Source organism: Camponotus floridanus, unplaced genomic scaffold, assembly GCF_003227725.1.
Source record: "Camponotus floridanus strain SB8 unplaced genomic scaffold, Cflo_v7.5 scaffold138, whole genome shotgun sequence".
Taxonomy (NCBI): Eukaryota; Metazoa; Arthropoda; class Insecta; order Hymenoptera; family Formicidae; genus Camponotus; species Camponotus floridanus.
This window is the reverse complement of record NW_020229257.1, coordinates 1-444,769: the sequence shown is the minus strand read 5'-3', so window position 1 is coordinate 444,769 and position 444,769 is coordinate 1. Positions and strand designations below refer to the sequence as shown.

General features: G+C 32.5%; 58 protein-coding genes, 6 long non-coding RNA genes and 1 pseudogene across 114 annotated transcripts; 25 read left to right on the top strand and 40 right to left on the bottom strand.

The window, feature by feature from the left end:
* Positions 1–1,084: 1,084 nt before the first annotated feature.
* LOC112637175 (cytochrome P450 4C1-like) lies at positions 1,085–5,924 on the bottom strand. Of its 3 annotated transcripts, none has more exons than XM_025406270.1 (8): positions 5,827–5,924; positions 4,587–4,912; positions 4,174–4,283; positions 3,841–3,931; positions 3,104–3,289; positions 2,790–2,883; positions 1,290–1,393; positions 1,085–1,185 (listed from the first exon to the last, which is right to left on the bottom strand). In XM_025406270.1, the coding sequence occupies exons 2-8, from the start codon at positions 4,738–4,740 to the stop codon at positions 1,148–1,150; spliced, it is 777 nt and encodes a 258-aa protein (XP_025262055.1). In that variant the 5' UTR covers positions 4,741–4,912; positions 5,827–5,924; the 3' UTR covers positions 1,085–1,147. The 3 variants fall into 3 exon arrangements, with proteins under 3 accessions (XP_025262055.1, XP_025262056.1, XP_025262057.1); XM_025406271.1 differs by having other exon boundaries at positions 4,587–4,895; XM_025406272.1 differs by having other exon boundaries at positions 4,587–4,669.
* A 1,755-nt stretch (positions 5,925–7,679) lies between these two features.
* LOC105248136 lies at positions 7,680–12,360 on the bottom strand (annotated as a pseudogene).
* Positions 12,361–18,936: 6,576 nt separating this feature from the next.
* On the bottom strand, positions 18,937–24,749 carry LOC105248129 (cytochrome P450 4C1). Of its 2 annotated transcripts, none has more exons than XM_011252742.3 (13): positions 24,516–24,748; positions 23,177–23,410; positions 22,784–22,893; positions 22,461–22,551; positions 21,896–22,081; positions 21,584–21,677; positions 20,961–21,063; positions 20,616–20,709; positions 20,281–20,387; positions 20,127–20,195; positions 19,763–19,931; positions 19,418–19,597; positions 18,937–19,353 (listed from the first exon to the last, which is right to left on the bottom strand). In XM_011252742.3, exons 2-13 carry the CDS (start codon positions 23,328–23,330, stop codon positions 19,148–19,150), a joined length of 1,563 nt encoding a protein of 520 aa, XP_011251044.1. In that variant the 5' UTR covers positions 23,331–23,410; positions 24,516–24,748; the 3' UTR covers positions 18,937–19,147. The 2 variants fall into 2 exon arrangements, with proteins under 2 accessions (XP_011251044.1, XP_025262035.1); XM_025406250.1 differs by having other exon boundaries at positions 19,200–19,367; positions 24,516–24,749.
* Positions 24,750–25,935: 1,186 nt separating this feature from the next.
* Positions 25,936–33,454, bottom strand: LOC105248130 (cytochrome P450 4C1). 2 transcript variants are annotated; one of them, XM_025406251.1, is made up of 13 exons: positions 33,322–33,454; positions 32,086–32,391; positions 31,681–31,790; positions 31,338–31,428; positions 30,490–30,675; positions 30,193–30,286; positions 29,430–29,532; positions 29,206–29,305; positions 28,855–28,961; positions 28,664–28,732; positions 26,623–26,791; positions 26,196–26,375; positions 25,936–26,130 (listed from the first exon to the last, which is right to left on the bottom strand). In XM_025406251.1, exons 2-13 carry the CDS (start codon positions 32,237–32,239, stop codon positions 25,949–25,951), a joined length of 1,545 nt encoding a protein of 514 aa, XP_025262036.1. In that variant the 5' UTR covers positions 32,240–32,391; positions 33,322–33,454; the 3' UTR covers positions 25,936–25,948. The 2 variants fall into 2 exon arrangements, with proteins under 2 accessions (XP_025262036.1, XP_025262037.1); XM_025406252.1 differs by lacking the exon at positions 31,681–31,790.
* Positions 33,455–36,379: 2,925 nt separating this feature from the next.
* LOC105248128 (cytosolic 10-formyltetrahydrofolate dehydrogenase) lies at positions 36,380–43,742 on the bottom strand. The gene is made up of 8 exons (XM_011252741.3): positions 43,539–43,742; positions 42,241–42,296; positions 41,011–41,152; positions 40,361–40,595; positions 38,733–39,412; positions 38,148–38,562; positions 37,175–37,833; positions 36,380–37,062 (listed from the first exon to the last, which is right to left on the bottom strand). The coding sequence occupies exons 3-8, from the start codon at positions 41,144–41,146 to the stop codon at positions 36,485–36,487; spliced, it is 2,703 nt and encodes a 900-aa protein (XP_011251043.2). The 5' UTR covers positions 41,147–41,152; positions 42,241–42,296; positions 43,539–43,742; the 3' UTR covers positions 36,380–36,484.
* A 2,678-nt stretch (positions 43,743–46,420) lies between these two features.
* LOC105248127 (protein Red) lies at positions 46,421–48,501 on the bottom strand. Its single transcript, XM_011252739.3, has 3 exons — positions 48,298–48,501; positions 47,722–48,228; positions 46,421–47,564 (listed from the first exon to the last, which is right to left on the bottom strand). The coding sequence occupies exons 2-3, from the start codon at positions 48,208–48,210 to the stop codon at positions 46,494–46,496; spliced, it is 1,560 nt and encodes a 519-aa protein (XP_011251041.1). The 5' UTR covers positions 48,211–48,228; positions 48,298–48,501; the 3' UTR covers positions 46,421–46,493.
* A 5,480-nt stretch (positions 48,502–53,981) lies between these two features.
* On the bottom strand, positions 53,982–57,057 carry LOC105248126 (N(4)-(Beta-N-acetylglucosaminyl)-L-asparaginase-like). 3 transcript variants are annotated; one of them, XM_011252736.3, is made up of 6 exons: positions 56,639–57,057; positions 55,698–55,850; positions 55,427–55,583; positions 55,119–55,344; positions 54,717–55,021; positions 53,982–54,458 (listed from the first exon to the last, which is right to left on the bottom strand). In XM_011252736.3, the coding sequence occupies exons 2-6, from the start codon at positions 55,834–55,836 to the stop codon at positions 54,203–54,205; spliced, it is 1,083 nt and encodes a 360-aa protein (XP_011251038.1). In that variant the 5' UTR covers positions 55,837–55,850; positions 56,639–57,057; the 3' UTR covers positions 53,982–54,202. The 3 variants fall into 3 exon arrangements, with proteins under 3 accessions (XP_011251038.1, XP_011251040.1, XP_011251039.1); XM_011252738.3 differs by lacking the exon at positions 56,639–57,057 and adding an exon at positions 56,247–56,262; XM_011252737.3 differs by lacking the exon at positions 56,639–57,057 and adding an exon at positions 56,242–56,258.
* Positions 57,058–57,065: 8 nt separating this feature from the next.
* On the top strand, positions 57,066–58,741 carry LOC105248125 (thioredoxin-related transmembrane protein 2 homolog). The gene is made up of 5 exons (XM_011252735.3): positions 57,066–57,428; positions 57,512–57,692; positions 57,784–57,967; positions 58,050–58,245; positions 58,342–58,741. The coding sequence occupies exons 1-5, from the start codon at positions 57,285–57,287 to the stop codon at positions 58,438–58,440; spliced, it is 804 nt and encodes a 267-aa protein (XP_011251037.1). The 5' UTR covers positions 57,066–57,284; the 3' UTR covers positions 58,441–58,741.
* Positions 58,742–59,159: 418 nt separating this feature from the next.
* Positions 59,160–61,781, top strand: LOC105248135 (angio-associated migratory cell protein). Of its 2 annotated transcripts, none has more exons than XM_011252751.3 (8): positions 59,160–59,331; positions 59,586–59,799; positions 59,873–60,132; positions 60,226–60,373; positions 60,447–60,655; positions 60,867–61,052; positions 61,122–61,300; positions 61,693–61,781. In XM_011252751.3, the coding sequence occupies exons 1-8, from the start codon at positions 59,311–59,313 to the stop codon at positions 61,763–61,765; spliced, it is 1,290 nt and encodes a 429-aa protein (XP_011251053.2). In that variant the 5' UTR covers positions 59,160–59,310; the 3' UTR covers positions 61,766–61,781. The 2 variants fall into 2 exon arrangements, with proteins under 2 accessions (XP_011251053.2, XP_025262046.1); XM_025406261.1 differs by having other exon boundaries at positions 59,257–59,501.
* A 1,518-nt stretch (positions 61,782–63,299) lies between these two features.
* On the bottom strand, positions 63,300–66,474 carry LOC105248121 (N(4)-(Beta-N-acetylglucosaminyl)-L-asparaginase). Its single transcript, XM_011252729.3, has 6 exons — positions 66,389–66,474; positions 64,812–64,964; positions 64,559–64,715; positions 64,244–64,469; positions 63,838–64,136; positions 63,300–63,594 (listed from the first exon to the last, which is right to left on the bottom strand). The coding sequence occupies exons 2-6, from the start codon at positions 64,948–64,950 to the stop codon at positions 63,345–63,347; spliced, it is 1,071 nt and encodes a 356-aa protein (XP_011251031.2). The 5' UTR covers positions 64,951–64,964; positions 66,389–66,474; the 3' UTR covers positions 63,300–63,344.
* LOC105248122 (UPF0598 protein CG30010) lies at positions 66,434–69,097 on the bottom strand. 3 transcript variants are annotated; one of them, XM_025406248.1, is made up of 6 exons: positions 68,922–69,097; positions 68,388–68,471; positions 68,244–68,292; positions 67,955–68,175; positions 67,586–67,862; positions 67,336–67,448 (listed from the first exon to the last, which is right to left on the bottom strand). In XM_025406248.1, the coding sequence occupies exons 1-5, from the start codon at positions 68,949–68,951 to the stop codon at positions 67,617–67,619; spliced, it is 630 nt and encodes a 209-aa protein (XP_025262033.1). In that variant the 5' UTR covers positions 68,952–69,097; the 3' UTR covers positions 67,336–67,448; positions 67,586–67,616. The 3 variants fall into 3 exon arrangements, with proteins under 3 accessions (XP_025262031.1, XP_025262033.1, XP_025262030.1); XM_025406246.1 differs by lacking the exons at positions 67,336–67,448; positions 68,922–69,097 and adding an exon at positions 66,434–66,538 and having other exon boundaries at positions 68,388–68,620; XM_025406245.1 differs by lacking the exon at positions 68,922–69,097 and having other exon boundaries at positions 68,388–68,620.
* Positions 69,098–69,276: 179 nt separating this feature from the next.
* LOC105248123 (katanin p80 WD40 repeat-containing subunit B1) lies at positions 69,277–79,172 on the top strand. 2 transcript variants are annotated; one of them, XM_011252733.3, is made up of 15 exons: positions 69,277–69,465; positions 70,286–70,416; positions 70,573–70,917; positions 71,030–71,217; positions 71,293–71,443; positions 71,515–71,678; positions 71,759–71,880; positions 72,125–72,181; positions 72,505–73,054; positions 73,294–73,597; positions 73,905–74,084; positions 74,153–74,229; positions 74,320–74,394; positions 78,324–78,443; positions 78,527–79,172. In XM_011252733.3, exons 1-15 carry the CDS (start codon positions 69,432–69,434, stop codon positions 78,654–78,656), a joined length of 2,628 nt encoding a protein of 875 aa, XP_011251035.1. In that variant the 5' UTR covers positions 69,277–69,431; the 3' UTR covers positions 78,657–79,172. The 2 variants fall into 2 exon arrangements, with proteins under 2 accessions (XP_011251035.1, XP_011251036.1); XM_011252734.3 differs by lacking the exon at positions 72,125–72,181.
* Positions 73,526–108,280, bottom strand: LOC105248124. The gene is made up of 4 exons (XR_888948.3): positions 108,201–108,280; positions 106,191–106,332; positions 76,686–76,802; positions 73,526–73,607 (listed from the first exon to the last, which is right to left on the bottom strand). It is a non-coding gene; the product is annotated as an uncharacterized LOC105248124 (long non-coding RNA).
* Positions 108,281–115,321: 7,041 nt separating this feature from the next.
* Positions 115,322–133,201, bottom strand: LOC105248119 (protein big brother). Of its 2 annotated transcripts, XM_025406262.1 has the most exons (4): positions 132,935–133,201; positions 131,178–131,250; positions 123,308–123,499; positions 115,322–116,763 (listed from the first exon to the last, which is right to left on the bottom strand). In XM_025406262.1, exons 2-4 carry the CDS (start codon positions 131,220–131,222, stop codon positions 116,350–116,352), a joined length of 651 nt encoding a protein of 216 aa, XP_025262047.1. In that variant the 5' UTR covers positions 131,223–131,250; positions 132,935–133,201; the 3' UTR covers positions 115,322–116,349. The 2 variants fall into 2 exon arrangements, with proteins under 2 accessions (XP_025262047.1, XP_011251030.1); XM_011252728.3 differs by lacking the exons at positions 131,178–131,250; positions 132,935–133,201 and adding an exon at positions 125,398–125,871.
* LOC105248118 lies at positions 128,515–129,971 on the top strand. The gene is made up of 3 exons (XM_011252727.3): positions 128,515–128,642; positions 129,117–129,253; positions 129,650–129,971. Exons 2-3 carry the CDS (start codon positions 129,176–129,178, stop codon positions 129,875–129,877), a joined length of 306 nt encoding a protein of 101 aa, XP_011251029.1. The 5' UTR covers positions 128,515–128,642; positions 129,117–129,175; the 3' UTR covers positions 129,878–129,971.
* Positions 133,202–133,283: 82 nt separating the features above from the next.
* LOC105248117 (adenosylhomocysteinase) lies at positions 133,284–136,548 on the top strand. The gene is made up of 6 exons (XM_011252726.3): positions 133,284–133,311; positions 133,941–134,131; positions 134,685–135,026; positions 135,364–135,579; positions 135,823–136,049; positions 136,129–136,548. Exons 1-6 carry the CDS (start codon positions 133,284–133,286, stop codon positions 136,424–136,426), a joined length of 1,302 nt encoding a protein of 433 aa, XP_011251028.1. The 3' UTR covers positions 136,427–136,548.
* Positions 136,549–136,759: 211 nt separating this feature from the next.
* Positions 136,760–143,640, bottom strand: LOC105248116 (GATOR complex protein WDR59). Of its 5 annotated transcripts, none has more exons than XM_011252723.3 (21): positions 143,440–143,640; positions 143,029–143,189; positions 142,869–142,918; positions 142,545–142,680; positions 142,074–142,287; positions 141,865–141,998; positions 141,628–141,777; positions 141,343–141,502; positions 141,183–141,262; positions 141,025–141,091; positions 140,742–140,950; positions 140,411–140,674; positions 140,186–140,336; positions 139,929–140,122; positions 139,463–139,602; positions 139,124–139,342; positions 138,642–138,768; positions 137,983–138,012; positions 137,377–137,540; positions 137,023–137,276; positions 136,760–136,947 (listed from the first exon to the last, which is right to left on the bottom strand). In XM_011252723.3, the coding sequence occupies exons 2-21, from the start codon at positions 143,077–143,079 to the stop codon at positions 136,808–136,810; spliced, it is 2,934 nt and encodes a 977-aa protein (XP_011251025.1). In that variant the 5' UTR covers positions 143,080–143,189; positions 143,440–143,640; the 3' UTR covers positions 136,760–136,807. The 5 variants fall into 5 exon arrangements, with proteins under 5 accessions (XP_011251025.1, XP_011251024.1, XP_011251026.1 ...); XM_011252722.3 differs by having other exon boundaries at positions 143,029–143,180; XM_011252724.3 differs by lacking the exon at positions 143,440–143,640 and having other exon boundaries at positions 139,463–139,599; positions 143,029–143,385.
* A 187-nt stretch (positions 143,641–143,827) lies between these two features.
* On the top strand, positions 143,828–146,577 carry LOC105248115 (repressor of RNA polymerase III transcription MAF1 homolog). Its single transcript, XM_011252720.3, has 5 exons — positions 143,828–144,877; positions 144,957–145,106; positions 145,264–145,551; positions 145,736–145,855; positions 145,933–146,577. The coding sequence occupies exons 1-5, from the start codon at positions 144,795–144,797 to the stop codon at positions 146,006–146,008; spliced, it is 717 nt and encodes a 238-aa protein (XP_011251022.1). The 5' UTR covers positions 143,828–144,794; the 3' UTR covers positions 146,009–146,577.
* A 719-nt stretch (positions 146,578–147,296) lies between these two features.
* On the bottom strand, positions 147,297–148,862 carry LOC105248114 (ER membrane protein complex subunit 4). 2 transcript variants are annotated; one of them, XM_020026513.2, is made up of 4 exons: positions 148,653–148,862; positions 148,081–148,352; positions 147,794–148,013; positions 147,297–147,560 (listed from the first exon to the last, which is right to left on the bottom strand). In XM_020026513.2, the coding sequence occupies exons 1-3, from the start codon at positions 148,718–148,720 to the stop codon at positions 147,817–147,819; spliced, it is 537 nt and encodes a 178-aa protein (XP_019882072.1). In that variant the 5' UTR covers positions 148,721–148,862; the 3' UTR covers positions 147,297–147,560; positions 147,794–147,816. The 2 variants fall into 2 exon arrangements, with proteins under 2 accessions (XP_019882072.1, XP_011251019.1); XM_011252717.3 differs by having other exon boundaries at positions 147,297–148,013.
* A 295-nt stretch (positions 148,863–149,157) lies between these two features.
* On the bottom strand, positions 149,158–156,282 carry LOC105248113 (rapamycin-insensitive companion of mTOR). Of its 2 annotated transcripts, XM_011252716.3 has the most exons (9): positions 155,687–156,281; positions 155,541–155,585; positions 154,862–155,018; positions 151,495–154,752; positions 151,253–151,382; positions 150,811–151,178; positions 150,456–150,558; positions 150,261–150,368; positions 149,158–149,862 (listed from the first exon to the last, which is right to left on the bottom strand). In XM_011252716.3, exons 1-9 carry the CDS (start codon positions 155,745–155,747, stop codon positions 149,467–149,469), a joined length of 4,626 nt encoding a protein of 1,541 aa, XP_011251018.1. In that variant the 5' UTR covers positions 155,748–156,281; the 3' UTR covers positions 149,158–149,466. The 2 variants fall into 2 exon arrangements, with proteins under 2 accessions (XP_011251018.1, XP_025262038.1); XM_025406253.1 differs by lacking the exon at positions 155,541–155,585 and having other exon boundaries at positions 155,687–156,282.
* A 3,590-nt stretch (positions 156,283–159,872) lies between these two features.
* On the top strand, positions 159,873–161,475 carry LOC105248112 (dephospho-CoA kinase). Its single transcript, XM_011252715.3, has 3 exons — positions 159,873–160,090; positions 160,568–160,859; positions 160,980–161,475. Exons 1-3 carry the CDS (start codon positions 159,979–159,981, stop codon positions 161,281–161,283), a joined length of 708 nt encoding a protein of 235 aa, XP_011251017.2. The 5' UTR covers positions 159,873–159,978; the 3' UTR covers positions 161,284–161,475.
* Positions 161,476–163,589: 2,114 nt separating this feature from the next.
* Positions 163,590–176,964, bottom strand: LOC105248106 (zinc finger CCCH domain-containing protein 10). Of its 2 annotated transcripts, none has more exons than XM_011252709.3 (4): positions 176,795–176,964; positions 165,573–166,230; positions 165,176–165,470; positions 163,590–164,383 (listed from the first exon to the last, which is right to left on the bottom strand). In XM_011252709.3, exons 2-4 carry the CDS (start codon positions 166,148–166,150, stop codon positions 163,910–163,912), a joined length of 1,347 nt encoding a protein of 448 aa, XP_011251011.1. In that variant the 5' UTR covers positions 166,151–166,230; positions 176,795–176,964; the 3' UTR covers positions 163,590–163,909. The 2 variants fall into 2 exon arrangements, with proteins under 2 accessions (XP_011251011.1, XP_011251012.1); XM_011252710.3 differs by lacking the exon at positions 176,795–176,964 and adding an exon at positions 166,360–166,456.
* Positions 166,502–171,675, bottom strand: LOC105248107 (sarcolemmal membrane-associated protein). Its single transcript, XM_011252711.3, has 2 exons — positions 171,449–171,675; positions 166,502–171,350 (listed from the first exon to the last, which is right to left on the bottom strand). The coding sequence occupies exon 2, from the start codon at positions 171,254–171,256 to the stop codon at positions 168,842–168,844; it is 2,415 nt and encodes an 804-aa protein (XP_011251013.1). The 5' UTR covers positions 171,257–171,350; positions 171,449–171,675; the 3' UTR covers positions 166,502–168,841.
* LOC105248108 (G patch domain-containing protein 11) lies at positions 172,021–173,885 on the top strand. Its single transcript, XM_011252712.2, has 3 exons — positions 172,021–172,264; positions 172,873–173,151; positions 173,309–173,885. The coding sequence occupies exons 2-3, from the start codon at positions 172,926–172,928 to the stop codon at positions 173,842–173,844; spliced, it is 762 nt and encodes a 253-aa protein (XP_011251014.2). The 5' UTR covers positions 172,021–172,264; positions 172,873–172,925; the 3' UTR covers positions 173,845–173,885.
* On the top strand, positions 174,297–174,957 carry LOC105248109 (partner of bursicon). Its single transcript, XM_011252713.3, has 2 exons — positions 174,297–174,582; positions 174,686–174,957. The coding sequence occupies exons 1-2, from the start codon at positions 174,328–174,330 to the stop codon at positions 174,854–174,856; spliced, it is 426 nt and encodes a 141-aa protein (XP_011251015.1). The 5' UTR covers positions 174,297–174,327; the 3' UTR covers positions 174,857–174,957.
* LOC105248110 (bursicon) lies at positions 176,562–178,351 on the top strand. Its single transcript, XM_011252714.3, has 4 exons — positions 176,562–176,688; positions 176,804–176,970; positions 177,464–177,589; positions 178,010–178,351. Exons 1-4 carry the CDS (start codon positions 176,652–176,654, stop codon positions 178,157–178,159), a joined length of 480 nt encoding a protein of 159 aa, XP_011251016.1. The 5' UTR covers positions 176,562–176,651; the 3' UTR covers positions 178,160–178,351.
* A 2,464-nt stretch (positions 178,352–180,815) lies between these two features.
* On the bottom strand, positions 180,816–218,542 carry LOC105248104 (eukaryotic translation initiation factor 4 gamma 3). Of its 7 annotated transcripts, XM_025406255.1 has the most exons (25): positions 205,534–205,904; positions 203,768–204,280; positions 197,873–198,222; positions 197,491–197,757; positions 197,136–197,280; positions 196,864–197,055; positions 196,422–196,645; positions 194,871–195,837; positions 188,117–188,931; positions 187,923–188,027; positions 187,210–187,728; positions 187,012–187,088; positions 186,670–186,850; positions 186,274–186,559; positions 186,054–186,145; positions 185,773–185,948; positions 185,514–185,566; positions 185,179–185,411; positions 184,711–184,883; positions 184,426–184,505; positions 183,992–184,218; positions 182,560–182,703; positions 182,396–182,471; positions 182,011–182,160; positions 180,816–181,822 (listed from the first exon to the last, which is right to left on the bottom strand). In XM_025406255.1, exons 2-25 carry the CDS (start codon positions 204,141–204,143, stop codon positions 181,608–181,610), a joined length of 6,123 nt encoding a protein of 2,040 aa, XP_025262040.1. In that variant the 5' UTR covers positions 204,144–204,280; positions 205,534–205,904; the 3' UTR covers positions 180,816–181,607. The 7 variants fall into 7 exon arrangements, with proteins under 7 accessions (XP_025262040.1, XP_011251008.1, XP_011251010.1 ...); XM_011252706.3 differs by lacking the exons at positions 203,768–204,280; positions 205,534–205,904 and adding an exon at positions 217,596–218,542; XM_011252708.3 differs by lacking the exons at positions 203,768–204,280; positions 205,534–205,904 and adding an exon at positions 214,514–215,151.
* Positions 218,543–219,132: 590 nt separating this feature from the next.
* Positions 219,133–220,490, top strand: LOC105248103 (protein LZIC). The gene is made up of 3 exons (XM_011252698.3): positions 219,133–219,532; positions 219,649–219,784; positions 219,862–220,490. The coding sequence occupies exons 1-3, from the start codon at positions 219,432–219,434 to the stop codon at positions 220,204–220,206; spliced, it is 582 nt and encodes a 193-aa protein (XP_011251000.1). The 5' UTR covers positions 219,133–219,431; the 3' UTR covers positions 220,207–220,490.
* A 1,184-nt stretch (positions 220,491–221,674) lies between these two features.
* Positions 221,675–228,717, bottom strand: LOC105248100 (zinc finger MYND domain-containing protein 11). Its single transcript, XM_011252692.2, has 7 exons — positions 228,631–228,717; positions 223,881–224,288; positions 223,468–223,798; positions 223,077–223,390; positions 222,332–222,820; positions 222,065–222,247; positions 221,675–221,987 (listed from the first exon to the last, which is right to left on the bottom strand). Exons 1-7 carry the CDS (start codon positions 228,634–228,636, stop codon positions 221,865–221,867), a joined length of 1,854 nt encoding a protein of 617 aa, XP_011250994.1. The 5' UTR covers positions 228,637–228,717; the 3' UTR covers positions 221,675–221,864.
* LOC105248101 (pyridoxal phosphate phosphatase PHOSPHO2) lies at positions 227,083–230,697 on the bottom strand. Its single transcript, XM_011252696.3, has 3 exons — positions 230,519–230,697; positions 230,003–230,377; positions 227,083–229,300 (listed from the first exon to the last, which is right to left on the bottom strand). The coding sequence occupies exon 3, from the start codon at positions 229,298–229,300 to the stop codon at positions 228,584–228,586; it is 717 nt and encodes a 238-aa protein (XP_011250998.2). The 5' UTR covers positions 230,003–230,377; positions 230,519–230,697; the 3' UTR covers positions 227,083–228,583.
* Positions 230,698–230,802: 105 nt separating this feature from the next.
* Positions 230,803–233,255, top strand: LOC105248102 (ankyrin repeat, SAM and basic leucine zipper domain-containing protein 1-like). The gene is made up of 9 exons (XM_011252697.3): positions 230,803–230,992; positions 231,064–231,223; positions 231,372–231,500; positions 231,576–231,696; positions 231,883–231,988; positions 232,058–232,192; positions 232,272–232,612; positions 232,682–232,910; positions 232,990–233,255. The coding sequence occupies exons 1-9, from the start codon at positions 230,912–230,914 to the stop codon at positions 233,167–233,169; spliced, it is 1,482 nt and encodes a 493-aa protein (XP_011250999.1). The 5' UTR covers positions 230,803–230,911; the 3' UTR covers positions 233,170–233,255.
* A 152-nt stretch (positions 233,256–233,407) lies between these two features.
* On the bottom strand, positions 233,408–238,360 carry LOC105248099 (conserved oligomeric Golgi complex subunit 5). The gene is given in 15 exon segments (XM_025406257.1): positions 233,408–233,631; positions 233,712–233,933; positions 234,004–234,112; positions 234,191–234,316; positions 234,414–234,797; positions 234,883–235,002; positions 235,004–235,097; positions 235,225–235,345; positions 235,426–235,692; positions 235,883–236,025; positions 236,143–236,362; positions 236,434–236,558; positions 236,625–236,717; positions 236,811–236,870; positions 238,343–238,360. Coding segments are annotated over 14 exon segments (2,259 nt in total). The 5' UTR covers positions 236,851–236,870; positions 238,343–238,360; the 3' UTR covers positions 233,408–233,436.
* Positions 238,361–241,505: 3,145 nt separating this feature from the next.
* LOC105248098 (AP-3 complex subunit mu-1) lies at positions 241,506–244,763 on the top strand. The gene is made up of 10 exons (XM_011252690.3): positions 241,506–241,705; positions 241,865–242,049; positions 242,194–242,428; positions 242,516–242,675; positions 242,756–242,869; positions 242,951–243,130; positions 243,221–243,379; positions 243,461–243,511; positions 243,580–243,691; positions 244,690–244,763. Exons 1-10 carry the CDS (start codon positions 241,671–241,673, stop codon positions 244,710–244,712), a joined length of 1,254 nt encoding a protein of 417 aa, XP_011250992.2. The 5' UTR covers positions 241,506–241,670; the 3' UTR covers positions 244,713–244,763.
* LOC105248097 (transcriptional adapter 1) lies at positions 244,151–245,714 on the bottom strand. The gene is made up of 6 exons (XM_011252689.3): positions 245,523–245,714; positions 245,366–245,402; positions 245,085–245,294; positions 244,641–244,990; positions 244,403–244,562; positions 244,151–244,321 (listed from the first exon to the last, which is right to left on the bottom strand). Exons 1-6 carry the CDS (start codon positions 245,591–245,593, stop codon positions 244,193–244,195), a joined length of 957 nt encoding a protein of 318 aa, XP_011250991.1. The 5' UTR covers positions 245,594–245,714; the 3' UTR covers positions 244,151–244,192.
* A 393-nt stretch (positions 245,715–246,107) lies between these two features.
* On the bottom strand, positions 246,108–249,047 carry LOC105248096 (polypeptide N-acetylgalactosaminyltransferase 35A). The gene is made up of 7 exons (XM_011252688.2): positions 248,929–249,047; positions 248,453–248,786; positions 247,695–248,376; positions 247,465–247,582; positions 246,892–247,380; positions 246,665–246,796; positions 246,108–246,483 (listed from the first exon to the last, which is right to left on the bottom strand). The coding sequence occupies exons 2-7, from the start codon at positions 248,784–248,786 to the stop codon at positions 246,322–246,324; spliced, it is 1,917 nt and encodes a 638-aa protein (XP_011250990.1). The 5' UTR covers positions 248,929–249,047; the 3' UTR covers positions 246,108–246,321.
* A 289-nt stretch (positions 249,048–249,336) lies between these two features.
* LOC105248095 (syntenin-1) lies at positions 249,337–253,126 on the top strand. Its single transcript, XM_011252687.3, has 8 exons — positions 249,337–249,612; positions 250,900–250,980; positions 251,096–251,296; positions 251,483–251,590; positions 251,676–251,911; positions 251,998–252,151; positions 252,238–252,347; positions 252,632–253,126. Exons 2-8 carry the CDS (start codon positions 250,930–250,932, stop codon positions 252,684–252,686), a joined length of 915 nt encoding a protein of 304 aa, XP_011250989.1. The 5' UTR covers positions 249,337–249,612; positions 250,900–250,929; the 3' UTR covers positions 252,687–253,126.
* A 1,037-nt stretch (positions 253,127–254,163) lies between these two features.
* On the bottom strand, positions 254,164–258,979 carry LOC105248094 (exportin-2). The gene is made up of 16 exons (XM_011252686.3): positions 258,735–258,979; positions 258,503–258,648; positions 258,072–258,410; positions 257,856–257,963; positions 257,683–257,775; positions 257,424–257,591; positions 257,213–257,342; positions 256,977–257,140; positions 256,706–256,895; positions 256,349–256,547; positions 256,014–256,274; positions 255,772–255,863; positions 255,390–255,693; positions 255,111–255,278; positions 254,700–255,010; positions 254,164–254,492 (listed from the first exon to the last, which is right to left on the bottom strand). The coding sequence occupies exons 1-16, from the start codon at positions 258,817–258,819 to the stop codon at positions 254,347–254,349; spliced, it is 2,904 nt and encodes a 967-aa protein (XP_011250988.1). The 5' UTR covers positions 258,820–258,979; the 3' UTR covers positions 254,164–254,346.
* Positions 258,980–259,473: 494 nt separating this feature from the next.
* On the bottom strand, positions 259,474–261,356 carry LOC105248133. The gene is made up of 4 exons (XM_011252749.3): positions 260,292–261,356; positions 260,006–260,069; positions 259,702–259,886; positions 259,474–259,613 (listed from the first exon to the last, which is right to left on the bottom strand). Exons 1-4 carry the CDS (start codon positions 260,534–260,536, stop codon positions 259,481–259,483), a joined length of 627 nt encoding a protein of 208 aa, XP_011251051.1. The 5' UTR covers positions 260,537–261,356; the 3' UTR covers positions 259,474–259,480.
* Positions 261,357–262,122: 766 nt separating this feature from the next.
* On the top strand, positions 262,123–267,822 carry LOC105248093 (ras-like GTP-binding protein RhoL). Its single transcript, XM_011252684.3, has 5 exons — positions 262,123–262,300; positions 266,086–266,215; positions 266,458–266,572; positions 266,720–266,837; positions 267,425–267,822. Exons 2-5 carry the CDS (start codon positions 266,097–266,099, stop codon positions 267,625–267,627), a joined length of 555 nt encoding a protein of 184 aa, XP_011250986.1. The 5' UTR covers positions 262,123–262,300; positions 266,086–266,096; the 3' UTR covers positions 267,628–267,822.
* LOC105248092 lies at positions 262,183–266,861 on the bottom strand. Its single transcript, XR_888947.2, has 5 exons — positions 266,442–266,861; positions 265,714–265,921; positions 265,367–265,599; positions 264,640–264,899; positions 262,183–262,371 (listed from the first exon to the last, which is right to left on the bottom strand). It is a non-coding gene; the product is annotated as an uncharacterized LOC105248092 (long non-coding RNA).
* A 250-nt stretch (positions 267,823–268,072) lies between the features above and the next one.
* On the bottom strand, positions 268,073–277,470 carry LOC105248091 (peroxisomal multifunctional enzyme type 2). 2 transcript variants are annotated; one of them, XM_011252682.3, is made up of 17 exons: positions 276,060–276,343; positions 275,718–275,870; positions 275,234–275,371; positions 274,166–274,318; positions 273,810–274,082; positions 273,495–273,611; positions 272,985–273,115; positions 272,719–272,781; positions 272,576–272,636; positions 272,341–272,504; positions 272,072–272,195; positions 271,696–271,871; positions 270,686–270,862; positions 269,282–269,399; positions 268,661–268,858; positions 268,419–268,516; positions 268,073–268,325 (listed from the first exon to the last, which is right to left on the bottom strand). In XM_011252682.3, exons 2-17 carry the CDS (start codon positions 275,773–275,775, stop codon positions 268,206–268,208), a joined length of 2,169 nt encoding a protein of 722 aa, XP_011250984.1. In that variant the 5' UTR covers positions 275,776–275,870; positions 276,060–276,343; the 3' UTR covers positions 268,073–268,205. The 2 variants fall into 2 exon arrangements, with proteins under 2 accessions (XP_011250984.1, XP_011250985.1); XM_011252683.3 differs by lacking the exon at positions 276,060–276,343 and adding an exon at positions 277,200–277,470 and having other exon boundaries at positions 268,206–268,325.
* Positions 277,471–277,716: 246 nt separating this feature from the next.
* On the top strand, positions 277,717–283,051 carry LOC105248089 (mediator of RNA polymerase II transcription subunit 26). Of its 5 annotated transcripts, none has more exons than XM_011252677.3 (4): positions 277,717–278,149; positions 279,555–279,629; positions 280,364–280,636; positions 281,471–283,051. In XM_011252677.3, exons 1-4 carry the CDS (start codon positions 278,072–278,074, stop codon positions 282,728–282,730), a joined length of 1,686 nt encoding a protein of 561 aa, XP_011250979.1. In that variant the 5' UTR covers positions 277,717–278,071; the 3' UTR covers positions 282,731–283,051. The 5 variants fall into 5 exon arrangements, with proteins under 5 accessions (XP_011250979.1, XP_025262045.1, XP_025262043.1 ...); XM_025406260.1 differs by lacking the exon at positions 277,717–278,149 and adding an exon at positions 278,305–278,615; XM_025406258.1 differs by lacking the exon at positions 277,717–278,149 and adding an exon at positions 278,305–278,639.
* Positions 283,052–283,898: 847 nt separating this feature from the next.
* On the bottom strand, positions 283,899–288,695 carry LOC105248087. 2 transcript variants are annotated; one of them, XR_003122443.1, is made up of 4 exons: positions 288,579–288,695; positions 286,629–287,273; positions 284,610–284,827; positions 283,899–284,447 (listed from the first exon to the last, which is right to left on the bottom strand). It is a non-coding gene; the product is annotated as an uncharacterized LOC105248087 (long non-coding RNA). The 2 variants fall into 2 exon arrangements; XR_002192406.2 differs by having other exon boundaries at positions 288,583–288,660.
* On the top strand, positions 286,244–289,050 carry LOC105248088 (ras-like protein 2). 2 transcript variants are annotated; one of them, XM_011252675.3, is made up of 4 exons: positions 286,244–286,691; positions 287,621–287,708; positions 287,861–288,072; positions 288,616–289,044. In XM_011252675.3, exons 1-4 carry the CDS (start codon positions 286,587–286,589, stop codon positions 288,808–288,810), a joined length of 600 nt encoding a protein of 199 aa, XP_011250977.1. In that variant the 5' UTR covers positions 286,244–286,586; the 3' UTR covers positions 288,811–289,044. The 2 variants fall into 2 exon arrangements, with proteins under 2 accessions (XP_011250977.1, XP_019882071.1); XM_020026512.2 differs by lacking the exon at positions 286,244–286,691 and adding an exon at positions 287,183–287,275 and having other exon boundaries at positions 288,616–289,050.
* A 5,529-nt stretch (positions 289,051–294,579) lies between these two features.
* On the top strand, positions 294,580–304,948 carry LOC105248086 (monocarboxylate transporter 4). The gene is made up of 5 exons (XM_011252672.3): positions 294,580–295,150; positions 300,956–301,218; positions 301,582–301,708; positions 301,868–302,047; positions 303,518–304,948. Exons 1-5 carry the CDS (start codon positions 295,125–295,127, stop codon positions 304,767–304,769), a joined length of 1,848 nt encoding a protein of 615 aa, XP_011250974.1. The 5' UTR covers positions 294,580–295,124; the 3' UTR covers positions 304,770–304,948.
* On the bottom strand, positions 301,214–303,666 carry LOC112637174. The gene is made up of 3 exons (XR_003122448.1): positions 303,495–303,666; positions 301,796–302,055; positions 301,214–301,358 (listed from the first exon to the last, which is right to left on the bottom strand). It is a non-coding gene; the product is annotated as an uncharacterized LOC112637174 (long non-coding RNA).
* Positions 304,949–305,485: 537 nt separating the features above from the next.
* LOC105248085 (regulator of G-protein signaling 7) lies at positions 305,486–312,857 on the bottom strand. Of its 8 annotated transcripts, none has more exons than XM_025406264.1 (15): positions 311,903–312,733; positions 311,648–311,744; positions 310,825–311,059; positions 310,322–310,418; positions 310,078–310,128; positions 309,828–309,983; positions 309,339–309,562; positions 309,030–309,256; positions 308,642–308,755; positions 308,425–308,550; positions 308,089–308,275; positions 307,750–307,842; positions 307,467–307,641; positions 305,939–306,173; positions 305,486–305,857 (listed from the first exon to the last, which is right to left on the bottom strand). In XM_025406264.1, the coding sequence occupies exons 2-13, from the start codon at positions 311,734–311,736 to the stop codon at positions 307,576–307,578; spliced, it is 1,665 nt and encodes a 554-aa protein (XP_025262049.1). In that variant the 5' UTR covers positions 311,737–311,744; positions 311,903–312,733; the 3' UTR covers positions 305,486–305,857; positions 305,939–306,173; positions 307,467–307,575. The 8 variants fall into 8 exon arrangements, with proteins under 8 accessions (XP_025262049.1, XP_025262050.1, XP_019882064.1 ...); XM_025406265.1 differs by having other exon boundaries at positions 305,486–306,173; positions 311,903–312,142; positions 312,324–312,733; XM_020026505.2 differs by having other exon boundaries at positions 305,486–306,499.
* A 59-nt stretch (positions 312,858–312,916) lies between these two features.
* On the bottom strand, positions 312,917–316,038 carry LOC105248083 (MICOS complex subunit MIC27). Of its 3 annotated transcripts, none has more exons than XM_025406269.1 (6): positions 315,883–316,038; positions 314,836–315,014; positions 314,496–314,632; positions 314,164–314,397; positions 313,765–313,940; positions 312,917–313,050 (listed from the first exon to the last, which is right to left on the bottom strand). In XM_025406269.1, exons 1-6 carry the CDS (start codon positions 316,021–316,023, stop codon positions 313,012–313,014), a joined length of 906 nt encoding a protein of 301 aa, XP_025262054.1. In that variant the 5' UTR covers positions 316,024–316,038; the 3' UTR covers positions 312,917–313,011. The 3 variants fall into 3 exon arrangements, with proteins under 3 accessions (XP_025262054.1, XP_011250965.1, XP_011250966.1); XM_011252663.2 differs by lacking the exon at positions 315,883–316,038 and adding an exon at positions 315,115–315,346 and having other exon boundaries at positions 312,919–313,050; XM_011252664.2 differs by lacking the exon at positions 315,883–316,038 and adding an exon at positions 315,288–315,350 and having other exon boundaries at positions 312,920–313,050.
* Positions 316,039–316,312: 274 nt separating this feature from the next.
* Positions 316,313–318,415, bottom strand: LOC105248082. The gene is made up of 5 exons (XM_011252662.3): positions 318,313–318,415; positions 317,686–317,792; positions 317,086–317,218; positions 316,804–316,859; positions 316,313–316,507 (listed from the first exon to the last, which is right to left on the bottom strand). The coding sequence occupies exons 2-5, from the start codon at positions 317,770–317,772 to the stop codon at positions 316,376–316,378; spliced, it is 408 nt and encodes a 135-aa protein (XP_011250964.1). The 5' UTR covers positions 317,773–317,792; positions 318,313–318,415; the 3' UTR covers positions 316,313–316,375.
* A 210-nt stretch (positions 318,416–318,625) lies between these two features.
* Positions 318,626–319,851, top strand: LOC105248081 (nuclear cap-binding protein subunit 2). Its single transcript, XM_011252661.3, has 3 exons — positions 318,626–318,779; positions 318,943–319,263; positions 319,483–319,851. Exons 1-3 carry the CDS (start codon positions 318,708–318,710, stop codon positions 319,585–319,587), a joined length of 498 nt encoding a protein of 165 aa, XP_011250963.1. The 5' UTR covers positions 318,626–318,707; the 3' UTR covers positions 319,588–319,851.
* A 125-nt stretch (positions 319,852–319,976) lies between these two features.
* LOC105248080 (G/T mismatch-specific thymine DNA glycosylase) lies at positions 319,977–321,757 on the bottom strand. 2 transcript variants are annotated; one of them, XM_011252659.2, is made up of 2 exons: positions 321,662–321,757; positions 319,977–321,351 (listed from the first exon to the last, which is right to left on the bottom strand). In XM_011252659.2, exons 1-2 carry the CDS (start codon positions 321,696–321,698, stop codon positions 320,066–320,068), a joined length of 1,323 nt encoding a protein of 440 aa, XP_011250961.1. In that variant the 5' UTR covers positions 321,699–321,757; the 3' UTR covers positions 319,977–320,065. The 2 variants fall into 2 exon arrangements, with proteins under 2 accessions (XP_011250961.1, XP_011250962.1); XM_011252660.2 differs by having other exon boundaries at positions 321,633–321,749.
* Positions 321,758–322,405: 648 nt separating this feature from the next.
* Positions 322,406–324,760, top strand: LOC105248132 (tektin-1). Its single transcript, XM_011252747.2, has 6 exons — positions 322,406–322,479; positions 322,770–323,060; positions 323,204–323,476; positions 323,783–324,005; positions 324,287–324,505; positions 324,623–324,760. The coding sequence occupies exons 1-6, from the start codon at positions 322,406–322,408 to the stop codon at positions 324,758–324,760; spliced, it is 1,218 nt and encodes a 405-aa protein (XP_011251049.2).
* Positions 324,761–325,502: 742 nt separating this feature from the next.
* Positions 325,503–338,408, top strand: LOC105248077 (long-chain fatty acid transport protein 4-like). Of its 2 annotated transcripts, XM_011252653.2 has the most exons (13): positions 325,503–325,674; positions 325,878–325,970; positions 329,471–329,961; positions 333,657–333,807; positions 334,445–334,682; positions 334,867–335,101; positions 335,318–335,519; positions 335,820–336,012; positions 336,273–336,413; positions 336,662–336,799; positions 337,060–337,217; positions 337,382–337,535; positions 337,847–338,408. In XM_011252653.2, the coding sequence occupies exons 2-13, from the start codon at positions 325,893–325,895 to the stop codon at positions 337,999–338,001; spliced, it is 2,334 nt and encodes a 777-aa protein (XP_011250955.2). In that variant the 5' UTR covers positions 325,503–325,674; positions 325,878–325,892; the 3' UTR covers positions 338,002–338,408. The 2 variants fall into 2 exon arrangements, with proteins under 2 accessions (XP_011250955.2, XP_011250957.2); XM_011252655.3 differs by lacking the exons at positions 325,503–325,674; positions 325,878–325,970 and adding an exon at positions 327,696–327,987.
* LOC105248078 lies at positions 329,764–340,188 on the bottom strand. The gene is made up of 3 exons (XR_888945.3): positions 340,098–340,188; positions 339,451–339,823; positions 329,764–329,935 (listed from the first exon to the last, which is right to left on the bottom strand). It is a non-coding gene; the product is annotated as an uncharacterized LOC105248078 (long non-coding RNA).
* Positions 340,189–340,404: 216 nt separating this feature from the next.
* On the top strand, positions 340,405–349,437 carry LOC105248079 (C2 domain-containing protein 5). 2 transcript variants are annotated; one of them, XM_011252657.3, is made up of 15 exons: positions 340,405–340,822; positions 341,198–341,595; positions 341,693–341,833; positions 342,029–342,245; positions 342,406–342,531; positions 343,217–345,498; positions 345,746–345,895; positions 346,068–346,236; positions 346,370–347,186; positions 347,272–347,592; positions 347,800–347,998; positions 348,198–348,376; positions 348,532–348,657; positions 348,733–348,879; positions 349,135–349,437. In XM_011252657.3, the coding sequence occupies exons 2-15, from the start codon at positions 341,229–341,231 to the stop codon at positions 349,219–349,221; spliced, it is 5,328 nt and encodes a 1,775-aa protein (XP_011250959.2). In that variant the 5' UTR covers positions 340,405–340,822; positions 341,198–341,228; the 3' UTR covers positions 349,222–349,437. The 2 variants fall into 2 exon arrangements, with proteins under 2 accessions (XP_011250959.2, XP_025262058.1); XM_025406273.1 differs by lacking the exon at positions 340,405–340,822 and adding an exon at positions 340,928–340,939.
* Positions 349,438–355,609: 6,172 nt separating this feature from the next.
* On the bottom strand, positions 355,610–376,495 carry LOC105248075 (myosuppressin). 2 transcript variants are annotated; one of them, XM_011252648.3, is made up of 4 exons: positions 376,378–376,495; positions 374,596–374,683; positions 356,320–356,522; positions 355,610–356,082 (listed from the first exon to the last, which is right to left on the bottom strand). In XM_011252648.3, the coding sequence occupies exons 2-4, from the start codon at positions 374,598–374,600 to the stop codon at positions 355,994–355,996; spliced, it is 297 nt and encodes a 98-aa protein (XP_011250950.1). In that variant the 5' UTR covers positions 374,601–374,683; positions 376,378–376,495; the 3' UTR covers positions 355,610–355,993. The 2 variants fall into 2 exon arrangements, with proteins under 2 accessions (XP_011250950.1, XP_011250951.1); XM_011252649.3 differs by lacking the exons at positions 374,596–374,683; positions 376,378–376,495 and adding an exon at positions 366,256–366,614.
* Positions 368,129–390,328, top strand: LOC105248076 (acyl-CoA synthetase short-chain family member 3, mitochondrial). 3 transcript variants are annotated; one of them, XM_011252650.3, is made up of 13 exons: positions 370,902–370,970; positions 371,363–371,586; positions 383,263–383,428; positions 383,812–384,101; positions 384,430–384,526; positions 384,855–385,063; positions 385,390–385,618; positions 386,155–386,265; positions 386,474–386,673; positions 387,103–387,248; positions 388,116–388,338; positions 388,959–389,134; positions 389,794–390,328. In XM_011252650.3, the coding sequence occupies exons 2-13, from the start codon at positions 371,472–371,474 to the stop codon at positions 389,887–389,889; spliced, it is 2,058 nt and encodes a 685-aa protein (XP_011250952.1). In that variant the 5' UTR covers positions 370,902–370,970; positions 371,363–371,471; the 3' UTR covers positions 389,890–390,328. The 3 variants fall into 3 exon arrangements, with proteins under 3 accessions (XP_011250954.1, XP_011250952.1, XP_011250953.1); XM_011252652.3 differs by lacking the exons at positions 370,902–370,970; positions 371,363–371,586 and adding an exon at positions 368,129–368,260 and having other exon boundaries at positions 389,794–389,974; XM_011252651.3 differs by lacking the exons at positions 370,902–370,970; positions 371,363–371,586 and adding an exon at positions 382,726–383,074 and having other exon boundaries at positions 389,794–389,974.
* A 1,179-nt stretch (positions 390,329–391,507) lies between these two features.
* LOC105248074 (eukaryotic peptide chain release factor GTP-binding subunit ERF3A) lies at positions 391,508–396,425 on the bottom strand. Of its 2 annotated transcripts, none has more exons than XM_011252644.3 (7): positions 395,852–396,425; positions 394,578–394,765; positions 393,963–394,083; positions 393,393–393,855; positions 392,743–393,049; positions 391,873–392,305; positions 391,508–391,773 (listed from the first exon to the last, which is right to left on the bottom strand). In XM_011252644.3, the coding sequence occupies exons 1-7, from the start codon at positions 396,114–396,116 to the stop codon at positions 391,730–391,732; spliced, it is 1,821 nt and encodes a 606-aa protein (XP_011250946.1). In that variant the 5' UTR covers positions 396,117–396,425; the 3' UTR covers positions 391,508–391,729. The 2 variants fall into 2 exon arrangements, with proteins under 2 accessions (XP_011250946.1, XP_011250947.1); XM_011252645.3 differs by having other exon boundaries at positions 396,026–396,425.
* Positions 396,426–396,606: 181 nt separating this feature from the next.
* LOC105248073 (sperm-associated antigen 7 homolog) lies at positions 396,607–398,412 on the top strand. Its single transcript, XM_011252643.3, has 6 exons — positions 396,607–396,926; positions 397,039–397,106; positions 397,200–397,288; positions 397,396–397,733; positions 398,007–398,154; positions 398,227–398,412. Exons 1-5 carry the CDS (start codon positions 396,848–396,850, stop codon positions 398,129–398,131), a joined length of 699 nt encoding a protein of 232 aa, XP_011250945.1. The 5' UTR covers positions 396,607–396,847; the 3' UTR covers positions 398,132–398,154; positions 398,227–398,412.
* A 35-nt stretch (positions 398,413–398,447) lies between these two features.
* Positions 398,448–401,849, bottom strand: LOC105248071 (exocyst complex component 8). The gene is made up of 8 exons (XM_011252642.2): positions 401,610–401,849; positions 400,935–401,290; positions 400,561–400,863; positions 400,345–400,492; positions 399,643–400,155; positions 399,431–399,561; positions 398,861–399,277; positions 398,448–398,762 (listed from the first exon to the last, which is right to left on the bottom strand). The coding sequence occupies exons 1-8, from the start codon at positions 401,665–401,667 to the stop codon at positions 398,556–398,558; spliced, it is 2,133 nt and encodes a 710-aa protein (XP_011250944.1). The 5' UTR covers positions 401,668–401,849; the 3' UTR covers positions 398,448–398,555.
* Positions 401,850–403,174: 1,325 nt separating this feature from the next.
* Positions 403,175–407,926, bottom strand: LOC105248131. The gene is made up of 8 exons (XM_020026515.2): positions 407,788–407,926; positions 406,933–407,139; positions 406,685–406,801; positions 406,435–406,617; positions 406,055–406,291; positions 405,411–405,848; positions 403,622–404,249; positions 403,175–403,504 (listed from the first exon to the last, which is right to left on the bottom strand). Exons 2-8 carry the CDS (start codon positions 407,095–407,097, stop codon positions 403,362–403,364), a joined length of 1,911 nt encoding a protein of 636 aa, XP_019882074.2. The 5' UTR covers positions 407,098–407,139; positions 407,788–407,926; the 3' UTR covers positions 403,175–403,361.
* A 4,830-nt stretch (positions 407,927–412,756) lies between these two features.
* Positions 412,757–426,430, bottom strand: LOC105248070. 2 transcript variants are annotated; one of them, XM_011252641.3, is made up of 6 exons: positions 426,382–426,430; positions 420,273–425,164; positions 417,243–420,192; positions 414,164–417,170; positions 413,846–414,085; positions 412,757–413,588 (listed from the first exon to the last, which is right to left on the bottom strand). In XM_011252641.3, the coding sequence occupies exons 2-6, from the start codon at positions 425,071–425,073 to the stop codon at positions 413,523–413,525; spliced, it is 11,064 nt and encodes a 3,687-aa protein (XP_011250943.2). In that variant the 5' UTR covers positions 425,074–425,164; positions 426,382–426,430; the 3' UTR covers positions 412,757–413,522. The 2 variants fall into 2 exon arrangements, with proteins under 2 accessions (XP_011250943.2, XP_011250942.2); XM_011252640.3 differs by having other exon boundaries at positions 414,164–420,192.
* A 1,014-nt stretch (positions 426,431–427,444) lies between these two features.
* Positions 427,445–429,635, bottom strand: LOC105248069 (microspherule protein 1). Its single transcript, XM_011252639.3, has 6 exons — positions 429,436–429,635; positions 428,951–429,320; positions 428,647–428,847; positions 428,086–428,505; positions 427,777–427,992; positions 427,445–427,655 (listed from the first exon to the last, which is right to left on the bottom strand). Exons 1-6 carry the CDS (start codon positions 429,552–429,554, stop codon positions 427,566–427,568), a joined length of 1,416 nt encoding a protein of 471 aa, XP_011250941.1. The 5' UTR covers positions 429,555–429,635; the 3' UTR covers positions 427,445–427,565.
* Positions 429,636–437,498: 7,863 nt separating this feature from the next.
* Positions 437,499–439,626, bottom strand: LOC112637172 (28S ribosomal protein S5, mitochondrial-like). 3 transcript variants are annotated; one of them, XR_003122446.1, is made up of 5 exons: positions 439,492–439,626; positions 439,056–439,399; positions 438,678–438,899; positions 438,395–438,602; positions 437,499–437,923 (listed from the first exon to the last, which is right to left on the bottom strand). XR_003122446.1 is itself a non-coding variant. In XM_025406263.1 (4 exons), the coding sequence occupies exons 2-4, from the start codon at positions 439,282–439,284 to the stop codon at positions 438,571–438,573; spliced, it is 483 nt and encodes a 160-aa protein (XP_025262048.1). In that variant the 5' UTR covers positions 439,285–439,399; positions 439,492–439,626; the 3' UTR covers positions 438,338–438,570. The 3 variants fall into 3 exon arrangements, 1 of the variants encoding a protein (XP_025262048.1); XR_003122445.1 differs by lacking the exon at positions 437,499–437,923 and adding an exon at positions 437,967–438,013; XM_025406263.1 differs by lacking the exon at positions 437,499–437,923 and having other exon boundaries at positions 438,338–438,602.
* A 3,911-nt stretch (positions 439,627–443,537) lies between these two features.
* LOC112637173 lies at positions 443,538–444,597 on the top strand. The gene is made up of 3 exons (XR_003122447.1): positions 443,538–443,684; positions 444,035–444,105; positions 444,408–444,597. It is a non-coding gene; the product is annotated as an uncharacterized LOC112637173 (long non-coding RNA).
* Positions 444,598–444,769: the final 172 nt, after the last annotated feature.

Genomic DNA, 444,769 nt, shown 5'->3' with positions numbered 1-444,769 from the left:
TTTATATGTAACATGTTTCAAAAATTATATACAACAAAAAAGTGACTAAATATAAATAATTTTACGTAATTTTTACATCTTCCCAGGGTTTCGTATTATATAAATACACGCTAGTTGATATACAAACGTAACGCTTCTTTTATACATCTTTTTCTAAATATGATAAATTTTGGCATATTGAATCTCATGTTAAGTTTCTTTCGTTTTCTTTGCTATTACCATTAATCGATTTTCAATTTCCTTACACTCGCTCCTTGTATTTTATAATAATTAATAATACATTATTTTTGTGGTGGTGTTTCCTATGGTGTGTTCAGGGATATTTTGAATAAAATTTTTTATAAAAAACATAAATAGAATATTTAATTAAAGAATAATTTTAGTATTGTTTAATCTCTGTGAGATATTATTTTATATAGTATATATATATATATATATTATATCAAATATTATATAAGAAAAAACATTATCGCAATCTGATATCAGTATTTAATTTTAAGTAAAAATCATAATTTAAACAATTATTTATGTATTATAATATATTGCGATGACAATAAATACTTCTGGATTATCTCTTTTTATAGTGTTTCAGCTAATATTAGTAAGTATACATTATACCTTTGTGCTCTTTTTTTGTTAGTATCAATGACCCTGTAATTTATGCATATTCATTATTTGTTATTTCTATACTTTAAATTCATGTCCATAAAATATTAAATATTAAAAAAATAATTTTTTTTAAAATTTAGACATACATACTTCGAAACATAAAAGTATCGACTTCCTCTCTGATGTCCAAAATCAGTTAAAGAATTTTCTTGAGATGCCGCTATTAAAAGGTCCAACATGGCTAACCTTTTTTTTAACTAGAAACAAATCGTGATAACAATTTCACTTTTGCATATTGCGTTAATTTCATAGTATAATTCTTGTTTAAAATTTTTTTAATGCTATTACAAAAATTATATGATTTAATTTTGCAGCAAACCACTACGAGTGATTATGTGTATAATATAAATGGTACAAGCATAATTTATAATATTGATTGCACTGTGAAACTTAAATTAAAAATCATCTCTTACGTATTTTAAATATTTCGACATCTTCTGTTTCCTCATTATTTTCAAGATTTTTTAAATATTGATGGTTAGTAAGTTGGTGATAAAGCTTTCTTTCCGCAATAATCTACATAGGTACAATATTTAATTTTTAAAAATCTTTTGTATTAATATCAATATAATTTATATAAAAATGAAATATGAAGTATATGAAGGTGTTTTATTACGTACTTTTTCCGTAAATCCATGCAATATTTTCAAGACTTTCTTTTGCTTTCTTCCTTGTGGCGTTCAATGAGAATAACATATCGTTGTAGAACCAAGGCTTCACTGCTCTAAATTCAATAAAGTTATATAATTGTAATTCAATAAAGCGATAATAGCTTCAATAATTCACTAATTTAATAAAGCTTTAGCTTGTAATTCAACAAAGCTATAATTTCAGTAATAATATAATTTTTGTAAAAACCTAAAACGTTATTTGTAAAAGCATCATAAAATGAAAGTAATCCTTAAATGGTCATAAAATATAGAATATAAATCAAAAATTGAAAATTATGTATGTTTTATGAAAAGAATTCTCTACTAAGAATATTGTGCTTTTGTTTTAGCTACAAATTTTTTGGTCAAAGACAATTTCTCCTTAGATTCTATTATACAATTGATTTTTGCTTCATTTATCAAGATTCTAATATTTTAAATTCTTTTCTTTAACACTTTAACAGATTAACAGATTTCTTTAACACTTTAACAGATTAAAAACTGCAAATAATATTTATCTTATAATAAAACGCATAGTGGAGCACGAAGAGTATATTTTTATTACAACTTGTATATATTTTTATTGCCACTCCGCTTAAACGAATTGCTGTCTTATATTAATTGTTTATCTTCTTATGATTATTCATTAATTGACCTATTTTCAAAAAATATAAATATATAAATATATAAATATATATATATATTATAATATATATATATATATATATATCGTAATAATAATCATTACTTAAAAAATCCTAGATACATCACATTATATCACGCATTATATAGATTTATTGTATATCAATTAATATATAAATTACCTATAAACCAACAATTCTATTATATTCTATTATATTCTATTATATTCTTTTGCCTTCTTCCTTGTGATGACAATGAGAATAATAAATCGTTACCAAGCCCTTATTGTTCTAAATCAAAATTCAATAAATGTATGTACTTTAACATTATTTTGTAAAAGCGTTATTTAAAACTATGAAGTTAGAGTAATTTTTAAATAACTATAGATTGTAAAAGATGTATACAAATTTAAAACTATATTACGAAAAAGTAAAATTTTCTAAAAACACTTTATTTTATTTTAGCTATAGATTCTTTTGATCAAAGACAATTTTTTTACAAATTTGTTTACAAATTTTCACACGATTCAATTTTCTTTTAATTTTTAATCTGATATTTTTAATATTTTATAGATTATAAACAATTTTATAATAAAACATTCAGTGAGACACATATAATAGATTTTGATTGCAAATTGCCGACGCGTGAAACGAAGTGACGTTTTTTACGAAGTGACGTTTTTTACGAAGTCCATCTTTACATGATTATGCATTAATTTTTTTTCAAAATATAGATGTATTATAATCATGTTATAGGTGTATTATAATCATGTTATAGGTTATATGTCACAAATATATCACATAATTGTATACCATATGCATGAATTACCTGTAAATCATCAATTCAACTATTTCATTAATCGCATTTCGATATTGCTTTTGGAACTCGCCAAGTTTTTGCAGAGAGACGCCCATGGCAGTTTCTACAAATTTATTTATTATATAAGATTCAAAAGTGAATGATCGAAAATATTAATAACTGAATTGTAAAAAGAGCTTTAAATGTAAAATATTGGATATTATGTATCTTTATTTGTAGTATTGAGAGATACTTCGTATAGAAGAACAAATTCTATTCTTATTTTAAGCTATAATCCAGAATTAAATCCTTTCCCGTACATAATATACAATAAGAGTCCTTACCGCATATCGCGTTTAACGTATGCTCACTAATAAAGGATGATAAATCCTTTACAACCGATATTTCGACATTTTTTAAAGATTTTGTCATGCAATCGCCCTCTTTGATAAAGATGTCGACAAATTGATTCAATATATTAAAATGAAATGTAGGTGTTAATATCTTTCGCCGCGTTTGCCACTTAACTCCTATAAACAAGATAACGTAAAATTTTGCCATAAAATACAGACAGTATTATATAAGATTATTGTCTCTCTTAGTTTAATGTTTAGTGAACAATTCTTAAACAACACATTATTTTTTTTTATATTTATTTTTCTTGTATCTTTAAAATTCCTTCTATAAACCTTTTTCTATGGAATTTTTACGGTAAGAGTAAGTTTTACTTTGTAATTAAATGTTTATGAATTAGCAAATAGAAATTTGATTTAATTAATAAGTTTATTATATTAAGGATAATTTATTAGTGATGATGTTTGACTTAACTAAAATATCTCTCTGTTACTTTTATTTGAAATACATGCGTCATAGCAAAATTATTCTTCAATATCTCACTTCCAATTTACTTTTAAATTTATTAGTTTTCACAATAAGAAAGTTGTGTGTATAAATTTATCGTGTAAAATGATATTTTAAATCTAATTGTAATTTTTATTTAATTTCCTATGATGAGGGCACATCGGCAACAAGCCGCAATAGAAAAGTATATACTTATATATTAATGTTATTATGTTATTACCTTTGCTAGTGAGGAGACCTGTGTTTAACCAGGGATGTAATAAGTTATACAAACGACCTTTCTCGATGTACTTAGTGCTGCTTAGAATCGTCTGAAATCACCGGAGATAGAAAGAAGTATATATTATCTATTTATTATATCACTTAATCGTAAATATACTAATAATTTATTAATTGTACTTCTCTAATTTAATCTAATCTCGATGGAGTTTCACTTTGTCTCTTCATTTTTTTAAAAAAAACGTTTCTTATCTACAAAAATCTGTTTGCCAATTGTAAAATTTAAATCTAATTTAATCGTAATGTGTATAAAATATTAAATTTCTTTTATTACCTCTAAATCATCTGGATGACTGATACATACTCCATATACAAAGAAACCTCCAAATTTAAAAAAGGGATAATATTCATTCATTAATGTACAGGCCAGCTTCCATAGTTCCTCTGAAAATTATATTATAAATATTAATACAGCCAAAAATATTTTTATACGATTAATTTTCAATATTGATGTATCTTCATTCAAATACTTTAAAAACAAATAAATAATAAAGGTAAGAATAAATAATAATAAAGATAAGAATAATAGATTGCAAATTATTATTGCAAAAAGAAGTGCTCAAATAAATAATCTATATATAATAATTTGATAAATATCTATATGTTCCAGAATAAATGATTTATAAATTTTTATTTGTATTAATGATAAGTCAATTAATGTAAATATATTACAAATTTTGTATTTACCTACTGACACATAGCATTGGAGTGCATTGCCAATAATTGGATAGCCCGATGGTCCCGGTATAAGATTAAGAAGTCGATTGTTCCTTTCATAATGCACGTAGTAATTATAAATCAATAAAATAAATATGAATAATATCAATATAATAATGAACATTGTTTCTTTCGTTCTGATGTTCTCGGTCGTTTATTTGAGTTTAACTTTTTTATGTTTATTCCTTTTTTAATGTTGGATCACACATGTCACAAAATAAATGATATTTGTTCAATAAAATTGACAATTAAACATTTACTTTGATATCCTAAATAATCCTAAACAAAGAAAGATGCTGAAATAGAGAATATATAAATAACAATCATTCTAATCTGCATTAATCTTATATTTTTGATAGTTAATAATTTTAATGAGCTGTAAAAAATATGATAAGTTTATTCCGGGTAAAGGGAAAAAAACATTATTTATATATTAAATTAATCAGTCGAGTAAAAATTTTTTAATTAACCATTGTTTGCAAATGTTTTCTCTATTTTTATATTGTATAACATAAAATTTTATAAAATCCTATTGTAAAATCTTAATTGTCTTTAATAGTAGTACAATTTGCGCGAGTGTTATTCTTACATCTTTATAAACAATATAAATTGTTTTTAACAGTGTTATAATTTTGTTTATTCTTTAATTGTAAAGAAATATAAAGAATTCATAAGCGATCATATCATAATACACAATTACAATTCATTACTGTACTTACAAATACGCACGTATCTTAAATCAATAAATATACTTTTATATTGTAATAATACGTGAGTGACTTTGTAATAAACCGGAGCTATTTAACAAATTCTATCATAAACAAAGAATTATTAAAAAAATTTTTTTTTGTTTTCTTCCTACATTGTTACCTAATAAAACCTAATAACCTAAAACCTAATAATATTCTCACATATAGTAAGAAATAAATTATATAATTTTCTCGATTTCTTAAAAACGTTTATTCTTTTTTTATTTAAATATTGTTTATTGATTTTGTATATCATAATTATTGCATCAAACATGTCTACAAGATTAATATAATGTACATTTAATAAGATAATAATATGAGAAATATTATACTATATTATAATAATTTATTAAAATTATAGCAATCAAATAGCTTATAGTTTGAAAAAATTGTATTAAACATTGGAATTTTGCAATAGAACATTATAAAATTGTATTTTATGCAAATATTATAAAGATTACCTGATAGATATTTTGATACGATGATCAATCGATACATAACTCAAGTGATTTAAATGGAATTGCAACTTTCATCAAGCAGATATATAGGCCAGTGGAAATCTCTGCGTGAACTGATAATGAAAATCTGAGGCCTGTATTTATAGCCTCTTAATTCAAATCCGTAATCAGCTTTCTTGAGTGCCAAACGGCTGAATAATGCCACTTTGATTAATGACTACGTGACATTTTTTTCGTATTTATACGAAAGAAATAAAAAGTTGTTTGATAAAAAATTTTGATAAAAAAATGGCTTGACAAGGATTGAATTTTTGGAAAACTCAAGATTCAATGTTCAAATTATTTTGATTTAAAATATCGATTATTTTTGTTATTCGAATATTTAACACATTCAAATCTTATAAAAATCAGAGGATGACATTTATGTTACTCTCTTTATGAGAAGCCTTATTTCTTTTTTTTCTGCAACAAATTGTTAACTTTTACTAGATCGAATATATTAGAATTCGATGCAATGAGAAATGAGAACAATAAAATATCGATTTGTACAGCTTTTGTCTATAATCAACAGACTTGTTTTATTATCATCTTTTGTTTCAGTTAGAATAAAATGAAATAAGTAATTTCGATAATCATTATATTATAAACAAGCAACATAGCAACATAGCAACATAGCAACATAGCACCAATAAGATAGCAGAATATCAGAAAAGAGCATAGAAAAATGTTAGTTTGCTAAATATAAATTTTGCATTTATATATCGTTAATCTATTCAGTCGATTAATCTATGTCGTTAAAAAAAGATCATAAAAACTTGACAGTTGAAAACAAAACATGATAATAAGATATAGTTGATAAAAGAATTATTTAAAAAATTGTTATGCTAGAGAATGTTGCTGAAGTATGTACTTTATTGCGTAATGCTTTTTTGTTTACAAAAATAATGTTATCACTTTTAGAAATTGACTTGAGAATAAACAGAGGTACATAAGCATTATAAAATTTTATCCTTTTGATTTAATATGTTTTTGAAATATTAAAATATAATAAGATTATATAATAAGGATATAAATGTGAAACTAATAAAATATGAGAAAAGGGATATAGGATATAGGATATAGGATATAGGATATAGGATTCATAAGAAGACAGATATCATAAAAATAACATAAGAATTAATAAAAAGGAGTAAAATAAAACATAAAATATATACAATCATTTATTAAATAACTTATTAAATCACTTTATAAGATAAAACATTTTGACTAAAAGAATATTAATAAAAGAATGTTAATAAGAAAAAATGTTAATAAAAGGAGAAATTTTTTATATATTATGTATTATATATAATTTTTTTATTTCCACTCAGCGAAAGAATTCCGGATTAACTTAATGAAAAATGGCTTTCCGTAGAATTGGCTGAATAAAAGAATATACAATTAAATTCTTTATTAAAAAGTTTAAATTATTTTTGCACGAAAAAACTTCCCTATAATAATATATTTTTAATTTTATTACATAAAAAAATTTTGTATAATAAATGTTTATATATTGTACATTAATATTTTGGTTAATCTGCTGTTACAATCGCGATAAATACTTTATAATATAACTATAACTGTAGCTATAGCTATAACTATAATTAAAATAGAGTTATAACTATATGATAATTAGCAGAAAATTTTAGGTTTTGCACCTCAATTAAGTTTATTTTTATGATATATATATATATATTTTTTTTTTCTTCGGTATTTTCCTAATTTCAATAACTTATATTAGATTCAGCTTTATTTTTGTTTGCAAGTAATGTTTTCACTACATGAATAAGATTCATGACAAAGAACAACTTCTTATATTCATTTGATTGAAACTTCTTATATTCATATGGTATTAACATTAGTTTTAAATGACTATTTGCATTTGATCGGAATGAATTTAAGATGAACTGGATGAGAAGGACGAAGTATGAGATCGAATTTTAATTGGATATCTTTTAAATAATCAATAGGTTCCAAGTAAAAATTATACACCAAAGGAGCTATTAGAGCTTTCATCTCCAGCATACCGAACCGTTGACCTACAATACAAAATTTATTAAAATCGATCGACAAATGAGGATAAACAAAATTGTGGTTAATTTACCTATGCAATTTCTCGATCCTGCGCTGAATGGTATATAACAATAAGGATGACGGCTCTGTATCCTCTCGGGCAAGAATCTATCCGGATCAAATACTTCTGGATTCGGCCAAAAATTGGGATCTCTGTGAACTCCGTAGATATTAAGATATAAGATCGTCCCAGAGGGTACGATATATGATTCTAAAAAAAGCATATTATAAGATTAAAAAATATTAAAATTTACGAAAATAAGAATTTGTTGAGAAAAATAAAATAAAATATATTGTATTCTTAAAATACTAATTAATTATTTTACATTCAATAATATACACGTCGTATTATATGTGTTATATGTAACATGTTCAAAAATATATACAACAAAAAGTGACTAAATAAATAATTACGTAATTTTACATCTTCCCCAGGGTGTCGGAATATGAAAAACACGCTAGGATACAAACGTAACGCTTCTTTTATACATCTTTCTAAATATGATAAATTTTGCAATGAACTCATGTTAAGTTTTCCTTCGTTTTCTTGCATTACATTATCGATTTCAATTCTCACTCGCTCCTGTATTATAATAATTAAAACATATTTTTTTTGTGGTTTCTATGTGTGTTCATGGATATGAATAAATTTTTAATAAAAAACGTAATAGAATATTTAATTAAGAATATTTAGATATGTTTTAATCTCTGTGGATATATATGTATATATATATAGAAAAAACATATCGCAATAATCTGATATCAGTATAATTTTAAGTAAAAATCATAATTTAAACAATTATTATGTATTATAATATATTGCGAGAAATAAATACCTGGATATCTCTGTGTTCAGCTAATAGTAGTAAAGTATACATTATACCTGCCGCTGTAGTATCATGACCCTGTAATTATATGCATATCATATTGTTATTCGTACTTAGATATCATGTCCAAAAAATTAAATAATTAAAAAAAATTTTTTTAAAATTAGACATACATACTTCGAACATAAAAGTATCGACTTCCTCTCTGATGTCCAAATCAGTTAAAGAATTTTCTTGAGATGCCGCTATTAAAAGGTCCAACATGGCTAACCGCTTTTTTTTAACTAGAAACAAAGCAGGGTGATGACAATTTCACTTTTGCATATTGCGTTAATTTCATAATATAATTCTTGTTTAAAATTTAAATTTTATTACAAATAATAATGATTTAATTTTGCAGCAAACCACTACTTATGTGTATAATATAAATGGTACAAGCAAAATTTATAATATTGATTGCACTGTGAAACTTAAATTAAAAACTCTCATTTCTTACGTACTTTTAAATATTTCGACATTCTTCATTACTTTCAAGATTTTTTAAATACTGATGGTTAGTAAGTTGGTGATAAAGCTTTCTTTCCGCAATAATCTACATAGGTACAATATTTAATTTTTAATAATCTTTGTAATAATAACAATATAATTTTATATATAAATGAAGTATGAAGTATATGAAGGTGTTTTATTACATACTTTTTCCGTAAATCCATGCAATATTTTCAAGATTTTTTTTTGCTTTCTTCCTTGTGGCGTCAATGAGAATAACATATCATTGTAGAACCAAGGCCTGAATATTCTAAATTCAAAAAAGTTATATAATTGTAATTCAATAACGCTATAATAGCTTCAATAATTCAATAAAGTAATATGAAGCTGATGTCTCGTAATTTAACAAAGCTATAATTCCAATAATAATATAATTTTGTAAAAGCCTAAAACGTTATTTGTAAAAGCATCATAAAATCAAAGTAATCTTTAAATAGTCATAAAATATAGAAAATATATGAAAAATTGAAAATTATGTATGTTTTATGAAAAAGAATCTTCTAAGAATATTGTACTTTTGTTTTAGCTATAAATTTTTTGGTTAAAGACAATTTCTCCTTAGATTCTATTATACAATTGATTTTTGCTTCATTTATCAAGATTCTAATATTTTAAATTCTTTAACACTTTAACAGATTAACAGATTTCTTTAACACTTTAACAGATTAAAAACTGCAAATAATATTTATCTTATAATAAAACGTATAGTGAAGTACGAAGAGTATATTTTTATTGTAACTTGTCCGCTTAAACGAATTGGTGTAGAGATTACTAAACAATTTTGTAATGAAACATTTAGTGAGGCACATATAACAGATTTTGATTGCAAATTGTCGACGCGTGAAACGAAGTTGCATCTTTACCAGGTCTATGTTTACATGATTATTCATTAATCTATTTTTCGAAATATGTAATGTTTTCGTAATATGGAAATGTATCACAATCATAAGTTGGAGGATATAAATATATCAAATAATTATATAAATATCACATAATTATATAAATTACCTATACATCATCACTTTACTTATTTCGTGAATGGCATTTCGATACTGCTTTTGGAACTCGCCAAGTTTTTGCAGAGAGACACCCATGGCAGTTTCTACAAATTTATTTATTATATAAAACCGAAAGATAAAATATATATATATATATATATATATATATATATATATATGATCGAAAATTATTCACAACTCAATATTTTGTAAATAATTTTAAATATAAAATATAGGATATTATGTATCTTTATTTATAATATTGAAAGATACTTCATGTAGAAGAACAAATTCTATTCTTATTTTAAGCTATAATCTAAAATGAAATTCTTTCCTGTATGTAATATACAATAAGAGCCCTTACCGCATATCGCGTTTAACGTATGTTCACTAATAAAGGATGATAAATCCTTTACAACCGATATTTCGACATTTTTTAAAGATTTTGTCATGCAATCGCCCTCTTTGATAAAGATGTCGACAAATTGATTCAATATATTAAAATGAAATGTAGGTGTTAATATCTTTCGCCGCGTTTGCCACTTAACTCCTATAAACAAGATAACGTAAAATTTTGCCATAAAATACAGACAATATTATATAAGATTATTGTTTCTCTTAGTTTAATGTTTAGTGATCAATTCTTAAACAACACATTATTTTTTTATATTTATTTTTCTTGTATCTTTAAAATTCTTTCTATAAACCTTTTTCCAATTTTTACGGTAAAAGCAAATTTTACTTTGTAATTAAATGTTTATGAATTAGCAAATAGAAATAGCAAATAGAATTAGCAAATAGAAATTTGATTTAATTAATAAGTTTATTATATTAAGAATAATTTATTAGTGATGGTGTTTGACTTAACTAAAATATCTCTCTTACTTTTATTTGAAAATACATGCATCACGGCATAATTATTCCTCAATATCTCACTTCCAATTTACTTTTAAATTTATTAGTTTTTACAACAAGAAAGTTGTGTGTATAAATTTATCGTGTGATAAAATGATATTATAAATCCAATTGTAACTTTTTATTTAATTTCCTGTGATGAAGGCACATCGGCAACAAGCCGCAATAGAAAAGTATATACTTATATATTAACGTTATTATGTTATTACCTTTGCTAGTGAGGAGACCTGTATTTAACCAGGGATGTAATAAGTTATAAAAAAGACCTTTCTCGATGTGCTTAGTGCTGCTTAGAATCGTCTGAAATCACCGGAGATAGAAAGAAGTATATATTATCTATTTATTATATCACTTAATCGTAAATATACTAATAATTTATTAATTGTACTTTTTTAATTTAATCTAATCTCGATGGAGTTTCGCTTTGTCTCTTCGTTAATTTTTTTTAAGAAACGTTTCTTATCTATAAAAATCTGTTTGCCAATTGTAAAATTTAAATCTAATTTAATCGTAATGTGTATAAAATATTAAATTTCTTTTATTACCTCTAAATCATCTGGATGACTGATAAATACTGCATATATAAAGAAGAATCCAAATTTAAAAATGGGATAATATTCATTCATTAATGTACAGGTCGCCTTCCATAGTTCCTCTGAAAATTATATTATAAATATCAATACAAGCAAAATTTTTTTTATACGATTAATTTTCAATATTGATGTACCTTTATTCAAATACTTTAAAAAGAAATAAATAATAAAGATAAGAATAAATAATAATGAAGAGAAGAATAATACATTGCAAATTGTTATTAGCAAAGAGAAGTGCTTAGATAAGTAATCTATATGTAATAATTTTGATGAATATATGTTTCAGAATAAATGATTCGTGAATTTTTACTTGTATAAATGATAGATCAATTAATGTAAATATATTAGAAATTTTATATTTACCTGCTGATGTATAGCATTGGAGCGCCATGCCAATAATTGGAAAGCCCGATGGTCCCGATATAAGATTAAGAAGTCGATTGTTCCTTTCATAATGCACGTAGTAATTATAAATCAATAAAATAAATATGGATAATATCAATACAGTAATGAACATTGTTTCTTTCGTTCTGATGTTCTTAGTCGTTTATTTAACTTTCTTCTGTTTATTACTTTTTTAATCTTGTATCGCACATGTCCCAAAGCAAATAATATTTGATTGTCAATAAAATTGACAATTATTTTGATATCCTAAACAGAGAAAGATACTGAAATAAAAAGACGATCATTCTAATCTGCATTAATCGTATATCTTATGTAGTTAATAATTTTAACGAACAAGAAAAAAATATGATATGTTTGTTCATGGTAAAGCGGAAAAACAGTAGTTATGTACTAAATTAGTCAATCAAATAAAAAAAATTTTTAATCGATCATTGTTTGTATTGTTTCTCATTTTTATTGTATAACATAAAATTTCGTAAAATTCTATTGCAAAATCTCAATTGTATTTAATATTACATTTAGCGTGAGTGTTATTTTAACATTTATTATGTCAAATAATTAATATACATTGTTTTTAGCAATATTATAATTTTATTTATTCTTTAACTGTAAAAAAATGTAAAAAATTCATAAGCGATCATATCATAATGCACAATTTCAGTTCATTACTGTACAAATATGCAAGTAAAATTAATATATGCAAAGAAAATAAATATATTTTTTTATTAAAGGATTATTGAAAAAATTATATTCGACCAAACTAACCAGAAATTTCCTTTATTTAATACGACGTTTCGACCATATGGTTGTGGCCCTTATCAAGTATATAAGATGAAATATAATAATCAGGAGGCAAACATAGCGCTTGTAAAAACCATCACGAGTCGCACATAAAAAACGTTATATAATTAAATTCAAAAAACGAGAGAGACTGATGCGTCCATGTGAGACTTCGTCGAAAAACTGAAACTATTTTTTTATTGATATATAATAATGAGAGTTACTTTGTAACAAACCGAAGCTATTTAATTTGCAAATTCTATTATAAAGAATTATTTTGAATATTTTTTTCAGCTTTCTTCTAAAGTTGTTAACCTAATAATATGTTTCATGTTATATAATAAATTGTTATTTTTTGCTTATTTAAATATCTCTTATGAATTTTGTATATCTAATCATTGGATCAAACATGTCTGCATAATTAATATAATATACATTTAATAAGTTAATAATATGAAATATTATAATAATTCAATAAAATTATAGCAATCATACAACTTATTATGTTTGAAAAAAAATTGTATTTAGCATTGTAATTTTACAATAGAACGTTATAAAATTTTATTTTATGCAAGTATTATAAAAAATACCTGATAGATACGATGCGATCAATCGAAACTCAAATGATTCAAATGAAATTGCAAATCTTTTCTAGCAGATATATAAGTCAGTTTAAATATCTGTATGAACTAAACTTATAAAAGTCTGAGGCTTGTATTTATATCCTCTTAATACAAATCCGTATTAGTAATCAGTCAGTTTTCTTAGGAGGTGGAAAAATAATGCCGTTTAAATAATGCCGTTTGATTAAAAACTTAGTAACATATTTTTTGTCGTATTTATATGAAAGAAATGAAAATGATTGTGACGCTCTTTTTATGAAAAAATAAATTTTTACAAAAATCTGACTCGATATTCAAAGTTTAAATTATATTGATTTAAAATATCGATAATTTTCGTTTAATATGAATCTCTTTTAAAATCGAGATACAAAATCGACATGATATATAAGGAAAAACTTTTACTTTTACTTTTTTGCATTATATTTTAATTTTAATAGTATTTAAAGGTACTTATTATCGTATTTATGGTTTTCAAAATCATGTTCTACCTCGAGAGAGATTATATTCATAAGGAACACAAGTATGATAACGTTCGATTTTGATATTTTTTGATATTGTAAAAGTTTATTCTTTTAAAGATTTTGTATTACTATAAAAAAATAAATAAATAATAAACATATCTTACATTTATTTTTTTATTTAGATAACATATTCAAATCTTATATAAAAATTAGAGGATGACATTTGTCACTCTCTTTGTGAGAAGCCTCATTTCTTTCTTTCTTTAACAAATTGTTAACTTTTACTATGTTAAATATGTCAGAAGTCGATGCAATGAGAAATGAGAACAATAAAATATCGATTTGTATAATTTTTGTCTATAATTAATTAACTTTTGTTCATAATTAACAAATTTGTTTATTGCCTACTCCCGTTTCAGTCAGAATAAAATGAAATAATTAATATCGATAATAATTATCTTATAAATGCAACGAAAGGATAGTCGAATATCAGAAAAATACAAAGATGTTCGCTAAATACAAATTTTGCATTTATATATTTAATCGATTCAGTTAATCTATATCATTAAAAAGATATCATTAAAAGAAGATTATCTATATCATTAAAAAAGATTGACGTTAGAAATAACGTAAGATATAGTCGATAAATAATTGTTAAAAAAATTGTTCAAAAAAATTATTATGCAAGAGAATGTTGTTGAAGTGTATATTTTATTGCACTTTTTGTCTATAAAAATAATGTTATCAATTTTAGAAATTGCTTTTATTAAGAATAAACAAAGAGATACAAGTACTATAAAACTTTATTTCTTTTGATTTAACACGTTTTTGAAATATTAAAATATAATAAGATTACATAATATGGATATAGATGTGAAACTAATAAAATATGAGAAACAGGTATAATATGAGAAACAGATAAAACTTTTTAAATAAAAGAATATTAATAAGAAAGAATGTTAATAGGAAAAAATATTAATAAAAGAAAAAATTTATATATTATATATTTAATAATTAGAGACTTGGCTCAAATAATCAAAAAATCAAACAGAAAATGGCATAAGAGCCAACGCGCGATAATTGGAGCGCAGAGAAGCAACAACACTTTTTTCTTTTTTCAATATTAGTTTATTAAAAACATATTATAATAACAAAAAGGGAACGTTTCGGTTCATCTTTTGATCCTTCCACAGCGCGATAATTATATATATTACAGATAGTGACGCGTTACATTAAAAGAATTTATTCTCGACGCAAAGGTCCCGCGGAAGTTTAAGCACTCTACTTCCAACAGTCAATTAAATATACTATAGATATGCTATGCGACGTCACAGCAGATCATATTCCGCGCTTTCTTACAATTAATAATATAGTATACCACTGTGTACCTAATGTTTATTCGAGACTCGATGACGAACTGTTCTAATGACTACTAATTGACTGTTGGAAGCAGAGTGCTTACTAGACCTCCGCGGGATGTAATTTAGCGTCACCTTTGTGTCGAGAATAAATTCGTTTAATGTAACGCGTCACTATCTGTAATATATATTGTTAACGTCGCGCTGAAAGAGACCTCCAAATTTAAAAATGGAATAATATTCATTAAGTAATATACAGAGTATCTTCCATAGTTCCTCTGAAAATTATATTATAAATATCAATACAGGCGATAATTTTTTTATACGATTAATTTTCAATATTGTGTATGGGATTTATTTTCAATATTGTGATGTACCTATATTCAAAATACCTTTATTCACTTTAAAAACAAATAAATAATAAAGATAAGAATAAGTAATAATAAAGGGAAGAATAATACATTGCAAATTATTATTAGCAAAGAGAAATGCTTAGATAAGTAATCTATATGTAATAATTTTGATGAATATATGTTTCAGAATAAATGATTCGTGAATTTTTACTTGTATAAATGATAGATCAATTAATGTAAATATATTAGAAATTTTGTATTTACCTGCTGACACATAGCGTTGGAGTGCATTGCCAATAATTGGAAAGCCCGATGCTCCCGGTATAAGATTAAGGAATCGTTCATTTCTTTCATAATGCACGTAATAATTATTATATTTCAATAAAATAAGTATGAATAATACCAATACAGTAATGAACATTATTTCTTCCATTTTGATGTTCTTGATCGTTTAATTGAGTTTAACTTTTTTTTGTTTATTGCTTTTTAATCTTGGATCGCACATGTCACAAAATAAATGATATTTGATTGTCAATAAAATGGATTATTATCTTGATATCCTAAATAATCATAACCGTGAAAGATACTGAAATAGAGAGAATATGAAAGAACGATCATTCTAATCTGCATTAAGCGTATTTTTTGTAGTTAATAATTTTAACGAGCTGTAAAAAATATGATAAGTTTCTTCATGATAGAGAAGAAACATTATTTATGTACTAAATCAGTCAATCAAATAAAAAAAATGTTTAATCATCCATTGTTTGTAATTGTTTCTTTATTTATTGTATAATATAAAATTTCGTGAAATTCTATTGCAAAATCTCAATTTTATTTAATAGTATTACAATTAGCGCGAGTGTTATTTTTACATCTATTATGTCAAATAATTAATATAAATTGTTTTTAGCAGTGTTATAATTTTATTTATTCTTTAACTGTAGAGAAATGTAAGGAATTCATAAGCGATCATATCATAATGCATAATTTTAGTTCATTACTGTACAAATATGCAAGTAAATCAATATATGCAAATAAAATAAATATATATTTTTATTGATATATAATGATAAGGGTTACTTTGTAATAAACCGAAGTTATCTAATTTGCAAATTCTGTCATAAACAAAGAATTATTTGGTATATTTTTTTCTGCTTTCTTTTAAAATTGTTAACCTAATATGTTCACACATATAATAAATAAATTGTATAATTTTCTTTATCGCTTTAAAGCGATTAGATATACAAAATCGATATTTAGATAAGTAAACAAAAATAATTTTCCTTATCGCTTTAAAGCGATATTTAGATGAGTAAAAAAAATAATTTTCTTTATCGCTTTAAAGCGATAAAGAAAATTATTTTTTTTTTACTTATCTAAATATCGATTTTGTATATCTAATCATTGCATCACATGTCTGCAAAATTAATATAATGAACATTTAATAAATTAATAATATGAAATATTATAACATATTATAATAATTCAATAAAATTATAATAATCTTATGGTATTTAAAAAATAATAACTTATGGTGTTTAAAAAAAAATGTATTAAGCATTGTAATTTTGCAATAAAACGTTATAAAATTTTATTTTACGCAAATATTATAAAGATTACCTGATGCGATGATTAATTGAAACCTAAATGATTTAAATGAAATTGCAAATCTCGTCAAGCAGATATATAAGCAAGTGCAAATCTCTACATAAACTGATAATAAAAATCTGGGGTCTGTATTTATAGCCTCTTAATTCAAAGCCGTATTAAGAATCAGCTTTCTTAGGAAGCAAACGATTAAATAATGCTACTTTGATTAAAGATTAAGTGACATATTTTTTGTCGTATTTATATGAAAAAACAAAAATGATTATGGAACAGTCATGTGCTATTTATTTCGAAGCAATATAAATTATGAAATTATGAATTATTAAATTTCCAAATTTTTTGATTAAACAAAAATGTTTATGAAAATGTTAATTAGACAAAAATTAACAAAATAAATTTTGTTTGTGGAAATTAATTGGGTTGTAATTCCTCAGAATCATTTGTAATTTTAAATAGAATTTTAAGAGATTCCTAATATACGATAAATATATGAAAAGTTTTGATAAATAAAATTCACTCCCAAGAAAACTTTAGACAAAATCAATTACTATCTTTATTACTATCTTTATTATTTAAATCAATATCGAGTTTCTAAAATATCTTATGTGTAAAGTCGGAGTTGTTTGTAACATCGTACTCATTTCTGATTAATGCAATAAGGATTAATCGCTTGAAGTAAAGAGACAATAAAGAGAGAAAAAGAAGAATCATGGTCGAAGGGCATTATTGAGATAACTTATATGCGTTTTAGTTTATTTTCCTTGTAACAACATTCATGTGCGACTCCCAATGATACTGCGACATTTTTTGAGGTCACGTTTTTTAATGCTCGTGTAATCATGTATCGCACGATAAAATTAATGTGTCTCCTCGATTTAATTTATTTACGCGAGGCAGTACTTTCAATTCGAAACTTGTAGAAAAAAAATGGTATAATAATCATATATGTGTGTGTGTATATATATGTATATATATATATATATATATATATATATATATATAATGTAAATATAAATCTATGCGATATATCTTTTTCCTGCGAGTTTTATGAGAAGAAGGAATTTAATTTATCGTCATGCTTTGCAAACGATACATATCTCATTTGAAATATGTGTTTAATTTAAAACAAAGGTCAACAAAGCAAATATAATATAAATAATATTTTGCATTTAATGAAATTAATTTCAAAGTTGTATCATATAACAATAAATCCACTGTCACAATTGCAATGAACGAGATTAACAATTTTTTTATTTGAATAGGCTGTTAAAAAAAAGAATGTTTATATATTAAATATTTAATATAAGAAAAAGTAATATAACTTAGAAATTAAAATACAAAAACATGTTTAGCTTATATTACACTATTACTCAGATTATTTATCATAAGTTTTATATATATCTTTTATTAATATGATAACAACCTATATATTAAACTTACGCTAATTTTTGTTAGCAATATATTCTCATCTCTATTGCTTTATTGAATAAGTCGCAGAGAAAACATTTTTATTAGCTTTGCATGTGTATATTTTATAGATATACATTTTTATTGCGATTGCAAATAATGATAGAAGATTCTTACATAATATATTTAGATATACAGACTTATAAGGTTATTTTATGTGAATATTTTCATGAATAATATAATGTTTACAAATATATTTTCTTCACACACAAATATACGTTGAACATATAATAATGCATAACAATTGTCTTCGATTTTTGCAATGCATCACCTTGTTATAGTACATCACTTCTTGCAGTATCCGCATTAGTTTTAAACGGTTGTTTGATCGGGAGGAATCTTAAATGAACCGGATGAGAAGCACGAATTAACATATCAAATTTTAATCGAATATCTTTTAAATAATCAATAGGTTCCAAGTAAAAATTATGCACCAAAGGAGCTATTAGAGCTTTCATTTTCAGGAGACCGAATCGCTGACCTACAATGCGATATCTATTAAAAACGATCAACACAAGAAAAAATGGTATACACGATCAATTCACCTATGCAATTTCTCGGTCCTGCGCTGAATGGTATATAAGAATAAGGATGACGATTTTTTATCCTTTCGGGTAAGAATCTATCCGGATCAAATACTTCTGGATTTGGCCAAAAATTGGGATCTCTGTGAACTCCGTATATATTCAGATATAAGATCGTTCCAGCGGGGACGACATATGATTCTGCAAAGCATATTATTATAAAATTAAAAATTAAATAAAATTTACAAAAATAAGAGCTTTTTGAATAAAATATTAAAATATTAATGCATTAATCTTATTTAGATTCATAATAATGTATCTGTATTATGCAATATGATCAAAGATATAAAGCAGAAAAGTAATTACGTAATTTTACATCTTCCCCAGGGCTTCGTGATATTAAAAACCCGCTAGGATATAAACGTAGCGCTTCTTTTATACATCTTTCTAAATATGATAAATTTTGCAATAAACTCATGTTAAGTTTTCCTTCGTTCTCTTGCATCACATTATCAACTTCAATCCTCACACGTTCCTGTGTCATTGATAATAATTAAAATATATCTAATTATTGTGGTTTCTGTGTATGCACAGATACAAATAAGTTCTTATAATATTAAAATAAATTGTTTATATTTATTTTATAGATATTTGAATTCCTACATATATATATTAATATATACTATATAGAGAAAATATGTATTATCGCAATATATTGAGAAATAGGTACCTGTATATCTTTGTGCTCAGCTAACAATAATAAAGTAAACATTATACTCGCCGCTGTAGTATCATGACCCTGTAATCATCATCATATGCATATCTTAATCGTTATGTATGTTTAAATATGCAAAAAATTAAAAAAAAAGATAACAGATACGTACTCCGAACATAAAAGTGTCGACTTCTTCTCTGATGTCCAAATCAGTTAAAGAATTTTCTCGAGATGCCGCTATTAAAAGGTCTAGCATGGCTAGCCGTTTCTTTTTAACTAGAAAAAAAGGCATTAGTTTTGCATGTTGCGCTTTAATTATATAATATTGTTCTTGTTTAAAATTCAAACTCTATTACAAATAATAATGATTTAATTTTGCAGCAAACACATGTTGTACCATTATGTGTGATTATATGTTTAATATAAATTAGTACAATTTAACATAATTTATAATGTTTGAATGCACAGCCAAACTTAAATTAGAAGCTTTGATTTCTTACGTACTTCCAACCATTTCTTCTATCTCTTTGTTACCTTCAAGGTTTTTTAAGTATCGATCATTAGTGCGTTCGTGATAAAGTTTTCTTTCCGTGATGATCTATACGAGTACAATATTTAATTTTTAAAATGATTTTTTTTGCAAACAGCAATGATGCATTGTACTATATCATAGATATTAAAGCATTATTAATATTTATTATCAAATATAATCATAAATAAATAAAATAAATCTTAATAATCTTAATAATTTAATATATCTTACAAAGATTACAAGATATATTGTTATTTTACATAAAAGTGTTATAATTAAGTTATAATTAAGATTTAAAATAATGAATAATAACGTACTGTTTCCGTTGATCCATGCAATATTTTCAAGATTTTCTTTTGTTTTCTTGCTTGTGGTGACAATGAGAATAATAAATCGTTGTACAACCAAGGCCTTAATCCTCTAAGTCGAAATTCAATAAAGTTATATAATTACATTGATTATGATTGCTACTTATTTTATAAAAGTCTTATTAAGAGCTGTCATGAAATTATAAAATAATATTTGAATAATTACAGATTGTAAAGATGTATAAAAAATTTAAAACCATGTTACGTAAAAAATAAAATCTTAAAAAATATTGTATTTTTATTTTAGTTATAGATTCTGTGATCAAAGATAATTTTTTTTATAAATTTTGCACATAATTCATTTTTCTTTTAATTTTTTCAAATTTAAATATTTTCAACATTTTAAAGATTACAAAAAATTTTGTGATAAAATGTTTAGTGAAGTACACGTACAATACATTTTTATTTCAAATTATTTGTAAACGAATAACACTACTGTCTACATTTACATGATTATTTATTAATTAATCTATTTTTCAAAATGTATGAATATATCACAATCATAATTTAAAGAATCATATATGTATATATTACATAATTACTTTTATTATATTCATAAAAATTACTATTACCTATAAACTATTAGTTCGATTATGTCATGAATCGCATTTCGATACTGTTGCTGGATTTCACCCAATGTTTGTAGAGAAACACCCATGATAGTTTCTATAAATGCATTTATTATGTACGACAAAAATAATAGATCAAAGATTATTAGAACTGAAGATTTGATGAGTAACTTTTAATATAAAATACCGGATATTATCTCTCTTCATTTTGTCGATGCATTGTATAGGAACAAGTTATTTTCTATTTTAAAAAATAATCATTCAAAATGAAATTACTGTACGTAATATATAATAAGAATTTTACAGAAGCCTTACCGCATATTGCGTTTAGCGTGTGCTCACTAACAAATGATAATAAATCCTTTACAACTGTCCCTTCGACACCATTCAAAGATTTTGTCATGCACTCGCCCTCTTTGATCAAGATATCAACAAATTGATTTAATATATTAAAATGGAGCGTAGGTGTTAATATCTTTCGCCGCGTTTGCCATTTAACTCCTATAACGACAAGATGATAAAATACAAATAATATTATACAAATAAGATTACTATCTCTCTTATGTTTATTGACCAATCTTTAAATAACATTATTCTTATCGCAAAAATTATTCTAAAATCTTTTAAACCTTTCTTTCATAGAATTTTTACGCTGAAAGGAATTATATTATATCTCAACATAATCACATTTGCAAATTTCTTTTAAATCTACTAGTTTATACGATAAAGAAATTGTATAAATTCACCGTTTAAGATAATTTTCAAGTCTAATTGTAACATTTTATTTGATTTTTTTTTATTTTTTGTGAAAACAGACCGTCCACAAATTGTAATAGAAATGTATATGTATACTTACATATTAACGTCATCATGTTATTACCTGTGCTAGTGAGAAGACCTGTGTTTAACCAAGGATGTAATACGTTATACAAACGACCTTTCTCGATGTGCTTAATATTGCTTAGTATTGTCTGAAATCACCGGAAATAAAAAAAGATATATACTCTGTTTATTATTTAATTTTAGGTATACAAATAATTTATTAATTGCATCTTCATATTTTGATCTAATCTTGATGGAGTATTGCTTTGTTTTTTCATTTTTTTAAATACATTTTATGAGCAATTATCTTCTTGTGAATCGCAAGATTTTTAAATTTATTTAAATTATATTGTTTATAGAGAAATGAATTTCTTTTATTACCTCCAAATCATCTGGATGGCGGATACATACAATAAATGTGAAGAAACCCCAAATTTTAAAAATGGGATAATATTCATTAGGTAATGTACAAAAGATTTTCCACTGCTCCTCTGAAAATTATATTATAAATACACAATCAATATACAAAAATTTTGGTGGGGTTATTTTAAATATTAGTATCTTTATTCAAATACGTTGCAAACAAATAAGTGATAATAAAGAAAATAGATTGCTAAAGGTTATTGCAAAAAGAAGTGCCTAGATAAGTAATCTATATGTAATAATTTTGATAAATATATGTTCTAGAATAAATGATTCATGAATTTTCACTTGTGTTCACTTGTGTAAATGATAGATCAATTAATATAAATATATTAGAAATTTTGTATTTACCTGCTGACACATAGTATTGAAACAAATTGCCAACAATCGGAAGTCCCAATGGTCCTGGTATAAGATTAAGGAGTCGTCCGTTTCTCCCATAATGCACGTAATAATTATATATCAATAAAATAAATATAGATAATACTAATATAGTAACAAACATGGTTTCTTAACTGTTCTAATGTTCTTGACGTCTAATTAAACTTAAGCTTCTTCCGTTTATTGTTTTTTTATTCTTCCCACCTGTCACAAAATAAATGATATTTTTAAAATAAAATTGACAATTATCTTGATACCCTAATATTAATCTTAAATGGAGAAAGATAGTGATCGAGAGAATGAGACGACGATTATTGTAATACATTGATCATATATTTTTGGTTGTTAATAATATTAACGAACTATCAAGAAATATGATAAATTTGTTCAATGGAAAAAGTGGAAAATTGTTTGTGTAAATTGTTTGTACTGAATGTGTCAATCAAATACAAAACTTTTTAATCAGGCATTGTTTGCAATTGTTTCTCTATTTATTGTATAGGATAAAATTTGATGAGATTCTTTAAAATCTTAAATTTATTAATAATGTTATAATTAAGGCGAATGTTATTCTTATATTTATTATATCAAACGTTTAATATAAATTATTTTCAGTATTGCTATAATTTTAATTACTCTATAACTGTAAAAAAATGTTCTTAATTATAATGTTCGATTCATTTCCGCGCAAATTTGTATCTTTAATCAATAAATATACTCTTATTGTTGTGCAATGATAGAGTTAATTTGTAATAAACCGAAATTATTTAATCAAGTATTTGCAAATTCTGTCATAAGTAAGGAATTATTTTGTGAAAATGTTTTCGATATTTTATTAAAATTATTATTCTATTGTAATGTTTCATATGATATATAATTTGTATAATTATCGCGATTGCTTAAACGTGTTTATTTGTTTTTTTATTTATTATCGTGTATTGATTTTGTATACCTAATTCTTGCATTAAAACAATCTCAATGATTTACATCTAAAACATCTCCGCAAAATTAATGCACTATACATATACATATATTATAATACATTATAATATACATATATTAATATACTATAATGTACTATACTTATATACTATACTTATATACATTTAATGAAATAATAAGAAATATTATAATATAATAATTTAATAAAATTTTAACATCTGAAACAAAATTAACAACTTTTATTTGAAAAAATTTATGTTAAAATCACATATTAATTATGGTATTCAACATTGAGATTTTAAAATAGAATGTTATAAAATTTTATTTTACAATATTATATATATTATAACAATTTTATAAAGATTACCTGATGAACTCTATATGATGCGACGATCAATCGAAACACAACTCAAATGATTAAAGTGGAATTGCAAATTCGTGAAGGAAATATACAAGCCAGTACAACAAATCTGCGCAGACTGATAATAATAATCTGAGGTTTATGTTTATTCGTTCAATTCAAGAGCGCGTTTTAATAAGCTTCTATATCTTAAAAAGCACACAGTTGAACAATCTCATTTTTATTAAAGAATAAATGACATCTTTTTATTTACATTTATCTGAAAATGTAGAAATGATTATGGAACTATTTAAAAATCAGACCTGAAAGCATTTAAAATAACGACTGCTTCCATTTAAAATGAATCTTTTTCGAATTTGAGATATCAACATCGATATGAACAACATAAGGAAAACAATTTATATTTTATCAATTTTCATATCTTCTAATGCTTCATGAATTCAATAAATTAATAAATAAAAGACAAAGAGAAAGAGAGACATATGCAATAGGCGATAAATTACTTATAATCATTTAGTAATTTATTGCTTCGAATTATCTCTTACAAAGTTAACGAATGCTGATTGCTATTCTTGAATTCCATTTTAATAACTGCTCTTATTGTTTTCTTATCACGTATTATATTTCGAGAGAAATTATACTTATAAGAAATACAACACAAGTGTGACTGCTTTCGAGTTTGATCAGATTTGAAGTTGTAAAAGTTAATTTTCTTTAATGAAACATTTCATTGTACGAAAATAATTTTAATGTAAGAAAATAAATAAAAAAATACACATCTCTCTTAATTGAATTCAGGTAACATATCCAAAGTTATCAAAATCCCAGAAGAATACTTGTGCCAGGTTTTTTGTAAGATATTTCATCTCTTTCTTTCTCTCTCTCTCTCTCTCTCTCTCTCTCTCTCTCTCTCTTTTCCTCTTTATATTTATATCATATACTTTTGCTTTATATTGTATACTTTTACTTATTTTGGAAGAGTTACATTTATTTATTTTTACTTATATAAGAATTCGATGCAATGTAAGGTTAATACAGAGGAGCAATAAAATCTCGATTTGTATAGCTTCTGTCTAATTCTGTCTAATTCTAACAAATTCTGTTTCTTGTCTTATATACATTTCAAGTGCATTAGTATCAATAATATTCATTTGCAGTGCGGTAGTTGGAGCGCAGAGAAGAAACAGCACTTTCTTCTTTCTGATTACTTGTTTATTTCAAAATAAAAATAATTACATTAATAAAAACAAACGTGGATCATTTTTTTATCCTTTATTAGTGCGATATTAACAATATATATTAAAAATTATTATGACGCTTTAAATTATAAAAATTTTCTCATCCTCGGCGTAAATGACGTTAAATTATATCTCGCGGAGATCTGACAAGCACATTGATTCCAATAGTCCCTCAAATTATAATTGTACTGTGTCGATATGTTAACACATAGTTTCAAACGATTGTTTGATTGGAATGAATTTTATATGAACCGGACGAGAAGGACGAATTATTATATCTGCTTTCAAGCGGATATTCTTTAAATACTCAACGGGCTCCAAATAAAAATTGTTCACTAAAGGAGCAATCATAGCTTTCATTTTTAGGAAAGCGAACCGTTGACCTACAATGCGAAATTTGTTAAAAGTGATCGACAAGCGAGGACAAACAAAATTATAGTTAATTTACCTATACAATTCCTCGGCCCTGCGCTGAAAGGTATGTAGGAATAAGGATGACGATTCTGTATCTTCTCAGGCAAGAATCTATCCGGATCAAATACTTCTGGATTTGGCCAAAACTTAGGATCTTTGTGAGCTCCGAGGATATTAAGAATTAAGATCGCCCCTTTCGGTATGACACATGATTCTGAAAAGGATTTTTCTTCTTTATTATAAAATTAAAAGATTCTAAAATGTACGAAAATAAGAGTTATTTGAGGAAAATAACATATAATATAATATTGTATTCTTAAAATACTAATGTGTAATCTTATTTTACGTGTATTTTATGTGTTAATCTTATTTTACATACGATGATATATACTTCGTGATGTAACACATTGAAAAATATATACAATATATATAATATATATAAAAATCTAATAATTAATTACTCAATTTTATATCCTCTGCAAGATGTCGTGACATCAGAAACACGCTGGGATACAAACGTAGAGCTTCTTTTATACATCTTTCTAAATATGATAAATTTTGCAGGGCTCTCATATTAAGTTTTTCTCCGTTCTCTTGCATCACATTATCAACCTCAAACCTCACACGCTCCTGTATTATTGATAATAATTAAAATATTTTTCTAATTATTATGATTTCGATGCGTGCGCAGACAAATAAATTTTTAAGAAATTAAAATCAATTGTATATATTTATTTTACAACTGTTTTAATTCTTTAAAAATATATATATTAATATATACATGTGTGTGTGTGTGTGTGTGTGTGTGTGTTACGGGCGAAGTCCACAAGGTGTGCAGAGCCGACATTGCTCGGGCGATGTCAGTATTGCGTAATGTTCCTAGGCAAAGCCCGCTGAAATGGTTTATTAACTGACATAGCACGGTTTGATGTAGGCAAAGTCGACGCTGCCTATTTGGTCGCTATAGCAATGTCAATAATCACTATTATATTGCGAATATTCCAAGAGGGTAAAGTCGACATTGCTAATTCTTCATCGGCGAAGTTACGCTAGTATCTCCGTATTGTGTAGTCCTGATTTCTCAATTGTTAAGTGATGATTTAATAGATTGATTAGGTACAAATATAAAAATATTTATTTGAATATAAATGATAAAGCACAAATATTCCTAATTATTACATGACCTTAATTTTTAATCAGTCGCAGACTAAAACAAAAATATAACGTATATATTAATATAAAATTAACATAAAATAAAAATTCAACATAACATTCATATTCTTCTACATATTCGTTTAGCATATGAAAATAATCGTTATACTTAGGTATTACATAAAATAAATTACATAAGTTACATAAAATAAATATATACTAGGTAAATATTAGGTACAGTTAAATAAAGTATGTTATTTAAGGATATTATTGCTCGTCAAAACTAAACATTAAAATTTTATATTTTAATCAGTCGCAAATTAAAATTAATTAATTGCTGTTTTCATGCGCTAAGCGAATGTGTAGATAAGTATTAATTTTGTACCTTATGTTGAATTTTCATTTTATGTTTTATTGAGAAATCAGGACTACACAATACGGACGCGCAGCTTCACCCATGAAAAATTAGCAATGTCGATTTTGCCCACTTGGAACTAGACAAAGTTCGCAATATAATAGTAGTTATTGACATTGCTATCGCTGAATAGGCAGTGTCGACTTTGCCTACATCCGGATCATATCAGTTAATAAACCATTTCAGCGGGCTTTGCCTAAAAACGTTATGCAATACTCACAATGTCGACACCTTGCGGACTTTGCCCGTAACATATACAGGGTGTTCTAAAAAGATATGTCTAAAATTTAAGGAGATATTCCTCACCTGAAGAATGAAAAAATGTTATATGGACATAGGTGCGGAAATGATTATTTCAAGAGTTATGTTGAAAATACTATTAGCTGTATTACTTACACAAGGAAAAATTTAGGATTAATTATTGTAGACGACAATCGTTTAATTAGGCTTATTTACATTTGGTTTAAATGTGACCTTGAGTATGTTACAATAAATGTTGAAAATGTTCACCATTTTCCTAAAGCAACAAATACTTACAAGCAGTGATCGGATCTCAATCAGATAGACTTTTATTTGTGGGGACATTTAAAGACAATTGTACATAGTACACCAGTGCGTGATATTCAAGATCTTCGTGACCATATCACTGCAGGTTGCGAGATAATCCGCTGTACATCAGGCATTTTTGAACGTATCCCTGAATCGTTGCGTCGATGTGTCACTGCTTGTATTCAGGAAATGTTTTCCGCATTTATGTCCATATAACATTTTTTCATTTTTTAGGTGTGAGGAATATCTCCTTAAATTTTTGATATACCTTTTTAGAACACCCTGTATATATAAAATGTATTGCACCAAAAATTTGGCGTCCATACTATTAAGAAAAAGAGTCGTAAATTTAAATAATAAATCGCAATATAATGAGAAATAAGTACCTGAATATCTTTATGTTCAGCTAATAGTAATAAAGTAAATATTATAGCCATCGATGTAGTATCATGAGCCTGTAATCATCATCATATCGTCATATCGTTATATATGCTTGAGAGAGATGTATACAAAAAATTAATAGATATCGATATATATGATTATGATGTATACAAAAAATTAAAAAAATAATAGATACCTCAAACATAAAAGTATCGACTTCTTCTCTGATGTCCAAATCAGTTAAAGAATTTTCTCGAGATGCCGCTATTAAAAGATCCAACATAGCTAGTCGCTTTTTTTTAACTAGAAATCAAGCATATTAGTAACAATTTCACTGTTGCATATTGCGTTAATTTTATAATATAATTCTTGTTTAAAATTTAAATTCTATTATAAATATAATAATATTATAAATATTATAATAATGTTTCAATTTTGCAGCAAACCACTACGAGTGAATATGTGTTTAATATAAATGGTACAAGCATAATTTATAATATTGATTGCACTGTCAAACTTAAATTAAAAACTCTGATCTCTTACGTACTTCCAAATCTTTCGACATCTTCTGTTTCTTCATTACTTTCCAGATTTTTTAAATACTGATGGTTAGTAAGTTGGTGATAAAGCTTTCTTTCCGCGATAATCTACATACAATATTTAATTTTTTAGAATCTTTGTATTAATAACAATATAATTTTATATATAAATGAAGTATGAAGAATATAATTTAAGTATTAATTTGAAGTATTAATTTGTTTTATTACACACTTTTTCCGTAAATCCGTGCAATATTTTCAAGAGTTTCTTTTGCTTTCTTCCTGCTGACGACAATGCGAATAACATATCGTTGTAAAACCAAGGCCTTAATGCTCTAAATTCAATAAAGTTATATAATTATAATTCAATAAAGCTATAATAGCTTTAATAATTCACTAATTTAATAAAGCTTTAGCTCGTAATTCAACAAAGCTATAATTCCAATAATAATATATAATTTTGTAAAAGCCTAAAACATTATTTATAAAAGCTTCATAAAATCAAAGTAATCTTTAAATAGTCATAAAATATAGAAAATAGATGAAAAATTGAAAATTATGTATGTTTTATGAAAAAGAATCTTCTAAGAATATTGTACTTTTGTTTTAGCTATAAATTTTTTGGTCAAAGACAATTTCTCCTTAGATTCTATTATACAATTCATTTTTGCTTCATTTCTCAAGATTCTAATATTTCAAATTCTTATAACACTTTAACAGATTAAAAACTGCAAATAATATTTATCTTATAATAAAACGTATAGTAGAGCACGAAGAATATATTTTTATTGCAACTTCTCCGCTTAAACGAATTGGTGTTTTATATTAATTGTTTATTTTCTTATGACTATTCATTAAGTGACCTATTTTCAATATATATATATATATATATATATATATATATATATATATATATAATAATCATTACTTAAAAAATCGTAGATACATCACATCATTATATAGATTTATTGTATATCAATTAATATATAAATTACCTATAAACCACCAATTCTATTAAATCGTGTATCGCTTTTTGATATTCTTGATGGAATGTGCCGAGTTTTGGTAAAGAGACGCCCATAGCAGTTTCTACAAATGAATTTATTATAAACGATTGAAATAACAGTCAAAAATTTAAAGAATAGCTTTGAGTATAAAAAAAATCGAATATTATCTATCGCGATTGAATCGATATACTACATAAAAATTATCTCCTTACCTTAAAAAATAATCATTTAAAATAAAATTCTCATATACATATAACATATAATGAAGATTTTTACAGGTCTTACCGCATATCGCGTTTAGAGTATGTTCATTGACAAATGGTAATAAATCTTTTACAACTGTCCCTCCGACATCTTTCAAAGACTTTGTCATGCAATCACCCTCTTTGATCAAAATATCAACAAATCGATTCAATATATTAAAATGAAATGCAGGTGTTAGTATCTTTCTTCTTGCGTGCCACTTAGCGCCTAAAACAAAAAAACAAATTTGTGCAATAAAATACAAATAATATTTTATATAAGATGTCTTGATTAATCTATCTCTCTTAATTTAATGTTTATTGATAAATCTTTAAATAACACATTAATATAGTACGTTAATTTTCCTTATATATCACAAAATTGTTTTATAATCTTTTAAACTTCTTCTTAAGGAATATTTACGGTATGAGGAACTGCAAGTATCAACGTGGATTTAATTATTATTTTGGAATTAATTCTTTACAAATTAGATAGAGTAGAAAGAACAGAAACAGAAACGGGATAGAATAGAAATATCAGATAGAAATAATTAATTTTAATATATTAATATAACATTAATATTAATATATACATATAAGTCCATTACGTGATAGTGTTTGATTTAACTAAAATTTGATTTAAATAAAACCTCTGTATTACTTTTATTTATTTGAGAATACACGCATCTTGGCGAAATTATCTCTCAATATAATCACACCCAAATTTTCTTTAAATCTTCTAGCTTATACAACAAAGAAGTTGTATAAATTCACCGTTTAAGATAATATTCAAGTCTAAGTAACATTTTATTTAATTTTTTATGATGAAACAGATCGATCAAAAATTGTAATAAAAAAGTATATACTCATATATTAATGTCATATTATTACCTGTGCTAGTGAGGAGACCTGTGTTTAACCAAGGATGTAATAAATTATAAATATGACCTTTCTCGATGTACTTATTACTGCTTAGAATTATCTGAAATCATTGCAAACAGAAAGCAATATATACTATCTATTTATTATATCTTTTAATTTTACATACAAAAATATATTTATTAATTGTATCTCTGTATTTTGAGCTTAATTATTTTGATCTTAATTTAAACGGATCGATTTCTTCATTTTTTTTATAAAATGTTTTTGATGAGCAGATACCTTGGTATGAATCGCAAAATTTCTAAATTTAATTAATCGTAATGTCTACAAGCAATTTAATTTCTTCTAGTACCTCCAAATCATCTGGATGACGGATACTTATAACAAACGTGAAGAAACCCCAGAGTTTAAAAACGGGATAGTACTGATCAAGTATTTCACAGCAGAGCTTCCATATTTCCTCTGAGAATTATATTATAAATATCAATATTTTGTGGATTAATTTTATTTTTAATATTAGTGCACTTTTATTCAAATAGGTTGCAAACAGATAAATAATAATAAAGAAAATGGATTTTTAATTATGGATAGTTATAGTATGGATTGCAAAGAGAAGTGCTCATATAAGTAATCTACATGCAATAATCTTGATAAATATAATATTCTATAGAATAGAGGATTTATGAATTTAATTTTTGCTTGTAAATGACAGATCGTTTGTCAATTAATGTAAGTAGATTAGAAATTTTGTAATTACCTGGTGAAACATAGCATTGGATCAAACTGCCAACAATTGGAAAACCTGATGGTCCCGGTATAAGATTATAGAGTCGTCCGCTTTTTCCATGATGCACGTAATAATTATATACCAATAAAATAAATATAGATAATACTAATATAGTAATGAACATCGTTTCTTAACTGTCCTGATATGACCGTCTAATTAAGTTGAACCCTCTTTGGTTTATTATTTTATTATTCTTGGATTGCACGCACCATAAAATAAATGATGTTTGATTTTCAATATAATTGACAATTAGCTTGATCCTTAATATTGTTAATCCTAAAGAAAAATAATGAGAAAGATTGAGAGAACGATCGTTGTAATGCATTTGTCATATATTTCTTTATAATTAATAAGTTTTATAAAAAAATCTGATATTTGTTCATTGTAATTGGAAAAAAACATTATGTGTTAAATTTGTGAATCAAATAAAAAAATCACTAATCGGACATTGCCTGCAATTATTTCTCTATTTAGTGTATAAGATAAAATTTCATTTTCAGATTCTATTGCAAAATTCTTACAGTAATTAATATTATTATAATTAGAATAAAAGAGAAAAAGAGAGAGAGAGAGAGAGAGTGTGTGTGTGTGTGTGTGTGTGTGTGTGTGTGTGTGTGTGTGTGTGTGTGTGTGTATGTGTGTGTTATATTCTTGCATCTATTATATCAAATAATTATCATAAGTTGTTTTTAGCATTGTTATAATTTTATTGTATAATTGTATAGAAATATTGTAAATGATCATATTATTATGTCCGCTTACATTCAATGATAGAGTTATTTTGTAATAGACAGGAGTTTTTTAATTAAGTTTGCAAACTCTGTCACAAACAAAGGATTATATTGAAAACTTTTTCTGCTTTTTTTTCAAAATCATCATCATATTATAATATAAATGTAAATGTCTCATATAAATTATATAATTATCGTGATTGATTAAATCGCATATTTATGTCTTTTCTTGTTTATCTTAATTATTGGGTCAATTTCTTGTATCTAAATTATTGTATCAAAAATTATAACAATATAATTATAGCAATCAAACAGAATTAATTATTTATCATATTTGAAAGAATATGATTTGAAAGAATCTCTATGTTTGCGCTTACACTAATTATGTTTATATACTTACATTAAATATATTTATATTTGAGATTTTGCAATAAAATGTTATAGTTTTATTTTATACAAATATTATAAAAATTACCTCATAGATTCTCTGATGCAATGATTGATCGAAAGACAACCGAAATGATTCAAATAGAATTCAAATAGAAATACATCTCGTTCTGCAGATAAATAAGTCAGTACAACAAATCTGCGCGGACTGATAATAATGATCTAAATACTACGTTTATTTATATTCTCTAGCTTATATAAGAGATAATATGTAAATGAGAATAAATTAAAGTTGAATAAAATACTCAAGGCTCTTAAATTAATTTACATAACATATCCAAAGTTCAAGATTTGAATGCTTGCATCATAATTTTTGTAAGATCTCTCTCTCTCTCTTTTTTTTCTCATTTAACATATTGAAGATTTTTATTTATAAGAGCACACGAAAGTTCGATGCAGTATAAGACTAATGCAGAAGAATAATAAAATCTCGATTTGTCGACAACTTCTGGTCTATAATCAACAGATTCGTCTATTGCATCTTCTATTTCAGCCAGAATAAAATGAAATGATTAGTAGTTATTGTTATAATCATTATTTTACAATTGCAACAAAACGATAATAAAATATCAGATAAGAAATAAAGATTATAATTCGCTATATGCAAATTTTGCATATGTCATCTAATAAATAAATCGATTAAGTTGCGTCATTAAAAATGATTGGCATCTAAAAAAATATAATGATAAAACAAGATGTCAAGTTCACGAAGGAATTATTCAAACAAATTGTGCAAAAAAACGTTGTTAATATATTTCATTGCTTAAATCTGCTTTTTTGTCTATAAAATAAATAGAGAAATATGAGCACTATAAAATTGTATTCTTCCTTATTTAATATTTCATTTTGAAATATTAAAAGTGTTATAATTAAATAATTTGAAATTTAGTTCAAATAATAATTAATAAAAATTAAACCGAAAGTGACAAATAAGAGTCACAGCGCGTTAGTTAGAGTTCAAGAAAGAAACAATACTTGCTTCTTTCTGATTATTCGTTTATTTAAAAAAAATAAAAATAATTACATTAATAATAAACGAACGTTTCGGATCATCTTTTGATCCTTCCTCATTGCGTTAATAATATACAAATTATGACGCATTATAAAAATTTTTCCTCAGCGCGCAGGTGACGCTAAATTGCAACTCAAGGATATCTGGTAAGTGTATTACTTCCAACAGTCCTTCAAATATACTATATTTGTACTATACTTGGCTGTGCCAAGTCACAACGCAAAATATAAATATCGAAAGATATTACACGTGAATTAGCGTTTTATATGTAAATTAATAGTCAGACGCTCCAGATTCCACACTTTTTGCCAGTTAATAATAGTATGCCGTTGTATCTCTTTCTGTTGATTTAAGAGATAAAAGGAGATGGCCACTTTTATGTGGGACACGCTGTATAATATATATCTACATATATAATATATATAAACTTTTTTTAAAATTATAATTAATTAAGATAGAATTCAGTTTATAACATATGTCACATATAAAATATAAATGATAACTATTTTTATATGATTATTTTTTAAGTGTTTTTCTTTTAGTAAAATTATAGAGTAGCATTCTTAAATTATATTTTATATCTTAAATTTTATCATAAACTATAATCTAAACAAAATCATTTAAAGTGATTTTTAATTCTCAAAACATTTATATATGATTAATTGATTAATTCAATGTTAACTGTTATGACTATTAAATGAAGATTCGTTCAGAATTTCAATTTTACTTCAATATTTAATTTTTTTGACATTAGATATCAATTATATTTCTGACTGGGAATTTTAGCCAGAATAAATTTCAGTTAATATTAATTATCATCTTACATTTGTAATGAAATGATAGCAAAAGCATAATATCAGAGAAGCATAATATCAGAGAAGAGTTCACAAAGATTTTAATTTTCTAAACATAAGTTTTGCATTTACATTTATATCCGCATCACTAACTTAATGATTAGTTAGTGTGGTAAAAAGGATATAAAGAAAAGAGATAACTATAATGAAATTAATTATAGAATGAATTAAGAGTAAAATATGTATTTAACGTAAAATATCACACGTAAAATAATACAATCATATATTAGATTACTTTATCGGATAATATTTGATAATATATGTTAAGATATTCTCTAATAAAAGAATAAAATTGTATAACTATTTTTATTTCTAATGTATGAAATTTTCTGACATTTACTCGAGCTATCGATTAAATCTATTACGAATTCGATTCGTTTTGGCGTTACTAAAATTCGATACTCTAAATTATTTTAGAGCTATGAATAAATTCTACATATTTTAAACTGTTATTTTTCGGTCGAGATACACATATCTTGTGATTTTAATGAAATTTTTTTATGCATCTATCTAAAAAAGTATCAAGATATAAACGAAAAATAAATATCTTATATATGATATTATTCAAAACTTTTAAGAAAATACCGAGTTTATTCATTGTTGTGGTAATTGATACAAAAAAACGAATTTTTTTATCAGTCTATAATATTTATTTTATTTCTCATGACATCTCTTTTAGAAATATTTTTTCTACTTTTTTTTAAACTAAATCATTGTCATCGTTTTTTTTTGTCCAATTTTTTTTTTGTCTAATTTTTTCGATTCTTTCTCTTAAAAATATCATGGGCGACCAATCATGTCGTATATGCTGTACACTGGAAGCGATAATTTTACGACTCTCTTATTAATCCTTTCTCGTTTTTTACTTAATATATTGCAAGACATTCATTAAAAATTAATTAAAATTAATTAAAAATAATTAATTAAATTAATAAAAATTAATTTTTAAATAAAATTAAGAAGCGGATAATTAGAATAAATTTATATGAATAAATTTTGGCGATGATAATAAATGAGGTGTAGATAAAAAAAGAGAAACTAATAAAGGGTTAGAAAAAAATTCATAAATTCGTTCAATATAAATAATTGATATGGAATATGAAGAAACGAAAAAATGTATATATGTTACATAACTTTTCTTATATAAGTAGTAAATGAAATATAGTTGTGTTCAAAAGATCTAATGGGGAATGTAAAATCCGGTATAATATTCTTCAAAATAATTTTTAGGCATTATTGTAAGTTTTGGTACAAATTGTTTCGCCATTAAACACATGTATCTATAATATTATATTATAATACTCGAAGAATAATAATTATAATAATTAATATTCAACAGTAACCGTTTTCGTTTTCAGATATTCATTAAGTGCCTCCTGACCTAAGTCTTTTCCGAATCCGGACATCTTGAAGCCCCCGAAGGGAGCCGCCACGTCCGTTTTGTTGTATGTGTTAATGAACACAGTGCCAGCTTCGATCTTTTCCGCAAACCTAAGCGCCCTGCTGATATCCTTGGTGAGGATACCCGAGGCCAAACCGAACTCGGTATTGTTCGCCCGTGCGATCATCTCATCGATATTCTTTGAACTAAACTTGGAGATCACCATAATCGGTCCGAACGACTCTTCCTTGGCAATGTACATGTTGTCCTTGACATCCGTGAAGACAGTTGGCTCGAAGTACCAGCCAGGACGATTCAATCTCTTGCCACCGTAAACCAACGTGGCACCCTCTTCGATCCCGATTTGTACAAACTGCAAGAGTTTTCCCAGATGGGCCTTGTGATTCTGCGGACCGTGAGCCGTACTTCTGTCCAGGGGATTGCCAATGGAGATCTTCTTCACTTCTTCGACTACGTGTTTTACAAATGCGTCGTGAATGGTTTCCTCAACGAAGAGTCGTCCTATACGAGTAATAATAAGAATTATTTGAATTACTTAGATAAAATTTATATAATTATTGAAAATTTCAATTTTTCAACTTTTCGAAATAGAAAAATAAGCGCTATCACTTACCAGCAGCGATGCAATTCTCGCCCTTATTAAAGAAGACACTGCTCATACCGATCCTGACCGCTTGCTGCATGTCAGCATCCTCGAAGATGACGAGAGGACTCTTGCCGCCGAGCTCCAACGACACTTTCTTCAGATTACTGTCGGCACAACTTTTCATGATGGTTTGGCCGATCTGCGTAGAACCGGTAAAGCCTAGCTTTCTGACCAATGGATGCCCGACTATAGCATTTCCAACGGTACTGCCAAAACCGCAAACGATGTTGATGACACCCGGTGGGATTCCGGCGCGCACGGACAATTCGGCGAACTTTAGCGCGGTCAGAGGTGAGGCCTGGGCCGGTTTCATCACCACAGTATTGCCGGCCGCCAGACAGGCCGCCATTTTCCACGAGAGCATCATTAAAGGATAATTCCATGGGGTGACCAAACCGCATACACCGATCGGTTCACGCCGCGTGAATGTGAGATTTCGATTCGGGCGCGCGTGCGAGATGGGTATGGTCGAACCATGGATCTTGTCGCACCATCCGGCGAAGTATCGCCACGTCTCGATAGACATGCCTACGTGAGTCTTCAAAGCAAGAGTATAAACTGCACCGGAGTCGATAGATTCTAAGGTGGCCAGTTCCTCCTTGTGCTCTTCCATTAAATTTGCTAATCTAAAAAAATGAGGAAACAAAGAGAGAAATATTAAAGAATTTCGTTGGAGATTGAAAGAAATCTTTGTCTTATTAATTGGAAAAGGATCTTTGTTAATCTCATTTAGAAGTAAATAAGTAAAAATTCTAAGAAACTTTATTAATTAAAAAATTTTAAGAAATTCTTCAGTTAGTTTTCATTCTCTAAATTTCGCAAAATTATCTTTGAGTCTTATTTTTTATTGTATATATATTTAATATATTAATAAAAGACTTAATGAATATAATTATTTAAAAAGTATATAAAAGATGATATAAAAAATAAATTAACTTACTTGAATAATAATGCTCCACGTTCTCTGGCGCTGATTTTACCCCATTCGCCCTCCTCGAAGGCCTTCTTGGCAGCTTTGACAGCTCGATCGACATTCTCGACGGTTGCGCTTTCTACAGAGCAAATAACACTCTCGTCGTGCGGATTTATCGTATCGACAGGTTTGCCATGGCCATTGACAAACTCGCCATTGATGAAGAGTTGTTTAGGAAATCTCAAAGTCATATTGTTCGCCTCTACTACCACCGCATCATACTTTATCTCTTTCACGGCTACGTTTCCTCGAGCGGCGAGAACAACCGTTGTAGCGAATTCTTTGAAGACCGGCGCCATGAAAACATCGGTATTCTGCAAGCTGACGCCAACAGCGTCTTTAAGCTCCTCGATCAATCGTACCACGTCCATGCTGCTCGCACCTGAGATTAAGAGAAAAAAATTAATATTATATATATATATATATATATATATATATATATATATATATATACAAAATCTTTTCAATTTAATAATTAAAATAAAAATAAAATGTAGATTTAGCTGAAATTATTCAATAATTTAGAAACAAATCCCCAAAAGAATTCATTACCGGAAGCAAAGAAATCTGTCTCGTTGTCGACATCAATTTTAAGAATATCTGTCCAGATTCGATGGAGAACGTTAACGATCTTCAGTTCCTCTTCCGTGAATTCCACGATCTTGCTGTCGCTAGTCTGTCCATATTTACTGGAGTGAATGGTTTTGGTGCCGATCTTAATTCTTTCCACGTTAACACATTGTCCATCGCCGGCCTTGATCAGCAAACCATCCGAATGAACGATTCCTTTTCGTTCCTCGAGATCGACCTCCATCTGAACCTCCGGTAATTTGCCGTTGCTCCATAAGGACGATCCGAAGAGACGCACCTCCTCATTATTTAATATTGTCCAGGCACCTGGAGTACTATCCAGACCGCGAATAAAGTTGTGAACTTCCTTCGCCGGCTTGGTCCAGTCGATTTTCTGGAGATCTTTCTTATTTAATAGCGGATCGTAGGTCGCGCCTTCCTCGGGTTGCGGTATCATAGGCGCGATCTCCTTGGCCACGAGATCCACGGCCTCGCCCATGGCCTTGATTCCCTCTGGATAAAGAAAGTTGTTGTATAAGGTGTCTACTGTATCGTTTGGTTCCACTTTACAGGATTTCTGAAGGAGAAGCGGCCCGGTATCCAGACCATCATCTGCCCAGAAGATCGAGAATCCCGCGGTATCGTCTCCTTGAATCAGCGTCCTGAAATAAGATGGATAGACTTATTAATGAAATTGTTTTAATTTTATATTATTTATATTGCAGTGAAAAAGTGGAGATTATTAAAAAAATTCTATTATTTTATTATTTTAAGTATTAGAATAAATCTGTAAGACTTTGAAATTTTTCACATTTTATCCAAAAATTTTCCAGTAACTGATTGAATAGGATAGAAAAATCGATAACAAATGAAAATTACAGCTATGTATATATTAATTTATTAATTATAAATATTTATTATTTATTATTGCTATAATTTGCATATTATTTTTCATTAATAAAAAAATTTTCATTTTGAAATTCATTTTAAAAATATATAACTTTTAAGATTGGCAGAAGAAATGAAATCTCTCTTTGTTATGTCACACAAGGAGTAAAAAAAATTGCAATACGTTTGCGTGAGAAGATAACGCGCCGAAAATGTGCGATGGTTTCGCATTGGATCGATTCATAAGTCAAAGTGCAAATGCGTGTGATATATAAACACGCGTAATCATCGAATGACGAAATCATATAGCGAATTCGTAGTCGCGTATTATCGTCGTCATCATCGTCAACATATTTTCAACGAGAAAGTAGTCTCGCTTTGCGTAATCTGGAGCGCGAAAAGTCACAGCGAACCGGTTGTTACAGCATGTACAGAGATACCCGCCGATATCGAGAGAATATTACGTCAGACAAGCTGCGCGATATGAAACTGATATGAGAGCTAATATTGCAAAAATAAAATTGACAATAGATCAATAACGAATGAGAATTAATTATAATGATACATACAAAATAATATATTCCCTTAAAAAAATATCATGATGTTAGAATTTAAATTTTAGCAAAATATTTTATGAATCGTATTTTCGCGTAAAAAGATTTCCTGTTGGAAAATTTTCGATAAAAATTAAAGGATGCGTATATTAGATTGATTGAACTCACCAGCTTATGGCGCTCGCTCCTCTGTGTCTGGGCAACAAGGATGGATGATAACATATGCTTCGATGGCGAGGGTGATTGATAACCTCCATGGGGATGAACTGGGTGCAAAAGGGAAGAACATTGAGGTCTACCTCGATACCCTTGTATAGTTCCAAGATTTCGGGCAAGGCTACTCCTTTGCTCCTCCATGCTTTGATCTTGAAAACCGGCGTGTTGTCAGCCTTGGCGGTGATCGCTGATTCAAGACGATAATGAGAAGCATTATGAGAAGCAAATGAGATCACTTGGTGAATATTCCTCATATTATAAAGTTTTAAAATTATAATTAGTCGATTAAAATATATAATATAAAGAAAAACGTGTCACATATAAATTCTATATATTATGTTATACTATCTTCTCTTCTATCTGATACTCAAAATACTCAAAAATGTTAAAAAGAATGAAAATCACAATAGATGTGTAATCTCGAAATTTAATTAATATCTATAAATCACATTTCATAAACTATATATACATATTAATATATCTTATTATTGTGTGTGATATTTTATATCATATATCTTATTAATACAAAACTTATATAAGAATTTATATAAGAATTTTCTTTTGCAGGAAATTTACAATAAAATTAGTTTTCAAATTTATACCTAGAGGATCCTCGCGATTTCCCTTATCCGGAATCGTGAATACTCCGGTGATCTGATGTCCATTTTGTCGCAAGAGTTTGTAGACCTCCGCTGCGAAGGGACTCTGCCCGATGATAGCCACTTTGAGCTGCGCCATCGTCGACTATGTTTAGAAAGAATTTTTGTTAATTTATACTCTCTAAATTATCACTGTAATCAGTGATAATTTGCTGTACTTATAACTGCTTGTAATCAGTGAGTATTTACTGTTTTTCAGTGATAATACACTGATTCACGCTAGTGAAGTAGAAAGTAGTATATATACTACTAGTATATACTACAGTGTACTATCACTGAAAAAGTAAATACTTACTAATTACAAGCGGTTATAATTAAACAGCACTGATACAGTGATAATACACTGATTCACTTTTAGAAAGTACATATCTTAATAGTGAAATTTCTAAAATCTAATCTTAATAGTGAAAGATTAAACTTTGCAATCTTACAATTAGTTGAAATGTATATTATTTTTAATATATAAATATATTATTAATATGTTAAATATATATTTATGTTAATAAATTGATAAAGAATTAGGCTCTGTTATGTATGCGAAAATTAAAAGATATAATAATTCGCGAAAATTAAAAGATATAGATTCTCATTTTTGAGAATACTATAAAATACTATAAAATACTATAAAATCCCTCTTTACCCCCCTGAAGAGAATTTCTCTAGAAAAGAAAAATCTATATCTTGATTAATGCACCAAGTAAAATATATGCATATGCTTTGTGCGCGTTTTAATTTTCGCGAATTATTAATCTTTAAAAATTTTACGCACTACCATCCATGATGGCTCTTAATCGCTCTTTTCTCGTGTATATATATTTATGTATTATTAATTGTAATGCTTTTTGATTGCCATACAATCTTGAAAAAATAATCCTACGAAACAAGATTTCTGATACAAGCGAAAAAAGAAAGAAGAAATAACAAAGTGAAAATTTTTCGAGAAATCTCTCATTATCTTGAAAGATATTTTCTACAACTGTATATCTGGTTTGTACTATGATTTTGAATTTATCTATAACAATAAGATATAACACATTCTTATTTTTATTTTCCGATATAATCACGATATTATAATCTAATCTTTTCCGAAAAATTAGTGACTTCTAAGATAATGAATAATTTACTTAATTCGTGGATGCATTAATTAAATAATATTCACCAACTTATACATACCTTCTCAAGATTTAATCCGTCGCCTGTATATTATGTTAGTAGCGGTTTTAAGCGAACTGTAAAAAGTATATAATTTCAAAGCTTATTTACAGAATAAATCGCCGAAGTTCCATTTACAATATCATGCATACTGTCATCCATCACCTCATTCGTTATACAAAAATTAAAGATATCTTTTAGTTATAATAAGTTAATTATAATAAATTAACATATTGAATTTCAAATAAAGGATTTCTATTATTAAAATCACTTTGCAAAAGCTCAAACTATATGATATTGCATATTTACTCTGTATATTACGCTGCTCTCTTAAATAAAATCAGTGTCATCAGAATTATTATAACCCAGACAGCACATTTAGATGTCCAAAAGATATCTAAAAAGCGATTTAAAAACGTCTTAAAATCCTCTGTCTTTTTATTTTTTATTTTTATTTTTATGATTCAGATGATTCTATGGGACGCTATCCTGCACGCCGTGGAGAAGGAATTTTCAAAGGCATCGGCAATTATTAATAACTTTTATTTAAACATATGAAATTTAATAAAAAAAATTTTTTTGTAAACCTTTTGATATACATAATAAACAGTAAAAATTTCAAAACAATCCATTGTGTAGTTTCTTTGTAAAAAATTCACGAAAAAGTGTTTTGATTTTGACCTTCTAATGTAGGCGATCCCCTTAAGACATCTTTTGTACTGTCTGGGAAGCAATGATAGCAAACAATGAAATCTTACTGAAAAGAGACAGTTACTTTGATTTGATTATATTGTTTTTTCAATGAAATCTTACTGATTTTCAATATAATTAGAAAAATATAAAATGAAAGAGCAAAATAAGTATGAGCATTTTTATTAGAAATCAGTAAAATATTCATTAATCTTTATTGCTTTTAAGTCATATTTTTACTGATTCAAATTAAGAGAGTAAAAAAACATGAGATTTATATAAACTTATTAGTATAATAACGATATTAAAGTGTAATAGGATATTAATATAATATTAATATTATTGATATAACAAAAATTTATAAATAATATATATATATATATATATATATATATATATATATATATGTATATTATTACACATGCATCGCTTAATCGGTGGATTAATGTAACATCTCTAATATTAACAATTTTATTTTAAATATAAATGTGCATCAATGCGATCTTTGTACAACATTCAAAGCTAATTTTTTTTCTTCAATCTTTATCTTTATTTTTCTCTATCTCTCTCTCAAATATTAATATATTTTTTTCTTAAATTCGATGATGTATATCAAACTTGCGACTTACGATATTCAAGACGAAGTTGCGCCTCCAGATGAAATTTCTCAGACCGAGCATCAGTTTTACGAGCACGGGTGTACTAATGTCTAACTGTGGTGCCTTTACTTTCGTTACTGACGATCGGGGCTCACGATGGAACGCGAGCAGTCCACCATTAGTGTAGCAAATGTGGAATCGATTTCTTCGATTACGAACTCGGGTAAAACCGGCTACGTTTATATAATGTCAACGATATCTCCTGCACGCGAGGGTCAAGATCTTCTGTCAAACATCGAATTTTTATTCTCGAGACATTCTCGTTATCTTTAAAACCACGAATGGATACTGAGAATTCTGTGATTTATAGCTGAATAATTTATGTGTATGTGTGTGTGCGTGTAAATAATACATTTTTAATAACATATGATAAAATATAATATCAAGAATTTATGTAGTATTTATTACAATTATAAATGAAATAATGATAAAATGTATATCTTGTTATACTATTTTATCGCTTTGTTAATACATTCATTATTAAATAATAATGTAGTGCATTTTCTCCTATAAAAAAATAAGAAAATTTTTGAACCAATTACTCTTAAGAAACATTTTTATATGTAAGACAAATATTTATTGAAATTATATATATTATGTCATATACTAGAGAGTAAAGTATATTATTATATATTCGTCTCTTATTACTATAATAATATATTATAGTAATAAGAGACGAATATATAATAATCGACACTTATAATTAGATCCATATTTATAATTCATTTTAATGTTCAAAATCGTCCAAGTACAATCTTAAAATGCTATTTAAGGTGTTTGATTAAAAATTTAAGATGATTGATTTAAGATGCTTGATTAAAGATTTAAGATGATTGATTTAAGATGCTTGATTAAAGATTTAAGATGAAAGATTCTGAAATTATTAATGCAAGATTATATTTAAGACAATTTTAAATACAAAATGTTTCAGTATCTATGGAATGTTTCAAGATCTGTGAAATGTTTCAGTATCTACGGAACAAATTTTAGGAAATGATAGATCTTACCTTCTAAAAGAATCAATTTTTATCAAGAAACTTATATCCTTCGACATATCTCTGTTTAAACTGCCCGTAGGATGACAACTGATAACTGACTCTGTAATATTGCGTGTAACGTCTGACAATATTAGTTCACATCCTTCAATTTTTTTTAAAAATTTTATTTAAAGAATATAATTCGGTGACCCCAAAAGTACATAAGCCTTGAACAAAAATTGATTCTTCTGATAAAAAACTTATCGTCCTTGAAGTTAGTTATTCCACGAGTCCTAAAACACTTTGCGTAAGAACAAACTATAAATGCAGGTTTAAATTATATTAGCAATCAAAATTTTATTATTAATGTCAAGAAATTAATTTAATTTTAATCAATTAATATTAAATTGTATATAATTCTAATTAATATTTGAATGGGAAAAAGCTATATATATTAATTATAATTATAATTTTTAATTTTTTTAAATTATAATTATAATTTTTTCTTGTGGACTTAACTGTATCTAAAATTCAAATTGAAATACACAAAAATATTGTGTATTTGAATTTGAATTTTAGATATAGTTGCAAATTTGCTTGAAAATAATATGAAATACATTGATATGATTTTATTTTAAAATATTTGCATTTCATGAAATTCGTCATCGGAATACTTGGATGAAAAAATTCTTCTTTTGACGACAATAACTTTCTAATCGACGCAAAATGCGAGTCCAAACTGACTCAATCCAGTTTGAAGGAAAGATTCTCGCAATATCGATCGTAAATAGGCAAAGGTCTCACCCCAAGATCTTTTCCGCTTTAAATCGGTTTCGAGTCACTCGCCGGGAAAGAATTCTTATCTCAGAATAACGCGGTTTACTATCCGATTTTAGCATATCCATGATGCAGTAAATACGTTCGGTCATCGCGTAATCTTATGTTACATCATTTTTCCTGTCCTCATTTCATAAATTGTTTAAATTAGCTAAAATTGTTGAAATTACATAAAATTACATAATCGCTAAAATACATTTCAATAGAATATCTTTTTTTTTTAGACAAATGTAATACGTTTTATTTTAGCGTTATTTCGTAGATAGGCGTCTTTCTTATATTATAAAAATTTACATATTTGTGTTTTCGAATTTACATTGTTCTGTGAATTTTCAATAAAGTACAACAGCAAAAGCGTAAGTTTGAAGCTCTTAGAATTAAAGAATGCAAAATAAGCATTTTATGCTACACCAGAAAATCGGTTATATATGTGTATGCATTTGTGTATATTTATGTAAATATTTTTATTGCACGAATGGATAGCTCAGAATTGCTGAATTAACGAATTTACTCTAAGAACGTCATCGATCAAATGTTTATTAAAGCTATAATATATTGTATGACAAGCGCGGCATTAAATTATCAATAACTAAAATTTATATATTACAACTTCAGTTTTTACTTAATAAATGTAACGTAAATTTAATAAATATTTGATTAATAAAATAGAGCTATATGTGCATTTATAACTTTCTCTCTTTGATTGATTTGAATTTATTCATTAATTTATATATATATATATATATATATATATATATATATATAATATGTAACTGCCATTGAGAGATAATATTTTGTAAAATAAATTATCATATTATATCAATATAATTTAAAACTGTATTAAATTTTAGCCTATGATACAGCATATAATACAACTTTCACTTAAGATATCATATTGGAAAATCACTCATAATGTCTATATAACTAATATATCTCTTATATTGTATAATATATATAAGAAATATATTATATATATATATATATATATATATATATATATATATATATAAGTTATAATCGAATATATATATATTCGGTTATAACTTTACAGAATTAACTTATTTCGTTCTCTAATTCTCTAATTCTGAGGAAGATATATTATTAAAATATTTCAATATCGCGGTACTTTGAACTCAGATGAGCCATCGATCGTCGTCGTCGGTTTCCTCTTATTCATAATATTCTGAATCTTCTGCCATTCACGATCGAGCTCCGCCTTCTCGTTTTTCTCCTTATTATATTTCCTGGTGCGCCTGCCGTCGGCCATCTTGACACCGTACTGAAAAGCTGCCTTAGGTAGTGCTTCCTTGTTATTCATATATTCACTATACTCCTCGGGTGTATCAAAGTCCCAGCGTCCAATCGGACCCTTCTTGTTACCCAGATCCATCTTCGTGTAATCTACTTCATCGTCCGAGTCGTCGATAGCATCTTGCATTTCATCTAGACCTGGGTAACATTCTGCGTAACCTTCCGGTTCAGCTGCTAACTTATTCAACAATGCGCCCTTCTTGGGAGCATTATTGTCCGTTGCGGTTACTGCATTTTGTTGCAACACGTTCGGCAATTGAGGAGCATTTGCTTTGTCGTCGGTATCGAGATTAGACTCGGGTTTGTCGAAATATGAACTCTTTTTCTTTTCGCGCGATTGCCCGTCCTTCTTGCTCGTCACTGTCGGTACATAATCGCCGATATCGCCATAGATACTATCATCGGCGACTGGCGGTCGTGGTTGGATGTCTATGTCATTCTCATCGCCACGAGCCCGCCCATCCTTCAGCTTTTTGCCTTTTTTACTGTGTCGATTACCTTGACGCAGATACGATAGGATCTGTGCTAGTTTGTTGATCACTATATCGTTGGTCGTAAGAGTCGGCGTATTGTCGATAGTCGGCACATCCGCTTTGCTTCTAATCAATGTTGTAGGTATGTCGACGTCGGCATTGTCATCATCCAGTTCGATCACGTATGCCATGCGACCCGGAGTGAATAACTCATTCCTCTCGATCTGCTTGGATTTCATGATCATGATAGTTTTATACACATTCCGGCCCATCTTCGTCTTGAACTGCATATCGTCATCCTTTTTCTCCGGCTCCTTCTTTGATTTCTCCTTTGGTTTCACAAGTTTCTCCATTTCCTGTTCTTGCTCGTGTTCTTTCGCTTCAATCTCACTACGCACCTATAAAATAATAGCAATATTATTATTATTCAAATATCTAATTAAATACAAATTATTTGTCTCTAAAAGGTAAATACTGAGACTTGATTATGGCTTCAATGAGATAAAAACAGCAGTAATAAAGTTTAAAATCATGTATAAGTCATAAATGATATACCTTCTGTAGAAGAGCATAATCCAAGCCCTTGACCAAATGAGTATGTTCCATGTCACCTCCTAAGAATTTAGATTGTTGGATCATCTGTCTCCTGCGTTCTGCGGCATCCATGCCGGATTTAAGGTCTGGTGCAACAGCTCTGTAAGCACTAGCATTGTTCATAGGATCTTCTGCCTGATAATCCTGATTGGTGCCATCTCTGCGTTCCCTCGCGCGATCCCTATACTTCTCCGCGAGTTCTGCCATCTTGTCCTCCTCCTGTTTTTTCAATTTTGCGTAGAAACTCTTCTTCTTCCTTCGCAGCTCTGCTCGACTACCCCCACTAACTTGGGGGGTTTGAGCTGTCTTTGCACTGGCATCCCTTGCTGTGCCTGGTACGGAAGCTGGAGTAGCTGAGGGTACTGACGCCCTAGGAGTCATCAGGAGTTTTCGAAAGTCGTCGTTCGTCAGACGAACTGACATACCCACCTCTTCCTCTGTCTCTGGCATTTTGACTAGTTGTTTTTCCTATAAAATTAAGGTTATGATTAATAAAACTCTTGGCGAAATGCATAATAATTTTAAAATATAACTTACCTTTTATGAACTGCAAGAAATAATAATCGAAATCCTAGCTTTATAATATTAAAAAAAACAATCCAGATAAAATTATATTCGTAGAATTTGACGACAGCTCGTATCAGCCAATATCAGCTCGTATACATACATACAGAGAGAAACCTGAGAGCGGCCACCTCGCTTTAACGGGTATATTGTCCTAATGCGCTCCCTGACAAAGTGGACGTCAACTATATCCATTACAGTCGATAATAATACATGGTTCGTGTCTGAGCTATGGTTCATGTCCAAGCTATGGAGTGACCCCAAAAGTGATACTCCCTCTATGGACATTCAAAACATGGACATGAACTACAAAGTCAAAGTACATGAATGTTCTCAGAGGGTAATATATAATTGCACAATTTCTGGTTTTGTTCCGTGCTATGTGCACGAAATGCCGGTAGCACCAGTGCTATATAACAATTAAATACTTATGTGTGTAAATTGATAATAAATAAATTATTCAATCGCGACAGATACTGTAATATTCAAAGATGAAATAAATATTTTTCAAAATAAATTGGTAAATAATACGGCTCTATGTATTTATCAACATGATAATTAAGTAAAGAGCATTAAGAGCCCACAAAACGCGGATGGCAATGCGTAAATTATTTCGAACATTAATTGTTCCCGAAATTTTTTTTTTTTTTTTTTTTTTAAATGCGTTATTAGGAGAACATGATTTGTAAAGAGGTCATCAACGCATTATCGACCTCCTCGCAAAATATATTCTCCTGATAATATAAAATAATAAGAAACGAATTTTCGAAAATTTTCACGCTTGCGTTATTAGGAGAACATGATTTGTAAAGAGGTCATCAACGCATCTTCGACCTCCTCGCAAAATATATTCTCCTGATAATATAAAATAATAACCCTAACAGCACACATGTCCGAAAGATGTCCAAAGGATATCCATAGGATATCGATAGGATATCGAGATATCCTATGGATATCCTTTGGACATCTTTCGGACATGTGTGCTGTTAGGGAAGAAATGAATTTTCGAAAATTTTCACGCTTGCGTTATTAGGAGAACATGATTTGTAAAGAGGTCATCAACGCATCTTCGACCTCCTCGCAAAATATATTCTCCTGATAATATAAAATAATAAGAAACGAATTTTCGAAAATTTTCACGCTTGCGTTATTAGGAGAACATGATTTGTAAAGAGGTCATCAACGCATCATCGACTTCCTCGCAAAATATATTCTCCTGATCATATAAATTATAAGAAACGAATTTTCGAAAATTTTCACGCTTGCGTTATTAGGAGAACATGATTTGTAAAGAGGTCATCAACGCATCATCGACCTCCTCGCAAAATATATTCTCCTGATAATATAAGATAATAAGAAACGAATTTTCGAAAATTTTCACGCTTGCGTTATTAGGAGAACATGATTTGTAAAGAGGTCATCAACGCATCATCGACCTCCTCGCACAATATATTCTCCTGATAATATAAATTATAAGAAACGAATTTTCGAAAATTTTCACGCTTGCGTTATTAGGAGAACATGATTTGTAAAGAGGTAATCAACGCATCATCGACCTCCTCGCAAAATATATTCTCCTGATAATACAAAATAATAAGAAACGAATTTTCGAAAATTTTCACGCTTGCGTTATTAGGAGAACATGATTTGTAAAGAGGTCATCAACGCATCATCGACCTCCTCGCACAATATATTCTCCTGATAATACAAAATAATAAGAAACGAATTTTCACAAATTTTCACGCTTGCGTTATTAGGAGAACATGATTTGTAAAGAGGTCATCAACGCATCATCGACCTTCTCGCACAATATATTCTCCTGATAATATAAAATAATAAGAAACGAATTTTCGAAAATTTTCACGCTTGCGTTATTAGGAGAACATGATTTGTAAAGAGGTCATCAACGCATCATCGACCTCCTCGCAAAATATATTCTCCTGATAATATCAAATAATAAGAAACGAATTTTCAAAAATTTTCACGCTTGCGTTATTAGGAGAACATGATTTGTAAAGAGGTCATCAACGCATCATCGACCTTCTCGCACAATATATTCTCCTGATAATATAAAATAATAAGAAACGAATTTTCGAAAATTTTCACGCTTGCGTTATTAGGAGAACATGATTTGTAAAGAGGTCATCAACGCATCATCGACCTCTTCGCACAATATATTCTCCTGATCATATAAATTATAAGAAACGAATTTTCGAAAATTTTCACGCTTGCGTTATTAGGAGAACATGATTTGTAAAGAGGTCATCAACGCATCATCGACCTCCTCGCAAAATATATTCTCCTGATAATATAAGATAATAAGAAACGAATTTTCGAAAATTTTCACGCTTGCGTTATTAGGAGAACATGATTTGTAAAGAGGTCATCAACGCATCATCGACCTCCTCGCACAATATATTCTCCTGATAATATAAATTATAAGAAACGAATTTTCGAAAATTTTCACGCTTGCGTTATTAGGAGAACATGATTTGTAAAGAGGTAATCAACGCATCATCGACCTCCTCGCAAAATATATTCTCCTGATAATACAAAATAATAAGAAACTAATTTTCGAAAATTTTCACGCTTGCGTTATTAGGAGAACATGATTTGTAAAGAGGTCATGAACGCATCATCGACCTCCTCGCAAAATATATTCTCCTGATAGTACAAAATAATAAGAAACGAATTTTCGAAAATTTTCACGCTTGCGTTATTAGGAGAACATGATTTGTAAAGAGGTCATGAACGCATCATCGACCTCCTCGCAAAATATATTCTCCTGATAATATAAAATAATAAGAAACGAATTTTCGAAAATTTTCACGCTTGCGTCATTAGGAGAACATGATTTGTAAAGAAGTCATCAACGCATCATCGACCTCCTCGCAAAATATATTCTCCTGATAATACAAAATAATAAGAAACGAATTTTCGAAAATTTTCACGCTTGCGTTATTAGGAGAACATGATTTGTAAAGAGGTCATCAACGCATCATCGACCTCCTCGCAAAATATATTCTCTTGATTATATAAAATAATAGGAAACGAATTTTCGAAAATTTTCACGCTTGCGTTATTAGGAGAACATGATTTAGTTGGGGCCCTTAATTGGGCCGGGCTGCCTTGCCTCCAGAAGTTATGGTCTCCGTTTCCTGGAGGCAGGGCGATAGCAGCATGTGAGTCTGCTCGACGGGGTTTTTAGTTGGTATACCCGGCATTGCACACCTGGGAGAGGGGCTAGCTCTCTCCTAAGGGCCGGGGAGTCCAACACTACCCCCCCTTGGTGCGCCGTACGCACCTCGGGGGGGTGTGCGTAATGCATTTTCCCCGTCGTTAAACAAAAAAAAAAAAAAAAAAAAAAAAAAAAAAAGGAAAACATGATTTGTAAAGAAGTCATCAACGCATCATCGACCTCCTCGCACAATATATTCTCCTAATAATATAAATTATAAGAAACGAATTTTCGAAAATTTTCACGCTTGCGTTATTAGGAGAACATGATTTGTAAAGAGGTCATCAACGCATCATCGACCTCTTCGCACAATATATTCTCCTGATCATATAAATTATAAGAAACGAATTTTCGAAAATTTTCACGTTTGCGTTATTAGGAGAACATGATTTGTAAAGAGGTCATCAACGCATCATCGACCTCCTCGCAAAATATATTCTCCTGATAATATAAAATAATAAGAAACGAATTTTTGAAAATTTTCACGGTTGCGTTATTAGGAGAACATGATTTGTAAAGAGGTCATCAACGCATCATCGACCTCCTCGCAAAATATATTCTCCTGATAATATAAAATAATAAGAAACGAATTTTCGTAAATTTTCACGCTTGCGTTATTAGGAGAACATGATTTGTAAAGAAGTCATCAACGCATCATCGACCTCCTCGCAAAATATATTCTCCTGATAATATAAAATAATAAGAAACGAATTTTCGAAAATTTTCACGCTTGCGTTATTAGGAGAACATGATTTGTAAAGAGGTCATCAACGCATCATCGACCTCTTCGCACAATATATTCTCCTGATCATATAAATTATAAGAAACGAATTTTCGAAAATTTTCGCGCTTGCGTTATTAGGAGAACATGATTTGTAAAGAGGTCATCAACGCATCATCGACCTCCTCGCAAAATATATTCTCCTGATAATATAAAATAATAAGAAACGAATTTTCGAAAATTTTCACGGTTGCGTTATTAGGAGAGCATGATTTGTAAAGAGGTCATCAACGCATCATCGACCTCCTCGCAAAATATATTCTCCTGATAATATAAAATAATAAGAAACGAATTTTCGTAAATTTTCACGCTTGCGTTATTAGGAGAACATGATTTGTAAAGAAGTCATCAACGCATCATCGACCTCCTCGCAAAATATATTCTCCTGATAATATAAAATAAGAAACGAATTTTCGAAAATTTTCACGCTTGCGTTATTAGGAGAACATGATTTGTAAAGAGGTCATCAACGCATCAACGACCTCTTCGCATAATATATTCTCCTGATAATATAAATTATAAGAAACGAATTTTCGAAAATTTTCACGTTTGCGTTATTAGGAGAACATGATTTGTAAAGAGGTCATCAACGCATCATCGACCTCCTCGCAAAATATATTCTCCTGATAATATAAATTATAAGAAACGAATTGGTTTGTGGGCTCTTAATGCTCTTTACTTAATTATCATGTTGTTAAATATTTTTCTATATTCGAGTGTCACCGTGTGAATGATGGCAAAGCTATGACATGTATAGCCGCTTGCTATACATCGTCAAGGCCAAACATATGATATTAATTGATAATTCTCTGCCGAAATATTTTGCGTACTATATATACACGCGACATTTTAAATAGAAGTATATTTTATTTTAAATTAATTAATTATGAACGATTGATGTATCACGGAACAATCGCGATATATCGCAAACCATCATCATGTTTCGGAGAGCGACCCGCCCACCGCTTCGCCGCGATCGTAGTATCTATATTTAATTAATTAATCGAACGATTGCATTCCGATTCATCTTTTCGTTCGGTATATATAAGTATTTAATCAATTAATCGAACGATTACATTCGGCTTGCCATTTTACTCGCCGCGTTACAGTGAATATCGCGCGAGATAGGCAAGCAACATGCGCGGCGTCGTGCACGATTTCGACCGTCCGCGCGCAGACGAAAAACAGCGAATTTATATCTCGACTTCCAGACGCGATTTCGTTCTTTTTGCATAAAATTCTACACCATTTCGCGGCACTACCGTTTAAATCTCGTCCCGATCGCCCGAAGAGCGGCTGACTTACAGTGAATATCCGAAATTTGCTTCTTGGACTCACACTTAAATGTAATATTTATACATATAATATAAATATATAATATAAATATATAATATAAATAATAGCAAGGAAAAGAGAGAACATATTAATATTTTTATATAATAAATTATTATTAATTAAATTATTTATATTTTTATTTATATTATTTAAAAAAAATAATATGAAATATTTTTCTAATTATTTTTTAATTATATATTCTTATTATTCTCCCTGTATTCTATTTCTGTAATGTATTATTAGAGGAAGATATAAATCAGGATAGATTTTGTGAAACAAAATGGATTTAAATTCAATTTTTATTTATGTATAGTGTATTGATACCACTCTCATATTTGCATTTCATTTATGTCTGCTATTTGTAACAATGCTTTGCATTTGTAATCAATTGTACATTTAACATAGTACTATCTCTTCTTTTTATATTAATATTATTAGGAATGCTTACCTTATATTTTTATAGGGTAGATATTTTATATATTATTCTATATCATTTTTTGAAATTCGAATAAATGGAATAATAATCAGCAATTAGAGTCTGTCTTGTAGCAGTGTACATTACTGCAATTAATTGAAAATAACTTTGTTCCCAAAGTAGGGTTCGCGACATAAAATGGAAATTTACTCATTCCGTTACACGCAGCTCCGAATTCTCCCCTATTGTTCAAGGCGATTACCGCACCGAAAAAGGTGGGATAATGTCGAATGATCCTGTTAATCGCCTTTCTGGCAGCTGCATCCGGCGTTGCTCCTCGACGCATCTCCTCTACCACTAGAAAGCTATAAAAAAATGTGTGTATTAGTACTTTAATTTTATGTACTAAATACATATTATATACTAAATACATGTAAAATAATAATATATGTAGAACAGATAAAAATGTTTACATTACATATACATTTACATTACATATATAATTATAAGATATATATAGCTATAGATGTAGTAATAAAAAATAAAAAAAAATTGAAATTAAAATTAAATTGTAATTTAAAATTTATCTCAATAACTGCAAAATGTATTAATATGAATGATACCTCGGTAGAAATCGCATCATAATATCTCCGTCACCGGTACCAGCTGCCGCACCAACTTCTTGATCGGCGTATGCCCCAGCTCCCGGAATAGGCGAATCTCCAATTCGACCACGTATCTTATGGTTGGCGCCATTTGTAGAGGTACCGGCCGCCGTACGTCCCTGAGAGTCTATCGCGAGCATACCAATTGTATCGTGATTTTCCTCGCTTCCTTCCAAAGTGTATTCTTCGTATCTAATATTATTCTTTTGTATATTTTTCGACTTATATGGCCCGCAGCTGATCGTTGGATCCGGCTCAACATTCTAAAAATAATCATTTTGCATTCTACAAATATTACTACATTATTACAATTTAAGAATATTAATAATTATAAAAAAATTAGATTTATTCTTCCTATACCTTCCAGAAATTGGGTTGACATTTGTTTGCTTTCCAATCATTCCACATTCGGTAGGATTCATTTGTCGATAAAGATTCTCTTTTGAATCCCATCTCAATAGCGAACTCTGCAGCTAACTCTCCGCCCAATAAGGTATGTTTTGTGTGATGCAGTACCTTGCGAGCCACCGAAATAGCTCTCTTTACAGTCCGCAATGATGCTACTGCACCTACATCCATTGTCACTCTATCAAAGAAATACATATACTTCTTGAATATTATTGAATATAATTTAATTACAGATAAGAAAAGATGTGTAATTTTATTACCCATCCATAATCATAGCATCCAGTGTAGTTTCTCCATTTTCATCTGGACTACCACCAAATCCTACAGTCTTTCTACATTGTTCTGCTTCACACAGAGTGCATCCTTCCTCTATTGCATCTAGAGCACTTCTCTTCTGATTATATATCACGTCCCATGCTTATCAATGATAATTAAGAATATTTTTAAATTAATTTTTAAATTATCAAAGTTTGCACAAAATTGTCATTTATTTCTGTTGTGATAAATTAATGTTAAAATATATTAATATACCTTTTCCTGCTGCAGATATATAATCCCAGGTGATCACTATCACAGGTAAGGTATTATTAGCAACAGATTTGTCAATTGCATTAATAAACAAACAAGTTTCAAAGAGAAACAAGATCCGTATAAAATTGATGAGCTTCATCTTTCTTGTAATATCTGGAAATACATAATGCTCTAAATCATGCTATGTAGTCTTATATATTATGAACTTTGCTCAGAAAGTGGGAGAAGAAATATCTTTAATAAGTAGAGTACATATCAATATTAAGTATTGCAATAAATAGATAAGATTATCTTGTATATAATAATGTATTAAGAAGCAATCAAAAGAACTGTGAATTACATCTTAAAATCTCAGTTATTTTTATTCTTGAAACATATCATTATCATTGTCCTAAGATATTTATAAGTGAGAATGGATGATAATTATATAATTTTGAAATTTTCCAATGACTAAACTGTGTATAACATTATTTAATTTAAAAGTATATATATATATATATATATATATATATATATATATATATATGGTATCCAAAAAGCATACATTACTAGGCAATCTTGTATCATATTCAGAATTTTTTCTTTGAATTGATTTTCTTTATTTCGAAGTTATTTTTTTCTTAGGTTTTTGGGTCCATGTTAAATCGAAAGTTAAATCAATCTGGCCATCAGCTTGTAATAAGAATATAAAATATAAGAGTATTAAAAAAAATAATGAAACTGCGGAGTCTTCTTGGAGAGATTAAAAATATCTAAACAAAGAATATATACATATATATATGATGCATATTAACATGTCCAATTCTATCTAAAGACAGTAACATTTTTTTCAAAGTTTTTAAAAGATCCTCTGTCAAAATTTTGCTTTTAACTCCCATTCTTTTTCTAATTCTAATGTCCATATATGCATGTAGAGAATAATAAAACTATTAGATTATTACCCGTTCAAAATATGTTGTTAAAATAAAGGTGAATTCACAATAAAGAACTGTTTAGTTCCGATGGTTCCATAATATAAGCGCCAGTGGATTGTGCATTATAAAATCACTAGATTACTTTTGTTGCAAGATATTACAAATTATCATTCTTTTTACAATTACGTTAATTTTCGCTTTACTCTAATTTAACTCATTTCCTTAATTCCAAATATTTCTGCAAATTGCATACAACGTTCACGAATTACGAGCGTAAAACACATTTATCACGGGGTGTGTATGGTGTCGTATTGTGTAACATCCTTATTAATGTGCACGGCCAAATAACAAGGATTATATATCATTACTAGAAAAACAGTCTAACATTTTGATTCACTTGAACAAATTTATCGACATTTTTCTCCATTCACTTACACGATCGCACAAAACAGCTGACACAAAACAGCTGACTGATTATTATTATTATTATTATTATTGTAAGAAGAAGAAGAAGAAGAAGGATTTGTCGCAAGAAAAGAAAGATTAATCTCTTGAAATAAACTCGTATAATAAAATCGTGTAATATTTCATGCTAATTTAATACGCACCTCGAAACCTGTATCAATCTGTGCAATTTCTATTGTCGCAATTTCTCAATTTCGACTGTGTGGAAATGTCTTTTAAGAAAGATCTGAGGTTGCTTGTGAAACCATACTACTTAATAAATATTTTTCTCAGTATTTCTTACATCCTATCGAAGCGCACTCCTATAATCTGTAATTACATATTTGCTCAAGGTGACTGCGAGTTAGATGGGGTGAGTGTACAATTGATTGTTAATTTATATATAATACATCAATGATAATATCTAATCATATTTTGCTAATAAATCTTTTACAGAGGGAAACAGAAATTCTTTTCTTTCTTTTGTTTGTCATCATGATAAGGACAAGAAAAACTGGCAGCGTGACCATGATCAATTACTTGACATCTAGTTTTGTATATACAAAAGTGACAAATTTGCTTCTATGGCTCTATGCAGATGTGCGGATGGGCATTCTATTTGCATTTATTTTCATATGTAAGACAAAATACATGAAATACTCTAAACCTTAAATCATAAATTATATTCTATTATGTCAAAAGTAATATAATATGTCATATTTATTCAGTATGCGGATTAATACTGCCAGAACCAACGTATCAGGGGCCTGAAAATATAATCTATTTACGTGGAGCTAATGGATTACAGGAGGAATTACGTGACACTAAAGTAGTCTGGCTGATAGCATTTTACACAGCCTGGAATCCGGCCTGTGTAACTTTTGCTCCAGTATTTGCTGAACTGTCTGCAGAGTAAGTGTTTAAAGTCTAATATCCTTCTAATCATTAAAAAATATTCTGTCTATATAATTGTGAATTTTGCATCAAAATACAGATATGCATTGGAAAATTTCAAATTTGGTAAAGTTGATGTTGGACGATATCCAGATGCAGCAATAAAGTATCATGTCAGTGATGCTAGTACAAGCAAGCAATTACCTACATTAATACTCTTTAAAAATGGCAAGGAAGTAGAACGACGTCCATATGCGGATCATAGGGGAAAACTTGTCAAATTTCTTTTCTCATTGGTATAAATTATTTATATAAGAGTCTAATTTTAAAATTTCAATTTATATTTATACCTTATAAAATTTTGTCTTTATTAATTTGTTTCCCTGTTTCAGGATAATGTAAAGGCTGCATTTGATCTCAATAATATTTATAATGATTGTAAGAACAATCCTATCAAGAGAAAAGAGAAAAAGTCGCTGAAAGCAGAATAACCAAATGAAATTTAAGCACTTAAGTGAGAAACACATTCTTCGCAATTCACATCTAAGCGAATTTCAATTAGACAGCTTCTACTATAGTAGAAAATCCATCTAGCGCGTTATGTCGTTCGAATTCTGAAAAGTCTTTAAAAATACATTGTAAATATATTTTATTGCTTGTTGTAATAATCGGTAATTTCATTTATATTCATTTGTGTGTGTGTAATACATCATCATAAATTGTTATAGCAATATTGTATATTATCCGATGTAAATGTGCCATAAACATGCAAAATAATTTATCGTAAATTAACAATTACGTCGTTTTCTTTTATAATCAAATTTATGCTTGTCAAATTTAAATAAGTCTGAATTAAGATATTAAAACTAACAAAAGTTCTATTTTTCAGATTTGAATTATTAAGCTTATCTTAATTAGTTTTATCTTTTAATTAAAATATGAATTAATAATTGATTTTATGTTTTTTTTATTTTTGATAGTCAAATTATTTATACCAATCCTTTATTTTCAATAACTGAAATCCTTTAAACTTTATTCTAATGTTTTTTAAAGTCTTGTGTCCACTAGTAATCGAACCAAGATTTCTGTCCGAGAAATGTATAGCCAGTAACATTGCCGCTTTTCCGTAAAAGCTGCAAACTGATTGGCTACACATTCTCGGACCGATTTCTAATATCGTGGATACAAAGCTTAAGCTTAATTGTGGGACTGTTCTTTTTAGCTGCACTGCTGCAGTTAGAGTGAAAAAAAGTATGTTTATCTCTTTCCAGTTTATTGCACTAGTGCAGCAGTGCAGCTAAAAAGAACAGATCCCCGTAAGATTCAAGATTGCACATGGTGCAAGATTCGAGGTTATCGGAATGTCGGTCTCTAATAATCATGTAATTAATTACGATACAATAAATCTTACTGTATCATGATATTAATTATCAATGTTAAAAAAATCAGACTTATCTTAAATAATTCCTAGTTTGAAGTTAAATTCACGAAAAAAAAAGAAAACACGTATACTATAATATTTTATTTCAAACGACGCGGAAAATTATTTATGGTTAATATCAATTTTATATTATTACTAATTATTTATATAATTAATTATATAGTGTACCTGATTAATTATAATTTTCCAATATAGATGGATAAGCATACTCCAGTTTCATCTGAAATGAAGAATTTCTTTTTGGATGAAGAAATGATCTCAGAAGAAGAAGCAGACGAGATTTTTGATTTGGACACGAGATATATTGGTGATTCAATGTCGATGAATGAAGACGATGATAGTGATAATCAGATGGAGGATTCCTCACAAAAAGATGATGCCGTGTACGTCTTTCGCGGTCATTCATTAAGTAAGAAACCACTTCAGTCTTCTGGGATAAATTATTCATCTCATTATACTAATGTTGTAAAACTTAACTTCAGCTCATTCGGTGTTCTGTTGCTCGTTGAGTAAGAATAGTGAGTTGGCAGCGACGGGAAGTGAAGAGGATAAAGCATATGTCTGGAACATTATCACAGGTGAAATTATTCTTGAATGCACTGGTCATAAAGATAGTGTTATATTCAGTGGATTTAACTACAATGATATGTACCTGGCTACCGGTGACATGGGTGGAATAGTAAAATTATGGCAGATAAGCAATAAAGTTTGTGTTTGGGAGACTGCTTTAGATGACATTACAGTAAGTGTTCTTTCTATAACTAAGACAAAAGTTTTATATCTCCCTCTATGCATATCTACAATTAATATTCATTCTTTTAATCATTCTTTATAGTGGATAAAGTGGCATACTTCTGCTAACATCTTATTAGTAGGCTTAGAAACAGGAGAAGTTCATATGTTTAAACTACCAGAAGGTGCTTGCAAAGTCTTTGCACAGGGATATGGCGATAAAGCAGAAACTGGTGTAATTCTTCCTGATGGTATGATATAAATATACCTTTGGTCTTATTATTTAGTAAACAAAGTATTACATTTAATGTCTAAATCTTGTAGGAAAACATGCTGCAGTGGGATATTACAGTGGCACAATTCGTGTAATAGATTTAAAAACAAATACTATACTCTCTACTATGCCCTGTTATCCAACACAATTACATGGACATTCAAGTGCTATTACTGCCCTTGACTGTCACTTGAATAATAATTTGTTGATTTCAGTATCACTAAGCAAGACTATATTAAGTATGGTGCATAATGGCAAAGTAAAGAAAATTTCTACAAATTTCTTTTGATTTACTGATTGTTCTCTATCCTGTAAAAAATTATTTATATCACATAATAGTTGAATAAAACTCCATCGTGAATAAAAATTTTTAATTAATTGTGTGATTTAAATGTTCTGTATATATACATATATATAAATATATATAGACACTTTAAAGTTTAATATCTTAATGATAAAATATTTTTCAGATAACCTGTGTACTTCAAGATTTAAATTCTTCTAAAAATGAAATGACTAGTGAAGAGGACAATGCAAATAATGTTAGTATAGAGACTGTAGCCTTTTGTAAAGATCCTGCATTCCCAGTTGCTGCAGTTGGAACAATCGAACAGAATTCCTCTGGAAAACTTTACATATGGGATATTTCTAAACAAGTATGTACTTTTCATTTATGTATTATATTTCTTTTAGTAAAAAAGATTCTAAACCAAGATTTTCTTCAGATTCTTAGACATGAAATTACACAAGAGGGAGGCATTACAAAGATTGTTTGGACCAGTGCATCAATATTGTTTACAGCAGGACTAGATGGTACATTAAGATGTTTTGATGCAAGAACGGGTTGCTGTCTCAAATCGTTCTCAGGCCATAAAGAGACTATACTTGACTTATGTATATCTGAGTAAGTTACTGACAATTGGCATGGTACTTTTAATTACAAAGAAATGAATATTTATTAGAGCACAAGAAAGAGAAAAATATTAATATTAAAAGGATTTAAAAAAAGAATTTATTAGTTTATCTTAATTGTGTTCGTATCAGACATTTAGATAAACTTATTACTTGAATAATTATATAAAAATTTATAGAGATATCAATCAATAGATTATTAATTAATAACATGAATAATAATAGTAAGTTGTTTTTTCATTTGGCGATGTGGCATTCTCGAGCATTTAAAATTATTTTGATCTTTGCCTTGAAAATTTGTTTTCAAAAATTTCTTGTTTGCAAAATGTTCAATCTTTCCTGTGATATTTAAGAAAATATATATATAATTTTTTTTCTTTTCAGTGATAAAAAAAAGGTATTGACCGTTTCCGACGATAGTACTGCTAGAATCTTCGATATCTCATCCATAATATAAACAAAACATAGATAACTAAGAATAAATGTATATATATATAAAATTATTGTATATATATATATATATATATATATATATATATATATTTACGAAAATGATTTATAGAATATGTATCTTTGTTTCTTTATAAATTATGAATAAAATTTCATCATTTTTGTCAAATTCCTTAAATTCATTTGTCTTCGCATCATAATATATTGAGCTCGTATCGTTTATCTCTTTGCATAAATTGCATTGACATATTTTTTTTACCATTTTCTAAGTCGAAGAAAGCGTTCGATAGCTATATTCGATCTCACAAATTTCTTCATTTACTGTTCTTGTTCATGATCTTTTGTTTCAATATCACTACACATTTATAAAACAACATTTTATAATTTATTTAAATATTTATGTTAAGTACAAATTAATTATTTATCTCACAAGTATAAGCAATTAGACTTTTAACTATGTAATTTCAATGAAATCAAAAAACATAATAAAGTTTAAAGCTGTATTATATTTACCAGAAGAGTATAATTTAAGCTTACTCAATTTATTATGTTTCAAAATAAATATAATAAAATAAAGGTCCGTAGAATAAATCAACAAAATTAATCAAAGACTTAGAGGACCAGAGCAATGGTGAAAGTATGCTATAATAAATTACACAAGTATATGTATTTCACATTACATTTAAATATGACAAACGCTGCGTTTTGATCCCGTTCGGATCCTTATCAATGTCTAATAACAATAATAGAAGTCAAAATCTAAGCATGTAAAATAAGTTTCGGGAACAAAGAATAAAGTAAACAAATAGCGTATTACAATGTTATAAATGTTCATAACGGAAAATTTACAAAAATGATGAAAATTAAAAACCAAAATTTGTTTTTTTGTTATGAACATTTATAACATTGTAAAGCGCTATTTGTTTACTTTATTCTTTGTTCCCGAAACTTATTTTACATACTTAGATTTTGACTTCTATTATTGTTATTAGACATTGATAAGGATCCGAACGGGATCGAAACGCAGCGTTTGTCATATTTAAATGTAATGTAAAATACATATACTTCAGTGTAATTTACTATAGCATACTTTCACCATTGCTCTGGTCCTCTAAGCCTTTGATTAATTTTGTTAGTATGTTTCATGTCATTAGATTTTTAGATTATATTCTTATTATTCTTCCTATATTCTATTTCTATAATGTATTATTAAAGGAAGATATAAATGAAGACAAATTTTGTGAAATAAAATAGATTCAAATTCTTTTACTTATTTTACACTGTATAGTGATATCACTCATAATACTTGCATTGATACATCTTTACATCTTTTATGCAAATGCTTACTGATTTGTCAGTTTAATATAATATTTGTCAGTTTAATATAATATTTGTCAGTTTAATATAATTAATTAATATAATTAATATAATATTAATTAATATAATTAATATAATATTTACATTTTTATATTAACATTATTATTAGAAAAATGTTTACTTCATATTATTTGATATCATTTGAAGCTTAAATAAATTATATAAATCAAAACAATAAATTATACCGAACAATGTGTGTCTTTCTTGCATCATAAAAAATTATTGCATTCATGAAAAATTAAATTTTTTCCTGAAATAGGATTTGCAATCCAAAATGGAAATTGAATGGGCGCTTTTTTATAGTCCTCTCCATTACACGCAACTCCGTATTCTCCCTTAATGTTCATGACGATTATCGCACCAAAGAATTTGGGAGAACCTTTAATGATCCTGTTTATCACCTCCTGGGCAGCTGCACTCGGTGTTGCTCCACGACGCATCAATTCTACCGCCAGAAAGCTGTAAAAAGTATTAGATATTTAATTTTATGTACTAAATACACATATACATATACACATACATATAATAGTAATAAATGTAAAACAGAAAATTTTTTACATTATACTTACATATATAATGTTATAAGTTATATAGACGTAAACAATAATAAAAAATTTTAAAATTAATATTAAAATAGAATTGTAAATTTACGATTTATCTCAATATTGCGGAAAAATATATTAATATCAATTACAATTGTACCTCGGTACAAATCGTATCATGACATCTCCGTCACCAGTACAAGCTGCCGCGCCAACTTCTTGATCGGCGTATGCTCCAGCTCCCGGAATAGGGGTATCTCCAACACGGCCGGGTATCTTGTGATTGAGACCATTCGTGGAAGTACCGGCTGCTACGCGTCCTTTCAAGTCTATCGCGAGTATACCAATCGTATCATGATCTTCGCTTGCTACAACGCGTTCTTCATATCTAATATCGTTGTCTGATATGTTTTTCGATTTATACGCCCCGCAGCTGGTCTTTGGATCCGGCTCAACATTCTAAAAATAATCATTTTACATTTTAAAAATATTACTACGCTAAAAATATATTACATTTTAAGGATATGAAATAATTATAAGAAATTAAAGATTTCTTCTTCCTGTACCTTCCAGAAATTGGATTGACAGTTGTTTGCTTTCCAGTCCTCCCACATTTGGTGGGATTGATTTGTCGTTAGAGATTCTTCTTTGAATCCCATCTTAACAGCAAACTCTGTAGCTAAATCTCCACTTAATAAAGTATGTTTAGTGTGATGCATCACCTTGCGCGCTACTGAAATAGCGTTCTTTATTCTCCGCATTCCTGCTACTGCGCCCATATCCAACGTCTCTCTGTCAAAGAAATATAATCCTTGAATATCATTAAATGATATAATTTAGTTAAGAATAAAAAGAAATCATTGTTTTATTGTTTTTATTACCCATCTATAATCAAAGCATCCAGTGTAGTTTCTCCATTTTCATCTGGACTACCACCAAATCCTACAGTCTTTTTACATTGTTCTGCCTCACACAGAGTGCATCCTTCTTCTATTGCATCTAGAGCACTTCTGTTCTGATTATATATCACGTCCCATGCTTATAAATGATAATTAAGAATACTTTTAAATGATGAAAATTTGCACAAAGTTGTCATTTCTCTTGGCAAATTAATGTTAAAATATATTAATATACCTTTTGTTATTGCATTTTCATAATCCCAGGTAATCATTACCATAGGTAACGTCTCATTCTTAACACAAGACTTAACAATTGTATTGCTAAACAAACAAGAGAAGAGAAACAAGATTCCTATAAAATTAGCCAGTTTCATCCTTCTAGCAATATCTGGAAATGCATAATGTTATATGGCCTTATATGATATAAGATAAACTTTGTATAAAAGAAAATGGAGAGAGAACATATTTTTCATAAGTAGAGAGTATACTTTGTATATCGATATTAATAATAATATCGATAATAAATAGATAAGATTACTTTGCAATAATAATAATGTATTAAGAGGCAATTAAAGGAACTGTGAATTTTTTATGTCTTGAAATCTCAATTATCTTTATACCCTTCAAACATACCATTACATTGTCCTAAGATATATAGTTACAAGGTCATGTTGATGATAATAATTCCGAAATGTTTTCCAACGATTAAACTGACAACATTATTTTTGAAAGTATATACATAGTATCAGAAAAGTGTGCATTACTAGGCAATCCTATACCATATTTACAATTTTTCTCTTCGTTAATTTTCTTTATTTCAAAATTATTCTTTTATTGGTTTTTTGGTCCATGCCAACTCAAATCAATACAGCTATCAATTGAATAATATAAAATATAAAAGTTCTAAACAAGCAATGAATGTATATGTGTGTGTCGATGTCCTCTTGAGAAGAGTATAAAATATAAACAAATAAAGGACACGCGCATGATCAAAACGATCCTATCCAAAGAGAATAACAGACTTTATTTAAAATTATTAAAAGAGCAAAAAAGCATTTCATCTGTTCCAAAATTTTCCTTTAATTCCCATTCTTTTTCTAATGTCATATACAGTAAAAAATAAAAATTTTCGGCTGGTATTCATAGTTTTTATATTTAAAATGATTTTAAGTCTAGTCTTTGGCCGTTTTAAAATTTTGTTCAGTTTTAATAAAATGACTATAACATCTTCAAATCTTACTTCAAACGATTTTAAATATAAGAACGGAATATGAATAATAAAATCTTAGACTTAAAATGATTAAATAACGAAGATTTCAATAAAGAATGATTTAGTTTTAATGGGTCTATAATATGTGTTAGTGAACTGTAAATTAAACTTTTGTTTTGTGTAAAATATTATAGATTATTACTCATTTTTTAGGATTACGTTAATTTTATTCTAATTTAACTTATTTTCTTAATTCGAAATACTTTTCGCAAGTTACATATAACGTTCACGTAAAATACAAATTTATCGCACTGCATGTATAATGTTGCGTTCTAAATATCCTTATTAATGCACACAGCCAAATAATGTTCAAAAATTAATTTAATATATTATTGATACAGTCGCACATTTTGATTCATAAATAAAATTCGATACTCTTTTTTTTTCATTTGCATGATCGCATAAAAAAGATTGATTCTTATTATATGCGTTAGTATTCGCGTTTTCAAGAATTGTTATGGAAGGAAAACTTTAATTTCTTGAGATAAATTCATACAACAAAATCGAGTAATATTTGATAAAAGTGCTAATTCGATACGCACCTCAAAACTTGCTGTTATCTGGCATAACTTCTCAATATCGACTGTGGAAATGTCCTTCAAAAAAAATCTGAGATTGCTTGTGAAATCATACTATTTAGTAAATATTTTCGTCAGTATTTCGTATGTCCTATCGAAATATATTTCTGTAATCTATAGTTATATATTTGATAAAGATGACTGCAAATTAAATGGTGAATGTACAATTCATCATTATAATATGGATGATATTATATTTTGTTAATAAATCTTTTATAGAGAGAGATGGAAATTCTCTTCTTTCTTATGATCACCATCACGATAAGGATAAGGAAGACTAGCAAAATGACATGATATTTTCTCTCATATAAGCTCTCCACAGAATATTTTAAAAATTAAAAATTTTTTAAATATTTTTAAACTTTTAAAAATTTTTCGATCACTGAAAAGTATTCTGTCTATATATTTATGAATTACTCAAGAATTATTGTACAGATGTTAGAGAATTTCAAATTTGATGTTGGAAGATAGTTGGAAGATAGCAGTAAAGTATCATGTCAATGCCAGTACAAGCAAACAATTGCCAACATTAATACTCTTTAAAAATGGCAAGGAAATAAAATTCATACATGAATCATGAGAAAAAAATCTTGTCAAATTTCTCTTCTCACTGGTCATTTAAGAATCTAATTAAACAATTTCAATTTATAATCTACTAAAATTCTGTTTTCCTTTATTTATTTGTCTCCATATTTGAGGACAATGTAAAGACTGCATTTCAATAATATTTATGAGTGTAAGGAAAATCCTATCAAAAGAAAAATCTCTGACAGAATAATACAAAATAAAATCTAATGAATTTTATTTAATAAAGATATTTAATGAAAAAAATCCTTTCACTAAGCAAATTTCAATTAGATAGAAATATTATTATTTTATCTTAAATAGTAATATAAAAAATTTATTAGAAACTATCAATCATAACATAATCAGCTGTTTCTATTCATTTTGCAGTGCAGTATTTTCAAGTATTTAAAATTATTTTCATCTTTGCCTTGAAAATTTGTTACCTTCGTTATTTCATCTATAATAATATAACAAGATATAGATAACTAGAAATATATGTGTGTATGTGCATATATATACAAATATATATATATATATATATATATATATATATATATATATTTGTATTTACAAAAAAATTTATCAAATATGTACCTTTGTTTCTTGATTTTCATTGAAAATTTCATTATTTTTGCCTATTTCCTTGTATCAATTTGTCTTTGTACCATATTATATCAAGCTCGTATCGTTTATCTCTCCATACAAAATGCGTTGGCGCATTTTCTTGACCGTTTTCGAAATCGAAGAAAGTACTGAATTCGATAGCCATGTTCGATCTCACTAAGCCAATCCCACCTGTTTTTTCTGGTGCAGGATGGTACACTCTTCCTGTATTAATGTTCATAAACAATTTTTGTGGCTCAAATGGCACCTATTGCAAATTTTAACAAAGTATGTATAATATTATAATTTTATTATATATATAATGTTATAATTTTTTACTATATAGATTTTTAGAATTACCATTAACAAATCATCTGCATGTGCATAACTGAACCAATCTTCATCTGCATTAGTTTCCACATTATGCCTTTGGATTACTTTGGTAAAAACTAAGGGTAGATCATCACATCTTACATAATTTCTTTCTACACCACAGATAGACAAAAATGGGAAATCATTTGTGTAGCGACCAGTATTATTAACTTTCAGATGCTTAAAGAAGAATGCTAGAAATTTTTTGTCTGTAAAATAAAATTAATATATATGAATAAAGATGCATATCATAATTTATATAAACATTATTGCATACCTTTGAAGCACGATGTAAAATTCCTTATGCGAACATCATCCAGAAAAAGCTGTAAAAAAAATATATTTCAATATTATTTATAAAATGTTAAATTCAGCTATTAATATATAATCTTAACTCAGAAAAATAGTAACATCAAAATACCATTCCTTGATGATCGATGTAGTAAAAGTATTCTCGCACACGAGGCTGAGGAGATTGACCCTGGATATAAGTTGCACAAGTCCTCTTAGAAAAAAAAAGTGAAAATTTTTTACTTGCAATGAAACCAACACGCTTATGAAGTATTGATATCATTTTTAACAAATATGAACTTAATGATATCAATTAAGATATATCCTAGGATTTATAAAGCTTTTTTTAATGTCTTATTATAATTTTACAAAATTGTATAAAGACAAAATAAATTTTTCTTATAACAATATAAACAAGTCTCAATTAGTATTTAAAAAAAATATTAATTATTTATCACAGAGCATTATTTATCACAATCCAATATTGTTTTACATCAATCGTATAAAATTCATATTCTTTATAACGACAAGCGTTTCTACAAGTATCTTTGTCAAATGTCAAACTTTTTCCGTGATTATTGGCACAAGCTTGTCATACAATTTTATTTTTTCACAAATTTTCTTTCTCTGTCAGTAAATCTATTTTACCACAGTGCCATTTTACCGAAAACTGGTAAGCTTTAATTAGCGTCATCTAGCGAAATTTCGATCATCTTCTGATACATTATTTCGCACTCACATGCGTGCGGAGTCAAAGAGAGAGAAAGAGATAGATAGATAGATGGAAAGAGAAAGAAAGAGAGAGCGAGACAAATAGTGAGAGATTCGAGAGATGAGATACGACGATAAGGAAGAGGAGGAGATGGCAGTTTCTTGAGTGAGAGAGGCAATCGTTTTCCGCGCTCGTGAACACACGTCACATTTTTTTCTCTCACGTTCTCCCAAGGGGGGGAGCGGCAACGAGACGAGACAAGACGCGACGCGACACGACGGGACGCCACGCGTCGCGGTGTCCGGTCGCGAAAGGAAGAGGCGAGGATTCCGAGCAGAAGAGAAGAGACGGTTGCTGCTGATAAACATGTTACGTCCGCGCGAAAGGAGATCGTACGACGTGCGTCAATCGAAATCTCGAGCTGTCGTAGCTACCAAATAAGTCCGCGCGCGCGGCACGAAGATGGCCTCGTCGACGAGGAGATCCTGGAAGCTCCGTAAGATCGTCGTTCACGGGGAAACGAACGTCCCTGACGCGTCCTCGAGCGTCCTCCTACGCGCTGTGGAAAACTCGATCTTCTTGATCTCACCGCGAATAAACGCTCTCTGTTTACACAAACTCGGCTAACGATTGTTCCTCGCGGTTTCTTCCAATTATGGTTATAACTGGCACGACCAGGATTTGTCTCCCAACGAGAATGAGAAGGTCGTTTCTTCGCACGGTGACTGGAATCGGAACGTTAAATTATAGTGCTATTTGAATGTGGACAAAAATTTGTTTTTCACGAATGATAGATAATTTTTATTTGTCCAGAAAATTTGTTGACTTTACTTTTTTAAATGTGTAATATTATATTAGAAATAAATTACTGCTATTAATGGTAAAGTAAACTGGAATTATTACTTTTAATTTTGTGATCACAAACAAATGATCTTTGTTTATATAACTTGTTTTAATTGATATTTTCCATTATCATAATTTCCTTGTCAATGATTTATATATAGCAAGAGTAAGAAATTATTTAGAAAAGAAAAGATTGATGAATTATCAGAGAATTTTTATAAAGCTATGATTTGACAAATAATTATATATTAAATAAATAAACTGTACTTCTCTTTTCTCAGATAATAATATAAGAAAAAATATAAGCTTATTTTGCATATAAATTTATACTTCATAAAATTAGGACTGTATCTTTATCATATTTTATCATAATACAAATGAATTAGTATATATATATATATATATATATATATATATATATATATATATATATTATCAATGTGAAATATACGAGTGTTATTTTTTTTGCACAGAGGAATTTGTTGCCCATACACCAAATGTCAATTGCCTGGCATTAGGCCACAAATCTGGTCGTGTTTTAGTAACTGGTGGTGATGATAAGAAAGTAAACCTATGGGCTGTTGGAAAGCAGAACTGTATTATGGTAATTATTATTGCATAATCATTTTGTTATCACCAAATACATTGAAGCTTTTATTACATTTTAATGTGAATACATAAAACATTATATGTCAATGATATATAATGTTTTATGTATTAACAATGTCAATAATATAATTTTTGTTTCTTTTTTTCTTAGAGCCTGAGTGGCCATACTACTCCCATAGAATGTGTTCGCTTTGGCCAGACGGAAGATCTTGTATGCGCTGGCTCACAGACAGGTGCATTGAAGATTTGGGACCTAGAACATGCCAAATTAGCACGCACATTAACAGGACACAAATCTGGAATACGTTGCATGGACTTCCATCCTTATGGGGAATTGCTTGCTTCCGGGAGTTTGGATACGGCAATTAAATTATGGGATATTCGCAGAAAAGGCTGTATCTTTACATACAAGGGGCATAATAGGACTGTGAATAGCTTAAAGTTCAGTCCTGATGGACAATGGATTGCCAGTGCTGGAGAGGAAGGAATGGTTAAAGTAATTAGATTTTTCTCTGTATATACATATATATATATATATATATATATATATATATATATATATAAGTGCGAAAAAGATGATGCTGACGTCTGTATTACTTTCTGATTAGCTGTGGGACCTAAAAGCTGGTAGACAACTGAGAGAATTTTCAGAACATAGAGGTCCAGCTTCAACCGTCGAGTTTCATCCGCACGAATTCCTATTAGCCAGTGGCAGTGCCGACAGAACGGTACACTTCTGGGACTTGGAGTCATTTCAACTTGTATCTTCCACAGAACAGAGTTCTTCAGCTATACGGTGAGCAAGTATGACAGTAATTCTATAATATAATGACTTCACAGCTATGTTAATTTTTTTATCATGATGTTTTAGGTGCTTGTATTTTAGTCAAGGTGGGGAATGTCTGTTCGTTGGTAGTCATGACGTTTTAAAGGTTTATGGCTGGGAACCAGGCAGAACGTTGGATACGATACCCACTGGATGGGGAAAAATCCAAGACATAGCCGTCGCTCAAAATCAGTTGGTACGACGAGATACATCAAACTAGCCTTGTATGTGTCGTATTGTTTTTGTTGAGATATAAAATTGTTTCAGATCGGCGCGAGTTTCCATACCGCGAATGTCATTTTATATGTGTGCGACTTGAAGAAAATCGCACCATTGGGAGGAATATCCGCTGTCAGTTCGCCGTTTAGTCATGGAAATTCTCTGAGAAAGAGCTTCTCCAGGGAACGACCGATCGGATTGAAGAAACACACGTATGCTTTACAAAATTTGATTTTAACTTTACATCTGGCAAATTGAGTTCGCTACAATATACATTTTTATTCTCTTACAGACTAGACGTACGAACGATAGAAGAAGCGGACAAGTCCGGTACAGATCCGGAAGATGAAGCCACCTACGCGGATATACCTAACGTAACCGAGTACAGGGACATTTTCCAGCCGAATAGGGCGTGTAAGTGGCTCGCTACATCCGTCTTGTAATGTCTCATTGTTCGTCGAGTCTACGACAAAAATATCCCTCTCCTATTCTAACGTTTAATCCAATCCGTCGCGATTCACCAGCGGATATACGACTAATAAACACACTAGATACACAGAGTGTCTCACATACAAACACAGACGTGTTGAGTACGTCTAAATGTGAATGCAGTGTTGCATAGTTTGTGAATGAGCATGCCACGCATGATATGTTTCAGTGTCTCGCACACCACCTCCCGAATCCTCCGAGGCTTTCCAGGAGCCTCATGATATAGGTGAGTTTTGTGTAATAACCTTCGCACGGATTACTAAACTAAATAGATAAGACGATATAAGACCTAAATAAGTATAAGTTTCATTATAACATTTGAATACTTTTATGGATGTTCAAATATTAATATGATGCGAGAAAGATTTAGTTTTTTCATAAAAATATGAAGAAACTTTCCATTAAAAATCTAATAGAAAAACTAAGTTCAGTTTGCAAAAATTTATGCTTTAAATTTGTTTAAATAATTAGTGATATTACTTTGCTTCTACATCACTGAATTTCTTAAAAAGAGAGTAACTAAACATCGATATTGTTGATCTATTTTAGATCCGACACAACCACAGATATTACAAAATCTCTCTACCTCAATGTCGAACTTGAGCACAATGGAACGCGAGGAAGTGCCGCCGATGTCATTGCCCTCCTCGCCACCTCCTCCGGCGCCTACGTTGTCCCTGATGAAGCCGATACCGGTACCGGTACGCGTTCAGCCAATTAAGTCGTCGCCGCCAATTCAGAGAAATCCAATCACATCAACGAGTCAGATTAGGGCGAATCTACAGGCGAATAATGGCCTTAACCAACGATCCTCCAAGAACTTCGCGTCCATACCACCGTTGAGACAGAACATCACACCGCTTCCGGGCAAGAGGATAAGTACCACTGATCAAACAGTGCCGACACCACCCTTAGGGCCGCAAAGATCGAATTCGACTCTGACGCCGCGCGTTGCGCCGATGGCCGCGGTAATTCCCGTGATGGACGATGGCAAACTGAAGAATAGAGTACCTAGCCCAGATTCTCCGAAGTATTATTTGAAAAGGCAGAATAGCAGAGACGGAGAACAACAAGGATACGAAAGCGATTATCCTGTACAGTAAGTATCTACAATGTTAACACAAAAAGTTATTTTAAAAATATATAGAAATATAAGAACTATATAGAATTATATATAGACATGTATGAATAAAGAGATATGAATTTTTACATAAAAATTTATGAAGACCTTTTTATATTTTTACAGAATATATATCTTAATACTTATAAAAATTAATTATTATTGTATATAAACATAATATTTCGTAATGTTTACCTTCTGAATGATTTCTCTTGCAGAATTAATAATATAAGGCACAGTCCATCCGATCCCGCGCTGAATAGGCCAAACACTGCGCAATCGAGGTCGACGTCGCTCAATCGAAACTTCGCTACCTCAACCGTGTTGTCGGCACGCAACGTCTCCACGACCACGTCGTTATCCACAAGGAAGCCACCTAACAAGGCACAGATTTCACCGAATCCTAAAATCGACATTCGCGTCTCGCAGATAAGAAACAATGTCGAAGAAACGGACAAGGAGGAATTAGTGCCGATGAGCGCTGACAAGCCTTACGGTTTGGACGTGGAAAATTTCCTACCGGTAAGTCTTCCTAAAAAAAAAATGTGGTCCTTGTATAAATATGCCAAATATTAATTCAACATAAGAGAGATCTAAAATTCGAAAAAACTTCATTTTAGTTTTTTAAATAAGAAATTTAATATAGAAATATAATAGAATTATTATATATATAATAGAAATTATTCAGTTTGTCAACTATTCAATTTGTCAAGTTTATATATAATATGTATATTATTTTATCTTTATCTTATTTTATTTTTATTTTATCTTATAAAAATAATGTTAAGAGTTTTTAAATTTTTATATGAAAAATACTTGTATTTTACAGCACAGTTACACTGGTTCCACATCATTAGGTTATTCTCAAATAGGCGTGCTGACAGAAATGTCGGAGGCCGAAGTGTTGAACAGCATGATGCGCAGCCATGACTCGATGATGGCGGTACTTAAAAATCGGCATCGCTCATTACAAATTATATATTCTTTTTGGCACAATAAAGATCTCAAGGTAATTATTTATCTGATTCCCGAGAGATACAGTTGGATGAGAAATATAATGTGATGTGTTAATTTCAGACCGCGGTGGAAACTGCGGTCGCAATGAACGACTTGGCAATCATCGTGGATCTCTTGGGCATTCTCACATTAAAACCGTACGTACAAGCTTTTTCCATTCAATGATTTGAATCTAATGATATCAATGAGACAATTTTTTTCATTGTCAGGTATATTTTTGTTCACAGAGCGATGTGGAATTTGGATCTATGCAATTGTTTATTGGGTCCCATTAGCGATCTCCTTCAAAGTAAATACGAAATGTAAGTAAGAACACATATTTTTGCCTTGCGCGTTTTTTAAATTTATATTTCTTAATTGATACATTGATATTATTTTTTCCGAAATATTACTTTTGACCTCGTCGATTTATTCTATTATCATGCATGTATACGCGTCAGATAATTTGCATTCGTATTTCATTGCTGTCTCATACATGTATATTTAAGGATGACGCAGTAAATATTTATCGTTCTTTGCTTTGCACATCTATTATCTAAGATTACTTCATCTTCAACGATGAAACACTGCGCATGCGTGGTATTGGAAAATCGAGACACCCCTCGAAAGGGGTTGTTCGCTCTTCTCCTTCATCCCCGTGTTCGAACGGAGTAGCACGCAGTATGGGAATGGCTAATTTGCCGAAGCGGGGAAATCCGAGGAGAGCGTTAGGGCGATGCGCGAAATTAGCCGAGACAATGAAAGATAGCGGCAGATGCAAATTCGATGAGACGCGCGAATCCTTCCTGTCGCGCGCTGAGTCGTATTGTTTGCGAGGCGAATTGAAATCTGAAGTGTCGCACGCTCGCATATGTCAGTATGGAGCGATGACAGTGAACAGACAGACAGCCGAGTGTCATCTTCAACGCCAAACAGCCGTCACGCATATGTAAATCTGTCAAAAGTACATTTGCGGCTCCGATAATGGTTTGGAATAAAACTAGAGGAATAAATTTGGAAAATGAAAATTTTAAAAAGATTTTTAAGCATTTAAAAGTCCTAAGATTATAAAAATCTAGAGAACTCTAAAATTTTAAAATAGATTTCAAAAATTTGGGAAATTATTTTAAATATAAAAATAAATTGCACTAATTTTGTCCTCGAAGTGAAACATATCGAGCAATACTTAAAAATAGATATTTTTCACTCAAAATAAAATTTTAAATTACTTCTATGATTGTGTGCAACTTCCTGGGCGTTCAGCTATAAATCCGAGAGAGAAGGAGGGAGCTTGTCTTTTATGTCCGTTTGACGTATGAAAGTGGGCGATTAACCGACTGCCCTCAGTTCCAAGCTGTTGCTCTGTCGTGACGCGAGGAACGACTGTTTCCTTCCGTGTTTTATTGTAGACTATCATTATTCACCCTCGGCCTTTATTCTTTCATGTGTTGTCTCGCAAGAATCGCCACGCTATGATCGCCGTAATTATCAAAATATAGTTCAATCCGCGAGCATTCACGTGAATTTTAAAAATTGTAATTATAAAAATTATGTTTTATTAATTTTCTTTTCATTTTAATCAAAATATTTTTATATAGATATATAAAAATATTAAGTTATATATAAAAAATAATTATTAAGTTAAAATATTATGATTATTTAAATCTAAAATCAGCTTTATTTTTTAGTCACATATATATAATATTAAAAACTATTATATAATTTTCATTTATATATTATAAAATCATTTCATAATTTAAAACATTTTGTTATACAATTAAACAAATTTAATTTTTGCGCCAATGAGAATTGAGCATCGCTGTTCTGTTCTATTAATCAATATTCTATACTTTTTAAATCTTTCTCCGATCAGATCGAGACTATTTGATATTAATTTAACGATCAATTAATCGTGCAGCAAATACATCGGTTATACAACTTCCGACAAACTCTTGAGGGTTACCCTCTCCAAAATTAGATTTCTCTCCACGGACACCTAATGACTTAACGAGCTTCCCGTTTCTTCTTTTTCTTTCTACCCGAGCCGTTTTGCTCTCTCCCGTCGAGTATTTATCATCCCACACGTGTTGTAGAAGCGGAGTTCGTAATATGCGCATATATTTACAGGCTGATTCAATTACTGGAGCGTAAAAGATCATTTTCCTTTGTTTATTTATAACGACGCTACATATGTATCATTAGCCATTTTTTCATAATCTCTTAATTATTTTTTAATTTTAACTTAAGATGTATCTTTAAATGATAATTTTTCTTAATTTCCTCTATAATTTTATTAATCTGTCTCTTCTCTTCACGAAAATTATTAAATAATTTAAAAAAAAATCTTTTTCACCGAATAAAATTTTGTTATGGAAAATAGGATTGTATCTCTCTTATTATTCTCTGTAAAATTTTAATCAATATCTTCTCTCATGAAAATTATTAAATAATTTTAAAAAATTTGTTCGTGAGATAAAACTTTGTGAGTTTTAATCGGACTACTTATACTATAATGATTGCATGGTATAATTTCAGTGAACCGGTTAATAATAGCCATATATTAGCACCCTTCATATATACTTAATAATGTGAAAAGTGAATTTAAACTAATTACTTATCGCTAGGCAGCTGTCGTTTGCAGTCACTCGTAATAACGACCATCGAGCCGTTTTTGCCTGGCATTGCTCGAAAAAGTGTATAATTTTTCATTAGTTGTTTTTAACTCCACGATCTGAAAAAAAAATAGAAATTAGTTAATAAAATAATTATGCTATTAATATCCTTATTATTACAGTTATTAAAGAGAACGCGTTGCTTAATTATTCTGATACTTAACATTAAACATAGAAAGAATTATTTTGTTAAGTAGTTTTTTATTTGGTTATTATTTATAAATAAGCGTGTTTGCATAATACACTGGTGTTCCCATTGTACTTTGATTTCGCAATCGTCAACGGGAGCAGAATCGACAACAGGCAAATATACACATCTCGGACGGCGGTATTATATAGTGGCAGTTTGCATATAGCTCGCTCGTCGTTTTCACGCCTCGTTCGTCACGGCCTTTCGTCCTGGACCTGGTGCCTCGTGAGAAAAAAAAGAGATCGTCGGCTAGAATGTCCAGACGCGTGTCACGAGGGAGGGTTCACGCCCCGCCCGATCGTTTTCCAATTTTGTGATCGCTCCTCGTTTCCCCTCTCTATTCTCCTGTTACTTATCTATCTCTAGATTTTCGTTGCAGAGAAAAAAATTCATTTTTTTTGCTCTAAAATGTTCACAATTATCTGATGGAGAGATAAAAATAGAAAAATGAATTTATTATAATCAATAATTAATTAGTTCTTAATAAATAATAATTAATAATTGTCATATTAATTAATATATAATATTAATTTTAGTAATTAATAATTTGTCATGATAATTAATATATATTATAATATGTGTGTGTGTTTATACATAATATAATCAAACATCAGATAATAAATGAAATAACTAACTTATGGTAAAGCTATTATAATGTGATTGATGAATATCTCTACCAAAAACTCTTATTATTATTATATTTTAATGAATAAGAATCGTTAAATTAAAATTACTCTTTATTATTTTATTTTTTAATAATGTGTTTAAATTATTATTTGCGGATTACTTTAAAATTTCCACGAGAGAAAAGACGTTTTTATTTTTCCGAAGTCATACGTATCGATCGTATCGGTTTCCTATTTTTGTTACAAGCCAAAATTCGGCCGGTGCGTTTTACACGGGGTGTGTCGATTGCATTCATGAGCGCGTTCGCGATTCGTCTCGCCGATTCGAACGGGAGCACGAACCCTTTCTCGCCCGTCCGTCCGAAAGCGAGAGCGTGCTGAATCGCGCGGGCATGGCCTTTCGTGCCTTTCGTTATTTATTGGCGTCGTTGTTAACGCGCCTAATAATAACGCCCGTTTTATCAAGCGAACCAGGCGTGACCGGACCGGTGGGTGTTACGAGAATTGCCGTGACATGTATCATTCCACGACTGTTTCCATCCTACCCTTCAAACATCCTATATCTGGATAAATGAGCAGTCTTATAAAATAAATGAATACGCGATCGAAAATTGCTTACTTATCTATTTCTCGTAATTAGAAAAAAATCTTTTTTGATCTGTTTTACATGCATCATTCTTTTTCGAATAATCTGTATGATAATTTGTTTTCAATCTGTATTATTATAATATTTATTTATTTTCGCCAAATTTTAAATGTTTCAGGTACATAACAGTAGCTTGCTCGGCGTTGAGACTTATCCTTCGTAATTTCGCACCGGTGATAAAATCCAACGTGGAAGCGCCCCTTCATACGATCGGCGTCGACGTGTCGCGAGAGGAACGGTGCGTTTTGTTCAATATATCCTTATGTCTAGGCATTTTCTTTCCGAAACTTGTTTTATCGAGCATCGTATCTATTATTCCAGGTACCACAAGTGTCTCTCTTGCTACGAGAAGCTATCGGCGATACGAGCGATTCTGTTGAAGAAGCAATCGACTGGCAAACTCGGCGCCTCGTTCCGCGAGCTGGCTGTACTCATCAGGAACCTTGAGTGACCGAAGCTGCGTCGTCTGAGACCCTCGTGAATTCGACCGCCAATATCGTCGTCGGTCAATCATCGTCGGTTTCATGCTGATGACGAGGGTTTGATCGTCATGACAGCGTGAAACAAACATCGAGAAGCAGCAATGAAACCCACTGTCACCTCGTATCGAGGAAGACGCGTTTATAAAAATTTATTCTTGTTGCTGCTATTGCCGCTTTTTCCGCTGCCGTCGATCGATCGTCTCTTCTTCGTCATTGTTATTCTCGCGGCTGCACCAATTTCCGAACAAAATTGCGAGATTCATTCTTTACTCATTCGAACGGCCGAACGAGTCGTGAAATTTGTCGTTATTGATGGAAAAAAAGAGAGCGAGAGAGAAAGAGTATCAGTGAAGGTAAGGAAAAAAGTTTGATAAAAAACGAAGTTAGCTGAAAGGCGATTGAAAGCGAAGAAAGACTGTCATTAAATGTGTTTAATATACTGAAGCACCAGGAGAGCCCATCTTATTTTACAAGTATATAAATTTTTCTGGGTATTTTTTAAAATTTATATTTTTTATAATTAATTTAAATTCTTTTTTAAAAACTTTAATCCAATAAATATCCATGATTATTTTTAATGAAATAAATAAAAATATATAATATGTCGATTATTAAAAATGATTAATTTTAATCAACTAATCAAAGAAAAATATGAACAAGTTAAATAAGTTGAATAAATTATTTTTTGAAAATACTCTTTCGTTAAGATGTGTGGTATGATTTATTATAAATAAAACGATAGCAAAACAAAATGGATCTTATAGATCCTGATGCGTCAGTATATCGATTTCGAAATATTCGATATAAGAATTGATGATCGAGAACAATATTTAACGAGCGTCATTTTGCTCGACAAAATCAGCACAAAATGAAGTTTCGTTAAAACAATTCGCGCGGATCGCGTGGCCGATATATTTTTCGCCCTTCTTGCCACAGATCACATATGCTACACAGAATCATCGAATGTAGGGCTGAAGTCAGCCTTAATCACGCAGGCGATAAAACGCGACGACGATCAACTTTGATAAGCGATTAACGAAACGTAACGTAAGTAGATAGATAGCGTGTAACATACCTTTCTTAGCGTACGAGAGAAATTGTATTTTTGCAAAAGGTGCAACTTTACAAAGTTTGCGTCCGTTCATTAATAAAGTATTCTAATCGTAGGCATATAATACCTTGACTCCTGGAGATCGTAACCTAAATAAAAGAGCCTAAATGTAAAGAGCGAACTTGTACGCGTCTAAAGAGGCGAGAAGGATCGAAAATTGGACGGGAAGAGCGTGTCGAACGATTCGCGTTTTTATATTCGTTTAAATTATTTTTTTACAAAAGTTTGTCCGTAATTTATAAACATTTTACTCTAGCGTTATTTATATTCAAAATATTACTATCGTCGAATGAACTTTTTAATCAACGTCGAAATGCGAAGAATACGAAAGAATAAAATAAATATATTCCAGTGCACTGCTTGACATTTCGTTTTGTCGTGTTTTGTCGTAAGATGAGTTAAAAGGCGGTGTACAATGACAATTAAACAATTAAATATTTGTTTATTATTCTGTAAAACAATAATCTCTTATCAGACTTAACAGCTTTGTGACTTTGTAATGTAAATCAAGTCAGTATTATGCTTAACAGTATTTTCTATGCTAAAGTATTTTATTTTTGCACATTTAGTGCTAAATATCTTGTTAGTGATTTCGATACTTTATCATCTGATATAATTAGAAAGGTATCATTTCAGACATTAAATTAACGACTTGAAGAATTAATGTCAATCACTACCTTTTATCTCATCACGACAATATTCTCATTTCTATTACGATTTATATGTAACTGTTTTTAAAATTGCGTTTCAGTGATAACATCGATTTGATAAGAAATGTGATAATTTAAGATTACAATTTGGATACATCGATAAGCAGCAAAAGTGCCAATAATGTTTAAAAACAAACCACCGACGAAGAACATTCCAGGACATAATTCTGAGATATTTTCTAATTTTCATTTAAAACCGTTTAAATATTGTTTATAAAACCAGAGGTTTCTGGCATATCGTGAAATCATGCAGAGCTATAAAGCTATGGAAAAGAGATTGATGAGAAAATACAAGATAAATGTGGCTTGGAGTATTCTTCATTTGTTACTATTGTCTAATAGTTAATATTTTTTATTATTGATTTTTTAGGATATGTGTATTATTTAAATTAATGTGTATTAAATTATTATTTTTTAAGAATTTATTATGTCTTCTGCGATCGTTCGGCTTTCCCTTCCAATATAATGGAAGGCGATCCTGATTTCTGCCACAAGAGACGATTATTTAATCATTATTACATTTAATGTGCAATACTTGCGACTATTCGCATGTTCTCGAAAAAAGAGTGCTTTGCACAAAGAAATGTCTGAGAGAAACGGTTAACACAATTTTCAACATATTGCCTCGAAGTATTATGCAATAAAGCGTACAATATTTTCGTTATAATTTTACATCTCACGTGTTCTTTTTTTTTATTCAGCGAAATGTTACCACGCGTACCCTCATAATGATATTCTTCTGTTCCAATTCTTCGCGTTAAAAACAAATTCATTATAAATTCATGAAAATAGATTTTAGAAAGAACAGAACTGATTAAATTTTATTGAATTTTATTATTATTAGTGAAATAATTCTATGCAAAAAAAACATGGAATATGGCAAAATTTATTTTTTATACGAATATAAATGATAAAATCAGTTTTCCATTTTGTACGTGTAAATTATTATAGGTTTTTCTCGATATATTTTTACGTTATCCTGAATTCAGATTCCAAATTATTTTAGACATATTTAAAGCCTATATTCTTAGCAAACATTTTCACGAATTACATCGCAATTCGCCAAGCATTTTCACGAAATGAAGGAAAAGATGCGTTAGCTCAATTTCCTCACCTTCGAAACGGGAGAAAGATTTCGTGGATTACTCGTCTGTTCCGTCCAACGTATTTTTATAAGAGAGGAAGAGAGAGAGAAAGAGATATGAGAGAGTGCGTTTTGCGCGTGTGTGTTTTTCGAATGTTGTAATTTATCGTTTCGATCGGTATGGGGCAAATGTAACCGATCTTAAATTTACGCTCATACGTTGTGTGATATCGATTCTGATTCACGATGCGTAGCAAAGATCATTTAAAAATATCACTTGGCTCCGAGTGCAAGTGTCAGCGTTATTTATCGCTAATAATCTCGAACATGAAATATTTCGCGTTCGAAAATATTTTATTATTTTATATGTTACTTTTGTCGAATGATAAATTTTATTATTGTTTTATTTCACATCTTTGTCCTTACTGCGTTATTCTTGTTTTATTTTAACATTTTAATTTCTATTTGTATCGATTATGTTGTTTAAATAGAAATAATAATAAACTACTACGATTTTATTTATCTGTGTCGTTTCATACTTCCTATTTTAAACCGATAAATATTATACTATATAAAATTCGGAATATATCTTGTAATTATAATAAAATGAACTTATAGTGTGATATTCGCAAGGTATGAGCGTCGTAAAGATATACCTCTATCTTTAATAAGAGTTGGCACTAATTAGTAGTGGCCTAATTTTGGGAAGCGATTTTAAGCAAGAGGCGAACATTTTTGATATTGACATTATAAATATATTCCATTCCGAAAAATTCTATTTATATTTTGTATATGTTTATCCATATATCGCAATCTTATTGCGATGCTCACGTTATCTCTTAGGCAATGCCTACAGAGATTTTCGTTCATATCATAAATTAATTTAGCAACTCTAATATTTCAACTAGTATCAATAGATAAACTTTTTCTCGTAAAGGATGGGAGGATAAAAATATATATTGCAATTGTAAATACTCTGTAAATTGGAGCACGTAAAGAAAAAAATTCAGGAAAAGTTCTTTCACAAAATTTCCCGCTTTGCTTCGCTGTACATTTGCTATTTTAATATCATTGAAGCCTCAATATTTACGGCTGTTTATAATATGATGTGATAAGACTTTGCCCTAATTGCGATCTGATTAATCTAGATTTCACGAAATAATTCTTCAACAACCTCATAACTGCCTTAACGGAAGAATTTCGAAAAGACAATTTCGTTTTATCTGTGCCGATTTGCATGTAATATTTAATTCTCTTTAGCTGTTAAGCCCGTTCAAAGTCATTTGAATAGATTAATAATAATATTCTTCAACAAGAAAAAAATCGCATTTTATCGACTATTTTATTTTCTCCCTCAACTAATTTCTGGAATTTTTTATGAAAAAAGAATATTTTAGTGAAAGAATAACATATATATGAAGAAAGAAAGAGCATAACTTTCTTAATCCGCGACTGCCTTCCATCATGAAAGATTTCACGAATTATTTATCGATGAAATTTTTTTATGGATCGATAATCTAGTTTATTGAATCTCATCCATCAACGCCAGATTCATTTTTTATCACATTCGCTTATCGCGTAAAAAAGGACCGTCGATTATCTGATATTTGCATCAGTGATCAGCGTTGCTTTTTAAAATCTGATTCTTGTCAATCAATTTTTTTTGCAATTACACACGCATATAAAGTGTGAAATGCACTTCGAATGTAGCTATTCTTGAAAACAGATGTATGCATCGTTCTTAAGTTGATTTAGAAATAACGTGGGAAACGAGAGGATTCAGATCCTCGAAACGAGGATACCGTTGCTCGCGAACGGCACTCGGGATCTCAACCGACACCGTGAAAAATAGCGCAAATATTCTAATCCGTGAAATATCGCGACCGTTTAAATCACGAGGCACGCGTGGCGGCTGTTTGCATCTGGATTATGTATTCATAGGATTATGCGAGAGCCCTTCCCTCTGGGGTAGCCACGCCGACCGACAACCCTTCATCGAGATATCCGACTCCGCGATATCGAGGTCTCTGATCCTTCTCTGTCTAACGAGAATTGATTTATAAAATCGGGTCACGAATTTCAATATGTATTATATTTTCCAAAATAAATTATAAAGATTTTTCCTGCACCTTAAAGTGTAATTGCTCGAAGATGCGTATCACCAGGAGGCGAGAAGGCTCGTCAAAGCCACACCCACCGTTTCTCGAAATTATTATTATGCGATCGTTCGCGCGCAAAATTACAGACCACGCTGTAGGAAGCCTTCGTGTATGTAACTCAGGTGCGTCAGGTGCATCGGCGATGTCCTCCCACGATCGGCGACGACATTGTTGTGACGGTGATGAGTTTAAGTCTCCTTCTCTTGTCGTCACCTCGAGCGTCGAAAATGCTGTTTTCTCACAATACGCCGGCAACAATACGTCGTTATGGAGAAGAGGACGAGGCCGAGGACTGGACCTGCATAAGCGGATTATCCCGGCCCGATAGAAAGCGATACCGATACACGCATCCACCCCCTCACGTAAACACTCCCTCACATGTACAAAGACGATGCAGCTTCCGTGTTCGAGAGTATTGTCAGCCTGCTCTCGTTGAAAGCTGTCTTCTATGCTGATCTTTTTTTTGTCGATGAGACGGAAAGGCAGGTCTTCTCCTCGGTGAGTCAGCCTCCGTTCTTCATCGCGTAATGGCTATCTTGTCGAGATCTTCTTCTTCTTCTTGAGGAAACCTGCCTCTTCTCCAGGAATGCGATGTATTTAGAAATGCCCCCCATTTTAGGTATATAATATCACACTTTCCCAGGCGACGCGAAAATTCGTTCCCTTCAGCGATGATCATCTCCATTTCATCTCATTGCAAGAGAGTTAAATGAAATTTGTTATATAAGATATTTTAGAATGTATGGTCCAGGTATAATGATTAGAAAGATGTAAAGACATCGAGAAAAAGCTTTTTTCAAGAGAGTTTGTAGTTCAACAAAAATCATTATTATTTTTATCGAGTCGCAATTTATGCTATTTTGCTTTATCATACTGCTTTCACTCAGAGCGAAATTAGGGAAAAATTTATTACTCATATTATGTATATGCAAACAAGCTGCTTCCATCAAAGGAAAATTTCGATAAAACTAGATTGCATAATTTTTCTAATCTTTTCGACTTGTTTCTTTATATATACTTTGCTATAAAAATTATATAGTTTAATAAAAATGCACTATCTCGCTCGTCCAACTCACAAAAGTTAATCTTTACAAGGGAATTTACAATAATTTACATAATTTTGTAATTCAGCTTTTTCGCGAACTGCTTCCAAACGAATCTCCGTCACCTTCGAAATTCTGATATCCTCAAACGTGGCTGCAGGATCTTTCGCCAGGATCGAGCGCGCACGCGATGCGCGCGACGCACGCGATGCGCGTTTACGGCAACGCTCGGCCGTTTGTCATGTAAATAATATCTGCAGCGATAGACAGCAGGAACGAAAAAGGGCCCAAGCAGGAGGAGAAGGAAGGGAGGAGGTATTCTAGAACGCCAAAGTAAAAAGGCAGGAACGGGCGAAAATAGAGAACGCGAGTAACAAAGAGCCTCGCGTAGCAAGAAGAGAAAGGGGAGATGGGAGCTCGAAGGGTGGCACCATTGTGCCCTTCCTGCATGTCTCTCCGTTTGTAATCTGGACACACGCACGCATGCACGCACGCATGTACGCGCGCACGCAAACAAAATCGCGCTGCAAAAATCATTGGCTCGTAAACGTAATCGGGCCAAGGGGTGAGTCGACTCACCCCTGCGATCGGATTGGCTAATTATGGGGGGTAAGTGGAGGGAGACACAGGGGGATGACGTCACTGGGCGTGCTCGCGACGCTATTGGCCAACATCGTCGAAGGGTGGCAGCTACCCCCTCGTCCCTATTTTTGCGACACCCGGTGTCTCTTTCCGCTGCTCGTTGAGGGGTGCTCGCAAAGCAATGAGAAGAGATGTCGGAGGGTGGAAAAGTCTCGTAGAGAGGAAGGAAGAATGTGAACGAGGCGGAAGGGCGGAACTACCCGCCTAGGGCACGGTTAATCGATAGGGTCTCGTTTCGAAGGTAGGGATGGCTTTCCATCGCGAGGAAGCTCAAATTCTTATCCGGGTTACGGATGCTTTTATTTTTAGAAATGAAAGAAAAAATAGTAGATAATATAAATATTCTATGAATTCATCCAAAAAGATTTTAGATTTCATTGGCTCTTATTAATTATAAAAAAAACTCCTTTCAAATAATGTATCTATAATTCGCGACAAAGTTCGACGAAATTTTTATTTGCAACTTTATATATATTAAGAAAAATATTTAATATATCATAATAAAATGTATCAAAATATACACATGTGTTAGGATAAACGGCATGTAAAATTCCAGATTTCTGTTTCGAATTTTGTCACAAGTTGTACATCATCTAAAGTGAACGTCAGATTATGAAATCGTACAATATTAAAAATAGTCACTTGAGTAAAATAAAATAATCTTCCATTCATAGATATCCTTTTTTCAGTTAAATCTCTCGATGTATTTAATACAATATCCTTTCAAATCTCCATATTAAACTGCAGTAAAGGACATTCTAGAATTCCAGTATCCTTCGACGAATATCGATCAGCCCGAGCTCGATGGCCCTGTCAGAGGGTCCGTCAATCTCTCAAGATACGTGTGGAGGCTGGACCTAGCGAAAGTCGTCAAGGATAATTCAAGGAGGTCACGCACGCGCCAGATGGGCCGCGTGCACTCCCCGATTCTTGAACACGCGTGCACTTTTTCGAATATTTGCAGCTGGCAAGCGCGCGCGAGCGACGACGAGCACGTGGCTCCTTTAGCCGACTCCTGTCAAACTCCTTACTCGCCAGAACGTTGAAGACTTTAACCGTAACGAGCAACGGCATCAAAGAAACGGTCTTTTCACCAATCGACTAATTTGTAGATTATGATTTGAAAGTAATTAAATTAATTAGTCTTCATACAGCATGTTTAAAAAAAAGTCTAGATTCTAATGACAGATTCTTAAAATAACATAACTGTTAGTGAAAAAAAGAAATATTTTAAAAATAGATTATTATAATAATATGAATGAATGAGATATTTTTTGTATAAATTAATTTTTGATTACATCAATATAAATAAATGTTGGATGTATTTTGTGACAGAAATAACAATTCCTGTCAATGCAACCGGCTTTAACAAGTTCGTACCGTTATAACTAGAGCACCGTGGAAACGTTATACAAGGAACCGACGACGCGCGTGGTCGGCGAGTAACTCGACTGCTCGATATCGAATTGCGATATCGATATCGAATTATACGCCGTCTTGAATTGATACTAGTATACATACATAGAGAATGAAGAAGAAAGAAGACAACATAACCGGTTCGGACGACTTTCTAAGTCGATATCTGTTAAATAGACACGTTACAAGGTCTGATTAAATTAATTACTGATATTAAATTACAAACTTGCTTAATACAACAGCTATATAACAACTGTCTTTTTTTCATAATTAACTAAATGACACTCTTAATCCTTCTCTTATAAAATACTTCTCTCAAGTATTAATAATCAAATTAATACAAAATTGGTTTGAATTACGTGAATAATTTTTTCTTATCGGACTATCACATGTTACCAGGAAATCTGGAGATTTTTAAGCAAGAATTGATACACAATCGCATGTAATTGTCGCGAAAAAATATAGAGATTAATTTTATAAATTACAGGTTGAGAGATCAAAACTTGTTAAAATTCCAGCGCGATCTCGGGCGACAATCTTCCTCGAGAATTTCCAATCAGAAAAACGAAACGTTCGCAGGATTAGAGTTCCTTTCTTCCTCGCTTGCTTGGAAAATTCTCGTCTTCTCGTCACGCCGATCGTGCGAAATCGGCCGTGCTGGGAACGCGAATTTCGCGACGGCAGGAAGCGCTGGCAAAAAGACGGGAGAGGAAAAAAAAGGTCCAGAAACTACACCGTGGCCGGTCTCGATTACACGGTTACTTTGGCTTCGTCAATGGAGAGAACGCTGGAAGACGTGAGTGTCTTTCCCTCTTCTCTTTCTCTCGCTCGCCGTCGCGGTTCGACGCGAGCAAGAGAAACCGCACAAAGGGAACATCGCCGATCGCGTCTCAACGGCTTCCTCGCCACGTCCCTCCTCGTCCCCTCGGCTTCCTCTCTCTTCAGCTTCTCTTTTTTTTTACTCGTCCTCCTCCATTTCTCCTGTGTCTCTTCCTCCCGCCACTCCCTGCTCGCTGCCATGCAAATTTATTCGACCGTCCAGATCAATTCAGATCGATTCGAAATCTAAAATGAGTGATAGATTGGATTTAAAGGCATGTCACTAGAATTCTGTTTCGATAGTTATTTCGCGAACTCCATTTTGCAATTATTGGTTTTCATAAATTTCTGTTTTAATGATTTATCGTTCTATACTTCTTGCGATAATTATTATTAATTGATTATACATACTATATTTATATTTTTGCTACTGCTAGATTCTAGTGTTGTAACTTCTATGTTCATAATATTAATTGTGATTACAATTTCTACTTCCAATTTACTTGAATAAGAATTATGAAGTAATTCGAATAAGTAAATGCTTTTTTATTTCATTATTTACAAATACTAATTAATATAAAAGAGATAGAGAGAAAGAAAGGATTCTCCTTATTTTTCTCTGGCTAATTTCTTTAGCGGCCTTACAATTAAAATGCCGTTAATTTGAAATTAATATTTGATCGTAAATATATAGCGCAGATATATTTTTTAATAATTATCATACATGGCACTTGATATATTCAAGTGAATATTTTGATCGGCGACAAATTGGAGATGCAAAGAATGCATTTACGCACTCGAAAAGTCGCGAGGCCGGCGCGTCAAAATAAACATCTGCGCCCTCGATCTCTTTCGAGAAGCTCTCCAGGATCTTTCGAGGGTTTCCTCTACATAGAGGTCTTCGAGGGTCAACTTGTACAAATACGATCGAGACCGAGTCGGCATGAGACGGCTTTCTATTTCCGGTTGCGACACACGCTCGAGAAGACGCACGGATGATCGATCGATCCATCGATCCTCCGTTTGCTTATTTACGGAAATGTATGTAATAGAGATTTAGGAGAACGGTTGTCAACGCAAAACGAAGTCAACGAAAGAAAATACTCAAAGTTAAAAAATCGGGTTATGAGGATCGCGGTAGAGACTTTTGCGAAGCCGACTGACAACTCGGAGATTCGTGATCGAGACTGACAGTTGAAATAACATGTCCTACTAAAAAGGCGATAAAGCGTGATTAGGGTGCGCCTGTGTTAATTTCCTAATTCGCATTTTAATCAACGTCGGCTTTGTCGCCCGTCATTGTCTTTGCCGTACTTTTGTGTCGCGCGAATGGTGTGGCCTCTTTTGTGTCGCGTAATCAGCCCTTACATATTTTTCAATTACGTGGGCATTAAAACGTTTAAATGGCAGCACTTTTTACCCTCTTACAGCGGAGGTTAAAAATGAAAATTGACGTATAAAATAAAGAAAATACAATTATATCACATATCTCTTGTTTATAAATAAATTCAAATAAGTCGTAATGAAATAAATGTCTCCCTCCCCTTTACGTATATTATTAATCAAACTTAAGCTTGTTAATTCGTTCATAAATAAAAAAATGTTTACGTTTAACTAAATTGAATTTGTATTATATGTAATTTTTAAATTTAGAATTAAAAAAAGATTAAAAACAGAATTTAAATTAAAAGAGATTCGTAAATTAAAATTTTTGATGAATGTAAATTTAATTTTCTTGCAATTGTAAAATTAATCTCTCACTTAAAAAAAAATGGGCTCAAAGGTTGCACCGAACCCTTCGTTTGACGATATAAGGCTCAAAGGAGGTACGCGTAACGGAAAGAATTTACGTGGGCAATTGTACACCGGGTGTGCTTTACGAGCTCAACCAGAATCGTATCGTTGCTTCTCCCTTTCGCCCTACAAAACGTTAATATCCTGCGACGAGGAGTTAATGGACAGGCGAGCGTTACCTCGTATAGGCTGGATGATAGTCGACAGTAATATATAGTCGTTGTATAACAAGGTTACGAGCTACAACCCCCGCTGCAACCCTTTTCGCCTCTTAGAGAGCGCCAGCGCGAAACGTGACGAGGACAAATTGCGGACGCATCCCTTTCGTTCTGACTCCCTCGCCCTCGCTTCGATTCTTTTTCTGAACGCATGATGGATGGTTCCACCAGGTGACTCTCTCGTCGCGTTAAGTGCCACCCCCATGCATCTAGGAATGTCAGTGTATATTATCCCCTTTTTATTTCCTAAAATTCTAAATTATCTACATAATACGTGTAGAACAGTGTTTTAAAGATTGACGAAATTTTGTTTGACATTATAATTAATAATCATCGATTATTTCGTGATTATCTACTAAATAAGCATTTATACTTTCAAGTGCTCGAGATTTATTGTTAGAAAATCTTTCGCTCCATTTCCCTTTGTATAAAATTAAAGGATGAAGGTAAGCTCGATGGAAAAACGGGCGAGTTTTTGTGTGCGAGATGACTCGTGCCGACAGATTAATCGTCTCGCATTCGTCTCGCTGTATGGGCGGGTTCATGAAAAAGATCGGCGTCATCTTCTGCGCGTTCAAAAGCAGAGAATCGCGGGACTTTTCATGATTCGTGTTGATTTGAGATTAATAGTAAAATCTCTTCTTCTCATTCCAAAAAAAAAAAGTTAATGTTTCATAATAATATTTCCTGAATATTTTCTAGAGTTTTTTGATCGAAAGAGAATTTGATCTATAAACAACTAATTTTTATAAATAAATATTCTCAACAAACCTTCAAAAAGATTTAGTAAATGTAGAATTATTTGACGCATTTATTTTATATTATATAATTTGTTTCTTACAACAATGTAAGACGCAACTTGCTCTAATTCGAATGAACTAGAATGCGAATTAAGTTTACAAAAGCCGTAAATGTATTCTAAAAATCCAGAACTGTTGGGAATGGTTAGTTTCATTCTTTCTTATACAAACGATTGTGACTCCTAACAAAGTATGATGACCCGAATGGACACTTTTATAGCTTTTGAATTTTTGACTCCGAAATTCATTAATTCTGGAGCACTTTCTCCTCACATTTATAGACCGACACGGAGGCTCAATCAGCGGGTAGTCCTCAAAACGAGGGCCCGCAGAAGGGTTGTTTTACCAAAAGAAAGGACCTTGCTGCCTCTCTTTTTCTCATTGAATCAACGAAGTCTCGCAGCGTGACGTCAAAATAACCAAATGTCAACAGTGTGTCGGAGAGCGTCAACGGGGTGCTTGATCGAATTATAGAGGGAAGGAAGGCGAGGTGGCGCGGAAGGTGGATACAAGGTTGCCCTGCAAGCGAGGGCCCTACTGTCAATTAAATCCTACGGTGTTCAGAAAACTACGGCGCAGCTGTGCGTCTTTTGCTCCGAAAAAAAAGCGGATTCGACGTAATGCCAGGTAAAACCAGGGGGGAGGAAAGTAAGCGGCAGGCGGAGAAAGGGGGTGAAATCAGGAGGCGAGACTGACCACCGCCCATTCGCACGTGGACGCACTGGTAATTTTCGTCATCGTGGCAATTGCGAAAAGTGGACATCCAGTTTCACGATGGACATTGTCCGCCATGGGAGATCAGGGTGCGAGTTTGCACCCTTTCGGGTCTTCTATGCGCTTTTCGTTTCGGCGCCTAATTTACATTTGCGTAAAGCTCGATTAACCGGAAATATTCATTTACGATCTTAATAATATGTATAATAATATTGTAATTTGAAAGTAAACAGAACGTTCGTAGATCAAGTAATATGCATTATAAAAGCTACAAATTACAAGTTAATTAATACGTCAATATATTACCGCGAGAATTTTAATATATGTAAAACTCGATTAACCGGAATATTTATTTACGATCTTAATAATACGTATAATAATATCGTAATTTGAAAGTAAATAGAACATTTATAGACCAAGTAATATGCATTATAAGAGCTACAAATTACAAGTTAATTATTAATACGACAATATATTATCGCGAGAAATTTAATATAAAGCATAGCGCTCGATAATTGGGATTAAAAAACTGGATTAAAAATGATCCGCATTGATTAAAGAACCGGACGTGGCGATCCGTTGTTGAGTATCTCTCCCGATCTTTGTCGAGGACAACAGACGTCGTCGGCACTCGCGTCAAAGCGCTTTATTTTACGCTCGCGACGCGCAAGCCCGCCCGGGTTGATCCAAACAGTTCTCGTCGCCGTCAATAAAATTGTCGTTTTCGTCGATAATAAAAGTACGCGAGAGCGCGTATGGCGTTGCTGTTTATTTGGACGAAGCCCCGGAGCTTCTGCTCTGCTATTATAACCGACGCCGACGACGACCCGCCACGTCGCGAGTACCGGAACTGCGAGAAAGACCGGGCCTTTTCCGCGACATCGGCCACGTGTCCCGGGAATTTGGGCGACCTAGAATCGAACGCGATCGCGAAGCTATTCTTCGAGAGTCTGGTCCCGAGACCCTTTCGAGAGGATCCTTCTATTTTCGACGATTGTAAATGTTACGAAAGCGACGGACGAGACGGACTGTATGAAACGTTACATTCTTACGCTGATATGAAATATTCTTGATTTCGTCATCACTCTTAATTTATAATCATAATTTTAATAATATACAGATTTCCCTTCGCGAAATAAATATTATATTTCGATGACTCAATTCGAGAAAAAGATTTTGACTCATGACTTCAGTTGGATGCATTATAGCCTTTTATATGCATCGGTGCTCAATAATGCATTCAATTGAATTATAATTAAAACTATCGTAATAATAAAAATGGGCTAAAAATCAATTTTAGTTATATCGATACTCTTGTATTTTAAGTTGAACAAAAATTGAAAGAAATAATTATTTGTTATCGATGTGAAAGCTGTAGGTGAACAGAATTTCTCAATTTTTTCTGATCGTTATATATGAAAATATAAATGCAACCTAACATTTATGCAGTATTATGTAAAAAGGCGCGAGGCTTCTCTCGACGACGAGACGCTCGTAAAATCGAAGCGGAGAACCGCGGCCGGTTTCGGCTCTAATGGAATATGATGTCAAGCCGAAGTCCCGCAGGCCTTACACGTGCTGGAAATCCTCCAGCGAGTGTTGTAAATCTCGTTGAGTTATTATCGCCATTTAAACGACTGTGAAATTAGCGTTCTTCACTCGCCCGCGGCCCGATGCGCCTCGTAACTGTCTTCTAGGTGCTAAATTTCGCGCGAGTCCGCTCTTCTTCGGGACCTTCTTCGGGCCCCCGAAATCCTCCTTGCGAATGAGGCGCCCTTTTTCGGACCCCGTTCTCTCAATTCTTTTATATTGTAAGCGACTCGGGGATACCGCGTTGCTCTGAGGTCGTAAATTAAAGATGGACGATAAAATACAGCGCGTCTATGACGATTTTTTAATTAGTTGCAAGTTAAATGATAAATTTTAATGCGCGCATTTTGAATGTAATGTCATTTCTGAAAAAGGAAACAACTGTCTTTGTCTCTCTTATTTCGGCTAAAGGAGTGAATTCAAACAAAAAAAATTTAAGATAAGAAATTTTGAAATCTTAAGTGTCTTTAAATATTATTAATTTTTCTGTCTCATTGTCAGTTACAATATTATTTATAATAATTTGGATTTTTTATGCGTACTCTTTTTTATTTGATTAAAAATTGCGATTTCAAAAATTTCTAAACAATTATTGCGCATTCTTTTTTGATAAAATCGACTTTGTGTATTTATTCTCCATCACCGCAACATTTTCAAATATATCCTTACAAAGTTATTCCCTTACAAATACAGCCTCTTTCATCGCGCATAAATATATAGGTCGCTCCAAAGTCCCACGCGGAGCGAAACGACGGGATTTATACACAGTGTAGATCAAAGAGAGAGAGAGAGAGAAAGAAGGAGAGAAAAGGCGGCGAGAGAACAAGAACGGCCAGTTGGCGTGACGGGAAGTCGTTTCGTCAATGGTCACCGTCTATCGGAGCCGACAATGCACCAAGGATGGGGATGCGATGCAACCCCCTGTCGTCGTCGGCGACGCTTTCGAAGGTGTAAATGGCATAAAACTCCGTTAAAGGCGGACTGCTACCTGCCGGACGCACTTTCGATCTTCGCCACCTTCTTTTCTTCCCTCTCCTCCCTTTTCCCTCGAATTGAAACGTAACGTCGATGCATCCACCATTCAACTCGCGACGAACAACCGTCGTTGCACCTACGCATCTCGTACCTTGGCACCTTAGCTTTTCGGGAAACGCGTCTTTTTCCCTCACGTTTTTCTTTTCACGTTCGTTCTCGCGTCAACGAGCCCCTTTTCTCCGCGAATTCCGCTCTCGATCATCGAATCGAGATCGATATGCACCCTGGAATCCACGCTTTCGGAGCGGAACGGTCTCCTTCTTTTTGACACAGAGAAAAAGAGGAGAAGTCGTGAGAAACTACTGGGTAGTAAATTTAATTTAATTTGCTCCATTCTAACGATGTGATATAAATCTCGATAAAATAATAAGAAATAAAATTTTAGAAATTATTAAGGAAACTTGCACTATGCTAATTATGAGTTTCTTTCAATCATCCTTTGCCGTTTTGCGAAAAAAAATAAAATTATCCATTCGCTAAAAATGTATAAATTAATTCGCATCAATTTTTTAATCGCCATTTAGTAACTTCTGTCAAATTTACTTATAACCTTCATTATTATTTATTTATCCTTATTTCAAACTTATATTACTATATTATTTTTAGTCCTTGTATTATATTAGTTTTAATACTTATATTACTATTATTATTAGTCCTCATTTCAAACTTATATTATTATTATTTTCAGAATCAAATTGATAAGAGTCTTTCAAATATAAATTAATTCACGTATGAAATTTGTCAAGACAATAAATTCAATTTGCATAAAAGAAGGAACATAATTCGACGTTATCCTCTCTCTTCTTACGATAGAAATACAATAAACTTCCTCCTCCTTCGCTCCTTTTTTACTCCCTTATTTCGACGCACTCGCGTAAAATTGCGATTCGGCGCGATCGAGCGCGAACGTTTTCGTGTCCGAGGCGCGTGACGGAAACGCGGGTCCGAATCGAAACCGGCGGCGGGGGCCTTCGTCAAAATCTAGAGGGCAGGTAGCTAACGAGGAGCCCCTCTTCCCCCCCGCTTTTTCTCTCTTTACTCTGACCGCTCGGATTTCCAGAAATGCGCAAGCGAGATACCCGTTAGAGATCCCCGCCAACGGAGGAGCTGACAGTCGGACAATGCGTCCACCCGGTATCCTCTTATGCGTGCGAATTATACGGATCAGAGGCGGCGAATGCCTATCGATCACTAGTTGCCCCGCCACGTATCAATATCGATACATCCTCATCACGCTACCTACTCGGTATGCTCGAGTGCCCGTCCGAGAGACGTGGACGTACACGTCACGTACATAATTGATATCCTCATTCTTCGCCCAGAAGAGGATCTAGGAATGCTTTAAGACGCGGAAAACGCTATCGTTTTCTATGATTTGGACAGTGACGAATTTATTTCCGGTTCTTCTCTCGCAAGTTTCACGTGATGCCAAATGTCATCATATCGTAAATATTTTATATTCTCTTGAGAGAGAGAAAGGGAGATGCTTTCTTCTCAGACTCTGCTTCGTAAATAAAATTCACATAAATTGTAAATGATATATATTTTTGACTCTGATTTCAAAACGTGCAAATATCTCTCTAGAAAAATCTCTCCATTATATTAAATGAAAAATTGGACTATCGAGTTTCTCTTCGAGATATAATTTAACACATCGCGATTAATGTATTCGCAAAACTGCATTCAATTATTTTTATAAATAAAATTCAATCAGATTCGATTACATCGGAAAAATACATAGAAAAATACATATTAGATTATCCATTGAATTTTATGAGTCAGAGAATAACACAAGTTCAATTATTCAATTTCTCAATATAATGGATTAAAAATCCATCAAGCTCCGAGCTTCTCTTGGTAATACCGGCTCAATCGAAACCCCCGCAGGGTACGCGCCTCCAATACATTGTATCGCAAAGTTAATCGACAATTACGCACAGAAATGCGTGGGTACCTTCGTGCCGAGAGCGTCCCGTGAAGATGAACGAAACGAACGGCGACCGGGGCGGATCCTGTCGGCAAACAGGGATAGCGTTACAAATTCCCTGAAAGGGATCTCGGTATTCGAATTGAATGGCTCGTAACGTCGGAGTGGAGAAAAAAAAGGAGAATGGCATCGAATCTCGGAGCCGGGGAGCATCGTCATGCGCCGAGAGCGGAATCAGCGGATTAAGGCGAGATGAATGCGGCGCGGAATCCCGGGCGCCTTGGCCAGGACCAAGAGACGTGCACCCCCACGTCCTGCTCCTCCACCTCGAAGGCTCAAACATGCACGTTTGAATGGCGGGCGATCGAGAGAAAGCTAATCCGCTCCTCATAGAGCGCGTTTAAAAACAGTTTTTTGCGCGCCTCGTGTGTGTGCACGAGATTTCGATCGACAAGGAGGAACAGGAGGGGTTTTTTATGAAATCGAAGCCGATGGATAATATTTTTGCGATACGTATCGACAGTGTGATCGAAAAAAAATTTTTAGATTTATAGGGGCGAAGTTTTTTTATAATCCCTGTGATATACGAGATACAAAAATTTTAATAGATAATTAATAACATTAATCGCACACGCATATGTATAATTTATTTTTGTGCAATATAATTATTCGTATTAATTTTATCGTAACCGAAAAATGTATCCTTGATTTAATTAAATGCGCAAAATTAAATGCATGTTATAGAAAGGGCAGTGAAATGTATCCTTGGGAAATGGACAGGGATCCAATTCACCCTTTCGCACAAGTTGTCCGATAAATGTCAAAACGTCAGTGATTCAAAATGGGGCACTTAAGCGGATTCCCGAAGGATACCTCGTCCTCGGCTTATTTACCCGTTCCGCACAATAATGCGAAGGCGCGAAAACGCCGGGAAAATCGGCAGATTATGCGTATATCTGGGAAAGGCAAACACGACCGATGATCCGTAGCGACTAATATAATGGTCGGGAAAACATTTCTCTTTCTAAACAAAATCTCTTTAATAGCTTGTTTGTCAACTTAACTCTTTTCTTTCACCCGTTATAAATCCCGTTATTTGTACTTTATTCATCGATATTTTTGTATTTTCTACTTTTTTTCCCTACTGTCACACTTTTTCTTGTACTTTTATTTGTTTCCCATCTCTCAAGGACCCTCTCTCGACAATATCCTTTGTGTTTTTATAGTATTTTTGGAAAGCCCTGCATGACAGCGAGAAGACTCATGTTTTACAGCACGAGAAATTGGCAAGAACTATTACGGTCGTTGCCTTTATTATGCCTCGCTTTCCTTTTTCTTTTTCCCCTCTGCCAGAAGAACGCATCTTTCGAGAGCGAGTCCTTGAGAATGAAAAGAGAGACGTAGGTATCCATTGCACCTCGAAAACGATAACATCACCGATCCAGAAATGAGACGATCATCTCTTCTGCGCAAAAGCTTTTAGTTCTTTCGGTTCTTTTGAAGAACGTACCCCGATTTCTGCGACATCGATACATGAAATCGGCGCTAAGATCGACAGGGACGTATTCTCGAAATGCTTTTAATTTTTTTTCGTTTATTATTACTGTATTTTTTGTTTGCTTACATAACATTTTATATTTTATATTTTTTATATTTTAAATATGCATTTTGTCATAAAATTTCTTGTTTATTGTGCTTTTTAAAATTACTATTAAAGATTAAATCAATTTGAAGGCATGGACATTTATAAGAAAATCTAATTAATATTCTTTAGTCATCACATTATTTCATTTGAATTAAAATTTCATGACAGACAAATGCAGTTCGAGATGTCTTATTCAGTTTTTCTGCGTCTAAGGAAAATATGTGGAAAATATGTGGACTGCACATCCCGGTGACATCTGGCCGTTTGCGCGAAATTCGCGTGCAAAAATTACAGAGCGACAGGTTCGCAGGGCGATTTTTTTTCTCGACGATTGTACTGGGCGATAAGTGGTAATTGATTTTACGCCGCTTGATTTACGACCCCCGGGGCCAGCGACACTAAACTCTGCTTTTGGGGTAAAAAGCAGGCGAATCTAACCCCATCGCCTTTCTTTCTTTCTCTCCCCTCCTCGACCGACATGTGTTACCCGTTCATCGCGTCCCGATGGGGTAATACGCGAATTTCCATCTTTATCGGAAAAAAACTGCGACGGGTTCTATTTTACAAAGTCGTCGGCACGATACGTCAAATTATTTCTTTTCGATTATATAGATAAATGTGCTCGATAAGTACGAAAAATAATATATTGAAAAAGTAAGAATTATAATAACAGAAAATCATTTTCTTAAATTACTTATTATTTGTATGCAATTTATATCAGAACTTATCTTCTTGCACTTTTTTAACTCCAAAATAAAAAAAGAAAAGAGACATTCTGTTATTTTTTATCATCAATATTAAATATGATTAATCTATTTATCTATTAAGAAAAGAGAAGAGAAATTTTTAACATCCTTTCGTTTATATCCTTTCATAGAGAGAAAAAGATATATCATTATAATAATTTATTATAAAATGAAAACAATAAAATAAAAATCGCGTACCTATTTTTACTCGTCTTTCTGTCATTGTAACACGTCAACACCGAGGAAGGGCTAACGCACGCTGAACGAAAGGAGAAAGCCCGCTGACATTAAGTCACAATCCGTTCATCGGGGCACCGGGGGGCGCGAGTCGGCAAAGGGCGTCAGAGCGAGTCAACGTCGAATAAATCAAAATAAAAGGGAGGCACACACAACGTAAAGAGAGCCCCATACTGGGCGACGTCCCGGAAAAAGAGTACCAGGGGAAGACCCCAGGGCACACACATCTCGAAAGAGTTACCTGCCGGAAGACTTCGCCTATTAACGACTCCTTCATCCCGGTGCATTACGCGCGCGTCGAGAAATCTTTCTATGGTTCGGAAGCATCGACCGGTGAAATTTTTATTAATGTGCGCGAGCATCGATAATCCTTCTCTCTTTTTTTCTCGGCCTTTTCTTTACAGCTATTAAATCTTTTATTGAGATTCTTAACTGCAGATAATGATAAAAATGTGTGCTTTATGCGCGTTATATTAACTTATCTGAAAAGCGAGATATTGATTCAAGAGAGATATTGATGATCGAGCTAACAAAAATTATCTCTACATCGGCGAGATACAGTATAATTTTATTAATAAATATTATATGTATATCAATGTTATATAAATTATTTTTATTATATAATAAGTATATATCATAAAATAATTATATCAGAAATGATAAGAAAAATATTTATTATATTAATCTTTTCTGTGTGTGTGTGTTTTCCCTTTTCTAAAAATTTAAATTTATTTATTTTCATGAAATGATAAACTAATGTGAATGGTAAAAGAATAAATTTTATGTTTTGAAAATAATCTAATTGTATAATAATTAATATGCTTAAAATTGATGTTTTTATTTCTGAAAAGACAATATTTATGATTAATTTCAAAAATTAATTCTAGTATATAATTATGTTAAATTATCTAAAAGTAAAACTAAAAATTTCTTAATATAATATTAGTCTGTAAATTAGTTTTTATAAAATTTTGACCAAAAAACAAATTAAATTTAATATTCATAAATTTTACTAAATTTTTACAGAAAACTATGAACGTTTGTGCCATTCAATTTTCCCTTTGATATATCTTTAATTAGAGATAACTTTAATTTCCGTTTTAAAAAATCTCGATCGACGTGGGATAATTAAAGCGTTAATAATTTCGATAACGCAAATAATGATAAAGTCCTGATATAAAAGACCGATATAAAAGACCGATATCTACATTAATTCCGGAAATTTCATACGAAAGGTCTTTCGATCGTGTTAGAGCTCGAGTTTAAAGTAGGCGTCCCCCTTGAACATCGGTCAGGAAGGGGGATGCGCCGAAATTCCGCGGGACAACGCTTTTATCGCGACGAGGAATCTAATTACGCCGGACGCAGGCGCCGCGACGTATCTCGGCGGCCATTGCGACGTCGTCATGGTTACCAGGATGGAGATGAGGAGGACGTTGCCGCCGAGGTTGGCGATCGATATGACGCTCGTCGTCGTCGTCGTCGTCGCGAAATTATTTTCAGCATCGGCAAATTGCGATTAACATAATCGGCATTGGGCGTGATTTTATACGAAAATATCCCATTTGTCAAACTGCCGAAAAGTAGTAAAGGAAAGAAAATGAAAGATAATATAAAAAATAAGTATTAAAAAAATACAAATTTTTTATATGGGTTCGGTAATTTTTTCTTTTTTTGAAAAAGAGAAGACATCCAGTTAAAGCGTCAATGATTTCGAACAAACGCGATGAGGCCCGGGGCCGACAAAAGGGCATCCATAGAGATTCCGCTTTTCCCATTTTATAATCCGCGAGCGGAAGGGGTTCGCGATCTGGTGCATTGTGCGACATAATTTACTGTCTGCAAACAGATCGGGGCTCCGATGTAAAACATGCGCAAACACGCGTCCCCGGAATTTAATGCCGGCGCCGACCCGGTTAGTTTCTCGGTGTCGTTTTTCGATTGAAACGTTCCCGGACGCGAGCATTATATCGGGATTTGTTCGGGGTGGCCCGAGAAAAGCGACTCGAGTTCAATTGAGTCGTATACCCTCGTATCGGGGCTTGTCTGCCCTCCGAAGACGGTGCGAACCGACCCGAATTTCTCTCATCGTCACGTTCACTTTGTTGCGAAGTGTCGATATCACATTTTCTTCTCTAACAACAGGCAGCACGAAGGCAAATAAAAAGGATTATACCCGAGAGAAGTATGAACATACGTCTGGTAAGATAATTTTTGAAACCATACAGAAATAAAATAATATACTTTTGTGTATTTAATATTTTTAATATTAATATTTTAAAGCAAAATTTAATTCTAATATTTTTAACCCTATAAAATTTACAATATCATTAAATGTAATCGTATCTTTTATAATTCTTAGTTATATTTTTATTATAATTTTATGTTTTCGAGAATAAAACCAATCTGTATTTCATATATAATAATAATTAAGAAAAATAACTTATTAAAAAAGATTAATAATTACATATGTAAAAATCTTTATAATCGCTTCCTAATTTTTAAATTTTCAGTTTTATTATATATTTTGATTTTAATTTTAATTTAAATTTTGTTCTTCTTTATTTTTACTTTTTATTTTATTTTATATTTTTTTAAATTTTATTTCTACTGCATTATAGATTGTAAATTGCATTGACTGCAGAGATTATTTCATTTACATTACAATAAGTATATCGGGGCTTTTTTCGGACAAATTTCGCTAACGCGAGGCTGCGATTTACCCTCGTCCTCAGTCAGAGAGACTTCAGACTCCCGTATCCAGGGGGATATGAATATTTGCAGGCACGTGTCCCTCCCGTCATGGCAGTGCCAGGGGGTGGTCAGGGATGGGCCGACCTTTGAGCTACTCCGTATTTAGTGTTCTAAGCTCCCGGTAATTGCCAGCATCACAGGGGATCACGATCACAAATACCGATCGTGCGCAGAATCGACGCGACTACGTTTAATTACACGTCACGTACGCGTGAACGTCTCTATTATAGTATAAATACATATTGTTCACCTCCCTCCCCTTCGGCACCGGATGTTCTTTCAGCTCCAGATACTGGAGATCAGACCGAGAGAAACGTAGTGATTCTAATGAATGTCGACACATGCATAGTCACGACATCACTAAATACTATTGTAAGAGTATTGAAGAATTTTTACAAGAGAGATATAAAAATCTAAATTATCAATATTATTATATTACTGATTTAATTATACTTTTATTCGCTCAATTTTACGCATTTTTATTAAATAAACTCTCAGAATATCGCGCATATAATGATGTTAATCGCGTCGATTATATAAAATAAAAATTATCGTTAGCGTGAAATATATTTCGCTCACAATATTAATCTTTGTTTTTATACAATCGTCTCGCTTGGCTCTTAATACGGGGGTGGCAAAACACGAGCGGATGGAACGTAATTATGGCGTATCGAACGTCTCTCTCCGCCAGATGCGGCGAGTTCCAAACGAGCGCATCGCACAAAAACGCGAGCGATAGCCTCGGTAGCGATTGAACCGATTCGGCCGTCAATCAAAGTCGAAAGTCGAAAAGCCGACGCGGGTTGCTCTCTCGATGACAGACGGATGGACAGACGAACGGTTCAGGTAAATCGACGTATCGCGTTACGAGGGTCACCCCGGATCGATCGAGGACTGACGAAAAGTCGGCAAGGTACTCGTAAATAGAATACATTTCCTTTTCCCTCGTCGTGTGATTGAAATTTACGTTCACGATTCGTGCACGTTTTTTATTCGCTCTTTCGAGAGACAGGATCATTTCGAGATCACGCAACTTCCGAAATTTGAAAGACAAAGGGAAAATAAAATCTGTTTGAAAAATAGGTCGATCCCGTGTTTTACAAATAAAAATATTCTCTGCATCATTCTTTTTATAATTTTCTTTCCAATTTGAAATCGAATTTTGTACATGTTTAAATTATTTTTAATAATTACCAGACTCTCAAGATTAAACGATAAAATACATATATTAAATATTTATATTATTACTATTAATAAATATTAAATATTTATATTATTATTATTAATAAATATGTATTAATAAATATTATTTAAATACATATATTAATACATTTTCCATCATTTGTTTTAAACTTTGTTAATTTTTGGGAGTTTAGAAATTAAGAAAGTCATATTTTTGACCGCAATATATTTGCCAAGATGTTAACTTTTTTGTAAACCTATTTTTTCGCGTCAGTTATACAGTGCTTAAGGCGCGTTACTTCAGCAACGGTATTCGCCGAGGCGAGTTTCGTAAAACGCGCGGGGACGAGCGTCGATTGTCTCTGCGGTTTTTCGCCGGCCGCAAAATAAGGCACCGGCCGCGGTATTCCGACCACATCCCGCCGATTTTATTCCGCCTGCATTGCACGCGGAGCCATAAAACGTGATCGCCGCCGTAAGCGACGTTTTGCGACGTAATGCGATGCGAAAATCGCTCGGGCATCACGGGAGAAAATTATTCTTCTCGTCTTTTATCTTTCAGCTTCCCTCTCGCACACGCATGTAAGAGAGGAGTCTCAAAATATAGCAGCGAAATAATTATTAAAAAAAGTTGCAAATTTTAAAATTTAATCTATATAGGAGAATTTAAGAAATACATACGTCGCGCAAGATCATAGAACTGACTCAAGATTGGAGCGGAAAAGCGAAAATGATGGACGTACAGAAGGCAAACGAGAGAATCCGGCGCGATTTGCATATCGCTCCGTCACGACCCTTTTTATTCTAGCGCCGCACGACGAAAGAAACATCTGCATCAGAAAGAGAACGCCGCGCAAAGTGGATTACGGTAATGGATCACTCGCGATTGATCGGATTAGATTACGACGGCGATCTATCGTGGCGATACCGTAATCGGTGAACGGGCTCAGTCGGTGCGAAATGACATACGTTACGCGATACGATTCCCGGCCATTGATTTTCTGATTCTGCAATTATCCCGATAGATACGCGATTTTAATTCTTCGTAGGGCGAAAGCAAAGAAATTCGATAAGAAATTATATCTCCAAATTTTTTGTAATATTAAAATAACACTTGAATATTCCTCTTGAACATCAATTGATCCTAATCCAATTTATAAACCGCACAATGATCTTTAATTTTTCTTTTTAAGGCATTTTAAAATTTAATTCAATTTAAGAAAGAGAGAGAAAGAGGCATGAATTCTTTAATAAATATTTTAATGAATAAAGTCGATTTTCTCTCTATTAATAAAGATTTTATTTTAGATTTTATTAAAGATTTTATTAAAGATCTCTTTCCAATTTTTTAAATATTCAATTTATAAATAGTTTGACAAATTAAATGTTTAATTAATATTTTGATAAGATGGAATGTTTTTTAAATTTAATAATAAATTAAGTAGCTATTTGAAAAGTTTAATTTAAAAAAGTTTCTTACATATATATAAATATTTATAAAAGAAATAAAAATAAAAATGTATGGAAGATCGTAGATAATTTGCTCGCGAATTTAGCTTTATTTTATGGTTTTGGAGGCATGTTAGAGGATATATCGTATGCCAAAAGGTGCCCCGCACCTTGCGAAGGGCGGCGCAGCATTGTACGAGTCTCTAATTGGCGCTAATTTCGCGAACCTGCACTCTCTCTCTTTTCGTCCATATAACGCAAACAGAAACACGGGATACGCTCCATCACTCGGACAATATTGACCCTATAGCGGGTGAAATGACAGGAACGCGGGGATCACAATGGCTGCGCGCCGCCCCCGCCTGTGCACTGCCAAAGCGTCCCATTCATTCCGTGCTCTCGTGGAAGCACTGACAGCCGGTCATTAGGTGAATACGAGAACGAATACGACGCGTGCACATTTAATATGCGCGAGTATGCTTCAGCAGATCGATCCAAATGTAACAGCGATTTCCGGCGATTTAAACCGTGGATTTCGCGAGAAAATATAATTCGCGAGTGACATAGTTGCACGTGATGCAAAATGTTGAAAATACATTTCTTCAAGAGTTAGAATTATAAAATTATTTTTGTGTAAAATATTATACATATATTTTATATTATTTTATAGAGGAAAGAAGATTCGATTCCAGGTTAATCGAAGAATTTCTAAAATATAAGTACGTGATTAAACATTAAAAATTGAATTAAAAATTTCCTCGATAATACTGTCGTTCGCGATATCCCGACGATTTTTTCTCGCATCGTACAGATCGCGACTCAAGGACTTCGCAAAGGATCGACCTAACGGAGCACTCGGTCCTTTAATCTCGGGGTCAGAGCAGGAAATTAAAAATTGAATAGCCAGAAACATCCCTTCAATGCACCGTCTCGTACCTCGATATTGCGTGATATTCTCGTCGTGCATACACGCACGCACGCATGTGCCATTGTCCCGTGACGTTGATTTGACGTAATTGGCACCAGGAAGGAGCCGAGCGGGGCAGCAATGATTGGGATAAGCCGGAATAAGCCGGGATAAGCCGTGCGTGGATTTTCCAGGAGGGGCGCGAGAATTTCGACGTATTTTTTTTCCTACGCGCCACCGTTACTTCACGGGATCATTTCGTTCTTTCCCCCATTCCTCCCCACCCTCTCCAACGAATCACTTAATTCTCGATACACACAGTATGTCAAACAGTAAATTAACGTGCAATTTAAAAAATTGTGCAGGATGATTTTTTTAGACGTATTGAATTTTAATAATAAACTCTCAAAACCGATTTATAAACAAGTTTTCTATTTTCTGTTTTCCCTATCAAAAATTTTTAATTTAATCCCCTAATACAGTAGAATGATAAGCGTAAAAAAATAATTTCTAAAAATCTAAAAAATCTTTTAAATGTTATAAAAATGTTATAAAAATATCGTTTAAAACTATTTTCATAACAAGCTGCACAATTTTTCGTTAAATTATTAAATTTATGACTGAAAAAAAATACAAATTAAATTCGTCTGTCTTTCACACGTATTAAAGATACATTTATGATAGAAATATGTATTCACATGATTCTTTAATTTAATTCCTTTCGATAAAATAAAATGGGCATCCTTGATATTTCTCAACGCGATTTTTTCAATGTAAATTCTTTTCTCTTTCGAACACGTTAACACAAAGATTGAATGAACTTTTATTTTCACGATTTCTTCCCTATTTGCATTTCATCGTTTGAAGGGATGTTGGGCAAACCTGCCCGAGGTCCGGAGAATGCCCATTCGTCACGCGTTTGAAATGCACGGACTTCGCTTTGTGCGTCGCATACATACGCATATGCACGCACGTACGTATGTTAAGGATAACGAGTGGTTTTCGCTGTAATGCGAACGTCAAACACTCAAACACATACCCCAGGCTCAAGCTTGTGAGAGCGAACACCTGAGTATGCGAGAGCGGAGCTCGCCTAAGCTTCATCGGGGTCGCGCTTTAGCTGGGATATCGCTGTCTAATCGCAAATGCATTTCTTATCACGTATCTCACTTTGCGTATTATGTATTGAAAATAATTTAACTCTCTTAAGAACTTCAATCTTTATGTAATTAAAATTAACAAATTTTTATAAATTTATATTTATAAATTTATATTTATAAATTAAAATAATGAAAATTCATATTTTTGCACATTTTTACTTTAATATAAAAATTATATAAGAATATAATAGATATTAATTATTTATTATTAATTATATCCAATTTTCAATCATATATCAAAAGAAATTGCTATATTCTTATCGCGTCACAGAAAATTAAATCGATTGAAGTTCTTATTAATTTAAAATCAATGAAATGCTTGTGCGACTTCAATTTTATTAATAAAATCGTTGTCACTCACTGCGTAATCGTGATGCTCCAGACGATATCTCAGGACCAATTAGCAAGGATGCGATGTACGTTGTCCTTTTATGTCGTCAGAGGGGCGCACATGATTTCACGGATCTTCGTCGTGGCGAAGGGCGTCGGTATAGATTGCGCATCTGCGACACACAAAGGAAGAGCGTAAAATTTAAATAAATGTCCGCCGGCGGGCCACGCCGGATACGGCAAATTAAGTGACATGCTAATCACGTCTGGCGATACATGCGCGAATGAATAATCGTTTATTCTCTCTCTTTCTCCTCCCCCCGCCGAAAGAGAAACCTGTTTACGCGCCCTGCACCTTGCGCGATTGTAAACGGTATTAATTTTACACACGCGAATAAAAATAATATTCTACTATTATATATAAATTTGATTTTTATATATCGAATTATTTGTAACTCATTTAAACTTAGAAATAATCTTAAACCATCCCAGGAAAAGAAAGAAAGAGAAATATTTGTGGAAGATTAAACATTAAAAAAGTATAATTATTTAATTATTTAATAATAAAATTAAAATCATTATTTATAAGAATACGATAGTAATAATTAATATGAATTAATATAAATTAATACATATATTCTCTTTTACTTGAATAATATTATTAAAACTAATAATAATAATAATTATTCATTTTACGTTTACTCTTGTTTATTCAAGACAAAAATTTAGAAATTAAAAAAAACTTTTTATTTTTCATATTTTATATATATGACGATTTCAAAATTAAAGTCTTCGCAGATCGAAAAAACCATCTGTAATGACTACGTCAAAAAAGAGCAAACGCAATTATATGTCACGCACTCGGCGCGCAATCGCATGGAAAGCTCTCGGCGAATTCAAAGTGACCGAATTCTTTCCCCACGTTGACACGTCCGTAAATGTATCACCTGGTCGTGTTCGACAACAAAAAGGGTTGAGCAGTCGATCGGAAAGAAATCGTCATTACTGCGAACGCCCCTCGATCGAGCAGGCGCGAGTTCATTGAGAGGAAGAATCGGCCGGTTTCCACACGAAGCGTAACCGATTTCGATTTTCGGGAACAAACGTTTTATTCCACGAACCGAATCACGAACTCTCTCGAATTCGCCTCGTTTTAAATATAGCTTTCGTCTTGATATAATTTTGCAAATTTAATTTTATTTAATTTTTTTATAGCAGTTCCACATAAAAATTTATCACTGATTACTTTTAATTAAGTTTACCTTTGCCAAGAGATTATAAGACTAGTTTATTGATTATTTTGCTTGAAAGATTAATTCTTAAAAAAAATAACTAAAAATCTTGCTATAAATATCTCGAGTTCATTAATTATCGAAAGATTTATAACGTATATTTCTCTATCTTTTTTGTACACATTTATACGTAAGACAATCTTTTTTAAGTCTGTATTTAAACAGTAATAATCGTAACAAACGTTGGTACATTCACGTTTCGTTCCCATTGACTTTAATGTTCCTGTTGTAATAGGGTTAGTTTTTACAAGCAAAATAAAAAAAAGATGTGGATCGGGTCTATCTGTAATTCGTCCCTGGGAAACGGCAAAGTATTTTCTATGACGAAATAAAAATATTCACATTAAGTGCGTAATATATATTATATGATTTTTGCAAAAATTGGACCACGACTGACTATCTGCCTTATTTGAATCCCGAATAATAATTCTAAAATCTGTTAATCATAATATTGTAATAATTATAATCCATAAATAAGCGATTAAGAGACGAATAAAAGCGTAAAATATCTCGTACCACGCAATTGATTCTTTCAAAAATATCTCACCGTTTACGATGCTACATTTATAATTAGAATTACTGCTTATCAATAATATAATACATTAATTCCATTTAAGAGAATACAAATTGTATATTTCGACGATATTTTCGGATTTACCCGTGCGTATTCAACAAAAAAAAACATCATTTAATTCAAGAAACACAAGTCTTCATTGCATTCCATTAAATTAATTAAAATAAGGACTTACCGTTTGATAAATAAGTGTGAGAGATGATTAAATGATTCGTACAAAGTATTTGTTCGGAAACACGTCCGATTCCGTCGCCGGCGGACGCGTGTGTGACGTAGCTCACTCAATGAGACTCACACAATGTTTACTTTTTTCGCGCGTGCCCGTGACGTCATAGAAGAGACCTTGACATTCTTTACAATCCGCCGGCCGAACCAAAACATTATCGTACAGATGTACGTACATAATATATGACATATAAATATGTAGATATTGTTAATGTATATTAAATGTAATTTAAATATAATTTAGTCAATTATAATATTAGCAAATATAATTATAGTTAAGCAAATATAATTTAGTCAATAATTTAGGCAAATATAATTTAGTCAATTTTCGTTCTCTTTACTCTTAGAGATAATTTAATATCATGGCATTTTTATTTCCCTTTTCACTTCCCTTTTATTCACCTGCCTTGAGCTTTCATACTTTTTTCAACGACGTATTACGTACAATTTCCGCGATTCGCGTGTATGCAAATTTGCGTTTTCCCGCCCCCGTTAAATGCAAAACAAAATACCGTGAGGGATATAGGACCGTGAAAAATCATAAATCACGATAAAGGGATGTGCACGTGCACCCTCTCGTGTATGCGTGAGAGAAATCGTCTAGGAAAACTATTAACACTCTGTAACGGCGAAAAGATAAGGGATTAAAGGGACGAGATACGCGATGTGGTCGAAATGTGTTTTGTGCATGTGTTACCGAGAAAAAAAGCTTCAATTTCATAATCTAGGAAATATTAATATTAGACTGAAAATTAAATTTATATAAACGGCAAAATAATGAATAAATGAATTCAGAAATTAATATCAATGATAACAAATCAATAATAAAAATGTCATGTTAATAGTAATCAAGTAATTTAATTTAATTTTATATATATATATATATATATTTTTTTTTTTTTTACAGAGATTTAACAGGAGAATAATACAATATTTTTTGTGTGTATGTATATTATTATGTTTTGTTAAATCTCTCGCAAATTAAGAATCCAAAATAATAGAAATCAAATAGTAAATATTGCTTAATTTTTTAAATTCGTTCATATTCATAATCTAAATATTATATATGTGTGTAAAATAATGCATACAATTAAAATATAAGAAAAATAATTAACAATTCATCTAAATACTTTATTAACTCGCGTATAATTTATCGTGGTCGTAATAATGCATTTCAATTAACGCGATTACCCCTATGTCGATTTCTAACGGAGAACACGATGGTCCTGGAAGCACCTGCGAGCCTGACAGAATAATTCATGGAAATATAAGGTCGACAATTAGGTAATAAATAGTCGGAACACCCAGTCGGTCTCCCTCTCTTTTCTCTGCGCCTACTCCTCCTTCGCGTTTCGCTACGTCGTGCACGTCGTTGAAATCGACAAGGGAGTGAATTAATAAAACGACCCCCGGCTGCGTATGTGTGTGCAATGCTTGTAAATGTGTATACGTCAGGCAGCGACCCGTTGCACAGATGTGCCCCTCTGCAAAGGGCGCGTTTCTTTTATTTTATTGCCGGGGGTTAATGGAATAGTTTGCATGCCCTAAACAATCGACGCACACGAATATTACATTCCTCCTTCGATCCTCGACATCCAGGACCACCGTCAGTTGTAGGAAAAGGATACACGAGATATCTCGATCAAATGCCCGTGATTTTTCAGCTCTCGGAGATAATTAATCACGTTCCATGCGTTCCCGAGTAAATCACAATCTTAATATAATTTATATTAAATATGTAAATTAGAGAGAGAAAATATATATATAATTTAATAATCTAACTTATATAAATATTTTATTAAAAGTTAGCAAAAATTAACGCAATTGAGCTCGTTAAATGTGATACAGTGTTGGTGCAATTACGCGCGACAATTTTTTTTCTGCGACCCGAATCCGCGTTAGGGTATAGGAACGATACAATGCATCGGGTGGAAAAAAGGTCTCGTCACCTACCGGTGCACCGCGTGAGATCGCAAATTCGAAAAATTTCGACTGCCATTAATCGTTCCTTCGTAGCGACGCGGCTTTGTTCCTGCGATGACACGCGTAAATCTGTCGCTAAACGACTTTTTTCACCCGCGAGCGAGTGTTCGCTCATGCGAGTTCCATCTCGCTTTAAATCAAAATTATTATCGAGCATCAATGTTCAAGTAAAAACTTCAAAAAATATATATAATAGAGTATAATAATTATTATAAATTATTATAAATAAACCGATAAAACAATCGGAAAGAATGCATGAAGATTTTCTTTAATGAGAGAAATTTAAATTTACGTAAATTTGCTCGCGAATTCTCGGTTTTGCTGTTATATTTGAGTTCTCAAGAGAGCGTGCATTCTTTTGAAAAGGTCCTTATTAAAGCGATACATCGAATCGAGATCTCCACACGTCAAATCGCAACCAGCAGCGCGGTGAAGACGTCGCATTGAACGAAGGCGGTCGTCTGTGAAACACGTTTAGCTTGTTGGTACACAGAGCTCGACGGGCGATGGATGCGAGCCCCACATTGTATGCGTGCGAACGCACCCACGTGCGTACAAAACGTGCGTCGACGATTTATTCAGAGTTTTCGCATGTGTCATTTTTGAGGATCATTTTTCCTCGTCGATATCAAAAGATCTGCAAAAGTTATCATTTGTTATAACGAGTAAAAAAGAAGATACAAAATATAGAACAGTATATATAACTGCAATAAATGGTTTCATTTTTTAATTGATTTTTTTATGATACTCTTTATAGCATGATGCATCTGACTTTGATTGCTTCCAATCGCGAATACGATTAAAATTAAACATACACATTCTCTCCAGTTTGTATTTTCATTCTTGTATTGCTTTTTACTCGGGTGTGAATAAAAAAGAATTATTCGCGTAATCTGTCACCTGCATTGTATCATTAGAAGATTATGGATTCTCAAGTATCCATAGAGGCTGCGATCTTTCTTTTCTTCTCTTTCTCTTTCTCTTTTTCTCTCTATTCTATTTCTCTTATGGGCAAAAAGATCAAATTCCACTCGAAGTCCCCCAATCGAGCTCTTCTCGAAGGCGATCCTTCAGGATCCGACAATGAGATCGAGTGGAGAGAAAACAGAGTCGACAGCAGATGTGGAGCTCCATTCTCGACTTATTCTGTCAAAACATGGACGACGTTTATAGGTATATATGTATATATATACCTATGGAAAACGTTGCGAGAACACGAAGAATGGATAGAAGAGCAGAAGTGTCTCCTTTACGCTTTAGAAGCGTAATTTATCGAGCGACGCGTGTTTGCCGTCGTCGTGAAAAATGCGAAAAATTAGATTCCTTCGTGTCGACACCAACGAAATAGCGATCAATCATTGTTGCTTGATAAAAAACTTGTAATTTATTTTTTATAATTTATCTTTATACTCTCAATATGTTCAAAAGATGTAATTTATTTCCAATTCTTAATAATTTTAATTCCGCAAAATTATGTATTAATCGTATCGTATTTTTCGTAATACATATTTCAATTAAAAAAAGAATAATTTTAATTAAGATTTTTTTACATAAAATGTGTTTAAAGAGAATAGATGTTTCAAAATTACATACATAATTCTTTAGACTCCCATATCGCGACACGTTCGATTGCAGTTCGATGGACGGGCCAATCGGTGTCGCCATAATTTATCGTCAAGACTTTGTGCCCCCCATTATGCAAAATCACAACAACAACATCGCGACTCGTCCACTCGACAGAATCGGTCGGTTCTTCTCTCTCGTCAGGCCCCGAAGAGGTGCCCGAGAAGGGCGAGAGAGTCATCAATTACGATTGGAAATAAATCGAAGGCAGATGCGACGATCGCCCGTAGGGCCCGTCGCGGCGGGTGACCAAATTCTCACCCCTCGCAACCCCCCGCGGACAATACGACTGTTTTCGACAAATACAAAACGATACACGAGCCTCCGGATACGATCGTCACACTCTAACGCGAATTTCCGATTCGTTTCCCGTTTTATTGCGACGTCTTTAAGATGGCACGACACAAATAATTCAAAACATAAAAATAATTTTATATGTATGTATTTCAATTAGTTATTTCTCTAATAAATATTATATATTATCTATAAATGCGTTTCCATTATATTTTTTAAAAAGATTGTATCAATATTATTTAAAAATTAATTTCAAATTTAAAGAGAGAGAAAAAAATTTATGCTGCAAAATTAAATTATCTTTCAATTAATAAAGAAATTTCTCGCCTCTTATTTCCGAGTAACAAAAATTTTTAATTAATTGCAAGAAGAATTATCGGTCAAGTCTTATCTATCAAGAGTGGTTCCTGTACCATTGCTTTAACAACTTAATAAAAAATAATCGGTCCCTCGTGTTGGTAAACTGTAACGAGGTATGCGATAGCTTTTATCTGTAGACCACAGGAAGCCGGTAGCGAGTTTGATGATAAAAATTCTTCGCGAAGCCCTGTGAGACGTGAGAATATTGTCGGTTTAATGCATTAAAAGCTTTGCCTGCGGGATTTACTCAATGGTGTTAAAAATAATAAATACGAACGATATTATCAGGTTTACAAATAATTAGTGTAAATATTTATAAATATAACAATAAAATATAATGAAAAATATATCGATACATAACCGAAGATAATAATACGATATTATAAACATCTCGAATCGATAATTTTATTTCTTCCCTAGATGTATATAAATTGCAGTCAAACTAAATTATTTCTTCTTAAATTAATTATAGCGTTCACGCTAATAAATTTAATTAATATTCCTTCGTTTTCATTCCCAATTAAAGTCAGCGTTTTTCGTATCAAATATAATCGCGAAAAGTTATATCCTTTGCAGGGTCACTCGATACTGTCAATGAGAACGTTGTTGAAGGTTCCTCTTCGTAGGGCTTCTTATAAGAATTCCTTCACTGCCTCGTCGTCATCGTGTTACACTTGCACCAAGTTTCGCGCAACTACGAGAATCGTCTCGTCTCGTATCTCCCAGTCGGACCGGTTATTCGCCCTTCGAACTTCGAGACGATTCCTGCGCGTCGTTTGAAACAATAAAGCCAATTCGACGGGGAGATTCGCAGATCCGATTTGACGGGATCAGGATAACGCTCCTGAATTCCGCTTCGCCGCCCACGGCGTTATTTCTGCGAGGACGATTGAAGGGACTCTTCCCCTCGCTGCGCAAATACACGACAGGATTAAGGTGCATTTACGGCTTTAATAGCAACGATCGTGTCGTGCGTTTATATTGTGCGTTTCAATCATTTCGATCTAATCGTTCTTTCGAATATTATTAAAATTTCAAAAATACCAACTTTTGAATTTAATTTAAAATTAATAAACAACGACGATGTACTGTCGAAAATAATTTAAAATCTCAAATTCATACTCTAAAATGTCAAAATATTACAATTGGAAGTTATTGGTGGGTCTTTTAATTCGGGCTTACAATGTTCACGGTTTGATGAAGCCCTTTTGACAGAATTGACAAAATTCATATATCGAGCACATCTCCCTTTGTGAAGGGAAAGGACGTGAGAGAAAATGATTAATAGAATCCGGAAACATTTGAGTCTATTGTGAACATGCCTTCTTTCGTGTTGCATTCCTAGCAATTCTCCTCGTGTATCCCACAGGTCTCCAAAAACAGTACAAAAGCGTGCTAGTTTCACGTCAAAATAGTTTTTCGCCAACAATATAACGGACAGGCGGAGAAAGTGTTTTATTACTCTTTTATAGATCATTAACTAGTAGATCAGTTCTCGGAGAAAACTATTGTCATTTTGTGCAAGGATTCTCAATGTGAATTTTACCGTAAAAATTTCTCGATCATATATCATTTCTCATTTCTGCACAGAAATATTTATTTAACATTTTTAATACGACGTAGAAATATTTAATATCTCTGCATAAATATTTATTTAATGTTTCTGCATATATAGAAATATAAAAGATATGGGAATAGATTAAAAATGATAAACTCTTGCTTAAAAATTTTGATATTATTCGTATTATAATACACATCACAAATTCCTAGAATGGAACAATTAAAATAATGACGATTACTTCGTATAATTTAATACGATGAAATCCAAATATATCCGATAAAATAATATCCGCAGCGAGTTAGACATGTCTGAAAAAAGTACATATCATTCAATATCTTAATATACTCTCTTTATACAGTTACACGTATCTATGTAAGCGCAGGGGAAGGAGGGCGAAACAAGCGGAGAGAATCCGACGCAAAAAATGATATCTTTAATCTATAAACTCTTTACAAATATGTACAATAATAACAAAAAATTTCTCCGATTTTTTTCTTACGACGATCACGTATTCAACTTAAAGGTAAAACGTAAGCAGACGCAACGATCCGCATTCTGACTCATTGTTAGCCGGGAATCATCGTGATTCATACATTTCGTCAACGGCAAGCCATCGCTCGATGACGCAATCGTCATCACAGTCGTTGTGTCTTTTCTTTGCGATCAGACGTATTTTCGCGAATATCGCTCTTACGCGAGCGAAAGGAGATGCGACGATCTTCGTGTCTTGTCACGATAGAAGATGAAAAAAGATAGAATTACGATTATCATTGTAAAATATAAAAAGTAGATATTCTTGTTTGCAATCATGGATTTATCTGTTCAAGTCAGTAAGTGCCCTTTGAAGCTATGATAATCTCAATAATGATTAACAAAATATTAAGTCGGAAAACAAAATTGAAATTAAGTAAAAATAGATTGGATATTTTTTAAAAAAAGTTGCATGCTTTTAAAACTATATTTTATGAGAGAATCTCAATATTACAAATCTAATTATTATATAAAAAATAAAAAAAACTAAGAAAGTCCAAGAAAATAAAAAAAATTTAATATATTTAAAGATAAATTATTGATCGTTTTATATTTCTTCTATAAAAAGTGTTTGAAAATATAGCTTAAAAAACATTGAGTATATTATGTAAAGTGCTTTCTTTAAAGAGATACCAAACAGCCGCATTTCCTGATACACGCAAAGCTGCCTGTTCTGCGACATTTATAGTTGATAGGTCTCTTCACGAACGATATTGCTGTTCTACGACAAAACGTAAGCATTAAAGTGGCTTACGAGATCCCCTTAATGCTATAATCGTTTCAAAATGATCGGCGCCCGTTCCAATACATGACGAATCGTATGTTGGATCGCAGGATATACTTATATAAAATATGCTTATACGAGCGCTGCGACCTTCGAGCGGTCAGTTGATACATCAGAGATGAGCGCTATTTATATCGCCATTGCAAAATGATGCATGCAAAATCCTTGAAAATAAATTACTTCCATTTTTGAAATTTATCGCGCGAGAAATATATCGAAGAATTGACAGAATTTAAACAAGCCTACGATGAATGATCAATTATATTAAAGAAGGAATCGTTTAAAAAGAATTATTTCATTTATATAAACTATAATATATTAAATATAATATAATATATTAAATATAATATATTTATATATTTACAGACAATTTTGAATTCGCCCAAATATGATTGACATTCATTTAACCAGACTGTTGTACGAGAACATCATCGACGGCCTTTAAGTACAATGCGCACTAAATCTCGTTATAAGAGAAATAGGAACTTCTCTAATGCGTGAAGTTCGCATTCCTCCAAATCCAACAGGGTCTAATGCGTGAAGTTCGTATTCCTCCAAATCCAACAGGGTCTAATGCGTGAAGTTCGCATTCCTCCAAATCTAGGATAATTGATTTGTTACGCGTAAGAAAACGAAAGCAAGGTTGCATTCCACGATGAACATACGGCAAAAACGCATTTTCCGCGCGCAATTTTTTGCAATTCGTTGTCGATAACATATATTATACTCGTTGCATTACAATGTCAAAGCATGCGTGACAGATCGGACGGGAGCTCGCGACGTTCGATCGTTCACGTCGCAGAACAGGCAAACGAATACACTTACACATTTGCCATTCTCCTCCAAGAATGCGAAAGAACAGGGAAGATACGATTACCCTGTTTTCGCGTTTAACATTATCGATCCAAAACCAAGAATGAGCTCTCTCGTCCGTCATCGGGGGCAGTCGGATCTACGCGAGCCTCAGTAGGCCCGCAGTCGCACCTCCATCTCGGGATCCTGGCGATGCGGCAGGTGGGGCTCGATGCCGGTGGCGGTAGCGCCGGTCGCGCCCGCGCCACCCACGTGTCGGCTGTGGTGGCCGTGATGATGATGGTGATGACTCGCCGCGTGATGCGTATCGTGGTGATAGTGATGGTTGAGATGCGGCGGTTGCGCGGCCGAAGCCGCGCCGCTTCGATAGGCACGCTGCTTCTCCTCGAAATCGCGCAGCCGCTGGTTGTAACGCTCCAGCTGATCCCGTAGCAGCGCGTCCTCCTCGGCGGCGCGCTCCTCGTCGTATTCGAGGCACCCGACGCCGTCGAGTCGGTCCAGATCGATCCAACCGCGCCATCTCACGCATACACCATTCATGATGAGATGCGAGCGCAGGTGTACCTGAAACACCGCATTCAGGGAATCTTATGTCAATGCTGATGCGTTCACGTCGATCTGGATCTCCATGGATGATTGGAATGCTTCTTGGATGGTCTTAGGATGGAGAATACTTCTGGCTTGAGGTTTCGACGAAGGATAGATTCTGGATGTGTCTTGAGATGAGAAAGGTTTCATGTTGTGCATTCATTCATTGAGCTTGATGTTGGATGTAGGATTCATTATGACGGAGGAACGGATGTGAGATTCAAATATTTTGCAATATTAAAATGAATGGCAATTTAGGATAATCCTTTCGGATTCCGATTTTTATTGCAAATAGAAAGATTTCTGCTTCTTGGGATGGTCTTGGATGGTTTCAAGATGGAGAGTACTTCTGGCTTGACGAGATTTCGACGAAGGATAGATTCTGGATGTGTGATCTTGAGATGAGAAAGGTTTCATGTTGTGCATTCGTTGGACTTGATGTTGGATGTAGGATTCATTATTATGAAGAAACGGATGTGAGATTCAAATATTTTGCAACATTAAGATGAAGGCAGTTTAGGATAATCCTTTCGAATTTTAGGATAATCCTTTCTACTTTTATTGCAAATAAAAAGACTTCTTGTATCTAAATAAACTCGTAAATAAATAAAACAGAAAAATGTTTTTCGTAATAATGTATAAAAACTATAGTAGTATGAGTCTTGTAGTATGAGATTTAAAAATACTATTTCCTTCTTTTTCATATTACTAAAATTCAGGTTGTATTTCGAAGCCAAAAGAGTTCAAAATTTTGATAAAGAAGAATTGTATTTTCTAATTTCATTTAAATTTTCAGGTAATTTCTCTTTTTCGATTAGCAAATTCACTTTTGCAATAGCGTTTATTACGCTCTATTTTTAATATAAATTAATCAAAACAATCAATTGAAATATTTTGATTGCTAATCGTATTCGAACGATATTAATGACTCAACTCACACATTTATTCCTCAAAAATTATGCGCTAGAAAATGACGAAGCTCGTCGATTCCCTCTTCGAGGCCGATACCGGCTTGCTTACAATAATCTTTTATGATGTTTCTTTTTTAAAATCCATCGGCGTGGGTTGTAGGAGGGCTCCATTACGGGCCACTACCCGCAAGTTTCAATCATGTGCCCTGTTCTCTTGTTCCCCCAACTCCCCTTTTCTCGTGTTCAACAACGGCGAGCGCTTCTTATTTCCGGAGAGCGATTACGCAGATTGGAAGGTACGAAACTTCGCGGTCTCTTCGTCTCGAGATGAAAGGAGAGACGAGAGGGTTGAGAGAGGCGAGGCTGCGTCTTATTCGTGTAAGAAATCAATTACAAGCAGAATTCTTTATAGTATTCGTGTACAATCCTGGCTATAAAATCTAGTTGTGAGCGTTATTATCTCGAGTGTTTCAACTCGTGCGAATTAGAAAATTGTTCTAATCAGTCAATCGAACGTGAAATATTTTAAAGCTGCATTTATTGCAGAAATGTTTTTAACATATGGTGGGTCATATTAATTTTCTTTTTTCTTAAAACATATGAAGAATTTTGGAATAATTAAATTATTCACATAAGTATATAATAATTAAATTGGTTCCTATAAAAAAAGAAAAGGAAGCAAAACTTTAATTATACATGTAAAAGAATTTTAGAAAAATTATCTTCGTCCTGTCTTCCTAAAATTTTCTCCACGTGATGTAAAATTATATTATTACTTTGATTATTTATGACTACTAATTAAGATTGCCACGCGGGATTTTCCAAAGAAAATCTAAATGAATGGCTCTCGAAAAACGATTACTGGGTTCTGCGCCGACAGCGCAACACAGTGCTATTTTATTTTCTGGCAAACGACCCGACTTCCGGTGGTCTCGCCGGAGCCCAGATATTATTACAAGATCAAGAACGCTCGGGGAAAACCAGTCAAAGTTGTATTTGTGATCCTGACGTAATGAATGGTGACACACAATTAATAAAATGACTTAAAATGTTGCGCGATTATTTTGTATGTAACATTTTCATTTCTCATAGCTATAGAAAAATGTATATACAAAATCAATATAATTTAATCTTTAAAATCAATAGAAAATGTAACACATAATTTAAACAGCAGTATGATAAACGATACGTTATATGAGATATAATTTATAAAATAATTTCAATTTTTTTTATCTGAAAGTTACGTAGATTGAAATTTCGAAAAATTAAAACCTTTTTATTTTGCCACTGCATTATTGTGTTTGTTATTCTTAAAGTCATTAAGATGATAAATCTTGTTAGCATTCAAGGACACGGCTTCATTTATAACGCAATTAGTTCGGTGTGAGATTCACGTGGACGAACAAACGGCCTCGCCGACAGAGAGGTGAATCGACGTTACATGTCGTTTCATTCTTACAGCTGCGTCGCCGACAATGCACCGCGGGGCGCATTTTTATGCACTAATAATCAAGCCACGGGGTGCGACACGCGGGGTGCTCCGGGGTCTTAAACGTTTTCGATAATCGAATCGCATGCGGCCTTTGATCTCAAAGGGCTCGAGAGCTTCTGGTCTTTACCTTCCGAAAAAAAAAATTCTTCACTTTTTTTCGCGTACCGTTGTAACGAGATAATTTTCTTGCATTTCTCTGAAATTTCATTTAAAGGCGCGTTATCCCGACGCACAAGTGCGAGACGCAGTTTTCTCTCGAGGCGGAAAGTTTTGCTTTCGCGCAATCTGATGTATATTAATGCCAGTTTCCAGGTAAGGCGAGGCGGAAATATTAAATATTACGCGGAATGCATATCAAGATAAATACGAAATGCGCAGAGCGGGAAAATACTTCGGGTTTTTTATTTATCTTGTATTTTATTTTATATTTTATTTTTTTAAGCAATTGAAATCTAATTTGTAATAAAAAATTTTAGACAAATATCCATGATATGTATGAGATATTAATTTCTTATAAATATTTCTTGTATATTTATTCTTGTACATTTCTTGTATATTTATATATTGACAAGGAATATACTTATATTCTTTGGGATTGAAACAATGCAAACGTTCTTACTCGCGATGATACTCTCGTTTGCATCCGACATCGCGGAACGAATCGTCGAGACATATATATTCCGAGCGAGAGACAAGTCGCAAAAACTAGACGCGGCGAGGATCGACGAAGAGAGGAGGAGTAAACGACATATCATTAGTCATCGCCGGTCGCCTTCCTCGTTCTCACGAGGAAAGAACAGTAGGAAACATTTGTTTTTCTCCGCTCCTTCGGCTTCAGCTTCTGCTTACGGGCGTGACGACCATTATCGTTGCATAATAGTCGACGATATTTAAGCGCGCGCGCGCGTCGCAACCCTTTCTAATTTGCATTAGCGAGCCGGAAAAAAGCGAGCGAGGAAAAAAATGGAAACTAGCGCGACGCACCGGTGGAGGAAAGGGGTGAAAAATCGGCGGCAAGGGCGAACGAAGGACTGCCGAGTGTCCTGAAACAAACGACCGGCTATTTCTCGCCGGCCCTTTTATTTCTCAGTGGGCGTCGCCGCCGGCGCCTTTTTGCGCCCGGTCCACTACACCCGGAGCCTCGTGAATGCTGGTCCCCGGAACATTCGTCAACGATATCCTGGCAGAAAGGACGAGCGAGGGGTCAGCATGGCGGGTCGCGTCCCTTGTCTCTCGCTCGGGGTCCAGTTCTACGTACGTTTCATTTTTACGAGCAGGATGCGAGTCGTCGCATCGACCCAGTTTCCAAACTATAAATTTTATGATTTTTTTAAGGGAGCACTTGGGCGAAGAAGGGTTCACTGCGATTTTTATTAATTTTAGGATGCGTAATCGTACGAAAGAAATATTAGTATTTCCAGTAATTTTCCAAATTTCTCTCTCCTTCTTTAGACAATATTTTTATAGATCGACTTTAAACTTTCTACGAAATCTTGGGTTGTCCGAAATTATTTTTTGCGAAACTATTCTACAATTAACTAGAGCGATCGAAGCTAATATTTTGGAATATTCTTTTTCAATCTTCGCATCAATAGCTTCGTTTTATCAGCGAATCAACTGCTTGATCGAAGGGTTAAAAGGCTCCGTCATTATCGTGCGCCGCACGCGCGTTTTATCTCGATCGCGGATCTCTCCCTTAATTATTACGTCGCGCTACGAGGTACATTGACACGCACAATGAACAAGGACACGTGTGGTCGCGCGCCGCTCTTTATTCCTTCGCTCATTGTCGATTAAAACAAAAAGGAGGCCGCGGGTTGTCCTGTAAACAACGCGCCACGCACCGCATCCAGAACCTAATGAATCGTTTCCGTCTTTTTTTTTTGTAAAAGAAGACGTGAAATAGGCTCGAAGGAGATATGAAAGAAGCTGTGAATGCCAAGAATAAATATCCTAATCGTGATAATCGATGTTAGGATTTTTTAAATACAATTGATGATGTAATATTAAAATAATATGATTTCAATTTTAATATTTCTTTTCAGTGGAAGTATAAAAATATTTAAATGTTGGATTCATCTTGTACAGATATTTTTAAACATATCTGAAAATCTAAATATGAGGAAAAATATTTTCAAGAAAAGGCTTCACTTATGAATGATTTATAAAAAAAAGTTTGCACGAGAGCGAAATAGGGTCTCGAAAATCCGGAAAAGACTGCGATTCGTAGGATACTAGGATTTGCGTTCGACCTTTGCAAGAGTCAGAGATTTACGAGCCATTATACGTATACCGGGTGACTAGCGGAGCGGTTTCGAAGCATCTGGTGGCGGGTTGCGTTTGACGGATTTCGAGAGCGCTAATTGCCACTGTTATCCACTAATAGTAACATGGCTTTTACTTTCTTGATGTTTATGGCTTGACAGAATAACGTAAAAGGATATTCTATCTCGGAGGATGTTCGAACCGGAAACGTAAAATTCATTTTGCTTTTCCAAAAAAATATCGCGATATTTTTATAAAATTCGTTACCACATAATATATAATTATATATAATTTATCTCTCTAAAACGAGATGTTACATGCTATATGTTACAATAGTTTGTATAAAAAGTATAATTTGTAGTGTAAAATAACAAATAGATTTATTCTGGTTTTTTATATAAAGTAAAATGTGAAATGTGTAAAAATTAGGAGAGCAATTAAATAATACATAACGATGGAGAACGTTCGCGAAAAGATCAGCGCGCGCATTTTGCAAAATGGCGTCGCAACGACGCTACTATTGATCGCGATGGCACCGAGAGGCGTCGACCGTGCTATCAGTGTATAAAGTCGACGATTTAAAAAGAAAACACTATGACTTTAATCGCTCAACTTAGAAAAATGACACTTTTAAAAAATAGTAAATTTATTTTCCCAAAGCAGGAATTTTCGATTTTTCTCTATAAACCGCACAGAGAAAAATGTCATTCTATTGTCAAGAAAAGCGATTACTCAGTTTTTTTTTTAAGTAAAAATAGTTTTCTTCAACAAAGAATATATTCTTGATAGTAGTCTTAAAACATACTCATCACAAGTTTTAGAAAATCTCAGTATCATGTGCTCAAAAGAAGAATTTATTTTGTCTTCAAAAATATTATAAAGTTCAAAGAAAAATCAAATTTACTTTACGCCCATTCTATGTAATAAGCAAACCGAATTTTTGTTTTTTAATATTCTTGACTAAAATATACTGCACTTACTAAAATTCAGAATACATTCAATTAAATTTAATGCTTGTGGTGAATTTATGATATATTTGCGGATATACAAACTTATGATATACTTAAAACAATTAATATTTACTTGAATAAAGTATACATTTTTCTCTGTTTCGATCTCTTATTTCCGTTTTTCGACGTAACACGGAGGTAAATTGGGCCTTCTCGCTTAAACGAGAACGGACCCCCGCGGAGAAGTTGGGCCTGAGATTGCCGGGGACCGGATGCGAGGGTGACACGTTGGCGCCATTGTCCGAGAAGTGCCAGTCGGTCGGCGGATACTAAATTACGGACGCGCGCGCGTAAGGTAAACGTTGTTAGGGACCAGATTCGTGCCTAACGGCCCCTAATTTACCCGCTTGTACGACCCAATTATGACCGCACAATCGCCTTCGTCGAAAACCGAAAAGCACCGCCGCTCCGAAAGATTTCCGACTCACGCGGTCAAAGTCTCACTTTGTCGAAAAGTGAAACTCTATTCTTTTGTACATCTTCTTTACGCAATATCTCTCACGCGATTCTACAATAAATCTGTGCGAAAAATAATTCAATTCTCAGTGGAGAATCTCGTAAAGAATAATGTCATTCTAGAGAAGATTTTTCTTTTATATTTTATTCACGTATTTCTAAGAGAAAGATTCTTTTTAATTTCTACGATAAATTTTATTTCTTCTAACTTTGTTAAAAATTTCGTATGAATTAATTAATTTATTCTTATATAAATTTTTGTAATATTCAATTTTGCGAATGTGCGAGTGTCATTTCTAACGGCGAATGCGAATGATGAGAATCATTTGCGATGATGATACGGTCGAGAATTGTGATAATCTTACAAAAGAATGGTACTGACTTACCTTGCCATGTTCCTTGTCGAAATCACAGTCGCAGGGATCAACGGCGTAGTTCCCGGATGCGTTTCCAAAAACAAGCTGAAGATTGGTACCCGTCGCCGCAAACGCGATCTCCGTATGGCCTTCCCGACAGCCATTTTGGAAACGTACTTGTCGTTCTTCTTGTGGTCGATCTCTGTAACCCGTATATCTCACCTGCAAAAGAGAGAAAGCAAAAATATTCTTATTAGTATAAAGATTTTTCAAAGGCAAGGGGACAGTATTTATCAAGCAAGATAATGTCAAAGACAAGGGGACAGTATTTATCAAGCAAGATAATGTCAAAGAAAATTAATTTAATTTGAATTTTAAAATTCTTTATTTACTTTTTCAATTCTTTATATTCTTCATTTACATTTAATTTATATATAATTTTATATTTAATTAAAGTTCTTCAAATATTGTATCCTTTTAAATATTGGAGCATACAAAATCGAAACAAAGATTTATCAAAATGATCAAATTGCATTACTTTTAAATAATAATTTTCTCATAATTATTAAAAACATTTTTTAAAATCATTTTTGGTAATCATTTTATGGTTAAATTTCCATCTCGTAAGCTTGATAATCCAATTATCTTATTATCTAGAAATAATATATCGATTCTCGAGTATCATTTTACAAGTTTCTCCAAAATTCTAGACCGTCTGACTCAGAGAATAAAATTATCAAAAGAACTCGCAGAATATTAATTCGTCGCTCATTATTGTCGGCAATCATTACTCAACGTGATTCAAAGGCTAAAGAAATTCGAAGAAAAGACAACATTCCTATGGCATGATATTCCAGGTCGACAGACATCAGAGACTTTTACCGTCGTTTTGAAATTTCTCACATTGTGTCATATAAATCGAAAGATATTTTTCACAATAATGAAAAGCAAAAATTTAATACTCATTTTAACGATGAAATAATTATCATTCCTAGAATAAACAATGTAATTGCAACCTAAGTATTAACACAAGAGTAATAAATATTATTTGAAATTTGAAAAAATAACAGATTATCTGTGATTATTATTCTAGTTAATCTCTGAAATAATATATCCTATAAATCTGGAGGCTATCACATAAAATTGTCACGAGAAACAGATTCTTTTAAAAAATATACATATATTACAAAATTATATGACAATATAAGAATAAGTATAAAATTGCATAAATAATAGAAATATAATGTTCCTAATAAAATGTATAATAAATAATGGAAGTATAATATTTGCATATTTATTAATATTTATTAATGTAGTAATTTTTCACTTTATGTAATTTCACATATTTTTTATCATGTTTTTTTATCGTCTTTTTATCTAACCTGGACATTGAAACAAAATCTAATAGTATCATGTGCTAGCCTTTATATGAAATCGCTTTCCCTCTTGGTAAAGCGTGAAAGATCAAATTATTAATTATACACGGTGAATTTCATGCAGTATTTGCTTCTTTACTTTAGTACTTTCGCGATTAAATGTATAATATATATACATATAATTTTATATAATATATATATTATTTTTTCGTTTTTAAAAATTGAAAGTACATGGCTAACATAATGCAACGTTTTTATGCAATGCAAAGTCACAAGAATATTCTTCGTATTACACAACCCAGCAGATTTAATTATAAACGTACGCACGAGGAAAAATATCAATTCTTTACATAAGGAAATATGTGACATTTAAATCTTTCCGTTTCCTTGTATAATTCTTCTTAGGAATATCGTGAGCTCAATGATTTCTGCGTATTTACCTATTATATTTTCATATTTTCATTTCTTCTTAGAAATATTTTGATCAGACAATTCTCAATGTATTTAATAATATATTTTGCGCACTGTTTCAACTGCACAAATATCCTCTTTTATTTAAAAATATTTCCACGATTCTGATGTTAAAAAGCGAATAAAGGAAAAAAACAACGGAATGTTGGTGAATTCTTGAAAATAAATTTTCGTCGATTTTAATATATTTCTTTCGCAATCCAATTGATTATTTTCAACGCTTTATCTTGCGTTTTTTTATGTTGGCAAATTTTTTCCCCTTCTCTGACTCACCTCGCTCTCGCGGCTCAATCTCCTAAAAAGCTCATCGCTCTCGAATTTGGTCTTCTGATCAGGTACGACACGCGGCATCTTGAAAACGAGCCGGGGCGGCCGCGGCTGTTCGTACAGACCCATCCCGTCGAAGGGTAGCACGCCGACACCGGCATGCTCGCTCATTGCGTGCATCATCCTCGTTGTCGCGAGTTAACTGTGCCTCCTGGACGATATCTCTTTCTCCTTCGCTTCGCGGACGCGACGACCTCGGTTGGTCCCAACTACCACTGTGCTAGTCGCGCTGGTTCCTCGCGAGAAAATAATCAAGGGTGAAAATAGTCGCTCGAGTAGACGAGATACGAGGACCTTTTTGAACTTGCTCTCGCTCGCTCCACGATGCTACGATCCTAGATATCTGCGAGGAAAGACACTCCGACACTCACGACAACGATCCACACGTTGCACTGTCTCGATAGAGACTGAAGTGCCGGGAAACGGAAGGCCCCTCGTGTTGGGTCTCGCTCGTACCCGGGAATCCGACACGCCCCGAGACCGCCCCTCGATTCTCTCGCTCTCCCACCGTTGGAATCATGGGCATCTCTCGACCGTTTATCCATCTAGCCAGCCAGCCCGATTCTCGATTCAGCCCTCCAGAGCTATCGTACACCCGGAACGGGGCGAGCTCGCGCACCCCGAACGTGTCGACGCCAAGAGGGTGAAAGCTTGCCCAGCAATCTGGTCTCATGATTTTATAAATGGTGACGGGAGAACGTTGGTCGCTCCTGGATTCGACGGGATGTTTATTTTCAAAGCGCCTCGAAGCGTGCCTTATTTTCTTTTAAACGCGGAATAAAATCGAATGATACATGAGATTATATATATATATATATATATATATATATATATATATCGATAATAAAATATGATATTATACAATTTTTGAAAATACTCCGTTTTATGAGAGTCGGAGAATTCTCACTTACAAGTTGTTCACACATTGTTTATCATAAAATAATCTTTAATCTAGAATTCTAGACACAATCTTAAACACATTCTTTAATTAATCTAACAATTAAATGTAAATTATCCGAGAATTAAGAGAGAATTCTGGAACCTTCATATTCACATTTTTGAAAGCATATTACTTTATAAAAGATTATTTTTAGAAACTGTCGACATCTCTGGATATTTCTACAAAAAGAGAATCGAATCTAATAGCCGAAGAATTTAGACATGAAATTTTTTTCCTTTCATGAAAAACACCCATAAAATGTTTTCTCTTCTGCATTGTGTCGATGATGCACGCCTGCATAAAAGTACAGGGATTGGCTGACCCTAGAGATATGTGTCGAACGAAGGATGGGGCAAAGGGGGATGCCCAATTCGGCAACCGAATGTCTACTTAGGTAGTGTAACGCTGAGTATCCCCTCGAGGTAAGAGATCTCCATCGTCTCTCGAGAGAGAGAAAGTGGCGGGGCTCATCCATTTGAGAGGCTCATTGTCAAAGATCCGCGCGCGATTAAGATCAACGACCCTCCGGCGAGCGCACGATCCATGGAAATATCTATGTATCCTTTTTTCCTCTCCCTTTTTATCTCGCTCTCAGCCGCCGACGTTGACAATATTACTCCAGTTCTCCAATTTCACCGTTAACCCTGCTGTTCCGTTCATTTCCCGCGCACATTCGATACATTCGAGCATAAATCGAGGCATCTATAAATCTTCATTCTTTTTTCATAACTAAAAAATTTTAAATTAATAAGAAAGTGCAATGAAAGGCTCATATGATATAAATAAAAAAAAGCAATAAAGGCAGAGCTCTAAAGACAGGTAGAATTGTGTGAAAGAATTTTTTAACAAATTATAAATTGTATTAGAAATATACAGTTATTTACAATTTTTCGCATATTACACATACTGCCAATTAAATATACTCCTGTACAGTTATTTACAATTTTTCGCATATTACAAATACTGCCAATTAAATATACTCCTGAACAAAATTAACGCATAATTTTTTTTCACTTTTTCTTTAAAAGCTGATATTTAAATTTTAACGAAAAATTTTAGTATATCATTGTGACAGATTATTTATAATTAGTTAAAATTTCTTTCACACACTTCCACCTATGTCTAGGCTCTTTGCCTTTATTGCTTTGCGTTTTCAATAAATTTTAATTTTTAAAAGTTTGAACACAAGTACGTTCGTTTATTTTAAAAATAAAAGGTAATGATAAGACAAACGGATAAGATTTAAATTATCGTTTACTATCTAACTTTCGTTCGCTAAATTTTATTAATTTATAATATTAATTATTTTATTTGTTTTATTCATTTATATGCGGACTATTATTTATCTACAGATTTTCTACATTTTTTTACAACATAGTTCAAGTAGAAATACGCAACATCACACGTAAACCGAAAAGCTGAATAATTTATAATCGCAAAGAATAAATTACTATTTGGATGTGTATTGATTTTAAGCAATTCTTTTTCATTAGAGGGATGCATTTCCAGCTTTTAAGCAATAAAAGCGTGAAATATTTCTTAAATAGAATACATGTGGTCAAGTCTGAAAAAATACTATGAACTTCCGCAGGTAGGATAAACTTCCTCAGTAGTAACAGTAGAGACCTTTTTTCTTCTCCTTTTATGATATTTTACATGCCACAATTCAAAAAAAGATAAACTTTAGTTTTATAGATGCTTTGTGTTTTATTGCTGTTTTCCGCAATACCGCTATTCTCTCTTATACTTTCTCTTTTCCGTTTCTTATAAAATCTTATTTTCTCTTTCGACCGAGATCACACTTAGAATTAAACTTTTTAATCTCTGAAAAGATTTAATACGCTTTATAAAAAACTAATTTTTAAAATTTTTAGATTTTTTCATTTTAAATTTTTTAAAATTGTTTCAATCTCTTTCGAAATCGTACGCATCGTTTTTCGCGTGTCACTCGCATGAATATAAAACGTGGTGAAAGGAATTTCACGCGCGTGTCTCGAACGGGAAGAGCAAATCTCCGCCTCCCATCGTGCATTATTGGTCCAGCGGTTTCGCCAATCGCAACCTCCCGACACGAAGGGAGAAAATACACGCGTGATGCACACGGACGCGTATGACACGTAGTTGCATAAAATGTTGCTCGAGCAAGCAGAATAAAGAAGAACATGACTCGATGTAGATCCGTTTACCTATCGTTTCGATTACTATCGACAGATTAGCTTTTCACCTTCTTCTCATTTCTACATAAACATATGTATGTATCTATGTATGTGTATTAATAATATAAAAAAATCTTTAATTCTCAAATTTATAATCTCACTCAAAGAAATCTGTTCTGGGATTTTGTGACGTCAAATCTGTGGAATATTGCGATCTCGATTAAGTAACTCTAATTAAACATGTGTTGAAATTTTGTAATCACAAATATAGATAATATGATATTGATAAAAATTAAATTTAAATTACGTAATCTCAATTTTATCATATTTGACATATGTATATTTTTGCACCATCAAAATTTACTTACATAAGATACGTTATTTATTACTTAAATAAAAAATGAAAAATGTTTTAATTGTATAACTCCAAAAAAACGATTATAATTACTCGGAAATTATTAATTGGATTAATAATATTCCTCGACTCTCAATAAAATTCGCGTGTTTCTCGCGCGTCGAAATGCGACGAAGATCGATATCGTAAAGCATCACGATGTTTCCGTTGCCAGAGAAACTTGGAAACTAGCGCTATACATTGTAAACATCCTCGCGCGATTAAATATGCAGGATGTCGAGCCGAGGAAAGACACTATGCGAGGATGAGCCTTCCTGGCGACGTAGAGCGTATGAGCGTCATCGTTCTAGAGTGAGTATTCGTGTGAATAATAAATTTAAATCTTTCTTTCCTTAATGGAATCTGCTCAATATGTTATCGGTCAATGTCTCCTTCATTGCACTCTCGGAAGCTTCAACAATTCGATAAAAGCTCAAATGTTGCCGCGGGAATAACTAAAAACAATTGCAGAGTAATTAAATATTTGACGATAGCTAAACATGATTAATAATACATAATTTTATTCTATATTCATTATATATCAGATAAAAAATTTTTTTAAATAATTATATACTTAATTCACATATATAATATATATGTATGAATATTATTTAAATATTATTTTTTTTCTAAACTAATCACACATTTGTCACCTTTTAAAACGTCGTTAGATTTTACAGTAATATGCATATATTATTATTTTTGTAGGTAAAGTCAGCCAGACCGACTGTAGATGTGAAACCTCCGGAGGGCAGACCTCACGTTTCGTTCAACGCAAAAAGATTGCAATTGGAACGCGAACGTCAGACTCGTATTCTCAGGGACAATTTTATTCTATTGAAAAAACTTCGCGAAATCATGCACCGGAAACGACAGATCGCGGAAGATACTCAACGGGTTCAGTGGCAGGAATCCAGATGCGTGAGGACTCGTTAAAAAGAAACGAGACATCGACGAGAAATATCTTTATAATTTTTTCGATCACAACATTTGTGCTTTATGTATGTGTTTGTATTTTATTTGTAATGGAAAAATTGCGTAATGTAAATGCAATTATTTATTCGACTTTAATTAATCTTTGATATATATTAGACTTTTTCTAAAGGAAGTACATGTGTTTATCTAATGCATAAAATTCTAATAAATTTTTTCGGAACATTTCTAAGATTGTACTTTTGCCTTTTTTAAAATTTCAAGATGGAACATAATCGACTTGCAAAAAAAATTGTATTAATAATTCGATTTCTTTTCCTATGATGTATTTTTAAGCGTAAATTATACAATATTTACAATCTTTTTTAAATATAATATTCCCGTCTTATGTATCGAATAATTGTTTTATTTAATCGATTTAATTTTATTATCTATATCATAACAAATTTATTAAATTAATCCAAGCCATAAATTAAAAATTAAATTGATATTCGTTGCGCACAATCATGCATCATGTTGGAAGTGAAATCGATACATACCGATCTATGTCATCGAATTGTCACAAAAGGTTAGATTTTGCTACTAATTTTTTTGCTAAACAACGGTAAAAAATATAAGTATCTTCTATTAATATATTATTGCAAATTAACTTTACATAAGTTTATAACTATTGCATAAAGTTTTATTTATAAAAAATATCAGAAGTGAGCTATAAATTTTGTAATAATTTAAAATAATTACTAATTAATCTTTTACCACACAGTTCACACGTAGTCTTTGATATTAGTTATGCAATAGCGTAAACACTAGTTTACGTATGATATCGAATAAATAAATAAGATGAATTCGCATACATACGTTCTTAGCTATCTCTCTGAAGCAAACAAATGGAAGAGGAAAATAATGAACCACTCGTCCTGACACGCAATGAAGCCGAAAATTGTTTGCGTCTTTTGGAGGAATTCAATTCACAATCAAACATCTCTTATTGGGAAATGGACGTCTCGAACAAAAATTTGACGAATATAAGTGTGATATCGCAATTCTATTATATTCGAAATGTAAATTTATCGGGAAACAGACTGACATCAGAGGCATTGCGAGTGCTCGAAAGGATGAATCTAGTCGAGTTGCTAGCGGATCGAAATCGTTTGATTACAGCGGAATTAAAGCCGATGAAATGTTTGCAGGTGATTTTACAGATGACGTAAAAATCGTCATTTTCGTAAACATTACCGACTATCTTATGAAGCGACAGATTTACTTACTATAATAAGATGATTTCGAAAATGCAGAGACTCACTTTGAACCACAACAGGTTGACACAGGTTGTTAGTACGTCTGTCATTTCTCATCCTTCACTTGAACATCTGGAACTAAAGAACAATCTTATTAGTATTGTCAATCTTCAACTTCCAAAGTTAACAAGCTTGGAATTACGGGACAATGCAATAACTACTATAGCAGGTAAAATGGATACAAAATTTGAAAAACGTGCAAATTTATCCCTAAAGTTAAAAATTCAATAGAATGAAAAAAATTTCAAATTCTAAATGATTAGAAATTCAACGAATACTTATATTTACTTCTTAAAGGAATCTATTGTGAAAATCTGCGACAGCTTTTTCTGGCTAAGAATCAGATCAAAAAGATTGAAAATTTTCAATATCTCCCAAGCTTACAGAAGTTACACTTGCGAAGTAACCAGCTCGCGAATCTAGACGGTTTCTCTGCCACATGTCTCAATTTAAAGTACATAAATCTGCGCGATAACAAAATCTCGAACATTTCAGAGTTGGCGAAGCTAAGCTGTCTGTCAAATCTGGAAACGCTTATTATTTTAGAAAATCCTTTTTTACAAAAAATCAAAGAACAAGAGGAAAGAAAATACAGGCATATTGTTCTGATGATGCTTCCCAACTTAAAAAAGATCGATAAGATTTTTGTTAACGATGAAGAAAAAAATCAAGCAAACGAATTGCTTAAAAAAATTCAGGAAAAAGGATATGGCTTTACAGATTTCGATTTGGAAGGTTTCGATTTGAGAGATTAAAGATTGAGAATATTAGTGTAAATTGAGAATCGAAATCAAAGTGAAGAAATTAAAATTCTACTCCATAATATGAGACATAATTTCACAGCTTAATTTTAACAATTATATTTTTTTCGGTTAATATTTATTTAAAATAGATTTTTTATATAATTTTATAATTTCTCCTATTTATAATTTAAACTACATCAAAATGATTATCTACGAATTTATGTTTAGTATGTGTTAATAAAGTGAAATATTTTTAAAAAATTTAACTTTCTTGGAAAAACTGTATGTGTATGAATAATTGAAGAGACACTTGATATTTGAGACATCTTGTATAAATCATTACATAACCAACTAAGGCCATCTGGCGATAAAAATATCGACTAAATAAAAGAGATAAATGCGAGTGTTATACATTTTTGTCGCGAGATGGTCCTAGCAGTAAAAATGGGCGGCAAAAAAATTAACGGATTCCTTTAAAATTCCTAAAATCCCGTAAAGATTGTTACATCATGAAAATATCATAGAAATAATTATTATACAATGATAAAATGATAAATTATCTCGAAATATTCGTATTAATTATATATTTAGCTAATAAATATTAATAATAAGTAAAAAAAAATTCTTAAACAAGCCAATTGCAAAGGATCGATTAAACAGCCATATTTATTAGAAAGAGATAAACGATTGAATTCCATTATTGCGCGTTAGCGATTTCGCAGACACCTCTTATCTAAATATGGAATTTATTCCAACGATACGAAAAAGTGTAAGCTATTATCACGAAAAAATCTCATAATTGCTAATTTTCCGGTTTAATATACATAACAACGGATAAATCCAAATATCTTTATCGTTTGTCTCTTTCTAAATATGGCTGCTTAACCGATCTACCTCGTCCGATGCGAGAATCGTGATTTAATCGCGAATACGTGACAAAATACAGCGAATAACGTTCAACAGTAATAATGACGTTGATATTACTTATTTATGGACAAGAATAAACGTAATAAGCGTACCTGTATCCAATATTTTTCCACTTCTTTATTCCGCGACACTCTCGCACTTTCACCGGTAAAAATCGCGACGAAAACTGAACGGCGGCAAATACGAATTTTCCCATCACGTGACCGCGTCGCGCGCCGCCGCGGAGAGACGCGGAATCACCCCGTCACGTGACCCGCGTCGCGCGCCGTCGCGGCGAGACGCGGAATCACCCGGTCACGTGACTGCGCCGGCAAGACTCGAATCGATCACGTGGTCGGCGCGTTTTATCGCCGGCACTCCGAGCAATAGGTTATCGGACTCGTGTTCTCCTCTCTCACTCGTCCCGCAGCCGCCAAATCGAACGTATTGCATCGAAGCACCATGTCCAACAAACCCGCGTACAAAGTCGGTAAGCGATGATAAGTGAACGAACGAACGACGTGAAAGTTTCAAGAGCGACAATGAACGCGAAACGAACACGTGCTCGCGAAACAACGTGAAGTACTCGCCTTTTCGAGACTGCGAGCGAGATGTCGCGTTCGGTGCGTATTATTGCGTGATTAAATCCGCGCAAAAATATGCAAAATACTTGAATCTTCGGTTTACTTGGAGTGCGTTATTTTTGTCCGATGTTTTTGTCGCTATCGCCGAAAATTTCTAACAGAGTAGTATAATTTTTATATAATTACAAAAAATTGTTAAAATAAGATTAGTTTATTGATGATATTATATATGATTAATGGTAAAATAATTAGTTCAATTCTTTATACACACTACTCGGTATATACTACTCTGCTATATTTTTAATAAATCTTTATTTTCTAATAATTTTTTCTTCTAATAACTTTTCTATACAAGTATGTGATTATCTGTATTATCACATAATTATAATAATATATAATTATGTATGTATGTATACATAATTATGTACATATATATAATTATACATGTATAACAATTATGTATATTTTTTATGCTATTCTAATATTTTATCAATAAACTTGACTTGCTTGAAATAAATCTTTCAATTATTAATAGCCGATCTTTCTTTGGCGGAATGGGGTCGCAAGGAGATCACCTTGGCCGAGAACGAGATGCCAGGACTCATGGCCATTAGGAAAAAATATGGGCCACCAAAGGTACTTAAGGGTGCACGAATTGCTGGCTGTCTTCACATGACTGTACAGACTGCAGTGCTGATTGAAACTCTAGTAGAACTTGGTGCAGAGGTAAACATTGAAAAGATGTACTTTTCTAAGGGAACATTATAATGAATTAATTGGCATGCATGATAATTCTTGATGTAATGTCTAATTATAATTAACGATAAATGAAATTTCTGATTATTCCAATATTTATATATTCTTAAAGAGCAGATAAAGATATAATGTCATCAATGACTAATTTTCATATTTTTAAAAGTATAATGGAATTGATAACAGAATAGATAATCTTTTTCTTGCATCACTTTTTTTACTTAACAATAAAGGATAATATAAAATAGACATTAGAATGAAAAAAGATTCTGCATTTCAAATAGTTTTTTGTCTGTCAACTTGAGAATATGTACAAAAGGCTTCAATAATGTTATGATTATTTAAATATTTTTAAGCTTATCTATTCACAAGAATAAATTACAGCTTTTATTTATAAGAAGAAACTGAATACATTTTCATAAAATAAAAATTGGTCATATCTAGAAATACACTTACTGAAAAATTAAATTTCTAATAATCTAATATTTGGAAATTAAAGTTCAACAAAATTATTCTTGTATCATAGGTGCAATGGTCGTCCTGCAATATATTCAGCACCCAGAATCATGCAGCAGCTGCTATAGCGAAAACCGGAGTACCAGTGTACGCTTGGAAAGGTGAAACCGACGAAGAGTACATCTGGTGCATAGAGCAGACTCTCGTTTTTCGAGACGGTAAGCCACTCAATTTGATTCTCGATGACGGTGGCGATCTGACCAACCTCGTACATACCAAGTACCCACAGTATCTCGAGGAATGTCGTGGTATATCCGAGGAGACCACCACTGGAGTGCACAATCTTTACCGTATGATGAAGGAGGGCACGCTCAAAGTGCCGGCGATTAACGTTAATGACTCTGTTACGAAGGTTTGTGATTATGATTAAGCAAGTTTATGAATGTGATTAGTTCTAACAATATATAATTAGATTCAAATAGTCACCATACTCTATCAGTTGAGATAATGTGCTGTGTAAAGATAAGAAATTACGATAAAAAGTACGAGTGTTTTCATTTGAAAAGAGTCTAATATAATGATAAAGTAAACATTTATGTTAAATTTTTCATTGTTATATCAGAAGATATTTTTAAAAAATCTAAATTTTTACTGAATTAATAAAAATAATTAAAATAAATAATATACACAAACAATAACACAACAAAATTAACTCTATTATTAACTAAATAATTTTATATTTTTGATAGAGTAAATTCGACAACTTGTACGGATGTAGAGAATCATTGATAGACGGTATTAAGAGAGCGACCGACATTATGATCGCCGGCAAAGTATGCGTGGTGGCGGGATACGGAGATGTCGGCAAAGGATGTGCACAGAGTCTCAGAGCTTTCGGAGGTCGCGTTATTATCACAGAAATTGATCCAATCAACGCACTTCAAGCAGCTATGGAAGGATACGAAGTAAGAAAGATTCTAAATTTAAAAAATTATATCAAACCGGCGTTTTGATCATTTATTGTGCGTCCTCTATTACAAATTATGAGATTAATAAATTTCAAAATTAAATGTGAATGTAAAATTGAAAATTTCTACTTCAATTTGAGCTATTGCGAGTTTAAATAGATTTATAAACATCAATTTTCTTCCATTCGCGCAATTTTCAAAATCATCAATCAAGTATTATCGTATTCTCGTAATTTTCAGGTAACGACAATGGATGAGGCGTCTACAAAAGGTCAGATATACGTGACCACTACAGGATGTAAGGATATCGTGGTGGGTCGACATTTTATGAATATGCCGAATGACGCTATTGTCTGCAATATAGGGCATTTTGATTGCGAAATCGACGTCACTTGGCTAGAGAAGAACGCTGTGGAAAAGATTAATATAAAGCCACAAGTGGATAGATACCATTTGGAGAACGGCAGGTATGTGTGTATAAGATTACGAAATCGAACCTGAATGAATTTTTATCTTTTATAATTAATTGAATTGCATCGTTCTTAGACATATTATACTACTCGCGGAGGGTCGTTTGGTAAACTTGGGATGCGCGATGGGTCACTCGAGCTTCGTCATGAGCAATTCGTTTACAAATCAAGTGCTCGCGCAGATCGAACTCTGGACAAAATCGAATCAGTATCCGATTGGCGTACATATGTTGCCGAAGAAACTGGACGAGGAAGTTGCGGCATTACATCTGAATCATCTGGGTGTAAAGTTGACGACTCTGACACCAGAACAAGCCAAATATTTAGACGTATCTGTGGAAGGACCTTATAAACCCGATCATTACCGATATTAGTCGGAATCTATCACGAGCGAGAATATTTACACAGGAAATAGTAAATTGTTCTTGTTATAATTATATAACTGATTCTTTACAAAATGGGGATTAACAATGTATCCAATTTTATACAATATTGGATTAAATGCATATATATTAAAATTTGTCTCTTTTTGTAATCTCTATGATAACGAATCGATAGTAATTTAATTCTTAATACTTAAGGATTATCTTGATTTTTAATTATTTGATTGTAACTATCTTTCTTTTCATCCTTGATTATAAATTCGCAATTTTCGGAAAAAAAAATCATATTGATACAACAAAAGAAAATGTATTCTTTTTTTCATAACAATAACTATCACAGATCATAATTATATACAATTTCGCCTATATTATCTATATTTTAAATAGCATTGAGTTCTCTTGCAAGCAATGACAGCCGCATCCCGTAGGACATATCGTCTCTTTAGTAAACCACGCAGCTAAATGCTCAATATGTCCACCGTGACCGCAAAATATGCAGAAATTACTCGCACCTAGATTTTTAGACGATCGAAATCTTAATTTTATGTTTCGCAAAAAATTTATTATTTGTTAGAAGTGATACGAACCTCTGACTGTGACGTGGCACACAATACATTGAAAACTCAAACCCTTGCAGTTCGCGCATTGTGGACCTTGACTAATCTTATTGCAGAGCCGACACTCGTTCTGCAATTCCACGCCCTTTTGCACGTCGAACGGCGACGCACTTAAATGTTTTAATACTTGCGCCCGACCATCCAACAACTCCCATCTGTGCAGTGCTTCAGCATATGATTTCTTGTAACCATCGTATAGTGCCGTATATTTCTCGTCGAGCAATCTGCAAACAAGATATATTTGGTTACATTAAAAATTGCAATATACATAAGCGCAAAGTATCGAAGTTTAAAAATTGTTTAATTTATGTTTATATAACTTACTTAATGTTCTTCGCCGAATCCCCGAACGTGTCTTGAATAACTTTTAAGTCATCAAGCGATTCTGACCACGAGTTGGACCGATGTTGTTTCTGAAGATTCTGAAAATTCCATCCCTCCATCGTGGTATCTGCTAGATGGATGGTATGATAAGGCGAGCCACCGGGCTACAAAGAATAATCGAATAAAACAGGTTCATTTATATATAAATAATCTATATTAACGTTAATTATTATTTATGTACAAATCTTTCATGATCAGGGTTATCATTAATGAATAAAATATATGTGTGAGCTCTCTGTAGATTGTTTATCTATGTGAAATATATGCATAATTAATCATAGCAAACAGCACACATTGTTTAACCACCAACTGCGATTTGCTACAAGCGATACACATGTTAATTTGTTTTTTTTTCCTCATCAATCACACCTATACAAGTGTGTACAGGTTTGCATCCAGATTTTAATCAGACGCAGCGAGCAAATCTGCATGTGTGGCATAGTGACACTTTCCAGTCCGATGCTCAGAGGTGAATGTAAGATATCATATAAGAGAGTCCTAAGAACCAGAAAATTTTGTTTTGAGAACAGAATTCAGAGATCTTACCTTTAACCACCATTTTCCTGTGGAAAGCCTCTATAACAAAACGTAACATATTATATCGTTAGCCATGATGTATGTAATTGTAGATAACATAAAAGATACGTCGGTATAGTATAATTTATATTTATTACATGTATGAAATAATGTAGATCCTTAAGTTGAAATTTTATTCACTGCACGTATTTTCTAAGATTTTCTTTAAAACACATTTTTTTATAAACACTAATAAATGTGTATAACACACTAATATAATGTGTTTTTTATAAAACACATTTTTTTATAAACACTAATTACTAAATTATTCGAATTATGTTTTCAATATATCTCACTAATATCGTTTATGATCAAATATATATACCATACCGTCGTATTTTTGTGTATCAAATTACAAATACAAATGACAAAACACCATGTATTCCCTCATGCATCGGAAGAAAGAGACATGTGCTGTGCATAAAAAGATGTCTTCCTTCTTATTAAATATACGAGGAACGCTTACGAATAGAAGACAAAGATGTGTTCACTAAACATATATACATAATTTTTTTCATTAATTTTGCAGGATATCAGTGCTGCTCCACATTAGGTAAAGTTTTTAACACATGGCACAACTAAATATTTTAATATATTTTTTTACTCTTTCGCACGAATTATATACTTACACTGACATTCACGGATTTGCTAATCAGCTTGGTTTGTGCAGCATCTGTGTTCTCCGATCGATAGCTAAGTGCGCAGCTTAACATACCGGCCATTTGAACATCAGATTGGTTAGCATAATGTTGTATTCTGAACAAAAGTACAGAATAATCAATTGCAGATTAATATATCACAATTACTCGATTGATAATTAAAATTGCATTTCTATAAAAAAAGCATATGTACATATATGCAACAATGTAATTAAAATTTCTTTTAATTAAAATTAATCTTTTTAAAATCTTTATTTTTCGATTTTTACTGTCTTGATGTTTAAAATAAAATGTTAATGGAAAAAATATATATATATATATATATATATCCAATTTATTATATGAATTTAATCTGTTCTTTTTTATGTGTATAGCTTAAAAATATATGTATACACATATAGTTTTAATATGCAATGACGAGTAATCATGTAAATATTTAACGACTTGCTTACAGAGAATGAATTAAGTGTTGGCCCCAGGGATGTAAAGGCCATGGAGCGTCGATATCAGAAGATTGGCCCGATTGGCAAGAGTTGTGCTCGGTATTGGAAGGTGGCTGTGAAATGATTAGGCCAGCTAAACACCAAGTTTGAACTAAATCAGATCGTTCCAGTGTAGCAGCTACGTTCGCGTTATACTGACACATGGCGGGAATATCAGCTGTATTGATTCTATAAAGAGAATAATAAAATTATTATAATAAATTATTATAATTATTAAATTATTATAATATTTTATAGATTTTTTAAATATGTCGCGACTATCGAACACTATGTAATCATCATACTCACGTGTATTTCTCGGCGAGCTCCTTATTAACAAAGAATAACGATGATATGTCGTATATCATAACCATTGGGTGATAATTTTTAAAGTATGATCGATCGTGCATTCTACCCGTGCCATGCAATCCACGACGGAGATCTTTCTGCTAATGTTAGAATTATTAATATATATATAAAATAATCATGCACAATTTGCTTTAAATGAGATTGGCACAAATTATTATGAGATGTCAAATTTTACTCAATAACACATATATGTATATACAAATTTATATGAAATAAAATAAATATTGCACAAATAAATTGAAAATCTTTTTTAAATTAACGGAGTATATAAATACATAACAAAAAATACTATTACATTTATTTTTCATTATATTTTTAAGACCGATAAAGTATCAATATTATCATTTTATAATTTTATAATTCTATTTATGCCACTCTTATTTTTATCGATTCAAATATGCCTTACCCGATCTTGGAAGTAATACGAGCTAATAGACATATTGTCATTGGTCGGTACATAAGAACTTCGGTACATATGCATAAAAGGTTCGCCATTACCCATGCTATTGTCCAAGGCGGACAGTGCCCTGGGCGTTGCGTCTCCCGGTTTCATCAACGATCTTCTCGTATATGAGGGACGGCCGAAACAAACGAGGATACCTGTAGAATCGAAAAAATACACCAAATTAAATATCGTAAGATGATATCAAGCAATATACGCACCTACACAGGAAAACTTGGCGCCGGACGTTCTAGGGAATGGTATATAAGAATCCTGATAATTTGCACAGATATTGGACGAGCTCAAAAAATTGCTGTTATCCTGCATGTGATACGCCAAGTGACCGCTCTCATCTTCATCCTTCTTGCACATCTGCACACACGATAAAGAGATCAATATTTTTATTCGATTATGTTAATTTGGCAAAAAATACAAAACTTTCTTACTTGTTCTAGACTTATAATTAGCTGTCGAAGACATGGTTCCAAACACGATCTGTTCTTCCTGACTCGATGCTGAGCGGTTTGCGTAAGAATCTTCAGCAGTTTGGTCATCATCGCGTTGTCGATCGATGTGCCAGGACAAAATTGAAAGGTAGGTTGCGCGCTGCATGGATAATTCACGGGAAAATTTACTTTTAATATCACATTGTAATTCTTCGTGCACGCAGTTATGGTACAACTCCTTTCCGTCGCGTCCATGGCGTTTACCTGGAATAAAGTTAAATTGTGTTAATCACTTCATTTTTATCTTATGTAAAATAATCTTCCGAATTACCTCTATATTTGGTATATTCATATTTATCAAGGAAAACTCCTGCTGCAAACTCTTTGGTTGAGTGGGAGATGAGACTTTCTTGGAATTGTCTGGAAAATTGGCCATTTCAGATTGCGGCACAGGCTCGTTCACTTTAGTCGTTATATAATTTATCTCAGGTTCACTCTGGGAAGTGTTAAGCTGTAATTCTTGGACGGATTGCAAAGTTCCTAGAAAGATATCCGTCGCATTACAATTTTCATAAAAATATTGCAATGTGCTTTGCAATCTCTTATACACATACTTAGATTGTTTTCTTCAGAATATTGACTGTAGACTGACAAACCATCTTCGATACCATTACTGCATAACTGAAAATGACGAGAGAAACGTTACTATTATCTGCAATTTTTATAATCACGAAACTATATAAAGACAATATTTTTTATTAATAATTCTTACTTTCTTTATAAAGGGATTAATTTTAAATATCCTTAGACACTGATCTTTGGACCATGTAACAAGTTCAAATTCGCTGTTTTCTATAAACAAATAGGGATAGAATTGTAATAATGTACATATTTTATATTTTTATAATTTTTAGCACACATTTGAACTATACCTAATTTCAGATGTCGCCATTGAAATTCGAGTACAACATCTGTGTGGCCTACAAATGTGTAAATTGGTGCACTGAGATTCGAGGTGTTCCATAGCAAAAGACTGTTTTCTCCACGACGCAACTGTGGTACCACTATTGTTACTAAACCTTCTCCAAAAGGCTGTAAAAGTTCATCAAGTGATACATCATATGTATGATTTATTATATGTTTTGATGTATTATAAGTATTATATAGAAATTATATAGAATTACAATAAATGAGAATAGTTCAACATGTATTCTTACTGTATATCTCGCTCTCCATACGGGAGAATTTGTTGTCAAGATACTCTCGGCCCTGCGCGGGTTGGTAATATCGAAGATCTTGACAGTGCAATCTTGACTCGATGTTGCCAATTGATTTTGTTGAAAGGGACACCAATCTAAACCGTGTATCTAAAATCACTTTGATTTTGATACTTTTTCACAAAAATTATTCGAGATACAAGTATAACATATAATTATAAATATAATAAAATATACTTTGGTCAAGTGTGCTGTTATATATTGCACAGGACTTGTTGCTTTTCGCTGATCCCATATTTTGACATCTCCATCATGCGCTGTAGCTAAAGTATATAATGATAATGGATTCCAACGCACTTGAGATGATCCTACTGTAAGGAAGATATAAAAATGCTTACTTTTGTTCCAAAAAGTTTATGCTTCATTTTATTATGCTTCAATCTTACCAACAGCAGACAGAGACAAACAAGGTTTTCTGTGATCACGTATGTCCCAGATATGTATAAATGTGTCAATACTGCAAGAGGCAATGATATCTGGTTCTTTTGGATGCCAATTTAGATCGCTAACTACACGAGTATGAGCTTTCAGACTTTGTGTGGTCTGCAATTCATATCCTCCTGCTCCATTAAAGTTCAATATTTCAATTCGTGTGTTACTCTAAAATAAAAAAAAAATTCTTTAAAATAAAATAGGACAATACATATATCTCTTCCATATCTCACAAATAATATATCATGAATAATATATCAGCAAACACGACATCTAAAAGTGTCTTAATGATGTATTATGTCATTAAAATGTCATTAAAATATTATTAAGATGTATTTATAGACATCATCATGTTTGTTGGATAATTTTTGTTGACAATATCTGTCTATATATTTATATAAAAAAATCTATACATAAAATCTTACAGAAATTGCGCACAAGTGGCAATTTAAATCAGATGGGTTCCATTCGGCAGAGCTAACTTCATATTTACTCTGTCGTTGGAATTTCTTCACCGCATTGACATCCTCATCCAAATGTTTTACTGCCAAATATCTGCGCCTAAAGTAAACAATATAAAATAGTCATGAAAAATCATATAATATAACGATAGATAATTTTTGTCGCATTAAATATTTGCAATGTAATTCTTTTAGTTTGAGAAATTAATTTCTTTAACAGTGCAGTAATTCGAGGCATGCAACATTATTTGCTCCACAAATATTGAGAGTGCGATACCGATGACTTACCCGGCTAACAAAACATAGTTGCCGGTCGCATCCACAGCCATGGTGTTCGCCTAAGTAATAAAAAAGGACACGTAAACACTCGCATTTTCTTTTTTCGTGATAATAAAAATAGCGCTCTATTATTTCTAACGAAAGCTCCTCGCTTTTCTTTTTTACTGACCTGTAAATCACGATGCTCGGTGACCACATAATCGCTATTCCGTTTAGACATTTTAACAACAAACGTTTGTTATTTCCCTCAGCATCATGCGTCGAGGTTAGTCTTATGCCAAACACAGCCTGATGCGCGCGCTGCGGTTGAATTAAGCGTACCTACACAACCTTACCATACATTACAAACACATATACACACGTATGACGTAGTATGAAAATATTTCGAAATAATCTGAAACATGTTGAAAAAATATCTCGAATTGTTCTCGAGTTCTTTCATATCTACGCTCTCTTTTTCTCTTTCTAAATCTTTAATCTATATCGTATTCTAAGTATAATATCGTGGCTCTCTAATTAATTTATAATGACATTTTATGACATTGGAAAGAATGTAAAAAAAACGCTTTGTTCAAATTACATTTTTCGCGACTTTATTCGTGTCCATATAAAGTCAGAATATAGCTGTCTCATTTTAAATACGAGGCCGAGACCGTGTAATGTTTCTCTTTTCGGATGAGAAAAACACTGGTCACGGTATCGCGCTCGCGCTGCGAGCGCGTCACTCATACATGCGTGCACTGACGTAACGCGATTGGCCGCACCGTTTCTCATCGCAAGCGGGCGAGCGAGCGAGCGAGAAAGAGAGAAAGAGAGAGAGAGAGAGAGAACGATAAGGTCTTGCGCTTTTGCGATGCTATTTCTGTCACATGTATGTATACACGCACACAGCCGTCGTATACGTGCATCACGCATACATTGCGTATACGTGCGCAGTAACGCTACGCGTCTGACATCGAGTCGCAATTAGTTGGTAAACTGGTGAGGCTCGCGCGCGAAGAAGGTCGAGTGCGAGACGAATTTAACGATACCTAAAGTTAAGCTTGGCTAAAGTTAAGATTGCTACAGCGCTTGGAAGTTGATCTCGACAGTGACCGTGATACTACGTCAACAGTGACAACAATGTCCGTAATTATGGATTGTTTTCGTCAGTAGCGGACGCTACGTGTAAAGCTCTCTCGCTCCTTCCCTACGCGCGAAGCGACTTCTCCCGTTGAGAATTTACATCTCTCGGAGCACCCTCGTTCTGTCACGTAGCTCTGTGCGTGCGCGTTTCGTGCGATCTTCGCCAGAGAGACGATAAAGAACCGTAGAGAATCGGTGAAAGAAGCGAGTGCCTTTGTCTCTCAGTGGGTTGTCTCGCGTCGTTTATTCCCTCCTCCGTTCGCTCTCACTCGCTCTCGTTCAGTCTTTGTATATCTGTCTCTCTCTCTCTCTCTCTTTCTCTATCACGTAACGCGCAGTGTACAAAACAAGGACTCGCTTGCGATTCCTTTGCAAGTCCTTCTCGCGCGTTTGCAGAGTCCGTTCTAGAACTCTATCACCTTTTCCCAAATCCTTGATTAGCTATCTGTAATGTGCAAGTACAGTAAACAAGCCGGGAAGATCACTACGTCGACGATTAATCTCGTACACTCGAAAAGGAAAGGAATCTTCATATACATAAAAGAGATGCCCAAAGACTTGATAAGTCTTCGAAGTCGAAGAAGCTTCTTGACATTTCGCTTATACTGAACAGCTTTGCCATAAGAAAATCTGAAAAAAAAAAAAAAAAAACTGCTCAAGATTCGCTTGGACAGCGAGCAACAACAGGACTCTTCAGATCACGGAATGTCAACATTGTAAGGCAGGTGGTCTGATCAAGGGAATTAAATACAATTTCCAGCTTGGAGTTCAGTTGTTTACATAATCGGAGTAATCACGATTATTATCATCATGAAGTTGCTGGAGAATACACGTTTCGAAGCTTTAAACAGTGCCTTGTCCATTGAGACTGGAGATAGCAAGATAATTGCAAGGTAAGCGATACAAGATAAAGATACAAGATTCTTATCTTGAGTCAGTTTTGAATGTCTATATGCAATTTTATCATTGCAGGATCGAAAGTTACTCTTGCAAAATGGCAGGCAATGATAAACAGATGTATAAACGATTCAACTCGGAAGAGGGAGTTACGCCGCACGATTTGCAAGCTTTATCACCGCCGCAAACATTTTTGGGAACCTCTCCAGCTCAAGGATACTTGAGGTATTTTCAAGATACTTGTGTTTGTCATAAATTTCCAATTATTAAAAATTCTGTTTAATCGATGCTAACAGTCTCATGATTACATTTGTCTTCCAATAAAATCACAAAGTGCATTCAGACACAGATTGATATATTAATATAATTTTTTTTTAAATAGTCGTAGCGTTTCCGGCGATGAAGAAGGAGCGATTGCACTATGCGATACTATCAATAGAAGGACATTGTTTTACTTGACCACTACATTAAATTCAACTTTTAATCAAGACTACGATTTCTCGGATGCCAAAAGCGAAGAGTTTAGCAAAGAACCGAATTTACAGTGTGTAAAAAATGCGGTACAAAGCAATCTCAGCGCCACCGCGAATGAGCATTATCGCGATTTACATGATGCTCTTTGGGCGGCCATCGATGAAGAAATATCGTTGAAGGAATGTGATATCTACAGGTAAACATTCGACGATTGCTTCGTAGAATAAACAAAACGAAATACACACTGCAGTTATTATATAAAATTATAATCTGTAATATAAAATTACATTAGAATACATAAGATTAATTATGTAAAACATAAATATAAATTAAAGAAATTATAAGAAATTATATATAATAATAAAGAAATATATTTACAGTTATAATCCAGATTTTGCATCAGATCCATTTGGGGAAGATGGATGTCTATGGTCCTTTAATTACTTGTTCCATAATAAAAAATTAAAACGTATCGTAGTTTTCACCTGCAGAGCAATAAAGTAAGTATACAAAAGAGATTCTCTCTCTCTCTTTTTTAACTTTGTGCACTTAATACATCTTATTTATTGCTTCACAGCCCTCTTTACATACCAGACTCCGGAGTTGGCAGTGACTTTGCTATGGATGAAGATGACGAGGATTGTTATTATTAAATCAAACATATATATAAGTGCATATATGGTTGCAATCCCTACAAGTTCATGATTTTCTTTAGACATATAATAGTAAGAGTATCTGTTTATTTCCAACTCTAATGTAATTTTGAATTTTAGTACTATTGTATAATTTTAGTACTATTATAATTTTCATAACAAGTTGGTTAGAACGCTTTTTATTTTTAAATACTGCAGGAATTTAGGATTTCTATCTGCATATTACTAATAAGTCATTTTATTGTAAAAGTTTTAGGAGATAAACATCTTACTTTCATAGTTTATTAAATACGATATGACGATTGACTTGTAATATCTTTTAACGAAATCTCTCATGAGAAAGAATAATTTTTTTTTATATGAGAAGTAGATGCGCACATATATCCTACATATATATCCTTATATAATCTCTGTGTGAAAATTTTATGAATTTATTAGAGTAACCTATAAAGATTTTTCTGTCTTTTTATAGTGTAATTACGTTATCACTCTACAATTGTATATTGTAAACATATATTTTGAGAGCAAACTGTGTGTGCATAATAAAACCTACTGTTATATATATAAAATTGTAGTAATTTTTTAATTATAAAAAAATCATGAGTCACTCTACCTACAACTTTTTATATTATTTAAACATAAAGTTATTGAATTTCTTACAAAAATTGATACGTTTTTTTTTTCTTTTTGATTTATTTATTCAATTTTTCGTTGTTAGTAAAATAAAATAATAAAAGCAACATTAATATAAATTTTAAAAATATTGAAGATTTCTAAAAAATTAGAATATAGAAAAAAATTAATTAGAAAATTTTTAAAACAAATTTAAATTGCACGTGACTCTTCTGGTTATAATCCAGTAATATTAATCCAAAAGAAAACTAGATCTGGTTACAATCTTCTCTCTGTAGAGACTGCATACAATCTTCTTGTCACGAAATAACCAACAAATTCTAACTAGCTACTAAATTTATATTTCGTTATCTTATCACAGTTGCGTATGTTTCATGTTCTATTTGAGCGTATGTATTTCAGAATGTACTTTTATCTGAATGTCAGTGGCATAGCAGAGACTTTCTAGAGAGATTCTTAGGTTAAACTTGTTTTGAAAATTCAATATGCTCCGATTTCTGGTAGGTAAATACATACATATACATGATTTTTCAATTTGCAATTTATAAAATGTATAATAATGACTTGCAGATTAGTCTGAGTATTGGAGTGTACGCCGGTATATATATAGCACAAAATTATGAGGTATGTACATACATTTAATAAGATAAAAAGCTGCTTTTATAATTGACTAATTATTTTCCATACAATGAAATTACAAATCACTATGTCAGTACTTTCTTTTTCATGTGTGCAATATAAAATTCTTGATACGACAAGTACTTTGCTATTTCTTGAAGCTAATTTATTTTCATTTTATAGATTCCACGTGTGGACGAACCAGCAAAAATATATCAACGAGTACTTCAGTTTCTAGAAGAAAATAAGAAGAAGCCATAGCATAATTGTACATTACTCCTAAGCATAACCACTTCCAATACTAGAAGAAAAAATGAATAATGCCATTACTGATATGATCTAAATGTAACATTTAGCTATATTTTCCAAGAAATATTTCTACTTGTATATATATTCATATGTACAAAGAGACAGCCACTTATTTTTCCATACTTTTATTTTCTTTAATAAACAATATTTAAATGCGACACGCGCACAGTATAACTTAACTATTTTCACGATCGCATTTGTCGGACGCGTATATCGAGTACTTACAATATTAACTGATTGTATTTGCATCAAACATATATGAAACCTCCACCAGAGTATTCCACCCTTGTTTGCGGCTCCACAAACGCTAGCCAGTCGGACGCGTGCGTCGGCAATAAACCCATCGATTGACATTTGTACAAAGCTAACGCGATATTTACTAACTGTCCTAAGAAGTACACGAACTTTTGCCCAAACGCGTGTGTTCCTTCGATCACTTTGAATGCTGAACGGAGGAAACGACAAGTTATATTACAAGTAATGTTTTACCTTTATCGACTTCAAATACTTACTTTGTTGCAATGTGAATAACGCCTTGACTGGCCTGATAATGAGCATGCCGACCATCATGATGGGAAAAATTGAAATTGAACTGCCAGCCATGTACATGATGAATAGGTTCATGGGCACTTGCTTAAGAGGTCCCAACGCCAAGTCCCAGGACTTCTTTATTATGAGATGATTGGAATCCGATTCTCTCATGTACTCCACATTGTGAAAGAGGGAACCAGTAGGTGTGTATCCTGGTGGAGATGGTATTTCCACGCTTTTGTCTTGTTTCGTTCTGTAAAAAGCGAAGAAAGTTTCAGCAACAGAATTTTTGTCTAAAATAAAATTGTATAAATTAAATACTAAAAGAAACTTTTTAAAAACTTTTATATTTCTTTAGGTGCACTTTTGTTTGAGATAAAATAATGATCAAGAGTTTGATAAAAGAAACAGAAAAATCACAGAAAGTGCATCTAAAAAAGAAACAGATGTTAGAGGTGAGAATTATAGATATTTAATATGAATATGTGAATTTGATTGAGCGAAATACATTCTTTTGACACGTGTACTTTGCGTCCTAATCTAGGTTACATACTTGTGGGCAAAATCTAAGGCCCATTTTGATCGCTTGGAACTCTGTTTGGAATTCGCCGTCATCGTCATCCGTATAATTTGCGTTCTTATAAATTCACGTATCGTTTATAGTCTCGAAGAAATTATGGAGGACGATGCGATGATACGAATGATCGGCGATATTCGAACAAAAACAGAAATAACTGTAGTAGCGACTGTCGCGACAACTAACGATAATTTAGTGAATTCCAGCGAGATCAGATAAACAATGTCGATAATGTAGAATTCTCATTAATGGCGATGTATCAAAAAGCGAAATGACAAGATATCTTGATAAACTGAAAAAGGGTTTCGCGTAAAATATGTAGACATTTGTGGTTGTTTCGTTGATGTTTTATCCTGCTCTCTCTTCTTGATACACACAATAATATATAAAAATTATAATTTGTATAAACAGAGAGAAATATATTAGAAATATAATATTAAATATAAGAGCTTTAATATAAATATATATAGAAGTACCCTCTCTCTCTCTTTCTTTCTCTCCCTACTTCTTATTAGTTTTCTACTAAAAAATCAAAAATTGGTAGAAAATAATACAGAAGAAGGGACACCTGTTGCAGACATAAAATATAAATTAACAATTATTTCGATCATAATAAATAATTCTGAATAGACAAAGCACATAAAAAGTAGAAGGAAACGTTGAAATATATATACATTTATAAGAATATATCTCTGATTTTTCCGGCAGTGTGTGTAATAATTTATTTTTATACATCATTATTATTTTAATACAAAATATGTACACACAGTAGTGATCGAAAGTTCAAAAACTACGAATCAAGGCTGATGGCAGTGTTTGTACCTGATACTTTTAACGATCTATCGGAACTCTTTGACAAGCGTATCCGTTCTTCTGGCTTCAGGATCTCGGCTATGATCTTCTCATCGCTACGCCGTTCCTGCATCGACCGAGCAATCTCCTGAGGTTTTTTCTTACATAAAAGTGCAATGCTGCATGATTCACTGCTGACAGAGGAACCTTCCTCGGCGACCGAGGCCAGTTGTGCCGTTTGTATCTCAGTCAAAGTAAGTCTTCCGTTAATCTTGCCCTCCACAGGACTGGTAGATTGCTGCCGAGGACTAGCCTCGGAGCTAGGAACAGATTGCAGAGGATTTTCCTCTGTACCAATTGGTATCTTCAGAATGTTGATTGGTTCAACGTAAAGCTGCAAAATAGTAAAATTGCAAATTGTTTTAAATAACATTACAATCCAAGCTATATGTATATTCTTATATTTAGTTAAGTACACAATTTTAATTATAAGTTAATCGTGTGATAAAAAAACAAACATATAATAGATAATATAACTTTAATATATATATATATATATAAAGCTTTGATGTACTTATTTATTTTTAAATATAGCACAGAATCTTATTGCATTAAATTTAAAGATGAATTTTCTTTGCGATGACTGTATTTCATTGTGTTTTTATTTTCAGAAACCTCGTGGATTACGACTATATATTACCAACTATAAAATAACGCTGACATAGATGCTGACGTCATAAGAATCATGCGATCACGAGAATTGATAACAAAAGTACGTGTTGTGGAACTTACTGCATCAAATGGAGAATCTAAAAACAGTTCTTGCAGAAATCGCCGCGCCGGCATTCTGTACGTACCGCTACTTAGGCGAGCGGCTACATCCGAAAACAAACAGGTATCCTGAAGAAGAAAAAAGAAAAATAAAAAGCAAAACAAAATGTGGAAATTATTCCTGCATATCGAAATGTTGTAAAGAAAAAAACATACCTGAAACTTTTCCGGAAATCGCTGCCTCAGTCTAAGTAACGATTGACGACTAAGACGATACCATACGGGATTTGCAAGTCGTTGAGTATGCCTAAGTATTTCTCTATAACATAACAAAATTATATACATAATAATTTTTGAATAGAAAGAGAGATATTTTATTAATTCAAATAAATTGAGAACGCGCTTACTTCTTAAATTTCTAATTAAATAAATAATTAATTAAATAGTAAATTAATATGTTAATTGGCAGTGTATATGTGTTCACTATTTGTATTGTATTTCACAATTATAAAACTATATTTCCTAGCTTTAATGTACAAGTAATTTCGATTCGAAAAATCGTATTTCTTACTTTCGCAATTTCATGTCCTGTTCCGTGCCGGCATCCTTGCTACTCTTGCCGTGATAACAAATGAGACATGTGCGGCAATGTTCGCTATCGATATCGTACTCCGAGTTGGATTCCTCGTCGATTTCCGTTGTCTCTGATTCGAATCTAATGATATCCTCATAGATAGTCGGCTGCGATGGTTGAGGAGGTTCGGGAAAGATCGCGAGCAACCTCCTCGGTAAGCAGATACCCATATAGAACAAATTCTCGTTGTCGTCCTCTGGAGGAGGTGGCGTCGGAGTAAGAACCGCATTCTCCGCAATCCAGCTGCGGGACGAATCGTACTCCGATAGGCTTTGCAACGACAGACGGCCATCTAAACTATACATCTGTAAAGATAAATACTCAATATTGCCGTTATATAAGATGCCCTCAAGACAGATTTTGAAAAATATTTACATACTTCTAAACTACTTTGAGAATAACTCGGTCTGCGATGACGTTGTAAACTACGTAGTCGCGCGTACCCTTCAGCATCTTGTTGGCTAAGTCTTTGTATACTCGAAACGGGACTTGGCGTTTCGCCTCTCTCTCTAAAAAATAAATTAATATTAAAACATCTTGAAAAATACATAAAAAAATTATTTTACAAATTAATGTAATAGTAATAGGAAAAGCTTTCCTGATAAGCATCGTTCTACTCACGGAAGAATGTATCGCCGTGCCTCGAGATCCGTGGCCGCGCTCTCGGATCGATTCCTCGTTCGGCGCACGAGTGGCTCGGGTAGTTCGGGTTTACCGTCGCTAAGGCTGCGATGATGCCGTTGCACAGGGATCGGGCTTGGTACCGGATACCTGGTCGAGGGTGGCACCACAGGCCAATTGTCGCCGCGTTGATGCCTGACGCACGGCCAGTTGAAATTTATCAGTGCGTCGGCGCCGGCGCGAGTGGTACCGATTAGACTGAGAGCGTACATCGCGGTGGCGCGTACAGAGTAATACGGACACGTCTCCGCCATGGACGCGATCATCTCGATGATACCCAGGTGATTGAGGTGTTCGACACCAGCGACGGATGTGCCCGCGTGGCCGAGAGCCCATAGAGCCGATTTGACTTTGAGTATTCCGCCGTTTGGACCGGTTACAGAGTGATCGTCGCGCGATAACTCGACAGTCTCCATCCTCCAGCTTCGCTCCGGAGTGGTGTGCCTGGAATCGTCCACGCTGGTCTTACGACGAATCTCCATTAGTGACTCGGTCCGCGGTTGGCTCGTCGTATCGCGAGTTAACTCACTCTCCAACGCCTCGGAATCGAGGATCGTCTCGAGGCGACCGCACTGCTCCGCAGCTTCGTCCGTCCCGGACTCCTCCGACACGATACCGACGTCGTCAGCGATGCCTGCAACGGCCGTAGCGGTGACGCCAATAGGTAGACGACTCGTTCTGGTGCATCGCGAGTTAGATTCTGAATCACGGCCGCCAAACTCCAGCTTGAATCGCTGTAATAATCGGGCGAAACGCTGTATCACGTTGCGACGTAACAATAATTGCATCCCGAGTTCGTGCTGCGCCAACTGGCCGATCAGATGCGGCAGCACGAAAATGTCGTGCGGTACCATCGCCACGTTGGTGGTCCTCCTTTGATAGCTCCCGGTCTCGTCTCGTTGACGACGCGTCAACGCGTCGTGTATCTCGCCTTCCACGAGTCCCACATATCGCTCAGCGAAACCGCCGGGTCCGATCCACTTCTCCAGCTCCTCCGATGGCGCGGCGAGACTCGCGAAACCCTGTTGAAGAGAGTAAAGCCGAATCTTCAATAAGTAACCCTTGTCACCTAGATGTTGCAGCCATTTGTCCCAGTCGCGCGATTGTCCACCTTGTTGCAGTAACACTTCCAAGTACTCAGTCTCGTTACACGCCTCATGTAACGTTTCCAACGCAGCTAACGCCACAGCGATAGTGCTATCCGACAGCCGATCCGCCAACAGCGACATTGCCCAACGCACAGCGTCCGTCATTCTTGCGCGGAGTATCAACCGTAAAAACTGCGTAGCGTATAAACGTGTACTCCATAAGGTCGCCTCGGAGATAATCTTGCTTAATAGCTTCCTATTGGGACCGTCTCGAGAGTAATCCAGACTGGAAACGATCAGCTTGACATAACAGTCGTGATTAGTGGCTAGCGCGAGATCCTGCAGTTTCTCCAACAGGTTAAAACTCTTGAGGACCACTGTTCCCTTGGCCGAGTAGCTTAATTGACCCAGGAAAAGGAAATATTTCTGACAACACGTGGTAGACATGTGACGTGGCGAGAACAGGCAGTCATGCGCAGACTCGGCGGTGCGAATGTTGCTGATCTGTTCGGCGACGTCGCCGATCAGTTCGTTGAGCAGTCGCGCGCCCTCCGGTTCGTGTAGTTCCAACAAGCAATTCAACAAATCGCAGCCGGCGAGAGTTGCTTCGCGTGCTAATGTTGCATTCGTGCCCAGCTCGACTCTGCTATAACCGTTCCAGGACGGTCTGAAATAACGTACGAGCCGCTTCATAAACAATCGATGATCGGAATCGTGCAGAATTCTCGTCGCATCCTCGCGCGATCGCAAAATCGCCCGCACTATCGGCCAATTCCAGGCGAGAGCGTCCTTCGAACTAAGCACCTGCGCGTCCTTCAGCAACGGCGTAATCGGTGATTCACGGCCGATTCGCAACCAGTGCCTGCCGGATGGTCGTTGACGTCGTGGCAGGGTTGGACGTAACCATGTGCCAGCCTGAAGAATCCGATCAAGGAAGAGACTCGCCGGAGTAGGTCTGCGTCGCATCATGGTGTGCATTCGCTCGAGAATTGTGACCGCCGCTAACGCCTGATGCTTACCGGCGCTAGCATGCTCTAGTAGATTCGGCAGCGGCGGCGTAAGATCGCAAAGCTCGGACGGTAGAAGCGAATGTGCGAGATGTAACAACGCTCCTAGAAGAACCGCCGCGCGCACCGAGATAAACGTATCACTGGAGACGATGGTTTCCGCGAGGGCTCGATGGAGACCGCATTCGAGAAGAACGTACACCAACAACGCTGAGTGTATCTCTGTGATATTGGGACAGTGCGACGACAGGGATGGCAGTATAAACTTTCCCTCGGCAGCGACGAAGCCTTCGGACAGTTTCCACGAATCTCGTGATCTGCTGGGATCCACCGCGGCCAACGCGACATCCGGCTCGTCGGTCCACGTGGGCAACGGCAGATCTAATAGCTCGTAGAGTAACTCCAGCACGGCGCCACGCACTTCCAATTGTTCCACATACAGGATATCCGCGATGGCCTTGAGGCCCGAATTATTGTCCGACCGACAGAAATGAAGGACGCCCGAGTACGAGCGAAGGATGCTTAGCAGAGCAAGTTTGCTTGCGGCAAATCTTTGTTCGCGCTCCTCCTTGGTTCTCTCCATGCTCGAGGAGTGAAGCTCGCAGTACGGTGCGGCGAAGCATAGAAGAGAAACGCTGCTGCGTGTATCAGGGTTGTTCAACAGACGCAGCAGCACTCCAACGATGGATTCGACCGCGGCGGCGCTTTGGCCGGTCATCGCGGCTCTTGCCAGTGCGCCGACACCGCCGCAGCTTATTAGTAGGTTCGAGTTCAAAACACCTAGCTCGCATAGAGTTGCTAGAAACGCTCTAAATGCACGGTCTCTTTCCTCTATACCACCGTTGGTTAAACTAATTAGAGATCTCGCTAAAGCGGGACTGAAATGCTTGGGAGCTAATACCAGGATTCTCCTGACGAGTCGAAGGGCCTGTATCCTCTCCATTTCGTTACGCAGATTAACGTCCATGCTACGCGCCACGAAGTATGGATACTGCAGCCTATTGATCGCGATGACATCCTGTTCCTTCTTGAGCATGTAACGCACCGCTCGCAGCGCGGCGGCGCGCACTTGTGTCGCTTCATGGACCAGAGCCACACGCAAACTAAAAAATAAATGCAATTTTGTAATTAAATTAATGTTAATAATCTTAACTAGTCTCTCTTTTTTCATCGATATTCAAGGTATAATATTTGATTGTTAACAAATCTTACCAACAGAACAAATCTTCTGCAGTGTATCCATAATCCTGGGACTCGGATTCGCTAATCAACTTAACAATAGCATTAAGATACGCTAGCTTCTTTACGCTTGGAACATTGTGACGCTGGCAAAGATTAGTTAAGACCTCCTTGACATTCTCCTTCAATCCTGTACAAGATATATTAATTACTTCTTTGATACATTTATCAATATTTTATAATAAAGGATAATCAAAGTATCTCATAGGCAAGGAAGATATAATTAAAATAATAGCATTGAGGGATATTCTTTCTTTCTTTACAGACTGATCCTTAGATTAATCACTTTCCTTAGAAAGTCTGCGATAGAGAATTTACTATATACATATTTCTGCTTTGATTATTTCATTTTAGATCAAGCTGTATAAGGATACCTTTCAAACTCTAGAATGGCAACAAATCAGTATCATCATTCGATATCGTTGAAAAGTATCTACCTATTTTTCGCTAAAAAATATCCGGCAAATCGATCATTGACGGGACGAGAAGCAAGGATTGCGCAATATTGCGCTTGCCAGGCGGAAGGTAAACAAATACACAAAGTGCGAGGCAGACTAACGTCATTGATAGCATCGAGGTGGACGAACGGGAGGAAGGGAAGAGAAGGAGGGAGGATAGGAGGCACGATCCTGTAGCAGGTTAGGTTACTAACCTCTTGACAGATCGAGCTGGATGCAATTGTCCTCGGTGTCTTGCCCTGCAACGAAAAAGACACGTCAAGAGCGATTCGCCTCAATCAATTTTCGCGCAACATTTCATCTCAAATTACAACGACGTAAATTACAACAATGCACGCACTTCGATGAGATCGGCCGGTGCGTAGGCTCCTACCCCACATCATCCAGCTCGAGATCGCCATCGTCGACGATCGGCAGATCCTCCGACGATCCTCCAAGTCCTCTCGCTTTCAACCGTCGTAGACGCGCTGCCCCGGCTCGATGACGCTCCCGCCGCGTGCGTGATCGTCGCGCGTCATCCGCGCGTCGCGATATGTCATTCTCCGCCGCGAGCGGGAGCACCGAGCGAGCGGACGAGCACGAAGCCCTGCGGTGACAAGTGCGTGCAAGTGCGTGCGTGCGCGCGTGAATTCGGGCGCCCGCGAGCGCGAACGAGAGTGCCCGTCGACGAACGTGCGCACGTCGTGGGTGTCGCGCACCGGATTTCGGAGCAGAAGCGTCACGCGAGAAATCAACGGTGGGGAGACGAACCGCTAAGACGGGTACCGCTCGGGGAAGGCCGCCCGGTTCGCCGGCCTCTCCGCGACAGCTGGTGATCGCAACTCGCCGGTGAAGATCACGGCGGCGGCGAGAAACGAAGACGACGTCTCGCGACCGCGAACTTTCGCCACTTCGATCTCGCGCTTCGCATGCCCGGCTGTGGCAAGTGGCAAACGCGAGCGAGGCGAACGCGCGGCGCGCTGCGCCCGTAAACATGCGAGGGAGTAGACGGGCGTGCCGCTGGTATTGACAGAAGGGTGCTCCTTTGTGCGCACGCGCGTCCAGTGTGTTGGAAGATTTAAATGAAATATTGACCAATCAGAAGAAAGAGATTTTAGTTCTCTTTGTTCCGATTGGTTAAGTCCCAATTTTTAATTACGTGGAATTTAGAGTGGATTATCTATATATTTTATGCTTATGGGCTGGGATATGGCACGAAAATTTGATAGAGAATAAAAGAAGCGCGAGTAACGTTGTTGCAATTGTTACAATAGTAGAAAGGTTTGCAATTGAGAATTGCGTGTTAAACTTCCTACAATATTATTATACGATAAACACATTTCTCTATTCAATTATATTATTAAACTGGAAAGAATTGTTATCAGAAAGGAAAATAGCAAAGTAAGTACTGAAATTTAAGCTCGTTGAATTGAATCACTCTTTTCGAAAATGTTCTTTTTTAAACGGTTATCATCTTTCATCATCTAATATTCTACTTAATGTATATCTGTGAGTGATAAGATTAAATTATATAGTTTTTTATATTATACCTAACAATACATAACTATTCTATCATACTACAATGTATATATTCAATAACAATATATATATTCTATCATACTACTAGAATCAAATTTTCAAGAGTGTAATTAATTTTAGTTATCAAGAATTTATTAAAGTAATTCTTATGATGTAGATAATACATAATATAGGACGTTTTTCAGCAAGTGACACAGAGGACACAGTGTATCACTTCGTCCTTGTTGGTTACCGAATGTAAATAAGGATGAAGTAATTAACTGTGTTACACTGTGTTTTTTGTGTCGCTTGCTGAAAAATGTCCATGATATTTTTCAGTATAAATTTCAAATATATATAAATACTAATAAATCAATCATCATTTCATACTTTATCATATTACTTATGCATTGAAATCTTTATTAATTTTAAAATATATATATATTGTAATATACTATTTTTCTAAATTAGCACAAAGAAATAAATTTAATTATTTAGTTACTAATATTAATTATTAGTTATATATCAATTGTTTATCATTTACTAAAATACTACCTTGTAATCCATAAAAAAATATGAGAAATAATGATTGATAGTAATATTATTAGTATATATAGTAATTAGTATTAGTATTAGTTTTGAATAATTAACAGATTGTAGAACAATTATAAAAGTTCATGTATAAACTTTAATAAGCTATTTAATATATTTGCATGTTATTCAATATATTTTTATAAGTTTTTATGATACATTTAATACTTATAAAAATAAATTACTGAATGTTAGTTGTAGAAGGATAAAAAGGAACTGCAAGATGATTATAACTGAAGATGCCACTTATCATTGTCGAACAGAATTACAGCTACACAGACTTACTTATACATGGAGTATTAATAATTTTTGGAGAACTTCCAAATTTGCTAGGAGATTATACTTTAATAACAACAACAAATATTTTACATTATATGTGTCTTTCGAAGAAGAATGTGTGATTTTTGTTGCTTTGCAGAATAAGCATATACAAGATAATATAAAATCGATTACAGTTTCTTATTCTGTATCTCTTAACAGTACTGAAGGAAAAATTATTAATACATCAAAAGATATGATTGAGTTGTTTGTTAATAACGATGAAGAAACCATATCTGAATTGTCTATTATGTATCTTAAGAATAATGAAGAAAAGTATTTACTTAATGAGACACTTACAATATACTTTAAATTCCTTATATGTGATGACATAATTAATGATAATATATGTTACACATATAATCCAGAAATACATATGCGAGATAGATCCTTTGTTCATAATAAATCTGATTCGCTTATTACATTTGTAATAGATGGAAAACGTCTTCAAGCAAGTAAGGCTTTATTATGTTTAAAAAGTGAAGTTTTTGAAGCTATGTTTAATTGTGGTTTAAAAGAAAGTGTAAATAATGAAGTAGAAATAACTGATATAAAGTATAATATTCTACAGCAATTGTTATTTTTTCTACAAACTGGTTATTTATCTGAAAATGTACAGACAGATATAAAAGTAGCCTGTGAACTTATTATAGCAGCTGAAAAATATGATTTAAAAGATCTCAAATTAATATGTGAAGGACATGTAATCAAAAATACAACAAAAGACAACGTTGCAGAACATTTAAAGTTCGCACGTTTAAATAATGCAACAGTATTATTAAAATATGCCTTAGATTTCATAAAATTATATTTCAGAGATATTATGGATACTCCAAATTTTATAACTCTAATGCAAGAATATCACGAATTATTACTCCACATTAAAATGATTAAAGTCTCTGGAAGTATCGGCATGTTTTGTTGAAAAATAATATAAAAATATCATCTAAGATACATGCAAACCAAAATTTTTTTATTTATATGATAATGCATATTTCTAGTATTAAGGTATAACTATTTTATTGTAAAAGTTATCTCTTTTTATTGTAAAAGCTATCTCTTTTTATTGTAAAAGCTACCTCTTTTATTTTGGAAAATATTTTGCAAAGATGAAAAAAATATTGATTTTATATTACTTTATATTATTATATCCACCTACATAGCAACCTTTTTGTTTCCAATTTTCAATCTTAGTATCTCTTATAAGTGATCTCTAACTTTTTATTACAAGAAATATTAAGAAATATTAATATTTAATGTAATATGAAATATATTTTATTTGTTCAGTTCATTTAATGTATCTAAAATTTATGTATACAGTATTTTTTAGTTAATTGATTTTATTATTCTGCGTAAGCGATTGTCTGTTCTAACGAATTTCCCCTTAAGAAAAGAAAATATAAATGTATGTTAATATGTATGTTTATTAATTATATGTGTTATTACAATTAAATATTTATAATATTCTTTCCATAAGTAAAAATTATATTTCGCATGATATTGTCATAAAATAATAAATGTAAGATAAGGTTGCAAAAATTGACCTAATTATAGGAAGATTAATTTAAGATATTTTTTTTCTAATTTTCTTAAGAATGAAAAACCTACTAGATATATAAGATAATGTACAAACGAAAAAAAAAAAACAAAAATCAACAATTGTTAATTTTATTTTTCTTGAAATATAAACGTTCTTGTCTTTTCACACGTTTTTCCTTTTTATTTTCAAAGTCTCATTTTTCAAAGATAAAAAATTATCTTTCGACTGTTAGAAAGTATTTAAAAAAAATTTAGGTTTAAATATATAATAATATATACACAACAAGATGATTATATATTATTATGTACAAATATCTCTTATAAGGTGTAATTACGTATATGTATATATGTCATATGGATGCTTGTGTGTGTATTGTATAGATACACACATTGTGCTAAATATTTATATGTACGTACATAACGTCATAATTGTGTAGTCATTTTATTACGTCCATGTTGAATGCGTTCGAAAAATCTCTTCGTCGGAGCAGATTACTGTTTGATTGACCAATTAGTTTGAGAAGAGCACAGGTTTCTTTCTTTCAATTGGTCCATCAAATGCTACGCTGCTTCGTCGAATAAAATTTTCGAACACACCCCATACCCTGAGTTAAATGCTGATTTCGGTTATGTGCACTTGATTATTTTTTTGTTTATATTTATCGTGTAAAATTTGCATTTTTCGAGATGTATCTGGTTGGATTGACAGGCGGCATTGCTACAGGAAAAAGCTCAGTCGCTGCTATCTTTCGGGAGCATGGAATTCCTGTTATAGATGCCGATTTAATTGCACGGAAAGGTTAGAATATGTATTGTACTTGATCCTACAATTATTATGAAAAAAATTATATATATAATAAAATAGTATATATATAATAAAATATACTATTTATATACTATTATATACTATATATACTATTTTATTATATATATAATAAAATAGTATATATATAATAAAATATAATAAAATAGTAAAATGAGTAAAATTGAGCAAAATAGTAAAATTATATATATATATATATATATATATATATATATATATATATAATTTTTAAGCTTCTCATTTTACTATTTTATTATATTTTTTATGTGAACATTTTCTTCAACAATATTATTAATAGTTATATTTCTTTTCTGATTTTTTGTATTCGATATCCATCTATTTAAGAATTTAGTATACATTATCAGTATAAATCATACATTTATGCATGATATAATAAGTTTTGAAAAAGCAAATTTAATAGAAAATAATATATCTATTTATATCTAATTACAGTTGTCGAACCAGGAAAGCCAGCATGGTATAAGATACAAAAGGAATTTGGACCAGATGTGTTTTTGGATACCAAATACTTGGACAGAACAAAACTCGGCGATTTAATATTTAACGATGTTGAAAAGAGAAAGAAACTTAATGCCATTACACATCCTGATATATATAAGGAAATATATTGGCAAACTATTAAATACTTGCTACAAGGCTATCCATTTATAGTTTTAGACCTACCATTGCTTTTTGAAACAGGACATATGTTAAATTACTTGCACAAAATTATAGTTGTAACATGGTATGCATATATATAATACTATCAATGTATGTAATAGAATAGCATATTAATATTTAAAATTGAGCAAAATAAGTCTTGATTCCTTGAAACTTAAACTATAAATTCATTTATCGCTTTCAGCGAAGAAGATCTTCAATTACAACGTTTAATGGAACGTAGCGGATTTACAGAAGCTAAGGCAAAAGTAAGAATAGCTGCACAAATGTCTTTAGAGAAGAAAGCAGAGATGGCAAATTTTGTAATTGAAAATTCGGGTAGCGAAAGCGACACTAGGGAACAAACTATAAAAGTGATTAATGTATTAAGATGTTCTAAGCATCATTGGAAATTGCGTTTTTTAGTCGGATTTTGTTGTACTATATTGGTAGCTGGCACGTACTGGTTAAGAAACAGAAGCTCCAGATCTTTATCTTCTACAGCATAAAGTTATTTACCATTACAATTAATCAGTAAATAAATTTCTTCTGTTGTAAATTTATTAGTTACATGATAAAAGCAAATATGTGTTTAGTTATATTATACAGCGACAGGTTCGCAAAACAAAATAAAATTTTTAGAATAGATAATAGTGGTTTACAAAATAGAATCACTTTTGCTAAAAAATTTAATAAATTATAAAAATAAAAACTATATTGTATAAAAAGATAAGTTCTTTTTGTATGAAAAAAAGTTTTCACGTGATGATAAATTATGCAATTAAATAATTTGATTTACAACAACCAGAACCATTTTTTTGGTTGTAATGCACTGTAGCTGATAGGGCAAAGGAATTTATAGAATTATGTATGCATGTTTGTATGTACATGAGTATGTCAGTGTCCAATGTATAAAAAAGTATTTTATCAATAAAAATGAACAAATCTCATATTTAGTACTTATGTCATACAATCAGATTAAATAAAAATGACCAAAAAAAAAAGAAAGTGAAGCGATATGTTTTACAAGTTAAATTAGACAATATAAGTGTTACAAACAATAACATAATATAAAGTATAATTTTTTTTCTATCATTTTTATTGTAAGTGTATGTATGGATTTATGCAAATGTCTTGTGTAATTGATGCATTTATTGAGTTGAATGTGAAACATTAATCAACGATAAATATGTAAAAAATAAAATGGCTTCTATTATAAAGATATATAATTGTATATATCAAAATATGTATCTTGTATAAGAATTTTTTATAAAAATTATATATTATAAAAAAAACATTCTTCACATATTTTTTTTTATTTGATAGAAACTGAAAAATTTTGAAGTGTAACTGGATTATTTGCATACAAGTATTGTGATTGCAACAGTACAAGAGTAAAAATCACATTCGTTTTTTTCTTCTTTTTTAATAAAGTGCTTTTTAACATAAATTCATACGTAAAAGATTATTCATACATATTTGTATGTATATATAAAATACACGAGTACACAGTGCTCAATTTCTTAAATGCTAATTATCGCAAAATATATACAAGTATATAGAGTCGTAATTAATAATGCGACTTGAAATCAGATGTATGTCCATTTGGTTTATCGCATGCATCTTTCATATATATGAAATAAGTGTGTTGTGTGTGTGTGTGTGTGTATATATGTATACACACTTATGTAAATGTATGTCATTTGTATATGTGGGCTATAAATATAATTTTTAATTGCTTTTACCCTAATATCCAAAAATGAAAAGCTGCTTATTTAAATTATAGATTGATAAAGGACTATGTGTAAGTACTTAATCTATTAAAGTATTATAAGAGTAATTGGTTTTTGCTTACATGTTTAAAAGTGGAAGTATAAAATACATTTTTTTTGAGATTAATCTAAAGAAAGAGCAACATAGAATATGTACAGCATTGTCTACATAATATTCATTATCAATTATTAATATGAATATACTATATGGAAAGATTATTTTATAAACAAGGAGAATACCTCACTCGCTTTTGAAACATATTGAATATTTCGCTAAACAAATCGGACAAGAGCTCCGAAATCAGTTCTCGTCCAATAGATAAACTTTATTGTACTTTTAATACCATAATATCATACTAAGATTCTGTGAAACCAGTTCAAATATCAGTACGAATCTTTTCGAAGATATATATATTTTTTTCAATATGCTCTACATTTATTCATTTTTGTACTTATGTTAACGTATTAATCTAAATGAGAGTCATTCTCCTTATTCATACCCGTTTATTTTACAATTTTCTCGACAATTCTCTAATCTATTCACTATCATCTATAAAATTTCATTAAGTTTTACACACAAATAGAGAAACGAGATTAATATGAGACTGTGTGTAATATAATGTATAGAGAAAAAGAAGATACAAAGGAATAAGTCATGATGTAACTGTCGTGATTGTAGATTGTCGTTCCTATTATTCTGCAACTATACACACTTTAGATATACATATTTGCTGACGATTATGCCATATAATTAATGTATATTTCTAATACTATTCACAAAGAAGATAAAGAATATTTTATAGTGTTTCACACGGATATAAGATATATATATATATATATATATAATTTAATATATATATATATATATATATATATTTGATTAAAAGTAGATATTTCTAGATTCTATTCCTTTACCTTTTAATAATTTTATATATATATATATATATATATATATATATATATATATAAAATTATTAAAAGGTAAAGGAGTAGAATCTAGAAATATCTACTTTTAATCAAATATAATTTAATTATTTATTTTTAACAAAATCATTTCCTTTAGACTCTATCTTTGCGTAAATAAGTAGAGCAATTAAGAAAATTAGAATGTGAAATCGCATGAACGTAAATATTTTTATTTCTTACTACAGATTTGCGATACATCTGTGTTATACACAGCCTGATCTTTCTGTATTCTGTTTCCTGTACTTTCGAAATATATCGGTTCCTTACCAAAGAAACATAATTTAGTCAGCAGATGAATGCATGTTAATTCTTAATAGCCAAGTAGGTAGGTCATATATATCATATCTTTGCCGATATCTTGCTGGAATACAAGTGTCCGCATTTATTGCAACGCGACTTACTGTAAGACAGGCCTAAGTTCTTGAGACATAATGGGATAAGAAACGAGGGGCGCGGTTGCGCCGGATATCGACAGAGGTAGGCTTGCGGGTTGTTGCGTGTTGGGTGGCTGCTGATTAGTAGCTTGAGGAGGTCCAGAGCCGCTCATCGAGATGGTCTGTTGCGCCATGGTGACGATCGGCGGTGGTATCGAGACCGGTGCCATCGAGACTGCCGCAATCGAGACGGGTGCCACGGTTGCGATACTCACAGGAACAGTGGCTACGCTGGCGGTGACTGTTCGCAGAGTGCCCGCGGCTACGGCCGCGTTGACCATCTGTTGAGGTGTCGGGGCTTGCGATGGCGGAACTGTGTTTGTAATCGTGACCGCCGGCACCGTTACGGCTGTTACATTCGCGGTCCGTTTGCCCGACATCCTCAGTTGAGCATTTTGATCCAACAGAAATTCATTCGTCGCTGTCAAGTCGCTAACCTAAGATGGAAAGTGAAAGAATAAAATAATAAATTTATACATTATAACGTATAACAAGTTAAATAATAGAAATGAAGTTAACACATAGTATCTATACTCAAATTTTGTAAAAAAAATTTCCCTTTTCTTGTAGGTATTTTTGTTTCAAATTCCAAGAACATATTTTAAAGATTTTTTTTGTGCAACTTTCTAAAAATAAATTGTTCTATTGCATGCATTTTTTAATGCTTTTCATTCTTTCAAAGAAAAAACAGAGCTCTTTCTATTTAAGTTTCAAATGCTAAATTTGCAAATTTGGTAGAAACTTAAACTGAATAGCTTTCATAAGATATATGAATATTTTTCACTTGCATAACATTTTCATTTTTTATCATTAAAAAAATTACAATTAAAATAATATACTGCATGTTTGATAGCTTTGTTAAGACATTGAATAAACTAAGATAGATATATTAAATACATATAGATAGATATAGATAGATATACATAGATATTTATATTTTAAACACATGATTCATAACTCGATTTATTAGTGTATTATTGATTGCTTCTAATATCTTCTATAAATTGTAAGCAATCTATAATTACTTCTATATATATATATATATATATATATATATATATATATATATATATAAAATCATTATCAAAGAGAATTTTTTTTAATTCCACGATAATTTCCTGATTTCTCCAAATATAAAAGAAATTCTTGAAAATTCCAAATTTTCTAGGGAGCAGGCGATATTTTTATCGATATTTTATAATAAACGTGAATATTTGAATCTTATATACCTGTTTCTTCAATTCTTCTATTTTTTTCCTCAATAATGCATTCTCATCCTCAAGTACGATAGCCCGTGCTTCATTACGTGGTATCACAGGATAATAATAACTCGGCGTTACCGCCGGTTGAGTGGCGTGTTGTTGGCCCACAATCGTAGAAGCATCAAAATGAACGACTGTCTCGCCCGAGACTATTCGTCTCTTTGGTTCCGGTGGTCCGATGTAATCGGTCGGATGTGACGTATTGTAACCACCGTTATTGGCGACCAAGTTGTTGTGTTGATCTTCCATTTGCCAGTGAAAACTGCACATTTATGAAAAAAGAAAAAAATGATTAAAAACAAAACGTAACATTGCAACTTATATATGTAAGTAAAGGAACTTATATATCCAAGAGATCGCTTACTTTCTGTCCTCCTCGTATCTGCGATTCTCGCCACCGGCACTACCGCCGTTGCTCGTGCCATTAAAATTGTGCTGCGGTCTGGACGCGTTGTGATGCGATGGCGACATGAGATTGTGTTGCGGCTCCTCCTTCTTCCAATGTCTAAACTTGCAGTTGGCTCTCTGGCAACTTCCCTTGAGAAAGTCCTTGCACAATGGGTAATCCGACTTGTCGTTATTACCGATCTTGGTTCTGTTGAGAACGTGGGACGGCAGCTCGCCGGTCGCCCGGAAACGCTTCTCCTCGCTTTCCGTGCAGTGGAGAAACTTACAGCCCGGCCAGTTGCACATGCCATTCTGGTAATCGTGGCAGAAGGTGTACTCCTCCACGGGATCGTCCTCGGAACGCTCATGCAGATACTTGCAACGCTTCCCGCGATGACACACGTTCCTCAGGAAATCCCTGCAGACGCGATTCGCGACGTCGGGGGCGTCTGTCGCGTTTACGTTCAATCCACCTGCCATCCCGGTCACCTGCTGCTGCTGCTGTTGCTGCCCCGCCGTCCCGTTGCTGTCCAACTTTTTCTTCAGCTTTTTCATCGATGAAGCATAGCGGTTGTCGTCGTACCTTCGATCAATCAACGGAACCGGCTAAGCACGGCTAATACGTTGTGTGACCCCTAAGTAAAGGAAAAAAAAAGAGATATATAGTGCGACAAAGATTTAAAAATATATAGAATAATTATTGCAGGCGTTAGACACTGAGAAAAAAAGACTTTTAATTCTCGCTCGTGGCAAGCAGTACTTACAAAACCACGAGATAAGCTGTGTTAATCGCTCGTTTTAATTAACTTTCAACTCGCGTTATATACATCCTCCATAGAGCGGCGCGTTCTAAGCTGAAACGTCAATTAAACGGGGTATTGAAAGTAACAAGACGAGATTTGTCAATTTGCTTGAATTAAGTTAACTTTTGTCTTTATTTTCCCTTTTCGTATAATACGACTATTACATCGGTAGTAAGATTATATCAACATTACTATTTACAGCATTTTTATTTACCATATTTACTTTGATAAATCATACCGTGATAGGTACGTCTCAATCCGTCAAGAAAGTTAAGATCGAGCCGCGACTAACGATCGAAGCTCGCAACTTTCTTGGGAAATGTGTATCACGTGGATCCTTGTTCTTTCGCGACGCACTCACACGAATGATTTCCTTATTTAATGCGATTGAAGTAGACGCGCGCTGCGAGCAATGGCACACTCTCCAACTAAACTAACGAATTAAGAAAATACTGTCAATTTTTGCGTCACGCGTTTGTATCAAAAGAATGGATTAGAAAACTACGATTATCGCGGGATCTTCTCGATTTAAGACGTAGACGATGTATAAAGGCCATTCCTCAAGGTAAAGATCAACGGAAGGGTCTACCATAAATGCGGAGAAATTTTTCCTTTTTTTTCTTCCAGGGAATAAACGTTTTCGCTTATCGTTTATTAGGTCGCTCGAATAGATATGCTTTTGTATTGTCACGCTATTCATTTATAGAAAGGAGAGGGACAGAGAGAGGGGAGAGGGAGAGGGAGAGGGAGAGAGAGAGAGAGAGCGAGAGACGATAAAGGTATGATTGTGCAATAAAGTCGGAGGATCCGGGACTCATCTCGCATTGCGATGCGCTTCGCGGTTAATTTTCACTCGTGAATAATGGACCTACGATTACAGGAGAGAGAGAGGGAGGGAGGATAATGCTGTAACACATAATATATGCCTGTTGATACATGTGAACGCGACGATCGAGACTTCCCTTCTCACATTCCACCACAAAAAGGCGCACATTTCCTACTCGGTCTCTGATTCTCTTTAAATCCATCCCTCAATTATACAGAATTAGAAAGAAAAAGCGTGTTAGATATCCCGAACGATGAGTATATCGGCAGATTCGCTTTCTATAATTATTTGTATGTACAAATTATTTATAAAGTACTTCATGAACAATCGAAAAATGTGCGCACTCGAGACGCAGACGAGTATCCCTCGTGAGTTCGCGGTAAACGATATACAGGGTGTATCTTAAAAAGCTTCCACTAAGCAAATAGCGTTATTCTTGATTAAAAACAGAGTCCTGAAAAAGTCCTGAACCATTTTTTTCCCCATAATGCTTAATAAAGTAGTAATTAATGAGTAAAATCGCGCCAATAAAAAGACAAACTTCCTCGTTGTCAACATATGAAGATTTGGATAAGCAAAAAAATAAACTGTTTTGTGTTAATTTTTAAACAATTCATCTTTTCAGAAATTTTTTTAATACTTAAATCTGATTAATTATTTAATGAATCTTGGAAAAAAAATGGTTCAGGACTTTTCGACTCGGTTTTTAATCGGGAATAACGCTATTTGCTTAGTGGGAGCTTTTTAAGATACACTGTGTATATACATATATATACTTAAGATCTTTAATCTTTTAACACGCTGACGCGCGCATAGAGAGAGGGAGGGGGGGGGGAGAGAGAGAGAAAGAGAGAGAGAGAGAGAAACGTATCATTTTTAAACAAACAAATGTACAAACGAAAATACACGGTATCTATGAATCGGACTTGAGCCATTATTACTCAGCAGCAGCTTGGCAGCATGTTGAACTTTTATACGTGATATCATATCTACATTCCCCTCCCTCCCCTCCTCCCATCCTCCTAGCTACTTGTAATTTCCAGAGAGCGTGAGTGTTCGCGAGCTTCTGGCTTCGATATACATAATAATCCGATATAGTTAACGCACGATGTTTCTTTCCCTGATCTTTGATCTTGCTCCTCCTTTCTAAAGCGTGATAACGCCGATACAAGGCTCGCTTACGATAACAGTCGTTGCGAAAGAAAAGAATCTTCCTATCCTCCTATCTTCCTATCTTCCTATCCTTGTCTTCGAGTCGGACCGGGAAATTAAAGAGAAAGATATATGTATATATATATATATATATTATATGTATATATGTACAATTCTTAACGTTTGTTCGTATAAAAAACATTGAAATTGCATCGAGAATAAAATTTACGCATACTTATGCTGAGTCCGATCGCCCTCGGCGAAATTTTTTTCGAGTTTTGCATCCGATATTGCGAGAGGAGGAAAAAAAAAGAGAGAAAAAAATCCAGAAAGGAAAGAGGGGGAGACACAAGACGCTCGTATCGTATATGTACACGCAGTTGTGAGAAGAGAATATCGGACGCGCGCGGAGAGAGAGAGAAAGAGAGAGAGAGAGAGAGAGAGAGGGAGAAGAGAGACGCGAGATTAGAATATTTTCTCCAGCAGCATCCACACCAGCATGATCGCGATAGGCGCCACGTAATGTATCGGCACGGTGTAAGTCGCGCTCAGCAAATCGCCGCACTGCGCCTTCAGGGACATGTATTTTTTCGACAGCTCCGCTTTCTCCTCGACGAACGTGTTGTATTTTTCCTTCACTATAACCAGCTCCTCGGTGACCTCCTGCATGCGCTGGGCGTCGTTCTTGGCGCGATAATACAGCTCCTTCAATTTGTCGACGACGATCTCGCTCGGCTCGCGGATCAGCCAGTCCTTCAGCTCCTCCATCTCCCTCTTAACCGTCCGCTGAGCCTCGTAGCTGTCCTCGCTTCTTAACGAGTCTAAAGAGCCAATTAACATCTGCAGCACATAGTCCCTGCTGGAGTGGTAAGCCTGTTGCATCGCTGCGTCGTTCTTTACGACGGGTTTCAAGGTCTTGATGTAATCCCCTTCTACGCGTTCCTCGCACTCGATTGTCGGCGCGACGTGCTCGTTTCCCGTCTCGTCGCCTCTGTCGTCTATCGTGTCGTCGATGATGGAGTTGTCCGGTACGTCCTCTACCGTTTCTCCCATCTCCGCGATGCTGCAATCGTCTTTGGCAATTTGTTCCGTTGGCTCGTCGTGTACCTCCAATTGTTGACCGTTCTCGACGTTGGCGAATCGAACCTCCAGATTGCTCTTCAACTCGGCCATCGTGTCTAGCTCCTCCTTTTTATTCTCTATAACGGACTTCTCGCTCGTATCATCGTTCGTGATGCTACACGTGTCGTCGGTCGCTTCCGAGTTTGTATCCGAGTCGTCGTTGGTATCCAGATTGGCCAAGTTCCCGTTGACTAAGGTTCTCCTGGACATCGATTGTAATACTACGCGCGTCGTCGATGATGGCGGTGGCAAGATGTATTCCGTGAGACTGTCGTCGGTCGTTTGTAGATCGTCCAGCTGATCTTTGGTGAACGATAAATCGGAGTTGGCGGATTTCAATTGCTTCGTATCGGCGTCCGGCGAATTCATCTGATTATCCTGCTCGCTCTTGGAGAAGTAAAAATTAATATCGCTGTCTACGTCGACGTTGTCGACGTGAATGGAATTCAATTTATTGAGTATGGTATCTATAGCTTCTATGGGATTTTCGTTGGTCTTGGAATCGAAATTCTCGCCCACTTCCAGCTTTGAATTCATATCCTGCAGGGTCTGCGTATAATTTCTCAAGGCAGTAATCTGCTTGTAAATATTGACGGAATCCAATCGGGAGTCGCGCAATCTCGCCCGTAGGTTCTTTTCGATCCTCGATTGATCTTCGAGTCGTTTTGTGAGATCCCGTTTCTCTTGTTCCGCGCTGAGCAACATATCCTTCATCTTCTCCTCGCTTTCCAAGAGCTTGTTGGTGGTCTCTTGGAGTTTCTTCTGAGTTTCCGCGTATTTCGCGCTGAGCTCCTGGAGTTCCGTTTGAGTATACTTGGCTACATTGTGCAAACTTTGACACTCCTCCTCCGTTTCATTCAGACGTCCCTCTAATTGTACCAATCTCTGAGTGACCTCCAGTTTCTCCTGCAGTATCTTTTGTAACGCTTCCTTGGCAGCATTCTGATATTGCGCTTTCTCATCCTGAAGCTTCGCTAATTCGTTTCTAATCTTGTCCTCGGTATAGTTCTTAGAATAAACCGCCAACTGGCTCTCGACGGTCATTACCCACGACAACAGACGGTCTTCCGTAATCAGTGCTTTCCACGATTGATTGGCAGCTTTACGAGTATTTTCCACCAACTGTTGCAGATAGCCCAGTTTAGAATACAGGGCTTTCTCTCGTCTCGAAGCTTCTTGCATAACTTGATTAAGCTTATAAAGATCCTCGAGGGATACATTTCCAGCGGGTGAACTAACAGAAGTGCTGAGACTAGCCTTAGCCTCTTTTCCATCTGGCAGATACAATTTTAAGGTAGCGACTATACATCCATGGGTAACTTTCTTTGTACTTTCCACAACGTCCACTCCAAATTGCACTATATCCCCGGAACATACTTCCTTGGGCGTCGACTCCAACCCCGAGGCGCTGAGTCTCTGATTATTGACAAATGTACCGTTGCTGCTGCATGTGTCTTGTAGATAAAACTTACCGGAGGAATACCAAAGCAACGCGTGATTCCTGGACAGTACTTTGCAGTCGAAGATCGCATTATTTGGCGCGGCTCTTGCTCTGGCTACCGAGCGACCGATCTTGACAGGTTGCTCCAAGGTCAACGTACGCTCCTGGAACGGATGAGAATTGTCCCGACAGATCAGGACACCTTTGGCAGTCATTTTGTTGTTGTTTTGCGTATTATTTTGGTTCAGGTTGGAATTGTTCTGCCCAGCGGGCGAACTGGCATTTTGTACCCACCCACCGCTGCTGGCTACAACCATAGCCGCCGAGGTGAATAATATTCGAGCGAGTCCGAGGATAAGTCTTTTTTACAACGGATCGTCGTCCGGCAGCACGGCAGCAACAGCGACAAAACTGAAAATTATTCCAGAATATCGTAGCGACACTCCCACTGCGAAAGATAGATCTCTTTAATGCAAAAAAAAAATCTTCGCTTCACGTGTATCGAATACCTGAGCGCACTTGGTCCTCAAACTCGGTCACGAGGCGATCGCGACGCGATCCCTCGAGACTCGTCGCCGAAAGCGACGAGACACGACGACACCGTATTTGGCATGTTTTCCTCGATACAAAGATATCACCTTCAATAAAGATTCACTCCGAACCGCCCGTCACCTCCCCCGCGACACCTCCTCCTTTACTTCCTCGTGGGGAGATCCGTCCGTTCGAAGGTCTCGCCCCGAGTCCGTATGTTCCCGGCGCCGTGGCACGGCCTCCTCGGATGCGTCGATGCCGATTATCCCGACGATATCGAGCCGAGGCTCCCGCGAGACGCACTCGCCTCGCGGAGAGACGGAATACGTCGAACGTGGTTACGCTGTCGCGTAATCTCGCCCGTGGCGTTTCTTCATCCGCGCCAGCTGCTCGCTCGCGACGAGCCCGGTTCCGGGGCGCGACGGGGACGACACGCCGCGCGAGGAACGGCCGGGACGAATCGCGAGTTCGGCGACGGCCCTCCGGATCTCGGCGATCGGACGAAAAATATTGTGCACGGACGACGTATGGCCCCCGTGAAAATACAACGGTTCGCGTTCCTCTGCGACACTGGTGCCACAGTTCGGTTCCGCGTTCCGCTGTTTCCGGGAGGCGCCGCGGCCGTCGTCGGGCGCGGAGGGAGCGAGACGAGGGATGCCTACCTTACCTACTTCGAGTAGGTCGTATGTACAATCGCGGTCGCGAAACTTCGGCAAGAGACAAAGATGAGAAAATAAAGTAGCTTCTTACGTCAAATTAATAAAAATCTTTCCTCAGTCACGTGATAAGCTTATGTAAGTTATATTTATTTCTAGCACATATTTGTTATGTCCGTGAATGATAAAATATTGCAGTGAATTTAAATTACATATATAAATAGAAATATTAATAATGCATGACATTTTTTCAGTGATGTAATGATTTTCTAACAATTAAGGTATATGAATAAAAATCAATGATAGTTCGAGCTTGATTGAAAATTTAAAAAGAAAGAAAAAGTGGGAGATATTCTAAGGAGGAAATACTAAGAAGCTTTCAATTATAAAATTTATGAAAATATTTTAATTCATGAAGAATTAATCTCAAGTTTTTTGTATGTTAGAAGGTCTCGATTCAAAAAAAGATCAAAAAGTATTATAAGAATCAATGTTCTCGACAAGAATTATAATTTTTGTCAAGTTGAATATAACCTAACAAAAATCAAATTAATATTTTGCGACATCACATTGCAAAATAATTAATTTTTCTAATAAGAAAAGATTATTTCTCTAGAATTACAAAATATCATTGCAATTTATACTACCAATAATTAAGAAATTTTAAAATATTAACAACTAATATAATAGTTTATCATATCTACAAATTTTATAATTTTATTAAAAGCCTATTATTTTATTTTCAGTGTTTTACAAGTGTTACATTCTTCAATATTAAATATTAATCCCACTTGCAAAAATGTCAGATGAAGAGGACTATATGTCTGATAAATTTTTACAAGGCTCTGAAAAGCATATTCCATCGAGTCTCATATACAGACATTCTGATAGAAGAGAATTTGCACTAATGAAAAAGAAAACTGAAATTGAATCCAGACTGAAGGAGCAGAATAAATCGATACGAGTAGTGGAAGCAGAAAAAAGGGAGGAAGGCTTGTCGTCTGCTATTGCGAGTACAAATAAAGGTCTGTTACTTTACATAAGCATTCGATGAATATACATTTAACATCATTATACATATTACACATTGCTGCAAAAATGCACTTGACAATATAAGAATATTTTTAATATGTAATAAATAATTATTTTAATATGTAATAAATAATTATTTCTTGTCTTTAGGTTTTGGAATGCTTATGAAGATGGGATATAAGCCTGGTCAAGGCATAGGCAAGACTCAATCAGGAATAGTTGAACCAATTCCTGTAGAAGTCAAGACAGACAGACACGGTCTAGGCAAAACATTAAGAAAAACAGAATCCTACAACCCCAAGAGTATAAATGCAAAATTGGATAATATGGATACAAGTGATTTTCGTAGCAGAATAGCGCAAGGAAAAACTGAACAAGTACAAAAGTATGATTTATACAAAAGTCAAAACGTATGTCAAGATTTAGATACTAAGACAAATGTGATAAAACCTCAAGAAGTGTGGTTTTGGCCACAAGCGAGCAAAGAAGAAAAAGAAGATGACACAGACGACATTGAAGACGAAAGCGATAGCGACGAAGAATCACTCAGTAATTTAGAGAAACTTGATATTCTTACTAAGTATTTAAGAAAGACGTATTTTTACTGCATTTGGTGCGGAGTGAAGTTTAATGACGAAGATGATTTAAGAGACAGTTGTCCGGGAAGTACAAGAAACGATCATTGAATATATACAGAATATTTTCATCAATAAAACTATCTTTACAATGCGTATTAGAAAAAGTATAATAAAAACATTCCTTAAACTGATCAATCATGTGTTTTAGATAATATGATAATACACTTTAAGAAAGAATTTACTTTAGATAAATTACATAACAAACTTGGTCAATTTATCGTACATATACGAGACATAAAAAAGCTATTAACCGTACGATGCAAAATATTGAAAAAATAATGTTTCAAGCGAGAGAAAATCGAGTATTACCACCCCTAAGAGCAGAAAGAAGTCGTTACTCCCTTGAACCTCCCGGTTAAACTGTACTATTAAAACAGCGGGGGACCCGCCCGCAACCCCTGTCTCTTACATACAATAGGAAGTGGGAAATTACCTATAAAAGCATCTGTTTGATTTTATCCTTTCTCATTTCATCGTAGAAACCTTTGCGGCGAGCCGCTTTACTGGGTTTGCATTAATAAATATTATATAATGTTGGTAAGCCCAAAGTCGTTATTAATTCTCGTGATTTATGCTACGGTCAACGAGGCCGAAAAAACTGAAATGAAAATAGACGACGAGAGCTGCGAGACTCTGCAGTCAGAGGTGCGCATTACTAAAGACGAATACGATGAGATAGGACGTTTGAGAAGAACGTGTAGCGGTGATGTATCAGTTACCAAATGCGAAGGATTCTGTAACTCGCAGGTACAGCCAAGCGTTATCACCACTACGGGCTTTTCAAAAGTAAGTTGATGCAAAAAAGATGCATATATATATATATATATATATATATATATATATATATATATATCATCCTTAAATTATAATTATCTTTTTGTAAATGCAGGAATGCTACTGTTGCCGGGAGAGTTATTTAAAGGAAAGATTTGTCATCCTGAATCAATGTTATGACGCGGATGGGATCAAATTGATAGGCATAGACGCTGAGATTATGGAAATCAAGATACGAGAACCGGCCGAATGTAAATGCATCAAGTGCGGCGACCTCGCGAGATAAAAATCACGATTGAAAACTATACATTCTGTGAAGACTTAAATTATAATTTTATGTGGCGCAATTATATTGCTAGATAGAAAATACAAATAAAAATATTGTAATCAATAAAAAAATTAATTCTATAAACAAATAAAAAAAGAAATTTTTCTTAACACACTTGCAACGTGGATTTATTTATATATATGTAACTACTGTATATGCATTATCTATTTTTTTGACAATAAATATAAAATTTCAAAGATTAATTTTCTTTAAGTGTATTATGAATTTTGATATAATATCCATATAACACATATGTATGTATCCTATTTTTTTATGTAATTGATTCTTTGAGATAATATATTGATACTTTGATACTTTGAGATAAATATAATTCATTTAAATAAAAATTTGAAACTTGTTTCACATATATTTGGAAGTTCTTTATCTGCTCTTGATTATTTAACAAGATTAAATAACATTCAAAAACAGAAATAATTCCTCACATATTAACAAAAAAAAATACATAAAATAATACACAAAAAATCTATAAACTTTTAATGATTTCAAGTTTTAAGGCCCGATTACACTAATAAATCCAAAGTAATGTTGATTCAGCTTTGTGTTAAAGAATTAACACAAATAAATGTTGTTTGATTAATCTCAGATTAAATATACTTTTAAAATTTCAAGATTTGCTCCAATACATTTAATGTTAGATTTAAAAAATTATAGATAGGGATGAAGTTTAATTAAATTTTAATGTAGAGTAAATTATTTCAATCTTTTTCTCGTAAGAAATTTTTTTCATTTACAAATTTTTACATGCACAATGTGAGAAAAAAATTAGTTTTGTTAAATTATATATAATTATTATAATAAGATATTTCCGAATTTGATAGCAAACTTTCACTTTACAAAATTTTAAATATCAGAACTTACTTCTAAATTAAAATTTTGGGTAGTAAAATCCAATCAAACTACACAAAATGAAAAGATATGTTACTCTATTTTTTTTTAAATAAATATGCATAATTATGTTTAATAGCTTATAAATCCTAAGCAATTAAATATCTCATTATGAAAACTTAGTTTTTAAATTGTAAAAAATAAAATTATGCAAATATTTCATATCATCATAGATGAAAAAATAAATTTATTCTGATTGAATACTTGTTATATATTGTGTTATATATATTTGTTATACTCGTTATACTTGTATACTCTCTAAAAATAGAAACAATAAAGTCATATAAGTTAATAAAATTTGATTAAATTACTGTAATTTGTAAAAAATTAATTTTCTTGTATTGCAAAATAATAAATTATAATTAAAATACATATTGACACAATATATAGCATAGTTCATAGTTTTCATGTAAAATGTTAATGTTTTATAATATTTGTGTTTTACATATCAAACATTAACATTTCATAATATTTTTTGGAAAATTAGGAGACTATGTGAGTGCTTATTATATATATAAATCATATTGTAGAAAAATCTAAATTCATATTTGTGGCATAAAACAATGTGATTATGCTATATTCATTTATATATGCCTCGTAATTTTTAAATGAAAGAAAATTTTAGATTTAGTTATTAGCAAAAAAAGCTTGCTCAAATTAGAAAAATACATAAGAAAATATTTTCCATATATCTCTTTTTTGTTTATGTACTTTCTTGTACACAGATGACCTTCTGATTGCTAAAACATAACAGCCAAAGGAAGGGAGGAAACATGGCCACCTATGGTGTATAAAAGCTTACGACCTAAGACTTACAAGCACAGTAAAGTGCTAGGAAGAGAAGGCAATGTACCGCTGTAGGAGCAAACTCCTTCGTTATTTTGGTGAATAAGTTAGCATTTTGAGAATATACTCGCAAACTAATATTCTCAACTTATCTCTTTCTCGCAATTGTGTTATGTGAAATAAATAAAGATAATATCTACTTACTGCGCACAGCGATCAATGGACTGCTGATGTGCTTGCTGTACGGGAGCGCAGAAGCAATTGTTGGAGTGGACGAATGCCAGGCAACCCGCGTGATACACTTTCTCCAATATCCAGGTTGCGTCCCAAAGCCGATTCCCAGTTACGCATGCAGAGGACGATGTAGCAGCTACCTACAGGTAAGAGAAATACAACAAGTTAGTAAAATAATCTTGTAAAATATAGTAATCTCGGGGATGACAATTTTATAAAGTACAATAGAAAAATAAATTTCGTATCGTTTAAAAATAAATCTTAAAAATAATTCAGCTAAAATATTTGCATTCACAAGATACGCAAGAGACATCCTGTTTCCATAAATTACAATTGCACAAAGATGTATTTTTAAAATTTTAACGAATATTACAATACAAAGATCTCGCTTCGTATATTTACAAAATGTATACACGTGTAAAAAGCACACTTTTTAAGATTATAAACATAAATCCTTGCGACCGATATAACATTGCAGAGAGATTCGCGAGTATCTTGACGTTTGATAGAGCCCGTTATCTTCCTCTCCTTTTTTACTTTCTGTCACTCAATACAACGGGATATAACATGAGGAGAGGAGAACGCATGTAATAAATATATACGCGTACGATATGTGATTCGGTTTGTTGACACGCACAGGTGTCCGGGTCCAAGATGTGGCAAATGGAGAGAAGTTGCATGTGTTGTCAGGAAAGCGGTGAGAGAGAGGCTAGTGTCTCCCTGTTCTGTCCGAGGGCGAAACCAGGGGAGAAGAAGTTCCGGAAGGTGAGATTCTCCCTCGCTTTATTCGCGACACGAAGATCCGCGATCGGGACGTCCGGAGTCACGCAGAAGCAACGTACGAACCAACACTCGCTCAATTTCACCACCGATCGTCCGCTCGAGTCAGCAGCGAAGCCTTTCGCGACAATCGCGAGTCTCGCGCGGCCATGTTGTTTTCGAATCGCGTTGACCTCTGGCCAATCGGCGAGCACGACGCGGACCGCGAGCGTGGGCGCCCGATTTGAAACGAAGGAGGATCAGAGGAGCGAGTCCTCTGATTATTTTCTTTCCTCCATTTTTCGAACGAAGAGGATCCTCGTTTCCCGAAATTGTCTGTCAGATCGCGAAATCGCGATCGTTCGACTCGACTTGAACGTGAAATGTCAAATGCTGTATTATATCGTTATATTATCTGTTCACCAGATGGTTACCAAGGCGCCGCTGGAGTGCATGTGCAGACCGTGCACCAGTGTCGAGGAATACGCGATAATCCCCCAAGAGATCGCGGGATTTGCCGACGAGGGTCCCTTTGCAACGTCCGCGCATTTCAGAAGATCCTCTGGTTTACAATAGATAGATATATCTCTTCTGGATTAAATGTTGTTCTCCGGCCATCGAGACTGTCGCCGATTTCGAGCGAAATTAGATATTTTAAGGAACTGGTAAGAAAATCCTCTTGTGCTGATGTTTTTTTTTTCAAATACATAAAAGCGTGGTCGAGACTCTGCGACAGATTTTAATATGTAATATATGTTGACGAAATCGCACGCGTAAAAATATATTCAAATATTTCTTTATTTTAAAAAGAAATTGCAAGAAAAGCATCTCTTATTATATTTTATAATTTTAATAATTTACTAATAATTAATTAATTAAATTAAAAGTAGTAGTAGTATTTAATTAAAAGTTTTATTAATTATTACTTATTCCATCGATTGCGTCTCATCGGCAAAATATAGTTCTCAAGAAAATAAGATTGACAATTTTTGTGTGACTAAAGCTTTTTTTTATTTTTTATGCTGTAATAGTTCTTTTCTTTTTTTATATGATATGATTTATATATAGAAACGTATTTGTATATTTATATGTATCGCGACGTTTTCCGAATTCTACAGCAACATCTTTATTTTATATATAATATATTATATATATTTTATATTATTTTATTTTATATATAATATAATATAAAATAAAGATATGATAGTGTAAATCTTTACATCTGTCAAAGCAAGCATATGTATTCCAAGTAATGTTTACATGTGTCAAAAAGAAACATATGCATTCGAGTATGTGTGATAACAATATACAGAATGTTCCAATAAATAAATTCGATGTTCTTTGTATAATAAAAAAAATAAGGATTCTCGCGCGAAAATGATAATTTTTGGAAATTTTGTCAAATTAAAGAGAAAATCTTAGTTTTTGAAAGAAATGTAAAAAGATCTTAGTTTTTAAAAAGGAATGAATTTTTTTTTAAATTTTAACTTAGTTAAACTGTTAAATTAAAAAAAAAAGATCTCAGTTTTTCTTAAAAAGAATACAATAGCATCGTACTCTATCTATCTGAAACACTCTGTATACGTGCGTGTTTGCACGCGATGAAACGTCAAAATAACGCGTCATCGCATCATATATGTTGCGTGTAAAACATTACAAAGCAGCTTCCGTCCTCTTGTAATTCGCGTCGAAATTTTTTATAGTGTCGTCCTCGACTCTCATTTACAATAATAATCTTTTATTTATTATTCACATTGTTTTTTAACAATATTTTTTTATTCATAAATATATAAATTAGTGTTATATTTTATTTATATCTGCGGGGTTCGAAAGATGCACCACATATGTGTACACTCACGTGCAAATCTTACGCTCTCTCCTTTTTCTTCTTTGTTGCACTTGCTATTTACCACGTTCTCTGTATACTCTTCATATATATGTAGCAGCTCTATAATAAATGTATACTCGCGTATACATTTCGTATAATTTAATCCCTTCGATCACAAGAAAATCAGATTGAAGAAAATGCCAATCTCTTTTATTCAGTATGAGCTATCTTATCTTTCTGCCGATTTTGGATTATTTATGGTTGGTGCGAAAATCTGAATCTGTGCAATGAGTTTCAAGGAATTACTGCAAAAGAAAAAAAAATTTTTACAATAAAAAGGAAGGAACATATGTATACGCGTAGGGAATGGAGGAGAAAAACATTGTTACAGATAACGAAACACGCACTGTAACTTCCACTTCCATTTGAACCGATAGAAGAAACATTACAGACTGTTGATATACTTAAATAATAATATATATTTACATACAATATATATAGGTATGTTCCAGTAATTTCAATCAAGCCTGTATCGATTCGTCTGTACGTTTCGTATTCCGAAAAATGGTCGATCGAAGATTCTGATAGATGATTTCGGGGGAGACCGAAGCAAATACTCGTTCTCGTTCTCTCTCTCTCTCATTCTTTCTCGATATACTTTTGCGAGAGTATATCTCTTTACGTTCATCCTTTCGAAAATGTCCACAATATTTTCCGAATGTTTAAGTTACCTTTTACAGGTACGATAAATCGTATGGTCGGCACTTAATAACGATAGATGCCAGACAAATGTAATGTGTTCTTTGATAGCTGTACACGCATACACACTCAAAATCAGTCTCTCCTATCTACGAGCACGTTCGAAACAAAGATGAGCTCACACGCTGTACCTCAAATCAGTTTAATAACAATTTTATACAATTCGCTACAGCATTTACCACGTGGATACGTCCAAATGGCGCTCCGCTCTCCCTCTCTCACTCTCTCTTTCTGCGATTATAAATAGCTAGTGTTAAAAAATAGTACCTTAATATGCACACCATTTGTAATCTTTCGTTTTTTTTCTTTATATAACTTTTTCAAAACGTCTTCTCTAGATTACAGATCCTAATTCCGCGCTATATATCCCTCTCACTTTCTCTCTATCCCATCTCGTATTTGACGAGAGTATCTTTTCTTATAATACATTATAAGTTATTGTAATTTATATCTTGCAAAGATATAAATTAGAAATTTTGTTATATAAATATATATACATGCATATATTATGTGTATATATATATATATATATATATATATATATATATATATACATATACACATACAAGCACATACATACTTATATACATACATATGTATACATATATATATATATATATATATATATATATATATACATATACATTTATACATATATGTACACCTTATTCTTCATTACAATAATAGGAAGAACCATGTCGCTGTCAGTGTCAGACTTGGTTATCTCGGTAAAGTTGCCTTTTCCTTACTTTCCGCAAATTTTAATCCATTTAAAATTGACCTACTCGATTGCATATCCCGATTTGCAATTTGTTATCTAAATCGTGTAACAAGCACTTCGGTTGTGTGATCCGTAATATAGCGGATTAATATATCGGAAGTAACGTTGAGTGTCTTTCCGATTCCAAGCATGGAAAAAAGACGCGTATTCCGGTTCTATTGAGCGATCGACCTACCTCGCTGCAGAGATATTTTGCATAAGAAACACGATAATTATTTTTCGAGCCATTTTTTTTGCTTTATTTAACTTTGAACTATTTTATTGAATTATATATAATAATTATTTTGCATATATAGAGTTCTGTAATAATTAATAATTAAACTTTATCTTCATTATGTATATCGCGCGTATCTCATATACAGCAGTTTGTTTTTGTGAGCGTTCTCTCACTCCTCTTTAGTTGGTGGTAGAGTGTTGTAAAGAATTATAGATTATATTACATACATTTTCACGTGTCACTTCATTGTTATTTTATTATATCGTTCTTTTTTTAATATTTAGGAAACGCGTTTCTGCGTTTTAATAGTTTTGTAAGAAAAAAAGAAAAAAAAAAACACAACTGCAATTTGATTTCGAGCATTGTATTTTTTCTTTCAACGGGGAAACGCGTATTTGAGTCTTTTTAATAGACGATAATGTAATCGATCACAATATCGTCAACAGTCCTGATTCGCACTAGTTGATAATTCTTCGACACTAGAATTATCGTCCGGTTCTTGCAAGTCAGTGAAAAACGACGTAAGTGCGACAATTGAAACACTATGACCTTCGATATCCGCCCCTTCTGGAATCTCCTTCTGCCACGTCAGAAACGCGTCACTGGATATCACATTGTCCATCCACAATCGGTTCATGATGGGAACGAGAGTGCCTGTAATCAAAAGAACAAGATTCGTCAACTCCACATTCTCTTCATGCATATGTTTATATAATAGAGTACATATAATAGAGTAAAATAAATAAATATATATTTAATGCGATATGTAAAAAATATATTATGTGTATGACACAAATTCGTGTTAATGTTGATCATATATGCACATATTTCCATATACATACCGGGTGGAAACTCGATTTTATTAATATATCTCTGAATTGCATAAAGACATTGCAATTCTAGCTTCTCGTTTGCGTCGGCGTATCGTTGAATCAAAGTTTGCAAACTCGTAAAAGAATCCACATTTAGTTTCCACGTACCGTAATGTCGTTCTGCAAACAAATAGAAAAACGTAATTTAGAATAGCAAACTTGCTGAAAACTTTCAAAGTAATTGTTTTTAAAAGTTGCATCAGTATCCTTTTGGCTAAGAACAACACAAAGATAATTCACATATATACCTTTACTCTCTTAAAAAAAGGTCTCATCATATTTTTTTCTATTATTACTTGTAATAATATAATTATAATAACCAATATTCTGAAAAATATATAGTTTTAATACATACCTAATGTAGTTTCTAAAATGGCAGTCATTAAATGTCTTATAAATTTGGGATCCTTATCTCTATTACCAACATTTGCCTGAAACAATATGAATTCGTTATAAAAGATTGTTGCTACGAAAATCATTTGTGAAAATACATATGTGGTAACTTGAGAATATACTTACAGTTATCCAACTGCAAATTTCGTCGAACGAAGAATTTTCTTTCATAAGTCTTGTAAGATTTTCTTGAATCTGTTCGAACGAGAGCTGATCAGTGGTAGCAGAGCCTTTGGCACTATTATAATCACCAGTTAGAAACTCCAAATTCTAGAAATGACAAAAGAATTAATGAGATATTGAAAATTATGTTTGTAAGAAAAGAAAAAGTTCAGAATATATACATAAAGATATATATATATATATATATATATATATATATATATATATATGAACTATATAGAAATTACACATACATCAGTATAAATGATAAGATGATAGGACAATCGTTAGTAAGAAGAATGCCAATTAGAAAAATATAGGGTAAAAGAATTATATGTGGAATAAAGATTCTGCAGGATAAGAAAGCGATGCTCGATTACTTTGTATTTGTTTGACAGAAAAAAACTGAAAGAAATAAAAAGAAAGAATAAAAAGAGAGATAAAAAAGTATAAACATATAGTAATAAGATATAAAATAATCTTTTTTAGAGCATTAGTAGTTAATTAAATTATTAATTGCATACCATTGTGCTTGTTATAATGAATGTTGCGTATATATAAATTCATGAACTGTTTTGTTTTCATATCCTGGTCTTCTCATCTTAGTCTTGATTAAATCAACTAATATCGCAAAAATAATCTATGTAAAAATGTTTTAAGAAAAATAGGAAAAGGAGTAGGAGAGGTAGAGAGAGAAAAAGAGACAGCGTTATTTATTGGAGGGTTACTTATATATACATCCCTCAAAAAAAATATATATTACATATTTATATACATCAATTAGTATTTGTGCAGGAATATGCACAAACAAAAGCAGTGTGTGTGTGTATGTATGTGTGTGTCTGTGTGTGGGGCGCGCGCGTATGTGCGTAATATGTACAAATGAATATAATTTAAGAAGAGTGAATATAGAATAAAAAAAAATATATAAAAATAACAAAAAGTGTGTATGTATGTACATATATCTGAGTGATTGTGTACATGCATATATGTATGAATAAGTTTTTGTGCATTAATGAAAGCTGATTGTAATTAAAAAAAAAAAAAATAAATAATAATAATGCACATTATTATAGACAAGCTGCACGAGAATAAATACTATCTGACTACAGCAGCTTAAGCGGTTATTCACGATGAGTGTATATATACTATTATAATTATTCAGAATCTGTAGTACACTAATCGTGAATAGCCATTCTCAACGACCAGTTCTATGAAAGAAAGAAAGAATAGTGTACAAATTAGCCAGAAAATATTGCTGCAAGCGTTAGAGGCAAAATAATATTTACATACATACATACACACAGATACGTACAACATATATACAAAATTTACAGTCATACACAAATATACAAATTTATATATTATTATGACGATCACCGCAAGGAATACTTACGTATTCCGTGGTGATCTTTTCGGCATCCTCTAGTTCTGGGTTAATCAAGTTACTCAGTTTGAGTCCAGCTTGATCCCATTTATCGGTGACCCATCTACCTCCTTTGTTGTGAGATACTTTTGTCAGAAGTTCACCGATGAACTTTCCCACGAAGCCTAGATTTTTCAAGCTCACAAATATGCTTTTCATCTCGTACAATGAAATGGCTTCGTCTTGGATAGGATGCGCTGCAACAGAAATGTATGTATGTGAGTCAATCTTGGATTATAACAATACAAATAAACTGCGATATTTCTTTTATTCAGGCCTGTTGAGCTAAAGCACCCGCATGGCATTTTTCTATGGCATAAGATATGGATAGTCATCACGGATTCTTTCAATCTTATATCGTCCAGAACAAAAAGAATATAATATATATACATATATTTACTTACATAATATCTCTGCGAGGTATGTCCAGATTTTCGGTATATCGATAACTAGATCATCCACTATTTCCAATACTTCTCCCAATCTGAAATAGAATTTACTTTTTATTTGACAAGAGTTAAAACCTGATGCATTGCGATGAAGTTTATATGCAAAAAAATATCAGTATCCTTTTGGCATACTTAACACAAAGATATCTTTTATATCTTTACTCCGTATCATAAGATTTTCATCATTAATTAATATGTACAACATATATAATAATTTTATAAACAAGGAGAATAACTTACCCACTCTTGAAACATTCTACGTGCAAAATATTTCGCCTAAGCAGATGGGATAAAAGTTTGGAAATCAACTCCCGTTCGATAGACGATTTTTCCAAAACGTAATTGATACATTCGCGAGTGAACTTGGCGAATGTTGCGTTATCGAACTTTTGTTGGATTTCTAGTACCGTATTCTGTACAGGAAGAAAATTACATTTGAATTATATATCAAATTTAGATCAATTTCAATAATACTTTTAAAAAATTCTGACTAATATTGTCCTCTCTTTGGTTAATATGAGTAATGTCATGATGCAACATTACTACAAGAAACCAAAAAGAAGGTATTGCATATTATTGCACACCAATGACTCAAGCATCTCTTAGTGAATCAGAGATGGATCTAAGGAGCGTGCATCATTTGATTTGCAATACTTTCGCTCTTTCCACTAAAATACACATATCATTTTAAATTTTTGGAAAACTTACTTCCACAATTTGTTCTTCGAAGTAGTGGCTTATTATGGAGTTGTGAGCCTTTATAAATTCTTCTTCCGACATCGAAGGTTTACGGCTAATTGCGCCAGATTCCGATGCCGATTTCAATACAGGCGGGAGCATCGATACATTTCGGCTCTGCGAGTTGTCCAGTAAAGAATGACTTTCTCTACTCGGTCCTGCAATGCTCGGTTGATGAGTGCCGTTTCGAGAACTCCTGCCTTCTGTAAAAATATTTCTCGTAAGACTTACTTATTCAAAGAGATCACGATACATTGTGTTATATTAAAGTAAACTCATTTCTATGTATGTGAGAGAGAACATACCATAAGAAGCTCTATAGTCGCGACCACTTTCCCTTGGACCTGTCGACCTCGACCTATAATAATAGATAGATATGTATAAACGATTACATAATATGCCTCTAAATGTTAATTCAATTTGCAAAACGTCAGAATTTGTTTATTTAATCATGTAAGTTTTAGAAGATTCAGAAACTCTAGTCTGTTAATTTATATCATCATATAATAAAGTATAAAATAACTCCAACATGGAATAATGTGTGTTTGAAAAGATATGACTTACCCAGAGAGTGGTAATGGTGGCATCTTTTTATCTTGGTCCAAATTCGGCATATTGTCCAAGCAGGCAAATTTATTCGTATTTGTTATTGTCTTGGAATTGGAATTGGACGGGAGATTAGGAGGATTTCTCCATAGGTAAGATGCCCTGTTGCCAAGTTGCATATCATCCATTGGTGGCTATTAAAAAAAAAAAAAAAAAAAAAAAAAAAAATGGTAAAATTACTAATAGTAACTTGAATAGCAAGAAATGTACTTGTGCTATACAAAATTTGAATTACTTACTGGTTTAATTTTCAATTTTGCCGATTCCACCGAATATGTAGGTCTTACTCTTCCTACTGGTTGACTCCAACCATCATCACTAGCTGGTCCACCTAGTTTAGAAAATTATTGTTGATAATAATTCATAAAGATAATTATAGTACACTACTCAAAGTTATTGCGAAGAATGTATTTTTTTTAATAAACTAGATTACTAGATAAATTTTATCGTAAGACTTACGATTTCTTTTCCTGTCGTTATTACGATCATCTTTACGTGGAGGATTCAACGAAGCGCTATTGACTTGCATATCCAGTCTCTCGGATTCCGCTTCTTTTTGAATTTCGTCTATTGTTTTGGGATTGTTCTCATTTCTTCTCGGAATCCATTTGTTTGCTCTTAGATCTATAACATCTTGAAGCATAAAACGAATCCTCGAATTAATTTTGACATATCCCGGTCCTTCTTTGTTTTGTGCGTTTCGGCTGACAATTTCTTGCATTCTATTGAAGTATTCTTGCATGTCCTAAATAAAAAGAAATGAAATGATTAGAATGGAAGATTGAAATAATGTAATGTATAAATGTTTTCCAATTAGATATGGATAACAAAAAAAACATTGTTTTAGAATATTACATCATTATTAGAAGAACTGCTGGTGGGTGCAGTTTTCGATTCCAAGTCTTTGCCAATAGTTGTTAGCAACTTGCATAAGCACTCCAAGTTGTCTTCGTCATTCTGATCTAATAAATGACGGATGCAGCGATGCATGATTTTACCAGTCAATATTTGTTGTTTATATAATTCTCCAATAAACCTACAAACAATGAATAAATTATACTTAATTTGTGATAAATTTACATGTATGATTAATTTAATTTTTTTCACATTTAGCTACATACACACGCGGATTTATATAATATAAAACGCAATATCGAAATTTGGAATAAAAATCATTAAATAAAACAATTTACTTACCGAATATTTCCTACGGATTTTACACGTATACGACGTTCTTCCTCTTCGAATTCCAAGAGCATCAGCTTCTTCTTCTCCTGATAAATAAATGTAAAGAATAATATTAAGAATATCATCATATGAAGAGAAAATATTTTATTAAAAAAAAAAAAAAATTAAAAACAGTTGCAAAATGAATACATCATGCAAGATACTTACAGGATCCGCAACTTCATCGATTTCTTTAAGTTTTCTCTTCCTCTCAACGTCGTCAATCGGGTTTTTTTCAAACTCTTTTTGGCAACGTGTGATGATGAGTTTTTTAAAGTTGATGGAACTATCCTGGTTATTGGCTCCCGCAACCTCCATCACGCCCAGTTCTTTGCACATTAACGCATATTCCACGGAGAAGCTGGGTTCGTCGACAGCTTTTTCAAAAACCAAGTTGATGACCCCTTGCAAACGTTCTGGAGTATCGATCTCTAAACTCCGAACCTGTTCAACTAACGTGTTGAACTTTTGTGGAGTAAGCTTATTCAGTACACTTCGTACTTTCTTGTAGAGGGCTTCGGTCTTTGCATCATCTTCACTAGTACCAGTTTGGTTTAATCTGGTCGGTCTCCACGCATTTTCCGCTTCTCTCAATTTCACGTCTTCTCTGAGCGATAAAGACACGTGAATAACATTTGGTTTGTTTGGCTTTGGTTTGCCTCGATCGCTCTTACGGCTCGTTGGTGGCTGCATGAAAAAAGACATGTATTAATATCAGAGCTGATATATATGAGAAAGTAATTCGACGAAGAAAGAGATCTCAATCAGAAAATAGATATTATCCGTCAAAAGATTTCGGACCACTACTTTTCATCGGCATCATTTATCTTTTAATCTTCGCTTTCTTTTCGAAATATATGTTTTGAGTTTAATAGACTTACCAGTCGCGTGTTCATATTTCCCTTTGCGAATCCTGGCAACAACGAGTCATGCCTGGTCATGTTTGCGTCCTTAAATGTTCTCAGGTCAATGGAATTATGCGTATTCTGTAAAAATCACATTAGTGATAAAATATTAAATGCATGTATTTGTATATAAATTATACACAGTGTGTAAAATTAACAAGTAATCATACCTGTAAACTATCCTTCAGAACGGCTTGTAAATTCGGAAGGTTAGGCGGCTTGATCCGGCTATTGGGTTCAAATTGAAGCTTCATTAAAAAATCGCGGTCATAGATCTTTTTACCGCTTAAATTTGCGGGACTCCATTGATCTTTTTTGTAGTCGTATTTGAGAGGCGGTTGTCTCTGCGTGGTGGTGACCTCGTTCGATACGTTACTACTAGGAGTCTTGGTTTCTTGCTGCTTCTTCTCCGTGACCGTTGGTGTTACTATCGTCGTTGCCTTTTCGTCGTTGGACGTGTGGAATACCGAGGCCTTGAAGTTTTCTTCATTTTTCTGTGCGACCAGTGGATCCAAGACCACCGTCTCCACTGGTTCAGAGTTCTTCTCGATATACACGTGATCGACAACATCGCCGAATACCGTGTTGGATTTGGTGTCATCTTCTTTTTTCGGCGATGCTTCTTTGCTAGTCGGCAACTTGTCTACGGGGAGCGTTGGTACGGGAGCGCTTTCCTTAGGCACCTCAACTGGCGCGAGTTTCTCAGCTTTTACGGAGTGAACAGGCAGAATCTCCTTTTTCGATTCGTAATTGTCCTTCTCCTTGATATCTTTGCTGATCTCTCTAGGGGGCTCCTTGTTACTGTCCCTCTGGGCGGCGGGAATATGTTGCTCCTTGTTGTCTTGCTTGATTTCCGCCGTTTTCGTCGTCGATACGGTATTATTTACGAAGGCATCCATATCCGTGCCTTCCTTTTCCGCACCTTTCCGGTTCAGCTCGCGAGGTTTCAATTTATTTTTGCTTTTTTGCTTTTGCATAGCTTTACCTATAAAAAAAACAGAGAGCTCATGATAAGAGTAATACATGGAACGTGGAAATATCAAGGCAGCTGAAAGAAGAACCGCACGTGTAATTTTAACAAATATACATATGTTATATATATATTATATTGCTCGATTATTGTACATTGTATCGATGTGAATTAAAAGCTCGAGAAAAAAGAACAAAGGAGTCTCTTTCCATTCCGCCATTAAGACGAGACGAAGAGAATCTAGCTATTAATTAACGTGCGATCGTAGATCAAGCGTAGTTTCGATCCTAATCTGACGCGTATCTCGCCTCGCCGATCACAAATCTCATGTACCATGATCTCGGGATCCTCGTCGATTACGACTTTTGGATCTCGTGCTGCTGCTGGCACGGCTGCCACCGCCGTTCGCTCTTCGGTCGCTCATGTTTCGCGTGTGTCCGCGCGCACGTGCACTCTCACATCCTCGACGACGGTTGAGGCTCGAGTTTCTGTCGCCGTTCTGCCGCTTGCGTCCGCGGCACTGATTCAGTATTTATTTATAAACCTGCCAAATCCCTGCCAAAAACGTGGCGTAGATGCGACGCGAACGCGCAACGAGGATCGCATGATGTTTCTCATCGGCAATCTCGTCGACACGACGGGACGTCGTCGGCGAACATATGGCAATATTCCTCCTCGAACGTCCGCGCGTCGAACACGATGAACCCGCCAGACGAAGACCCTACCCGTTGAGAATAGCTTGCGCGAGTCGACTTGGATCTATCCCGAGATAATCCACGTAGGTCGTCACGACGACAACGACGACGACGACGACGACGATCTCCGCGAACGATTGTCTCCGACTGAAAGACACTTCGGAAAACCCTCGGGCCTGGCTAAGCCGCGGCGCCCGACGACTTTCACGCATCTATTTTAACCTGTGAACTGGCGCAAACCGACAGGCACGACATAGGATTTCTTAAATTAGTTCTGTTCGCCGGTTAGTGCGCGACGGAGCAGGCGCACTAAAGCGCAATTTTAGCGGCTCGCCCGGAGAAAAAAAAATAAAAATTCCTGGATCTGTTCGTTCATTTATTTGTCGACTCTCGTGAACGTGGGATTCCCGACTCCGTTGAAATCCAGCGTAGCTCCCCTCCCCTCCGGTATCCCATAGGTACTCTCCTTTCGGTCGACGGATTTCTCCCAGCTGACGATCGTCGAAATCGGCTAATTAGTTTCGCGCGATACGTTCACCGACAGTCCGCGCACGAAAGTAGATTGGAGTCGGGTTTTACAAAAGCAGGTCGAGACCGGCCGGTCTCTCCAAGGGGGATCGATTCTCCCGGGCGATAAATAAAAATCACCGTCGATATTCGGATCGCGAGGAGCGATGACGCGCGGCGACTGCAAATTTCGAGAAGGACGATATAATTAGACGACGGCTGGCTGCGTGGATCGTTCTCGCGAATCGTCCATCGCCGCGGACTCGGGGCTCAAAGAGCACCGCGCAAGACGACGAGGAGAAAAAAAAAATATACTCGCGAGTACACGAGCACGTACGTATCTCTCTCGTCTTATTCTCGCGCTTTCCTCGTTATCGGCGACCGACGAGTGCGAAAAAAATCAACGCAATAAATACGATGTTTTTCGCGTCTATTACGAATCGCCAAACAATTATATTCGTCGGCTCCTTATCGCGTCCTCGGGAATATTTTTAAACGCGACGGAATACGATGAACGCGAGGCAACTGACACACGCCCTCTCTTCCGGTCTCGTTGGAGAATCTCCTGCGCTGTTTCGCGAAGCAGTCCTCGATGCGCCGAGTCGCGTTTTCCGAGACGACTTTTTCTAAAACCGCGGAAGACTTTCACCCGATCGCGGCTTCAAGGTTGTCGCTCCGGCCGCGGAGCCGAAAGTCTCGTGATATTTTTTTTGGCGCACATGCACGCCGCGTGTTCTTGTGAAATGGCGTTAGCCGAGGTCTCAACCGTGCGAGCGCGTGCGCGCGCTGACACACGCATGCACACACTCTGCGTTAGGTGCGCGGCCGTGACCCCGGCTGCGAAAAGAATTCCTTCGACGGATCGAGAACATGCATTTTCGTGCGATACCGTTGATTAATTTCCCACGATTCTCCCGCGTTTCCGCTCCATTGAAAAGTACCGACAATCGCGTTTGCATATGTCATATGCATCATTCCCCTCCGAACTTTTCTACTTTCGAAATCACGAGATCGATTTCCATCATCCTCGCGAGTAATTCGAGAGATAAATTACTAAGATTAATTACTAAGAATAACGAAATATTTGACAAAATAAGGAAGAATTTCGAGTCTTCGTCGGAACGTGATTTCGCGTAAAAAACGGAGCAGGGGATTTCGAATTCGTAAAGAGAAGATGCGGCAATTCTCCGAAAACGGTACCGAGAGATGCCTTCAAGATCGATCCACCGAGGACGGGTCTCGATGTGCCAATATGGTGCGTCGTTCTCTTTCGATCATTCACAAAATGGCCACCACCACCACGCACACAACACGCGTCTTCCTCTCGGATAAAATTCTACGCGCCCGCTGCGGAATATAGTTAAATTCTAATTTTCAACCACGTCGAGCGCAACCGAGTAATTTCAAGCCACGAAAAACGATCCGAGCGCTTTACGCGCAAGAGACATATGATTCTGCTCGACGAGGACCACGTGGTGGGTGGAAAACTCGAATAAATAAATTACTGCGACATTCGGTAAAGGCCACGGGCATCGTGAGAATGCGCAATATTTTTTCTTTGATAACGAGAATGCGAGGATCCGGAAACTGGAGTAAAATGCCGGGAGTGCTCGTCCAAGTAACCGGATTTCGGTGGCCATACTTGAAGCTCCGCCTTCGTGAGATTCGACGACCGGAGTCCGAAGGCGCGATATTATCGGCCCGAGACCGCCACGTAGAATTGTTGCGCATGTAATTTACAAATCTAATGAAACAAATAAGAGAGATAAGAGTAAAAACGGGCGCACGCGCGCGCGTCTCGTCTCGGCTCGTTTCGCGCCGTCTCGCCTGGTCTCGCCTCGTCTCGCCGACCACAAGATGTCGGGAACCACGTTGCCAGGGAGCCCGAGACACCGACATCTTTCAATCACGTTGCGCACCGAAATGATGAAGGGATACACTGGTGATATACGTACATCTCGATCCTTGGATCGTCTCCTCGACAGTTGATCTTCGCACGTCACTGTTTCTCAAATACTTTACTATTCACTAGACCGAAATCCATTCCTCGGAGAGCACGCCAACGAGATCAGGAACAAAGCACGAGGGACTCCTCTCTCTCTCTTTCTCTCTTTCGTGGGACGAGAAACGAGTCGAGCAGGCGGAGGAAAATGGAAAGAACGACGCGTGTATAGGGCGCTCGTCGCGTTTAAATAAAAAAATATATGTACAAATATCAGTTGCCCCCCGTGGGCGGTGATTATACAGACCGTAACACGATGTACGATGCGAGAAACGATGTATAATAAGCGTATTCGTTACGTGGGCGAAAGTGATGTATGCGATATGTGATTTGAGGGATACGAAAAGGGGAGCGATGTCGGGACGAACGATCTTGGAAATTCGATCGGGGAACGTCGAGGAGCGAGCGACGAAATAAAAAAATAAGGGTTTAAATTAAATTAAATTAAAAAAAGGAAGGGACAGAATATTGGGAGAAGAGAGCGGAGTAAAATGCGACCGGCTAGCCCAGCACGTGCTGGCTACTGAAGGCCGTCCGGTTCTCTCGGCGACGAAGGAGAGGACCGATACCGTCACTTCCTCCCCTCTCTCCCGCGCGTCTTGGCTTAATCCCGCCTCGTTCATCCTCGCCGAGAGTCGGCCATTTTCGCGCAATCGCGTCACCGTCTGGCTTCTTGCTTCTCCCAACTCGGTTCGACTCGGCTCGGCTCGATTCGCCTCGACTCGCCTTGCCTTCTTCGCCAAGTTCCTACACGTTTCTATCGTAGCACAAAAGGTAGACGGACGAAACCATCTATTGTCCATAACGATCGTTCGGGAGGGGAGCTTTCTAGTCTAGTTTGGACGCGACGATAATTTTCGCGAAATTTCCTCAAAAAATAAAAAGGGGGAAAACTGTGGATCGCTTTCCTTTTTTTCTCACGTCGAAAGACGAAATCACGTATATTTAGATTAAAAAAGAATTGTCGCGCGCGACTCCAATCTGATTTTTACCAAGAAGCAGAGCCAACGATGCACTTTTGGCGGGAAAATGATAGATAAAGGACGAAAGCAGGATAGACGAAACACGCCATGAGGTCCATGGGCCACGTACGTGTTTCGAAATCCCATCGAAACACGTGTATTCGCGAATAATTGAGCCGCGTTCGACGTAGCAATTATAAACAACGCGAACGAGCGAATCGAGGTATCCTTCTCACGAGGGATAAATAAATTGTTTGCAAACACAAGAAATAAACAAAAAATGTAGACACATGCGAAAAAAGAATTGTATCTTACCCTTTCTCTTCATTTTGCGGCGATTTATCGATGCGTAGAGTTGAAAAATGGAAACGTCAGAAATATAACACTAATTAAATAAACTTGGCATTAAAAATCAGACGACGAAACTAAACACGCTTCGAGACTGCGAATGCCTCGTCAACAACAACAATGACAACACTATGTTCGCGACGCTTTCGTTCCTCTGAAAATTCGTTAGGCAAGAATCGAGAAATGATCGTATCCTCGAAAATTTATTCGCGGGCAAGGCATTCGATGCAGGGTAGAAATCGACGATCGGGAGCGATTCGGTCCGAATAATCGAGGCACGGTAGTATTTAAAGCGCTCCTCTTCCTTCCAATGGCGTTCGCACCACTTTGCGCCCTTGTCGGCTAACGGTCGAACAGCGAAGAAATTCGAAAAGCGAATGCACGCCGGCGTGTTTCGGAGTCGTCGGCCAACTCGCCAAAGTTCGACGACGAGGGAGGGTGAACGGAAGCGCGCGACACTGTCTGATGCAGAGACGAGGACGCACCGAAGACACACAACTTCACGATTATCTCCTCGTGGCTTTTGGAGGTTAGCGTTAGGCTGGGTTACGTTAGGTTGGGATACGGAAGGGTGCCCTCTCCAGGAGAAGCGACGAGGTTCTTCGACGCCGACGCAAAAGTTCCTAAACAGCTATGCGCGGGAACATTTTATTTCGTGCGTGCTTGGAGAGACACGTGTGCGTCCGTGTGCGTGCGTGTGTGTATTGGAATTTTACGACAGCTGAAAAAATCCTTATCCGCAATTCCCCGAAATCGGACAGCGATTTATCGACCGATATTTCGCTCCTTTTCGGAGCAGAATAAATTAAATTATTATAAATTATTATAAATGACAAGTAGCATAATAAACCGAGTATGATAAATCGATTGAATAATGAAGGATGACAGAGGATTGAAGCGCGTGGAAATACATTTTCGCGAAAACTGCGCTTATCTAGAGAGCTGAAAACTATGTTTATCTCGCGTGACGCGCACAGCGCAAAGTTCAAACGATTTCGAGAGGTTTTGAAGAGAGAATACGTTCGTTTTTCTATCAATGAATAATATTTGTGCGCAGCCATATGTTTACTCGATAATATCGCGGCCCGAGGGAATTTCCAGTTGCGAGAAAAAGAGAGAAAAGGAAAGAGAGAGGAGGCTATAGCCTTGAGTAAACTCGTTCAAGGCTGTACTCGCATGGGCGTAACCCCGAGCATACGTGATTCAGAATTCGCGCTTTGTTTCATCCGTCATTTCCCATTTGGAATTTTCATGCATTTTATCGACCGACACACGTTAAATAATTAATTTCGCTCGCGCATCCGGAGATTATATACTAGATTATTTTTTAATAAAATGGCTCGCTGGAGCGACACGAAATCTCAAACGACATCCATCCGCCTCTCTCTCGTCATGTATGTCTAAAATAAATTGCTGAGAAAAAAATAAGGCTGTACTCACCGTCTGCGGGTTTTTGCTGAACTTCATTTTTGGGATGCGCCTCCGCTTCGGTTTTGTCGCCGGCTGCGTCGCCGTTCGGCTTCTGATGATGATGGTGATGGTCCGCCGCCTGGTTATGAACGGGCGTAGGAGTGGTACCGCGAGAGCCGAGGCTCTTCTCCCGGGTCTTTCTCTCCTTTTGCTCTTTGGTATTCGAAGGCAGCTCGGTGGCGTTAAGTTTCCTCCTCGGCGGCGAATTCGACGTAGCCTTGGATAAATTAGGGAACGGCTCCCTGGTAGGAACGAGATTAGCACTCGAGGCAGTGGCGGACGGTTTCGGGAGTTCCGGGGTAGGGGTAATGTTGCTCCAGTACGGAGCGATCGTCGTCTGTATCACGTTGGACGAGGAAACGTTGACGGGCTTGGTAGGCTCTGGGGCAATTCCGACTCCAGCAGCCGCGGGCCCGACGACCTCGGGTTCGGTCTCAGCCGTCACCGTCGCTGTTTCGGCGTTAGCAGTCGGCGCGGTAAGCTGCACGGAAACAGGATCTTTATTCGCGACGGCTACCACCGGAGGAACGACGGGAGCTGACGATTCCTCGATCGTCACGCTCTTTATTTCACTCCTAGGTTGAAACTCCTTCACGGGAAGCTGCAACGCTTTCGATTCCGTCGTTTTGGCCGTGTTAGGTTCAATCTGTCCCACATTACTACAAGTACCTAACAATTGACTACCTATCGTAGATACAGTTTTGCCAGCGCCAGCGCCGGCTATGCTTTGCGTGGGCATAGGCGGACCAGTATTACATTGACTATTCGCGTCATTAGCGGAATTGGTATTATGAATGTTCGATAACGACGTTTGCGCCGTTGTTTGAGTTGTGTTAGGCGCCGTTTCCGGCGCGCTCGTCGATACCGAGTCCGAGTCCTCGGTCGCGGCTTTCGCGACGCGAGCCGCGAAATCGGCTACCACCTCCGCACCATTATTCTGTAACAATCACCAAATCTGCGTGATAGACGATGGCACATGCTATTTATTCAAACATTACGCTTGACAACTAAAAACTGGCTTCCAAACTCAAATCATAGGGCGAGAGAAATCAAAACTAAAGCACTTGGATGAACGAAATAAATGTTCAAGACTTTATACATCTGTCACCCTACAGCCATAAAATCCTCGCTACATGTGTATCGAATAAATGAGGGGAAAGGAAGAAAAAAAAAACGCGTTTCATCGATATCGAACCACGATATCGAGCTTAGAAGAAACGACATCAATGTGAAAAGCGATGTATACATGTATTTAATCTTTTATATATCTTGTACATATGTATTAAATCTTTGAGAAAAAATCTAATCGTTTTTATCCAAGTATAAAAATTTCAAGCTAGAGGACATGGCTCGTGTGGGTATACAGATACAAATACAAACAATTGACTATGAGAGTTAAAAGTTTTAAACATATGAATAAAATATTGTTGCGTTACACACGATTAGCTATTTACAGAGCATAAGCTCCATTGTATGCTAAACTCTCTTAGCCAATTGTCAATACATTTCTACGCAACTCACCTGTGTTGGTTGTGGCGTCTCACGATTACTGGATTCACCACTCTGCGTAGTTTCGTTATCCTTATAAATTTCGTCGCTTATATTTTTGCCCGTTATTGGATTTACTATGTCCATAATGGCGTTCTGTCCTCTAGGTTTCCGAGACCTAGTGGCACTGTTAGCATTTGTAGCACCACCATTATGTCCCGCGTACATGTCTAAAGAATTAAAGCAAGAATTCCAACCTGGATTATGAAAATGGATTGTCCGAGAAAAAAAAAAAAGGAAAAAAAAATTAGATGCGTCAGATTAAATACACATGTATGATGTAAAAACATGTAATAATGTAATAAAAACATAAGATGTCTAATTTGAGATATTCTTTACAATTGCGATTCAAAGTAAGATATGAGTAACAATACGTTTATTCATTTATTAAATTACTTATTTGAGAGCAACATACCAGCTTGCGTAAGAGGTATACCCATTGTAGGCAGAGGTTGGGCTTGTTGGGTAGGTTGCTGAAGCGTACCTTGTGGTACGACTGGAGCACCTTGAGCACTGGCCAGTGGATTTGCGACATGTTGCGCCCCACCGCTGACTGCACTTGTACTCGGCCTACCCAAACTCATTGTATTTGACGTCGCGTAATAATCTGTCAAAAAAAACATGACCATTTAACACGATTGAAATTATTTTGATTTGACATTAAATGTGAATTTTAATACAACTCACAGCCATGCTGAGGTGCGGCCGCATAATGTCCAAACATAGGAGCTGGTTGCGTTATGATTTGAGGCGAAAACGACGGGTGATAAAACGACGGATTTTGTGGTTGGTGCCTTTGAGGTGGACCAGAGAACTGAAAACGCAAAAAAGACTTTGCGTTACATTTTTCATATTCTATTAAAAGTATATTTATGGACTTAAACAAAAGAATATATCTTGTTTAATACGAGACGTAAATAAAAGATGTGTAGTAATAACAATATAATATACATATATTTTATTATACATTTCTTATTCATTTATATGTTTCTTATTAAACATGATATATCCTTTACATGAAAATATGGTATATATTTAATACCTGATGAAGCGGTATTTGATTATTCATAGGATACACCGATTGTTGATGAGGTCCCGTATGAATCCCGTGGACTTGACTCTGACTTATATACATAGCAGCACTAGCAGCCTGCACCGGTAGACCATGATGCGGATATAACGCGGGCGGTTGCCCTCCGCCTCCACCTACCCCAGTCATTCCGACTACTGGTGTTCCGCTGGTACTCTGGCCACCTCTATGATTAATACCACGCGGTTGTTGCGGCCTTGGACCCGTTTGATAATAGCCCTACAATATCAATATAAGTCGTTAAAATCGGTCTTTGCGTAATCTTTTCATTTATTTAAAAAAAAAAACCTTCTTGCACAAGATTATTTATGCGGAAATAACAGCGTACACGTACCTGAGACGTTCTATTCTGCGCCGACACATAAACCTGTTGTAAAGACGCCGGTTGCGTCTGCAAGTGGGCCTGCTTTCCCATTTCCTGAGGTGACGGTGTATGGACAGGCGGTGTCGTGGTAGGCGCCGGACCTTGCGGCGGTTGCGACTGCACTCCCGGTGTCTGTGCTTGCGAAGGTGCTTGCCCTCCGGCAGGGCCTCCCGACGGTATACCCGCTGCGGATTGTCCTATCGTCTGTATACCGCCCAGCGGCGGCGGCCCTCTACCCGTGGGTACTCCTACATTACTCGCTGCACTTCCACCCACCTGGCCCCCTGGTTGGGCGCTGTAATTTCCATGAAATTCCGATCCTGAAACAAAATTTGCAACTTGCTCAATATACGTCCTATAACAATCGAATGGCGTTCGTCATTTATCGCTATCTCGAGATATCGTAAAATTCTCTCTCACATTGTTTTACGATATATAATACGATAAATAGATGCATAAAACGCAAGGTCAATGTTACACGTGTGATACGATGTAAAAGTCTGTTTTACACGATATACATTTTCAGAATTTTTAGAAAATTTATTTACATAAATATATATCTTTTAGAAAGTAAAAAAAAAATGATATGGCTCGAGTCTCAATAAAAGTCACATTTACAGTATCTCTCATATAGATATTACGTAATAGATACTGTAAATAAATATAGGAAATATAGAAGACAATATAATGAGAGATAAGATATTTAATTATTTCTTAACACTAATCTTTTCCATTCAAATATTTATGTTCAATGATTTAGAAATCGCTTTGACCATCTAAACAGAAATGAATCATCATCAATCATGTAGATTCATTAATCTTGCTATCATAAGCATATTACATTAGATATAATGTTTCTGAGGTTATTCTGATAAGAATTAACATTCGAGTCTCTAGCATATGTCTATGTGTACAAAAATATTTTTCCAATTTACCGAATAAAAAGAAGATGATGCACGACTTAATTTATTCCATCTTGAAGCATATATAGACACCTTTAGTTACAAGAATTGTTGCCGATTTATCATAAAGAAAGCATAAAAATACAAGGATAAAATAAAAATATACAGAGATAAAATAAAAATAATTAATGACTTGCGAGCTCTTCCTCGGGAGAAACAAAAACAGAGTGTTTGAAGAAAAGTATACTTTTGCGCTAGTACCAACTAACGAGGAACAACGACGATACTACTAATCGCGCTTATGCAGCACGTAAGATAAGTTATCTAGGCGCGTGTATTCCCGAAATATATATCGCATTTCCTATCTCGATAACGTTCTCGCCCTCGCCTTCCCGATTTCTTCATCGAGCCAATTACACGGCAATTACTCGCGACCACCTACGACGCGACACGTTGACGTCGACGTGTTTTCCACCCGTCGAGATATTCCAGGCGTCGAGTATCGTTATCGCGTCCCCGATATATCCAGCGTTACTTCCGGATTCGCGGCGCAAATTCCGTTATTCGAGACGCACGGGTGTCTCGTCTCCTCCTCTCCGTCGCCGTTAAACGAGCACGAACGAGAGTTGCCCAAGCGAGGTGGTTGCACGCGTGTCTCGCTCGAGTCGAGGAAAAATATGGGATACCCCTCGTCGCGGTTTGCTCACCGTTTTGCGGGAATGTTGCTGGCCTTCGTTCCTCGAGTCCTCCTCGAAAGGCGCACGTCCACCAGGACCGATTCCGCACGACGGTCTCGTTAAGCGAGCGCAACGTTGGCGTGACAGCGAAATTCGAACGTGAGCGAACGCACCGAGAGGCCGATCTCGCAGACGGCCATCTTTGCACATGTGGGCAGGGACCGGGGAACAGTGGCGCCATCTGTCGCTCGGCGGCGGCATCGATTCGCGAGCAGGAGCGGCGCCTCTCGACATTCCACGTTTGTTGATACGCGAGAATCTCGACTTTTTCCATCCGCCTCGAAAAATATTCTCGCCAAAAGACGACTCGAATACCAAATAACAGTTATATAACTGTTACATGTTATGCAATGGTTACATAACAGTTATACCGAATGGGAAATTACAAGTAATAATTATATAAATGTTTGCCGGGGAGCTTTCGTGCTGGGAAAAATTCCAAGTGTCATCAAGAGCGAAAGAAACGATCATCCACCTTTCCGATCGATGGTCAACCTTGCGCCTATCCGGACGAGGAAACCGTGTCAACCGTCACGGAGGCGCGGGATCGACATAGATCGACCCGAAGGGAACGCGCGCCGGAATGCGGAGAGCCGCGCCTGGAGCCCGTACGACGTCATCTCCGGTGAATGACGTATGCAGCTCTCGCACCCCACCCACTGGCGGATCCTGTCGGCGCGTTCAACGGCGACGCGGCCGTTTGCGCACGTTGCACGCGACTTTCCGGGTCGACTTTGGATCCGGGCGACATTGAGCGTAAACGGAGCGCGCGCGAAACGCGCCGAAAGCGTCGGAAGCGCTACGGCACTGCGGCGCGAGCGAGAGTGGAAGCGTTAGGGGTTAGGTTAGGTTGGGCCGCCGCGCTCAAGCGAGCCACGTGGCGCGCGGTGCATCGATATTATCGGTCTCGAAAGAGAGTCGACGTAGAAGCGATCATCGTCGGTGGTCGGTTAACGAGATCGACCGGGCTAATCCCCGACTCATTGTTGACGCTCTCTCTCTCTCTTTATTCTCCACCTCCCCCTCTTCCACTCATCGACACCGCGTAATGACAGGCGCGATAAACGACGACGGTCGGTAGCGATAACGAGCGATTTTCATTAGTAAAGCGGAAGCTCACGATTCGACAAGAAAGGACGCTTTATCGCCGCGTTAAAAAACATCAATATCGATAATTAATCATCTTTCCACGAGTCTTCCTTGAGGGATTTTACTGTAATTTAGATTCAAAAGCATTCAAGGTTCCACACAAAAAAAATTCCACAAAATTTGACGTATGCATTGATATTAAGGAGGAATTCTGGACAGAACGGTTGCATCGAAAGTGTTAACATATTAATATACTTTTCGAGATGACATTTGATGATGCGCAAGGCACTTGTGATGTTTTAAATTACAAAATTAATAATTAATATGTGACGAAGTAAAAATTTGTTCTATAGAATTAAAATTTTTAGTTTCATGAATTTTTGTCTACTGTCGCTGTAAAAAGTTGAATACAAGATAATATTTACAATTTTCAAACTAAATTATATTTTATAAAGTATCTTTATTTATAAATAAAGTCGTATATAATTAATTATTAATTTTATAAGGTTACTTTGAAAGGCTAATGTGCTTTGCGCATATAAAATTCATTAGTCTAGAGACATTAAATTTACTAATTTTTTACAGTTCATCCGTCCAGGTCCTCCTTAATGTGTATTGATTCTTTTCTTTTGATTTCTATTTATATAGAGAGCGTGTAAATTTGTGACGAATGTAACGAATGCTGTGCGACTTGTGAAAATAATGTTTAAAATTCCGCAAAATTTGATGTATGTATTGATATTAACAAGCATTCTGGATAGATCAGTTGCATCAAAAGTTAACAAATTAATATACTTTTCTAAATGACATTTAATAATGCGCAAGACACTTGTGATGTTTTAAATGATAAAATTAATAATAATTAATATGTGACTTTAAGTAAAAATTTGTCCTGTGGAATAAAAATTTTTGGTTTCATGAATTTGTGTACTGTCGCTATAACAAGATAATATTTACAATTTTCAAACTAAATTATATTTTATAGAGCATCTTTATAAATAAATTCGCATATAAATTAAGTATTAATTTTATAAGACTACTAAGAAAGTGCTTTGCGCATATAAAATTCATTAATCTAGAAATATATTAAATTTATTAATTTTCTACAGCTCATCCAGGTCCTCCTTAATGTATATTGATTCTTTTCTGTTGGTTTCTATTTATATAGAGAGCGTGTAAATTCGTGACGAATATAACGAACGCCGTGCGACTTTGTGAAAATCATATTTCGAGATCTAAATCTAACGTTTTGGCCAACAGAGCTTATCGCCAGGCTATCTAACAACATCGTCCCGTCGTTACGAGAGACAAGACCGAGATGGAACGGGACGTATCGCGCGAAGGGAAAGGATCGAACGTACCTTCGTGGTGGCACAAGGTGGAAAGCGTTTTATCGATTGACCTATATCGTGAATTGTCTAAAGCGCCGTCCAGGGGCGCTAAGAACTAACCTAAATAGTGAGTCGTCCCGATATATCGATACCTGCAAATTAGGAAAAAAACGCCCGACCACTATTCGATAAAAAAGAAAATGAATAAATTGTCTCAATTTTCTTTCTTTTTTTTATTTTTAATTATCCGATATAGAAAGACAGCAAATTTAAACGCGAAATTTGAAGGAATAATTCTAAAAAAAAATTAATATAAAACTAATATAAATATCGCGTTTCCTGTAGAGAAAAAAGTGAAAAAAATGAAAAAAAAAAAAAACACAAAAATTGCGCGGAAGTGACAGATGAAGATCGTACGTGTCACCGTTTGAACGTGACGGCGACATTGTACTTATCCTCGCGGGAGGAAGAGAGAGAAGAGGAGACAAAAGGGGAGAGAAAGAGAAACAGAGACGCGGCTCAAACTCGTGCGTCCGCAAATAGACACAAACGGTTCGACTCCTGACAGATGGGTTACCGGGTCAGATTAACTATCCCGAGTGCGCTCGAAAATAACGCGCCTCGCATCATTCCGTTCCATGAGATTGCGCGCACACACAAGTACGCAATATTCGGACGGATATTCGCTTGTTGTCGCGTCAGCGCGATAAAAAGGTTCAACGATCGACGAGAGAAGAGGTCCCCGGGTCTCTCGAAATTACGTTAGCTCAGGTCATATACCGAGTCAAGGACGACGAGGAGCCGTCGAGAATAATAAATAAACGAGAGGCAAGAAAGCAGACAGCGGCAGTAAACTGCTCCCCATCGGTCACCGGGTTTTCACATCCACGATGGAGCAAGAATCAACGAACTCTTCGGGATTCGATTTCGTTGGACACGCGAAAAATCAGCGATCGATTTACATTTTATTAATATCGCGAAGAAACAAGAAGGCAAATCGGAAATTTCAATTAAAATAATGAAATCTGGCGTCTATCTCTTTCGAAGCGTAAACTTGGGGTGTCTCTCTTTGTACATAATTGGGATGATAAGGCGTTATCGTCCAAAGCACTATCAGTTCATGTGTCACACGATGCGATGCTAAGACGCATTTACCGTAGTTGAAATCATTCTAAAACCTACAATCCTTATAAATTCATTCGACGCTGAATTAACGAGTCTTTACGACCCGATACGAGATTCGATTTAAAAAATTGCAAGCGAATATTCAGAGGCGATAAAATAATTTTCTCCCTAAATTATTGATCGATGTAAAATGTTTTTTTTTTTTTATGGAAACGTGAATATCGTTGGTAAAGTTGCAATCGAGGAAACTGAAAGAGATGCGTCTGTCGATTTACTCTTGAAAAGATGGATTATTTCCAAAAATAGCCACATTCTAATATCGCAAAATAATGATTAGATAAACTTCAAGATCGACGAATTTTCTCGCTGACATTCGGTCAGCTGTTTGGCGCACATCCAACGTCGTCCTGCTATCGGCCAACTATTGGCTGCTCGCTAAATAATTAGATTAACGAGCGTACGAGAGAGATCTATATCGGCGATCGACGCAAAGTCGAGATCGTATTTATACACGTACGTGTACTCCGTTCGCCGACGTCGCAATGCTTCAAACTTTTTTCTCGTACGAGGGAAATAGCGAGGTTTAAAATCGGTTTATCTAATCGATATGACGTCGACAAACTTCCGGTCTCGTGCGGGCCAACCGAGAACGTACTCTTCCCCTCTCCCTCTTTTACTTACTATTCGCAGTGACTCGATATTGGGGCGGCATTTGCGATTGCTGCTGTTGCTGCTGCGGCTGCGGCTGTTGCTGCTGCTGCTGATGGTGTTGATGTTGATGGTGATGATGGTTGAGGTGGCTGATGTTGACGGTGAGCTGGGGAGGATGCGTCAGTTGATTGAGGTGGGGACTCGGCGACGGCGGCGGCTGAGGCTGATGGCCGGGATGCACATGGTGATTGTGACCTGGCTGCGGATTCTGACCGGGATGCGAAGCCGCGAGATGGTGAGGATGATGGGGACCGCCACAGTGCGGCAGCAGACAGTGCATAGGTGCTAAGGTACCGACGGCGACACCCACCGTGCCCTCCTTCGAGACGCCATATCTCGAAACCATTCTTCCCTGGTCGAGCAGCCCGTCGCTGCTCCTCGGCGGCTTCTCGCTCGCGCGAAGCGAGCCTCTCGTCCTTCGCGGCTCCCTCTCGGCTGGGGATCGCTCCACGATGACGATCGCTGGTTAAAGCTTCGCGTACGCTGTCGACGAAATTCGACGAAAGGTGTTTACGTAATGATACATGCAGCGAGACGTCGTCGCGAGCATCGTCGCGACCCGAATATACCGTTTTCCCTCTTCCGAGCGTCGCGTCGACGGAAGAGAGCCTTTATTTATCTTTCGATATTTTCCCTCGAGAATCCGTCCTCTTGCGTCAAGCGCGCGTCTCCCGAAGCTAATACACTCTCTTACGACGTTGGAGAAGCGCAAAGGGGGTTCGCCCGTACACGACCAACACCAGATCGCGATCCGTCAACTTAACAATCGGGAATGGCGCGCCATGCTGACATCGTCTACTCGTCCATTCGGTCGACAGACCTGAATTTCCGCCTTCCTCGGTGAACGATGACTCTCGTCGCGCGCTTCCTCCCGCACGGCATTAAGCGCGGCCGTTCAGATCGATCCAGAATTCGGAGAATCCCGAGATATATACGCGATCCGCCGCGAGAAAACGGGAGAAAATGTCCAACACACACGTGGTCGTCGCGCGATCGTGACTTTTTTTTTCGTCAGCGACGAGAGAAGGAGCGCCGCAAATCACTCGCATCGATCGCAGCGGAGGAGCACACACCGAGGCGAGAAGGCGAGAGATGCGAAAGACGACGATGGCGCCGAGAGGACGGTGTGCGGTTAGGGCTCTCGCCGACTCGCGAGTCGCGACGACTGTCAAAACGTCCGCGCGCTGTTTGGCCCCTCGTCGCGCGTGCACACGTCCTGGCTTGTACACTTGGCATAGGTGGCGGAACAGGCCGTGGCGGACTCTCTCTCTATCTCTCTCTCTCTCTGTCGCGCGACTCGTCCAAAATCGATATTTAAGGCTCGACCGGCTCGGCGTCTCTCCCACTTCCCTCGTCGTCGCCCACTCCCGCCGCACTCGCGGCCGGAAAACTCGCCGTGTTTCGCCTCGAGATTCCTCTCCGCGGGATCCCCGACGTCCCCGACGCCCCTCGACGCGACGCAGCGGACGTCGTCTACGCGCCAAACGGTAACCTAACAATTTTCAGTCGCCCCGTTTCCTTCCCCGTCGCCTTCTGCCCCGCCTCGCCTCGTCGAGAAGTTACTGTTGTCTCGCGCACGGCGCGACGATCGGGTGCCTTCGGTCGCGCGCCGAAAATGACCGAAGCGCCGACTCTTGCCCGAGCACCTCTCGTCGCGATGCGCGTACACGCTCGGAGAGAAGGGAAAGAAAAGGGGGTAAAAAAAAAAGGAAAAAAAGAAAAGGAAAATGCTTTACCAATGGACGCGACTATCCGAGGGGTCGAAGCGCGCTGGCCGCTCGGGAATCGCCACTCGCGCACACATATGCACGCGTCGCCCCTCGCGCACACGGACACACGTATACGTTACGCGCGACCGCGGCGACGAATGCAAAGAGCGCGGCTGGTGTAGTACCTACGACGCACAACCGTGACGGGTATCACGATGTCGAACGGCGTCGTCGGCGTCGTTGCAACGCGCGGCATCAGACGCACGAGGCCCGGGTTCCCCTCTCGACTGGCTCGAGTTTCACTCCGGCTCGCTCCGCACTCGCTCGAACCAACGGCACAATCTCCAAGCTTCACGCCGACGAGAGCGTACCCTTATTTAGGGGACGCTACGTTGGACTGATGTCCTACCCGCACGGACCTACGAATCGCGAATCGCCCGGCCCTAGCGCCATCTGCGACCAATCATGTTCAGGGACGTACGACGTTTCTGAAAACCCTTCCCCCTTTACTCCGGCCAGATACCCGCGGCACGTTCTTCGCCCCCCCTCGATTTCTTTCGAAATATTATTTATGTGCGATAAATAATTTTTATTACTATGATAAACGAGTCGGATTTCTTTCTCAACTGATTTGGATCCCGCCTGTCGAAATGTGTAAGATAAATATCGATATTTAAGAGGAATTTAGTTGATTGAATAAAGTGTAATTTTGTTAACAATTTTTCCTTCTTGCCTCTCATAAAAATATCTATGTGTAAAAAATAGTAAACGCGAATAATAAACAGCGAACTTTGTTCGCAGGTCACTTTAGAATGTCATTGATATAGCGTGCTCGCTTTATAATATATACATAATATTTATAATGTGTCATAATATAAGAATTATTTGTCGGAAAAAAAAACAAAAAAAACACCGACAAATTCCACAGAAATCATAATATAAAAAAAACAATAATATAAAAACAATCGAATTTATCTTTCAACTTTTGGAGACGCAATATACGGCTCGTATATTTAATAAATGGATACGAATGTATATTAAATATTAATTATTTAAATAGTAATATAATAATTAATATAAAGCGCTGCGCAACTTGTTAATTAATTTTCCATAAATTATAAATTTCTTATAAAATTTACAATAACATTCATACATGTATGAAATATTTATAAATGTTATTTTCTATCGTTGCAAAATTATTACGTGTTATAATTAATTTTGTTTTCCATTCATCTCGTATATGCGACACACGTTTCGAACAACTGAATTTGCCGAGCTAAACGTCGCGCTGTAGTAAAATTTTATTTAAAAAAATAATTTTTTTCTTCTTTTATACTGTACCGATATTTGGATATTTAATATTTTATTTAAGAAATTGAGACAAAATTTATAATTTTCCAATAACTTGTTTATATCGAAATCTTTAAAAATTTACGGAACTTTGTAATATTTGTTATATAATTCAAATATAAATACAACTCTAATAAAAAATTTATAACGTGTTTCAATCGAATGTAGAAAGTTTTTCTCCTAAGTTTTTCTTACCTTATAGTACTATAAAAGAGACAAATCTAGATTTATCGCTCTAATGGTGAAAGCATTTTATATGGATTAAACATAAATGCCAAAGAATTTTTGCGGCTAATGCTCGGCATTCAAAGACGAGACCGGAAACAATAGTCGATGAGATATAGATGTCGATGGTTAGCTTTGCAAATTCTGCCAACACATGAATGCTGCAGATATATGAATGAAATAAAAAATAAAAGTTTACAGAGAAAGAATAAAACTAACAGTAAAAATATTTTCTAAGATAGAAAGATACTTTCAAGGAGACACTAATCGAAAATACCTTTTATTTAACTAATTATTTAGAAATTATTTAGGAATATTATATATTGGATATGTGTATTTATATGCATTTTATATCGTACTGACGTTGTATATTTAATATTACTTTATTTAAAAATTCGGAGAAAACTGCAAAATTAATTATAATTTTTCAAATAAATTATTTAATATTCAAAGTTTTTAAAAATTTTATACATCATACAAGTTTTATAGAAAATGCATTATTGAAAATTCCAATCGACAAAAACGAAACACAGTTCGAGCAGTTGCTCTCGTCATCAATTCTTGAAAGAATTTATTGTTTTATTGTTACTAAAAATATGTATCCTGAATAATGATTCGACTCGTGGAAGAAAATAAGATATGAAAAGGAAAAAGTAAAAATAGTTAAATAAAAGGAATTCCATAGATGTCGACCGTTATCATATTGTAGATAAATATGTGTTTTCCCTTTAGACAATTACTTTTAGACTAAGGTCACTTTTACCTACGGCAATTTATCTTTACATCATTTGTGTGAAGATTGTTTTCTATGGAATTTCAAGCTTATCCTCTTTTTCTTTTCTTCCCTCGAAAAGAAACTGTAAAATAACGGTTTCTCATAATTTCCAGAATCTCTTTTGCTTTAACGAACGTACGTTCACATACATGTTTCTCAATAGCTAGAAGAACGGTCATTTACTACTATTTACTTCGGTCGACTTATGTTTGATTTAGAAATTATTATTGGTTTTCGATATATCTTTGGAAATTTAACTAATCAAGATTGAGAAATTTATATATTATGTTTATAATATATATTGTTTATTTCAAAATTATTTTTGTAAATCATTAACTTTGAATTTCTTTTATCGTAAATTCTCAGACCAGAAATTTAAAAAATCTTTGGAAATTAACTAAAATGTAATCAATTTTGAAATCTAATCAAAATTGAGAAATTTCATATTTATAACATATACTTTTTTATTTCAATGTTACTTTTGTGAATCATTAACTTTAAATTTCTTTTATTGTTCTCTCAGAAATTTCAAAATAGAGAAAAACGGAAGGAAAATGTATATCTTTCCCTTGATTAGACATTCATGAAAATCCATGTTTTAGAGAAGCGCATATATTATTATCAAATTCTTTTTCTTAGGAAAAGGAACCATCTCGGATTTCCCGGTAACGCGATTAAGAAAGAGGAGCGGGAAATTAAGGGCGATTCTTGCGACGATAACGAGAAAGTGCAAGTAGATGAGCGAATAGTCGAGCGATTCCGCGAAGATGCACGAGAGCGGGGCGTATGTGGGCGGATATCGAAGGGCGCGTGCACCTTCGCGGGGTGGCGGATGAGAAAGGGACAGAGAGAGAGAGAGAGAGAGGGAGACGTAGAGAGAAAGGGTCCCGAGACGAAGGGGGACCGATTCGCGAATTCGCGTAGGTTAGGTGATAACCCAGTTTCGCCAGTGCACCAGGCCAAGCTGCAGCACCGTCGTGAACCGATCGATACCTATATGCACCCGGCGCTGCCCACAGCCTAGATTCGCTTCTAGGATAGGTGCGAGAGATGGGGGATATATATCGCATGACCCGCGTGACCTACATCTCGTGGATACGAGAGAAAAAAATGATCATCGCCTCCAATCCTCGTAATCTCGTTGCGTCTCTAATTGTTCGCGTCAACTGTCAAAAACAGCTGATAATGTATCATCAGTTTCTTTACGCTACAGATGCTCGCTCTTTAAATTTTCGAGTCTGAAAAAGTCTGAAAATCCACATCTTGTGGATACCTTTGGAATTTTCAACCATTAGTGCTTAGGATGCAGATTATTTTATGGATCTTGGGAACGGCAGGCCTCAAGGTTTTAAAGGTAGTTTTTCTTTATCTTTTGTCTTTTTAACAGGTACCTATCCTTCCAGGGACTCATTGTTAGAAACATCTGGAAATATATTCATCGTTTGCTCTTCGGAAACTTTCTATGGGAATTTATTCTCGCTCAATTTTCTAAGACTGTCTTTTACGTGAAATTCAGGAGAATATTACCAAAAGGGGACGGGAGAAGAAGGGGAAGGAACGAGACGGCAGATCTGTAACCTCGTGCAACCTTCGGCTGTCTCGAAGCTTTCAGCCAGACGAGAGGAGGTTCAAAGTCCTCGCGCGAAAACATATAGTCTACTGAGTCATCTCGAGAATATATCAAGGCGACTATGCAAACGGATCTTATCTAAGACGAGATTTTTATCTAGATCTATCGTAAATCGCCGAATTCTTGGTCGCGGATGCAAATCGATAGAAACAAACTGTTTGCAAAGACGCCGGGAAAAGAGAGAAAGAGAGGAACGATCCGACAAAGCCGAAAAAAATTGTTTCTTTAGGGGTCTTTGAGCCGCGTCGAGCCGTTGACCTTGGAAAAGTAGCATGGAAACCTCGTGGGGTGTCGAGCAGTAATGTGTGAATTCTCGACTCTCTCTCTCTCTCTCTCTCTCTCCCTTTCTGTCTTTATGTGGGTGTCCGGCGGGTTAGCAGCCCCGTGAAAAGTGCGAGAGAGAATGAACGAAGCGGAGAAGAACGAGAGGGAGGAGGACACCGGGAGAAGGTAGACGCGAAGGAGGGCTTTACGCACCGACAAATGTCTGGATGCGGGAGACGAAGAGTCTCCGCGAAGGAGAGAAGGGTCGATATTTACCGGCCTTCTCTCCTCGCCCTCCCCTTGTTTCCCCCCTGGGCAACGACCTACCACCCTCGACGTCCTCGCCGTCTCCCTCTCGTTATCCTGCGCTATCCACGCGTTATACGTCGCGCCTTAACCCTCAAACGACCCCGGACATCCCCAAACCTAAACGACACCGCCAACGATCGAGCAACGACCGCGTCTCTCGATGACATATGTCACGCGAGAGGCCTTCTTCCTCGCGCCAGGAATAAACGTCGAGTTTCGCGGCCATCTCCCGGGGGTAGTTTGCATTTTGCGAGAGTGATTTTTAAAGGGAGGAAATTTAAAGGATGGAATCATGCGACGATTGACCGGTACCTTGCATCGTGCGGCATGAGTTTTGCAAGGTGCAACGGTGCAAAATGCACGTATCACGCTGCCATACCGCCAGCTGAGAGAAACTAATCTCCTGCTCTTTACTCTGTCGGTAAAGAGCAGGAAGTCACCTTGTGCTCACCTCGCACGTGAGTCTTTAGCTTTGAATATGATATATAAAGAAAATGCGATCATTTGTTCATTGTTCGTGATAATTATATAACGAAATATTTTATATTAATATAATAAAAGAACTTGATAAATGTCATTTAAATTTTTTTGTAACTCTCTCTCTCTTTTTCTCTGGAGTGAAATCCACGAAATATGTAACGTTAATTAGGATCCGCACAAGCAATTAATATCATGCACGCAGCGAAACGAAACTGAAGCGGAAGTAACGAAATTATTCGCCAACTTTTAATCATCCGACTCTTAATCGGTCCTAGATTTGTACAAATATTTCAATTTAAAAATCGCAAGAAGTAATTATTTTCACGCCAAACTTTTCCAATACCTAAGATTTATTTCGTACAAATATATGTATAAACGATTTATAAAAGTTTTATTCCAAGTCTTGAGAACAAAGAATCTTTTTGTATTTAGGAAATAAAGGTCTTCTTTTATTCCGAAAAGTGAAAGATTTTTACCTGACTAATGGTCCCTTCTATTGTTAACCCTTATTATCACCTAACAAACGGTATCTAATCTCCCATGTCGATACAACGTTTCTTTATCATTTTCAATAGAAAGTGTTGTATTCTACAGCAAATGTCAAACTACTTTTTAGATTATCAATCACTATATAAAGAAGACAGAAATGCAAGAGAAATTACTCTTTTTGAAAAAAAAAAAAAATTATTCTGAGTCTGAAAAATATTCGGATAAAACTGTTTTTCAATTTTATATACGTGTAAATTCTCTCTCGAATGCTACAATCTTCAAATATTGAGAGTAATATTAACAAGAAAATGCATATTTTAATGTTCTCGAAGAAATAATAATTTTAAAAAGAATTTTAAAAAGAAATCTCGAAGAAATAATAATTTAAAAATAAAGTAAAAAATTAGAAAAAATAATTGATTTTACAATTTGACAGATTTTTCTATTTTACATCGTGAGACGACAAAGTAAATTAATAAAATGTGATATGCCAATCGCGCGAGATTGCCAACGTGGTTAATGTTTCAGAGAGATATCAAAATCAAAAAGTTATCGCGTGCGTAAAAGTGCGCTTTCTACCAGGAACTGTGTTTAGAAGCTGGTTCAGCGGAATGGCCAGTGCGCCTCGCACAGTGTGTTAAATGTCACAATGTTAATGTGCGATTTAACCGCCAGCTCGCCGGATATATACATGTATATATAAATCGAGAAACAGTTTTATTCGGAGCGATTTCAATGAGAGATTCATAAAATACCATAAATTTAAAGTAAAACTACTGGAATTATAATTTCTTTTCGATCGCGTCCTGTTTCGCAAAATTCCGACCGTGTTTTATTAAAATTCTACGTTTTCATTGATTCTCGCAGCCGGATTAACCGGTCTGGAAAGTAGTTTTGTTCTTCGTTCAAAGCTCCGAGCTATTTTGTTACGAACGGAATGCATTCGCACGTAATTCCTGTAACGAATCGTAGATCGAAGAAACCGCAGGAAAAAAATTTACTTGTAACACCTGTTCGAGATACGAGTGCGAGAAATAAGCTGCGGCATGCTTGGACAAGCAAATTCCACGTAAATGTCTCTTTCGAAGGTAGAAAAGAAACTCGTTAGTTAAAAACGATCGTAAAAAAAAAAAAATAAGAGCGAGCAAGACTACGATTTCCGCAGAGGTGCGTAAAACTCGACGAAAACGAGTCCGCGGATAATGAACGGCGCTCTATAATCCAAATAATCTGATCATCTGTGCAACGTAACCGTAAAATAATCGTCGGCCAGGAGGCAGGGAGAGAGAGGATCGGCAGAAGTGAGCGAATCAAGTACGGTTAGTTTCTCCCCGGATGTTCGCTGGCCTCTTTCTCCGAGCGAGCGGCCTTGCCAGGAATGCGCATTTTCTGCCGGTTCTCCGTCTCCTTCGGCTTCGATTCGGATCTGTACGCGTCGCGGATCGACCACCCTTTCACCTGTCGTCGCGTCGCTCGCGATCCTCGTTACTCGCGACGAGCGTTTCCAAATCGTCCATTTGCTTTACGCTTATCTTTCACGTAAATTCGGGTGACAAGAGTCGCGCGAGAGGGAAGAAAAATGAAAGAAAAAAAAAGGATATTCCAGACGTAATTTCGCGCTAAAAAATATTCGTGAGGAAAAGAAATTCTTTTCACATCTTATTTTTCGCAAATGCATGATTTACGTAAAAAATTTGATAATCAAAGCTGTTCACGTTTCAAATTATATCGACTATTTGTATTTGTATTGGATGAAAAAAAACGTGAATTATAATATTCATTATAAAAATTACATAATGCATAAGAATTATATAATGCATAAGAATTATATAATGCATAAACAACGAATAAAAATGCAGTTTAATAGCAAAGGTCGTTTGAGAACTGGTAGAATCACCGATGTCGGCGACCATCGGCTGCTTAAAGAATATGTACAGCTAGAATAGATACAGCTGTGAAATGCTATTGTCTTTTCAAGGAATATATACTTGCGAAAGGGAATGAGAGAGCATAATTTCCTCTTAATATAGTTTAAGAAAAATGCACTAGCTGACAACGGATTTTGTGAATATTTCGTTTCGTGTTTCCTGTTATTCCATTGTATTTCTTCAGCACAATGTATATAAAAATTTTAACGATTTCGAGAAATTAAATTTCCAATAATCAATGATGCTAATGGACGGAAAGTTTGGCATATTATCGCACGATTAAATGTCGAAATTAATTTATTAATCGTCCACTTATCGCTTAATTAACTATCTACTCAAACGAATACATCGAAAAGAGAAAGGTATATCGTTAATATATCAATTAAGCGATTGTTGGCAGCGAGAGAAACGTTTGAAAAAAAAATTTCTCCTTCTTCAACACAATCTTAATATTTTATTTATTTTTTAATCTTTTCGCTTATTAAAAATAAAGGCTGAATATAACGAATCGAATTTGAAGTGAAAATACATATGTGCTATAGATATTTGCTACAAATGGGGCTGGATAATGTTAATCAAAGAGCTCGTTTTGATTCAAAGATACTAAAAACTTTCACATAAATCGCCTGCTCGTGCTTTGTATTAATAGAAAAAGAAATACACGTGTTATATTATAAAGTGCAAAGAGAGTAATCTCAAGCCGTAAAACTACAGCTAGACTTAGCTGTCGCGCTCGATTTGATTGGCTTGTACGTGTTATGCAATTTCATCCGCGACGCCCTTTGCAGCGAGTTCCTTACTCAACGAGACGTGACTGTCGAAGAGACCTTGACGGGATCTCGGCAGACGGTCCGCTTAATCGTCTCTTCCGTTACGAAACAAACAAGCGTGTCGCAGTCGAGTTTTCCCGAAAAACTCTCAAGACTTTCCTAGCCCTAGAGATTAAAACCGGCGAGATATATCCTTATCGGCAACCGAACAGCGCGATAAGACACCAGATAAATTATACAAGGGGTGCGGCAAATATTTCACTCGTAGAAAACCATTCCTTAAAATATTCACCATTCTCTTTATCGAATCGAGACTGAGTAAAAAAGAGAGAGAGAGAGAGAGAGAAGGAACCTGTAGATTCAAAAACGTGAGAAAAAAATACCGCTAGCCCAAAAGAGCAAACAAATCTCTGGGCTAAAAATTCAGGAGAAACGGAATCGACGTCTGGAATTAAATAGAATGACACGTGTTTACCATCGCGCGGATCTCGAGATATATATTGATCGTCTCGAAAATATCAGACGGATCGGCGACGGGCCGTGTCACGTGGCCGCGCGACCGGACGCCGCCGCGACATCTCCCGGAAGTCGTGCGACGACAATTTGCGTAACTCCCCCGGTCGACTGAGCGCGCTGATAACGTCGCGCTCGAGGATGCGACGACCGGCGCGAAGCACGGAAATATTCGAGAGCGATCGAGATGATCCGCGACCAAGGAAAAGAAAGAGAGAGAGAGAGAAAGAAAGAGGGAAACGTCGGCAATCGAGAGACGCCGCTGATAACTTACCCATCAACGAGGACATCTCCGCCGTCGCCTGCTTACGCCTGCTTCGTCGTGACCGTTTGCGCTGGACGGATGGATTCGCGGGCGGCGAGAAACGTCAGATCGAACACATGTTTATCGGCGCGGCTGCTGTCTGTCGGCGATACCGTCCGCCCCCTGGTCGGCGCGCTTTGTCGGTGACACACGCGGTCGCATGTATCGGGTGTGTCGAGAGCGCGGAGAAAACGAGGGGCGACAGAGAGAGAGAGAGAAGAAAATAAAAATTCAGGACGAGTACCACGCGCCCGATGTTGACTTTGCGCGATACGCTACGGTTGTACCGCGGACGCCGAGGAGAACGCTTCGTGGAAATTATATAACCTCCTCCTTCTTTTCGTGTGCGGAGAACGGATCGCAGAGACGTCGGGCTCTCTCTCTCTCTCTCTTTCGCGCGTTTTCGCGGGCCGACGTTTTCGGGCGCGTTAGTAGCGACCGGACACCCGGTCACGCGCGCGCCAAGTCGAGCGCCCTCGAGGACGGGGAGGAAAAGGCAAATCGGGAGTCCCTCCGGAGACCAACGATACGCTTTCTCGACACGGCGACCCGCGGCACTGCGACGTACGATCTCCTCGCGACGAGGACGACGCGAGACGAGGAATGACAATGAGGCTCTACCGCGCGGCGGCCGATTGCCACATGTACCAGCCGAAGCGGTCCGTTCGGTCGGCCTCGCGAGACTTCGGCCTTCTTACGTCTTATCCCTGCGGTCTGGTCTCGTTCCTTCTCTTCCACCGACCTGTCCGTCTCGCTCGTCGTCTCGTTCCCCCTGTCGCTTTCTTTTCCTTTTTTTCTCCCCCCGCTTTCCCGACCTGGGCAAAAGGAGCTTTTCCCAGAAATCCCTCCGGATTCTTTTCTTTCGAAATCGCGTGGAGTCGCGTCAACGGTTTCACAAAAATTTCGAGAGAGAAAGCGCTCTCTTGCGAAATCCAGAAGCAATGCGTTATTATCGCATCGGAAACTTCATTTTAATAAAACACGTTTTTCTTACGATGTTTTTGTGCTCGCGTATTGAAGCTTCAAAATAAAACAAAAAAATCATTAAAAATCTTTCCTGTTTGCTGTTCATATTCCGGATTATTATACAGAAACGCATAATTCCATCGTGTCTACGTACGCACGTATTAATGTATTCGTATGCATATTCTCACGAGCTATAAAATTTCTTTAATGACTCAACGAGTGTCGGACGATGAATAATTTCTCTTCGTAAAAAAAAAAACAAAGGATTTATGACAATCATGGTCTTGTTCAAAAGAGTCTTAAAGTGCCTTCAATTACTCGGCTCGCAAACTCCATTTTTTTTCTTCAAGGGACAGGATATATAATAGAAAAAATCGTTACAATAATCCCTCGCACATTCCGTACTCTCGAAAAAAATTCTGTGAAGAGAAAAGACCGCTGCTCGGGACGTGCTTTCAGGTACGAATGGAAACGGTATATTGGGTGAAATTCTTAACGGTATATTCTTATTCGGTAAAATGATCCCCGACGCGCGGATACCGCTGTTTCGTATAAGCATCATCGCATATTCGCGATCGCTTTCCCGAGACCGGGCAGGTCCTCGATTATCGACGGTTGACAGCTCGAGCGACTCGCGCAGGCGGCTCCTCTGCCAATCTCTCACCTCCGCTTTTAATAGTCGCGATTCAACAGTTTGTTGCGCGTCATGCCGGCCAATCGTAACCGCGCCCTCTCCTCGTCCCCCCCTTCGCGTTTATTATCCGGTCCGCTTATTTCGCGCAGCGAAAAATCGCGGGAGGAGGAGGAGAAGGTGGTGGCGGATAAGAACCTGGGAAGAACTCTCGCAATCTCTCGTCGATACGTCGCCGATATCGAAGGCATAACCCGAGTATGCGAGCTGATAAGCGGCCGATCGCCTCGATAAAGCGTATTGCGACGTGACTCGTGTATTAGAGAGCCAAGATGGAAAGTGAAAGCACACGGCCGAGCGGAATCTCTGGCATCGCGATTCGACTCTCGACTCTCGATTGAAAAAAATCAAATGTGTCTCGTCATTATTTCGTAATGGTTTTTTACGCTCCGGCGTGTTAGTTTCGTTATTTTTTATCTCTCGCCTAGATAAGATTCCTTCATTTATTTCCTTCCCTGATGTAACGACAGATAGGTGCAGCGTGCGTAATGCCTAAATAAATAAGTGCCGAGGCGACCTTCGGAAGCAAACAACATTTCCGGCGCGTTTCTCGTATCGATAGACGTTGCCTCTTATCGATAAGCGCTGCTCGACGACTACCACTACCAACTGGCAACTTCCTAGAAACCGCTTTAACGAGATTACGGAAGCCAGGAAAAGAGCATTGTGCTGCGCCGCTTCTGTTCTACTTGCACAACCGAGTTGTCGAACTTGGCGTAGCCGATATATCGGGGGAAATATTAGTTTTGCTTTCACGAATGAACGCTCGTTCCTCGTCGAGGAACGTGGGCGAAAGAGAGAGAGAGAGAGAGAAAGAGAGACGGGCGTCTGGCGAAAATGCAAATTGTCCTCTTCCTTTATCCTCCTTCGCAAAAAAAAAAATAAATAAAAAAAAATAAAAAAAATTCCTTTCTATTTTATTATTTATTTTGATCGGGGAGCCTCCTTCCCTTTCTCGATTTTACATTAAAAGAATCGCATTCGGCGGATATAGGTTAGTCGTTCCACGGGGAAAAAATAAATGGAGAAAAAAGGAAAAACGCGCGACGAAGGACGTCGTTCCCGTTTTCTCGCGGCACGTATAGCCACATGCCGCGTGGTGTCGTCCTAACCTCAAATAACACTTTTCCGCGGAATGCACGCGCGACGAGTACATCATTAGGAACGGGGGGGGGGAGGGGAGGAGCTCATGGACATAACATACTCGTGCGTTCTCGACAATTAAACATACACATATATATATATATTTTTGATTCTTATCAATGCTCGTCTAATTAACACGTTGACACATTTCCTCGCGAGTTGCGAAAAAGAATAATAAGCGAAAAAAATGCGAGAGAGAGAGAGAGAGAGAGAAGATACTCGGACAGCAAAATAATGGAGAGCGAGACTCACCGGTATTCAAGAAACGGGTGTTCGTGGTCACCACAGCGCTGTAGGTCTGCGGGGAATGCACGACGGACTGATTGAGGATAATTTGATGCTGATGCGACGAGGTGTGATGGGCCTGCTGTTGCTGCTGCGCGGGCGGCGGCGGCGGTTGTTGCTGCTGCTGCTGGGGATGGTGCTGTTGATGGTGGTGATGGGACAGGTGGTGGTGCTTGCTCCCCTTCGTCGGCATGCTCATCGCAGGCGTGGGCCTCCCTTGTGCGAACTGTCCTTAGAAGCCTGCCGTCTTATGCGGTTCGCACTCATAGGTACGCTATTTTCCCCCACGTGTTTTGCCGGGTCGTCACGACGGTGTCGGAATCGTACACGCGGGACACACGGCGTCTCTCTCGAGGTATATCGTGTATACGCGATCTCGCGTACACGTATCTATCTATCTGGAAGGGATCGCGACGTTCGTCGTCACGCGTTCGGATCGTGCGATCTACACGACTATCGGCGGAGAGGGAGGGGGGACGGGTGGGAGAGGGCCCGCGTGCTCGCGATCACCTCGCGTATGGCCTCGCTTCTCTCCTCGTCCTTCTCCCGCGTCCGCGGATCCTCTCGCGAATCTCTCGGAACGATCGCTCCCGCGAATCTCGAGTCCGGTCCCCGGGGGACACGATGACGATCTCCTCGATCTCGAGAGATCCTCGCCGCGTGCGACTACGCGCAATCGCTTCGGCCACGCGCGGCGAAAAAGCACGTCTATATATCGCGTCGTGTGCGTCCGATCGCAACCTGCCTGACAACGCAAACTCACGAGTGTCACGAATGTCCGACGAGAGCCCACGCGGGTTTGACCGCTCGCTCTTACCGCCGCGATCTTCGCAGAGATACTCCTCCGGGATATCCCGTAATTTGACTTTTCACGCCGTCGACAGCCCGAGATACTAGAAAACAAATCCCACTTCCTCGACGAGGCTCCCCGACAATTTACATCAATTTATATGTACCGCCGATCACCGCGTCGCACGAACGCACCGGTTCGATGAGAGCGGGACGTAAGTGCCCCGCGCGATCGATCGCGGACATGGAGACGCCCGAGCTCGAGCCGTTCCGGTATCCCATTGGTCGACGAACGCGCCAATTGGAGATCGACCATCGAGACTCTAGAAATCCCTAACTCGCCAGCCAATCGCGTTTGCTCGACTAGTTGCGCCTAGTTTTCAAATCCATCCACGGAGCGTTCGATTGACCAATCGATTTCTTTCATTGGTCGAGCAAACGACACGCTAATTTGAAACGAGCCGCTACAATATTGTAATTTTTTTTAGAATTTGCGGAAATTACATTAATAATGCGCGATATCGAATATAATATCGAAGCGAATAACGAATCGAATTTTGAATCAAATTTTTGCTCTATTGTAGCGAATGTTTTAAATTGAGTTCTCTTGTAAATATAATTGCTAACAATGTGTATACTTCAAACGCAATTTGAGTTACTCGAGATATTATTGTTTTCAAAAACTTTTTTTTTAAATCGTAATATTATAAATAGATATTTTTTTCATCCACGTATAGGTTAGGGTTGACGACGCAAAAATGTATCTGCGCGCACAATTTAGTTAAAAATTTTCTACGTCACTTTACGAAGTCGAATCGTACGGCGTATTAAAATACGCTAAAATAAATAACGAGTGAGAAAGAATTCTCTGCGTTTGAAATAGTCTAATTTCGCGAAATACATCATCTGACAAGCACGAGATTACATTTATTGCATATCTGCTGCATCTTTGACATATAACCTATACACTTTTTCCTCTACATTTGTACATTTTCATCGTTCAATTCATCAAAGATGAGTTCTCATGGAAAAGCAGAGACCGACAGGCTCCGAAAAAATCTGGAAGAACAATTGGATCGGCTTGTCCAACAGTTGGAGGATTTGGAAGATTGCAGGTTTTGTCTCACATCCTTTCATGAAATATAAATAAAATTCGCTTTGAGCGATTTTCGCACTTATATGTATATATTTTGTAAAATATAAATGATGTGACCGTTTCTTTTTTGAATAGAGTTACTCTCGACGAGACAGATTATCAGGAATCCAAGGAAGATACAATGGAACAGCTCCGCGAGTTTAACGAGAGTCTACAACGAATGATATCTGGAGATATGACGTTAGTTAATGAACTTGGAGCAATGCAATTAGTGCGTATTATGCGTTATCTAAACATATGTAATGTATTATATACATATGTATAATATACATATTCTATTTTTAACAGGCTACTCAAGCAGCTATCAGTGCAGCCTTCCAAACACCAGCTGTAATAAGAATGTTTGGTAGACGCGAGCCTGCCGGACTCAAGGAACGTCTCTCTCAAATCGACCGTGACATAAAATTAGGAAAGTTAAACAAAGAGGCCGCTGATCGCCAACGTGGAGAAATATTAAGCGCTTTGAGGCAACTTGGAGAAAAATTGGAACCTTCTGAATTACAGTTATTGGAGCGATTATCTTTAAATAACGTAGATACGACTAGATATGTACAAGTTACTGAAACAGCAAAAGAAGGTAAAATGGCTTTAGATGTAGTCGGCAAGGAAGTCAGAGCTACGCAAGATACTTGAACTGTACAACAGAGCCATGTAACTGCTATTATAATTCGCCATATTATTTTTAATTTGTCACTACTACACTATTTAAAGCATTTTTAGTCATAATGTATATCTAATATAATTTTTTTATATTTAAATTCCTTATTTTGTTCTCTTTTGCTCCAAGTTGTTGTGTACTTTGTACAATTATATTACTTGATATAATCACATTCAAAGCGTTTCCACTGTTCTGAGTTAAAATATCTACATGTGCAAAAATACATGTATATTTATGAAATGAACTGCTTCAAATTATTTATGAATTTTGTTTTAATACAATAATAATATTGTGATTCTTATTAAAAGAAAAGACTCTTTATACATACAAAATCTTTATGAAATATACATGTATATGCATATATGCACATGCATACATAACTCAAAAATTTTTTGCAGTTTTTAAAAAGATATGAATTATTTTATATTGCTTATGCAAGCAATTTTATATTGCTTATATTATATTACTGTGATGATTTAATGCAATATTTGTAACAAATTAAATTTTATAGTGTATAACATTAGATATGCAACATATATATGTAAACGCGTCTTATGTATTGTTCTGAGAATTGTTCTGTTGTACAAATTATATAAAATAAATATATTGATGTTTCTATACGACTTTTCTATATATCACTTTGTTCTAAAAACATTGTATTTCAATCTGAGAAAACTAAAATGAAAATTATAAACAGATAATATAAGTTACTGATAACAAATGAAAAATATACACATCTTGTTTTATATTGACGCGCGTACATTTAGTTAAAATGTATAAACTTGCTCATTATTGCATATGGAACAGAAACTTTATGCATTAAAAAAAAATGATAGATCAGATAATTTAAAACGTATCTCTTATATCTTATGAATCATTTTTGCACATATGGTATTAGAATTACAACTATTTTTTTTCTCAACTTTTTTCTCTTCTTTCTTTCTTTCTATAATGATTATATCAATGATGAACATTGGACCAGTAAGAGTCATGAATCTCATTTTGCACAAATATTAATGTATAAAACTATGATTATTTAAAAATTATTCTATTATGTTCTTCTTGATACAATTAAAAATATTCTTTAAAATTTACTTGCGTATACACATAACATTTCTTCCACCTATAGGAAGTTTGCAAAGGCATATTGAACGAGTGTCAAGAATATATTAATGTGCTTCTACAAACTATTGTTTTATATATGTATGTATACATACAGTTTATACCAAGTGCACTTTTATTCATATGCAGTGTTTATACAACTATACTATTTATTTTTAAAATTTTAGGAAATTTACTTATAATTTATTCATAAATTCTTTTTAAATTGTACTTGTAACATGAAAAGTTTTAATAAATAATAACAATCGGGAAATAATATTTTTATTCATTTTTATCTCTAATAATCGAGATATAAATAGAGATATTCTGTATATATGCATTCATACATATATTATATACAATAATAGTTGCAAGAAAACATTCAAACAGACAACAAGAGGGAGATAAGTGCGTTCTCATACTCTATAAAAAGTATTTATACCTTCACATGTATAAAATGAATTTCTCAACTTGTTTATCTGTTTTTCTTTTGCTTTCTTATATTATTGTACTCGCACATTCATCACGTAAATTAACGTTTACGTCTGCATACTCTTTTATGTTCACGTTGCCAATGAACTTGTTGACAATCTGTGCTACAGTATGCGGTATTCCAACAACAATGATATATAGCTTCTGCCTCGCAATTGTAACACTAAAATAAATGATGTGCGTTTAATAAAACATGGTACATCTCAAGCGAGATTTCTCAAAAGAACGAAAGAAAATTACCCATTGTTTCTTTTTGATATCAGACACAAGTTGTAAATGCCTATCGGTCAACTGTCGCACTTCTAGCGCGTGCTCTGCTTGTAATCTTTCCAGTTCTCTACATTTTTCAGTTTCTAATTCGCGGCGTAATTTTTCTAACGCCGTTGTCGTCGGTTGTTCTGAAGTTCTACGTTCCCTCTTGATCTGTAAATTTAAAGTTGTTAAAAAAATAATCGGATATGTCATAACGCATGTGAATGAGAATTAGACACTTGGGTAAAAATTTACCTTGGGAAGCCCATCCGTTTGAATTTGTTCCGTTTGAACGAGAACGCATTTCGATCTCGGTTCTTGACAACTAGACGTGACCATGTCTTCTTGCGAGCCCTCTTTCTTCAACCCTTGTGGGCATGTGCTCGTTATCTCTCTAGGAGGTTCGTCTTCTGCTATTGGCAAACAAGGCACCTGTCTTTCTTCGTTCTCGCCATTAGTTTCCGAAGTATCTTCTTTATTATCCGACTCATCGTTTGTAGTCTCGGTATTGCCATCCGAGCTTAGACGTTCGACTCTTACTCTCAAGTCCTTAATTAATTGCTTTGGCAAATTACAATTATGCGATGTATTCCTCGAACTCGACGATTCTAATTTTTGTATCTTTGCTGGTATTAAATCCTCTGTAATATTCAAGTCTTCCTTGTTTCTTCCTAATTTTTGTAACAAGTTTTGATGATGCTTTAGCTCATCGAAAGCTCTATTCCAAGCTGTTGATTTTTTTACCTATAGAAATAATGCTTTTGATTAGACGAGAAAAAAATATTTCCATTTTAATAATGAGATCAAATAAAAAAGATTTGTTGCATACTTTTAACTGTATATGCTATACATACATCTTTATTTTTTTCACATTCCTACTTCCAAAAATAAATGTGACAATTTTTTAATTTCTTATAAAGATTTATATTAACGGTAAACTGAGAGAGCCCATGTTTTTACAATAATACAAAGATAAAAAATTAAGGAGATTTGCATTTACCTGTAAACTTTGTAATGTGGTAGAGATTGGCCGAATAAAGACTTTTTCAATATTGGCTCTCATGTGATGACCTCCGAAAAAGCGCACATCATACACATTGCCGTTAACTTGCATAACTTTTGCGGGCCAATACGGGTATCCCTTTTGTTTCGCATAAACCAATTGATGAGGTGGATTACACGGTATACAGAACCACATCTTTTCGGACTTTTCGTTCGATATACGATAACAATCCGCGCAACGACGAATTTCTTGAAGATCGTAACAGCAGTCTTGATACATAATACGGCCCATTTCTCCTATTACGCTGTGAGCTGCCAGAGCAACAATATGATACAAGATATATACGAGATGCTTCCGAAAAAAAATTCACATTAAGTTTATCTCCTACCTCCGTGATATATTATGATGTTATGCAAAATATTGTGCGCGTCAGTTTCGAATTCAGCAAGATTTTTATACTCATTTTTGCTCGTCTTTGCGTCCATTATCGCCAAATCCATGTGATGTTTTATTAGAATTCCTGGTCGCCACGCATCTTCGCCCTCGCTTATCCAGGTTGGTCCGGAGAAACCATTGGCAGGCGTAACAATCGGACCATTGTTGAAGACGATAGTACGGTTTGTGATTTCTGGCGGTAATTTAGCTTTCAAATGACCACACGTAAAGCCAAGAATGTGATTGAGATCGTTTTTATCAGGATACATATCACTGTTTATTTTCTACAACAGCAGAATTGTTTTTACTTTCAATAATTATATCAATCGGCAGAAAAACGCATCGGACAAACAGTGCAAGTCTTACCTCGCAAAAATTACAAATTTTTAACTTTGCATTGCTGGATACATGGCATTCCGGATGATAGACTCGGTGACACTGCTCGCAGCATTCGACCGCACCTGCTCGCTGGCACTTACAACAGTACCAATCGTGGCTATCATTTTCCACTGTACTTGTCACAGGAGGGAATCTATAACTCTCCTGCTCGATACCGTTTTTTGTAGGCACTTTTTTCAACAAAACAAGATTATCTTCGACCGCCTTATTGAGTTCATCCTGAGCCTCTTGTTCTGTAAAGCCGTAAACTCGAGCCAAATGCCGTACCATACGGTCATTACTAGGTAAGCTTCTTTGATGTACCGTGGTTTTAATTGTGTCCCAGATCCGCTGAGTCATAGACGAATCGCTTTTGCGACGTACGGACATGACGAACTACAACAGAAAATAATGTATACCATTTATTAGTATAATGTATATACTGTGTTCATTTCATAAATTTCAAAATATTCTCGCTACATCTCAAAATATTCACACATTATCTATATAAAAAATAAAATTCTTGATCAACATATTGTTTTACACATAATATCATATCTGAAAAATTAATTTAGCTAAAAAAAAGTTGTAGAAATATCTGAAAATAATTTAAAAATCCAAAATAAAATTCGAATAAATTATCAAATAAATATATAATTAATTTCAGATCAAGTTTGATCAAATATATTAAAATAAAAATTTTCATTAATGATATTATTCTTATTACATTCCTATTTATATTGTGTACTGTATAATTTTTTATTTTACCAATTTTGTTAATTTAAATAAAATAAATAATATCGAAAATTCAAATGTGTTTTAACAACATGAATCACTGAACCATCACAGCCGTTAAATTGATAAATATTCTGTACCCTCATACTGTATCAATACAGTACGCTTCAATCTAAACTACTCAGGTATGCTAAAACTGGGTACCCACATATGTAGAGAGTACCCATATTATACTTACAATAAATGCATATTCAGTCATCTTTATTCAGTCTATTTCTATCGACCTTAAGATGCGGCAGTGAGTTTCAGTAATAATATAATTTTTAGTGAATAAAGAGAGAGAAAGATATTCTTCATCAGAGAGAATTCACTACCGCAATATGCATCCTACTGTTTTAGCAGCAACAGGATATACATTATTATTGTCTAGTTTTATTACGCTTATATTTTTGCTACGAAAAAGATGCGGCAAGAAGAATAAATCACCCTTCTACATTTTATCAACTTCCGATGTCTTCAGTGCTATATTAACAGCTATTATGCTACTCGTGAATCGCATCGAGGCTGGAGTAAAATTGAGTTATAATTGGCAGAACAGTACATTGGACGACATGCCCAACCGCACATGGACAATCGAACAGGAAGAGAGCTATCAGTTTCCATTCTTACAGATTCGACACTTACGCGAAGCTGATCTCAATGTAACTTTAACATGCGATATGAAAGATACACTTATGCAGTACGGGATATTACTTGCTGCATTGACAAATGCATTTGTATCCTTACTGACTCTTACTCTACAGTGCAATCTCACTGCAGCATGCATCAAAGAAAGATGCGTCGACATAATGAAGTCATTAGAGAATGATATTCAGCTCAAGTCGAAAGGTGTTAAAGTTACACATCGGGAAAGAAAAATACCTGAAGACGGACAAGAATCAGCGCTTCAACAAGACGATATTGGAAAGAACGAGAGCAACTGTCTACAAAGAATACAAAGAATCATGAAGAGCTCTAAATTTCGAATCACATCAAAGGGAGACAAGCCAGTCAAGTTCTTCGTTACGAGTCATTGGCTCGTACCGTTCCTCGTTGTAACTATTTTAAACTTTGCCGAATACGACGACATGAATACTATTCGACATACAGACACCGAGTGCGTATTCGACAGTAATTTTCCAATGAATGATTTTTATATATTCTCAGATGTTGAAGATAATTTAAACATTATCGACTCTATGTACAAGTCTACGACACCGCTGAGAAATAAATATTTCGTTAACGAGAAATTATCGAGCAAAATAAAGCCAAGCAATGCGGAAATAGACAAGATAATCCTTAAAGTTCAGAAAATTGTTAACAGCGCGTTAAATTATGAAGGCAATTCTTCAGAAAATACAAGAAATACACATTTTCTCGCGACTTCCGAATCACAAAGCATGACGGATTACGTGATAGAAAATAATATAATAAACTACATCAAAAATAATATAAATATTGGTAACGTCACCGGAAGATTAAATGATACATTAACAGGACAAAATGTGAGTATCCATGATGCATCTTCAAATAATACAAACAATAGTATAGACTTCAATCAAGATCTGCAAGCATCGTTCCATGATCTGTTGAAGAATGCGTCGGAAGAATCAGATGCAGCTACATTTGGGAACTCGAGCGATGTATATAACATTTCGGATGACAGCTATGGAAAGGATGCGCAAATGTATCCTGCAAATACAGAAGAGAATCAGAAGACGAGTCAGAAGACTGCCAACATTGCCATCGTGCAAAATAAAACGTCATTTTCTAATAATCAAATATATAACAACATAATAAAACGTATTCAAGTTGCAATAAAAAATCGTACGACAAATCGATACGATCACACAAAGCAATCAAAATGGAGCAATTTGAAGAACTACGTTGTCAAGAGAGAGCCGAATTCGATGAAGAATCTATTTTTTAGTAAAAATGATGATTTTAATCATTACATCGATACAGAAATGAAAAATGGTACACGACACATGATCAATGAATGCCTGATTTCAACCAAGTTCTTACAATTGTATCTGTTTGTGTTATTCTTTGTGATATATTTCCTGTCAATTCTGTTATCTTGTACTTTGCAAATGCGAGGAAAGCACGTGTGTAAAAGTACACGAGCGATATTAAGAGCAAAAACTGACCTTGTATCCATTCTGCTTCGCAACTCAAACAAGGATAATAATATAAATATTATCAATGTATTACCACGGGTATCCACGGACGATAAAAGAAATCATTCAATGGAAGAATCCAATATGTCACAGGAAGCAAGGAACAATCATGGTAGCAGATCAAATATAGAGGTAATAGAAGAGGACTGCAAAAGTGACAGGGAAATAAAAGATGAGAATCTGTTTTTAGAGTTAGATTGCATGGTAAGAATATTTAATACCATCAAATTATCTTTCATTCTATGCATAATTCTCTGGACACCAATGCTCTTAGGAATTCTACTGAGAGTATTCTCATGTATCCATGCACCTCAATGGTTAATCGATACAACATTTCTAAGCGCAATTTCCTTCGGTATCATAAGAAACATCCTCAATATGTATATAATAAAAATTCATGAGATCTGTAAGGATGCTAAAACAAGAGACAACAAGATACATCCAGTTAAATAAATGCATGCTCCCATGAATACATACAGCTCCCTTATTCAATATATTCAATTATTAATAAAATAAACAATAATAATAATAATAGTAATCGTGATTAATAGTGGATTATATATTCATAAGTTTTCGTAAACACGGTGCTTTTGGTGTCTCTCGAACCAATGGGGGAGAGAAAAAACCCCGTGCTTTTATCACAAAATATCTCTACATTCGCAATTAGATAAACGCATTTTGCATTTACATATAAAAGGAAAAATCATGATGCATCAATATGAATATTTTGCGTTCACTTTAGTAAATAACTATCGGCATTCTGAAAATGCGTGTTCTGAAAATTCCGTTAGACGAAAATGAATATTAATTCGTAGGTATACGTTCGCTTACTTTGCACTTATCGCTTATCGCGAGTAAAAGTTTCACATTCGTTGTACAACGGACAATAGTAGACGATCGTGGGGAGAGTGTTCGTGGAAGGTGTATCCGCGGCTTCGGGAATATCGTGCTCGATATCGATGTCGGTCGAGCCTCTGCTTCGCGGAAACGGGCTCTCGTGAAATTTCTTTTGATCTCCGCCGACACTCGCGGGAATAACGATGTAACGCGATACAGTGAATTAACGTCAAAGACGCGAACACTCTGCGCACGTCACGGACTCGACGACTTAACCTAACCCCAGCGATGCGCGCGCAACTTATGTAATTGCATATCGACATCCGAAGTGCCGCGCGACGTTTGCACTTTTGATTTAAATTTAAGGCGCACACCGTGCTTCGATAATTGAACGATTTGGAGAATAGATAGATATTTATCTAGAGCTTTTGTTAAAATTATCAATCAAAGACCAGACTTGTTTCACCTTGAGAAATTTGATATATCTTTATATGTATATGTATAACTGATTTTTGACAATTTTAGCAATATTGTGCTTCTGACCAGATAAAAGATGTATGATTGACAATTATTATTATATAAAAAATTTCTGACGAATCTTAGCAACTGTGTCTGATAAAATGATGTGTAATCGAGAGTTATTATTATTGCTGTAGAAAAGATATAATTAAACGGATATTCTTGTAGTAATGTATCGTGGAATAAATAGCGTGGAGAGGAAAAAAGGATTCGTTATTTAATATTTTCACCGAAAAGCAAGCCTTACTCAGGCGAATCCTTCGCGAACACAATAAAATACAAAATAGGAAAAACCAAGTATATACATAGTTAGTCAATCATCTGTGAATATCTAGCTCTCTCGATTTTAGTCGATTAAGCGATGAATCTAACATGCTCGCGCTAACGAAGCTCTACAATCTGTTCTAAATTACGACGCAAATCCCTACCGTCATCCCACGGTATGACTTTCGCCTTCGTCGAGGCGTCACGGGGCAATTTGCTCAGCGTCTCGATGAGCGCGTAACGTTTGCGCGGACACGCCAGGTCGGTCTGGGAGAGACGCAAGATCGGGCAGAGATCGTTCTTGCCGTCACCGACGTAGACGATTCTCTCGTAGCGTTTGCCCTGCTCGCGTCTCTCGTTGATATAGTCCATCAGTATCTGTCCTTTGCAGAGGTTGACAGTGCTCAGCTGACACGTGTGCTGGGTGTGATACATGTCGACCCTCATTCTGCCGTCGTCGTCGTATCGGGCTGGATTCGTGAAGATTCGCGACACAACGTGCTCGAGCTTCCTGCTCCTCAGCCAACGGTCGATGAATATGCTGTTGGAGTCGCTGATGATGATGATCTCGTGGCCGTTGGCGTGCAAAGCGACGAGGAGCGCCTCCATCCCCGGGACCGCGGGAATACGAGATCCTCGCCGGGCATCGATGGCATTCTCGTGCAGAAGCTCCAAGATCCTGCTCATGTACGCGATCCAGCCGCTGGACTTATACAGGCCCTTCACGTTCTCGGGTATCCTCTCGTCTGGCAGCAACTTTCGCGCCACCACGTCGGTGTTGTCGTCGCATATGGTGTGATCGAAATCGAACGCTGCTAGCACGCCGCGATGCATCTACATTGAAACGCAATATTATCACAATTGTATACGCTACGTCGTAGAATCTACGCCAAGACGAATTCGATATACCTTGCGACATCAGCATAATTTTAGTTAAACTGTCGCATTTTCAAGGTATTCGTAATTCTCGCTATACACAATAGCTCGCATGTACATTTCTCTATACAGGGTGTATCTTAAAAAGCTCCCACTAAGCAAATAGCGTTATTCCTGATTAAAAACCGAGTCGAAAAGTCCTGAACCATTTTTTTTTCCAAGATTCACCAAATAATTAATCAGATTTAAATATTAAAAAGATTTCTGAAAAGATGAATTGTTTAAAAATTAACACAAAACAGTTTATTTTTTTGCTTATCCAAATCTTCATATGTTGATAACGAGGAAGTTTGTCTTTTTATTGGCGCGACTTTACTCATTAATTACTGCTTTATTAAGCATTATGGAAAAAAATGATTCAAGACTTTTCGACTCGGTTTTTAATCAGGAATAACGCTATTTGCTTAGTGGAAGCTTTTTAAGATACACCCTGTATATATAGACCCTCTTCCTGGCGTATCATCAATTTGAAAAGAGAAAATTTTTGAATATTTGCTGACCATGTATACTTGCAACTAGCTCGATTATTTTTTCGAAAAGCCTAATTATGCAATCTAATGCATCGTTAAAATATATAATTATAACATAAAGAATACTCACTGCTCGTTATGTATGATATAGAAGACTCGAGTGCAAATTTATTTCTTCTGTTTGATGCTATTGTATCAAAATTATTACATATTGATTTCTTCTTATTTAAGTTATGGAATGTATCGATAAACTTTGTACAATTGGGCTGTTTACTTGATTCGTTTGATTGCTGCTACTTATCAATGAGCCATTATATTCAGAGCAACACTAAACATACTTCTTCTTTCTATTCCTTCCAATTTGTTTATGACTTGGAAATCACTTTCTCCTTTATTTTATGTTTCCTTCTTTTTCACCGCCTTGTCGTCTTGCTCTCGGAGGGGAAATTCTCAGCGAAATTCGTCTCGGATGGATCCCGAAGAGCCGACTGTATGCATGTACCTACTGATAGACAATGTTATTGAGCGGAGCGCTTTTATAGACGAGCGGACCAAGGATAAATAAACAACGAGAAACAAACAACGGGATTGTTGCGAATTTATATTTTGATCCCGAAATAATCGTCGCGATTGCGTTGAAATATACCTCTTGGCCAACAATCAACATTTCCTCGATTATTGTTGCGCTTCTAATCTTCTCTTTTTCGCGGAGGCCGCGTTTTTTGGCACGCGATGGAGAACTCTCTCGAGTTCAAAAAACGTCAAAATGCTGACGAGAGAGAGAGAAGGCGAAAAAATTCACTACACAATACTTTGCAATCCCACGTATTTTTTTCAGCGTCTCCCTCACTTGACACCTCTCCCATGATTCGTAAACAAGATCAGGTTAGGTCAGGTAAACATTCGAACTGCGCACGCGTGACAACCGGCTTACCGCTGATATCCTGATCCTGAATGATCCTCGATATTTCTTCGACTTCTTTCAAACGCAGAATACTTTTGCTTCCTATATATACGAGATAATCTCATCGCGTTAACAATGTCAAAGTACGGATGTCTGAGACCAGCTGGTATGTCCGATGACGACGATGACGACGATGATGATTATTTTTTCGAGAAGGTACGATTCATGTAGATATCATTTTTATTAAACTATGATAGGGTATTTCTCTCACTTCATTCTTTCGCTAGGAGGACATCAAAGAGCGTAATTATTCTTCAAGAGAGGATTCGTGGAAGACGGAAAGTGACCTTGATGATGTACGTGTTAACGAAGAGTGTGTTCATGAAGATTATGCGATGAAAGCATGTATAAAGGGAGACTTGGAAGCGATACAGAATCATTTTCAAAGTAAATATTATCACATCACTTATAATATACTTTCTTTACACTTTAAACTTTAATCATTGATTATATGGGAAATAAAACTTTTTTTTTATCAAATTTAATTATTGAATAAAGTTTACTATATCAAATATATGTATATGTATGTCTTTAGATGTAGCATATGATATTAATAAATTTCTGTATACCGGATGGACTTTATTGTTGTATGCTGCTTCATCGGTGCAACCAGAGATAATAAGATATCTGCTGACACTTGATGCAGATCCAAATAAGAGTAAAGGTATGCATTGATAGTTTTGTATCATTTATTTTTTCAAGTTTTGTATAAACTTCCTATAATTATCAAATTCTACAGAGGGATTTACACCTCTTATGGCACTGTGTTCTTCTACAAAAGGAACACCTGAAAGATTTCTGGAATGTCTTGTATTATTAATTCAAGCAAAAGCTGATGTAAATCTTACAAGTAAACGGAGGTAAAATTGGAAGATACAGTTAATCAATATAAGAAAACTAATTTATACTATTTTGAAATTACTGTATTATTATTATTTATAGTTATATTAATTTTAATTAATTAATTAATTAATTACTTTATATTAAATAATTAAACAGATTTAATAATTATTATTTAATTATTAATTAATTAATTAATTTCACAGAGAAACAGCTCTAATGTATGCTTGTATGTCGCAAAATGTAGAGTTTGTCACCGAACTTATAAAACATATAAACGACATCAATGTTTGTGACAGTGATGGAAAAGCTGTAAGAGAGTTTTTCTCAATCAATCAATTATCAAAATACTTTTTCTGTAAATTGTCGATTCTGTTATAGGCATTGAGCTATGCTGCTACAGCTAATAAGCCTGATATTGTCAAAATTCTTTTGGAGCACAATGCAGATACTTCATTGTTAGATAAAAATTATTTAACTGCCAAAGACATCGCGGATAAAAAAGGATTTACAGAAGTAATCATGACATCTTTGCTTCATTGCTAACTAAAATAATTAAATTGTTTCTTTTCTGTTTATTTTATTTTTTTTTTAGATATCTGCTCTGTTGGCTCAGGACGAAGAAGAGAAACCAATTGTTTGTGAAGTGTTTGACAGAAAAACTTGGAAAGATTTATTTTCAGATTTGTATCCTAGAGGACAAGAAGTTTTAGACGATTATGTATCCAGTATGCTATCTGGAATGAATTTGGGAAATTATAAGATTTTGTTTCGAGGAATGAATCTTAAAACTTTTTTGCAATTGACAGAAGATGATATTTACCACCTAGGAATCGATATCACTGTCCATAGAGAACAATTTTTAGAAGATTTGGAAAAATTTCATCTTAAAAGATGGAATCTGAGAAGTCTTGGCAGTACAAACAACTTGAACCCGTACGTTTTATATTCTCATAACATTTTGATTAAAATATGCAAAATAATTATATATAAATATATATATAGTTGCAGTATTTATGATAATATAATATTATTGGCAAATGCAAAGGAGAAGATTGCTGTAATAGGTGCTAGTTTTCAATATATAAAAAATAACTTGATAAAAGCTGCAAGTGAAAATATTTATCTTTCTCCTTTAGAAGTATTAAAATATGAGGAAGAACTAAAAGAAACGCAAAAGAATTTGAAAAATTTAAAAAATGAAATAATTTGCTTTAAGAAACTAGCACAAAAGGTATAATGTATAAAGTTAATATAAATATTATAAAATTCTATCATTATTTAGCCTATTTATATTTTTATCTATATTGTAGATTGATAAAGAAGACGATATCGGTGTACCAGCAATTTATATTAGTTCCAAGAAAAATAAATCGAAAATAATTTGGAATAACAATTGGATTATATCATTAAGCATTACATTAATAGGGTTGTATTTATGTAAAACAACACATGTTAAAAGATTATGGAATATCTATAACATAAAAATGTAATTTTTTCAATATATCTTCTATGTTTTTACTGAACAAATTTCATACTTTTGAACATTATATTGTTGCATAGCACAAATAAGCTTATATTACATGTATAACGTACATAATAAATATTAAAAATTTATTTTATGTAGTTTATATTGACTTAAAAAATATTTCTTTATACAAAAAAAGATTATATATATATATATATATATATATATATATATATATATATATATATACACACATACTTCACTAATATTACATATGTGACATACCTTTTATTTATTGATTTGAATGTTCTCTCAAATTAGCTAATTTCATCATCTGTGGAAATAAAGGATGGAATGATGGAAGATTTTGTTGTCGAATTGTCAATTGATAACGTTCTAACGGTCCACTACATAAAGTTAATCTATCCCGTTCATTCGGATAATTGTCCATCCACTGAGATAATCGGCCTATAGACCATCCGGCACTCTATGAAACAAACGGAACAATTATTACTTATGTTGAACATGTCTATAGAATAGATCAGTATATTTAAATGATCCATTCACCTGATGTGGCGACACTAATTCGGGCGGTGCACCGGAAAATAAATGCAAGAGAATAAGAGACGGCGACACGCTGCTCTCTCCTTGCCCTTCCAAAATTCTGTCCACCATCTCCTCGGGACTTAGGGGTAGTAAGGTTCTTAACGCTCGCAAAGTTCTATATTGCTGTTGCTCGAGCAGACTCATCTGGCCACCGCGACATAACGGTGCGACAGCTACTTCCATCTAAAATTTTTGTCCGTTTTACATTTGTCTATTCAATTTAAATCTATTTTGATGCAAAAGTGACATATACTTGAGCGAAATCGATCAAAAGTTTTGCTCTGCCAAAATCACTCAGAGGTCTTAATAAGCAGGCATGGCGCACAAATAATTCTATGCATCTTGATACGACGGTTTTACAGCTGAAAAAGATGATAAATATTATTCAATAATTTGTTATCAATATATAAGATGAATAAAAAGACAAAGAAATAACTTACCTTTCGGCTACAACTATTTGATTTTTGTACGGTAATAAGAATGTATTCACAGATCGTAAAATAAAGCCTTGTAATTCTCGCATGTAAAGAGAACAGCCGATTTCTTTTCCCAAAGGACTACACGTCCTAAAAAATTGTATTAATATTATATAATATTAAATTAAACACAGGTATAAATAAAAATCAAAGAAATAACTTATTGTTTGTGAAGTGTTGTACTTACTCTTTGAATTCAGGATCATCATGCATCGTTAAGATGATGCTTTCAATTGCATCGCTAATAGAAATTAATAACGGTGCGAGTATACTCTTCGTTAATGCGTCCGTTTCTTTGAGTGCCGTGGTAATAATAGCACTCCCTTCGGAAGATAATCCTCCCGCTAAATTCGCTATCACGCGATTCGTTTGATTTGCAAGATAATGCATAAGATTCGCGAGCGTAATGTTTGTCTGTTGACCAGTGGTAGGAGAATCGATTACTTGGCTGGCTTCACCACCAGTTACAATAGTTTGTTCACATTTTAAGCAGAATAATCTTATTGCTTTTCCTACATTACGGGATACTACAGTTGAGAGTCCATCGTCCACCAATGATACACTCAGTTCACTATGTACAAAATGTATTTTTACTGTATTTTCTTACAAAAAGCAAATCAAATCTAAATATATATATAAATATATTCTAAACTTACTTTGTAATTGTACGAATAAGACTGTCAATTTCATCATGTGATGGTAAACCTTCTCCAGAAAACATATTGTGTACTGGATCCAAAAGTCGAGATACCGAACGCGATAAATATGGATTTTCTATGAGATCTTTCTTTCAACCGTTTACTCAAGTCCAAAAATATTCTTAAAAATTTTGGATATTCTCCTTCTAAAGCTTGTTTAACGAACGACGATCCTGCGACATATAAATTAAATCTTTATATTTAACTATAAGATATTTTTAATATACATTTATAATTTAGAGATACTTAATATTTATTTATATTTAATTATAAAACATTTAATATACATTTATAATTTACCTTGAGCACGTTCAACCAAGATTTTTGCGAGCAAGGCATTTACTTTATCCCAAAATTTTTCAGACAAATTATCAAAACCCTTTGTATGATGTTCCAACAATACTCTTTGCAGCAACTCTATCTAAATATAAAATAGTACTTTCTAAACACTGTTGGGTTCTAAAAATAAAATGTAATGTAACATTGCATAATTTCACTCACCTGTAAACACTGAGTATATAAAGTATCTTGAAAGAGACGTTCGAGATTTTCCCAGATTTTCGTGCGTAAATTTCCAGACGATCCAGGCGACGGAATCGCAGCTCTGCCAGGCGCTCCACGTTTACCAAAATCTTGATTAGTCATCAAGGATATGTCCAGTAAATCTGTAGAAATCCTTTCTACATCAGAAAGAGTAGATTCTATAGTTGTGTCCACAGCTCCGTCAATTATCCCCAAGTTTTGAAAGACCTGAACAGCTGTGCTTACCTTCATTCATTATATATATGAATGTTAGTACAAATGTAATGATTATAATTAAATAAATAATATAATAAAATAAATTTAAATGAGATTAAATTTATTTTATTACCTAATCAAGTATTCAAATATTTTGTTTGTAAATTTAATACATATTACTATTATCAATTAAATCATATCAAATAATTATACAACATACTTTTGTCCTGTCCATTGCCTGTAAACCTTGTGTTAATGTATGAGTGGCTATTCTTTGTACAGTAGCTCTCTGAGCTTTTACAGCCAGTTGATCATCCGCAATTACATCTAAGCCGTTAAGATCAGTGTCTGCCATTAATTGTTCTATATATACATAAATATACATATAAATATATAAATATACATGATATATATAAATTTCCGTATAAATTTTACACATAATGATATAATAATATAGATGAAAAAATAATAGGAAAATACCAAGTTCATGCAGACTGTTGGCAGCTTTAACAATATCTGGACCTTGAGTGATGCTATTCATTTGAGAGTTTAAACGCTTTGATAAATGTTGCATTCTAGCAACTCTTCTTAAAAGATCAGAAGTCTCATGAAGTCGTGCCAATACAATCGTTTGCATCTCAATTCTATTAAATGGATCGACAATTTTTCCACGTAATCGTTCGACTGCTGATAAAAGACTCTAAGGAAAATGTTTTTATACTGTGTTACTTTAAATTCATACATCAGTCTAATTTTTTTGCACAAATTTACCTGTATATGAGACTGTATTATAAAAAGCACTCCTTCCAACTTTTCAACCCATGTTGCCTGAGATAGTAAATCCTCGTGATTGGCAAGTACTTGTTTTTGCAACTCAACATTTAACACTTCGATAGCTAAAGAGAGAAGTGATTTATTATTTCAATATTTTAGTTTATAATGTAAAACAATAAGAATTTTACCTTGTCCTAGCTTGTTTAATTGTTGAGCCACTGATAACAACGGACTAATGTCAGCTTTTTTGGAGTCGCCAGTCAATAGTTGTTTAAAGAATTCTGTGCAATTAATATATATATTTCATTAGCTATGTATATTTATAATAAATAGACATAAATTTTTATTTCAGAGATACATATTTTCTCACTTACGATCATTTTCTATATCTTCCCAACTCGATACGTCACCCATTTTTAGATTATACTTACATACTAAAAACAGAGAAGACTAAAGGTGCAATTTCATTGACGCTACTTTTTAGCGTCAATGAAATTGCACCTTAAAGCGGCCTTTTCATTGATGCTAAAAAGTAGCGTCAACTAGAGAACCTCTAGGAGAGAGAATGGACAACTGATCAAGCTTTTTCATGATTGGCTGGCAGAAAATGTATCAATTTTAGCTATTGCGACGCCAATGCAAAATATGATGACACACAAATAGGACACACATGACACACATATATTAACCTATTTGTGTGCATCATATTTTGCATTGGCGTCGCAATAGCTAAAATTGATACATTTTCTGCCAGCCAATCATGAAAAAGCTTGATCACATGTCACATGATCAGTTGTCCATTCTCTCTCCTAGAGGTTCTCTAGCGTCAACCATTGGTTAAACAATGAAGCAACTAAAGTCACTAGATTAACAAAGTACCGCAATTTTGATCTCAATAAGATAAGATTGATAAAGCTGGCTTTCTCTGCAGTCTCATGGCAGATTATATCAGAAATCATACTTTAATTATTGCAATATATCATGAAACAAATTAATCTTATTACGTTAAATGAATCACAGCAGCTTGTTTTAATTTAATCTAACCTAACCAATTATATTATATGGTCCTCATTAAAATGTGTAAAACTGTACGTCGCACATTTAATACGATTAATATACTACGTAATAAAATGTAATGCACTAATGAAATAATTAAATATATTAAATATTATTTTTGAAAAGCATGGAATACAATCCAGGCAGCATACGCTTGTAATTTACATTCGATATCCAAAAGGAACACTAAGAGGTTAGATTATAGGTTTTTAGGTTAGGTTTAGATCAAACAAATTTATATCGTATAATAAACAAAGTATTGGCATAAATATATGTTTTCTAAATACAACATGAATATTATTTATTACAATGTATTCTTGTATAGGATATAACGTGTGGAGTGTGCACGTAACTTTTTTTTGTTTCTTATATTCATGATTAATAATGCTGCTACATTCTAATAACCATTGATGATAACGATAATTAACTGACATTTTATTGATAATATTTGATAATAATGATAATATTGATAATATTGATAATAATGATAATATTTGATAATATTCCGCAATTTAGATGATTTACTGACTGCTCCAGCGTTTCAACAAATCACTAGGCACACTGCGCATGTCACACTTTTTGACGCTTTAACGCTCGACGCTAAAACGCTCCTATGTAAAGGCACCTTAACAGTTGGCAGCCCTACGAGATAGGCTGTGCAGCACTGCGCGCGTACAAAATAAATTTGAAATCGCTTCTAGCATAACCATCTTCACGCGATCGACTTTATTTGAATTGCATCGAATTATGATGCCGATTTGTCCGAATGTAATTCGGGACATCGCGATGCTGTATAAGCGTCGAATGAGCACAAATTATCACGCAAATATGATAAATCAAATCTACTCACCGGCTGTTCCATAGGCCGCTCCTCCTCGGGACAGTTCGCTCGCCTCGGAACGTCCCATTCCGATCTTGATGCATACGATATCATCAACGCGAACGCGCGACACTTTATTCGGCACTCCCGATATTCGCTCGCATCCGATAATCATCATCAAGGGCGCGAATAACACGACGCAACTTCGCTCCATCTTCGCAATGACGCCATCACTGAATATCGTCAAAAATCGCTGTCGCGCGTTTCCATCGACACACTATAAAAGTCGCGCGATCATCCTTCGACACTCTCGACGCTCGTTCACTCGCGATATTCGTTTAAAAACGGTTAAAAGAAGCGAAAAATGCGGACGTACGACGATCCGTGTAACTGCGTATGACTCCGATTCACGCGCCAACATGGCGGCCGTATGACGCGTTTGACGTAGCAGTGACGTAGCAGTCACGCGCCAACATGGCGACCGAACCAGTGCGCACTGGTTCGGCCGCCATGTTGGCGCGTGCTGCAACGTCACTGCTACGTCATACGCGTCATACGTGACTCGGAGTTATACGCAGTTACACGGATCGTCGTACGTCCGCATTTTTCGCATCTTTTAACCGTTTTTAAACGAATATCACGAGTGAACGAACGTCGAGAGTGTCCAAGGATGATCGTGCGACTTTCATAATATGTCGGCGAAAGTGCGCGACAACTGTTTTTCACAGTTCAGTGATAGCGCGATCGCGAAGATGGAGCGAAGTCGCGTCGCATTATTTGCGCCCTTGATGATGATTATCGGATGCGAGCGAATATCGGGAGTGCCGAATAAAGTGTCGCGCGTTCGCGTTGATGATATCGTATGCATCAAGATCGGAATGGGACGTCCCGAGGCGAGCGAGTGGAGTGGCCTGTGGAACAGCCGATGAACGGTGAGTAGATGTGATTTATCATATTTGCGTGACAATTCGTGCTCATTCGACGCTTATACAGCATCGCGATGTCCCGAATTACGTTCGAACAAATCGGCGCCGCATCATAATTCGATGCGATGCCGTGCAATTCAAATAAAGTCGATCGCGTGAAGATGGTTAGCTAGAAGCAATTTCAAATTTATTTTATATACGCGCAGTGCTGCACAGCCTATCTCGTACGGCTGCCAACTGTTAAACGATAAATTTTTTCGATCTAACCTAACCTCTCAGTGCTTTGGATGTCGAATGTAAATACAAGCGTATGCTGCCCGGATTTTATCATGCTTTCAAAAATAATATTTAATTATTTCATTAGTGTATTATATTTTATTACGTAGTATATTAATCGTATTAAATGTGCGACGTACAGTTTTACACATTTTAATGAGAAGCATATAATATAATTGGTTAGGTTAGATTAAATTAAAACAAGCTGCTGTGATTCATTTAACGTAATAAGATTAATTTGACGAATGTGCAGCTATTGAAGTTACATGATATTTGTGGACACATTTTTAAAGTAATCATGAGTGTCTTATCTCATCTCGATTACATAAAATTAAAATATAAAATATTTATGTATTCCACATTAACGTTATTCATTACAAGTACTATATTACTTTTCTTATATCTCAATCATATTTCATCCATGAAGCTTTTCATATATCGCAGACAATATGATACTGTGTGTTGAATTTTACACAGGTAATACATGGCACAAAAATAATTTGTTCTCAAGTATTGTGCACATTTCTCAAAAATAAATCAAATTAAATTATTTTAAGTAGGATCCAAAAATCACTACATTGCCAGGATTGTATCTTATTATAACTGCGATATTATCATCTTTTAATATGTGCGAGCAGTATTACATACATAAAATATATAAATTTATTTGAAACGTATGGAAATCTTTATCTTATTTATAATATTTATGATATAAAAGAAAATTGCAACTCTAATGAAACAGAGCGGTGGAATAATTGGTTGATACTTATCCTGGTCTACAATATTTATCCTTTTCTTATCATTAGATTTTTGGTGCTTTTTTTATTATACAGATGTTATCTGTAAATATAGTACTTGTAATGTTGCTTCTGTATCACTGTAAGCACACAAAAATGATAGCATTTGCAGGTAATTATGTTATATATCGTTACTTATATATCGTAAGAAAGAGAAAATAAAATTAAAGTTGAATACTGAATGTGCTCTAAAGTAAATCTCATCTAAATAAATAAATGCATAAATGTGCGCCCCACATTCCTCATGAAAAAAATACATAATATTAATTTTTATGTATTATTTTTAGATTTTTATTCTTTTAAATTCTCTAGATGCACTTTTCATTTCTCCTCTCTTTCTTTCCAACTACTAAATTTAGATCTATCATTTTTAATATAGATCTGTCATTTTTAGTGTACATTATTGCAGTAAGTGGAATAAAGAGCAAATCTTTTGGCGCATTTAAAATGTACAGGAAAGTTTTATCTGATGCGTTTTTTTCAATAGAAATATCTGAAAAAAATGCATACGTCTTTTTTAATCTTAGTCTTTCTAAATAAAAATTAGAATAATAAATTTGCAAAATAATTTGCTTTAATATATTTTTATTGCAAACATATGAAACAAAGTGCTCAAGGTGCATCACTATGAAAACATCGATAGAATAAAAAATAGATCGCATAAAAAAAAACTAAAATATTTACATTATATATTTGATATTTCTGCAAATATTTCCATTATTTTGAGATTGATTTGTTTCATGATATATTGCAATAATTAAAGTATGATTTCTGATATAATCTGCCATGAGACTGCAGAGAAAGCCAGCTTTAATTCTTTATTTTGTTCAATATTTTTAATAATATAATAATTAAATTAAAGTTCTATGAAAATATGCTTGAAATACTAAATAAAAAAGATTGTTTCTTATGTACAACCTTATACCTTATAGTTTAAGTAAACAAAAAATTATTGTTAATAATATACATATATAAATTGATAATTAAATAAAACAATTAATTGTTCCTGAAAGGACAATGCGTCCTCTATAAACATAAAAATATGAACTTATGGTACAATTTCATTGACGCTAAAAAGTAGCGTCAATGAAAAGGCCGCTTAAAGCGCATTTCCAATGACGTATACGTCATTGGCGTATCCCCTCGAAAGCCAACATATCCCCTCCACACGTTGTAAGCGTGCTATTCGGTGTTTTCTGTGTGGTAGTGTTAGTGTCATGATACGAAAATGATAGATGTGTAATTATGTATGAAATTTCTCACAAGCTTTTTCAATCGTTTTCATATCAACATATGTACAATTACTTTGTTTTATTAGTTTAGAATTTTTCTCAAATTGCTCGTTTTTCCTCCATAAAAATGATACACAGTCTCTTCATTATAAATTCTTCTGGGTAAGCATTATAAAAAAAATAAGCAGTAACAAAATATATTTGACAGATCGATTAACGCTTCCAATGTATGATAATAATTATCTGCTATCAAGTATAGATTTCCGATATTGATTATATGACATGTATTTATTCCCTTATATATTCCATATGGATGTACAGAGATGTTTTTATGGAGAAACATTGGAAAAGTGCAGTCGCACGATCACTCTGCGACTATTTCTTTGATCAACAACGAAGGGTCCTATCACCGGAGGATACTCCACCAGTAATAGCTACTCCACATCATTATCTCATTAGTATATACCGTTGTAACATGTTTTTCGTGGCGGTATGTATGACAGAAGGTAAATTCGATTTGATAAGGTGATGTTCATTGTATTGACAATATGTTATATATATATATTATATATATATATATATATATATATATATATATATATATATATGCGATGATATATAACACACAAATATTTATCTCCTTTTTCCAGTTCCTCCATTGTTTGTCATTGAATTCTTGCATAGAGTAGTGGATACTTTTGAAGATTATTTCAGTGAATGCACAGAGACAATCATAAAAGAGAACTATGTAGTTGTATATGAATTATTGGACGAAATGTTGGATAATGGTTTTCCATTGGCAACAGAATCCAACATATTGAAGGAATTGATCAAGCCCCCTAATATTTTGCGCACTATAGCAAACACTGTTACAGGCAAATCCAAGTAAATATCCTTTGCTGTGTTTAAATGTTAATACTTTACAGACATGCATAAAAGATTATTTCATATATTCTGTAATTGTAAATACAGTGTTAGCGCAATCTTACCCAGTGGACAACTGTCTAATGTTCCTTGGAGACGAACCGGGGTAAAATATACAAACAATGAAGCTTATTTTGATGTTGTTGAGGAAGTAGATGCAATTATTGATCGAACTGGAGCGACTGTATTTGCAGAAATTCAAGGCTATGTAAGTTTTGTAGTAGATATTTCTCAAACAGATAAATTAATTACATGTTATATATTAATTATATGCAATTAATTTCTTAGGTTGACTGTTGCATAAAACTAAGCGGTATGCCAGATCTCACACTTTCATTCATGAATCCAAGATTATTTGATGATGTTAGCTTTCATCCTTGTGTTCGATTTAAAAGATGGGAGGTATATATAAATACATGATATATCACACATAATTTTTTAATTACAAAATTAGATTTCTAAACTCATATATTCTTGTTTTAGTCGGAAAGGATTCTTTCTTTTATTCCACCTGATGGTAATTTTCGCCTTCTTTCATATCACATAGGGTCACAAAGTATTGTAGCAATTCCAATATATGTAAGACATAATATAAGCCTAAAGGAACCAGGAGGTGGCAGATTGGATATAACTGTTGGACCAAAACAGACTATTGGCAGAACAGTGAGTTGTCTTCCTAGATGAATGTAAAATTATTTATCATTGTCTCAAAATTATGTCTTATATATATCATATTATTATTATCCATTATAGGTTGAAAATGTTATTCTTGAAATTCCTATGCCAAAGATAGTCTTAAATTGTACTTTAAGTCCAAACCAAGGAAAATATTCATTTGATCCTGTCAGTAAAGTATTACTATGGGATATTGGGAGAATTGATGTTTCTAAATTGCCAAATCTTAGAGGATCGGTAAGATAATTATAAAATGTCTAAGGAGATTTAAGTGTATTTAATAATTATAATATATTGGGAAAATTTTTTATATTTCAGATTACAATACAAAATTCCGCAACTGTTACTGAATCAAATCCTGCCATTAATGTATGTATAATAATGTAATAAGATTTCTTTTTTGCAAAATTTTTAAAAATTTAATACCTTGATTTTAGGTGCATTTTACAATTAATCAGTTAGCAGTATCTGGATTAAAAGTAAATCGATTAGATATGTATGGTGAAAAGTATAAGCCTTTCAAAGGTGTCAAATATATTACTAAAGCAGGTAAATTTCAAATAAGGATGTAAATACAATGAATGTCAAGATAAAAAAAAATTATGTTAAATATATATCTAATTGTAATTAAATATATAATATATCCTTATTAATATATACACACACACATATATATATATATATATATATATATATATATATATATATATATTTATGATTTATTATCTAATAAATAGACTAATAAACATACAATAGATATATATACATCACAACAGATATATTACATCAAAAACATACTGATAATTTATTATGTACAAAATGGGAAAACCATCTCAACATGGAAAATGATGTTAAATAAAAATTTAAAACTTTAAATTCTCATTTTAAGTGATTTAGATATGTCTATTCTATATTTTATTTTTAGAAAATAAGAGTAGATATAATAATAAATAATTTGAATACTTCTTGATAAAATTAGAGATTATATAATACAAATAGGTATTATAATACATATGTTAAAAGATATTTCGAACTTTATTTGTATTTGTCTCATGTTAAAGACTGACATAATAATTTCTTTGCTTCCAAGTCCTCCCATGTTGGATGAGTAGCATATGTGTACAATCGCTCCATATTGGTAGCATATATAGTATGATTACTAACGAGATTTTTATAAATCTGGAAAAAAATGATTGAAGTATAGTTTTAGCAAAAGATTAAATTTCTTTATTCGTTTGAATTCGTATCAAATTTCTTTACCTTTAATGCATATTGTAAGTCAGCTGTGCTCACTGGTTTTAATGGTGGGCGAGTACTTTGCGAGGAACAAGCATATGAAAAAGCAGTGGCTTGTTCAGCTTCTTCAAAATTGGGTTTTGATGCAGGGATTTGACCATAAGGTTCCAATACTTCTGTCGGCCTGCATTTTAAAATATTGAATAATACAGAATATTAATTATGCATAGTTCAAATCAGTCTTATAATTGTAGTGACTTACTCTGAACGGAATGGATTTATGTACATAGAGTTTCTTTTCCATGAACTAGGCACTGGTTCTCCTATATTATAAATGAAAGCACCATCATAAACTGCATATCCTTTCCTTCGTGTAAAAACAGCAGTGAGTATATTTTTTAAGAAAATTTGTGTCGCAGCTATAATAATATGTGCAGTATTTTCTTCAGCTCCATCCATGTTGTTTTCCCATGCTGCTAGCATCAATCGAGCTAACACAAAAGTTCGATCTGGCAGTACAAGTTCTTGGGCACTGGAACGATTGGCACCTATGGGTTCATCACCGACAGGCGACGAAGCTTGACCCAATACTTCCACATACATATCTGCTGGCTACCATAAAGAAGCAATATAAATGCTTATATATAATTCTGTAGTATTATTATTGCTACTAATTATGCATATATTATATACAATAGTTACAAACCTCAAAATTTGATTTATCAGTCTTATATTTGCGTTTTAATCTCAGTCTTCTTTCCTTTGAGGTTTTATCTCTATCTATCTTGTAGGTTGGTGTAATAGTGGCTAATCCACGAACTTTATTGAAGAGGCACAACAAAAACTCATTGTGTAGACGGACTTGATCCTCTGTCATAAGATTACGTGCTTCGCAATCAAATTCTTCCTTTGTGGTCTAAAATCATATTTTTATAAATTATGTACAAGATTATAAGTGTATATATATATCTTAATTAAGAAATTTACCTTCATTTGAAACCACAGCTTCATCTTTTCGAAATACCTAGAGATAAAAGAAATAATCATAAAGTTTAAATGTAAATTAAGCTATTCCTCTATCACGTTTATATTGTATTAATATTTATAAATGTATCTCGTTCTTTAAACTAGAGAAAAATCTTACGCTTTTGCATTTTCGCCAAGCGAAGCCACGAGACTCTTTCTGGCTAAATTTAATTCCTTCGATGTAGTCATTTTTGCAATTTGTCTCTGGTTTGTGTACACATACAAAATTGTTTTGAAATTAGATTTTAGGTTAGATACCTTAAATTTCTTATTGACCGAGTCATCGAAGAGTTAAAGATAACCGATCATCGGTAAACTTTCATGGTAAAATGGACACGATAGGACAACATTCATAATTACTTCATTATATTTTGTTTGGGAACAAAAAGATTTAGATATATTTCAAAAGTATTTTATGAAACCTTCTAAAAAATGTACAACTATATAAATACAAATTTATTTACTATTATTATATAAATAATGTTTTTACTAAAATATAATTATTTTACTATTTGTTCTCATTGTCATGTAAAAATACAACAGAAAGTATTATTCTTAAACTTTACATCTAAAATTAAAATTATTAAATATAAATAAAAAACTTAAACTTACTCTTGTGTACAAAAAGGAGAAAACTATAAAAAAAGAAAATTTTTTTATATCTATATAATCTATATATATATATATCTATATATGTACACGATTTCAAAGAGATGTAATTTTCTATACAGTCATACTTTCAATTATTTTAGAGCTAACTTCTTACACAATTTTTGGTAGATTTTAAAGTTCAATGCATGAAATATTTTATCTCTAATTACAATCAAATATATACAATTTACAAATAAAATCTACCATCTTCTTCCAAGCCAATCTTCATAATCTCTTTTCCTATTTTTACGACCTTTCTTTTTACGTCATCTAATTTCTTTTGACGGAATCCTTGATCGGACGAGATCCCAAGTTATCAGCGCTGTATTCGGTTTTGTGCATAAATCCATAACAATTTGTGCATTTCTTGCATCATGTATCACTCCTAGACAGGTTCCTGCTGCCATATTGTAGATAGGTGTACCGTTCTATGTAATAAAATATTTAAATAATTGATTATAAAAAATTTATTATTATTTAAATATATTAAATAATTTATTCGCATTAACTAATATAATATTTCTAATAATAATCACTATAAATAAAAACAAAAATATTCAAATTTATGACATTCATAATGCAAGTACTAATATGAGTGAAAGCTCTTACAATGCGTTTATGGTGCCAATCTTGATTTCCGCCCATTTCGTGACATTTTCCAAGTTTTGGAATTTTTTCAGTTCCTTCCATGCAAAGCATTTGACCAAGAACTAGTTCATTTTTATCAGTCTCATACCACATCTATGTTGTAAAATAAATTATTCATAAAATGATAAAATTCTTCTTTTTTGATAAATCTAAATAAGTATAAAAAAGTATTCGGCACAAATATTTACCTGTGATTTAATTCTTAAACACGGCATCAAGATAAGTTTTGAGCCTTTGGTTTTGATATCCTTCTCACTCTGAATACAGAGCACAGAATTTGAAAGTCTAATTTGATACTGATCAGTATAATTTCTTTTCCTTGAATGCCAAGGTTGCATTGGTCTTTGTTCGAGTTTAGACCACTTATCTTTTAGTCGTTTTTCTGTATCATCAGGCAATGTTAATTCTGGATAAACCACCTTCAAATACCAGTCAAAAGTCTTGCACTCTAACTTTTGGCGCAATGCTAGCCGTTCCGAGATATCGCCGTAATCAATTGCTTTAGCATTTTTCAGGAAATAATCTTTATACTCGTCCATCCATACGTGCGCAACTCGTAATGAGTTTTTCAACATGGTGTCGTGTGGATCGTCCGAGCCATACGGTCGTCGTCTTCTAAATACATGACCTACCCGTGAACAGGGAATCAACTCGATACTACCACCACACATCCATATCTATAAAGAAAAATAACTGATTAATAATTTTGTTATTTACGAGTCACGAATTAAATTTGAAAAATAAGTGTAATTAATTTTTACTCGGAATGATATTTCAAGATTTTCTCCACCCCAAACGTCCATGCCAGTGTCGTATTCTCCTATCTTTATAAAATATTCTCTATCAATGGCAAACAATCCGCCGGCCATTGTTGGCGATCTGTTTTGTAATAAAAAATATTTATTTATGAAAAAATTAAATTATGCAAAAACGTATTTATAATTAAATATGTTTGCGATATTAATATATATAGATATAAAAAGATTCTTACTTGATAGGCTTTACAAAATCATTCTCATGTTTTAATGTTCCAATTGGTAAATTATCCCATTTAAAGTGAAGACCCCAGTTAAAGCCACCTCTCACCAATGGACTGCCAGTATATTGAAATGTATCCGCATTAATAATATCAATTACCGGCATTGGTACAATAGTTTTCGAATAAGCAATCCTTGATAAAAGTGGCTCTATCCATATTTCATTTACTTCTATGTGACTATCTAGAAAGATTAGAACATCGCCGGTAGCTTTTCTCGCTCCAAAAACTCGTGCTCTAATTAATCCTTCTCTTTTCTTCGTCTTAAACAATCGTACTTTAGCACCAAAATTGTTCTTGATATATGCATGTATTTTTTCATGCAATATATCGCTGTCACTAAAATCATTCACCAAAATAATCTCATGCAGGAGAGCCGCCGGCGTTCTCTCAAGTATAGAATGTAAGGATCGCAACAGCGTTGTATAATGTTCATTGTAGAAACAAATAATTATACTGGCATTTGGCAGATTGGAGGAGTATTTTTGTGTTTTGCACAATTTATGCCTCGTATCTGGTACATTTCTTCGTACTCCAAGGTTGTCTGATATCAAGACATTGAAAGCATAATTCTTGTATCCTATAGTTCTTTTTTGTTGATCTTCCATATTTTTTACCATACCTAATTCATCTAAACCTATTGAAATTTGTTTGATTACATTCTCAAATTTTATAATCTGCTACTAATATAATCTAATATCAGAGATTAATACCTTGATCCAAGGTAACTGCAGGTTTTACTGGAGCAGGTTGTAATTGCTTTAAGAGTAGATTATTGCTCCTATCATCTTTATGGACCTTCAGATTGTAGGCTTTCTTATCGGAGAGAATTTGTTTTTCGTTGCGAGCGACAATAACGTTGTCACGTAGCATGATTTCTTTATCAATTTCTTTTTCTTTATGCATAGATATACCAGGAATTAACATCGTGGGGCTGGCAGTGATATTGTTTTGCGACAGTCTTGAATAGAGATATAAACTGAAAGCCCATGTTAAGGAAGCTATCACTATTCCCAATAGGAATGATACGTATCTCGTGGATATCATCTGCAAAAAGAAAAAAATAATTAGTCAGTGAGATTGCTCAACAATCTTTGTAAAAATGAAACATTAAACAATTTTTTCGAATCTCCGATATACGATATATACATGTAATATGAATCAATTCTAGTTTTTTATAAGCACTCACCGTAAATTATAATTCGATTGCGATGCACATAATGTAAAATATTTATACAGTTTTTTCAGAACGCATCTTGGCGATCAAACAGCGATCTTTAATTGACAGCCGGGTGCAAGTAGGCTGCCATTTTTAGCAGTCACGTGGAGAAGGGAGGGGCAATTAATCAATATGGCTTCTTTCCCGCTAAATTTGAATGCAATTTCGTTTTCCGCTAATCCACTAGACATTATTACACTTTATTTCGAATAATTTTCTTGATTAAATTATACATTCGTATAATATTATTATATCTTTGACATCAATATTATTATTAAAATTGCTCAGCAAGTTAACAGATAAGACAGTAGGCCATTTAAATTCAGAAATTTAAATTTAGCCAACTATAGAGACGCCATATTGATTGAATTGTCTGCTAGATGCTACAGATGATATAAGAAAAGAGGCATTTCAGATAGAGCGAGAGCTCTTGTCAATAACAGTGGGCGATTGTTCATCTGGCGTACAACTGTGTTCGATTTGTTTATTCTGGTCATTCCCTTGTGCTGTGAAAAGTGAAAAGAAGTATCAGCAATTATACCAGGAACGTTTGCCGTTTATATCAATTTATATCTATTTGAAGTAGTGAATGTGAAGTAGTGAATTTGAAGTAGTGACAGTAGAACAATCGGTACATTGACATTTTATTCATTGGTGAGTTGTGCAATTTTATGACTAATATATTCGTCATAATATCGGTATGTGGTATTTTCCATATTATCATTGTACTATGAATAGATGTATCTCAATCCTGTTATCACTAATTGTAACATATTCTATGCATTCAATATATGTATTTAATAAGTACACTGATATCACATAGAGATGTATATAGAAGAGTTATTAATTAATGATGAGTAACACTTTTAACAAATATAACACAAGTAAAAGCATTTATATTAAATAAAAATTATTTAATAGAATATATATTTATTAATATATTTTTAAATAAAATAATATAATTAATATAATTAATATATATTTAAATGAAAGTAATAAAAGAAATAGATATCCTATATATGTCTCATTGAGTATTGTTTTCTTTTTGTTGAAAAAAAAATTTTGTATAGTTTTAATTATTTATTGGGTTAGGATTTTAATATTTTTATTGCAAGATTTTAGTCTCTTCTTATATAAAATATGATAAAATAACATCTCATATAAAAGCTCTAATTTTGCATATCTGTTCCTATTTAATATCTAATTTTTTCTATCCTTCTTTTCCTCTTCAAATCTGTCAACAATAATCAAAAGTTAATAGCTTATCATAATATCGTGAAAAGAATAAAAAAAAATTTTTGAAAGATGCAAGCAATTCAGTAGAATCTCTTTGTTTTAAAAGATTTTTATCATTATCAATATTTTCTAACATTTTTTAAGATATCACTTATAATAAAAGATATGACTCATACATTAAATATGATTCATATATTGAATATGATAAAAACTCTAATTGACAATTGAATTAAATGTATGAAAATTTTATGTGTATATGCATAATTGTATTTCACTGCATAGATGTATCTCTAAACTAATTATTTTATGTTTTTTTATTTGATATATTATACAATGTATATTTCTTGTGTTTTCAAAATTAAAATGAATAAACTAATACTTATTTCTGATTAGATTAGATTAGATTAGATTAGAAGTAGCAAATAATTATGAATGATATAATTAAATAAGTTGGATTTCATACTTGAATTTATCAATTATATTTATTTTTAATCGAAAATATTATTTGATTAAAAGTGTTTATATATTTATCTATTAAAATCCCTTTAAAATATATTTTATTTTTAATGTAATTCTATTGTTTTTAATAAAGGTAAATTAAAAAATGTATAATTAAATTAATAAATATAAAAATTTGATATAAAAAATTGATAATAAATTTGGCTATCAATATTGATAATATAATATCTGATTTTTTGATTACAGGAAAGTATTTATAGGAAAAGAAAATTCAAAATGTCTCTTTATCCTACACTGGAAGATATGAAAGTAGATCACATGATGAAGGTAAGTTAAAGTTCCATAATTTATAGATTGCAAAATCAAGAATATTATAGTTTAATATGAAATTATTCGGGATAAGCTTATATTTTGTATACTGTACTAATTAAAATCATTATAGGCTCAAGTGCAAGCGGAATCACAATATGCCATTCCAATGCAAACTGAACCTGTAGTTCCTTCGGCTCCGGTTTACGTTCCTTCCACACCCAGTGTATTATATCCATCTTTGGGAGATTACATGGGACTCGAGCTAAATGAAGAGACCATTGCACAGAATATGCCTGAATATGCGCTCGCTAAACGTCAAAATACAAGTGATGTATGTTAATGTTATATCAATTGTAGTCTAATTTTCTAATTAATCTTAATCTTAATTATGAACTTCAAATTTAAAAAAAGAAAATTACATTATTTTGAAAAATTAACTTATTAATTACTTTCGTTCTAAAAAAAAATTAATTTCCATTTTAAAAAATATTCAGAAAAATTAATGTTATGATTTCAGATGACACTAACTTCACCAACATATAATTCATTAACAGGGATTGTCGCTCCTTTGTCAGGACAGTCAGTGGCTTTACAGAAAGCTCATGTAACAAATGGTATTAGAGAGGTATTATTTATTTCCTAAACATGAAATTCTATGATTATATGTAAAATACACTACACAATATTTCAAGTAATTTATTTCTTTACAGTTGATATTATGTAAAGATGCTGATGGAAAAATTGGTGTTAGAGTACATGCAATAAACAATGGGATCTTTGTATGCCTTGTAAGTCAAAATTCTCCAGCAGCAATGGCTGGATTACGTTTCGGTGATCAAATTTTAAACATTAATGATGTATGTGTTGCTGGGTATTCAATGGATCAAGTGCATAAACTGCTCCGTAATGCAAATACCAATGGAATTAGAATGGCTATACGTGACAGGTTAGTTCATTTTTTATTTATAAAAATTTCAATTCTGCCAAAATGTTTGTTTTCTTTGTGAATATAATCTCATTGTTTTATTGTAGACCATTGGAACGTACTGTAACGATGCACAAAGATAGTATGGGTTACATTGGATTTCAATTTAAGAATGGAAAAATAATTGCTTTAGTGAAAGATTCTTCGGCCGCGCGAAATGGACTCTTAACCGATCATCAGATACTCGAAATCAATGGAAAGGTTTGCACAGCGTTATGTCTATTTTCTATTTAGTCTAATAGATTAAATAATAATTATTCAATTAAATAAATTTCGATATTTCACAGAATGTGGTTGGGATGAAAGATAAAGATATTACAACAGAGATTGAAAATGGTGGAAATATCATCACAGTGACAATAATTCCATCCTACATTTATGATCACATGGTGAAAAAGTATGTATTTTGTACTAAACAACATGTAGTTTGTAATAAACATAATATGATATTGTATCAGATGTAATGTTATGTCACTTAAATTATGCAAATTTTATGTTAGGCAATAGAAATATTCCTTTTATAAATATTAATATAACAAAATATATATTTTAATATAAATAATTTATATATATATATATATTTATTTATTTATTTATATTATTTATATATGTATATATATTTATTTATTTTTAAATATTTTATATAGATAATAACCAATATAATATGTATTTTTTCTACAGAATGTCCAGCAGTTTGCTGAAGAATTTGATGGATCATTCTGCATTGGATCTTTAAATAAGTAAGGAAATAAATCGCCAAATTTATGTATGCCATATCGCCAATTATCGATCGGCACGTGCATTATTCTCTATAACTCTTTATTACAAAGAAAATAATATGAATATTCTACAGATATATTATAAACACAAGATGCCAATCATATTATTGCAAGCATGACATATGTGATATCTATCTAGAGTGTAGAGCCTAGAGTTCCATGTCAATTTCGACGTTAATTGGCTAAAAATCATGAAAAGATATATATCAAAGATATTTATCAAAGATTATTTTTTATACAAAAGCACACCAAACTTTACTAGAATACATGGACTTATTGTTCAATATACAAGAAAATTCTTCATTGCATTTATCCAAACAGTAAATGCTTTGCATAAGATAATTGTATTCTAATTTACTTTTTATTTATACAAAAGGATAAAAATTTATTGCAATATTTTAAACATTGATATTGAATGATAAAAAATTATTATTTATTTTTCCTAATTCAAAATTTTAAGAAAATTATTTTGATTCAATATAAAATTTTTATTAATGTGTTTTTCACAAAATCTTGTATAATTAATATATTTTTGTACGAAAATATCCAACTTTTATTTTTATATTTGTAAGAAACCGTAAAAATTATTGATATGTTATTAAACTACTATAAACTTTATTTTTGTTAACTTTTGAATGTATCCATATATTTATTTGATATTTATCGCAAATTTTTATCAATCATGTTACAGTAACAGAGACAAAAATTTTTCAAAAAAATAAATACTACGTATAATTAATAATATGCCAATCTTCTGCACATACTTTCTAGTATCTTTATGGATATTTTAATCAAAGACAATTAATATTACATCATATTGAGATCGATTTTTCAAATAAATTTTCTCAATTGTTTAGAAAAATAGTATATATTGTATTATATGTTCAAAAAATGTCTCGACTATAATTTATAATACTTCAATAAAAGCACAATCTTTTTTAATCGCAATTTTAAACTGTTGATATTAGTACTATTTTATTTTAAATAAGCTTAAAAAAACTTTAGAATTAATACATTATAAATGTTTTCACTCTACATTTGAAAAATATGAAAGAAATTTAGATATTCAATAATAAATGGATATGTGTATTTCAAGAACATTTAAGAAACAATTTGTGCGACTTAAGAGTGCCAATATTACTTTACATGTAAATATAATCTAATGTAGTTTATAATTATGTATTATTTGATTTTATTAAATAAAGGATTAAAAGAAAAAGAAATAAATTACATGTTTAATAAAGTAAGTTGTAGAGAAGCAAAAAAAGATACAAACTTTTTCAATTTTTGTGCATTGAAAAATACAATAATACACATTTATGTATTCTGTTTTATTCAGCAGTAATATGATATATATATATATATATATATATATATATATATATATATATATATAGGATAGGCAAAACAAACGGTATAAAAGTGACACAAATATTTCTTATTATATTTCCTATTATAAATAGGCTGAACCGATAATGTGTATTTTTCATAAATTGTACAGTTACTGTATATAAAAAAGAGGGATTCTTTATATAATTACAATTTATCAAATTCAATATTATTAATTTTTCGAGCTATCAAATGGATCTTTAATCTATCTCGGATATCTAGCTCATATTATGCAACAGTAATACCGGCCGTTTGGAGATAATTTCTTAAGTGGTTTGCATTCGGTTCAGGAATTTGACCCAACAATCCTGGCAATTGTCCCGGCGATAGTCTTCCGAGGCCTTGTGCCAAATGCAAACGTATATCACCAATATCTGTCAATATATATATATATATTTCCGAATTTCTATCTAGAGATATATACTTTAATATATATACGAAAAAAGTATGTAAAATATAAAAGTATAAAAAATATAGACACACAAAGAATATATGTATATCTATAGTAAGGAAATAACATTTTGATAAAAAAAAATATTCATCTAATTAAAGACTGAAACAAAAAAAAATTCGACACTTACTTGGCAAAGGATCTTTCCGCGGATTTCTTGCACAAATGAGTTGACTATAACCCACTTGATATCCAACTGTGTCGTCAACTTCCGGGAACACGTCGTCCTCCGGTAATAAGGTTTGATCTTGTGGCAGCTCAAAGAATTCCACTAATGCGGCTAATAGACGAGGATAGTATGAATTGTACGGAGCTTCAAGCATTGCGGGACAATCGATCAACAAATTCGACATTCCGACAGCTACCACTTTGCGCTCTATTACACCTGCTATCTTTTGCAGATCGGTTATGAATACACGCTCCACTACCATTCCAAACATTCTAAGCACAAAAGATTTACTATAGTTTCTTGTACCTTTTGAATGCAGTGTATATGCATCTTTTTATATATTATATAGTATATTATATTTATAAAACTTACTGTGGTTGTATCTGATCAATAATCGCGATCAAGTTCGATGAATTATATCTAATAATATAATATGCAAAAAATACTATTAGACCTTTCACAAACTTCGTTGTTTTCGAGATAGAAAGTCTTTGAAAAAGAAGTATGAAGATCTGTCTCATGTATGGCTCTAAAATGGTCCTGTAATATTACACTGATGTTATACAATTGATGCATTAACTGTCAGATATGAAATGTAAATAAAAGTACATAAAAAGATAAGAGAAAAGAGAGAGAGAAATAAGTTCTTACGGTTCAAAGTATTCAATGATGCTTTGTATTAATAAAAATCCTTCATGATCGTTTGCTTTTGATGCAATTAATTTCTGGAATACTCCTAGTAATGCACTCGTCTTATCTTGCGCTACAATCTGATGTGAACCATGACTAATAAATGCTTGTAACAAACGATTTAAAGGATGAATATTGGCTTGACGTTCGAATAATACGGGTGACAACAGGCACGGGAATAAAGCCATGTATGTTTCTGGTATATTTTGATTAGTTTGTAACTCCAAAAGCAGTGCAAGAATTTGAAAGACATAAGGAATAAACTCTGAAAGATAAATATATGAATATTTATGATTTGTAATTATTATATTGATATGTGATATAAAATATCAAAATAATTTACCTGGTATATCTTGTTGTAAAATTTCTTGGAAAATGGGAAATAATGCTTGTTCGAAAGATGACACTGCTTCAGGGTTTGTTTTACAAACAATTCTGGAGAAAAAAATATTCATTAGTATGAAGTATGCGAAAATATCATAAAATATCAAATAAGAAGAATATAAACAGAATTGAAACAATTTAAATTTTTGACCAATATATAAACAATAAACCATATCATTATATTAAAATCGGATAACTTACTTGATGGATAAACTTAAGGTTTCAAAAAGATAATGATTAAAGTTTGGTCGGCTTGGATTCCTAGATACAATCGCGAGTTTTTCGGTGAGTTTCGGAAGTAATTCAGCCAAGAAAGGCACCACGCCTTCTTGTAAAATTCCAAAACTTCTCATAATTGCTTTCATGACATATTCGTTTTCCTCGGAACCCGAAATGTTCATACACGCGAAAAGTCCTTTCAATAAATCTGTTGCTAGCGGTGATAGATCGACACCTTTGACTCTAGAAAGTTTTAATCGAATTTTCAATCATTATTCATAGATTAGTGATTAAAATATTGTTGTGTTATTTCTTACATGGACAAATTATCAACACCCCTCATTGCTAATATTTTTTCAATTGTACAAGCAGCATAACTGTGCACGACGATACTGCTGGCGCTGAGATGTCTTATTAGTTGTGGCAAACTTCCTATTACCATATCACGTGGTAATATCGATCTAAATGTCATTATAAATTTTATTCCATCTGCTTTAAGTACCGGAAACTCATTCACTGAAATTAATTATAATTGTGTAACTTCTTTTTATTCATTAAATTGACATTTTATTTTTTTAAAATTATATATTTAAATAAATAAAATTAATCTTAAATTTAAAACATAGAAATTAAAGTTTAGTCAAACTAGATAACTCTTTCAAAATATTCAATACCATTTGGTTTTGCCAGCTCAGGTTCAATATGTTGTCCAGCGAATTGCGGTAACGAGACCAGCTCGCTGCTTTGAGTAACTCCGTGCTTTTGTGTCTGTGCTTTACTCGCACTACTAGTAACAAGATAAATAGCAGCGTCTTTGCTGCGCCAATTTTCTGATGGTTTATCAGCATAGTTTTGCAACATTATCTAGAAAAATGCACGAATATAGCAAATACATATATAATATTTGTAATAAAATAAAAAATTAATTCTCATAGATGTATATACCTGTATATATGCTCCAAAGATTTCCATAATTTTTGCTTCAAAATATTTAGACAATACTTTAACTAAATCACATGCAGCACGCCTTCTGGTATCCACATCACTGCCTTCAATATCCCGTCTAATATATTCTTCAGGATTATCTTCAAATAATTCACTGTCCGACTCTGCAACATTAATAATCTGTTAATACAAAAATTCGAGCAAATTATTATATTTTTATATTGATACAATTATACCTCTAAATTCCATGTTAGGGATAATGACTTTTTCACATATACTGCTAAGAGTTGTCGAATCTTCGAATAAATGCCTATATTGTGCTCGATCGGCTACTGTGGCCAGGAATTGCAATGCATTTGAAACTAGCTGTAATAATATATTATGCAGATATATTATATTTTATAATGTTTAAAAACTTTAGAATAACGATATTAAAATTTTACTTACTGCATCATATTTAGGTTGTTGTCCTGTAGATGTAAGTAAGTTCCAAACTGCCGTAACAAATTCAGGTAAATATGGTTGGAATTCCTCATCATATTTTTGAGCATATAGACCAACATTGTCACACACTTGCGATTTTAATTGTTCTATTACACCTGCTTCTTCCTCACCCTTTAAATAAATTTCAGATTAAAGAATTATAAATTAGATTATAAATTTTGTACATTTAATTGTAATATAATAATATTAGTATATAAATTACTGTAGTTTGCAACGAGGGAACATCCACATTTAACAAGGTATGAAAGTTTCTCATCCACGCTTCCATATTATCTTCAAAAAATTCTGGTAGATCCTATGTACCAATTATATAACTCTTAGCAACAAATTTTTATTTATTTTCATTTTGCACGTAGATATAATGAACATACTTACTTGAAAATTAAGAGAATAGAACACTTTACATAATATAACTAAAGAATTATAAATGACTCTTAAAGCATCTACATTATTAGCATGTACTTGCGTTAAATTCATTGTAGCCTGTAAAATATTTTAAATTTTCTTTAGGATCATACTTTTACTTAATTATATATAATTATGCATTCTATAAGAATGCATAATTCCAATATGTACAAAACAATAACTCACTAAAAACAGATCTGTTAAAGGTTTCGCAAACTTATCCAGTACAAATTTTATTTCTCTCCATAAAGTTTCACTTTTAAATTCATATCTATATCTTTTAAACAAGGAGTGCGCAGTGTGTAAAACTCCATTAATTATGTGAAAATCACCAGTATTGAATTTTTCCACCATCTGATCAATTAATTCTGGCCATTTATTGGGAAAATCATACTTTCCAATAATAGATACAGCATCCGATAATTGTTTTTGTATTGAATCCGGCGAATGTAACATTAGATTAATAATTAATTTCTTAATAGCGTCTCTATCCTGAACATGTATGCGATCTACTGAATCTTCGTCCTGAAATAAAAGCAAAGGATCCCATCATAGCAAGTATCATATTATTTACATTGTATGCGCGAGCTCTAGGATGAACCAAACGAAACACCCACCACTTTCCAATTGCGCTTAACATAATTCTTGAACGCAACAGCACCAGCGATTCTAATGGTTATGTTAATTTCAGATTTGTCTACCAAATGGAGCAGCAGTAAGGGGTAGTTTTGATTGACTTCCACTGATTCTAAAAATTTCTCGGCTGAAAATATAAAACGGATATATATTAATACGAACACGCTGAACGTTTCAAAGCGATAATAAATTTGGAACAGGTTAGGTACCGACCTGGACGCCTGACGTTGACGTCCGGGCTAAGGGTGTGCTTCAGATATTCGCTCAAAGTAACCAGATTATCATCGGTAAGCTCCATATTGGCGATTGAAAAAAAATCGCTTCTAACTCGTAGATGCCTCTTTCAGAAAGTATAACACGACATCGACAGAGAAACCTAAAATCAACACCGCATCATCTACGGATGCAACACCGCGACAACCGGCTTTTAGCTGCGGCGAATTACACTACCTACGTTCGCTATTGGCTGTTGGCTGACGTTCGCGGCGCTGAACAGAATTGGCGGGAATGTGTTACAAGAAGAGATGAACGAGATGTAAGATTTTCTGCGCACGTGATAGCGGCAACCAAATTTCGTTACAAGCGCAAAACGAATAAGGGATTTAAATATAAATTATTACACGAGAAGTATATGTATCGATATTTTTAATTGTGAAATCAACAAGTTACATCAAGATACATATATGTATTAATTTGAGACATATATGTATTAATTTGTAAATTTATACTTTGAAAAATTCTCTCTTTTTGAAAAATTAAACTCTGAAGGAAACTATTGATATATAATGTACTTTATAAAATAGTACAGTATCAAGTATCCAATTATAAATTACATAAATTACATATTATTTAATTTTATCTGATACAACAATTTAATTTTTATGTCCTTTTAAAATTTTTAAGTTTATTTTTATGAAAAGAAGAGAATAAGAGTTTTGTTTCATTAAATCATAAATATTTTAATACAAATTCGTCTTCTCCTTCATCTTATATTCGTTAACTGCAATTTGGCACTGCTTTAGCTTCTTCTGTGTTTTGTTTAACGTATCTTCCATAGATCTAACATTTTGTATTAGCTTACCATTGTTCAGTCTTTTAATTAATAAATTTAAATTAATAAAAATTGCAATAAGTTTTCATAATATTATAGAAATAAATCTTATGTATATTTTCTTTTTACTTGATATTAGAAATTATGCTATCAAGATTCGGTACGTCGCCAACATCCACATTAGCTTCAATACAATTCATGCCACATTTTTCTCTCATATCATCCACTTCTTGCTTTAAAATTGTAAGTTCGTTGAGAACTTTTTTGCACTCTTTTTGATGATCTTCGATATCCTTTGTCAAGACATCTTTCGACTTAAAAATAAAGAAAGAATTCATGTAATTTATTTACAAATGATACATATATAAAACAAATATAGACCAGCTGATTTAAAACAGCAAAATTTATAAAAGTTCTTTGTTAAAAAACATACATATTCCGTTATCCACTGAGAAAAATTATTCGCATAACTTCCTGTTTTCGATAGGAAATCGTTCCTGGAATAAAATAATTATTAGAAATAATTTTCTTTATAAAACTTTCATTTTTGGCTTACTTAATTTTTTTCTATTAGTAATAATTGAAACAATATTTAAAATAATAAATGTGTGATTAATATTGGAAAATATATATATATATATATATATATATATATATATATATATAAAATTTAAAATATAATCTATTATGTCTGCATTTATATTTTTGTAAAATTTTACCATTGTTTACGCAATGTATTCGTCCTCGCATTTTCGAAATCTTTCAATTCCTGCTTCTTTACGGCATGAATCTTCGTAGCCGCCGATATCTTTGCATCAATGTCAGACACGTTTTGCTCCAACTTGTCCAAATTCGCTTCAATGCTGTGATTACTTGCGATCAAATTCGATAAATGCGTCTTCAAGTACTGTACCTTTTTATCGGATTTTTTAACCGATTCTCTTAATATTAAAAGCTGAAACATCGTTTTTTTTCCTTTTTTTTACATTTATACCTGCTGTACATACATTTTACTCGCGTTTTTGAGAAATTCGGAACGTTTCAAATGCAAGTTTAGAGCTTATAATACAATATGTGAGAAGAGATATATAACGTTCTCACGTAACTTTTCTAACATGAATGATCATACATAGCGTGCATTATCTCGAGAAGCGATCATGCAGCATCTTATTTTGCACTTTATCTTATTATGAATCTAAAATTGAAATAAGTTGGTTGAGAAGGCCAAGCGAAAAATAACAAAATCGCTTCGTCGAGAGTAAGCTATCGTTGGTATACGAAATATTACTGTTCATTTATTCACACTTAATATCACCTGTTTAATGTCAGAAGTAATCATATCTGATTGCGAGATTCCGACGTTCACGAGACCGATCTCGTTATTTGCAGGTTCCATTTTTCGTTTCTACCGATAATAAGTAACGCGACTTATATGATACCTTTTGTCGAATTGACAAAACAACTATTTTTGATTATATAAGAAGAGAAATTAACTAAACGAAGACCGATATATCAGTAATCGAGTATGCTTTTTTTTATAAAGTTGAAATCAGGAATGTAAATCAGGAATCTAATAGAAAAAATTGAATCTAACTACCGCAACAAGATGAATTCGAAGCGAAACTTCGTGTAACTATGTTTTCGAATATATTCGATAATCTTTAGGAATCGATTAAATTTCAAATTGACCAATTGCGACGCGATCCGCGAGTTGCGCGTAAAGCCCGCGATTTTTTGAAAAACTCTAGGAATTTAGTATACTTCATATACTGTAAAATATTATGAATGATTCGAATACAAATTAAAATATATTATCTAGTTTTTATGCACGATAATTTATTAATTTTATTGTAAAAATTTATTAATTTTTTTAGCAATAAAAGTAATCGATTCCTACGAGTTAATAATAAAATTGAAACATATTTGTTATAAAGCTATCGCATGTATTTTTAACATTGAAATTCTGCATCGTGATTATTGTGCCAAACTCGTCAAACAATCGACGGCAGCATTAAATCAGAACACAATCAAGTACTTCAACTGCTATTTGCGTCATTCTAAAGTATTATATGCAAGATTACATGTTGTATTCAATATGGATATCTGCTCTTTTTATTCAATATTAATGTACCTTTTTTAAGAGTGAGTATTAATGTACTTTTTTTTTTAAGAGTAGATACAAAAAAATAAGCATATTTGCGATCAATTGATGATTATGTTTGCAAAGATATATGTATATTAGGATGCATAAAATTATAAATAAAATTGTTTTGAATTTTGCTGCAAATTACAGATCGGACTTAACTTTTAATTATACACATCTTTGCAAATATAATATAGTTGAAACGAGAAATTTTTATCGTTCCTTTTCGATATTAATTTCGATATTAAATCTTTAAATTAAAAAAGAAAATTCAATATCTGATTTTGATACGCGTATCAATGTTTCAATCTGCGTTTCCTTCCACGTCAGCTGATTTTTCCTCTGACGGCGACTGTCACAGGCGTTAATCGTGCGCGTTTCTGCAGTCTTTGGCAGTCCTCGAACGGCCGTTGCGACGTGCGTATGCGCGGCACGCGTCATCCATTCTTTCCCTTTAGTCCTCGGTATTGTTCAAGTATTGTGGATGTGTGTGCGCGAGGTACGTACTGTATCTCCGAAGTAGTGCGAAATGTTTTCAGTGTCGCTGATTAACGCATATTTTCTTCACGTATGACGTACCTTACGGTGAGTAATTCGTTCATATTTCGTGACGAAAAAGCGATGGAATTTATTTCGCAAGAATATCGTTTAATTATCTAAAACAAATATGATTAATGTAGAAATGAATTATCAGTAAGAATTACTGAAAAAAATTGACAGTTAATAAATTAAATTTTAACAAACTATAATTATATATTAAGTCGCGACACAAAAATTATGAGCATTCTTAAGAGTATCCAAATACGTTTCATACATTCTTTAAAAATTCTTTTTTTCTCTTCAAACGCGTTTATTAAATTCTCTCATAGAAATCTATGAAATCTATGAAATCTATGAAATTGGGAAGTTACAATTAAAATAATATAATAAAAATTATACAATTATATGTATGTTTTATAAATTTTACTTTAATTCATTATGAATTATATTATATCTCATTTCTTATTTATTAATTATATCTATTTTTATTATATACATATATATATATATAATTTTTATTATATATAGTAATGTGTTCGGAATTCTATTTATACTTGTGATATTTATCACTTCTTATCACTTCTAATTTCTTGATAAATTATACCCTAGGCAATTATTTCCTTTGCATATTGACTTAATGACAAATGTAGATAAAGGAAATTGATTACGGTATTACTAATGATAATAAAGAAAAGGAGCAGATTATCTTAAAATTTCAATACTAATTAATTGTAACTAAATAATGTAATAAAGCTTTAAAAATATCTTACAAGTTTAGCGTGAAGATATGATTAGGTCGTTTTTTTCTTTTATATATATATAATCTGTAATTATCTTATCTCTTTATCAGTCTTTGACGAGTCTCAGAATTTTATCATCGATTCGATGTACAATCTTACGCGTGCGAATTACACATACTGCGATGATATCACATAAATATAAGTAACGGAAGAATCGAGAAAAATAAATGTGTCAAATATATTTAATTTGCTATTTCATTGTCATTGAGCAAAAACCTAACGCTATAATATTCTTTTTTTTTTTATTAATCATTTCCTTTGTATATTTGAAATCGTTCACTCGCATAGCTTGCGTGACATTAGAATTTAGACAATTCTAAGATAATCTCTCTCTCTCGTTGTGAGTTAATTTACACACATTCTAATTAAAAAAATACAGATATGACTGTATTAAAGAATATTTTTTATATTAGATTAAGTTTTCGTTTCATATTTTATCTTTGACATATAATGTAGTTAAAATATCCAGAATTAAATAAATAATAAATTAAATCATATGTAGAGCAGATCTGTAAGATACCAAATTAATTTTATTATATTATAATTTTATTAAATTATAATTTTTATATTTGCTTTTTTCTATTATCTTGCATTTATTTATCTGGCATTCTATCATTAATATATGTCAAGGTCGGATAATTTTTCCAAAAATCTTTCTTTTAATACAAAAACATCTAATATATAATTTTTAATTTGCGGTGTTGTGTAATTTTACAGAATATTACATAAATACATCTTATACAGGATTTTTTTCTGTAAACCTTAATAGAAAAAGAATTCTCAGAATCTTGTGTGAAACAGGACCACCAACTGATAAATAACCGCGTACTGACTACTCTATATCCTGTCACATAAAGGATGTAGCAATCACATTGATTACACGCTTTTTACACCCGCTTTTGTTCAAAGCATTTTTTTAAAAGATTTTTATCTTGAGTTTTTCATCTTAAGAAAAAGGACTATACTGATTTTATAATAAATTTTCCTATTTTTCTCTATATTTCTATTTCTTGTCATTAAAATCGATCGTTAATATTTAAGAGATTTATTATTAAATTATTTATATATTTTTATGGATGATCTGCTTTCAATTATTGATTTTGTTTTCATAATTTGCAATTGTTCGGGTTCGTTAATTAGCCTTCACATTGCTGAAAAGAATGCGTGAATGATTTTATGCGCATTCTTTTATCGAGTTTTATCTCTGTATCAATATTTTCCCCTTCACGTAAATTTGTTGCTAGTTTAAGGCCATGTAATTTGCGCACACGCATCGATGTTTACATGTGAACCGCTTCGTTAGGTTCATTACGCAGTCGATCGATCGTGCGTGTTATTTAAGTTCAACACATGTGTGTAACGAAAGATAGATAAGATCAGGGAATATTAACATCATGATTTTCTTCACATGTACTGATTTTCATTCTTATAGTTTCACAGGATAATATATTAATGACAAGAGCATGAACAATTTACTTAATCAAATTATCGAATTAATAAAGATGATTATATATGTTATACATTAATATTTGCAATATTCTACTTTCTTCCTTTAGTAAATAAAAATTTCAAATTATTACTTACGCAAAGAGAAAGGAGCGTATCTGTAGAAAAAATGAGAAAGAGAAAACTGAGTTTTCTCGTTCTTTAGTCTCGACATGCGAATTGAAATTGTCACAAGAGTATATTGACCTCGGTGTCATCGGGGCGGGTCGTAACACAAATTAGGAAACATGACTCCAGTTTGCACGCGTGTTTTAATTAAGCAATTGCTACATCCCATAGTGTGATGAGTCAGTCGGGGCAGTTACCTTCGTTTTCGCTGATATTTCGACGATCATAATCTAAAAAATTACTCTGATTTATTATACATTATAAAAGCTATCGTTTCATTATGTTATAATTTATTGAAATAGATCTAATTTACAGAATATTGATAATTTTAAAGTGATATAATAGGATATACATAGAATTAAAAAAATATTTAAAATCTGTTTCAATTCAGTAATTGCTATTGTTAGAATAGCAATTAATAAATAAAATATTCATATATAATAATGATAATCGAATAAAATATCAGGGAATTATTTTTGCAAATATAATAAAAAGCTCTCACATTCGACATTAATATAAAATGAGATTAAAAATTCCTCAGCTAGCACAAAATATATTTGCTCAACTAGAACACAGGTAAATATATTCATATGAATAGACTTAATGTGTTGGTTTTATTGCAAAGTCATAATTTAGGCGAATGTATTCGTATATGGACCGCGATAATGATTATCGCGACATATTATCAATTTATCACCGTTTCTATTCAGGCAGATCATTGCAACTGAAGAACTCGACCGGACAACGTGATGATAATGCACTCGATAAGAAATGCTAGCAGCAAGTTCCGTTAACCCCGGTGTATGAAGAACCCTTGCGAATAAATGTATCTTCCTTCAGGCAAATGAATTGATCGTGATACAGATAGAACATCTGTGTACCCATTGTAGAAATTGAAACGCGCAATGCTTTCCTCCAAGAATCACGTTTCTAAATTAAAACCATACATGGAATGTTATATTTTTAACTCTAAATTTTTTTTTATATCGCACACATTACTAAATTATTTATACAAATAAACGATAAAAATAGATTTACTCATACATGGACAATCTTTGCGTAGTAAAATCGTTGATATTAAAACAGGAATGAAACGGTCGTCTCATTTCATTGATATGCGATACGGCGTGTGTAACGATAGTCGTGGTGCCATACAATGACTGATGAATGCACCTGCGTTATCTTCTTTTCACAGTTTAAAAAATATGAATTACACCTTCGAACTTCCGGAGAACAGAAAGTTGAAATGGAGCTTTAACAAAAAAAAAAGAAATGAAGTTTTTACTTTACATACGTTTTTTTAAGAGATGTGAGAAAGAGAAATGCATATCAAGTTGCTACGTCAAGAGTAAAACATATAAATTAGTAATTTATAAATGATAAATTTTTGAAACAAATCATGTTTTTACTTTATAGAGAAAACGAAGATGGTGTCTCGAAATAGGCCGATTAAAATTACGACCGTCGGTGATGGCATGGTCGGAAAAACATGCATGCTTATCACGTATACGATGAAGGAATTCCCAACGGAATATGTACCTACCGTGTAAGTATTGTACCATAATATATAACGTCATAGTTTATAGCGACAGTTTTTGTGCTCCCTAACAGAATATCCTATAGATCTATATTTATTTTTATACACGCTTTCTTTCTTCACGTTGTGTATTGAAAATGTAATAGATTCTTTAACATATTCGGTTAATTTCGTAATTTCTCTTTCTCTAAACATCAATCGATTTATATCTTAAAATTTAAGTAATTTAATATACCTGTATTTTTTTGCAGTTTCGATAACTACGTCGATAACATATGTGTGGGTGGACAACAATTTGAAATGACATTATGGGATACAGCTGGCCAAGAAGATTACGAGCGACTTAGGCCATTATCGTATCCAAATGTACGTGATAAATCAAGTATAATTTTCAATGTTTTTAATGTTTTCAATTCAAGAAGATTAATCTTTTGATAAATTTGATCTTCTCAAAAAATTCTTTCTTCGAATGTACTGATGCACATACATTCGTGTAATTCTTCTCTATTGCAGACTGACTGTTTCTTGATCTGTTTTTCCATAAGCGCTCGTAGTTCTTTCGAAAATGTAGCGAGTAAATGGCATCCAGAACTCAAAGCGCACTGTCCCAATGTGCCGATTATACTCGTGGGTAAGTACATACACATAAAATAAAAGATTCTGCATGATATTATAAATCTTTCACTATAGTCTTTCAAATGTTCTCTCTCTCTCTCTCTCTCTCTCTCTCTCTCTCTCTCTCTCTCTCTCTCTCTTCCTCTATTAAAGATTTAAACATATATGTTTAAATCTTTAATAGAGAGAGAGAGAGAGATTTAATATTACGATTTAATATTAAAGATTTAAATATATATGTTTAAATCTTTAATATTAAATCGTAATATTAAATTTTTTAATTTTTATTATTATTACAAGATATATAAGAACATAAATATTTATACTATGAGGTGATATGCACGAAGGATACATAAGAACATAAGTATTTATACTTGAGGTAATATGCACAAAGGATATATAAGAACATAAGTATAAATACTTATGTTTTTATATATGTGATATGCACGAAGGATATATAAGAACATAAGTATTTATACTTATGTTCTTATATATCCTTCGTGCATATCATTTCATATACTAAACAAATTTATCTATATTAAAAGTTCACTAACAGCCACAACATCATTTTCAACATTATTTTTAATATTATTTTCTTATTAGGTACCAAATCAGATCTCAGGAATCAAGAAACTATGGATATTGTCAGTTCGCGAGACTGTAACAAAATGAGAAAAAAGATCAGGGCAATTAAATATGTCGAATGTTCCGCCATAAGGCAGGAAGGTCTCGAGGAAGTTTTTGTGGAAGCTATTAAAGCTGTACTGAAAAAACCTCGATCGAGAAAACTCTGCTGCATCCTTTGAAATGTCAAGCACTGAAATTAATGTAATTAGTTTCGAATTTTAGAGGTATAGTTATTAAGATATTAAACCAAAGATTTTCTCCACCTCTTCCCTTCATGTCTTTCCTGTACATTTCATATATTCCTAATCTTTCTTAAAACAGATTATTTTCTTTTTGTGTATAGACAAGGATTCTCTTATATTGTGTAAAATATATACATGTATATATATATATATATATATATATATATATATATATATACATATACATGTATGTATATATATATAAATTTAATTCTTTTTACTTAGCAAATGGAAAATATTTTATAAACTTCATATAAACTGTTACAAATATTTATCAGCATATCTTTCAATTGAATAAATTTATTATAAATGTATTACAATATATAACAGATGTAAAAAATCGAAAAGTGAATAGATAGAGATTTCTCCAAAATATAACAAATTCTTTATAAAAGTTTTTTATATTATAACAAACAATAACAATATACAAGAATTATATATCCCTACCCCATACAGAATACCTCCAGCCACATTTTACATGTTTTTGTTTAAAACTATAGTAATAGTATGAAAAGTCACAGCTTTGCTTTGTTAGTTTCCATAAGAGTCTTCAATTTTTGTGTAAGCATAATGTTTCCAGTTATTTTTAATTTTCCACGCATAAATGCTAATTGTGGATTTAATTTACCTAATGCCTATAACATACAATCATTACTGTTAGTAAAAAGAAAAGAAAAGAAAAAAAAAAAGAATTACATTATATTTCTGTTATCATACAACTAACTTACAATTTCAATCATATCTGTATCTTCTACAGTAAGTGTTGCATCTGCTTTTCCAGATTTAGGTTTTCCTTTATGCACTTCTGCATTTTTTAAATCAAGAGCTATGACAAGAATTATTTATATAGAATAGATAATTAATATTAATTATCTCTATTATTACTAATACCATAATTAAAAAGATATGGAACGTAAATATGACGCCTTTGTCTAAATCTGATTGATTAAAAACTTTTGAAATTACTTACTCCATTCGGATACTGGTTTCCCGCCGACAGTAATATTATATAAAAAGACTGCGTTCACCTTTTTAGCTTGATCCGGATTTAATTTTACTTGTTCACCGATAGTTGTAAATATGGCATCACTCTGCACATTTTCTTTTCCAGAACATGGATTTGCTCGAGGTATTTCCGTTTTAACATCTAACAGATCAATGTAAGCGCCTGAAAAATAAAATATTATGTTTTTATTATCTACTCTACTTTCCCAAAAATAATAAAGATTATTCAAATAATAGAAAAAGAATATTTTACATATATTATAATTTTAATTCTGATATGTCTGATTATATATAAATGAATTTGAAGATAGTATTACAATTTTCTATTAAACTTTAAAATCTTTCAAAACATTTAAAATGATGTATTTCAAATAAGTATATCATTTCCTATCATTTTATAATATAATATTTTCAATTTTATAATTTTTATTGTATAATATAGTATTTTAAATATAGAAATGCTATATTTTTTTACAGACAGAAAAACAATTACACAATTTATAATGTATACGTATGTGAAGAGATGTGTATATTTATAACATAAAAAAAATATATAATTTTATAAATTTTATGGAAAATGACTAACCTGTTATAACCGGTATATTGGTCTCGACGAGAGATGTTTGGAAGTGTATTCTGTTACCGTTACGCCACATATCAGTGCGTAAAGTCTGGCCTGGCAAAACTGGCTTTGCAAATCTCACCTAGAATTATAATATATTATGTAAATGGAAATATTCTAGAGATATTTATTCAAAATTCAAGATTCTATTCACAAGATATGTTAAAATCCCATATATATAAATTAAAAAACATAAAATGATATAACTATAATAATTAAGATTGATAATTATCGCATTTAAGAATACTGTTATAACAAATAATATACACAATTGCACAAATTCCATGTAAGCGAAATAAATAAATACATATATTGTAATTATATCTGTTATATATTAAACAAACATACTTAATTATTCAAAATCAATAAAGCTCAATATCATACATATAATTATTAGAACAAAGAAATAGTATTTTACTTTTGCAAAAGTTAGAATAATTTTTCTAAGTCTCCTCCATATAATTTTTTACATACTTTAATTAAAATATTTTGTGCTTTACTTTTTTCTTCTTTTCTTTAATTATCTATAATTGATACTGACTTTACATTAATAAATACAAGTATTAATTAAACAACTCCTTCATCATATATGTGCTTAATACTGAGTGCCACATCACACTTCACTTATCTATAACGCTCGTTATCGCAATACTGTTATCTCTTGCGTAAATATCGGGGTCGCATTTTATGTATATTATTATGAGATAATTAAGATGTAAATTAATACAATATAATAAGCTCTTATAAATAAAATTTATTTTCCTGCACATAAAAGTTTGGCATTAAAATAAATTTTATTTATAAGAGCTTATTATATTGTATTAATTTACATCTTAATTATCTCATAATAATACAAGATTTATATATATATATATATATATATATATATATATATATATAATCAAATATATAAATATAAATATAAATATAAATTTATAAATATAAATATATATATATATATATATATAATCTTGTTTTTTAATTTTCATAAAGTAATTAATTGTTGTTAAGTTTGTTTCTATTCTAAAAATTTGTCTTAACATAAATATTTTCTTCTAAATTATTTAAGTTTGAATTTTAAATTTTCTTCATAAAATAATCTTAAAACAAAAGTACAGGATATTTCTATATAGGTAGCTGGAATAATTTTATTTTTTTAAATTTTAAGTTTGCAACACATGTTGCATGTGTGTTGTTATTTAAATCAAACAAAAAATAGTCTCTTCTCCATTTGCATTATCAAAATATCTGGTTCGTTTTATTGTATCTCAAACTATAAAATTTATTATATAATTTATGAAATACTTGATAAATATTTTTTATAAATATTATTTTATAAATATTTTCTCTTTAATGATAAACGCATACCTTAATGGCTTTGAATAAATATGGATCTCCGGCAGCATAAGTTTGAAGAACATGACGGGTAGAGAATCCCAATGAACACAATCCGTGTAATATTGGTCTTTTGAAACCTGCCATCGCCGCCACATTAGCGTCCATATGTAGAGGATTATAATCTCCGTTCAATCTGTACAAAGCAGCCTGAAAAAGCAATAAATATCATCATACATTTATGTGCAGTATCAATTGTAGAAAATTAAGTGAAAGAAAGAGAAAAAGAAAAATAAAATATCTTTTATCATAAAAAAATAAATTAATTAATTAAATAATTTGAAATTTGATTCAAATAGTTAGAAATCAAATCGAAATTAGCAAATAAGAGTCACATATAAAGCAAACGTTTCGGATTATCTTTGATCCTTTTTCAGCGTGATGTTAACAATATATATATTACAAATTATTATGATATATTAAATTGTAAAAATTGTTCCACTTTCGATGCGTAAATGACATTAAGTTGTCCCGCGAAGATCTGGTAAGGGCATTGTTTTCAATAGTTCTTGAAGAATGATCCGAAACGTTCGCTTTTTATTAATGTAATTATTTTTATTTTTAAATAAACGAATAATCAGAAAGAAAGAAATTGCTTCTTTGCACACCAACTATCCCGCTATAACTCTCATTTGGCAATTTCGATTTAATTTCTCTAAATAAATAAATATTATTATATATTTATATTATTATTGTGTACCTCAATTTAATATACATAGACATTTAAATATTTCAGTGATGTTTTAACATGCAAAAAAATTCGGAATATTATTCGATCTTAACGAGACATATATATGTAATATAAAGTTATATATGTAATATATGTAATATAAAGTTATATATGTTATATATGTAATAATGATAAGTCTAAAATTTAATTTTCAAGATCATGTTTTTTTAAAATGTATTTTCTAAAATATTGTTTAAAAAAATTCTAATTTGTATGCAAAAATATATTTATATAACATATCTCTTTTTTATACCTGGTCAACGTTAGTCTGCTGTATAACTGTTACATCCGGTTTTCGACCAGGAGGATCAACAGTCGAAGTGGCATGAGTCGATGTCCGTTTTCCTTGAAAACCACCTGCTCCGATGATGTATATCGATATCTGTCCAGTTGATAGCTTCTCCTCATTTGCTACATTGTAAGTGTCATCTAAAAGAATACAAAATATATATTTAATGTTGATTAAAAACATACATTATTACAAATATTTCGCACAATATACATACATATATATTTAAATATTTTTATATTAATGATATTATTACAATTGTATTATAAATGATCTGTTAGTCTATTAGATCTGTTAATATCATAGGAAAGGTTCACACTGATAACAAAATTTTACTTACGTTGAATTATGACAACAGCACCTTTTCCTTTATCCAAGATATCCTGAATCTTGAAGCGCGTCTCTACTGTAGCTTCTGTAGGCAACTGTTTACAAACTTCTAGATATTGCTCGCCATGAAGTATCTGCAAATATAGCATAAAGTAGCAATATCTTAAATAAACATACAAATTTAGAAACTAAAACCAAATAAAACTATAAATAAATTAATATACTAAATATAAACATTAAAAAACTAAAAATAAGTAACAAATATCAATCTAATCATACTCGTGTTGGATCAATTTGTGTATTTGGCAGAGCGTCCTGTAGTATAGAAGAGGACATGCATCCCATGGGTGCGTAGGAGATGTAAAAAGTAGGCAAAACGGCGAATCCGTCAGCATTCTCATACAAATAACGGATATTGCTTGGTTCCTGAACTGTAGCTCCGACTGAAATATAAAATCTGATAAGTTTATATAAGTGAAATGGATTTATTGTACATTTGGTCTGCTTAATGTACCTCCGAGAGCGTATAATATAACATCACGGTAGTTGTAATTACTCCTCAGGACATGATCTGTCTGCAGGCAACAGGAATAATATAAATTAAAAAAACATGTATAATTAACCAAAGAAAAAAAATATTTATAGAGCATAGCTTACTTTATTTGAAGAAGTTTCATTTTTCAAGTTTTCGATAAGACCAAAAAATTCTCCTGTTACATCCTAAAAAGATTGCCAAGATTGTAAGAAAATATCAAATCAAGTATATATACAGGATGTATCAAAATTCGCGAATGCGGAATGAACAGCGTGATAGTTCGTGAAACAAAGCAAAAGAAACAACTTTTCCCTTTGGCAAAATTGGATCTAAATATTACTTTTACGTGTATTCTGGTACACTCTGATATAAAAAAAAACTTTTTTACCTGAATCGAATCGAATCGCTTTGCCGATGTCATATCGATTACTTTGGACCAATTTTCTTGTACATTTTCTGGTGTAACACTAGCTGATAAATTTTGCCGCAAGACACATCCTGAAGAACGAACTAAGTGACCTATAAATTCGATAATTTTTTATAACTAATTCTACAATATTTCTTCCAATTTAATATAAAAATGTAATATTTTGAAACTTAGAAAGAAACTGAAATAAATGTATTTGAAATAAAAACTTATTTCAAATACTTAACCATAAAAGATTTGAAAATCAATTATTCATGAAAAAAATTTTATTTGTCTTTACTGCAAAAGTTAATATCTAAGAAACTACAAAAAATATGATGCTTATTATCAATTATTTTTTAATATTTTAAAAAACTTATGATTTAACTAATTATTGCTCTTTTAAATTAATAAATAAGTTTCTTTAAATACAATAATCTCTGTTAAAATAAATTAGTTAGAGATATAAAATTTAACAATTAAACAACTCACATTTGCCAGCCCAACCTAATGCTGTTTCGATTATAGAACCGTTTTCTATACAATTCTCGTGGCACAACCAAAAAACAACCGGTGCTATCAATTCAGGCTTCAATTGATCATGAAAATCTGCGAAATGTTAAATAGTTTTTCTATTTTACTTTGATGTTTAGCAAAGTATTCAGTGTTATTGAAAAATCGTAAGTTTTTTCTTAATCAAATAATATTATTTATTTCACTCATCAATGTATTGAAATTGATAAAAAAGACATAGAGAATATTCAAATAAAGTGGCACAAGAATATATAAAAAAAGCCAATAATTCACCTGGTGGAAGCAAATCTTCCGTTAAACGTGAGCCAGCCGTAGGCACTATTACATTAGTGTAAATATTCTTTTTTGCACCTTCAATGGCCAATGTATTGGCTAATCCTACAAGACCCAATTTCGCCGAGCTGTAATTAGTTTGTCCAAAGTTCCCGTACAGACCGCTGTTGCTCGAAGTTAAAATTATACGGCCATACTTCTGTTTAATAAAATACGGCCACGCTGCTTGCGTTGTTTTCATAGAACCTTTAAGATGGACATTGTGTATCGTATCTGAAAATAAATAAATATACATAAATTTACACAATTACATAATGTATAAAAGATGTATATTGTATTTTTTCTTGCATATATACCCCATTGTGCTTCCGTCATCTTCATGAATGATACATCCCTCAGAATACCGGCGTTATTAACAACGACATCGATGCGACCGAATGTTTCGATTGCCGTCTTAATAATTTTTGCACCATCCAGCACGGAATCGTAATTTGCGATAGCTTTCCCTCCTAAAGAATTATTGTTTTTACTTATCCTGTTGTTATTTTTAATAGTAGAAAATTAAGTAAAGGTTAATTATATGTAAAATGTTATAAAAAAATATCAAATATTATCTGAGGAAGATTATTTTTTAAACAAAGAGAATCACAATTTTATAAAAATTTAAAATTTGTACATTTATTTAGGTAATTTTTTAGAATATTAAATTTTTTAAATTCTTTCAAGTAAATCAACAAACTTTGTATCTGTTCTACTAAAATAGCTCAATTACAAAGCGGATACATGTGCAAATAGCGGATACATGTGCAAATTTTTTGTTAATTCATAGATATAATTATTTCATTATAATTATTTCAATATTTAGCATAAAATTTATGTACAAGATAATTTATGGATAAATGACTATTAGAACTGACCTTATTTTTATAAATAGTAAATATACATGAAATTTTTAAATACTGGACACACAAATAAATCTTAATTTTATTACACCTTATGTCTTTAATATTTCTTTATTTTATTAATAAAATAAATATTTGCAGATTTTTTATTGAATACTTGTAATATTCAGTAAATTAATGAAATTTTAAAAAATCTATGAGCTTCTTTTATGCATTGCAAATACTTATTTAGGTTTATTTTGTTAACAAAATAAATAAATATTAAAGACATAAGGTGTTATCTTAATGAAATTAGGATTTATTCACGTATCCAGTATTTAAGAATTCCATTAAAGTCTATGATATAAATCCAACAAAGAGAGTTAAAAATTTTAATATTTTTATAAAAATTTTGTACAGAGAACCATGAGAAAATTAGACTATAAGTTCATATATTATTAATTTGATATTATAATTTAATATATATTATTAATTTGATTTAAATAAGATGTAATTCATATAATTAATTCAATTCACACTAACCACTTTGCCGAATCTCTTGAACTACAGCATCCGCGCTTGCAGTGCTACTTCCATCTCCATGTCTGTTGCTTCCTAAATCGTTCACAACTACACTGGCTCCTCTGGATGCAAACAATAATGCATAAGCTCGTCCCAATCCTAAAATATTAATTAAATTAATTTCAATATATGAATATGCAATGCAACATAGCACATACAAATGTCAATGCATATCAAACAATTCACACTTTCATATTCAGAATTATTTTTCTTGAAAATTATATAAATAATTAGAAAGCATTTATATTTCTATTTGTTTCTTTATAAGAATTTTTTCTTTTTATTAAGAATTTTTTTCTTATCCTAGATAGATTTATAGAGTATAAAAATAGTAAAATAAATTAGTAAAATATAATCAAAGATAAATAAAACTTAATTTTACATATAGTGTCAAATGGAGGGAAATTTTTGGAGAATAGATATTTAAAAAATAAAAAAAATTTACCTGCGCCTGCTCCAGTTACTACAACCACTCGACCATCGTAGCGCAGCTGTTCCGGCATTTTTGACGTTTAAATGAAGTGATATTCACTGTAAAATTTGGCAACTGATAAGAGACTTCAGCTCAAGTTTGAGGCTTTTAAATGACTGCTCCCTTCTAAAAAAAATGATATTCGTAATGAGAAAGCAGAATTGACATCACTTGTGTTCAAAGTTCATCTTATGTTGATTTTAATGGCTGCGTCAGCAGACTAAACAGTTGGGCAACATTATTAAATTTTCCGATACAGTTCGACGCTGATTGGTCGGACTTAAAAGTAGAAACCAATCATATTCGATTACTTACTTCGCGGTTGAGTCTGTTGAATGGGCCAATGTAATATCACCTATTAATTTCACATTGCAATTATCACAGGTCATTCCATACATCAGTTATAGATAAGATAGGTATATATTGCATCTCAAATTTCAGGTAACATTCCGCGCTTTTATCCACGGTGTATATACATTCGAGAAAAGATTGAAACATCTTTTTTTAGAATTTTGGAACTGCGTCAAAATCGAAATATGAAAAATATCCCGATGGTTCTGGACGTGTTCCAGGGACTTTTAGCTAGTAATATATTTCTCCCTATCGCATCCAGTGATGTCACCCTAGATAATCAAACCAAAAATTCCCTAAATTGTCATTATATCTAGAAACACTACACATGCGCGCTGATACATTTCACTCTGGGACACTTCCGCAATAGGACATCTCGCATCTAGATATTCGTGCATTATGACCGAAGATAAAAAAGAATGCAAAATGCTACGTAACGATAAAAACGGATAATTTTCTTCACGAGATTGTCGATCACACACTAACTCGCAAATATTCCTGCCGAATACTTTGCTGAATTACTGTAATTTTTGTAATTCTTTCGTCGGGTTGCCATGACACGCAATCGATTTCCTGACATATGTCGGACATCTTACTTCTACGCCTATGTATGACCGGTAGTCTGATCGTAATAGATAAGAGTTGCGAGGCAGGAAAGAGGGAACTTCCGATATACGTATAGGGTGATATGCCTCGATTTGCGTCAACGTTATCCGTAGGAAAAGAAGAATGTGGGTCGAGTAAAAGTTGCATCGAGGAAAAGATACCTCTTGGTCGAGCTTCGATAGTTCTCGAAAAATGTATCACTTTACGATGACAGGAAATATCTCGTAGTGTCTAATCTTTGATGACCTCGACATTTTTACGCATATAACGAGGAAGACTAGAAAAATCACATAAGAGAAAATCATATACGATTCCGCCCAAAACGATAAGAAGCCATTCGTAAAGATGAAAATTTACGTGCTCTAATAAAAAGAGCGATCCCATTTGGAACAATGCCGACTTATAACGCGTCAACACCATACAAATTTGTTGCTCGACCCATTTTCCTCTACGATAATATTGATGCAAATCAAGGTGCTGTAATTCCAAGTACCTTACCCTATATATCGGTCGGTTCATCGGCGTGAACACTGATGGGCACTGTAATCTCGGAGGCATACATTACGCTCTCTCGTGACATACGATATACGATGAGTCATCACTCTTCGTCTGACATTTAAAACGTAGGTGAAAAAAAAATCGTTAAACAGAATTAACCGATTATTTACACCTGTACTTAGCGCTTTAGATTTAGACGCTAGATAACGATCGATAATGGATCTTATTTACTCGACGCGATAATCTGTCGTATTTGACGCAAGGGCGAGGCCGACCGTCGAATTTAACGCTGAAATTTAGCGAGACGAGAGATCGAGATTTTCGGTTCGGTAATTTCGTGGAAATTCGTTGCCGCCTCGTGATACGCCACGACCAACGCAACGGATCCCTGCCATTCGTGCGTCGCCTCACGTCGAGCAGCGCGAGCAGCGCCAAGCGCACGTCGAGCGCGAACCGACGCGAACACAGCCGAGAGCGCTAATGGGCGAGGTGGGAGGGGAGCGCGTTTCGGTTGCAAAGTTCGGCTAACGAGAGCGGGGCGAGGGGCGCGAAGAAACGTGGGCGCGGGGAGCGAGAGGGGGTCCGTCTCGGCCGCGCTCGGCCGTCCTCGGCCGGCCACGAGCGTTCCCAGATGGCGCTTCGGCCGTCGCGACGGGGTGGGGGTAGGGACGATGCATGGGCCGCGACTAGGAGGCACTCGGGAGGCAGGGAGGGCATGCGAACGACGGTGGAGCGCACAGTTCGGTAGTCGCCATTTGCGAGTTCCCTCGTGTCTCTCGCGCATTCGCGACACTCCGTTGAATACTCGCGTGGAGCCTGGACTCTAATCCTCCGTTTAACATTAATATAATATACCCCCGTCGTGGGCCCCCATGCGCGATACCCCGATGCAGAGATATTGCAGCGAGCTCACCGAAAAATTGTTGAAATCACTTGACAAGGAATACAATGTAAGTAAGGCGGAGTGTGGTGTGTCGCGGCGAGATGCACCGCGCCGTCTCCGTGTCCGTACGCGCAAACGGCTATCGGGCCACTCTCGATCCCCCGTGCGCGGTCTTGCTGCTGCCTGTACCAGTGACGTGCGCGAGTGCCCGCTACGTGCCCATGTGTGCGTGTGGTAGCGTGGCGGCCGCGACGGCCGCGCGTGTATGAGTGCCGCCGCCGCCGCCGCGGCCGCGGCCACAGCCACAGCTGCGGCCGTCCTCGTCGCCGTCACCGTCGTCTTCGTCCTCGTTGCGTCCCTGTCGTTGCGCTGCCGCGCGCGTTATATATGACGGATACGACGATAATCCGCCCGTTACGTATGACACCCTCCCTCCCCCCGTCTCTTTCTCCGCTCGCTCCCCCGTTCGCTCGCACACTTGCTCGCGCGCCGCCGAGTGTACGTGCAGGTGGAGAAAGCGAGAGAGCGAGAGGGTGAGGAAAAGGACACTAGAGAACGTATGTAACGTATGTGAGACCCGCGCGTTCTCAATTACCTGGGTACATAACCTCAATGTCCAGGCGATGCGATCGCCTCGGTGAACCCTCCCTCGCGAACGTTCCTCGTAAACGTATTCTCGATGGTGCGTTGTACGTTTTCTTTTTCCTCGTTTTAGGTCGCGGAAATTGTACGAATCGCGTAAAGTCTGTCCATCGCGTTGGCCGTTGATTCGAGATTGACTTTCGCGTATCCGTTTTTCGATCGTCTCGATTTCCTGAAATACATATGACATTCTTGGCGAGGAGCGATTTGTCGCTTCCATCGACGACGATCGAGACGTGGTCTCCGTCAGAAATTTTCCTCCCTTGCTTTCCATTCCTCGACGGAGACAGCCATGCTGCTCACGGGACTGTCCAAGTTTCGTCCGCGTTTTACGTTTTCGAGACGTACACGTGTACAGAACGTTCTCGCGCTGGTCCGTGCACTTTGAAAGTTCGTTCTGATAATCCTCGAAACGTTCGCTGCAAGAAACTTTATTTCTGTCGTAAAACATCGTTGCCCAGCGCAGATTTGCCATTTGATAAACCGTGACGCAATCTTCGTGCGATCGGAAATTTTGATTAAATCGTCGATTGAATTTCTTGACAAACATCTACAATTCTGCAAAAATCTATGTATGTTATTTTGCAAGAGACAAAAAACATGTGTATATACACATATATACATATATGTATATACATACTATACACACTATACACACACACACATACACATATATACACACATGTAATATATACGTATCATGTAAACTTTTTGTTAAAATTTTCTAAAATATGCATCCCTTCTACACCGAAATTTAATCTTTAATTTTCATACATTTGTCATTGAAATAAACGTATGTCAAAAATATTAATTACACATCTCCATTCCAGGTCGTCGATATGCGAACTGTTGTGGATGTCATTACGGCATTGGAAAAGACGACAATCACTAAAGAAGTGTTGGAGGTAATAATTTAATTAGTTGTATGTACTTTCTCATAATGTATTGTGCAGTATATAATTATCAACTATATAAAAACATTTTTTTCATTTCATTTTATATATTCATTATTCTAATTTATATAGTTTTATACCATTAATATATATGAAAATATGAGTACAAGTATATAAATATGATGTAACAAAAATATTTGTAAAAAATAGAAAGTTTTATTATGTTATTATTTTAATCCAATATAATATTATTATTATGGTATTATTTTAATCCAATATAAAGTGATACTGCTAATACATATTAAATGCTAGATATTTTTTATAATGCATAATATTTAGGACAATTAAATTCCAAACGTTAATACATAAACATATTTGTCCAATTTTTTTGCAAATTTATTGATATAATTATAATAAATAAAATCTTTAAAAAAATTTGCATATTAAATATAATTATATAATTAACTGTAATATATCGATAAAAATATTGTCCACTTTTGCAATAATGAATTATAAATTACTATAAAAAATATTTTTATAATGAAATAGATGAAATATTTAAGTGATTAAACAAATTATTTATTTTTTTATAATAATAATTATTATACATATCTTTCAACTATCAAGTTTATTTAATTTAATCTTACCCTTAGTAGCAAATTTCTGCTAAATAGTAATATTGGAAGAGCAATAATACTATAATGATGATATAACAATAATTAAACTAAAGGAACAACTTTTGATAGATTACAAGGCTTGGAAAACACATCAATGAGCTTCGTCGAAAGACAAGTAATGAAACCTTGGCCAAGCGTGCAAAGGATTTGGTACGACACTGGCGAGACATGGTTTTACCATCGGTGCATTCTACACCACAGCCCACCCTGGCTGATACTGCACCGCCAGCTCTCAATGGCGCAAAGGAAGTAGCCTTGAGGAACTTCAAACCACAGAGTCCTGCGTTACGAGGATTACTTAAGCCTCACAGTCCTTTATTAAAAGATGCCACTCCTCTCAGAGTGAGTTTTTTTCTTTTTTTACAATAAAACTATACTTATATAATTTTTTACTTTTTGGTTTTAAATGTTATCTTGGATAATAGATCATTTAATATATCATATATGTATATGTATATACATAGACTTTCAATATCAATATGCTTGTAAATATTTACAATTATTGACATATGTCATTGTATAAAATTAATAATTTATTAGTTAATGTAGAATTGTATTATTTGTTTACTATGAAATGATATTAATTTTGTATAAATACATATACAGGGTGTAACAAAAAAGATTGGGACACTAGATTATCTCGAAAAGTATGAGTTTTACAAAAAAAAAATGTTTCATATAAAAGTTGTAAGGCTTGAAATGATATATTTACTGATCTTATCAGTTCAAACTGATAAGATAAGATCAGATAAGATAAGATCTTATTTTTCAGATAAGATAAAATTTTATCAGTTCAAACTGATAAGATCAGTAAATAGATCATTTACAACTTTTATCTGAAACATTTTTTTGTACAACTTATATTTTTCGAGATCCGGTGTCCTGATCTTTTTGTTACACTCTGTATATATACACACACATCATATGTAACATTCATGAGAATTTTGTATAATTTATATTTATGAAAAAGTACTTTAATTTCAATATTTAATTTTGCTAATCCCACGTAAAGATTTTGTAAGATATTAATAAATTATTTTAAGTTTTTAACAAAATAATATACATATATGGTATTTACAATTGACTAAGTTGATTTGCCATAAATATAAAATATATACTCTTTATATCCAAGTGAAAAAGTATTGATTGTAGTAAAGGACGAATTTATAATTATAGGTACTCAGTCCGGCGCTATCCATGCACAGCGATCATTCGCGATCTCCCAACGCATCAACAAATAGCAAACAGTCAATTACACCGACCAGCAATCACAGGATAAGTTCCTGCTCGAGGAATGCCTCGCCAGTGCTCAGTTCCTCGAGCCAGAATCACACAATAGAAGCAGTACCGCGTACACACAGTTCTAATAAACGGTTACGGAAAGAGGAAAGCGGTAAGGAGCAACATCAATGCTATCAATCGCCACACGGAATTGAGCCGATGGTAGAGCAAGTCCCTGCCAAAAATCAACGGCTCAATGGCGAGAATATAAGTGGTAATTTAAATTCGCAAGTGCCTAGCCCCACGCTGAAGGAACGAATCTCCTCCTCTTTTACGGAGACCGATTCTCTTGAGGTAACGGACGATAATCCAGGTCCGAAGAAACGCGGCCGAAAAAAGGGCAGCAAGTCGGCGAAGCGACAACCGTTCCTTGAGGACAGCGTGAAAAAGAAGCTGGCCAGTATCTCAAGGACTCCAAAATTGAAGACCACGCAGGAGATAGTGGCTCAGCTGCAAGCGGGTCGAAGCAACTGTAGCCCCGGTAATACGAATGCCCTACCTAGTCAAAGCGTCGTGGAACCACCTAATACGGAGGACGTTCTGCGAAGCAGCAGCAACGATCAAGTGTCTAAATATTGTTCGAGCCAAAATCTTCACAGGAGTCTTGCCTCCTCGGAAACGTCATCCACTGGTAAAACACAGACGACACGATTCGCAGAAAACTGGCCCGAGGCATGCCAAGACCGATTGCGCGAAGACGATAAATCTACAGGCATCGATCAGTCATCGACGTGTCGGTCACCGTCGCATCGAGATCTCACGGTCGAAGAGATACTGGCCAAGTTACCGCCCTTAGATCCCAGTTCGATAGACTGGGGTGAAGATGAAGAACAGAACTATATCGAATGTTCACCACCACCACGGAATGCTACCGCCGAAGATCTTGAAAGGTTACATACGCAAAGTATCGAAGGACTTAATGGCAACTTTCAGCTCTCATCAATGACCGCTTGTCGTTCCGATGGTGACGAGCACTCGAACGCCAGAGACGAAGAAAATAAAGTGTCGTCTGGACTATCGAACGTGGATAGCGTAAAAAGTGTGCATAACAACCAGACTGATAGTGCGGAATTTCGGGAGTGGCATCAGATGCTGGCAAGGTCCAGTTACCAGGGCGAGATCCTCAACATAATGCCTTATGTTATTATCGATTAGTGATTTTATCATCGTATTCTCTATTATTATTCTTCCCCTGAAAAAAAAAGAAAGAATTGTGAAGAGAATTTACAGATGATTAAAAACGACCGATCGGTCAAAAATCAATCGGTCGGTTGATTTATTAAAATTAACAATTTCTATAATTGCGGTTTTTGAGATTGTGCTGTTTATTTCTATTTACGCCGAAGCGTCTATACCGCCATTCTTCCCCTGTCATTATCATTCCCCCGTTGTTATATAGTTATTATCTCGCTGATCGAACATGTGCAACCGCGCGCGGCGAGTGGCCATTCTTCGTATCGTCATCATCGTTATCAACATCAAAACGTCATTATTATTATATATTAATATATTAATATTAATATTATAATTAATATAATATTAATATTATTTTTATCATTTTTAATATTATTATTGTTATTAATACTATATTGTCAATTATTATTACTATTTCTGCTTCTATTCCTCCTCTCTTAGTTTCATAATTTTTATTATCACTATCATTTTCATTATCTTCATTATTGATATCATTATCCTAACAATCGAGAAATTCAGAGATCACTATATGAAAAAAACAAAATCAGTGCTGAATTATAAATATCAGAGCAAAAACACTTGTGCAATTGATTTTATAATTGCACTGCATGGGATGAATTGTTGGATATGTGAGATATAAATTATGTAGATATGAAATAGTTGATATCGCGAAACGACAGTGCTGCTTATTATTATTATTATTATTATTATTATATGATAATAATAATAATATTTTTACACAATAATAAAATAGAAATGTCGACATTGCTCGACTTTTCATCTTTGAGTACCAATAGTATAATAATATGGCAATGGCTCGCTTTTCACGTATTTTGTGATAATTTTGAGGAAGAACAGAAAGCGTTAAATGACGTGCGTTTTGTGCCCTACACGCGAAAAAATTGATTTATAATCTTTTTTTTTCATTGCATGCTGTATAAAATTTATATTTCAAACAATTAATCTTAAATTCGAGGAAGAGAAATGGGAGATAAAAAAATGAATGCAAGCATTACTTTTGAAAAGTGGGAAGACATGCAAGTAACACATATAACACATAATGCATAAATCAGATTACTGTCAGTTTTAAATTATTTTTGAAGTATTTTACAAGACTGTGCATGGACTCTTCGCGCGAATGTAGAGAGCAACTCGACTTCTTCGAGCTAAGTTAGGTACAACGGTGCCTTAATTGAGCAAAAAAGAAAGATATATTTGTCTAATCGTGTCATAGAGATTTTCTACTCAAAATTTTTTCTTATCATTTCGTGCGCAATTTACGATAAATGTGTTGAAAATCACATTATAGACAATCGCGTGACAATTACGATGCGATATGTAATTTCTTTGTAAGTGCAATATCGGACAAAATTCAAGTTTAATGATATACAAGATGTGTCCAAAACGTTGCAGAGAGCTGAGTGAATTAAACAAAATAAAGAAGAATTATAAAGAAATGTCGAAAAAGATATGTGTCTGGCTTGTCTCCCTCGAAGTGATTCCTATCGAGCTCAATGTTATGATAAGACATCTAGTCCAGTAATTGAGAACGTTGTTTTGTAGAGTTGCGTTCAATACATTTGTTAAGATTACTTGCTTTGGGCAAAAACAATAAGTTGTTTAATTCAGCCAATCCTCTCATCCTCGTCATCCTTCAAAACTCAAATTTCTTTTTATCCTGGAATTGAAATTATAATCGTTAGGAAGAAATTTAAAATTATTAATCTCTTTTTTTTAAAGAGTATAATAAATGAAAACTCTGACAGAAACAAGAATTTGAAATGTTTCAAATAACAGATGTAATCATATCAATATTATATAAGTTATCCATCGTTCAAACCTATATTTGAAGGGCTTTGAAAGTGGCAAGAGAGAGAGAGAGAGGAGAGAGAAAGCTACAAATTTCTTTTAACTTTATTTCATGATAATCCATTCAGTTTCTTCAGAAACTTTTTCGACGTCTCTTGTATATTTTATGCGAAATAAATCAATTAAATACTCTCATTCATCAGAATATCACGTTCATTGTTCCGCGATGTAATCTTTTTTGTCGTTTCCCTGAAAATTTAAAGAGATTTTAATGTTATTGTATCCTATGCGTGTGCGATAAAATTGTAAAAAGTTATAAGATTTGTCTCTATGCGCTTTTGTATCATTTTTTAAGGAATTATTTTCTAATTATTTATTCCAATCATTTTTACATTCTTTAAATTCGCAAAAGAGTTCTAGCGTTTATGACTAAATTAATAAATTATGCCTCGAAACGTTAAACAATTGTAATGTTGACATTCAGATTTTTATTGATGCATTGTACTCTATCATTGCTTCGCGATTAAAGAAAAAGAAAATAATGCAATTGCGGAAACGTCCCGTTTTCGAAATTGCTTTGCGTGACTAATACTTTACTCATACCGCGCGCGTGTTGTATGTAAATACATACTCGCATCTCTCTTCAGAATATCCCAAAATTGAAGAAAAAAAATATGAATATACATGGCAATTTTATTATTGAAAAAATTTGGAGTCGCTTTCTCTCGACAAAATATTGGAGGTACTAACAGTTATCAAGTTAATAAAAATGCACGGCTTTTCAGAAATCAAGGTGCAAATATAAATGAGAGAAATATTATTCTTCGTTTAGACTTTATCTCAAAAATATTTTAAGGTTTTCTTAATAAAATATCAACTGATGAAAATTTGTCTTTTTTTTGTAAATTTTCGAATGTTCATGTAAATTTCGAATGTGCATGTAAATTAATTAAATGTCTCTAAACATGACAAGACAAGACACTGACAAGATAAACATGACGAGACAAATTGATATTTTAAACGCAAATGTCTCTATAATTTATTTATACAATGTTTAAACTGTGCTTATGTAAATTAAGTTTATTGCACGGCGATTATCTCGCATGTTAATCGCAATGTTGTTTAATGCATTTGATGTACGCCAGCTGTTTACTACAATTTGTTTGTGGTTCGTTCGACTTTTATCTTTATTTCAAGCTTTAAAAGAATAAAAGAAAAAAGGAACATTTTAATATAAAGAAATAGAATTTTCATCAAGCAAATTTCTATCAAGAGAAAATAAAAATTAAGCGACACAAGAATAAAAATCCATAATCAAGTATATGATCAGTCGCGCGTTTTATATTCATCGGGATAATTGTTCCTTTCGTCGCGTAATGTCACCAAGACTGTCGCCAAGAATTTATATCAATCGAGGTCGCGCGGAACAATTCGGGGTCGTTTCGATGATACATATGTTACAAAGCACGCGCTACTTTCAATAATTCTGTCGGTCGCTTTGATCTTTTGTAATTTCTTCTCGAGGGAGAAAGAGAGAAGAAGGACTCGAGACTCTTCCCTCCTACCCCTTTCAAATCTTAGCGCCTCGCACGGATGTCTTCCGAACTGCCTCCGCTCGCGCCTCGTTGAAACCCGTCCATAAAAAGTTCGCGAGTCTCGGCCGCGAGATCTCGTACTCTCGAGTCTCTCGAGGCTGCTCGAGGCTCGCCGAGGGAAGGGGGGAATCTCAGCCTTGGCTTTTAGCGACTCCGCGGAAAAACGTCCGTGACAGCCCACGCGACGTGGGTATCACATATACGTACGCACACACATACACACGCGCGCGCGTACGTATACGTTCTCGTTTTGAAGACGAAGACGACGACGGCGGCTACGCTACTCCCCATTATCGGCGCGCCGTCAGTCACAACACGCTTTCGCGCGAGATGAGCATTTAATCGCGCGTGCGGCGCCAGCGCGAGAGGCTCACGCATACAGAGGCTCTGATAAATCCGAGGCGAGAGGGAAGATGTCGAAAGCCCCTGACAGACAGAGCTACGCGCAAACTTACAAGCTCGTCGTCGTCGGTGGTGGTGGTGTCGGGAAATCGGCGATCACGATACAATTCATTCAAGTAAGTACAGCGTCCGATGTCGTGCTTGTTTCTCACTGCTAACTGGGAGTATCTTATTGTATACGTCGTGCGACAATCGAGTGTCACAGATACGTCGATTACGAGAAACGGAGTTTGTTTTTTTTCTCTCGTAAGTTTCTTCCTCGTATTCCTTAATTTCTTTCTTATCGAGACGCAATTTTGTTCCTCCGAGTCTTCCGAGTTTTCTTCGACTCGCTCATCGGCCAGTTTGATATTTTTTTCAAATTTCGATTCCTGGAACAGATAAGCGCGAATGACATAATTGTAAAAGTCTCGAGCGAGGTTTATCGTTTTTTATCGTGTAGCGTGCGACGTGTTACGATAGTAGGCTGGCTGATGGATTATAAAGTATTATGTCATAGCGTGTGAACGCAATCGTCATATATGGTCATACGCGGCAGCGCCGTGGAACGTCAATCCTGACGAAGTGCGCGAGAAGCGCGACGCGTCGACGTCATCGTCGTCGTGCTTGACGGGTAATGGATCGGCGCCAAGCGCCAATTTGCCATCAATCGGTATCCTCGACAACTCGGTACTCGATGACATTTCGCCCTCGACAATCTGTAATTCGCGACCAAAAAAGAATTCTGACAGAATTCTATTTATAACTTTGATAGACGTTCCATTTGATTAAGAAACGCTGCATTAAAGCAAACACGTAGATGCTGTCCAGTTTGAAATTTGAATCGAGAATAATGGAATTGTTACATGCATTATTTCATTACAGTTGATCCATGACTAACATATTATTTTATGGCATAATATTAATTTTATATTTAATATTTTTTATATAAAATTAATAGCTTGTTTTAGATTAAATTATTTGTCGGAATACATTTTATTTTATCACAAAAATTATATTTCATGTATGATATTTTATTGTAAAGATTTCTATTTTTTTCTTTTAGAGTTTTTTTGTGACCGATTATGATCCAACAATCGAAGATTCTTATACAAAGCAGTGCGTTATTGACGATGTGCCAGCTAAGCTCGATAGTAAGTAAGAAATAAGAATTTACGAGAAACGCTTTTCGCCAAATTATTGATATTTGTTAAGAAAAAATCGGAAAATTCTGAATCATCAATAATCATAAATCCGTGGAATATCTTTTACATATAAGCAAACACATTCTTTATATTTATTTTAGTATTGGACACTGCTGGGCAAGAAGAATTTAGCGCAATGCGCGAACAATACATGAGAAGCGGCGAAGGATTCCTTCTCGTATTCGCGGTCACCGATCACTCGTCTTTCGACGAAATATTAAAATTTCATAGGCAAATACTTCGGGTGAAAGATCGAGACGAGTTTCCTATGCTAATGGTCGGGAACAAGGCAGATTTGGATCATCAAAGAAGCGTGAGTATTGTTATGAATAGTAGTGTATAAATTTTCTCATTTTTTCTGTTAGAAAAAAAATCGTGATTGTAAAATATATACAAAACTCTAGCTCATTTTTCGCATCATAAAAATTTGCAATTATAAATCCTTAATCTTAGAAGCTTCTAAACCTTTTTCTTTGAATAGCATTTTTACAATATACAATATTTACAATATTCTTTCCAACTTCCATTATTCTCTCAACAAAGCTTAGATTTTTAAAGCTTTCATATTTTGTTTGAAATGTTCTTTTGAAAAAAGAATAATTCTGCGTCGTTAAATGTCGGTTATTATTGTATTCGATTTTAGGAATGATATTTTTAGAAAATGAAAGTTTATTTACAAAGAAAATAGTTTCTTATTCTTTTGAATCTGAAACCAGAATGGCATTTCTCGAAAATTCTCTAGTACTTTAAAAATCTATCAGATATTATTATTAAAGTTGTTACATTATTATTAAAGTTATAAGAGAAAAAAGTATATACCTACTTGAAGTATCTCAATCTATTTGAATTTTTTCAGGTATCAATTGAAGAGGCACAAAGTATAGCGCGTCAGTTGAAAATTCCATATATTGAATGCAGTGCTAAGTTACGAATGAATGTTGATCAAGCTTTCCATGAATTGGTGCGAATCGTCAGAAAGTTTCAATTATCAGAGCGGCCGCCACTGAAACCAAATTACAAGAAGAATAAGAAGAAATGTTGCATGCTGTAATAAAAAAAACTATTTATCTTGACAAATGATTTCTATGATACTAATTGGATCGGTGAGTTCTAATTCCAGTTAGAAAGTATGGTAAATTCGAAATGGCAGAGAGATATGATTCTTAATAATGTACTTTCTCAAAAATTTTTTATACTTTTTACACATGATTAATTAGAATCATGCGACATATAAATTATATTAAAACAATACATTGACTAATACATGTGAAAAAATTTAAGTAGGAAATGATCGAATCACACATGTAAGTCTTATAAGATATATATTTTGTTTTAATTTTATTATTTTTTAATAATTAATAATTTATAGAATAATTAATAATTTATAGAATTCAATAGTAATTTTTTTCAATTTTTGCACAAATGAAAACATTATCTCAATGATGCAGATATATAAACTATTTTTTTAATAATTTTTAATAAGAATTGTCTACAAAATTGTTTACAAAACTACTGAGGTTGAAACAGTCAACTCGATTTACTATTATTATTTATAATGCAACATCGTTTAAAATTATATATTTTAATTAGTATGTCAATGATTAGATTGATTAAAAAACAATTGTACATATTAAACATTTTAGGATCTTTGCAGAATCAAAATCAGTTGAATCTCAATTATTTGGTATATTTGATACATTTAATAATTTCGAATATAGTAGTGGGATATAATTATGAAAAATGAAGCAAAAAAATTATCTTGTAATGAAAGTTTGTACAATATATGACCAATATTTTATAATATATGTAAGATATATAAATATATGAGATTCATACTGAAACATAAGATACATTTCATACTGAAATGTAAGGTATATAATTCTTCTTTTAATTTCTCACTTTAAATAATACATTTTAAAATATTCTCATATGAGATTTGTCAAAATTCGTTATTTGTTTAATTGTTGTCACACACATGATTCAATGAATATATATCAATAACATTGTTGGTACATATAATATTAAAAAAAGCACATTTATTTTCAATGTGTAAACACATTGAAGGATTAATAATTTTATATAATTTTTAAATACATTTTATACTCTCTGCCACTTGCCGAAAGTATTTCTGCTATTATTAGCAGTGTTCTAATTCGTCTTCCTTTAGATTGAGTCATAATGCCTAATTGCGAAAATCAAAATGGCGCAATGATATTGCCAAACGAATAAATTATCAAATATAAACCGTTTATGTTTATGAATTATGAATTTATAAGAATTGTTCAAATTGTTTAGAGTTATCTCTATATATTTACACATAGCACTTAGTAGTTGAAATTTTGTGCTATTGTTGTTATAACGAAGTCATGGGGCCAATAACATTTTTAACACAGACGAACCTGTAATTAATAATATCTTAACAACATATACTCCACAAATTCTGATTAATGCATGCTGTGTAACATTTAATATTTTCAATGGTAAATACAATCAATGAACGTTTTTTGAAACTATTTGTATGTTCCATATAAAAAAATATAAATTTGTTTAGATTCTAATTTTCAAAACAAAATATTTTGCATATTTATTTATTTAAATATGTTCATTATATCGATAATTAAGCGTCTTCCAATATGGTTATTACTTAGATGCATGTATGTTCTATGATGTTATTTTTATTTTACAAAAATAATTTCAATGTAAAACGATATTCTAATAATTTTTTGTTTGTCAAATAATATGACAAAAATATTCAATAATTTCATTTTTTTTCCCGCTAACTTATTTCAATCTGTTTAAATCGAGTGGTACATAATATTATATTTCTGGCTAAAAACGCTGTATTTGTGGAGAGATGAAAATGTGTTCAGCAAATTTCGGTTTCACCAGCAACAAGAAATATTTTTAACTATTTCACACATCACATTTCGTCATAGTTGTTGGTGATACCGATCACGAAATGTACTAATAATGAAGCTAATAATAATGTACTAGTTTTAATGTAGTTAATAATAATAATATACAATACATTTATAAGTTTACAAACAATATTACACGATAAATTACAAAATTTTGCGACGATATATCATTAACAGTAATTAATTTATATATGAACGTATATTTTTTGCAAAATGTAACTTGTAATAATTTGCGAAGCGACAAGAACCGAATAAAAAAATTCCATTTATTTTTGTAACTGACTATTTATATGTTTGTAAAAAAGAATGTCTATATATATGCAGACTGATTTTTAGATTCAATCTTTGTTTGTTAAATAACTTCTGTAAACCAAATAATATGAATATAAATTAATTGTTACTATGTTTTGTTATTTCCAATCTTCTGATATTTTATTTGAATTATTTTTTTAGAATGAAATCTCGTTATCATAAAACTTAACTTTCTATATTTAAATTTTTGATAAACTTATATTAAAAAATTCCTTTTAAAATATTCATTTTTTATAAAATCAAACAAAAAAAATAGTTTTATTTTTTTACAAACGATGAATGAAACTGGGTAAAGCAGTGCATTAATCGAATTTCGTAGATTTGACGAAAGATGCCATCACTAATATCAAAGCGAAACAGAAATGTAAATCGGTAAAGTCGAGAATAAGTAACGTACCGACAAATTGATATTTTTAATTTCGATCAAACGGAGGCAGACTTTGTCATTTCAAAAATGAAAGTAAGATAACATAATTAAAACATTTTGCTAACTCAAAATTAAAAAAAAGTATAAATGCATAAAAACAAGTAATTTCATAAATGGTCAATAAAGCTCTGTACTATTACATATGACGCAATGACTTTATAATATACTTTTATATAGGTAATTAAATTTTTATATAAGATGTTATATAATCTTTATATCTCTAAGCAATTAATGAAACAATTGCATATACTCGTGGCGAGTAATTTTACTTAATCGTTGAATAAAAAATCAAGGTCGAATAATGTGAAATAGTTTAATAAAAATATCGTTTCTTTTATCAATAGTAAATCTAGTTTTTTTATGAAAAGTCTACAGCAATTAATGCAACTGTTTTTATATATAAATAATTTGGTACAAAATGATACCGTATAACTTAATGCGATTTTATTCTTGCTTCGTTTCTAATCATTAAATTTATAGTGATATTATCGTAGTATCGCGTAACAAAAATCGCGTTGATTATTAGCAGTCGCGTCACGATGCGATTACTCGATAATAACGAATAACGATAATATATGCAAAATATGCCTCCAACGGCACATTCACCCTAATTTAGAGGCCGACCGATCTCAGGGCGCAAAGTAGTCAGACGAGATTCCCACCTGGGCTATTCTTGACCAGACCGGGCTAATATTGATGCGATTACTTCCAGTCATGCTATCATGTCCGTAAATATCTCATCTCTTTTTCTTCTACTATCTCTTGATACATCTCTTGGAATACCATGATCTATTTATTAAGAACTCGATTATTTTGATTTTTAGCTTTTTCGATTAGATCATACAATCCTCAAGTTTTTCTATTTTAAGATTCTGTTGTAGATCTTTGTAGATCTTTTGCAATTGTACTTTGAGATTTTTATATCGAGTTAAAGTTTTTTCATATTATGTATTCTTATATTTTTTCATATTATGTATTTAGTCTTTGTACTTATTTCCTCTCTATTTCGTATTGTGAAGATTTTATATTCATCACATTACATACATGAGTTTTAAAATTAAAGTGAAGAAAAATTACACTAGCTCAAAACAGTTTAAAAATTTGAAATAAATAATAAGAATACTCAATGAATGAGAAACAGCAGATGAACGCTGTGCGAATGCGAGTACTGAATAGAACAATTATAACGTGAAAATAAACGCGAAACGTGCGTCATCGCACAGTCGCATAATCATTTGTTGTTCATTCATTGGACACTCTTTATTTCAGGTTTCTTAATACGTTATAGTTTCCTTGGACTTTAAACGCCTCTGTTACAGGAAATCATAGGAGATAAAAAACAATTATTTATTCCTACACTTGACTATTGTTACAAACAATTTTTTTCTCTCATTCCAAGATATGGCAGCAATTCCTTCATCCACAGCACTTCGTTCATCGGTCACAAGGTCGCCATAACGGTATATTTTTTCTGAATCCATCAACGCGTTAGGAAGACCGAAATTGTCTATTTTAGGAGTTCGTTTTAGCACATATTTACGTTTAACGGTCAGAGAGTATTTCTTTTTTCCGAATATTACGGTAAAAGACGCAACAAGTTCCGCGGTTTTCCATTCGGAGCTGGCGATGATGCATCCGAATGCACTCTAGCAAAAGTTAGATCGTAGGAAAGAACGCGGCGAATACCTTCTTGCGCGAGAGTACGTCGAAAAGAAGAACGTTTACCGTAATCGATGCTGTCTTCTTTGTTCGCCGACTCGGGTATTCCGCGGCAAAACCAGTTCTCGAGTTAGTGCTTTGCTTAGGCTTGGACGTACGTGTATGTCGAATCATGAAAGTCGTCCTCGCACGAAAAGCGACCTACGATGAAAAACATTATGTTAATAATCGCATGTGGAAGATTGCGAAGGTAGTGAAAGGTGTACGCTGTACTCTGGCGCGCTATTAAGAGAGAGAAAGAGAAAAGAAATATGAAAAATACCCCTTTCGCGGCGTTTCAATCCGATCAAAAAAGCCGCGAAAAAACACTGATAAAAAATAAAAATAATTATATATCTTCATGATTTCTTATCCGGTTAGGGTTAAGGAAGAAATATTTTTTTTCCTTAGAAAGATTATTATTATTACTTCTATTTTCATTATTTTATGCGATATCACGCGATTTTAATATTCGTTTTTTGTTAATCAATATTAATCGAAAATGAAAAATTAGGATAGATCCTGAAATATTTTGAAAAAAATGAAAGTAATACATACATTTTTTTTTCAAATATAGCATATGTATATGTATAATAAAATCAACAATATCGAATTAAGTCCCTTGAATGATCAGCAACCTTTTGGATCTTCGCTCCGTCATGCTTTGCGTATGTTTCTTGGGTTCAAGTAATAACAACGCTACATGCGCGCAGGTAGTCTTCGAGAACGGGTGAAGAAGGACGAAGAAGACGAAGAAGAAGAGGAAGAAAAGAGGAGAACTGTGGGATAAAAATAGCATGGTACAGTCGCAAAATAAAAACTAATGATGCGAACCTGCAGAATGACGATCCAGACTCGCCGAGCAAGGAGGGGCTCGAAGAAGAAGGAGAAGTACAAGGAGCGGAAAAGAAAGGTCATTATCTAAAAGGAAGATCAAGATTCACCGCCAGAGGAGAAAGATGAGCAAAGAAGAAGCTCCCCCATATTCTATACAGTTTACAATCAGTAGAATAAAATATATCGATTATGATATACATTGATAGGATATCATTGATAAAGTTAAAAATTAGTTGCAAATATAATAATTTTTTGCTATCATTATATTGAAATAGAAGAAGCGCGAACTCTCTTGAATGGAAACTTAATTTTCTGATACTTCGTATCTATTGACGATTGTTAATAGAGTTATAATTATGATAGTAGACTTTACATACTCACAAGAATTATATCATACATGCTCGTTCCTTGTTACTTTTGATTTTCTCGATAATAATAAGAACAACATTAATCTTCAGATTTCATTCCAAAAATGTGCGGTTCGCACATTATATTTGGCATTCTAATACCCTTAGGAGATGATATCCTGCAATATGCATAAAGTAATTTATGATTTAGTGTCTTTTGGAAGTAAGCAGATATCACGACATAGCGCGATGGTGGGAGCCGAGCGAGCGGTGGTTGTGCGTGCAGCGGAAGAAATCTCCCACCCTCTCGGTGATCGCGTGTTGGATCACTCTACTCGACCTGTCTCCACCTTGTACTCTCTCCGCGGTGTACCGGGAGCACCTCTGTGTAGTAGTTGAGTTAAAAGTTTGCATTGCCAACTAGCCAACCAGCCAGTCAGTCAGCCAGCTAGCAAGTTCATCAGGTGGTCAACTCGAAGAAAACAATCCTTACGCGCTCATCGTACGTGGTGCACACACCGGTCTTATAATGGCGAGACGCGGTGACCATTTTGGTACGATAAAAGTCGAGGGCAGCCTTCGGGTGTTCTTGCGCCGGTTCGAGAAGAGCTGAGGAAATAAAAAAGAAGAGGGAGAGGAACGGGTTCTCCAGTGCCAGTGTGCAGTCTAGTCGAAGACACAGGATGATAGCGAACGTCCGATGAGCATCCTGCTTCCCGTTGCCTTCCTGCCAAAGAAAGAGTGAGAGAAAGAGAGCAGACACCTTCGGGGTGATTGAGCTACTGCCACTTCCATCCTTTCTCCACCACCGCAATAAGACTAAGAGATGCCGAAACGAGAGAAAATGTCCAGGTGAGTGTGCAATTATTATTGTCTTCAGATAAAAGTAGTCATCTAGTCATCTTGGTCATTGTTGTTGATTATTGATTTAGACTTCTCTAATATTTAGATCATTAACTTGACTAATTGTGTCAAAATCCTGGACCTCTTTGGACTCTCGTGTTTTATGTACTTTCTGCTGAATTATATATATTGAACTTGACTTTTAATTTGGGAGACTGTTTTAATGTAGAATCTGAAATATCAATTGTTAGTCTTGAGAATTATTTCAACAATTTCAAAACTCATATCATGTGAAGCTCATACAAATATATATGTGTATAAATATATAAATCAGAAAGAAATGATACATCTCTTTATGACTTACCGTATTTCTCCATATCTCTTTATTATTCTGTGATTTGTTTTATTTAAATATAAGAATATAAATTGATTTTCCTTTTTTGCATCAATTTTATTATTTAATTTATGGAAAGAAAGCAATTTAATATATGTTATTTATGGTAACAAGAGAAAAAAAATATATTTTCTAAAAAACGCGCGCATATTTGCTTTATATGTTACATATTATAACATAAATAACGATCAAAAAACATAATTATAAATATAAGTACTTTTTCTTATACTTTAGAAATATCCTCAGATCATAAAATATTTTTATTATCAAACTTAGATGCAAAGAAGATATTAAAATACAACGCTAAGTAAGAACATGTTAGATTTGTTGACTAATAAAAAGAAAAGACACAAAAAGAGGATATTAGATTTGTTGACTAGTGTCATTAAAGCGTGGTAATTTTGTGCATCGCGTGTCTCTCCTCATGTCATGTAATCTTACATATGCTTGATTTATGGAATCTAGACAGAAACATACATGTTCGTAAATATATCTTATATTTATGAACATACATATTCGTAATATATATTTTATGGAAATGATATTGTTATTGTATTTCCATTTATAAACTTGAAAAATTAATTTCCGTATGTATGTGTCCAAGAAATATATAAACTCTAATTAATAAAAATTTTTTTTACATTCCGTGTAACGAAAGATAGAGAAAATTATGTAAAACATTGCTTATAGATTTTAATTTAACTAGATCTCTATATAACTGCAAGAAAATAGCAAGAAACGCGAAAAAAATTAACTATTCGATTTGTAGTGATGCTGCAAAATCAATTTACAGCTTTATTTAGACACATCGCGAATAACATGCATCTTTAAACTTTGCCAAAAACAATAATGCATTATTTAACATTGAATTAACACGTATTTCTCTTTACTTAGTTTTGTTATCTATATATATCTATAATCGTATGTCGGTTTCCCTCAAAGTGAAAATAATCTGAAAATCTCATTCTTTATCCAATTAGTAATAAAGCAAAAAAAATATACGTGCAAATGATCGTTTACAAGAGACAGTTACTGGCTAATACTCTCTACGTATGCGCGTATTTTACACCTATCCGTTAACTTCGTATCAAAACGTGTTTCACCTTTCGGAGATTTTACTTACGAATATTAATTCATCGTAATGCTTTAAGGCGTTTGAACATTAACGAGTCGTTTGTTAGTTATTGCCCGCGCTATTTTATGCACGCTACGGCGACAGAGAGTCTTAAATTCACAAGTATATAGATACTTGGTCCGATGGTTATGCGAGAAACTCGTAAAATGATATTAAATAAAATTTAAATGTAAAATTGTTTAATGTCATAACGGCCTGTCATGGTTGTGTCACTTGTATTTCCTGTGAATGAATGCTAAGTTATACACGTTATAAAATATCTTGAAAGAATTTTTTGCATTACCGTAATAATCGCTATTTATTACCAAATAGACAAATTGTGTGATTTGCTTATTAAATAATATTTTCCTCGCAATTATTTATATAAGGAAAGCTTGTAACTTTTTTCATTCTAAAATCTAATAACGCATATACACACACACATATAGTGAATAGAACATAATGCGTTAGAATTAATCACAAATTTTCAATATATAAATCTATAATGAATATGCAAATATTATTATTTTTATAAATATAAAAAAACATTCTATATTTGAAATTTTTTAATAATTCTATAGTAATTTGCTATAAAAATAATTAAAAGAATAAAACTTAATTTTGATGCAGACTCTAATTCTTCTATATATTCTTATTATTTCTTATGTAAATACAAATTATCAGACTTTTATTAACGTTTCTTATTAAGCACATTGATAGAGTATGTGATACAATATACTTATATACTCGACAGTTTTGAATAATTCATTATTGAAAAGTAGATTTAAAATTTGATCAAATGTCATCCAAGGTTATTAATATTTGATCAACTGATTTTTTTAACAAACAGATAATACGAATGAAACAATAAAATTAATTAGTCAGTTATTTAGTTTGTTTTTCTTTGTTTTTTATAACATAGTAAATGAATTTCAGTTGATTTGAACATTGACATTGACATTCAGCATTAAATGATAGATAGAATTGATAATTGATTGAAACATCGAAAGATTCTTCACAAGCGTCAGATTTTTAAAAATATATATTTAACATAATTTTTTTATCATTAATCTGTAGATGTATGTAATGATGTAATGATGTAATGACATTCACGTTTAAACTTCCGGCTTTAAGAATGTATTAACAGAACCGATAATTTCTATTCACTTTATGAAATAATGTACTTGACATAATCTCTTTGCATTATCTCTAGCGCATGTGATGATATGTTCATTTTTGAACTTCCGGCTTTAGAAATGTATTAATAAAATCGATATTTTTATTCACTTTGCACATATATGTGTTTAAAAAGGAAATATTTGACATAATTTGTCACTTTATATATGTATGCACATGCAAAATTATTTATTTTTTATTACTAAAGAAATATATACCTTGGGAAAAGAATCCGCCATTCTTGCTTTGAATTCAATATATCTTTCAAAAATTTTTAGCTTCCTTCACGTCGTATTTAACAGATCAACTCGTAGATATTATTCATCGTTGTTGACGAGATTATCGAGAAAGAAATGAGGAGGATCTTCGAATTCGAAAGATCAATCGCGAGGTCAATCATTCCACGCACTTTGTTCCGATCGGCAGTACTCGCAATCGCGTTCGAACTTTTTACGCATCCATAGTAAAGGGAATCATTCATGGAATATCTAGGCGTGTTGTTTGCGAGCGATGTGTCTATTTGTTGCATAGTAGTCGTGTAACCGTGTGACCGATTACGGGACTTTTCTCACCGTTGCGCCGCACTATTGACGCGACACCTCGCCTTGGAATAAAAGATGCAAATGCAGATGATGACCCTCGCGGCGCCGATTAATGAAATTAAAAGAACTGAAAAGAATCGAATATTATTAATATTTTTAAATTTGATTGATTAGAAAAATATCTTAATACATATTTTTAAAAAATTTACTTAGATGTTCAAATACGATAAAAAGTAAAAATATTTTATATCTTTATTTTTCAATAAAAAAAATATTGAAAAGAAATCTGACGATTATTTAATGATCTGTTTTAAATTATAGTTTATCAAAATTTGACGAAAGAATAACAGAATTCTAAAATTTCTCCAATTTTTCAATAATTCTCTTAATTGTTTCTCCAATATTAATTATTGTTAGATAAAATTCGGACTCATAAAATCTTTATAATTTAAATTAAAAATTAACATATTTGATATATTTAATTGATAAAATCAAAAAAGAAAAACATTTTTGTATGAATTAAACAATTTTTTTTATCATAAAATGTATAAAAGACTGGTACTGACATAAAACCCAAAGTACAATATATTTTTTCTTTGTAGTTAATTTAATTTCTGATAAACTGACTTATTTTAAAATAATTTGTCTAATAATCTGAATCCGTTATTGAGATTCAAAAAATTCAATAAATTATTTGAAATTAAACGGATAGATAGGAAATAGCCCATTTATTATATTAGGTATATTAAAGTATTCCTATTGCGAGGGTATTTATATATTTTTACAAGTTTTAGAAGATATTCGTCTATCAGAAAAGACTAACATTTCAATAATATTATCGACATATTTTATCAAATCTTTCAATAAGATTGCATTCGAAATAATTCAAACGGAGATTGAAACATTAAAGAATTATTGCAGAATTGGTCGTAAGATATTTACGTAAAATTGTTGATATTTCAAATAGAATACTGCAATGTTTTAGGTTTTAGAAATACATAAAATTGACTTATAATCGCCAAAATTGACTTCTAACACAAGTTGACTTATTAGATTTGACTGACAGTCGACTAAATTGACATTCAGACTGATTTTGAAGTCTTTAGACTTCTTCTGCTGACTGACAGTCAACTAACTGTCTACTTAATGCTGTATAAATAAATATCAATGCTTTTCACCCTCTGTTAAATCTCTCTGTTAAATTATCAAACTTCCACTTTACGTTTCCAGTCATTCTCGACTAAATTAACATAGTAGGTACAAAACGTGATGAAAAGTTTAAATCTAAAAGCCGCATAATTATCATTAGCTATGTAATTCTAAATTAATAGCCGCGTGCCACGCGATAGGATCGCGTGATGAGTAACACCGAGTATCCGTCAGGAACGGGTTGGTACGCGACCGATGCGCGAGAGAATATAACTTGCTCGTCATCGAGATGTTAATTAATACGACAAAGACATAAATCGAACCGAGACGTCAATGAATACTGCTAAGTATTTTATTTTTATCATTTACTATATTTTGGTGTCTTCGCATCGACACGTTAAACGCCGTAAATATCATTTTAAAAGAGAATAAGAAAGAGAGTTAAAATTATTCGTTTATCTATGGTTTCAAAAAAAGAAAAAAGAAAAAAATTCTCGATAAAAAGATTTTGCTCTCCTACTTTTTTAATCCCGAATGGATCGATATCTAATTAAAAGTTTACTTTTCGTTGCTTAACACTTTTAATAATTTTAAACTTCTACTTTTAATTCTGAGGTCTCTTCCAAGGTAATCCCCATGATGCTTGCTTTCTATCAAAACGAAAGATAGATGCAGTAGTCTACGAGAATCTTGTTTAACGACTTTCATCCTATAGGTTTCCGATGTGTGCGGTGTTCCGTGATGTATAAGCAATCGGGATATTAATATAAGAATCTTAGATATACTCTCTCTTTCATATGCGACTAAAATAGTTTCTCAACTATATATTTCTCGTGTACGTTTATAATTAGAAGAGCAAATCGCGAATAATGCTTCGAACTCGTCGCACGTAAGTACACATGGAAGTTTTTCCCCGATGTTTGCGAGTCGATCATGAATGATAATGGGACACGTTTTACGTTACAATTCCAATGAACGCGAATTTCCAATGAAAATTGTACGTGCGTATTCTCGGTGCATGCACAAGTGAACGCGCAAAGTTATCGGTTGTACACAGCCAAGTGTGAAAAGAAAATCCTTCAGGGAAAAAAGACTGTGTAGCTGATAGTGCAAATAATCGCGCAAAGGAAATACGCCTCTCATTTCACTACTTAAACATCATTAATTTTGTGGTAAAAAATACAAGATATGATAAAAAATTAATGAAACTTCTTTACGAAATTGACGTTTCATGCAAAGATAATAGAATAATCCCATAGAACTTGTGTCGATTTTATTGAATATCGTCACTTCGATTTCTCTATCGCGTCATTATGAAATAGTGTAAAGGATATCACCAATGCTGGATCTATCCTTTTAATGCCGACAATAATACTCTTACCTTCGTGCGGCAGAAAGTGTCTATTATAATCTACGCATAACGACGCGAATGTTTGCAGTCGAGAATCACAGGAAACTTGCACGCGGCCTCATTGCGTTGCGATAGAAAAAAGCATGTCGACCAGGAAAACGAAAATGATTCCGCCGGACGGTGGATGGGGCTGGGTGGTGCTCTTCTCCGCTCTCACCGTCAACTTCCTTATCCCGGGTACCGTCAAGTCTTTCGGCGTACTCTTTGTCGAGTTCCTGCACGTCTTCAAGGCATCCTCCACGGCAGCTTCTTGGATGCCGGCGTTATGTTACTTTCTGTACAGCTCGTTAGGTAAATACAATTCCGTAAGAATATATTAATCCTTGGTTTAAATCCGCTTGGAATTTTAATTTTTTTTCTAAGAGAGCACACATGTCAATTGCATTTTGATTCGCAAAGTGTTCGACGTATCGAAATATTTTTCATGGCATCTAAAAAATTTTAATTATTAGACTGTTAGTAATACACATTTTTATCATTTAATAAATATTTAAGAATTTTATATCTCTTTAATTTAATTGTATTATTCTTCTCGATAAATTTTTAATTATATACACGAAAGTTTATAAATATAAAATTTCGTTAAAAAAAAAAACAAATATTGCGCAATGTATATTTCTTGTACAAAAATATAAAATTGAAATTTTTCTGCAGGTCCTTTATCTAGTATTCTGTCGACCAAGTACTCTTATAGAACTGTGACTCTCATTGGCGGCGCTTTCGCGGCCAGCGGGATGATGCTAAGCTATTTTGCCAATTCAGTTACTTATCTTTACGTCAGGTGTGTTATTCATATTGAAATACTTGAGATGATTTTTAGGTTTTAATAAAGCGCATAAATAATGTATGTTAAAGTATAAAATCTTACTCTGGAAGATAAGAATTTGAAATTTTCATTTCGTAGCATTTCTTGTAGACTTAACAATCTTTTTATACGCAGTTATGGACTTATGGTCGGAATCGGTGCTGGATTATCATTTCCACCGACGGTTTACATCGTCACGCAGTATTTCGAGAAGTTACGAGGGGTAGCAAATGGTTTGTGCATTTCCGGCAGCGCGATTGGCACTATAGTGCTACCACCATTACTACAATATCTGCTGGATTGCTTTGGATACAGGTAATTAACTGAAAAAAAATAAACAAATAAAATTACATGTATTCTTGATAATAATTACCTTAAAATGAGATAAGAATAAACATATAGAGGAGCAATAAATATTAGAAGAATAAATATGAATTATTCAGATGTGTTCCTCGACGCCCTGGTTCGAGAACAAGATATCTGTTCTACGCTCCCACACACAAAAGACTTTATGCACAATTCCAACTGCTTTCGACGAGGCAGAAAGTAGATGTGTTCTGAAGCGGTTCGAGAATACACACGCCGAAGCGGCTTGGGAAGCAAGCATAAAAACCTTTCGCAAATCTTCGCCGAAATCTTCGTTTCCAGGAAGGTCTCGCAATTTCAAGTCTCAATCATTTGGAAATTTTAATTTCTGCAGTTTTCTACGCGTTTAGCATGAACGATAAAAAATTGTACGCTATACTAGATATTCACACACATAACATATACATATAATCATAATCTGACTTGCCTTTGCTTTTCAGCGAAATTTTTTTACATTAAATTATCGCATAATATAAATAAATTTGTACAAATAAGTAATTTATGTATCTGCATGAACTGAGAAAAAAAAAGTTGTTAACTTGACTAAACCATTTAACTAAATTATTATTTTTTTAATTCAAATATTTAATTATTTAAATTAAATAATACATATTAAATCTAACATCTATTTAAATCTGACATCTATTTAACTTAAATATTTAAATATTTCAATTAAAAAAATAATTTAATTAAACAGTTTGGTCAAGTTAACAACTTTTTTTTCTCAGTGTATTAAGAGATAAATTCTTCTTAATTATCAATTTTATACAGAGAATACATGAGATTAACTTCTATCTCTTTTAATATGATATACATATTCGCTGAAATATTGCAAATGTACTAGAAAAATATTATCTCAGAATAATGACACTCAATTTTTCATTTGCTATAAAAAAGTATAATTAAACCATAATTAATATAATAAAAATCTAAAAAAATTACAATTGCACATCATTATACATAATTTTTATGTTGTAAAATAATACTAATAATAAATGATATTTTAAATTACATTTATAAATAAACTATTCTTTCTTCTCGAACCGTTCCAGAGCGCTTTAAATCGCGTGTATGGTTCTTAAGAAAACTCTATAATGCAATAAATATTATATTTTCAGTTACAATCTCTCATTTGACAATGTGCTTTTATTAATAAAATATCTAAGGGAAAAGCTGTATAAATTTAATTTATGTAATATATGTATCTATTTAATTTCTCTATTTAAACATATATATTGATAGAAAGCTTTTGAAAAGAAAATTATACAAATTCTTTTCTGAAAACTTAAAATTGCAGCATTTCTCATTTAATTTTTAAAATTTTTATATTCCGTAAAATAAATTATAATTAAAATGTAGCAAAATTTTCAAAAATAAAGTTGCATATATATCTTACTTAAATTTTCTGTCATATTCCAGAGGAGCGGTACTCATTATGGGCGGAATCACGCTAAATACGTTAGTCTGCGGCCTGCTCTATCATCCGGTCGAGAAGCACATGAAAATCATATATCTAGACGAAGGTATTGATAATGAAGCACTGACTCTCGATGAATCTATCGATGGAAAACAAATGGCAACTGAAAAAACAGAAAATGATTTAAAATATGATTCAAATCTCCAAACTATTTACAATAATGACAATAAACTCTCAAATTTCTCGCACAATGTAGTGCTGGAATCGATCAACGAAAAGACATCGTCTGAGAAAAATGATCGGAAAATCGACACAATTCTTAGATTACGATCCGATGTTTCTAATGAGGATGTGAATTCTCGAACGCGAGACGAGATTTCGCAAGAGGATATTGCGAACGAAATTTGTTTGACGATCCGTCCGAATCTCACGAAAGAAGATATGAACGGTGATATGCAAAATTTACCGCGACGAAGCAGCGCTATTGCTGAAGACGACAGCAAACTGCACTTCGATTCTTCGAAAATCGTGGACAATTCTAAGGATGACGGTAACAAGAAGCATGCAGAGGAATCTAAACAAGACGACGCGCTCTCGAAATCGGTAAAAACATCAACGAAGAACCTCGATCAGTCCGAGAAGACACCCTTTTTTGATCTGAGTGTGCTGAGGGATCCTATTTATTTGGTGATTTTAATTTCCAACACCACATCGGCCATCAGCAATACGAATTTCATGATACTGTTGCCGTCCTACGCGATCACCGAGGGTTTCGACAAGAGCTCGTCAGCTCTGCTACTGTCGATAGTCTCCGCGTTGGATTTAGTTGGTAGGATCAGTGGCGCATCTCTATCCGACATCGACTTTGTCCCAAAATATTATTACTTCGTAGGCGGACTCGGCACCAGCGGTATCGCTCTGGCATTATTACCTATGGCGACCAGTTATACTATGCTGTCCTTCTTCTGTGGTCTGTTTGGTCTATCTTCGGGCATGTACATCGGCATCACGACGGTCATTCTAGCAGATATGCTGGGAACTGAGAAGCTCAGCTCGTCCTACGGAATATCATTATTCGTTAATGGCGTTCTGCAACTCATCGGACCACCCATTTGCGGAGTCGTCTTTGAGAATGTGCTTTCATATAAGCCCATCTTTCTAGCCCTTGGAATTATCTTGATTCTGGGTACTGCACTATGGGCAGTAGTACCGATCATCAATAGAAACAAAAAGAAGGACTTAGAAACGATATAAAATTTTACCAATGCTTGGATCGAGGTCTCGATGAGCCAAGTGTTAATTATAAAAGACTTTTTTTAGACTACAGTCACACGAGAATCTTTTTAGAATTTTACGATCTGAAAGAGATTCAAGAGTTCTTAAATACATGAAACGAACGTTTAAATTCGTTGCATTTAGTAAAATTTTGATACATACATATATATATATATATATATATATATATATATATATATATATCAAAGAGAATTTTTTGAGAAAAAAGCTCGTAAAATTCTCATATAACATATTAAATTTAACATTGATGAATTTCTTCATGTATATAGTTATTTGCACAACAGATATTTACAAATATTCACGACAAATATTCCGCGATTCATGCCATTATTACTTAAGATTCCTACGTCATGTAATGAAGGCTTGTATAAACTGAATAGTTGTAAACTGCTAAAAACAGTACACTCACAATTTTTGTATTTTATCAATTATATACATATGTTACTTGAAATAAAAAAATATTTTATCTTTCAATGATATATTTTTATATAAAATTTTATACTATTTTTGTAAAGAATAATGATTAAATCGATACAAAATATACGCAATAGGTGAAAATGAATGGGATAATTGATAATCAATTATTATTTTCAGCAATTTGTCGATCTTTATCGAATACTATGTTAATCATTTTAGAGTGTAATATATGTATCTCTTCTTCTATCATTTCCTGGTTTCTACAAGCCTCTTCTACATATACATCAAGTCACAATTGTGATTTGATCATTCATAGCCTTACATAAGTTTACTATTATTGAAAATAAGTGTACTGCCAGTAACAAAATAATGTCATTGACAGATCTATTTTATCTATTTTAATTTACCTTAAATTTACTTTATAATGAAGAGATACAAAACATGTCAGGAGTTAGCATAGATAAGAACACATATATGTCGTAAGAATTTTCCGTTAGATAACTTCGTGCCAAAGCGATCAGAAAAGTTTCTAGTGGTTCAAACCGCATTAATACTTAGTCAGACATTCGTCAATTATAAATCATATAAATATTCGATTATGCTAAATGTTGAGTAGTTGAGATATATACCTAACAATGTAATGCAATCATAATTAATGTAGTTATAGACTATGTGGGGCCATAACATAACTTATATATGTGGTTTAATACCTAAATAGATAGACTGAAATATTTTCTCTTCCTCTCTTTCATGAAGATCTTATCTGTGGCAAAGACATCATTAATGGAACTTTAAAACTCTTAAATATAATTTGAAATCTGAAAACATTCTTCGTTCTATGGATTCTAGACATCCTTTATTTAATATAATATCCAGATCCATACATCCATGTATTGCATCTAACAAATCCTTTTTTACATTATAATTTGTTCCATCACAGCGTTCCTGAAATAATAAGCAATTGAAAATTTCAACAGAAAACTAATCGAATGCTGAATATATTTGGGGATGATGTAACTTCCGTTAAATAGCGAGTATCAGTATAAGGAAATAATATAAGACATATGCTAATTTTTAATAAAATTAAATTCTTTTAAAGTATGTTTTCCTTTTTCAACAACAAAACACATTTTCACTTTCCGAATATCGCTTGTGTATTTCGGTGAATGATTTTAATTCATATAATTTAGATTAATTGAAAAGTATTGGAATAAAAATAATAGTTGAAAATAATTCCAGATAAAAACAGCCTTCTATGGAAGATGTCAATGCTGTAACAGAGATATAAGAAAATATTTTAAATAATATAAAGAAGAAAATATAACAGAGAGAAAGAGAATATAATAATAAATATCTTTTTTCTAATTTAATTTTATTGTAATCATTTAGTTCTAGGACTTTTCTGACAAGTTTCGTGTATATCGAATGCGAATAGTGACTCGAAGAAAACTAAGGATGAGAACAATGAAATGAGATATATCTTATAAATAATCTTCAAAATTTCGGCAATGCTGAGTTTAATTGTGTAGAGCCATGTATGCAAAATATATTTCTGTACATGTATGTGCGTGTCTTTTGCTTAATTCTCCTTTGATTTGTTGAAGATAATACATACCCTCTCCTACTAATTATACAATTAATTAATATTATATTATTTGTTGTATTTTTCTAACATTTCTAATTCTTCAGTTCAGCTTTATTTACATGCATTATATATTTTGTTAAATTGCTCAAAAGTATATATGCTGTAATGTGGGATAAGTTTTATAACAAAGTGTGTATATATATATATATATATACACATATATATACACACACAGCATACAATAAAAGATATGCTCCCCACAAACACAGCGATATTCCGTAAACTTGAAATGATATTCTTTTAGTAAAAATTTGATTGCACGCCATATTTTGGTTTTAATTTCCTTAATTATTTATATTTAAATAATGTTTTAAATAGAAAATATGTCAAAATGTATCATTTGAAATCGATAGATACAAGATCGCAATTAGATGAATATTATAAACAATCAATGCAAAATATTGGACAAATGCAAGAACTGATTTGTAATCAATTCTTTTTATTGTATAATTAATCCGCGGCAAGCATACGACGTTTTGATAATGTTTTAAGTGATCTTAATTGTTGTATAGCTATCAATATAAAATATATAATTACAAATGCATCAAAGAATAATGCGAGATAGAAAGCTAAAGAGAAAGTACTTTGCAAACCTCAAAATTCCTTTGTCAGTTTTGTGCAATGTTTGACGGAGAGAAAGAAAAAATGAATTGTCAAGTAGAGATGCAAAATTATGTAACAAATGTAAAAAACATTGGCAGATTATGAAACTGTAGTATCTCTTCGTCCTGTGAAGGAAACGATGGAACGAATACCTTTCACGGAAGTCTGAAATGTTAAAAATAAAACAACTTTGATTAGCTTTGTTATTATTTAAATAATAATAATAATAGATTCAAAATCACCTCAGCATATGGAGGAAAAACTGTAACCAACCTTTTTTTTGGATCCATTAAGAAAATCTTTGTACATTTCCGAACGTAAATATCTCGAGTAACTATCACTCTTCATCAGATGATATACATGTGCCTAAAAATAATAATAATAATGTAACGGGGAATATATATGAGAAAAAATTTTATGATTAATTTGCTAAAAATTGATCATAATCACTTAATATTTTCTTAAACATATTTGATATTTTCTGCTTCGAAAATGGTCGCATCTTATTTTACAGATAAATAAGAACATATCTAACAATCTTTTTAAATTCCCCTTAAATATATTTTGTCTATTTCCATTCCTCTACATGAAATAATAAAATTAAATTCATACCGCAGCAACGTCGAAACACCATTGGTCCGGTTTTTCGAGATTCTTTTTCGTTATTTCGTAAGACCGAGAATCGACATTGATCGGACAACTGGCGTCCGTGTCCAAAAATTCGCGCCATATTTCTTCGACTTTAGTCTGGACATCTTTCTGCGGTAAAGTTTTCAATTCCTGAACGGTTTCCCAAAATCTGCACATATCATAAATGATCTCGTCTCCCTGATGCAAATTTAATATCCGTTGAATGAATGAACGTAGATAAACAATGTAAATCTCTTGGCACAAAATAATGATATTTAGAGATGACGAAAAAACGCGCGCAGAGATTATCATACGTACTTGAGATTCTCGCCGCTAAATTCCTTATCTAAAAAGCGTATAAATTGTTCTCTACCGACAGGATCCTGCAAAAGTTCTTGAAGACTGAACGCCCATCTCTTAACTCTTCTTGTAGATATTTCTTTCCTATATATCCATAAATATATACATATACATATTTTGAATGAATTATAAGTATCATAAGCAATTTTTTTCTCTATATTAATAATATACATACGCTAATTTCTCCTGTTCCCACATTTCCGGACTATCGGATACCCATGGATTTGTTAACTCGGGTTGGGTGAGGAAGGGATCATATTCCATGTACTGCTCAAAGTATCCAATCAAACTAAAAATATCACATGTATTGATTAGTTTATAAATGCATATATTACATATGTATAAAAAACTTAAGTAAATATAATATTGTATCATTAAATGATACAAATAAAATGTTGCTAGGCTTTCTTTTACTTTCTCTCTCTTACAGAGAATATTAAAGTTAAAATTCGATTTGATAACTTGATTAGTTTTGATAAATGTTAATAATGTACACAAATGTTTCATCAAGAAAGAAAACTTTTGAATTATTTTGTTTAAAATAAATAATTCTATCGACGTACGCTTCTGCAACTTTCGAAACTTTAATGACCGTTCTATCCAGTCTATCTTTCAGGGTCTCGATCTGTTTCTGCAAAAATTCTATCGATGAGGTCGCATTCGATTCCGGAGACGGCGATATTTTACCTCCTGCAACGCCCAGTTGCAAATGCTTACTTGGTTGTATGACAGATTTATAACTGCGACAAGCCTTCTTAATATCCAGTTCCGTAGTATTTACGCATCCAGGCTGTAAAATATAATTGAGATACATATAGGAATGATAAAAATTATACTTTGTCCACAGTTTAAATTATACAAATAAATATTACCATTGGCCGATGTACATCCCAAAAAGCTCTCTCTTGACTATCTAAGACCTTTCTTTCTAATTTGTCTCTTTTCTTGTCAACTTTGCTCTGCGCTTCTGCCTGCATAAAAATAAATTCCCATTTTCGCGAAAACATCTTTTGTAATCTAGCCAAATTCTCCGCTTCATAATCCGCCAATTCCAATCGCGTTTTGTTCTGCATCGTCCTTTTGCATAAATAGACAGCTGTAACATTTAACATAATGCATCAACGAACGTATCATAATACAGAGGTCTATTAAACTAATTATAAATGTATACATATCCATACAACAACAAAAAATAGATATAAATATAAAATAGTAATATTGATAACATGTAATAAATTATACTGTTTTTAAACTTATTTTTACTGTTAGTTAAGAATTATTCGCATCTATAATGCATGAAAAAATGACAAATGATAAATTAAATTATATTTTCTAATAATAATATTAATAAGCTTGTGTACCATAATCAGTGTTTTCAGGTTCCCAACAATTTGATGGCCAAAAATAGGGCGTTTGAAACCTGTAGAATGTGTTATCATTTTTTACGGTAAGGCAGTGGTCGTCGATAGGAAAGAAATAACCATGTGATGCCATAAGATGAGCCACATGAAGAGCTTCTGTAAATTAACATACAAAAATTTATATTATATATATTTCAAATTATGTCATATAAATTACAATTAGATTTTAAGAATTAGTAAATAATTTTACCTTGATCATCTATATCCATATTCTTCATCATCCATACTATAAGATCTGCGCCTGAAATACAAACCATATGCAATTTATTAATCTCTGATTAAAAGATTATTTGGCTTTAGAGATTTGCGTAACAAAAATTTTATTCTCACACACATATATTCTTTTTTATGTATACATTCTTTTGCAAATTTATATACTATTTAAAAAAATCATATTTATATAACATTATAAATATAATCATTTCCATTTTTACCTGTGAAAACAGAAGGCGTCTTTGTCATAAAAGTCTTCACTGTTTTTACAGGAACACCAGTAAATTCATCTAACATTTTTTCCACAATCGATTCCATCTAGAAAAAAATGCATATGTGAGCATGTATATACAATGTATCGTTTATATATAAAATATTTAGAAAAATTAATAACACAAATAATATATTATTATGTTTTAAAGATAGAGAAATTCTCATCTCAATAGAACAAAATGAATTGAAAAAAATGAATAACAGTACATAAGATAAAAATAATTTAGAAAATAATTAAATTTAGATTAAATTAAAATTAATGAAGCCTATTCTTACAGAATAAATATCTATATCTCTCGCTAAGAATAAAAAGAAGTTCCGCTTAAAGTTTATTTTTCTATCGTCTTTCAATATTAAATCTTTTAATCTTTTGAATCTACTATATTATTTATCTTGCGCCTACTATCATTATATATTTATAGTACATATCTATTATATATATTGCTGTTACCTTCTTGTAGACAAGGTAATTAGGGGTGTCTTCGGCGCAAGAGGCAGTGACGTTGTATGTGGGGGTGTTGGGGGATAAATCTGGAGACTCGTTCGTACGAACGTCGTCGTTTTTTTTATCCGCTTCTTCAACATGTTCGGACGTCTTTTTGCCGCTACTACTGCTGCTGCTGCTTTTCTCCACTGGTTTTCGGCGGCAAGCCGATTTTTCGGAGTTCATAGTTACCATATCCACCCTACGAGAGATACAACGTCCCTGCACAGTTGTACATGAAAATATGAATAATTGTAATTGTAATTGTAATCGTAATTGTAAAGTGTAAGTGTAATCATCGATGTAATTGATCAAGTTCAACTTTACGAAAATAAACTTTAGAATAGGTTGAAAAAAGATTCGAAATTAACTTACTGAAGTATCTCATTTTATGGTAAATTTCATGCTCTTCTTTTTATTGCGAATTTATATAATAATTATTTATTTCTTAACAACATACATCAAATATGATCTTATATTATCATGTACCATATTTAGCGGATAAAATCGCTTGCAAAGTACCGCAGTCTTTTTAGATATATATCCCGATATCCTTGCGCAATTTTTCTCGCGTGAGCAAAGTTTTTGCGACATCGATCCGACGACCAATTATTTATATAATTACAATACAAAGTGTGTTCGAGAGACTTAACAAATTATTTTTTTTTTATCTCGATTCTTTAATTTAGAAAACTATTTTCTTTTTTAACAAAAATATCGACAAGTAAATAATTTTTAAGTTTTTAATCATTTGGTCAAAATTGGCATACAAGACGGTATTTTATATTACCCCTTCTCCATAACTCGTCCTTCTGTCCGCTCGAGAGAATGGTATCCGTGGGAGGGAGACAGCAGAGAGAGTAGGATATTGTCTTTCATCAGTCAATCTTGACCAACGTTGAATAAAAATACAAAGAAACGAAAAGCAAAAAAGTAAATTACGCACATACTCCACACTCTGACGCTCTTTCCGTTACAAATTACAATTATTAATAAAATAAAAACATCCGAGAAATCGATACTGCGCTTCTAAATACAGACCTACCTCAATTGTAACACCTTGACCCACCGATCCGTTCTCAAATCGCGCGAGATTCACGCGCTGTCTAGCGCGAAATTTATCGACGCAATCTCCATTGTTTCTATAAACGCCGTAAATTCACGCTGGTGTTTTCTGTTGAAATCCGTCTTCTTCTCGATAAGTACGATGATGACGATTGATGACAGTTAGCGAATTTACAGCATCCAACTTGGAAGTGTCACGCGTGCAATCCTTCCATCGTGCCTTAAAACACAAAACATTCTTCTTGGAGAATAGCCAATTATCTTCATAGCTGTTTCTAGGATTAATCACAGAATTCTCCTGCACTCTCTTTTAACGAGCGTTTTCCAAACGTCCAAATTCATCTCTCTTCGCACTTGGAGAAGGAGCGACACGTTTGGGCGCAAAACAATCGTCCGAATACCTTCCTTCGCAAAATGAGTGCGGAAAGAGCATCTACTGCTCGATGTGCATACTCGCACCTCCCGATGATTCGCGTGTTGACCTGAGCGAAGATCAGGTCAAGATAGCTGGGGAGTGGAAGCGCGCGCGCGCGCCTTCATGATCTACGCAGCGGTTTGTGTTTTCTAAGGGGTGCGCGCGCTAAATTGACAGAGCCTCATGCTGAGGCTGCAAGTGCGCAGGTTTCGAATGCCGTTTAGTGCTATCGAGTGCCGAGGGCGAAGGTCGAAATCCTGTCGTCGAGCAATGACAGGTAACAGTCGATAAATGAAAAAGACGCGGCTGCGCCGAAGCGAAGCGTCTTCTAATACTACGAAGAAAACGCGACCTGTTGAAGTTCTCGAATTTTAATTTCTAATAAAAAAAATTCATATATTATAGCAATATAAATATATATAAAACAGGAGCAACAATTAACATCTTTTTTAAAGGAGTTTTACCTACATTTAGTTATGGAATGTGGTACCTACATTGACATAGATTTTTTACTTTCCCTCATATATATAAAAGATTAAATACAACATCTCGTTGATTATTAAGATGTATAATTTATTATCAATTAAATTATTCTTAATTTCTTTCTTTTTTCACAAAACGTTTCTGACAAAACGTTTATATTTTTCACTACATTTTATTAATATCGTCGTTTCTTAATCTCGTTTATCTAATTTAGCTGTTGATTTATCTTTCTGAAACATATAAATAGCATAAAATGAATATAATATACATAAATATAAGTAAAATGTGCGTTAATTAAGACACAATGCAATAAGCGAGATTAATACACAAACAAGCAAATCAAATTATTCAGTAAATTATAAAAGTGAAAACAAAAATTAAGGCAGACACCTAAATTTACTTCTATTCAAGTCAACTTCTTCGTGCATCAGTACTGTGATTTGCCGAATGTGTGGATGATGTTTCAACTATCGATTCAGAGAGTTCCTTGGTGTTATGATATGTTACACAGCAGACATCTTCTGCCTTATCTTGATTGAAACTTGCAAAGACTAATGCATATTGTAACTTTTTAAGAGAAAGTATTTGACAATATTTGACAATATATCAGCATTGTCTGACAGTGCATTCTTTTATCTATCATTTTAGTTAACATAAAGCTACCTTAAATTTCACAGAGAGATATTGGCACATTGTATTAAATTTTGGACAATGCTGATTGAATCTTGATAAATTCAAGTATATTAAAATAAATTATTCTAAATTCAAATCGTAAATTTAGATCTTTTTAACCAAGATTTCGCGGGATCGATAGTATTCTAATAATTGAAAATGAAGCAATTTTAACAGCAGAAATTTTCCTCAACACATTCTCAAGAATAAGAACTACATTAAGGTGTAAGGGAGGGACGATGCAATAGAGAAATTTCTTTGTTGCATCCTACCTCCTTATTATCACTTAAAGATGTATATATGTTCTGTGCAAAACTACCAACAGTGGTAGTCACTGTAGAACCTATGACAATTGTTAAATCTACAAATTCCGAAAAAGATGTTGGTATTTTCAATTTTGGCAACTCTGGTATTGTGATTTTCAGCTGTCGATCATCACCGGGCTTGACTGAAATTATTTATAATACAATATAAACTGTATATACCTTTATAAATCATCTTTTTTTCGATGGTCACTATAATTTATTATATCTCGGTCATTTTATTCAAAATATTTTATATGTTCTTCTTTCAATTCTTTGAAAGCTGATGACTTATAATGTATATATTTTTTATTCATCCAAAAAAAAATATATATATATAATATAAAAATATTGTAATATTTCTATTACCACCATAAACAAAATTGTAGCCAACATTTATGTAATGTTTTGCTGTATCAAGTCCCTCTTCTGCCTTTTTGGGATAACAGACAGCTGCTGTAGCGAGAGCACCTGTGCTAGAATATACTACTCGCTTAAATGTACGTCCTCTAAGTCCAAGCACTAATCCAGCCAATCCACCAATAGCAATAGCACCCATTCGTGGCATAACATTACTTTCTTCACGAAGATAGTCCAAAAGAGCTGCAAAGAAATGGGCCTATGTTAATGTATGTTAAAAATATAAATAATAAAGTAACTATATATACATTTGTTTTAAATATAGACATCTTCACACTAACATTTGCTGTGTTCGACACCAGTGTCAATGGTATCAGAGATCACACCAGTGTAATGTTGATATTCTGACATGACTGCTTGAACCGATTTTCGAATTTTGGATATGTTCCGCTCCAATGCAGAGGGTGAACATTCTGTGCTGTTATGTAATATTATGATATGTTATACAATATAAAATAACAGTACAAGTAATGACAATCTAAATGATAATTTAATCATTGATCCCTAAATAACTTTCATAAACAACATTTGTTTGTTGTGAAATTAAATTTGTTAATTGTAAGTTCAGTCTCTTGTCTGCAAATATAATAGTTATGTATGTTGGAATTACTTGTGCTTTACCATGGGATCTGTTTAGAATAATCGTCTTCAAAGGGGTAAATCGGTAGTTCGGATGGTCGAATTAATTTCTTCACTCCTGACTCGTTACTGTAAGGTGACATTTTGCTTTCCGATGGATTTTCTGGTTTTATCACAGGTAACGCACATAACCCGCACGGCATTAAAATTTTCTTGAAAAACTTGACATACAAATATATCGTGTGTGGCTTATACTTAATACATTATATTAAATATCGCATGCACGACATATGAAGAATCTTTATATAATTACATAATTACCATTATTTCTCGAAAACGGAAATTGTTTACATAAATTAACTATTCCACTCTTTTACGTCTCTTTTGTATCTCTCGTATATCATACAAAAATTCGTGAATTTTCATAAACTTAGCCAATTTTGTAATTCGATATATTAGCAGAAAGACAGAAAGACAGATATAAGATAACTCACAAACTTAACATATTAGGAGTTGCAATGTTGCAATCATATACCCGCCATCGCCCGAAAATTCTGACAGTACGATAAATCACGTGTATTGATTTATAAATTAAAAAATTGAAATTTATTTTATAATTCTAAACAGTATTATTTCGTACTTACTTTTTTTGGAAAAATATCAACCTTGTCTCTATAAATTGTCTATAAATACGTATATATTTCTCAAAAATAGAAAATATTTTTAAAAAGTACCGCGTGATTTAAAAGACTCGTTATCGGTAAGCATTTTCGATGCAAACAAAAACAAAAGAAGCGGGACTTTTTTTTGTCAAACTAACCGAATTGCAGAATTATAAAAATTATTAGTATCTAAAAATTCAGAAATATGAAGAATTATTAATATTAATATATATATATATATATATATATATATATATTAATTCCTTATATAGACATGTTTATGAATGTGCTAATTCATATAAGCATATTTTTTATCTTAAATACGGAACATTAAGCAAAAATTTTCAAAATTATATAAATTTATATTTAATTTGATATCCTCCAAGATACTTTTAATTTAAGAAAAATCATCTATTATTATTCATACATTGATACCAGTTCTGCCCAGTTCTACCAAAGTACCCGGTTGATAATCATCACAATGATGCACAGGTTCTCGACAAGTTATATCTTTACCAAATACGTTTCCGATGGTAGATTCCAAAATTTTGTGCACAATATTATTCATATCCGTATTTTTCAGAAATATAAAATCTCAATTATTTAGAACATATGTAATTTGATTACTGAAACTTAAACGTCACGTCGATTGTTTGACATCTATATATTAAAAATCTGTATACTCTCGCATTTTTATTATTTATACAAATTATGTCGAATTCAAGATGTTTTTTTTTTTAATTGATGTATCATATCTATAGATATCGGCGCATGTATTGTATGACTGTAAAAAACAGCGACCTATAAATATATTTAATTTTCTTTTCAATCATGAAATTTTTTTTGCATTTAAGATATTTTAGTTATAGGACATTTTATTTGAATTTCTTATAACAAATAATATAATAATATATTTTTCCTTATGAATTTGTATTGGCATTAGGTCCACGTCGGCGACCAAAGGTTTGGACGACATTAACGAATCTGCGGTTATACTGAATGCGTCGTTTAGCACGGCCAGTCTTCTTTTTACTCTTCTCTTGTTTTTCAACCTAATAACACACATTACAATACATTATAACATTTGAACATAAAATTTTCTTATTTAAGATTCTAATCTGAGATTTTAATATGTACTTTCTTTAGAGCTCTGTCATATTTAACACACACACACACACACACATGTATATATATATATATATACATTCAGACAGAGCTCTAAAGAAAGTACATATTAAAATCTCAGATATATATAATATATGAACTATAAAATCAATATAATTTAATTTGTAAATAATAATAAATATAAATTGAATTTTAAATATAGAAAAATGAAGTATGTTTTTACTTTGGGTGTCTGAGCCTTCACTTTGCCAGCACGTGCCAGAGAACCGTGAACTTTTCCTATAAACAAACAAATATTCGGTTATCTAGTAATCAATCATTAATATTTTTTATACTTGATGATAATCACGCAATATCAGAATTAAAAATTTAATATACTTTCTCTAAACAAACACATGTAATAAATGCAAGGTGGACTGTTTTGATTATTTAGATCCAGGATTTTTAAATGTACAATTTTAAATGTACACTCTCTATGTGTCTTATTTTGTATATATTAACTTACCTCCTCGTAGGGGAACAGTCAAATCAAGTACATTTGATGGAAGTTCACCAACACATGCTTCATCTGTTAATAAACTCCCATTGCAGTAAAGGTTGAATTCTTCCTCGATACCATGAAGGCATGCAATTTTTTTCTATAAAAAAATTAAAAAGATTTATTTAAATAAAATATTTTTTTAAATTAAACATTAAGTAATCAATCACAATATCCTCTATGAAAAATTAGTAGTATATTGTTTAATTTACTTATGCTTATTTTAAGTTTTTTATTATAAGCTATTATATGTTATTTAAATAGATTCTACTATACTTTAACATTTTATTTCCTTCTTTTTTATTTTTTGAGTAAAATTTATTCTTCTTGTAAAAACTTGTTATAAAGATAGCTTTGTAGTAAACTTATCAAGAGTAAAAGAACAATTACTTTTGCTCTTTCATAAATTTACACATTACTTTTGCATTATTGCTCGTTCTAGCATTTGTGTAAAATTAGCAAATGCTAGATTATCATTTTAATGCTACATTTTTACAAAATTATCGTTCGAAGCCAAATACATCAAATTTGATATTGAGATTAATAATAAAAGAAACACTAATATACCTTTATGTGTTGTATTCTGTCATTATCTATACAATCAATGATAGTTGTCTCTTGTCCACGAATCTGGAGCTGCATGGTGTTTGTCATTTTCTGATCTAACAAAAACTCTGAAACATAAGCAAGTTATAAGAAAATTATAAGAATTTTAATTTCAATATTTAATACTTATATATTCTGATTGATGCTATATGATAAATCTTCTCAAAAGTAATATAAGTAATATACAATATAAAATATGTGAGTGTATATGTATATATTTCTGTGTGAAATTTTTCTCTCTCTCACACACACGCACACACATACACACGCACGCACGTATAAAAAAATACACAATTGCATTTTTTTTTATACAAAAATTCTACGCAAATTTTTATGGTAGATTTTTAGTAGGAAAAATAAAAATACCAAATATGAGATTAGCAAAAGGTACGAAACATGCCAACAACGTGTTCTATAGGTTATGACGCATAATGTAAAATAATCTCTTTTACATCGAGAAATTTAAACGTAAAATACTTAATGAATAAGTAGGCCAATATATAAGTACCAATAGAGCAACTTGAATTATAATCGTACGTTGTTTCACGTACGCTTATTCAATATATTGGATTTCGATTACACGCTTACCTTCGTCGAAGATACGCAAGAAGGGAAAAGAGACAGTATCGTTGTTTTGAGGACGCAGTCAATTCTCCTATTGGCTCTTATACATGTGATGTGGCAAGAAGCTACTAGAATGTTCCAAAACACATTTAAAAAGAACGATCATGGATTGTGATAATCATGATGAACTACGTTAAAAAAATCTATTCCTCAGATGGAGTCTGTATTTGATTGACCAATCAGGACAAAGATTTTCTGGTTCTCTTTGCTTTGATTGGTCAATAAAATATTATTCCACTGCGAATCGATCTAGTAACATTTCTTGGAGTTGGATTTGTAATCTTTTCATGTTTACCTTTTGGATGCGAGATGCAGGAATTCTCTTTGGTATAAGATTGAATTAAGTATTGTGAATTAAAATGTCGCTCAAATTGAGCTCAAATACCACATCGTCAATTGAATTAAGCTCCTATCGTGATCAACATTTTAAGGTTGGTTTCTTAAAAGTTAATATATCAAAGAGTAAATAATAAATAGTAGTAAATAATTTCAATATCATCAGGATTTTACATACTATTCATATTTGCGTATTCTTATGATGCAATTTAATTGTATAAAATTGTTTATGCAATTATTGATTTCACTATCCTTTAGGGCTCAAGAGCTGAACAGGACAGGCTTTTAAGGAACTCTTCCACTTTGTACGTGGGCAATTTATCCTTTTATACTACAGAAGAACAGATATATGAATTGTTTTCGAAATGTGGTGACATTAGACGCATTATTATGGGCCTCGACAAGTATAAAAAAACACCATGTGGTTTTTGTTTTGTTGAATATTATCAAAGATTCGATGCTGAACATTGTATGAGATACGTCAATGGTACTCGTTTAGATGACAGAATAATTAGAACTGATTGGGATGCTGGCTTCATCGAAGGCAGACAGTATGGCCGTGGCAAGACTGGAGGACAAGTAATTCTCTTTAAATTAATATCTTATATGGGACTAGTTTATATCTAAGATATTTGGATCGTTGAAAAAAATGTAGTAATACTTAGTATTAATAAACAAATTTCTGGCTAGTTTGGTCGACTACATTTTTTTCAACGATCCTTGTGATTATCTGACTAGCAACATAAAGTTATTTTATTAATTTTAAGATATTTGGTATATATTTTTCCATACTTATAGGTAAGAGACGAATATCGATCAGATTTTGATAGTGGACGAGGTGGTTATGGTAAAATAATACAACAGAAAGTAACATCTCTCTCGGATGGTGGATTTGGACGGTGAAATTTTGAAACAAGAAACAATTATACATATAACATATACGTGTAAATGTTTTCAATATGTATTTTATTAATCATTCATACATTGTGAAATAATTCATTGTATATGTAAATATAATGTTTAAGAGGTAAATTATATTAAGTAGAGTAATAAAAGTAATTATTCGTACATATACTAAGGCCATGTTAAAATGTGCTTTAACATGCCTTAACATTGTAAATGACATTTTCCATTGAAATATTTTCAAATAACTTTGTTTATGTAAAATTAATGGACATGTTTTTCATTATAAAATTGATTTCCAAATTCATTTTTACATTCCTTATTTCTATATACTATAAACATTTTAATAACAAAGTAAGATATAAAAATATAATATAAATACGTGCCGTATAAAATAACGTTAAAATTTGGAATCATCATATATGTATATAATATATTTATTATTATCTCCAATATTTATTGTACTGTTAAATATTTTTTAACTAGGTTTTAATTCAGACGTACTAGATGTATCATTGTTGTTTCCTTTCTGAGATAATTTTTTTTTAATTAAGCTCATAAAATCTAATGAGTCACTTCTATTATTTTTAAAATTTTGAGTTTTTACAGTTCTACAAGTGACTTTCACAGATGCATATTTTTCATTATCATGTCTTGTTACATTTTCATGATTTAATACAGTATTAATTACATGATTACTTTCTTTTCCGTTAATATCAGAAGTTTCCTTCTTTAACCCATCAGCAACTATTATTTCATCACTGATATCACCAGCAGCTATAATTTTTTCCATTTTTTCTACAATTTTGTTGAATGTTTGATTTTTATTTTCTTGATTACAATTATCTTTATCTTTATTGTGCTTTATCGTGCTATGATTAGCTTTCTCTATTAAAAATTCTGCTGTATGAATTGCAGCGATATCTTCCTCTGATGTATCCAGACAAAGTGTATTTTTGTTAACAACTCTGCCTCCATGCAGGAAAGTGGAGATGTTTTTTCGCCGCCACATTTTGGAAGTACTAGGCACAGACTGTTTGCATTTTCCTTCAAATTGGAATTCCTTTATGTCAACATTACCAATCTCGCCTTTTAGAAAATATAGATATTTTTTCAATGCTGTGTAAAAATGCAACTTGTCTACCATTCTGGGAAAATTAGCACATCGTGCACTGCTAGATGGGGTCACCCAAATTGCAGTATCATCAATGCGTTCAGGTTGCAATCCAAAATAAAATGTGTCTTTAGCTCTGATGTTGGCAAACACTTCATAAATACATTTACCATTGAATACTGCAATTTTGGGCTTGTATAATTTTAATTTTTCTTCCACTATTTTCGCACCCTCTTTGATCTCTGTACGTTTGAGATCTGCAGCAGATCTAGTGGGACGTGTCACAATATTTGTTAGACCAATACTATATTGCAACAGTTTATAGTCTTCTTCAAAGTTAAGAAATCTTGGTGTTAAGCCAGATTCATGTAATAATTTATAAAAGTGATTACCAGGACCTGCATAATATCTACCACGATGTGCTGCCATTAGACTTGGATTAATTCCAACAAATACTAAATCCAGATTCATCTCCAAATAATCTTCCAATGTATATTTTTGTACTTCTTCTTCAGATAATCCATCGAACCGGTCTATTTTTTTTTTAGGTTGTTCAGAGACTTCTGGCGGTTTTCTCCTTTTTAATTTTTTTAAATCAAGCGTCGACATGACATTCGTGCCTCGAGAGAGAGATACATGCAAAAATCGATCTGTAAATTTTCATAAATCATACAAATATTTAAATATATTTTCTTACTTGTAGAAAGTAAACTATTGTTTGTTGCAAAAGATTTATCATATTTGTTTGACAAAATTAAGTGAAAAAAGATTTTAAAGTCATATTTGTTAATCAAAATATAAATGTATAATCATTATCTTTATACAATTATTATCTTATTTATATTATTATTATCTTAATACAAATTCTTAATATCTTTGTAGAGAAATTTAAATATATTTAATTTTACAATATTGATATCTTTAAACTCACATATTTTATGTATTATTTTTGAGACGTACAAATTAAATTTATTCGATTCCGTTCTATTTTTTTCATAATTGCGGTTGAATACAATGACTTTTCACATGGACAACTTGTTAGACAAGTATATCACGAGGTCGGTAAGTATGAAAATGATAATATATACGCATCTCTTTCGAAAGCGCCCTCATTTAATTTTAAAAAGTATCGCAATATATTATAAATTTTTAGAATATCAGAGAGAAAAAAAATCAGAAATTACATTCTTCAGAAATTCTTCTTTATCGCAAAAAAATTTATCTTGTTATAAAAAAACCTAAAAATTTGAATGTCACTAATTTTACATATAAGAAAAATGTTCAATGTTATATTTTATTACATGTAAAAATAAAATAATCTTTATGTCCTTTTCCCTCTTTATGTCTTTATATCCATAAGTAGTCTTTAAAAAAGTTTTACTTAAAACGTTAGAAAATTATTTTAATAGATTTGAAACTTTGGATGTATGTATAATCATAATAGAAATAAATTAACAAAATAGTGTTCTTTTTTCACAATATTTAGTAACTTAATCTTATGCGAGAATAAAGTCGTTTCAATTCGGTCTTGAATGGAATTCGACGAAAGAGGGAAACGTTTCCTTAGAAACGAGCGAATACATTGTAGTTGGAGAACGATAATCTTTTCGTGATCCATGGTCCGTTTTCCATTAAAATATAACGTTTCGTTAACCTGCAATCAATTTTTTTCGTCTAAAACAAAATCGTTATTCGCGACAAAAAATGAACAAAAATAGTGCACGGTTTTTCCCTTCGAAATTTACATTGAATGACTGGCATTATAACAATCAATTCAGGTATTGGAGTAAGTCATACATACATTATTCAATAAAATTGCGTAAAAACCGTCTTTACGATTGCAGCTAAAATTACACATCATTTTATTGTAAAACTAAGCTATGACCGCAGTAATAAAACGTCGAGATATTGTTCCATTTTATGTAATTTTTTATGTATTATTTTATTTTAAAGAAAATAAAAAACAATTTTCCGCAAAATTATACGCTAAAATTATACACATTTTAATTCGTTTAGATTCCGAACAATCCTCCTTTTTTAATATCTAACTATAATTTCGACAATTTAGGTATCGATGCTCTGAAGCACAACAGGAATCATCAGACCGTATCTTAGCTGAAGCAACGCGCGCGTGCGAATTGGCCGCGGAAATTGCGAAAGTTAATAAAGAGGAGACGGATCATCGTTTGCAAGAAAAGCTTAATGACATCGAATTTCGTAAGAAGGAATTGCTGCGGATCAGAAAGGACATTGCTTTGGAAATCGACGCGTTATCAATGTATAAAGAACGGCTTACGGACGCGTTAAAATCCGTGAAAAGAAACGCCCTCGCAATTTGCGAAGAGTGTCTTATTGCCAGGTCATTTACATTCATCAGACATCACTTTTCTGTCTATGTACTTTGTACGCCTATCAAAATACGAAAATCAATTTAGAGAAAAAGAGAGATTCTTTTCTTAATTAATCTTAATTTTCTTAATTTTCCATAACGATATTGTATAGGGAACGTAGACTAGGAATCGATTTAGTTCACGACGACGTGGAAAAGAACTTGTTAAAAGAGCGTGAAGTAATCCAAAGAGCGGAGAACTTGTTAGATCGAATTTGGAAAGAAACTAACGAACAAATCCGCAAATTAAAAGCTACATTGTATTATATTGATCACGATCTCGAGAATAAGGACACCAATTTGCACATCGATCGTCGCAATATAATTCTGAAAGAGACTGATTTTCATTTGAGTATCTATCATGATACTTTGCCTCTCGATAAATCGTACGAAATATTATCATATTAAATTATGTATATCGCAGCGTTTGCGCATTACCATTACAAATTAGAATTTTTTGCAACTAATATATTCAGTTACGACGAAATCAAAAGTGATTTTTTCCTTTTTTATTATCATATCATTATATTTCATCAAAATAGTCTGATAAAGAGATATCGAAAAAATTTATTTAACGACGTAAAATTGACCGATTCTCTCTCTTCACATCTATATTTAATATATTAATACATTAATATATTAAATAATTTATATGTAATTATTCAAGATTGAAAAAAAATTGTATATTGCAGAACAGTAACGTTAAATGAATGGGAATTGCAAACGAACAATAATGTTATTAGCGCAAATAAAGAGGTGAATGATTCAAAACAATTACGTTGTTATATCGACACGATAATTAAACAAACGATTGATGATCTAAATAAACAAGAAGACGTTACAAACGAGGCTTTTAAACAGCGTATCGAGCAGACTCGAGAAGCTAAAATCAAATTGGAACTTCAACACTCGGAGGCAAGTAAAATGACATATCTTGAAAAATCTTGGAAATTAAAAAGTTAAGCTTTCGAGAATCGATAATACTTATATTTCTATTATTAAATTTCTATTTTTAATACTCAAGAAAAGATGTTAAAAAATTTCTCAGGCCAACTTTAAATGAAAGAAATTTCAAGCTTTAATAGCATGATGCATATTAAAGTGTTGTATTTTTCGATGGCACACTATTTTATCGTCTCGATTTACAATTCATGCTACATCTTCTACTTTACATTATTTTTATTATTTCTTTTTAGATAATCAAACAAATTAACGCCATGTCAAGTAACGTAGAGCATATAAAAAAATCTATAATTGATAAGGAGGGTTATATAGCTTTGGTTTACACAAGATTAGGACATCGATGTCAACGTCCAGGAATGGAACTTACTCAAGACTTGGTTGAGGCTAATCTTGTCAAGGAAATACACGAATTACGAAATGTCGTAGCAAATCTACAGCAAATGCTTTGCGAGGTTTGTCGTATTTCTTGCGTTTTATAATATAATTTGATAAATCGCGAACGATACAGTCTCTTAATAATTTGATAAACTTTAACAAAAAAATAATCATCGTTTTAAAATGTATCATAGGCAGAAGCATCGTTACGTTACTTGCTCAAGACACAAATTCAACTCGAGGAAGAGATTAATGTAAAGACGAATACTTTGAAAATTGACGAGGTCGAGTGTATGACTTTACGTCAAAGTATAGATTATCACGCGTATTAACACTATCATTAAATAAAATAATCATCATCTTTCTCTCAATCACATAATCTCTTCTTTTATATTTATATAAATTCTTGTGCTGTCAACTTAAACTATACTCATACATTCTTTCTAAAAAATAAAGAAAAAAAAAATATATATATATATATATAAAATAAAATATAAGAAATATATGATATATAGTTATTTTTTATCCCTCACTGTCGTCATATTAAACTTTGATGTCAAGAAACAAACAATGTATGCAAAATATTGAATCATTTCAATTTAAAGGAAAAAATAAGGAAAAATTTATATAATTTCTCGTTTTTATCAGTATGATTACATAACTGAAGGATTCGTTGTTTTAATAATAAAACAATAAATTAATAATAAAGCAATAAATTTATCTGGCATACATTTGAAATCATAAAAATGCTATCGATTGTCGTATAATGTGACATATTTTTTTACAGATGTAAAAAACGAGATAAAAGTATTTTTTTACGAAATGAGGTCAAAAGTAACTAACGTCTTTTGCTATACTTTTTGTTGATGCAATCGCAGTCACGCATAGTTGCAATGTTTCTCTCTCTCTCCCTCTTTCTCTCTCTTTCTCTCTCTCATTCTCCCTCTTTCTCTCTTAACTGAAATAAAGCAAAAAGCGGACGAAGAAATAAATGGCGTCCAAGAACCGGTACGCACGTGAGACGAAAGAGAGGGAGACACTTTCATGATCGGTCTAACCGACTTGCCGCTGCTATTTCATTTTAGTTCGGATACAGGAATCGAATCACATAGTCACTATATGCATTTAATCCGTCGACTACGTAGAAGCCTATGTTTGCATAATTTCCTCCTCTTATTTATTGAATTGGGAACGTCGGAGAAACCGCGTGTGTAAAATTTAGTACTTTGTGTGAATCGTCCGATATGTACGTGTGACGTGAAATTTGTGCGATTGTACTTAAGTAATTAATTATTAAAATAAAGTTAAATATAAAGGACCAAATTTGATCTGTACTTAAAGACATTAATTATCAAGTTATTATTTGTATTATTTGTGCATGTTTATTAATATTTTGTATAAAAAGTATATAAATTTATGAAACCTTTTTTATGAATCCAATCTGTGCAGTTTTTTAATATTAAAATGGCGGATACTATATCGAAGATATCAATTAACAACAATAATGGAATGAATGTCACACAAACGATCGAAAAAGATTATGTAAGTATTTTCGTATCATAATTTAACTTAACTTTAAATGTATTTTTGTTAAAATTGATTTCAATTTCTGCACACAAAAGTTAAATAATATTTATATAAACACGAGTGAAAAATGATGAAGCAGTAGCAATTTAAAGATCGCTTAATATAATCATATTTAATATAAATATTTACAAAATTTTTTCTCTTTCTATCTAAAACTTTATTAAAATATATTTCTGATATGCATGTGTAAACGTATATAAGACTTTAGAAATAGGTAAAACACATGAGCATAATTACAAGAAAGATAAATTTAATTATATGTACGTTATTTTTAAAATCACGTGTAAAAATAATTTTTGCAAAAAATATATTGTATCTATAAAAATAAAAAGAATACATGAGATATTAACTCTATTATTAAAAGTGTATCACCCTGTTTTTTTTTAGATGCATGAGTAATGTTTAGTAAATGTTTAGTAAATGCATGAGTAATGTTTAGTAAATAAGTCTTAAAATTAAAGCTTATACTTGATTTAATCTCAGATTTTAGAAAGCGGTATTATTTGATCTAATATTCAATTTAAATTTTCGCTACTGATTTGAAATAATGATTTAAATGACCTAAATATTTTAACAACTTATTCTCTTCATGGAAATATATTCTTTTTTCACGTATTTTGAATGTTAAATATTATTTGTGTGTTAAATATTGTATGTTATATCCGAACAAAATCTCACCTGTTGATGGATTCACATGCTTATTCGAAAATTAATGGAATTTGAAATTTGTTAATGAACTAATTTGTACTCATTGTATAACACAAATGAACAAAATTTTTTTTATTTATATTAGGGAATCTGTTCCTTTTATATCTCTAATATTTAATTTTATGTAAATAATTATTATCAATATGCTCTAAAAATTTTGATATTAATAAATCTAGATATTAATGAATTAATATGTCTTATTCCTTAAGTCTGCAAGAAATTAGCGCAAATTAATATCATATATCGAGAAAATTTAGCCTTATTACTAGATATAGTAGAAAATTAGATACATTGCAAAACAAACAGAAATAAATATAGAAATTAGCAGAAAATTGTTAATTTTTTTATTATGTAACATAATTATCTTCCATATAATGTCTTTCATTATAGTCTTTAAATACAATTTTCACTTCATATTGACTCACGTTTGACTCAATCAAACGTTATTTGCAACGAGCTTTATATAATCAGGGATCGTGACCCGGCATAATTAACTAACATTGACTCAAGTGAAAAACGAAACTATTTCTTTCTGTATAATATGTTACTATTTTATTACTAACAAGTTATATTCTGTTAAAATAATAAGATTCCTAAATCGAAGAAAGAGCGATAAAACCACTGCATAAAAAAAAAACAAATAAAAAAATTATAACAATAAGAAAATCGTAAAAATTTAATTCGTTAAATAGAATGATTTTCCTTTTCAGACATTATTTTAATATTTTTGATTTGAAATAAAAATGATAAGGCGATTCAAATATCAATATTTCTCACAAAAGTGTTAAAGTAACGTTTGATCGAATTAAAAAATAAAATTCGCACATGCATATGAAAAGGGGGTCAATGATCAAATATTGTTATGACGATTGTTATCACGTCATGATTGTTATCATCGATAATACTGCTTTTTACCGCGGGGTAGCGACATTGTCGTGTTATTGATTATAGTACAGACCGTAGAGAGATTGGGGTTGAATCGGCTGGGGTGAAATTCGTCAGAAAATTGACAAGCGGCGAATTGTATAAAGCAATCAAGTTCGCTTACGGTACGCGATATCTGTGCGGATAAAGAAATATTAATCGTCACATGATGCAAAGTGCCGTGAGATAAGGGCGAGGGTGGCATCCCTGAAGGAAAAGGTGGCGATTCGAGCGTATTTTACGCGCGATATTAAACACGCGATTCAAAAGGATCTTGCAGAAATGTGTGTTAGCGCCATTTAAAGCACATGTCGCGTGGAGACGCGCTTCTGCTCCCGTAGTAAGTACATATGCGCGACGCACACGTGTGTGAGCGCCTAGATAAGATGCGTTCAACCCGGAAATGCATAAAGCGGAAGTGGTAGAAAGCATTAATGACGCCTGGTGTACAATCTTGCGAGCAAACAAGAAACGTGCGCGGCCAAACGTAACTACGGTCACGCGATAGTTTTGCTCGTAATATGTAACGGCAGACGGTACATAAGATGCGGACTGTTACTGTAACATCGGACGGTTACACGTGTTATGGCCTCGTTTCACATCAGATGTTTAACATCATTGCAATTCAAATTGTAACTGTTAATATGATTTGCGGATTATACGCGTAACACATGTAATTTCTGCAATTATTTGGAATTTTTTAATTTGCGACTTAGTTGGCAAAATACTTAATAAATATTTGACCATAATTTTTATAATAATTTGGAATTTTTTAATTTGTTACTTACTCGGCAAAATGCCTCAATAAATATTCAACCGTTCAATTGTGTAATAAAAAAATATCTCATTGAAATTTACTTTGCGTATATATATATCATACATGTATATCTTTTTAAGTATAATGTACAACAATTTTTAATAGCAATTTTTTATCTTGTTAGCTTAATTAAAACTTTGCAAAAAGACTGCAAAGAGCAAGAAAATCAATTCTATACATATATGGATGATAGTTTATATAGCAATAATTATACATTTGATGTTTTTATAAGGAAAAACTTGTAAATGACGTATAATATTAGCAGCTTGTAGCAAGTTGTATTTTATGTAGTATACTTTAGCTCGACTAGGTCATATAAGCAGAAATACGATTGATAGGAGAAACTAAATTGCACTAGAAAGTAGTCGACTAAACTAGAAACCTTGCAATTTGTTCTAGTCAATCAGTGAATGGAAAATATCTTGAATGCACGACGTTCTACATATGTGGAATATTAAATTGGAAGATATTTAATCAACGAAAAAAAGTTCTTTTTGTATTTCTTAATTATTTGAACTTTCTGCAATGATTGAAAGCTTGCAAATATAAAAGATACATCTTACAAACTAATGTCACATACTAAAGTATATGAAAAAGAAAACTTTGTATTAATCTAACATATACTACATTTACATTATATATGTAAATAAATATTTATATAAAACATAATTTTATATTTGAGTATTTAACTCTGTCCATAATGTACCTAAGTTTTTTTATAATATTCTCTTATATGTTATATAAAATTGTACGTGACTTGCAGCTTTTAAGTAAAAACATAAATTATATTATCAGTTTACATGACAATGTGCGAGTTGTAGCTTCTACAGGAACATCAATCTTATTATCAGTCTTATCAGTCTTATCAGCACTCGTGGGTGACCTATGAATTGACAAAACATGACGACGCGATCGTTCCAAGATATTCAAACGATCGCGTTTGCGGATTAAATTAGTCGCTCTCATTTTTTAATTAAATCTTCAAGAATTCGCACGCATTTTGCAGGATATCGAACGTGGCGAGGGCCGTTTCGGAGTAGGAGTATCGCCGTCGACAGGCCACCCGCGGCCAGCGTCGGCGTCGACATCGGCGCCGGGTTCGGCGCCGACATCGACGCCGCGCGAATCGTCCAACGCCAACAGATGTGACTTGAGGGTAACGGCCGGAGTGGGGCGCGATGTAAACGCAGGTACGCACCAGGACGACGGGCAGTGGACTGCACGTGCCGGCGTGGGCGCCGGACCGATGGCTCGGAGATCGGAGAGAGACTCAGGGAGCGGAAGCCGCTGGAAGACGGTCGGCCGTTTTCTACGACGCTTGACTTTCGTCATGTTCTTGCTGGCGCTTACAGCTGCCACCTTGGCTCTGGTTACGATTTACATGGGTCCGATCTATCTCGTGCAGCTACTTCTGGTGGTCTCCGTTGCCTATTTCGTCGCCGGTGGCCGCTTACGATGGTTCTACGTCGCCCTAAGAACATTGCCACGTGATTGCAAGTGAGTCGAGACTTTTCGCACTTTATGCATTGATCTTTGTTTGTTCTCAGTTAAACTATATTTAATTATATAACTATATTTAATTATAAAGTCGTATTGTAATCGTCGACCTTTGATCGTTGGAACGATCATGAGATTGATGTTTACCCGATTTTTTCATGAAATGAGAAAGCAATGACATTTCATCGTTTTATAAATATCACTGATTAATGATCCCATATAAATATATGTAAATAATGTTAGAAAGATCTCTTTAGAATAAAAATCTTTGCATAATACTGTACGAATTACTAGATTGAAGGCTACGTCAATGGATGTACAAGGAAACTGTAAAAAAAACAGAATATTCTACTATTGAGAAGCCATACAACGTGACTTTAGCGATAACGCGTAAATAAAACATTGACGTAATGATATTACTAAGATTTCAATATTTATATTCACAAAAATACAGAATATTTATATGACAGTATATTTATTATATATCGATTTTATCTATTTTATTATATATTATTATATATGATCTATTTTATTATATATATCTTTAGTATTTGTATTTATACGTAAAATACATTGCAGAGAATCTTAATTTTAATAATAAGTTCTTCAGTATTCATGCAATTTTATTCCTCAGACATCTATAATATAATTGGTTCTGCTAAAAAAAACTGTCAATGATCAATGATCACTATTTTTTCTATAATAATGACTTTATTTGATATCTTGCAAGGATTAAAAATTGCTAATGAAAATCTGGTGAAGATGTCATGTTATAGAGACAAAAATTCTTGGATTTTCAATTTATTGACAACAAAAGAAATGATCAAAGAATTTAGGATATTACCATTTAACGGTTTGTTTTGATCTGTTCTTTGAATTCTTATTAATGATAAACTCGCAGTGCTTCATCAAAGGATCATTTATATTTTGTCGCAATAACAGCATGAGTGTGTATCATAATGTGCAATTAGAAAAAATGGCTAATTTAAATTCTAAACTTTTTTTTGTCATAATACACGTTATATAATGATGACTTAATTCTTAATATTCTTAATAATTATATCATCTTTAAATAATAACCTTGTTTAATAAAAAGTATATTTAAATTCAAAATAAGCTTTATAATAAAAAAACCGGTCTTTCGAATGGAATATATAAAAAGTGTAATATTAAATTATCGCTAAAATACAAATATGCTTGTTAATTACTAATAATTGCTGATTGTGAGATTCAATATTCGATCGAACAAAAAAATTGAATAAATGTACAATAGTGTCATTTTATGACGTAAATGCCTTTTTTATATGAAACACACATATAAATAATACAATATAATTTCTTGTATTTTCTTTTCTTTAATACATTTGTCTTCAATTATTTATTAATTTAATCTGTAAAAAAAATAATAACATATTTTATTTTCCTCTTATATTGTAGATTCTGATTATTGTAGATTCTGAGAAACACGATAAAGAATTGTTGGTAAAATTATTTGCATCGTTGTAATAGAAACTTGAAACTTTCTCTGCAAGAGTAAAAAATAAAATGTCCCAGTTTAGTAGATTTGAATGAGTGGATCAGAAAGGCGATTCATAATAACTATAATTTCTTTACACAAACACAAAGCTTAAATTAAAAGTAATTTTATACACACATCATAGATTTTTATTCAGATTTCCTTAATAACCGGTATTATACAAGGCTAAAAGACGTACGCGAAGAAAGATGCAGCGACTTTCACCGGAAACTGCATATACGAGGTGTACAAAGAATAAAGTAGGAATATTATAGATCGAAATTAAATGAAAAAATATATCGTGAAAGCGATAGAGAACGTTACCCACTTGAACTAAAAAATATAAGAGCTTTACTTTGATTATCTCGCTTTCGCGCGAGTTTTATAGCGCTATATATTGTTCTATTCACTTTGGAGATTGTATAAAAAAATAAATAATTAAAAATCTATAAATAAATAATTAAAGATATATACAATCCAGAAACAAGGATTTTCGGATCGTATAATTACAATGGCACATACTCCAAATATATTATTAGATATGCAAAACCTGTTGAAATGCAAATTAGCTTTAAATTTTATTTATTAAATTTATATGGTATAAATGTAGCTTTTAATCCTTGAGATTGATGTGAATAATGAGAGTTCCGCGTGTATGCGCGCTTCTATATATATATGTATGTGCAAATATACATTCAATCTTGAATAATTGCAAAGTCATATACGTAGTGTGTATTTTTCCGAAGTATAGTATTTTATTTCAAAATTATGAGAAAAAGAATCTTTTTAACTTATGGAATATTCTTTATTAATCGAGTAATATTTATTATTCTATAACTCTTTCACTCTAGTTAAAATAATATGATTTTATTTTTATATAAAAATACCGAGAGAGATTTTCCATTTACTTTATAATTAATAGCATTTTCGAAAAATTTAAAGGAAAATAGCGATAATTGCCTTATCGCTGCTTCAATAATTTTTTACATCAATTGTAATGTGAATAGAAAATTAAACGTAAATTAGTTTAAAGTTTAAAGTTTAAAAAATTAATTGAGCGCTTACATGATCTAGAAAAATACATATTATAAAATGTTATACATATTATAAAAATCATGATTCGTCACGTACATTCTTTTGCTGAAGATATCGACGCAATGATATGGAACGTAGAAACGTGAGTTCTCGATAATTTGATTTTTCGAAAAGAAGTAATTTTGCATGGTTATATTTATAATCATGACCGTGACTATGAATATTATTGTAGTCATAGTCATGGCCCTGACCATGATTAAAATCTAGGTTACGATCAAAGTTGCGATTATGACACTTCGATATATTTTGCAATTCAGAGCATACAAGATTAATAAAAGATTACATTATCGAATCGATCGCATCGCATACTCTTGAATCAACATCATATTATCTCAGAAAAAAATCTAGATGTCATCGTAGGAACGGAAGATTAAGTGAGAGAAGAAGAGAAACAAAAAAAAAAAGACGTAAAGAATTCAAAAATAATATTTAAAAAAGAAATGAATTATTAAATTGATATTTCATTGTCTTTCGCGACGCGCAAACTTTTGATCGACTCTATATTATATGTTCTTGTCTTTTCCCACTATACTTTGTAACTTGCCAGTGTCCTTCCGCACTGCTGCTGAGAGAATGTAACATCTTTTCTTGACCTCGAGAAGATATAACGGAATTTCTTGGCCGTTCGACTTGGTTACCTATCCCGAAAATGACTGCACGTATTTGAAAAAAATTATTTATACATATCAAATTTTTTTATTTAGAAAAAAATATATGAAAAGCAATATATACAAATACAAATAAAATTGAAGACAATTAATTATTTTATTTAATGCATTGTTTTACGCACGTTCTGCAGTACATTAAATAAAATAATTGAATGTCTTTGATTTTGTTTGTATTTGTATATATTGCTTTTCATATATTTTTTCTAAATAAAAAAATTTGATATATGTAAATTATTTTTTTTGCTAAACGTATTTGCTTAGTTTTTTTTGCAATCTTAGTCTATACTAGGCATTAAGAGCATTTAAATGAATAAATGAATGAATATGCATAATCCATGAATATATATAATCACATCTCCTCTTGTGCAAGTTGTTATAAAAATTATTTTTTTTAACGTAACTTTTATTTTTTTCAGGGGACTTATAGCTTATATTACAATATTATTGTCAATACGTGGTCATGAGAAAAAAAATAGAAACGTCGCTGATATATTTAGAGAATGGGTCAATCGTCATCCTAATAAAGTCTGCTTTATATTTGAAGATCAGGAATGGACTTTTCAACAGGTAAAATATATTTTTTTACACAAGAAAATAATGCATTGCTTTTTATTTAGTATATATATTTTAATTTCAGAAGAGAGAGATATTTCATACATACTTAAATATATGTAAATAATTGATTTTGACTTTATATTCTGAAATTTACAAGTTTAATAATCCAAATTAATTCTTTATTTATTCTAGAATTTCTGTCAAGTTCTTCTTGTGCAATTAATAATTCAATAATGTAATCAATAATTAATAATTCCAATTAATGATTTACTTTAGCTTCAATAAAATTCGCTGAGTGCCCTAATGACTTATACATACAGCGAATTTTGTGATTTTAAGAATAAAATACATAAAAATATAATTTGCTTGAATTAAATCTCTTATTCTCCTTATACATATAGTATAATCATATGCCATAACTAGCAATCTCCATTTTAATAATCTCTAATCTCTATTTTAATAATCTCTAATCGATTCTCTAATTGATTTGAAAAAAATTTTAATAATCTCTAATCTCTATTTTAATAATCTCTAATCGATTCTCTAATTGATTTGAAAAAAATTGAGATTCTTTTTCTCTTATTGTTAGATATATTTATTATTAAAAAATGTATCGTAATGTGCGATTTTTTATCTCTTTCTCTCATAGATAGAAGATTTTAGTAATAAAATTGCGACAATATTCAAAACTCATGGTTATAAAAAAGGAGATGCGGTTGCTTTACTCTTAGAGAATCGACCGGAATTTGTTGGAATTTGGCTAGGTTTAAGCAAGCTTGGAGTGATAACGCCTTTGATCAACACTAATCTTCGTAAGAGCAGCCTATTGCACAGTCTCAATATCGCAAAATGTCAAGCGCTTATATACGGCGCAGAATTCTTTAACGGTAAGAGGATATTAATGAATATGATAATTCTTATTTTTTGCGCGTTAAAATCGAAGTAATACGTGGAGGTTTGACATTTAAACATAAAATTTCTCTTAATTTAATAATTCGATTAATCATTATTTTTTAACTGTTTTTAATTTCAAATATTTTATTTTTAAACAACACTAAATGTTAATTTCAGTTGTGACAGATATCGCTTCGTCTTTAGATGCTAAATTGGCATTATATAGATTTGGGAGTCATCCGAATGCAATGTCGGTTGGATTAAAAGAGAAAGATTTGAATACCATTCTGATGGATACATCTGCAGCACCACCGGTGGTGCAAGAGAAAGGTGGTCATAACGATAAATTGTTATATATATATACTAGTGGTACGACAGGTCTTCCAAAAGCAGCTATTATTACCAACTCAAGGTGAATATAGTATATATGTCCTACTTTTTTCTAAAGAGATGTAAAGTTTTCGGAAAATTTTTACCCGAAATTTTTCGAAATTCTAGAAGTAGATAATTAATTTTATAACTGTCTGTTTCTTTTTCTCTCAATTAGGATGATAAAGATATATTATTATGCAAAAAGTGATAAATATCAAGATTGAAACAAATTATATATATATATATTTTTTCCTAGATATGTTTTTATAGCGGCTGCTGTACATTATGTGGGCTTTTTGCGTAATTCCGATAGAATTTATACACCTCTGCCATTGTATCATACTGCTGGCGGAGTTATGGCCGTTGGGCAAGCTCTATTATTTGGGCATACAACAGTGATGAGAAAGAAATTTTCAGCTAGCGCATACTTTAGTGATTGTCTTAAATACAAGTGTACCGTAAGTAATTTTTAATTTGTTAAATATTAATTAGATAATTTTAAACGTTATAATAATTTAATTTATGCTAGCCTCATTTTTTATCCATGTATATATGCATGATATATGCATATATATATACATTGTTAAATCTTAGTAATATATATAGAATGTTCTTAGTAATATATATAGAATGTATAATCTATATTTACTATATATTATTGTATTTAAACTATAAGTCAGTAATAAAATACATCATCAACATGAAATTATATAAAAACATTATATTTATATATTCGATAAAATTTTGGAAAATATTAGGTTGCTCAATATATAGGCGAAATGTGTCGATATGTCCTGGCAGTATCACCTAAGAAAGAGAACCAGGAGCATAATGTTAGAATGATTTTTGGTAATGGACTAAGGCCACAGATATGGGAAGAATTTGTAAAACGGTTTAATATTCTCAAAGTACTTGAATTTTATGGCGCTACCGAAGGCAACAGTAACATCAGTAAGTGCAAAATATTTTAGATCCATTATATATATAATACATGTACAAATAAAGTGCATATAATATGAAATAAATATAAAAATACCGAATCGACTTATTTGTCACATTTACATATATTTCAAAATATCTCTCTTATCACATAAATATTTTTAATTGAAAGTCAACTTTTCGAAATTATCTTTATCGAATAATTTTGTTTCAAAAATATGTTGTAGAAGTCGCTAATATTTGAAGCACTATAAAAAGCGTTTTGTTTTCAGTGAACGTTGATAATAAAACAGGTGCAGTAGGTTTTATTTCAAGAATTATCCCTTCGGTTTATCCAATATCTATTATCAAAGTAAATGAAGATGGCGAGCCTATACGCAATTCTAAAGGGCTGTGTCAAGTTTGTGAACCAAGTAAGTTGTTAATATGATAAGCTTAATTAATGATAATTAATTTATCCAAATTTGACAAATGAGAAGATAAAAAATATTAAATTTCACAATTTTTGGTATCTAAAAATTTTACTGTTATAATATACATAGTTAAAAATTGTATTAGGCTAAATAGAAAAAGATTTTTTTATGATTTGAGTAAGAGATATTTTAATCAATATTTTTAAGCACTTTATGTTTTGTACACCATTAAATTTTTTATTTAACAGATGAACCTGGTGTATTTATTGGAAAAATTCTACCAAACAATCCGACCAGGGCATTTTTAGGATATGTGGATGAAAAAGCATCTGAGAAAAAAGTGATTCGCGATATTTTCAAAAAAGGAGATTCTGCCTTTTTATCAGGTGCAATTAGTTTATTTGTTTGGTTTATCTATTGCATTATATTATATCAAAACGAATTTGAAAACAATATATAAATTCCCAATCTAATTTAAACGATCAGTTATAAAATGATAAAGAACATTTGATAATTTGTGAATTCAATATTTGATAATTTGTGTGTATTCTTTTTAACATTATATACATATAGTATTTTAATTTTTTAAAATTTACGGATGGTTATATTAAATTGAATAATTTTATAAATTTGACTAATTATTTAGGAGACATCCTTGTGGCTGACGAATTAGGATATTTATATTTCAAAGACAGAACTGGTGATACATTTAGATGGAAAGGAGAAAATGTATCCACTTCAGAAGTTGAAGCAATAATTAGCAATCTCATCAACTATCGAGATTGCATAGTATATGGCGTTGAGGTAATAATATCGATTATTATTTTCCAAATAATCTTTTATGATATCGATTCACTAGTGCAATAATTATCAATAAAATATATTTACAAAACTTGCAAATTTTCGAAAACACGATTTAGTAATAAGATATGTATATAGATATAATAATGTAATAAGATTATCGGTAGGTTCGAGGTATGGAAGGTAAAGCAGGAATGGCTGCAATTTACGATGAAAATGGATCATTGGACGTAAATAAATTAACCGTCGACATTAAGGAACAATTACCTACCTATGCTAGGCCACAATTTCTCAGGATTCTGACAAAAATTGATCTCACAGGTATGCGTTTAAGTATAAATTCGATATTAATTACATCAGGAAAACAAATGTTATATTCGAACTGTTAAGTACATGCTTTACTTAACTTAATAAAATTGTTTAAAAATTATAAAATTATTGTTTAAAAATCGCGTTTTAAAATTTATGAGAAGTTAAATGACGGTACGCGCGCAATTTTTTATGCAATAATTTTTGTTCCTTATATAATAATGTGGAATATATATAATAATGTGAAATATATGTGGAAAAAAGATATGTTGACATATTAAATTATATAAAATAAGCGCTAAATATCTATCCATGTTTTATAGGAACATTTAAATTGAAGAAAAAGGATCTCCAAGAAGAAGGATACAACGCGGAAAAAATACAAGACAAGCTATATTATTTAGACGCGAAGAGTGGTTACCAATTATTAACACAAGAGATTTATGATCAAATTCAACAAGGCAAAATCAAATTTTAAGTATGTCAGCCAGAAGAATATAAATTATGTTATAATATTTAATATTTTTTAGAATATTTTACCATCACATACATATGTATATAAAATTGTTATTATACACGAATCTCAGAAACTCTTGGTTTTTTCAAACAGTAAAATAATTGCAATATATTTATCGATATATTGATAACTGTTATTGGATTATGTTCATACTGATAATGAGTTTATATTTTATATACAGAATATATATATGTGTGTGTGTGTGTGTGTGTGTGTGTGTGTGTGTGTGCACGGCATACACACACACACAAAGTACAATGACAATGTCAACAAATGCATATAAAACAAATAATGAGTAACAGTTCAAATTTGGATGGAACTAAATAATTAAAATTGTGCAGATTATTTGTAAATATGTAAATAATGCTCTTGGAAATCAATATTTGAACAAAATATTTTTAATCTGAAAATATTATTTATATATGTATTATGTATAGTAACTTCATTAAAATTTATTATGTTTTTATACATATTATTTCTAATTTTTATAAATTATGGTAGTCTTTTCTAATTCACAACAGTTTTGATATTTTGCAATTATTTAATTATTTGGTTATATCCAGATTATAACGTTTTTATGTTTTCTATTAATATTTGTATTTGTTTTATAAAAAAATATTTAAAAATATTTGTATAATAAATTCTCATTATACAAATAATTGTTTATCTATTTTTATATGTATATCCATTATTTGTGCACTGTTTAAAATATTAAACTATAATATAAAAAAGTTAATTATACAATTCTACAAAGAATAATTTCTGTTCAATATAAAACTAATTATAAGACTATTTAAAAATTGTCCATAATTTTTTCAATGCAATTTTCTTTTTAATTTGCTTTATCATATTATAAATTCGAGAAATTTGTAATTAAATATTCAAGAAAATTTTAATGTCTCTTGTCAACTAATCTTATCCTTATATTGTTTTTGTTGAATGCATTATATCATTTTAAGACGGATCAAAAAATTATCAAAAAATATTTCATCAATAAATCTATTTTACCTTAAAATTAAATAAAAATTTATCACTTATTAATGTCTACCAAAGATTTTAATTATTATGAAAGTATGTTGATCTGTATCGTACAAATATAAAATTCAAATTACAACAATGTTAAAAATAATTAATATTTCAAAAATTATTATATTTATAATAATTATTGTTATAGTAATTGCCGAATTTTATATTCGAAATGATGCGTACACAAAAAGAACCAGATATACATATACAAATATGAAATAATTTTATAAATTTTAAAACAACTATTTTTTAAGTAGAAATTTTTATATTAGGATTTATATAAAAAAATTTTTCTCTCTTGTTTAAATTATTTAATAAATAAATTGAAGCAATGCGCGTAATTTATATAATAATTAAAAGAGATACAAAATAATAAATATTTACCCCAGGGTTTTAATTGTTCCATCGATGTCCGATGTGCCTCCCTTAGGTCTTGTCCTCCTCAAAATGATCAAAGTCATCAGGATCCGTTGATTCACACGTGCGATACTTTTAAAAACGCGTGACATTTCTGAATTTCGTAATTGCAAAACGATGTCCGAGGATCACACTTCGAGTAATCGCAGGACGAGATAATTTATTTGAGCGAGGGTTAAACCTGAAGTTTAAAAAAAATGAAATTACGATGCGCATCAAATGCACGCGCTATATAAATTATTTGCGACTAAATTCATAGATTTGAATATTTGGTTCCTCCTTCAGGATAAATTTTAAGGATCTATCCGGATACAGAATCCTTCCACGTTAAGCGATGTACCTGTTGGAAGATTAAATTTATTTAATTTTGTAAAATACATAATATATTTGAAATTTATTTTAGAGGTCATCTATTATCGTATCCTTCTTTCATTTCGATGAAAAAGTATACGATGTAGATATGTTTTAAAAAACAAATAGCAAAAGTGAAACCAATTATTAATTCGCTTAGAATCTTAGAATATCATCTAACACGTGTACATACGTGAAAATATTTCAATAATAACATATATACATATTTATAATGTAAAATTGAAAAAGAAATCATCACGTACCTGGAATAAATTATTAAATTTGTATTCTTCATTTTCGCACAATTTATAGGTATATGTGTTACGAACGACCGCTCACGAGATACTGGATCTGTTCTTTTCAGCTGCACTGCTGCACTAGTGCAATAAGTTAGAAAGAGACAAACATACTTTCTTTCACTCTAACTAATTGCACTAGTGCAGCAGTGCAGCTGAAAAGAACAGACCCACTGTACATCATCGAGCAAGCGCGAACGAAATGATGATTTTACCGATAATCGATAGAAGAAAATAACTACGTAATTCCAATTTTTAAGATGGATATAGATGGCGTTGTTAAACGAGATTTGATAAGCTTTCTATAAAAAAACGCCGGGTTTCTTTCAGTTTCTTTTCCGATCTAAATTTTGCGTGCGATATATGTGCGGATGCATGCTATATGCATCATTTTATTTTCGTTCGAATTTTACGATAGTAGATCGCAATGTAATAAGCTGAAATAACAAAAATTTATATGTAGTCAACATTGAAACATCTGTAACGACACGGCTTAATTTTGGATGATTCACGCATCTTTTGATCGCGCGTGCCAGACAAAATGCGACGATAGCTAAATTCTTTGGCTTGTTAATATAATTGCAGCAGAAACATTTAATCCATTTAATCGTGACGAATTCATCGAAACTCTGTGTCATGTGTTTCGCCAGACTTGTGTTCTTCTCTGCGATTTAATTAGAATTTTTTATAGAGTAAGATATAAACAATAGATTATTGGAAAGATCGAAAAAATTTAATTATTCATAATATAAAGTATTCTCATGATCGAATTGTTCATTAAATATACAATTATATATCGCTAATAGAAGGTGACGAACTTTTTCTATTATCACTATACAATATACGAATAAACAACTATTTTTGAATGTGTAGTATCTTTTGAATTTTGAATAGTTATTTAAAGATTATTAATAAAATCTTTTAGTGTGTTACATCAAGTAATAAATATCATTAATTTTGTAATAATATGAAGAACATGTGTTTGACAATATTTTTTGATCTTCTGTAATGATATAACGCATATGGTTAAACATTGGTTAATTAAACACAATGTGATTTTGTTACAGGCTTATGAGTGTAGTCTATTAAAGTGACACAATGCCTGGAAAAATAAAAGTGAAAATATTAGCTGGTCGTAATTTACCAGTTATGGATCGTTCTGGTGATACAACAGATGCATATGTGGAATTAAAATTTGGCACTATAACATACAAGACAGACGTATGTCGGAAATCATTAAATCCACAATGGAATTCAGAATGGTATCGATTTGAAGTTGACGATGCAGAATTGCAGGATGAACCTTTGCAAATTAGGTTAATGGATCATGATACATACTCTGCAAATGATGCAATAGGCAAAGTTTACGTAAACTTGAATCCATTGTTATTACCTGGTATGCTGCCTCCGGTAAAAAATATTTGGACTCTAGAAGCAACTATGAACACTAGTGCTGGCTCACAAGGTGATACATATCTAAATGAATGAAATATGATAGATATTTATCACATATATTTTGAATATTTCTAAATATTCTTTTTTCTTTGTGCATTTGCTATTAGGATCAGTTATGACTGGATGGATACCTGTATATGATACAATGCATGGTATACGTGGCGAAGTAAATATTATTATCAAAGTGGAATTATTCTCTGATTTTAACAAATTTAGACAGTCATCATGTGGGGTACAATTCTTTTACTGTAAGCATATTCTTAAGTAAATTTATGTCTTTGAAAAGAACAATAGACAATAAATTAATTTCACAAGTCTCCAAGTGAAATATTTTTTAAAATTTATAATCTTATTAACTTCATTCATATATACTTTATATACATGTAAAATTAATAAAAATATTTGGAAAACATTTATAAATATAGACAAATTATATATTTTAGCACCAAATATACCATATGGATATCATGCACAAATGATACATGGATTTGTCGAGGAACTCGTAGTTAGCGACGATCCTGAATACAAATGGATCGATAAAATACGAACGCCTAGAGCATCAAACGAGGCACGACAGACTTTATTTTTTAAATTAAGTGGAGAAGTCCAAAGGAAGATTGGATTGAAAGCCTTGGATCTTGGTGGAAATGCTGTGATTGGGTACATTTCTTCTTTCTTTATAGAATAAAATTTTTAATTTTCTAAATATATTATATCAATCCAGTTCATCAATATTCAAGAGTTTTTTTTAAGAATAAGAAACTGATTTAGATGGTTTTTGATTACTTGTTATTTTATCATCTAATTCAATATCACATAGGTACTTGCAAAATTTTGATCTGGAAGGTGAATCCGGCATTGTTGCCAGAGGCATAGGTACAGCAGTGACGCTCGTAAAATTACATGATGTTCTCGGTTTCCCTTGCGACAATGTCAACATTGAGGAGTGAGTACTTTTATATCTTCAACATTAAATTGTGTCTGATGGTGCCTTGTTATTGAATATAATTTCATATTTCGATTATTACGATAAACAGTAAATTGTCACGCAATTGCGTCTGGCATCGTACGAGTCAATTAATCATATCAGCCAACAGACCGACCATAAATTTGGCGTCCATGAAAAAGCTATTTCGAGAATTTCGAAAATATAGTCATACAAGGAAATATAGTCCCTTCTACTTTATGGCCAAGACGTTTTATCTCTCGTCGCTGAAAATAATTTCTGACAGACGAGTTGAATTTATCGAACAAATCTAATCATCTTAATCTAGAGAACAACATGTGATACTATATATTTCTATCAATTATTCTCAATTTTGCTTTTCATTATTTAAGTACATCATTTTGATGTCACAAACAGACCCAAATTAAGCCAAATTACTTAATACCCTCGATAAACTGGCGATATTTATTTGAGCTACTTTTGTTTGAGCTTTTATTTACTGATTTGACTTCATCTTTTTTATACAATAAGTAAAAAATATTTCTATATTTTTGTAAAATTGTACTTTTCTGATTCAAATCTAATTATTTATTTCATTGTTGTTCCTACTTATGCTAAACTTTTTCAGAAAGAGAGATTAATGGATATTTTTCTGTCTTTCCTATATCCACATGCGTTTGCGTAGGATCGCATTCACGCTCTCCTCATGCACTAAAGCTCAAACCGAACATTTAAATGCCGACGACAATGCGCCGTTTATTCCCATTTCTATTCCTGCTTGGTATCCCATGCGCATACCCATAAATAGGGGTCTTTCATCTTATGCGAGGTCTTTATCATCACTAACGCGTCTAGAACGCGTTAAGACTCCTGGGTGTGCCGAAGCGCGAAGAAAACGTGGCAAGCGCATTCCGTTTTTCCGATGCAATACTTTGAGCACTTTAAACTTAAGGATGGCTGTTTCAAGCAGTTCGGATCTCACCCCGTCTACGGAACTTAATCGAAACTTTATCGACGAGACAAAATCCTTACGTACCACGCTGACGGCAGAAAACATCATCGTCAGGAAAAAGCCGAGAGATCAACTCTCTAAACATATCAAGCACTTACGCGGTAAATTTGGCTCAGTTAGCGAAGAGAATCACTCTTCCATGCAATCCAATTGCAATTCCGATACAGATCTGATCCAATCGCTCGCCATAAATTCTAAGGAGAAGAAAAACAGTAATGAAACCAAAACTAGCATAATGGCCTCCTTACTGATCGGTTCTATACGGAACATGCCTCTGGAGAATGTCGGAACTGATAATCTTACCTCGATCGTTCCTAGCGATGAACAATTGACAACGACGAACAACGATGAAGTAAGTGAAGCGTACTGTAGAGAGAATCCTCAGGAGAATGAGGAGATCAAAAGTGAGCGACAAGACAACACATCGTTATCGATTGATGAAACGGAGATATCCTCCTTTTATGATGATGATAATTCCTCGGATGATGAATCGTCGAACGGCACCACCAGTTACAATATCTTGGACTCAAGATATTCACTCGATGATGACAGAACGGCAGACTCGTCCAGTCTTCAGGAGAAGATTCCAATTACCATTCGTTCTAGCGCGGAAAGCTGCACGGATTCTACCCTGCAAGTAGATTCGGATGTAGCAATGAATTGTCAATTGTCATCGAATCCAGATTTAACGAGCACGGAAGATATCGAACTACGAAATAATGTGATTCCTGTAATTACCGTGGACATTCATGAGAGCGCAGACTCGGATACGTCGAATAATGAAAGTTCTAATATTACAACTTTGGCGAAGACCGATATCTTTGTTTCGAAATCAATTTCTTCATCGGATGAACGAGAAATCGATGACGTGGTATGTAAAATTGATGCTTCCGAAAAATTCAAATCGGAAAAAATTGATAATTCATTACATGAAGCATATCGTGACGTTCATTTAATGACGAAACGAGATCCTTGTCGATCGCCTTCTAATGGGCAATCAGCGCAACTTGAATCCCCATTTCCCACTGAACCGGAAAATTATATAAGTACAGATAGAGAGGGAAATAATCTAGCGATCGATTCACCGCGCACGACGACAAGACGTGTTAGCGTATCGAAAAAAGAATCACGCATGAAGGCGATTGTCGCCGAGAGACGGAGATGCATGCGTGATCTAATCGAGCTTATCGATACAAAGATGATGGTACCCACGCATGCGACTCATCGCGGTAAGAGAGCTGTATCGCTGAAGAGCAAGAAAAGAAAACGTGAAAAAAAGATGCATAAAAAAAATGCAAATACATCGGAGAATTCGCTTGAGAAGATTCCTTCGCGCCGTACACCCACGAGAAGGCACGCGACGTTGCATAGACGACGTCGCGGAGAAGACATTCCTTTTCGCATTTTTCGCGTTCACTCGATCCCCGATTATCTCTCTTCAAAGCAGCAACCGAACGTCTCGATTTTTCATACCATTTCCCGTTCCTGCGACTCTTCCCTCGTTAGTTTAACCGATTATCGTGTCACGCGTGTATCACGCGGCTCGAAGCGATCCGCTCTGCTTTCTCCAACAGCTCCCACGTTCGATGATTCATCCGAGATCTCGAGACAATTGCCAAAAAGCAGTCACAGCAAATCTGATACGGTATCCGCGGCATCTGTCAACGGCGCTACTCGCAAACGCCCTAGCACAATTTATAATTTAAAGAAAGCGTCATGTCACATTGATAACACTAAGCCCACTAACACGGCTAATATTACTCACAACTCGTGTGTGTCCCGTCCTTCTCCCGATCTTAGGCAGCAAGACGAGGCGTCCATCAGTCCATCTTGTCCGCTTCCGGCTGTCTCCTCGATGACCGTGAAAATGTCCCAGTCGCCAGCGACCAGAACCCTCGCCAACGTTCCGCTTCATCGAAGATCGAGCGATTCCGATCTGAGTGTTACTCCCAAAGGTGAGTTCTTCCTCCAAGTGAAGAATAAGAAAGTGATATCTCTGTTTCTTTCTGATGTTATGCACTGTAATTATATTAAATACGATTAGTGAATTACTTTTGTTTCAATTCTTATTTCTATATGAAGAAGAGAATTTTTATAACAATTTATCATTTTAATATTATTAATACATAACTGGAATCTAGTTTCTTTTAGTTGATTTTAAAAAAGAAAAAAATAGGATGAAAAGATCACGTTGCGCTTCAGGTAACTCTCTCGGCAGTGACAGATCGATGGCGGGACCCTTAAGGACACCGGCTGCGATGGTTAGATCTATGAATCAAGATACGTTAGAAATGCTAGAGTATCCGTTCATCACGATGCAACATTATCCATCTGGCTTCATATTACATATAGGTAATTATATTTACTTATTATGCACGTCTCCATCAAGAGATTATACATTTAACCGGATGTACATAGTTTTAATGTTATGTATAATAAACAAAAATAATCCTAAAAATAAGTATAAAAGTTTGCACAAATACAATCAAATACCATAAAAAACTGAGTCTTATGATGGAAATAGGTGGTCTAGTGAGCTCGAGATCTGTGAAATTAATCGAGAGGATAAGTAATTTGGAGGAACCAGAGGGCCGTGATGCCTGGTGGACCGAAATCAGGATGGAAGTTAGATCACATGCAAGAGCGTTAGCTTGCAACGTTGTTATAGGCTATAAAGAAGAAACTAGTATATGGTAAATCTTCTCATTTCTAATGCGCGGATACATTATTTACAAAAATTCAACAAGATTCTCTCAGATTATATTATAAATTCTTAATCTTTTTTCAACATTTCGTTACATTATCGATGCGCGATTCTTTCCACAGTGACGATGTGTGCGTACTGAGCGCTTCTGGTACAGCGGCGGTCATAAATTTTCATAATTCTGGTCAAGATTCGGACGGCGTCGTTCTGAATAAACTCCAACAAAATGTACCTGCTGTCGTCGATTCGGATCGCGAGAAGAGTCAGCAAAAGTCAATGATGGTAACAAAGGCGACGGAGAAAGTCGACAGTGACACGGCCACAGTGACTCATTCGGAACGGCTAAACGGAAAGCTGCACCGACGTTCTTCTGAAAGTAACGAACATGAAAGCTCATGCGCTCAATCACAATTACGATGCAATTTGTGCCATCTTCCTTACAGCGAGAGTAGCGTGCCATTTAGAGTTAATGTATCAAAGTGTGCCATATGCAAACGTGCCAAAGTCCCAGATGTGATGTTCACCACTATAGAAGTGCCCGCGAATATACCGATGACTGGAAGAGGCTGTTTCATACAGGCTACTGTATGCAAGAGCAAAAAGGACCTGCGGGGCGAGTTGAACGCGAAAGAGATATCCGATTGTCTGCCTTTCCTAGAATACGAACTCCACAGTTTACTATTGAATAAACTCAAGATTAAAGGCATGAACGCGATCTTTGGTCTCAAGTTGCAGGTTTCTGTGGGAGAAAGGTTTATAATTGGCATGGCGGTAGGCACCGCAATTTATCTCACGGCATTACCTCCTCCTACCATTCCTCAAATAGCATCTGGCAATTCGTGGCACAACGAGGAGCAATTGGCGGAGATGCAAAAGTCTATTGTAGAAACGGTGAAGAAGAATAGAGAGTTTTATCACCTGAAACCAATTGGAGTTAATGTACGTGAGACTTAACCCTGTTTTCATATCAAAGAATACTTTCGTCTTAGATATCTCTTCGTTAATTATAACCGCGCAATTGTAGGAAGTGGAGAATGGACGCGTTCCGAGTACCTCGGATACAGACGAATCAGATGAGGATCTACCGGAACTTGACCTTGGATTGGGTACTCGTGACGCATGTGTCTTGGAAGTTGACGACATCGAGGATATGGATCGAATAACGTCATTGATGGACAACAGACCGCCTGATGATTTTCACGTCGTTAATACGCAGACGATTCCTGGTCTGGAAGATTTAGAAATTGTTAGAAATTTACAAATGTTTACACAAATTTCAAGGGCTAAGATCCCTATAGGACAATTCACATCAATGCCATCAAAATATTTTGCCAGATTACTTCAGGTATAATCTCTCGATTTTAAAATCTCTCTCTCTCTCTCTCTCTCTCTCTATATATATATATATATATATATATATATATATATATATATATATATATATATATATATGTGTGTATTTACTTATAATTGAAAATATATTCTGCAAAAAGAAATTGTAAAATATTTGTATCAAAATGGATGGAATTTTTTCTTGTATACTTTATTTCAGTCCTTATATTTTAAATTAAGGAGGATGGTTCCCTGTGCTCTATGTGATATGCAGTTTAAAGTAGCATTACCTGAGCAAGATGAAATACAATTGACTGTCGTTGGTATGGCACTTGGATTGGGAGAACCTTTGAATACGAATAAATATAAAAGAAAAATTGTATGTCGTTCGCAGAGCAAGGATCAAGTAAGAAAATCAGGTACTTTTTGGAGCAATTTTTTCTATAAATATTAATATTTTTGTATGAAATTATTATTACGATACATATATGTAATTATTGCTTTTTATTGTCTAAACATCTAATATTGTCTAAGACTTTCTTGAAAAATAAATTCTCTCCAAAAACAAATTTTAAACACAATTTTAATTCTGTTTTTTTTTTCTTCTTATTTTGTCAGATGACAGTGATATGATATTTAGTCTCGACGAGGATCATTTAGAAAACAATGCAACATCTGACAATGCAACACGCACTTGTATAGGAAATCCCACAATCTTGAGTACTGTTCCTGTACAAAAGCCAAGACCACGCTCACCTTTACGTTTAAAATCATTTACTACTCATAGACGTAAACATGTAAGAATTTTTTCTTTGAAATACTTCAAATATATATATTTGAATATATATTTAATACATCGACAATTAAATGTTTTCTAATGCTTGCAATATTTTTACTTCCTGAAATTATTTATAAGCGTTAATATCACAAAAATGTCACTAATTTATTATAGGTGCCTTTGAAAGGAAGATACGGGGTGGATATAACACCTTTATCTTACTTGCCAGGTGGAAGGATAGAAAGATATCAAGGCAATCTAAATTTTTTCTTCATTCGTGAAAGTACATCGATACGGGAGGTGAGTTTTGTAATTTTCAGTCTCATTAGAATATTCTAAACTTAAACATATGATTCTGACAACGATGTATTACAGAATGGTGGACTGAGTGGTTTTACCCACAGTTTTGTGATGGAAGTTTTGGCGATTGTTCGCGCGCATATTACGGCATTGGGAGGTAATGCTATGGTAGCGTTCTTTATGACTCAATGCGTGCTTCTTCACAGTCCTCACAAAAATCAAGTTAGTATAAATATTGTTTTAATATATTTTGAAATATTAACGAATATATTTAATATTTTGAAATACTAAAGTGTTATGTTATTGATAACTCGGCCTTTCTTTAAAATAGCAATATTATTAATTAATTAATTATAAGCAGATTAATTTGTATATTTGAAAAAAATATAATTAATATTACTATTTATATATATAATGTATATCTTTCATAATTGATTCCCATGTTTATCATATATTTGAGTAAAAATATTTTTTTAGGGTCAATGCTTGATTAACGTAGGTGGCGATGTAGTAACAGTATCGTATTACGCGGATGAGAAGCATAGCACCATTTCAAATTGCTGACCCCAGCCTCCACATTCAGCACCGCCTTAAACAATGATACATTTGGAATTTATTCGGCAAATATTTAAATTTAAATGCCAACATTATTACAATAGGTAGGACTAATTCATTTCTGAATTTGCAAGATTTGTATCGCACTGTGCAATATTTAATTTGATATGATAATGATATTCTTTCTTGTTGCAATCAATATTGTTATTTATTTATTTTAACAAAAGGGAAAAAAAAAAAATATATATATATATATATATATACACACACACATCTTATTTTTTTCTTTGCAAATAAAGATAGTACAATATAATGAAATATACCAAAAGCATATTATCAATCTTTATTATTTATGTATTTTGTGATATTTATTTAAATTTTCCGACAAATAATTATTTCCTCAAATCACAATTTTATCTTTTTTCATTAATCTCTTTCTCTCGTATTATCTTGCATATCATTTAATACATACATGATACATATATATCTTGTATATTGTTATGTGTGATATATGTATCTTATCAACAATCTTTCCAGTTGTACAAAACATTTTCAATTTTTTAATAATAATTCAATAAATATTCGATTATATCGAATATTAATAACAGTTTTTGTGTTATTAATAATACAATCAGAAACGTGACACATTTTATATATATAGAACTTAAATTGAACTAATATACATATACATATAAAAATAGAATTATTAGTTCAATTAAATTTTTTATATATATAATGCATATGTAATCTGTAGAAATATATAATGATTTACTTGTCTTTGCTGATTGCATTATAAATAACGAACTATTTATTATAATTAGTATATTAATCTATAGAATGCACTATTACCATTCTTTGTTCAAAACAAACTTACATAATATAGTAGAATTAGATTAAGTTTTTTTTTATAAAATCTTAGTAGAATTATTCTAAAGCAAATTTCGGATTTGTAAGATATATTTACCTATTTCCTAAATCATATGGTTTTAATCACTAGGTGCCTTTGAAATAATTAAGAAATCGCAAATTTAATAATAAAAAATATTGTTTTGAACAAGTATGTATAATTCATTAAAAACAAATCACTTTAATGTATCTTATATTAAAGCACGATATAAAATAAGTATTAACAAAATATAGATAATTTTAAAAAATAAATAAATGGACATTTGAAAAGAGAAACTAATAACTTTTATAATCTCTTCAAACAAATTCTCAGTAATACAATGATGATGCTCAAAATATTGCGTTTTCGTTTCTTTCAATTATTGTTGATTTAGTTTTGTGAATACTTATGTACATAATAAGCATGTTTTGAATATAAGCATGTAATTAACAAAAGAAATGTAGAAGAATGATAATTAAGAAATTGTTTCAATGTTTGATCAACATTTTAATATAGCATAAATGGTATTTATTATAATTAGCAAAATCTCTCGAATAAACAATGAGTTTGTTGTAATATCGATTAAGACATGTCAAATTGCAATCAAATATTACATTTTATGTCTCAAGTATTAAGATAAAAATTTTTATCTAATATCTACTATCTAAATATAGCAAATATAAATTATATTTTGTATTTATCTCATGCTTAGTCGATAAGAAAATGATTGAATAATGAGGCACACGAGCCGAGTATCGAACTGACTGTGTAAAAATGTACATTTGGATGATTAAACTCTAGTCAAAGTTGTTATTTGTTTTACTTTGTTATAAATATTAAATTATCTTAAAAAATCTTCGAAAAGTTTTATTGTTAATTATGTAAGAATTTTTATTAATCCAAGAACGGATCGCATCCTTATAAATAGTGTTTTTTAATCTTTTATTTCGTGAAACACGTTTTTTTAATAACGGAATTAATTGTGTGGAAAAAGATAAATTAATTTAAGGCAATTGCGTAGGGCTTAATTCAATGTCTTAACGTGTCTTTTTTATTTCTTTTTAATAAATTCTTGTGAAATTGTGTGCTACGATGTATTTGATATATTATAAAATATATTGTACGAGAGAAATGAGGAAGTGTGGAGGAGAAAACATGGTATCCCGACTCATCTGTTACGACCGTTCTTAGATTAAACTTAGGATAAGTAGAAGATATTGTGTGATGTATCACTTTGAGTGAATTATATTAGCCGCACTCAAATATAAGTAAAGAATAAACTGTTTTCATTTATACAAGGAAATGTTCTTTTATATACATTTACATAATTATTATATTATATATAATAAAGAGTTGTGTGTGGAATATTCTTTGTTTTATTCTCTCACATCAAAATTTGATAGTATTAGAAATGCACACACACACACACACACACACACACACACACACACACACACACACACACACACACATATATATATATATATATATATATATATATATTCCACATTTAATAAATATTTAAATATTGAATCTTCAGTAATTATAGTATTATTCGAATAGAACAGATTAAAGAAGATATGAAAATTAATATATACTAAAAAATGAACAATAAAATAAAAATGTCACTTCGAAATAAGTTATAAAATAATATACATGTATGTATAATTTTTTTCCAAGTTTTGAAAAGTCACCTAAAAAATATATATCTATCTAATATATATATATATATATATATATATATATATATATATATATATGTCATTTTTTAAAAATAAATTATATTTTAATTATGTGTATATATTTATAAGTATGAAATATCAAATAAAATAAATTTATATAATTTATTTTTAGAATTTATTTTTGAATATCAGAAAAAATATATATTTAAAAACATCAAATAAAATAAATTTTTGATTCTTTGAAAAAGATATATTTAAAATATAAATAATCTAAAAATAAATTATGAAATATTTACACACATATCCAGATAAAATAAACTTGTGATTTTGTGAGTTATCGTATTAACATCGTTTCTTATTCTTTTATCTCATAGATTTCTAAATTAGAAATATTATATGGAATTTTAATGTTTCATTTTATCGCAATGAAATAATATATATTCCGTGATGTTTGTCCATCACGTTTGCGTCATCCTGTGGATAAAACGAGATAAATTACGCACGACTGGAATAAAATATAAGGGCTATCGAGAAATGCACGTGGGTTAAATTAGGGGGAACATAAGATACAAGATCTTTTTTGTCGTTCTATACGCGCCATAAAGACTACTTAAAATGCAGAATGGTCGACCGGGGAAAAACAAATATTGTCGCATAGGTAATTACTTAGACGATGGCGACAAGAGACATCAATCTCTGAAGTTTGCGTGTCATTGCCGGCTTTAAAATTTCGAGCTTTTCTTTACGTTAGATATATTAAATATATGTAAGATAAAAAGGAAAAAAAAATAAAAGTTCTTTAGATGATATGTGCGTATGTGTGATACTAAATCCCGAAACAAATTAATTGAAATATAATCAATCACGATCGGCAAGTTATTTATTACTTTTATGTAATGATCTCAATATGTAATTTTTTATTATCTATCAATCTCTTACACAGTTAACTTTCATTGATATTCTTGATATTTTCGTTTTTTTTATCCTCTCATTCGCGGACAGAGTTCGATTTCCGCAAGTTCGATCCATCAATCGCCGCCGGAAATCGAGTCTCTGGGGAATATCTGGCTCGAAGTATTCTTCTTTTCCCTTTTTCTGTTTTTGATTTTGTAACATATTCTTGGGAATTCCGCATGTAAATTATGTCACTAATTATAAAGTAATTTGTGAATATAACTTACAGATACAATATACATTCGCATGTACCTATTTTTAAAAATTGCCCGATAAAATTCTAAGTCTTGTATTAGCAATCCATTTAATATGGAGAGTGCATATTTTTTTTGGAGGAATTGTTTTTAATTTCACCAAAGATATATATAAAGATATATATATATATATATCTTTATATATATCTTTGGTGAAGAGGAATGATATATATATATATATATATATATATATATATATATATATATATCATTCCTCTTCCCATGTGACACGAGATTAAAGCCGTTCTTGACGAACACTTGTTGGTTATTATATAATATATATATATATATATATATATATATATATATATATATATATATATACAGGGTGATTCGAAAGGTCAGGTCAACCAACTAGGAGATGAAAGAGGAGTTTGAGTAGAATAAATAATGTAAATAAACTTTTTTGATATTCGCTATAGTTTAGTAAATATTGCACTTTATGTGTACAAAAAGCGTAAAACTCCTTCAATAATTTAAATATTTTTCCTCTGTGTAACGTATTACATAGTAGAATTTGTATGACCTCCAATAGCGTTTTCACTGATAACGACACAGCAAGTATGAACAGAGTACGAATGCGGCAAACAATTAGATCACAACATTATGCAACGTAAACAATCTAAAAAACGTACTCTGAGCAAAAACTTCATTAAAAAATGTCTTTTTTTGTACTCGCTATGATTTAGTAAATCCATGTTTCGCTTAAAAGACGACAGTATTCAACTAGCAATAAAGAAGACAAGTTATAACAAGCAAATAAAGAAGAGAATTGGATAACCAAATTCTTATACACAGAAAATTACACCGTGATCAAAAATTGAACATGTTTAGCAACGAGGAATATCGCGATATGCATTATCTGTATGGACTTTGTGATGGCAATGCCGCGCTGAATTATGCTTGCGTAATAAATTAATTAAATAAACAACAGCATTTTGAACACCTGCTTTAATGAACGCAAAAAAACATTATGTGTCATGCAATGTATTGTTTATTTTGTAGTTAAAATATAACACACACATATTTTCTATACACTCATATAAAGTGCAATTACTTACTAAACTATAGCGAATATCAAAAAAGTTTATTTACATTATTTATTCTACTCAAACTCCTCTTTCATCTCCTAGTTGGTTGACCTGACCTTTCGAATCACCCTGTATATATATATATATATATATATATATATATATATATATATGATATAATAACCAACAAGTGTTCTGAGAATTATTTTATATGTATATGTGCATATATATCTGTTATATATATATATCTGTTATAATAATTATGCTTTACAAGTCGAAGGTTACGCATATAACTTTTAATGCAAGCAAAACTATAAGTTAATCAATTGACGATAAAATTGAATGAAACATTATTGTTTTAAATCCAGGATGCATGATGAAAGGTATTCATATTTATATATTTTCATTCACTATTTAATCTTTATTTATTTAAATAGCTGTATACACTTGTTCATATCTCTTTTATCTTCTTTTGCAGTAAATATAATAAGTATTATAATAAAATATTATAATAAATGTCGTCTCTTAAAAATGGCGATAAGTGAATGCATAGCTTTATTAAATTTAGAAACATGATTTTTATTAACAAAAATGATTAATATAAAATATCATTTATCTTTCAATTTATAGTAAAATTTTATAATAAAATTTTTATTCTTAAAAAAGATTTGATATATTAAACCTCGAATTTTGAAAAGTTAGAAAAAACAATGATAATTCTTTTTAAATTAAAAGAAAAGATTTATATATATATTTCAATTTTCTATAATAACGCTATGTGTCCACTTTTTACATCTTGTACGGAGAAATATAACTAAGTAAATTAATTAAATAAACAAAATTAAGTAGCAAATGAATGCATATGTGAATTTAAAATATTGCTTGATATATACATCCTGAGATTAACTCAATTAAAATGTATGTCTAATTTAATTATACCACTTTCAAACTAATTGTCACTAGTGTCACTGATCGTGTTGCGAAGCGTAAAATAATTGATTTACAAAATAAATAGTGTATGAACCTTATACAACACCCTTTACTTTCATGTAGAGAATCATTATCCCACAAGCGAGAAGATGAGAGTGATTAATTGGAAATAGTGCTCGCGCAAAAATCGATACGACACAACGTTCCTACGTTCTTACATTCATAAAGTGGCGATGATAATCTAATTGTTAGATCTAGTTAAAGTAGGATATGGAATTAATAGACGAGTAAATTCGAGACATTCACGAGATACAGTGTAGATTAAAGTAGTACGCTTGTTGTGTAATGTATGTAAGTTACATGTTCTATTTGGCGAGATAATATAGATTTATGAAAATAGCATTCAATTAAGGATATATTGATAACATGTTTGAATATAAAATTATTTAAAATTGACGAAAGATATCGTGGAATTTATTTTTCTAATTTTATGAAAAAGATAGACAATTCTTGAGCGTGTTGCATATAAATTACTTTATAAATATTAAAACATGTTTTTTTTTTTTCAAAAGAAGAGATTATTTTTATATATTACAAAAATTAATTATTTTTCATATACATATAAAAAAATTTTGTTCCAAAAATGGAACGTTGGCCGTTAATAGATATGTTAAGATATAAAACATTTAATTAAGATTTCTCTATAAATGTATCAAATACATTTTTGTCGAATAAACAAAGAACATAAAATTGCATTAAAACTCTTAAAATCCAAAACATACTTACTTTTGATTCAATACTATAATGCTCGAAGAAACCAATTCCTTTTTTATATACAGCAAAAAAAAAGAAGATTATCAAGGAGAATATTAACGTTAATAATCGGGATCAGATAATTTCATCTTTTAGCGCGTACGTATGATTGTAAATTCTTTCTTTTTTTTACATTCGCCAAATGTCTTATGAGTCGATGACGATAACTGAAAACGAAAGAGAACTTGAGATCGTTTATCGCTTGTGCGAATACAGAGCAGGCCATCGTTTTTAACGTCGTTTTCCGAAGCGCAAGAAAACATGATCGACGTCTTGCCTCTTGACACTGCTGTCATAACGGGGCAAGTTCTCTCGATATTCTGAAAGCAATTCAACGGAAATCACATGGTTATTCATCGCTGTAATCTATCTTTTCAGTTTAAAAATATGAAATGTGAGTTTTTAAAAATATTTAACAATCGACAATATAAATTAATATACAAACAATAATATATAAATTAATATACAAACAAAAATAAAGAAATATCGTACATATCAATTACGCATGTGGATTTAGGTTTAATTTTCTAAAAAATTATACGCGATTATTCGATCACCTCTGTCGTCAACGAAATCATTCATTTCTCTGGCATCCCATATTCTGGCGATAGCGACACAGATTTTACGCAATCTAGGTGGAAGCTCCTCAAGAAATTCTGAATTGCACTGAGCGGGCATCGCGCCGAAAGATTCACCGGATAGAATTGCCATGGTCGTTATAGATATGAGAATCATCAACGTTGGGCTCATCATTTTTAAGCTGTAAAAAAAGAATATACATGTGTATATCGTTTCGTGTCGATTAACAATGTATTCTTTTAAGCTTCTTCTTGTACTTTAGAAAAAAAAGACATTATAATATATGATTCCAATTATTTTATCATATTGAAATAAATATCAATATAAAAAATATTTATTTCAAGAACATTTCTGCGTATTTAATAAAAATAAAATTTATAACAAAATTAGACACTTTCGAATCGTTGAATTCATATATAAGTTTAAATTGACACACTGCTCAAGGGAAATAAAATATTGAATTATAAATCATGAATTATATATTTTCCGATAGTCATTTCCGATGTTCTTTATGCATATTAATATACAGCATATTCATCATAGACTAATGTTTGCATATATTGACCTTAGAACCGAAGTATTTTCTTCACTTGATAAAAGCCTATTGAACATCACACACATTAGAAGTCCACGTATTAATACTCACATATTAATACGTATCAATATTCAGTATTCTGAATAGAAAGTGAATATCGCATGATATGATTCAATGTACAGTGAATATCCATATTAATATACAAACAATTTCGATACAAATGTTATTAATATTGATTTCTATGGAGACATTGTACGAATTATTTTATAATTATTGCATGAATTTTTTATTAGAATAAATATTTTGATTGATAACAATTTAATTAATTATTGTTTGCCACGAAAAAATACCTTTCTTTTAAAATACTTAAAAATATCTTTTGTTATGTTTAAAAATTTTAATTTTGTGTTTAAATGTGTAAATGTTATACTGCCCCGCATATCGCATAGTTCTTTACGCATATCTTGTGTCACTTATGAGGAATTAAATTATATATTATACTATAAATATATAAATATATAAATATATGTATTCCGCAGAAATGTATATAAGCTCAATAGTTAAGTACGAGAGAAATGATAGAAACAAGAGTTGACTAAGAAAAATATTTCACGCGAGTGCATCGCGTTACAAAAGAAGCTGGACTGAAAGAGCAAAAATCGAATAAATGGAACTTATCGAGACAAATGCGATCTTACGAGCAAATTCAAAGCGAGAGGAGAAATCGCGTTACGAATATTCGCGTGCTTGGACTGTCCAACAATTTTTATTTTGTTTGCATTGGGAAAAATCGGATAGATTGAAAGCGAAACAAAAGCTTATATTATAGTCAAAGACAGAAATTTGATATTTCTCTTACATTTATAGGATACGAAAAGTGCTGCCGTGAAAACAAATATCTCGCATGTGCAAATTTCGTACAGTTTCACGCAAGCTTTTGATGTTGAACAAAATATTAAAAGTCATTCTGTTCTTTCTTTATAAGAACTTTGGTCTCCTAAAAATTTATGCCAGTTCATGCTTTTAGTAGTGAAAATAATATTTTAAAAAAATAATATTCCCCTTTATAGCCGTCGTCTTCTTCAGTTGATGTTAATACAATAAAATTTATTGAAGACTATTAGCCATAGTAATAATTTATAACTCTGGTATTTCGAGTTAGTTAAGCTTATACTCATAAAAAACTTCTGAGAGAAAATAAAAATCATTTACATCAACGTTTAAAAATTAATGGTTTTTTTGAGGAGTTTTGACACGTAAAGAGAAGAAAATATTGTTCGAATAAAATATATAAAATCTATTTCATAGAAATATTCTTTACGTATATGTTCAAATTACATTCTAAACAAATATTATTCATTTATACATCTTGCAGCAAACATTTAATGAGATTTTTAATGAGAATCTCGACTATTTCTTCAAGACGTATGTAAATGCCAAATATAATTTTCGAATCATATTTCGCAGGGATGTATATATATAACGAATACGAGTCTACACAATTGCGGTACGCGGACCGGAACAAATAGGCAACCTGTTGCTGATTTGCTGTCGCTTGATTGATAGAGCGAATAATCGCGTTTTATTTATTCTACTAAACGTGGGTGGTAATGTATATGTAAACGTAGAGATGCATGTTATAATATTAAATAAGTAAAATTTGCTTAGTTATAATAGAATAAAAAACAATTTTAAGAAGAGAAAATATTTCCTAATCTTAATATATTTATGTATATATTTGTATAGAAAAACTTTTAAATTTTGTCGCAGATGCATTCAAGTTTTTCAGAATGTCTGTAATTATTTAAATAGATTTCTAGAGAAACAAAAAACAAAATAAATAAATAAAAATCAGATTAATTACATATTAGATGTCAAAATTACATTTTCTCAAATTGAATAAATAAAAATGATACTGATTAAAGCAAGATTTCACCAAAAATCAATGAATATTACACTGAGATCTTCAGCATTCTTTGTTCTTCCCTCTTATGTGTATGCTTCACTAATTATGATTTCATTAAAAAATTAATTACTATTATTAACTGTTTATTCTTACAATCAATAAAATTTCATTGTTTGTAGCTCTATACTTTAATTGAAATCATTATTTTACATCAGCGATAATATATTAATCCATTTAAGAAAGTAAAATTTAAGTAAATTTATAATTATATGAAAAGTTTCATAAAAGTTTGAATATTTATAAAGATAAATAGAGACTCAGTATTTCCACGAACAGAAAGAATTAAAGTGATCTCTTTGTATTATGATTGTATCGTTATCGAACATGGTTTAAGTTTAATTAATTTTTGACACCTCGGAGACATACATTGATATTTTAGTTGAAGGCCAAAATTGAAATGCAAAGGACTAGCAACATTATTTACATTTGCTTATTGCCAATGACGACTGCACGTACGCAAATATTGACGCTGCAACGAGTAGATAATGCAACTCAATACTAAAAACGTGGGTCTTTATATATTCTAAATCGATACACATATATAATTACTGTCTTCGTTGCTTTAAGTTGAAGTTATATAATCATAAAAAGCAATGCTATGCAAGAAAATAATTTAGATAAATATGCGGAAACAATATGAAGGAAAAAAATTTCTTGATAACAGACATTTTAAAATATCGGAAACTTAAGAAAGATAATGATCGAAGATAATTACAAAACTTTCAATTCTGACTCACTTAAGAACGGTTAGGAAAGAATCGACAACGCCATCAAAACAACGATATAAGCTTTGATCCCTTTCTTATAAATTTTAATATAGAATATAGTATACTGTGTACGATGAAGAACAGAGATGTAACAAAATTATAAATTCAAAATTATAAGCAACAAAATACTTTGTAAACTAATATATATAATTGAGAATATTTAACAAATATTAATAAATATTATAATGCATTTTCTGTATTAAAAGAGACCATAAAAACTAGACTATAAAAACGAGACTATAAAATATGTGTAAATTAAAAATTAATTAAAATAATAATAATTATAATATTATACTTTTTTATATTTGTACCATTAATAAATAAATAATAATAAGGATGATTAATAAAATAAAAATTAATAAAATATTAATATTAAAAAATGTATATATTAAATTAGTGGCAAATGTGTATATAAAATGTTTATCATTAATATATCATTATTTTCAATATCAGCAATTATAGAAATTAATCAACAATTATATGGATACATATATGAAATGATATATATACGTGATACATTATCACGTATATATCCGTCATATATTTATACATATATAAATATATTTATACACATATACACATATAACTGTTGTTTTTAAGAAAATATATTATTTTATATATATATATATATATATATATATATATATATAAGTTCAATTTTCTTAGCTAGAAAAAAAGTTATAAAAATAGAAAAAAGTAATAAAAAAAATATACGCATATATGTATGATATGATAAAGATATGATACAAATAAAATATATTGACAAAGTATGTCGTATATATTATATTCTGAAATCTCCTGAATTATTAATACATGAATGTGATGTTATGCATACGCATAAACACATATATCTTGCGAGCATCAACTATGTTTCGGTCCCCTTTGCTCTGATATCACGAATACATCTCACGTAAATCGACTACGCAACTATCTGCAAAGGTACCATGAAATATTAATATAGATGAATCGATGAAGATGAGACTTTCTTTCACCACTATAAGCAATCACAGATGTATAATTAAAAAAAAACTAGAACTGAATCTTTTTTAAGATATTTGTAATTTCTTTCAAAAAACAGATATGTGTGTGCATTCTATATCTTTCTCTTCAAAAAGTTTTTTTTATTCAACTTTAATTAAAATAAGACAATTTATTGAAACATAATTAAAAGAAACATCTAAAAAATTTAGAATAACTATTGATATATCTAGTCTATAATATTATATAATATTATATATAATGTATAATGTTATATAAAGAGCAATGTCGAGATTATAAAATGTAAGATTAAATATTATTTTAATAGTAATATCCGCGCGAGCATTTCTGTGTACAACAGCTCAAATAATGACTATTCTTAATATTCATGTAAAAAGAAGGTGTATAAATAGAGATTGAAGAGATATAATTAATCCTCATTTTTTAGTCTGAAAATTCAAAATCACTGTTTACAAAAAGCAATTTAAAAGCCGTTATTTAATCCTTAAAATTTCTTCAGTTTTTTAAAAATTAACATAATTAATTTATTAAAAGATAATAAATCTTAATAAGTTTTAATTGTACGATACTAAAATCATCGAAGCCTCTTGAAATTTTATTCCAAATAAATTGCTAAATATACACACACACACACACACACACACACGCACGCACGCACGCACGCACGCACGCACGCACACGCACACACACGCACGCACACACGCACACACACGCACACACACACGCACACACACGCACACACACACACACAAATTACACACACACACACACACACACACACACACACACACACACATATATATATATGGTGTCTAAATCAGAATCTCTGATGTACATTTTGCTTCACCGATTTTTCTGACACAACTATCGATTGCATACATGAGTGAATAATCCTTCCCTAGAGAGGAATATAATCCTTCCTCTCCAAATATCTGTCTTTTTTACATATGTTTTTTGTCATCCTCTATATTACGAGTATTATCTATAAGTCTCGACAGAGAATCAGTATGAAATTATTTTCTATCTGTAACATCGCGAAATACAAAAATGATTGATATTAGAAACTAGAAAGATTGTCTTGTGATACTTATTATGAATACTTGATATTGATGTTCTTTAAATCGTTTCTAATAAAGTCTATTTGCTTCGCAAGATTTATATTTCATGGATTCTATTTCATGTACATGAAGACATCCTACATCTAACAAGTGTAAAAAATTCTGTCAGAAATTTCGGATAGTTTTAGTATATTACCTTCACGGTATTGCAATTCCAATAAATGTAGCACGTTTGGCAAAAGAAAAGAGATACAAGACATATAAAATACGTTTCATTGGCAATAAATCACTTAAATGGATATTAATTGTAAAAAAAATTGTTTGTCTGGATATTAATTGTAAAAAAAATTGTTTGTCTGGTTTTCTTCAGTTTTTACGACATACTCTGAGATAGCTCGGTATACAGCTATTGCGCACTTAACGATAAAAATGTTCATCTAATGGGTTCTATTAGTATCATGTTTATTGTATTTTAAAATGCATTACTTTAATAAATCAAGTCAATGGTACACATACCGACCATTTTTCGAGAAAGACTATTAGACAGAGACTTGCTCATAATAATTTCTGGAATTGTAGCACACACTGCGTTTTCTTTTATTTTAAATAAATATAATTTCGATTCCCGATTCAGCGACTTCACCCCGATATTTTTCTCGTCTACGTCTCTTCAGGGGGGTAAAGAGGGTTTTATAGAATTTCTTAAAAATGAGAATCTATATCTTGGTTAAATGCACCAAGTAAAATATATGCATATGCCGTGTTTTCGTTTAAAATTTCGCGTACAATTAAAAAGAATTTTTTCAGGCATTACCATCCGCTGTGGCTCGTAGACGCTAGTTTTCTTATCATGTTATTAAATATAATTTGTTAGTGAGCCTTGAAAGTAACTTTCTGTCGTGACAATTTAATATAATAAAAAAGTGTGTAACATTAACGAGTGTACGTTTCAATTTCTCTCTCTCTCTCTCTTTTTATTTTGCAATAAATATTTCTATGTGTGTATAAAATAAAATGAATAATTTATGTGTGTATAAAAATATTAATTTAACACATAATATTCATATTATTTAAAATTATTTATTCTGTTATGAATTATTTTATCAATCTATAGTCAATCCTTCCTTTTTCCTTAATAAAAATTAAAGAACAAGTAAAATTTTAAGCTTTTCCATAAAAGATTGTAAAATTTAAAAAATGTTAGAAAATAAAAACAAATATAATAATAAAAGTTATAATATAATATTTCAGTATTGCAATATATCCATTCATAATAAGTCGAAATAATTAAATAAAATATCCTCGAGATTCTATTATTTTGTGATTATAAAATTCAGTCATGGCAATGTCTAAATGCGCTCGTCATTTCGTGGTATGGTCAAAGTAGTTCAACGAAACTGTTGCATCAACGATTGTTATAATTATTTAAAGAGATAATTTTATGCCTATGACTCGACAAGATGTTTGCTCATTTATATAAATATTGATATCGTGTAGATTACGAGTTTGTGTAACAACTAAATTTGTGGACTTCCAAAGTTGTCATATGGTATCATGTCAGATTAAACATGCACGATAATGTATCGCAATTTAGATTAAATATACATGACATCACGCATTTATTTCAGAAAAGTTAGTGCTTACAAATTTTCTAACTTTGTATGAAACTTTATCCTCTGTTTCTGTAGGTGCTCTTATGGCGATTTATATATATATATATATATATATATATATATATATATATATATATGATATCAAGTGCTAAAGTTTTGCGCTCGGAAATATCATAAAAGTTTAGATATAATAAAGAAAGTCAGACACACACACTCTCTCTCTCTCTTTTTCTTCGGATTATCCTACGCTATTTGTAATCTTTCTTTAGGAAAATAATAATTCTTAATATTTTTACTTCAATGAGAATGTAACTTCGTTCAGATATTAAAGATCTAAAGAAGCGAAAAAGCTATTCTTTATGAGATATCGCTCGAAACTCGGTAACATTTGGTCAGGATATCATATACAAGTTAAGTGGACGAGGCTTTAGGGAAAATGAAATGAACGATTCGATCGCATTTGTATGACCGAGTGTATGTATTCAAGGAAAATCATATCTATATGGGATTTACGCGTATTTGTTTTTTGATCCATCTTTCAACAAAGTATAAATACATATGAACGCGTTGAAAAGATAATAATCCTTTCTACGTGAGAGAAAATGTTAGTTATCGTATTATTAAGATATCTCTCTTATTCAAGATTTTTAATATTTTTGAGGTGATACTGAAAACACGAAAGAGATAAGCTCAAATAAATTCGATAAATTAATTAAGTCTCTGTATACTGTTTGCAAATTTTAATAAATTGATAACTGCCACATATGTTATACTTTTTTATATAAATTAAGCTTTATAATTTATGACGCAAAATCGCACTATTTATATATATATATATATATATATATATATATATATATATATATATTATATAAAAATCTTCAATTCTGATATATGATTTATAATGCGATTGGTTCATATTGCACAACACTCATCTTTGTTTCAAAAATAACTATTCAAAAATGAAGAAAACAAATTATCGTAACGAAAAAGTTATCGTAATGATAAAGTTTCGTTAATAACGAAATTGCAATAAAACATCATATATAGTTATCACAGTTTAGAAAAAAATTTTACGCCCACATAGTAATGTAAATTACCTCTCATTAATCTTAAGATACTTTAAATTTCTATTAAAGTATTAATTATTTACGTATTGAACCATTATTCTACGTCTATTTATCATATCATAGTATCGAGAAATATCGTACCTACAGCAGTTTATCCCATTTTTCAAAGTGTCAACTTCAAAGTTTAACGTTTTAAAAAAGTAGAGACAGAATCTTATATTACTAAATAGCCGAATAAAAAAATTAATATAACGCTAGGTCAATTTTATCGTAACATTTTATCCTTTACGCATACTTAAAACATCAAAGTTTGAAATTAATTCTCTTTTGAAACATTAGATCGCTGTATATTTTACGCTTTTCATATTATCAATAAGTATATATATATATATTTTATATTATATATATATATATATATATATATATAAATATATATATATATATATATTTTTTTTTTTTTAATTTTCGAATTGTTGCAAAACTGACATATGATATTTTTTCTTAATTTCTCTTTCAAAATTTATAATTAACTTCTTCTTAAAATAATAGCTTTATTACAATTTTTTTTCAAATGTTGTGTTATTCTATATTTTAGTTTCAAATTTTTACACCTGAGTTTTAAATTAAAAGTCCAAGTCTATTTCAAATCGAAGACAAAGATAATATTCCATTATTTATTTTCTTCATATTTAATTTTTGAAAAAAAAGAACTTTATTTATAATTTTTGATAATTGAAAAATTATAAACGTTTCAAAAATATTTCTACTAATAAGTATTATTTTGGAATTTTCAGATGTTTGGAATGTTCGGATTTAACGATGTATATCAATTTATACCCTCGTATTTTACCTTCATCCTATAATCCTTGTACATTTTATGTAAAGTAAAATACAAAATGTATTATCTAATAATAATATACGCGTACAATCCAATTTATATGCAGATGATGTAATATAATATAATGATTATATCAAATGTTTGATCTGTACATAAAGTGCAGATTTTATCATATGACTTCCGCCTGCGCGTTCTTTTACCCTTGAAATAAATTCATTGCCAATCGAAAAGCTTCGAAGAAAAATGTCAAGAGAAAATATAACATTATTTAATAAATAAACGGAAAAATAATTGTTACAGTATAATATTGAAATATATTTCACACGTTTTAGTCCGTAAATAATAATACTTTGTACATTGGTTTAAAAAGAAATCATCCGAAAATTCGCAAAACACAGATTGTTCTTTGCTGCCGTTTTCTAATATATAATAGTCAGCTTATACTAATCAGCAAATATAAGCGAATGTTTGGCACATAATTCAGCTGCAATCATATTGAGAAAATTCCAATGAAATAGATTACATCGACTCGAATGCTTTAAAGCTGTTTTAATATTTCAAGTGTATTTGTATTCTTCACGTGGGTGTATATATATTATATTTAGGAGAGCAACGATTCTCTTTTTTAATTTTTAAAATAGATAAATTAAAATTTTTTATACGTCAAATATTTGTGTATAATTATTTTTATGATTTTTGTAACATTACTCTTTAAAAAAAACATTTTAATATAAAATCGAATTTTTATTTAATAAAATAATGAAAAATATGAGTTTCTCAATAATAGTTCTTTATTTCCTTTTTATTTTTCAGACACATTTATTCAAGTATATATAATTTGTATATAAAAAATATCTCTCACTTATATTAATTATTCTATATTAATATCTGACATAGCTTTGTAACAATATCATCTAAATTTCATGAAAATTATACGATTTGAATGTCATTAATATTTTAATAAGAAATCAGTCATTAAAGCTGGACCCGATGAAAAATTGAACATATTCTATGTCCTTCAAGAATATTTTTTTCCAAATAAATTATATTAAACGGTACAGTACCAACCTGGCGAGAGCGCAACGATAGTGGAGAGTGTCGTCGCGGTCGAGAAGACAGTCAGAAAGAGCGAGATTAACAGCTTCGTCGCGCGCGTTCACCCCTAGAGTTCCTTTTATTACGCGAAGACGCGCTATAAGAGGAAGGAAATCGCGAGTGGAACGGGAACGGTTCAAATTGCAAATTTCAAATGACAAATTTCGGTTCGATCCGTTTTGACGCTAAAGGAATCGCGGAATCGCACGGCGACGGGATGGATGCGGGCACGAATGGTTACGGCGACGATCCTCAGATGAAGAGGACGAAGAGTTGCGAGTGACACGAGGGGTGGCCGCCGGCGAGAGAGGTCCCGGGCGATACCGTACGACAGTGGCGAGAATCCTACGGAGATCAGCCCTTAAATACGCGCCGTATTCCAATTGCCATGCGCACGTTTTATTGGGGCGTCAGAGAGAAATCATAGGTCGATGCGTAGCTTCGCCCACGTTCCCTTCGCATTATCCTTTTATCTTTTCGTAGTGGTCAAGATGCGACGCGTTTATCGATTGACTTTTCTCATTCACATGTGAAAAAATTTCACGCATAAATCTGTCGCGGGGCACAACTTACATAACACGACGTCGCTAAAGGGACAATTACAATCACAAACTTGTTGCTTTCGCGCAGACTTTCGCTGAGACTTGCATGCAAATTGTATGAGGCTGTCGGAGAAAAATACAATTTGATCTTTCTACGATAAAGGACGAAAGAAGTAATAATAATCACATAAATAATAACAATGATAAGATAATAAATTATATGTGAGAGATAGATTATAAATAATAAAGAAATGGTGCAAACACATATTAGTGAAGTCACAATGAAAATAATAAAAATTGTATGTGACACATTTGTGAATTTATATCGTATTTTTTTACTCATATTTTTTATTATAGTATAATTTTTATTATAGTATTAATTCTTTTTAACCTTATCAATTAAAGAATCAACAATTGAAAGATTGAAAATTTTTAAATTATTATCAAAGAAAAAATTTAAAGTTATGTTCATGTAAAGAAATTTATTCTTTATATGAATATAACATTGCATGTTTTCTTTGATAATATTTTAAAAATTTTCAATTTTTCAACTTTTTCAACTCTTTAATTGACAAAGTTAAAAAGAATTAATATGTCTTTTGAGATTATATTTGTCGTGGAATTTACGTCATCGTCAAGATTTTATTCTCGTGAAATATTTTGTCTATAAACTTGCGTGATTTGCGATATGCAGTAAATAGAAGAATTTATGCGCGACCACATACATAAAAAGCTATATGTAGAATATATCTTAAGACATCAAAATTTTTTATTTGAATTGTTTCTATGTGTCTTTTAATGTCATGAAAAAAATAATATAATTTACGTTATATTCCTCAATAATTTATAAAAGCTTTCTCAACAATCTTCAACAAAGTCAATAGTATAATAAAAAAGATATTAAAAAAAATTAAGATGTATTAAATTTTTATGACATATTTAGGTTTTTTTATCCAGTTATAATTTTTATTATACCTTCCGAATCAAGTCATTTGAAGCGATAAAGCATTTAAACAGTGAAATGAGAAAGTGTATAAAAACAATACCCATAGAGCACGAATGATTATTTGTCGATTGAAAATCGAATAAAGTATTACAAATGTAATGTAAAATATATGTATCGATGTAAAATATTACATCGTAGAAATGTTTCAGAAATGTTAGATATTGAGTAAGTAAATAGATAACATCAAATTGACTGAAAATTACCTATAATGAACTCATTATATAAATCCACTTGCATTTGTGGACTTCGTTATACTCAATGTATATATACTCAATGTAGTCGAGTCAGTCGAGTCAGTCGAGTTTGTCGATTATTAATTGATCATATAAGTTGATATTCAGTTTAACTTTAACTTCTGCCGATTTCTTCTTACTTGAATTAACAGTCGATTTGGTTGTGTTTAGATAATCATAGTTCTTTAAATTTTCACGTAAGTAAATGTTACTTGTTTAATCTTTTTTTATTTAATAAAATTTTTCACTTTAAATATTTAATTTTAGCTATTTCGAATGTTATATGCATTATTAATTTAATTTTAATATTACAACATTGACAATAATTAATGACACCAATAGATATAGTGGAAAAGAATATTCATAACACCTCATTTGCCCGACATCATCATGAACATAATGTACATGATATATAAGATGTTAAAAAAAGATTAGATTAATTGAAAAAAAATGGATTTTGTCAGAGTAAATATAATCTTGGAGATACAAGCAATTTATTAGCTTCTCTTGCTCGCTAGCTATGTAAACTTTAAAAAGATTTAATCAGCTTTATTTAAAGACTTAAGGAAAAAATCTGTACAACTTTTGCATCAATTTGAAGATGCAATGAATAGTAATTATAGATTACGAATAATAATAGTTAATAGAAATTTCATTAGAATTGACACAATTCTATCCCAGATTTGCGTTTCAGCGGAGGCGTCAGGTGCGATACGAAGCGAAATAATTAGCGATTTTTCGAAACTCTAGACAACAGTTTCTCCCACGTAACTCGAATTTCGCTGCTGCGTTACATTAGCTGCATATCACCTATATACTAATAATAATACTAATAATGCTGAAGAATATATACTATGCAATGACTAGTTTGTTACATTAACAAACATTACTTTTGTTGATACATAAAGAAAATATTAAATATTGAAATAATATTTCTCTTAGATATTGGAGTTGAGTCTCTTAGATATTGGAGTGATGTCCACATTGTTAATCTAATTTGCGATCTAAGATGAGTAAATCCGAAAATTTATTATTTATTTATTTATTATTATATTTGTTAAACAAGAAATGTCTCAACGCCCACATATTCTCCGAATTTTATTATTATTTCAGATATTTTCTAGGTAATCAGAGGATTATCATATTTTGCCTCGGTGTTGTTTCAATAATGATAATGATTATATATATATATATATATATATATATATATATATATATAATAATTACATATAAATAGATTAACTGTTTTTTCATTTTTAATAAATAATGATATATATCATAATCAAAAATATATTTCTATTGTTATGTTATTATGTGTTATGTGATCAAACAGTTATGTGATCAAACAGAAAAATTATATTATTTCCAATACTATTTTTTTTTCAATCAATAATTTTAAGATGAAAGTTACATGTGATTGTTAATGCAACAAACTAGTCATTTCTTCGAATTTCCCCCAGCGCTTTTTAACGATGTTCTTGTGTGAGCGGGAGCAATTGTTACAAATACAATAGCTAAGTTATGTGTGTTAAGATATGCATTGACATTCGTCCCTTGTCGCTCACGTAGAGAAAACCGCGTCGCAATTCGATTTCACGGAAGATCGAGTTCTATGTAGAATGCTTGATTATTCCACTGGTCGACTCGTTTTACAGCATGCACTTTATATGATTTACATTTTCGTCACTTACGTGACACTTATGTCATCGCGGTATACATAATGTAATTCAAATTATCTGCTCCACGTATCAAGCAAAAAGAAACCAATTGCTTTTTAATAATTATAATGTAATTCGAATGTAATATAATTCAAATTATCTGTCTTATATAAAAATGTAAAAAATGCCTCAATATCGTTTAATAATAATTTTGATGATGTCAATAATAAAATCAATAATAATAATTTTGATGACGTCAATAATAAAATCATTATCGTTTAATAATAATTTTGATCATATGCAATGACAATATTATGAATAAATAAAATAATTGTTTTTTTTTTATTTTAAGATGACAAATATAATAAAAATTAATTAAATTTTATTATAAAAAAATATATTTCTGATTGTAATCTTCTTAAATCATGCTCGATCTTAAATATAAATAAGCACATGATGTGACGATTAATATCCGAAATCTGATAATTAAGAATAGAATTAATTTGTTAGAGTTTCTTGCACATGTGCAAGAATATTTCGCGCGTAAAAAAACGAAATTGAAAGAAGCAATTAAAACGTGAAAACGCTTAGAATCATTTCGCTAATATACGAAATATCGACTGCAATATTGATATAATAGTTCCTTTCCAACTCACAATATTGTATGAATGTCATACGCACATATTGTAACATTTACATATAATTTACATACAATATATACAGTTCATATGCGTATTAACGTCATGTCTATTATCAATAAGTAAAGATTGATAAATTTAGATTCTTTCCTAAACTTCACATAATAAATTTGACTAATATAAATAATTAACGAAAATTTATTTCGGAAAGAATTGAATAAAATTGAAATTGGGTTGTTATTAATATTTTTTATAAACGATCTTCTCCATGCTTTGTCAATAACTGTCATCGTTTGGAAGTCATGGTTTAACAATTCTCGCGTAATTCAGATATTACCATCCCGAGAATAAAAAATTAATTAGTTACGTAAAATAGAAATAAGTTTGAAATAAGTTGTTTCTGAACAATAAAGAAAGATTCGAACGTTTCGAGTTTGCATCTTAAAATTAAAACCATGACCTGTGGATTAATACTCACTCAGGAAGTTTATGTATCACGTGATTTGTGATTTTGCATACTATTTAGCTTTCAGTCCTTATACAACGACTTTAGTTTTCCACGATACATGTGTCTTCACACATCTTCTTTTCGCAAGTGTATCCATCCCTAAGTACGTATTATATATATTTATTGTCATTGCATATGATAATAATATATAATTACTAATAATAATGAGAATAATTTGTAATAAAAGAAAAAAAGAGAGAGCATTGTGCACTATAAAAATGTAATAATGCAACAGATTATTATATATTATTTTTTATTATACACTATATTTTTTGTCTTTTTTTGTAAATAAATTTCGATAGTTGGGATAATGTCATATTATAAAATGTCACAGTTTATCTTTAAACATTTAACTATTATCATCGACATGATTCATTAATTTATTAAAATTTTTCATGTAAAAATGTAACAGATTTTCACTTAAGATATTAGTATATATATAACATTTGTAAAAGCATTATTTCTGATTTAATTTAAAAGATATTTAAAATATAGCTTCTTTTATATATCGTGGATGGACCCCACTGTGTGGATAGAGAGACGTTATCATTACTACAAATTATAAATATCATATTCGGATATTACTCGAATCAACAGCTGCGAAATGTTGCATCAGATGAATCCCGATTTCTTAAGTGCTCAATCCGAGAATTCAGAAAAATCAGATCTCGAATCATGCATCATGCGTACCAGAATAATACCAAAAGGAGACGGCAATAGTACGTATTTTTTACATTTTTGTATATTGTAGAGTAATTATGGATTAGACGTAAATTAACAATTTTTTAAATCTTTAGTTCTTAAATATATATTTAATTATGAGAAGTACAAAAAAGAGAAAGAGAAAATTACAGAGTATGTGTAAAATAAAATAACACACCTGAATAACCTGTAAACAGTTGGTGATAAGAAATAATTGAATAGTTTACAAGATAATTTATTCTTCTCAATTAATTCTTCTCATTATTTTGTATAAAAAAATAATCAGATAAAATAAATATTTTCTAAAATATTTTGCAGTTTATGTAAAATTTTATCAAATTAAAGTATAAAATATCTTAAACTATTTAATTTTTGATCCATCTTTATATTTTTTATCAGATATGTGAGAAATCTATTTATATAAAAAAATAGAATAATTTTATTTAAAAAAACTAATTCGAAGTGATGTATAGCATGGAAATATGAAGTGCAGTGATGATAATATCACATCCAGCTAATCCTCTATATACCCAACAACTTTTATTTGAACAATTATTTCTCCCTAATCTTACATATCTGATCAGCTATTGTACAAATTTTTTTAAAATTATTTGTTAGAATTATATAATATAATTCTAATTCTTTTCGAGATAATTTATTAAATTATTAAAATATTATGCTACAAAACAAATGTTCAAAAAAAATGCTAAAAAATTCTAATGTGTTGTGAATTTTAAATTTTTTGTTTTAAATAAAACATATATGTTATCTTTTAAAAAGACATTAAATCAAAAGAAATTAAATATATCTTGATTAATTTATAACTGTCAATAAAATAAACTGTAAATAAAATATTTCTTTTTAATAATTTAATTTGTTAATAAAATTGATTTTATTGCAAGCATTAAACTATTTAAAGAATTAATAAATAATTAATAAAAATATAACCAATACTTTAGATTGAGATATTTTATATTTATCATGAGAAAATATATACTGTGCAGCATTGAATGTGTTGATAATTTTAAGAACACAAAATATAATTTTATACTAACACATTGTTGATCGTTCACAAGTAAACTTGTGTTTTCATATTCAAACATTGTTGACCGGTACATAAAAATAATGTAAATTTAAAAAAATAATCAAAATAAAATAAAAATAAAAAAATAATCAAAATTAAATTAAATAATATAAATAATGTATAAAGTATATTGAAATTTATTTAGATTATTTCATTTTCATATTCAACTACAAAAAAATTACCTGAATAACATAAAATTGCCGGTCAACAATGTGTCAAGTATTTATAGATTGTTTTCGATATTCAATTAATACCGATCGCAACAGATTTCATCAGAAACACAGTTTGCATCCGTTGGCGATGCTTATCTCGCTCAAATTAAATTATCAGACGCACCTGCTGTTTTTCTCTCACTCATCATACTATTTTCTACTTCTTTTTTTATTTATCTATTTCTATTTAATTTATTTCTTTATTTAATTTTCTATTCATTCTTCTAACTGTCCTTTACAAATGCAAAAATTACACAAATTAAATGCAAATATAATCATTTATACTTAAGAGATCTTCTTGTATAAAGCGAATCTTTTTGTATAATCGATTTTTTCTTATATCGATTTTTTTAACCTATTTCTATCTATTTCTACATAATTCAATTTATTTCTTTATTTAATGCTCTATTCGTTCTTCCTGACTATCTTTTACAAATGCAAAAATCACACAAATTAAATGCAAATATAATCATTTATACTTAAGAGATCTATTTTTGTATAAAACGAATTCCACAATAATCAATTTTCAAAGCTAATTATTATGCATAATCGATTTTTTATTTGTTCTTTAAATATTACTTAACACAAGATAGAATAGAATTATGTAAAAACATATTTTGAATAAAAATATTTTATTATAAATATATTCAAATATCACGATAAGAAACTAACGAATAAGAGCCACCGCGGATGGTAGTGCGTAAATTTTTCTTAAAGATTAATTATTCGCGAAAATTTAAACGTGCACGAGGTGCATATGCATATGTTTTACTTGATATAAATTTACCAAGATATAAATTCTCATTTTTGAGAATTCTATAAACCCTTTTTACTCCCCCCCTCCCCCCTGAAGGGATGTAGACGAGAAAAATATCGGGGCGAAATCGCTGAATCAAGAATCGAACCCGAGTCTTTCGCTTGCTATATCTCTTCAAGGGGGGTAAAGAGGGTTTATAGAATTCTCAAAAATGAGAATCTATATCTTGGTAAATGCACCAAGTAAAACATATGCATATGCTTCGTGCACGTTTAAATTTTCATGAACAATTAATCTTTAAGAAAAATTTACGCACTACCATCCCCGTGGCTCTTATTCGCTAGTTTCTTATCGTGTTGTTTAAATACATATAGAGCCTAATTCCTTTCAATTTATTTATATTCAAATATATTCAAAATTGCAAACATTTTTATTAATAAGTTTTTTAAAAAACATAATTATTTTTTAGATAATTAATTTTAGAATATATCTAATTTAGCAATCTATTTGAAAAATTATATATATATATATATATATATATATATATATACAGAGTGTTAGGGCAATCTCTTCCCCCAAAAAAAGAATAACACATAATTGTTTCGAAAAAAAATATGTAATTGTTAATTGCAAATTGATTCCCCTCATTATTTTATACATAAAAATATTAAGGTAAAATAATCAAAAAATGAATGTTTTATTAGATATATATATTTTATGATTTATGTAAAAATTAAGAAATTATTTCAGACATCATAACTCGAAAAGTAGTCGATGAAAAAATACTTTATTATAGTGTTTTGAAAAGCTCTCGAGGTAAGCTACAAGACCTTTTTTTGGGAAGAGATTACTCTGACACCCTGTAAACACACACACACACACACACACACACACACACACACACACACACACACACACACACACACACTCATATATAATAATATATATAATAAATAATTTATAAATTACTCACCGCATATCTCGTTGCTTCTTTCATCGTCCGAAACTTTCTTGAACTTTTTTTTCTTTTTTCATCCTTTGCTGGTTTCTTATAGTGTTCACTACTCGTGAAAATGTGATGTAATTAATTAAAATGTGATTAAATTATGCCGAATATGACGATCACGGAACACTTTGCACGTCACTCCCGATTATATATGCGTACAATGATATGCACTTTATTATATCGCGACGGAAGTATAATGTATGATTTATTCGACAAAATTGTGCGCTAGTTACTTCAATAATGCTATATTGTTAATACATATTTGCAATAGTACATGAATCGAAAGATTAAAATAATAAAAAAATGATGTCGCACATCTTTAACAAATAATTTATGTTCGAATTTTAAGTAATTTTATTACTTCGCAGTTTATAATAAGTAGATTAGAATATATGAGAATATAATAGACACAGATTTTCCGACTGTTTCTGATAAATTTCGATCAAACAAATCTCGCGATAAACAATAATATTATATATCATAAGAAAATATATATAAATACTAAAAATAAAATTAATTAATTCTTTATCATCTCGAAATATAATGCAATATAATAAAAAAATTCAGTGTAAAATATTCTTGAATTTTAAATTAATTATTATTTAAATCCTTAATATATTACTTATTATTTAAATCCTTAATATATTACTTATTATTTTAGTTTAATTTGATTACTTTAATCAATCCTTTGTGTTTTATTATATGATCCATATGACAAATTATATTTAGATTAGTGAAACATTTAACATTTAGTAATTATTATCAAGGAGATTGTGTAATGATATTATATATATATATATATATATATATATATATATATATATAATAAAAGGATATTATAATTTATTATTTTTATCTTAGCCATTCCAACTTTTATTTGAGATAGTGAAATGCGCATTATGAAGGACTATTGACGCAATACAATTTTGTGTTGTTTATGAAACTTAATTAGTTATGGTCAGTATTATATTATTTATATAATGAATTATTTTCCGATATATCAAGACTGAATTTAGAAATTCGAACATATACTCGAAGGAATTCGACTACGAAGTGTTTCGCACCACTATACGGTTCGAGTGTCACTGTGCGAATAACGAAGGGCGTTTCTCAGCGACACAGAGAACACAGTGTATCACTTCATCCTTGTTGCCGAATATAAACAAGGATGAAATAATTCACTGTGTTACACTGTGTCTTCTGTGTCGCTTGCTGAAAAAAATGCCCAAAGTCGTAAACCAAATACATAAACATTAGCGCCCTTGGCGCGCCAAGACCAAGCACCGTCTTATTGTTAATTTATTACCGAAATATTTTACGTATTATAACATATAATGTATGTACGGAATATTAAGTGATACATTAAAAATTTTTAATTGTAGGTTTATTAGGTTTATTAAACTGATGTATGCACGGAGCCTCTTATTATGATACTTACTCGAATGAATTCTTGCCATTTAATTACTTTATGCGTTCTCAATCCGAATTACACTTAGATCGAAAAGTTTAAAAGTCTAATAATAAAGCATTGGATAAAATATAATTGAATTTAAGAGTATCATTAAAGAAAAAATTATTCTCTGTAAAGATCGCGACGAAACAATACTTTATTACTTTAAATCCCCGCTCTTTCGATTCTTACTTGATTAAATGAATCACGCGCAATGCGCTTCGAGATTGATCTCGTCACGATATAATTACGTATCATTTATTCATGTGATTACAATAGATCAATAAATCTAACATTACCTAATAAATCTTGTCACGCTTGTACTTAAAAAACTTTGGGGCTTTGACGGAGCGTCTCGCATCACTACTTTCCTATTCGAATGCCACGACGTGAATAAATAAGTGATAGGGTAACAAAGTCGCGACATATCAATATATATAGAATATAATGTTTATGTTGTTTATATACTCCGTCATTGCTAAATCATTGTATATGTATAACATATATACATTTAATGCATTAAAGCAATACTGGAGCAAGAAAATAATATTGCAAAATGCTACATCGAATATCTTTTCTAAAAATGCAATTATGACGAATATCGGAAAATAATTTATTATAATTAATTGATTGATTAATTTTAAACATTATTAAAATAAAATAATTATAATAATCGCTCGTGCAGATCTTACAAATAAAACAATAATTAATCATTTCTATTTCTATTACTTAGATTCTTGAAACGAATAAATCGCGTGAAATATGTCTTGAAAATCGCAATATTTTTACATTTATTCATTTATTGTGCGAATGAATTAATTGCATTATTTTTACATTTATTCATTTATTGTGAATGAATTAATTACATTAAGTACGATTAATAATAATAGCCATTGAATCATTTACTTTTTTATAAATATTTTTTGCGAAGAGAAATATAAAAATAAATGAAACCACAATAATTGAATATATTAAATATATCATGGATTTAACAAATATTAATATATTATGAGAGATTTGATAGAAATACTGAATCTACATTTATATTAAATTTAAAATTTTTTCGTCGGTACATCGCGTCTTATTCAGTATCTTAATTTAATTCGACTTGCATAATATTACATAATATTACATAATATATCGCAATGTGATCATATCGGTATTATTTTTGTATTTTTCTATTATTAACAAGATATCGCAGATACACGAATTTCGAATCCTGCAATATTTTGATGCGTTTAATTAATAAATCGTTATTTAATTTTTTTTAATACGGAACTAAGTTTAACGTTTGTAAGAACTCCTTTTTATAAATTATTAATATAAATTATCATTATTGTAACTTGTTAAACGTGTACTTTACTTACGTGTACTAAAAAACGTGTACTTTACAAGATTATTTAATTGATTTATTATTTGAAATGATTTGATAATGCAAACAATCGGCAGATCTGTGTATTTTTTCGAATACCGCAATCTATGCATATCCATTTTTAATTAACTTGTACATTTATTTACTTGTTGTTGTACCACAAAATACTATAAAATTACTGATCTAAAATATAAACGCATATTGTACGTTAACAATAAAATTTACCTCGGCAACAAAATGTAGCTTTATAATTTTCATTTTTTAATTCATTATTTAAACAGATATTTAATAAAATGAATTAAATATAATTAACATAAAAAAATTTATATTAAAAATTAATATTAAATAATTTAATATTGAAATATTTAAAAACGATAATTAAAAGAGATTTAGTTTTTTATTTAAATAATCTATATAATATTTGTAATATATTTGTAATATTGTAAATTATGTGAAATATTTAGTGATAAAAATAATTTTATATGTATCTATACACAACTAAAAAATTATATATGCATATTTAAAAACATTATATTTATATATATATATATATATATATATATATATATATCAAAAATATTGTAATATTATTATTAAAATATTAATATAATTTTATTTTGATAAAAATACGTAGTAATAATATATGAGATATATATCTCATTTAAAAACATTCTAAAATAATTAAATATTACAAGCATATCCTTTGAAAATAAAACGATCTATCTATACATGTTTATATCAGATGTCATATTATATTACAAAACAGCCCTGTTACTATGTGGACTACCTGTTATTATGTGGAATACGATATTACATTTTTATACGGAATATGTTAAAAAAGTTGCATGTACGCCAGATTTCGTTTAATGGCCGAGATAAATCTTCATTCGATAATCAATTAAAAAATTAAACTTTCGTCTCTTCATATTTAATTAAGTCTTCTTACTCATTTACTTCAATACATATAATAAGGATTGAAATAAATTGAATTTCAAAATCGCTCATAGTCTACTAGCAATTGTCACGACTCGCTTCTCTCTAATAATGTTGTTTCCGATTTGCGTAACTCTCCATTTTCTTGAAATAAGGTGCCACACAACCTGATACATTCTCAGAACTTCTCGGTCGTAAACCCCGAAGGACGTAAGGTGTTTGCAGAGGAGAACATGAAGGTGAAATATTCATCTCCAGAAAATTTAAATTGTGGCAACCTTTTTCTTCTTTCAACTTTACACGCAATATTTTATATAATTTTATTCCTTTTTTCCCTTCCTTTCGTATAAATTGTATCCAAAGGATTTTTATTGATTTCCCCATCTTCTAAAGCATGACATACAAATGTAATGATATCAAATATAAGTCCTGAAATAATTATATTATCTTAATTGATCTCTTTTATGTCTCTCTTTTTGTGTTGTTGAAATGTTGTACACATAATGAAATATGCAGAGTACAACTAGAAAAAAATATTTTATGATAGTAAATTTTAAGTTTAAGAAATCAGACACATTTCTTTAAAATAAAAATATATTTAAAAATAAAAAAATATTCTCATTAAATTAAATCTTTTATAATCAACTATCTTTTACCTTTCTGGTTATTATCTTATCTGACATCACCACCTCATATTTAAAAATACATTAAAGAATATATTAAAGTAAATTCCATCACGTAAGCGAATATCCGATATAAAGTGTACATTTATTTTAATGTTGTTTTCTTGCATAATTTTCGCCAATTTCATACCTTATGCCCGCTGTTTCTTCACTTACCACTCACTCATTAGCAACGTTTACAATCGTGAGATCTATAATTAATTATAAGAAAAGCGGCATTTATTACTTTCAAAATATGTATCTCTCACAAATGTAATGATAATATAACAATAACAATATTCCTTTAAAGTACTGCAAAAGTTCTCATTATATTTTTTCTGATATTTTATATTTTTTTAATAATTAAAACTATTATATTTATTTTTTTACATGTTATTACGTATTTGTTTCTATTATTAATTATGTCTATTACATATTAGACAAAAGTTAGACACTTAAAGACATTTGTACGTATTTTTCTAAAACTAAGTACTTCTTTCAATTAATTGCTAATATAGGAGCTGTAAATGAAGAAACAGTGGATTTCGTCACAAAATTTAACTGAAAGTTGAAAGTACTACTACTCTATATTTCATATTTAAAAAGTAGTACTAGTACTACTCTATATTTCATACATATCACTGGAAAATTTTGCATGTATGTATGTTCTAAGATATCCGGTGTCTTTACAATTTCAGTATATTTTCCCTATCGTATAAATGATTTACGTGCAAGGAATTATTTTTTTTCTTAATTGAGAAATATAGAAGAAAGAAAATAAATTCACGCGTCTCTTAAAGAGTGAAGCTGAGATCCCAAACGTCCGGCATCATCGTTACCCATTGCGTTACGTGTTTTTTCCGGTAACGAATAAATATCACGGTGGTCTCACGGGGATGTGCAAAGAACGTTGTGCGGCGATACGTGGTTACGTAAAGAATCGGGACGAGACGAGATGGAATGAAACCAAGGGTGAAAGTATACGATGGTTTCTCTGCGATTTTCTCTCGCGTGCGACATATATCGACGCTGATATTAGGGTAGCATCGTACGAAATCCCGTAATTCACGATACAAGGAAATAAACATGTGGGTGACACGCGCCGCCAAAGAAAAACGATATATAAAAAATTGCTATCAAAGCTCCCTTCGGCAAGCGATTGCGGCTTAATGAATTATTCATATCGAGTAAAGAACATCGACAGGTCGGCCACAACTATTTCATGTGTCATCAGCTCCCTATCATTATCTCTCGTAACATTTAAACAAAATAACATAAATTAAATTTTAAATCTTTTATAATCTTTTATATTTGATTCAATCTCTTATGTCTCTGATTGCTGTCCTATTTGATAGCGCCATTTTATATTAAGAATATATTAAGTCTATAGCACACCTGCGGTATGATTTTTCGTACTAGATCACATACGAGACATGTTACTAGCAGTCATATTGACTATACAACTTGAAATGTTGCGTGATACGTGCTGTTGCGCATGCTAACATGCTAGTTTTTGGTAATAGATTTGCTATTTTTATTATGTGATGTGATACTAGCTGTACGATAAGTTTGACGGGTGATACATTTTTAATCACATTTACAAAAAAAAAAAATAATGATAAAGAATAAAGAAAAAAGATAAAAATGATAAAGAAAAAAAATAAAAATGAAAAAGAATAAAGAAAAAAGATAAAAAGGCAAATATAAAGATATATACATATATAATGTGTTTTATTTAAAATTATAATGATAATAATTGAATATGTATATATTTAAATAAAAAGTGATGGAATTTTTAACCTATTACGAAACGTAATTTCAAAAATTTTATTAATTCTTTTATAATAAATAAACGATCATGAATATATAATGTTTCATTAAATTTTAATGGCTATGTTTCGAAATTCACTACCAGTACTGAAAATCTATAATACATGTCACGTATATTATAGATTTTTAGTACTGGCTGAATTTCGGAATGCAACCATTATGTAAATCGTTTGTATGCTGCAGACTTAAGATAAATCTGCACGTGTGAAGCCAAAACTAGTAGCATTCTTATGATTGGAGAAAGCAGAGCACCTCGCTAAACAGCACGTATCGAATCTATTAACAAAACCAGTAGGAAAAATCGTGTATCGTGTACCGTAGGCTTTAAAGTGAATCCCATTACGTATGTACAGCAAATATTCGAAAGTATAAATTTATTTCATGCATTCTTTGCAATAATTTCGGCTGGATTTTGTGACTTACGCCCAAATATTGCTCTTTGAGAAAACAAAAGAAGAGCTACTGATAATTAACACAAAAATTCTGAAAGAAAAAATTAACTGCTGTATAAAAAGAAAATCATTTCTAAAATAGAATGAATCTAGAAAAGAATCTAGAAAGATAAAATGCCGACGATTTATATCAATGAAAAATGTGAACCAGTTTTTGTATCAGTAACTAGCTATTTGGATTTTCTTTTTGTAGTAATTATTAAAACTATTTCAATATATTGATTGTGTTGTCATCAGTTACAATAATCAGATATTGCGGAGCTTTTTTATCAATTTTGACTGTTTTATTTTCTTAAGAATAAGTTCATTACGGTATTATAGTTGCATTATAATTTCTTATTAGAGTTATTATAATTTTTGAGTTATTATAGTTCATTCTTGACATAAAAAATGACTATTTTAAACGTATACTTTGTTTACAAAGACTCTAGACTTTGATTATGGAAATTTTGACCGCTAAAACTTTAGACTTTGACTACAGGAACTTATTTATGAGTCAAAAAATATTTCTAAGACAATTAGGAGTACTTTTTTACTTAATCAATATAAATTAACAATAATACTTTTTTTTTAAGTTTAACATGATAAAAATTTACATATAATATATTATATATGTAAATTTATGTTATTATATAGTTTATATGTTTATAAGTTTATATTATTATTTGTTATTTATAATATAAATAACAAATAATATAAATTTTATATTATTATATATTATTTTTTATTTATATTGTTATATATAATTATATTTGCCTTTTGAATGTAACATTGCGTACGGTATATCTTTGATTTTATATGCAATTATAACATTAAGAATAGTCAAAATGCTGAAATGCACGTTGTTATTTATGTTTTTATTATGTTTAATATATATTAATGTTGTTGATACATGAATTTAGCACGGAGACGTAGCTTTTTAGCTTGTTATAATTATTTTTTTTATTATTTTGAGGACAGCCGTCAACAAATAATATAATTACAAATAATTTATTTTAAATTTTTGAGAAAAGAGATTAAGTATAGAAAGAGAAAAAAATTTCTTAAGGAAAACGACAATAGAACAAGTAGAATGAATAAAAGTTTAGAGGAATGCTTAAGAATTTATATATTTTTAATTTTTACTGTTAATATGATATTACTGTTAATATGATATTACATTGTGATATGATAGCTTTTAATAAAAATGATCGTAATAGTTCACAAATTAATATATTTCTAATACTTTAAGTAAGAATATTTGAATATGTTAAATATTTCAAACGTAAGCTAGTTAAATTATGCGTTTTTGTGAATCGTGACTCGCGATAACGTTATGTAATTAGCATTCATGTAATTAACATTCAAATAATGTTGAGTATAAATTCGACTCGTCATGTACGATTCGTCGTTAGTATTAATTTACTAATCGAACTAATCCGCTAACTAGTTTTCTTACTAATCTCAAAGAACACGAACTGTTAGAATCAATCTATCATGTCGCGTTACATTTGTTATTAGCTTCATCGTGCTTCATTTTATTTTTTGGTGAACTTCTTATACCATCGAATGTTACTAAAACTAGTCGAAATACGACCAACTAAGGAACAATAAATTACAAATAATATATTGCGAATTGTGAATAGTGTGAAAGGTTTGCACTGACGAATCTCTCTGAATGTGAGTCGTGCTAGCTTAATAATATCTTATCGTGATAAGATTTGCACAATCGTGACGTGAGATTAATCTATAACCGAATTAAATCAAGGTTGGTGCTTTTAAAATCTATCGCTTTTAAAATCTAATCGAAAAGTTTGACAGGCATAATATAGTTTTCTTATGTATAATTAAGTTTAAGATAATTCGGAAATTGAAAATGTTGTCAAAGCTCAAAGCAACTTCCGGGTGTACTTTGTACGCGACAAGGCGTTATCTTAATTATTATCTCCTTTGAAGATTACATTATGAACCTTCATCGAAACGAGTGCTCTATCTACGAAGAAGCGTATAAGAAATCATTGGAATGTCCGGAAGAGTTTTGGGGTGAGATCGGCAGCTGTATTGATTGGAGCACACCTTGGCAGAAAGTCCTAGATAATTCTAACGAGCCATTTACGAAATGGTATTTAGAATATTTTATATATACATACATTTATATATAGTATATATATATATATATGTATTATATATATATATATGTATTATATATATATATATATATATATATATATATATATGTATTATTATATATATTTTTATCTCAAGAAAAAAATCGATATTCTAGATTAAGCAAAAAAGTTTCAATGAAGAATTTACTTTCAATTATTTTAATCAAAATCAGGAGATTGAATTTATGTTTCAAAAAAGAATGTTTTGTTCGATGAAATTTAAAAAATTTTAAAGATAATTAATTGGCTGTAAAAAATATTTAATTGACTAAAGCGGACTTGTAATTATCGAAATAGTTCCGGGACAATATGCGAGAGATTCTTTTTGTAAATACAGGTTTGTTGGTGGAGAATTGAACGCTTGTTACAACGCATTGGATCGCCATGTATATGCAGGGAATGGGGAGAAAGTGGCCCTTATACACGACAGCCCTCAAATGTCAATAATACGCAAAGTAACATACAACGAACTCTTAGAAAAGACATCCTTGTTGGCGGGTGCATTAGCCGAGCTAGGTGTACGTAAAGGAGATAAGGTGATCATCTATATGCCACTGATCCCTGAGACTATAATCGCGATTTTGGCCACCGCTAGACTGGGGGCGATTCATTCGGTGGTCTTCGGAGGTAATAACGAGATATACGTTATATGATAATTAAGTTATTTAATTTTCTGACTAGATATAGTAAAATATTTTATTCCGTAACGTAAAAAATGCTCTGTTAAAATAGTAAAATAATATAAAAAAATAAAAAGATAAGAGGATGAAAAAGTTTCACATAGAAAACGATGCAATTAAGATCATTTCTTTATATATATATACTTTCAATTTTAGAAATACACAAATTTGTTAAATATTTTCTTTGAATCATTCTATTGTTTCCATAAAAATATGAGATGTTGGTAGTAAAAATATTATGATTACCATGTTATATTTGAAAATACACATTTCAGGTTTTGCAGCGAATGAATTGGCATCTAGAATTAATCACGCCGAACCAAAGGTTGTTATTGCCGCGAGCTGTGGCTTAGAACCATCCAAAATAATTAAGTATGTCTCATCGTATTTCTCGATAAGTTTATTGGGATTATATTTTGTAAATTTATAATTAATTTTTAACAGGAAATTTATCGATAAGTTAATGTATCGATAAGTATATCAAGATTAGATTTTATAAATTAATAAGAAGTGTTAAAGATTTTATAAATTAATCGGAAGTGTTAAATAAGCAAGTGTCAACAAATTTATTTTTCTTTTTTAATATATCAAATGCCGAAAGATAATTTCTTCATAAACGTTTCTTTTTCTATGTTTTTTCACATCTTTTAATAAAAGATTATTTTTGCATTTTTCTTCTAACACGCATCTTTAAATGCAGATATACTACTATCTTAAATGCTGCTATGGATATGATTACTGCACCGAAGCCGAAATGTATTATATTTCAAAGAAGAAATGTTTGGGAAGCGCCATTGCTCAAGTCACAATTTGACTGGGATGAGCTTATAAAGAAATCTAAACCTCATCCATGCGTAATGGTTGAAGCTAATGATCCATTGTATATATTGTACACATCGGGAACTACAGGTAAAAACTTTGAATACAGTATTAAATAAATAGAAACACATACACGCACATAGAGACATATCTCTTTAGGAATATATGAATATAGAACAGTACATAAAATTTTTTTAAACTTTTTTTCCTCTAAAGATTCCTTTATATTTTGAAAAAATTATCGAATCACAAAATATATGTCTCTTCTCTTCTATATCGTTTCTTTTCACTTTTAAAATATTGATATCGTTTTATTTATGAGCTCTATTTTCTCTATTAACTTATGAGCTCTATTTAAGATTAAATATTTGCGTATAATATCTTACGCGATTTTGATAAAAATATTTGATATTAAGGGCAACCGAAGGGAATTATAAGACCGATAGGTGGTCACTTGGTGGCACTCTGTTGGACCATAAAAGTAGTTTACGGAATGAATGAAAATAGTGTTTGGTGGGCAGCCTCCGATATGGGATGGGTTGTTGGACATTCGTATATTTGCTATGGTCCTCTTTTGTACGGCGCGACGAGCATAATGTACGAAGGGAAACCCGATAGAACACCGAATGCTAGTCAATATTTCAGGTTTGAAAATTATCGTTCTACATCAGAGATATATTATTTACTAAAATATTATTTTTTAAAAATAATGTGAGAAAATAACGTGTGAGAATTTGAATAAAATAAATTTCCTTTATTATTCGATCACTTTTAGAGGATCGAAAAGCACTTTAAAAAAGTGTCTAAAGAGAAAATTTCTAAGTCTTCTAATATAAGTTTAAGAAGAAATTAAATCTGTATATATCTGTAATTGTGGAAGATTAAATTTTTTATAAAATCACACAGTTTACTTTGAGTTGTATTACAGCTTTTCAATTTTCTCTTAACAATTTTATAAAAAACAATTTATTTAGTTTCTATTTTCATGTGCAATTCACTCAAAAGTTTTTTTGCAAATAAAATATTATATGAAATATTTATATATAATATATTACATATATTTACATGCGTCTGGTTTACTTTTTAGATTATTTTATTTTAATATAATATTTTTCCAATGGTTCTTGTTATACATTGATAATTTAATTAATTTAAAAATATTTGTTTCTTTTTTTCCATAGAATCATTGAGCAACATGGCATAAATGCATTATTTTGTGTACCTACAGCTTTACGAGTTATAAGACGGGCGGATCCGGAAACGTTATTAGGAAAAAAGTATTCGTTAAAATCGTGAGTTTCGAAAATCTGAATTACCTTCGATTATGAAGCCGAATTATGATACAACGCGATTCACATATAGTGACTAAAAAAGACAATAATATAGCCGATCTTTCCGGAATAATTTCATTAAAAAATATATATATATATCGCGTTGTAAAAATTGTGTATATTTTCATCGAAATAAATTTATTATAAATAACTCGTCTTTTGCTTTTAGCTTAAAAACAATATTTGTGGCTGGGGAGTTTTGCGATTATGAAACAAAAGCATGGGCCGAGAAAGTATTTAAGGTGCCAATTTTAAATCACTGGTGGCAATCAGAGACCGGACATCCCATTACATCATTATGCATGGGATACGGTCATAGTCCTAGTTTGCCTAAGTTCAGCACAGGACTTCCTATACCTGGATACAATAGTGAGCCTTTAATTATTTTCAGCATTATTCACAGTTTCTTTATCGTATAATTATATAAAATTCATAATGTAATCGATATTATACATATAACATGTGATATATATATATATATATATATATATATATATATATATAATTCTTTAAATATATTATTTATCTTTCTTTTTTTCTCCAAAATTACTTTTTTTATAATAATAACCTTTCATTTAAATCTGAATTTATATAATCCTTTTTTATATTCAATTAAATACACAAGATCATCTTAAGTACGATTTTGAAGTATTATATCATTTGATTGCCGACTTAAAACCATATTTAAAATAATCTTGAATATAAGATTAGATTATAAATTAAGATTAGATTATAAATGAAAAATTTACAAATTGTGATTTGTATATACATATCATTTATAAATTTTTTATCATACAGTTCACATTTTGCGTGAAGATGGAAGTAGAGCGTCACAACATGAGCTCGGACGAATCGCGATAAAATTGCCATTACCGCCTGGATGTATATCGACTCTTTATCGAACACCCGAAAGATTTAAGGAAATATATTTCTCGACATTTCCGGCAAGTATATTAATAAGCAATTTTACACAAACTAGATTAACAATGTTATAGAGCAAATTCCTCATTTATTTGCGTCTCTCATTTATGAAAAAGAAAGAGAAATTCCAAAATTTGCACAAAATATTCGTTCAATTCTAATCCAGTAGCAAATCCCGAAAAATAAAGATTGCAAAGAACCATATCTATTAAAATTATATACCTTTATGTTCTTTTCTCTCAACATTAGATATTAATATATTAATTATTAATATATTAATATATTAAAATAATTACTCTTCACTTTTTTTCTTATATGTTTGATTATATTTTGATCAATGATTTTTGCAGAGCAAGCTCTTTCCGAATTTTAATTATGATAATTTATATAAAGTTAACTTTTTTGGTGATTTTAATTATTCGTATTTTGGATATTTCTTTAAATCATACGATAAAATTATAATTATTTATTTCTGAACAAATCGGAAAAAAATGATAATTATTGAATTAATAATTTTTAAAAGAAAGAAAGTATATAAAGATATATGAAAATATGATTTGATTATAGAAAAATGATATAACAAGGATGTTTCAAAAAGATTTTAATGCTATTCTTATATATTCAACATTTTCACTTAGACATATTTAAAAATCATTTTGTGTAGCTCAAAATATCGAAATTACTTTTTTGTAAATTAAACAAGTTTTGATCGTTCTCAAATGCCCTTAATATGTATTATTATATTGTATAATATATTAATTATATTATTTAATTAAATCTGAATATTTTTGCCAAAGAAAAGTCGATGTTTAAGATCGAGATTGTCGCGTGCATCTCTGTCGATTTTGATTTTAAAATTCTTAATTTTAATTAAATTATCTTAATTTCAGGGTTACTACGACACAATGGATGCAGGCTATATTGATGAGTTCGGTTATGTTTACGTGACAGCGAGAGACGATGACATTATAAACGTAGCTGGTCACAGAATATCAACATCTGCGCTGGAAGATATTATTTTTACTCATCCTGATGTTGTAGAAGTCGCAGTTGTCGGTGTACCGGATCACACGAAGGGTGAAGTACCGTTGTGCCTTTATATTAAACGAAATGGTTCGTATAATAATCTCGAATAACGAATTATAATTATTAATTATTTGCTATTTAAAGATTTTTCAAAAATATTGTTATTAAAATATTTGATCTTATCAATCTGACATCTTCTGAAGAACAATGATAATTTTTTTCACGTTATGATTACAGTTTTTTAATGCATCATTAAATAAATAATTTATTATTTACATTCTTCTTATATCAATACATAATAAAAATGAAAGGTTAAAAGACCGTGGCGCAGATTGTTAGAGCATAAAAAATATCATTTTCATTTTCATTTTTATTGTGTATTGTTTATTTCATTTATATTGTGTATTGTGTATTATCCGGATATTGCTTTTGTCTTCTTATATCATTCTTCTTCTATAATCAAATCATATTTTCATATATCCTTATATACTTTATTCTTTTAAAAATTACTGGTTCAATAATTCATTTTTTCCGATTCGTTCAGAAATAAATAATTATAATTTTATCGATTGGCTTAAAGAAATATCAAAAATACGAATGATTAAAAAAAGTTATGCTACATTATTGTTATACAATTTCGCTAATCTGGCAACTAGAAAATTACTAAGGAAAATTACTAAGGAAATTAATAAGGTATTTTTTCTTAGACGCGATTAGCAATGAAGAGGAGATAAATCAAGAGTTGATCACTCGAGTGAGAAACATGATGGGCCCGATCGCGTCCTTTCGGGTCGCCGCTGCCGTTACCGCGTTGCCTAAAACACGCTCAGGAAAAATAATCCGTAAATCTATTGCTACATTGGCGCGATCAAAACTATTCAAGGTAAAATTCGAATATTATAGAAGAGAATCTATCTTTCGAATCTCGACGCATCTCGAATCGTTGGTCGAGAGATAAATGTACAGTAGGCCAATAATGCCTTAACATATGAAATTGGTCGTCTTCGAGACTAATAATAACTAGTCATTATTAATCCCGAATGCGACGAATTTTATATGTTAAGGCATTATTGACGCTTACTGTACATCTATTATGTCTTTTTCGTTGTACGATTTAATATGTTCTTCGTATGTGTAATTATATTTTTTATTATTTTAAAACAATTCGAAATAGAATACTATTTAATATTAATTATTTAATAACATAATATTAATGAATAATAATTTAATGTTTAATAATACTGTTTAAATATTATCAAAGAGAATGCCTGTTTCTCGAATCTCGAAACGTTCATTTCGCGTCGAAAGACGCTTCTCGATAATCGAAATTTTAATTGAGAGAACCGAGAGATAAATGTATTGTGTTATTTTTTTATTACAATTTAATATAATTAAACTCGTTTTCTGTTTCTCAATTGTTCTTTAATTATTAGAGATTAGTCAATTCTAGGCTCGAAAATAAACTTATTTTACTTCACTAACCTTTTTCAGTGTGTTTATCTTCATCAACGACGAATACATTCCGTCAACTTTAATTTTCAGATTCCAAGCACGATCGAAGATCCAACAGTATTCCGCGAAATTAAGGAGGTACTTCAAAAGCTTGGATACGCAAAACTGGCCCCGGATCCACAATAATGACACTTTTTTATTATAAAATTCTTACGCAGGAAAATTTTTACGGTACTTTGAAAATAACTATGGTGGTCAATTTCATAGGAATAGAACGCGCGATTGTGTGCAATGTTCATTCATTAAGTCTGTTCTTTCTAATTGTGCTATGTTGCATTTTTTAAGAGACGTGTATACTTACACCTCCCCTCCCCCCCACACATATATATGTATGTATGTAGAATCCGCCAAAATCTTATTTCATGCCTGTTTGGTTTATTTAATATTATGTGCTCACTTTATATCACATATATTTGTCATATTGAAATAATGATAATTTTCTTTTCTTATTAAGCTGTGTCATAACATTTAAGCAAGTTTTTTACTTTATGACCTTCAGCACCTTGCTAATTGCGATAGTTTTATTTGAAATTATATACATAGCCATTATTGTAATAAATAAATAAATAAATATATAGAAAATATATAAATATATTGAGATAAAACTTAATTAAAAAGAAACAAAGAGAGAAGATATAGAAAGTACAACCGAGTACGTCCACGAGTACAACTAAAAAGAATAGACCTACTGATTTGAAACTGTCTACATTGTTTCAATATAAATTATAATTGATTGATAATTTATAATAGTAAAACGATTATCTTAAATGCACACTTGTACAAAAGTTAAGAACAATTTGGATAATTAATTGTTTGCTTGTAAATTTACAACTATTTACCCGTTTTCTACATGCCATAGACATTCAGTGTATTCGTAAATATCTTGCGATGCATATTTGGAAATACTTGCTTAAAAAATATTTATCAAAAGTATGCGTTAATGTGTCATATTGCTTTTTTGTATATATTTGTGTCTTATTATACATTTGTGAGGGATCAGGAATTTTAGTAAATTAAAAATAATGAAGACTATATATTTTTCTCTCATTTAAACTAAAAAATATTGAAAAATGAAATAAATACGGACGTATTCGTGCGCCTTGAATATCCGTAAACCCCATGTGCTATATACTTTATTCCATTGACTCGAATATAAAAAATCCGTCATATTGCAAGGATGTATACGACGGATATACATCCACGTCCCTATTAAAATTATCAGGGCATATTTTTTTGCAAATTTGTTTTTAATGACAATATAATAAGAAACAGTATAATAATAATTGTAATATTAATTTTATAATTATAAATTGTTGTGTAACACTATCTTGTTGATTTATTCAATAAATTTCTTTTCCAACTCTTACCACCACTTTAATAATTATTATTTTTAATAATAATTATATAATAATATTAATCATATTTCCTTAATGTTAATCCGTAATCGATATCAATCGCCTACTTTATTTCCCATTTATATGTGTCGCACCTCAGAAGAATAAAAATATCGTGGTTTTTTCTTTTTATTATCAAGGAGACACGGTTAAATTATTTGATCATTATCTATTTATAATTATTTCAATGCAAGTGCCATCATTCAGCTTATCTAATAAAAGGAACACACGCTCTTGAGTTTCGATTGTGTATGTCTCCTTATCTATATAATCGAATCTATTTGCTCTTATATATATCAGGCTATAAATATTTTTCCCTTCTTCCCCCCTCCCCCCTCCCCCCGCTTGTTGCGTCGTAGCACGCGGACGCACGTATAGCTCTGCGATACATAGGTGAGTGTTGTGTGTTTATATGTTACATTATTACTAATCCGCCAAATTTTATTTCATGCCCGTTTGGTTTGCTTAATATCGTGTGCTCGCCTTGTATCATCATATATTTGTCACATTGAAATAATGATCATTTTCCTTTATTATTAATCTGTGTCATAACATTTAAGCAAGTTTTTTTTTTACTCCACGACCTTCAGCACCTTGCCAATTGCGATAGTTTTATCTGAAATTGTATACATAGCCGTTATCGTAATCAAGACGTAAACAAGAAAAAAGCCAAATGATGAAGAAAGAGAATATGCTATATTAAAATGTTACTTACTTTCATCCCTAAGAGTAAAGCGACCCATTTGTTGGAATAACTTGAATCTTTCAAGACATATAACTCCCGCACACTCGATTCTCATTATAGCCACTTGGTCCTGCTTGACGAACCTTGGCCTCGTCTTGCTTTTATCGCCTGTTTTCTTATCAACCAAACAGATTAGCGCCTTTACCGTGACTTCCTCCGCGGCGCAATGAATGTGCATGACAGCACTGTATCCCGCGCAAATAATACTCTTGTGTTCCAGAATCACCACTTGCGCGTCGAAGACTTTCCCGGTTTTGATAGGATTATTGCTGTCGCATAAAACGAATCCGGGACTAACATCTTCTTCTTCGATACCTTTCAGCTTAATCTTTACATTTTCCCCAGGCCCAACGGACGTTACTTCCTCGTCGTCTGACCACAATTGATCTACCGTTACTGCCGTCTATATATTTAAAGTTAAATATTTTTATAAATAAATAAATAAATAAATAAATATATATATATATATATATATATATATATATATATAATATAAAAAAATATAAAATGCAAAATATTTATTTTCCACAAATATTACAAAAAAAAGAGTGTCAAAAATTGTCTGCATTAGATTGATGCAAAAGATTCTTTATATTTGTTAAATAAAACTGGAAATCATGGGAGAAAATCATAGTTTCAATGTAATTTTTATTAATCATTATATTGGTTTATCTTTTTTCTATTTAGCAAAAAGTTCTTTAATTTGTTTCTTAGAAAACTCCAAATTCTTAACTTTGTTTTAAATAGAATTTAGTAAAAAAAACATCTTTTGCATTGAATGTAATATAATTCAATATAAAGTAATAAATTTAGTTTCATAAACAAAAGAGTTATACATACCCTATTTGGCATAACAAGCAACGACTGTCCTTTTTTGGCTTCACCTGCTTCAACTTTACCCATAACTACTGTTCCCATGTCCTTATATTTGTCGACGATTGGCATGATGAAAGGTCCATTACTCTTACGATTGAGTGATGGTAGCGAATCAATAAAAGGTATGAATGGTGGACCGCTGTACCAATTACAAAGATGTTCAGGTATTGGATCCTTTAAACCAATGCCAAGTTGACCAGAGACTGGCATAAATGTAAGATCTTTTGTAGGATTGAATCCTAATTTACGAAGATATGGCAGTATCTTATCCCTGTAAAATATGTATATTTTACAATATTCTTTTATTTACACAAATCTCGACAAAAATGCATACATAACGTTACTGTCGATTGTCAGAAGACAAAACAAAGAAAGTATACCCTACTAAAAAAAAAAAAGTACAAATCTTGATACTATGTCTTGGTATAATTGTTCGTATAATTGTTCTAATAAATTTATTTATTTTAATTAATGTTATAACAGTTCTGATAAATTAATTTATTTTAATGAATGTTTAAATTGAACTTTATATATATATATATAATCATGTATCGATATATATTCCATTTATTATTATTTAATATATTTAAATCTTGCGCATTTTCGATGTATACCTGCATTCATTGTATCGTCCCTCGTCCCATTCGACAGTGGGGTCATCCATCTTATTCACTAATACAACCAGATGCTTGACACCCGCGGTTTTAGCAAGCATAGCATGTTCTCTCGTCTGACCTCCTCTATCGAATCCCGTTTCAAATTCGCCCTTTCTCGCAGAAATAACAAGAACTGCTAAATCGGCTTGCGCCGCACCACCAATCATATTAGGTACGAAACTTTTATGGCCGGGTGCATCTAATATTGTAAAGTGCTTTCGTTCTGTCTCGAAGTAGGCTCTACCCACTTCAACAGTTTTTCCCTTTTCTCTTTCTTCTTGATTTGTATCCAACGCCCAACTTAAGTACCATGTTTCTCGACTTCTTTCTTTCGCCTCTCGCTCATATTTCTCTAAGGTACGTTTGTCGACCATCCCCGTAAGGGCCATAATTTGACCCCCAATAGTTGATTTTCCAGCATCTGCAATACATCAAAGAATTATTATTCAGCAATAATTTTATTTTAAGAATGTATCAAGTAATATTCTATAGTTGTGCATTACACTTATGTGTAAATTTACTACTTACCTACGTGCCCTATGAAAACAACGTTAACATGTTCCTTTTTGCTTTTAGTATCTTCTGCTACTTTGATAGGTTTCTTTTTGGGTACTTTAACAACCAGTTCTTCATCTTCTTCATTATCAGCCTAGAAATAATGCAAAATATAATAATAATATAAAGATACATAATGATTAAAATTAATTTATTCTAATATTTATGAAAAAATGTTTACAAATCACTTAAAATAATCCTTGAGTAGGAGAAATTGTATAATCAAAAAATATAATCAGAAAAATTTTATATATAGAACGTATATTCAAATAAACTACTATTCTTCTTTAATCTATCTTAAATAAAATAATCTATCTTAAGATGAAATCATTTAATCTATCAAATTTTTTTTTATAGAAATATCAACATACGCATATACATATATGTATAAAAATATTAAACATTATAAAAAAAATGACATTCTGTCAAAAATTCAAGACAAAATCAATACAGAATTGCCTAACAATCTATAATTGAACTACAAACATTCTGTATAGATATAATACAAAAATCTTATTACTGAAGTATGTACTTGAAGCATTTAACTAAACTTCCTCATACTTCCTCATACTTCCCCATACTACTTACTTCCTCATTTTCAGGTGTAAGTAAAGGGTCACCATCGACCGCTGCCTCTTCCCAAGAATCTGCAGGTTGATGCTCTGGACTGATATTTAGTTGGTCGTTAACATTCGGTGGTGGAGCCCCTCCCCCAGCAGGAGGTTCCTCAACTCGACTGCCAATTGGATCTGATAAGACAACAGGAGTAGAATTTCCTAGAAAAATACAAAGAAACAAAAAAAAAAGACGAAAAGTAGATTTTATTATTTATAATAATTTTCTTTAAGGAAGTGCTTTATTTATATTATAGTAATTTTATTACCTTATTTAAGTCAAATATTTCTAGTTTTGCACAAAACTGATAAAATAAAATAAATAAAGCTAAGAAAATTAATAATTTTTAATATTATGAGAGTAATATAAAATTCCATACCAAATATTGCAATATTTTTTGTCACACAGTTACAAAGGTCAACGAGAAAGATATCAATTCAATCTGTATCTGTTCAATGTTATACAGGGTGTTCTTCAAAGTTTGGCTAAATTTTACCAATAATACTTGATCGATCGTACTGATACCAAATCAGCAAATATGGATCAAACAAATGGATTTTTTTTTATTTGACTCACAGACATTGAACGCTATGTTAGAGTGAGAAGATACTTTAACATTTAAATGTACCGTCAATGTCAAGTGTCTGAAATCATTATTCGAATAATTGTTGAAATGTAAAGCAGCGTAACATAATTACGCAGAATATATAATTATAATTAAAATATCAAATAACAATAAGATATAAAGATAGACAATAATCTCCTATTTCTTATTAAAATAATTTTGGTAACAAAGATGAGTATCCACTTTGAATACTCGGGTACAAACCAAATCATACGTGCAACGAATAACGTTAACATAAAGAAATATTCGCCAGCTATTGCAAGTTCGAGAACGGGAAAATCTGCTCGTATATCAATCAAACCATATGGTATCTAAATCTGGTAGCAACATACGAATACAGCATAGATACGAGAAGGCACTCCACAAAATTGAAAGCCAGACGGAAAAGTAACGAGAAACGAATAAGGAATTCCTTCTCGATACGCTCGACCGTGCGAGGGAGATGCCCGTGCTCGTGCATGCCTCCGCATGACTCAACGTTGCAACAACGAGGGGGTTAGTTGCGGGGGAGTGCGCGCGCGAGAATCATAACAATGATAATCGCGGCGCAGGTCGCGAGAACGTCCAGCGTTCCCGTCGCGTGGGACGTCGAGGGGGGCAAAATTCCAGCTGGCGAACTAACCATGATGTATCTCGACGGGCATGGAGGTGGTGGTTACGGTATTCATCACCGCAGCGGCGACATTGCAGGGGCTGCTGTCGGCTGCTGTCGTCGCTGTGTTGCTCTGCGGCGACGAGCTGATGCAGAAGGAAGGCACGAATTCCGCAGCGTTGACGTTCAGAGTGGAGAACTTACTCTCGATGGACTTGTCCTGGGGCGGGCCGACGATATCGCCGTTCGTGTCCGCCTGCTGTTCCCACGAGTCCGGTGCGATGCTGTTCGCCATGTTAATCAGTGTTTCGGCACACACGCAGCCGGGTACACGGCTAAGACCGACAACGGAATCCTGGATAACGGAACGGTGGGGACACGAGGGCAACGCAAGTCGCAACCGCACGCCGCGCGCTGATCCGACACGGGCTCGGGACGGGTTTAAAAAAATAGTTTTATTTGTGTCACGGCACACACTTCGGCGTACACACTCACCGCGTACACGCGCCGTATGATCGCTACTCCGCGTGCGTACGTGCGTGCGTCCCCCGTGGTCCGCCTCGATGCTGCTGCTGCTGCTGCTGCGCAAAGCTGCTGCTGCCACCGCCGCTGCTGCCACCGCTGCGCTCGCTCGGAGGCCGGAACCAACCGGAACTACCGCGATCGAAACGTCGACTCGAGTCAACGAGAGCCGAGATCCGCCGATCGAGTAAATAAAATCCGCCGAGCGAATAAAATCGCGCGCGAGGCGAAGGATATTTTTCGCGAGATCCCTCCCGTTTCGATCAACGACATTCCAACTTTCGACGTGTCTTTCGCGTTTATTGAAACGTAAATGTCTCTAGCGTTGCGCCTAGAGACTTTTCGGAATTGGAAAGGTGACTGTAAAAAAAATGAATTGACTTTCGCTCGGGTGTGATTTGACCGAACGTACTTGTGTTTATATACGACGAGCTTGGTGTTCCGACAGCTTGTTCGCAAGCTTTCCCTCCTGATATCGACAAGCCTGAACAAATCGTCGAAATCATGGATTTATTGGGCTCCATTCTGAAATCCATGGACAAGCCACCGTCGGTGAACGACAAGCAGAAGGCGCTTATGAAAAGTCAGTTGAGTCCTAACCTAAAAATACGCAATTTACAAAAAGACAAACGAACCGTTTTCGTCAAAAGCTTTAAGAATTTCTTCGTTTATGTGAACTCATTTCGATTATGCAGAACAGCAAGAGGAATATCAGAAACGTCAGAGGGCCGAGGCGGATAAGTTGAAAGTCTTTCGGCAAAAGGTAAAGCCTTTATTTTACTTTCTCTTTTTTTCACATTTTTCGATTAATTATTCGGATTCGGTTTTTTAACAAGATATCATCTCTATATCGTAGATCGAAGAAGAAATTAACAAGTTCCTACAGGATGACAATATGAAAGAACACAAATTTTCTGCCATGGACCAGATACACAGGAGCATTGTGTAAGTATAGATATATTGTTTGGCGATTACACCTGAAATGTTAGACGCACATGTTATATTTGTGGAACATTCTATGTTACATATATTTCTCTGTTTTGGACTCTTAGTCATGATGTAGCAGAAGTGGCAAATGTTTTGGCGTATTCCTTTGGTGAGGAAGGTGTCGACCGCTATATTATCATCTTTAAGAGGGAATATGCACCTTCGGAGGATCAATTAAATACATTACGCAAAGGCGAAGAATGGAATGAGGAAGTTGCGAAAAGATTAAAGAAAGAGAGAGAGAATAAAGCCAAGGAGGAGGCGGAATATGCCAAATCTAGGAAACGAAAGGAGAATTTTGTACCCAACAGCTTTTACAAAGATAAATATCAACATCTGATTGGTAAGGAAGCTGCTCTTGAAGCTGCTAGAAAAACAGAAGCCAATAGTAGTTATGGATGTGGTGAGTATAAATATGATATAAATGCAAATGTATATAATGGATATTTGAATTTTAACTTGAGCTTTACTGCAAACAAAAATCATTCGATGATTATTGTATATAGTATATTGTATAGTTTTAAAAAATGAAACATGTAATATACAATTAATGATTTGGATTTGTAAATCAAAATTACAAAAGTTTTATATAAGTTACAAGATTGATAGATATGTGTGTGTAAAAGACTCATCTTGCATATACAAACACATATTAGTAAAATTTGTCAATTTCTAGTTCCTAGTGAAAACAAAAAGGACCAAAGAAGTATAGAGCAAACTCTAGCTGACATACGTGCTAAAAAAAGGAAATTGGAAACAAATAAAGAAACTAGCAGTTGCAGCGACAACAGTACAAAATAGTGCTATTATATAAATAATTATAGGTATACATAAATTATCTATATCCAATTGATTGTAAATAATACAGCATATTACATGTTACAATGTTATTACAGATTATATGCATTCCTAGACAAGTCGCGCACATAGTAATCTATTTTATTAAATTTCCGAGTTTGTTTGTTCAAACATCTTACGAGTTCTACAATGGCATTACAATTAATATATATCTATGATGGAAGTGAAATAACAAATCACTTCCATTTCATCTCATTATGATACGTGGATCTACTACACCTAAGAAACTCGATCTCATATGTACAATATAATACATCATCCGGTACATTACATACATATAGTGTATGTATGATATACATATACAAACATTTGTTCCTGTGACATTTTTCCCTCACCTATAAATCAAGTGATGATATTTTTATTTTAGCTAAAGATATTCTGTAGTAGAGTATTTAGGAATTGATGTTCTCGGAGCTGGTTTCGGCTTTGTAGGCGATGGAGATTCGAATACAATTTGTTCTTTCAGGGTAAGCAGCTTTGTGAATTTTTGATTTGTCACGGATTTGTACAATTCCATTCCTCGAGCGATAATAATGTCTCGTACATACGCTGCATTATTTTGTACTAATTTTCGCTGAAAACAAGTAAAATTTAGACGCGTATTATAAAATTTAGACGCGTATTATACCAATTTATAATACAATAACTTGATAGAAATAATACTAGTGTTACCTCTTGTTTTAATTTCGGATCCGTAAGCGAAACAATCAAATGTTGAACTTCGACCCGCATTACGGATACTAATGCGTTATCTATCGTAGACATAAGCTCGGGTATAGCTACGCTGAGGCAATCTTCTAATAGACTGATATAAATCTTGGAGAAGGTTAATGTATTGTGTGTCAACGGTATCCAACAGTCATTTGTTGCATATGACGATGGTACGCCAATACCAAGCTCGTCGAGCTCTGATAATAGTTTCTGGAGATTTTGACTAGTTTCCAGATTTGTCGGTCGCCAAGTATCCTCTGCCACATGACGCTTCATCGTATCGACGCAACTCTCTCCTGCATCTTGAATGGCTTTGGCTAATGGAGATCTGATTTGTCCATCTAACTGATAACGAAAGTCCATGCCCAGCTGAGTTAGCTGAAAATTGAATTATTACAAACTCATATATATTGAAACATGTGTACAAACTCGTGTATAAATGTGTATAAATTCGTGTGTATAAACATATATCTAACATACATAAATACATTCAAATATCTATCTCTATTTTAATCCTTGAAGAATACGCACTTGATCACAGTGACCTCGAACAGCAACAATGCATTCTACCAATACGCTTAAAGTGATTTGCGGTACAAAAAGTTGCTCAGCCAAGTGCGACGTTAAATGTTTCACTTCTTGACTGCACCATACAATTAAACCTTAAATACCAACAAACAGTTTATAAATTAATCTAAATCTCTTAATTTTTGTGACTAATATCTTTATCAATGTTGACTTACCGGAAGTACAATTTGCAGATTGAGGAAAGGTTTTTAAGAATTCTCTCGCTATTTCTACTATATTGCTGAAGGCAATCGCGCTGAGTTGCTTTACATAAGCCATGGTTGTGCTTTCTCGTTTAATCCTCTTCAATCGCGCCTTCAATACCGCGCTACATAATCGTAGATACAAATGGCATGCTTGAGCGCTCCTATTCAACTTTATCAGAAGTTTAACTGTACGTCGCGCGCTTCTCAACCCGCCTCCTTGTAACGACTTTGCTTCGGCACTCGATTCTAGTTCCTTGGTTAGTACATTGACCAACGACCGACCTCTGTCATTTACCTTCGTCTGGATCTCCGTCAGTAACGGTATAGGTTGAGCATCCTTCAGATAGACTTTTGCTTTTTCTAGTAAACTGTAAGCCTCTTCAAAATGACGTTGCGCTATGCAGGAATCCAGATCTTCGGCTACTTCCAGCACCCACTCTGGAGGCGGTTCGTGATATTCCGAATCGTCATCGTCATCCATGCCTAATGAGAATTTAAATGGAAATCCTTACAATTTAAATAATTGTGAAAATGCTTGATGAGTAAAATATAAAGAAAAATGATAATTAATATAAACAGGTGGAGAATGATATGCATAAATAAAATAAAAGCCAAAAGATTCGTTTGAAATACAAGAACTTTATATCTGTAAATCTCATCTGTATCTCTCACCTAATGTATTGGAATCTAACGACATTGAACGAGACGGCGCTGCTTTGTCTTCTTTTGGATGTTTATCGTTATCCGGCGCATTATCAGTCGAATTCTCCTCTGCTAGCTTTGCTCTTTTTGCTTGCTCGCACTTATCTAACCATTCTTTCTGCAAAATAAATAGATTCAAACAATTCTATTTTTTGTTTTAATATCATTGTTTTTGAACACACTAACTTTACTTGTCGCTGTAGGGCACTGAAACACCCTTGTGTCAGAAAACGCCAATAGTTTGAAGGCCAGTTTAACTGTGCCATGATCCCTCACATTGACAATCGCTAGGCTTTCAAGATTATAAACCGCTTGCATTTTATATCTAGGCGGACCACGCCTGCCGCCATTTGCCAGCCAAGATGCAATCATCAAAACATCATTGAATAAATATGCGTGAATTCTCTTTAATGGTGTTCCCTCGATGGGATCTAGCTCAAGCAGGGAACCTTCGTGTAAGCATATACGTCCTGGAGTTTCAGCTAAGCTCTGTAAGAAAAAGACAATTTTTTACTTATACTTGTAATAATACATTTCATTTATTAGATATAATGACTAACCAGAGCCCCTTCAACATTTTCAATCAATTGAATGAGTTTTTGCTTTTGTTCCTCTTCCTTAGATACGGAATTAGCAGAATTCTCTTGCTGTGACAAATCTTCAAAGACAACGCCTGCTGTTCTGGTAGATCCTAGCATGCTTAATAAAGCGCGTTGTTCACTCAAAAGCTGTGACAATTGATACATTTCACTCTCCAGATGTGAAATCTCCTTGGCAGTCTCAATAAATTGCATATAATTTTGATATACATTTCTTTTCAATTGAGCAGATGTGTTATTTGCCAGTTCTTGTATTTTTGCACGCTGTTGCCTCAGTTCGTCTGCACCAATGCATTGTGCGCTGAGTTCCTTCACAACTATAAACAAAAAGACTCGAGTAACTAAATATAACTGATTATTATCATCGTTTATATATTTCAAAATCCATATTAAACTTTATAAAAATTTAATCAATCAATAAACATTTATATGATATGTTAAACTTGTTAAAGACACAAGTTCAAATAAATGTTGAATGTCTCCTGACAAGTCTCCTATGACTGAAAACAAATCGTTTCGTATCCTATTATATATTTAAGAAACTTACTGAAAAATCGAGAAGTAAGATTGAAAAGTAAAATTTTATATTTCTTAGCCTGCGCGCGCGCGAGCAAAGTATGTGTGCGAGACACTTACATTTTTCTGGGTTAAAGTCCTCGGCTGCGAAAACCTTTACTAAATTATTATCAGCCATTGTAAAAGACAGTCGTCTCTCTCCCTCCAGATTATTATTATCAACAATATAAGTTACGTGCTTTTGTCATGTTATATTTCGATCAAATCCCTTCACGTCACTTGTCACGAATAAATCGACATGGTTTACATCACTTGACACCTCCTCCGCCTCGGCCTGACCTAACATAACCTTCGATATTTTCTGCCAACCACGAAAGAAGGACCGACAATAAGCTTGCTCGATAAAGTTAACGCTCTTAATTATCTTCAAACCCATATGATAATCATAAAGATTTACCGATGCACGGTTAGCAAAGATTTATCATTACTTCTCTTGACTCTTTATTAATTAAGACGATATTTATTCAATATAAAAAAGAAAAGAGTTTTTTCTATATTAGAGTAAAGTGTGAATGACATTACTAATAATTTTGTGTATATTTTACATTAGCTACAATTGTTATCGAATTCAAATATTTACTTTCAACGAGATGCACCAGGTGGTGTTGTCTCATTATATTGTACACGAGTTTATATTTATTTATTTAGATATTTATTAAAATTCTCAAGCTCCCGTTGCAAAATTTTTACTAAAATAACAATCGTTGGTGTGAAAATAATTTTTACAAGGTGTGTGTTTGTGTCGAATCGATATTTTCGGTAACTTATATGTGCCGTTTACACCAAGTCTTTCAGCTGGGAGTGTGGCGGCTCCTGTAATCCGGCTACTCGGAGGCTGGTTATGTAGGAGGGTCTGAGGTCGGGGGCACCTGCTGGTGCGGGGCTCACGTTGACTGGGCGTCCGCACTAAGCTCGCCATCAATATGGGCACCCTGGAGGAGTCCGGGGTGACCAGGTTAGCTAAGGAGAGGCGAACCGGGCCAGAGGGGAAACCCAGCAGCCAAAAGTCTCCGTGGCGGGCAGTAGTGGGATCGCGCCCGGGAGTGGGACCGCATCGGCAGCCTGGCTGATATGATCCGACACATAACTTTTGCATTTTTTTTCAATTTTTCAACGATTCCTGAAGGCCTCCCCTTTTGTATTTTCACAAAATTTTATTTTTCCAACGTACTTTTGCACATATTTTTTTTATTATATAACCGACCTGTTTGCCGAGAATACGAAATTGTACTTCTCCTCTTTTTTGGACAATAGAGACTGATTAAAACTATTTTTTATAATTATTATAATTATTTTTTATCACTTGTATATTAATATATATTTTACAATAAAGCTGACTATAAAAAATTAAAAATTTTAAAAAGACTAAACATGTGTTCCATATTTGTAGTACAAGACTTGTACCTATATAATAAATTAATATATCAACTTTTGTTAATTTTATTTATTTTAAAAAGTCTCCACATTATTTAATAAAAATATGTTAAATCATAGAAATACTTGAAATAAAAATTGGTGATGGAGAAGGAGGATATATATATATATATATATATATATATATATATATATATATATATATATATATATATATGTAACACATGTATTTATGGAAAAATTTTTATCCATTCTATTGTCTTATAATGAAAATGATGCTCTTACAGTTGATAAGAATTAATTCACTGTAGCAAGGAGATGATTTATAACATATAATATAAAGATTTAAATTGTATGTGTAAATTAATTTCTTCTTGATATAATAAGCTTTGTCATCACAATACAGTTTATGCTTATTCTTTTATCTATTATAAAATTCTATGATTTTTGCTTTTCCTTCTTTGCTTGTTCCGCCAACGCTTCTAGTCGATCATGCTCTGCGATTAAGGTATCCACTTCATTTGCTGGCAGTATTTTCGTTTTTGTTTTACCATTTTCACGTGTTAATATCGCCATTTCCACTGCAAATAAAAGAGAAAAACTTTAATAATTTTGTCAGATGTTATTTTAAAGCATTAAAAATTAGATTTACAATTTTATCGATCTTTAAAATTGTCAATTCATAAATAAAAATTTACCTTTTTCAGCAGAGAGTTTGTTCATATCTAGTGTCTTAGAGAGCACTTTAATAGCGAGTGCCATCGCATCTTTTAGAGTGGTCTCACCCTCTTTATATTCCTGTTTCAATGACGAGACTGCTGCTGCCGAATTATTCCCGATACACGTCGCCTTCCAACCACCATAATTTCCACTAGGATCCGATTGATACAACTGATAGCCATAGTGTTTATCCCATCCCATGTATAAAATAGATACACCAAAGGGTCTTTTTCCACCGTATTGAGTATATGCCTGTTTAACGTCGCATAACCATGAGACAAGCTGTTCACAAGGTATAGCTTCCCCATACTGAAGAAGATATCTCTGTGCAATGAGACGTAACTCATTTGTTAACACATTTGCATCCGAAGTAATGCCAGCCACTGAACAAACTATGTCGTCATTCAGCTTGTAGATCTTTTCTGAGAAGAAAACTTCATCCAACAACTTGTTGGTGTTCCGTTTCTCAGCTACTAATAGAATACCATCGTTTGCTAATATACCCAAACAAGTACCAGCATGACTTATAGCTTCCATAGCATATTCGACTTGATAAAGTCTTCCCTCTGGTGAAAATATCGTAGTACGCGTGTCGTATCTACGTGCCTATAATATAATAAATATATAATTAACATATTATGTGTCAACTAAAAGAAATGACAATTGAAATTTGAATTAACTTATTAAAATTTATATTTCTATTTTACCATAAAGTAAATGAATAAATTCGAAATAAGATTATAAAACTGTTGCGAATTACAAAAAATCCTCTTAAATTAAATTTTTAAAGAGTAATACATGTCTTTTTTCGTACTTTATTAAAATTCAGAATTCTGAATAAAACATATTGATTCGATCATAAGAATCTTATGATATATTAAATATAGTTACGGCAATCAATGAAATTTACTAATATCCTAAAATTACAATAAATATTAGATTCGATGACAATGCATTTCCCGTATAACCTATAAACGACTGAGTATTGAAAGTGCAAATGACTTCAAAGTTGAATAGATGAATTATAGCGAAATTCATTCACTTACCATTTTGCGAAGACTTTTATGTTTTTAAAATATTTATTACTTAAAGAAATCTACGAGAAAATGCTACGAGTTTGACACCTCAAGTAAAGAATGATTAGTAACAGATATATATTTGTGAAACTCTCGACTCTTCGTTTATATTCGAGAGCGACTATTCAAAATCGATAAAGCTCGCGGCAATAATTAGAATCGATATATAAATTTGAAATAATACAAGACATTCTTTTTTTTAATATACACACGTTTTCTTACTTTTTTCTAAAATTATATAAAGATAGGCATTAAAAAATCGACTTAATATACCTTTCTCTAATTTTGTAATTTTCTTTGTAGCTTCATTCGTTTCTTTTCCTTTACGTTTAATCCGTATGAAATTTTTTTGATGCAAGGTTTATTTTCTAAATTTGTGGATTTCAATAATATGCAAGATAACATTGTAAAGATATTTATTATCAGTTTCAAATATGACACATTTATTTAAACTTATAGTTGATTAATTATTAATAAATCAAATACATATTTTCGTATGCAAATATCTCTACAATATCATGAACAAACTAAATAACTACTCTTTTTTTTTAAATATTTAATTAATTTTATAAATTTATTATTTATTGAAGTAAAAAAAATATAGAACATTTGTTCATTCTGTTCAGTTACTAACATAATACTGAATGTGCAAGATCGTACATAGCGTATGAGAAAAGTTTTATTTTTTTTAATGAGATTCTTCACGCAGTTTAAGCTCTTTCAATTGTTTGAGTAATTCCGCACTCTCTTGAGCAACAGCGTTCTGAATATCTGTCAAATAAGCTAATCGATCATTAAATTTCTTAAAAACATCATCGCATTTTAATCCCCTCTTATCTGAATCTTCATTTTGATTGATCTTTTTTATGTCCTTTATAGAATCTACTTTTTTCACATCAGAATTACTCTTTAATAGAGCCAACATTTTATCAGTGATTCGTTCAGATGCTCTAGAAGTATTTTCAATAATGGTTTCATCTTTTTCTTTTTTTAAGTTACTGATATCGGATATTTCAAAAGTTTCATTTAACTGAGATGTTTTAATTTCTCCTTCATGATTTTGATTAAAAAATGACAAGTTTTTCGTTTCTTCATTGGTGTGCTGAGAATAATCTAGTGAACACGCTCCCTGCAAATGTATTAATTTAAATAAAAATAAATAAGCATATTATATATAATATATAATATATTATTTTAAATAAATAAGAATATTAATAAATAATTAAAGTTCAAAGAGATTATTAATTTGAATATATAATATATTATTTTACATATAAATTCAAGCAAATATTTATGAAAACTATATAAATATATGTTATAAAAAACAATATGTACCATATCATTACTATATAAAGAATATTCCAATTGCTGATTAATGTCATTGCATTCAGGAGCTAATTTATCATACAATGTTGTATAGAATAAATTTTGGAATTCATTAGTGGATTTAGTTTGAGTACTTGTATGAAAATTATCATTTAACTGACTTCTATCAAAATCATCTTGTGTAGTTTCTCCATCATATAATGTTGCAGGAGTACTACATGGAGGACGTACTGGTGGTTCTTGTACCTAAAAAAATTACAGCAAAAACAAAAAAAACAAATATATGTATAATTATAACTAATACATTAATTGATAAATTAATTAATAACTTATAATTATGTTGTTTATTTAGATATACATTCAATATCTGTTTTGGAAATGTAGCTTACTGTATCATCTCTTGTTAATGATGTTGTTCTTGCAGTATTAAATGCTCCCTTAAGATTTGCTATACGCATTCTTTCGCTATCTCTAAATTTCTTCTTCTCTGATTTTGATAATCCAGGTATACACCGTATCACTTGTTTATTTGCTGATGCTTCCATTGGATTATAAGATGGAACTTCTGGTTCCTATTATACATATGTTTTAATTCATTTAATAACTTTTATATAAATTAATTATTGCTATGTTTTATACCTCTTCCCAATTTTCAGTTGATCTATATGTATCTATCATTATATCTTTTTCTTGTGTAACATGTCCAGTATCCATATTTATTAAATTTCCAAGACTTGGACATGTTTCGATATGTTTCTACAATATTAAAAAATATGAAATATAATAATGTAAGAAAAGATTTTTCAGGAATATATATTAAATATTTTGAATATAAATAGATATAGAGTAAATATTGAAGGCTTTTTAATTTATATTTGTATACATACCCTAAGCTGGTCACGATCTACTATATGACTTTTATCCAATGGACACTCTACTTTGTTTTCTGTCTTAGCAGTTTTTTTGCATTTAGCTACATGACTCATAAATTTGTATTTACGAATGCGATGTGCAGGATTGTAAGGACAGGAGACTAAAAGATCTGGTTCCATTTTGGAAATTCAGTTTTGTGAATTATGTAATACCACACTTTACTGCAATGTCATTATTAATATAAAATTAATTATTAAAGAGATACTAACAAAAATATGAAACAAAAAACTGTTAACTTTTAGTACATAGTCAACAATTTGAAAATAAAATCTTAGTCTTTTAATTTCAATCATTAATCTTTCTGTCTACTAGTTTCTCAAAGTTTATGATATAGTATATTTGGATATATGTTTAGAGATATTGATGGAATATCAATTGGCTAAATAAATCTAGAGTCTGAAATTATCATATATGAAAAATTTGTACAATTTTTTTAGTAGAGAAATAATGAAAATTTAATATGAAATAAATATAGTAGAACTTAAAAAAATCTTTCCTTATACTTTTCTTTTAATATTTTCATTTTAATTATATTGTTAATACAAAATATTTTTCCTAATTAAATAAAATTATAACGAGAAACAATAATATGTATAAAATAAAAAATAAACTTTTATTTTTATATTATTTTTAACCAATAAGATAAAGATTTATTCGAAAATTATGTCCACAACTTTAATTTTATTAAAATCCATTAATCTTAACAAAATATAAAGTTTGATGAAAAGTTCGTTACGAGGTAAAAGCTTGAACACTTCTTTGTTAATTTCTGAAAATAATTTATCACGATAACAATCGTATATACTTACTTTAAACACCGTATTTCTTTTTCTTTATGGAAATTTCCATCAAGAGTCTGTATTTTTCCTTTTCTTTTTCAACGCAGTATCATATTTCAACCATAAAGACAAAGAATAAGAAGCAATATCATATCATAACAGTTCCTGATTGGCGTATTCCACTAATATACAATGCCTATGTTCCAAAATTCACTGCCAGCTGAAAATATATAATATACGTAACGTGAATAGGTGGCATCCGATTGACCACGTCGCCAATTGGCCAATTCAAAATAGGACTCTCTGATTGGTTAATCGTTGCTGGTTACCCTAGGCACAGGTCGATATAATTGGCTGTGGTCAATCGCAACGTGGTCAAACGGGACGCTCCCACGTGACTATAGATTTTCAGCGCTGGCAGTGAATTTTGGAACACGCTCAATGAGAAATGTCTTTAGTCGAGATGATATAATATAAAAAGAGACAGAGATCCATCCAATATACATGTCTCTTTCTAATTCTGGTCTCGATTCTCGCCAAATGATTTACGAATCTGATGAGCGCGCGTTTCAATCTTGCGAAATCTGTGTCCATATTTTTTACGCATATATAATAAATTTATTCTCGAAGGAAATAAAAGGAAAGTCACAAAGTATGAAATTTGATGTAACAGTGTAAAATACAACATAAATTTCTTCAGACATTTCACTCTTTATTTTCCTTTTGACTATAATAACTTGAACTCTTTATACACACTCTCATAGCCTAAGTACGTGTAAATATAATAACAGAAATTATAACATATCGCGCAAAACTTATTGTTTTAAAATCCTATGTTTACAGACCTCGCTCTCTTTCTCTTTCTCTACTCTAATTCATGGAATGATTGCAGATATTTATCTCACAGTTGTAATTCCGTCGACATCAGAACCACAAGAATAATGACAATTTTTGTAAGTCTTATATCGTTTAATTAAATTATGAAAAGTGCACGTTTTTCACACAATGCATAATAAAGCGACGCATCTTGCACACACACAAATTTATAAATTAGTTGTAATGCTAAATTTTTTTACGTTAAAAATGAATTGTTCAAGAGTACTGTTTTTCTCACAATGTATAGTGTTATTAAACTAGCTCGAATTACAATGAAATATTCTGTTTTGTTGTGTAATATAAATTCTTTTGCTAAAATGTAAAACGCGTTACATAGTTAACGTGTTCGTTATTAAAATTTACATGTTATATAAATGAGAAATATACTTGATATTATTCCACAAGATTTTTTGGACATATAAGGCTTTATTTTTTGTAAATACAAATTCAAGAATTGGTGTTTAATTCACACATGTTTGTAAAGAACATATGTCTATTTTGGTCAATTTTCATTATTAAAAGTATAATTTTATTTTTTTTAAATTACCATAATAGATTCAAAAAGCACTGTAACACATAAAATTATATTTAATATCTGACAAAAGAAATGATTTAATATATACAATTCAATTATAGATCTGTATGTATGTATATATGTATATGTGTATATAATTATTAAATAATATTTATATATATAAATTTCGAAACTTACTTTAGTAAAAACAAACATGTGTTTCACAAAGAAGAAATTCATTCGAGCACTATGATTATATTTATAAATAACGCAGTGCAATAAATATAATAAACAGATACATGATACATTTCAGAAAATAATCGACTACAAATAACGCATGCGATTTGTACAATATATATTAAGTTATATTGCACATATCATCCAACAAGGATTTCGAAAACACAGTCCTGCATGAGCTTATACAGATTTATACTTAGTGGAAGTCAGAAATCCAATCTACTGCTGTCATCTTTAACTATTTAAGAATTAAGTATTTCTTATAAAGCGCGGCAAATTTTGTTCATATTTGCATGGGCAATTAATATTCCTTACTCATTAGTAAGTTCATACAGGAATTTATTTGTTTTAAAAAAACGCACTCTCTATTTGATAATTATACACAAATAAAAAATTTTCAGTAAAATCATCATAATGCCCATATCTGTTTTTTTCATAAACGCTGACATAAAACATTACAAGTAACTTAGTAGAAATATACATATATAAGGCATTTTTTTTAATTCTTCAATTTGTCAATTTTTCTTACATTGAAATATACGCTTCATCATGTACAGATTCAATGTACAGATTTTCAATGTACATTATCAATATCTATACATAGTTCAAGGAACTTTTCTTACATAATGTACATGTGATGTATAAATTCATAAAATATTCCATGTACATAAATTCCAATATGTATGAATATATATATATGTGTGTGTGTGTGTGTGTGTGTGTGTGTGTGTGTGTGTGTGTGTGTGTGTGTGTGTGTGTATGAACATGTGTGTGATGCATATAACATTTTTTTAAAATTTTAGGCACATCGAGCACACAACAATGATAAACGTACACAATAAACCTTAGTTATAAGAGCACAGTAACTTTTATACATATATATCTTTCTTCGATATATAATTAATAGTATAAATTAAACACGGCAGCGGTTATTATGATTTAATTAAATCATAGCACAGCAGAACTTGTATGTGTACATAATATCTAAATATATACCATATTTGAGAGTGTAATTAACACTTTATAAAATATTGATTCTATTTCATTAAATCTAAGAATATTTATGGATTTGATTATTTGATTACAATGTAATAACATTAACATACATTTTATTTGATTGTTTGTACTACAGAGATTTTTTCAAAAACTGATAGTCTTTAAAATCAATAATGAAATATGTATATGTATATATATAACAAATGATAACAATATTTATATTGAAATTATTAAAAACATTCGTGTAACTTGTTTCATATATATAAAAAATTATTTCGCAACAATTCAATGTATCAAGTCTTATATTTTAATAATTATTGTATTTTTTTTATGAGGACATTCTTTTATACTTTCATATGTAAGTCAGTATTTTTCAGTTTACTTTATATTATTTAAAATACATATGCATATGTATGTATGATATATTTCATATATTATGTTAACACGGTTCTTTTAGATATATATAGAATCCTTATAGTTATGTTCACCAAAAATCAACAAATTGTTGTTACTACCAACAATTCATATTGTGTAATCTTCTATTGTTCTTTGTATATATTTTAATCCGTATCATTCCATTATATCGCTATATAAAATTATTAAATGTATTATTAAATATACCATACAGTCATTGTACATTTAGTATCATGGTAAAATAAACAAGCATCAAATTATCATATCGATTATATCTAAAATATTAATTTTCATATTATGAGGCAACATGATTATTTTTTAAATTTCGTTTTCAACATGCACTTATGTGGTGATAATAAGTATTTTATCTGAATGACAACAATAAATTTTAGCACATTTTGTTCTCTATAAAAATTTCTGATTTCTCAATTAAATTAGCGACTCGCAAAATATTTTCCATCTCTTATATATGTGTATACCTAGGACATATATATATATATATATATATATATATATATATTTTTATATTAAATATATCTTTAAAAATAATTATATAATTTATTATAATGTGTGCTCCGATAACTAAGGTATAATTATGTATATGTGTATAAACATGCTCAAGTGTATAAATATATAGATTCATTTTTGTTATATATGTAGATATATCTATATATATAGATCTTTTATATTTTTGTTATATATATATATATGTAACACGATACAACGAATACTGTTAAGTGTATTTTAAGGCACTCGTGCGAATAAAATCTAAAACATTTGAAACGAATAAAGTAAAATAAAGATTTTTTAACTATAATAACAATTCATAAACTAACACATCTAACTATTATATTTGGTTAAATTGGTCCAGAACTAGAATAGATTGAATGAAACTTTTACTTTATGTTAAACTCCTTGTAAGATAAATTAGGAAATAGTGTGAAACAATTGTTGAATACAATCGATCAACCCTGTATTAATATAACATTTCATTATAGCCTCTTAACAAATAATATTATGTATTCTATAACCCCATCTAAAGCCAGGAACTAGTGCTTTAAGGAATTATTTCATCCCGTCTTTATACTTAAATCTATAGTGCAAAGTTTCTCAACTGTATGTTTTTTTTTTACTATCAATCAATAACTAGATATACTTTGAATAATTCAAATCAAGTGCGAAGTGTAAAGATAGAATAAAATTATGACTGTAAAACCTGTATTAATAGAGATTTTAGGATAGATACATATATATATATATATGCGTAGCATTGCTATCCAGTTCTTAAACACCATGCACATACAATACGCATATTTAGACTGTTTATGAAAAAAAAAAAGTGTAAATTGTGTGAGATTGGCTTCAACTTGCTCACTTTAAATTCTTCTAATATTAATATCACGGATTTTGCTTCAATAGATCCTCTGTGTTATGGCAATATATACATTTGTCAATGCCTAATATAACGCTAGATACAGATTTTCTCTACAATCTTCTCTAACGATCTTGCCATAGTTTTTGCATCAACTATAATATGAGAGCTATGGGACATTATTTATTTTGCATAATGCATGATATGATTTTAATAAATATTCTGCAATATTATAATAAACATTTCAATAAAGTGTATATATATATATATATATATATATATATGTGTGTGTATATATATATATATACACATACATATATAATCTTCCATATTTTTCATATATAATACGTAATATCTTTACATTTAAAATAACATTAATAAAATATTACAAATAAAATAACAAGATAAAATATTACACAAATAAAACTTTACGAGTAATTATACTTTTTAAAGAAATAACAAAGAGTGTAAAACGTTTAATTATTTCAAGTGCATTTAACAGTAACGCACACACTCACATAGACATACACACACACACACACACACATACACACACACACACACACACACACACAGAATGATAATATATTATTTTATACATTTATATATAAATCACGCAAACAGTTATATAAACTTTCTATTATGCAAGATAAATCACTTTTATATGTGTTGTTCCATAGCTCACAAATTTCTTCATATAATATCTCTATACAATATAGGAATGTTTCATTTTTTCTTGTACAACGTCTCTATCATTAGAAATATGATTATATCATAAAATGCAGATTTTCACATAATTTTAACCGTATACATTTCCTAATAGTAATGTTGCCAGTGTACATATCTTTTGCAAACTGGAATGATAAATATAAGTATATATATCCATGTGTGTATATATATATACCTTCATAATATAAATAAAAATTCGCAGTGAGCACATTCAGCGCGTTTGAATCACTCATAAAACTTTGTACAAATAAAAGACCGAAGTCTTCTGAAAAGTGTAAATAATCGAACGTGTATTATTTTAGCTTTGCTAAAATCTTTGGCTAAACGTCTAATTGCGAGCTAGAATTGTCTCTCCGGTAACTTTCTGTTACTGATGACCTATTCATCGATTTGACTTAGCTAAAAATCAGCAAACATTTCAAAGCGTTCCATCTAGCAGGTAAAATTTCGATGCTGACGCTATTAGTAGCAGCTATTAATCGTGTGTTAACAGTCTAGCTGCGATAGAAAATATTCGCATCATCTTTTATCATTGTGAATAATGTTTATAGAAGATTGCACTGTAAGCCATGTTAATATGATCACAGTAATTGTAGGTATATGTATATATGTATAACTTACTCCTGATTATTTATCAATGTCATTCTGCTTCCTAGGACTTTGTTGTGTACAATTGAAGTTGTTTGTGACATCCTGAAAAAAAATTTCATACATATTAATACATATAAATTATATATATATATATATATATATATATATATATATATATATATATATATATATACACATACACACATACACATACACACACACACATATTACATGCTAATGTTAACCGGGTTGATTATCTCACTGCTGTACATGTAAATTTTTGTACATTAATTTATAATATAACAAGATATATATGTAATGTAATACAAATATAAATATTGCAGATAAATGCAACGTACTTGTACTGCAATTTGCAACGGCGTTAATTCACCTACGGAGCAATCATTTCGCGCGACATTCGCCGGCAGTAATCTGGGGCAAGGTTTGCCCGTGAAGAGCATGAATAGTGCGTGAATGCTTCTACGTTGTGTCAATTCTATGTGACGATGTTGGTATCCAGCCAAATGCCGTCGATGCCGCGATGTTGTTGGGAACCATCTCTCGCACAAATTACAGTATCGTCTGTGCTTTATCGTTGCCTGTAAAAGAAACGAGACAAGAATAGAAAATACTCGCTAATGGAAGAAAAGCAGGTATATTGAAGATTTTCTCTTTACCTTCTCGTGATAAGCTAATTGAGTTATGAAATCAGCGACAGATATCTCGCTTTTTTTAACATCCTTCGTATCGTCCTCAATTTTATCACTCGACATTATGACTTTGTCATCCAATAATTTGGACTCTGAGATATCGAGATCTTCATTATCCTGGATCGTGATGACTGGAGGTGATCGGGAATTATCTCTATCGGAATTCGCATCAAAATTTACGGTGACTTCAGGTTCCAATATCGGCATGTTATCTTCCTTGGTAGGTTTAATTTTCTTCGTGTTACCATTCGTGTCACTTTCCTGATCCAAGGATTTCGATATTTTAGGAATCTTGAAAGACGCAAGTTTATTCTCCTCTCTCCGTTGTGAATCTTGCAATTGAACACTGTCACTTTGTTCCGTTAAGTTTTTCTTTCTTTTCTCGCTCAAGTATATAGTACGAATTAGACTCTCATTTGACATGGCTTCGCCGAGTCGTTTGGATGCTTTTAAGGATATCGTAGTGCATTCACGCATGTTTTCTATCGTTTCTTTGGTATCTGCCTTGTCATTTTTCTCGGGTGATTTCATTTTTCTCTTAATGAAGGAATTTTTATTTTGTTTGGAATGTTTTTTATCAGACTTTTCAGCATTAGGTATATTCTCAGTCTTGTTACTGGCCGCGGGTGTAGAGTCCTTCTGAGATATAATATCATTACAGCCTTGAGAAGAAGCATCACTCGAATGCGTTGTCTCTGAGAGACTATTGAGATCAAAACTCGAGCCCTGCTTCTTCTCCGCAGCTGTCTTTGGTCTTGCATTGTTCTGACTTTCACATTTGGATTTTGAAAGGCACTTCTTCAAGGTCTCCTTAGCAGCCAAAACTTCTTTTATCAAAGAATCATTGCAGCAGAAATTGTCCCTTGTCACGGTAGAAGCTACTGCTTTATCACACGATGATTTCGAAGAAATCTCCTTGATAAAGCCAACCAATTTATCCTCCAACACAGATTTATCATCGCTACTAATGTCAGTTTTCATGACGTGTTTATCTTTCGCGAGTAAACTCTTACTGTGAAATGAAGTCTCGAATTTATTGCAACGTGTTATCTTCAACGTTTTATCGCCACAAGATTCTTCGTTGGATGTACGACGTGAACAATAGCCACTGATAGGATCTAATTTTGGCATGAATACATCCAGCAGATCAGTGTTACTATTATCTGTGATCTCCAATTCCAACTCGAATTGAGTCGGAATTGCATCTGCCGAATATAACTGCTCGTTGTCACAATCTTCCATCATGTTGTTCTCCAACTCGCTAGTACCATTCGGCGAAGCTGGCAAAATCTCTATTGTAGATTGACTCTCATCCGAAGACTCGATTTTAATAACGGAGTTTTTATCCATCTCAAAATTGTCCAACATGCTCGCGGTATCGTCTTTAAGCGAACCAATATCATCCTGCAAAGTGCAATTATTGTCTATGTCATCGGAGCTACTCAATCGTTCCTTCTTTATCACGATTTTATTACAATCATCTTTATCCAAAAAAATATCATCATCATCATCTCGCTCCTTTTGTTCCTCGTTAGTTCGCAGATTGACTTCCTCGGAAAGTGATTCGTTTACATCAGATACTTTTACGAAACTTTCTATCTTAGATGTTGTTTTCAATTCCTCTAACGCGAGTTTAAAGTCTGTAGAGTCGTTTGATTGCTTGATGGAATTCTTCTTGTCTTTATTTGAGAATATCGTATCTTCGTTTGCTTTCACCACTTGCTCGCGATCGATGACAAAACTGTCAGACTTGTGTTCATCGCAATGTAAAGTAGCTTTTTCCGTGCTAGATTTCTCAAACAATCGATTGCCTTCCTTTTCGGACAAAGTAACGTCTATTTCTCTTCGTGAATTATTATCGCGAGATCTCGAACGTTTATTATCCTTTTGAAATTCGTCGGTTGATTTACTACCTCGATTTTTCTTTGGCGTGGTGCATGTCTTGGTCCTAGAATCCGTATCTTGCGTTGACGCGTAACTTAAAGTATCGTTGATTTTTCTGCAATCGTAATCCGACATTCTTCTCTGTTTACACTTGACCGGAAGCAAATCGGACGTCGAATTCGATCTGGATAATTTATGATCGTCTTTCTTTTCCCGATGATAGCCGTGTTTGCGATTTGAAAATATTTCATCTATAGTTCGCATTGATATAGGAGATAAAGATAATTTTAAATCCTTCACCATACTATCCAGGATCCGATATCTCTCTAGCTTGACTTCTGGTTGCCATTTTGCGCTCTTCGCGATAACGTTCTTGCAACCCTTACTTAGTTCGCACTTAAATTCTGCACTAGCGGATGTTCTCTTAATAATAACTTTGGGAATCTTTTCAGAGATGCGTATCAAGGGATTCTTTTTTGTTTCATGATCCGGAGCGATCGTTCGCATCGAGTCGGATGAATTACTACGTCTCGTAGAGTGTCCTATCTCGTCACGTCCCAATTTCTTATATTTTTTTAACGGTACTTCCGGGTGACATGAACTCTGTCTCTTCCGCGTCACTTCTGGAGACGGTGATCTGTTTCTCTCCTGCTTCCTCAATTTTAATATCGGTATCTTTTCCTCATATCTTCCTGAATCTTTCAATTCTTGAGAAATTGTATTATTACAGACCGAGTTATCCGACAGATCATTTTTTGAAGGATTTTTTATCTTTACCTTTGGTACGGTTTTCTTTACGCTTTTACGTTTAATGCAAACCTCCGTATCCTCGCTTCTCACTATCTTATTAGAATTCTTTTCATCCAATTTGATCTTCATTTTGGGAATCTTGTTTCTATAATTACTTGAATCTTGCAGAGAATCCTCGGAATCATTCATATATAATTCTTCGTTTGTAAATAGAATTCGATCCAAAGTATTTGCTTGAACAGGAGGAGTTTCTTCGTGAACAGCCTCGATGGACGGTGTACCTGGGCGAGATCTTGCATTTCTGATGATCATTTTGGGTATCTTCGGTTGACAGCCTGGCCTGAAAATCGATTTATTAATAATATTATTATCCATCTGTATAACGGAAGATGAACTCATTTTTGTGACAAACTTTGAGCTGGCTTCGCTCTTCTTGATGACGAGTTTAGGGACTATTTTTGTATTAGCGTTGCAATCTGTCGCACGCAAATACGTCATTTTCTCATAATCACTGGAAGAAACTTGATCCTGCTCCTTGTTCTCATCGTTGCTCGTCGGTGTTGTTTTGGACTCCTCGATTATCGGCGTCGATTCGATTGCTGACATATCGGATTCGTCATTCGGCTTGCTTGTAATCTCGTCGATCGCTTCCGAGACTCGAGACTCTTTGATGACCGATGTCCTCGAAAGAGACAGATTGTCTAACAATGAGTTAGTTTCCTGTAACGAACGAGCTGCGCCCATAAAATCCATCGATGATTCGCCGATATTGCATAAACGATTGACGGCGTCTTCCTGAATCTGGCTTGTCTCCCATTCCATCGGCACTATGCTATCTTCCTCGGTGAAATCATGTTCGGACATCTGGGTCAGAGGGCATCTGTCCTCCGCGTAAATTCCACAATCAGAAGAATCTATGCACAATAACTTAGAGTCAAGACTTATGTCGCAATCTCCGAGATTCTCTTTCGTTCCGGATTCTTGAGATTTTAATTGTTTCTCATCGCTGTTAATAATGCTTTTGATGACAGTAAATTCAGATATATTTTGTTTGTGTTTCTCATTCGCGAATAAATCACACACATTTTCTCCCGCAGATAAATCCAAAGCAACAGCTGGCGTAGATGTTATGGCGGTGTTACAATGATCTACCTCGTCATTTTCCTGATCCTTCGACAAAACTTCAGTTCTTTCTCTATCATTTTCCAACTTTTGCTGCTCGTTGCCTAGTTCGTTATGTAACTGCTCTATAGGTATGACGTCGGATGAATTTTGCACGATAATCGGTTCGTTTAATTTACATACTTTAGAATTTTCCGCGTCATCTTGTTTATTTGATTGATTAAAGTCGATTTCCGTCGAAATATTCGATTCTATTGCAGGCGCAACTTTTTCACTATCTTTGCGATCGATTAGAGCCGACGAATCTTGTTGATATAGAATTTCTTGACTTACAACAGACTCCAAATTATCCTTCAACGAATCATTGATCTCATCTTGTTTATTTAAAGTAGGCGCAAAATCTTTTACAGTATCTGTACACTTTGATTCATCGAGTATATTTTTAGATTCTGCATTCAATTTGAATGGACTTGCGACTTCAATGCAATTTTCACTTGAAACTTGTTTCTCATTTGCATTCTCGTTGGATTTATCTTCCTTTGGAGAAGCAGGTGTACAATAAACTTGAATATCATCTTCTTTTAATTGAGATTTTGTTAATGTTTCCATATTTTTTACATTATTCATAGAACACTGATTTTTTTCTGGCTCTTTGTGAATTTTTTCATCTATTACTTTAGGAGAAGATTGTTCAATGAGCAAATCACTGGATTTAATTTCATCGGATTGACATTCTTGCTTCTTTGCGTATTCATCATTTCTTTGCATATTCAACGATATATTAAATATATTTGCTGATTCATTATTTATGCCTCTTGCTAACGTATCGTTCTGATTATTACACTCATTTTCTTCTTTATTATGAGGAGCAATATCTAATTGTTCGCACTGTGAATCGTTGTTCCGGATTGAATCTAAATCTTCAGTAAAGTCGCATGTAAGGCGATGCATTATTGTCTCGTTTGTCGTGGTAGAAACTGCCTTGCGATTACTGTTGTCGGAGGAATCTTGATCTGTCGACAAAAATAGGAAAGAATCCAGCCGTTTCTGTGCGGCAAATATTTCACTGAAATTTAATTCCTTAGCACTATCACTGTTTCTCCTGTCGACATGGGACGAATACGATTTAATCGATTCCATTGTCTCTTCCCAACAAGGCGGTTTTGGTGGTAGAAATAAATTCGAATCAAGTACAGAGCTCTCGCTATGTCCTTTCTCGTACGCGAGATTATCCGTTGACGCTTTCGTCTTACAATATTTAGTGCTAGATGCGGCTTCATTGTCCAGATTATATTGTTTTTCGAGAAAGCTCAAGTCCAAGATATTCTTCCTATTATTTTCTTTGCTCTCTTGTTGACTGCTCCTGTTTGTGTACAATTTGTCCGCATCATCATTGAAGAATTCCAGATGTGATATATTTCGGGATGTTTTTGCGCAAGGATTGCTTTTGTAAGCATTTTTATTTGATAAATGATCAATGTGTCTTGCAGATGAAATCTCTCCTTCTCTCGCTTTTCTACTGGAAGCGACGTCGCGATTTCTTTTGAATATCTTTCGCATCTTGGAACAGTTATAATAATCGTACATTGGAGATCTCGCCAAATACGATTCGCGCGTATTATCGTAACTCTCGTTCGCGCGAGCTTCCATGATTAATTCGCGATACGTGAATCGGGGATTAGGACTGTAAGTGATCTTGCCATCTTTGGTGGTATATACAGGAACTATATTTAAGTTTTCCAATTCGTCCGCGTTAGAGAAAGTCGGATTTACGTAACCGCTGGCGTTTTTGTATAGATCAAAATTGTTGAATCTACCGTCGTCCTTCTTTGACCTTTTCCATTTATCGATACGTTTTGCATTCGCATCTGCATTTTCGTTGGGAGCAACGTCAAAGTGGTTATAATCGAAATGTAGAGAATTATTGTAACTGGCGTTTTCCAGACTTGAATCCATCGTATTCGAAGAAGTCGATGGAATCGCATTTAATCTAGATGTAATATCATCTTGGAAGTTTTTTGTATTCCTGCATAAAGAAGCAGCGGTATTTTCCTGATGCTCCTTCTGAACGCTGACATTCCTCGATGTTGATCCCACGCATGGCGAATGATCCGAAGAGGTTTTCAATTCCTCGATATAGGAATTGATAGCAATAACCTTCCTGTCTGACTCTTCGTGCAAGCTTCTTCTTCTAATCACCGTCTGCTCTGATTTTGATTCAGTTTCGATATTGATATTACCTGAAAGAAAGATATATTATAAGATTATTATTTCACAAAAAAAAAGTAATTTTCTTACCATTCTCAAAAATGTAAAATACCTTTATTTTCATATAAATCATCGATTAATTCTCCTTCCACTAACGAGCTTCGTCTTTTCTTAAGCGAGCCGGATATTTCGTCGTTAGTTGAGTCTTCTTTGTATGTGGTGCTAACCGCATCGTGTTTGACCACTTCCGTGTTGATTGGATCCTCACAAATTTCAGTATACGTAGATGTTTCCGTTAAAGCAGCTGGAGATCGATTGCGTCTCTCATAATCGTGACAATCCGCCGCTTTATCGCAAACTGTTTTCTTGTCACATTGAATTTCCGTTATATTTGTCGAATTAGATCTAACTCCGTTCGAGATCGAATTAGTCAAGTGACCGATCGTTTCAGCGACAGCATTCTTGATATTCTCGTGTAACAACTTCTCCGTTGTATTTCGTTCCGTACACGACACATTTATTTCAATTTTAATCGCGTCAAGGGGACCGCTACTCTTCGTCTCTTCTTCTAAATGCTGCGATTCTTTTTGATCACTATCCTTGCGTTTTAAATTGACATTTGTAACTTGAATGGCAAAATCGGGATTTATATTCTTAGTTACGAATGTCTTCAAAATACTTGCATGCTTCTTCTCTTGGGCTTTCTCCTCGGATGACTTCAGTCTTGCTATGTCCTTTTGATATAGCTCCCTATTGCTTGATTGCAACATTTCTTCAGAATTCAACGAAGAATTAAGTTTCTTGTTCGCTTCAGAATCTTCTTGTGTACCTTCATTTTTATTCTGCAGTCCCACAGTAGGCGTTTTATACTTCATTTTTCTGTATTCCTTCAGAAGACGCATTCTTTCTCCACTATCGTCGATATTAACGTTGTCAATTATTCTTGGTTTATTACGTGAAATATCGGGTTCTTTAAAGCTCTCGACAGGACAGGATTTGTCCTTGAGCGTCGCCGCTTCTTGAGTATGTTTATTGTGATGTATAATTGTTTCGCTACATAATTTATCCGTATTTTCGGACGAAAATGTTTTTTTGCGAGAAGTTGTTTGATTGTCTGAAATTGATTTTTTATGATCCATAAGTGTTGATCCGTGTCGAGAATTTTTCGAGTCTTTTGCATCGATTTTTGCTGCTTTATTACCGTTGACATTTCTCTCCAAAAAGGAATCTTCCTTCGCAAATTTATCGCCCGTCTCGCATTTTTTCGACTTGTCGCTGCTTAAACTCGAATGTTTTGTACTCTGTGACATAGAGTTATTTTTTACAGTTTTCGTCGAACAATCATCTTCTACCGCTGGTCTGGAATTCTTCGATGCGATATCGTTTGTCGGTAATAAACTTATCGTACCTGTTATTGTTTGACAAGTCAACATACATTTCTTTTCGGAATAATTAACATCTTGACCATCAAGTTCAACGGGGTCCGGATCATTCGTAATATTTTGCAATGCAATATTGTTCAATTCCATTGAATTAGCATATCGAAGTGTAGTTTTCACGTTCGGTTCCGGAAGTATTTGTAATTGTTTATGAGCACCCGCCGAGGAGGTAACTTGAGATTCGTTCGCACGATGCTCGGTGATCGTTGAATTTTGATAATCCCGCGTCGGCTTAGTCTGCTGCGTTCCTGTTGACACGATCTTTAATTCATACTCACCCGCAGAGGTCAAAGTCATTCGCATACTGGCGGTCTCCGCGTTTTCCGTTTCATCATGCGGTGAGGACGCTTTCTCATTGTTATTTTTCGAATTTTCATTTATACTCGCACGCTCCTTTTCGTTTTTCGTTGAGTCGTTCTTATCAATATTGGAAAATTCAAATGTACCAAGAACGGTATCGTGATTTAGCATGTTATTGCTCGCGTCGTTTTTGAAATGATTTTCGGCTCGATATTCACCTTCTGAAGAATCGATTGGTTTATTCCGCTCGTCGCTCAAATGATCATAAGGTTCCCTATTCGTCGGCGATTGCGTGAAACTGAGCATGGGACTGTTCTGTATAACTTCTATCGGATTCGTTGGTATCGTGAGATTATCGGCATGAGATTCCGACGATTCCTCGTTGTCGGAATGAATGGGCGTATTCAGTGTCGTAGAGATCGGAGTGCACTCGGATGTAGGCAGATCCGGCAGACTTATGTCATCCGGGTTATGAGATTCTTCGCTCGCAAAACTGTTCTGCTTCTTCAGATTCAGGTTTTGAACGTCCAAGTTGTTGTCTTTTATAGATATAGGCAAGATTTCCGAGTCGTTTACCCGTGTCTGCGATGTATCCTCCACCGTTTTAGGAGGAGAGGAGCCTTCGACGATGTCTTTGCTCAGCGTTTCAAGCGTTTCAGCATTATATTCAGTTGAAGCGGACTCGTTGTCGGTCTTCTTGTCAATCGCGAGAGTTATCGCGCTCGCTGTGACTTCTGTTCCTTCCTGAAAGAATGACACCGCTTCCTGCCGCTCCAGAGTCTCGGCAACCGTTTGACCGTTAGCAACCTGCAAAATACTACCTATCTCCAGATTATCGACTATATGAATTGTTGGTACTTCATCAGGCCCGTTCCTTATACATTGTATGATATGACTTCCCGGTCGTACGATATTTTCTTTCGATATGATTTCCTTGCACGTTGAATCTTTGGCCATCTCGAGGTTCTGCGCAGCCGAGTACGATATCGTCAGACAATCCTGGGCGGGCACTACATCGATGTTACTGTTCTTATTTTGATTCTCGAATGTTATCACGTTCGAAGCGATCTCTTCCGATTTGGAACCGTTTAAATCTTCCAACGTCTTCGCCGACAGATTCACATTCTCGTAACCCACAATCACTACTGGCGTTGATTCGCTCAAAATAGCGCTTGGCAAGTTGTTGCTCGCGCCATCCTCATCTTCCGACTCGTCCCAATTAGCCAGGAACTGTCGTACGTCCAATTCCGGCTTGTCGGCGAATTCTTTGGACATTTTCTGTCGTATAGTCGTATTGCCCGCGTTTGTACCCAAGTTATTAAAGTTTTCGCTTCCCGTTTTCTGTATTTCAAACTGGCTGTGATCGAGACTCTTTTGCGCAGGATATCCATCTTGTTTCTGAACGTTTTCCGAACACAGAACAGTCGCCGCAAGTCCGTCACCGTTATTATGCTGCTGTGAGATCAATCGCTCCGGTTTTTGAACGTTGTGATTCGCCATTTCTGGAACACTGTCCTGCTTGCCTGCTTGCTTATTCGCCGAATTGTCCAGTGGTGCTTGAGGATTTACCGGCGGCACTTGTTGTATTCTAGAAAAAGCTTCGGGCATGTAATTGGAATTGATTAAAACGCCGTTTTGATCGAATTGTAAATTTATAGGTGGGATAGTGGAAGTATTAGTGACGGTCGACGCAGTGGCGCATGGCGGAGTTTGTTGAATAGGCCCTTGATATGTGACGTTTTGCTGACACTTCAGTATTTCTCTGTACTTCTGCATGCATTCTTTATACTTGGGATGTGATTGGTATCCAGGTATTCTCGAAAACTCCTTGAGATGATTTTCCATCGAGAATCTTTGCATCGCTACCTTCTGCTGATATATCTGATATCGATGATGGGGAACGGCATGCATAGTCGACGCCTGCATTCTATTTATCATGGATACGTCGGTGGCAGTCTCTTGACAGTCGTGTGTATTCTCGGTCGGTATATTCCTCGGGTATTGCGAATTGAAGTAGGTATTCTGCGCGGGTGGAATCATGTTCGGATTCGGCACATTCGTGGCGGACGGTATGTTGCTCGGCATCATAGCGCCGCCATTGTTTTGATACGGCACCTGCTTACTGTTGTACTTTTGCTGAGGTATCACGAAACCTTGCTCTTGATGTTTAACCATCCCCTGATTCGGTACATTCATACCGCTCATCTTGGGATATTCTTTAACATTGTAGGGATATTTTTGATACTCTCCCGTGTAATTGTAGTTTTGCATAGGATAATTCTGTAACATAGCCGAGGAAGGCGGGTAGTTTCGCGAAAGCAAACGATCCTTGCGATACTTGAAGTCGGAAAAATTCCTCCGATGATCCGCATTAGGTCCGTTAGACGGTGGTACGACGGACGATAGAACCTCCTTTCCGTCGAAATTATCCTTTCTAAAGTTGAAATCGTTGTTGAATCGTCGAGCATCCGCTTGATATCCGGCGGACGAACGAATGTTCTCTCTATAAGTCGCGTTGTTCTGGTAGCAGTACTTTTCCCACTGCTGGTAACCTATATTAGGATCTGGATTGCAACACAATCCCTTGCAAGGAACATAGGATGGTGGCGGAGGACCTGGTGGGCCTGCCGTTCTGTTAGCGGCATGTGAATTCACATTAGTGTTTCGTGGTCCTATAGATCCATGCGGTGGTGCATTCATATTCATTACGTTTGGTCCATTCATATGCGAGATAGGCCCATTTAAAGGCACCTGATTGTTTCTATAGCCTAGTTCCTCATTCAAACCGCCTATCGAGGCATTTCTTGGGTCCATAGGATTATCCACCATGGGATTTCTTGTATTCGAAGGTCCATAGTGACTAATGCAATTTTGCATTTGTACCATCGACGCCAGAGGGGTATTGTCAGCAGCAGCATTGTGGCCATGCGAAATGTTACTTGCCAGATGTGGCTGGAAATGCCTTGGATTGAAATTAGGATCGCTTTGATGTTTCTCGAATCCCTCAGAACTGAGATTCAAACTACTCAACTGTGTCGGACAGGTTGGACTAATACTAGAAATAAACGATAAGTGTCCCGAATTGACATTTTGAGCAGTAGATGTTACGTCGTTTATTCCTGATTGCGAGGGATTATATTGATGCCAATCTGGCATATTTCCACTGTAGTTCATTGTACATTGTTTTGCTATTATTTTCTTGTTGATTACATTGTTCTCCTTATTTGCAGGAAAATGTGTCCAACTAATAAGAGCAGGAGGCTACCTGAAGAGAACAAATAAAATATGTTATAAATTTGCTATAATATTTATACAGAATCTAGTGTATATATATATATATATATATATATATATATATATAATAATTATACCATTTTTATGAAATTACATAAAAATACATATATGTATATCTTAATCATATCATTAAATAGAATTATTTTTAAAGATAATGTTTATTTATATCTTTCCTTATTATACATATATTTTGCAAATATGTTATGAATTTGCTATAATATTTATACAGAATCTAGAATATATATTATATATATATATATATATATATATATATATATATATATATATAAAATACATACCATTTTTATGAAATTATATAAAAATGCATATATGTACATCTTAATCATATCATTGAATAGAATTATTTTTAAAGATAATATGTTTTATTTATATCTTTCCTTATTATGCATATATTTTGCAAGTGTGCATATAGCGTGCATTATCTCTATAATTATTCTCGTTTTATAAGCGATTAAAGCAGCAAGAATTAAAATAATAATTTAACTTCGGAATATCACGCAGACTTTCATCCGCTTAATCAAACTCAAAATGTTATATACGCGACGCATTATAATGTAACGCAAGTATGACCTAGATATTACTTTGACATCTTTGGCACACGGGACCATGCTTATCAGTATGGCCGAATGTATCTTCATTATGCAAATAATTTCGCAACATTCTACACGTTATCTAGCTACGCGATACGAAACACATCGTGCGTCGACGCCGAGGAAACGTCGTATCTGTCATCGATTCCAAGATCGGAGTCGGGAACCCGACTCGAGACGGTACCGAGACGAACTGACACACAGGTGACACCATATTTACCCCAGTGTTGCAGCCATTGTTACAATTAGTCTAGATCGCGCGATGTCCTTCGTCGTACGCGTGTTTACCGTGATAAACGGCCGAACATTATTGCTGTCATTCGTCGTATATCGCGCGCGGAACAATAAACGTGCGTAATTTATACGCACGTACTTGGCACAAGTGGAAACGCACCTTGCTGGACGGACCTTGAAAGTTGACGATTGACACCACGATTGATATCGCCCGCGCTATTCGATCGTTAAGCCCTCGTGAGCGTTTGCGACGATCTCGTCGCGCTCACTTTACCCTCATCGTCGAGACCATCGTCGCGCACAAGGTGCACGCGAGACAATACGCGCATTCTCTTCGACTTACCTGCACACATTAACATCGCTCACGACACGCACGCCATATTGGACACGACTGCTCGCGGAGGAAAAAAAAACATCACGCGCCCTCTGCGTCAAGAGGTGCTTCGTGCGCGCGACGCGATATGCCCCCTGCGTATGTGTGCGTGAGTGTCGCGTACTCGTACCTGGTTTGCACCTGGGCGCATATGTGTGTGAACGCCTACATCGAATGCTCGTGAAAAATGCTATGCTAATCGCCTTACGCTTCGCTTAATATAGCTGCACCGCCACGAGTGCCGTTGGCTTGTTACGACGAGGAACGCGTGAAAAAAACACCCGTTATGCTCTTAACGCTATATGTCAATAAAATAAATCGCGGAAGCGTACGCTAAAATATCATATAATCATTGTGTTTTGATAGCGAAATTAATTTTGTCCTGGAATATGCGACAAAGATCTTTGATGATTTGCTTTTTTATTATCTCACACATTCATCAGATTATATCGAATAGCAAGATTTTTTTATTTATGTACAAAACCACTTATACTTTGAGATTGTTGAATACGCATAAAATATTCGATCGTTCTTGTTCTGTTATATGCGAGTGTATAAAACTTTTGAATTTTACACAACAGGTTTTAATTCGCTTATTATAGGGATGTACATAGAGAAATATATATATGCAATTTACAATTAAATTAAGTTTATACAATGTACTTCTCATTTTTCTTTTAACACACACACACACATACACACACATACATTATTATTCATTTTTATTTTACTTTGAACACAAAAATGATTATTACTAAGAATGAATTATTAATACTAAGAATGAATGAAATAAAATATATAAGCATATATAATGATCAAGTCTATTGTTTTTCCAAAGAAAGTATATATGCAAATCTAAATTACTACATTATGAAATAAATATAATATTGAATTTGATTTGTCATTTTTTGATTTGCTCAAAAAAATTAATTCTCTTTTATAGAAATTATGGTTTTATATAAATAATTACAGACAACAATTATAGACAACTAAATATTATATAAGATAAAGATATACATTAATATATGTAAAGATATACAAGGAAAGTATGTGCTATTCTCAAATGCAAAAAGTAGATCATATTTAAGAAAAGCAATTAATTACCAGTTATATAAACGACAATTAATATTGTCTTTTGTGTTCTTTCAAATATTTCAAGGATTCAAATTTAATTTGACAGCCTCTTGTCGTATCACAGAAATAAGTTCCTGATTTATTAAAAATGTGAATCTTAGTCCTGCAATCTGTGAAAAAAACATATATAGAAAATGCAATTAAAAGTTGAATACATTTCTTGGAAGAATATTTTTTTGAAAGAAATCTATCCAAATTAATTCAATATGTTGAGAAAATCATAATAATTACCTCAATTACACTATTGTTATTTAATTTCATTTTATTGCCAGCCAGAATTGGTCTGCTATCTACAAAAATCGGTCGTTTTCCTTCAGATGACAGAAAGAAGTCCCCATTATTTCTCAAACGAATGGTACCTTGTCGACGTGAAACTTTCCAAGCCGGACCTTCTAAACTAAGATCCACATCAACAGTGTGATCCTTTGTAGAACGTCCTACACTTATCTGGAAAAAGATATAAAAATTTTTCAAAAATAAGACAAGTTATATTTTACATAAATATAATATAAATAAAAAAAATAATTATTTATTTCTTACCTCCCTTGATCTCATGAGATATCTGACCAGTCTTCCTCTTAGAATGGCTAAAGTTTGATTATCAAATTCTGGGGGATTGGCACCTGTTACACTATCAACAAGCACCTGCCATCTGCCAAGTTCATTTTCCAATACTTTAATTTCCCTTTTATTCTTTCTATCTGTTGTTGTCAATTCAGCATCTATCAATTCATCTTTCGGTTCCATCAATTCGGTATCATTAATCATATCTTCAGCATCTGAAAAGTTCAATACATGTTCACCTCGTGGTAAACTTTGCACTGTCTGGTCTGGTAATAGGTGATATTGCTTCATTAGCTGCCAATGGCTATGTAATGCTTTTGCAGTTCTAGCTGGATAAAATGTATGTGCATTTGCTTCAAGTAATTCTTGAAATACTTCTGGTGTTGGTTGAGAAGTCTAAAACAAAATAAAAGATTATATTTTTAAAATAATGCAATTAAGATATAGCAATAGTAAAAATTAAATCAGTTAATTTAATCGCTCGTTTATTTTTCTCAAACATATTTGTTTTACTTAAGATATTTCTATAATACTCACTGATTTAATGGTACCCAATAGATCTTCCTCAGTCTTGCTATACAAAGTTCTCGCTTGCACGCTGGCTATCAATTCAGGATGTAAATTACGCATAGCTTGCACAGCTACGCGTGACACTGCACTGTCATACAATAGTGCATACCATCTTTGTTGTATCTCTTGCAATGTAAAGCGGCAAGAAAACTTTGTACCTCGATGAACCTTGAACAGTTATGCAACAGAATTTTAAAAATATTATATACATTATTTTTATTAATATCATAAAAAAAGGTAAAGTAAAAGAATGTAAAAACTAATTAAATACCATTCTCAAATCATTTGTTTGTTGTACACCAGTAATCAATGCTAAATCATCAGCAGGTTTCCATCGTCCGAGATCTTTAGTAGCATTGATAGAATGAGAGTGATTCTTATTCTTTTTGTTTTTTCGTCCAGGATTTGATCCGCTTGGTCTAGTGGGTCTACGATTACATCTATCTGATTGTGCCAAGGTGGTTGGAATTGGTATTGGAGTAGGTAATGTTTGCGTTGGTAGAACATCTATAGGACCGGCAGATACAGAAACTGTTCGCGATTTTGATGTTGATTTAGCACTTGTAGCAGGTGGTTGTAGATTGAACGTTGTTTCCACCACCTCATCATCAAACTTCTTGCGTTTTATCGTACGCGAAGAGCTTTAAACAAAAAGAAAATAAATAATACAATTTAGTTTAGAGGTTGTCTTGTGTCAATATATATAATGCATGTTTGAAAAAAAATTAATTCATATATAATGTAATTGATATTTACCTTCTCCGTTTGGTTGCTAAAGCATCTAGGGCTGACGATTCGATGGGAATACTTAAAAATCCATCTGTATTGTGTGCAAGTCCACTGTGATTGAGGTTAGTTGGAGTCGATATATCCATTGTTACGTAAATCCAGAGAGAAGAATGAAAAACGCCATGGTCCGCTTTTAGGTTAGGTGATCTCTGAAAGCGATGCGACCTCTATGGACATAAAAATGTGGACAGGAACTACAATGCCAATATCTACGAATATTTTCAGTGGATAACACAGATGTTTAATTTGAATCGTATGTTACCCACTGCCAATACTCGTGGACATTGCCTATTTCGATATATCGATTTTTATGCGAACAGAAATTATTTCTTTAACATTTATAGATATATTATATTATATTATATTATATGTTATATTTTATATATTATGTATTATATTTCATGTATTATATTATGTATTATATTTATTATGTATTATATTTTACGTATTTTAATACAGCAAACAATTTTTCAATATTGATCGCGATCTCGTTTAGAAAAGGAATTTAAAAGAGCGTCTCGCGCCATTAATTTACTCTTTACTCTCGTCGTCGCACGAATAATAATAGAACTGAAAAAATTAGTCTGACAATATAGAAATTATTTCTTTAATATTTATAGATATTTATAGAATCGAATATAATATGTCTGCGACGCTTTATCCTTCTATTTTTCAATCCTTTAAATATAAATTCGGATTGAAAATGCGCAGTAAAATAATTGAATCGTGGATTTAAAATTAATAATTAATTAAATAAATTATATATAAAAAACTTCATCGATGAAATAATGTGGTTGAATACAATTGAAATATAAGAAAAATAATATAATACTTGTAATGAATAACGTTAATGTGGAATACATAAATATTTTATATTTTAATTTCATGTAATCGAGATGAAATAAGACACTCATGATAACTTTAAAAATGTGTCCACAAATATCATATAACTTCAATAGCTGCACATTCGTCAAATTAATCCTATTACGTTAAATAAATCACAGCAGCTTGTTTTAATTTAATCTAATCTAACCAATTATATATCCTCCTCATTAAAATGTGTAAAACTGTACGTCAAACATTTAATACGATTAATATACTACGTAATAAAATGTAATACACTAATGAAATAATTAAATATTATTTTTGAAAGCATGATAAAATCCAGGCAGCATACGCTTGTATTTACATTCGACATCCAAAGACACTGAGAGGTTAGGTTAGGTTAGATTTTATCGAAAAATTTATCGTTTCACAGTTGGGAGCCCTACGAGATGGGTTGTGCAGCACTTCGCGCGTGTATACAAAATAAATTTGAAATTGCTTCTAGCCTAACCATCTTCACGCGAATGACTTTATTTGAATTGCATCGCGTCGCATCGAATTATGACGCGGCGCCGATTTGCCCGAACGTAATTCGGGACATCGCGATGCTGTATAAGCGTCGAATGAGCACGAATTGTCACGCAAATATGATAAATCAAATCTACTCACCGTTCACCGGCTGTTCCACAGGCCGCTCCACTCGCTCGCCTCGGGACGTCCCATTCCGATCTTGATGCACACAAACTCACACGATATTATCAACGCGAACGCGCGACACTTTATTCGGCACTCCCGATACTCGCACGCATCCGATAATCATCATCAAGGGCGCGAATAACGCAACGCAACTTCGCTCCATCTTCGCGATGACGCCATCACTGAATGTCGTCAAAAATCGCTGTCGCGCGTTTCCATCGACACATTATGAAAGTCGCGCGATCATCCTTGGACACTCTCGACACTCGTTCACTCGCGATATTCGTTTAAAAATGGTTAAAAGATGCGAAAAATGCGGATGTACGACGATCCGTGTAACTGCGTGTGACTCCGATTCACGTATGACGCGTATGACGTGCAGTGACGTAGCAGCACGCGCCAACATGGCGGCCGAACCATTGCGCATTCGTTTCTGCACAGTGGTTCGGCCGCCATGTTAGCGCGTGACTGCTACGTCACTGCTACGTCATACGCGTCATACGTGAATCGGAGTCACACGCAGTTACACGGATCGTCGTACATCCGCATTTTTCGCATCTTTTAACCATTTTTAAACGAATATCGCGAGTGAACGAGCGTTGAGAGTGTCCAATGATGATCGCGCGACTTTCATAATGTGTCGATGGAAACGCGCGACAGCGATTTTTGACGATATTCAGTGATGGCGTCATCGCGAAGATGGAGCGAAGTTGCGTCGCGTTATTCGCGCCCTTGATGATGATTATCGGATGCGAGCGAGTATCGGGAGTGCCGAATAAAGTATCGCGCGTTCGCGTTGATAATATCGTGTGAGTTTGTGTGCATCAAGATCGAAATGGGACGTCCCGAGGCGAGCGAACTGTCCCGAGGAGGAGCGGCCTGTGGAACAGCCGGTGAACGGTGAGTAGATTTGATTTATTATATTTGCGTGACAATTCGTGCTCATTCGACGCTTATACAGCATCGCGATGTCCCGAATTACATTCGAACAAATCGGCGCCGCATCATAATTCGATGCGATGCTGTGCAATTCAAATAGAGTCGATCGCGTGAAGATGGTTAGGCTAGAAGCGATTTCAAATTTATTTTGTATATGAGCACGCAGTGCTGCACAACCCATCTCGTAGAGCTGCCAACTGTTAAACGATAAATTTGTTTGATCTAACCTAACCTAACCTAACCTAACCTCTCAGTGTCTTTGGATATCGAATGTAAACACAAGCATATGCTGCCTGGATTTTATCATGCTTTCAAAAATAATATTTAATAATTTTTATATTAATATTAAATAATATTTAATTATTTTTATATTAATCGTATTAAATGTGCGACGTACAGTTTTACACATTTTAATGAGGAGCATATAATATAATTGGTTAGGTTAGATTAAATTAAAACAAGCTGCTGTGATTCATTTAACGAAATAGGATTAATTTGACGAATGTGCAGCTATTGAAGTTACATGATATTTGTGGACACATTTTTAAAGTAATCATGAGTGTCTTATCTCATCTCGATTATATGAAATTAAAATATAAAATATTTATGTATTCCACATTTACGTTATTCATTACAAGTACTATATTACTTATATCGTAGTACAAAAATTAACGTTATTCATTAGAAGTACTATATTCTTATATCTCAATCATATTTCATCGATGAAGCTTTTCATATACCGCAGACAATATGATATTGTGTGTGGAATTTTACACAGGTAATACGTGGCACAAAAATAATTTGCTCTCAAGTATTGTGCGCATTTCTCAAAAATAAATCAAATTAAATTATTTTCAGGATCCAAAAATCACTACATTGCCAGGATTGTACCTTATTATAACTGCGATATTATCACCTTTTAATATGTGTGCGCAGTATTACATACATAAAATATATAAATTTATTTGAAACGTACTGAAATCTCGATCTTATTTATAATATTTATGATATTATAAAAGAAAATTGCAACTCTAATGAAACAAAGCGGTGGAATAATTGGTTGATACTTATGCTGGTCAATATTTACCCTTTTTTCATCATTAGACTTTTGGTGCTTTTTTTATACAGATGGTATCTGTAAATATAGTACTCGTAATGTTGTTTCTGCATCACTGTAAGCACACAAAAATGATAGCATTTGCAGGTAATTATGTATTATATTTATATATCATAAGAAAGAGAAAATAAAATTAAAGTTGAATACTGAATGTGCTCTAAAGTAAATCTCATCTAAATAAATAAATGCATAAATGTGCGCTCCACATTCCTCATGAAAAAAATACATAATATTAATCTTTATGTATTATTTTTAGATTTGTTTTTTATTCTTTTAAATTCTCTAGATGCACTTTTCATTTCTGCTCTCTTTCTTTCCAAGTACTAAATATAGATCTATCATTTTTAATATAAATCTGTCATTTTTAGTGTACATTATTGCAGTAAGTGGAATAAAGAGCAAATCTTTTGGCACATTTAAAATGTACAGGAAAGTCAGTTTTATCTGATACGTTTTTTTCAATAGAAATATCTGAAAAAATTCATACGTCTTTTTTAATTTTAATCTTTCTAAATAAAAATTAGAATAATAAATTTGCAAAATAATTTGCTTTAATATATTTTTATTGCAAACATATGAAGCAAAGTGCTCAAGGTGCATCACTATGAAAACATCGATAGAATAAAAAGTAGATCGTATACAAAAAAATTAAAATATTTACACTACATATTTGATATAGCATTTAATCGATATGTGCAGTAATACGATAAAATCTAATTTTCTCTCGAATTTTTTCACGAAATTTAAACTACTAAAAAAATATCAAATGTTCAAATTGTTCAATAGTCTTGCGAAAGAAGCAGTTCTCGCTTTTCTAAAGAATCTTTAGAAAAAAAAGTACAAAAAATTCTAAAGAAAAAAAAAAGGACAAAAAATTTTAAATCTCACATGGATATTTAATTTTATACTAATATTTTTAATGTAACACTTCATTTATAAAGATTTTATTTTGTGAAACGTTTATACATAAAAGTACAATGATTATACGGCTACTTTAATCTATTGTTTCATCTTCGCATGATTTTCGTTTATAAAATAATTGTGCCTCTAGATATTTTTCTCTGGAAGCTTTATGCAATGTGTGCAACCTAAATCTGTTAACGTACAAGTATTAGAGTAACGGAATAAGCATATGTAATTTGATTAAAAATACGTGCTTTACATGAATTTTTAATTACATATTTTGTTATGTTACAAATAAAAAAATCATGCTTGCGCGACGTGATTCTAACAATTTACCGACATGCACAAAATGATGACTTTACCGGCACTCGAAAAGTATTTAGACTACGTAATTCTGGCGTTTAACGCGAATGCAGATGGCGATACTAAACAGCAAAGAAAGATGGCTGCATGAGTGAAACGCGAGGCGCGAAATATTGCATTTCGTACATCGTTCTTTGCGAAAAAAATGTGTGAAAGTGTTGTACGTATTCGCGATTAACAGGTCGGTATTGATGAATACTAATCAACGCAAGTATAATTTGTCTTGCATTGGATATCTCTTCAAACTCTGTATATGAATCGCTCTCAGTCTTTTAAAATGCAAAACTAAATATTATAAGATTTGGCTTTGGAAAAGCGCGATAAAACAATCGAATCATTCGTAATTCATATCATTAGCATAATATACTATGAATTTTCTACGTTATATATTGAATCGAAATTGCGCGAAAGAGGAAAAAAAGAACAAGCCAATGAATAGACATTTCCATCCTTTACTAAAAGAAAAAGAAATTAAAAATATCTCTCAATTTTTTCTCTGTTTCTTCGGGCAAGTCTACATATATGACCAATATGATTAATTGATTCTATCATTATATATTTATCATTATGTGCTTTCAGAAATCAAAGTTACGCGAACGTTGAGCCCAGGGATGGCCATGCGCAGAAACGAATGCGCAGTGGTTCGGCCGCCATGTTGGCGCGTGACTGCGATGTCACAGTACGTCACTGCTACGTCATACGCGTCATACGCGACTCGGAGTCATACGCAGTTACACGGATCGTCGTACATCCGCATTTTTCGCGTCTTTTAACCGTTTTTAAACGAATATCGCGAGTGAACGAGCGTCGAAAGTGCTAAGGATGATCGCGCGACTTTCATAGTGTGTCGATGGAAACGCGCGACAGCGATTTTTGACGATATTCAGTGATGGCGTCATTGCGAAGATGGAGCGAAATTGCGTCGCGTTATTCGCGCCCTTGATGATGATTATCGGATGCGAGCGAGTATTGGGAGTACCGAATAAAGTGTCGCGCGTTCGCGTTGATGATATCGTGTGGATTTGTGTGCATCAAGATCGGAATGGGACGTCCCGAGGCGAGCGAATTGTCCGGAGGAGCGGCCTGTGGAACAGCCGGTGAGTAGATTTGATTTATCATATTTGCGTGATAATTTGTGCTCATTCGACGCTTATACAGCATCGCGATGTCCCGAATTACATTCGGACAAATCGGCATCATAATTCGATTCGGTACAATTCAAATAAAGTCGATCGCGTGAAGATGGTTCGGCTAGAAGCGATTTCAAATTTATTTTGTATACGCGCGCGCAGTGCTGCACAGCCTATCTCGTAGGGCTGCCAACCGTCAAACGATAAATTTTTTCGATCTAACCTAATCTAACCTAACCTATCCTAACCTCTCAGTATCTTCGGTTGTCGAATGTAAATACAAGCGTATGCTCCCTGGATTTTATCATGCTTTCAAAAATAATATTTAATTATTTCATTAGTGTATTACATTTTATTACGTATTATATTAATCGTATTAGATGTGCGACGTACAGTTTTACACATTTTAATGAGAAGCATATGATATAATTGGTTAGGTTAGATTAAATTAAAACAAGCTGCTGTGATTCATTTAACGTAATAGGATTAATTTGACGAATGTGCAGCTATTGAAGTTACATGATATTTGTGGACACATTTTTAAAGTAGTCATAAGTATCTTATCTCATCTCGATTATATGAAATTAAAATATAAAATATTTATGTATTCCACATTAACGTTATTCATTGCAAGTACTATATTACTACATTACAAGTACTTTTCTTATATCTCAATCATATTCAACCATTTATTTCATCGATGAAGCTTTTCATATATCGCAGACAATATGATACTGTGTGTGGAAGTTTTTAAACACAGGTAATACATGGCACAAAAATAACTTGCTCTCAAGTATTGTGCGCATTTCTCAAAAATAAATCAAATTAAATTATTTTCAGAATCCAAAAATTGCTACATTGCCAGGATTGTATCTTATTATAACTGCGATATTATCACCTTTTAATATGTGTGCGCAGTATTACATACATAAAATATATAAATTTATTTGAAACATACTGAAATCTTTATCCTATTTACAATATTCATGATATTATAAAAGAAAATTGCAACTCTAATGAAACAGAGCGATGGAATAATTGGTTGATACTTATGTTGGTCTACAATATTTACCCTTTTTTCACCATTAGACTTTTGGTGCTTTTTTTATTATCCAGATGTTATCTGTAAATATAGTACTCGTAATGTTGTTTCTGTATCACTGTAAGCATACAAAAATGATAGCATATGCAGATAATTATGTTATACTTATATATCGTAAAAAGAGAAAATAAAATTAAAGTTGAATACTGAATGTGCCCTAAAGTAAATCTCATCTAAATAAATAAATGCATAAATGTGCGCTCCACATTCCTCATGAAAAAAATACATAATATTAATCTTTATGTATTATTTTTAGATTTGTTTTTTATTCTTTTAGATTCTCTAGATCATAGATGCACTTTTCATTTCTGCTCTCTTTCTTTCCAATTACTAAATATACTACTAATCTATCATTTTTAATATAGATCTGTCATTTTTAGTGTACATTATTGCAGTAAGTGGAATAAAGAGCAAATCTTTTGGCACATTTAAAATATACAGGAAAGTCAGTTTTATCTGATTCGTTTTTTTCAATAGAAATATCTGAAAAAATTCGTACGTTTTTTTTAATCTTAACTTTTCTAAATAAAAATTAGAATAATAAATTTGCAAAATAATTTGCTTTAATATATTTTTATTGCAAACATATGAAGCAAAGTGCTCAAGATGCATCACTATGAAAACATCGATAGAATAAAAAATAAATCGTATACAAAAAAATTAAAATATTTACACAACATATTTGATATAGCATTTAATCGATATGTGCAGTAATACGATAAAATCTAATTTTCTCTCGAATTTTTTCACGAAATTTAGACTACTAAAAAAACATCAAATATTCAAATTGTTCAATAATCTTGCGAAAGAAGCAGTTCTCGCTTAAAGAATCTTTAGAAAAAAAGTACAAAAAATTCCAAAGAAAAAGGACAAAAAATTTTAAATCTCACATGGATATTTAATTTTACTTTAATACTAATATTTCTAATGTAACACTTCATTTATAAAGATTTTATTTTGTGAAACGTTTATACATAAAAGTACAATGATTATACGGCTTCTTTATTCTATTGTTTCATCTTCGCGTGGTTTTCGTTTATAAAATATTTGTGCCTCTGGATATTTTTCTATCAGAAAATGCAGTTTTCCATATTTCGCTAACAATTGTATTTTCGTTTCGTCGGAGTTTCTCGTTCGTTCAAATCCAACATTCCATTTTCTTTTGTAAGACGGAAGTTTAGTAAAGAATGGCAGTAATTTCTTCTTTTTCAACACCATTCTTTTGTCCATTACATACTGCATAAAATCGAGAGACTTATTGGACGGTACTTCTGATTTTCTGATTTGCGCTGGTGAAACAAGTACTACTGGATAATTCCCATTTTCTGATTTAACTTTGACTAAATGCTATCATTTTTCATCTGCAAGTTGTTGATATTTCTGCAAATATTTCCATTATTTTGAGATTGATTTGTTCCATGATATATTGCAATAATTAAAGTATGATTACTGATATAATCTGCCATGAGACTACAGAGAAAGCCAGCTTTAATTCTTTATTTTGTTCAATATTTTTAATAATATAATAATTAAATTAAAGTTCTATGAAAATATGCTTGAAATACTAAATAAAAAAGATTGTTTCTTATGTACAACCTTATAAAGTTTAAGTAAACAAAAAATTATTGTTAATAATATACATATATAAATTGATAATTAAATAAAACAATTAATTAATTAATCGACACAATCCACGTTTTTTTTAACTTTATGTCTAACATATATATATATATATATATATATATATATATATATATATATGTATATATATTTTTATAAATAAAAAATGTTTCTTTCTAATATAAATTAAATAAAAAGTATAATATGCCTTCAAAAACTTTATATTCACACCTATTGCAATAAACCAACCAAAGAATGCTTTTACATTCCTCCTTGTACTTTGGTATACATATCCTTTATGCCAATTCTCTCGCAACATGCTTTTATCGCATGATGACAAACAAGCCCATTATCCTTCATGAATTTTCTTTACAAATATTTTTTTACAATATTTTTATATTCTCAAACTATGTAAACTGTGTAAAGAAATCATGTAACACTGAAAAATACAAAGTGATATTAAAAGAGAAGAAATAAATTTTATATTATATAGTATTGACAATTATTTTCTTACCAGTGTGTTCCTTATATGTAGAAATATACATTAATCTTTGACCAGCCCTATTTTTAATCGTCTTTAGGGATGCTTTGGCTTTTGATAACGCAAATCCAGCCAATCCATTTCCATTCCCAGTTACTATAAATGAATTGATTCTAGTCTTACGTGCTAAATTACTGGTCATACAAGTTATCATTTTGTTTTCCAAAATCCAGGTTTCAAAACTTTCAAATGTATCTGCAGAAAACAAAGATATTAATTATATATGATTCTAATATTTAGAACTGAAACATCAAAAAAAAAAAAATTGAAAATAGACATCGTATCACATGATTTTTGTATGTGTGTAATTTAACCATTTAACCATAATCCAATAATAGCATAAATATTAACCTTTTCCAATAAGATCTGATTCAATGCTTCTGCCATCCATTGTAACACTCCTCCAACCACATTCCAATGGCGATAATTTTATTTGCATTGGTCTGGTCTGACTTTGTGGTAATTCCATAAGTTTTTGCTTTCTTTCAAGATTTACAAGCAGTTTCAGCTGTTGAATTAATTCTTTCCCTCTAAACACAGAAGTGTTCAGACCAGGAAATTGTATTGGAATTTTTCCCATGCCAATAATTTGCTCCTTATTTAGGCCTCTCTTTTCATTACTCTTCTTGATCTACCTCTGCGTCTTCCTGCATTACTGATACTTGTCACATCCTTTCATAATTCATCTTCAGGTCCTATAGAACAAAAGCATAGTGAAATACAAACTATTTTCTACTGTAAATATAAACTATTATCAAAATGCTATATCCATAAAAGTTCTACTTACTATTCGCAAAGAACATAGAGTTTCTCACATTATTTAATAAAGTGACTATTTTTAATAAATGTGAATGACTGACAAGCAATAAATTAAACAATATTAAACAATAATATATACCTGAAAAAAATTTCATAATTTTATTAGAATTAAATTGATAAATTAATTTTAAATACATATTATATGTTAATTACATATAATAATTTAGAGACAATGATATATTTCATTTGCGTTACCATTGTTTACAGATTGAACATTTTTATCAAATTATTTACAACTCTACAAATATGTAGCATACGACAAGCCATTTTTAAAATCTATAAAACAAACAACAAAATTGTTCATAGTTTTCACTCTGTTTTGTCATAGTCTGCTTTTAGGCGATCTCTGAAAGCAATGCATCCTATAAACAAAAAAATATAAACATGAACTACGTAGTCAAATCTACGAATGTTTTCAATGGGTAACATAATTTCGGATTATATTCCATGCCTCGTACACAAAATGTCGATAACATAAGTAACGCAAAACATTTGTATATATTAAATAAATTTGTAATATAAATAAGTTTTGTGATCTCTCTCTCTCTATCTATTTATCTATCTATCTATCTATCTATCTATCTATCAAGTATAATTATTAAAATATATTACCCGATATTATATTATATTATATTATATTAATCACACATTATCTATCACCACCATCGCCATTATTATATGTAATTTAATATATACTACCGTTTAATTAAAAAAATATTTGCCTCAATTAATTTCAATCAGAAAGAAGAATAAGAAACATCATAGATCACTTGGGTAATTCCTAAAGGCAATACGCCCTCTGAAATAAAAACGTGGACATGAACTACGAAGCTAAATCATGAATGTTTTCAGTAGGTAACATTATTTTGGATTGTTTCGTCAGTAACACAAGTATCGATAATGCAAAACACTAAATTTTTAATACAAATCTAAAGTTTTGGGTGGTCTTTCTCTCCCTGTATTAATAATATAATTAATTATTAATATATTCCTTGATACAATATATTAATCACACATCGTCCATCATCACCATCGCCACCGCCATTTTTACGTGATTTTTATCACAACGGTTCATCATTGAAAATAAATTATAACACAAAAAATATTCTAGTTTATTTTTAAATATTATTTTTAAATATTATTTTTAAATATTAAATAATATAAGTATTAAAATTAAAATAAAAAATTGGCTCAAATAATAATAATTAAAAATTAACTAAACAATTGATAACTAAGAGCCAATAAAAAGCGCGATAACTGGAGCACAAGAAAAATCCTTTCTCTTTTAATTATTATTATATTTGAAATTATTAGTATATATTTATTAGTAAATTACTCGTCACAATACATACAATAAATACGAACGTTTCGGATTATCTTTTAATCTACCTTCAACGTGACATTAATATTATTACACATTCGAAAATATTAGACAATGACATATGAAAAATTATATAAATCAGATGCAGATAGCATTTGTAATATCTGCATGCCGATTATGAAACGATTTATATAATTTCATATTTATTCATATTTATATAATTTTATATGTTATTGTCTAATATTTTTTAATGAGTAATATAATGATACGCCGTTAAATTTCTTTTCTAGATGCGATCGCGATCAACACCGAAAATTATTTATTATAACTATATGATTAATTAACTTTTATAAATAACACATAATTAATATCTACATACAAATCGCGACAAAAATTCTCTATCACATTTAATCGTAATTTATTCATTTAATCAACTAAGAATTATAGTAACAGAAATCTAAAATAATAAATTATTATTTCGATATGAAATCGATTTTTACGAGCAGAAATTATTTCTTTAGTATTTATAGATATTTATAGAGTCAAATACAATATATCTGCGATGCTTTATTTTTCAATCATTGAAATATTTTGAATTGTGAGAACGCACAATAAAATAATTGAATCATGAATCTAAACATAATGAAAGACTCCATACATCAATCTTTTAATAAATAATCCTATAATTAAGAAATCTATGTAATCTAAAATACTGTTATATACTTAAATATATTCCATATATACATATATGTATATATTAAAACGTAAAATATTTCGAACGTAAAATACGTAAAATATTTCGATGACGAACAAACAATAATCGACCTTGGTGCCGTAATAGCGCGCTAATGTTTATATGCTATAGTCTTGAAAAATGTTTCGATAAAAAAATAATAATAACACGGTCTTTCGGACTAACTTTTTCGCTTCTATTATTATTCGCGCGTCGACACTCAAAGAGTAAAGTAGTGGTATACAAGACGCTCCGTTAAATCCTTTTCTAGACGCGATCGCGATCAATATCGAAAAATTATTTGCTGTATTTATTATATTATATTATAATATAAAATATAATATAATATAATACAATATATTTCGATATGACGAACGGAAATAATAAGTCTGAAAAATTTTCGGTACAAAAATAATAATACACGGTCTTTTGATTAATTTGTTCGGTTCTATTATCATTCGCGCGATGACACTCAAAGAGTAAAGTAATAGTACAAGACGCTCCGTTAAATCTTTTCTAGACGCGATCGCGATCAATATCGAAAAATTATTGCTGTATTAAAATATGTAAAATATAATATAATATAATATAATATAATATGATATAATATAATAAAAATACGTATTGTTTACGCCAAGATTGATATTATTATCTGTTTGTCATCGAAATATCTTACGTACGTTAACATATTTATATTACCTTATATTGTAATATAAAATATAATACAATATATTTCGATATGACGAACGAACAATAACACGGCATTCGATTTGACGTAAACAATAGCGCGCTAGTCGTACAACGTATGGCCTTCGTATCATTCATAAAGCGACACTCGAGCAATAAAGATCGTAGTGCGAAATACGTCGTATATTCTTAAATTAATTATTAATTAAACGATTATTTATCGTGACTTTCAATTATATTAAACTTTCGACTATAATCGAATTAATATACATGTATTGCATATATATATATATATATTATATATATATATATCAATAATGAAAACAACAAATTCATTACGCGTAATAATTAGTTTTACAAAATAAATTATTTTGAGTTTTATAAAGAAGATTTATAATTATATATCTATTAATTATATATTATATTATATATAAAATTATATATAATATAACCCTCCCACGGGGTACACCTTGTCGCGGTGGGAGGGCTTAGTACTTGGATGGTGCCTTGAAGTTTATTTTAAATTTTTTAATTTAGAATAAATCTCAAGGAGCCTGAAGAGGAAGCTAAGTACCCTTTCGCGTCGTCGTGCCGTCAACGTGTCGCGGATGGCGGCGTCTCGTTACCGCGTTTTCGCGTTTAGCTTTTTCGCGTCATCGCGTCATCGCGTTTTCGCGTTGGACTTTCTCGCAATCCCAATTTCATTTATATGTCATCGAGTTGTCATCTTCCGACGTCAATTAACTGGGATGTTCATTGAGTCGTTGCTGCAACGATCTTTGTCTCACGCCTGGTGCAACGCGGCATTTAGGTGATGCCGGCGCGCATGCGGATGCCAGTACTGTGTATGTGGGCGCGCGATTTTGAGCTTTTGCTCAAAAGTCCGGCTGATTGAGGTCACGCTCTGCTTCTGGCTCCAGTTCGGTACGGATCGGTTAGGATTCGATCGATTGCTTGGAATCGTCGTTAATGGATCCCTTTTCTTGTTCCGTCTGAGATAGGATATTAGGCGCGGACAAGAGTCGAGTGAACTCCATTCGCGTTGATTCCATCAATCGATAGTTTTCTTCCGTTTCGGACTTAACTCTTGTTCGGAGGTAAGATGCGTTGAATTCCCAACCTGTTGACTCGAAGATGACTCTTGTAAAAGTGAAACGGGATTTTCGCTCGTACCGAAACCGGGAGTGCCGTTTAAAGTATATATATATTAAATATATACATCGCGCGACAAAACAGAAAATTTTTAATCGTATCGAATAGTGCAGGAGTGCCGTTCAGTATCGCGCGTAAAAGTGCGAAAATAGCGATATAAAAATATCGCACGTGAGTGCGGGAATGCCGCTAAAAGTTTCGCGCGATTAAGACTGAGAGGAGGAGGAGGCCTAGGAGAGGCATCGAGCTTCGGCAGAGCAACCGTCTGGTAAATAGTTTATTTATTTGCAATTATATATATATATATATATATATATATATATATATAAATTAAATATTGAATATATTTATTATAATTTAAATTAAGCAATTAATCGTAATTTGATTTTTTTATTCATATGATTTAAATACGAATTTTAAAGAAAAAGATTTTTATATAAAATTTATAATCTTGTAAAGGTTTTATAAAGTTATTCAAGAATTATTAGTAATATTTTATTTTATTAATCTGCTATTATTATATGCGTCGGATATAAAATTCAATACATACAATAATTTTTAAAATAATAATTATTTTGAACATTATTACAATTTAGATCTTCTATTTGTATGTTATAGAACAACCCAGATGATCTGAGAGGAGGAGCAGGCCTAGGAGAGGCATCCTGCACCAGCGGAACAACCTGATGGTGAATATTATTATTTATATTAATTGTATATAAATGAATGAATTAATTTATTAATTTGATTCATGTGAATGATTTAAACAAGAAAAAATTGGGAAAATTTTTGTAATATTTCTTTCTATATAATTCTGTCTAAAGGTTCTACTTGAAAAAATTAATTAATTATAAAATTATTTTATATTTATATATCTATTTATAATTGCGCACATCGGACATAAAATTCAATGAATCCAATAATAAATTTCTTAAAATATTAATTATTTTAAACATTGATGTAATTTGCATTTTATATTTGTATGTTACAGACAACGTAGCTTCAATATCAATTCCGCTGTTGCGCATCAGTGCCGGTAAGTGACAACCATTTTTATTTTGAAGCAAAGGATTTATAAATGCATGAAGAAATCCATTGCTTCTAACTCTCCGTTGGTGGGACAATACGTGAGTAAAAATTAAAGTGAAAAAGTAATGGAAAAATATTTTTAATAAAGACAGATGATATTTTTGTTGCAATTGTATGATGGACATACATGAAATATTCTAAAATTCTATTATATATCGGTCTCTATAAAAAACAATTTTATAAAAATAAAGGTTTTAATCGACAAATATTTAATCTATAAAATAGAGATATTTCTAACCAATCTGCCAACGAGAGTTAAAAATG

Coding starts and splice junctions, on each gene's coding strand:
- LOC112637175 (XM_025406270.1), bottom strand. CDS start 4,740: ATGTTCATTATTATATTGATATTATTCATATTTATTTTATTGATTTAT. Junction 2,884..3,103: donor TACGTTAAACGCGATATGCG/GTAAGGACTCTT, acceptor ATAAATTTGTAG/AAACTGCCATGGGCGTCTCT. Junction 1,186..1,289: donor TGCATGGATTTACGGAAAAA/GTACGTAATAAA, acceptor GTACCTATGTAG/ATTATTGCGGAAAGAAAGCT.
- LOC105248129 (XM_011252742.3), bottom strand. CDS start 23,330: ATGTTTGTTACTATATTAGTATTATCTATATTTATTTTATTGATATAT. Junction 22,552..22,783: donor GCCATCCAGATGATTTGGAG/GTAATAAAAGAA, acceptor CGGTGATTTCAG/ACAATACTAAGCAATATTAA. Junction 19,932..20,126: donor CTGAGCACAAAGATATACAG/GTACCTATTTCT, acceptor TCAATGACACAG/GAACGTGTGAGGATTGAAGT.
- LOC105248130 (XM_025406251.1), bottom strand. CDS start 32,239: ATGTTCATTACTATATTAGTATTATCTATATTTATTTTATTGGTATAT. Junction 29,533..30,192: donor ATAGAATTGGTGGTTTATAG/GTAATTTATATA, acceptor TATTGAATTTAG/AGCATTAAGGCCTTGGTTTT. Junction 28,733..28,854: donor TCGATACTTTTATGTTTGAG/GTATCTATTATT, acceptor TGATGATTACAG/GCTCATGATACTACATCGAT.
- LOC105248128 (XM_011252741.3), bottom strand. CDS start 41,146: ATGGCGCAGCTCAAAGTGGCTATCATCGGGCAGAGTCCCTTCGCAGCG. Junction 40,596..41,010: donor AAATCGCGAGGATCCTCTAG/GTATAAATTTGA, acceptor GTCTTGAATCAG/CGATCACCGCCAAGGCTGAC. Junction 38,563..38,732: donor GACAGATTTCTTTGCTTCCG/GTAATGAATTCT, acceptor TCTTAATCTCAG/GTGCGAGCAGCATGGACGTG.
- LOC105248127 (XM_011252739.3), bottom strand. CDS start 48,210: ATGCCAGAGACAGAGGAAGAGGTGGGTATGTCAGTTCGTCTGACGAAC. Junction 47,565..47,721: donor ATTATGCTCTTCTACAGAAG/GTATATCATTTA, acceptor ATTATTTTATAG/GTGCGTAGTGAGATTGAAGC.
- LOC105248126 (XM_011252736.3), bottom strand. CDS start 55,836: ATGAAGCTCATCAATTTTATACGGATCTTGTTTCTCTTTGAAACTTGT. Junction 55,345..55,426: donor GATGCTATGATTATGGATGG/GTAATAAAATTA, acceptor TTTCTTTGATAG/AGTGACAATGGATGTAGGTG. Junction 55,022..55,118: donor GTCAACCCAATTTCTGGAAG/GTATAGGAAGAA, acceptor GATTATTTTTAG/AATGTTGAGCCGGATCCAAC.
- LOC105248125 (XM_011252735.3), top strand. CDS start 57,285: ATGTCTTTTAAGAAAGATCTGAGGTTGCTTGTGAAACCATACTACTTA. Junction 57,693..57,783: donor ATTTGCATTTATTTTCATAT/GTAAGACAAAAT, acceptor ATATTTATTCAG/TATGCGGATTAATACTGCCA. Junction 57,968..58,049: donor TTTGCTGAACTGTCTGCAGA/GTAAGTGTTTAA, acceptor ATCAAAATACAG/ATATGCATTGGAAAATTTCA.
- LOC105248135 (XM_011252751.3), top strand. CDS start 59,311: ATGTCGGTCTCTAATAATCAT. Junction 60,656..60,866: donor GTATGGTGCATAATGGCAAA/GTAAAGAAAATT, acceptor AATATTTTTCAG/ATAACCTGTGTACTTCAAGA. Junction 61,053..61,121: donor TATGGGATATTTCTAAACAA/GTATGTACTTTT, acceptor GATTTTCTTCAG/ATTCTTAGACATGAAATTAC.
- LOC105248121 (XM_011252729.3), bottom strand. CDS start 64,950: ATGAAACTGGCTAATTTTATAGGAATCTTGTTTCTCTTCTCTTGTTTG. Junction 64,137..64,243: donor GTCAATCCAATTTCTGGAAG/GTACAGGAAGAA, acceptor GATTATTTTTAG/AATGTTGAGCCGGATCCAAA. Junction 63,595..63,837: donor ATGATACGATTTGTACCGAG/GTACAATTGTAA, acceptor TACTTTTTACAG/CTTTCTGGCGGTAGAATTGA.
- LOC105248122 (XM_025406246.1), bottom strand. CDS start 68,540: ATGATATCAATACTTCATAAGCGTGTTGGTTTCATTGCAAGTAAAAAA. Junction 68,293..68,387: donor ACATCGATCATCAAGGAATG/GTATTTTGATGT, acceptor TTTTTTTTACAG/CTTTTTCTGGATGATGTTCG. Junction 67,863..67,954: donor ATGCAGATGATTTGTTAATG/GTAATTCTAAAA, acceptor AATTTGCAATAG/GTGCCATTTGAGCCACAAAA.
- LOC105248123 (XM_011252733.3), top strand. CDS start 69,432: ATGGCCTCGTCGACGAGGAGATCCTGGAAGCTCC. Junction 71,218..71,292: donor CAGAGTTCTTCAGCTATACG/GTGAGCAAGTAT, acceptor ATGATGTTTTAG/GTGCTTGTATTTTAGTCAAG. Junction 74,085..74,152: donor GGCACAATAAAGATCTCAAG/GTAATTATTTAT, acceptor TGTTAATTTCAG/ACCGCGGTGGAAACTGCGGT.
- LOC105248119 (XM_011252728.3), bottom strand. CDS start 125,574: ATGATGCACGCAATGAGCGAGCATGCCGGTGTCGGCGTGCTACCCTTC. Junction 123,500..125,397: donor GATTGAGCCGCGAGAGCGAG/GTGAGTCAGAGA, acceptor TCTCTTTTGCAG/GTGAGATATACGGGTTACAG. Junction 116,764..123,307: donor TCGACAAGGAACATGGCAAG/GTAAGTCAGTAC, acceptor GCGGTGTTTCAG/GTACACCTGCGCTCGCATCT.
- LOC105248118 (XM_011252727.3), top strand. CDS start 129,176: ATGTCGAGCCGAGGAAAGACACTATGCGAGGATGAGCCTTCCTGGCGA. Junction 129,254..129,649: donor ATGAGCGTCATCGTTCTAGA/GTGAGTATTCGT, acceptor TTATTTTTGTAG/GTAAAGTCAGCCAGACCGAC.
- LOC105248117 (XM_011252726.3), top strand. CDS start 133,284: ATGTCCAACAAACCCGCGTACAAAGTCG. Junction 133,312..133,940: donor CAAACCCGCGTACAAAGTCG/GTAAGCGATGAT, acceptor AATTATTAATAG/CCGATCTTTCTTTGGCGGAA. Junction 135,580..135,822: donor CAGCTATGGAAGGATACGAA/GTAAGAAAGATT, acceptor CGTAATTTTCAG/GTAACGACAATGGATGAGGC.
- LOC105248116 (XM_011252723.3), bottom strand. CDS start 143,079: ATGTCTAAACGGAATAGCGATTATGTGGTCACCGAGCATCGTGATTTA. Junction 140,951..141,024: donor TTCTGAAGAAAACAATCTAA/GTATGTGTATAA, acceptor ATATCTTTCTAG/GAACTTTGCAATCCGTCCAA. Junction 137,541..137,982: donor CAGGAAAATGGTGGTTAAAG/GTAAGATCTCTG, acceptor TATTCTTTGTAG/CCCGGTGGCTCGCCTTATCA.
- LOC105248115 (XM_011252720.3), top strand. CDS start 144,795: ATGAAGTTGCTGGAGAATACACGTTTCGAAGCTTTAAACAGTGCCTTG. Junction 144,878..144,956: donor GATAGCAAGATAATTGCAAG/GTAAGCGATACA, acceptor TTATCATTGCAG/GATCGAAAGTTACTCTTGCA. Junction 145,856..145,932: donor TTCACCTGCAGAGCAATAAA/GTAAGTATACAA, acceptor ATTGCTTCACAG/CCCTCTTTACATACCAGACT.
- LOC105248114 (XM_011252717.3), bottom strand. CDS start 148,720: ATGACGATGACGGCGAATTCCAAACAGAGTTCCAAGCGATCAAAATGG. Junction 148,353..148,652: donor GCCTTAGATTTTGCCCACAA/GTATGTAACCTA, acceptor CGCTTTTTACAG/AACGAAACAAGACAAAAGCG. Junction 148,014..148,080: donor GTTATTCACATTGCAACAAA/GTAAGTATTTGA, acceptor TCCTCCGTTCAG/CATTCAAAGTGATCGAAGGA.
- LOC105248113 (XM_011252716.3), bottom strand. CDS start 155,747: ATGGCGATCTCGAGCTGGATGATGTGGGGTAGGAGCCTACGCACCGGC. Junction 151,179..151,252: donor ATTCTCAAAGTAGTTTAGAA/GTATGTAAATAT, acceptor TTATCTTTACAG/ATGTATAGTTTAGATGGCCG. Junction 149,863..150,260: donor TAGATTCTCCATTTGATGCA/GTAAGTTCCACA, acceptor ACTATTTTGCAG/CTTTACGTTGAACCAATCAA.
- LOC105248112 (XM_011252715.3), top strand. CDS start 159,979: ATGTATCTGGTTGGATTGACAGGCGGCATTGCTACAGGAAAAAGCTCA. Junction 160,091..160,567: donor CGATTTAATTGCACGGAAAG/GTTAGAATATGT, acceptor ATCTAATTACAG/TTGTCGAACCAGGAAAGCCA. Junction 160,860..160,979: donor AAAATTATAGTTGTAACATG/GTATGCATATAT, acceptor TATCGCTTTCAG/CGAAGAAGATCTTCAATTAC.
- LOC105248106 (XM_011252709.3), bottom strand. CDS start 166,150: ATGAAAAAGCTGAAGAAAAAGTTGGACAGCAACGGGACGGCGGGGCAG. Junction 165,471..165,572: donor AGATACGAGGAGGACAGAAA/GTAAGCGATCTC, acceptor ATAAATGTGCAG/TTTTCACTGGCAAATGGAAG. Junction 164,384..165,175: donor TAGAAGAATTGAAGAAACAG/GTATATAAGATT, acceptor TTTCCATCTTAG/GTTAGCGACTTGACAGCGAC.
- LOC105248107 (XM_011252711.3), bottom strand. CDS start 171,256: ATGGTTGTAGCCAGCAGCGGTGGGTGGGTACAAAATGCCAGTTCGCCC.
- LOC105248108 (XM_011252712.2), top strand. CDS start 172,926: ATGTCAGATGAAGAGGACTATATGTCTGATAAATTTTTACAAGGCTCT. Junction 173,152..173,308: donor TATTGCGAGTACAAATAAAG/GTCTGTTACTTT, acceptor TCTTGTCTTTAG/GTTTTGGAATGCTTATGAAG.
- LOC105248109 (XM_011252713.3), top strand. CDS start 174,328: ATGTTGGTAAGCCCAAAGTCGTTATTAATTCTCGTGATTTATGCTACG. Junction 174,583..174,685: donor CCACTACGGGCTTTTCAAAA/GTAAGTTGATGC, acceptor TTGTAAATGCAG/GAATGCTACTGTTGCCGGGA.
- LOC105248110 (XM_011252714.3), top strand. CDS start 176,652: ATGTACCGCTGTAGGAGCAAACTCCTTCGTTATTTTG. Junction 176,689..176,803: donor CAAACTCCTTCGTTATTTTG/GTGAATAAGTTA, acceptor TACTGCGCACAG/CGATCAATGGACTGCTGATG. Junction 176,971..177,463: donor GATGTAGCAGCTACCTACAG/GTAAGAGAAATA, acceptor TGACACGCACAG/GTGTCCGGGTCCAAGATGTG.
- LOC105248104 (XM_025406255.1), bottom strand. CDS start 204,143: ATGGTTTCGAGATATGGCGTCTCGAAGGAGGGCACGGTGGGTGTCGCC. Junction 185,412..185,513: donor CGACTATAGAGCTTCTTATG/GTATGTTCTCTC, acceptor ATATTTTTACAG/AAGGCAGGAGTTCTCGAAAC. Junction 182,704..183,991: donor AAAAGATCACCACGGAATAC/GTAAGTATTCCT, acceptor TGTCATTTCTAG/AATTTGGAGTTTCTAACTGG.
- LOC105248103 (XM_011252698.3), top strand. CDS start 219,432: ATGAGTTCTCATGGAAAAGCAGAGACCGACAGGCTCCGAAAAAATCTG. Junction 219,533..219,648: donor GAGGATTTGGAAGATTGCAG/GTTTTGTCTCAC, acceptor TTTTTTGAATAG/AGTTACTCTCGACGAGACAG. Junction 219,785..219,861: donor AACTTGGAGCAATGCAATTA/GTGCGTATTATG, acceptor TATTTTTAACAG/GCTACTCAAGCAGCTATCAG.
- LOC105248100 (XM_011252692.2), bottom strand. Junction 222,821..223,076: donor CCACATTACAAAGTTTACAG/GTAAATGCAAAT, acceptor TTATTTCTATAG/GTAAAAAAATCAACAGCTTG. Junction 222,248..222,331: donor AAACGGATGGGCTTCCCAAG/GTAAATTTTTAC, acceptor TTAAATTTACAG/ATCAAGAGGGAACGTAGAAC.
- LOC105248101 (XM_011252696.3), bottom strand. CDS start 229,300: ATGCATCGCGGCGTGCTAGCAGCGTTCGATTTCGATCACACCATATGC.
- LOC105248102 (XM_011252697.3), top strand. CDS start 230,912: ATGTCAAAGTACGGATGTCTGAGACCAGCTGGTATGTCCGATGACGAC. Junction 231,501..231,575: donor AGATCCAAATAAGAGTAAAG/GTATGCATTGAT, acceptor CAAATTCTACAG/AGGGATTTACACCTCTTATG. Junction 232,193..232,271: donor ATAAAAAAGGATTTACAGAA/GTAATCATGACA, acceptor TTTTTTTTTTAG/ATATCTGCTCTGTTGGCTCA.
- LOC105248098 (XM_011252690.3), top strand. CDS start 241,671: ATGATACACAGTCTCTTCATTATAAATTCTTCTGG. Junction 242,429..242,515: donor ACTGTTACAGGCAAATCCAA/GTAAATATCCTT, acceptor TTGTAAATACAG/TGTTAGCGCAATCTTACCCA. Junction 242,870..242,950: donor TTCGATTTAAAAGATGGGAG/GTATATATAAAT, acceptor TTCTTGTTTTAG/TCGGAAAGGATTCTTTCTTT.
- LOC105248097 (XM_011252689.3), bottom strand. CDS start 245,593: ATGACTACATCGAAGGAATTAAATTTAGCCAGAAAGAGTCTCGTGGCT. Junction 244,991..245,084: donor CTGATAAATCAAATTTTGAG/GTTTGTAACTAT, acceptor TCTTTATGGTAG/CCAGCAGATATGTATGTGGA. Junction 244,563..244,640: donor ATAAATCCATTCCGTTCAGA/GTAAGTCACTAC, acceptor TTTAAAATGCAG/GCCGACAGAAGTATTGGAAC.
- LOC105248096 (XM_011252688.2), bottom strand. CDS start 248,786: ATGATATCCACGAGATACGTATCATTCCTATTGGGAATAGTGATAGCT. Junction 248,377..248,452: donor TGCAGTTACCTTGGATCAAG/GTATTAATCTCT, acceptor AAATTTCAATAG/GTTTAGATGAATTAGGTATG. Junction 246,797..246,891: donor GTTTAAGAATTAAATCACAG/GTAAATATTTGT, acceptor TTTACAACATAG/ATGTGGTATGAGACTGATAA.
- LOC105248095 (XM_011252687.3), top strand. CDS start 250,930: ATGTCTCTTTATCCTACACTGGAAGATATGAAAGTAGATCACATGATG. Junction 250,981..251,095: donor AAGTAGATCACATGATGAAG/GTAAGTTAAAGT, acceptor AAATCATTATAG/GCTCAAGTGCAAGCGGAATC. Junction 252,348..252,631: donor TATGATCACATGGTGAAAAA/GTATGTATTTTG, acceptor TTTTTTCTACAG/AATGTCCAGCAGTTTGCTGA.
- LOC105248094 (XM_011252686.3), bottom strand. CDS start 258,819: ATGGAGCTTACCGATGATAATCTGGTTACTTTGAGCGAATATCTGAAG. Junction 256,275..256,348: donor GGTGTTGATAATTTGTCCAT/GTAAGAAATAAC, acceptor AAAACTTTCTAG/AGTCAAAGGTGTCGATCTAT. Junction 255,864..256,013: donor ACCTTAAGTTTATCCATCAA/GTAAGTTATCCG, acceptor TTTTTTCTCCAG/AATTGTTTGTAAAACAAACC.
- LOC105248133 (XM_011252749.3), bottom strand. CDS start 260,536: ATGTTTCAGCTTTTAATATTAAGAGAATCGGTTAAAAAATCCGATAAA. Junction 259,887..260,005: donor CTCAGTGGATAACGGAATAT/GTATGTTTTTTA, acceptor TTTATTTTTAAG/TCGAAAGATGTCTTGACAAA. Junction 259,614..259,701: donor AGCATAATTTCTAATATCAA/GTAAAAAGAAAA, acceptor ATTAATTAAAAG/ACTGAACAATGGTAAGCTAA.
- LOC105248093 (XM_011252684.3), top strand. CDS start 266,097: ATGGTGTCTCGAAATAGGCCGATTAAAATTACGACCGTCGGTGATGGC. Junction 266,573..266,719: donor GGCCATTATCGTATCCAAAT/GTACGTGATAAA, acceptor TCTCTATTGCAG/ACTGACTGTTTCTTGATCTG. Junction 266,838..267,424: donor TGTGCCGATTATACTCGTGG/GTAAGTACATAC, acceptor TTTTCTTATTAG/GTACCAAATCAGATCTCAGG.
- LOC105248091 (XM_011252683.3), bottom strand. CDS start 275,775: ATGCCGGAACAGCTGCGCTACGATGGTCGAGTGGTTGTAGTAACTGGA. Junction 272,782..272,984: donor AGCGATTCGATTCGATTCAG/GTAAAAAAGTTT, acceptor CAATCTTTTTAG/GATGTAACAGGAGAATTTTT. Junction 271,872..272,071: donor TGCTGTTGTCATAATTCAAC/GTAAGTAAAATT, acceptor GTATTCTTTTAG/ATGACACTTACAATGTAGCA.
- LOC105248089 (XM_011252677.3), top strand. CDS start 278,072: ATGCGCGATACCCCGATGCAGAGATATTGCAGCGAGCTCACCGAAAAA. Junction 278,150..279,554: donor CACTTGACAAGGAATACAAT/GTAAGTAAGGCG, acceptor TCTCCATTCCAG/GTCGTCGATATGCGAACTGT. Junction 280,637..281,470: donor AAGATGCCACTCCTCTCAGA/GTGAGTTTTTTT, acceptor TTATAATTATAG/GTACTCAGTCCGGCGCTATC.
- LOC105248088 (XM_011252675.3), top strand. CDS start 286,587: ATGTCGAAAGCCCCTGACAGACAGAGCTACGCGCAAACTTACAAGCTC. Junction 286,692..287,620: donor TCACGATACAATTCATTCAA/GTAAGTACAGCG, acceptor TTTTTCTTTTAG/AGTTTTTTTGTGACCGATTA. Junction 288,073..288,615: donor ATTTGGATCATCAAAGAAGC/GTGAGTATTGTT, acceptor GAATTTTTTCAG/GTATCAATTGAAGAGGCACA.
- LOC105248086 (XM_011252672.3), top strand. CDS start 295,125: ATGCCGAAACGAGAGAAAATGTCCAG. Junction 301,219..301,581: donor CTTTCTGTACAGCTCGTTAG/GTAAATACAATT, acceptor ATTTTTCTGCAG/GTCCTTTATCTAGTATTCTG. Junction 302,048..303,517: donor CTGGATTGCTTTGGATACAG/GTAATTAACTGA, acceptor GTCATATTCCAG/AGGAGCGGTACTCATTATGG.
- LOC105248085 (XM_020026505.2), bottom strand. CDS start 311,736: ATGAAAGACAATATCCTACTCTCTCTGCTGTCTCCCTCCCACGGATAC. Junction 309,984..310,077: donor TATGGATATAGATGATCAAG/GTAAAATTATTT, acceptor GTTAATTTACAG/AAGCTCTTCATGTGGCTCAT. Junction 307,843..308,088: donor GGTGTTTCGACGTTGCTGCG/GTATGAATTTAA, acceptor TATTATTTTTAG/GCACATGTATATCATCTGAT.
- LOC105248083 (XM_025406269.1), bottom strand. CDS start 316,023: ATGAATAATATTGTGCACAAAATTTTGGAATCTACCATCGGAAACGTA. Junction 314,633..314,835: donor TATTCTAAACAGATCCCATG/GTAAAGCACAAG, acceptor ATTACATAACAG/CACAGAATGTTCACCCTCTG. Junction 313,051..313,764: donor CTTTAAGTGATAATAAGGAG/GTAGGATGCAAC, acceptor TATATGTTTCAG/AAAGATAAATCAACAGCTAA.
- LOC105248082 (XM_011252662.3), bottom strand. CDS start 317,772: ATGACAAACACCATGCAGCTCCAGATTCGTGGACAAGAGACAACTATC. Junction 317,219..317,685: donor ACAGAATACAACACATAAAG/GTATATTAGTGT, acceptor ATTTTTTTATAG/AAAAAAATTGCATGCCTTCA. Junction 316,508..316,803: donor TGAAGGCTCAGACACCCAAA/GTAAAAACATAC, acceptor GTGTGTTATTAG/GTTGAAAAACAAGAGAAGAG.
- LOC105248081 (XM_011252661.3), top strand. CDS start 318,708: ATGTCGCTCAAATTGAGCTCAAATACCACATCGTCAATTGAATTAAGC. Junction 318,780..318,942: donor ATCGTGATCAACATTTTAAG/GTTGGTTTCTTA, acceptor ACTATCCTTTAG/GGCTCAAGAGCTGAACAGGA. Junction 319,264..319,482: donor GTGGCAAGACTGGAGGACAA/GTAATTCTCTTT, acceptor CCATACTTATAG/GTAAGAGACGAATATCGATC.
- LOC105248080 (XM_011252659.2), bottom strand. CDS start 321,698: ATGAAAAAAATAGAACGGAATCGAATAAATTTAATTT. Junction 321,352..321,661: donor GAATCGAATAAATTTAATTT/GTACGTCTCAAA, acceptor GAAAATTTACAG/ATCGATTTTTGCATGTATCT.
- LOC105248132 (XM_011252747.2), top strand. CDS start 322,406: ATGAACAAAAATAGTGCACGGTTTTTCCCTTCGAAATTTACATTGAAT. Junction 323,061..323,203: donor GAAGAGTGTCTTATTGCCAG/GTCATTTACATT, acceptor GATATTGTATAG/GGAACGTAGACTAGGAATCG. Junction 324,506..324,622: donor TACAGCAAATGCTTTGCGAG/GTTTGTCGTATT, acceptor AATGTATCATAG/GCAGAAGCATCGTTACGTTA.
- LOC105248077 (XM_011252653.2), top strand. CDS start 325,893: ATGGCGGATACTATATCGAAGATATCAATTAACAACAATAATGGAATG. Junction 325,971..329,470: donor AAACGATCGAAAAAGATTAT/GTAAGTATTTTC, acceptor CGCATTTTGCAG/GATATCGAACGTGGCGAGGG. Junction 336,013..336,272: donor CGAAGGCAACAGTAACATCA/GTAAGTGCAAAA, acceptor TTTTGTTTTCAG/TGAACGTTGATAATAAAACA.
- LOC105248079 (XM_011252657.3), top strand. CDS start 341,229: ATGCCTGGAAAAATAAAAGTGAAAATATTAGCTGGTCGTAATTTACCA. Junction 345,499..345,745: donor TCTGAGTGTTACTCCCAAAG/GTGAGTTCTTCC, acceptor GTTGCGCTTCAG/GTAACTCTCTCGGCAGTGAC. Junction 348,377..348,531: donor CTACTCATAGACGTAAACAT/GTAAGAATTTTT, acceptor AATTTATTATAG/GTGCCTTTGAAAGGAAGATA.
- LOC105248076 (XM_011252650.3), top strand. CDS start 371,472: ATGTTGCATCAGATGAATCCCGATTTCTTAAGTGCTCAATCCGAGAAT. Junction 371,587..383,262: donor ACCAAAAGGAGACGGCAATA/GTACGTATTTTT, acceptor TCTCCTTTGAAG/ATTACATTATGAACCTTCAT. Junction 384,527..384,854: donor GAACCATCCAAAATAATTAA/GTATGTCTCATC, acceptor CTTTAAATGCAG/ATATACTACTATCTTAAATG.
- LOC105248075 (XM_011252648.3), bottom strand. Junction 356,083..356,319: donor TGATTTCGTTGACGACAGAG/GTGATCGAATAA, acceptor AATTGCTTTCAG/AATATCGAGAGAACTTGCCC.
- LOC105248074 (XM_011252644.3), bottom strand. CDS start 396,116: ATGGCGAACAGCATCGCACCGGACTCGTGGGAACAGCAGGCGGACACG. Junction 394,766..395,851: donor GCCCGTCGAGATACATCATG/GTTAGTTCGCCA, acceptor GTATTTTTCTAG/GAAATTCTACTCCTGTTGTC. Junction 394,084..394,577: donor TTACACCTGAAAATGAGGAA/GTAAGTAGTATG, acceptor CATTATTTCTAG/GCTGATAATGAAGAAGATGA.
- LOC105248073 (XM_011252643.3), top strand. CDS start 396,848: ATGGATTTATTGGGCTCCATTCTGAAATCCATGGACAAGCCACCGTCG. Junction 397,107..397,199: donor TGAAAGTCTTTCGGCAAAAG/GTAAAGCCTTTA, acceptor TCTATATCGTAG/ATCGAAGAAGAAATTAACAA. Junction 397,734..398,006: donor CAATAGTAGTTATGGATGTG/GTGAGTATAAAT, acceptor GTCAATTTCTAG/TTCCTAGTGAAAACAAAAAG.
- LOC105248071 (XM_011252642.2), bottom strand. CDS start 401,667: ATGGCTGATAATAATTTAGTAAAGGTTTTCGCAGCCGAGGACTTTAAC. Junction 400,864..400,934: donor AAAATGTTGAAGGGGCTCTG/GTTAGTCATTAT, acceptor TTTTTCTTACAG/AGCTTAGCTGAAACTCCAGG. Junction 400,156..400,344: donor GTTAGATTCCAATACATTAG/GTGAGAGATACA, acceptor AATTCTCATTAG/GCATGGATGACGATGACGAT.
- LOC105248131 (XM_020026515.2), bottom strand. CDS start 407,097: ATGGAACCAGATCTTTTAGTCTCCTGTCCTTACAATCCTGCACATCGC. Junction 406,292..406,434: donor CATTAACAAGAGATGATACA/GTAAGCTACATT, acceptor TAATTTTTTTAG/GTACAAGAACCACCAGTACG. Junction 405,849..406,054: donor CTTTATATAGTAATGATATG/GTACATATTGTT, acceptor ATACATTTGCAG/GGAGCGTGTTCACTAGATTA.
- LOC105248070 (XM_011252640.3), bottom strand. CDS start 425,073: ATGAACTACAGTGGAAATATGCCAGATTGGCATCAATATAATCCCTCG. Junction 420,193..420,272: donor TGATTTATATGAAAATAAAG/GTATTTTACATT, acceptor TCTTTCTTTCAG/GTAATATCAATATCGAAACT. Junction 413,589..413,845: donor CGTTGCAAATTGCAGTACAA/GTACGTTGCATT, acceptor ATTTTTTTTCAG/GATGTCACAAACAACTTCAA.
- LOC105248069 (XM_011252639.3), bottom strand. CDS start 429,554: ATGGATATATCGACTCCAACTAACCTCAATCACAGTGGACTTGCACAC. Junction 429,321..429,435: donor TTAGCAACCAAACGGAGAAG/GTAAATATCAAT, acceptor TTTTGTTTAAAG/CTCTTCGCGTACGATAAAAC. Junction 428,506..428,646: donor TATTGGGTACCATTAAATCA/GTGAGTATTATA, acceptor ATTTTGTTTTAG/ACTTCTCAACCAACACCAGA.
- LOC112637172 (XM_025406263.1), bottom strand. CDS start 439,284: ATGGGAAAAATTCCAATACAATTTCCTGGTCTGAACACTTCTGTGTTT. Junction 438,900..439,055: donor ATCAGATCTTATTGGAAAAG/GTTAATATTTAT, acceptor TGTTTTCTGCAG/ATACATTTGAAAGTTTTGAA. Junction 438,603..438,677: donor TACATATAAGGAACACACTG/GTAAGAAAATAA, acceptor TGTATTTTTCAG/TGTTACATGATTTCTTTACA.